The sequence below is a fragment of the Serinus canaria genome, chromosome 1 (assembly GCF_022539315.1).
Source record: "Serinus canaria isolate serCan28SL12 chromosome 1, serCan2020, whole genome shotgun sequence".
NCBI classification, from domain to species: Eukaryota; Metazoa; Chordata; class Aves; order Passeriformes; family Fringillidae; genus Serinus; species Serinus canaria.
In genome coordinates, this window is record NC_066313.1 from 105,453,481 (window position 1) to 105,989,954 (window position 536,474).

The 536,474-nt window shown below is 38.6% G+C and overlaps 6 protein-coding genes and 1 long non-coding RNA gene across 7 annotated transcripts; 4 read left to right on the forward strand and 3 right to left on the reverse strand.

The window, feature by feature from the left end:
- Nucleotides 1-25,874: 25,874 nt before the first annotated feature.
- On the reverse strand, nt 25,875-287,227 carry CFAP47 (cilia and flagella associated protein 47). Its single transcript, XM_050976722.1, is given in 66 exon segments — nt 25,875-26,096; nt 35,489-35,657; nt 45,585-45,746; nt 47,211-47,382; nt 58,853-59,005; nt 63,049-63,140; nt 63,775-63,934; nt 87,497-87,592; nt 93,172-93,328; nt 94,870-94,974; nt 102,362-102,473; nt 105,978-106,085; nt 108,369-108,544; nt 128,011-128,108; nt 146,645-146,782; nt 155,818-155,929; nt 165,359-165,532; nt 167,070-167,213; nt 170,746-170,992; nt 180,409-180,575; nt 186,725-186,951; nt 187,843-187,945; nt 192,783-192,928; nt 198,095-198,348; nt 199,945-200,028; nt 201,337-201,425; nt 201,767-201,929; nt 205,035-205,147; nt 205,644-205,778; nt 209,506-209,622; nt 210,417-210,514; nt 224,685-224,880; nt 227,354-227,494; nt 228,034-228,127; nt 228,823-229,029; nt 229,831-230,080; nt 230,832-230,963; nt 233,043-233,143; nt 242,403-242,612; nt 243,959-244,151; nt 249,360-249,519; nt 250,446-250,546; nt 253,498-253,648; nt 261,151-261,245; nt 262,774-262,918; nt 263,473-263,550; nt 264,794-264,925; nt 266,305-266,427; nt 267,528-267,658; nt 268,601-268,845; nt 269,480-269,696; nt 270,927-271,023; nt 271,115-271,304; nt 271,967-272,119; nt 272,491-272,704; nt 274,667-274,859; nt 275,542-275,777; nt 276,342-276,475; nt 277,202-277,356; nt 277,863-278,091; nt 279,261-279,399; nt 281,430-281,555; nt 283,607-283,757; nt 286,340-286,525; nt 286,567-286,905; nt 287,021-287,227. Coding segments are annotated over 66 exon segments (10,344 nt in total).
- A 36,215-nt stretch (nt 287,228-323,442) lies between these two features.
- PRRG1 (proline rich and Gla domain 1) lies at nt 323,443-354,253 on the forward strand. Its single transcript, XM_050974446.1, has 4 exons — nt 323,443-323,461; nt 339,632-339,681; nt 343,785-343,945; nt 350,521-354,253. The coding sequence occupies exons 2-4, from the start codon at nt 339,672-339,674 to the stop codon at nt 351,037-351,039; spliced, it is 690 nt and encodes a 229-aa protein (XP_050830403.1). The 5' UTR covers nt 323,443-323,461; nt 339,632-339,671; the 3' UTR covers nt 351,040-354,253.
- Nucleotides 354,254-384,450: 30,197 nt separating this feature from the next.
- Nucleotides 384,451-392,844, reverse strand: LOC127059997 (uncharacterized). Its single transcript, XR_007778444.1, has 3 exons — nt 392,757-392,844; nt 385,510-385,668; nt 384,451-384,534 (listed from the first exon to the last, which is right to left on the reverse strand). It is a non-coding gene; the product is annotated as an uncharacterized LOC127059997 (long non-coding RNA).
- LANCL3 (LanC like family member 3) lies at nt 392,511-430,891 on the forward strand. Its single transcript, XM_009089761.4, has 5 exons — nt 392,511-393,056; nt 421,220-421,343; nt 422,123-422,320; nt 423,280-423,487; nt 424,533-430,891. The coding sequence occupies exons 1-5, from the start codon at nt 392,511-392,513 to the stop codon at nt 424,690-424,692; spliced, it is 1,236 nt and encodes a 411-aa protein (XP_009088009.2). The 3' UTR covers nt 424,693-430,891.
- A 1,979-nt stretch (nt 430,892-432,870) lies between these two features.
- XK (X-linked Kx blood group antigen, Kell and VPS13A binding protein) lies at nt 432,871-450,574 on the forward strand. Its single transcript, XM_050980486.1, has 3 exons — nt 432,871-433,120; nt 441,276-441,538; nt 446,658-450,574. The coding sequence occupies exons 1-3, from the start codon at nt 432,876-432,878 to the stop codon at nt 447,482-447,484; spliced, it is 1,335 nt and encodes a 444-aa protein (XP_050836443.1). The 5' UTR covers nt 432,871-432,875; the 3' UTR covers nt 447,485-450,574.
- Nucleotides 450,575-458,903: 8,329 nt separating this feature from the next.
- On the forward strand, nt 458,904-479,624 carry LOC103815785 (cytochrome b-245 heavy chain). The gene is made up of 13 exons (XM_009089630.4): nt 458,904-458,998; nt 461,383-461,478; nt 462,884-462,994; nt 466,134-466,218; nt 467,546-467,691; nt 468,502-468,692; nt 472,223-472,352; nt 473,258-473,350; nt 474,675-474,928; nt 475,211-475,373; nt 476,193-476,339; nt 477,496-477,620; nt 478,330-479,624. The coding sequence occupies exons 1-13, from the start codon at nt 458,954-458,956 to the stop codon at nt 478,454-478,456; spliced, it is 1,713 nt and encodes a 570-aa protein (XP_009087878.1). The 5' UTR covers nt 458,904-458,953; the 3' UTR covers nt 478,457-479,624.
- Nucleotides 479,625-490,546: 10,922 nt separating this feature from the next.
- On the reverse strand, nt 490,547-497,878 carry DYNLT3 (dynein light chain Tctex-type 3). The gene is made up of 5 exons (XM_030235014.1): nt 497,784-497,878; nt 496,771-496,812; nt 494,842-494,965; nt 493,841-493,918; nt 490,547-492,753 (listed from the first exon to the last, which is right to left on the reverse strand). The coding sequence occupies exons 1-5, from the start codon at nt 497,811-497,813 to the stop codon at nt 492,677-492,679; spliced, it is 351 nt and encodes a 116-aa protein (XP_030090874.1). The 5' UTR covers nt 497,814-497,878; the 3' UTR covers nt 490,547-492,676.
- Nucleotides 497,879-536,474: the final 38,596 nt, after the last annotated feature.

Sequence of the window (536,474 nt, forward strand, 5' to 3'; positions counted from 1 at the left end):
TGATGTGAATAACTTGATGTGATAACTAGATTGCACAGAGACACAGCAAAGACCAGCAGCAAAATACAGCATTTCCTTTCTCCATTCTCTACAGGAGAGCCTTTCATTCATTTTTTCATTTCAGCATAACAAACTCCTTTCAATCACAACTCCAACCCATTCCAGTAAAAATATATATATATTCTACCAATCTGTTGCAAAATCAGAGCATTGTCTCACTACAGAACTCAAAGATCTCATTCTTATCTCCATTAACCAACCCATTTCCTAGGGTGATGATGAAAGGAGTTCCTCATAAAAATTTGTCATCCTATTTCTGCTCCCCAAATACCAAACAATTTTACTCATCAAGAAGAGGCAGCATAGCAAGAAAACATTAAAATCTCCCTAAAATACACTAGCAAAATTGCTGTTTTTGTTGTAAACTCCTGATTTCTCAAGGAAAGCCAGAGAACCAAGGAATGATGGAATGCAGTGGACAAAAGATAAGGGAACTGATATTCTCTCAAGCAGAGGCAGAGATTCTAAAACTGACTCTTGCTGGCCAAATCCACTCCATCTCAACAACCTTATGACAAAGCTTTCCATCTCTATGTGGCCTTTGTTTCTCATGTGTTTAAAATCATCCAGGTGGTGTCAAAGCTGGTTTTGGCAGGATCTTGGCCACCCACTGTGGGTGCAGGGTGTGGACAGCCTTCTCAACACCTTCCTTCTTTTCCTTCATTTTTTCCAGCTGCAGGCTCCCATCCTACCTCCTCCAAAGCAAAAGATGGTTTTGCATTCCCTGCTTTTGGCCAGAAACACCCATTCTTAAGGCTACTTTTCCTCTTTGCCACTTCTGTCAAGGATCCTACTGGCTCAAAAAGCAAATACCAAAATCCCATCATTTTCCCAGAGCAATAGCCTACAGCAGCCATTCCGAGCACAACTGCAAATCCACACAGTGAAATGCTACCTACCTTGAGAGAACCTCTCATGGTTACAGAATAAGGACAAAAGTGCACTCAGGTGTAGTAGCAGCCACAAAAATGTGTGGGACTGACCTCCAAGTAATTTGGAATCATCCGTGTGTCCTTTTAGTTGTCAACACAGTTCAAGTGAACAAGTCAACTGACAGTAGGTGCTGAATTACTTAAAAGGATGAATATTTTATTTAATTTCCAAGCAAATCAATCCATCCACCAGCAATTTTTCAGAAAGATAATTCTATATTCACCACAAAGCCAAACAGCTGCATTCTGCCTCCATGTATTTAAGTCAAATGAGCTTACAACAGAAACTGATGATGCCACAATGTACAAAATCCCCACACCAGAGCTTTATACCATAAATACAACATTCATCCCTAGATCTGCTGGACTGAAGGCAACTCCTGTCTTTTGCCAAAGCCATACTGCTTGTAAATGCTCAAGAGACAGATGCCAGCTTAATATTTTTGTGTTCAAATCACTGCTTAGGCCAAGTCTAAAGCACAAAAAAGGCTACTAGGTATGAATCAGATCCAGTGCAATCCTCTCTCCCTCCAGACAATTACACAGTCCAGGAAACTATTGTGTACATAACTTAAAATTATTTCCACCTCCTCTTCCCTCCCGCCATTATCTCATATCTTCTCACCTTTCTTACCTCCTGTTATTTTCTCAGGAGTCAATAAATTGCTTCACAGCAATTTAACTGTATCTTCTACTATTCCCTTGTTTCTTTAGCAAGACATAAATAACTCTGCTTATTTTGAAAATGTCCTACAGAGGCCAATCACACTGGCTCAGGTTAGAGTTTCACTCCTGTCTTAAAATCTGGAGGTCTATAGCCACATTATCTCTGCTCTGGAGAAAAGTGCTGTGGTGCTTCTTTCTCCCATGATTTAGGGAAGCAATATAAGCCAGGATTGTTCAGTAATGAAACTCAGTGGAAAGCTAAAACATTCATCTTAATACCATCAAAAAATAGCAAATAAAAAAGGGTGATACTCACAAGTAAATTACTGATCCCAAAGTCATTGCCCCAAATTTGCATCTGTATAGAAGAAGTTCATTTCTCAGTCTTGTGATTTTTTTTAATGGTGCTCATTGTATTACTCATACAATGATTGCAGATTGTAGATACTTAAGTAGGACAAATATTTTAATTTCTCTATGTGAACCAGACATGAGAGCTGTATATAGAGGTATATTTGTTAATAAACAAAATTTGGCTGAAAAATTTTACCAAATTTTGAACAGCTTTTAAAAATGAGTATTCCATTAACCCATATATAACTGACACATCAATCTAGTGGTTCTGAAACAGCTTAAAAAACTTTAAAATATAGCAGCAGGTGTAGGTTTCAATATAAAATAAAGCTGTGCACAGAAAGTGTTGGGGAACTTTGAATACACTTTATTTTGAGCTAGTTCCCCCACTCCTGTTAAGCTGTATATTTTACTACAGTTTTTGAGCAAAAAGTAGTAGAGATTTATTAGCTCAGTTTTTATAACATTGCCTATTAGCACTCTGTGGAGGCTGGAAAAGGCAACTTTCTAAAGGCTCCTTCCAGCAGACTGAAACGACCTCATGATGAGCAGAGGAAAATCCATGTAAGATAAACACAAATGAAGGCCTATTTTTAAGCTCCCCCCTTGTTTAGAAGCCTTATAAAATGGCAATATCTAGCCCACATCTAGTGGGGGCTTTATGCTGTTGTGGGGTTTTTCCCTGTGCTACAAAATAAAGTTACTTACTTGTGAGAAATACTGGTCTGTGTCAGCCCCAGCCTAAGAGAACAACTTACTCTGGCCTTGGCAACACGACAGGACTTTCCTCTACATCATCCTGAACTGCTCCTGAATGTCTCCAACATATTATGTGCAAATGTGCTTTCCTTTAGTGCTGGGTCTTTCTTGGCTCTTCTTTAGCTATCCCTGAAACACACACACTATTCTTGCACCCCATAGACAGCACCAAGATTGCTTTAATAGAAAATGGGATTGTTACTTTCACAGCTGATGAAGTTCTGGACCAAGTTGTCTCTCAGTAATAACTTCAAATGCTTTATTTTCTCCTGATTTCCTACAAAAGTGATTTATAGTGGCAGGAGCATAGGATACACAGTTACCCAAACCCAGCTTTAACCAACTTTTTTAATTGCTAAGATTTTGAGCACCTATAACTCACACATTCATCCTGGAATAGTGCTCATGGTTCTGGGAATGGCAGAGTTGGCAGTGGGTAGGTCCCAGCAATGTCTCAGCTGCATTTGCAGACACATTTAGAGCACAATCAGATTTGAGAAATTTCCTGCCTTTCTCTGCCTGATATATCCTGGAGCATTAACCTGCACAGCCACAATGGCACTGGGAAATCTTCCAGCACCAAGTGGGATGAACTCTGTAAAGATGAGGAAAACTCTGGGAAAGGAAAGACTGGAAGGAAAATTGGTGGACTTGGGAGGGCTTACTGTCTTACTGGTTTGTGTGCATCTCTAGTTACACCAAGGTGTGGGGAGAGGTCTACACCTGGACTCCTTTCATTCCCATCTTTTCCCACCTAACACTTTACCTCCTATCAAATGACAATATGGAGAGATGTGGCAAACTTCAGCCACATCCTGCAGGCAGAGGAGAAGAGACAGCAAAACCTGGAGCATCCCACTGTGATGTACAAATGTATTTCTGTTTCTGGTACCCACCTGCTCAGCTCTCACAGGCAGAGGAGCTCAGCCCTGTGTGCCCCTTCTGCAGTTTGCCTTTCTGTGCCATTCTCTCTAACAACTGAGATAACTGTGCATATATATACACATAAATATGTTTGTGTGTATGTGTGTGCAAATGTGTGTTCAAATGTACACACACACAGGTTGAATTAGACACAATGGCCACCAACCCCTGCTGAGAGTGCTGGTTACCACTTCAGTGCAAAAGCTCACGATTTGGAGAAGGGAAGGGTGTTCCAGTTCTTAAATTTTTCAGTGTTTTTTTTTTTTTTTTTTAGAGAGCAATGTTAGCTTTTCAGGGTAGCCTGTGGCTGCATGCAGGGGTGTTTCTAACACTTTTTTAACTGCTGAGAGCCACCTCAGCCATGGAAAGGGTTATTGCATGGACTCTGCATGCTACACTCATATTTCAGTGGGCAGTTCTGGGTCTGTTTGTGCTCACATCAAGCACAATGTGAACCCAGGCACCACCAGTGCTCAATGCAGGAGAAAAAAATATTCTGAAAGTGTTTTCAGACAGTTTTTAGAACTCTGCTGGATCTAGACCCACACTATCCCAAGGTGTGTGTGGAAAGAGGAATAAACAATACAGTGAAGCACTTGGAACAGCCAGCAAACTCAGGGGAGGTTTTCCTATGTGTCTGCATTCCTCTAGCATTCTTCTCTGCAGTTATTAAACAATTAAAGGAAATCTCTTTGGAGCAAGGACACTGTTAAAATGAGCATTTGTTTAGGTCTTCGGGTCCTCAGTGCTGAAAGGGAATATTTATGAAATGCTGAAAGCATTAAAATAAATGCTGTTGCAAGAGCTGAAGTTGCCCTTTTAACAGTCTGTGTTTTACTCTGCAGCATCCTTTCAGAATGCAACTCTTTCATATAGGGCTTTTTGTTGAAAAATATGTGTGTGTCTGTGTGTGTGTATATATATATGGGGTTTCTGCAGGAGTAACATTTTTTTAATACATTCTTTCTTTAAAAACATTTTTTCTGAAAAATTCTCCAGTAACTTTATATACCAAACATTATTTTTCAGGGATATAAACCCCATGCAGAAAGATACTTGAGCTTTCCAGTGAAAAATTGTCACAGCTGAAACAGGGAGAAGGTTTAAAAAAAGGTTTTGAATGATTAACAATCAGAAGGGATAGATGAAATTTTAACAATATTCATTAAATAAAGGCAGCTTTAGTGAGGCTGAAACCAAACAGCTTCACTGCACAGGGAGGGTGTGAGCAGCTCACTGTGAGAACAGAGATGTGGCTCATTCAGTAGTGCCTCCTTCTCTTCCAATGGAGTGAGCCTGACCCCTGTGCATTAAGCAGGATGAACAATGGAAGACAAAAGAGTGCCTGTCATCACAATTTCTCCTCTGTTTTGAGGTGACAATGCAGCAGCCATCTCGTTTTGTTCTCCCTGATCATTATAAAACACAAGATGTGATTTTTTTTTTTGCCTATTCTCTCTTTTGTAAATACATTTAAAATTGATATGATGGATTGGGGAAAAAAATCTTTGATTCCCAAACTGACACTAATATGAGTATTGGATATGGCTGGGAAAAGAGGCAGGATTTCAGCCCTCAGGTGAAATGGTTAGATAAAAACTATATTTAATATTTGCTTAGTATGATGAACTTCATTTTTGGTTTCCTTCCAAAACTGGCTGGTGGGAACCTCACAAGTCATCAGTAATTATCATGTTGAATTTGCAAAAGATGGGTGAATGCCAGACCCATAAAGAAGGAAAATGCAGTGCCCAAACTTCAGAAAGGAGGGGAAAAGAGACAGAGAGTTGCAAAGGTGTCAGCTCAGTTTCACTTTCAGAAAAATTATAGGTTAAGAAATCATCAAGCCAACTATTTTTAGGCACCCAGAATTAAAGGGGGAAAAAAAGCAAAAGGAAACATGGATTAGTCTGAGAAGTCTTTGTTTTGCCAGTCCTAATTGCCTCATGTGACATGGAAACACATTGGTGGAAGGGAAGCAAAAGATGTCAGATCTTGGCTTCTAGCAGGGTTTTGAATGACATGTTCATCATCCAGCTGGGAGCCACAAGAGGCTGAGAGCAAAGATAGCTGGAGGAGTGTAATCAAACCTCAGTTATTCATGGGCCATTGCCAAAGGGAAAGGCTCTCGAACAGACTCTTTGGAGTCTGGAAATACTCCATATTTTCTTTACTGTTCTAGATGTCTCGACAGGGTATTCAAATTAAATTTGCAGACAATACCAAAAATAGGATTATTGGGACTAAATGGGGACCAGCCACTCTCCTGGATGCAAGATTTAGAGATCAAAATGTTCTTGAGACTTTTATATTAAAAAGTATGATTCAGGGTCTCACATTTCAAGAAAATAAATACATAAATACACATAAGTGAAATGTAAAATGATAGGATTTGGTGTTTTTTTACTCCAATTCTGTCTGATATGCAACCTCAGGTTGCTGCAATAGCTGACTGGGATGCAGAGAAAAATGTCAAGCTAGCATGTCAGGTGAAATGAGTCTCCTGGTACTGTGACAGTCACAGCTCAGGTATTTCAGGCTTTCAGCTTCCCATTTCTGAGCAGTTGTCCAAAGATTAAAGGAGAGATTAACCAGAGAGTTGAAGAAGGTTTGCTCTGAGGAAAGAAAAGAAATCACATGGAGGACAGAAGTTTTTATAGGTGTAAAAGGCAACTTCAGAGGGGTGGGGAATCACCTCCACATTCAGACAGGGGAGGTAAAACAAAGAGCTTAAATGGCAAGAGGACAGGTTCCCAGGTGGAAGAGGACAGGTTCCCAGGTGAAAGAGGACAGGTTCCCAGGTGGAAGAGGACATGTTCCCAAGCAACACCTAGGAAGGTTTCTAAGAGTGAAAGTTAGAACCAGTTGTTTGAGAAAGTTGTGGAAACTCCTTTAAAAGCCTTGGTGGGACAACACCTGCCAGGAGTAACAGAGGCATTGCTGATTTCCCTTGGGCAGCAGGAGGGTCTGTGACTTTGGGCAGGCCCAGTGGGACTGTCAGCACACACTGATCTCACCTGGCCCTTCCTGGGGGACAGAACTGCTCTGTGCTCCCTGCCTGGAGCCCCTGCTCTGTGCAGGGTTGGGCAAATCTCTGGTGGTGGGTCTGGAGGGGCAACGGAGCAGGAGATGCCAACATTGCACCTTGCCATTGCTTTTATTCAGGATGAGTCTCTCCAAACAGGATTTTACTTATTAAAACTCAGCATTAGCTCTTTGTGTGTCTCTCCTTTTCCTGACTCATATTTATTCAACTGCTTAAATCAAGTTCTTTGGGTTCTTCTGTTCCTAAGATAAATAACACTTATTGCTTTCTGACTTCAATAGCCAAGCTTATAAAAATTCAGTTGGTAGACTTAATTCTTTTTAAGCTTTTATGAACTGGAGCAGGAGAGCAGACAGTTTTATACTGATGCACAGTCATTGGTGGTATATGAACATAACCTGTGTCACATCCTGCCAGACAATGCTTTATTGTTGTTATTGTCATTTATTGTTTGGACTAACAGGAAGTGCTGCCACTGTTTGTTTAAAATCAAATTTAGTAATTCTGCATTGATCTGGAAGAAAACTGTTCAGAAGAAAAACATGTCATTTACAGCAACAGTAAAGACCTTAAAAGCTATGCGAACAACCTTGCCTAGACTATGCCACTTTCAATCCTGTTATTTAGTTACATTATTTTATTGTAACACACATGCAGAAACTATCCTGAAGCTTAGAAGAAAGCTCTAAAGTATCATTAAATTATTGCTCTGAGGTATCATTGCATATATCTACTCGTATCCAGAGGAATAAAAAATGTAGATGGTTACCAGAAGCTTAAAATCTAGCAGCTATATAATTTCTTAGATAAACAAAACTCAGCAGCATATGGCTCAAAGTGATAATTCTCAGAAACCAGCACCTCCCTGCATCCCTAATACCAATCTAAGCTCAAAAGAAGCATTTCTGGTATGAGAATTCCCCATTCAGCCTCCTCTCTATTGCCCTTTCTACATCATGGAAAAAGCATAGAGACCATCCACCCTTTGCTTGCATTCCCCAAATTAGTTTTTTTGGAAGCCCTAAAGCTACCCCAAAACTTTGCCCAAATCAAGAAATCTGAAATGTGGGTGACTTCATATTAGCCTGAGAGTGACTTCACATTAACCTGCTTCATCCATTTGAATATGGGATTCAGGGAATGTGAGCAAGGATAGAGGGAAAGAGGAAAAAAGCCAACCCTGCTACAGCCATAACCCCCTGTAGCCCTTCCAGGCAGAGAAGCATTAATGGCTCCACAGCCTCAAATGCCAGAGGGTTTCAGAGCCACAGCAGAGGACTGGAGAACATTTAATAATATGCTAAATTTTCTAGCATTATCATGTACCTTCAACAAATATGTCCTTTAGCCTGCAGCCCATGTACCTCTGTCTTTTTAGATCTTGTGAGACTAAAGGTCTTTGGGGTAGAAATTTTATCTCCTTGGTAAAATATCCTGCACACTTTTAACATATGATTTAAAAATAATGATATGGCCAAGGAATTCAGTGTCTTCTTAGCTGCACTCATTTAGAACTGCTAAGTTTTAACTGGCATTGTTCAAAGCAGAATTTAACCCACATTTCACATTCATTTCTGGGAAAGTTTAAGGGCTATTGCAGAAAAGTATGGCTAGTTAACTATGAATCTAGTTGTCACATAGGGGAAAGGAACACTACAGACCTTCTGGCTGATGAAGACAAGTAGCACTGCAAGGGAGACCAACAAACCTGTAATAAAGGGGAGGGCAATGGGTGCAAGGTTAGGTCTCTAGCAGCCTCTGGTGGTTGTTCAAATAGAGATTTATTATTTTTTGTTCATGGTTATGCAAAGTAGTTTTTTTTTTCCAGTTTTGATTTTGTGCAGTAACATGAACAACGTTTGTGTTGTGAAAAAAGTGTCCTTGCTTGTAAACTCTTTGGTTACCTCTGAAAGTCAATTGTTTTGTTGGAAGCTTTTTAATAGAAGAGGCCACCAAATACATTGGTTAAGCTAGCAGCATCCAGGTGAGAGGTAGCCATGGTAAGTGACTAATTACAAAGGTTCATTCAAATGGTTTTGAACACAGATTTTTGGGTTGACTATTATCAATGTAAGCGATATCAACACACTACCTTGTAAATTAATAGCCCTGCCTTTTAATTTTATTGAATAATATTGTTTCATAGTAGCAGTAAAACCCTACAGGGCAGTAGATTCCTACAGGATTATTTATCAGCTTTATGTCCATGTCACCCCTGGAAAATGCAGTAATTTTTGTCAGGCTCTATTTCTTAAACATTGCAGTTGTCATCCACTGCAACTGCTGTAGTAAAGACTGCAAACCACGAACAATTGCAGCTCCCTGTTTTCACAGACTCCTAATTTTCTAGCAGAGTCTCATTTTAGCAGTCAGATTTTCCATGTTTGGTCTATGCACACAGGAGTGAGTGTCTGGAACAGAACAACACCCCATTAAGATATTTTTTCCAAGGAAAGGACCCTAGAGAAGGTTACAACACTCTTGTGCATGTAAACTGATCCAAGTGTTTAGACACATAATTGCTTGCACAAAACTCTGCCTGTGACTCCTGTGCACTGCCCCAAGATGTTCACAGTGGTGAACTGCTCATTTCAAGGGAAATTAGAAAGGGGAAAGTTTTCACCACTAAAATCATGCCTTTCTGTATCTTGAGATGTCATCAAAATCCTGCCCTGAGTGGGATGCACTCAGGGCTGGGCCAAGGCAATGTGGCAAGGTTCTTGTCCTTTTCATCTCAGCCCTAAAACCAAACCCTAGCACGTGGCCTTGTTCCTCCTCTGTCCTCTAAGAGAGGCATCTGTCACTCCTCCTTACAAACTGAATTTGTTCTGCTCCACCCAGATATCAAGAGTGGTTTACTTTTTGTTGACTAAGTCAACCTGACCTCAAAGTTAGATATTTATAATCAATGTATTTCAATCAATCCTTCTCCCTAAACTGTACATCAGATGATTACCAAAGTCTTTAAGGACTTCCTAATATCATCTTCTGATCTGTTTTTTTCTTTGCCTCCAAAGATAGGGTATTTTTAAAAGTGGCCAAACATTTCAAACTGACCTTTTCTTTACTTTAATGGGTCATTGAACAGTAAGCCCTTCAGATAATCCTAAAAATGCTTGTTTGTAAAGCAGTAAAGTTGTGTCACTTAGAAAATGTGCATTCCATATGCATAGAAGAAAGCATATGGAATGCACATTTTCACATTTTATACATTAAAATGTATAATTTTAAATAGGGAACATAAATTCAAATTTACCTGCTGATATTTTTTCTTAAAATTTCTGGTAACATAGATCAAAACAGGCAAAAAAATATCATTAGAACAAGTCAGGAAGATTAGAGCCCTGCAACATGGAGCTGGAGAGACTCAAACCTCCCTTTCTGTAATGTGGCCCAAGAGGAATTACACTTTACAGAGCAGTCTGGCATTTATCAAATCTTTCACAAGATTGTAACAGCAGGTGTAACCACAAAGAGACAGAAACAACCCTTTAGCATCCCAGATTAGAAGAAAATGACCTGCCTGGTTTCAGGCTGGAAGTGTTTAGCCTGTGGATATGCCTGAAGCATCACTGCAATGGCATGTGGAAGGGAAAGCTTGGAATATTATCCTGTGGGTGACATATCAGTTATTAAAGGAACTTTCATTTTTAGGCCCTGGTGGAGGATGAGATTTCCAATGAGAGTCTGTAAGGAGTTTTACTTACACAAGGTCACCTTGTGTGCTGTGCAGTGCTGGAGAATTAAGGGCAGTGGTGTTTGCACAGGGGGGGGAGTGAAATTGTAACAGGGATCTTTGGGAAGGTCAAAGGTCAGAGCTAGCACCAGCTGTGTACCTGAAAGAAACCATTATTTTAAGAGCTTCAGAAGGATTTTATTCTTGCTTACTAATCTAGGGGATGTAATGGGAATCTGTGGGGATCCAGCAGTCACAACCTTACAAGAAAACCACTAATCCTACAGCTTACTCCCAGTCACAAAACTTGTGTGTCATTGTTCTGCTTCCAAATGCTGTTTTTATTGTTGCCTAGAGCCTATGCAAAATAATTTTCTGTTTCTTTTGCCTCTTTAAAGAAGGAAAAGTAGACACTACTGACTTAGTCCTAATAATGGCTTCTCTGATGGAGGATATGAAACCATTGTTCAAAATATGTATCTGCAAACGAGCATTTTGTTTTGAAACAGATTGATTTTAAGTGTGGCCTGGGAAAAGAGCCTTAGCAATTAAATATTATGGAGCACAATGGTGGGAACAACTAAATTACATTTTCTTGACAGGAAAAGTTTTCATCAAAAGCATGTTTACCCACTCAAAATGTGCTAGAAGTGTGAAAACCACTTGCAGGCAGCTGTGGGTGTTGTAAAGATCTGTGCACAAAGGACCTGCTCTCGTTGCAGCGTTGTCCTGCCAGCCATAAAATCAGGGCTCATGGAAGCAGCCCCTGCAGAAGACTGCCACAAAAGGCCTTGCTGTGCAAGCAAACATGAGAGAGCTTGACTGCTCTGCCATCTGTTACTGAGACCTCCTGTGACTGCTGAATCATTCCTTTCCCGTGGATATTTAAGGCTCTTAGCTGGCTTCTCCAGAAAGGAGGGCTTGCTCCTCTCTCTGTCTTGGCTCGGGCTGTGAGTGGGGATTACAAACTGGCATTCTCTGCCACAGACTGGAAGAGAGATAGAGACAAATGTGTCAAGCCTTGGTTGCTGGAAGTTTGGGATGGAGAAAGAAGAGACTGAATTTAATGTGGATCTTAGTCTTGAAGAACAGGGGGAACAGAAGCGAGAGTTGAAAGGCTCCAGCCTGCTGTTCTGCAGGCAGAGAGAGGAAAATCTAAGCAGCAGCTGATTGAGACAGCTGAGTAAAGAAGCTACAGGGTAAAAATAGCAGCAGGCTGTCAATTAATCTGCCAGTGTTGGGCATGAGTGAGAAAACAGCAGGAGGCTTTTGGAGAAGCCGAGTCAGGAATGCTGTGTGGGGAAGGGGAGGCAGCTCTGCTGTGAGCCCTGAGCAGGAGTTGGCACAGGAGGAGCAGGCTGGGAGCTGGGATTCTACACTCAGATTCAGTTCTGGAGAGACTACCCAAGTCTCACTTTATCACAACTTCAAACTGAATATTTGTGTGAGTGGGACCCTTTTGTCACTGAGATAGCCACAGTTATTTCATGCAGTTCCTTAGAAGGGACACTCGCGGATTTCTGCTGTGCCCTCACGAGCACAGGGATGCCACCCACCCCTGCCCACCACAGGCTCTGAAACACATCACTTCTGAGTGAGATGTGCAGCACAGGAGGTGCTAAAGCCCCTGGAGTACTGTCAGTGCCATAGGGCTGGGTGTCACGGATTTTTCTGTAAATGCTTTTGCTCATGGAGTAATGACTGCAGTGCACTGGCATACCTGATGGATGGCCTGCTCAGCATGCTGATGGGCCAAGGATGGAGCTCTGTCTGTGTTTTGTTTGTTCTTTCATGAATGCCAATGCTACTGAAGGGTTTTGCAGCAGAGTCTCAAGCTGTTTATTTACACAGTAAGAATAACATAAATATTTTGAAGTGTGGCTCAAACCAGCCTTCAGCAGAGACAGCAGACAGGCTCAGCAGAAAGAGCTTGGTATGAGCAACTAGGGTGTCATCTGTGATTGACTGCAATTGCAGCTGCTGTGAACTGGGGTGTTTGAACCAGTGATCTTAATTGTGCTGCACACATTCTTGGATAAAAAGTGCCATAAAAATGCCAGGAGCAGCTATTCTGTATTTTTAATAGTATTTTATCTATATCTTTTCACTTTCACAGTTCCTGAACTGCCTGAGGTGAAAAAGTCAGCCTGTGCCTATTCAGAGAAAAAGGTACAGCTGTGGTTGTTGTTAAGCTCAAGTTTGTGATTTCAGAGCAGGATGCAGGGATGGAGTGGGCAGGTCACTTCCCAAGCCTGCAGCTCTGCCCAGGCACTGCCTTTGAGGCTCAGCACTCTCTCATTCACTGTGCAGCAGTCTGGCTCACACTGGCTCTGTACCAGCTGCTCTAAAGCCCCAGCCCACCCCATCCCACTGGAGCAGAGCCAGCCTGGCACCAACAGTGCCTTCTGGGTTGGTAGGGAATGTGGGTACCCACCCGGAGCACAACATCCACAGGGAGAGCTGGGCATGGCAATCCCCTGTTCTGCAGCAGGCAGAAGTGGCTCAGAGAAGAGGCCCTGAGCCCTCGGGCAGGGGGGGTCTGACAGTGCAAATTTGGGCACACCCCAGGAAAGCGACTGTCCCAGGGCTGCCAGACATCCTGCACCAGTGCTGAGGACTGGGCTCACCAGGAAAGCAGCAGCATCCCCCAGTGTCACAGCTCAGCCTGCAGGCAGGGCATGTTCAGCTCCATGAGCACAACTCTGCTCCTGCCTTGGGACAGCTCTCCTGGTACCACCAGCTCTGGCAGCAGCTCTGCTCTGCCCATGACTTCTGTCAGCCAGGAGGTGGGGACAGGCTTGGCAGGGGTCTCCTCCATCCAGGCAAACCCATCTATCCTCCTCCCTTGGGAGATGGGTTAATCTCTGCAGTTTAAAAGGCAGAAGCAAAAGCAGGCTGTGCTGGGCTGTGAAGATGAGCAGCTTTTTAGAGATATCTGTGATAACGAAATCCATCTCACCCACAACAGCTGAGACACTGTGGCCAAGTAAGAGGCTGGCAAGGCAATGGTCTCCACCCTTCAGAAACCTTGCAGCACATTTCTCTAGCCCAGACATCAAAGCAGCTTTCACTTCTCCTTGTGATTCTGTTCCATGGCTATTTAAGAGCTGGGCCAAGTGGCCATCCTTTGCATGCACGTGCCTTTGCTCTTTAGGGATCCAACCCAGAGGTGTGGAGAGCTTGCCTTAGCTTGGCTGTCAGGATGAGGCACCAAGATCTCTCCCTTCCTGGCTGTGCTCAGATGCCTTTGCAGGAGAGCTCATGTACTGGTGGGGTGTCTTCTGTGCTTGGTGGAGAACAGCCTGCAGCAGAGAGCAGTCAGTGGCCAAGTTATCCCAAAACATGGAGCTCTGATACCCAAAATCCTTGCAGCACTGCAGGGAGTGCTCACTACATTTCTGTATTCTGGATGTCTCATGGGCTTTGTACAACAACTAGAGAGATTTAAGTGTTAAGCATTTCAGTAATTAAGCATAAAAACCAATTTTATTCACTGTCTGGTTGTAATAATCTCAAAAAAGAGTTCTTCCTGTCTCTTACTTGTCCTTGTGGAAGACCTGTAAGGTGAAACTTGAACTATTTCTATTTCTTATTAATTAGGAGAAGTACCAAATGCAGAGAAAAGATGGCCTGCTCAGAGCTTAGAGGTGACTCCCTGTGGCTTCCCCGGGAAGGGAATGGTCCCAGACACCCAATTATCTCCATGACACACATGCCCTGTTAGAAACCTCTCATCATGGGGGATCACCTGCCCCATGAACACTTAACTTTATCACCTGTTACTTCAAGGGTACATATGGAGTGTCTGCTCAGCTATTAAAATTGGTGTGGCCAACATGGCTTCAAATCGAGGAGTTTTGGGTGCATTTCAGAGCACATCTTTGTCTTGAACTTTGAAAGCCACAGCATCCACGATCCTTGTTCAACCCTGAATAAAGACTCATGCAAAGATGTGCCAGAAAGATGAGGGTCTCAGCTGGTGTTAAATTACCAGTGCAGAGTGCTCCATCTGCCACTGAAATACAGCTGCATGGAGCAAAGTGACAAGCACTTGGTGGCTGCTTCCTCTCACAAATGTCCACAGGATTTCAATCACTTGAAAAAAAACAACCTGTCCTGTCCATATGGCTATAATTCATTGGCCATTAATCTCCCAGTGTTTACATGTTGATTCCTCTAGAGCCTAATCTTAGCCTGTAGCTGTCAAGCCACTGCTTGGAGAAAAAACAAGACTGATCCTGCACTCCCAAGGACTCTCAGTCTTGTTTAGGCAATAAACAAGTGTGAGGCCATAAGTCAGGCATGATGTTAAGTCAGAAGAACTGTGTCATTTTTACCAGCTTCCCACATGTCTGCCTTGACACCCAAAGGGATCCTCATAGCAATTCTTCCTCTGCTTCACTTGTAGGTACCACTTAACTGGGACTGAAGAGGAAGAGCTTCCAGCTCTCCCCCATTTATCTCCTTCACAATCAGGCAGTTAACTGAAACACAGGGGCTTGCAGGTTTTTTTTTCTGATAAGGAGGAATTGATGATGAAAAGGGCATCTGTGACATAAAATCCAATTTTCCTGAAGACAACAGGAGAGAAGAAATCAGGTACTCACTCCCTGTTTCAGCAGAACTCCCACCCCCAAGGGCTCACTCCACATTGCCCAGCCAACCAAACTCTCATAGCAGCATTTGCCATCTCATGCTTTTTGCTTCCTGAGTTAGGTCAAGGAAGGCTTAGATTAGATATTTGGGAAAATTTCTTCACCAAAAGGGTATTCAAGTATCCCAATAGGCTGCACCTGGATGGTTGATTTACCATGCCTAGAGGTATTTCAAGGACATGTGGATGTGGCACTCACAGACAAGGCTTAGTGGTGGACTTGGCAGTGCTGGGTTAATGATTCCAACCTAAATTATTCTGCAATTCTCTATGGTTTATGGGTTCTTCTCAGCCAGGTGTGCCTTTAGTGTGAAACCTCTTTACACAGAATAATGGTGACACTGCATAAAATAAAGTTTTTTTACAGTTACTTCATAAATTAAGGATACTGGTTCTTCCTGTCCCCTGAACTTTTTTTAACAGTCATTCATTTTAACTCATTTTAACTCATTTTTCCCACTTGCAGTCAGGTGTTGGCCAGTCATTTGAGCTCAGCAGTTTCAGCCCAGCTTGTACATGAGGTAAATTACTCCACAGCAGCCTGTAGAGTAACCCCTCACTGGGGTTTTGTAGGAGGGAACCACGTATGCACAACCCTTTTTCTGCCTCCCTGCTCTCAGAACTCTTCCACAGTTTTCCTCAACCTCTTCAGAAGCCTAGTTTGGGTTTGCTTGCCTAATTAAAAATTTCAGTTCTTGCAAAATGGAAATTGTTCAGGGATTGTGAGGGGGAAAGTGGCAGACACCTGTTAAGTCTCCCAACTCAGGCCTGTATTTTTTTCTCTGTATTACTGGTTAGTTTGCAAGCTAAAAAATTGTATTTCAGATGCTTGGAAACACATCTAGTTTGCCAGAAGAGCTGATGAGAATGGCCCTACATGTGACCCAGTGCTTTTCCAAGCAGCAAAAATCAGCTGTAGCTCAAGCCCCTTCTTAAAACCCAATAGGTTGTGTCACCAAAGGTGTTTTACCAACAAGCAAAACGTAATTATCACTTTTCCAAAGCTGAAATGCTTCTTGGGCATCATTTGACCTTTTAAGGAGAATAAATATGTTAGTAAACGTTGCATTCTTTGGAGATAAGAGTCAAAATATTGCAGTTGTTGGTGAGAGTAAATTTAAGCACTTGCAAAGGAGGTGTCTCTACTCTTAGTGTCAGTAGTTCTCTACCTGCTATTCAGGACAATTTATTTTATATTTAAATTATATGAGGGTATGGTGCTATTTTTCCTTACGTGACACTGCAAAGTCAATCACTCATCAAATCCTACAGAAATCTGGGTACTGAATTCTGACAAACTCCAGGGTGGTTTTACTTCTTTCCTCTCTTGTGAAACCATACCTGTGATCTGCACACCTCCCCCAAGCAGAAACTACACAAGATGACTCCAGGCATGCTGACCTCACTGGCACCCACAGCTGATGATCATCTCCACTGGGAACATTAATTAGTTGCTGGAGTAATTAACTGGAAGCCACATAATCAATGCCAGATGTTTTGGAGTTGTTTCATTTTGGATTGCAATTGCTGCTGGGTTTCCAGATTTATAATCCTGAATGTTTTCCCAGGGAAGGCTGGGAAAACATTCAGGAAAACTCTTCATGATCCAGTCAGAGCTGTCCATCTGCAGCTCCTTGTATTCTTCCAGCCCAAAGCTGGGGCTGTTTCACCTCACCAGCCCCACACCACCACGGCTGGTTGGACTTGGGTGAGATTGGAAACTACTGGTTAACTTTCTATTTCCTTGTGCATCTTCCTCAAAGAGATGTTTCTGCCTTGGGAAGAGGCAAAGCAATATGTCAGAGTTGGTGTATTTACTTGCTAATGTTTAGATCCATGTGGAATTTATAAAGGAGAACAGTGAGGGATGGAAGGACGTATTTGTGTCAGTGCTGGGGAGAAAGCTCTGTGGCTTCTTCAAGTTCTACTGAACATTGCAGAGTGGAGATTTCTATTTTTTCACTTATTTAAATGATGATCATCATCTGCTTCTGAGTTCAATGCCATGTCTGTGAGATTTTTTAATGTTACCTTCAGACTATATTAAAAATGGTAAATTTTCACTCATCTTGAACTACTTTTTCATAGATATAGTTATATAGTGTGCAAGATATGGCCTACTACGTTTATCCTGATATGGGCTTTAATTACATTGTATACTTACTGCAAATTAACCAAAGCTAGTGGGATTTTGTTGGGGAACTGATTTCTTCCTAACACCCTGTCCATAGTCCATCAAAGACATTGATAAAAGTTTATCACATGCAGGTGTGTTTGATTTAAGGGGGAGAGGAGCATTTGCTCTTTTAATTGCATCTCTTCAACATGGTGAATGCACTGTGGTTCCTTTTAAGCCAGCAGCTGGTGGTCACACTGTTCATGTGCTTTCCCTCTTGGGAGCCACTGGTTCTTGCACCCTCATCCTTCCTGGCTCTCCTCACCACCAAACACCCTCTCAGTCTCTTTTCATGGAGCTGCCATGGCGCTGCATTGCAGTTAAGGAATATTCTGTCTTCTCTGCTTTGCAGCCAGAATTACAGCACTCCTCTCAAGGTACTGTTCCTTGGTGATACAGTTTTTATTTTGTTTCTATCAGTTTTATTTGAAATGTTTGATATTTATTTCTTTGTATTGTTGTACAATTTCTTTGGCTGATTTTCCTTGATGGACTGCTGGGATCTGCACTGTTTCTTTCCTTAGTTTTACCATAATTTTTCAAACTTCTTACATTGTGACAGAGACACTTGTCATAGTGTTGACAGTCCTGGCAGAGGTCTGTGACTGGCTCAAGTGTTCCTCAACACCTGCTGAATTTTTTCTTCCTGTTTCTGGTTTAAATAATCCCCCATAACCTTGTCTGCTTTCTGTGCCAGTTGACTTGTCCTACTTTCTTTAAGGTGGAACAATTCCTCATTTACAAACTTCCTCTCTTCCCAAATGATTCTAGTGAGGCCCTTACACTCATGCTTTTTATTCTTCATGCTGCTTTTAATTCATTAATTCAGACACCAATAATCTACCTAATTGATTCAGTTGCTTATCCTCTCTGTTAATAATCAAGTAATTTATTTTCTTTTACATTTTGAAAAGTGATAGGAACTGCACCCAACCATGACTCTCAATGATGGGTAAAATCTTCCAAGAGCAATATCACCATTCACTATCAGCTATCATGAGCAAGCTAAGCAAGCTAAATGCAAATTTCCTCTTTGTAATTTATTCCTTTTAATACAAACCTCGGGAAAGGTGCAGATATTATTTGCAGCCTACTCTGAAAGTTAAGATAAGGATTATATCAGACCATGAACTGATTATCTTTAAAGCCATGGGAGCCCCAGTGGCAATATCCCCCAGCTTATTTACAGCAGCACAGCTCTGGCTTCTGCAGCTGATCTTGGCAGCTGAAGGCTCCAGCACCAGGGGAGAGCGAGGGGGAGGGAACTGCAGGCAGCTCCAGTGCAGCTTTTTGTCCTCCTGGTCCGAGGGAGGAGCATGGGGGGGGGTCCCAATTCCAGCCACCTCCCACCATGGACCTTGGGCACTTTGACTTCTGTGACCTGCAAATGACCAAACAGCTCTCACAGATGTTGAACTCCCTAATTAATGACATTTTTTAATAAGCTAATCCAATGTTTCTGCAGCTGATTTGTGTTTCAGTACAGTGACATGTCACCTGGCAATTAAATCCTCATAAGGCAGTGATCACAGCCACTGTGTCTAGATACTGTTCTCTAAAGGAAAGGAGGTTTCCTTAGGAAATATTTCTATACAAAAAGATTTCTTTACTATGAGGATTAAATTTTGCAGCTGTGAACTTTCTTGTCTCTGTCTCCCTTTCACACTATCTCCTCTGTGTAATTTAGATTCAGGCTCATTAGGAAGTGCTTCAAAATGACTAACTGGTAGCTGAGCACAAGAAAGCTCACACCTAGGCAGGGTACCCTTGTTTTTTGTTTGGATTTGCCTTTTTTTTCCTTTTGTTATTGCTTGTTTACTTATTTTTTAAATAGCAAATATTAGAAATATTTGTCATTTAAAAATAAATAAGAAAAAAGGCAATTATAAATGGAATGAAAGTACCAATTAACACTAGCCATGTGGTTGCATGGCTCAGGAAAACATTTTAAAGTCAAAAGTTTTACATTTGAATACAACAGTTCATGCCAGGAGCAAGGCTGCTGAGTCAGTGCTGTTCACATATTTGCCATGTATTTAACCCCGTGCTCACTTGTGTGCTCTGAACTCAGGAGCACACACCTGACTGCCTGCACATTCAGCTTGACTTTCCAAGTGCAGTTACACAAATATACATTTATTTTATATTTCAAGGAATAAAAATAATCACTATTTTATCCTTACTTTATATGTATATTTGTTAACTCTGTAATATACCACAGACTTCAGAAAGTTATTCCTAAATGGAGTTAGTGTGTTGGCAGTACAATTTGTCAGCACAGTGGATTTGGATTTTTCTCCATTGATGTTAAATAGTCAGAATGTTTCAGATTGCTGACAGTAGTCCCCAGTACACTAAATACCTGTATCCCAGGTATCAGTCAGGATATTTATGGGGGAATTGATCAATTGTCCAGCTCTGGAGTTCTCAGGAGACACAGCCCTGCTGGTGTGAGTCTGGAGAAGGGCCACAGAAACAATCAGAGGAATGAAATATTTCTCAGGTACAGAAAGGCTGAGGAGCTGAGGTTGTTCCACATGGAAAAGGCTCCAGAGAGACCTTATTGAAGCCTTCCAGTACTTAGAGGGCACTTACATGAAAGATGGGGAATAGTTTTGAACTAAGAGATTTGGACTAGATAAAGGGAAGGAATCTTTTACAAAGAGGGTGGTGAAACTCCAGAACAGGCTGTCCAGAGGGGTGGCAGATGACTGTGTCTGGAAACATTCAAGGTCAGGTTAAATGAGGCTGTGAGCAAAGTGATCTAGTTGAAGATGTCCCTGTTCTCAAAGGGGATTAGATGACCTTTAAATGTCCCTTCCAACCCAAACTTGTTCAATGATTCTGTGATACTTAAACCTAAACAATAATAGAGAAATGCATTCTTATACTCATCAAAGAATGTGGAAGTTTCACACCTTACCCTGAAGTCTGTTTGTTTATTAACAGATCATCAGGAATCTTTCTTTTCATAAGCTAGTTTCTTAAAAATTAAAACCTGTCTTCTGAGATGCTTCTTTTAGAGAAGCTTGTGGGTGTGTGGGCAGAAGAAATTGTTTCTCATGTATTTTTTGTTTGTTTGTTTTGTTTGAGTTTGTTTTGGGTTTTGTTGTTTATTTTTTTAATGACAATTGCAGGTTTTATTGATTTGCAATGTATATTTTGCACTTCACTGTTATATATATGAAAACACTGAGGACTGAAGGAGATGTGGAGTCAGGACACAGCCATCCTTCCCACCTCACAGTGGCAATATCAGGCCAGTGCTATGGGCTACAGGAAAGGCACCCTGGATTCCTTTTCTTTCTAGTGAATGGGAAAACTGGGCCTTGAATTCTCATACAGATTAGTAAATGGGATCTCATCTGATGAATATCAACACTATCCATTTAATAAGTGGAAGGATTTTACTTTGGTGCCTTACCCTTCTTGATGCCTCTGGGTTTTTTTTGTCACTTAGGACTTGTGCCAGACTGGTTTGTTGGCACCTGCTGTGTGCTACCTGGTGGGATGAGCAGTGAGTTGCCAGGTTTTCCACTGATAGTTTATTTAATTTTTTACCAGGAGACACTGGATACTTTGCAGAAAGGAATTTAATAATGGAATAATGGGAGAAATGAAAGGTCAAAGACTGTCCTTGCCCCATGTCTTTAGTTCCCTGGCCAACAAGCAGTGATTTTTAGACACATTTCTGTGCAGTGACCTTGGCATCAATTCCTGCCATGGCTTCACCACACACACTGGCATTATGCCATGTTCTCAAAATGTAAAATATCCTTCTACAGGAAATCTGACACTACCAATATTACAATAACTGTAGCAAAGTAAACTGTAGAAAAATATGTTTCATGACAGTGGAAGCAGACAAGCCAGTAAATGAATTGGATTCCTTTTCAGATGAATCTTCTATGGATCAGTAGGTTTATTCAGAGTTACTTAAAAAGCAGTTAACATTCCATTAGCAACAAACTGTGATCTGTGTCAGCAGTAAAGCACTGTTCAGTCATTTATTTTAGAATGAGCAGTCACTGCAGGGAGAAATAAAATTATGAAACGCTTCACAAGCAAATAAATAGTAAGGCAAAGCTAGGGATTTTCTCTCTTATTCTAAACATTAAGCCTTCCTCCTAGGAATATCTATTAATATACAGCAATTCTTTCCCCACTGTTTGCTATGTGCAGGGTGAGTCAGAACTTTCTATATCTTCTGCTGTTTGGGTTTGTGATCCAAGAGGAAAAAAGTGCATGCTCAGATTTGGCTGCTACCAGGGTATTTCACCAAAGTAACAGCATTGTTGGTTCAGCATTTTGTCCTCTGCTAACCTGGCTTCAGTCCCAAAGAGCTGCATGGAAAGAATCCCTTTCCTTGCAGCAGGAATGAATAGGGCACTGTGCCCCCATATGCACCTTACCTGATCACCATTATCTCCTGTGCTCAAAGCAGCCTTTATCTCCCCATCCTCCTGACTCACACAAAACTGCACTGGCACAGAAATTAATGTTTGGCTCCTATTATTTTTGATGGGCAGTTTTGATACTTCCAAACCTTTTTACATCTTGTGAGAGAGATCAGGTATGAAGCAGCTTTCGAGTGTCATTGATACCATGGTGAGCCAGACATGAGTAGAACAAGAATTACTGAAATGTGTGCAAAACCCTCTCCAAGCTGAGCTGCTGATGGCAGCCATCCTAAAGACATCTCCACATTACCCTGGTGTCATTCTCCTGTGCGCAATGTGCCAAATACAGCTCAGCCAAACATCAAACAATTAGAAGGTTGATTGCTCTGTACTGCTTTGAAGCCATTGCTCTGACTGTACAATCCTGCAGCCTCCCAGGGCAGAATGCCCCACTACTGGACATGTCACATAAAACCAGGAGCCCAACAGCTGCAAAAGCTCCACTGTATTTTAACAAATTTAAATGTAGATCTCATTCCCAAAGTAACAAGTTCTGTTTGCCGGGGGCTATGTACAAATCACGAACGGGACAGGACTGCTGTGGAATGTGACTTGAGCTGTTTTAATTTTCAGCATCAGTCTCATTACATGGCTGTGACAATGGGAAGATGCCAGCAGCTCACATCCCAAGCAGCAGATCAAGAACTTAATGTTACAACTTACTTTATAACGTTTTTGGCCAATCACACAAAGCAAAAACACATTGACAGTAGTTCCATCCAACCACTATAAGCACAAGTACCTTTAGTTAAAACAATGCTTGCTTATTTTGAATACAATGGCTGCTTGTAAGCCTTAAAACACAATGCACAGAGCTCCATTATTAAGCTTCAAACTTCCTAATATCTTGCTAGTTAAACTTTTCTGCAGCTTAGGAAGTTATCCTAGACAAGTGTTAATACATGGACCAATGTTCTACTCGTCCTTGCTTTTCTACTTTTTAAGTAATTTTTCTGCTGACTTATCTCATGGCTACTGCTTAGCTCTAATCACAGTTCTACTGTCTCTGAGGCCTGCCTTTTGCAGCTTTCCCAAAACCCTCTGATTTTGTGGATTCCCACACTGTTCTACAAAATAATGTTGCCTTGTAAGGTTTTAGTCCTTGTTTTAATTCCTCTGATAGATGGATCATTATAGTGAGGCATAGAGAGAGAAGGAAGAAATGTAAATGAGCACATGGTGACTACACTGGTTAGACAATCAGCATTTCTGCCAAGCCACTACCAAGAGATGCACAGCTGACTCGTGTACGGCATGTAAGACTATGATTAAAACATTTGGGCATAAATGCCATATTGACTTTGAAAAACTTCTTGTTTTATGAATTAGGAATTTCTATAAATCAAAATATATAAATGGGGTCAGTAGAAGAAATTTTCAATCACTAATTTTCAATTGAGAAATTAGGAGCTATTACTTACAGTAATAACCAGGACCTCCTCATTTCCCTGAGATTCTGCTGTGCCTGCAGATTAATGCCAAGGGAAACAACTCCTTTTTCCATCCTTTTGAGAAGAAAAGGATCCTGATGGGGGCTGTGTTCATTCTCTCCCATTGCCTTTTAAGATTATGATAATGAATAGTGATTTAGAATTAATTCAAAGCTAAATGATTTAGGCTGCTTTTTCCCAGACCTGAGCCCTGACTGCAACAATTGTGTTTAGCTCTATCTACAAGAGCTGAATTCCTCTGTGGATTTCATTTTTAGGGGCAGAGGAATGGTGAGCTTGCCTAGCTCTTCTGAAGCTCACATTTAATGGTGGGTCCAAAAACTTTGAAGTGAAATCTCTAAGTAAAAAAAAAAAACCAGCATTTTGTAATCTTTTCCCATCTGAGACCTGTCCTTCCAGGAGTTGAAACACTAATATTTTCAAAATGGCTCAGTAATTTTATTAAAAAGGAGGAAGCAAATACTGAATGGAAGTTATCATTCTGGAAATCATCCAGTGCTGCTGCTTAGAAACTGTTTTTAAGGGTTATACTTGGAATTAGTCCTTGCATTACAAATAATACAGTCACCTCAGCAATGGAAGTGCAAATTATCAAGTTAAGTAGCAAAAATGAATTTATTTTTAACAGTTTATATAGTCACTGTAATCCTTAAATGCATGCAGATATTATGTAAGACACTGTGTATGTTACAACCACACAGCTAAAATGGTCTTTCTTTAAATCATCTTTGCAAGTGTATTCTTCATATCAGAAGAAATATGCTTAGTTCTGTTTAAACTGTAAGAAATTAGAAAAATACATTTTTAATATAAGGTCCAAATTAAATTGACAATGGAATATCTTGCATAGCTCAGAAGTGACCTTGTACACATTGAATAAGACCCCATAATTTTTTCCTGCAAGCACAGATTATGCATTCATCCATTTTAAAATAGATAAAATAAATGGTTCCTTTGAAAGCACCCCTCTGGTACTATTTTATCGTACATTTTCCCATGGATGTTTAAAATGTTTAGATGTATGACAGAATTTGAAATCTAATACATACAGCAGCAAGTGCAGGCAAGTAAATCAGGCATAACATTTCTGGAGTGAGCACCATGTAATTTTTAAGTGATTCACCTCTACGCCACCTGCTAATCCATTTCTGAGAGAATTAGAAAATTTTGTGCATCTTGCAAAAAAAAGTACCATTTTAAATAGGAAAGCATAACTTTAAAGGAGTGAAACAAGGATAAAAATGCTTTTACAAAAAGATGTTGTAAATGAAAAATTTCCTGAACACCAATCATTGGTTGTGAAACTGTTGCTGGTCCATAAATTCTGATTTCTTACGGTCAGATAAACACTTACTTCATTTATATATGCAGATAGAGCCTTCCTATGAAACCCAGCTGCATTTGTGGTCTCAGCAGCATTTAAGATAACTATTACAACAGCTTCTTTCTCAATGTCTTCTAGAGATATCAGTATGGACAGTATCTTCCCAGTGTTGTACACTGAATTTATAAAGCTGATTTTATTCTCATTTCAAATTACCTGGTTTCTGACCAAAATGGGGCACCCTGCATTTAGAAGAGGTATTAAACAGCACCATTGCTGTTTTATGTGCTCCCAACATTTTCTGTAATAGCTTCTCCAGAAATGTGTGGCATAAACAAAATCTTCAAGCACATTGCAGTAAAAGGGTTTTATTGGTGCTCATTTGCACTGACCTACATGGGTTGTTCTCAGGCTCCCCATTCCTGAACAGTGATGCTCATTCTGTACAGGAGCCAAGAAGGCACTTAGTCTGTGCCAAGCCATCTTTTTGTCAAAGTACATTTTGCCATCAAAATAAAGGCACAAATACAATTTATGTTCTGTTAGTAAAATCAGGAAAAACGATCTCAATGAAGAAAGGAGCCAGGAGTTACCCATCCAATGATCTTACAAAGGATGTCTGCATAGCTCTAATTTTCCACATTACATCAGGAGCAGAGAAAGACTGAATTCCCATCTAAAGAATAGAAACAGAAACACCCTAGGAACAGCACCTCTGATTTGTTTATTCTAGGAAAAAAAGGAAAATCTGTCTTCATTCCTCACTGAATTCTCGCAGCCTTCTATATGTTAATATTCTAAAGCACTCTGTAAAATATACCTGACATAAAATTACTGCAGCAGGACATTTTATTTCAGTTCTGTGCTATGTATAATTAACAAAGATTTGAAATGTTATGGGATCAATAAACCAAAATTGTGATTTTACATGCAGCAAAGACGTCCTAATTAATGAAATTTGCCAAAGCAAGGAAAGGTAAGGATTTTCTTGTGGAAGGGAACAGGGATTGTTTTTTCTTGCTGGTTTTGCATGGGTCCCATGTGCTGAACATCACACAGAATGTTCATTGAAACTTCCTATTACAGTCTTATGAAACCAACATACTTTAGAAAGCAAAGCATATAGTTTGAGTTACCCAATCTTCAGATATAATTTTTTTAACCTAAAGCTTCTTCTCTGAACTTGCTGACATCTGCATGACATAAATAAATTGTTAGGCATCCAAAATCCCTTACAGAAAATCAGGACTATTACTAGGGCTCCAGTGCTCTGAATCTTCCATATAGAACACACAATCCATGCATACTATATCTGTTTAAAAAAAAACAAAACAAACTGTATGCTCTTTTTATCTGCAGAATTTATTTGTTCTCTCACTAAAATTTAACAGATTATAACTTTTTCTGTCTATTCCTAAGGACCAAAGGTGCTCCTTTGATTGGTGAGGATGCTCCAGTGGTTATAAGTTTCAGATTTTCACGGACAAAGTTGCGCTGTCGGACTGTGAACGATCCTCTGTAGCTGCTGCTGCAAACCACTTTTGCTGCCACTGCAGGTGGTGCAGTCTGTGGAGGAAGTCCATTGATTATGTATGTCCACTGCATTGATTGTGTCTGAAAATAATGAACAGAAAAAAAAAAAAAATCAATGATCAAATACCTTGTAAATTCATCAGTGATTTAAGATGCAACACTGATTTCAAAAGATATTTGTCCTTTTCCATGTAATGCACTGGAATGGCACAGAATGAGAATTGCACTCCTGGAACAGAGAACTGAAATCACATTCAGCTTTATTCAGGACCAGGCATAACAAAGATGAGAAATTTACCTTCCCCAGCTGATCTAAAATTCCTTTTTTATTGAAAAATCCCAGAGCTCTGTGTGTTTTTCAAAGGTGCCTGTTCCATACTACAACATAAATGCCTCAAGTTTGTACAGCAGGATTCACTTGCTGCTCCGCTATCTGTAACAATGGTAATATCAAATGGTGGGATTTTTACATTAAAACAATGAACAAAACTAAGACAAAAGGATTCAGAGTATGCACGAGAGAATTGAAGCTTCATGTTGGAATCTCTGGTTTGAGGCATATTTATGTGGATTGAAAATGACACTCTTCATTTGCTCTCTGTTTATAACTGGTCTCTAGGAATGGAACATATGCTTCCATGTCATGTCTTGTAATGTTTGAATACTTGATTCTTCCTGAGTACTTGGTCCTTATTCTTACTACACATCACATCTATCCTTGCTGAAGGACTTTCATTTCTATAAATATTAGGGTATACTGCTGTCTACCTCCCATGCTTCATTCTGTCCTGAAACAGAATATTGGTTGTTAAAAACTCATGTGTAATTTTTGCAGATCTTCCAATACTTTTCATAATGCATCACTTGAATTTTTGAAAGCAGATCTTTATTCTAAGTTTCTAGCATTTTCCTGTCATTACATCTGGAAAAAGGTATAACTCTGGGTTTTAGTTTTCTATTCTCCTTTTATTAAAAAAATACCCCAAAACTACAAGCAAATAACAGAAACATTACAAACCCAAAAAATATTACAAAATCTCAAATGATTTGTCATTATGCCCAGCTTTGTACTGTGCAAAAGGACAAAGCATTGCAGGCCCACTTTAGGCATAGACTGTCATCAATTCCCTCACACCTAGTGACTGAAAATCCTGGGTTTTACTTTTGGGCCTTTCTTTTTCTCCTTCTGAGATAAAACCAAGAGAGGAAGACTGAGTAAAAATATGGCATGTATAAGTCTATTAAATATATTCATACAAGTGAAATTTGGCTTTTATGCAGAACATAGATTCTACATGTACTATGTTCTACAAGAATACAGTACACAGAACATAGCAGATTCTCTGACTTTGCAGTCTCAGAGCAGGGAATGAGTGGTATTTCCAAATTCCCAAGGTCTGTCTTTCCCCAGGACACAGCAGTGCAATCACACAGCTGTGCTGGCTGTGGTTCCAGAGCAGGTTCTTGGTGCTGTCCTCTTGTGCTGAACTACAGGGGCACAGCTATGGGGTCACCTTTCTCTGCTGCTTCCAGTTTTATCATTACAGGAGGAGTTGGACTTCATGGAATTCATCACCCATTTAAAATTGAATCCTTAGAACAATCCATTTTAGAAACATCACATCTAACAATGTCATTCTTCATCTAAGGAAACAAAGGGTCAGAAAGGCTGATATGCTCTCAAATTGCTCTGGAAACCAGTGCTACAGTCAACCCTCAATGTTCATGAGTCTTTCCCTCAGCTGGCAGTCCAGCTTCCCACATGGCTGGATTTGTGACCAATTTTTTTGCTCCACTGTGAGCCCTCTGTTCCTGCTCTCTTGCTCTTCTTTTTCTGCTGGGCATGTCAGCACCCCAGCAGATTTGGCCTGTGGAGAGGTACCACAAAACCCACACAAACTGTGACCCATTTTCACACACCATGAATGCTATTAACCATCTCCAAAGTAGAATGTGTATATTTGCCTTGTTATTCATTGCATTTTGTCATTTAATTATGAAATGTAAATGCTAGGTAAATTTAGTGCTAGGTAAAGCATTACAAAAACCACAGAGATGAGCAGCGAACCTTCTCCACCTCCAACCGTCTGTGGAGGCATCCCATATTCACAGCAACACACAGAAGAAAGAAAAAATCATGATAAAGTGTTTCTTGACTTTACTAAGTTTTGTTACATCAGTTTTAGACTCACTACTGGAAAAGTTTGAATCTATTATGTTTATCTTTGTTATCTTTTATATGCTTCTTCCTCCCATTCTAATTGCTACCCTGTTCAGTGATAATTTGTATTTAAGGACTATCATTGCAAACAGTTTTGAATTTATAATACAGATATTAAACAAAAAAGAAGTCTCTGAACCTTAAACCATAAATTCTGGCTCAGGCTTTGTTCTCTGCTGTGCACTTATAGAGCATTTACATTACTTTATAGATATACTGCATACACTTACAGCTCCTTAAAAGCCATCATCCTATGAATCTCTAATTGTAGTTTTAACCAGCATTTTGGCTAATGAATTATAGTTTTCTGCACCAATGTTGAAATAATAACTGAGGGGTTTTTGGTGTGGATTTTTAAAACAACCTCTACTTGAAAATGGGCAGTACTGATTTTACATGGTGTCTGCTGAATGACTTGCCTTATTCCAGTAAGATTAGTAAATGAGAACTCAGTAGATGTTTCACCATGCATGCTTAGTTTTTCAAAATTTTTATTACTATCCTACTAAAAGCAAAATTTAAATTTAAATTTAATATTATTCTGTGTAAAACAGGCAGATTAAATCATCTTTATTCTCAACCTCATGTAATACTGTGAAATGAACCAGTAACTTTACTCTTTGTAAAGGTAACAGCCAGCAAAAGCAGGTGTGACATGAACCAGCATCAGAATCTAATGCCCAAAGATAAAGCTGTCATTTAAGAGAAATGCCTCTCCAAAACTAGCTCATTCTGTTATTAACTTCAGTACAAAATTAAATAGTTTATCATTCTTTAATAAAGCAGATGAACAATTTTGTTTTAAGGTAATTTAACCTCAGTGTCATATTCACTTTGTGAAAGTCTCATGGATTATTTCAAGGTCAGAGAAAAGATCTGAAAGGTGTTTCGGCCAATGATTTAAACCTAGTAGCAAGTTACTAAAAAAATTATTTTTGTTCATTAAATCCACACATATTGTGACTTGAATGTCTATAGAATTTGTAATAGTGTGATTGAAACAAAAATGGTGGGCCATTCCATCTCTCAAGTTCACTTATCATCAGCATCAAACAAGAGATATATACTTCTGGGTAGTAACAACCATATGTTATTTTCCTGTTTGCCACAGAAATATCCTGGATTGTGTGTCCAGTGAAAAAAAAAGGGTTATGGCTTGACTTGTTGAAAATAACTGCCTATTCTGTTGCTGTGTCAGGTGTTCTGTAGTAGGAGATATTGCAACTCCACCCTAATATCTCATCTTGAGTTATAGTGGTTCATCTATTGTAAATCATGTGCCTTCATCCAAGACTACTGGACACAATCATCAAGAAAAAATTGTGCATTTATTTACACATTAAATGAAAAAAAGTACTGTTGTGTAAGGTAAGCTCAGCATTTTCTGCTAAAGGGAAACGAGTGTCACACACATGGAAAAGTTACTTGTCAGCAAAACTTGGGGTTCTTTGTTTAGCATTAGAACCACCAAGAAATCAGCAATTTTCAAGGCAACCTAGATTGAAGTAATTTTCAGTAAACCTTAGGCAACCACAAATGCCTATTTTACTACAATACTTAATTACCAAGGGGACAATATTAGTTGCTCAAGCTGTAAGGAATTTTTTTGGGGATGAGTCTGTAAAGCTTAACTTCAGTAATTATTCTAACCAATATGAAAACTGCAGCAATAGCAACTCTATCATGTTTCAAAATTCATGCAAGTGCCTCAAAGCTGCTGCTTTGGGTTTCCAGGCCAGACACATCACAGCAAAGGAAAACACAAATCATCACAGTTTCAGACTTTCCTGGAATGGTGGAGAGGAAGAAGAGGAACTTTCAAAGGCCATCCACTTATGACCATAAAATTATGATAGAATATTTGATTTACAAGCAGCATTTACTTGCCTCAAAAGCAGGCCAAAATTTCCCAAATCAGAGGAACACTTCTTCCTATTTTTAAGGCAATGCAGTTTATTGTATCAAATTTGGAATAATTCCAATACCAGCTCTGGTAGTAACAAAGTCTAAAGATGAAGGTATCAAATCTGCTGCCATCTGTACTAGGACTAGAACAGAATTACAAAAGAGAATCTCTGTGAAGAAGATATATCTGATCTAAACCTAGGTAGTTAAGAATCCAGGCTCCCTGTGATGCATATCTAGGCCTATTTCACACACAATTTAAGAAGAAAGACCAGATCATATTCTGAATGTCCTTGACAGTCTGAGGGAGGGTTTCTTGTTGAAATGAATTACTTTCTATTCTCAAAACCTCAGTATTCCTGAATCAAAACGTGAAGAGAATAATAATTTGGCTCACCTGACTGCAGTAATGGCCATCAACTGAGCTAAATCTCTCTGAAAAATGTCTTTAACAATTAAAAATGAGACACAAACTGCCACTTCTTATCACATAATGTAAGTTATTCAAGTAAGTCATTCAATCATCTTGATGGCTGACTAAGTAATGTTCATGAAGCAAATTGTTCAGCCAATACTGGTAACAGTCACTAAATAATTTATATAAAAGTCTATTTGTTTGGTATCCAACCCATTTTTACTGATGCCTCATGATTCACAGGATCACTTTGCAAAACACAGATTATCCATGGGTGTTCACTGTAGGCTGGAAATGCTGCTGAAGTACATGGTAAATAATTGCCAAAGCAATGTGTTAGGAAAGTGGATTGGGAGCAAGGATCAGAAATTTCAAGGAATATTGTATTCCAGTTAGCTTCTGTTAACCCAGAAAAATCAAAATACAATTCACAAGACTTCTTAAAAAGCTAAAACCACAGGAAATTACAGGCAGTGCATCAAATATTTCCTGGCTGTTAATTTATACTGCATGGTTTTGTTATACAAACAAACAAAAAAAAAAAAGACCAATTACCATCACTGTACACAGAATGAAATTAAAGCAACCTTTACGTGAACTGTGTAAGGGAAGAGCAAAGGCAAGAAAGCTCCTGCATCAAGACAATGATAGCTTGATAAGTGAAGGAAAAAAGGGAGGGAAAAACCCAAAGCAATAAGAACCACATCCCCCAAGCAGACAAATGCCCATCCAGGCTCTGACCAATTTCTAATAAAGAAGATAAGAACAATTTTATTAGCTTAAAGAATACTTCCAGATATAATTAAAATTGACTTAATTGGTTTCTGCACTTCAAATATTAGGTGTTTCTCAACATTGCTTAGACATTATATAATCAAAATCCTCCAGGACTGACAGTGTTCTCAATACCATTTTACAGCAATGGTTCCCACATTATTATCACCTTTTCCATTATCAGAACTTTAAGTCTCAATAAGCAAAGTAACCTTTCCTCATGTTTGTGAATCAAAAATGTTGAGTACTGATTCTGCACTCTGTTTCTAACCCTACAACTCAAGCCAGCACCAACATGTATCTTATTTAATGGGAAACTATTTCAATTATTTAAGCAAATTAGTTACATTTTTTCCTTGCTCATTCTTTTCAAGAGATAAAATTTAAAATAACATTGAACTATGGTAATTAAGAAATCCACCAGGAACAAGGCAGTTTCAGCAAGCTGCTGAATATGTAACAGTACTGTTTGCTGTTAAGATATGCAACTTTGCACAGACAAGTTTAGAGAAGCCACACCTGGGTACTGTGGCTGACACACTGCATCATTTATTTGCAGAACAGCATGACAAATGGTTTTGATATGCTATCTTCCATAGGCTAAGCTAGTGATTATTCAGTAATAAAGGTGCACAAGCCTGACTTCTGGAGGGCTTGATAATGTTACCTGCAATCTGGTTCACTCTGACACCTATTTTATCATTTAAGACTTATTGTGTGTGCCTTCTGCTTTAGAATATCTCAGAAGTCTCACACATGAATTACAAAGCAATTGCTCTGGTCTCCAGCTGAATTCAGCACAGTGAAAGGAAATTACCTGCAACCCTACAGGAACATTCCCTTTGCCAAGGATTCCCAGCCTCCTGGCTGCTCCATCTTGTGCCTGGCTGTGATTCCTGTCCCAGCTGCACCTTGACATCCCTCAGCTCTGCTGGTTTTCTGTTCAGCCTGACTGGCACACCCCAGCTCTGGGATGTCACTGGGGCTCAGGAAGTCCCTTCTGTTCTCACAGCATTTTGCAGCTCATATAAGTAGTGTGCTCTCTTCACTTGTTTATCATTAGGGATATTTTTTTTTTTTTTCATTCAGAACTGCACTGTTTATGAAGGCAATTCTAAATTTAGAAGTTTGATTCTGGAAAAATAGCTATTTAAAAATGATGTTCAGGCACAGTTTCACTGTTTCCTACCTGTGGCTCAATTAAGTTGTGATGTCCTTATTCAAAGCTACAAGCTTTTTCAAAGAAATGAGCATGATTATTTTCCTTACTGCCTTTTTGTTATAGATCATTTTTTGATCTACATAAAATTTTAAAGTAATTTTCTATGTCACTTCTGCAAAATTAAGATTCCTAGCAGCTATTTAAATAATTATCTAACTTCAATTGTTTTGAGATGTAGTTGACTGAGAACAGAAGTTTTAATGATGGTTAAAGAGCTTTAACTGCTTCAGCAAAGTAATTAAGGTTTCCTGCCATTAATAAAATCTACTATAAGTATTCATGAATATTAAGTCTCAAAGAATTCATACCATATTCCACAAAGTACTTGATTTGTGTGCAGAAGTATAAACTAGTCAACATGATTTCAGTTATTCATATATATATATGCATTCAGTTAGTAAAATGTACACACTAAGTTCTGGTAGAGACAGACTGTCACATATATGTTAATGCTAATTATTTTCTCAGCATTGGGTTCTTAGCAGGATAATAAAACAAAAAAAAATTGTATATACAATACTTGGGTTTAAAATTTAAAAACAAATGAGAAAAAGATGACTGTAGGATCTTCCTCCATAATCCCAACCTCCCATTTTCCTTTACAACACAACTGTAATGTTGAACATAAACATAAACTTACACTGCTATCTCTGCTATTTTACAGCCTAATTATCACTGTTCATTAAAACACACAAAAATTACAAATCTGATATTCACTGTTCAAAGAATTTAGTAATAAAAATATGTTAGTGTCAGGAGTTTACCCTTGGAAATGCTAAAGACATTTTAAAGGCAAGAGCACTGTAATCCTTTATTACAGCAGCAGCAGAAGAGAGGCACTGCAAAAGAAAAGAAGCTTCTTCAACATTTCTAAAAATAGCCCACAGCCTCAGCCAATATATTGGCTAGAGAGGATACATGCAAGAAAGGCTCTTCAGTGTTAGGTCAAACACTAATTGCATTTCACCACCTTCACTGTTATTCCCCAAATAAGAATGATTTAATACAGCTTTTATTTAATATATCTTACCAAGTCTGTCTCCCTCAGTTTACTAACGGAAATGATTTCAACAACCACAAAAGGCAGAAATGAGTATCAGGTATTCTCAACATCTCATCAAATCTTACATCAGGTCAGTGCTGAGAGCACAGCAGCTGAATCTCACCCAGCCACAGATGCTCTGCCTTCCACCAGAACTGCAGGAATTAAAGCTTGTGTGGAGCACAAAGGGGGAAGTCTGGAGTACAGAAAAGGGCTACCAAAAAGAGTAAGGAGAACACAAGCCTCATAAAAACATTACTGAAACCATTTAATTCTGCAATTTGAGTCAGAATGTTAGAAACATAACTCCATCACAGTCTGTTAGACATACTTGTCCAGAATGTGCTTGTGAGAATCAAGAATCCTTGATGCATTTTTAAATATCCAGGAATAGATACAACAAGATGTGATCTGACATATATATATATATAGATATAGATATAGATATAGATTTATATATATATATATATGTAATATGTATGAATGACTGACTTACTGCAGCCACACACAGTATTAAAGGTGGAGATGTGAAGAGCTGTCTGTCTAGATCATAACCACAGACTGAGGTCTGTGCATGTAGCTTAAAAATCCAATTAGACACAGGCCATCTATACTGATAAATTCCTAAAAGGAAATTCTGAATTACTGCCTAAGTTCTTAAAGAGCTAATAATAGCCTTTGATCATCATGTTTGTCTCATTCCAGACAGATTTATGGTAAAATCTCCTTGTTAGTGATAAAAGCTAAGCCAAGGACAAGCATAGGTACTGCATTTTTAGGTGCCATGCCTGAAAACCGCAGTTCAGTTCCAAAACTTCAAGTTTCTGAGCTTGGTAGCTGTGTCATACATTGTTTTGTAAATACAAAATAGCACAGAATATATTCAGTAAGCTATCTTATTTTTCAAATGGAAGAGTGATAAGCATCACTGCTGTTTATGTAAAGAGATTGTATTAATCAGACATCTAATACAGTAAAAGAAAACAAGTAGGAGGGGTTGAAGGACCTTGTTTTTTCTGGGATTTGAATTTCTTATTCACTGTTATACAAGTTGTCACTTACAGAGATAAAACACTACAGTGATTTGCCATGCATCTTTTTATCAACTTTGTTCTGACCATCTTATTTCTGAAATCAATATTGCTGTTTCACTTCTAATATAGTAGTCTGAAAACACTATCAGAATGCAGTGAACAGAGTGAAGTACAAACCATGATTTATAGAGAATGTGGGGTTTTGCCCCTGCAGTGTGTTTTCAACAGATTCATTCTAAAGAATAACTTAAAACTTGAAAATTGATTTCTGAGAGCATTTTAACTGTTGAAGGAATACATGTCTTCAAATGTTTCCTGACCTTCACACTTACACAGGCTATTTGGTTGCAAATAATTTTTGTTTATTTTGCATCTTGCTTCAAAAGAGTTATTCCTGGCTTTGTGCTCTGAAATTCTCTCCTCCACAGTTTGGCACCTGCCTTCTTGGAGCCTTTGATCATATAAGATGTATAATACAATTAAAATCAATAACCTAAGCTTCACATATGCAATTAATTTTATATTCTCCACCAGTTCCTAACAGGATTATATTGATTCTCTGTGAAAGTCATGTTGTCTATGGATATGGGGCAAATGTATCAATATTAAGTATCTGCCTCTGGTGCTCATGGCAAAAAGATAATGCAGAAATTATAATACAGTGTAAAATATACTATATTTTTCCAGCTTGTCATCAGTCAATTCTCCAAATTTAGCTTTTATTCTTGTCCACTGTGAGGAGTAGCAAAACCATCCCAGCACATGCACTGGGAGATCTCCAGTGCTGCTCCTTGGTGCAGGATTTCTCGTCCTGCTGGCACTCCTGAAGGAGGATTTGTGATTGTCCTGGGAAGGCTTACCTCGATGACCAGTGTTGCTGTGTGCTTCTTGCCATACATCCTTGGCTTGTATCCCACTGTTATATGGGTTCCCACAGTGCCTTCTGGGAGAAGCTCTCCAGCTTGTGGCATCACAAGGAAATCAGGATCACTGCCTGCCAGGAAGTGTGCAGTGAATGGCTCTGGGTACCTGGAGAAAAGCACAGGAGACTGTTGTGCCTTTTACAGAATCTTCACAGAATTTATCTGCAATCTAACACTTAGGCCACCATGTGGCACGACCCAGGAAACATGGCATGGAATGAATGTGGAATATTAACAGCATTCTCACTTACAGAATAATTATTTCATAGTAGTTCTTTATTTATACACAGGGACCTGCACACTGGTATTCAATTTTAAACACATTCACATGCTATCATAAATATTATATTACTATGGAATAATGATAGCAATTTACACTAGGAAAAAAAAGAATAATTTGACTTGTAAAGATATGATAATAGTGATTGAAGTAAATTCCATATCAGGATGAAAATCCATTTTTCCTATTAAAAGTATTCCCTTTTCCAATCTCTAATGAAATAAAACTGACAAGCTACCCATTTTATTAAGGTTTATGACTAGAACTGAATTTGCATTCTGGCAGAGTGTTACTAGACTAGGAGGGAGTTCTTAAAGCCTTGAAATGAAGTTAAGAAAAATTATATTTTTTCAGCACTGTTTTCACCTTTTTCATATCCCATAAAATGAATATTTTAAGATTTTGCAGTAACATAATTAGGTTCCTGTATTGTAATACTGTGTATCTCTTATCTCAAAGAATTTCTGTCACAGGTACTGCAGATCTTTTCTAATGCCTTGGTTCACAGCAGTGCTGTTGGACCAGAAGAAAACCCCTAGTCCTGGTGAAGACAGTGGCTGAGCACTATAAAACAATCCTAGGCCAATCCCAAACTAAAGCCTGTCCATCACAATTCCTCAGGGACACCTTGCCATAAACATTCTCAGCATGAAAAGCATGTACATTTTTGTATTTTCTGGTGAGGCATTCTCCTTTTAGTCTTTATATGTATTGCTGAGGACAACTCTATCACTCTCTGAACAGAAGGAGAACACAGGAAATTGAAAGTAGAAATACAATGGGATGGTCAAAAATTAATCCACAACACCCTGGCACCGTACAGCAGGGCAAGCATTGTGCATGCTTAGAGGGAATACATTTTCCTGTTTTGATAAAAACTGAAGAATGGAAAGCTAACAGCATCTCAAAGAAAAGCTGTTCAAATCTGTTTATTCATGGACTGTCACACTAGAAATAACACTTTTCAAAGAAAATACCCACAAAGGAATGAAATTTAATATTTTATGGCAAGTCATATCTCTACAGAAACATTCCACATTTCCTGGGTGAGCACTATCCTGGGGGTGGCACGCTGGGCCCAGGTCACTTTGTGCAAAAATAGCCCTCTCTTGGAGTATGCTCTCATGAAAGGTTGTTCTATATTCAAAATACTCTTGTGAAAACAAGGTCACACTGCCAGTTAATAGAAACAAACAGTGAGAGTGCAGAAAACAGAAAGCAAAAAGCTTCTGTTGTCTCCAAAGAATGAACTGATACTGAGCAGTGCTGTTGGACTTGGGTGCCTCAGCAGTTTTAGCCTGGCTTTTCCTCTAGGTGACAGCACGGTGGACAAAAGTATTGAACGTCTGAAACTGCATTTCCAGTCTTCCAGTCTTGACATCAAACTTATGCTAATAACATCTTTTTGTGGTGCCTGAAGCTGTTTCCTGAGTTTATAGCCCTGGGCCATCAGCACTAATCCTGCTGGGCCTGAGCTCCCATCCATGTGCCAGACAAGCCTTGAAATTTCCCATCTTTGTTTCCCAAAAGAAGTGCTCAGCTGTGAATGCCTAGAGCACACCTACTACACACAGACAGCAGGAATGGGATCAAAAAGAAGTGAGGGATCTTGACTGAGCAGCTGAGCAGAGCACTCATCAAAAATGCCTGGCATAAATATTCAAACCCTCATGCTGAAAACAGACCTGGACACAGGTCTTCATTTCCAGCATCACTGCTCCACTGAGTAGCTTCAGGAACATTTCAAGGCAGCACTCTGGGTCTGCCATGCTCAGTCTGTTTTCCAGTGAATAGTTAGGGATGAGAACTCCTAGTAAGTGCTTGGTGTCTTTGTAAGACATCCAAGAGCATGACTTGGACCACAGGTGTGATGATGAAATGCGAGGGGAGATGAGGCAGGGGACAGGTTGCTAACACAGCAAACGCAGGAAAATACAGACTTCATTCGTGCAGAAATTGCCTCTTAGCAGGGAGTTATGCAACAGTAGCTTGCTTCAGAATTTTTCAGAGACATCAAAACAGTCAGAAAACACAGAGGAGAAAAAACCACAGTTTTAGTCCAGACAAGGGGATCAGACAGTTTAAAGTGAAACTGTCAAAAAACTCACCTATAATTATGCACAAGATATTTACCAAGTCAGAGAAAAATAATGTTATTACATCACCCTTGTCAGATTTTAAAAATGGAAAGAAAAAAATTTAAAAAGCTTTAAATAAAATCTGCACGCTTCTTGACAGCATTATCATAAGGTACTAGAGGCAGCTATAATTTTTGACTAAAATACATAAAGGCATATGAACTTGCATGAACACATATAATCACAGCTGAAACATCCCTGTTCCCAAAGCCTGTTAGTTTTAAACAAAAGAGTCAGGGGGTCTACTGGATGCAAATTGTTTCTCAGAGTAGAAACTATGTCCAAGTAAGGAAAATAGAAATCCTGACAAATTAAATGTATAGCCATAATATGATAGGCCAGCAGGGATTGTGATGAATATGGTACAAAAACCAGCAATTAAAAAATTACACATAATCAGAAACAGAAACCTTTCACTGATAAATCTTGCATTGTTTTAAATATAAATTTAAAAATGCCCCCTGAGACCAAACATGCAGTGCTTTCACTGCTGTTCACATTAGGGAGATGAACTGCCATGCTGGGTACCTCACAAACACAAGAAAATTGCTTTAACTTTCTCATCTTTTATAATAAAGAGAAATCTGGAGATGAAATTCCCAGAATAGCATCTGAATTTCTTACATTATCATTTTCTGTGTCTGTATATTTAGTTTATAATTAAAAATTAATAATTATGATTTTTTCAACTTATTAAAATTTAATTAATCCTTCAGGTGAAACAGCTCTGGAGTCAATGTTTGGCTTGTCATTTCTCAGCCATGAAGGTCAGTTATGAGTCTGCACTTTTTCAAGAAGGGTGGCAGATACAAACATACTTTATAAAGCTTAATGATGTGTAGAGTTTTGAAAACACATATAAACCAAGCACAAATGAATTAGAAAATGTAAGGGCAGAAGCCTTGTAAACCAAAGAAAATAACTGTGTTTTCCCATCTGTCTTTCCTTAACTCCTCTCATAATGGTTTGATACTGCCATCAGAAAACACAAACTCTGTCCTTACTCAAGTAATGAACAAGAGTAAACACTAACTTGAATTTAAATAATAATTGGACAATCAAATCATGGCAACCTGGAAAAGAGGAAACTGAGCTGGTCTTACATGGACATTTTTATAATTACTCCTTTAACCTTGTCCTTATACAGAAGTCTTTGCTTATCAGTGTTCTCACACTCCACAATTTTAAAATTATTAAACTAAAAAATAATAACTTACATCTTCAACTAGAGAAGAACTTCAATTTTATATTCCTGCAGAGATCACACTCCAAATCTTACAAAATACTCATCAAAACTGAAGATATATATTAATTTTTATTAAATTATGGCTCAAAATAGGTTAAATGTTTCTCTTCCCAAAACTACTGAAGCAGTAAATTATTCCTGTAGAAATGTATTCCTTTACAAAACTCAGCATTCTGAATAATGCATAACAATACCAGCACATAGTCCTTTTGGTGAAATGCTTGGGTATATTTTGCTAATAAAAGAAGAGTTAACAAAATGTCTTAATCTCTAAAGAAGGTAACTGCTTCAAGAAATAAGGGATATGAAAAAGTTACAATAGTTTTAGTAGTTCAAACAATAGTTAATCATAACTAAAGTTATTTTTTTTATTTGTAGTTAACATCTGTTGGATGACACAAGAAATTTCAGTTATTACATTGTCAAGTCCTTAAAACATTAACTGTATGCAGTTGTCAAATTCTATAGAATTATTAGTGATACTCGGTATGATTTAGATTTTTTGTTCTTATGAACAAAAAAAAATACAATGGAAAAATAAATTAGTAACTCATTATTATTATTTATAAAAATTGGTTGTGTTTCATATCCAAATCAACTCCAGTTTAATTGATCACTGTGAACATCGGAAAAGCTTTAAAACTCTGGCTATCACTTCCTTGGAAAGGCTGCTGTAGAATTAAAGGACTTTCAAAAAATATGAGCAAACTCTGCATGATGAATGCCTGTCAGCGAATGCTTTACCAACCCTAAGATTGCTTTTTTTTGTGTACATGCTATAAAACCAGAGCAGGAGTTGGAGGTTCTACCTGCACAAGCTGATTTCTGTCTCATCCCTGTTCTACCCAGGGGTGCTGTTTGCAGATTGACTGATGACTGCACACAGGTCCTGGCTAAATGTGTGACCTGTCAAGGACTGTATTTTTGGGAAGCATGAGCATAACTTTGTGAAAGGTCTGATGAATGTTTACATCATCAATATTTTCCACTAGTCTCCATTCAGGCTCCAAAAAATGGAGCCCAGTCAACATTTGTGCTTTGCAGCTGCCACTGTGTGGGAAGTACTAAGAGGAAGTATTCTAATTACATCTTTAGATTTGTGGTAGAATTTTGCAAAACTGCTAACAAAGAGATTGGCACAGGAATCCAGGCCTGTAACATACACAGCAATGTGTGAGAGAGTGAAGGAGAGGATGCATAAACTGAGAATTTACCAGATGCATTTTCTTGCAGCATACTTAATCCTGGTAGTTCTAATGAAATACAGTAATAATTAGAGTAAAATAGAAATGCTTCTTAAAACTGTAATTGCAAATATTTTTTGTTGCTGTTTTCCCTTCAAAATAAGGGAGGGTACAGAAACAAAATGGGTTGCCCACTAATTCCTCAGAATTAAAATTAATTTTGTGTGACCAAGGAATGTTTTTAATTGAACATTTATTCTATGCACTACGAAATGTGCAAGGAAGAAATAAGGAAAATCTCCAATGAAAAGTAGGTTAAGAGAAATAAATCTGCATGTGCAGTCATTTTAAAGCCTAATTTCATCTTTATTCTCATCTCCCCACTCCACCAGTCTGGGGCTTTTCTTCCTCTGTATTCTAGCTCTGTTTCCATAATCACATGAAGCCTTGAATTTTGCAGGCTGTGACAAGTGCCACATTTTTTTGGAGGGGCAGTTTGAGTTTATCCCAGAAGTTTCCTTGATATAAGAAATATCCTGCCTGTGATAAACACAGGATTGGAGTGACAGGGCAGGATGGAAAGATGGAAAAAAGTCTACTGTATATGGGAAGCCATACATGATTGTAACAATCACGAACAGGTATGTGGGAAGACAGAATTAAATTGATGAAAGGAAACTCTGTGCATGAGAAAGAAGCAGACAGAACAAATAGGAGATAATTATCCCCCAGCTTGAGTACACCTTCAAATGTAGTGTAGTTTACAAAAGATTTCCAAGTGAATATAGTGTTCAAAAATATCTATCCATCTATCCATCCATCTATCTATCTATCTATCTATCTATCTATCTATCTATCTATCTATCTATCTATCATCTATCTATCTATCTATCTATCTATCTATCTATCTATCTATCCATCATCTATCTATCCATCTATCATCTATCTATCCGTCTATCATCTATCTATCCGTCTATCATCTATCTATCCGTCTATCTATCTATCTATCTATCTATCTATCTATCTATCTATCTATCATCTATCTATCCATCCATCCATCCATCTATCTATCTATCTATCTATCTATCTATCTATCTATCTATCTATCTATCTATCTATCTATCTATCTATCTCACAAATCTTCTGTCGGCTACTGAAGTATTTGCCCTGGAAAACATAAGGTAACCATCAAAACAACTCTGTGCAGGAAGATAGAACGGTAAATAAACTCCAAAACCCACTTCTGTATTAATGCAAGTGTCCTGATCCCAAACTTAATTGATTAAAAATACATTAAGTTATCTTCAGTATGCCAAATATAGAAATGGCTAGTTTGCTTAAGCAAAGTATCACTTTGAGAGTTTTTATTTTATATTTCAGTTACAGATTTCAACATAAAATAATAAACCAATAATTTAAGATAGAAATCAATTTCTGTGAGTTTTATTTCCAAGGATAATATTCTATCCTTTTCAGTTAAAACTGCTGTCATTCTGTAAACCATTGGCATTCAATAATACATTTGGTATTAAAACAAGCACTAATATTATCTCAAACATTAGAGGTTTGTACTAAAACAAATTACTCCAGTGGAAATGCTGCCAATGATTTCAGCTGGTGTTGAATTACTCCTGCATTTATGATAAAACCCGAAAAAGGTCATCCATGAATGTTAAGAAGTGGTAGATTTTTCTTATTTAGGAAGTGAAATCTGCTGATTTGACTCTAATCAAGCTTAATGCTAATACAAAAACCCTTCAACAATATGTCCCTTTGGGATTTTTAAAGCTGAAAGTAAAATATTGGTCTACTCTATTCTAACTGACAGAGGTGCATATAGTTTTAAAAAATACATTTGTTTTCTTCATACAATAAAACTGTTTAGCTGCATTCTCAGTATCTTTCATCATTTTCTGGAGCAGATATTGGGCTATTTCTAATTGTGTGAAATTTAAATGTATTGAAAGGGTGCATTACATATTGTCATGAACTGCTGGAGCTGTCATCATTGCAGATCATTGTGAAGAGTGTGGCAATGACCTCCCATTTTTAACTGATCATCCTTCCAAAACCATTAATTCATTCTGAGATATATGTAGCAGCTAGCTACGAGGCGACCTGGTTCTCGGGTACGGCACGGTGACCCAAATACAGAGTCACTCGGTCCATGTGCTGCGGACACCAATATGGTGGATAGCAAATGGCGTTTATTCAAAGGTTTCAGGGGTATTTATGGCTTAGGTAGTTTGTGTCACTTCCTCTGCCCTTGTCCTGGGTGCAGCCAGGTAGCCAAGGTCAGACTGAAGGTGAGGAGGGGTCTTCCTGTCTACGCGTAACAGCCCGAGATCTTCCGGCCGCAATCCCTAACTCTCCCACAGATATCCTGTACACAGCAAGGATTTTGGGGGAGGGGGGTAGGGGGGGAAAGAAATGTGGAATTTAAGGAGGGAGGCCACATTTGAGTTGCACTAGCTGTAAAGAAAAAGAAAGCTAAATCCATTGATCTCAAAGATTTATAGATTTATTGTAGAGCACTGAAGATCCTCATTCAATGTGGGGGGTGTGTGCGTGTATACATATAAATACATATATATATACACACATATAGGAATCCTAATCTGTTCTCAATAAAATCCTGAGCCTTTTTTAGGGCCTGTGGCTCTCATACACTATTTGTTGCATCACTATGCATCCTCCTAGCTCAACAAGATGCACAAGTGTTCTCAGTGATGCTGTGCAACCCTTCTCTCTGGGCAGTAACAGGAGAAAAAGACACATCTGCAGAGTCCCTCCCTAGCAGGTTACTCAGAAATACACCTGTCTCCCCCACAGTCACTCCCCAAGGAGCAGTGCCATTAGCTGGCATTAGAGCAGCATAAGAAACCCCATCTCTCTTAAAGTAACAGAACTGCTTCTCTGTGGATTGTGCTGCTAATTAATTACCAAGAAAATTCCAAAGGGCTGATCTTTTTTTTTCAGGGAGAATAGATAGGATGGCACTTTGTATCCTATTCAAAATTTTTAAACCATGTTTGATTATTTAATTTTTTGTTTTTAATCTAAATAATTTGAGTTATTCATGCATTAAATTATACCTGTTATATAATGCTTTTCTCATGTAATTGCTTTTAATCTGCAGGTCCACTATACTATGTGTTGGTTGGCTGAGTGTTCTCTTTCTATACAAAACCTCCACCACCAAAGTCTCTTAAGTAAATCACAGGTAAAATAAAGCAATAAATAACTTATGGAGCAGCTCACAGAACACAGAGTGGGTCAGCTTGGAAGGGATCACAGTGGGTCATCAGGTGCAGCCTCCCTGCTCCAGTGGGGCCATCCCAGAGCCCACAGCACAGGATTGTATCCAGAGAGTTCTTGGATATCTCCAGTGAGAGAGACTCCACACCCTCTCTGGACAATCTGGTCCAGTGTTTGGTCATTAAACAGGAAAGAAATTATTCTTAATGTCTAGATAGAACTTCTGGGCCTCAGTTTCTGTCTGTTCCTCCTGTCCCATTGCTGGGGACCATGGAGCAGAGTCTGATCCTGACCCTCCCTGCAGACACTGACAGACAGGGATCAGGGCTCTCTCTGCCCTCTCTTCTCAGGGCTGGAGAGGCCCAGCTCCCTCAGCCTGTCCTCAGTGAGATGCTCCAGTCCCTCCATCACTTTTGTCACCCTCCACTGGACCCACTCCAGGAGCTCCATGTCTGTCCTGTCCTGAGGAGCCCAGAACAGGACACAGCATCCCAGGTGAGCCTCACAGGGCTGAGGAGCAGGATCCCCTCCCTGACCTCCTGGCAGTGCTCTTCCCAAGGCACCCTCATGAGTGGAGTTCCTGGTGCTGTTTATAACACAGAGCTTTTTTATACATGCAAACTTCACATTTTGCATTTGAAATGTATGGGGGGAACAACTGCTATATAAAATAAAGTTGGAATTTGTTTAAGGGCAAAAGAGAATCTATCTTCTATCACTGCTCTTCTTTCATATAACTGTAATGACTCAGGTTTTATAACACCTTTCTGGAGAACATCAGGTATCTTCACTGCTATCAAACACCTACCAGGAGATTACAGTATTGCCAGAGCAATTGCTTTGCTTTTGTTCCTGAAACAGCCATTCTATTGAAGCTGTTAACTTGAACACTGTGATAGAAGCCTTTGTCAGAGTCCTCAATTAACATCACTGACAGACATCTAAAACCTGCAACAACTGTCCAACTTAGAGACACAGCTTTTGGAAATAAGCTTAAAAAAAATCAGTTGTAACCAAATACACTCCCTGACGAGGATGAAACCAAAGGATGTATCCACAATGAAAGTGTTAATCTGCATATCTGGCACACTTTCTAGACATATAGTAAAAATTGTTAATTTAAAAGAAAATAAATAAATTCTAAAACTTCCATGAGCTACATGGATTGTACACATTATGATTCACTCAGATTCCCTGTTTAATATTTAAAACTTATCTATCATTACCACACAATTTATTCTTTGACTTCCTGCTGTATACAAATGGCATTGTAAGTTTACTATAACAATTTACAACTCTGGGAAAATAATTGAAATATGTAAAAAAATATATATTAACAGAAGTTTCTGCAGGACTTATAAAAAAGGAGACTCACAAAATAATGAAGAATTACACCATTATTTTAGCAAGTGGAAGTAGAGATGAATTCACGGCACACTTACATAATACAATTGAAATACTTTAAAAAGAATAGCACATTTAAAATACTTTAAAGCACAAGGTGAGGGAATGTTTTTAACTTGGTGTAAGCATAAAGTACCTTGAAAAAAATCCATTAGTAAAAGCACTAGCTTTTAAAGTCTTACTAGTAAGCCTTTAATAGAACAAAATTATTATCATTCCTTAACATTGTATTACACATTTTAACATCCTCCCAAGCCTTTTAGGGCAAAAAAATCATAACATAAACATCTGGATCTATTCCACAGTTTTTCTCTTAAACCAAAGCCTAGTAGTAAAATACTTCTGATTTCTACAACAAAGCTTCAAAACCACCTTACTTAAACAATGCAGCTCTTGAAAATAAGGATGAAATAGCTGCATCCCATTTATGTGTACGTTGCCCAAATTTATTCTAACCAATGTGCTTGAGTAGGAGTTGTACCCTCAGAAAAGTGCATAAATCCTTGAATGTAAGTGTTTTTACCTTGTCTGGCTTGTGAGCTTAAAGCCAACTATGGATTCCTTATTAAGGCCAACTGCTTCAATGTTGATCACATCATCCACTTCTGGCTCTGTGGCAATGAACACCAATGGAAACTTCCAAAGGCCTCCTTCAGTACACTGAATTATAACAGTTGCCTCATTCCTTAAAATTTCAGATGACAACAGTCAATACATAGAAAAACATTATAAAACATGAACTGATTAATGTGTGTAGAAGTAAACTGCAGTAAAATGAAAATACAAATTACTTTAAACTGGAATACATCCCTAATTTTTCATGGCATAGTATTTATCAGGTAAACTTGACTGGAATGTAGATTAAATAGTGCTAGATATTTACAGCAAATTACAAGAAAGAATATAATATGGAAGTAACATTCCTGGCATAGCCATGAGACTTTATTCTTCTTCTGCTTGCTCTTTTTAAATTAAAAAAAAAAAAACCAAAACCACTAAACTAAATTTATTGTACTCATTATTCTGTATTACTCTGACGTTAGAGAATTTTGTCCAGAACAAATTAGCAGTTCATAGTAGGATCAAACAGATCTGACAAAGGTCTATGTACATAAGCAAAATGCCAGACACTTCTGCCTTCAGACTGAGAGAGTTGGTGCTGTAGATTCTGAAGATAACAAAACTAATTAATTGCAGTCATTGAGTCCTCTGCAGGGAGACTAAGTCTCAAGTACACAAAGATTAAAAAATCCAAACCAAATTAAAAAATAAAAAAATAAGAATCAGAGAGTAGAAATGAAAAGGCTTTCACAGTGCCATTGAATCAGGTGAGTGGATCATTCTCCCTAAAGGTTTGCTCTTGGTTTATTTCATTAATCTTCTGGATTGCTGCAAATAAAGAATAACCTCCTGCCTCCTAAAGAGAACTCTTTTCATGCAACCCATGATACTCAGCAGTGACTGTTCCCTAACACTCCTGGTAATGTTGGGACTCTGGATTTGCTTTGGGCCTGCAGGTCACAAAAGCTTCATTGCAGCCTCCTCCTGTCCCACATCTGACTGCACCCAAAGGAAGGGGCAACTTCCCTCTCCAAAAGGATCTCCCTTCAACAGTAGCTTTTTAAAGAAGGGAGATGTTCTTTTGTAAATCAAAGTACATACATAATTTGTCACATCACAATTTTAAAAAAGGAAAATAATTTCCTGTGGATCATTGTTACTGGTGCAGTAGGAACTAATTTCAAATTCAACCATCCCACCCAGACAAAGAATATGTAGACATGCTTGTCTAGGAAAAGTTTTCCAAGACTGATAGACCATCTTGTTTGTATGTTTTTTATGAATTATGAGAACAAATAATTTTCATTGGGAGTCTTTCAATACTCCAATGTTTTGTAGTAAAATGATGCACACACAGACTATGGAATTGACTCAAAAGAACCATCTCACAGGAACTAAAAAGAAACACTGTCAGTTTTAACACCAAAGATAGCATACTGAGAAGCAGCAAGGGAGAAAATCTAAACCAATAGATCTCAGAGGTCAAAACTAAATCAGGAAAAGAATGCAGGGAAATTATTATATAAGTAAGAATGACCAGACAGGATTTCATTACATGTTCTTTTGGTAGTAAGGAACAGGACCTTACCTCATCGGTTTGCTAGGTGCAAATACTACATTAAAGATCAGTGTTACAATTCTGGATTTTTTATCCCATTCTTTTTCAACCAGCTCCATGCCAACCAAAGATTCAAGCTGAGATCTAATTTCATCTGATTGATATTGCAATTCATACAGAAACTCCAGTGTTGCAGAGGAACCTAAATGATACAAAAGAAAAATATCAGCCTGTGTGCACTGTAATTTCACACAGTTGGTTGGCTCAGTATTACAATTCTTCCATTTATTACTAAAAATGACAAATGAGTAAAACTAGTAATTATCTAAAACTTAAGTGATTTCCTTCTGACTACATAACAAAATCTTCCCATTTCACATGACAGGCTATATAGTTTCCAGCAAAATAGAAGCTGGAAAACTTACTTGGGATATGTGAATGGTAATAGCAATATTGCTCTGGCTGGTGAGATACTTCTAGTTCATCAGCCAAATGAAAGTTTCATAATACTCTTTTTGAGTAATGCCACTGGGACAATTGAAAAAAAAACTATCATTAAGGATATCAATGCCATTGATGAGTGCAAGCCTAAGACACAGAATACAGAGAAATAGTGAAGATGTCACCAGCAGCCTCTTCTCTCATTCCCTGAAGCAGCTATGAAAAGGCCAAGTAGTAATGACATAAAAATAAACAGCTGAGCTTCTTGTCTCCTCCAGCTGTAATAAAGGAAACTGAGATATTCAGTATACAACAGTAATTTGTGCACAGAAGGGAACATTTCTATGAGGAAAAGAATCTCAAGCTGCTAATCCATTAAAAAGTTTTATACATTTTCTGGATGAGAAGTGTTTTAACACAGCCACTAACTCCTACAGGAGATTTACTATGACCCCCTATCTCAGGGCAAATTTTGAATTTGCACAGCTGGGTACAGAACTGCTGTGTGTGCATCCCTGTACACTTATCCTGGCTGCATAGTGCCAGGCAGCTGCAGAGTTAATTCCCAAGGCCTTCTGACTCAGAATTCTAAAATACAGATGACAGATTTGTTTATAAAGTCCAAGTGACAATGCTGGAGAAAAGCTTACTTTGGTATTGCCAATCTGTAAAACCACCCAAATTTAAGACTGTGGAGATGCCTTCCCACACTTATAGTCCTTTGTCCTTCTCTGAAATGCACAATTTCCTCTTCCCACTTCAGCAGGTAACAGGAGGTGTGACCTTTTGTTGCTTCATTTTTTTAACACAAAGATTAACTCTAAGAAATGTAGCAGCTTATACTGGACCATTTGTAACTCTTTAAAGCAGACTGTTCATAGACCTCTGTACAGTATATACCAGATTAGAGCCACACAGATGTAAGTGAAGTATTATGACCAGGGGTTATCAATCATAGCACATGAGATTAACACTGAATACCAAAATACAGGATTTCCATGTATTGATCCATATGTGCAGGGACTTCTTTACAATAAATGTAATTTTCCAAAATGAAATTCAACATGAGCATTTTCTCTTACAGTCTATAAAACTGAGGACCATCCTACATTGTTTCATCCTTGCTGTTTTTCCATTTGAAAGATGTAATGTTTATGTCTCATGCATTCAGGTTCCAACACAGCCCAAGGCTTTTAGGAGTCATCCTTGACAAATGCTGGAACATGAAGATTCAGATGCTGACAATCAGTGGGAGAGAAAGGATTAGACAACCTGGAGCACTTCACAGTGAAAAAAAATTGCAGCTGTTGAGCAGATGCTTCTTTCAGCAGGTATATCACACAATGCTACTCAGAAAAAGCTTATTTTATAGTTCAGGTGCTAGGAAGACAATGTTGGGAACTGCATGCTGCTTTTAATATCCAAACATTTGGATTTGGTTTGACATGCACACACACACACACACACACATATATATATAAAACTTTTCAGTCAGAAGCAATTAAATGTATTTTTTTTCTGTTCCAGGCTGTTTTACAACCTGTTCTATGCTTATATTAAGTAATTAGTTAAAATATTTTATACTTCCATCACTTAAGGAAAAAATGATGCATTTATGAATGCCAATATTTGGAACCTTGTTATATTAATCCCTTCAGCTCATTTTGATTTTGACTGCTGATCTAGTTTAGCACTACTAAAAAATGTAAAGCAGTTATATTTTCCATCACAGCTGCCCTGAAGACTCCTATATTATCATGCTGTGGGAATTCTCTGTGGAATGTTAATATTTGAATCTAGCATTCCTGTAACACACTGCCTAAACAAACTGGCAGAACCTAGAAAAAAAAAGTTATGAATCAGCTAGGAAATTGTCCAATTTGTCAAATATTCAAAGTTCTCTTGACTCTTAGAATTCCTAGTTTCAATTAAAATGGCACAAGATATAAAACATGGAGATAGCACTAACACCTTCTTTAAAGCCAAGTCAAATACAATATAACCTCCTGCTCAAATAGGCCTTGACCCTTCAGGCCAGGCTCTTTGTATGCCTTTATTCAGTTTTCTCTTCATTTCAGTTCAGTTTGCTGAGTCACCATTTTTAATACAGGCAAAATTCTTGTTTTTTCTAATTCAAGATGTAAAATACACATGCAAATGTGAAAGTATACCCCAGTTTATCCACTCATTCTGTAAATAAAGAGCAGCAGGGAGAGCTTTAGCCACATCTGACACCACACAGAAATATTTATCAATCTAAACACTGGGAAGATATAAGCATGCTATTTATATACAGCTAGTTAAATCTAGGGAATAGAAATTCTGGTTATAAAAATTATTGCTTCTTCCTATTTTCTGAATAATGTTTTGCCTTAGTTTAGAGAAAATATATTCTGAGGTAATTATTCCAAAATAATTCTTTTTCATCATTAAACATTTCTTCTTTTGAAAGGCAATTAATCTTAGTCATCAAGCATTTTAATTGGTGTAAATAAAGATTTCTAAAAAGATAGAATGCATTTAAGCAACACTTGTGTATACAGAACTACTGAAGCACCTATGTTTAAAAACCAACCAGGCTTTTCAGCTATACAGTACAATGACTTGGCTGTCATTTATTTGGAATTGGTAGTAAGGACACTGGAGTAAAAATGTTGGGGGTTGTTTAAACAGCCTCCAAGAAGATGAAAGGGTATAGATCACTTAAAAAAAATATTTTATGACTCATAAGACTTACAGCAATAAAACTCCAAGGAATTTACACTCTGGGCATACCAAGTGGGGAAATGTGAATTTTTGTGACTGCTAGATTTACTGTAAAACTAATTAATAGATGAACACATCTAAAATTAATGCATCTAAAATTCAAAGAACTATTCCAAAAGATTCACAAATTAGGAATCTTAGAAATTTAAATAATATTTTAGTAGAAAATAACTCATTTTCAAGCTTCAAAAGAATTAATAACAAAGACATTTGTAGATGGGCCTATTGCCTACAGAGGGTAGTGAAAGGCCCACTGGATATTTCTGACCTCAGTTCCATGGTGTCAGGAGAGAAGGAGAGAAGTTTGTAACTCCCTCCTGTTTCTGAAAAGCAAGTGTTTGATTTCACTGAGGACCAGCTCATTACACACTGCATTTCCTGGTGATAAAAAATCTCATGGCCACTGGCCCAGGAGGCTGCAGTGCCCTGTGGACACCCAGGGGAGATGTGGATGACTGAGCTCTCCACAAACAGCACTTCACCTGTGGCACACTTGGTGACACAAATGTGGCAAAGGGGAGCACCTCCCTAAGGGACCCCCTTTGCTTTCACACTGTCTCCCATTTCCACTGAGACAGATGGAAATTAAAACTCTGATGGAAACATGCTCAGACTGCAAAAGTGCTTATCCTCATTGCTGAGGCTTTTCCTTGGAGGGATGCAGTAAAACAGAGATGCAAGTTAGAATTCACTTAGCTGCTCTTATTTGTAGTCATTTCATAAAGGAGGGAAGCACAATCACCAAATATAAACATGTAATTAAAGCCAAGGCAATCATAAATTTTCAGTTTCATCCTTTGCATAAACCAGATTAATTATTTTCACTTGGTACTGAATGTAACACACTGCACTCACACTGATTTTTTTCTGCTGGTTCTGATAATTTTCCAAGGCTGTGTCCACTTTGGCCCTGTTACCTAACAAAGATTTCTTCCCCTCTTGATCTAATAGTCCCCAGGCTGCTAGCACAGAAACTACAAAAACAGATGTTAACTACTAATTTCTACCAGGTATCTGGCATCTAATCTTCACCTTACAAATATTCTGAAGTATCTTCCTACATAGCCCCTTTCAGGTCTCATCTGACCCTTGTCTTTTCCTGCTTCTCCATTGTCTTCCAAGAGTTTTCACACAGCCACTGCAGGAACTCAGCAGGCAGTGGGGAATGAACATTAAACATGCAGTTCTGCCTTTCCAGCAAAAAGCAGAGGCAGACAGAATGCATTATTGTACAGCAGATAAATAATTATAATACTGTTTTCAAGTACATATTCAAATAAACAGCAAAAAGTGAATTGCAAGAGTAATAAAGGAAAAATTAAAAAGAAGTTTAGTGGTCAAGAACATCCTAACACTTCAATAGGCATCATCTGGGTAGTAAGACATGAGATATCAACTGAAAATTATGTATCTGTTTCTCATTGTAAAATGTCACAACTATGAGACAATGGCAGCAGAAAAAGCAAATTGCATAAAACCCCCTAAAGACCTAGCTGTAGTTAAATATTTCACCAGATTTCTTCATACAGGTACAAAAGAGCTGTATGTGGAGCATTAGAAATATAAGAAAAGATAACATAACTTTACTAAATCCCAGACACCAAATTAGAATCACAAAAATTAATGGATACAAAAGCTGACCTTCTTCTGTTGATAATAAAATTATTGATCCTTACAGGAATTCAAGGAAATTCTCAATATAGTTCTGCATATATGTCTTTGTATCATTTTTCTGCAAGTTTTTCTCTTTCCATATCCAGCCAAAAACTTTTATCCATATCTTCAAGGCTCTACAAAATTTCACTCTTTCCCATATCTTTTACCCTGCATCCCACTGCCTATTTCCTTAGCATCTAATTGGAATGCTCCTTTCTTAAATTTTCTCTTACATTCAGTTTTTCTGTTTCCTAATTTTTCTCTTTCAAAATACTTCATTGAAAGAATTATCTACTTCTCAACCAAGTTTCTACAGTAAAGAAGCAGCAAAAATCAAAAAGCATTGCACCCACCTTATTTTTTTTTTTTTGAGAATGTATTTCTTCAAAACACTGTACAGTTTAGTAAATGAAATAGAAGCTTGTGAATCCATTTTATGCATATGAAACACATGGTGGGCATCTAGTATTGTTCCTTGCAGCTTGTTTCCATATATTCTCTCTCCCTGAATCCATTTTTCACTAATTATCTTTCTACTCTGCCTCCATACATCCCTTTCAACGCTTTCTTTATTCTCATATTACTTGCAAAAGAGAGTTGAAACAAAAACCTCAGAAAAATCAAAAGGATTCTCTTCAGCCCAGAGGATCTCACATTATTTGCCTTTGATCTGGCATTCTACTCACATTTGTATGCTACCCTGTAAATTCATGCTATAAAGAGAACAATTAAAATTTATTTCTTCATAACCATTATAATCCTTTTTCAACAAGTTCCCTCTTTTATTTAGCTGTGTCTTCATTTAGCCAGAAGCTCTGGCAGATAAAGATCACATCTGTACCTTGGCACAGAAACATCAAAGCAGCTTCTTCAGGAACATATCTCATGATTTAATCTTGATCACACAGACATTATTTTTTCAATGGCATCCAGAGTAATTTGCCTCATTTTCAATGTTGCCCACAGAAATCAGTAACAACTCAAGCTGACTTTTAACCTGACTATTCTATTTGAACTGGCACAAAACAGAGGCTAAACTGAAAATCCAAGTCACCATTTTTTTAATTGTTCTTGACAGTTTTACACTATACTGTGGTCTATTACAAAATCATGCACTTTTTCTCTTCTGGCTTTTTTAATATACAAAACTGAGCCACAGAGAGTGGAACACAGCACCTGATCACTAGGGTCACATTCATTTGATTCCTCTTCTTTACCCAACAGATGGCATTCAGCTACACATAAGACAGAACATCTATCACACAGGGTAGTATTCTCTACTATAAGACATTTCATCCCATGGGAGGTACCCACTTGTGTTATTTTTTGGATACAAATCAAGTTTCAGAAAGTTTTGTGTAGTAAAATTTCTGAGGTTTCACTCCTGTCTTCCTCAGCTGGCTTGAAGAGTGATGGTTCAAGGTCATCACTTTATTCAAAATTCTGTGGTGACTCTATGTAACTTCTATTTACTTCTATTATAGTTTTAATATCTTACTGTATCTCCAAAGCTTCAGATCAAATTGTTCTTAAACTGTCAAAACAACAGGCCTGATGCAGTAATTTATAAAACATAAAGTTTTATACATTCTACAAAACAACAGGGGAAGTTTGTTGGGGAATTTTTGTATCACATTCTCTTGGAATTTTGTAGAGTGGGAGAGATGAAGGAGATCTAGAGATAATAACTACATTTTCTGTAAGAACAACTAAACTTGAACAATGTAACTTCAGAGACAGAAGACAAGAATAAAGAATTTTATCACAGAAATGACAGTAGTTCTGTAATAACCTGGAAATGCAAGAGCATTTGGGATAGGCTTGCATGCATGAATGTAGTTTTTTACTACAGTGACTGCCTGATAAATTTTCTGATGCAAATTTTGGTGCATAAATCCTCTGCTTTTCCATGACAAAAAGCATCCAAACACAGCTGAGAGACATAGGGTCACTGTCCCAGAAAAACTGAAGAAGTTTTCATCTTAAGGGATTTGACCAGAAATGCTTTGTTGGTATCCCATAAATATTGAGCAAATAATTCAGAAAAAAAGTGGAAATTAATGCAGACACATCATTGTTAGGTGTTATGATGTTCCAGAAGAAAAATTAAGGTCCTATAGAGCTGTGTTGGCCACAGCTCTGGTTTATAGAAGCTTCCCCAAAATACCTTTACAAAACAAGGGTGTAGTGGTTGTGTTTCTATTGGAAGTAATACTTCCTTATCACCCAGCCAAGGAGAATGCAGGAAATTATGTGAGCAAGAAAGGGGAGAAACAGAAATCAAAACACAGAGCAATTAAAGTCATTAATACACTCCTCCGGCTAATTATACTGCCTAGGTTGTTCTTATCCACTAGCTCAAATAATTTTAAGGGATATCTATTTGTGTGTTCTTGTTTCAGACATTATTTGGGTTAGTCAGTCAGTTTTTTTGGACTTCTCATGTTTCCTGGTTCTACATCACACTAAAGAGATTCACACCTGGAAGAATTTAATTCTTTCTGGTTTTGTAATATTTATTGTTTTTGCAATTTTATGATGCTGAAAAAATAACTATAGATTAGTTTAAAATAGATCTGGTTCCCTTTAAGTGTTGAATATTTAAAGTGAGCATGATTTTGCATAAGTATCAGAAAGTAATTTTAATTAACATAATGATGATTATCATTCCTAAGGCTTACAGATTTTAACATTTTATAAAATGGCAAGGAAACAGAAATGAGTGACGACTGTAAACAGAAATAAAAGCAGTTCCCAACTGCCTGCTCACAATTCACAAGTTCTTTTTTTTGCTAGAATTTTTTGTTACTGTACTGTAGTGCTCTATATTAAGAAATGGCAGTAGGAGGGTTTACTTATGAGATAAAAATTGTGCTGTATTTTTTCTCTTTTTTAATGGACCCAGTGATATCCTTGTATATCAACAAGAACTATTTGACCTTCTTCATTAAAATGCCTGGCATTATTTCAGCTCAATAATGGAAATAACACATCAAATCTGTCCCATGCTTCAGTCATAAATAAAGAAACAAACAGGCAGATGTAAACAAAAATTTTGGAGATGACAAAATAATCCATTTAAGACTTTCAGTTCTCCTCTGATGCTTTATACTTTGACTTCTACTAGTTCTCTCTTTTCCATCAGGAGTTGTCACCCCCTAACAAAAAAAGCAATAATCCATAACAAAGTGTCTCAATTGTTGGTTCACCCTCTTGTCAACAGCTTCATTTTGCCATTGATCACTGCTTTCATCAACTCTTAATCCAAAACAAACACTCTATTATCCTTTCTTTTATTTCTTGCATAGGAAGAAAATCTAATTGATATAGCTATAGTTTTCTCAAGGATAATTTCAAAAATAATGCAACAGTAATTCTGAAAATACAGAAATGGCTTAAGTAGGATATAGGGCCATCTTCATCATTATTAGCCTCTTCATGCTGCTTCCAATATTAATCTGCTACACTTTATCAGCAATCATATTAACATCTCTGTATGAGTGACCAAGTCTGTTTGTCTCCAAAGATTTCTTTGGCCATCCCCAATTTTATTGACCTTATGTCTTAAAGGTGAGCCTCCTGATCCAGATCCATCACATTAAATGGGAATTTAGTGTAATCCATACCACTGGCTAACACAAAATCCTGCTGGGGATGGAAAACAGCTTTTTATGTGTGTTTGGATATGTTTTTATCTTTTGCTGGTTTCAAAGAGCTGCTTTAATTAAATGAAAGAAAATAGAGCCTTTTGAATACTCTGATGAGGTTCAGGAATATTAGGTAATTGCTATAAAGTTTTTATTACCAGTGAAACAAAGGGTACAGATACACTTTGTATAATGATGCCAATGTACATTATGGATTAGCATATCAGGAAAATGTTATTTTACTCTCAGGTGCAGTTGAACTCTCCATCTGTTTTGTCTGAGTGCAGAATGGTTCTAAAACCTGGTCATAACATAAACCAACTTTGTACCTGTGCTACCCTACAGAACCTGGGTAGCACTGTTCCCCTCAAGGCAACTGTCATGAAACCTTCCCAGAAATAAGAATTCAGAGCAAGGAGCTAAGACCAGCTGCTGGGCTGTGAGGAGAGCAATGAATTAATAAAGATGAGAGAAGTTAATGAGAAACACTCAGCCCTCATGGCTGGCTTATGAGATAAAGTGAAGCAATTGAAAGGGAAAGGTTACAAAGGACCACTACAAACACACAATGTTGTGAATGTCAAATGTCAGTCAAACATCCATAACTGATTTGTGAATGTTTGATTTTTTTTTTTTTTTTTTCAGAAGACTGTGGAAAATTAAATGTGTTTGTATTCCCACTGAATACTTAACCTAAAAAAATAGCAAACTTCACTTGTTTGGATGAATCTCAGCTCTTAAATTTGCTTCAGTGAAAAAGACATCTTTAGAGCCATATGTAAGAAAACAGATGAAAAATACATTTAGGGTGAAAATATGCATTTAATGCAACTGAAAATTATTTTTAAAAAGGGCCATACTGTATTTGCTACTTGCTATGTTTAAAATATTAAGCATTCATTATTTGATCCCTAGAACTTTGCTGACTTCTGAACAAGAAACTATGTCATTGAAGCTGGACAATATTTAGATTGCACCCTGTTTCTTAAGAAATTGTAGCAGCTTTCTGTGTCAAGTGCACTCCTCTGTATTGGATGAAATTGAATTTTTTATGTAAAAGACCTGTTTGAAGATTTTTCACTTTAAAAGAATTTATACTTGTCCAAATAATTTAAATACTGAAGCACAGTATTAGCTGTTTAAATCTGATCTGCCAGTAATTATCATCATTTATCCTTGGGTGTAAAAACTGCTTACTACTCTTCACACAGGCACTCTGATGAATCACTCTTTCAGAACAGAAAAAAAAAGAAGAACAGTGTGCCAGACTTATCTTAAAGTTTTAGGCTTTTATTAATGTTATTACTTGTAGACTGCAGAAAAGCTCAGATAGCACCATTTAATTTGCTTCCCAACAGGCTTCAAATTCATCTATCAATAATGGCATTAAAATGTCATTGAAAACGAAGAAAAGCACACTGTTAAAAATTATTTTACTACCTAGGGTGCAAAGCACTTCATTACCAGACTTCTTACTTAAAAAGATGCAATGCCCCAAATCAATGTCTTGTACCATGTGCAGCAGCCAGTGTTATTATTCCTATGAATAAAACAAGAACTAGACACCATGAATCTGCAAGACTTTCAAAATGCTGCCTCAGCTTGCTCACTGCATGTTTTTCTTGTCAATTCACACAGCACCATTTTGGAGGGAAATAGCCCAGGTGTGTTTAAGGCAGCCCATTCATATGTGACCAGCCAATATTGAGCTAAATCTGTTACTCTCTGATAAATTAAAAAAAAAAAAAAAAAAAAAAGGGTGTCTTTGTATCTTGATGGACAGCTGTCCTCAAAAGGCTGAATGAATTTTCATAATAGCATTTACAGTTCTCCAAAGATGAAAGAATGTACACTGACAACTTCACATCTTTTTGCTTTACTGGATTTACCACTATCACTTTGTAATATGGGTCTGTGAGATGATAATATGCCCAGGAAATAAGTTATCTTTGACACTGCAATGTGAGTAAATATAAAATTTAAAAACTAATTATGGATATTAGCCAATCAGTAGGCATATGCTCTGCAAGCTCTTTTTACTAGATCTCCTCATATTTTAAAAGCTTTTAGAAGTAAAATTCATTTAAAGATTTGGACAGTAATTGTTGATATGAGATTACATTGATTAATGTGCATGTGCATGTTTGCATAAAAATTGGCCTCCTAGGAAGGATGTAATGCATCTTGATTTACCTTTTACCGCTATTCACTTTTTCTGTTATTTGGCAGGACATGTTCTGTAACATGGTATTGCTGCACAGCCTCTGTTGGAACAGACTGTAAATGGCAGAGAAGGGACACAAAAGCCAAGTCTGTCTGCCCTTCCAACTGATTACCTGATAGACTGCAATTATAGCAACATCTGTAAACTCATCTTTTACCACTTTGAACAAAGTCAGAGTGCAGGTGAAATCCCTTCCCTATCTACAGCTAAGTTAAACACACATTAGTCTGTCTCATGTTATGTGTCAAAATTTTTAAATAACATTTCCTTATAAAGGATGATGACTTTGAACCCAAAATGGAATGTTAATTTTCCAAGGTGCACAATTTTCAAATGTTTTGTAGTGACAATGACTGATAAGAGAAATCCTGGTGTTACAGCAGTAACAAGCATTCTTTCCTTATTACTTATTTGTTGTGCCATTCTGTTTCAAGCAGAGGTATATTTTGAACAGCTGCTCTATCTGAATAAATTGATTTTCACTGTGTTCTCAGCAGATTAACAGTAAGTGGAAGCTATCCTTTTACAAAGCTTTATCACTTCTTTCAAAAAGTCCCCCTTCTTCAAACCATTCTGATACCAATATTGACCTGCTGATGGGAATGCATCTTATAAACCTGCAGAGAAATGTCTCCTGGCAATGCTTACACAGATGTATTTTTTTCTAACTGAAGACTTAGTGCAGGCTCTCTTTTAAAGGAGAGATTGTGTGAATGCAAGCCTCACATCCAGGATAAATTTAAAAAAAGGGGAAGGTTCAAGTTTATAGATGCCCATAGCTGCAGACAAAAAGTTGAACAAATACCCTATACTTGCAAAATGATAGAAATGTGAATAATTTGCCTAAACCTCACTCATTGTCATGGCAGAGCTGCACATCTGGTGAAGTACTTATTTGAAATGTTCCTAAAATAGCATGACATCAAAACTCTTCTCACCATTGGTGACTTCTGGGGTGCTGGATGACTCTTCCCTGCTGACCGTGGCGGAGCTCCCTGCCTCAGGCAGATCCCTGGCACCAGGCACGACACCAATCAGCAGCAGCTCTACCCTCTGCTCCAGCCTCTGCCTGGCTTGACAGCGTATCACAACTACAGAAAAGCAAAACCATCTTATTTGCAAAGCACTGGCAACTTGATCTTAACAAAGAAATGAAACATAGAAGCTAAATGTGCTTAGAGACAGACAGAATTCCAGTAAGGAGCAAGATGACTAAAAGCTTTTCCCAGCCTCCACCTTCTATTGTTCTGTTGTGGTGAAGTAGTAGGAAATATTGCTAAGCAAACAAAAATCTCTTCAGTTAGATCCCAACAGCCCTTGCAAATTTCTCTCTTATCTTTAATCATTAAATGTATCTTCAATTTAGTTGAACTGCTAATAGGAATTATGGCATAATTTGAAATACGCCAGTAAAGAAAGGAAGATTGAAACAAAACCAAAAAGGATTAAAGGATTTATGATTAAATGAAAGAATATTAGGTTACGCTTTGCTTTCTTAGTTAAGAATACTGTTGTTAAAACTTCAAGTTCAATAGAAGTATTCCAGAATAAAAAGCATTCTCGCATGAGTTTCTGTTTGAAGCATCATAGAACTTCTTTCAGTTCAGTAAGTGATTTTAATTTACTGCTTCCAAAGTATGTATTTTTCATCACAAAGTTGTTAGGTTTTAGATTTTACACTAGTTTTTATAAAGTTTATTTCAACAGGGTTTTTATTTTAGTGGGGGGGGGGGTTGCCTTTTCTTATTTAATAGCACAGAAAAAGAAGAAAATTACATAAAAGCACTGAAAAAAATGTTTTCCCAAAGACCTAGAACTTCCTAGAGTTCTGGGAATCAACATGAAAAAGAACAGCTGACCACATACATTTTAGTTTCAAGATCTGTAAGTCATTTTCACCAAAGTTACACCCAATGTTTCTTCAAAACTAACTCTGAAGTTAACATAAGGAATTAATGATCAATAATTTGGAACCATATTGTGGTGAATCAGTGTGCAGTGTTCAATAAAAGAAGAAGGAAACCCCTTTTTTATGTCATTTAATTTAGCTTCAACTTTCAGGCCTGGCACTTTATTTACTCTGCAAAAAAGATAATTACACAAGTTCAGGTAATTTCCTTTCTCGCTTGGTCTTTCCCTGTTTAACAGTGTGTAAGTAATTTCTAGAGATCTCAGAATTTCCATGAGGGAGAGTTACTCAAAAAGGTAAATGCACATCTTTTTTGTTTAAATGTATGAAGTTATATAATTCAGTTTTAAATCTATATTTAAAAATAGATAACATTCTCTGTATTCCACTAGTTTACCAAATGTTTCAGATTACTGTGTTCTATTCTACAATTCATCTTACTACCAAAATTGATTTTACATTTTCTTTTTCCAAAATGGCTAAATAATATTTATGATTAAAATTCAGAGATATCTAGGATTTGACTGGACAAGTCCCTGAGCAAGCTGCCCTTGAGCAGGTGGTTGAATTAGAGGACTCCCAGTGGTCCCCTTCAATTAAAATTGCTGTAGGCTTTTTTGATTTACATTCTACAAGAATTAAAAGAATATTCTGGATGACCCTCCATTTGTAATCACTTCTATAAGATAGCCAAGGTATCATCTACTTAACATGTACTACATGGGTTGTGACCACTGATCATTTTAATTGGTCTCATGAAATAGAAAGCCAAGTGACTTCTAGAAGTTTAAGTATATTAAGATGCAAATAAGAATGACCAAAGATGAACTCCTTAATATGCCAGCAAAGCAGCTTGGCTTTTTGACACAGAAACTTGCAGCCTCCATGCAATTCTAATAAATGTCTGCTTTTAGAGAGATGACAATACTCTTGATCTTTTTTTTTTTTTTAAGTAGATTTCTTGTTATTACCTGATTTGGATTTATGCCTTGCAATGTAAGTTTTCTAAATGCCCAATAATAACTGAAAACCATAGGCTTTCAGAATCAAGGTAGGAAAATTACATAAACACACTTACAAACACCTATTTCTGTTTTCTGGGACATTCTTGATAAACCTAGTTTTTCCTTGAGAAAAAAATATTAGCCCTACATAACACCCTGATGGCCAAAGAACTATATGATTCAAAATTAATTCAATGCATTTTTGTGTATTACAAACATTTATTGAACATAAACTAATGGATAACAGTTATAAATATGCTACAATTAGTTTTGCTGTTTTAAAAAAGCATTTAGGAATTTGAAATTAAGGGTGATAGTATGTGAGCTTCTATCATATACAGAAGTGAGGTCACTTAAGTATTCATGAATGCTAAACTTTAATTTTAATTCATAACTTAAATAGAAAGCATTGGGTCCTGCACTTGGGGCAGAACAACCCAGGCATTGCCCCAGGCTTGGGCAAAAATGGCTGGAAAGCTCCCCAGTGGAGAAGGACTTGGGGATGTTGAAAAATAGTCTGAACATGAGCTCAGATGTGCCCAGGTAGCCAAGAAGGCCAATGGAACTTGGCCTGGATCAGGAACAGCATGGCCAGCAGGAGCAGGGCAGGGACTGTCCCCCTGTCCTGGGCACTGGTGAGGCCACCTCGAGTGCTGTGTGCAGTTCTGGGCCCCTCAGTTCAGGAGGGACATTGAGGGGCAGGAGTGAGCTCAGAGAAGGACAGTGGAGCAAGAGTCTCGAGATTAGAAGAGTGACTGAGGGAGCTGGGGGTGTCTAGCCTGGAAAAAAGAAGGTCCAGGAGAGACCACCTCCACTTTTAGAACCACCTGGAAGGAGAGTGTGGCCAGGTGGGGTCAATCTCTTCTCCCAAGTAACAAGTGACAGGACAAGAGGAAATGACCTCAAGTTGTGCCAAGGGAGGTTTAGAGTGGGAAAAATTTCTTCATGGAAAATTTATATCATGGAAAGAGTGGTCAGGTGAGGGAACAAAGTGCCCAGAGAAATGGGGGAATCATCACACCTAAAAATATTCAGAAGCCACAGAGATGTGGTACTTAGGGACATGGTTAAGTGGTTACACGGAGTTGATGGTTGGACTCAATGATCTTAGAGGTTTTTTCCAACTTTAATGATTCTGTGATTTCAATGAAAGCAACAGCCCAATAAAAGGGAGATTTATCTTGAGGAGTGCCATTGAATTACACAACAGCTTTAAATAACACAACACCCACATTCATATACATGGTTCTAATGCTAATGAGACTCATTAAAGCCATCATTTTGGGCAACAGTTGATTACATGAAAGTATTCTGTTTCATTCCTTAAGGTATTAAAGTACAAATTAATGAGATGAAAGCTCTAATTAATACCACATCATTGGCATTTGTCTACAAGTAAAGAGTCCTTAAGCAATATAAATTAATGACAGTACAAATATCTATGTTTTTTCAGAAATTGTCCCTGTGTCTTAAAACATTTAATGTAGAAAGGTATTATATTCACTGATTCAATCCACAAAAAGTAAGCTGAATGGACAAGCTGGTATAGAATTGGTCCCACATTCACATTGAGCTGTAGTTTCAGGGTTATAGATTTTAAAAGCTGTTTACAGCTTCCTATTTCATAGCTCTGGAATTATTTCACACCTTAAAAATACAGATGGTCAAATATATAAGCACTTACTATCCCCAAAATAAGCAAGAAATCTCCAAGAATGTCTTAATCTTTTAATGCAAGTTTACTTCTAAAGAGCAAAGGGAAAACTTACTGCTGTTCACACTACTTTATGTTCTGGTTTTGTTGACGAGATCAAATTCAAGACAGAGAAGCAGCAAACATCTACTCCAATATTTTCCACCCTGTAGACTTCCAGAAGGGTGCTCTGGGTATGCAAGAAGTCTACCCTTAAGCCAGTCCTTTGCTCAGCTTACCTTCAGTTCTCAAACTCAGGATTAATTGGGATACTAAAGGGCACAGGCCGTAAGATTTACAACTGCCCCCAATTCCTTTTATCCACAATAAGAACAAAGTAATGATCTAGATTTGCTCTGGAAGTTAGAGAAGACTTTATTTTTAATAGGTGATTTTATCTTTTTTTCAAGATATAGCCAAGTACTGCTGCAAATTCTTGTGATCAAGCAGGTGAGACTATAACTGATTATTTGATGTTCTTAAATATTCTTAAATATATTGTTCAAGTTTTTTTCAAGCACTGCCTACCTGATTTCTGCTGTGGTGCTTCAGGTGTTCCATTAATGGGATACATCCAGAGTATTCCCTGAGTTTCCCCATTCTCTGCTACAATAACATTTCTAGAAAAATACAAGTATCATTTAGACAGCTGAAAATTCTGTTTCCAAAGTAATCTACAATTAAGAGTTGTTGGAAAGGTTAGACTCTAATCTGTTGTATGCTGTACTGCTAACCATATCTGAGAAAAATATGAAATAAAATCCAGCTAAATATATCAGCTATAAATTATATCAGCTATAACTTAAAACCACTTAGTGTATTCAAACATTATAGATCTGAAAACATTTGGCCTGATCTTCATTTTGTCAGGTTATGTTAACAGTGAGATAAGACTTCTGCAATTTATGAATTACATAAAAATATCAGGATAAGAATCATTATTATCCCAAATATACTGAAAAAACAGAGGTACCAAGAGCTTTCATTTGCTCAACATCCATAACTGCACCAGCAGCCAGTACTTTACATTTTCTTTATTTAAAGCAAGAATACACAGGTGTTAAAACAGACAGATATCTTCCCCTGAACCTGCATACTTTACAGGGTACATTAAAAGCTTTTGATGGATACCCACTGCCCTCAAAATCAGATACTGGACTGCCCTTGGGAGCCACACATGAATAGTCATTGGGATAAATGGTGATAGCATTGAGCATCTCAACTACTTTTTCCTTTCCTATTAGAATAAATTACCTTTTTAAGTCTGTATTTGATTCAGCAGTAACCTCATAAGGCCAGTTCTCACCGTTTTCCCTCATTACATGAATTATCACCACTGCTTTATAAATTTTCATTTCAGCTGGCATGAATAACACAGGGATTTCCAGCTTTTCTTTTGGAGTTAATCGGATTCCTGCAAGATGGAACAGATTGTTTTGGTATTTTGGAAGTTTTCAAAATATTTTCTATCATTTTACTCATATCTTTCCCATTTTCTTTTTTAATCACTGTTACTTTTTATCATATTGTATGGTTGTCCCCTACCTTTGCTACAAAAAAACACCTCAAAACAAAACCACAATTAAGTGAATGTCCCACATTTAATATTCAGAGATCATGTGTAACACATGCATGTCAATCCCATGATTTTGTAGGCCCTAAGTCATGTTTTTTCAGCTGTGAGTTACATCTGTGAATAACACTGCATTAAAAAGATCAATCCAAAAACAAATGCTCACATTCAAGACAACTATAATATATTTAAAAGAACCTTCATTATTAATATTATACAAGCCATGCCTTTTCCATATGATTTTTTATCTGATTGATTTTGCTGTTTAAAAGAAAAAAAAAAACAAAAAAAACCTTATGTTATCTGTAATGAAGGTAGCCTGTTATTTTCAATCTTTAAGGGCCTTTTTCCAATGACTTGCCAGTCTGCCAAAGTGTCAGACCATCTACCTCATCTATTTCAGAAATAATCGAAAGATGACACAGAGTAGAACAAGTGAATCAGTCTTTTAACTACAAAGCTCTTTGTTTGAAAAGAATTCTTGGTATTTGCAGGAAATGACACCTCAGGGTTAGGGTTTAGCTTTAATTCTATCTGCAGAAATTCTTCTTAGTTATGTGTAACTGCTTCTACATTAGGCTTTGAATCAGTTTTGGTGATAATATTTCACACTTTCTATAATGAATAGAAGCTGATGCAGGTCTGTGGGTATCACTCCCTGAGAATGACTGGACATGCAGCACCCTCCTGGGGATTGCTTCTTTGATCACCACCAGTGGCTTCATGCTCAAAAGATGTCAGCAAGAAAACTTCACCTGGTGCTCCAAATGGTCACCTTCCTCCAGCCAAAATCCCTCAAGGGTGAAGACCTCAGGGCTGAGAGTTGTAGAAGAATGGGTGGCAGGGAATTGTGATGCAGTCTTGGGAAGGATGAAATGGAAAAAAAAGGTGGATGCAGAGAAGTTTGGGAATGAAGGTGGAAGTGTTGGAAGACTAAGTAAAATTATGTCAGACAGGAATACAGAAATGGCCAGAAAGAAAAAAAAGTTCAAGTCACATCAGGGAAGGAGAGAGGGGTTTGAAAAACCCTCCAAAACACAGAACACGAGTCTGGACTCCTCCTCTGCACTCTCCCTACCAGCATTTAATGATAAAGTCTATTGGTGATAAGGTTTTTGCTAGAAACACTCTTAAATGAATATAAACAAACCAAATTAAGATGGGAAAATAAATTTTTAATTAGGAAAGTTTTGAATATTTAAAACCACACAACTCTGCAGGTTTTTTACCTCTCCCAGTTAAAAAGGCCTCACAACATCAAATACAGACCACTGCCTCACTTTATTACAAATGGGAAAAGCCTTAGGAAGTTCTTACCAAAACATATCTGAATTTCTGTGTGTAAGAGGTTTATCATATACTAATTATGAGAATTAACCAGCTGATTTGCATTTGTAATTGCTTAATTCTTGTGTATTTGTAGGAGTTCATCATGGCAAGAGCAATATGATTTTGAAATAATTACCTGAAAAGTTTTGTATCATGAAAGAGCTTAAAAATATCCTAATTAAAAATCCATTAAAATGTTAATATCGAAATAAAAAAACAAACTATTTTTTTCTCATTTTGATAAAGACTTAAGATTTTCCTTTAGATTTTTGAGGCACTATCTATCAAGCCCATACCCAAATTTAAAAGATATACTACATATACATGTATTATTGGCAACTACATGGTCAAAGTGAAAATCTTTAAAAATTAGCAACTCATTTTTAATCCAATATCTGAAATAAATAAGCTGATATCAGGCATAGTTGCAATACTCCTGAAGACATCTGAACTGGCATCCACCCCTCTGGATCACAAACCCACTCCAGCACTGCCACACTCTCTCCCCCAGCGAGATAAGAGTCAGCTCTCTGCTGGGATTTGCTCACTTTGAGCTTACTCTGATCTAGTTAAGACAAAGGCATGTAATGTCTTTAAAACAGAAGATTATACTTCAGGATATATTTGCAATTAGATTGCCTTAAATCCACACATACATCGACACCAAAATAAACACTTTGTAACACCATTACAGCACATCCTCAAGTTTCATTTGCAAAGCTTTTAACAGATGGCAAATAGAACAGACTGTAAACTTATAACTAGTTATATACATCACATTACATATTTTGAATTGTAGCTTAATGATGTCTGTTACAGGACAGAGCCCCTTGGGTTTTTAAAATAAATTTTAATACAGAATCCATATGATAGTATTCTGGGTCATTCTGGCAGAAAATTGGATATTAAAGATCATGAAAAGACAAATTTTATAATATTGCCATTGAAAGAGATTTTAATCACATTTTTAATAAAAAAATCTTCTTAATAGAAGACTTTCCTAATAATAGTAATCTTTATATCACCAGGCTTGCCTGTAGGTGTCAACTAACCAACCGATCATTAACTGCTAATACAGATTTATTTCATTATGATTTTGGCTAGTTAATAAGATAGATAAAATAGGCATAATGGCAAATATAATTTGCTTTTATTTTTTCTTTCCCACTTAGAGAATGTGGGCTAGCACACAGAAAATAGCTCTGTGTACAACTTTAATAAAAATCAGTGTCACCTGCTCCTACTTGCCTGGGACCTCAAGTACTCTGCCAGGGATACCAAAAAACTGATATCAATGGCTGATCCCTTGCCTTTGTGCAATTAATTTACTGTAATGAATATCCTCAAATTCTGTGTAAGAAATCCACAGCAAGTCCTTTTTCTGAATACAGGTACATCACATTTGATAAAAAGCTTTGGGACAGATTTTGATAATACCTCACTCTTCTTTCACTGTCCTACAGCCATTAGGAAACAATTACATTTAGCAGAGTAAGCTCACTGACCCATTAAAGACTGAAGGCATCTGACCCAAACCAAGGACTGCAATTTGAGTCAACAGACTAACAAAAAAAGTGTGTGGAGCTCTGCACCCTCCCTCATTTCATTTTTAGGTAACCTTTTGTTAAGCCTTGCCTCTAGCCTCCCCAGAGGCTGCTGGAGAACACTGATTCTGTAAGGGATTCCTCAGGCACTGAGCCTAGAACTCAGAACTGGATTAGATAATAAATCAAAATGAGTCTATTTCAAATTCCTGGCTACAATTCTTTGGGACACTGCACTGTGGTTGAGTTCTGTGTAACTTTTGTGTCAGCCCTAGAAAGCTCAGCACTGTGAGAGCTAAAATTCAAGCAGCAGTGGATGCCAATAGCTGGGATGTTATTTGGAAGGAATACAGATGGGTAACAATGCTTTTTTTGCCTCTACAGTAGATTAGGAAAAAATGTTAAGAGCAAGCATACCAGGCAGTGCCATGGTAATAAAACAGTGATGGCCAGGAACAAAATATTCTGCAATATGTCATCCTCTCATTGAACTTCAGCCTAAAGCCATGTATTTTTCATATTAGTAAGGTGCTTTGCAAGTAGATTTTCTAGATGTTGAAGTGCATCTCCCTGATTCACTGCTCTTAATTCTGTAGCATCTGAGTGCCTCCCATTGATTTTTCCCAGAAGAAGAGCACTCAGTTCAGTCTCTTTTAATTGAAAAAGAGAGATGAGGCAGAGCTCAGAATATCTTGTTGAAGTCTCATAGAGAATCATTTAGGAGGGGATATTTTTATTTGTTTGTTTGTTTCCTTGATAGTTTCTCCATTAAAATTACTATAGCAGCATTTTGATTAAACCCACAAACAGCTCTGCTAAAATTAGCACTGGCCATGTAAATGTCAACTCACTATAATTAGGTCTGTTTTCTCCTATTATCCTCAGAATCTGGAAAGGGCAACCTCCAAAACATTCATACACAGCAGCTGCTGCTGGGGCATTATTGCTAATTTCTTCTCAAGGAACTCATGCAGAAAAGAATTGATATCAGATAGCAAAGAGTGAGCTATTGCAAGTACACTAGTATCCAAAAAATGCATTGAAAAAATCAGAACTAGGTATTCATTTCTTTTATCTGCTAGAAGAGAAAAAGTCCTAGTTCACATATGAAAACTAAGATCTTTTATAGCACCTCTCTCAGAAGTGTCTCACTGCTAAACCCCAAGAGTCTAATAAAGAACAGACAATATTTCTACCTTGACTCTTATTAAGGGTGGGTCCATTTTTGTTTGCATCTTTTTCTTTTTTTTTAGTGCTTCCAATGAGGCTGCTTGAATTTTTCATTCCTGTTCATTAAAACATGATCACAATTCCTTGTTATGGACTCCAATTAAAAAACTGTGAGAGCAGCAGCCTGTTAGTTTTGCTACATCAGTATTATAATTATTTGGTCTCAATGAGTAAATAAAAATAAAATTTTCTGAATTGGCAGTCATCATACAACAGCCAACAGCCTCCATCTGTGGAGATATTCAGAATTTGAGTGGACATGGTCCTGGACACCTGATGGAGATGACTCTGCCTGAGCCACAGAGGGTTTGGATGGACAAGATGATCTCAAGAGGTTCCTTACCACCTAAACAGTTCTGTGCTTCTGGAATTCTGAGGTCAAGATAGATCAACAGGCTTTGTCTTGCTTCTGTTTTTAAGAATTCACATAAAATGCACCCTTGTTTGCAAAACCAGACACAGATACTTTTCTCAGTGAATTGCAGGTGATATGATAAACAGTGAACCATACAAAGGGAAAGCACAAAGGCAAGAACAAGACATCACCCTGACATAACAATTAGATTTTGGGTGCAGTTAAAGGCAAAGAAGCAGAATACTTCTACTTGCATCTTCTCTGGGACAAATAAAATGGAACATAATGCACTTCAAGGTATTTCAAGTCACACACAAATAATTAAGTAAAAGATCTAACAAAATAACCATGAAAAATGCCAAAAATTAAATTTTCTGCATCCCATGTTTTATTATTTACATCATCATTTTCCTTCCTTCAGTAAAGTTCATTTAGGTAAGCGGGATGCAAGAGAGACTCCTTTCACAGATGGTCCACAATGACTGCATTTCTTGGGGACTCTGCTTCATGAATTATGGATACCTTTACCAAGAGGTAGAGTTGTTTTTTTTCCCTTTCCTCTGGCAGTTTCACAAAATCCCAGAATACCTGAAGCTGGAATGGACCTCTGACAGACAAATGGTCCAATACCTCTCTCCCAGCAGAGTCACCTACCTGGACCACATCCAAAAAGGCTTCAGACATCTCCAAGGATGGAGACTCCATGATTTTTCTGGGCAACCTGTTCCAGTGCTCAATCTTCCTCACAGTAAAAAAGGCATTCCCTTTGCTCAGATGAGAATTTCTGTGTTGCCTGTCACTGGGCACCACTGAAAAATTCCTTTTTCCATCCTTTTTGCACCCTCCCTTCTGGTACTTATACAGAATAATAAAATCCCTCTGAGCTGATTAATTACTCAGTTGTAAAAGTTAAGTAATGAATATGCAGCTCAGATGCTAATAAACAATTTCACAAATGACTGGTTAAAATTTTATAAGTTGCTTTAAGAAAGACATGGCACAAATAAAGGCTTCACAACATCACTACCATAAGCACACAACAAAATGTATTAGAGCATGTTTATAAGATTTGTTTACCATTTTATGGATCTTGTATTAATACAATTTTCCATACTTCTGGCAGAGACTTTCTGGATTACTTAATTAAGATTTTTCATTTAGAATAATTTCTTTCTGGTACAAAATAATGGATACAAGTTAAACACTTGCTATTTAGATTAAAATAAATGGATTGAGAACAGGGCTCAGTAATTAAAAATGTTGTTTCATTTAACGCAATTTATTTTGTTTTTAAATGAAGCATGTCTGAAAGGCCAAGTACAAAGTTTTCCTTCCATTTATAAAATTATCCTTCTCTAACTAATAGCTTATATTGCAGTTTCAGTAAAAATCAAACCAATTATTTTGACAGATATTATATTTTGACCTATTACAATTATTTATTGTTGAAGTGCAGTAACAACTATGCTTAAAACGGTCAAATACGGAGGAAAAAAATGTTGCCAAGTAGAGTAATTCATTTCTCTGCTGACAACCAAAACAAGCAAAATCATACTTAAGATCTTTAACTCTGAGAAAAATTTTAAAAATACATGTGAAAGCAATCATGAAAGTCACATTCTCTTATTGAGACTAAAATAACGTTTTTAAAACTTTAATATAAAATCACCACTTAATACATTTCACAAGAAAGTCTCCATCATTTCCCAAACACATCTGATTATAAATTTTGATGTAATAATTTTCTGCAGTAATACATGCAGAAAATCATGTAAAAACCTGATTTTTAAATCATGTAAAAACCTAAACTGATTTATCATAGATCACCTCTGTCTCTGAACTCTGAACCTGCTTTTTTCTCTGAACTCTGATACTTGCAGCTTTGACTTTGGGTAGTTATTACAGACCTGTCTAAAAATCAAACAGAAAATGGACCCACATTCATATAGGTGCCACATTTCATTTTATTTTTAATCTCTGCTGTCACCTTATGCCCTTGTCTTGACACTATGGGGTATCTTTGCAATTTTCCTTCAGGGGTGCTGGGGTGATGGGCTTGGGGTTCATTTGACAGAAATCCAGTTGGGCAGCACATCAGGAAAGCCACATCCAATTGAAGGACATGAGAACAGTAAGGAAGCAAGGCTGAACTGAGCAACACGAGGCAAATTTCATAGAAGGAAAATCATTGTAAAGCCAGGGAATAGTTCAGCAACAGGGATGGGAAAATGAACATACAAAGCACTTTTGAGGAACCAGCAAAAGGGTAACAGGCATAGACAGTAACCTGCAAAAAGAAGCCATGGCAGACAGAGAGCAGATGTGTGGAGAAGGCCAGACTATTAGATTCGAGTTATTTGGCAGAGGCAATGCCAAAGAGGTAAGAGTAAGGAGTGAAGACTAATCAAGAATGAAATTAGTAAGTTTACTGTTTATCCTATGGTCCAACACTTGTTTTAAAATCATGGTATACTGACAGTTTCTCTTGTTTTCTCCTTCCAAATCTATTTTTTTCTCCAATAATCTGAGAGTCGGTAGATCTACCCCATCCTCCTTTGACCAGTTCATCTATTTAAAAATTGTTTATCATCCTCATTTTCCTGATGACAATTTTACATTGATAAAACTCTGTAGATCATTCTGGCATCGAAAATCTAAATGTCTGCAACATAGTAATGTCTCAGATCCAGAGTCACTGAAAGCAGGAGACAAACTTCAAGGATGAAGAAAAAGATGCAAATCCTCTTCCAAATCAGCACTGTAAAAGATGCAATACTACACATCTTCTCTGAGTGATTCTATTTGTGACAGACTAAACAATAGAAAAGTAAAAACTCAGTTATGTGAGCTCAATTTTCCTTTCTTAAGCTAAATATTCATTTTAGTTCTGCACACTTGTAAGTATAATTGGCATTCTCAGGAGAGATTAATTGATAAGTAGTTATATAGGAGAAAGACCATAAGCTCAGTGTGGATGGAGAGTGCTGAGCTGAGTGGAGAGATAAGATGGCCATATTTTTTTAACAATAGGATCTTACATTCTCTACTTCATTAATAGAAAATCTACTCATCTCACTCAACCTCTCTTGCCCCTCTGCTACAGTTTGTTAGTTGTGTTCTGTGTACAAAAAACACTCTGCAAGCACAGCCTGCCTGCCATCTCAACAAAGTAGTAAGTTACTACACAAATATTTCGAAAATGCAAGAGCCACACAAGAAATGGCATATGCTTCTTAAACAAATGTGACTTTCAATTTAGTGCCCAGCAACTAAAAACACCACCAAACCTTGTCTCTCTTAAAAAAAGTTCATGTTACCCTAAGATAAACAACTAGCAAGTAAATTACAACAATGAATGACAACTTCCCTATATCTTAATCTTTTCCTGGATTGAAACATACACAAAAGTGTCTTGAGTTCATGCCTGAAAGGAAACTGTAATTGCCTCAGTTCAGATGTAATTGAATTTCTGACATATGTCAAATATCTGATTACTTCTGACACATCTGTTTTTACTTCCACTTTAAACTTCACGGATATAGGTGTCTCTTAATCTGATCTCTGAAAGCACAGTCAAATTCTGAAGCTATGGCAGATTTTCATCAAAATCTGCAAAATGTTGTGAAATCACTAATGACACCAGTGTTGTTACATCCTTCTACTTCTTACATGCAACCAAAAATTGTACTGGTTGCTACAAGTATTCAGAAGATATATCACACTTCATACAGCAGACATGACTGGAAACAGTGTGACTGTGAGTCATATATATATATATACATAGAGAGAGAGAGAGAGAGAGAGAGAGAGAGAGAGAGAGAGTGTGAGTTATGCATTTTCATAATTCTGGTAAGTACACTCTTCATCATTTGAGGTTTTACACATTTCTGTAGTACGGCAGAATTGATTTCTGCCTTTTTTTTTTTGTCTTTTCATACTAAAGAAAATAAAGATGGTAAGAAGAATCCCTATTTAAAAGTATTGTTTGCCCATTAATTTGACTTGTGTCATAAAACAGTAGTTCAGTGAATGACAGAGCCCACAATATGCAACATGTATTTCATAGCTATAAACAACAGTGTTGTTGCAAGTGGACTAACAATAACTTCTTCTTAGCCTATCAAATGAAACAAATATTTTTATTGTACTTTTTTATCCTTTTGACCCACTCTTCTTTGTGTGCAACATGCTAAAATCAAACATGTGGCAATGCCAGCCTCAATGTTAAACCATGACACATGTCAGCAGATAATCTCCAGATTCAAAAATTTTGAAGAAAAGAGTTACATTTATTATTCCATCTGAAAATAAATCAGCCTTAAATGAGAATATATATATCAAGCTCCTACTTACAAAGAAGAAGAGCAAATAAAATGCAAAAGAAAATTATTTAATTTCATTAAAAATCCCTAGGCAGAGCACCAGTTTTAGAGCTGGAGGTTCAGTCTTTAACTATTCTAAAAGTTGACTCCTTAAGTGAAACTTTTCTCCTATTCACAGTCTTTCAGCTAGAGTTCTTTGTCCTTGTCCTTACAGGTAAAATAGCCAAAGGTCAGCCAGGATATTGTTGCAATGCAACTGAAGCATTTGGGGCTTAGCTGGGAGCTGATGTCTTCAGAGAATGTGGAATTCACACAGAAATAGCCTAAGACTCTAAGAACAGCCACAGACAACTTGGTATTTAAACCAAGCACTCTTCTCTTCCTAATGCCAGTTACAAGTTCAAGATGTTTCTTGTGGTCTATGGAAGTGAAAAGGAAAAGAAAAAAATCATGGGCTCTGAAAACAAGATTGCAGGACTCAATTCATAAAATTTTATGTAGGAATAGAAAATGCCTGAGAACAGAAGAAGACCCCTCATTTTTTTTTCTATTTATTAGGGTGTCATTTTGATTACTTCCTTGGTGAGGAGAAAATGCAGTCAAAAAATAGCCTGGATGTCCCTGCTGTTGGATTTTATCTTCTTTTTAGGAATGAGTACTGACTTGACTGCAGTGGCCTCATACAGAGGCCAGCAATCATACCTCTAGGATGACAATTTAGAGAATACATCATATGTTCTGACTGCTCTCATTGACATGCAAAACCTGCTCCAGAGTTTATCAAGACCATCACAAGAACAATAATTTGTCCCTAGAGGAAGCACAGAAAAAAAACCATCACCAATATTCTCTAGCAAGAAACTCTGTTGAGCTGTCAAGTGCCTTTCTACTTCAGTGATATTTTTTATTTTTATGGAAAAACTAGTAACTCACATTGACTTGTTCTTTTTTTAACAAGTAATGATTTCTGACAGACTCCATTTTTTCAAACTCTGAAAATTCACATGTCTACAGAATATCATCTTTTATTGTCAATGCAATCTCACATGCTGGTTATGTACTTTCCTGCTACTCAATCATTACACCATGTTAGGACACATCAGTTTAGAAATATCCAGAAATATTTTAACCCTGCTACAAAGATCTGGGAGATGCTGGATCAGTGATGTGACACATGGCTACTCACCTGTCAGACTCAGGTAGAGCTACAGATCATATCTGAATTTCATTATGACTTCATTCAAGTAACACAATATTTTATCCCTTGAATTTCTGTGGTTAATATGATAATTACTACAATTCCCCTGGTCCCCTGAGGGGCAGTTGAAATGCAGTATGAGTTTCCAGCAATAAGGACAATTGGCAGCTCATGGCTGGGGACTGTGCATTGATTCCTGTTGTGTGAACAAGGTTAAAATCACCCCTGCAGCTGTAATTTAGAGCAAACAGTAATCAAACATCCAACAAATATATGAGCTGCTGACCTCTGAAATTCAGAGATTGATATAAAAGGATATACTTGAGGGCCTTATGAAAAAGAACAGAATGTTTAGAAGCAAATGTGTAGGAATTTAACTAGATTACAAAAAACAAGTAAAATTAGGCTTAGAAGTGGGAATTAATATTAAGATATTCTGGAAGGGATCAAGGACCCAAATTACTTGACAGTGTCAGGATGATTCTGAATCAGACAGAAGACAGGCTTTGGATGACTCAATGGTAATGGGGAGCTGCAGTGTTTCTGAAGAGGGGTGGCTGCTGCAGATCCTCTCTGTACCTCTCTGTGAATCCAGAAATGGAAACCATTTGGTCTCCAATGGAAACCAAATGATGCCCTATCAGCCACAATTCAGAAGGCAAGATGACTACTTCATTTTCACACAAAATACAAAACAAAAAGTCTAAAATTTAGTTTTTACTTAGTCTTTTTGCACAAACTGTTTGAGTTCCCAGTAAGAGACCAGTTTTCGTTAGATCAGGAAGGAAGAAAACTGATACTTTCTGATTCTTTTCTAAAACTTAGCTAAAATATAGCCAGAGATATAACTAAAATACCTTTCTGGAATGGAAAGGAGACATTTTAGGTCAGTAACTGTAACCTCCTCTGACAATAACTTGTGGTGAGAAAACTGGGAATGAAAATTTTCGTGCAAGTAACTTAATCAAGAACAAACATTTTAAATCTGTCAAAACAAGAAGCTGCCAGCCTTGAAATCTAAGCCATTTTTTTCTCTCCATATGGTTTAGTCTCTAAAGCAGCTCAAGGCACAAGTGATTTGCAGCCAAACACTGAACAAATGTAGGGACAAATGCATTTCCCAACAGCTGTTTGACATAGGTGTGAACTGCAGAAAAGGTAGAGGAAAAAAATCCTGTGTGTAAAGATGACAAGGAACAGATCTTTAGAAACTGTCATTTGGTATCAATCTACAGGAAAAAAAAAAAAAGAAAGTTTATGTTCTGATACTTGGCAGCAAGGAGTTGGAGAATAGTAGAAAAAATGAGTCAAAAAAATAGCAGGTAATTTTCCTAGAATCTATAGCTTTTTCTGGTTGAACATATGGGATCATAAATTTAATTTAATTTTTAGATATATTCCATTTCTATATAGACTAATGACCAACAAACTTAAAATGCTGATTCTTGAGAGACACTATGTTACAATGGTAAAGAAAAGAAAGCTTGTACAGTTTCTAGTTATTGATGGTACTTGACTTCTTGACCCTGTTTCCATCCTGATGTAGTAAAAAAAATAAGAAAAATATAATAGAAATTCTGAAAACGTTAATTCAGAAACTTCAAAGTACTTTTTTTCACTTTTTGCTTCATATTACTAAAGCATGTTTAAAACATATTTGATTATTCAGAACTCTGCAGACATCTTTTTTTTGCTTCTTTACAGCTAAACATTTCAGTCATTACAACCACCTAACTTGAGTTAAATACATAGAAAGAACTCATTTGAAAAAATCAAGGTTCAGTCTCAATAACTCTTCTTGAACAAGAGAATTTAATTAGGAAAAAACCTCAGCCACTTGATTTAGAACTTGTCAACAACAGTGAATCCTCCACGTTTCATTGAGAATTGTTCTGAGAGTTAATTAAGCTCATTGTTAAAAATAGGTTTCACTTTTAATTTGTCTCCTGAATAACACTGACTTGTTTTCAGTCCCTGCTTTTTTCTGTGACACTGAATGCTTCATCACCAACATTCTGCTTTTTAGAGAGACAGGACAAACAAATTGCCACCAAAATTCTCTTTGGTCAGTTAAGTAATTAAGAATCACTGAGTCTCTCCCTCTCATCTTGAATCATTTAGACATGCTTTCATTCCAAAGATGAACAACAACTGCAGAAGGCAACCCAGGCTAATTAACATTGTATATCAAATAGAAGGACCCTAGAAGTAAATAGGCTTCAAGAAGCTGGAAAAAACCCCTGCATTTCTTCAATCAATGAGATTGGCATCAGAAAGTAGAGGTACCAGAAAGCAGGAAAAAAGGCATTTCCACTTAATTCATAGTTGAGAGAATTTGGTAAATCTATAGATCAAAGAAAGAAAAATGACACAAGAATTATTTCTTGATTTGTAAAAGGGATAAATCAGTAAGAAGAAAAGATTAACAGGATACAGCTTGTGATTTTTTATTTGAAAGGATGTAAAGCAAGCTGAAAAAATAAGGATTATCCAAAATTTCCTCAACAGCTACTGACAAGCTATTATATTGTCTAGTGTCATGTACTATTATGTGTGATAAAGCTGATTTGTTGTTTGTGCATGTAGAAAACACATTGTTGACACAGGTCTGAAAAACAGTTATTTTCAGCAATCAAATTCTTATTTTCCTATTGAATGGAAAAGAGAAAATTCTATACAATGGCTAGAAAAACAGAAAATCAAACAGCCTCTAAGAGGATGGCATGCAATTCAAGTTTTGGGCTCTGCTGGTAGTATGTAGCAGAGGTAATAAAAAAGGTAACAAACCTCAGGGGTTAGCTGAAATTACTGGCACTTATTGTGAAAAAGGCAATGCTACCTGTAATTAATAGATATCAATCTTTATGGGCATATAATCTTTGTTTTATCTTAGTATCTTTCTGAAAGAGAAAATTACTTAATTTATAAGGGATTTTCAGTGCTTGTGAAGAAATCAGATAAAAGACAATTCAACATCAAAAACTATTGCAATACTATAGCTTTTCCCTTGTGTAAAAAATATTCTTGTAACACAAGCAGGCAAACAAGGCAATCAAAAATCATGATTTCCATTCTTTAAGTTCATCTTTTCCAAAAAAAACCCTCTCAAGTTAACTACACTGAATTTAACACCTTAAAGAGGCAGTTAATAGCTCAAATTTAGAGATAAAAGAAACAGTCACATCATGAAATTTCACAGATCTCTTGATGGCTGCATGGGATAATTTTCATTCTACATCTCCTTTTGGACTTAGTATAAAAATTTTCTTTCCCCATGCTCCACCAAATGATTATGAGAAAGAGATTCTTCTTACCTTTCAAGCGTCTGGGTTTTATTTTGAAGCAACGATGACTTTAGTAAGGGAAAATCTTTATTACACTTATATTACCACTGTTTCTCTGGTTTAAAATGAATAAAATGCTAAATTCCTTCTCTCAAGCAAGAGAAGATTTGTGAAAATAAAATTAAGTACCTTAACAAGATGTGAACGCAGAAAGTACTTAAGGTTCAGTCAACTTTCATCACCCATATAAATTTCAGAGGTTTTAACTATTTTTGCCAACACAGATTTTACCTAATGTAGTGTATTAACAGTAAAAAGAGTAAATTCCTTGAACATCAACTACTGCATGGTAAAAATAATGTCCTAGCAAGAAGAGTCTGAGAAAGTAAAACCTTCTTCCAATGCTCTTATGAGTCTTTAAATTACTGTGCAAAGAAGTAAGCTTAACTTCCCTCCATTCAAGAGATGATACTAGACCAAGTATGTGATACTAGACAATGAGTGCAATAAAGTATCTTATGTACATGGTTAAGATAAACTTTGATGTTCAATGAAGAATTTTGTGCTGCATGCTTCAGTGGCTGTGAGGTATTATTCCTTCACACAGTAAGGAATCACAAACACTTTTCAGCTATTTGCTAAGTCCTGGTTCTGCATTTCTCCAAGAACACACAAAGGATGTTCAGCACTTAATACTGAAATCCCCTCTGTTGACTGACTTACTCTGGCTTATGGGCAGAAAAAGCTCCCACTGAAATAAAGGCCAAGTCTGGGTCAGAGTTCCAGCCCATCCTGGCCTTTGACACACAGCAAACACAGCAGAAGTGCCCACACTCTCTTTTTCCTCTGCTGGTCTGGGGCTTGCATGGGTTTTTTGAGCTTAGTATCAGCAATGCATTTAAAGAAATAAATATTGTTTAAACCTAAATATTATTGTAAGATGCAAGTTTGTTACTAATGTTGATGACTGAAAGTATCAACCTGATGTTCAGGTTAACAAGAATTTCACATAAATATTGTAAAAGCAGAAAGTAAGATACTGTATGCATCATAAAAGGCAGAGAAGAGAAAGATAAATTTTTGCTGGGACTTATATGAAGAGAGAAGTGGTACTAGTGATATGCATTCTTTTTGCAAATACACTCAGGCAGGTACATCCCAGTGGCTTTATCAAAACAAAACAGGCCCTGCCTAATCATTCAGGCTTTGTGACAGAAAAGTAAATCAGGGAATCCAAATTCCCCCTGGTAACTGAAAGACATCAATTTTAATGAGATGGTGAATAATTTATTATCTTTCCCATAAAAATATATTTTGAATAATTTGTTAATCTTAGTAATAGTATGGCAAAATATCTGGGGAAGAATGAAAGCAGCAGAGTATGAAGAATATGATGTTCATTTTAATTAAATTATTCCCCCCTTTCAGAGAACAGTTTTAAAGACCCCAGTTGGCAAGAGATTGAGCTACAGCATTATTGATCCTGGTTATATCTTATAAGCAAGGAGAAATATATAATTTTGAGGTAAACATATAGATTATGGGCATACCAAATTATTAATCAAAGCAATTAGCCACACAAATAATCCCACCTCTATTAACACCAGAGCAGTTAGAATAGATGCCTGAAATACACATTGACATTCCCTGTAGTTACAGTGCAAGTGAGGCAGATGTTTAAATTTAAATTCTTTGCTGTCTGGGGATTGTCTACCTACCTGAAATTCATCAGATTCAAATATGCTACTGAGCTGAGACTGCAAAACCCAAATACATCTTTCCCTATAATGAATAATCTGACTTGTGAATCCAACTGCTAGCAGCTCATATTTCAATTAATCACAAAGCCTACCACAAAACCAAACATATTCTTTTAAAATTGTATAAAATTTATTATGGGATGTTTAAGGGAGAGAACACAGACCCTCTTAAATGTTACATCTCTTTATTCAGCAGGACCGTAACTGCTACTTGTAAAAAATGTTTGATCTAGCTATTAAATACAGCACAAAACTAAAGCTCAGACAACACTGACTTGACCAAGAAGGAGAAAATGCACATTTGCATGCCCAGAACACTCTGACAGCTTTCCTAACCCAGTCAACGAGTCCTGATAACTTTGTGACTAAAATAATGAATAAAAATAGTATTTTAAAAAGCCACCCTCTTCTTTCCTTTCAATTAGTTCCTGACTGCAATTCAGATTGAGATTTCATGTAATTATAACTCAACATTTTCAGACAGCAACAGAAATATGTATCTATTGAAGGGCTGTAGAACTCTGAGTAGAGAAGGAAGACAAAAGAATTTATTGAGCTGTGGAAAATGTGTAGACCAAGTTACTTGTTTGGCAGGACAATTATGGAATGACTTGATTGTATAAATTTGACTTGTGTGATTGGGTCTTACAGAAATACAAGATAAAAAAAAATTGACACTCTTGTGTAACACACCTGAGCCTATGCTACATTGCAGAGAATTCCAACAGAGATTCCAGGCACATCCTGCTGTTCACAGCACTTACAGAAAGTACCTAGGGTTTGCAAAAACATCTCACCCTTATCTTCTAAACACCTGTGCCCAGTGACTCCTCACACTGCACTGGAGCCTAAGAACATCTCATGCTACTTGGAATGAGAAAAAAAGGGTCAGGACAGGGACTATGATAGATATGTAAAAAGCTTAACACTAGGGAAATAAGACCTTTAAAATCAAGCTGATGTACACAATGTTCTGCAAGCAAATTCTGATTAGGAAAAACTTTAATGGTTTCCTGACTTTAAAGTATGTGCCACTATATTGATAATTCTCTTATTAAAAAATTGTTGTGGATAAAAAATTGTTGTTTAACTACTGAATTCTTACTACAGATGTATATATATAATTTTACTTTCTCTTAGCTTCTCTCTTATACTTGACACCCATTCTTCACTGACTCAAAGAAAAAACAATCAATGAAAACGTTTGACAAAAAAAGTTCTAGAAAAACCTCAGTATATTCAAAAAGAACATTAGTTCAACAGTGTAAGTATCAAGCACTTTTAAGGCATAAAAGTTCAAAGTTGAAAGATCAGTTTCAACTTAGAAGGCAATAATGCCTTCTAACATTTCTGCTTTCAAATAAAATCTGTGCCTTGGACAGTTATTTAATAAGGTAAGTTTAAATTGGCTTTTCTCCTGGAAAGTATACAGTAATGAAAACAAACAAAAAAAGCCAACTAGCTCTTCTTTCCCTCAAACCCTCAGACCTACTTTTGAAAAACTTAACATTTTATCATGATCTTCCGTCTCCAAATGTTCTTACAGGAAAGGTTCAATTTCTTTCCCACACATACCCCACCTCCTCATTTTAAAATGTTTAGGGAATATTTTCAAGAATTCCATAATTGTTTTCAACCTCTATAGGAAAAAAAAATCTTTAATTTTCCAAATTTTCCCATAAATTTTTTCTAATAATACCAATGCCAGTAGGATGTAGGGGTTTTTTTTGTTGTTGTTTCTTTCATTTTGATTCTTTTATTCTCTCAGCAATGTTAGATGAGCATCTCCAACATATCTTCAACATTTCCCAGAAATCAACAGCTGAATAAATAAGGAAAGTCAACTTAGAAACACAAATGAAGAAATTAAGAAAAGCAACAGCAAAATCAACAATTTTAGTTCTCAGTCAGCAAATTAGCTGGTTTAGGGCAGGAGGGAAACCTACTCCTCATTGTATGTTTGGGGTTCAGCATGGATATGGAAGCATCTTTCACAGATGAATTAATGAGAGACAGAGATGTCATTGTTCCAAGAGCAGAGGAGGATGGGGAAAATGGAAATAAAACAAACACATCCAGAAAATCAAGCCTCTTAATTCACTCAAGAAACAACTGATTGATACTGCTGGTAATTTCCCCACTGTGCATGTGCTGCTGGAAACAAAAGATTAGTGCAGATAATTTTTTATAGCCAATTTAGAGCTAGACATAGATTTACTGAGTAACTTACAGGTTGAAACAAATCTGTATCTCTGGAGATTTCACTGGGTTTATGACCCAAACAGGTGAAGGCTAGAATCAAGAATCAGGAAGAGGGGAGGAATTAAGCAGTTCTGTCTTATTCAAGGTCACATCCTGACTCCATCTTGTCCATCAACAGCTGTTATCAAATTGATTACCAGCAATATGCTATTCAAAGTCAAAATTAATCATCTTTTCATTTTCTAGTTCTATTGAAATTGAAGGAGATAACTTATCAAGTTATAAAACAGAGCAGATATTTTTAAATAGAGAAATAGCCCGAGATAATGTGAAGTAACAGCCTCCCCTAAGGTGATTTGCATAGTTTAAATTCTGAAGTACTATACTCTGGATGTTCAGAAACAAATCATGATATTCCATGATATTCTCAAGGAAAACTACTGCATGGCCTAGCTAATATCTGTGAGGCAATTAAAGCCTGAAAATCTGTTTTTCTTGATAAATCCACATGGGAAGTCTTCTGTGCATCTTCTGTGAGACTATGCAGAACCTGGCTCTCTGATGTCTTCCCTTCTTTTATTTGTATCCTGAATATCTTTTTTCTCTTCTTTTGCAACATCAGGAGAGCATGCTGAAACAGATAAATCATTTTCTTACCCAGTCAAGGGAATGCACTGTTCTACTCCTCCAACTCACAGGATTGTTTTTAAGAGAACAGCAACTGAATTTTTTTGCTTATTGTTACTGTGCTGCCTTTTGCTTCCTTAACTTATTTCACTAGAATGGATTCCTGGCAAACACATACAAGGATTTGTCTATGGCATACAATCCATAAAGAAAGTAAAATTCAAAGGTAAAAAGAGGGCATATAACAGGCCAAATAAACATATATAAAATATGTATGGCCTGAAGAGATTGCAGAGAAGTACAAAGAAAAATCTTTAAGCTTTGTCCTTCTTTATACTAGAAGACATGAGTGCCTTAAAACATGAGATAAAAATTTTATTCCCTACTGTGAGGGCAGCCTCAGGTGAGCTGTGGCTTTAGAGAGCTCTCTAAGGTTTTCCTTGCTGACAGCAGAGACAGCCAGCACTCAGGAATGCCACCAGCTTCAACTCAGTGATTTTATCAGCACATTCTCTCTAGAGATAAACATGGCTCAGACCACACCATTTGTGCTGCCATGCCCCTGTTTCTCTGTCAGCTCTAACATGAGGACACTGCTCTTTCAGAATGGTTTCACAGGGGAGAGGCAAGCCAGGGTGATTCAGCAATCAGGAAAATGCCACGTGCATGGATTAGGCAGGCATCCCACACCTTCCCTTCTGCTGGAAATTTCCCAAAGCACATCTACATCTGTACAAGCTTCCAGTTACCATGATAGCACCTCAGAGAAAAATGAGGGCAGGAAAATGCCAGCTGGAGGTTTAAACAAGGAACAGTCATACAGACAGATAGCCAAATAGGGCCAGGAAGTGAAGTCATTGTGTCTTGCACAGACACAATGAAATAGCTTCAATAAAGCTATTTTGTGGGGAGCATAAACAGCAATTTCTTCAAAAGTACATGTAATAGTTTGAATAGCAGTTCAGCTGTCAGTGATGCATAATCTATTTGGGTACAGCAGAGCACCATTACTTTGGATTGATTCCACTGAGAAAAGTCATAAGGTGTGAGAAAAATACCTAAGAAACAACTCAAGGACTCAGTAAGAAAGTTCTGAAGTGAAAATCTATAAAAAAATCTATGGAAAGAAAAGAAAGAATGGCAGAAGATGGCAACCCAGCAATATCATGGATGAACCCATTGCAAGACAAAGGCTGACCTGGCCCCAAATGACTAATGACAACCTGGGCAGCAAAGATACATCCCATGTCTCATTGGGAATACTGATCATGGTAATACCTACCCTGGCAGTGTGTTAGTCCTGGTTATCTACTGCATGTACCAGACCATAAAACAAATCTGTGTATTCTGAAATAACACAAATCCTGCTTGCAAAGTCTCTCTCTACAGAGCAAAAGACACCCACACCAAAAGTGATCCTGTGAGGAAGGAATCTGATACTCTAAGGAGGAGAACAGGTAGATTTTTCACTCAGAGGACAAATCCAGTGAAGACAGTATTCAAATATTCTCAGGAAGCTCCTGGTTAAGTGACCACCGACTCCATGGCACCAGTGAGGGGCAATCACCAATCTACAACAGGATACAGCCTGTCAGTAAACCTTTTTCTGACAGACTGCTGCTGAGGACACATGGACCATACACTTTTCTACTAGGTAACCAACAGCCAGAGATCCCCCATCTAGATGCAGTCTCCAATCAGCCAGCCTCTGTTCAATACTCATAGTAACATTACAGAACTGAAGTTAAGCCTGACTTTGTGCACTGAATTGACCTGGAGTTAATCCTGGACCCTCTCACAAAGCCAGCCCTAACAGCACCAGGAGAGCAGGGACAAAAGTAGTAGTAGGATATAAGAAAAAACTGAGATGTTAAAGGCAACATGATCTAGCAAACTACACCCTTTCCCCAAAAAAAATTACAGACAGTAGAGTAGAAAGAAAAGATGATTTGCAGTCCTAAGAACTGAATACACCCACAGATGGAGGAACACTATCAGCTGGAAGCACTGATGGTGGCCTTCAAAGAGAACCCCTGATGGAACTTATAAAGTGTAAAATTATTTCTGCATGTTGTGAGGGACCAAACCTTGGTCACAAAATGCAGTTAAAATATAGAAGAGGAAAGCAAACTGTATTTTTCAACGTGTTTTCAAAATAGTCTGCTAGAATGGAGAAATATTTCTCCCAGCTCTTTTATTTTTTTTTCCTTTTCTCTGGCTCTTCAAGTCATTTTGAGATAATGAAGGCATTATAAAAGAAACAGAGAGGAACTAAGGACAACCAGGGCAACCAAGTATGTTGGTTTTGTTGTTTTATCAGTCTTTGAAAGCAATAATAAGAAAACACAGACTGTGCATGCAAAATTACTGAAAGAAAAAAGCTGATGTAAATAATATAGGATTCAAGAAGTAAATCTTGAAATCTAGTATTTTTAGGGAAATGTCCTGAGGACCTGAACAAAATTTATGCCATTTCTTAGGTGAAAGTAGTTTAAAAGCCAAATTATCTGTAATCACACTAGACTGTACAAGACATTAAAAGTATGCTAAAATGCTTTCTCAAAGAATGTTAAATAAAATATGAAACTGTAATAGTAACATGCTTCCAAAGAGCATACACAGAATTTTAGTATCTCAAACTTGATTGCCATCAACTGGTTTTACTCTGCAGGCAGCTTTTTGGAAAATGTCTCACATTAAATACATTTATCAAATATATTTCATCTTTCCTTCCTAAGTGGTTGGAAAAGTTAACAAATAGATATATTTTAGACAAAACCAAAGCTAGAAGAAAAAATTAAGGAGTTAACCATGGAGTTCTCCATGGGGAAAGAGAGAATCATGATACAGGTGACATGGCAGCTTAAAATACAGAACTTTCAAAATATAAAACTTGTGCTGAAATATGGAGTGTTATATCTAAAAAGCATGTTCAGCAAACTCCCTGTTTACTGCTCCTGTTTATGCTGCACCAAGTGGTTACAAGAGAGAAGCTCACTGATCACCCAGAACAGCAGCTAAGCCACAAAATGTCATGACTGGAGGTTGAATGCAAAGTGAGATCAAACCTTCACTCTGAGGGCTGGGTGAAGTAACAGAGTTTGTGTTACTGGGAAGCCAGGGCAGGGGAAAGGACACTCTTCTCTGAGTCCCAATTCCACAGTAGGGCTAGTATTTTGGATTTCTTATGAAAGGATGATGAAAAAATGTCTCCTTGGTTCTCAGACTATCTCGGTACCTCTGAATTTCTACCCCCAGCTTTTAGAGGGAGAGAGGGAAAAACAAGTAATTAATTAGCAACAAGCACAGTTTCTCCATAAGTGTGAACTGTGCTCATAAAATGATCTAGAAATTAAATTCAAGCAAATCTATCAAGAATATGTGATTCCAACACATTTTCAAAGTATTGTTTCTTTTTTATAGGGAATAATGGTAAGCAGTTATACCTGCATCTAATCTGATCTTCACCTACTGATCACATCATTAAGATATTTCAGGCATAAAAGATGAGGAAAAAGTACAACTTTTTAAGATTGCTCCACTGCTCTTATATTTCTTATATTTGTGAAGGGATTACACTTTCAGTTTTACTATGTACATGAACTAGATTGTCTTGGACAGTCCCTCACTGCTTCTGTGGAAAAAAAAATACATAAGGTCATGGCAAAAGTTACAGCTTTTGTATTTGTCTGTGTAAAATGTGCTGGTTTCAGCTGGGGTAGAATTAACTTTCTTCCTCCTGGCTGGTATGGGGCAGTGTTTTGGATTTGAACACAGTGATGATAATGTAGGGATGTTTTTGTTACTGCTGAGCAGAGTTTACACAGAACCAAGGCCTTTTCTGCTTTTCCTGCTGCCACACTGGTGAGGAGACTGGTGTGCATGGGAGGCTGGGAGGAGACACAGCCAGCACAGGTGACCCAAACTGACCAAAGGGGTATCCCAGACCATGGGACTTCATGGATCAGAATGTGAAGTGGCAGAAAGAAGGAGCAAGGGGGGATGCTGGAGTGATGGAGCTTGTCTGCCCAAGTCACTGTTAGATGTGATGGGGTCCTGGAGATGCCTGAACACCTGCCTGCCCTTGGGAAGGAGTGAATGAATTCTTTCTTTTTCTTTGCTTTGCTTTTGTGGCTTTTACTTTCTATATCAAACTGTCTTTATCTCAGCCCACGAGTTTTCCACCTTTTACCCTTCCAATTCTCTCCCTGGTCCTGCTGGTGGGGGAGTGAGTGAGTGGCTGCCTGGGGCTTGGCTGCTGGCTGGGCTGAAACCACAAAAATGTGTATATATAAAAATGACACGACATGCAGATCAATCCTTACACCTCTTTTTCTTCCAAATCCTTCTTTCTATAACCCCTAGAAGTGTTTTGAGGCATAGAAAGCTTCCAGAAGGGAAAACAAAAATAGTTCCTTGCTGGGAACAGTTATGTCTGCAATATCCTTTACAAAATAAAGATCTGTCAAGTACATTTACAGGAAAATCATAGCATATGGCAAATTTTTTGGAATGAAATTGTAAACAAGTGATCCTCATTTCATACTTCTAAACAAGGTCTTTAATGTGAGATATAGACACTATTTCTTCAAGGAAAATGGTATGGCTTATTCTGATATCTATAATTAACATGAAACAAATGCTAACACATTTGTGAGGTATATGAGCAAATAAAATTAATTTCTTTTTCAAACAATTGAAGATATGAATATTTTACCTGCGTGTTCTGAAATTAGAAAGCATATCTGAGAAGCAATCAATAGAAATAATTACTAGGAAATACATTTAAAATAGCTACAGAAATCTACTTATCTTCTACACTTCAGCAATGATGAATCATTTTATATCATTAAAATATGCAATTTCTGTTATAATCCAAGCCTTATAATAACATCAGATAAATCAAATAAATCAATTATCATATATAAGTAAAAAATAAATTTTGGTACAATTACAGCACTAAAGGCAATTTGTTCCTTTCATATCACATCTCAGATCAGATATGACCAGAAATGACATCTAAAATTTCATTCAGGATAATAAGCCAAATGATTTAATTCTTTCCAGATAGCTTTTTAATTGAAAAGTACTGTTTTCTGTATTCTCCAATGAAAATCTTCCCAGAAACTGTAGACCAGAATTATCTTAAAAAACCCCAGACAAACAACAAACAAACAAATGCAGAAAACAATAGACAATCCCCCTGAACAAAACAAAAATGAGTTATAGTGGCTGGAAAGGCTTTAGAGAAACATAAGTGTATTTAGGATTAAACAATTTTCTATTTTGTTCTCTGTTAATTTGGTAAAAATTAAAAGCAGGTACAATTGTCCAACTCCTTGAGTTTTTGAATTTCTTTCCTCTTCTTTTTCTTCTTTCCTGATTGTTCAAACTACAGAAATTTTATTTTCAAAATAATTTTCTTAGAAATTACATATTTTTCCACTCTGGTAATTCATTTTTTAGGAAACTGTGACTTGTTGCAGGTTAAGTTGATAAAATAAGTAACAATAATAGTTTAAAAATATACTAAGTGTTAGGAAGCTGCATACCTTGTGGTTGTTTAACCATAAGATGAAAAACAGATTCCTCACAGGTGGCCTGAGACAGGACAGATGCACTCAGATGCTGATTTAACAGACCCTGGTCTAAGAAAAAAAAAAATTATTTTTGGAAACCCATTCAAAATTCAAAACTGATGGAACAATTTCCCCAATTAAACAGCCTCACAGACAGGATTTATAAAATACATCCTTTAATGGGAGCAAATGACCCCTTTTTTCCTGATCTGCTTAAAGTTTCTCTCAGCATTTTCCTCATTGTGAAGTATAGATACAATATGGATATATTTTTAAGAAAAATCAAAATGAAATAAAACAGCATCAAGAAACACAAAGTTTAAAATGTTTTCAGTTAAATAACAATTTATTTATATATGTAATGTTTATATATGGAATAATACTTAATCTAATATATATTGTCTGAAGGAAAAATGATCAAGTAGCAAACTTGTCTTTGAGTACTTAGTTTGATTGCATAAAGTCCCAGAAAGCAGTTTGAAAATATTTTGTAAAGTACATTTAAAAATTGCACTTCCAGTTTGGAAATCTTTGAATGGGAAGAGACACAGCCAACCTGCTGTGAATGCAGCCTTATCTTGGACATAGGATAAGTTTCTATAAGCAATCTTATACACTGCCACAGGTATCAGTTTTACTATTGCAGGTAACACTGGATTTCAGAGGAACCAATCCACCTCCCTTATCCAATTCCCAATTACTGATGTAGCTTTAATCTTCTCTTTGAGCACAGCTGTTCAAACTCTGAAATTAATATCCTCTATAAAAGCTGTTGCAATTTTTTTCTTGAACTATACCTTTGGACCACTGAAAATATGAAATAAATTGTCCACACTGACTGAAATAAAGCATTATGGTATTAGCAAATACTAATATTTAGGGATAATTCTTACACAGGTTAACTTTGTGGACTCTGCTTTACACTGGAGAGTTCAATAGTTTCAATTATTTGTATAGTTTTTGTTCCTTCCAAAAATCTCTTAGTAAAAATACTTTACAGTGGTATTTAGAGCAAAGAAGTATCATTCAACCTGAAAGAGCTGAACTAGTGCAGGTTGCTAAACCATCTGTGACAAGAGTTTGTCTACTCTATAGTTCTGGTCACTTGCTCATTTTGGGGAAAATCCCCTGCTGTTAAATAAACATTACTTACATGACTGGTCTTAATGTAGTTGTGAATGCCAATGAAAAACAGAGTTGCCCATTTAAGTGCAAGTGTCTTCCCAAGTGTCTAAATCCTGGGAAGAAAACCTACTGGTATTGAATTCAATAAGAAAATCCATAGTTTAAAGGGGTCCAGGGTGGAAGTAGTAGTAGTTTTACTCACTCTATAATATCTCAAATAGAGGACTGTTTGTGCTACAACAGCAGTCAAAATTCACAGAAAGAAACATTTCTGAGGAATAATGCTCTTGGGTTTGACAAAGCCTCAGAAATGCAAATGCAAATGTCCAAAATGGTCTGGATAGACAATTCCCAATTAATGTTTATTTTAATTCCTGAACTGTGCCATTCTAAACATAATTCCACATCTATATGGGACTGAAATTGCCTGTGGAATGTTACTTAAAAATAAGAGAAATTACTTGTGCAATTCTCTTTAAAGCATGAAGTAAATCTATAAATTGCTGTTACACCTTAATCAAGATGCCCTATTTTCAATGCTGACATGCTGAATTCTTGTAAGGAGGGGCACATGGTCTAAAAGACAATTTCTAAAGATCAAGACCAGTCAGGCATGTCACTGTGATTTCCCAGCTGCTGCCTTCTGATTTCCCCATTCCACCCTCTTTCTGGCTTCCAGTAGTACCAGCAATAAGCCTGACATAGTTCTCAGGATATGTAAGGGCCAGGAATGCTAAACTGAACTTGTGCAACCAAAATTTTGCTTATAAGACTAGATTTCTCTTCCTCTGGAAAGAAAAAAGCAATAATTCCACTTAAGTATTCCTATACAAAGTAAATCATAGAATAAACAATATCCAAATACATCTTGAGTGCATAAATCAACTATCTTGTTATAATTAAAACAAAGCAAACTTTATGTACAGGTCACCAAGAGCAACTGAATTAGAAAATTAACATTACAATAATCTGATTAAAAAAATCAACATGGACTTTAAAGGACAGGTATAATTATCCTTTCATAAAGACTGCAGTATATAATTTATTTTTTCAAAGACAACCTTTTGTAATTTTACAGATCACAGAAACATTAGATCATTATGATGTCAGGTCTACTGATGGGTAAAGAAAAATGAAGACTGAAAACTTCTGATGCATAAAAACAAACATTAATCCTTCACTGTCTAAGGCAGATACTTCTGTCTCTGTCACTAGTTCTGAACAACTCCCTGGGAAAAGTTCAAGCTCAACAGCTAGAAAGATGACTGTTTTCACTAAAACAATTAAACAGTGCAGTTTCTCTTGTTTCTCAGAATATCACAATCTACTAGGCTTTAGTTGCAGTATTTAAGCTCTATAAATAATTTTTCTGATTAAGTTGATTATTCTTCTCCATTATTTTGTGAACAGCACACTGGATTAGCATTCTTACATATTATACCTCAAAGTAATGGAATACTAAACAGTGCTGTCTGGCACTAGATTTATTCTCAATAAGAAAAGCAGTTTGCATCTCTGAATTGCTCTTGTTGTTCTACAAATCAGAATCCCAGCTTGCACTTTCCACTAGAGTAAAGCATCCTGCATTTATGAGATGCAACAGGAATCTTTATACCAGAAATGAAATACACTCCTACACTTCAAAATTTTATATAATCATTTATTTCTAGGTCAAATAGGGTGGATTACACAGCTAGTAATTCACAACACTTCTAATTCACACAGTCTGGGCTAAGATAAGCCCACAGGGTAGATGGAGTGAGGGAAAATTACAAAGGGTTAACATTTTAGCATGAAAATTGCATTACTAATAATGTAAAAGTTCACTTTGTCTTCAACTGTTCCAAGAATGATTTGTTGATGAACAAAGCAATTCAAAACTGAGGTACACCAACAATTTATCAAGGTACCTCTGGACTGAAGCTCCACCATCCATCATGTCAGTTCCTCTCCCTAATTTACATTGCAATCTCTATCATCATCCATGTCTTTAATAAAGGTCTTGAATAATATGGGGCCCAAGGCTGACCCCTGGGGTGCAGTGATCATTACCAGCCAGCATCTGAATGCCAAGATGCTGAATACCATCATCTGAGACCATCATCAGTTCAGCCAAGTTTCCAATCCACTCAGCAGTCTGTTCATCAGGCCTAGACTTCCTTAGCTTCCAAACAGGAATGGTACAGGATACAATGACAAAGCCTTACTAAATCATAGTATATTACATTCACTGCTCCTCCTTTATTTGCATAATCACTCATTTCCATACAGAAGGCAATCACATTTGTCAATCATGATTTGCACTTCAGAAATCCATTTGACTACTCCTGATTACCTTCTCGACCTTCATGGGCTTGGACATGGACTGTAAGAGAACATGCAAATCATGGGCTACACACACTGCAAAAGTAGTGTCCAGTGACCCCACCAGGGGTTCAGGTGAGGCTGATAATCCCACTGCTCCACCACTTTTCAAAGGAAGAAACAACAAAGCCTTTTCCCAGTCAACAGAAAATTCTCCTGATCAACATGAACTTTCATAGAAAAAAACAGTCTCACAATCATATTGGCCAATTGTTTTATTACATTGTGAATTTCATCTGGATTTGTAGATCTGAATACCTCCAGCTGCTCTAAATCCATAGCCTGTCACTCCCCTACAGGCTGCCCATTTCCCTCTCCAAACAGGAAGGTCACCTATCACAGAATTCACCCAACTGGTGAGGCTCCTGCCGTTCACACTGCAGCACCAGGGAGATACCTCCACAATTCCTGACTGCCTCAGACCAGAGCCACAACTTCCACCCTCCCAGATTCCATTTGGATCACAGAGGCAATGGCTGCACAATCAGAATGACTGCCCAAGAGCAGCTCCTGTGGGGTACAGTCAACATTTACCTTCCTTTTCTAACTGTGAGAAGCACTTTGAGCCTTCTGTAGGTGCACTGAATGCCACCTGCTTCAGCAGCTGCCGTCTCCATGTGCACAGCCAGTGTGCAGGGCTCCTTGTCACTAAAGGACACCTAGATGCCAGATAAGTAGGAAGCTGGACAAGATTCTGTTCCTCAATTCAAGGCTCCCCCATCCTCTGCCAGCTCCTGCTCAGCACCTGAACTCTGGAAAATACCCCAAAATCCTCATGATTCCCTTGGCCTGTAAGCACTGAATAGTTTGCATGCTGCTGCTTCTTTCAATGTTTTCCAGAAGAGAACTTCAACTCAAATTCACAAGACATCTGGTCACTTACAAATGGTACTCTGTTTTGTGACAGTCATAAATGAAAATATTTCAGCAGTTAAACAGGGGAAACTGCACTGAAGTCTGAAAAAAAATCCTGGTCAGCAAAAGTACAGAGTGTTTAGTCATGAGACCAAGATGCTCCTGATCTTTTAGGTAAACATATTTCCAAGATCCCCAAAACATGAACTGTATATGTGGAAAAAAGCTGTATTTCTTTGTTTCTAATTCATATTCAGAAAGTAGGATTAAGAAGTGTGAGTTTAATGCAAATAAATACATGAATCTACAGTTTTTTAAAATCCTATTTCTTCACTTATTCTGTGTCTCAAACCCTGAATCACAGCATAAGTGTGTAAACATGGCTTAAAACTTACCTTTGAACAGACTTGATTTTAATATTCTCTTATGTTTTTCTTGCTATTTCTCTTACCTTTATTTATGAAAGTAAAACTGGAAGGTTTATCTTCAATTTTTGTGATTTATAGATGTCAGGACATGCTTTGGCACCTGTTTTCTGATGCTACCTACATGTTATGTTTAAGTAGGTAGAGATTCAGAGAACATTTTAGAGCCTTCTGATGCACTTGAAGTGAAATTTCCTCTTTGACTAAGTAAATTTCAGTTGTCAGTGAGAATGTGGGATTTAGAACCTGAGTTCATACAGCATTTGTGAAATCCCAGTATGGACAGTTCCTTGTTGATCTCTGATAATTCTAGACCTCATATTATCCTTTAAAGCATGTTTAAAAACATTGATGAAACAAACTTGCTTGGAAGGTCATCAGAAGAAAACCCAAAAAATCCCAAAGAAAACCTTAAAAATGTTTGTCCTTGATCTCTTACTAATTCTTTTAGTTATTCAGAATCTGACCAAGTAATACAAAATATTTAAAGTTAATTGAGGAACAAAAGCAAAGCATTAGTTATGTGGCTTAGGCAGAGCTACCAAAACACATCCCAGAGTTTCCAGCTGCCCAAGTGCTGCAGTGCAGTACACAGCCAGCCAGCAGCTGCACATCCACATGAGGCTGCATGACCCAAGAAGTTCTCTGTGCACAGCTGGTACAGGTTTGTGTTCTTCCCTATCTCCCACAGTACACTCTACAGAGTTTTCAGGGTGGGTGTGGACAATACACAAGAACTCTATTGCCAAAAATAGAAAGAGGAAAATTTAATCACATCCTCACATCCCTTTCACACCGCTAATGGAACCCAAGGAGCTTAAATTCCTTCCCCCATGCAAAAAAAAATTAAAAAAAAAATAAAATTCCAAAGCCCTTTACCTGCCAGCACAATATCTACCACCACATTCTCAGCAGTTGGATTTTTGAAGGATATGATGGCAGAGGAGTACTCTCCAATGCAGGCACTTGTGGTGGTGGTTTCCATGCACTCAGGAGGAACTCCAGACCCCGTCAGGTAAAATATCCGCTCTCCAAACTGTGGATGGAATGTGCCATTATTTCATGAGTCAGAGCTGAATGTTTTAAAGTATTTTGCCTACTTTCTTCACTGTTCTGTGTCTCTCCTATAAATGAATTTTAATTTTTGCTTTCTTTTTTCTTTCTTCAAGCTGTTGTTGCTCCAAGTATTGCTTTTTGGAAATCAATACTTTCAGTCTGGGAGATGTTCACATCTCCTTTCTGTCCTACTTCAAGCACACAGTATTTAACTTCCATCCAGCTGCTCAGAGCTTTCAGTGTAGGGAATGGAAAGATGTAGGCAGTTGCAAAAGCAGAATTTAAAGCACATATATTAAAACCTGAAAGCAGATGAAGTGAGAAGTTCTCTCCAGAAGACAAAGGAAGAAAGAAAATAATTCTTTGATGGGACAGCAGTAGAATCACACAATGAGCTGAAAGTGTTACTCCAAAGACAACAATGAACATTAACCTTTAGACACAGAAAAATCAAGGATATTGGAAAGAAATAGTAGATCTAAGATTTCCATGGACCATCAGGTTTCAAACATAAGGACATTGTGTCCTCTTGAACTGACCTTGGATATATACTATTCATGTTAGAATTGCTGTCTCCTAGTTTTTATCCTTACTAAATATTTAAGAGAGATTCTGAAAATAAATGCTGTGCCAACACCACCTGCAAATAACTTGTCTGTTCAACATACTTTTTCAGGACAAAAAACTGCCACATGACTTCCTTCAGTATTTGTTTTCTTCATATAAAAGAATATTTGCTTTTTTAGTATTGCTTAAAACACTACTGAAAACTGCTGGTAGCACTCAACTGGAATAATTCACAGGTCAGCAGTCTTTTAGGGTATTTGAAACTCAAAAAAAAATACAGAGAGGAAATTGCAAAGAAAGCAAAGGCTTCGTTTAACCACATCTTGAATGATGAAATATTACCATTTGTATTTTACTATCAGTTTTTCTTTTTTATTCCAGCTGAAATTTAAAAACAGTTAGTAGGTTATGTTGACGACCTCTATTTACTAGTTTCTCATTCAACTTCAGGAAAATTCACAGAGAAAAAGAAGTCAACAATTCTAAGGTGTTCAAAGAAAGAAACATTTTCAGATAAAATTAAAGGAAGAATTCACTTTTTCAAGTGTGTGACCTTCTAAAATTCAGATGGGGTTAAAAAATTGAAACAATTTAATTTTTTTGGGGTTAAGGAAAACACCAAGAAATTTAATTTCAGAGGTGACACTCCTAAGTGCAAGTCTTCTAGTGTTAAAACCAGCAGAACTCACTACTGAGCAAACTAAATTATTCATTACTTGTTCCAGCTCCTAGGCCATTATGCCACATTTTAATACTGTAAACAGAACAATTTCTGTGTAAAACTAAGGATAAAACAAATTACAAGGTTTTACATCTTCACGTTTGCTCTTTCATTTTGCACCCAGGCACTAAACTTCATCTTGACCTACAGGCTGAATCTTTTACTTCCTTGCCTATCCTAAATAGTATCTAATCTGAATCCCAAGTGTTGTGGGCACAAGCACATTATCATACCTGGGGGCATTTGAAGGTTATGGTCGCCTTGTGATTGCGTCTTCCAAGGGCAGAGGGACAGAATCTCACAGGCAGCTGAGCAGTGGAATGAGGAGGAATAGCCAGCTGTACAAACACAAGAAAGAAGCAAAAGAAAGGAGGGGTAAGGGAGAGGAAATCAATATTTTTGAGTCTCTGTTTTGTGCTTTGTACCAACAGTGCTGATGTGTATGTGATTAATGTGTTCCAGCAGATGCATTTCCCCTCTCAGCCAGCACAGGCTGTGAAGGCAGCGAGTTACTGCAGCAAACAATGCCAGGCTGCACATCCACTGCCCTGCAGCTCCAGGGCTGGGGCTACAACTACTCCAAGGACACGGGCAGCAGCTCTCAGACACCATTCCAACAGCACTGAGGTATGATGGCACTGAAGGGTTATCACAGTGACCCCCACGGACACAAAGTGCCTTAGAAAGGAAACACACGCCAGGTTTTAATAAACCAGTGCTTTGTCTCTCTTCTGCTTACCTTTAGCAAAGCCAACACTGTAAATAATGTTGCAGGTTTTCTCTTCACCTCAAGTATTCTACTTGAGACTGAATTGCAAAGGCAAAAGCAAAGTAGCTGACTATAACAGAGTAATATCTGTTTTCAAAAAGCAGAGAAGCCGTAAATAAATTGAATTATGAGGAATAAAAACACCAATGCATTTAGAGTGTGATCAGCCAAAAATCACTGAATACACAACTACTAGGACTATTTAATAAAAAACAGGTAATAGCCTTTTAATATTATAAATGTATAAACATATAACATTTATGTATATATGTATAAACATATAACATATATGTATAACATTTGCATGTAAGAAGAGATAAAAAGGTAACTGATTGATATCATGAGTAGTTAACCTGTGTTCCATAAAATGAATATAATTTGCAATAAATGAAAGTCAAAGCAACACCCTACAACACTGGAACTGACAAAACACACATAAAATACCAACTCCTAGTGCTCAGCACAACTGAAATAGAAAGTCCAGCAGAGAGCACAGTGCACCCGTGCGCCATCTTTTAAGCTCCATGGCCTTCATTGGCCTGCCCCCAGGTGGGCCTTCCAGTCAGTTGGCCAATCAGAGTCCAATTAGCACTGTCCCAGTGTGTGATTGATGGATAACTCTACCAATCAGAGGCTGGGTTAGCAACACCCCCAGTATGTGATTGGTTGGTTGGTTGGTTGGTTAGTTGGTTGGTTGGTTGGTTGGTTGGATGGTTGGATGGTTGGTTGATTGATTGACAGCTCAGCCAGGATGGGTGTCTGTGGTCACCGTCCCCCCACAAAGCAAGGCCTGGGGACATTGACCTCATCCAGTCTCTGTTGAGATGGATGAATCCCATCCATCAGCCAAGCCTTTGCTGCTTTTCCTCCCTGCCCCATGGCCTTCCCTGCCATCCCAGAGCTGGGCCCAGGCAGGAGCCACGCTCTTCCTGCTCTTGCCAGTCATCCCTTGGGTGCGTTTATAAGGTAGAGTTACCTGGAATGAAACACTCATCCCTCCAAACACCATTAATATGATAACATATAAAAATAAATCAACTGAAAGCCATTCAGGGTGCACCATATGGCAATATGCACACATAATACAGCAGTTTTACAATTTTTGTAAGGTTAATTGATTAGTATAGCTATCAAATATTGTCCAATTAGAAGAGCAGTTGCTTAGGTAAATTTACCACAGGGACTGCCCCACTGGAATTAGTCCAGGGGCTTCTTTACCCCATTTCTTGTGTCTTCTCAGATTCTAGTTGGAAAACAAAACGTCTTTGTTGTAGGTTCTCTTCTTGAAAATAAGACTAAACAGTGTTTCAGGAATGTGTTAGAAGGTTAACTTATTGTTCTAAAATGTAGGGATAAAAGGTAGGAAAAGTACTAGAAGATACAACCATGTATTAGCAGCCTCCAAAGCCACAAACATAGGAAAATATATAAAAAGCTAAAAATCTTTAACCATCCGTACCAGCTCAATGAGGGACAGGGATGTTGGTTGGCCTTGAACAACAGATATTCCTACTGATGGCAGTGGGAGGTAGGTTGTGCTGAAGAGAGGACAGAGCTCAGGTGTGCCCAACTAACACACCAAACTTTAAATTTTATTTTCTCTTTTGGGAGAGAAAGTTTTAAAGTAATTCATCAGACTACTGCCATAATAGTTAACTAAACTTACATCTGCAGTCCAGCTCCTACCTACTAGTCAGACCCATTTATCAAATGAAGACCTACAAATGGAGAAAGAATCATAGTAGAACACACCCCTTCCCAAAAACCTTTTTATTAAAATGAAAAACTAGGTAAAGACAGGATGGCATAGACTAAGACTTCTTCATTAAATTAACACTAAGATTTTTAAATATTGAGTAATTTCAATGTAAGACATTCACATTACTTAGAATAATAACTCTTCCACAGAGATGCAAAGAGACAGCAATTCGATTTCCAATAAGTATTACTTGACATATTATCATTACTCAGAAAATGCACTGCCACAATGAATCAAAATAATCAACATGGAGCTATGATAATCCAGCAGACTGCCTGCTCTGAAAGCAGGAAGGATTGTTAATTTTTACACTATAGATTTGGTTTTAAAAATTCATTTTTTATTTTACAGTTTGATGTTCTGTGAATCCAAAAAGTAATTTGTTTTGAAATAAGCTAAGAAAAAAAAAACCCTACTTACTTTTTACTGAAATCAAAAAAAAAAAAATTGCTTTTAAAACTAGAATTGAGAAATAATGCTTAACAATATATTTTAAAGGCATAGAATCATTCAACTAAATATGCTGATGCTAATATGTCACCGACATGTTTTATGAAAAATCCTTTCCTTAGGATTTTTCTCCTCCTGATAAGTTGAGAGGCCTCAGGAACAAACTGTAAACAATTCTTATCTGCTGCTGTGGAATGCAACAGGGGAATCTGTGATTGGCCTCATCAGGCTGTTTGCAATTACGGGCCAATCACAGATCACCTGTCCGGCCGGTCTCGGTCTGAGAGAAAACTTTGGTATTCTTTCTTATTCTATTCTTAGCTTAGCCTTCTAGTGAAATCCTTTCCTCTATTCTTTTAGTATAGTTTTAATATATTATCTATCATATAATAATAAATCAAGCCTTCTGAAGCATGGAGTCAACTTTCTTCTCTCTTCCCTCATCCTGTGACCCTTGTGGAAAATACCACACTAATACATCTCCTGCCTCTCATTTTGTTTACATAAACAAATGCCTTCCACAATAGTCATGTGAAAAGGAACTGTTACCATTGCTCTTCATAAGATCTCAGACATAGTTCAAATACAGAAATTGAGTCTGAAGTTAACTACAAAGGCATTATTTCTGTTACAAAATGAAGAAAGGAGGGGAAATTTTCATTAAATCCAAAAGCTTGTTCTCTACTCGGTACAAAACAACACTCATGGTAATTAAGAAAATCCTTAAAGCTTGCACACAGAGATTGCACTCCTCTCTGCCAGCCCTCTTCTATTAAGTTATTTGTCCTCAATAAAAGTTATGTTTCAAAGCCAATCAGGAAAGAATACAGCTTATTGGAAAAGGTTTAGGCTAGTTTAAGCCAGGAGAATAGCAAATTAAAGAGTTATGGTGAAAATGTGTTTCTTTTTGGCCATGGAGATGATCCTGTTTGTAAGAATTTTTGTACACTGTAAATATGTAGATGTCAATCTAATACACAAAAATATGAAATAGATCAGTGTATTTATATAGAGGAAAAGCAGTAAATTGGGGGACACATAATTGATGAGTGAAATTTTTCAGCCATTAAATGCTGAAACTGAATTCTTTTCTGCTTAAGACAAGGAAAGCTGCAGTCAGGACAGAAACACAAAACTGAACATCCCAGTGACTTTTTTCCCAGACACCCCTAATACCCAATATACTAATGAAAAACAAGTTGGAATTTTACAGTAAACTTATGAAAATTCACTTTCATTCTGGCTTTTAGATAATTTGGCAGCATCTATAAACTTATTAAGTTAGTTAAAGGTTTACAAGAAGGGAAACAAAAATTAAATGTAGCTTGTTAAAAAAAAAAAAAAACCAAGTCCCATTAAAGGGAATCCTTGAAAGCTTTTATCAAAGTTTTCAAAGAAATCCAAGATGTTATATTCTATTTAAACTGACTTAGACTACAATTGCAAAGCCACCATAAGATATGCAGTCTTTTCTCATTTTTAACAGTTCACAAAGGGTAACAGAGCTGCTTCTAATTGACATGAAGCTGACAAAGGATTTAAAGCCTTTGAATTTCCTTTAGACTTCATTAAGCACCCTGAAGTTCAGGAATACTTGAACCTAATCCAACTGGACCTCAGGAAAGCATGTTATTATTGATGTCCATACTTGAAGTTGAATCAGATCTATAGAAAATAATTCTTTGTGATATTTCAGTAATGCCCTTTGTTCCAAACTGAAACTGGAACAAACAAACTTCCACACACATGGAAGTATGATAATAATATTGGATTTTTTAAAAATTCTGAAATAGTAGTGAAAATTTTTATTAATTTTAGGCAAATATCTAAAGAGAAGAAAAAAATTCTTTGATACTGCTGTTTAATCTGATTTATCTAACAACTCAGGGACTGAAGAAATCAATTTGAGACATTTTCTGATCAACAGTCCAGTACATTCAAAAGTCCTTCATCTTAGATGACATAAAAACAAATATGAACATTTACATGAAATATCAAAGTTATTGAGCTGACTTTAACAACTGTCTTCAAATATAATGTATCTTCATTGGACAACCCCATCTTCAATCTATTGTTCGAATAATTTGCTCTTTTCTGTTGCCTTTCATCTGAGGGTGCACAAATTGTAAACTTTCTGCTGACAAGAAAGTTTTATTTGTTTTAAAGAGAACAGAAACTTGAATGATTAAGATGGGAAACTTCTTCCACACATAACAGAGGTTTTGAAATGGGTATTAATATAAACTAATACCTGAAACACTGAGCATGGTTTATAAGCAGTAATCTTCTGGAAAGTGAATGCAGTGTTGTGTGGAGGTACTAAGCCTAGGATGCAAAATATTCAGGAGAAGCAAGAACATGTGGAGTGCTGTGTCCAGTTCTGGGCTCCCCAGTCCAAGACAGACAAGGAATTGCTGGAGAGGGTCCAGAAGAGGCCACAAACGTGACTGGGAGTCTGGAGCATCTCTAATGAGGAGAGACAGCAAGAGCTGGGCCTGTTCAGTCTGGAGAAGAGAAAACTGAGAGGGGACCTCATCAATGTACACAGGTAACTTAAGGGCAAATGCCAAACTCCTTCCAGTGTTGCCCAGTGACAGGAAGGTCCATCTCCATAAGTAGGAAAAACTTCTCTCCTGTGAGGGTGACTGAGCACTGGAACAGGCTGCCCAGAGAAGCTGTGGAGTCTCCATCTCTGGAGATATTTAAAAGGAGGTGATCCTGTGTAACCTCCTCTGGCTGAACCTGCTTCACCAAAGGGGTTGGACTAGATGGTCTCCACCCCAATCATTCTGTGATTCTGTGATAGAAATGCCACCCCCTGACTCTGTCACCATAACTAAAGGAAATCATATAACCTCTCCAAACATGGGTCTGTAATCGAGAAAATAGGTTCAAAAAGGGACAGCTGCATGAAATAAATATTAAGTAGTTTTATTTAGCAACCAAAGCTATCCTGTAACTGGAAGAACCACTGGAATTAAGTAGGAACATTTCAGAATTCAATCCATAATCACATACAGGATTGAGGATTATAATAAAAAGGAGAGAGAAAATTACTGCAGTTAGCGTTGAATGTGTCTTTTCCGACACAATGTAATGTAGCTATTGTTGATGTGTGAATCTCTGAAGATAAATTAGGAGAGCAGAGATATTTTTTTCTTGTTGTTAATTTCCTGCACAAGGTAAAATGCAATCTTGAGCAGACAAAAGTCACTATAGTTAAATCTAACCCACTTCTGTGGCAATGACCCAAACATAATACATCTATAATACTCCCAGACAATTAATATAGTTTGCATCCATTATGTTTCTAAGCACCTATTCAAATACCAATTCATTAAATAATTAGTAATAGCACTTGTCAAGGTTTAACATAGTGTATAAAGATGTGTTATTGTCCATGACAGGAAAGACAGACTTCATGTTTTATACTTTTAATTTAATGGAATCCTATGTAGCAATAAATAGGGAAGCTGAGTAAATAAGCTTGATGTCTTTAGTTGTTACAATCAGAACCCCTTTTAGGAACATTTGGTCTGGCTGTACTGCTACATTTGAGGCTGAAAGCTGTTCAGTTTCTGAAAACTGAACCTATAATGGCTATGTATCATTCCTCTATTTTCCCCATATGGTCTTTTGTATCTTCTTAGCTTTATTTTATTACAATATTTCTCTCCCTGACTCTCACACCATCTTGCAGGTATAGAATCATAAAATTGTGGAATAATTTGCTTTGAAGGGACTGACCAACTTTGGTATCTTCCCTGAATACCAGAGTTTGATCTTCTTCATGGCTATAAGAGGCACCATTTCACTTTTTTTTTTTTTTTTTTGTTGGTGTGTTAAAGGTTCTGACTCCATATCCTATGAGCCTGTGATGGAAGCACTCAATGCCACTCATTCAGATGCAGAGTTTACACGCCTCTGCCCTCCTCTTTTCTCATCTTGCCATCAGGAAAAGGTCACATATTTCATAGAATTACCTTAATAATACCCAAAGAATTGCTCATGGGGCCTGTACTATTAACTAGTATTCAGTGGTCAATATGAAATATTTTTCTGAACCCTGGCCACCTAGAACTCTAATAAATGTCAATTATTAAAAGCTGAGCCAATCTACACCATTGTTATTCCTAGAAAGGACATAAATGTTAGGCAGCAAGATGGAAGGGCTTCTGTGATGGACAAGGAAAAAGTGGAGTACATGACAGCAAGAGGGTTAAGAGAAGTCACCCTCAAGGTAACTGAATTTTCAGAATAAAACAATTCCAGGTGTTTGCTTGAAGCTTCTTTGTAGCTATACTGATCAAATTATTATTCATATTCCTTGCAAGTTGCTCATAGTATTAGATGTTCTTGTATTCTTCCATTAATAGTTTATCTACTAACCTAAATATTTATCTAGTCATTCTGTTGATTATTATATACTTCTGAATCTTCTACCCAGCTGCTTTGTTTACAACTTCTCCTTCTAATATCTCCTGAATTATTTACAACCTACGCTGCAGTCCTGCCCAAAACCATTCCACAAAGGATTCCAGGAAAGAAAAAAACATCTGTACTTCAGCTCGAGTTGCTTTTCAAGTTTAATTGTTTTCTTCCTCAGGCTAAAAATTCTCTGAAATATGTACTTAAAATATCTAAAAGATTGTATATTCTGGACCCACAGTACAATACATAATTCAATTTGTTTTAAAAAGAAGGCTCTCTTCTATCTTTTTTGTGAAAACACAGAAATCTTACTTACAAGTTCGCTGGGGTCAGTCTCAACTACAAAATGGCAGGGATTGCTGTTCACCACTTCTAGCACCAGAGCGTCATTAGTAGGATTAGTAAGAGGTATGTATGCAAGAGTCCATCTGGAAAAAATCATATACACATTGATGATTTATTACAAAGCTCCTTCCATTAAATGTCATTATGCATAAGGGATTTTTTTTATTTCCTGAAAAGTTCTAGATTTTTTTTATTTTAAACAAAATAATTAAGTTTTATTGCATTGGCATTTCCCCGCGAGTGTGGAAAAATATTTAGTGACTTAAATTATTATTAATAATAATTATTAATAACAATAAATCCATAATTCATTTAATGTTTTATGTTGTTCATTTGTTGTGTTGCTTATTACAACATAATCATAGAATCATTATGTTCTACATGTAGAATATATTTTCTAATGAGAATAGTGACCCTCCCAAAAGAAAGATTAGAGTATGCTGATTGCTTAAATCAGCTGGCCCTTTATTTTCCAGTTAAAGAACATTCATGAGATACTTTCAATAGGGAGAAAAATTTTAAAATAATTCACAAGACTCTCTAAATTTCCTCTATTCTGGTCAAAATACTACGTTTTTTGTTTTCAGTGAAGTTATATGACCATAAATCACATTCTTGTTTTAATACCAAGGGACACAGAGAAGAGGTTCAAGGTGAATAAGTGAAAACAGTAAATAAGAAAAGTTTGAAAAATGAGATACATATATTGGTTTTGCTGTAATTTATCTCCTAATGGATATTCCCTCTAGTCAAAGCTGTGGCAGGTCAACTGCCAGATTGCTGCACATATTTATCATCTGGAAAAAATTAGTCCCTTAATCATAGCTAAATCAGTAAGGAAAGGAAAATATAAAAAGCAACATTCAGCAGATATTTCAGTCCAGCTTTATGACTGTAGCTTCAGACCCTAAAACCTGTTCACAGGTGGATTCCTTCCAACCCATGCAGTGGCATAAATCCCCAGCAGTGAGCACCAGACTTGTTTCTGACTGACACTGTCAAAGCATTGTATCACTGAGTCTCAAAACCTGAGAGTAAAGAAATATTAGGAAACTTTCACACAGGAACTTCAGACTCACTTGATAATTCTCATTGTTCACATTTACCACCTCTACTCTTTTGTTTTTCTTTTTTTGTCTGGTCTCTTTCATATGTAATATTTTGTCAAAGGGAAAACTAAGTTGGAATATCTGAAATTTCAGGAATTATTTGACTATTAGAGGTTCTTCAAGACAAAATCCTGCCACTCCACACAGATTGGCTATCATGTTTATGCTGAAAAAACTGTTGCATGGGACAGTAAATTCCAGATCACTATGAGCATGATTCATTTGACTCATCTTCAATGACTCAACTGTGAAGCCCATAACAGGATGGATAAGGAAAGATGAAAAACATCAGGGAGAAGGTTTCCCTCCCTAGAGACATATGCTAAGGAATGTGTTAAATCTACCTTGACACAAACAAAAAGCAGATCTGACTGTGACAGCCCCAGAATTTTGGGAATATGAAGAAGGACTAAAGGATAAATTGCTATTTTTATTTCTCTTTCAAGAATTAGTTAGAAAATGATTCTAAGTTATCAGTGGGATATTGGCCCTAATTCAATTCTAGGTAATGTTTCAAGGACACAAATACTAAAGTTTTTCAGATCAATAGAAAAAAGAATACAATAAGGACACAATGAAAAACTTCATTCTTATATTCATATGCTAATGCTTCTTCTGCATCAGAACAAAAGTAAATCTGTTAAAAAATTACAAATCTTCACCAATCAGAAATGCTTCAAACATTTGATGATATTTACAGTTCACATCTCTGGATACATAGCAAAGAAGTACACCCAGTCAAAAAACTCCCAAACTGATATCTTTCTTAGACAACACACAGATGTCTACTGCACTGCCTTTACATATTCAACATACATAAAGGCAGCCAATTTATTTAGACTGCCTCCTATTTTCATGAGGCAGAGAAATTCCCAGTAACTGAACTGTAACCTCAATGGCATCACTGACTGCCATTGTCCCACACTTTGCACTTCAAGAAGAGTGCTGATGACATTATGCTGACACTGCTGGACACCACTCAAAAGAGCCTGGCACCATCCTCTTGGCACCCACTTTGTGCTATTTATATCTGTTAATGAGATGCCCTCCTAGCCTCCTCCTCTCCAGACTAAAGAGGCACAGCTCTCACAGTCTCTCCTCATAAGAGATGCTCCTGATCCCTCCTCATTCCTGTGGCCTCTGCTGCACCTTCTCCAGTAGCTCCTTGACTTTTTTGTACCGAGGAGCCAGAACTGTCCAGAACTGGACACAGTGTTCCTCCACATATTTACAGATACATAGGAACTACAGCATGTATGGACTTGTAAAGGGAAAAGAAATCTCATTTGAAAAAAATAAAGCATGGGCTTTGAGGAGTTTTAGATAGGAGTTTTAAAAGGAAGAGTTGTAGTTAATGGAACTAATCTTTTCCCACATCCATTTTACTTGCAGTAGGAAAGGATGACTTGCCATTTTCCACTAGACCATTTGTGCATGTAGTTTTCAGGCAGTGCATGTCAGAGAAAATTATGAGTGCCAGAAAGTCTGAATAAAAAGGTTTTAAGTAATTCCTGACTCCTAATAGCGAGAGCCTACATAGTAGAGAAAAATAATGGTTTTTACTCCAGTCAGCCCAGAATTTTAAAGTAAAAGCCAGGAAATAGCACAACTTTTTTTCTTTAGAACAATAATAAGAAAGGCATTGTCAGTTATCTTCAGTCTGTGCATCATATTTGAACAGCAGAATATATTCACTCACAAAAATTTAATCAGGTAAAATTTCATGTTGTGCTCTCTGACAACATTTCTGCTCAGTCTATAATGTATGTTACCTACAGACTTAGCATGCAGAAGAGCAGTGTGTCCACAGAAACACCTAGGAAGTGGAGGAAATATGTGGAAAAGCACTGCTGAAGTTTTGGCATTCTTCAAAGTTTTATCCTCAAAGTTTTAGTTTATGTCTTAAAAGTCAGAACAGAACTAAACATTATGCTGTCAAAATGTACGCTGAAATTTTGTTGAAGGATGGTAATAATTGGGTTAATTTCTCCAAGGCATCCATTTTCTTAACACTTTCAGTGTTTCAACCATGTCTACCCCCAGCACCTGCAGTTCAGAAGTTGCATTATTTTGCCATTTCTTGAGAGGGTAAAAATTTCTGCTTACTGATATACAAACATTTGTAAAGCAGGATTGTCAGTAAATTCCTAGTTCAGAGAGAAGGAAAGAAACAGAAAATAAAGCAAGCCTATAGAGCTCTGTATAACAGATCTGGGTGTTTACATTCTGCAGTACTGTTAGAATGATTTCTACTAAAAGGATTCAGAGGAAGTTTACATAGAGGCTAAAATTTCATTTCAATTTCATTTCACTCCTTCTTTTCTGCAAGGACTATTTCATCTACCTAAAAATATATCTAAAAAATTATTCTGCAATCTACTACAGCAGACATAGAGCACTATTCTGAGTTTAAACTCTTCATATGTTTTCCATGATATCTAAAAGCAGAGACCCAGTCCAGCACTATGAACTACTCACTTTCCAAGCTCACATCCTATATCAGGCAGTACAGATGGTGATGGCTTCTCTACATTGAACTTCAGGGCATACCAAAATTCTCCAACCACATCTGACCGGAACATGACACTAAAAACAGATACAGAAGCTTAACATGATAGCTGTTTTTTCAGATCATTAAAAAAAAAAACAAACAGATTAAAATTCAGGAGAAACCTAATGATTTCAGCACAGGGACTTCTTTAATTAGATCATATTTTTCTTCTAACACTTCTCGTTGGTATCTGAATTCAGCTACCAAGTGTAATAATATTTAGAATTACTGATGCAACAAAATCTCTTCTCCATCTTTTTTAAATTCTATCAATAAAATTCATTTGTTGCTTTTAGTTTTTTGTTTGTTAGCTTGCTTTTAGCAAAAATACAACCCAAACATATTTCAGCTTATAAGAGTAAGCTTTAATTTAATTTCAATATCACAGTATTTTATTTTAGTCATTTTGAAGGGCAAAGTAACAGAAATACTATACACCAATTTTAAAAATGAAAATTTTTTCAAATCTAGTGATAAAGTGAAAAATAGATATAGATACATTCCTATGAGCATGGCAAAGAGATACACTTTTAGGAATATTCAATATATTGTTTTGATATACAATCAAGGATTGTCATGACTGAAAATTGTGCCCTGCTGGGTGAGATATGTACAGCAATATATTTCAGTTACTGACACTCTAATACAGTCCTTTCCTTCTGCAAAATTTCTTTTCTATTTCCTGAGCATTTTTGAGTAGCTGAGTCATAATAACATTAAACCAAAGCAGTGGAAGCATATAAAAACTGAGAAGAAATGCACTGTACAAACCCATGACCCTCTAAGGATGAGTTCTTTTTCTAAATTATAGATAACTATGTCTATTCCATGACTTTATGGTTCCAGACCATCCCCTGTGCCAACAGAGCTTTGAAAGTGAGCATAAAACAGCTCTAGGAAAGAATCAACCATTTGAAAAGGTACACCTGCCACAATCCCTTTTTCCAACAGTTCTTCCCAGCTGCTAACATAGCAAAGGAAACAGACCATGGCTTCAGAAAAAGAAGTTAATAGTGTGGATGCAAGTACCTCTGCAAGTACCTCTGTCCAGCTGTAACTGCAGGCTGTGGGAGCTACTGCAATTTAAAAGAGCTATTACACATCTCTGGAACAAAACTGCAAAACCATTTGGAGAATGTCCACATGTGCTTTATTTCAACTCTGCATATATCCCCTAAGCCCCAGCCCACGAAAGCTGAGCCCAAAATTTTGTCCTGTTTTAATAAACATTTATCTTATTATTTGGAAATTCTGCACTTGAAAAGTATTGAAAAATATTTTCATACTGGCGATATTATCTGGTATGAAAAACAAAAGATGAGCTCTATTCTCATCTTCTGTTTAAAATAGCATAATTTCTATAAAATAAAGATAATTACAAGAGTTATAAAAGTACTCATTTTTATTAAAGAGTATTATTTGAATCTGTATCACTCAATGATACCTGACATTATTCTGGTCTATGGAAAAATCAATACAAGTAAATTGAATAAATCTCTGAATGGATTTTGAATTTGAAAATATTCTTTCAAAACTGGTCAGGTGTCTCTGCCCTCCTCTTAAATTATGACCCCATCCTCCAACCCATCCTCCTATTTTTGCCAGTCAGTTGAGATAACTGAAAAACAGGGAATTGTTTTTCAATCTGCCTTTAGACTAAATAATGCTTTGGTAACCAAATTCCAGGAAAGTAAGCTTTTCAATTCTACACTGTGCAATTACTTGGTGAACTGGTTTAGTTGAAAGTAAGTCCAAGAGGTCATCTGTCTTTTTATTGCTAGTTATGATATCAGCAGGTTTTCACTGGGATTTCCAGTGTAATGAAAAAAATTTTAATTTAAAACCTCTCCATATTAATTTTGTGGCTCATGGTTAAGTAACAGAAGATAATGAAGGTAAATGGATTTAAGTGAAGACAGTTAAAGGGTTCTCCACATGCTTTAGTTTGTTTTCACAATTTCATTCCTTCTCAGAAAAAAAATTAAATTGTGCTATTCCCTTTACAGAACTAAAAAATTTTTAAAAACTAACTATTCAGAAGTTTTCAAGGGGGGCTAAAACATTGTTCACTAAATTGTGGTGAACTAGAAGAGCAAGGAGTTATTCTATTGCCAAGGAGTTATTCTATTTCTCCTGAGAGGAAGACTACTGTTAAGGACACAACACATTTAAAGCTGGAAATTTTCTTAATTCCATTTACAAACTTTTGTGGGAATTTTTAGGGCAATATTTTCATCAAAGGACTTAGGTTTCAAAGAAAATAGTTAATTTAGTAATAAAACAGCCACAATTATAAGTATCAAAACTCTCCAACATACCTTCCAGCAAAAGCACCAACAGCAGCTGCAGAAAACTGTAGGTGATATGAATATGTTTGTTTGGGCTTGAGAATGAAAGAGTTTTCTCCAAACAGGGATGGATGGTCCAGCAGCACACTCATCTTGAGAAGTTTTTTGGTAGGATTAGTGATGGGAATATTAATTCCAACAGTATCCTAGAAAGAATAAAAAAAAACAAACAAAATCACAAAATTAATTATGAGCAATTACACTTAAAAGATATTTCTCCAAAAAAGTGTAAGGTACTTACTCATTGCCTACACTTATGCAAATTCAGGCTGCACCTTTGTTTGATGTGTGAACTAACCCATAAAAAGCCAAGTTGCAGCAAGAAACATTCCAGACAACCTTCAAATTGTAAACTCTTTAATTCCATAAATATGGAAAAGTTCAAATATTCCTGGCTGGTCTGCATTTTAACAGGTCACTTGACCTTCCAAGATACGACCAAGGCTTGGCCAAAATACACTTTTCAAGCCCATCTGCTGTAATCTCAAGCAGGTAAAAACTCCAAGCTGTCTCCCAACAGCCAAGCACAGACAATTGGAAATATCCACTTTGCAAGCTGGCAAATGATTAGGCTGAATTCTGCTGGATGTGGTTCCTTTTTTATAAGTTACATCATAATACTTGACATTAAAACAACACCACCACAATAAATGTTCCCTCTCTTATTCCTTTAGGCCATTTCCCTCACTAGTGATCTCTGTATCCTCCTTTTAAAGTCTAAGGAAAGGGACCACCTTTCCTTGACCACCTGGAAAACACTGATGCAGTTAAAAGTGCATTAAAAACTCCAGTTACTGTAATAAAACAGAGCCAAAATAAGGCCTCATGAGATAAATCTGCATATTTTACACATGGAAAACCTTTAGAATGAGCAGGAATTGGGCAGAGACAGCTCATTCTGCACAGCTGCTACATTTCAGCAGAGTTCCTTTTGCTGTAAGGTTAAAAATGCTGCAAATTATTCCTGGGTGCCCTTTGTGTATCAATATCAATTCATGAAACAAAGCACTGTGAATAGACCAGAAGGAATTTACTTATGAAGGCAGCAACACTGCCTTCATAATCCAGGAGGCATTTCTGCAGTTTAAAATTCATATGTTATATTTATATATATTTATCCATAGAAAATACACAAAATCCAAAAATAAAGATATGTGTTTATTTCCCTGTACTTATATTTGTGTCTACTCTTATTGTTTCTTTTCTTTTCTCTAACCAAGCAGTTTATTTCAAAATCCATGTTCCTTTGGTTTTTTTTTTTTTTAAGATATAGTGATTTGTTTCTCACAGCAAAATTATTCCACATAGTTGGTTTTTTTAAAAAGTAAATAATTCAAGTTGCAATATGAAAGGAGAAAAAAATAAAATGCCTATTAAAATTATTAACACACTAAAAATGAATATTAAATACTTTCATGACCTCACACAGAGCTGCCTCCCACTGATTTCAGCCTGCTTATGGCTTGGTAAATTTCTATACATTTGCATTTATAGACAATGACTACTGGAATATACATAAAACACATTTAATGTTCTACAGATGGCAAGATTACACCAACAATTTAAATCATTTAAGTGCCTTGCATCAGTAAAATGGGATTTAAATTTGCCATAAAATATTTTAAAGCTCAGATTAATAGTTTCTACTGGTGTAAACAAGTTTCTAAATCTATCTACCATTTTATTGCCAAAGGCTTCATAACAATTTTATAGTAAAACATCTACATGCTGTGTTGAAGAAATACTTTTACAGTAAAATGGAAATATGGAACAGCTGATTAGGAAAAAAGCAGCAACTATGAAAGAAAACTTTTTAATCTTGTACACAAAGGAAATTTTACTTTGCCAGTATTATCATAAAACAATTTTCTCTTGCCAGTATAAAATGAATGAATAAGATTATATATTTCCCTGGAATTTCCCAAGAAATTTGACTGGAATTCCCATACATATTTTAATGATCTGCTGCTTCAAAGATGGTAATAAGAGCAAATGTATATTTATCAGTAGAATATATATACATATATATATATATTTAATGTTTCTAGGCCTTATTGGGTTGTTATGGAGGCATAGAACTAGGATAAATAACAAAATGCTCATGCAATTGCTAAGAGTATTATTTTTCATCTTTTTCTTGAAAGTGCCATTTTATCAGACTGAATGTAAAAGAGGAACATCACAGGCAATTTCCAAACACATTTATAGTCATTAATTTAGTTCCACATTTCAGTGCTGAGTATTTTATAAACATTTTGATAGAGGAGAAATGTAAAAGTTGAGAAAAGAAGGAAATTAATCTCTTTCCTCAAACATTTCTTATATCAAGGCTGCCAGTCACCAAAATAGAGCCACTTTTGTGCAATATGTCATGCTATTATTCCTTTAGAACTTTCAATTACCCAATTCTTGTCCAATCCAGGTTATTTAAAATAATCTCACCAAAGTTAAAATAAATAAAATGAAATGTAAATATGAGCTCACATTTATTCTCTATGGAAATTGAAAAAACAAGGGACTGCTAACACTCAATCCTACATTCATACCCTTAGTCTGTGCAGAGGTTTGATACTTTGTAAACCAGACTCTTGTTTCAAAAGATGCTCACCATCATCAATTGATCATTTGTGATATTATACTTGTTTGCTGAAATATTTTCCTGACATTTTTTTTTGCCAAAGACTTTCTCATCATTCCTTTCTCTATGTCTTTTTTTGAGCAACTGGATCTAATTTATTTAAGTCCATAATATGCAATTTTACTTTTATAAATGTATACACTGCACTGAACTATCAACTAATCCTCTTCTTAGCTCAACAGGGTAATTTGCAGGAAGATGGAGACATTCTACAGTTACTGTGCATAACAATTCTCTGTGTTCCATCTTCAGTAATAATCCTATTCTCACCATCAGCAGGTGTCAGTAAAAACCCTGCCTGGCCAACGTGTCTAAGAGACTGACTACAGTCCTTATTCTTTAGAATTGTTTTAAATTAAAATGCAATTTCCTTAAGAAGATGGCATTCATTCCACATTGTTTGAAGCTTTTTCAATCCATAGACCTTGAGGTGAAAGCATTTCTATTTGCTCCTGAGTTTGCCAGGCTGTGGCTACAGAAGCAAATTTTCAAGTAGAGTAAGAAAGGTATTTTTATAGCCCTTGTGAGATAATGCAGCAGAAATTCTTCCCTTTGGGGCTCCTTGTCCAAATCACAATTAATTCTTCTAGATGGACAAGTAACAAGTGCCTTCTTTCTCTGCGCTGCATCTGACAAGCAGGAATGTTGCTCACACAAGGACTGAACTTGGAATGGTGGCAATACTGCTGAAAAAACAGATCTTGGCTTCTCTCTTCCCCAGGCTCAAAATGATCAGAGCTTTCAACATCCCCATGAGTGTCTACATGTCAGGAGCAGGAGTTAGAGTCTCCTGCTGTATTCTCATTAACTCATTTCTGTTTCTTGGAACAAAAGAAACTCCAGTGAGTTGAGCAGCAGCAGCTGAGAACAGTTTCAAGGCCATGCTGAACAGAGCTCAGCCCAGTTTGGCCAAAATCCTTCCAGAAATCAGTTCTGGCTCTTGAAGTGCTTGATGCAAAGTGTCCCCAGGTCACCCCTCACCAGCCTTTTCCACACACAGCCCCAACCCAGACATGCACCTCCATGCTCTGCTGGGCCTTTCTGGCACTCATCATTCACATGGAACTCCTGACCTCCTCTGTCATTTGGGCCTGAGTCCTTCAGGCTCCCTATGCACTCCTAAGACAATGGAGAAGATCTTTGAGGAGTCAAACATATCCCTCACTGTACAATCTCCTTAAGCTCCTTTTTTTTTTTCCTTTTTTTTTCCTCTCCCTGAGATATAAATCAATTTCCACAATAATCCTCTCTTTTCCATGTAGGGTTATGAGGCTACAGAGCCATTAGCAATAGCATTGCTATTTTCTTAATACTGTTTTTTTTCCCATTTTACTTGGCTTATTTTGCCTTATAAAATATCAGCTCTCAAAAAAGCACCAACTGTTCATCAGCAGTGAAGTCTATCAGAACAGCAGATTGAACTGCTTGAAATTTAGAACTAAACACCTTAAGCAAATTATATATTTGTAAAACTTGCTTAGCGAGGAATCCATTCTTATTGCAGTACAGGAAATTAACTAGAAGGGAAAAATTTGCACAGAACATTTAATATCAGAAGCTAAAAGGGCAGTGAGTTTCAGGTTTAAATTTACATATAAATTTACATAGAAAAATCACACCAAATTGAATTTCTTTTAGCTGAAATGTGCATTAGTGCCTAAGTAATAATGCCCTGAAACAGTACAGCAACAATTTGTTTATAAGTTATTACAATAATTTTAAGTTCCCTGACTAAAAATTACAACACTTGACCTTTTAATGGGGCCTTTATATTGTACCAAGCAAACAAACTGGGAAAACAATGTTTTTCAAGAGGTGATTACAAAAATTATTTTTTTGAAATGGAAGGAAAGGAATAGACTGAAAAACAATTACATTTAATGACTGAATCGATCTATGATGTCCTCAGCTCCACCAAAAGATACCACAACCCACACCAAACTGATACTGCAATAATTTATACACATAAAGGAAAACTAATGAAGTAAATAATATGCACATATTTGGATTTACATGTAAAGATAGATAGAAAAAGCTGAGTTTTCAAAACTCACCAAAGATGAGTTGAATGCTTAATGAAGTGCTGTTTTAAGATAATTATAAGAAGTATACCTGACAAGGGGATAGAGACTGAGTCAAAGTAAAATTAACATCCCAAATTTCCACAACTGAGAAAGTAATAACTATGCTCTCATCTTAATGAGTACTTTTATGAATTTGAAATCAAGGGCACCTCTGCATCCATGGAGACTGAAGCTCAATAACTCTCCATACTCCTGAAATCCAAATCCTGAGGAAGATTTCCTTCTCAGATTCAGCAGTGTTAGAAAAAATTACCAATTAGAGCTACTTTTTGCCAATTTCTATACTGAAGATTGGCACTTCCAGTGATCAGCTCAGTTGCTTTAATCACCTCATACAGTAAGCTGGTTTATCAAAGCTCAGTTGGGTTTGACAGCCCTACTAGAAAATTTAGAAATCAATCTTTTCCATTACCAGAATCAATGGAGGAGGAGATCACAGAATCACAGAACTGTCTGGCTTGGAAGAGACTTTCAAGATTATCTCGTTTCATGGGCAGGGACACCTTCCACTAGACCAGATTGCTCAGAGTTCCATGTATCCTGACCTTGAACACTTCCAGGGATGGGGCATCCTCAGCTTCTCCAGGGAGCCTGTGCCAGGGCCTCACCACCCCTAGAAACTTTCCCTAATATCCAATCTAAATCTGCTGTCTGTCAGTTTGACTCTATTCTCCCTTGTCCTGTCACTGCATGCTCTTGTAGAAAGTTTCTCTCTGTCTTCCCTGAAGGCTCCTTTCAGGCACTGGAAGGTCACAATTAGGTCACCCTGCAGCCTTCTCTTCTCCAGGCTGAACAATCCCAATTCTCTCACCTTTTCCTCATAGGAGAGATGCTCCCTCTAATCATCCTGGAGCCATCCTCTGGGCTTTTCCCCAGAGGTCCCTGTCCTTCCTGTGCTAGGGACCCCAGAGCTGGACTCAGCCCTGCAGGTGGGCTCTCACCAGAGCAGAGCAGAGGAACAGAATCCCCTCCCTCACCTGCTGCCCACGCTGCTGTTGATGCAGCCAAGGACATTTGGCATTCTGAAACTGACTGAGTTTGACTGCAGAAAGATGGGCTGCTTCTGTTATCTGACACTGAATTAATATAACAAAGGACCAAATTAATCTTCAGAGGATTTTAGAGGAAAATCATTTACACCTACTTTGTCATCAACACTTTTGGAAAGCATGACTCAGCAAGTGACAGATTTCAATACAGCTCCTATTCATCATCTTTATGGGTCACTTTGCTGTGCAGATGCATGCACACAATATATGAGCCAATGACAGAAACCAGTCTGAATCAAATCAATAGATGTCTTTACACTCCTTGGGTGATAGGACTATTTTGTGTGATGTAAATCCAGGCTGCATCTCTCAAAAATAGATATTTCTCTTTTTTTTGAGATTGTCCTTTCTCCTTCAGAGACTGTCATATCCACAACAGCAGAACAAAATAATTAAGGTCAGTATCACTCAATTAAAATCACTAGAAAGTGCAACATTTCCAAATGAGAAATTTACTGTTCTTAGATAATAAAGTCAAGAGAGATATGAGTGACTACTGCATTTTCAAAATCAGTTATGTCTCATGGAGTTGTAAAATGCAAACTCTTCTGCAAGCATGTCATCACACTGAGATATCTGCCCCAAATCAGCCTCAAGATAGTGAAAATCAGCATTTGTGACCCTTCCTTTCAGGGAAGTTAAGGAGATGCAAAATTTAGCACACTTTCAATTTCCAAATAGCTTTTCTATATCAGGTAGACAGTTTTCAAAACATTTCTTTTTCAATTATTTCTCTCCGATCTAAATCTTGCTAAATCTTTCTCTAAACCTTTCTTTTTCAATTATTTCTCTCTGATCTAAATCTTGCTCTCAGAGATCTTTGAATGTAATTCAGGTTAAATGTTTAAGTAAATCTGTGTCTCTTATTTACCTCACAACTGCACTATTATCCCTGGACTCTACTGTGTACAGCACTTCCAGGTTTAGTTCCTGAACTAATTGCATCTGCCCATATAATGCTACAACACCACAGCACCAAGCTGTAATTATTTTCTGCTGGTCTCACTGATTTGTTTTCAAATGCTACATAAAGTCAAAGTAATGCCATTAATTCACAAATCCAATAGACTAGAACATACTTTGGAAGGCTTGGTGAGTACTGATGATTTCTGCATATTTATGAAGTCAGTAACTGAAACCACAGAATTGCTTCCAGGAATTAACTATAATCTAATTTCATTATCTATTAGTTTAATAATGGATTATTATTTAGATCCAACAGTCCTGGATTGAAAATAAGGTTAGAAATCTCTGACATGCAACTACAAACATGACAAAGTCTGTATCAGTGAAATGCTGAATATCAGCTTGCCCAGAACTGACCAGGAAAAGGCAATGACCAGCACTGCCCATGTTCCAGTGCTTCAAAGACCTACAGAAATACTTGGTGAAAATAAATGTACAACCACCTATCAGAACCCAAAGCTAGAATAGCAGCAGGACTATTACACTTTTTCCACCAACTTTAAAGACTCCTGCAAAATGTGGAAGAAAATATTCTACTATGTGCCTCTGCTCACAGCTCATGCTGCTATGAGCTGACAGTACTACTTTACTTTAAAAGTAGTAACTAACTCCAATAATATCTAATTGTAATGATTTTTTATGACCATACTAATGAGGTAATTTACATCTCAGCTACACCACCTACCACCAAGTTAATCAATCAGTGGAGGTAAAATGCTAATTAATTTGACTCTCTTAGATCTTGCGCCTACTGTGACTCTGTCATTCTGTAGGTTTAAAGATAGATTTTTAAGGAAGCATTTCTTCATAATTTAAAAGACCAATACCATAATTATCACTGGGAAAAAATATGTAGAGGTGGAGAGAATTTTAAAAGAAAGCTAAAACTGTCAGAGTTTCTCTGAAAAAAACTTCTCCTGAATTTTCTAGACGTAAAATTCCTCTGATAAAAATCTTTCTCTCCTAGATTCTAGGCATTTATTTTTTTCAAATCCAGCTTTTATTTTTGGCATATCTCTGCAGTCTCAGGAGCCAGACAGTGTTATAATACGAAGAGAACTCCTTAAATGTTCATAGTTTTTCTGAAAAAATAATTACATATAGATCAAAAGGAACAGTCTATAAGAGTTATCTCATTTTCTGTTTCTTACTATGACTTGTAAGATCAGATAAACTTTGAAAACAGCCTCATTGCTAGTTGTTGCTCCAGGAAAAGTTAACTTTTAAATCCTTGAGGTTTGCTCATAGATTACTGTCTCACATGAAACAATAAATGCTGCATTATAAAAAATTACTTCAATGCTAGAGGTGTCTGCAGTCTGTCTCACACATTCCCTTAGCAGTTCCTCTACAAAAGTAAGGCAAACTCACTATATCACAAGCAATGTTTACTAATAATAGTAACATCTATATATATGTTCTTATTGATGGTATCTGTTACTAGAACCTCTTAAAAAGCAAAAAAATAGAGCAGACTGAAGCAAGGTCTACACTTGAATTTCCCTGGGTCTGTGCAGTCTGGCTACTTGTGCTGTCCATCAGGAAGAAGCCTCTCTTTCTGTATGGGGAAGATGTTGAAAGTGTTTATTAGATAATCGTGAATCCAGGAATTATGGAGTGAGAGTATAAAGCCCTTTAAATGCTGATTTCTCCACATTTCTGTCTGCTCAGTTTTGACCACCTGGCAGATCAGTTTGTGAGGGAAAGAATTGCTACTGCAGTCACCTGAAATGCACTTTTTTATGGCATATCCACATATTTGGACATTAGCCATTATTTCATCCTTTAACTTCTTTACAGGTAAAGCTATCTCCTGAGGTTGCAGCTTCAAAACATGGATAAGTATCAATGAGGTACTTTTCAATTGTTACATTCATCCTACAGTCACATTCTGCTGTGTAGGGCTCACACAGAACAGATCTGCTGCATTCATCTTTCTGGACTGCCATAACCAAGAAGATTTGAAGGTTGGAATCAGTAATGGGAATACCCTGGCTCTGCTCAGATCTGCATGTAAACAGCAACACTGTGCCAGTGACCTCTTAAAAGCACCACAAAGGGCTCAGAAGCAGTGTGTGAGTGGTCTGGGAGCCTTCACAAACACCAGCAGCAGCACAAGTGTCAACTCACAAGAACAAATCCTGTGGGAAGTGTGGGTGGGCAACACGTTTCAGAGATGCATTACCAAATTTGGGGTACTCATGTGGTTCTAAAGGACTTGAGAAAGAAAAAAAAAGCCAAGCAGGTTTGGCAAAGTCAAAACTATTGTCTCCACACTTATGAGAAAACCAAACTCAACCCCTTGCAGGCTTTGGTTTTATTAAAGCAGAAACTAATAATTGACTGTTCAAAACAGACCTTCCCCCTGGCTTATTTCCTGCTGCACAGATCCTGCTTGGAGCTCACATATTAGATATTTCCTCTCCAGACAGAAAATACTACTTTTCAAGTACATGGATGGACTAAAAAGTCTCTTGACACAGTGAACCAGTGATGAACACTTAGAATTTTCTCCATGAAATAGACAACTGCTAATGAGTAAGTGCTTAAAGCAACAACGAACAGCCTTTTAGATACTTTGCATCAAAATTTAAGAATCACCTTCTGTCTTGATCTCTTCATTCAACCTGAATAAAGCCATTAGAATATTTGCAAGGCAAAGTAACTATTGCAGTTCATTTTTCTAAAATATTTGAAATAATGAATTTATCAACCTAAGTTACACCTCTGTAATACTGTTGCAATTAAGGAAATAAAAATAAACAGCAAAGAAAAATACAGTAAAAAAAATTTATTTATAAATTCTTACAATATTTAAATGGTTCAAGATACTAATAATTATCAATTGATAAAATTGATAAAACTAAAATTATGAATGTGTTTTCTCTGCATTTAGAACTAAAAATATGTGCCAATGTTTAAGTGACTCAAAATAACTGAAACTGTTATTTAATTAATGAATAATGAACATTAAATAAATTTTAATTTGACTCAAAACTTCCTGCTTTCACAGATGGTTCCTTTGAACAGTTAAAATTCTTTAGAAATTATCCTTTCTAAATGCCAGAGAAATATATAAATTATTACTGAGTAAATATTCAGATGTAAATTGCCTCCTTCCATGTAAAATGAGTAGTGTTAATTTTTACTCCCCATTTCTCTCAAACAGCTTTCCCCAGAATTTTTTCAGTAGAAATATTTGCTGCAGGGAATCAATTTTATGGCCTTCAGGTTAGTTAGTTTTATACAAATAGGTCTACAGATTCAACTGAGCTAGTCTCTATGATCACTGAGACTTTAGCTTTTTTTTAGTCTTCTAAGATTTCAGTTAGAATGATTTTCATCTCCTTTTACACCAGGAATTCAAATCAAGCAGCAAATTCATTTTTACAAGTCTGGAGAAAAGTCTTCAGACAGTAACAGACACTGGGCTCTCCATCCTACTGAGGTTGATGACTTGAGCAAGTGTCAGAGATTATCACATTTGCACAGTCACTTCTTATGCTGATTTAAATAGAAGAGGAAAAAATCTCAATTACTTTTTCAGTAGGCCAAACCACCTAAAATAGATAGGGCTGTAGCCTAAAGTCAAAACATCCAATAAAACTGTATAACTTAAGCCAAGTCATTCCTGAGTAAATGGCATTTTTCAAACTACAACACAGCACCTGTTTTAAAATCAAATCCCTACTCAACTAGCTTGATGCACCTACTTGAAGTTCCTGATTCAGATGTTATGAATATTTGTATGTGTGCATTAAATTATTGCTCATTGCAATGATCTCATTTAATTATCACTGTCTGTTTCAGAAGCTGTGCATGCTGTCCATAGAAATCCAGCAGAAAATAATAACTATCTGCTTTAACATGCAGAAAAGAATTTGTTAAAATGTTATTTGATTTGAATAAAAACATTATTTTATATATTTGCTAGTATAAAATTTTACTTGACTTTCACTCCAGAATTTTTAAATAGTATTCTGATCATGGGAACACAGCAATACTGTTTTAGAGAAGCAGAGATATTGGTACATTTTTTTGGGAGCAGTTACCCCTGCCAAAACACTCTTAAAGACAGAGCTTTTAGTTATTCAGATGGACAACCTTCATAGGAATTGAATTAATAATAAAAATCCCTTCCTCCTATTCCTTTATCTCACACAAGGAAAACAGAGATTTCTCACAAGTCACATTAATCACTGGTGGGGGTGAACAGTGTAGTAGCACCAGTTTTCTTTGGCAGCTCTGAAAAAGGGCAGGACAGGTTTAAAGGTTAGACTTCTGCAGGAAAAATCACAGAAGGTCACTTTTAAGAGCCTCCAAACATAACTGGAAAATTTACACTTAGCTACATCTTTTGGACAAATTCTCACTGTTCTCTTTCATGTTCCTCTCACTTTTATTTATTAAAAATAAAAAAAAATTATAAATAAACCCATCAAAAAGTAAATCCAAAAAGAAATATAAAAAAAAAAACCCACACCCAGCTCTAAGAGTGTACATACAACCATGTTTTGTCTTGAGCCAAAAACCTAGCATAAGTTCCTAGCCTTGACAGAATGACAGGGAACAGAGTTCAAACATTACATTTTCCTTTCAATAATGTTACTTTACTACCTAGTTCAATCTGCACTCCAGGCCATCAGTGAGCAAATTTTTCTTAAAAAGAACTTTTTCCATGGACTTGCTGTGTGTAATGGTTGAGAAAAAAACCCCTCTTGTTTTGATTGCTAAGCCCCAGGGGAGCAACAGCAGTTGTGGACGAAGGGAATTGGTAGTTTCTCTATTCAGGGCCATTCTCTTCCTTCACATAACAGTTATTTTTCATAGATATGACCACTTGCCCAGATGAAACATCCCCTCTAATTATTTGGTTTAGATCTAACCCCACATTTTGGTTCCATGCAGTTAGGGACAGCTCAGATGTCATTTTGTGATCTGCTTTAGCTCCCTGCTCTTATCTCAGAGAACTGATTATTCATCTGTAGGGACAAGAGGAGGGGGTTGGCAGCTGCTAAATATTTATCAAAAAAAATCACTCACATTTTTCTACTTCTAATAATTTTCCTTTCTTTTTATTTATTTTTTTAATGAGCTATACAAATATGCTGTGGTCTGAATTATTGGCCTAACTGCTTTTAGTTAGAGTGATTAATAATTACTACCTTCTCAAATTTGTTTTCCCTCCCACTAACCATGTTGCCATGGCTCTTTTTATACTACCAACTGTCATGAAAGCATATGATAGAAATTAAAAAATCTTCAGGCATTATTCATAACTTCAAGTTACTCAATTTCTGAGAACATGATCCAAGTTTCAGCCATATATGACAATATTCAGACTACAGTTTTGCTTAGGATTTATGAAAAATTAATATACCACAGCTACCAGTGTGTTACTGTCTTCAACTTCCAAGTCACATAATTACAAAACATTCTTAATTGTACAGTTTTTACTTTTAATAAATAATGAAAAACATAATAAGTGAGACACTGACACATAATTTAGATTCTAAGTTGGTTTTGCTCTAACACCAGTGACACTTGTAACAACATCTCTGCATTATACCTGTGAATTGACTTAGTGCAGTTACCACCAAATACAAACTCCTGCTAGAATAACCACAGTGCAGTGGTTTTTGACAGGATGGGTTACAAGATTTGGGTGCTGTGATCTGTCCATATCAGCTGGCAGTGAGACACAGAAGGAGGGGACAGAGCAGAGCAGTGTGAGGACTCAGCCTCCACATTCTGTAATGCCATCAATGTTTGTCTTATCAATGGTTGTAATGCTCCCATGAAGTTAAACATCCATCAGTGGTTGCAGAACATTAGATGAGCATGTGGAAGATATTCTCCAGTTAAATTACATCCAAAAGAAGTGGATTTCATCCACTCCAGGACTGCTGTGTGATACAGATACTACAGAAGGAGTGGTAAGTGGGGGCAATCAGGAGAGACGGCCTAAAAACACAGTATTTCTGTGTACTGAGAGTTTAATACCAATGCATATTTCTGGTGAGTTCCCTTCAAGTAACTAAAGAGAAAAAGGAAAGATGCTGGAAAGAGGCATGGCCTGGGGAAAATTAACACATATTTTCTGAGATTTCTTACTGTTGTGCCTCTCTGTAAAACAACTATAAGTTTAAAACAGAATGCTATCTCCCACTGATGGGTTTTACTTCTGCAGTCCCCAAAGCATGATTCCCAGGTTCTAAAGATCTGCCAAGGCTTTTGTGGTGAAGAAACACACCACAGAGTTGGCAAGGGCGATGCTTCTGATCTACAACTTACAAATCCATTAGAAGGCAAATTTATTTCTGTATGAGAAGAGTTTGAGGAGTATCACAGAATTGTTTGGGTTGGACAAAACATTAAAGAGAATCTCATTCCAAACCCCCTGCCATGGGCAAGGACACCTTCCACCAGACCAGGTTGCTCAAAACCCCATCCAGCCTGGCCTTGGACACTTCCACAGATGGGGCAGTCACAGCTTCTCTGGGGGGCAACCTGTGCCAGGGCCTCACCATCCTTACAGGAAAGAATCTTTTCCTTACATCTGATCTAAACCTGCTCTCTCAGTTTGCAGTCATTACCCCTTGACTAACCACTACCTGCCCTTGCCATAAGTCCCTCTCCAGCTCTCTTGTATCTCCCTTCAGGAACAGTAAGGCTGCTCGAGCTCCAACTCTCTCTGTCCTCACAGGGGAGATGCTCCAGCCCTTGGATCATCTTCATGGCCTTCTGTGGACTCTTTCCAACACATTCATCTCCTTCCTATTTTGGGGACACAAGAGCTGGTCCCAGCACTGCAGGTGGGGCCTCATCAGAGCAGAGCAGCTGAATTCCCTCCCTCACCTGCTCTTGATGCTGCCAGGACATGTTTGGCTTTGTGGGCTGCAAATGCTCACAGCTGCTCTTCTCCTCAGAGCTGCTCTCAGTCCATGATCTGCCCAGCCTGTATTTGTGCTTGGGAGTGCCCTGAGCCCAGGGCAGGACCTTACTCTTGGCCTTTTGAACTTGATGAGGTTTGTGCAGGCAATTCTTGGAATTCATCATGAGTTGGAAAAGCTGTCAGCTACTAATGAACAACAGTCTGATCCAGCTTGTGCTATCTGGATGTCACTAACGGAGTAAAACCCACAGAACTACTCAAATATACTTCTGGATTTTTTAAAAGTAAAATGTACATTTGAAAGTATTCTTCTGCATCCTATATCCTTGTAAGATTGCAATCTTACAAGTTTCTTCCTTTGCTTTTGTGATTTATTAGACTGCCACAGGCTGGTCTAGACAAGACAAAATTAAATAAAAATACGCTAATATTTTCATAAGAGAAAAATGAATAAATTCCTGAGCAGACTGTGATCACAGAGCATACTTTCTCCCTTTTTCCCTGAACTACTTTTCAGCTGATCTCTTTTAATAGAGTTGATGATCTTTGTCAGGGTGAAATGAAACCTGAAATTTGCATTGGTGGAAAGAAAGCCAAAGCTGACAAGTCTCCAACATCACTCTCCCTCACATCATGCAGTTCAAAACAGAATGATTTTCTAAGGTGATAGAATAGAAATGACACCTCACAAATCTGAAATTTCCTTACTGGAATTAATTCCAGGACAGTGCTATGGAAATGTTTCTACTTGTAGCAAAACTAATGGAGTATTTAATGACTTAGGGGAAATGTTCTCTACAGGACAGCAGTTCCAATTGCCCAAACTGATTCTCCAGGTGAACTGAAAGACCAAGGACACCAAAAAAAGACAAATATTCTTAGAATTTAGATTGGTTTCTTTCATTATGACAGCTAGCAAAAAAAGGAGGTTGAATCTGGGCAATTGAAGTTGTAAGGTAAAGTTGGAGGTGCTCATTATAAGCAGCACTAGAACTGACTGGGTTATTTCAGTATTACCAACACTTGATAATATTCCTCCTCTGAAATACAGGTTTATCCCTGTCACACTCAAAAGGGTTCCCCTGTTTACTAAGCTTTAGCAATCCTTCCCAGCTGGAATGCATCCTTACAACCTTTCCAGGCTTCACTAATTATCTATTTTCTCTTAATACACATGGAACTTAGAAAGTAAACCTGCAGCTGGATACTCTCCCTCCATTTCAGTAGGGTTATTCTTATTTCTGCAATGGTTGAGCACTGGATTTCAGAGCATTCAGGGCTTGGTTTAAGAAAAAATATCTAGATCAAAAGGGTATAGGCTTTAAAAAATCATTCATTTAAAATGAAAATCAGTCTGTCCAAGTTGGAAAAACAACCCCAGCCAAACATGAAAACACCCAACCTTCCCCCCTTTAATCAAAAAAACAAAACACCACTACCAAACAAAACCAAAAAACCACAACAACAAAAACAAAACAAAAACACAAACCCAAAAACCTGGGGAAGAAAATGAGAAATAAATCTGTCTTCAAGAAGTTTAACTGAACACTGAAAAAACTGACTGTCATATACTCCTTACTTGGAAATGGAAGCATGTGGAATCATCACAAAGAGAGGTAAAATCATTTTATTCTGCTATTTGCAAAGTAATGGCACCAAGCATTCATCCAACACAGGAGATGTTGGATGTACCATGAGTACTAATGACCAGGAAGAAAAAGTGAGAAGATAGAGAAACTGCTTCTCTATCCCAAACCTTCTGAACATAAAAATATGAAACAGTACTAGCATTATTAAAAGCCAAGTTTGTGGCATTTTTTTCCTTTTTTACTAGACTTTTCTACACACAGAAAGTGAGATTACAATATTTTTCTTATTCAAATGCTGTATTGACCTTTAAAACATTATATTGTTCTCATGGTGGGCATTCTATTGACCACTTGCACCAAAACAATTAATTCTTATTCAGTTTAGAGACAGATGTGCCTCAAACTGGGGGAACTACCCTGCTTCTGTGTAAAAATTAGGAAGAAACTATTACATTTTAATTTAAAATCCATTTCACAGGATCATAGGATAAGCTGAGCTGGAAGGGAACATCGAGTTCAACTCCTGGCCCTGCACAGGACACCCCAGAGGTCACCCCATGTGCCTGAGAGCATTGCCCAAACATTTCTTGAGCTCTGCCAGGCTGGTGCTGTGAGCACTGCCCTGGGGAGCCTGTGCCAGTGCCCAACCAGAAGCCCACACTGTCTCCTGAGAAGTAAGGACTGCAATAGGATTTGACTCTAAATTTCCAGTTAGATAACTTCTCCTATTCAAATAAGGGTATTTCTTTTACTGATATACAGTAGTTAAAATAATTGAAATTAGACTAGAGCTTAAAATTAATGACTTTTTCAATATGGCTTATGGCTGTCAATTTTGACTTATTTAATATTTTTATTTCCAAAACCACCTTAATCATAATCTGGGTAATAGCAAAGTACAAGCTTAAATGATTTCAGCTATAACAGGTCAAAATAAATTAAAAAAAAACTTGGGCAGCATAAAATTGGGCTTGATTCATTTAACTAATCAATCACCACTTTGAATTTTAGGTTGAGAGAAAAAACACATCCAGAAACAATATGCAGTCAGATGGGTCTCACAATGTAGAAATGCAAACTTAAAATTTTTCTTTAAAAAACTTGAGTCAAGCCAAATTATCTCGAAGACTTTCAGACACATATCTGCAGATAGGCTTTGATATTGAAATTTTTCACCTTAAGGATGTCAAGACACGGAAATAACAAAGCAAACTAAAGGTAAATGTAACTGGAAAATCCTGTGTTCTTCCAATTCAAGATCACTAATCTAATCAAAATTAAGCATTATGCAAAAGATAGATGAAAGCACATGCAATAACACCACAGAAAATTCTGTGCAAATTAAACTAGGATGGCAACACAATGGATGAGTTTGGGGTGGGGGCAGTACAGACCTAAATTTTAGGTAGGAATTTCTTTTTAGCTGATTTTATGTACTGAAAACAGAAGAGAGAAACTCTATGCTGACACCAAGATGTGAGCTACAGACAATTACATGGTGCTGCCACAGAATTTCTTGTTTCTTCAGAATTCTCTGTATTTTTCAACAGAGGAGCAGTATCAGCTGCTGGTCAGTGCCTCAGGCCATCCATCAGGGTCAGAACATTCACAGAGCCAGAAACTTGGCCTCAATCCTGACACCTCTCACCTCCCCTTTCCATGTGCTGGGAGCTGTCACTCTGCCACAGGCATTGCATTTCAGACAGACACCCATGGATGAAGTGCACAAGGCTGAGTCAACCCAAACACAAAACTGGAATCTGCAAGCAAATATATTCATCAACTATAACAGGACATGTGCCAAGATGATGCCACACTGGCCACTGTTCCTGGGGTGCCTCCCAGCCCTCAGCTCCCTGGGCCCTCCCTCGCTGCCTGCAGGCTGCTGGTCACTGTGGCCACCACCAAGAACAGGAAAATGCCACACCTGGCTCATTTAACATCTCCATCCTGCCAACTTCACCTCTGCTGTAACCAATTTTGGATGTTTCAGAAGTCTGATCACTTGTGTAAGACAGAATAGTACTTTTGACATGATGAGGATAAATTTGTATTGCATTTGATGATGAGATTCAGCTGTAACTACCATACAAAAACAGTGTTTTTAGTATTTTAAATTAAATGTTGCTAATTCTCTTCCTTCCAAGGGCCAGGAAGGAAGAAGACTCTAAGGTCAAAAAGAGATCAATGTATTCATTATATCTGACTCACTGATGTAGTAGATGTACCAGGTGTCTATGCTTTTTAAATATTTATCAGATTTTGAAGCAATTTCAAGTTCTCACCTTCAGAAGACTCTGTCTATGGTTTTCACCAGTAAGACCTTCCAATGTTTTATTGTTTTCATTACTGGGACATTCCGTGCAAGATTAAATAAATTTCAGATGTAAATTTTTGGCCATTAGCTCTTGATGCATGTTGGTCAGCAAAACTGAGACATCATCACTAAATATTCTTTAGCAAATGATCACATTTCTTCTCCATTTTTTCTTTGGCAAACTAAGCTGATAGAGCTATTTAACATTCATATGACAAGGCTTGCTTTTCCAGTCCCCCATGCTTCTAGGAGATTTCTTTGATTTTCTTCCAGTATTTCAAAACCATTTTTAACCTTCAAGAACCAGATGTGTGCACAGTCTAATAGCAGTACCACCAGCATGATTTGCTTTCTGGTCATGTCTGACCATTCTTCAGCAGTCAAGGACTGCACTGGTTCTCTTTCCTGGTGTCACACTGACAGTTCTACTGAGACATTAGCTAGGATAATCCCATTCCCTGACATAAGAGACAGAAAGCTCCCACACTCCAAAATTAAGTGCCTGGCATGTAACCAGGAAATTCAGCAATCACAATTCCATTACACTAACCATATGTTTTTATTTGCTAGTCAGAATTATTCATCTACCAAAGTCATCAATAAGAAAAAAATTTATTACATTTTCCACAGAGATCTGAAGAAGAGACATAGCTACTTCTTTACCTCCTTCACCTTCCTTTAAAGGAATTATCCAAATTTTAAGGCAAATCATTTCAGTGCCCTGAACATTGCAGAAGTATTTTGTACTTTAATGTGTTTTTTTCAAGCTTTCACATTGAATTTGATTAAAATTTATAGGAAGAGTTCAAATGCACCTTGAGAATTTCTCATACAATAGGAGTCAATAGTGTACTTCAAATCTAGCTTTCCCTTTTACCACTTCAGAGAATTTTCAGATCAGAAAATGATACAAGACAATGCATGATCCTGTGGGACAAAAACCTACACTGCTCTTTTCAAGGTCTCAAATCACAAACTCTTTTAGTTCAGCTTTAATGTTCCTCACTAGCAGAAGACACCTCCCAGCATACTCATCCAACACCAAGACTTTGAAACTATCATTATCTGTTTCTCTTCCCTACAGAAGTTCACAGTCAGGACACTGAACTTCAAGGGAGAAAAGCAAACCTGAAGTCATACATTGACAATTATATTTAAATATTTTAAGATGTGCTTACTGGTTTGGATTTTTACCCCCCCTTTGAACACATGTAAAATCAACTGAGGAGACTTTCCTCCCTTCCCAGTATCTGTGACTGGAAGATGTATTCCCCCAGCACCTCCATCACATCTTTTTATTTGCAAAAATGTTCCTGCAGAAAAAAAACACGCCAGTAATCTCTACTCATACAACCTGTTACCAGCACCTGTTATTACAAGGCATGCAGAAAGCAGGAGGTCTAGACAATATAGCAAAAATCCATTTACAGAAGATAGGAAAAATATTAGCTCTGAAAACAAACACCTTACAAATGATAATTCAAAGACAAATAAAATTACAAATCAGTGGGAAACAAAACACTATTTATTAAGCAAACATAATAAAAAGTATTTTATCTTTACATAGTTAAGTGACTTAAAGCATACTTAATATGATGCAGTTGTTCTTCTAATATGACTACTATAATTTAATTTTTTTTAAGAGTGGCAGTATGTATTTATTTAGTAAAACAAACATGATTGAATATATCCCAATAATTAAAGAAACTTAAATGACAATAATAATTTGGCATGCATAAACAAGTAGAGTACCAAAAGAGACAAATTCTTTTGGGTACAACAGATACACTGAAATTTTTTTAGAATTCAGGCTTATTTGAGATCCAAAGAATAAATAAGAGTGTAATTTTTCCAACAGGATAAAGAATATACTTTTATTCAAGCATTTATTTTAGTTCATATCACTGAGCTTAAATGAGATCTTAATAAGTATTGAATTTTATTACTCAAAAAATGGTTGTGTGGTCACTTAATAAAATTGATTAATCTTCTGTGATAGCAGCCAGAACAACAATAAAAATTAAATTCTTCTTCTAATGCAGTAGAACAAAATTAGACACTTGGAGTATCTTACCAGAGCTTTGCAGTCCACATCTATTGTTCTTTCTGCTGCTGCAGGTCTGCTGAAAATCTTCAAGGAGAACCACACTTTGCAATTTGTAGAACTTTCTCCTGGGTTAGAAAAACAAAAATGCCTTACAAATTATCCTGTGAGGTGATCAATCCTAGCAGCCTTCAAATCAATGACAACTTTGAACTTTTAGCAGAAATGCCAGTCACTCTTCATTCTGAGACAAAGCAAATCCTGAACTGATTTAATCAGTGTCAACACACTGTATTATCTAATCCCTTCTTGTCAGGATTCAAAGTAGTAACAAAATTAATTTATACAAAAAATGGAATGGAAATAGCACTTTGGCAAATTGGATTCCTAGACTACCACCTTGTCTCTGGGTTTTAAATATCATTGATTTGTAACTGAAACTTCAGAGCAAACTGACAGTACTTTTGTAATTTCATATCAGGAAATCAAAATTAGCTCCTCTCACACAATAATTTTCACATCTAGCATTTTCCTGGTTTTAGAACACAGTCGTGAATGTTAATAAAATTATCTCATCAATCTTGCTCAGATAGATGAAACAAATAAAGCCTGAAATCTCTACCATAAGGCCTGATTTCACAGCACAAATATTTCATGTAGTAGGATTTTTTCATATATAAAGAGCTTTTCAGCATCTTTTAATAATGCCAACCCAAGAACTACTTGCACTATTCCTCTTTGTCAGTATATTGTATGAGATAAAAATAGCCTTAATCTTCCTACTCACACTTTCCTGAATTATACACTAGAGATCTCCATTAGCACTCCTGTTTTATCACAGCGTTAGCCTTGGGAGCTCCCACTGGTTTTCTCTTCTGCTGTGACCCCAGCTCATCTGAGTCACCATTTTCCTTGTTACAGTTCCCTATTCCATATATATGACTTTATTTCCAAACCCTGTTTCCAATAAAACAGTTTCTGACAGGATTTATTAGCATTATTTCCTCACAATTTCCACCAAGTACATTCTGTATTTACTTACCCATTTTCTTTGGGCTAATTTGATATGCACACAATTTACAGGGTTTAAAAACCAGAATTCCAGGCTTAACCTGTCTGGACTAGCCTCAGTGTCTTACAATCTATAAAAATTAGCACCATTGAGCTAAAGAGATCCTCTGAATGTCCATTAAAGGATTGTGGCATGTACAGGACCCTGAGTTTAATCAATTACAAAAGGTAAAAAAAGCCAATACAGAGAAGAGAGGTAACTTGTGCAAAAAGGGAGGATCACCTTACAGAAAAAGGTGAACAGAACATACAGAACATACTGCCTTGGAAACTGAAATAAAAGTTCTTAATTAAAAGACCAAAAGAAAATTAAAGAGTACCCATAGCTTGGGACATCACATTCTTCAAGAATGCAGCCAAACTGTAAGAAAAGCTCTGAAATTCAGGTAGGAAACAAAAACTAAAGCATGAACAGCCAAGTTCCATTCACCAAGGATATGTGATTAAACTGCAGGACAAAGGGATTTATTAAAGTAAAGTAACACATTCACAAATGAATGTCTGTACAGTTAAGGAAAAAAGAAAAGAGTATAAGCTGCTATGTAAGTAAAAAATTAACAATGCTGCCACGTTCTCCTCACACCTCCAAGAACACTCATACAAAAAAAACCTCCACCCTCACATGATAACTTGCTGAGGATTTAAAAAAGCAGTAGCACAACCTTTTCAAACACATCTGGAGCCTGACAATCTCAGAAGGGCTGATAGATGATCAGGGTGGAAAAGGAATGCTCAAGGAAGATAAGGCTGCAGCACAAAATCTAAATTAATTCTTTGCAGTAGTGCTCATTTCAGTGGAGTTCAGGGATTTTCTAAACTCTAGAGCTTGTTTGGAGGGGAATGGTCAGAGAGACTCTTCCAAATTGAGGTTTCAGCAGAAAGGTTTCCAAGCAGACTGATAAAAAAGAAAGTAGCAAATCACCTTTGCAAGAGAGTGTCTGCCCAAAAATTGTGGTTTAATGAAAGATGTCCCTGTCCATGGCAGGGGGGCTGGAAATAGACAACCTTTAAGGTCCCTTCTAACCCAAACCACTCTGAAAGTCTGTGAATTCAAAAAGATCTCACGTATTAAATTGTGGTGGTGCAAACCAGCATGTGACCTCTTGCTTAAGTCAGCTTGGGATATGAAGAAATGAACAGGCAGAGAATATGTTGCCAATTTTTAGACAGGTCTCCTGCATGAATTCTGAAATACAGATGTGAGTCTGTTTATATATTCCAAAGAAAATTATTAAGCATCACAATAAGGGAGGGAAGCCACAACGTACAAACCAATTTGAATTCTTTGACAAAATCAGCAGCTGTGTGAATAAGGGAAATGTGGTTTACACAGTACCCTGAATTGTCAGTACAATATTAGACCTTCCAGCAATTCCTATATACTGCAACCAAGTTATTTTTCCATGTACACTTAGAGTCTTCATTTTCTCTCTGACCACACATTTCTCCTTGGCATTCATAACTTTCCTGAACCACATTTCTGTTCTTCATAACTGCAGTAATATAAAACTTATTGTCTACTTCCCTTCTCTCTTCCTTCAATATACAAAGTCATTTATTCTGTTCAATTTGTTAAAAAAATACTCTAAAATTTCTGACCTTTTTCAAAAGCAAAGCTTACAGGTCAAGTTGCTTCCCTTTTAGTTTTGACTTCAAGTATTTTGAGCTATTAAAACCTTTTTCTATGTTAGAAATTCTTGATTTCTTTTTTCTATTCTTTATGCATTTGAATGCCTAGATTCATTTATCTTTATATTTTTTTCTCACTTTTGAAAAATCAAATATTTTTTTCTGGAGACCCTAAATAAACTTCAGTACTTACAAATTACCTTTCTGGGGAAGAGCTATCATGTTTGGGAGGGAATACCTTGTATGAATTTTTCAATGATATTAGATGCAAGTAGGTATTTTCAATGATAATATTATTTACATAACACTGGGCATTTCCCCAAAAATTTTAAAATACTTTCATGGAAACATTAAAGTATTCTTAATGTATGGTATGAACCTGACAATTCTCTGCTGAAGGAGCATATTTTTATTTTTACAGCTGAATCTTTGACTGAAAATTTCTGCAATTTCTGCTTAGTATTAAGCCTTGAAGTTGTATGAACTTTGATGTTTTGTCAACTTTCACTCGGTGAAAACAAAGCTGACTTGTTGTTTGCTGCCCACTTGCATTGTTAAAAACATAAAACACAGGTCTTTATCCTCACTTAGCTGAAAACCTGATACCAAATTGTGACTTTAAAGGTGAGTCCCTGCTCATGTCCTTACCCATATAATCTATTTGAACAGGTTACATCAAGACCAATTTATTGCAAGTATCCTCATCCCCAAGTAATTATTGACTAATTTTGCTCCAAATTTATTCTCTTCCTAAGCCAATCCACAAGTCAGAAATTAGTTCTTACTCTCAAGAAAAGTCAGAAGTCACTTCCAAAGATATAAAGCTTAAGGTTCCTGGAATAAATAAAATACTATAAACAGATCAAAATAACAGCAAATGCTTTTGGAATTTCCTTTAGTTCTATCTCAGCATTCAAACCCAAAAAAAAACCAACTTACATGGCTGAAGTGTAGTATTAGAAATTCATTTTCTAATGTACAGAGCAGAGGGTCAGGAGTTAGGGGATTTCTTTCACTATTTTTTGTCAGAGTTTTTCAAAGAGTTTTACTTTGCCAGAGAGTAGCTGCTGGGAAAGGCTCAATGATCAGGGGCAATGGAGATAAACTCAATATACTCAGGCTGAAACTCACAGATAGCTCCCTCTCAAGACACAGAACAAGGTTATATTTCTCTGCTTCTGTTTTCTGCACACATTTCAAAATCAGACCAAAAAAAAAAAAAAAAAGTATGCACTCTTCCTTTTCCCTCTACTTTTCTAAACCTCCATTGACATTTTTAATGCATTTTAAGTCTTTTCTTAGGGCCTGAGCACTGCACTTTGATTTCTTGTGAGATAAACTTCATTTGACTTTAGGCTTGGGTCTCTTATCTCCTCACTCAGGGCCTTCAATGACAAATAAAAACCCTCAGCCTGCTTTATGCAACCACCAGGTCATGATCTTGTCAGATCTCATGAAAGAAACAAAACAAATTGCACTCAGTGCTTCAGATGGGAATCACCATAGAGAGGAGTGAGCACAAATCTTCCGAACATAAAAATGCATCTACTTCAATATTTAATCTGCACCACCTTCTCCTTTAGTCTCTCCTTTGGTCAGCCCTGACTAGTTAGGGTCAAGCATCTGTCACCAATGGTTAGTGCAAACCAGCCCTTCCATATGGCAGCTGCTGCATATTCACTTAGCACCACTGTCAAAGAGCTTCCCAATTTAAAGGTTTTAGAACTTTCCCCAATTAATTTGTAATTTTTGGGTTTTTTCTATGTTTCACTAGAAACATAGAAAGCTGTGTAATTCCTGTTTCATGTAGTTGACCTGAGCTGGGGGAACAACAAAACCAAAAATTTTTGGCATCATTTCTGTATTCATTCCTTAATAACAAGTCAATTTCTTCAACTATTATTTATGTACAGTAATTGGATTTCTGAACAGACAGTTCTGTATTTAAAGCACAGGATTACAAAATTACAACTTACATGAAAATTAAACTTGAACTTTCAACAAACATTTCAAGTTAAAACCTCAAACTTTCCTTCTAAAATTCATTCCAGCTTGTATGATATAAAAAAATTATTGGGTTTCCTTCCTGAGCTGAATATTCTTTTGTTATCAAATCAGTCTGGTGCCTTGTGCTGCTTCTCTTCAGTGATACAAATAAACTGTTTCTCCTTTGCCTGATCTCTTCATTGATTGTGCAATTTTAAAATATGTCATAAAATCTTCCTTACTATATCAGTATTTTAAGCCATACACTTTTAATTTTCTATTTTGTATCATATCCAGAAGATTTATTCTGAAATCCTCTTCCTTCTCCTCACAAGATGCTCCTCTCTACTCACTGGCATGAGAATACCTTATTACCATATCAGCCACAAGCTGAAATTTCTCATCTCTCTGTCTCCTTTCCTTAAATTCACTTTTCATCCATCCTGTGTCTGCTACACCAGCCCTTAAATGTGCTGTCAGTTCTCAAAAGAAGAGATCCTTCCCTCCTGAAGGAGACAGAGCTGTCCATCAGCTCTGAATGACACAGCACTGATGATGAAGGAAGATTTGCCTTGGTGTCCTGAAAATTGCAAAATTCCAGGGTCTTTGGGAGGAGGGGGTGTGTGTGATATGGACACAGTGGGGACACTTGAATTGTACTGCTAAATACATTGATTTATTTGAAATACTTCATCCTAATTTTACTGACTTCTTGTATTGGCATCAGAAATATGATTATTTAAGGAAAAAGCTGAATTTAAGTGATATTTTCAAATTTAGTGTGAGGTTTTTTCTACAGCATTTTTACCTAATATTTGCAGAGTTTATATAGTAATAAAAATTAATAAAGTGCATTCTATTCCAATATTAAATTAAACACTCCTAGATAGGGATGTTTAGGGGTATGGATTTATTTTGGAATTGTGGGCAGAGAAATAACACAACATGATTTCTTAATTGTCCAGAAAACATCCTAGGCTGGAAGTTATGAACATTCTCACTGATGAGCATCCTTAATGTTGTCCTCATAGGTATATTGCTTCACAGAATTTAAGACATTATTTAAAAATTATATTTTGTCTAGTTTCCTACTATATATAAAAATTTAACTGCTTTTAATATGTAAAGAGCTCATGCAGGAAAAAACCAAAATTTAAACCTTTTTGATTTAGAATAAATAATTTTCATATAAATCATGTGACACAGACTAGCTGTAAAGCCCATGACTATTTACAGTCCTTTCTTTTCCAACTGGACTGGCTTCAACCATCTAAGAATTACTATTAAAAGACCTGACATTTCTTTTGCAAACTTTTCGTGACAATTTAAGTATGATAAACTAAAAAAATATATATTATTTACAGAATTTTAGGGGATTACTTCAGACTCATCATAAACCTCCAAGTTCATTCCAGATACAAAACTAATTGCAATAATCAGTCCTAAGACATGTGAACCTTTTAGAAAAAGGTTTTGGAGACTTTTGACAGTGTCACTAGATAAATCTAATTGGTTCAGATGCTGAAGGACAAACCTGCAATTTTTTTTCTGTGTAAGTAGACCCACTACTCCATTGAAAAAAAAGTTAAATCTTATTTTAACAGGCTCTAGATACCTCTCTTCACTTTTAGCTTCCAAGTATATAAAATCTGCACTTGATTTATGGGGGACAGCTGTAAAACATTAACACATTAAGAAAATATTGCAACCCCATTACATTAAGAGCTCAAAATGATGCAAAAAAGTCAGACATTTATATTCATTTTTACTACGTGAGGATTAACTTATCCTTGAAAAGGCAACACTTTTACACTTTTCCAGGGAAGTTATTAGTTTAGAGGTTTCACCTTTAGGCTTGAGCTCATGGGTTTTTTCACCTAAGGGTTATACTTTTTCAATAAAAGGAATCAATATGTACAGCTTTTAAAAATATTTCTGCATAACATGGCAAGATAAACTTTGCTTTCAGCTGCCATTTCATGTACATGAACATATCTGAGAAACTTGAACATTTAAATGAATATTCATGTCATGTACTCCAAATAACACTGCTTGGAAAAAATTTTTAATAGTCATCAGTCATTAATCTTGCTCTTAAAGGATATGTGTTATAATTCCCCAAGAGCAACTTCCATAAATTAAGTGTGCCTTACATTCTGTATCCAGCCTAAGTCATGCAGAGGGACAGTCCTTAAAGTGACTGAGGATGGAAGATTGCATTAGTTTGCACATGTAAATTGGAACTGATGTATGAAAGTGATGCCTTTGAAGTGCTGCAATTTAAAATTAAATTAGGATGATTTCATGTGTAAATATGTGCCTAAATTAATTCAGAATTTTCAAGTTAATATAGTACCTATAGACAGGCTTGGTGAAGAGAGGTATTCTACAAAAGGAAAATCTGCATTAGGATTAAGGCTCCTTTTCTTCAGAACTTGTCCTAAACCAGGCAAGGACTGTATTTCCAGAGCCTTTTCCACTCAGGAAAATTTGGAAATGGAAATTAGAACATTTTTTTTAAATGCAAAATCAAAATCTTTTTTGGCCCTTGGAATTCTCTGTGAATAATACGACACAAAACCCTGAAAAAGTGTCTGACCTTTTAAAAGGCAGAAATCCAGAACCTCTCTTTTTTAAATTCTGGCTTCAAATCCATCTTTTCAAATGAACATCACCACCTTATGGTGGAAACTGAGATACCACTAGCCCATGAAAGACATTCCTTTTCCCCAAACTTCCTCAAAGCTGTAAGAAGAGAGAATAATAACACTAGACAGCTTATTTCAAGGAAATGGATGACTAACACCATTGGTATCTTCCATTTCTGAAGCTCAGTCTTCCACACTATTAATACCACCACAGCAGGATGTTCTAACACCATTTTTCAGTTAGACACCTTTACTCCATAGACACTTTCTCATCTTCATCTCCCAGGTAACAACTTCAAAAAAATCACCCAGCAGATCTGCTATGTCTGTGGGATGTGGAAGATGGAAAATATCTCATTACCTCAGAATATTCTTGATGTCCTTCATAAAATCTCAGTACCTTAAATGATGATGTCACAGCTCTCCCTTCTCCCTTGCAGCTGAGTGATGAAAATGTAAATAAGGCAAATATGGTTATCCACCACCAAATATGGTTATTCACTCTCCATTTGGGTTGTGTCCTACACTTATCCAGGGCATGCATCCTTCATGACATTTAGCCTGGCCTGCCTATTGGGGACAGAATATCTATCTGCTGGTACTCACTGAGACAGAAATCAGGATTGATCTTATTAACATGTGAAACTCTGTCCGATGAAACCACGGCATGGGAATAAACTCAGGGCACATTACAGTATGTCATCCATGCACTTATGACATTAGTAAATACAGATCTAAAACATGAGATAAAAAATCAACAAGAACACAGGTAATATATTTGGCACTAGAATTCATCTCCCCTCACCTTTTTGAGCTCTGCAGGCATCATGATAAGCATGAACACAAAGTACTCAAAGAGTAAGAAAATTTCAAACGCTGAAAAGAAATTTTGGTGATTTTGGGAGGAAGTGGGGCAGGGGGACAGGGAAGGAAATATTCTGTCTAAGTAAAAGTTTGAGGAATAAATTCTGGTGTTACTATCATATTTTTTGAAAAACCCCTTCAGCAGGACTTCTTCTCCCGGGAAGATGAGAAGCCTCAGCTTCTCCTGTGTTTGCTGCTCTGGAATGTGGTCTGGAGATTGATTATCCAATTGTTTTAACTTAATGGCCAATCATGGCTACCTGTGTTGGACTCTGAGGAGTCAGTTACAAGTTTTTATTACTCATTCTTGTTAAGCTTTCTGTCTGTTTCCTTTCTCTTTCTTTAGTATAGTTTTATTATAGCATCATATCATCTCATATCATATCATATCATATCATATCATATCATATCATATCATATCATATATCATATCATATCATATATCATATCAGCCTTCTGAGAACATGAAGTCAGATTCTCATCCCACACTGTGTCCTGGGGACCCCCACAAACTCAACATTGTGGGGAAATGAATTCAAAGGATTGTCACAAACCTTACCAACATAGGTCCAATGTCTCAATTACATTTCTTACTGTGCCTTCCTCGGACCATAAAGCCACACACCAAGAAGAGCCCCAGACTTTCATACCAAGCCTGAATACTGAATTCTTGCTGAAGAGGTGGGATGGCAGGGACATTTAACAATCTACTACATAAAGAATCTGCCATGAATACATCACAGAAAAAAAGTTGGTAGGTTTCAATTGCAATAGTCTGTGTGTTGAGTGACCTGCACCTCACACATATTATCTCACATGGAGTTCTCAAAACTCTCCCTTTAAGGCATTCTTTTGTCTTTTATTGCCTGGCTCTATTAATTCTCTCTGTTTTTAGAGAGAGAATTAATAGAGCCAGGAGATTAACATGTTTCAAGTGGTTACCTCAAAATCAGACTGCCATCACAAGCAGAACCTTCGTGGTAATTTACAGGAAGAGGATACTTTTTCAGTTACTGCACTGTAGTTTTAGAAGCTTGAATAGCAAGGAAGAAGAACTAGAACTTTTCACTCAGCATAAATTTATATAATTGGAGATTATATAGTGAAATGATTGTTTAGAATACTAACACTTTAAAAGTACTGTTTAACTTCTAATGTGAAGATAAGTGATATTTGCTTTAAGACTCACAGTTATTTGGATATCATAATTACCTTCATTCAAAGACCTGGCAAAGAAAGAAGCTGAGATTATGTGGAGAAGATACTTAGAATTATCTAGTCTAAGATCTGAATAAGGAAATAATTCCAAAGGGCAAAGAGACAAGAGTAACTCAAGAAATAAAGTAAAAAAAAAAAAACCCATAAAGTAGCTGATTTTAGGCAATTATGAAAAGATACAAAACCATGGAAAACTTGTACAACCAATTAGAAATCCAGGAAACAGCTACCGTTTAATAAATTACATTATTTTATTTTCCTTAGAGAAGATTTTTGAGGAAAGACAATGCTCACAATTTCCATATGCACAAAATGCTGCTACTTGGAGTGACCTCTGATGGAGAGAGGAACAAATGGTGGACTTTAGAAAATGCAAAAAGGATCAGTGGAACTTTGCAGTGGTGAGGATGGAGAAGAGCCAGGACAGATTACCTAGGTCATGCAGTTTTATTAGTAAATAACTTTGAAGAATATCCTAGAAGAATGGTTGTCAAAATCCACAAAGAAACAAGTTACTTCTTCCAAGTTATACCAAACTAACACACTCTCATATTCCACAAAATGTTCCAAAACACTCTAATTTCCAGGCATAATCTTTAGCTCACATAAATTGAATTGTGATACTTTGTTAAGAAACACAGAGTCAGGACTGTGTCAAACTAATGATCTCAAATTATGTACTAACCCTCCTTGCTTCCTCTTACTTCATACAACTTTCAAATTTCCTACATTAAGAGGTTATTTTTCCCCAAGGACTGCTGCTTTTTCCCAAAGGACTACTGTTTTTTCTCCATTTAGCAGATCTGTATTTCTACTGACACAGTTTTTCTATTTATGTCTACCTATGTCTTAACTTTGGAAAAATCTAAAGGTAACACAAAGATCCAAAGGGAACCTTGTTTCTGGCTATCAAATTTTAAGGTCTCAGATAAGAAACAGAAAAAATATTGTTCATTCCTATTATGCTGACATATAAACATTAGGGTGATCATGGACAAAAGGATCTTAAATTTCCCTGTAGGCTCTCTGGAAGGTTGGGAAAATCATCAGTAACATTGAAGGATGCACACAAACAGAAGATAAAGCACATTAAAAGGCAAAGAAGGGGAAAGAGAACAGAAGGGAAAGACATCTTGTGTCAGAAGAGCCACCAATACCAATTGCTTGAAAAAAATTTTAAAAGTATACAGTAAAATAGTATAGAACTTTTTATTCTGCCTCTTGGCAGAAACAGAATTCACTGGCCAGGTTTGGCAGAGAGCTGCACATTTTAAGTGTGTAAACTGTGACTTATGTGAGGAAATCAGCTGCCAGGTGAACAGCTTGGGCAGCTGTGTCACACAAAGATTTCCACATGTCTGAAAAGGCAAAAGCCAGCTCAGAAGTCATGTAGAACAGTCACAGCTGATATACCCTTGGCACAGGAGGTTAAGTTATACTCAGATGATTTCCAGTCAGGAAATTCCTTAAAATGAAGTGTTTTCCTGTTCCCATCAGAATGAAAACAAAACATGTTAAATAGTTTATAAATGTATAAATGTAATAGTTTTATTTCTTCAGAGAAAACATAATTGCTCAGAGTTTGGGGTTATTTAATTTTTTTCTTTTTTTTAATATATGATATTTTACTACATAAAATACCTTCATAAATTTAACATTTTGGCTGTCAAGAACTCTTTAAAATAGAACACATTTGACATCAAAAAACTGCAGCCAGAAAAAAAACCAAATATTCAATTAGTATGACTTTAGAACTGGTAAAAATCTTCTACTGAAAAAAAAATCCCAATGTGTAATTAATTCTTGTTTTCAACTGTTGTTTCAGTTGTACAGAAGTTATTGAATTAAATATGATTGTACATTGGTGAAACATAGCTTACATAAAGAGTATATTAGTTAAACACAATGACCTGTGACAAGGCTAGCAATCAAAAAAATACAAAAAGACACCATGAAAGCAGCAGGTATTCTCCAGTTGCAGAAGTCTGCTCAAAATATGGCACTTAGTTATTGAAAAGGTTTTTTAATTTTAATTCTTAGCAGCAAAGACCTGTTAAAGGTCCTTAACAATCCTCCAGGTGGTGAAATATATCATGCTGTGGTGAAATATACTTCATGCTCTTTATTGTGAAATTCCAAGCCTTATTTTATTATTGTCAATATTACATATTAAAATTAGCCCACAGAGGACAAAGTGAACCCAGTTTTTACTAGTGCTGTGTCACAAAAGCAAATAACTGTTCTCATGAGTTGCAGCACATACAAGGAGCACGAGCCTTTCACCTGACAGCCAAACACCATTTAATCAACTGAATTATAGAATCTCCCTCGCAACTGTAAAATCAATTGCCCTATTTCCCTAGAAGTTTTCTATCCCCCAGCTTGCAATTCAGCACTTCCAGATAAGAAAAAAAAAACCAAAAGGACCCCAGAAATGCTGAGTGCAACATATCTTCATTTCTATTACAGAATGTAATTAGTATTCAAAAAGATTCTACCCCTTCTAGCTGCCAGGAAACTAAATTGACAACATTTCCTTGAATATACATGAATTTTTAACTGAACCTTTAATATGAATTAAATTTGATTTTATGATATGAAACTACATGAGACTTCAGTGAGAAGCCAGCTCACTTCCAGACAGGGTTCACTTTTAAATTCTCTACCATACTCAGGCAGGCTCAGTGTAGGCAGTTTCCTCTTAAAAAGGTGCTAAATATTGAAGCTAAGCATGCCTATTTCCCATGTGAAGATAGCCCAGAATTACAAATTTTATACCTCAATGAGTGATTCCTGACTGCCATTAATGGAAAAAAAAATATTCTGTATTTACAGATCAAAAAAACTATTTTTCCAAAATACTGGCAGTTTGCTAAAGATATCAAAGTAACCAAAAGCATTTTATCAACTCTAATACAGTCTTACTGCAGTGTTTCATAGGAACACAGCTAGGCAAATGCAAAGGCATTAAAACTGACAAATGTCTATTTTCCTTTTTCAGTAGAACCCTTTTACTTTAAAATGAACCTTTCAAGTTCATTGGGATTTGGGTAACTTTCCATTCTAAACTCTGTCACAGAGTAGGCATTTCATCTTATTCCCCTAAGGAAAGGCAGAAAGGCAACACAAAACAACATCACACACACAGAAAAGGCAACATTTTTTCTGGGATAAAAAAATACATCTTCCCTAAAAGGTATTCAGGATTTCTGCTGAGCATTTTAGGAAAATGACATTTATTTCTCTATACATCCATAAAGTACAAAATCACCTATATGAAATAGCATCCTGAGCACAATGATGAAGTGGGCAGATTTTCATTAGATTTCAGAAAACATATTGTGGGGTTGTGTGAGCAATTTATGTCTTCAATAATAAAAAGAAACTATGAAGTAAAATTCCAGTAATTTTCAAGCAGAAGATCTTTATGCTCATGTAATTCCATGTTAATAAAATCAACCCTTCATTAATTTAATGGATATTGCCTGCCATATTTACAGTAGATGAACTTTATCAGGTTGTTCTTACTAATTTCTCAATATATTGCTGGGCAAATAAGGTGGAGATAACCAATAAATCCAGAGAAGCTACTGAAAGCAATCCTGCAATTCTTTCTAACATGCAATAATAATTAATGTATATATCACATTATGAAAGAAGATACATTCTTCCTAAACAACACAAATATACTTTAATATATTACCAGAAATACTGATCACATTTTTACAAATCTAAATTTCACAAAACTTCTTGCACACACATACACTCACTCTCTGATGACAGTGTATAAAATATCATCTGTCTTTTGCCACTGTAGGAAACAATAGTTCCCTAATACTTAAAATTTCATAGTTGTGCCAAGAACTATTAGGACTCTACCCACAGAGAAAGCAAAAGAAACATTTTAAGAGAGACAATCCAGACCATAACAAATAAAGCACTGCAAAGAAATATCTATTGCCTGCTCTGTAAAAACGAGTGGTCCTTTGCTAGTTAGTTCAGCAAAGCTACCCCATAATTGACTGTGTGAGAATGCAGGAGGAGTTCCCAGTGTCTTGGATAAATTAAAAGCCAAGAATTCTAAATGGGAAATTTATTTTGCAGCTTCGATAAAAACAAAACTCCTCAGCAAATTCCAGCAGCAGGTTACTGAGGGGACAAGAGATGGACACACAACTCATCCATGAGAAAACATTTGCATGAACTGAGACTTTTACTAACAAAAAAAATACTTGCACAAATATAATGGCCAAACAGTTTTCAGGAATAATTTCTAGCTTCAAAGGCAGACAGTGGCAGCAGTTCATGTGCAAGCTTGTCTAGTTACCAAAGTCTAGCACTACTTCTAATAATATTAATGACAACAGCAACAGGAAGAAGAAAACGAAGAAGAAATTAGATTGGAAGGAGAAATGTGCTTTATTTTCTTGTTGTAAGTTATACTCCCTGTCGCCTTAAAAACGTAACTTGGACTTGATATTTCTGAATTGCATAGTTTTCAGAAACTTGAAAGAAATAAATATATGTATATTATCATTAATGAATATATAAACTTTGCTCTGGACTTGTAAATCTGTTTATAAATTAGCTTAACTGTTGGATTTTCCAAACAGGCTCTGAGAATGTTTATTCAATTTTTTCCTCTGCTTGAGGGACTGAACATAAACCTTGAAGGAAGCTGTTCTCACCCTTAGACAATATTGTTGATGTTGCAGTAATTTGAATGTCAAATATCTTGGAGAGAATTTAATATTTTTTGTGAAAGATTAATTTGAATGTTTCATAATATTTAGGTTATTGTAAAAGATTCAAGTCATTATTCAGCTAGAAAAACTCCACACTGCAAGACTTTTTAAAAATCCCATATTTGATTTGAACTCTACTTCCTATGAACTGTCCCATCTATTAGGCCACAAAGTTTGACTTTTTCCTGTTTTGTGGCTCAGTGAATACTTTCCCAGGTCACAGCAATTGAGACAGGATGATAGAGGAGACTGATGGAGACCTTCCCTCTATCCTCTCCTCACCTCATTATCTCCAGCCCCAGACGTGCTTACAGGACTGTGAGGAACTGGTAAATATTAGTGCTCTTTTTCATTACCATTATGTACTCTCTGTGTGTTTATAATTCATTACTTGCTGAAGGGTAAAATAATAATTGTTTGTAAGCATGACAAGGTAGGAAAGGCAAAATGATGACCTAGAAAGGGCATGTCAAACACTCCAGCATAACAACAAGGGCACTGGCTGCAGGGAGACTGCTGCTCTGTTGCTCATTTCCTCTTAAGTTTCAAAAATGTCATTTTTTATATCACTCTGAATGTTTTCTGTCATAGACAAGAAGTAAGGGCTTACACCTGAACCTGTCATATGAGCCCCACTCATTATTTCTGCTAGGGATTTTGTTTCTCAGAATTTATTTTTTTAATTAATGGGCTATTAATTTAAAAATTCCATACATACCCATTTGAGGTCTGCCAGACATAACAGAATGACGTATTTCTCAGTAATACAGTTTACAGCCTGTACAGACTTTCAAAAAAGCACAATGCACATCACAGACATTTAAATTGGGTAATAAAATTTAATCTCTTTATATGCAAATGCAATCCTACATGCTATGATATCCAAAAATATGCAGATGTACAGGTTTACACGAGGACTGACTTATTTGTGGTTAGTGCAGGTGCAACACTACCTGCCTTCTCAGCACAATTATATTACAACACCTCCTGCAGGAAGGGTGATGCAACCTGAAGTTCATCAGCAGCCTCACTCTGTGAGCAATTACAGATTGCTCTTGTTATTAATTTTAAATGGGCTACCATCCATTGTTTGCACAGATTTTTAATTGCACACAGTGCCATGCCCCACGAAATTCCATGTGGGCCATAGCTCCTCTAAACATGGCTATTTCTGAATTGTTTCAAAACAACATGATAGTTTACTGGGAGGATCAAGCTGTTCTGAGTCTCAGAAGGGCACAGGAAAATTCATAACATCCAGCAGACTGCAGTACTGCAGAAGGGCACCCACTGAGAAAGCTAGCAGTAATTGAACAATCTTCTTGACAAAGGAAGAAGGCATAAAACAGTCTAATGCTTAATGTTCTACATATGCTATACCATTCCCCAAAGCTTGTATGCCTTGGCATAAGTATGGCTGCAAATGTGAAAATGCTATTAAAAAATCATAGAAAAACAAACAACAACCAAAAAAAACACCCCAAAAATAAAACTAACAAAAAACCCATAAACAAACCAAGCTGTGGTTGGTATTTTAAATTTGCAAATATGCATGCAATTTACATGGGGATTATTTTCTCTGCATAGATCTTTATTTCTTCCCTGAAGAGGGAGACTTGCACTATAATCTGAAACTGGAGCACACCATGCATGAACATAGAGAATGTAGATTGGACTGAAGAATAGCTTAACTACCCAATCAAAATTTATGGGCTGGTAACTTAAATTGATTTTATAGAGCATTCCTGTTAAAAGACATTAATTCCAGAAATAAATATGCATGTGAGATGTATCAATTATATTTCAATATAATAAAGGTATGTGAAACATCTTACTGCATAAATACTGAATAAATCTTATCATTTACCATTGCATCTTCAGGTCTTATGATTTTTTAAAAGAATTATAATGAACAAATGCTAAACTTTTTTATATTTTTGCCATCCTGAGAATTATTCACCTCCTAATCACTTCAACAGTTGCTAGAACAAAGACATTATCCTTATATGAAGACATTTTCTTTATATGAATACCCCATAGGGCTCCCACAGATGTTCAGCCCTCAGGGATTGATTTCAGGCCTGGAAGTCCAGGAGAATCACCTGTGCAAGTCCCATTACCTTCCAAAGGCATCAGGTGCTCAAGGAATCACTTGGAAGCAGTTTTTAAACTTAACAGGAGAGACACTCAGAGACATCTCATAAGAACTACAATGACAGCTTAGGCTAGAAAACATGGCCTGCCATTGAAAGCCTGGTGGAAGCAAAAATTAGCTTTAAGATGACAACTAAACCAGGCTTTGCCAAAATGAATGTCTGGCTTGGCCCCTCTGACTGTGCTTTTTCATCATGGCCTATATGCAAGTAGTGTATCTCTCTGATGTTTAGCCTTTCAAGTAGAAGGAAATTCAAAATCTTGGCAATGACATAAAAACCTAAATACATTCCATAAGACAAAGTGGGAAGTAAAATCTTTGGATAAAGGCACTGCTTAGGGCAGCCACCATAAGATAACAGCCCATGAAAAATTCCCCAGTCTTGTACAAACAAACACTGAGACATCACTGCTGGCACAACAGTGAAAGCTGGGACTGAAGTGCCAGGTTAGTGCTGAGTCCTGCTGCTGGACAGAGTGAGAGGGATGCTGAAGAGAGGAGGGGATAATCCTAATGATGCCTTAAGCATTGCCAGCAGTCCTGCAGCTTGAGTCAGTACAGTTTCCTAGAAACATGTAGGTCACAATAAAACAGAGATAAAACACTAGAGTTGCACAAAAATAGGAAAAAATGTCAACTGAAAGAGAAGATGAAGTAACTTGAGGCAGCCATATAGAAATAGAGTGTGCAGACTGCTCCAGTTAGCAATGGGATTTTCTGTGTGCGAGTGATTATCTCCATGTAAATTAGTGGCAGCAAAAGAGCTGATTCTGGGCTGATTAGCTGGCTCCTCTCAGCAAGTTATTAGACTGATATTTTATGGTATTACTTATTGTCTTTTAATGTGTCAAACATGTTTGAAAATTTAAATGCATAAATAGACTAATCAGTCTCACACTGTCATTAGGGAATCACATGAAGCAAAAGCATTACAGTAATGATAATAGCAAACCATGAAATTACATTGGATTTTCTACCTAAGAACAAAACCCTCCATTCATATCAGTGACAGGGACAGTACTGAGACACCACTCTCCTAGACTATTTTCTTGCTTAACCTTCTATGTTGAGTTACTTTAAGTTACAGCCTTTACTAGTTTTGGACTGATAAATCCTAGATTTGCAAATATCTCATACGAGAAAATGTTTCATTTGGGCAATTAAAGCTTAACTAAATTCATTAATCTTCTCAGGCTTTCAGTAGAGATTTGTAGATTATCTCCCATTTACCTGGCATCACCCTCTATATTGTTTTTATTATTAATTCCACTTAATATCTGGAAAATTTATAATTCTTGTATCTACTATGGTATCTGCAGATATCATCTTAATTTAATCCTCCTTAAAATTCTTCTTCTGTAAAGTTCCAATGAGGTGTTGCAGGAGTTTTAACATCAACCAGCTTCCATGTTGCTGTACAGATTAGTAAAATACTATAAAAGAACAGACTTTCTGATAGTCACATTGACTTGACTTATTTCTAATTTAGTGATAAATTAGCTTCTAATTCTTTTTAGAGCTTGATAAATCCTAGTTTTAATTTATCTAGAAAATACAGTTATAAAGACAAAGAGATCTCCAATCTTCAAGTCCTTCTTAATTTCCAAAAAATTCAATATTGACTAAACCAACTTTCTTAGTTTAAAACTTTCTTTGATAGCTTTCCCTGAAAGAAATGTTCTTTAATCAATTAAAATATAATTTCATAATTTAAATATATACCAAATTATATATTAAAAGCATAAATAACGTGGTTATGTAGGCAAAATTATACTTGCAAATATAAATAGGAAAGTGGAGAAATTATTCTAAAAACAAACAAAAACCTGGCTTTGTCTATTTAGTGAAACCACAAAAGTGTTCTTCTGGAACACCTGAAATATCAAAAGTAATGCAGATAGTGCTTAGAATCCAGCAGGTGGTGACAATATGAAAGTGAATAGGTATTCTGGAATCTTTCCTTTTTGATTTTACTGTACCAAAGGAGTATCTACGTCTGACTGTTATAAGAAAGCTTTTTCCACAGTGCCAGAAGTGAAGCAATATGAGTTTCAGAAAAGGCCTGCTTTCACATCAGCACTAACAGTATTATTGGAGAGTTACAGAGAAACCATTAAAAACATCCTGCCCCTCTCCAACAACAAACAACAGACATTGTAAAAAGAGGGGGGAAAACAGGAAAAGAAAAACCTCAGCTTTACAATTCATTAAAATGTTTCAGAAAGCACAAAAGGATTTCACACCCTTTTTGTTGGCTGTGCATATTAAATATTCATTTAATTTTAAAACACATTATGGTGTAATTTTATGGAAATTGACAACGAATGCATCCATAATAACAAACATACCAATGTCAGCTGCATCAGGAGCTGGTGGAGTCATGGCTGGCAGTTTCTGAAGGGCCTCTTCACCATCTGTCCCCTGTACTGAGCTGCTGCCTTGAGGCTGCTGCTGGACTTCATCTTGAGCAACAAATGAAATTACACCTAAAACAAATAGATACCAGGTGTTGTATTACCCAGGAATTAGCTTCACAAAAACAGACTGCCAGACATGCACAAGTATTTCCTCAATTCAAAACTAATACAAAATGAAGTACAGCTTCCATTCCAGGTGTCAGCCATCCAATTAGAATTTATGATATTAAAAAATATCTCTTGAGTAAGTGCAGGGAAATTAACCATTAACCAATGTCCCTAAAGAGCTCTTCTACTTGCCTGAAGAGATCCATAATAGGCACCTGAAAAAGAGCAGAGTAGGAAACACAATACAAACAAGGACTTCATAAAAGTGACAAAATCTGGTGATCACTAATTGTATCTTTTTCCCAGCTCAATTTTCTGTGTGAAATCTTGATAGTTTCTGTTATTTCTTTTTCAATCACAGGGTCTCATTCTAGTGATAGAAGAGAATGACTGCAATTGTTAAAATATTCTTTGGATACATTTTTGTATTACATGTTAAATTGTAATCAAATGTGACAAGAAGATAAAATACAGAGACTATAAACCCTGAATTTATAAATTGCCAGATCTCTATTAATTAAATTAAAATCTGATATGTACAAGGTGCCTTTAAATAATATTATTGTTATTCTGGAAGATTTTATATACTGGCATTTAATCAGCAGGTATCAATTCTTCCATTTTGTGCCTCTAAGAATTTTAAATCTACACAAACTTTTGGAAATACCAAATAGCATTCTATCTGCATCTAAAGTATTTTCCTTCAATGTTTGAATATATTTTGGAGAGTTTCTAAGTGAAAATAAATACATTTTGCAGATTTAATTCTTGCTTCATATAAAATCTGAGGAGGTGAAATTTTATGCTCTTATATATTAAGAAATGTTCTCATTTGTGATTATTAGAATTTTTTTGAAATATCTCCAAAAGGGAATTTGTTCATTGTGTCTTACCAAGGATTTTGGAAAACTATCATTAATGGAACTTTTAAAATTTGAAATGGGAAATTCTTATGAGAGACCCAGAACAATTTGATTTGAAAATAACTACATCTAATGTACATAATAACTACATCTAATCTACATAATAACTACATCTTTGTTTCTGCAGCTTTGAGTGGGGCAGAGGTGTGACATGACAAACACTGGTAAACTATTCTTACTAAGAAGGGCTACATTAAATGATTATAAGGAAGAATCTCTTTTTCTTTGAGACACAGCAACTGAGAAGCACAGGTATAAAACACTGAAGTTAAAAACAAAATCAAAAAAATTGAAATAGGTTTCAATCCAAAGGAATATTATAATATATAACTTTAAACTGAAAAAAATTAGAATCCCATATTTTCTTTCATTAAGAAAACTCAAATACAAATAAACTAAACTAAACTAATTAGAAACAAACCAAAAGAATTTCAAATGAAAAAAGTTTAAAAAACTACACAAATTACTTCCAGTAATTAAGTCAGAACTTGGCTCCAAAGAGGCAGAGTGACTGTAATTTCAGGAAATTACTGGTTTTTTTTTTTTTTAATCTTAAAGATAAGATAGATGTGCAAAAAGGATTAAAAAAATAGAACCATTATGGAAAGAATAATGAAGACTGAAGAAAATGCTCAAGGTATATAAATCTTGATGTAAGAGAACACAAGGTATATCAATCTTGATGGAATGGCACTAATATATAATGGATCATAGGATAAATGACTAATTAATGACTAATGACCATAGAATTCTGAATAATTAATCTGATTTTATGTCTCAATATAAAATCCTAGTATTATTTTGGTCTATTGAATCAAAATATTAGAGAGAAGCAAAGTGTAAGAGAGAATTCACTAATTTTAAATACCAATCCTTGACATCAATATGCTTAAAAGTTATCAACAATTAGAATAAAATTAGTAAAAATATACAAAATTATAGCTATGAAGTTGATCAAAAAGTCTTGGCTAAATGTTAATCAATACATTCATAAATTCAACCAAATTCTCACAGTAAAGAATATTTTGTTACACTTAATTTTAAAATTAAGTAATTTTTCCTTATAGTCCTTCCTTCCAGTAACCTTGTAGGATTTTCTTTACCAATTTTCTCTATTTCAGAATCACAAATTATCCATATGTGAGCATGGGAGAAAGAGGGACAGAACAGGAGCAATCACAGGAGCAATTTAAGTAATGAGATGATAAAACAAAGAGTGGCTTTTGTTCTCTGCACAAAATGTGGCTTCAAAAGCATCAAAATAATTTGCTGAAGCACTTGTATAATTCATTTTCATTTGCAGCAAATACTGGAATGCTTGGAAAGTTCCAAAAGAATAAATTACTAATGCTCAAGAATATTTCAAGAGCCATGAGAGGAACTATGGTAACTGAAAACTACTTGAATTGTTAAACCATTGTGCTGATAATCCACCAATTGCATGATCAAAAATTCAGTGAAGAATTGCAGTGTAAGTGCTGAGACTCCATTTTCCTACTTCATGAGAACCAGAGCTCAAACAAACAGAGTCAATAACAATGAGTTTATAATCTTGATTGATAAAGGTGAATGAATTGATGTGGTGAATGCAGATCTCTGCAAGGCTCTCAATTAAATCTGTCAAAGTATTTCTAGAAAAAATAATGAGTTTTACTACAGATGGTATACATTTTGTAACTCAGTTTATCTGGCTAATCTTAAAACATTCATAAATTGTTTCTCATAATTTTCACGGGCATCAAAGTATCTACGACAGTCCCAAAGCTATTTGAATATTGCATCAGGGGAAAAGAAAAGAAAATCATTGCTGGCAAGAACTCAAATAACAACAAAAAAAAGTATATTAGTTTCATGTCAAATCTGAAATGCAGAATTCTGATCACTGAGGACAGTACATAGTATGATCTGTAGGACTTGAGTTTATAAATTAAGGCAGAACAATTTCCTAGGAAGTATTCCTAATTAGAATGCTCTCCTGGTTTGGGTGTGAATGGTGCAACCCACTGACCCTTATTGGATGCTAAGACAGCAGATTACACATAAATATATTAATTTATTCAAATTATGGACTACAAAAATATTCCTGTCAAGAGTTATTTTGCAGGATGGGAAAAAGAATTTTCTACAATAAAAAGTAATAAAAAGTACTTTGTGCTCTATGAAGTCATAAATAATACATTGGAAATGTGCAGAAATGCTGCATCAAAAATGACAGATTTCAAATAACAAATACAAAAAGCAATTTTACATTTTTCATGTGGCTCTGCTGAGCTTGGCTCCTCTGCCGTTAAAGAGCTTTGACACACAAAGTTCTGGTCTTCTGGCTGTGAATGCAGAGTCATCTTACAGAACTTCTACTTATCAGAGCATCTCCCTTTTCATTATTGGTGCTACAAAATAACTGATAAATGATAATCTCTTCATGCACAACAGTCCTCAATGCTTGGGTTTTTGGTTTTGGTTTTGGGATTTTTTTGTATCCAGTTGCTCAGTTCTGACTTCTCTGTCACACATTACACAACAGTGTAACTTGCCAAAATATCATGGCTGACAATTTTTAAAGCATACATTCAAGACCAAACCAGACTTCACCTACATCCCAGAGATACAATTCCCACTGATTCAAGTGGCCACAGAATTATGCCATCATCATCTGTTATAGAAAAGAAGACTCTTTGGCTCTCCTTTTACATATATGTAAAATACTAAACTTGTATATATGATCCTAAAATTGTAAAAGCAATAATACAAGTATTTCTAGAACTCTATTGAAAATTAATAATAAAATTTACATAAATTGAGGATGTTATATTTTTGCTGACACATCACTAATTTAAAAGCTTTCTTGGTCAAAACATCATAGCACATTTTCTAGCTTTACTAGCCAATGTTGAAACATTTTATACAACTACAGTCCAAATATTAGTACCAAAGCCTTGCTTTCTATTGCTTCAGAGAAGATGCATACCTTAAAAAGGAGGCAGGCTGTTTTATTTCTCAATAAAATTGTAATTACAACACCCCAAGTTAGACTGACTCATTGGCTATATACTACACCCCCCTGTATCCATGAACACAATTATGAAAGCAAGAAGTGCTCAATGCTTTCCTCTGTATAACTTAAATGGAGTATTTGAAAGGTACATAGTGTGCATGATTACTTTCTGCTGCAGAGAGATGATAAAAGTCCACAATATCCCAATATTTTAACTGGAAAAAAAAACCCAGAAGACTATATGGCCACAGAATTCATCACACAAATCTGAAAAGATATAGAAACATTTGGCTTGTGGTTTAAATATACCAACATGAACTTAATAAGGTCTTGGGAGTGGGAGGAGGGGTTTTTATCTTTTGCTGATTCTTTTCTAGCCAGTAGAGTTGCTGCCATAGAAAAGTTACACAAAAGAGATAAGATAAATTAACAAGATGAATAGAAATTATGTAGCTATTTGGCCAATTTTTTTTTCTTGTAGTTTTTCTATTGACAAAAAAAAAAAAAAAAAGATATTTACTGTAGGTTAGTACAAAACTTTATAACCTCTGTTTTTCCTAGGAAAATTTCTATGATGAGACATAAAAATCCTAAGGAGTTTCTGTAAATCCTACTACTTTTTGGTATACTAGGATTAAATGAATTGCTCCCTACAACAAAAAATGAGAATAAGCTTTAATACTCATTAAAAGGGGAAGGGAAGGGAAGGGAAGGGAAGGGAAGGGAAGGGAAGGGAAGGGAAGGGAAGGGAAGGGAAGGGAAGGGAAGGGAAGGGAAGGGAAGGGAAGGGAAGGGAAGGGAAGGGAAGGGAAGGGAAGGGAAGGGAAGGGAAGGGAAGGGAAGGGAGGGAAGGGAAGGGAAGGGAAGGGAAGGGAAGGGAAGGGAAGGGAAGGGAAGGGAAGGGAAGGGAAGGGAAGGGAAGGGAAGGGAAGGGAAGGGAAGGGAAGGGAAGGGAAGGGAGGGAAGGGAAGGGAAGGGAAGGGAAGGGAAGGGACGGGAAGGGAAGGGAAGGGAAGGGAAGGGAAGGGAAGGGAAGGGAAGGGAAGGGAAGGGAAGGGAAGCGAAGGGAAGCGAAGGGAAGCGAAGGGAAGCGAAGGGAAGCGAAGGGAAGCGAAGGGAAGCGAAGGGAAGCGAAGGGAAGCGAAGGGAAGCGAAGGGAAGAAGGGAAGGGAAGGTGCCAGGATCATCTTGCTGGGCCATGCCAGCTGCTCCTCCAGTGCACTCTGGTGATCCAGCAGAGCCCTTCACAACAATCAAGTAACCAGAAGAGCCTTCAAGCTTTGTCTTTGCCAGCACTGAATTAGACTCGATTTGTCAGGGTGAAGTGGGTGAAGAGGAACTGCTCAAGGCAAACAGGCAGGTGCTGGAAATACAGCTTGGGCTATAGGAAACTACAAAGATCATCTTTCTCCCTCATGGGTGTTTATGATTCCATTGAAATTATAGAGATCAGTAGATCAATTTGCAGAATTCCAGCAAAGAAATGGACCTTTTTTTTTTCTTAATGCCAGTGTCAAAGAGATAATAATGACAAACAAGCTCAATCAACTCATTTACAGGCTAGAATGTATCAGCATGATCTTCACCACCTAAAAACTGTCCTACAGCTGCATCTGACAGGCCTGGAAATAATATTAAATAATAATAAATAATATGAAATTATATTAAATTATATTAAATATCAAAAATAATAATATTATTTAAAGGCTGCCTGGTTTTTTCCTCAAAAAAGATGCTGCCTGTTTTTTTCCTCAATATAAGTTTCTAATCAGCATGGAAAAGCACTGCCTACTAAACACAGATTCCGTTAAAACATTAGTGAAAGGTGAGACATAAAGTTAGAAAGCTCCTTTCCAAAAGCTAGGGGGCTGTATGAATAAAAGGGCACTGACTATGAAAGGTTTGTGGGTTTTTTGCAAAAGACATATTCAAGTTATGATTTTTGCTGTATTCTGGAAAGATTCTGGTCTATTCTGTGGAAAGCAGAAATAAAAATTTGATAAAATATAAAGCAATCTGTTGTAGAGGTTTTATCAAACCTAAAGAAAATTGCTCAATTATTCAGAAAACAGACTGCTGAAGAATTTTATGTAGTGACAGAATCTTGTTTGAGGTGTTTATTTGCTATTATTTCTGTGTTAAAGCTGTCACACACCTAAAAACTAGCTGAAGCATGTAATATTAGCATTCTATTGGAATGCTTCCAGATGGGCTTTAGAAAATAACTGGGCCCATTTTTAGCTTAGCAACCATAAAACAGCAAGACAGAAAGCAAAAGCAGCATAATTTTGCAGCTATATAATTTTGGAAATAAAAGGACTTGGAAAGTAAATGAAAAATGCAAACCCATTTGCCAAGTACAACTTCTATGGTAAAAGTCCTTTCATTAGAATTTATTTTAATATGAAAAAAACCAGTATTAGAACATAAAGTTTTACACTCACAAGTTAGGAAGTTCTAGACTTGAAATTATTCACCAGCACTAGGACAGAGTCCTCAGGTAGGTATCAAAATAGTTGTTCTTTTTTCCTTGCAGGATAAAATTGACTCCCTCTGCAGACAGCTTTGGAGCACTGCTTTTTATTTTGTCATTCCAGCTGTTTACCCCATGGATTACCCCATGGATTATTTTCTTTCTTCTAAAGAAATTCACCAAACTGAATAAAGAATACTTCCTTTTTTTGTGTGTGTGGCTGGGGGGGGGGAGCAGGGGGAAGTTTTAATTATACTTTTCTTCTTTTCTTGTAGTGTCTTGAAATTGGAAAGGATTAAGATTCCTGAGTATTGCCTAAATCCCGCTTGAATCACCTACATCTAATCTGTGACTCAAGATTCAGGCTGGCTGTTGAAATATCCTGAAAGCCAAAAATGCATTCATATATATATATATATATATATATATATATATATTTTATCTTTTATCTTTGACATTGAAGTTTCTCAGGGCCTGGAAATTCTGCTCTGGAGAACAAATATGACTTGCCAGCCTTGCACATTCTGATGCAGACAGACTTCCACTCTCCTTGAAGCCACAAAGAAAGCACTTCCTAACACGTTACCTTAGACAGGACACTTGGCAGTCAGGTTTACATCAAACCTAACATCAGACAGCAAAATCAGCTGCTGCTTCTCACACCTGTGATAGTGGCCTCTCTTCCCTCCACCCCTCTCCCTGCTACAGCAGCTGAATGATTAGAGAGTGTGCATGGATTTCTGTGAGAGAGTCAAACCTGTCTCTGTTCCAGGGGAAGAATGAACATGATTTCCTGAGGTAGTGATTAAAGCAAGCCCTCAGCCAGGGGGTGGATTGCAGATAACTGGGGCCTGTCCTTTTCAAAGGATAACTTTACCCTTCTATTAAGTTATTTTAAAGTGGAAAATAAATGAACTTTTCTGAGAAGAAGGGCAGATGTGGCTTCCCAGCATTTGAACTAGTAACTTTTTGTTGGGTTAGAGAAACTGACTGTTCTCTCTTTTTTCATTCAGTGAACATAGAATACTTCAAAACATAATGGAAACCATTGTGATAGAAGTCAAGGGAAGGAGAGAACATTGGAGATGTAGATCTGAACATGCCATCTACGTCCCTTTGAAGGCATGGCTTTTATCACCTGGTATTAATTTCCTCTCTGATAGATCCCTTGGAGCCTCTTCTACTGAAACTTTCATGATATATAAAAGAATTGGGGATTTTCTAAGGAAGAAGAAGAGACTATTCCTAAATCTTTAACGCTTAAAAAAAAGCCATGGTAAAATATAGTACATCCTCAATATTTCATGGTGCACTTTTTTGATGGTTACAATTTCATTGGAAGCTGATTCCTATTCATATAGCATGATTTTTTTTCCAGGGCTACAGATCAGGGCACTGAAATCTTCCTATGGCTCGAGGCCAAGCATTGTTACAGGTATTAATTTCTTTGCACAAGTCACTTGTGAATTGAGATGGCATTATTAGTTACATTTTACATATCAGGTAGCAAAAACAAAATGTCCAAAGGAGCAAAGTAGTTTGACATCCTCAGGGACAAGATTTAATAGCTTTTTAATGCTAAGAAAACAGCTGTCATTAATCTCAATTGACCAAGAATGTAGCAGATCAAGTGCCACAAATTTGAAACTACACACACTAAGCATTTCCTATTGAAAGATTTATCCATTATTGGGAAGTTCAATCCCTGAATGCTACTCAGTTCCTTTAGGATGATCTCCTCTCTTTCCATAATTCTCTCCCAAACACCTTTGTACGTTTCTCTGCTGAAGAGTTAGTACAGTAGTTACCCTACAGGGAAAGCAAAGACTGATTGCACAGTTTCATTCTCAAAACCATGCTTTTCACATTATGAGCTAAGTAATCAGCACCGTGGAGTTTTAGAACCATTACTAAGCACATGAAAATAATGAAATCTGAATTGTTATTAAAAAAGAAAATCAGGAAAAACATTAATGATGGGATGCTGACATTGGTTAAAAATATCCAGAGTTTTGCTACTGTATCATAAAAATACCATTTTTAATGTTCATAATTTGCATCCACCCATCCACATGGGTGGATGCAAATTATGAACAATTAATTTTAGATCCCCCTCAGCCTCCACATACGTCAAAGGAAGAACCAAGGTCACTGAATTCTATTTTTGTACTCTTGCCTTGTGGTGAACAGACTGAACATTAATTAAGGGAAAAAATCAAATTCTGTTCTCTGCCTTTACACCTTTGGTTCTAGTAGTGCTAACATATCTAAAGGAATAAAACAGGTTGTGGAAAATTAAATTTAGATCTACAAACCTGGTGATAATTCAAAAATCATTACTTCCTATTTAGTCAATTTTCATGAGACCAAATAAATGCATAAAGTTGTTCATATGCTGGCTTTCTTGAAGAACCTGACCACACATTCAGCAGTAAGATACCTTTAAAAATAAAAATATGAGCCAGCTTAAAAACCTAAATCACCAGCAATGACAACCTTACTTCCAGAAGAAAGGTTATGCAGAAAAAATGCAAGCATTAGGTGTAAGGAGATTTACCCTGCTAATCTATAGGGATATTTTATATATTTGAGTTCTAAATAGTACCTTGAAATATTCCTCGTCTGCAGGGAGATACACTCAAAGTGTAAGCAGCAGTGTCCTCTGGGTTGACAGCCACATCAGGGGCACCACTCAGCATTGAGAGATTGGAATACACCTGGGGAAGACAAATCACAGAGAGGAAAACTCATCAAAAGCAAGTAACTGTTGCAAGAGCACCATAGAGACAATATCCATTCTACCTGCTTTGGAGAGTAGAATAGAAAATGTGGTATCAGTAAGTCCTAAATTTTATACAAACAAAAGAATACACACTATAAGAGAAATGCAGGTATATACAGATCATAGCAAGCACAAATTTTGAAATCATTGCTCAACATGATCAAAAGTATATCGTTCAGACCCCGGAACTGCTTACATATGCAGAGATTTGCACAGTTAGGCCCTTAATATTTTGCATAAATTTTTGTTAGAAGTATAACAAAGACATTCAGCAGTACTGATCAATCTAAATTGACAGAGCAAAGCAAAATCTGAAGTGTCATTTTAACATCATTTGCTAGACCTCAAGTGATATTAAACTGTGCTTTTTGATATGTCACATTTTGTAAATGACACATACACAGGGCATGCATGGTAACTCTCAAGGCAATGGAGAGACCAACAGAATTTTAACATGCAGAACTTCTGATTTTGCAAACTGTAAAGCCCATTGGGGCAATATAGGGTGAGTATTTTTTAATTGCATCTCATTTCTTTCTCTCTTGTACAGAGTTACTACAGAGGAATTCTCTGAGTACCTGCTCATGGTGATGCCTTAGGATTTTAGCTTTTGTATTTTTGAAATTCTGCACTGCATTAGGATATTAGTATATGTAAACTCTATATAGAGTCTTAGTTAACTGTCTTCATGTTTTGGTCAGACAAAACAAAATTTGAAATTTAAGGGCATCCTACTGCCTCAGGCCCTGAAAAGTAAAAGAAAAGTGAATTGGGGGGTGAAATACTGGGGAAATATGAATATGATTACCTGAAGCTGTAATTGGAGGGTTAACCCCTGATATGTAAATGGACCACATTTGCATCTGTCTGAAGAACTCATGGCCATGGTCCACTTTGGGTGTAGCCCCTTGGGGAGGCTTCATCTGCCCTAAATGCACCTGAAGGCCCTTCATCAAACACATATTCTTTTATTCTCTTAATTCTTTCTGGCCTCTGGTTTTAGGTTAGCCAGGAAAAAGCATCAGGGAAAAGGCATTTAGGTCTGAGGCATCTCTGGGCAGAGCTGGCCTATCAATCATCCAAGTGGATACCTGAATTCTACAAAGATTTCTTTTGCAACACGAACAGCATTAGATGCACATTCATTTTTTAAGTCAACATACTTCCTTATTATTTTCTGAGGAAAATAAGCATATTCTTAAATCACCTTTTCTTCTGATACAGACAGTCATTGCCTAAAACACATTCCTCCTCAGTGGTATTTATGTTACTGTAATTCCTTTTTCAGGTGCTGGTTCTTCTAAATCCAGAATTTCTATTCCAAGTAACAGATTAAAAAAACCTGTAAAGCAAGAGTCTTCCTCTTCCCCAATAAATCTACATTTCAAACTACATATTAAAAGTCCAGCAACCAGAAAGAATAAGAAGAGACTGCTTGGCAAGAGGGAAAAAAAGGCTAAAAAAGAGACAAATGAAAAGACTTGCTGAATTGGAACTTGGAGAAAAATAACTGGGAAAAAATCTTTAAGTTGTCAACAAAGAGCAAAGCATAGGAAAGGTGGGGCTGTTACACACTGAAGATGGGGAAGATTCATTTATTAACATATAAACAATAAATTAGTCACACTCTTACATTTTCCATTTCAGTTTACAATGAATGTAAAGCGTGAAGGATAAGTACCTAAAAATACAAACAGGATAATAAAAATGATAGCAAATTACTAGGGATAGAAATAAGATTAGTTTAAATAAGATTTCTATTTAAAGAAAAAGTAACATGGAGACAGAAACCGAAGTAGGATAAATGTGATTAATTTTAAAAAGCAGAAGGGTAGGGTAATACAGTTCTATCAAAGACTGGACATATCAGACAAGTTTCTACCAAAAGATTTCAAAGTAAAAGGAACACTACTGGCATGGCTGACTATAATAAACATGAAATGCCTCTGGATTGCTGATGAGTAAATATGGAGCAGAAGTTTGATTTCCAGTCATTTATGAGAAATTTTGCTCACTTTTTCAGAGTAGTGAACTAACGGAAGCTAAGTTATTTCAAAATGAACTTTTTAATCCTAAGGAAGTGACTGTGTAACCAAACAGGAAAAGGTTGAGTAGAAGCAATGAAATTATGTCAGTACACACACAGCCACTGCTTCAGTGCTTGAATCCAGATCCTGTACCAAGAGACATTAAGGAATTCTCCCTTCCCTCTCCTGCATCAGATTAAACCTTTTTGGATCAGATGCTCACTAAAACTTGTACATAACTGATGCTGACCTCAGTGTGCTGTCATCTTTCCAACTGCCATCATTCAACTCATATTCCTCAAGCTGCACACTACTCCAGAGCTATAACACAAATATTCACCATCTTATTGAGGAATCACCCTCATTCCTTTACCAACCCTATTGGTCTCTGTTATTTAAGTCACTCACACCTCAGCCAGTCCCCAAGGAGTGGTCATAACAATACAGTCTCCTACTTCCAACCTCCTGAGAAGGTTAATGGTTGTGACAGACATCACTCACCAGGTACCTCTCATGTGGTCCTGAAAGAGAACTTTGTCTTGCTCCAATGGCCACGTGATTTATCAGCTCTGTTACTGAGACTAATTAAAATGATCAACTTCAAATGACAAATGGATACTAAAAGTGCATGCCCACGCTTGCCCATGCACACAGGCAATTTATCCTAATATCAGAATTCATACTGAGACTCATTCTCATTTGTTCACAGACATTTGGGATTCTAATATGGCATAATGTTGTATAACATGTCTCTGCTAACTGCAGGTCTATTACAAAATAACAATACATCCAGGAATACTCAGAAAGGGAAAAAGTTGGAGAATTTTAAAGTACACATAGAGGAAAGTCCAGAATTTGCAGATTTATAGAACAATAAGTAGTTGCAAAGATTTTGTAAGTTTAGAGGAAAGCTTTGAAGGAAAAAAAGAATTTATACACAGTAAGCCTTAAGTTAACTTTGTTCTGAATATCAGAGAGAGAGAGCTATTTCTTATTAAAATGCATTTCTATGAGGATTATATGTAAGAAAATGACACAATTTTAGTCACAGATGTAGCACTGAAAACCTTAGATCCTATAATAATCTACAACACTGTGTTCTCAAAGGTACCTTAAAATGCCTAACAAAATCTTCTATGGATCACTACTGTTAGGCAAATACATTTTGATGGAAGAAAATAGGGCATAAATTGGGGTGCTTTTATCAACAACAAAAATAATATTGACTTACAAGCTATCCAAAATTAGTCAAGATATGGAATTACTTCTCCCAGTTAGTGGGAGAGGCAGTTTGTCAGCTTCTGCCCTGATGTGCAACCAGAGAATGATGAACAATTACAGGCAGATTGACCAGAACCCACACCAAGGGTGGGTCTGCAGAAATCTGTACTTACACACAGTGTTTATACTGAGATCTGCAGATAAACACTGAGGAACACACAAAATTTTTCAGGCATAAATAATTGCATAAATAATAAATAATAAATAGTTTCTTAAAATACCTTACATCACTATCACTCAGGAAACTAGAATTGCAGAATAACTCAATGGAACCAAAATGTAAATTCTTATTTAAATTATCATTGTGACGGTGCACAGCATTTGCTCAAATCAATCCATACCCAAGGATTTGGTTTTTAAATTCTAGTATTCTCCATTTTCTTATATATCAAGTCATTATTTACACACAGCCAGAAAGTATAAATGGAGTACATGTATAAAATGCTGCAATTTAAAACTAATTTATCAGCCACTGGTTTGAAAACTCATTCTGCAGAACTGTAACATAGCTATTTAACATGAACAGAAATGGGAAACCAAATTTCAAAATTACTGTAACTTTTTCCAGAGGTGAATAACTAAATAAGAATGACTCCAAAAACTTAAAGGCAAAGTGATGAATGGATGTAAGAACATAGTCAAATATACTTAAACTTCATTGTGTCTTAGTACAACAAAGTTAGACAGTAATACATTCAAGGTTTCCATTTGAAAATTGTTTCTCAGGTCTGTTTAACAACATTGAGAGGCTCTACTTAGCAAAAAGTGAATGCTCTTTGACTCTAGGCCAGAACCTGATCTGTACGAGTCTCTGATCAATCTGACAACCAGACTTTCACAAAACTCTCAAGAATGGCAGTTTTCCAAAACAAGCCCTTCATCCATCTTTCAGTGCAAACTTTCCAAATTCCTGAGTCACTAGGAACTCATTTAATTCCTATTCCAATCACTCTTATTTTGCCACCAGCAAGTTACCACACTGAAGTAAAACATCTTTGCATTGCACTGAGGGTATTCCCCAAATAATTCCTGCCTGTTGAGCAACAATCTGGAGTTCTTAATGAAAAATGCTACATAATCCAGATTTGTTCCTAACCCAGGCCACCTGTCAAGACCACTAACTCATTTCAAGAAACAAATTTGACCTAAGACCTTACTATACCCTTATTTGATCTAAAAATTTCACAACAGATTATCAAAAAACACCTGGCAACAACTACAGTTATTCTGAAATTCTGTAGGCCTTTGAACCATTCATTATTGCTAAGAAGATTGCCTTTTTTTTAGTGAAAAAACCTCTGTTACAGAAATTCTGGTAGATACAGAGGAAGCCAAAGGAATTGAAATTGAAAGGACAGATAAAAATTGAAGCATTATGGAATAGACAGATCCACTTGTTGTTAAAGAATATAAACTTGACCTTGGACAACCAGGTTAGAGCACTTGCACAGAATTTATTCCGAGAAAATCTCAGATACATTACCAAACAAAAGTTAGGCTGAACAGGGAATCCCCTCTTTAAAGGTTTATGGTTCATAATTTTATTACTGGGAGGCATTTTTTACAAATACCTAGCCTTCATAACATTGTCTTGGTGACATTGTAAAAACCCAAAACTATATATAGAGAATAAACGTAAACAGGCTGAAAAACAAGGGATTTCTTTTTTTCTTTTTCATTATGTATTACAGGCTGAAAAACAAGGGATTTCTTTTTTTCTTTTTCATTATGTATTTATTCTACAAAGTCATAAAATACTAATAGTTTGTATAACCTAATGCCTGAAAGGTAATTTAACTGGGTCTTGAGATTCCTCTGGAGAATTTACTTTAAAGGCATCTATTTTGAACGGCAATGAGAAAAACAGTTGCACAGTTTTATATTTTTATTGCAAAACCATGCCTTGAAAGAATTAGGCACCTTTATAGCTAAAGTTTCTATCAAAGGTATCATTAGAAAGAGCCATCAACACATCAGACAATTATTTATATCCAGTTGACAAAGATTTATATAAATAAAAAAGAATATTGCATTTAAAGTTTTGTCATGAGACCAAGAGACTGGATTTTCATAAAAATGCTTTACACTTCCTCCTCTTGTCAGAGGAATTTAATGAAATTTTACAAACACAAAAATCCATTTACACTGCAGTCACTTATCTTCTATTAATTCATCATCAGAGAAGGATGTGCTCTCTGGCTGATGCTATATATGGACAAATTCTTTATTAATTCTGTTGTGATTTTTTTTTTTCATATTCAGGAGTAAGTTAATCACAAGGAAGACAATTTTTTGTAAGATCCCCTAGAACCAACCACGAAGAGCACAGTGGCAGCAGTCCCCTAAGGAACTACACATCAATCAGTAGAAAAGAATTCATAAAACTATCCATATTTTTCAATGTAATTTATGGAAATTTTCTTTTTAATCATGGAAAGCTTTGTGAGCACTGAAAGTGTTTTGCTTAGAAGTTTTAAATGTAGACTGATGGAGCCATGCACATGACCTCCCTTGAATTGCAAAGGCACTTCTTCCCTCCCCAGCTCTAGGTCCACACTAATGGTTGCACAGACAATCAAACCACATATATAAAAATTATTGCTGCTCCAGACATAAACCCTCTGTATCTGATTGAATAGGAAAAAAAAAATTATTCAGCTGGAAGAGGGCTGTCTTTCTGCAGTAAAGGCAAGGACTATTTCCTTCTTCCTTCTAGACTTAGGAATTTCATTTTAAATTTTCATTTTAAATAGTCACTTTTGCAGTAGTAGCCTCATTTTGGCTTAGACTATTATAAAAATACAGCAAATATGAAAAACAGAGTAGCATATATATAACGTAATTGTATTTTTTAATGAAATGAGGGGTTTTGTTCAGTTTGTAGTTTAATATATTCAGTTATTAAAATGAAATAATGAAGCTAAATTTACACCTCCAAGGCAAAATTAACGAAGTATTAGCTCAGCTAAATTACTTGTTTTTAAGTATTCATCATGTAGTAAATTGTTTATGGACATGCCTGTAAATTATTATGTTTGTCAGCTCCTGGCACATCTCATACCATTCTTGATATAGCTTGAGCTTTATTACTTCAGTAAATGAAATTCTTGTGGGCTTTTTTTATTATCATGTGCATCCCAGTTAATCTCTGAGAAATTGCTTCATATGGTGGATATACTCCAGCAATGCAGGGTGTATGGGGCACATCAACCAATCAATCCAATAATGAAGATATTCATTAGCCAACAAAATTACAAAAGATTCCATCAAAACAAAAACATCCAAAACTATTACTTCTTGTATTATCTTTGCTCTGCCTGCCAAGACTGACAACATTTCCTCTACCTAATCACCAACTAAGCTACAGCACAATACAGAAAACTGTCAAAGATGCTGGATTAAACAGGAGGAGGAGTTATTGGGCTGCCAGCAACTGCTCCCAGGGGAAACACAAACAAAGATAAAACCAGTGCTCTGCTTCACCACAGACTACCCAGATATTACAGCAACCAGGCAGCATGGAATGAACAACAGCAACAAAATTAGAATAACTTCATTTTCCCGTTGCCCTTTGTGCTATATACATCTGAGTAAATACAGTTTATTTGGCATTTCCAACAAGGCTGTGGGTCACAGTTCCCTCTTAGAGGAGGTTTTCTGAATTCCTCTAATAACTAAAGATACCTGTGATCATGTTCTGGATTTAGTGATTAAATCCTAATTTACAGGCAGACTGTTTTGGAAATAAAAGCAAGCAAATGATCTTTGCTCACTCCAATAGCACAAGACACTACATGACATCTGCTGGAGAGTGCTGGAAGTGATTAATATTTGCTTTGTGGAGGGGATAGTTTCCAGTCTCCAGCAGCCTTTGTAACCATGCCTTTTCCAGCAATTCCAGCCCACCTTGCTCCAACAACTGTTCTGCAACTGCTCCTGGCTAAGAACCTCGCATAGAGAAAATGCATTATTCACACTGAGCAATTTATTATATGCACACATGCATGAAATAGCTGACCTTACTACTTCTCTCCCAAAGGTCCCAAGCTAAAAGAGCACACACAGTTGGATTGTCAAGCAGTATTTCACAGAGATGAAAAAAGCACAAAACCCCTCCACAACACAAAATCAAATTTCAGGGCCCAGAGAACACCCTCAAGGAGATCAAAGTTCAGTCAGACAGAGCTCACCCTGGAACAGTTACAACTATCATAAATTCATTTTATGCAATATTTCTGAAAAACACATACAATGAATAATTTTAATGTATTCATTTTGAACTTCGTTATTTCTGTATCTTTCACTTACGTTGGCACAAAAAAAAAATTGAGTTCACACAAAATAGGAAAGCAGAAAAAACAGTTCTGATGCCAAAAACATTCACTTCCTCCAGAGATAAAAGTACAAATATATCAGAAATGCAAATACATTCACATCTGAAAAACTAAACTGTTGAAAATAAAAATTTCAAAGCTGGTGATGCCCAAAAAATTAATTTCTTACTTTGTTTTGGGGATGATAATAAGTCAAAAAATAGGAATATGAACCTGGACTTTCTGTGATATCTAAATGTAGATATACCTGTGAAAGTAGAAACCTGGAAAAGTGAAGACTAGCAAGAAAACATCCAAGGAAGGATTTTCACATCGGCATGAGTTATCATTAGTTAATACAACACTGCTGCTTGTATATACATGATCTCTCATTATATCTTATGTTCAAATCATTACCTTTCAGTTTGAATAAAGCAGCATTTGGACCTACTGGCACCAAGGCAGATAACAAAATCACTCGTTTTGCAAGTCCACACCACAAAGCTAGTCAGATTTTATCTTCTAGCATATATATTGTCCCATTTTCAACCCTTCCACAAAAGGAAAACTGAATATATATATATATATATATATATATATATTTACAGATGCTGACAATTGTTAGCTGGCGCTCCCTTGCATTGCTTCAATGGAGCCATCCTGGCAAACACTGTATGGCCATAATATCTGGATGCTATCTACTCTAGATTTAAATGCCATGATAGAGTCACAAATATGGATTTTCATGAGCAAGAGCCAAGATGTTCCTGCTAAGGAATTTCTCTGAAGCTGAGAGGAAAAGCAGAAATTCATCTTTGTTGCCCTAATCTGCCTTCTGCTTCTGCTGGCATAAGACATGGGCTCCAATACATAGGTGCAGAAGGTGAGGAATGCTACAGAAATAGTTTTATCATTTCCAAATTAAACATACAGACAAGATAAATAGTAAGACAAGAAAAATCAGTACTACAACAGTGGTTTTAAATAGGAAAATGTGTTTGTGTAAACAGAGTTAAAAAATATAGTTAATGGAAAGTATGAAAAATAATTATTATATTTAATAGTAAAAATATGTTCTTGAGCAAGGAAATCAATAGAACTGTATTTCTTAAGAATTTTTATTAACCTCCTCAGTGACCCATTGCCTTTCAACAACTCCAGTGATTACCTCTGAATTTTATCTTTTATCAGCAAACACAAAAAGCACTCCCAACTTCCTCCAACATTGCTGGAACAACAGCTGGGCAATAGACAGTAGCTGGGCCAGGCCTCTGGGCCATGAGAAATTCATGTGTAGCGAGCTCATGCTGCAATCCTTCCCTTAGGATGATAATAATTTTTGTCTTTTTCATGCAATATTCAATTTTTTATGAAGGTTTTAGGAACCCAGTAATTCTCAGGCCCCTTCTCTGATTTTAAAACTGACTTGGCCATAGGTTTCAAACTGGAGAAGGAAAGATTAGCAAATGAACAGAGAACAATTGTAGAAGTGTTGTTCCCTCAGAAACCAGACTAAAACACAAAGAAATCTTATTTCCTATCAAGCACACAGTAAAATCATGCATTATCCCACAGATTTCCTGATTATAAACATATCCATATACTATGAACTATAGAAAATTTTCTCATGGACACATGAATTTCATTAGTCTATCTGCAATTACAGCAATTGTTGCTACTGTAATACAAATTGTATCAGTCCTTGTCAGAAAAATATTTGTCACATTCTTGCAAAAAAATTACCTTGTATTTTAGCATCTTCTTGGTATAATTGTGCACCCATAGGATTTTATGAGCCACCTTTCCCACTTGGCACTCTATCACAATGCAATCCTGAGGCAGAGGTTTCTTCCCTATTCCCTTAAGACTAAAGATGTTCTGAGTTCCAGCTGTAATATTTTTCAGGGTAAGCTTTCCCTATGAGAAAGAAAGGAGAAAAAAGAAGTTGTTTCATTACTCTACAAGTCCCCTTTGGCTACCAAAGCAACTCCTTTAGTTTATTTATCTCAAATCTAGGTGACTCAGAATGCTTACAAGAAAGGGTTCCTATTGACTTTCCTAGTTCTTTAATGAACCCATTGCTAAACAGAGAAGTAAACCAGAGAAACAAAACCTTTTATTTTAAATTTCTCTAAACCATGAAATTCAACAACATAAAGTTTTTATATTTCTAGGGTTTCTACTTTTTGGCTTCTTCTTGAAAAACAAACATCCCCAAGAACATATGATCTCATGCCTCCTTGTCTCTCATATGATATTTAACTTTTCACACTGAATATTTCCACCTGTCCTTTGAGCACAGGGTTGAGCCTGGAGAAAAGGAGACCCAAGGGAAGTGCATTGCTCTCCACAAACACCCGAAGGGAGCTTGTAGTGAGGTGGGGATGGGTCTCTTCTCTACGTCTCAAGTGAAAGGTTGAAAGCAAATGGCCTCAATTTGTGTCAGGGGAGGTTCAGATTAGACATTAGAAAAATGTTTTTACTGAAAGAGTGGTTAGGCATTGGAATAAATTCCCAAGGAAAGTGGTGGAGTCACCATCTCAGGAGGCATCTGGATGTGGCACTTGGGACATGGTTTAGGGGTAACTATGGTGTTGTTGGGTTGACAGCTGGACTAGATAATATCAGATGTCTTTTCTAACCTGGATGATTTTGCTATTCAGCTAAAATGTCCTCCATAATCATTTGTCATCAAAGGATTCAGGGCTTTTGGCTTTTAATAATTTTACAATACTGGATGCCTAAATTGCATTATATTTGGTTGGTAACACATGCAGAAGGGTTACTTATACTTCAAAGAACTTTTTTTTTTTTTTTTAATCTTTGGCAGCTCAAATATTTCAACAGCAACTTGCAGTCAAAATCTCTCAGCTGGGACACAGACAAAGCCACAAAAACAACTTCTTGCTAAAGGTGTTATAGGCTTTGCTCTGCTTGTCATTTTAGCATTTGGAATAGTGATTACTCTGATGGCAAAAGCAGCTGTGAAATGGTGGCTTAACTTATAAATAAAGTACTCATCACATCAATTAATTTGTGATGTAGCCACACAATGAGAAATAGCACCTAATAATTTAGGTAATGAAGTACAATTTAATATAAGTATTTCCATCCAGGATAACAACATATATTTTTGTGATAAAAGATCAGAATTTTTACAGAATAACCGTAGGATTGAAGGATTTCACAGAAATGAATAGAATTGAAGAATATAATAGAAAATTAAATAAAAAAGACACGAAAATATGCAGTGGGGAAATCTATCATGCCTAATCTTAAGCTTTACAAAGTTAGTTCATTTGTGTTTTTACTTCCAATAGTAGTAAATCTTACCCTTTCTTTTTCTCAAGCAGATGCTTAATATTAGTAACTGTCTAAAGGCTTTCATAATTTGGATGCTGGTGATAATTTTTTTGGTGAAAGTTTCAAATGTTGAAACTGGATTCTCTCTTACCATTATTACACTCTCAGCAATGGGCTTGAATGTGAGCGGATAGGGAACTGTTCCACCTACAGGCACACGTATTACAGGAGGGCCATGAAAACCCTGTCCTTCCAAAACTGCTTCAAACTTCCAGTCCTCACTGGATATGTTACTCTGGAAGATGTAAATCAAAGTTGTAAATTAGATTATGCATTTAAATTTTGTAATGTGCATTTCAGCTTTCACTTGCAGCTTTCACTGCATCAGAGGACAATTCTAATTTGCTCCAAGTACTGGCTCAGAGTACCTTTGGGAAGAATAAAAGCAGTGTATTTTAAAAATTAAATAAGCTAATAATAAATCTGTTATTCCTGGCAGCCAGAGGTACAGAACCCCTACTTTCAGGACCAATACTGTCAGCAGGAATACTCATTAGAAAACATGAGCATGATCTAGCAAATGGTCAAGATGGAATTTGTAAGTATCATTATAAACATTTACAAGTATCTTTATGATGCTGTTTAATGCTTGGCAAAATTCTGTTCCCATACCATCTGCAAAAAATCTTGGTGCACCCCTTTTAAGTGCTGATGTGGTGTGATTGCATGCATTGCCTCATTTGGCCACTGACAATGTTACAGGATCAGTCTTATGAATTGAAAATTCCATCTCCAAAGGAGAATTTACAGTCCTATGTTCTCAGAATCTTTCAAAAGACTAAGCTACTTTAAAAAATGCCTAATCCTAAGCAATATGAGCCTGAGCCTATTCAAGAACCATGTTTATCTTGCACCCAGATGTATCACAAGACTGCTTGATTATGGTAAAAAGTAGGATATTTCATAAGACGTGCTTAGAGGCTGTGTAAAAGTAGTAGAACTAAAATAATGTTATTCAGCCTCCTACTATTTGAAAGAACCAGATGACCAAACATTCAGGCTGGAAAAAAGAAATATTAACAGTCATCTGAAAGATAAAATAAACTGCCATTCATGAGCTAATTCATGCCTTGTCAAATTGAGAAGAATTATCTCGTCTATGAAAAAAGGAGGTAATCTTTTGACCTGTAATGGTCTTCATCCATGGAAAATTGTATACAAACAGAGATAAAGAATGGATTTCAGGGAATAGAGATGATTCTCCAGTCTTTGTTTCTGCCTATGAAAGTCTCAGGAACAACCAGCCTGTGTTCATCAGAGCTAACACAGAGCTACCCACATCTGCAGTACCAGATATATAAGCTTTGATCAATATGTATGATTAATGCTTCAGTGTTAGGTGGTAAATTTCCCAGTAGCTGAGCAAATAGGCCTGCACAGAATGTTGAGGTTTGTGTAGTGTCTCATTTTTACCAAAAACTTGCATCACCATGTCTCCAATTCTGTAATAACAATGACATCATCTCCGGTAGAAAGCACGAAAGAAAAAAGTATGATGTCCTTGTGCCAAGGACAAAATGAAAGGGAAAAAAAAAGACAACAAAAGGGGTTTTTTTACTATCATGCTTTTTTATCTCCTCAATATCAGGAAAAGCTTTACCCCTTTGAAAACCAGCTGACCAGGTGTAAAATTGGCAGATCATCACTCTCTACTAATCTAACATTTTAAAACTTGGGATTGAGAAAAACCTCATCAGGGTTGGTCTAGTTCTAGAGGAAGGCCATGAAATTTTGGGTGCTTAAGTTGTTTTATTTTCAGTGTTTTCTAGTACAATTGGTATCAGATGTCTCCTTTATCCACAGTAGTGATGATTACATCAATATGTAACACAAATATTTCTTCTTTATCTCTAACACAAAAACTTGTCACCTGGAGAGATGTAGTTGACAAACATGGTCATTGTGAAATTCTTTTGTAACAAATCCTTCTAACACAGCAGGAATTTGTCTGAAAATGTCTTCTAAAGAAAGCTATTAAGAGCAACAATAAACATTAGAAAATGAAAAGAAAATATTTGTTAAATTTTATTCCCTTATACTTGTTCATTAATGGCTTTAATTAATTAATCATCTAATTCCTACAGGATCTCTGCTTAATGTAAAATCTCATCCAAAGCCTGTCAAGTGATTTAATTTAAACACAATTAATGCTAAGGGAGTCAGAATCTCCTCACAGGATTGTAGCTGGTTCAACCCAAGGTACCTAATAATTGTCTTGGACCTATACCTGGAGTGTCTGAAAGGCAGAGATGGAAGAGTTACATTCATCTCATGCTTGAGAAAATTATGGAAACTCCACCAGAAACTAATCACAGATCTCAGATTCAGCTGGGTTCTTATTCTGTTTCTGTCTCTAATTCACTGTGTGGCTTTAAGCTGACCAGCTGATCATTTCATCTGCTCCATTTATAAAGTGTTCCACCTAACACACATTATGACTGTTAGGTTGCTTGTGTCTGTAAAAAGTGCTTTGAGCAATAAATATTTGGTTCAAGGAGCTACTTCTAGCACATTGAATAACTCCATCTTCAGTTCCACAATGAGCATGTCTTTTTCCACTGAATATTAATTAAAATTTAAATGACAAACATAATACTGCTAATAAAAATACAAAAATATGGGAGACATTCTGGCAGATAGAGAAGCTCCAACTAGGAGTGTATACAGAAATGTAAAGTATCTAACTCCTAAAATGTGAACACTCTGAAATGAAAAATAAATCCATCAGAAGAATGCAAATCTGTTTAGAAAGTGTCTGTTTAAACAAAATAGAAAATCCCTTTACCCTTCTGTGTTATGTATCAGTTGTTTTTATGCTAATGCAACATTTTAAAAAAATCAATGTTTAATACATAAATTATTAATATGTTAAAACTTGTGTGCAAGAAGAGACAGCACTATAATATGGTTTCCTTTAATTTTCTTTTTTCTTTTCTGATGTACTAGTCCCTTGTATACTCTCAAGATTTGACAGAGCATTCAGCATGGTCTTTCACCAGATATTCAGTCTTCTTGTTTGAATCTGCACCCACTCTTTTGACTACAAACTCTCAAAATAATTTCTCTCTATATTAGCTCACTAGTATTCCTTAGTGGCTCTACAATGAGCTGTAGTTCAGATCTCAGGAAATCTTTTACTGGTTCTGTCTCTTAAAGAATCTTTATTCCTTCTTTCACAGCTTAAGTTCCTTCCCTAAAATTTTGGGTTTTTTCTTTTTTGTTGTTGTTGTTGTTGTTGTTGTTTTATTTTAAAGTTCTCTAAAATTTGACTAATAATTTTCTGAGAGAGATGATATTGCACTCATCTTCTCTCTCTGATCTTACTTCCCATGTGCCAAGGGTTTCATACACAAAGAAGATATTCTGGCTATCCTTACCATGTTTTTTTAACTGTATGTAATCTAGTTCTTGTATTTTATTCCTCAGCATGTCTCCTTTTTTTCCTTCAGAAATAGTGTATTTATTCCCTAGATTAAATTACTACTTTTTTCACTTCCAGTGTGATAACATTATTAAATAACAGACTAAAATTTTTGAGAAGAAAACCATCAAAATTTATTCCATCAAACTAATAATTAACATGAAGTAAATTATTTTCCCAACAGGTTTTGCTTTATCTACCACATGGACTTTGAGCAATAATTCTCATGTTAGTATTTACATGCATTTCTGCATTTCAGGACAGTAAATTTTACCAGTTTTGATCTGAAATCCACTCTTTTAAATCCTGAGTGTTAGTTTAGTTAGCAGTAGAGGAATGAACTTACAATTGGAATTTCCTGAGTCACTGTCTGGTAAGCTGGAATTAGAAATTCAAGCTGTGCATCAGCCTGGTCTGCATTCACCACACACTCAATCTCATAGACACGAATATCACAGGGTGACTTCAGAAGAATCTGACAGTGGTAGGAACCAGGTTTCTTAGGAGTGAATTTTATAGGAAATTCAACTGCATCAATTCCACCTAAAAAAAAATAAATAAATAAAATTGTGCTGTTGTAAAGCTTTTCAGGAGTATTGAAATCACAAGCAGAATCTGAAGAGATTTCCAATAAACTGTAGGAGAGTCTTCCCAGCAGTACATGCAAAAATTTCCAAGAAACAACAAAATTTTAGGAGTGTTAACATATAAGTTAGTTTCCTAAAAATGGTATATTGAAGCATGCAAACAATATTTTCTATTGATTTTATTAGCGCACAGAGAGAGATATTTTAAATATCTCCTAAATCTAGTAGAAGAATTTAACATGTATTAATTTCTGTAAATAATTTAAAAACTATACAAGCTACTACACATTTGTTAAGAGCTGCTACCAGAGATATCAGTGATAGTACAGAATATTTGGCTGAGTGTCCCCAACAATTACTGAAATTCTGTTAAATGTAGTAGTCCTCATGACAAATCATTAGACCTTTTTTTACGACACCTTTTGGATTGAAAGTCTGAGTTTCCAAAATTGACAGGTGTGTCTAAATTGAAACAGATTCATGCCAAGTTCCACTTTCCCAATCTGCAGCACACAGGGAAAAGTCCCCACTGTGATCCCCAGAGCAAGGAAGAAGCAAAACAAATGCAAAGCTGTCCATCTCTGCACAGAGCCAGGTCTAACAAGTCTGCTGCAAAGATCTCCTCCTCTGTGCTTGCTTACAGAAAAGATCAGAATCTTGCACAGGATTTTAAGATTTTATGTGTCCTTGTAGGACACATTCCAAAGGAGAAAAGAAGGTACATGAGGAACTCCATGATGGCCACAGAGTTCCCCAGTCCTGGAGTCTCTAAGAAACCTGAAAAACCACATGAAGACTGCAGCTGAAAAAACTATAATTTTACATGTAACAAGGACTGATTCCCTTCACTGTTTTCCAAGGTTAGAAACCCATGCCTAAAGCTGGAAAAAGATGGTAAGGAAAGTCAGAGACAAGGTTCTTGAAGAAAGATTATACAGTGTATTGAAAGATCCAATATATTTCTGCATGAGTTTTGTTTTCTTGCACTAAACAGAAATTTTAATCACTAACAACTAGGGTTATTTTTGCCTGAGTTGGACCCATATTTAAAGGCATACTTTCAAACAGAAAGACTTCCTACAGAAAAAATTAAAAAGAAAAACACTAAAAAGAACATTCCATAATTAAAATACTTAGTACAGAATTACTTTAGCAAAAAAAAAAATTCTTGTGCATTAGAAAAAATATTTTAGAATAAATCAGTTGAATAACTTAAATATTATGCTCAATTACAATGAATCAAATGGAAAACAAGTAAATTAGTTCTATTTATTTAACATGGTAAGTATCTTCTGCAGTGATACATGGTTCCTCCAAACCAAAGTAACTACAGAAATGATTTGTCTTCAAATTACAGGTGAAGATTGAGTTTTTTCCCTTCAAAATATTTTTTTTAATTCAGCAAAATAAACTCGGCTTAAAAATGTCTCAGCTTTGTGTCACCAACATATTTTATGAAAAATCCTTTCCTTAGGATTTTCCCTCCTGAGAAAATGAGAGGCCTCAAGAACAAAATGCAAACAATTCTTATCTGCTGCTGTGGAATGCAACAGGGGGAATCTGTGATTGGTCTCATCTGGTTGTTTCTAATTAATGGCCAACCACAGTCCAGCTGTCCAGACTGTCTCGGTCAGAGACAAAACTTTGTGATTCACTCCTTTTTTATTCTTAGCAAGCCTTCTGATGAAGTTCTATTCTTTTAGTATAGTTTTTATTATAATATAGATCATAAAATAATAAATCAAGCCTTCTGAACATGGAGTCAACTTTCTCATCTCTTCCCTCATCCTGGGACCCCTGCGAACAGCGACTGAGCTTAGCATGTTTTGTTCTCTCAGTCTCATAAGACATTCAGCAAAGATTAATTCAGGAATATATTCAAAGATTTAATGAACATAATCCATGGGGCCACAACTGGCTTACCTAACAATTTCTGAGACAAGTGTCAACAGTAAGCCATGGGCATCATTTATTTAATTCCCATGTAGCAGGAAGCAGAGCATGCATCCATCAAAAAGAATGAGGCTGCAAGCATTTCTTCAACAGTGAAAAGTCAGGCAGAGCAACACAGGGGTTTGCTACAGTTCCCATCCTACTCAGGATTTTCATTGTTTCCCAGGGAAGCATTTCATGTGAAATAAGCTGACAGTTTTATTTTCCAGATTTATGTCTTACAAATGCCTACAGGAAACATTCACTTGATCATGTTGGGTTTTATTGTGAGACAGTTGTCAAATAGAGGTATTTGCAAAAACTAAACTTTCAGTGTGCAATTTCACCATGAATTGTTGGAAAACTAAATTACATCACTGGTCATGTCCTCTGGCCTTTTGTGCCATTTGCAAAATACAATCTGATCATCAAAACTAACAAAGTTCATGTCCTCTGGTTCTAGAAAATCTTATAAGTCATCATTTTAGAGCTGCCTGAATTCAAATTAAGCTCTCTAAGTGCATTAGCTTTCAAACAGTACCTTTCAAGAAAAGTCATGACAATTGTTTTGACATTAAACTGTAAGAAAAAACATTCTGTAAGGTAGTAATAATGGCCTTTATTAATCTCTGTTTAGCCTTATTACAAATTGTGGGAGGATGAAATGAGTAAAAATAGAAATGCTGTTCTTCTACACCACAACCTGTTGTCATAATTTGTGAAGGTAGGAAAGTATGGGCCTTCAGTATATCATCAAATAATTGCACGTTATATTAGCTTTTGTTCAGCAATGGTTATTCTATCTATTCAGAATTTCAAAGCTAAATTTCTCACTGAACTTATCTCAGTCCCTGGCACTATGTGTGTTTCACAAACAACTGGTTAAATCAACTTCAAGGCTGAATTTGCAGGTCTGGAGACCTAGAAGGTTAAATAAGCAACCATAATTAAGAATCCAGACTCTTCTGACTTCTGCTTATAAATATTAGCTCTTCAAATGGGCTCATCTGAATTAGAACACCACTCAACTCAGTAGTCTGGAAAAATCAACTACTCTTTTATATTCCTTATTGAGTGCTTAAAAGTTTTGAAATTTTTTGCTTCCACTATGTATGTTTATTTATTATTTCCTTTCACTTTATCATAACCAAACAGATTTGTAGAAGGGTTTCTAAAAAACCTACCAACTAGTTATTTGCTCCTTTTTTTATGTTTAGATACAGTATCCCATTACACACCTAGACAAAAAGTTAAATACACTTAATCAGAAATGAAGATCTAATGGGGAAAAAAGGATGAAAGCAGTTTTCTCTTAATTCATCTAAAAAAATAAAAATGGGAGACATTTTTTTCCAATGTCTTCAGCTGCTGTGTTTGTGTATCATTCAGGAGCCAATGAGGAGCTGTGTGGCACTACATAAAGCAGTGGTAGGGGGCTGGTTGTTTAATAATTATTGAGCCTAATACTTATGAAAAACACCCACAGACACTCTAGAAACAAGCAGTCACTACTCCAGGGAGCAAAGCTTCCAAGTTTACTTAATACAGCTTTAAGAACCATGTCATGCAGGTGTTTTCTGAAGCCATTTGATGAAGAGCCCTGCTGAAAAGGATTAGCCAAATTAGAAGTAATTACACTGATAAAACAGAGTAATAATTCAGACTCTTGATCTAAAAACACAACAAAGAGCAAAGTTCTCTCTAAAACACACACTCAAAATTTACAAAAAAACTTCACAACTGATGCTTTGTGACTGGAAGTCTAAACAACATTTCCTACAAACCAGGAAGAGGGCTCAGAACTATTACAAAGATTGCACTGAATGCATAAGGAAATATTACATGGAGAGAGGATCAAAACCAAGTCTTTTATATCACTTAATGCAAAATGGTAAGTTAATGCATAATTAGTAATGAAGGCTTATAGTGAAAATACATAATAAGAGCTAACTAGAGACTTCTGTGGTGCAGCTCCTTTCTTTTTGCAATCTAGATTTCTCTGAAGAAAGGTTTTCTTTTTTTAAAAAAAGAGAAAAAAGGAAGTCACTAGTAGTCACCAGAAGCCACAAAGAAGTCAGAACAATCTGAATAAATTAACTATAGGAACAATTACTGAGAAAGTTGGAAATATCTAACAATTCCTGATAGTTCTGTAGAGAAAGATTTTTCATCATTCACTGGGTAGAAAGAGGGGGAAAAAAGAAAACCAAGAGAACTCTTTTTGGATATTCTTTGTAAGTGTAACAGCAGGGAGCCAACATTGTCAAATTGTAGGAAGAGGCAACAGAACTCTAATATTAGCTTGTGATGCTGAATCTAAATTAGATAGCAAGGTGGAGCAACATTTTTTCATTGAAAATGAACTGTAAGCTTTACTTCTTTATATAGACAATTTTGATGTGAAATAGTACAACCCAGCCATCAGAAAAAGGTTTTAGTTTTCTATTCATGCCTAGGTTTTCCATGTTTATTATTATAAACACAGGAAAAACCCTAGACCATATGGAAGGACAAAAAGCATTCCCAGTGCATGCTTGCCTTAGAAAAGTTCAGTAATGCACATGTAAAATACAGGAATTGCTTATCAGGACACACTTGTCTAGGTGCATATCCATTTGAAAATTAAAATCTACCATTACCTTATAAAACTGCACAAATCTATCACTACTGATGGAATATCTTTGTGTATTTATCATTCCATGTTGGGATTTGGTTATTATTAAAAGGCATAAAACAAGGTATTGATATGCTGGTACTGACATGTGCTGCTGCAATGTTTAGAACAGCAACTGCTACCAACCATTTACTCCCATATATTTTCTTTCTCTTAAAAAATGTCCAGTCCAAAGGTATTGCTAACAGGTTTTCTGCCAATAGCACAAGTGGTAATCTAAAGTCATTTCAAGGCAGAAAATTGCAAACAAAAAAAAAAAGTCTGAAAAAAAGAAAACCAAATTAACAGTAAGCCCTTCTTATAAAGTACTTGGATGGTTCAGCATCGATGAACTGTCACAGGCAGCTCTGTGAGCTGCTCTGTCTCAGGAACTTTTATGTTTCTATTACTCAAAGCAATTGTCAGTGTCATGTTACATTGTGTAAAGGCATAGCCTATTGCAGAAAATTCCAGAAACTCCTAATTCTGGGATAAATCCTTATTTAATACCAAAACACATATTATTGGATGTTTCTTTTAGCATTAGAATTTCACCAAATAATTCTTATATTAAGCCCTAACCTGACAATTGGAGCAAAAGTGTGTATCTTAGGAAAGTTTCCACTTTCTTTTCTTGTTTAAAAGATTGAGTGGTAGAAAGGGTTTTGTTTCTCTTGAGCTTGTTCATATTTGATAAAACTCTCGTTCACATAATTTTACAGGAATCATAAATTGTTTCATTACAAACCTCTGTCTTAGGTAGAAAGTGCTGTACTTTCTGCACAGAGCACTTAACAGTCTTCACAGTCAGACATATTTTTCCTTTTTAATAATTACAGGTAACCTGAAAGGAACCTCTTTCCTCAGAGATCATGGAGTCATCAAGGTATTCAATCTTTCAAGACCTTGAAAATTACTATAGAGCTTGGATGAACCCTTCCTCATTTGCCACCTCCTGTCTAAAGTGTGGAACAAGAACTGGATATGCTGTTCCAGTATTATGTTCTCCTTCACAGTACAATAACAGCACTTTTCCATACCTGCACTGTATTTTTTAAGCTATGCATTCAAGGACCCTTGTTTTTCAAAATTTTACAAAAATTCCTTTGATGAAAGAACAATGGAGCTGATGTCAGAAAAACACAGAGTGGGAAGTAAGGCTGACAGCTTTAGTTCACACTGTGAGAAAGGTACTCTGCTGCTTTGCAGATTTCTCAAACATTCTGGGAGATATCACTGCAAAACAAAGCCCTTCCTCCCCTTTCTACCTATGTTATTTCATCTTTGTTAAGTAACGTTATTTAGCATAAAAAACATGTTTTTGCCAACTGCCTAAGAAGTTGTTCTGCTCAGTTAAAACTTAGTTGAAGCTGATTTTGAGCTGATTATTTGCCGAAAAGACAAATAGCACTGACTTTTGCACTGGTTTTCACAGTTCTGCTTGAAAATCCACAGATATTTCCATCTTTCCTAACCACAGTGGGTGTTGTGCTGCTGGACAGGACCAGCAAATATTCACCAGAAAAAATATTTATAAAAGCTATTTAGAAATAATATAATAGCTCTGACTTACCAAACATGGTCCTTACCTGCAGGAAGAGCATGCTCACTTACACAGGTACAGTTTTGTAAAATAAGACTGCATGGTAGGAAATCTTAAATAGTTATAGAAATTATAAAAATAAATATGCATTTCAAGTCAGTGACACTGGCAAGAGAAGTTAAAACTGAAATTACAACTGTGAGCCATAAAAAAAAACAAACCTGTCTATTCAAAGTTTCTTGTGCTTTCACCTTTAGAAGGAACTTGTTAGTTTGGTGAAGCATGGAGCTGGTTTTGGATGCTACTTCTCTGTTGCTAAAATTTGGAGCCATTATTTTAATCCCACTTGACATTTTATCCTTTTCATTCTTTCACAGCATCCCTCTAAGAAAAAGGCAACATATTTCCATGTTGCAACATATTTCAATTATGCCTAACAAAACTTTCTGAATGTTCAATCTACCATTCTTTAGTTTGTAAAGCATTGTAGTTTTACTGTCAATTACCTTTCTCCAGAGCTATATATGGGAACTGAATTATTGCCCAGGTTATTTCTGGTGGTAGAGGGAAACTAAAGCTCTTAAAGATCCCATTTGAGACAGGGATGAACCACCACCATGGTGTGGTTAAACCATACCAAATGGTTTAGCCTGCAGACTCTGTTCCAAATATATAATTACATATTTGCTTCCACTGAAATTCATAGCTTATAACTATGTAAGAGTTCCAACTAGCTCCTTTCACAAAATCTGTGTCATTCCTAACTCAACAAGATCTTTGTATAATCTTCCCAATTAGTGAAATGTAGTCAACATTGTGCAATAACTACTGGTTCCTAAGTACCCCCTTTCTGATGACTCTCCAGTAATGAATTAACATCTGCTAAAGGTTTTCAATCTTGGAAATATATTATTTTAGATCTATGCAAGTATGCAATATGGCTTTTGATCAAGATACAATGCTTAAGGAAAGATAGCCATATTGCTTTTTTTTATCTATTTGATCTGTAAATAGTACCAAAACTGTAATAAGGTCATTTAACAGGATCTATTTTACAAGAAAATGTTTTGAGTGGCATTGATTTTTTACCTTCTAATTCCTTGTTGGCAGAGTTCTTAAAACACTGGTTGCACACTTCCTGCTACTGCAATCTAAGAAGTTCTGATCCAACAGTTAATTTCAGTCAGCTTGCTTCCACCTTTGTTTATCTTCAAAAATATAAGCACTGTCATTTCTTCAGAGAACCAGCAACTCCCACCTTGAGGAAAGCCACCACCATGGCTAAAGTACTGCTGCTTTCTCAGACAATGATGTCAAAATTTTCAGATGAGACCAATGGTTTGCCCAGGACCACCAGCTGGGGACTTCTGTCACAATATTAGGTTTTCCAAGAGCCTGTAAATCCTCCTGTGTCTCCTCATTAGCGTAATTAATACACTGAATCAGTTGGCACTGTCTTCCTACTGAACACATATTTGTTTTCATGCTATTCAGCTGGTTATCTCAGCTTCCCTTTCTGGATGTTCTTTACCTCACCACCCCTCTGAATTCACTACAAAAGCCCCACTTATTTTACTGCATCATCCTGAAATTTCTACTTCCTCATGTATCTCTTATCCGTCCTAGAAAGAAATAATATATATCAAAAAAGATTGTGTCCACTGCCATATGATCCAATTTCTGATTTTGCATTGATTACTCTCCTCTTTCCAGCATTTCTTTAATATCCTTTGATGAATAAAGAAGCAGCATGAACCAAGATAAAAATAACTATTTTCTTACTAAAATTTACTATAGTATGTAATTTATTATAGTATATATTATAGTAGTCATCCATTTACTACATTCTTTACTATAATGTTGTTTATTCACTACATTTTTGTAGTGAACACAATGTAATTAATATTCTAAATTTTTCATATATATTCATTTACATTTCAACTTTTAAAATAATTTGAGCAGTTGCTAAGGAACAATGATCTCTCAACTGCTCAGTTAAGAACCTTTGTTGTGAGACCATGATGGAGATCCTGTGAGGACATCAGGTCTGTGTGTGCAGAGCTGGCTCTCTTTCCCCCAGCTGTTATTCTGCTCTTCTACAGTGTAATACAAAGAATCTCCTAAAACACTCAACAAAGCCATTAACTATTTTTAGATCACCTCTACAGTAATTATGACACAACACATTGTTATTAACTTGACAATGAAAGAGTTTCAACTAGGATTTAAACATCCTGCCACACATGACATGTTCCAGCCTTCAGTGTCACATCTATTCTACAACCTCTACTGGCTGCTTATCCCGTAGTTCCCCACCAGTCCTGCCTCTAATACTGCCATAACTATTGCTGCCGTCTTCCTAAAAACACACCCCAAATTTTTTTATAGCAGTTAAATTCTATTTCAATTAAAGTATCTTCAATAAAGATAAAAATCAGAAAAAAATAAGGATTTTTTTTATTATTCCAGAATAGAATAAAAAAAACAAGATATACATTGAGGGTCAAAACAAACACCATAAAAGCACAACTGATTCCACTGTGACTTGGAAAAAGTGAACTGCAAAAATATGCAAAAGGACTCCATTGATTAAGAACTGGTGAAACAAAACTAGATATGGATGTATAATTCAAGTTTCTACAAATTTGCATGAAGTTCCCCCCTGAGACTCCTTTTACCAGACTCCAGCTGTCTCCATGGCTCAAGTTGTTTGTGAGTTTTAAGAAATGAAACCTAGAGTGCTTTACAGGTTTAAATAAAGCATTTTTAAAAAATCAACAAGATTTTTGTATAAAATTTAAGATACTAGAAAAATTAGGAACAACAGACTGACCAAGGATGGCAAGATCACTGAAAGGTAATGCAGAACTGTTCAATGATGAGGGACACCATGAGCTGAAATCTCCCTCTGGCTGACTGAGGAGGGCAAACAAGAAAAGAGATGTGATATGAGTGGCACAATTTGAACACAGATCAGTGCTGGATGTGAAGGGGAAAGGAGAAATGGGAAGGGAGCACAAATTCAGGATTTGTCAGATAAACAGACCAAATTAATTTGTCTTTTAGAGCAAGTCTCCTGTGCTTGTGTGCCTTTGAGAAAACCAATGGCAAGTGGAAAGCACTGGTTTGAGCTAATATTTAGAACCTGGGTAGTGACAAGAAAGGCAAATTTGATCACTAATAGAAAGGAAAGAAAGATCATTTTCTGGATCTACTCAGAAAAACCTTAAAAATAAAGATTATCTTGGCAAAAGAATACAGTCAAATTCATTACCTTTAAGATTATTACCTGATGTAGGGTATTTGTCCGATGGAGGGTCCAAATTAACTCTGGCTGAAGATAACACTGGAATAGAGAACTTTTTAGGCACTTCAAAGCCATGTTTTATGCTCACTTCTACACTGTAATCCACGTACTTCAGCTCCGAGGGGTGCCTGCGAGGCTTCAGGAGGGCACGTCTCTGCAAGTGAAGCAATAATGTACACAGCTGAGCAATCACACAACATTTTCAGGTTGAGAAATGCCAAATCTGCTAAATTTTTTTAGAATTTAGCTAATTCTAAAATTGAATTGGGAATTAAGAAACTTTCATAGCAATTTTGAGTGATCCTTCCAAATGAAAACTGACTTGTAAGGTATTTTTAGACACCATGCATCTAAAACATTTGTTTAAGAATAATGCATTTTGAAATTTACAGTAAAACCATAGCCTACCCAGAAATAATCTCTGCTAGCCTTCATGCATATGCAAGAAAGGCAAGAAAAGGAAAAAAAAACCTAAAAAGAAAAATATTTTGTATCAGTGGTAGAAAGGTGCTTCTTCTCCTACTTCAAAAATTTTCTGAGTAATAAGAAGCATGAAAAAGAAAAGGTATTTTGCTTTTTGGCAAGGGATAACTATTAGCTAACTGATATTTTAATGCTGAAAATTGATTTTAGAAATATGGACATTTAGAATCATTTCTAGAGACAATGTAGCTCCTCCTCTGGGTAAAAAGCATTGCTAATCAACAGCATGAAACATATTAGTAAAGGATTAGCACAGTATATTAAGCCAAGCTCAATAAAGGCATCTGAACCTCTTAATGAACTTAATTTGACTCCTGTAGGATAACATTACAAAAATACTGCAATGATTTAATACACTACTTGCTCAAAATTGCCATTTTCAATCCAATAAGCACACCATAATTGCAATGCTCAAGAGTAAGTGTGAGCTGAACAAATTTTAAACCCAGTAATGTCTTTTTTACGCACAAGGCTTTGAATTAGTGACAGCTGTGAATTATCTTGCAGCAAATCTAGGGCAGATATAAATAGGGAAATTTTAATGTTTTGCTAAGAAAACTGGTTTATCCTCAAAGTCTTTTGCTGTAAAACACTGCCAGGACTGCAGGTATCAAAGTACATATTTCAGTAGGCCAAGGAGTGCAAATCCATTGAGGGAATTCAAAAACTAAAAAGAAAAGCAATTGTTCTGAAAGATCACCATGAGGTATAAGATGGTCAAATTACTGTTTATATCAACTAGACTTGGGTTCTGCTTTGGGTTGGTGGTGGGGTTTTTGTGGTTTGCCTTTTCTCCCCGTTTTAATACAAATCTCACATTCCCTTGCTGGCTTTTGAAAGTAGACCCACACTCTGACATTGCTTTCTCTTGATCATTAATCTACCCTTCCATAGTGTCAATACAGTGTTAAACAAGAAGTACACATGGATTTTTGGAACCTGTCAAGATTTAGGTGTTAATACAGGTTTCTTGGCACAATAAATATAGAAAGAGATAATTCTTCAAAATTCTTGTTCTATGAAGAGAAACTGGACAAATGTATTTGACTAAGAAATTCACATCAAACCAAATTCTTAGGATAGTTCTTGTACTACTGTATTTGCACAACCTTGTGCAAATATAATTTACAGAAGGAACAGGAAAAATTTTTATGTAAGTTGAAAATCTGAGCTCACTATTCACTCATTTCTATCATACAAGACTGGACTCTGACATTACTCCCTCTCAAACACACACAAAATTAATTAGAAAATCAAAAAGTACAAATAATTCAATTGCCATATTAATTGCAAGTTCCCCTTCTCTCTGATAGGAATGAAATGCCAGAATATTTTGCAGTGGAAAATAAAACTCATTCTAACTTGTAATGGGAGGTTCCTAACCAAAAGAATTACATACATTTACCAGTTTAAATTTGACTTGATCTTCTGCATAATCAAATATAAATTTATACCTACAAATGATTTTCATAACTAGATTACTTTCCAACACTGAAATAAAAATCCAACATGATTACACAGTTTTGTTAAATTTTAATTGACAATATAATTGTAAGATGACCTTTCCTGGAGCACTGAACATATTTGAATTATAATTATCTTGAAGAAATGTCTTTTTATTTAAAAACTCACTGAAAGACTTTTTTCTAAGATCCTTGTTCATGTAATCTCATTTTAAAATGTAGGTTAGGAAAAAAACACAGTTGGTTAGTATTACATAATCTATGAACATTTCAAATATTTTCTGGCACCTTGTTAACAAGTAAAGATGAAAACATTTTTAATGAGAGACCTAGTGGAAAATGAAAATTCTGCAACCATACACAAGACTAAACTTTGCTGCCTCATAGGCTAACATTTCCAAGAGAAAATGTCAACACAATTTAGATGAATGTGGCAACTGCTCCAATTTTTAACATTTTTGTGGGCAGTGGGAGTTTAATAGAATTTAATATTTTTAAACTCTCATGATCAATGCAGCTCTAAGGCCTCTCTATTGCAAAAAGACAGGTTCCAAGCACTTTTACTTCATCAGCCTGATGGTTCATGATATTCCAAGAGTGGAAGTCTTATACCAGCTAAGAGTATTTGCATTCAGTTCCCAAGATTAATTATTTCCTTAGAAGAATTTTTTGAAAAATGAATGGAGGGTATATAAAGCATCAGAGTTAAACTTGATCTTGAAAGTCTCAAGGACTTTTTGATTTTCCAAGATATTTTCTTAGATGTGCCACCTGCACTTCCTACTTGTGAAGGGTGGCAGATTCTGTTACAGGGTTCTGAGGCACCTCTCTCCTTCCTTGCATATTACTGTTCTTCAAATCATAATTTAGTACTATTTCTTCCTTCTAAAACTGTTTCTATGAATAAAGAAATTTATTATCTTGGTCTCTCAGAACACTTGTGATCAATCATGTTTGTCACTTCCCTTAATCCCATATCAAAAGATAAGTGATGTAATATAGAAATCACTGGTCTTACTTGTAAATTCAGCAAATTGAAATCTAACCACAGGTCCTTTTCTGAAAAGTTCATCCCCACTCAAATGTATCTAATGCAATTTTTTATTTCCAGTGCCTTCTCTGCTCAAGCACACCATGATTTTTCCTTCAAAAAAACCAACACCAGTTTTTTAAAAAAGGAAATTCTCTGCACTCTGCTTACAAATTTCCATAATGACACAGGAGAACACAAAAAAAAATCCTCCTTGATCCCTGGGTGCATATGAAGAGCAAAAACTCTGAGGATCCAGGTTGGACAGCTGGAGGATGAGACTTTGCCACGTCAGCTGAAGAGCAGAAGCCACAGTCCCGAGTGCACAAGGTCTCCATTCATTTTTCTTTGATCAAAACTCAAACTCACCAACACCACTATGGTGTACTAAGATAAAAACACTCCATGTTGCTCAGTCCCATGGACAGCAGGATAGAAAGGAAATGCACAATATCCTAACATCTGGAATATGGCAAATGTGGTGTCCACACTCAGATGAGACGTTCAAAAGGAAGTAAAACAGGGCATAAGTAAATACTTTTTACAGTTTAATTTTAGTTTAAAAGTAAAAACTTTTTACAGTTTTATAGATTACCAATGAGGGCACACCTGGACACAGCAGAAGCTTAAAGCTTTAGCTCTGGGATTCTTGTACAACAGGACTTTTCCTATCATTATGTCTGGTTATCCAAGGAGATTATTGGCATCCATGAAGAAAAACTCCTACCCAGCAATTGGGTCTAAAACTAGGCAAGTTATTTTGTATCTCACTTCACTGACTGCAGCATTCTTTCCCTCACAGCCCCAAGTAAATAATTCTCATATTGTTATTTCTTTTTTCTTCACTTTCCTCTATTTACTACATTTAGCAACTTCAGTCTAAACATGTTCTTCTTCCACAGCCTCTTATCTTTTTTCCAATACCCTTCTCCTTCCCTTGTTATCTTTGTTCACCTAAACATCCCCCTTTCAGCTTTCTCTTATTTATCATTACTAATTATTCACACAACAGCCTTTATTAATTATTCATTGTAATGTCAAATCCAAACTTAACAGTGTCTGAGAGCTCCTATATTATCCTGTATTATCTTTACTACTACCCAAAATTGTTTTAGGAGGAATTAAAGTTAAGAAACACTCAGGAGGTAAGAAAGTAACACAATTTTATGGGAAAAAGATTTAAAAATCATTATTTGTTACTAATTCCAATAACTCAAACAACCAAAATAGATCTTTGTTCCTTATGGCAACAAAAAGAAACAGTAAAAATATAGTAAAGAAGTACCTAGGACTTTTAGCTGTGTATAGATGGGTCGAATAAAAAATTACACCTCTAGTTACTGATTATGGATATCCAGTTTGACTCCAAAAACACAGCCCACCTTTAGTACTGTTTTCTATGTGACTTAAGTAGACATGACTAAAATTTACAGTTTAGACAGACTGGAAATCATGCAATTATTTAGTTATTTATTCTTCAACTTGACAGGTAAAAAATGGACCAAGTAGTACTAATGTAAGGGTATTTTGTTTTCTGTCTATCTGTTGTCTAACATGATTCTACCTGCAGGAAGCAAGCAGAAAAGTGGAAAAGAAATCCAAAAGAAAACAACAGATTTCCAAAGGTTCTGGATTTATCTCTAACCTACAACATCTGCCCCAAAGGATTTTGTGAGCCTAAATAATTCATTGGATCATGCGCACTGTAGATAGGCTATTTTTTTTTTCTTCTTTTTTTTTTTTTTTTTTTTTTTTTTTTTTTTTTTTTTTGTGGGGAAAGGGGAGAATTTAGACCACCTAGAACCGTACTTCAGCTCCAATTTTCACTGCAGAACACCAACCCCCCTCAAAAAAGGCTTCTCCAATTACTGCAACCAGGATTTCTGTAATCACCTTTAAACAGATAGTTGTCAAGAATTTATTACAAAAAGTGTTTAATAATATGTTTCATTTTTTAGTCTGCATAGTGGATATTGAGTTTTTTTAATGTATAAACTCTTTTCTATGCCAGTAGCAGAACTTCTCCCCTGTATTTGTCATAAGCAACTATAAGACTTTGTGTACATGGAAAAAAATACTTCTTTCTGCAGATTAGTTTCATTTTTCACATGATAATTCATTCAGTGCTAGTATCCACCACTGCGTGTTTTATAAGGTAATTAATTTATTAATATCCTCCAGTCTTCCACAATTCATGTGGTTTGAGAACTTATATTGCATTTTAGCATGTCCAGTGGTGCAAGGAGTGTTCCTATCATGCTCAGTCTTGACCCCATCCACAGCTTCTAAGCAGTCAGACTTCTCATCAAGTATTTGCTAAATTACTGTGATACTAAGGGACTTGAATTATGAAAACTCAATAAAATGTTACCACAGCAGTGGATTAGACATAATCCCAAAGGAGACTACTTGAGTCTAGATGACACAATTACAATTGTTGTCCCACTCCAAACACATATCAGATTCAAGTTACAATGTAATTTTCCCTCTTTTTTTTTTTTTTTTTTTTTTTTTTTTTTTTTTCTTTATATTACTTTTCAAACATAAATTCAGGAACATCAAATCACAAGGGAACTGCCTAACTGGGAAACTGGAATAGCATTGCTGCCAGCAATTGGTCTGAGGCAAGGCACCATCAGGGCATAAGGGAAATGAAAACCCAGAGTGAGGCTATCACCCTCTGAAGGCACTACTAGAATTCTTCACGAGGAAAAGCCTTGTTTATTTGGCAATATTACTATTACAAATTTATTCACAAGTAATAACTGATTATTTAATGCATTACCTTGGGAGAACTTTTAGTTTCTAGATGTTTAAATCTTAGGAAAATATGTATGTATAGGTTGGAATGATGCCTAAGAGGGGAGCTACATCTTATTAGAAAAACTTGTGGCTTTTCCAGTGATTGCAAGGAAAAGAGAAGTCTCCTTCATTTATTCTTAAGGTTTATTGGGTTGGAGAAAAAATCCATTTCTTAAAAAAATGCATAATGAAGTTTACTAATACATATGCCTTTTAGATAGAATATGAAAGCTTTTTAAATCAAGGATATATTTCAGAAGTAAAGTAAATTGTTAGTACTTTTCTTAACTTAAGTCAAGTTTTCTTAAAGGAGGGACATCATAACAGCATGGGGTGACAAAGTAGCTTCAGAATGAATATGTAAAATATGTGTCTGAGGGGGAATTGGGATCAGTAACTGCCATATTACAAATGTGCGAAAAAAAATATAACTTCGCACTATTACCTGAAACATAAAAACAATTCAGTCCTACAAATCAAGGACAACTAAATTTAATTGCAGCACCAGATGATTTTGTTTCTCACCTCTACTCTGGATAGCCCCAACAACGCAGCTGCAGCTCGAACGCTGCTGCTCTGCAGAGTCCCGGTCATCAATCTCCTTTCATACTCAACAGCTGACATCTGCTGCTGTGCAGCCAGAGCCAGGGCCCTCTCTCTTGACTCATTGATCAATGGAATCTTCAGTTTCTCCTCCAGAGTCTGACCAAGTCCACATTTCAAATATAAAACTGGCTGAGCTGTGCTTTCATCTGTTAAAAAACCCAAAGAAATGAAAGAGCAAAACAAAACCACACACCACATTTATCAGCTGCTGAAACTGCAGAGAGTATTTAAAATTTCTAATCTCCAAAGAAAATAAGAATACAAAATTCCTTCAAAGTTTAGTTCCATGCTATTAACCTAGTACATGCCATTTGTTACCTATAATACTTTATTTTTCAACATAACAGGGAAGTAAAAATTAGCAGACTGAAATGCAACCCAAAATTTAGCTAATAGGGCTAAGAAATAGCTAATAATTTAGCTAATAAAAAAATCCCAGACTTTAGTGTTATTAGCATTATGACAGTATTAAAAGTTTACCCAAAGTCTTTCTGCTACCTATACAACACAGCCACGCTTTCACCCCTCTAGATGATATTTCATCTTCTCTAAAAGAAACCACCAGAAATTATTTCAAGTAGCAGTTGCCAATTATTTCCAGTCCTACACTGTTTCTGAAACAGGAGTTTATCCCACACTGTTTAAAGACAAAAGCATTGGAATATCACATCACTGCACACAAAACTTGTGTTTTAAAGCTAGAAAAGTTCTAGATAAAGATGACTTGTCCTGGTTCAAAATGGCAAGCAACTTATATTTAGAAGAAGAAAATAAGAAAAATTATAAAAAAAAATTTATGTAGATTATGTTAATACAAGATAAAGATCACCAACAAACAGCTGATGCTCTGAAGAGAATGGGCTAGAAAACATTAGAAGAAATATTGCATATATTCATTATAATTTATTTTTTACACTTCATTCTAAACAAATTCTATTTTTAATACATATATTTAATATTTTAAAGAAAAATCCATTAAAAATATTTTTTAAAAATTATTTGCTGTATTTCACTCTTCTCCCTTCTATTCACTGTACCTTCTTTGGTAGCACGCAAAACATTTGGACTATCCAAGGCAGGCAGCTCTGAAGTCAGAGGTAAATCACCTGAGCCCTCAATCAGGTATACATATTCTCCAATCTGAAATACAAGCCACACATCCACACACTTCAGAGTGCAACTCATGCAGAACAGAAGGCAAAGTATTACAACTTACAGCAAAGATATCCTAGTAATATCTGAGCTCTGACCTGAGCAATAATTTACATATTCAGGACAACTGTTTTTTAAACTATGCCTAAATATAAGAAAATTATTATTTCAAGCCATGCTGTAATAATAAAGTAACTTTAATTGATAATATTAAATCTGAAAATTCAATTTCAAAAAGCAAAATCCTTTCTAACTTCTCATATAATTTAACTGAATAAGGGTACCCTGACCCATAAATACAGGAAAAAATCAAATTCTATCTACTACAGTTACATATAATTAAACATGTTCTTGAGCAACCTTCATTGTTCTTCACCATTCAGAATTTTTTTTAATAAAAATGTTTACAATAGTTTTGAGCCAGAAAATTTTCTCCAAAAAGCAAAGAAAAAAAATTGAAGTCAAGGCAGGTTAGCATCATGTACAAATTCTCTTCAAAAACATAAAGTTAGTAAAACTTAATTATTTCATTTAAAAATTGAAAATCTAGAGAAGCTTGAAAGTAAACATAAAAGATGACCTAGAACAAAGAAAGACAGTCGTTTTTCATAGAGGAAAGGATAACTTAGTTAGCAGAGAAATAACAGTTTGAATTATAGATGGACTAAAAAAATAGGGTGCAAATGAAAGAGAGAAAAATATTTTTGATGAAAACTCACCGAAAGTACTCCAAATTGAAGTCCATAATCAGAATGCCCCAAACTAAAAAGATATCTAAGCTTGGTACCACACACCCATCTGAACTAGGCAGGAGATTTAACATATATACTGCATATATTGCTTTGATAATTTCTTTATGTTTACCACAAATTTTTTTCAGACAATTTTTGCTTCTACTGATTGCAAGATAAAGAATTAAATGCCTCTGCAATAACTGATATAGTTTCACATTCAGTCTCTCTTTATTTCCATAAACCATATTCTGTAAAACTCTGCCCTAAAATCATGTATTCTGTCTTTTATTCTTCATTTCAGATATGAAGGAAATAATTTATTTCTATAATTTAGTGCATCTGCCAACCAACACAATGTTTTCCTTTTAATACTGCTCAACAGCATAAGAAAACCCTGGTTCTTCCTTTGCCTTCATTTGTAGTTTCATCAGATATTTATGTTAAGGCTGAAAACACTGCAATTATATTTCTGACCCAGCAGAAGGAAAGCTATTCAACTTTGATGGTATTTTCTCCCCTTCTTGATTCAAGAGCTCACACAAATCTTCCTTGAGAAGGATTAAAGAAACCTCCAGCAAAATTGGATTCTCACACACAAACAGCCACTCCTGGGAACCAATTTAAACAGGAATTATTCCTGTTTGACACAGTGATTTGGCTCCATAAGGGTCCTTACCAAGCTCACAGCACACAAAACTGATTTTAGGAAGGTGCTGGTGCTGGGATGCCATTCTGCTATCAGCTATTTCTCCTGTCCTTGCTGAAATCAATATGCTTATAGGAAGGAACAAAATTCCCTAATTTCCTCTTTGCTTTGAAGAATTCTGGGGTTTTGATCTCCACAGAATGCAAATCCTGTTTTCTTTCCATTGAGCTTTTTTCCTGATGTTTTGGAACAGAATGGGTATTTCACTGAACTTGGAGAGTTTAGCTTGTACGCCCATGGTTTTAACAATTTCTATTTCCATTTTCCATCAGCTGCAAACAGGACAGCATCAGCATTTTGCAGGGTTTATTGTTAATGAAAATAGTTAACAAAAGAGCTGTTGAACTTTTTATCCAATCCCATTGCTATCTGATGTTTCAAAAGAATGTAGGGAAACTAAGAGTTTGTAGTTGTCTGTGCAAGCCAGTAAGAGCAACAGATAGCAGAGTGTTCTTTCAAGAAAAAATTTACTTCTATACTAGACAATTAGCTGTAAAATTCTGGACTGACACTCTTAAACTATAATTTAATAAATTATTATAATCAAAAATTCCATGTTGTTCACATTTAAATAACCTCCTGGAAACAAAGTTATATTTTTTAAAAAGCAACAGGGTTATGTTTAACAATATTTAATATCAACTATGAAAAGATTTATGCTAAAAAACAGAAAATTCTGTTTCAATTTTTTGTAAAGAACAATGAAATACTGAAACAAATCCTTGAGAAATATGCTAAATGGCTTGTGCTGCCATTTCAAACCTTAGGAAAGTTAGCATAAAGATTATTTCAAAATAAGGAACATCCTTGAGGCCAGAAGCCTTGAATCAGTGTATCCTCTTGCTGTTATTACAGATATACAGCTGCTGCAGTGATGGATAGTATTCCCAATCAGAACAAGTATAGTGATTTAAATCTCAATACTTCATTGATTGGAATGAAGGAGCAGACCTGCTCTGATTACTGTTTTGGTCTATTTGTCAAAAAGGGTAGGAAAGGTAGGCAGGAAAAAATCACAGCAATGCTAAATTAAATTATTTATTAGATTTTATATGTAGCACAAGTCCATATTTGAATGATACAAGACTCCTCATTGTGTAAAGTCATTTGATCATCATACAGCATGCTGGCTGCGCTTCTTTTTCAGTTAGAAAATGGTATGACTGAAATATTGCAGCCATGTACAAAATATTTAAGAAAGCCAAATTCTTCCTGTGCCATTACTATACAGCCCTAAAATCATGCTAGCTGTCTTTCAGTTTCATCTTTCCTTAGGAGATTTAATACAATTCCTCACAAATGATGCAATTAAGTAGATGGAGCTAATTTTTCTAACCTGAGGTTCTGCATATAAAAAATTTTGCACTTTGAGGAGCCTTTCAATGCATCACACCTACTCAGCTAAGCTGAAAGAACCAGGTTATCCAGAAAAAGTCACCATACAGGATTTAACAGCAGCTTATCTAGGCATTAATGCTTCCTGCTGTGAAAAGGTCAACTAAACCTTTCTTAAGAACAGTGGCTAGTAGCTAGGTGTCTAAATGTACTTCTGCATCATGATTAGAGGCAACATGGGGCTGTCAGAAATGTACTTTTCCCTTTCCACCTGAAATATGACCATCCTACAGCTCGGCCCACATGTCTTAGATTAACACTCTTTCTTCAACATGTCTAAACATCCTTTCTCTTCACTATATTATTCAGCTTTCAGGTTTTATTCCTTGTGTAGCATGAGCCTACTCTTCTTAGCCAGGTTGTGAACTTCTGTACGCTTCTAATAAAGATACAACAAGTAAATTGTCAATAGCTGAGATTTAAGGGGTCTTAAATAATAACAGGTAAAAGGAGATTCCTCTCAGATTTACTCCCAGAGAGCAGTAGGCCAGGTTTTTCCTTCCCTAGAGACTGCATCTCGATATTTCATTGAATTCAACTGATGGACCTAAAATTCCTGTATGAATGTACAGCTGTTGATGTGTATTTCTTCCCTAATAATTTCTCTCTTTGAATGATGCTGAGTACTGGATTGATTTTCCACGGAACCATCCACAAAGATTGCTAACCTCTGACATGGGGACTCTTTGTAGGTGATTCCCTGCTGTCAATAAGGTGTGAACTCATTATTTCAATGTGAATTCAACAGAAATCCCTCTTGTATCTCAGATAATTTTTAGAAAATCAAGAGAACCATCACCATTTAAGACAACCAGTCATATAGTTTGTTTTCTTTAAAAAACAGCCAGTGTTTTCAAATACTGGACAGAGTCAGAAAGACAGACTTGGGCATCATTGTATCAGTTTTATTTTCCTTTATGAACAAGGAAAAAATAAAGCTGGCCATATGGCAAAGCAGAAGTCATGTTTAAGCAATAAAAATCCCATCAAACATACAAACACCAGACACTAGCAGAAGTTCCATGTTCTATAAAAGGTAAAAATATGGAAGCTGAAAATGTGCAGGAGAAAGAGTCATTTAGGTTTAGATGCATTGTTACAAATCATCAAAACGTGGCAGAGAGAAAGGCAGAGGCACATAATTGGACAGTGGGGAAGCTGAAACACAGAGGCATTGTCAGGAAAGTAAGAAGCAGAATCCAAGCCTTGAGATCAGCCACACATAAAAGAAGATTATAGAAACAACAGGGGTTTGAAAAACATTGACAGCCAGAGACAAAACACAGCAGACAGGTTAAAGGGGTGAAAAGATGGACTAAAGACAGAGATAAGATTGTGACCACTGAGGTAAAGGATTACAGGAACATCCAAAAGCTGGATTGCAAGGTTTGAAATTCTGAAATATGATCAAAACCAGATCTTGGTGGTTTGATTGAATTTCAATTAAGTATATAGGGCAAAACTAAGGCTACAGGAGTCAAGAGAGACTGAAAGGCTGTGGAGTCAGTATTCATGTACAGTCTTTTCTGAATGGAACTCTGATTGAGAGAAAAATTTAAAAAGAGACAGCAAGGAAAATTATTATTCTACTTTGACAGCATACCCTAAATTCAGGGATGAATACATTGAGAAGTACAGAACAGTAAAGTCTTTATCCATTCCCCACCTATACATTGTTCTTGCATCCACGTCAAGACAAATTATTTAAATTTCTTTTCTATTCTGAAGCTCAGATGCCTAGAAAAGCCACCAAAATAGCATTCTATGGAGTATTACTTTTTATTACTTAGTGGTTTTAAAGTGAAAAGTTGCCTGCAGCATTTCATATAATCCTAATTATGTGTAAAAGGACAGTAAACTGTTGCCCTTGATCAGGACCCCCAAGTCCCTTTTCACAACACTGCTCTCATTTACCCTATTGATGCACAATTGGCAAAAGTCCTGATTCTGACCTGACATGATAAACACAGAACACACACTTTATTCTTACCTTTTCATTAATCAGAATGACAGTGCAGTAACGCTTTTCCTGATAAAAGGGAAGGAAGTGAATATCTAAGGTTGCAGAACCTTTCCCTTTCAAGAACAGGTTTTCCATTGGACTGAAGAACTCATGCAGGAGGCCAGATTGATCAGCTGTTAAAATAAATTTGAGTGGATATTTAGATACAACAGCACAGGCTGTGAAATAAAGGAGCTTCATGAGTTTCTAAAAAAAGGCTGTACTGTATACAGCCTCCTGTAGCAATCACTATTTAAGGCACACCTGTAATCAATAATCAGTATTGACAGTAACAGTTGTATAGATGTGCTGCAATGTTGCATGCTGTATTATTTAAATACATTTTGCTAATTACCTGCGTTGTTATTCTGTGCACTGAAACAAAACTGGGGAAAATAGCCAGTTCTCACCATTAAAAATTCCTTAAGGAGGTACAGCCTCTAAGAAAAAGTCTATACACATCTGAAGGAAAAGTATAATTTACTGCTATTTGAACAAAGAATCTCAGAGCAGCAACGATGTCTGACATATTCTAGAATAGGCAAAACCTAAATACTGGCAACACTGGCTTTTTTTCACTGCTTTCACAAAAGCATTAGGCTGGGAAAGAATCTTAGGGTTGAATCTGGCAGGCTCTGACTTTCTCACTGTGTGTGTTTCATCTGCTAAGCACATTTTGACACTGACCCTCAAGCTTTGCTGGCTGGCTTTCTAGGCAGGACAGCAGACCTGAGAATATATGTGAGTGTGAAAACAGCAGAAATGAGTGAGATCACATAAGAAAATTATACCAAACTCTGGCCAAATAGAACAGGGATGGGACACCCACAGCTTCTCTGAGTAACCTGCCCCAGTGCCTCATCACCCTCACAGTAAGAATTTCTTCCCCATATCTAAGCTAAACCTGCCTTCCTTCAGTTTAAAGATATCACCTCTTGTTCTATCCCTGTATTCCCTTGTAAAAAGTCACTCTCCAGCTCTCTTGTAACTCCTCCAAGTTCTGGAAAGCCACAATAAGATCACCCTGGACCCTTCTCTTCTCCAGGCTGAATTTTTGACTTTGACACACAATTTAAGGCCAAAATTTTATGAAAACTAAAATAGTTACTGAGAATATCCATAAATAATATTTATTGAACATACTTAGATGTCAAAATCTTGCTTCAGTAGATAATCCAATTTCTACTGCAGTAAGACATGAAGTATTGCATAGGTACTTACAGTAAGACTCTTTCTTTGAATCTTCAGGCAGTGCACTATTTTTTAAACTTAATGTGCTATTTTCAGAACTAAAAGTAAAAAAAAAAAAAAACAATATTCTAAAACTGGACATTTTTATTACCAATAGATAGCATAGTTTCCCTTTTTTTGAATAAACATCAGAAAAGCAAATGTTATCAACACAAAAAAAACCCACCAAAATAGACCACTACATTTTGGAACCATTTTCCAACCAATAATATTAAAAATCACATTATCCACTTGAGGTGGCTACAGGAATGACCTATATTAACTAACATTGCAGTTAATTATTCAAAAGAAAACTAATGAAATTAAGGCTTTGTCTAAGGAGAAAGGAATGAATCTTAACCTAATCACCTGAACTCTGCTTATTACAATATTGCTTTTCAAGTGTATTTAAAAGGAACAGATATACTCAAAAAAACAGCTTCAAAAAAAAAATCTCCTTTGAACTTCCATCCTTCCAAAGCAAACTGTGCTCCTGACCATCATGTTCTCATAATGTGACTATGTAGTTTTCTTTTTGTCTTCACAAGTAATTCTCACCGTTGCTGACAGGTGTTAAGATTGTGCAGTTACACTTATGGAAGGAGAATTTTGCTTAATTTATGACATGCACAGAGCTCAAAGATGCTGAAAACAGTACTGTAATGTATCAAAAAATACTGTGAGTTTCAGCTCAAAATTCTGATTTTAAATTATCCCCACAAAAAAGTTCTTTCCCCTGGCAGTAAAATTTGTTGAACCAGCATACAGCAAACCATTACTAAATACAATGTTTGATGTTGGGTCTCTCTTAAAATAAATAGTTAATCTTTCTGGGCTAATAAAAAATCACAACCTTAAACAAATGGACATGCAAAACTCTCAGAATGTTACCCTGGAGATTTGTTTTAATACATATACTTAAAGACCATTTTTCAGAAAGGTAAATGATCTCTGAGTAAATGCATACAACATACTATTTATACTGTACTTCACAAATAAGAAACCCACATTAAAAAATACTAATTTTATATAAAACATCATTTCTTTCAATGCTTTAGCTTTGAATGAGAATGCCAAGTCATGCTTGCAAAAACAGACTACAACAGAAGAATCACTGTAAAAGTAAAAAATAGCTCAACAGCTGTATGAAAAAATAATAAGAGTAAACAAAATACATTACATTTTTTCACTGGTGAGAATTATACATTGAATAAGTCTTATTTTCAAATCTGAACAACTGAGAAACTCATTAGACTGATTTAACATGGTATTGAACTTCTCTCAATATCAATTTTTTCTTACTTCAGTGAACAAAGCACTTGCAGGTAAGTGATGGGGAAAAAAAACAAACCTGTGTTGTGGAAGACATGAACATTGTGTCTCATTCTTCCATACCAAAAAGAAATAGCATCTTGCTCAATAATAAAACTGAAAGGAATAAAGTTCAGAAGGTGTAAGAAGCTTGGTTATGTTCAAAGTCTGGTTCAATACATCCTCTTTCAATACACAGAGAAATAAGGAAAAGGATTAGGGAGAAGAGCTTAAAGCTGCCATAAAATAAGTCTACACAGCCTGTTCACTGCACCTGAGTCAGGCAAATCCCTGGGATCAGCAGAGAATGTGGAATGAATGGCTCAAAAGCAGTCCTGTGGAGGAGGATTTCAGCATATTGGTAAATGAAAGATTACAGATGAGTTGGCCATGTCCACTCACAGCCCAGAGAGCCAAATGTGTCCTGGGCTGCATCCAGAGCCCCGTGGGCCGCAGGGCAGGGAGGGGACTCTGCCCCTCTGCTCTGCTCTGCTCTGGGACACCACACCTGCAGTGCTGCCTCCACCTCTGGGGTCCCCAGCACTAAAAGACAGAAACTGCTAGAGGAGGGCCACAGAAGTGGTCAGAGGGCTGGAGCACTTCTCCCAAGAAGATATCCTGGAGGAAATAAGGCTCCAGAAAGACCTCTCTGTGGTCTTTCAATATTTAAGACCAGGGCAGAGGGAGCTGGGGACTGGGGGGGAGGGGGTGAAACAAGAGCAGCTCATAAGAGAGAGAGAGACCAAGCAACTTCTCCAGCTGCCCCTCATTTGGTTTGGGGATTTTTGCTGGCAGAGTAAGACAATTTTACTGTTCATTAAATGAAGAAAAAGTTCAAGATTATGTTACAGGTGATGATGGGTTAATGAGGGCACCTTTCAGTTGCCTGGTTGAGGTGTGAATACTTCAAATTCATTCTTGCTGTGGTTAGTCTAACCAGTTCAGATTAAAATCACAGACTGGATAGGAAGGGACCTTAAAGATGATCTAATTCCAACCTACTTCCATACTTTTGCACCAGTAAGAGTCTAGTATCTGCTACCTGAGTTGTCAGATACCAGTTCCAAGATAATACTACACTGGGCTTGCCATGTTATCAGGTGTGCCAAAAACCCAGACCAAAGGAAAATCATCTCTGCAGTCAACACAGAGAGTGTGCATACATCTTTATGGCATATGAGCTATCCATTGGTCATGGTGTGCCTTTACTCTTCATGCCAGGCTCCAAACAAGCCAATAACTGTTTTTCATCCAACAAATTCTCAGAAAAAAAAATTACTTTCCTATATGTATTTGGAGAAGAATTTACTATCTTATAGCTCCAGAGTCTATATATTACCAAGAAGGGGGGAAAAAAGTGCGAGACACCATAAGGAAATCTTAAATTCATAGAGCAGCATCATAATCAATGAACTTTAGGATGCTTAGCAAGCAAAGATCTTAGGGAAAAGAGATACAACAAACTGCTTAGAAATGCATTGAAAATACTGAAACATTTGAATACAAAATTCCCATCTAAGATACTCCCCAGTTTCCACTCTCTGTGGAACAGTTTGTGATCTCAGAACAATGGGTAGGATAGACACTAAAAAAGGTGCTGCCCAAATAGGTACTAAGGCTTAGAGTAGCTAGATTTCTTTGATATCAAATATTACCCAGAATTGTAATGACTCCTGATAATATATTTTTAAAATGTGTTTTCTGAAACAACAGGTAATAATGTTGTACCTCAAATTACAGAGACACCATTTTTAGATCCTAATTTGTTCTTTATTCTTCCAGTAAATAAATACAGGTATTCTGCATAACATAATTCTTTCCTTAGCACATGAAACAGCTTGGAACAAAAAGTGTAAGAATAAAATTCATAAAACTGAAATTGTTTTGAATTCCTGACATTATCACCAGTTTAAAAAAAAAAGAGTAATTAATTTAACAGTAAGAAGCTGTACATAATGCAGAACTTCATTTGAAATTAATTCATTAATTTTTTCCCTTTTTTTGGTTTAGAATACATTTTTTAATGTAAAAATATTTATCAAAATTCACAGCTTGTTTTGCAAATCAGTCTGTGCTTTTGCCTTATGGACACTACTGCATATGATAATCTGCTTAGTCATGGTCTTAGAATAGGACTATTAGTGAAACACTGGACTATCTTTACCACTTTCTAGTTTTACAGTAGGAAATTTATGAAGGAAAAGTTAGCTATTAAATATAACCTTGAACTTTTACAAAAGTATCATTTAATACTTTTTTTCCTAATGGACATAATTTAAAAATACCAACATGCTTGAAAGCTCTGAGTAGTTTTACATTACACAGGATTTCTGGGCCATGTGGTGTGCTTCTTTCCACCTGGTTTTCCTTCTCCCAAAGGGAGCAGACCATGCTGGCACACAGATGGAGACCAAAGATAATAATTGAAGTGTCAAGGGCTTGGAAAATCACAAAGAGGATAACTTGAGAAGTCTTGTCCCAGTATACTTAAAACTATGTCAACTGGATTAAAAAAAAAAAAAAAAAAAAAAGCACTGTGCTTCTCTCCAAACACCATCCAGTTCTGCATGAATAAAGCAAAGGAAGTCTTGCCTGCAATACTGAAGGACGTGGGCTCCTGTTAGAGTTTTGGGCTTAGACAGTGCTGTGTCCCAGCAAGGATGTGGAAGAGTAAGGGATCTTGCGTGCGGAAGACCTTGGGCTGTACGAGTAGACAGGAAGCCCCCTCCTCACCCTGCAGTCTGACCATTGCTCCGTACCAAGCCGCACCCAGATGGACATGAGCAAGGGAAGTGACACAGACTGCCCAAGCCATAAGTACCCCTGAGACCCTTCAATAAATGCCATTTTGCTGTCCACCACATTGGCGTCTGTAGCATTGGACCGAGTGACCCTGTTGGCTTTTGGGTCACCGTGCCGGGCACCCGGAACCAGGCCACCACGCCGAAACCGCAACACAAGGACATAGCAATTCCTCAGGCTCCAGCTCCAGACTGGGATTGTTCCAGTGACGCTGTGACAGACCCATGCCACAGTGACAGAAGGGTTGGTCTCCTCTCCAGCCTGAATGACACCATTTTGGGTGTCTGTGACACCGCCAAAGGGGGAAGCTGGGAGGTAAAAGGGTCACCTGCCAGGCAGAGCTTCCTACAGGGAGGTTTAAAGTGGATCTGGCATATCTGGAGGCACAGGATGAGGATGCAGAAGGAGCTCTGAGCCCAGCTGGTCGTGCTGGGATGATGAAGTTGTCATGTGCATGCCTTGGTCCTGACATCAATTGTGTCACAGACACAATTACCCAAAGGGCAGGCACTGACTTCACAGCAGTTTTACACTGACAGAGCACTTAGAGAAATTTGCCTTAATTTGTACACAGCGTTTTCTGGATTTTCCAAAGGAATAAAAAAGATTAAGGGCAAAATCTCCTTACTGATCAGTCATGAAATGTACACACACTACTTTTTTAACACAAATTTCAGAAGTTTGTTCCATTCAAGGAAAAGATCTTCTGAAAGGAGGCATTTAAGTGCTTCAGTTATCAGAGATGACAGAAACACCTAAACATAGAGAAAATCAGTACTGGAAATTTCTAAAGAACTTAGATGCTCTGAAATTAATTTCTGTAAGAATGAGATCTGGATGTGTGATGAAAATTACACTATTTAGACTGATTGTCTGGGGATAAATTAAGCTGAAATATGCAAGATGATTAAAAAATCCTTTTCTATATCAACGATTATTATACACTTTTTTATTTAGTAGAAAGTGTAGTATAAATTGCACTTTAGAAAACTATTTCCACCTAAAATATGTGTATATTTTTCTAAATAATAAAATGCTCATTATTTTTCTGCTTTTACATTTTTTCTTCTTTTTTTGTAATTTTTTTAAAAGGAATTTGAGAAAAAGTCTGCATTTCATGACATGACTGTGGAGCATTCCTGTAACTACAATTCAACCTAGAGTATTGACAAGGTAGTAGTTTATATTTCCCAATAATCCTTGAACAAGGGTTTTAGGATTTTGAATGTTTACATTAGCTTTAAAAAGTGACACCCAGCTATGGAAAATATTTTAAATTATTAAATAAAGGATTATTGAGTTACTGAAGAATTTTTTAAAAATCTGTTTGAATTTTTTTGCAGTACTGTCCTGATTTCAGCTGGGTAGAATTCATTCTTTTTTTTTAGTACCTGGCACAGTGCTCTATTTTAGAATAGGATGAGAATAATGTTGATAACATTCTGATATTTTAGATGCTGCTGAGCAGTGCTTACTGTAAGTCAAGGAACTTCCAGCTTCCCATGCTCTGCCAGGGAGCAGAGTGACAAGAACCTGTGAGGGAGCATGGACAGGATGGCTGAGCTGGAGTGGCCAAAGGGACATCACAGAACATCAGGCTCAGCGTGAAACCCAGGCAGAGGTGGACAGGGGGACCCCCACTGCTCAGGGACTGCTTGGGCATCCTCTATCATATTTCCATGTCATATTTCCATTTTCCATATTTCCTTAACTGTAATTCTTTACAACAGGTAGCACAAAGCATGCACAGACAGGTAACATTAATAGAAATGTATGCCATAGTCAGTAATTGCTGTCTGGAACTTACCTTAACTTTTGCTCTTCCTTTATTTGCCTGGCTTGATATATTTTCTCTGGGTGGAGTAAATGTGTGGATTCCAGCAAAATTACCCTGGAGTATGACAAGCACATATAATAACTGCATTTTTAACTTGCAGAATGACAATGAAACTCAATTTATTCCAACTTCTAAATGCAGGCTCAATAAAGAAGCTTATTCTTTTCAATTAAAGGTACTTTAAAAGTACTTGTTTTTGTTTAACCCCAGTTTTTCTGTAAAAGACCTTCTCCCTTGGTATCAAACTAGCATTTCCTACTGTTATTAGCAAGTAAATAATATACCCCCTGATGAAACACTAGAGTGTTCAAAACACCATAAGCCTGATATAAAGAATTTTAACTTTACATTACTGGTTCAAATGTTGCCCAATTTGATAATGACTTAATGGAATTGTCAAGTAGCTTTTGAATTATCTAAAACTAAATTACATAAAATTAAATTACTTCATCACTTCATTGATAATTTCCAAGGGAGTTATCCAAATCATAAGACTAATTCAGCCTCACTGACCACCTCAAGAACTTAAAAATAAAAGACAGAAGCTAATTAAACTAATATAATTCCTACACACAAGGCTTGAAGAAGTGGAAACAGGCCTGCTACAGGATTGTATTGTTGTTGCTCTTATTACTACTATTTGTATACACTAATCCTATTTTGCGGAGGAAAGAAAAATTTAATTTGCAGCTTCTGCAACATCTATATTCATGTTGCATAAAAAAAACAAGTTAAAAATGTTGTGAAAGATGGTTCTTCCAAATAAATGAATGAGATGAACCAATGCTTAGTTCTAAAGGCTAAAGACAAAATATGGAGTCTGATCACATAAATAGATTTCAAATGGGCACAACAATCTATTTCCTTTGTACTAAGGAAAGCAACATTTATACCTCTGCAGTTGTTGCAGCTATGATGAATACAAATTAAAAATTAGACTAACTGATAAAGATGCAAGCCCCAAGGCAAAAGCATTTTTTTCTTTTGCATGCTTAATAACTTAAACAGCAGAATAAAGCAGATTGGGGGAAAATAACCAACTATTAATTAACATGGCTTTTTTCCCTTTGTAATTCTGCTGGACCTCAGCCAAACACAAAAATACAAGCAAGGTTCATGAACTCTGCTTGATTAAAGCTCCAGCTTTACTGCTTACACTGAGACACATTTCAATTAAGGCTTATTTATCTTCTTTATTCATTATGATAGCTTCCACTTCATACTGCTTGTAACAATTTTGGGACTGCAAATCCCTATCATTTAACCTCCAGGTTTACATTTTTAAGAAGAAGAAGAAAATTATGGAAAAGATTGGATAAAACAGGATTATCATTAGAGAATTGTCTTTATATCACTTTCTACCTGAATACACCATCAGTTTTGAAGGGATTAGTGACATTTAGGTGAAATTTCTTCAGTTCATAACATGGGTATCTGCATCTTACTATACCCTAAAAGAGAACAAAAACCATAAGACCAAAAATCAAGTTAACATCGTTTTTTCCTTCTTATTTTCACATGTCCTCTATTTTTTATCTTGCCCCAACCTTCTCTTGTCCTAACACATTTAAGGGGGCTAAAAAAATGAGAGGATCACATAAAAACCATCAAAATTCAGAAGGCTTTCCAGATGTGCTTGATGAATGTGGATTACAAACACAAGCCTACCTGCCCTGACTGGGACATACCTGACAGAGTTTCTGTGGTTAAAAAGCACAAGTACAGAAACATCTAACAAAAGCTTGTGGTCCCATATGACATCAGAAAGCACTTGGCTGAAGCTCATCAACACCCCCACAAGAGAATTTCCAGTAACTGAAAAGGGCTGAAAGGGCTCCAGATTTATTTTCAGAGCAATCAGTGCAAGTTTTTACAGTTTATGCAGGATCCAAATGTGATTTATGTCCTTAGGAATCTTATATATTCTTCTGGAGTTTTTGCTGCATGTACATAGTCTAACATTGGAAATCTGAAAATTTATAGGTCAAAGACAAATGCTGAGCATTACTCACATTTTCATTCTTATCTCAGTCCTCTTTTGTTCGATATAATGTACAGAAGAACAATATGTTTTGTGACTATATTAATCATACACATATAAACTTACAAGAGGCTCAATACTCTTAACTTCAGCTTTCAGAGAAAACGTCATTGTGGCACCCTCTATTCCATCAACTTTATTGGAGATCAGTAGCAATACTGCTTCAGCAGGGTGCAGGAAACGAATTGTGAACTCCACATTTACAAAGCCTTGTTTCCTATGGAAAAAAAGCACAAAACCAGGGCTCAGAAAATACTCAGAAATTTCATTTCAGGAGCACATTTCAGAGTCTTTGTAAGGGAAGGGTCCTAGAAAAGAAAGCAACTTGTTTCCTCTGAAATACTTTGCTGTAGTATAATCTTCTGCCTAAGAATATTTTAACACATTCAATAAATGAACTATCAAGATAAAGAACAATACTGAATCCTTGTTGTTTTTTACATCAGCACATAGCTTAATTTTTCTTCACACACACACACACAGATGAAGTTCTCTTTCATTAGAGCATCACCCTAAGTTAACAGGAGATCCAATTTATGCTCCTCCATCTGAATAGGTTGTTCTGAGTTAAGCAGTTGTTCAGGCTGTTAAGCATTTTGCAGGGCAGATCTAGATAGATAATTTGGACTTAATCAAATTATCAATGAAGAGTGAGAAAGAAATTAGTTAAAAAACCCCTTCAGATTAATTAGTAAAGCTGAGTAACTAAGAGGGAGAAAAACCAAAGTTCTCTTGTACAAGCAGCAGCCTCTCTCTAATAAGAAAACTGGAGAAGACCACACAGAATGAGAGTTTAGACTAGATACACATTCAGACTTTATCTGCATCAGCCCTTCAATGAAGCAAGAATAAGAAAATTTCAGTGCCTGAAGCTCTCACTTTGAAGCTCTCAAAATGTCTCTCTGATTTTGAAATTAGTCTTAAAAAGCAGTAAATCTGCAATTGTCAATTCTGAAAATTGATGGTGAAATCCTGGAAGTTCTGTAAACATGGCTCTTACAGCTTTCAAGCTCCTACTGCAGAGCCCCCAGATAATTCCATTTATGACACTGAAGAGTTCCCCAGTCCCCCAGAGTCTGAGGCTCCTAGGTCACCTCACCATTCAAAATGTTCTGAAAAAATGATGCTGTGGTGCAGGCACCCAGAGGAATAAACTCCCAGTTTATACTTTTTTAAACTCCCAGAGACATACACTCCCAGTCTGCTCTGGTCACAAATAAGACAGACAGGCAACAGCAGTGTGCAGCACTTTCTGCCTGATCTTTGCCCTCTGACTCTTGCAACAGCTGAGAATTTGGATTGAATTGTTGCCTTCTGTGGCAAAACCACAAAGTTGCTACATTTTTATCTCTATTAATCAGTGTTGTGGTCAATGTAAAATGAGGGCAAATTCACCTCACGGAATTGTCTATAACCTTGTGGGTTTATGCTATTCCTGTTGTGAACTGCAAGTCTACACAGCACAGTGCAGTGCCCTGGAGAGTGGGAATCTCAGATCAAGAGGTAATGATGCCAGATGCAACAGAAGACACTCAACTACACTCAGAATGTTATTCATATTACTAAATTTCCAAACCCACCTACAACATGATGATCTAACATAAAGAACCTGCAAGACTCCCATAGTCCTGTCAATTCTTGGAGTTTCTTAAACACTTGCACCAGAATATTAAGAAAGCTATTAATTTCAAAGAACCTACTTTTCATTTAATGATCATGACATTATGATAAATTCTTCAGAGGTTACTGTGAATGACTGGCATTTCCACAGGTTTTTATTTCCATGCAATTTTTCAAATATTTGTTTCTATATATAACGCCAAGCAGCACAACAAGGTTTTGCACATTTTTTTCTGTGTTGATTTTGCTTTGTGGTTTGTTCTGGATGTTTAATTTTAAAGAAGTGGAAAACAGCCATGGTATTGACCTTTCATAGAAACACATGGTATTTTCAAGGATTACATTTATATGATATCTCATATTTGAAGTAATTGCAAAGGAAATGGAATCAAATCAGCCTCACAGCTTGCTGAAAACATAGCATTTTTTGTGGTTGCATTTGCATATATTTATAATAGGCATGTAATTTAATACTGACAGATTGATGGTCCTTAAAGAGCACTGTATTTATGTTGAGTCTTCTTGAACTTGACCATCTATATTTGAATTTTTTTTCTCCTCCATAGTTTATCTTCATACAAAGCCTGACCTTTATTTTTCCTTTTTACAGTCTCTAATCCATTTTATCTGTAAATGGATATCTTGCAGATAAACTTGAAAGCTGTTAACTGACAGCCAGAGTCACCATTACATCCCTCTTGTCTTCACTAGTTAAACAGGGATTTATGAAATTCCTTTATTGATTCATAAAGCTGCATAGCAGAGAAAGAGCAAAATGTACTTAGTGAAAAAAACACTCAATGAAATGAAATGGTGATACACCATAAGTATTTCTGCTAGCAGAAATTATAACCTAATGCTTTCCCAAAATTAAATCTCTCAAATCCCTAGATGTGTCTCAGACATGTAAGATGAACAAGTAACTACATCACATCCATCTTGGTGGGGAGAAAGATGGGGGCAAAAAGATGCAGTGTAATACTACTAAATCCTGTGTCATGGTCTCTTTAATTCCCAGTCATGCTTAAATTAAGAGCCAAAATCTGCAACTTCATAAGAAAAGAAATCTACCTGCTCATGCTTTTATAATGCATTGATGTACAAAATGTGAAGGAAGTTTTGATAAATAAGAAAAAAAATTTATTGGAGACAGAAGACTCTTATAATGATCTGAAGGCTTATATATTGCTCTTAAATTGTACTGAGCCCAACTGCAAGAGTCCCACTGAAATATTACTCTAGATTTGTTCCAGGTTAAGAAGAGAAACCCGACCCTTACACCGGCTAATTTTGCCCTGCTTGTAGTTAAACACATTTCTAGTGTTCCACCCACTCCTAAATTAGTAAGTTTCTATTTCTGTAATGCTACCAATAATAACACAAACATTTCATTACTTACCCAGCAGGAATGGTAACAGTGTTTCCTTTAGGTAAAGAAAAATCATGAGCATCTCTTCCCACAAGAAAAGCATTGTAGGCCAAAGTGTAATTGCTCGGGTTCTTCAGGCACACCTACCACAACAAAAGCAGCAAGATCAGCCTATTTTTACTCATTTTTAGACTATAAAAGCTGTGTTCTGCAGGTAAGTTCCAAAATACAAACTAAGGGTATCACAAAATAAAAAAGTACTTCAAATAACTGGGTAGATAATTTTCCTTCCAAAGGTGTGTAGATTTCCCATGGACTATCCAAACTTCGTTTTTGAGAGTACAGTGCATACTGCACTCCTATGCCTCTGAATCTCTTATTCCTCTCTTTGATATCAGATTTGTCAAATTTGTAGATTTTTTTATGTGCTTTCAAGCATAGGGAAAAAAACAGAAGTGAAATCCCAACACTGAAGAGAATAAAAACAGAAAATGCACACTTTCATCTTCTATATTTATTAGCCAAATGACACAAAACCTATTAATTCTTTGCTGCAGCTTATACATAACATAAACACATGCATACAAACTGTGTTCTAACCTTGCATTACTATGAAACTCAAGTCAATGGTATCAATACCTGCTTCAAAAGAGTTGCATGGAGAGCACCTGAAAATTCTATAGTGTTCTTGGGTAAGTAGTGAGGGAGAATGTCAAACATGTGGACACACAAAATCAGCATCATGACAGGATTTGGATCACAGATATCAGTGGCCTAATATTGAAAACAAAACAAAACAAAAAAACAGATGTTCAGTTAAAATTTTTCCTGTATAGTCTAAACATAGGAAGAAGAAGAAAAACAAATTTTAATTCTTATTAAAAAAATATTTTTAATCTAACCTGTAATAACTGGATTATTCTCATGGCTAATATGAATCTTGTCACTGCACAAAAAATCCTCTAATTAATGAAAACCACTGACATGCTGTGGTGATAAACCTAGGGCAAAAATTAAGTTCAACTTTTTTTCACAAAGGTTCAGCAGAAACAAATGCTAATTTTATTAAATGAAGCATAACAGAAAAAGCATGGAAACTTTATTGTCTGCAAAAAACATACATATTTGCTATCTTAAAAAAAAAATTAAGTTTATTTAAAATACCATCCCAAATACTCCTACATACACTAGGAGTTCACCAAGATCATTTCACCTTTCAAATAACAACAATATAGTTATTTCTATTGCAGATACTTTTATATTTTTGTAAATTGATTTATAAAAGAAAATATTCTTGCAGGTTAAATATTTGATTTACAGAAATGAGTTTGAGTGCAAGCTGCAAAACATGTCCAGCTTTAGTCCTCAGCAATTGGGTAAGTCACTGAGGAGAGTGGTAAAATTATTTGCCACAGAGCATGAAAAAAGAAAAAGAACATTTACTCTTCTGGACTGTCTTTAGTTTTGCAAGAGAGATGTATAGATATATTTATCATCTTAACTGAGTTAATTTTTATTTTCAAGTTAAAGTCTATTTAAAGTTTTCAAGGTTAAGTTCTCTTGCCCTGTGCCCAGCCAAGCAGCTCATGCTACTCCCAGCAGTTCTCACACAGCTCCTCCTCTAACCTTCCCAAGAGAGTGAGTACATAACTGGGCACTGGTCTGAAGTTCCCCTGCAACTCTCCATGGCTTCCTAGACAATGTTTGTCCTTGAAATTCTTAAGATTAATTTCCTATATTATTCTTGCACTGATGTAATCATGCATCTCATCTCATATTTCTATTTCATTCCATCACCACTGGTTGAAGATTCGAACTTTAGGATGCATTCCCTATGCAAAGTGAAAAAGCTTCTTCTGTGCCAAAAGCTTTAAACCTGAACTCTGAAAAGTATTCTGAATTTTCCATTCATTTATCTCAATAATGGCTATTGAATGTTAACCATTATTCCAATACAACTATGGTTTTACATCCCTACTTTTCACTCTTCCTGCATTTTTCTTTAAGAAAGAAAAGATGCCAGAGTAGATTATCTGTTGAAGACTTTCTTCTGCCACCTACTCTTTCTACCCATTTCCACTTAGATCAGAATTTATTCCCTGAGAAAATACAATTCTATCCTGTGATGAATTCATAAAACTCTATTTGTGCCATTTATCATCTACTACTCTAAGAACTAAATTTAAAAAAACACATTTCTTAAGAAATTAAAATTCATAGTAAATATTATTTGCCTTTTAAAATGTGTTAGCAAACAATAGCAATAATTATACATTAATAATGATACATATTAAAGTCTGAAAAAAATATTCCTTTATTGGCTACTCCAAATCACTGCACCTTCTAACTTAATCTCTTTGTCACACACATTCCCTCCACGTTGCTGCTATCTACCATCCAATCTTGTAATTATTTATTTTAGCCTTTCAGCTGAATCTTCTTCAAATCAAAGCATTTTAAAACCTAAAAATATCAAACACAAATTAAAAACTCATGGAAAGCCACAACTAATACTCTAGGGCTGAATTGTAAGTCATGATTAGAAAGTGGAAACCATTTCCTGCCCAAAGTACTCCATCTTAAATCTATACCTTAATCTTTAAAAGGATTTCAAAGCCTTGAACTCGATTAAAAGTGTCATTTAAACCCAAAGCTGAAGACTTGCAGACAGTTGAACTTCTTTATTATTACAGATTCTTAGATTTTTAGATTGAAAAAAACAGATATTCCAGACTTAACACATCTCAGCTTGTGCTGGTAATTAATGCAAACGTCCTGAGAGTTCAAAAGCAGTGATTGCCTGAGTGAATGTTCCAATGCTATTGGAACATTTTAGCCTGCTACATTTCAGACAAGATTATCAGAAAATTCCCAAATGAAGATATTTCAGCAAAAGGGTTCATGTATTTTGCCTTTTTTATTGCTGCAAAACAAGATAGTTCAGAAGTTTCCACAGTAGCCTTAGAAAAGCATATATGAATTTCAATAAATCTATGTAAAATGTACCCTTTGAACATGAAATTCAGATTTTGAAGACCCAAGATCTGTTTCTTTTTCTGGTACTGACTGACTGTGTATCTTTGTTTACATTGTTAGTCTGCACAGAAGTGGATTGTCCCGTTTATTGTAGAAAATTTAGTCTTAAAACAGTTACATTAGTGAGAATATCCTAGAATTCTGCTTCCACATCTGAAGTGTTCAACACCCTTTTCATACTGGCATCAAGCCTCTGCCTTCATGTGCTGAACTGCCTGGTTTTCTCAATAAAAGCTGAGGGAAAATATACCTTTGTTTTGAGGGTTATATCACCATTAGTTTTTTGCTTCCTGTCAGTCACAAGTATGGGAAGCAGTAGATTTTCTTTGTTTAGCCTGTTATAGCAAAGTCATTTCTAACAGAGTGATCTGTATCAGTAAACAGTAAGACAGCAGCTGATACAAATGGCAATAGCAGGGTTAACTTTTCCCTGTAATCATAACACAACCAAATGGAAAGGGGAAAAAAAGTTGTAATTGAGCATCACTTCATTATACTACTTTGTTCACTACCTCTGATTCCTAATGTCATTAATTCCTTTGGGAAGTTTCCTCCTACACTTTCAATTACTTTGTCTATTCTACTGCACCTTCTGCTCTTCCAGCCAGCCCAATATGCTCCCAGAGATGTAAATAACTCACAAAGGGACAGTTAAAGAAATGCAGACTGGGAGCAGGAGAAAACTGGCTTTGGGAACAACAAAAAGAACAAAGAAATGATATCTAACCTATGTAAGGTCACCATATATAGAAAATTTGGAGCCAGAGGTCAATAAAACCATGGAGATGCAAAGCATGTTTACAAAACTTATAAAAGAGATCCCAAGCAGATCCTTGATTGAAGAAATTATCAACAATTATCAACTTTGTATTCCTCCCCCAAAACAGGTCACCAGAAGCTGCTGGTTTCAAGTGAGTGCTACTCTCACCAGCATCCAAAGCTGGGGATAAACAAATTCTGCATGCACCAAACCTGGGACAGAACTCTCATGAGCCTTCATGGTTAGATGCATCTAACGGTCACTAGACATTCATATAATTTTTTTCACCATTTATTTTTATGGTTAAGTGCATGATGTTTGTTCTTAAACATATTTTTCTAAATTGCCTTCCAGTAGTAATAATGAATTCCATTTGAGTTTTCACTGTGATTTAGCATGCTAAAATCTGAACTGAATTAATTTATGTTCAGCTAGTTGTGCATGCCTGATTCTACAAAGCAAGGAATTATGGAAATTACTTCTAATTAAGTCTATTAATATGAAGAAGTATTTTGGTTTCCATCATATAATAACACATCCTGAAACAAAAATGGTTCACTACAATCTCACCTTAATTGGATGTCCAACACTATTACACAAAAATAAAATAAAATATTAATATATATATATATATATATATATATATATATATATATATATAATATATATATATATATATAGAGGTGCTACTATGAAATCACCTACCTTTATGTCCAGATCCATATTGATAGTATGCAGAGCCTTCACAAGTATCAAGGCGTTGTTCAGGAACTCTTCATGAGTTCTTGGATTAGTATACATCTTTATGAAGTGAGTGGGAATCTAGACAAGACAGAGAAATCAAACTCAGCCTCCCACTAGGTAAAATTACTGATTTTGTATTCTTGCTCCTTCAGCAATCAATAAGATCTAAATTTTGAACTGAAATTCCATGTTAAGAATAAACCCAGTAAAAAAAAAAACAACAACTAATACCAAAATACTCCCCCATGACTTGCTAAATGTTGGGGTATTTTTTTTTCCTTTTAAAGATCCCATAGGCCAAGAGTTGCTGTTGGGGAAAGTTCCCTGTCCAAGCACCCAGGAGCCACTGGCAGCCACCTGAGCCGGGACTGAAAGGCCCTTGCAGTGGGAGGCTGCAGGGAGTGATGGATGCCCTGCTTGACTCCCCACACCCCACCCTGACCCTCTCAGAAAGGGTTTCCTTACTGTCTCGACCCCAGGTTTCCCACAGCAGAATCTCAGACATCTGGATCCTTAAATTTAATCTTGGTGCAAAAACAGAAGAACACCTTGAGCTGGTGCCTCTGAGGAGGGATCCTGAGCCAAGGAAACCCTGGGCTTTTCCACACCTCAGCCTGAGTGTGTCCAAGTCTGGTGTGTTCCTTCTGGATCCCTAGCTCCTGCCATGTCCCTCTGGTCACCTGGCTGTGCCCCAGGTCCCCAGACCTTTGTTGTGCAAAGGGTCAGTGCCAGGTCTCTCTGCTCCAGCTGCAGCCCCCAGCACAGCCACACCCCAGTGCCAGCCCTCAATGCATTCCTCAGCATTGCAAAAACAAACACCCTGACATTCAGGAACTGCAGAAAACTTGCACAATATTAAAAAACCTTCTTACCAAATATGGACAGTAAACTGCCATCTGTGCTGCTAATACCAGACCATCCAGAAGATCTTGGTCAAAATTCACTATCCATCTCATGGGTGGTATTCCACCTGATTAAAAGACAAAGCAAGATTCATAAGACTTTCTTCTCCCCAGGATGTCTATTTTGTTGTGGATAGACATGGTAACTATTTGAAATCACTGAATATAGGAAATAACATAAGAAGGAAGCATCCATTCACATGCAGAATTTCACTTGCATATTTCTATTCCAGAGCTGTTGCTTGAAAACTTGAAAAATCTCACCTAGAATATTGGAACTGTTATTCACTCTGCTGCAGCATGTAAGAGTATTCATCACAGCAGAATGGAGAACAAATAATCTAAACTTAACCTCACAGATTAGGAGCCTAAATATGTAAACTTTTTATTACTATAGGCCTAACAATAATAGTTCTACTGAGCCTCATGAAAATATGCAGAAATCCTTGAAAGCTGAAATGCTTAAGACAAAAAAAGGAAAGGTTATTGATTTTATTTAAGGTCATATTGAATTGTTTGGCATAAATGCAATATAAATGAGAGCTAACAGCTCAATTGTTGCAACATAAATCACCACTTCTACAACTGTTGTAAACCCCAATGTCTAAGAAGGCTAGCTAATTTTCTTGTATTCCTAATGTTTCTTATGAAAATAAAACAAATTATTTAGACATTAAATGTAGTTTATTTATAATTGCTATTTGAAGCATCCATATCTTAAAATATTTAACACAGCATGTACACACCTTCACTGTCTCAGGACCAAGCTCCCAAATTTAGGAAACATTTTGGATTTCAGCCAATGGCAAGGTTTTCAGATAGACTGGGATCAAGCTTTCTTATATGGGACAAATTACATAGGTTTCATTTCACTATTACATTTAAATTAGTTCAACCCACAATAAACCCCTGTACCAGATCCTAAGCAAAATCTGTCATTATGCAGAAATTGGGCAAACATTTGTAGACTACAGCTAAGGTATCATCAAAAAACTTAAATGTCTGTCACTTCACATCAACTTGCAGATGCTTCAGCATACTCATACAGCTTTAGTAAGAAAAAACATGAGCAGATGCTGCACAAACTTAAAAACAAAGTCTTAAAATCCATCTGAGCTTAACTCTGTGACATCAGTAATGATTTTAGTTTGCCACTGCTTCGGTGTGGTGATGTTTAGGCTTGGCCCAAAATCCCTTCTTTTTTTTTCTATTCATGCGGTGAATCAATTTTGGTACTATTATTCTAAATATTCATTAAATATATTTTCATTAAATATATTTTTAAAAACAACCAACAGTATTCAAAAGAGTATCTGCATGAATATCTCATTGAAGTTTTCAAAACAAAATAAAACTTGCAGTAATCTCACTGTGTCAAAACTATTTTTTCCTTATTGCTTAACTAAAAGAACTTTTCAAGCAGAAAACTCAACTTTCAAGTCTTGAAAACTCCCTATTGGAAGGTACCAAAGATGGAGGATATATAACTGACCGGATATATAACATCCACCTGTTACTTATGACAGGAAGGGATCATAGTAATATGAGGCTCAATATCTAAATTGTAACAGTATTAATTTTAACTCAATTCAGACATCAATTTTACAAATATTTACAGTAAGAGACATTTGTTTCATCCCATCTTCTTGGGAACCTGCTTGCAGTTATTTAAAAAATATTTAATGTAGTCACTGCAAAAACAAATACTTTAAAAATAGCAAGACACATTTTTGAAAGCATACTTTCTTCCTAAAAAGTTAGTGTTTCTAGCATAAATTCATCACTTTATTGATCATAGTGGGGACCTATAAAAATCAATAAACTGTCTTCTTTTTTTATTAATAGAGTTCAGACTCACTCCCAGCACATAACATCAGCATTTTTAAAAAATCGATATTTTCAAATTTTTATTTTTACCTTTTTAAGATTAACTATTTCTGCTTTACTAAGTTCAATATTGAATTATTCTTCTGGTTAGTAATCTAGATTGATTTGCTGAGCGTGGTTATGGAAACCCATTAAACTTACGCCTTGATCAAGAAAAGCATCTTTTTTTTTTTTATCCAACTTTATATTTTACTTTAAATATACTATTTGCTGGTTTTAGTCTTCTAGTGGGAATATTACTTGACACACTTCAGGAGAATCACAGAATGGTTTGGATTGGAAGGGACATTAAAGATTGTCAAGCTCCAAACCCCTGCCATGGCCAGGCACACCAAAACCAGCACTTTTGTATTTTGTTGTGCCCTCACTAATCCTTGCTTTTATGCTGGTAGAATTGTCTCTGTGCCAACAAAGTAGCTGGGGAACAAAGCTGGCTTAAAAAGAAAGAGCAAAAAATTCATTTACAGTTTAATCTGGATCACTCAATCCAGTTTTGCCATGTAGCCACATAAATGTGCCAGTGGAAATGAAACATGGTGGGACTATTTTCTAAAACATCATTTATTGAACTATAGCTTTATAGTTGTGTAAATGGGTACATAGAAGAAAAAAAAATTAAGTGGAATATTTTCCCATCTTAGCTAATTAAATACTTCTATAAGCATTTTTGGTTTTTTTCAGTTAATCCTTCTACTATCAATCAACCTACTTAACTCAAAGGCTTGTGAATAAATTAGTCAGAAAACATAATGTATTTTTCCTAATTACATCAAATCTAGCAGAACATCTGCCAGCTAACCACTCTACAGTAATTAAGTTTTTAAATAGAATTAGTCAATTTTAGTAGAAATAAACAATAGAAATCAGAATTATTACTCAGGATACCTCTAAGCATGTAAATATATTGAATTCTATTTGTACTGGCATTTCTTGCAAAAAAAAAATCAAGTGGAGCTTTAAGATAATGATTTTCATCCATTGTAATGATAAAAACCAGGCCAAAAATAGTTTCAAACATAAATGGTAAGAGGTAGTAAACAACTCTGTGTGACTGGGGCAGGGTGAGAGAAAATTGTCCAAACTTTCACTTCTGAATTGAGACGGATTCCTGCTACTTGCTAGCTGCATCCCAAAAGGGCTGGTTGCAAATTTTGATAACACCAAGACTGAAATGGCACATTCTAAATCTCCCATTAATGAACAGGAGTGAGACAGAAGCCCCAGTTATGCAGATAATGAACTGTGCTCTGCATATAGACTAATAAGATTGGGAAAACTGGAGACTTGGAGTTATGAAAAGAAGAGGCAAAACAGAAGCATTTCCAAAAAGAATCCATGGTCTTGATGAGACAACAGGGGACTGGAAAGAAGGTGAAAAAAATCATAACTGGAGGAAAGATTTTGGAAGTGGGAGAAGGTTCTGAAGATCAGAGAGGTGCATAGAGACAAATGCCACTGGATGGATGTTAGAGATTTTGGACGGACAAGGAATTGGTGTCTCTGAGCAGCAGCACAGCAGGAATTGACTTCTCCCTGATGCTCCAGTGGCCTCCCTGGCACAGAGGGAATGTGAGCAGAGTGCTGTGGGAAGCAACTGGATGTGTGAAATTACCAAACAGGGCAAGAGCTGATTCTACAACAAATCCAGGATCCTAACCCACCACAGGGTGTTTTGTACTCTGTCTCACTCACAATAAGAGGTGAAAATTCTTGGTAAAAGAAAATAACTAAGCAGGGTTAGCTTGGAGTGGATGTGCAGCCAAAACTTGTTATGGTTACAGAAACTTAAAACTATACTGCAAAAGGCCTCTGCAAGGGACCTGAAATGAGAGTGGCTCTGTTTCACTTGTGGATTCCACTCAGCACTCATGGAGGTAGCATGAAGTCAATTCAGTGATTTGGGACCAACTTAACTCTTGAATGCATTTACTTTTAATAGGTTTCTTGGGGCTTTTTTTTTTTTAACATGTACTGGTATCATGTTGCATGCATGTAGCAACCAAGCATAACAGCATTGTCTCCATCTTTGTTGTGATAGGTAAAGCCTATCAGAAGAGATAGGCAGACTGCTTGCTTCATTCATGAAGCATTTCTACTTAGAAGCAGCAGAGTTTTGCCATGGCACTCTAATTATTCACCACTTTTTAAATATTTCTTTCCAATTAAGTCCAGACTCATTGAGTTTTTTAAAACTTGATGTTGATGTTCTTACCCTGATGAATCAATAGAAAGTTTACAAGGTTTTCCAATGGTTTTTTGGCCCATATTCTATTTATCACAAAAAAAAAAAAAAAAAAAAAAAAAAAAAACCTAAAACCAAATCAAAACAAACCCCCTCCAAACATAGCAAAATTAAATATCTGTTTCTACTTATTATTATATTTTAAACCTCACCATTTTTTGTGGGATTTGAAAACTATTTTCCATACTGAGATAATCAAGGGAATACCTACAGCAATTTTACACAAAAATAACAAACCACTTATTTGTTGTCAAAATACCAAGCAGCTGTTACCATAAACTCCTCTGGGTCCATTTTTTAAATTTCTTTGATATGGAAATGATTAAACAGTCCAAGGAAAAATACTACACATTTTAACTTTAGTAAAATTTTGATTACATTTTTTGTCATAGAAAAGCGATGAAAATTAACTCTAGGAAAAGGGTTCTATAAAGTAAAGTACAAACTTCACTGAAAAACAGTAACCCTAACTGCTATCAGCTGTCCACAACAAAAATCCTAGATCATGTACTTTCCAATAGTTTCATATGCAATATTTAAAAACTGCACTAAATTATCTTACTCCCATCTGGAGATAATATAAAACAGATTAAAGAACTGGCTTTTGGAAAAAAAATTGTTTGCAAGCATTCATGAGGAAAGGACTATAATTTAAGTTCTTGAACAACTGGAGTAATGATCTGAAAAAAAATGTGATGAAATCTAATAATGATGCTTGCAGTATACTACAATTAATTAAGAATAATTCATTATGCAAGTGCTAGATGGAAAATTGGATAGAGAGAACTTCTGCAGGAAAGAATCTGGAGAAAACAGTAAATCCAATACTGTGGCAGGAAAAGTAAATACTGTGTTAGAATGCATTTACAGGAGAGTTGCATCTTAGCCACACTGATCTTTTCACTTCATCTTCGGTAAAGTCTCACCTGGTACAGAAACCAGCAATGGCACCAAACGTCAGGAGAAGGAGCAACTAAAAGGGTTTACAACAAAAAACTCTGAATACACTGAAAGTCTGAAAGAATGGAAATGTTTCGCCAAGAAGGGGGAGAGAGAGAAGCTGGAAGAGAAGGTAACAATCTGCAACTGTATGAAGTTAATAGAAAAGCAAATCTTCATTACACATCATATTTTAAAAGAGGAAGAATGGACTTCAACCCAAAATTTCCCATGCTAGAGTTCATGTTAGACAGTAGGAAGCTCTTTCAAATGAAAATGAGTGGGAAATTCTGGCAGATGTTGCCTTAAGTGGATTGTGAAATCTTCTTTTTCAGAGATTTTTATAACAGCAAATACCTATTTAGTACACTAAAGGTATATTCAGATTAGTCTTTGGACATGAGAATAAAGCAGATTTTTTCTGGTTCCATTCTCCATTTCTGGGATTTACTACGGGTTCTTTTTAAGTTTCACTTTTTTTAACTGGTCCATTATCTGGATAGGCAGAAATGTGATATATTGGAATTATCTGGATAAGAATAACCTGTGTCACCACTGTGACAATGCAGAGTGTAAAAACTGGCTTTATACCAAGGATTAAAATCCTTAAAGGATCAAATTTTTGTTGAATCTACTAAGTTTCAAAAGTATTTTATATAAAAAGTAAGAAAGACAATAAATCTTTAAATAAAGTACTGTATTTCTTGTGAAGTTTGTTCTGCTGTTTTCAAAAATAATAAAAAATTTAAATTCTTGCCATCACTTGAAAAATCTTTATGTCTAAAGAGGCGCAAGAAATACCAATGATAAATTTTCTGCTACATAGCCACAAGCAAAATTTTCAATTTCTGAGTTACTGAAAACCAGGAAAAAATACATATAGCTAGGCCACTATTATATGAGAATTTTCAAATAAACTAAATACATTCTCATAAAAATCTTGAAACTGATGGCCCTTTGTGATTAAAGGCATGAAACAGGGCTTTATAACAGGGCTTTATAGGAAAGGAATAAATTAGACAATGTTACTAAGAGTACCAGTAGAATGGTGCTATGACAGCAGTCTGTATAAGGAGACAGGACACCAAGAGTAGGAACTAGATGTTGTTAAACAGCTAATTGGAATACACAAATTTGTCAGCAAAAGAAGAATCAAGTCACAGTATTAAGCAGCCAACTCAAAACCAAGTATTTTACACAGAATAGAGATTTTACATTTACTTACTGCTTCAGAACACTATGATACTACAAGTCTGCATAGGCTGAAAACACAATTAAATTCACAGAATGGAAATCTAGTTCAGCATCACAGGAGTGCCATCTCCACCTGAAGGAGTCCTGAATTTCAAAGCAGGAAGTCTCAGAGTATGCATAAAGCAAGTCTTTACATTTGCAGTGTTACTCATCTCTAAGCAACTTCTTTTGAAGGTAGAATACTGAGCTACACTGACATTTAAGATATCACAGTATGTCCTTCCAGTGTAAACTGTGCAATAATAATGGTTCACATTATTATACAGCAAATTCATACTCTGGCATCTGAAAAATCTCTGGAGGGGGAACTAATCTATAGCTATAATAATACCTATAGTCCTGTTTCAGTAGCTTAAACCTGGCACTGAATAATATAAACATTTACAGAAGAAATATATAGCAATAACCTTTCCTGCACATGCTAACATTAGAACCAGAACAAGCTTTGAAATTATAGTACTGAAGTATTCAATCCCAGAGCATAAGAAAGATGAGATGAAATATGCCTTTGAATAATTTTTGAATAGTCTATTATTTATTAGTTAAAACTAAAGATTTAGAGATTGATAACTTATCAGCCTTCAGAACATATAGTATGTGTAGCTACATTTATCTTAACATGGCAAACAAATCAATTTTATTTTATTAGAGATGAAAGAAAAATTACAGTTCCTACTTCAGGCAGGACACAGGATACAACTCTTGCTCATGAAAACTGATAATTATTCATCTAAGAATGCTTGAAATATCACTGACAGATAAAATTAATACCCCTGTCAATTTACAATTCTAAGCAGAAAAGTTCAAGAAGCACATGGGGCAGTAACAGAAAAACAGAGATGTTGGGGATATGTCTCATTTATTCCCATCTGTTGCAGAACACTTTTACCCTGAGGCATGCACATTCATCTTTCTGCTCCTAAAAATAATTTCCCGTAGTCTTTCTATGCAGTTTTGTTTTATTTTCACTGATTCTTATCCTAAACAAAATCTTCAGTTGACAAATTTCTGAGGGTTTATGTAGCACATAAAAGCAGCATTACTTTATATCAGTCTCCATTTCTTTGGCCTTCAACAGAAAACTCCCCCCACCAGGACGAGGAAGCCCCACCAAGCCCATGTGCCCCCCCCAGGACCCTGAACATCCCAACAGCTGGACTACTGCTGGAGCCAGGGCTGGTGACTTCTTGCTTTCCCTCATTCATTTCTTTTTTTCTATTTCTTTTCATCTCACCTCTTTATCCAAAACCCATTGCCACACCCTTACAAAGTAGGTCAGGGACTAACATATCAACTTCCATGCTAAGTGTGTGATTTACTACTAAAACTGTGAGGTTTTGTAGCTCATTACTTTTTTCATTCTTTTCAATCATGAGCATTTCTGAATCTTGGGTGCTACTTTCACCTTAAGGGTGGGACCTCACACCACGGCATTTCACTTAGACATCATTCAGATTTAAAATGCTACAAATCACAGCAATTCCTTATAGCTGGCTTCTAGACTGGCTTCACAATGATTACTATCCTTTTTTTTTTACTTTAGTAAAACAAAAGTTAAATACTGCTCTCAATGAAACTTATTGTTTGATACTTAAAATAAATTAACAGAATCTTTCTGAAACTTCACAGGCTGAAATATGTTTTCTCCTCAAAAAATATCTGATATTGTATTACTAAATCCTCAGCTATACCACATTCAATATATATATTTCCCATGCATTGCAGAAGTAGCATTAATTATACAAATAATCAGAATGCATATTTATTCCCATTAACATACAAGACTGACAAGTTCCCTGTTTGGCTAAAAGCAGAATTGCTGTTTAGACATTTCACAGTGTATTGCAAGTAAGTAAAATTTCTTTCTAAGCATTTGTCTGATTATTTCTCATTAGAAAATTATGGTTTTGAGGACCAGCATATATTTCTATACATAAATGCATTTTTTCATATAAGCATATATGTCTACAAACGCACATAGGTATGTATATACATGCATATAGGTACACACAAACATGTACAAAATATACATAAGCCTAAGAGTTTAGGCTTTACTTTCTTTTTTTAAGTTGTTTTTGACAGGTTTTGAAACATGAACACTTTGAATGTTTTCAATATACAATTCCATCGGTTACTCTTTGCAATTTTATTTCCCTGAAGCTGCATAATGCCAGACATTATAAATCGTACAAAATAATTTTTATACTACACAAATATCTAAAAAGTTAAATGAAACATGAAGTTCTGCTTACCTCTCAACGGCATGTGGACTTCAAACTCAGAAAATTGTTATTTTTCTCTTTTTTGTTAAATAAAAATCTGATATGATCTTGTGAGTTTTTCAGGTATAGGAAACAAACATGGAGTGCTCAAATCAACAAAGAAAGGCAAGCAGGACTGAAAAGTCAGTTTATTGGACTCCGTATTTACATCTTATGTTTCATTCTTATGTTGTGCTGTGCATATCAAGAAATATAACACAGAAAAATGGTTTAAAACTTTTCAATTTATATTTCAGGAAATATTTTCCAGGATTTATCACTCAATAACAATGTTCTCTTTTTCCCTTTGTTTCAAGTCAGACTTTTTATAATCATGATAGCAGTTCATTAGACAGGCTTTTCTTCTTCAATTCAGCCTTTTATTAAGTGTGTAAAAAGTCAGATTCATTATTTTGGAAAATACTGTTTTGCAGTGATTCTAAATAAAAAAAAATTACATTAAATTAAATGTAATTAAATGGATTCTTCCCTTCCACCCTGGAAAGGCTGACAGTATTCTTTAACTCTAGTTTTTCAGTTTTCTCTGAGAACTATTAAATTGAGAAGCAAAAATCAATGGACTCCCTAAATATCCTTCCTAAAACTGGGGAAAGAAAGGAGAGAGGACAGAAGAGAGAACAAAGGGCAAAGAAAAATCCATGAAAAATTAAGAAAGAAAAAAATATAATACTGAATTCCTGTATCAGAAACAAACTTAAATAAGAGTTCTACAAAATCAGTTTTAAAACAAGAATTCCATTTAACTCTCATACAATTTTTTGAAGATCTGTAATCGCACACTAAAATATCTCCTCCCCTAACATTTAAACTCAGATGTCATACTGAATTGATATCAAAATTAGAAAATAGAAAAATAAAACCACAAAACCCCCAAGCTCACTAACAGTGAAGTGAATAAAATGCATAAAACCGAAAACTTTTCTAACAGGAAGTAAGAATCTTGAAAGATGCCACTATGCCGAAGATTGTCAGACATACCTATGTTGGCAATGGATTAGAGTTTCTCTTCTCTCTTTAGCAGATTTTCCCAGTTAAGTGAAGATATATCTGCTCTGGGGACAGCTCTTGAATCTCAGACATAGATTGACTCTTCAGGTATTGCTGATATTTACTGGCAGTCATCTTCTCTAACAATTTTATATTAAATATAGAATTATCTATTCTATTCAAAATCTTCCTGGAAGACACTGAAAAAAATTCCCTATTTCCAAAAACATAATTTATCTTTTTTACCTCAGTAAGAGTCATAATTAATAAGGAAGAGACATACAGCTCCTCAGGAGACAATTTAATTCACCAATCTGCCAGGTTTTCTACCATTTAGGGACTACAGGATTTGAATTACAATATCCCAACACTCTAGCAACTCTTCAAGGGTTTACTGACCGTAACATTTTCATGTTATTAGCAGTTAGTCTTTCAGAGAGAAATGTTGGAAAGAAACATGAAGATAAGGAACACTAGAAGGTAAACTGAAAATTTATTAAACTCAAATAATTAAAGGAATTAATTATTCCTCTTTATCATTACTATGGTTCATATAACGCCTTAAGTGGGTACTGAATATTACACTTCATGCTTATTATAGTCTCAGCATAACATAGCTGCATTTCACAGTTTTATGGCATTTGGACTCAAGTTTCAACCTTGCTTTCCAGTTTGTGGTCAATAAGACATGGTACAAAGCCTGCCCTTCCAAAACACGTGCCAAGATGCTTTTAAAACATTTATTTTTCAGCAGCAGTAAGGAGAGAAGATGTGGAGACACTTATCTCCTCACTAATGTTCTCTATAAGCTATTAAGATCTTACTTCTTACAAGAGGAGAGTTCTGATGAATGGCATGGTTATTTCCAGCTTCAGAAGAGTGTAATAAAGATGAATATTGGAAACCTCTCTGCAGTAGCTTAGGCTTTTCTCACTGTCACATTTCACTTTAAGGAGCTTAGATATCAAAGGAAAGACTGAGAAATGTGGCCTGAATAGATCTTCATTTTTTCATGGGAATTGATCACCCAACAGACTGCTTTGAGCTGAAAACAGCAGGTCAATACATTTTGCTAGTCAGGGCTAAGTATTCAAAGCAGAGTGTTTGGATGGTAATATTCAGGAAGATAAATGTTAAGCAAAAAGTGGTAATTGCTCTCTGATCTGCAATGAAGTAAGAACTGGGAAAAAAACCCAAAAAACTAGTTCTTGTCTTAAAATTAGCAAATAATAACAACCAAAATTCAAAAGTGAAGTTATTTGAGACTTTCTGCTGATATGCATGAACATTTAATATACTCTGACATTTTTCCTTATGACACTTAATTTCCTCTGGAAAAGCCTGCTTAAATGCTTAGTTTAAAGCTAACATAAATTAAAATGTCAAATTATCTGAGTATAAATTTAAAGCTTGATCTTAACATCATAAAACTTAAAGGACCAAAAGTATATCAGATTATTAAATCTGCCAAGGTATATAAGCCCTTCTCCAGTGCATGATCTTAAGAAACAAGTTCAGACTAATGATCCCTGGGGGATATTAGACTCCAGGCAGACTTTGTGCACTGACCACAACCCTGTGAGCCTGGCAGTTCAGCCTAATTTCAGTCCACCTCACTGGGCTCTTAGCTGGCCTGTACTTCACCAGTTTGACTTTGAGGATGTTACAGGAGGCTGTTGAAAGCCTTGCCCAAGCTGAGATTAAGAACATCCATGCTCTCCTCCATCCACTGAACTGGCCATGTCATCTTGGAAGGCAAGCAGGTTCATCCAGCATGAGTTTCCCTTTGGAAATTCATGGCAACTACTCACAAAAATATTCCTGTACTCTGCATGCTTGGTAATATTTGCACAGATTATTGACTCCATCAGCATCCCAAGAGACAAAAGGAGGGTGACTGCCTTTGAAGCTTCCTGGATTCTCTTTCCAGATGGGAATAACATCTCTCCCAAACTTTCCCCCTCAGATTGCCCTGACCTTTTCAAGGCTGTTGAATGTGACCTTGTAATGACATTGGCCCCTCAGCACTTGGTGAACCCCATTGGGTCCCCTGGGCTTGTGCTTGTCCAGGGGCTCCCCAGTCTGATCCTCCTCTGATCCTCCGAGGCTAAATCTTCCTTGTTCCAGATTTTCTCATCCATCTCAAGGGCCTGGGATTGCTCAGTGCTCAATCTTAAACAGCAGAGGCCAAGGTAAAAAAGAAGGCATTGAGTCCCTCAAGTCTTTTCTGTGCTCTTTGCCTTCAGATTCTTTGTCTCATTTGGAAGAAAGAACAGCACAGTAGCAGAAACCAATTCATTCTGAGACAGCAAAATCAAAACAAGCTAAAGGAAAGTGAAGGTTAAACAGAGGAGTCAAAGAGATATTGAGGCAGATCTTCTCTGAAACAAAACTTGTGTCAGATTGCACAACCAGATGCTTTCATAATGCAAAGGCATAACAGTAAGACTATGAATTTCACAATTTTTCAGAATCTTCTGTCTTTATTTTGGATTATTAGATCTTTCCCAGTGCTCATTTATGCAGTTTGGGGAGAGAAATGGAAGCAGAAGCAAAAGAAAAGGGCATGCTTATGTGCATACATCAAGTTATTTTTCTGGGCTCTACAGAAAAGAGAATACAGAACTCATGAATCAAAAAACCTATAAAGAAATTGATATAGCAAGGCAGTATCTGTAACTTCCCTTATGCAGGAAGTATATATAAACTCTGCCTTTTCATTCCAATCTTGCACCTCTCTGAAAGCAGAAAAGTGAAATTGTAGGTGGGAACTGTAATACAGATAAATGTCCTATGGCATTAATCACAGAATTCATCTTCACCTGTGACCCAGAGTCAAAGCTACAGTCAGATTTGCACTAATTAATATATCAACCTAATGAGTTAGCTGTACTAACAGCATGATTTAGCAGAAGTTATTATTTTCTGAGAACACCAATATTGTAATTAAATTGTTCTTCTTTGGTGCCAATTTTGGGGAGCCTTTAGAACTAAATAATTGTAAAAAAAAACCCTACTTTACAATTGTTGATAACTATATGATGACTAATTAAAAACAGGTCCCTCATTCTTATATTATAATTCATTAGCTACTTTTAGGCAACTAAAATAACACTTTCCATAACTGGCTCCTTCAATGCATCCTTAGTACATATTCAACTTGGACATCTGCAGCTTTTTTTGTCTGCTAATATCCACTAGATCTGCACTTTAGAATTCAGATTCACTTCTTAAAGACTATAACTCAATTAAAAATTCAGTGTTTCGTAAGATATATTTTGGCACTCAGATTCTCCCCACTGAGCTCCCACAGACCAGAAGAAGGCCAGCCACACCTCAACATCCATGTATTATTGGAGCCTGCAATCCAGAGAACATTTGGGGAGGAGGATTTATTCATGCAGCATTTACAGTGAGCCACAACCCTGGCCAGGCAGAGCCATTCTCTCTGCAAGTTTTCATCTACACACAGCAGCTCAGAAAAGCCCAGCAGAGCAACGCTGGCAGCTGTAAGAAAGCTCCACTAAAGCAGACACATATAATAAAAAACAATATATTGCAAATACACCCAGGGCATGTTATTTAGCTAGGGAGCTCCCTTAGTGAATCATAGGACCAGACCCAGACTATGTAAAGAGAGCTAGTTTCTGTTGGATGCAGGAGGCAGAGACTAACACTTCAATCTTACCAGCAGAATTATTCAACATATTTGAGAAGAGCCATTACAATTTGCTTCTACACGGTATAACGAGAAAAGCAAACGGAGTCAAAGCATATGCAAAACACAGATTCTGCCCAAATTGGACTAATGGAAGATGACATCCAAATAGATTATCCATAATTGAGAGAGGTCAGAAATTGCTTGAGGCATAAAATGACACTAGAAAATTTTTTCCACATGTGGCTTAGTAGCCATTCTGGAAGCCATCCCTGCTTATCACCAGACTGGCCTTTCTTCGTGTTCACCATGCACCCAAAACTACTGCTGAAAAAGGAAATTAGGTTAGGGTCAAAAAGTAAAAGGAAAAAGTCATGAAAGAAAATAGAAACAATAATTACTAGTGGTTGAACAGTCTATCAGATTTGAACACCAGAACTGCCTAGATCAGTCTTAAATGGAAAGGGTAATTTTATCTAGCCTTAGTCAAGAAATCATGAGAGACAACCTGCTCTTGCAAGCAGGACAGGATTTGTAATCAGAAACCTTGGTCTCTACTGCCTTCCCAAATGTCATTGAATAAAGGACATACAAAAATATTCTAAAAACTCTGAAAGGCTAGCTCTCAAACATGTCACATAAGCACACATAGTAACAACTGTGTCTGACTATAAACAGGAATATAAAGACAAAGCAATTACTGGTAGCACTTCCTGACATTAATGGAAAGAAAAAAGTGAGAAGGTTCACATCACCCTTTATGCCTAGTTAAAAACTGTAACACAGAGATTATCATGAATAATGCTAATCAAAAGATGCTGATCTTGGAACATAGAAACACAAGGAAAGGAAATACATATGGGTAGGCAATAACTTATACCAAAAAATACTTTCAGTGGCAAGTTTTCACACTATCTCTATGAGAAACAATTGCAAAAGTCTACAAAAGAAAAATTAGAAGAAAAAGCATAGTGAAAGAGTTATCTCACCTCTTTGACTACCATTCCACACAATTTTTCTATTTTTCTCATAATTTTTATTCAACCAGATGAGGATGGTTCGTTCATATCGAGAATATACGTTACTGGATAAGGGTTCTGATTTTATTCCTGGCATGTTCTGCAGGCTTTCCAAGCTCGATGGGTCAGGAATCATACGGCAAGAAACGCGTGGAAGAACAAACACCTGGAAAGATAAAAAATGTTATAAAGCATGAACTGTAAAAAGAAGTTCAAGCTGACAGATAAAGAAAAAAACAAACACTTCAAACTCAAAAGTTTTTATAATTTAGGGAAGGCTTAGGAGATTGTACATTAGCACCCACATAACCACTACACAGGATGGTGAATGGTCTTGAGGTCAAGACAAACAAGAAGCCACTGAGATCACTTGGTTTGTTCAGCTTGGAGAAGGCTGAAGACTGACCTCACCACAGTCTAAAAATTCCTCAAGGAGGGCAGAGGAGAGGAAGGTGCTTATCTTCTCTCTCTGATGATCAGCAATATGGACACAAGGAAATGGAATGAAGCTGCAACAGGGCCAAGATTAGATCTTAGGAGAAGGTTCTGCCCTCAGTGGGTGGTTGGTCACTGGACCTGGGAAGTGGTCATGGCACCAACTCAGTCAGATTTCAGGGAGCATCTGGAGAATGCTCTTAGTCATATGGTTAAGCTTAGGTAGTCTTGTGAGGAGCTGGGAGTTGGAATCAATGCTCCTTATGGGTCCATTCCAATTTAAGATATTCTCTGAGTCAAAATATTTTTTGTTTTCAACTTTTCTCCAAGTTTTGATGAACCCTATGAAACCATTAGGTCATCTGTATTCCAAGGATTACTCTGCATATTCTACCCAAAGCTCTAATTGCTGAATTACTTGCACTGATGTCCAGCACAATCTATAGAACCATTCAAATTGCATCTTTCATGACCCAGTTGCTTATTTACGTCCAAATTACACTGATTGTTTCTCCTGAAAAGATTCACATTAAAGGTCTAAAATAAAATTCAGGGAAGAATTGATTTCCTGGGCTGCAAGTGCTCATGGGGGGCTCATGTCCAGCCTCTCATCCACAAGCATCTCCAAGTCCTTCTCGGCCGAGCTGCTCATGATCTGTTCATCCCCCATCCTGGATTGATACTGGAGATTTCCTCAACCTGACTGATAAAAAACCTGATTGAATCAAGGCATTTCAAGCTACCTATTTTTTAGGATTTCATCTCATCAGGAAAGAGAAATTAAAACCCAAACAACAAAACACACACATACTATTAATTTTGGTAGGGTTTTGCTCTGTGCTAGTCTGTCAAGTACCTATGAATACTACAGCAAATGGAAAGAACAGCAAAGCGACTTGCTATCTGCTAACTATGATTGCATTTTTCTAAACCCATGTTCCCATGTGTCCTTAAGTCATCTGTCTCAGCCCATGTACACATACTGTTTTATCTCTATGTTTTATTGTGCTTTCCCAATCAATAATCACATAGTAAGAGAACAGTTGAGGTTGGAAGGTGGCTCTGGAGATTGCCTGGTCCAAACCTCCTTTTCCAGGATTGCATTCCATTGGGCTTTGGATATTTCCAAGGACAGTAACTCCACAACTCCCTCAAGCCATTCTAATCCATTCTAATGTGTGACCACTCTGAAAGGAAAAAAGTTTCTTAACTTGAAAGGCATTTCCTGCATCTCAGTTTGTGCCTGGTACCTCCTACCATGTCATTAGGCACAACTGAGGAGTTTGGCACTGTACTCCTTATAACCAACCTCCCCTCAGGTACTGAAACACATTTATTACATACACCCCTCCACCCGAGCCCTCTCTTCAGGCTGAACAGTCTCAGCTCTTTCAGTCTCTCCCTAAATGACAGATGCTCCAGTCTCTTAAATCTTCTGTGGGATCCTTCACTGAAATCACACCCCAGTACATCCATGTCTGACTTGTACTGGGAAGCCCAAATATTAACTATATTTTTAATCTCTTTTCCATCCCTTGGAACAGAAATGAATAAATTTTTCTCTTAGGCACATAAATGTACTGATCATTGATGAGCACATAAGCTTTACTTTGGACAACATGGCACCCAAGATTTTTCTTTACCATCAGTAAAAATAAAATTGAACAAAATTTGAAAAGTTTATACTGACCAAGATGATCATGTTTTAAAAGGAATAGTATTATAAAAAATGCTTAGGTGTTTAAAAATTCCATTCAAATGTAAGGTAATGATTGCTACAGTTAGACATTTAAGCAATTATGTCTAGTATAAAGGCTTCTAAGCAAGGTAATGCAAAAGCATGAAAGAGTTTTCTTTACTTGCACTAATATTTATATAGTGCAATTCTATATTTATATATTTAATTATAATTTATAATTTATATAGTTAATTCAAATTGATATTTGTATATTTAATTCTACGAAATGCAGACTGTTCTAATATAGCATTTCCTAGTTAGAACATACTAACACACTTAGAAGTTTTTAAAGAAAATTAAAATATTTTCACTCACTTTTTTTTCCTTCTCTAATAGAGAGAAATAAAATACTTACAAGATGTGTTTGGAAAAAAATAAACCTCCAGTATACCACAGATCTTTTTCAAAATAAAGCTTTTAGCCATCAGTTCCCCAGAATATGGTAGTAAATATATCTGCAATTTACCTTGTACATCTGCAGCAGCACATCTGTCCAAGCTCGTTTGCTCATGGCCTCAAACGCTTTCTTCTCCAGAACAAAAATACGCCTGGAACTTAACTTGCCTGAGCTTCTCATGCTTCCCCTCCTCACTTCAGGTACAAAACCCTTCAGATAAAAGGATGGGAATTTTTTTCAATATTCACTTCACCAGTTTGGATAGGAAATTCACAAGAGGACAATAATGAATCAATGACATAAATGGGTGATAACATCTACTATAGTACAATAGTGACCAACATTAGAAACATCTGCAGTTTGCTGCTATCTCAGGAATAAGAACCATAATAAAGAATTGACAGGAGTTGAAAGCAGCAATCAGAAGACAGGGAAAACACACAAAATACTTAAAGATGGTAAAATCTGTATGATAATCAGATCTCTGCTTTAAAACATATCTGTTGGACATAAATATCAGGTATTAACAGTATCAGAAGAAATTGGAAAAAACCAGGGAGACCAATGTAAATGCTGGAGTCAGCTTAAATTCCTACTTACTCTCACACATGTGCTTAGAGTTATGCAATTCTAAACAGTCACCACAGTAAGAACACTCATGGCCCACCAAGAACTTCCACTAGTATCCAAAGGACTGAAACTAAGCATGTGGCTTTGTTAAAAGGAGAAAAAACACCAAACCTACCTACCCTCAGTCCAGTATTCACTTCAGTCCATAGCTTGTAATCTTCTGGTGCAAGCAGAAATTCTGGCATAACATGAGGAAGATATGCTCCTTTCCTTCTGAAATTACAAAGCAGGAAAAGTTAACAGGAAACGTAATTAAGAGAAATCAATATTTTTTCAAGTTGTTTTATCTTTGTATAATCTCCTCTATCTCAATAGCCTCTGGAGGAGTGATCCAGCTCCATTAATTGCTTAGATGATCTTCATGGATAGAAACTCACGTTCAATTCCTAAGGCTACAACTACACACCTAAAGAACATACAGCTCTGGACAGATTGGCTTCTTTTTGAGCATTGCTCCTCCAGGAAGGATTTATTATAACACAAAACATCAAAACAAATACTATCCATTACTATGTGAAAGCCAAATGAGTCATCAGTTTCCACCAAGAGCATCAGTGGAATGGCAAGATCATGAATGAAAAACTTGATCTGACTGTCCACTGAGCCTGTCTAAGAAGAGAGGCTACAAGTCGTCTTTTGCAATTAAGGAAGCAGAGTTCCTGTAGAATTCCTGTGTTGGGTATAGCCCTACCAAAGGACACTCTGATTAGTGCAAACTGCAGATAACCTTGGCAAAAATAAATTAAAGGTTATAATACATACATCTTATCTCAGAAAAATGATAAAGCAAACCCTAAACTCACTGCATACCATCCAGTTAGAAGTAGGCTTAAAGAAGGCTAATTTTAAAAATTGGAAAGAAAAGGTGAAAGGGGCACACATGGATATCTCATCATACTTGTACTTACTTAAGGAAGGAAAGCAATTCAGAATGCTGCCAGTGGATTTGGAACATTCTTTCTACTGGATCAGGGGACAATGACTGGCTTGCTGCAATGCCTGGAATTGATTGTCCATTCAGATGCAATAACATTTCATAAAAACCCTTATCTTTGTCAACCCTTCGTTTAAAATTCTTTTCTTGTGCAACAGTTAGCTGGACTATACACACATCACTAGGAGAGAAAAATTTTTGATATTATATTGATATAATTTGATATGATTCTTCTAAATGCACAAAATGAACTACAATTACATGCATCACAAGGCTAATTTAAGAAACCATGAATTAAAAACAACAGCAAGGAGGGTTGAAAAGCACAGCACTTTTCATCTTTACAGAACTTTCATAATTAAGTAAGGATTTTGAACTGCATGGAATATTTATACCTTCATAAATAAAAGCTTTCTGCCAAACATAATTTGGATTTTTATCATGTTTATAAATGTCTATGTGAGTGTTTCCCAGCAGAGTGGCTTCTTCACTATTTAGAACAAAGTTAGATAGAATCAAATAAGTGAGGCCACCACAACTGATATATTTCCAGGGTGCTTGCAGGACTTTTGATTATAAAATATTATTTCTCATTTGTTTCTTGATCTTTAGATTATGTGGGGGGAAAAGACATTGTTAAAGAACCTACTTATGCCACCAAAAAAGGGACATATGTAAGAACTCTTTTCAGTCTCAGAGGAGAATCAACTTCAGTTAAGAAGGTTACATGTACTTTGAACTGCATATTTAACACACACTGCATTATGATACTCAGTATCATAGTTGAAAATGTATTTTACAAAGTAAAATCTAACACCTGGATGACACTTTCATACAAGCACCACATAGGAGCTACAATTTTGATAGAAAACTGTGCATTAGAGTGTGTTTCTATTCCTTAGATCATACCCAAACCCCTTGAGTAGATCTGTTAGGCTGTTATGAGACAGACAGGAGTTAGCTCTAAGCAGGTATCAATTACCTTCTCAGTGAATAAGGTATGGAAATGGGATTCTGTCCCTTAGGCCAGCCAAAGAGTGTGAACCAACTCTTGACAGCATTTAGGGTCTTTTGAAAGAAGATGTACTCCTTCTTATCTTCATCAGGAAAAAATGATAATTCACACTTATATCCTTTTCCATCACTTTTACTGTTAGTTTTACTCTCTTCATGTGCTTTTTCATTCTCTTCACTTTCATATTCATCACTCTCACTTTCATCAGTGACACTCTCTGAACAATACACACAAAATAAAACATCCAGAAAGATTTATTATTTCCCCATTTTTGTCTAGTACAAAAAAATTCAACACAGAATTGTTTACAAAGAACAAAAAACTGCCAGACAACACATGACCAACTTACTTTAGGAAAAAAACAATTTAAATTACATTTACACATCTTGGGAATAAAACAAATGATATATTGAAATTTAATTTCACTTTCAAAAAAAGCATTACCCAACCAGCAAAAAATAAATTCAGGCATGGCTTACAAAACTATAGCCAGAATCTTCAAAGGGTCAGTCTCAAAGAGTTCCAGCAGACCCAGCTTTGCCTGTCAGTCACAGCAAGTTCACTTTAACAGTTATTGTACAGGCATAACTCCCACTACATCTATAAGACTTTGGACTTTTCTCCCCTCTGTTAGGATTTCTCACTCCTAAATTCTGATCTGTTCATGACTAATATATTTTAAAAACTATTAGTTATTAACATCAACAACAATATCATTGCAGAAAAAGATAACTAAGAAAACAAACAATAGTCTTCCTTGTAGAACAACTAACTTAGGTGACTCCATCCTTGAAGGTGTATTTTAATACCACTGTTGCAGTTTCACTAAATGATGCAAAAATAAAATTAATTTATACCCTTGTGAATTAAAAAAAATATTACTGGGATTTAAGAATAAAAAACAATACAATGTGGAGAAAAGAGGCTAATTCTCTATAACATCATTGATTTTATGTGCTGTACTATACCTGATTGAGAATCTTCACTGCTTGAGACACTATTTTCACTGAAAGAACTTGTGGAATAGGAGGTATGTGAAGGTGATGATGGTATAAAACATGATTCTAGAACTATTTCTCCAGGGCTGAAGTCTTTGTTGTCTGTAAAAAAATATTCAAGTTGCAGCTGAGAAAACATATTTTACTCCCTGTGCTCTCACACAATATAAATATCTACTCCTATATTTTCTAATTCATGCTTCAATTAATCAAGTAACAGTTCTTATTTGACTCATAAAAATCTTACTTTGGTCATTATTCTGGGGTCCAGAAAAAATGTCATGCATTTTTGGGGTTTTTCCCCATTAACTGTAACTTTTACAGGATGCATCTTCCTGCTTGATGAAAAGCCCCTATGAGAACAATGCTAGTTCAAGAATTCTGTGTCATGAACAAAATACACTTAAAGACTTCTTGTTCACAGCTGTGAAATGAGTCTCTCATCATTATCAAGCTCTTTCAGACTTGACAACACATATTTTACAAACAAAACTCAGAAGTAAACTTTATCAATCCATCAGCTCTGAAATAACAGATGTTCTGACATTCTCATATTGGCCTAAGATAGGATTAAAGGACCTTCTGTCATCAGTTCAAAACAAAAGAGGCACCAAGCGTAGTTTCCAGAGAAGCAAACACACCACTAAGAGAAGCAAGAACTCTCTATGATTATCTTTTAACTTTTGATTGCTAGCACTGTAATTTTTACCATCTGTAGGAAGCAAAACAAAAGCACAGTGTCAGAGAGGAGGCAAAGCCTTCCTGGATACCTTTCAAAGGCACTGTGTTGTATGGATAAGCTTTGGTCACCCATTAAACAGCATTCAACACCAACACAGTCTATACAAATCACAAAAAATACTCAAGGAATGTAGCAGTAATTACTTGTTTCAAAACTGACACAAACTGATGTGTAAACAAACCAATAAACAATCAATGCAGGACAGAAATATCTCAATATTAATGGGAGATTATTTATTTTAAAACCATCACTCCATTTTTGGCTTAATCCTCAGTGGAAATCTACAAAGCATCTTTACAAACAAGCTTGCAAAAATGGTATATTGGTCACAAAAAACAAAGAAAAGAAACAAAAAATTACACACTTAGAAGAAATAATTTTTCCCCTTCCTATCTTCATTTAATTGTGCTGTGATCCCTGAATGATATGGTACTTACACCTATCTTCTTCCATTTGGATTAAAAAGACCAAATCATGACCTGCCTTCTTGCTAATCCCTTTCTCAATTTCCCAAGTATCAATTCTCTTTTCTCTTGAATAATCTCAGTGACACACTTATTTTAAGTTGCAGTCTCAGAATTCATTCTTTGATGCTAAATCTGTCTCAGATCTAAGAACTTACTTGCTTGCCTAAAAAACTTCCATATTTCATAAAACACATCAGATCACATATACAGCTATTAAAAAAAAAAATCATCATTTAGCCCACACTCAAGCTGCTTTAAGCAGGCTGGCTAGATGTCCCCCAGAGATCCCTTCCAACCTGAGTTATACAATGATCCCAACCTTGCCATGAGCACAGCCACACACAGAGATCACAGATCACTGAGGCAGCAGAGATGGGTTCAGCAGGGGGGACACAGGCAGAGATTTAGAGACAGGCAGAGGGAGGCAGCCAGGGACACATAATGCAGACAAAAATATTTCTGCTCCCTGACCACAAGTTTTAACAGGCCTTAAAAGATAGCTGTGCCCTTCTCCTTTCAAGGACAGGAGTAAAAAAACCCTGAAAACTATTCCCAGTAGGCAAATAATGACCACATTTAAAGTAACATCATGTGGCTTCTCTTTTGCTTTCTTCAAAACATCAATATTGATCACTGTCTATCAATACAACTCAAATTAACTTATTCTCTAATGTTTTGGCTGGTTTCCCTATTCATATTTAAAACACTTCACAAAACATTCTGTAAGATTTCAGTTTGTTCAATATTTTTCAATAAATATGACCTAATCATTTATAGGACCATCAACTTGTCCTCATTTTCAACAAGGAAACTGAAGCTATTAAATGATTTAAAAAGTTTAATTGCAGTATTATCCTGCAAAAAATGAGGTAAAATGCTATTTTGACAATCACATTCCTGTTATCACCCTGAAAACACTGGTAATACTAATGCACATAATATAATTTCAGAGGGAGAGTTTTGACTGCTTACTGCTTCTCCAGACAAATTTTTGATCAGAGCTGTGCAATGCCAAGTAGGGGTATAAGGTGAGAAGACAATTGTCTGCTGTTCCAGCAACCTGAAATGAGAACCTGTTGAAAACAAAGCAGAAGTTACCATTTTCTATTTGCCAGTAGTAATCAAGATATTATTCAGCACAAATAGACAAAAGACAGAATGAAGTTATCAGAACTTCATTCTTCTCTAGTGGTTGAACAGATTTCACAGGTGGGACTGAACCCTTCAAAATGCTGAATTTTGGTATGGTATTTCCACTTCTTAGTTTTACTATGAGCATGGGTGCATCATCAGTCTTAAAGAGTCAGCCGAGATTTAATGAAATAAATTAACTCTGTTTTTCTAAAAAGAAAAATAAAAACTACTAAAATTACAACTGACATTAATAAGTCTCCTAAAGATGCCTAGTAACTTGCCAAATAATATGTCCTACAACTTCTGACATGGGAAGTTTTCTTGAAATGCAACTTCTATTTTGATTCAGCATTTATTCTATAAGACTTTACAGAAATGTCAAAACAAATATTTAAAAATAAATAGATTCAATTTAAAAACAATAAGATATTGACTGCAGTTGCTGGAATATAATAGGAATTGATGTCCATGCTCTGATGTTCAGTGGAGTGTCTGTTTTACCTGCAGCAACTTTATTGATGTGCAGCAATCACCTTTTAACCCTGTTTTTGTACTTCACCCCCATCTCTCAGTGTGAAGTCAACAAGCAAATTATTGACATCAATGCAATGCTGGGAGCCATCTGTATTTATGTTCTTAGCTCATTGCAACTGACAGGTAATTAAACTGAGCTTAGTCCTATGTTATTAAATAGCTGGGTTTGCAGTCCTTATTTACTTATTAACAAACATTAATTTTAATTAATTGTTTTGACTAAACTGTCAAAAGTAAAAAGAAAAATGTGTTTTAATTATTCAAGCAGCATGCTGATATCCATCTTGCTTTAATACATTGAGAATTATGCATATTGAAAATATACCTTGCACAGAAGAAATGAATATATTTTCTAGTTCCTTGAAACAACCAAAAAGAAATTTGTATTTATTGCAAATTTAGATTAATATTAGAAGATATTACAAGACATCTCAGATTAATTTATTTATAACATAATTAGAATTCACAGCTTTTTTTTTTTTTTTGTGGAATAACATAATCAAGAAAAACATAAATGTTTTAAAAGTACCAGAAAGTAGTTTTATTTCCTCCTTCATACTTCAGTGTCCAAACACAACATTCTTGGACATCACTTTCAGGGCAAATTTTAAAAATAGAGAAAGGTTCCAGCAAAATCCATAGCCAACTTTCTTACAGGTCAATATTCACATTGGGATTCCAATTTGATATCTTAGTCATTTAAGTAAATAATCCAGCTCAGCAGTGCTTTGGTTTGCTCTTAGGAAATGTTAATCCTTGGAACTTGGCTGGGGTCAAGGCAAAGGCTCTGGCCACTTGCAGCATAATATTTCTTGCAGCAAACATAATTCTTTCAGCTTTTATTCAGCAAAAAATCTCAGCAGCAGAGCATCAGCAGGACAGATGGCTGTGAGAGGTACATCCACACCTACCTGTGTGCACAGAATGTACAACTGCACATGCTCAAAACAAGTGTCAGGGCTTGTTTGTTCTACCTTTACCAAACCATTGAAAGACACACAGGATCAATAAGTACAACACAGAAAGGTTTTCAGCTTCCAACTCATGACTTTACTGTGATAAATGGCAACTGTCAATACTCTACAGGCACTCAGGCAAACTTCAGACAACTGAGTGAGGGGCAGGAGGGGAAGAAAGCTCTACAGAGGTTAATGAGAGACAGCAGCTCTTAGGCTCTCAAGTCACATGAAAGTAACTCAGATGTCTGCCTTATCAGACTCAGTCAACTTCCTGATTTTCTCAGTTTGAGGTGAGCACCTCAGCCATTTCCATCCTAATGCCAGGCTGAGATTCAGGGAAATCTTCATTCATGCTCTGATTTGCACAGTAATGTAACACAGAAAAGTGTGCTTGAGAACAACTGCAGTACATCTGAACCACTCACACAAATTCCATGAGTGAAACTATTCAGAGCAAAGGAAGTAATTGCACAATGTAGAATATAAAGAACAGCCCCAAAACACAACACCTGTGAACAAATAAACCCCTCAAAGCTTGTGGTGCTGCCACAAGCAAAGCCCCTCCCTGTTCATGGATGTGCCTTGTTGGCTGCTGTGGTAACACAGTAAGAGACATGAACACACCCAGCCAACAACAAACACATTTTGAGGAGGGGGGGGATGGATCCTGCAAGTCAACAACTGATTCTGCAGCTGATACTGATCATAAGGATCAAACGTCCATGGCTGTGGCTGCAGTGTGCAGGAGATGGTGGAGGTCAGGACTGAAGGATGTAGAAGGGACTGAAGAAACTGTTGTGTGGGTGTTCAGCTGTGAGAAAAGAAGGCTCAAGGGGATCTTGTCTATGTGCACAAATATCTGATGGGAGGGAGTAAGGAAGAAGAAGACTCTTCTCAGTGATGCTTATTGAGACCACAAAATGCAGAAAGTACAAATTTAAATAAAGGAAATTCTATCTCATCATAAGAGAAAAAAAAAAAAAAAAACAAACCAAAAACCAAAATAATGAGAATGGCTAAACACTGGAAAAGTCTGCCCAGGAAAGTTATGGAGTCTCATCTTTGAAGATACTAAAAAACTGACTGGGCAATAGAGTTGATTCCTTGAAGAGGGGCTGAGATGATCTCTGGAAGGTCTTTCCAACCTTAGGCCTTATGTGATAATAAACATCAACTCACTTATTGGCCACCTGTCCACTTATCAGTAAGTACTTTATAACCCAGTAAGTACTTTATAACCCAGTAAATACTTTATTACAGCATTTTCCCAAAGTGCTGTTTGAAACAAAATTCAAGAATGAGTCTGTACCTAAAAATTTTATTTGAGATTTAAATAATGCTACTCCATACACAAGGACACATGGCAGAAAAGTGAAGGTGTTAGGAGGTAACTATTTATCATATGCTTTGAAGAACTGAGTCAGAGGGCACCAGACAGAAAAGCATGCACGCTAGCATACAAATACAGAAGAGAGATTACAAAAACATTTGCATTCTGTACATGTAAAAGCATCTTGTACAACTGACCTTTACTTACAACATCATTAATGAAATGATGTTACAAAACTAGAAGTCTTGTACAACATATTTATTTTGTATTTGTAGCAGAGTTTAATCAAATGTTAGAAAAGTCTGTATTATTCCATTGGAATGAAAGGTACTTGTACTGTTAGCAAATGTGAAGTCACTAAATACATTAAATTATTCAGTATATTTGGTTTTCTAATGCTTACTAATGCAAGTAAAAATTTGTTATCTACATGAACCATCATTGATACTGCTACTCCAGTGTTTATTCCCTAATGCATATTTCCAAACAACACAGAACAGGAGAATGGCCATTAAATATATTGTGTTTATCAGCATCTGAAACCTGCTGAGCACCAGAAGTAAAGCTCCAACTGTGATGACAAAAAAATACCATTCAACACTGTAAAACAAAGCTTATATAGAAGTTCTTTCACTTCTCTTAATGTAACTCTGGGGATTATTTTCATTAATTTGTTTAATGTAGAAAGACTAAAGAACCCAAATCAAAATATATTTATCTTTTTTAATCTGTTCTATGGAATTTCAGGTGTTTCCTAACTACAAACAAGTGATTTTTTTTTGTATCAGTGTACCCCAAATGTTCTAAATATGTAGGCATATTTAAATAACACTTCTTCAATAGTATTCATTAAGAGATGCAGAATATCACTAAATTTCTAATGAGAAAAAGAATCCAAATCTAATAGCATCTAACTAACAAATTCCTGTAGCAACATCATTTGTGTAAACTAAAAAAAAAAAATATTTAAGAAAAACTCACACTGCCAGTTTAGGAAATAAAACAAAATGCTTGTAGAAGTGATTAATGACAAAACAAAACCTTACCTAAGAGTGTGGCATTTTACAGATCTTGAAGAAAAAAGAAAAAGTTAGATGCTGGGAAGCTGCAATTTAAATATCAATAAAGACCTGCCCTCCTCCCTCCCCTCAAAAATCCTAGAAGAGATCCAGAGATGATGGGACTGGAAGAGGAAAAGATGACCCATGCCAGCTCTGCCATTATTCACAAATATGCAGTTCCCCCACACCGAAGGATCCTTATCCTTTGTAGCAGGAGCTCAGGCTTCCCCAGCAGCCAACATAATACAACAATTAATAGTGGCTGACACATAATTTCATGCTATATGTAAGACTTATAGCTGGGAAAGCATCCAATATTTTTTCCTAGTAGCAGCAGTGACGTTACCACTTAATTCCTGAATAAGAGATGCTTCAGCTGTCAGGGACCATCACAATGGCAGAAAGCCACAAACACAGAAGAGAACAGAGTGATTAATGGGTTTGGACCATCCTTATTTTCAAAAGCTCTCCCAACTATCTGAGGTAAAATGCCAACATATTCTTAGGTCAGATGAATGCTGCAAAGCAGCATGCAAATATCAAGCACTCCAATGTTTCCCAGCTCCCTGCTTTCTCATGAAATGTGAATGATATTGAAAGAAATTGACAGCTCCTGCTCTCCCAGGCATGCCAGCAGAATACATGGATTTGACATTTGCCAGCAGTGCCTATTAAAGAGCTGGATGCTTTAGGCATGCTTCCCAAAAGCAAAGGGAATGTTTTCCCCTGTGAGACACTGAGATCTGATGGACTACCAAAACAACTGGAACCAATCCATAATTGGGTTAGTGACTGTGTCTCAGTGCTATCATCTTGTTATTACAGGCTACATTCCCTGACATTCTCTCTTCCTGAAGTTCCAGCCATGAATAATGTGAATAAATTCAGAAATTTCAGAAGTTTCCATGGCTTCCCAATGGTAGAGGAAGAGGGAAGGGAGAACTGTAGAACATGGGAGGAAAAGACCTCAGCACACTTGCGTCACCAATGACACAGCAACCTATCTATGCCACATGTAGGGATTTTAGTATATTTTTCTGCCCAGAGCACCATTTTCTTTGATTGCCTGTTTACTACTTATTTTCAGAAATAGTAAGTTAAATGTTATTTCAATTCAAGATGGCAGAAAAATTTCTTTTCTGCTAAACTCTTTGTATAATCATCAAATTAAAATATATAATAAAAATAATCAGTGAACAAATATATAAACATGCCATTTTTGCAGAGGGTTTTTTTTTGCAAAATATGTGTCATAGCTAAATATTTCTCCCATTTATTAAATACTTGCTCAAGACAGTGTTAGTTTTTATGATAACTTTTACTTCTGAACTCCTATCAGTCCTATGTAAGGAAGAGTCATTCTTCTGCTTTAGATTCTAAGAAGCAAAAAGAAAGCATAAAGATTTAAAGTAATATTAGAATTACCCAGTTATGCATTTATTAGAAATTAATGCACTTTCGTATGTACCATTTTATGGAATCTGTGCACACACTAAATTATTGCATAAATGACAACCATATATCTCTTCAGTTTTCTTTTACAGTTAGATTTAATATTGCTTTATTATAAAAAATTATTGCCTGTCATCTTTCAAATGTTTTCTGTAAAGCAGCCAAATCCAACATTATCTATTCTCTAGTCAATGTTCACTCTGCTTTAAAGCAAAAAAAGTCATTATTATTTAGGACTAAGTACAGGCTATGTGAATCAATCCTACTGACAGTTTAGACCTGAATTTAGAAAAGCAAAATACTACAGAGCCTAAGTAAAGTGCATTGGGTTTGTATGGCCAGGTTTTGGTAGTGAGGGGGGCTACAGGGGAGGCTTTGAGAAGCTGCTGGAGGCTTCCTCCACCTCCATCAGAGCCAACAGCAGCCAGCCCCAAGACTGATTTGCCATTGGCCAAGGCTGGGCCAAGCAGAAATGGTGGCAAGACCTCTGTGATAATATCCTTAAGAATTTCAAAAAAGTTATGGCACAGATGTAATGCAGGCAGAGAGTGAGAATCAGTGAGAGGAGCAGCCCTGCAGACACCAAGGTCAGTGCAGAAGGAGGAGCAGGAGGTGCTCGAGGTAGCAGAGCTGGGAATCCCCTGCAGCCCACGGTGAGACCATGGTGAGGCAGCCCAGGGAGGGCACAGGGATGCAGAGATCCACCTACAGCCTATGGAGGAGACCCAGAATGAGGTCGAGGGATGCTGAGAGGAGGCTGTGAACCCATGGGATACCTGTGCTGGAGCAGGCTCCTGGCTGGGTCCTGCCGACCTGTGAAGAGAGGAGCCCATCCTGGATCAGGTTTCCTGGTAAGACTTGTGACCCTGGGGGGACCCAGGCTCTCCTTGAAGGACTACACCCAATGGCAGAGGGTGCAGCAGTCTGGGAAGGACTGCTGCCCATGGGATGGACTCACATTGGAGAAGTTCATGGAGAACTGTCTCCCATAGAAGGGAGCCCATGGTGGAACAGGGGAAGGACTCCTCTCCCTGAGCAGAAGTAGAAAAAATGTGAGATGAATTGACCACAACCCCCATTCCCTGTTTCCCTTCATTGTTGGGAAAGAGGTAGATCTAGGAAGGAGGAAAGGGTGAAGGGAAGGTGTTTTTAAAGTTGCATTTTAGTTCTCATTATCTTGCTTTGATTTTTTTAGTAATAAATTTAATTAATATCTCTAATTTCAGTCTGGTTTGCCCATGAGGGTATTTGGAGAGTGATCTCTCTTCTATTCTTATCTCAACTCATGAACCTTTTATTATATTTTCCCTCCTCTTTCCAGCTGCAGAGGGGAGTGATAGAGAGGCTTTGGCAGATACCTGACAGGGTCAACGCTGTGGAGTGTTTTTCTCCTCAATACTCCTGCTTTGAAATATGCCTAGAACTAGTTCTGCTTAGAAGTTAAGGCTTTTTTTCTAAGTAGCTGTAGAATAGAATATTTTACCAGCCTCTGAAAAATCTTGATTTGCTTATTTTAATAAGAATATCCCAGAAAACAGAATAGAAGTTGAAGTTCAAAAGTTTAGTTCAAATAATTTTAAAGTACATCTTATCACTTTGAAAATGGAAATATAGAGAGAGGACACCTGAAAAATTAATACATCTTCAGCAACTGATACTGTGAGATTTCATGGCCTATTAAACAGTCCAGGAACTTTTTCAAGACCAGTTAGCTTTTATAGGTGTAATAAAAGGTTATAGGTTTCATTGTTTTATTATTAAAGATCAAGAAGACTCTCAAATCTTGACTTTCTAAAATACTCAAATTAACAAAGCAGTACAAATTCATTAGATGCATAGTTTGAACCAAATTGTTCAAATGCTTGGATAACTGGTTGATCAGGTTTGAAGTCTGAACACATTGCACAGGGCTCCCATGGGGGCTGGCAGGAAGGAGGGGAAGATAGGCAGAGAACAAGGAATTCCAGCTACATATTATCACACAGTGCAATCTCAAAGCACGTAATTATACTAGCAGTGTTATCCAGACTTGGATTTATCATGGAATTATCATGGAGTTCATCAGAAGAAGAAGGAAACGGTCAGGACTACAGAACTGGATGCTTACTCAGACTTTTCTAAGTGAAGGAAAGAATTATTTCTGGTTACAATAAAAATAATTTCATCTGAAAGCCAATACAAAGAATATTCCCACACTGACCAAAGACACACACATAATTATTTTATTTCTGATGCTGTGTTATTTCACACAGTTTTTCTTAGGTTTTATATCACCTGCTCTTAAAGCCACTCACAACTCAGCTGCCTGTAAGAAAATCCCAAATACATTAGTAAACTGCTGTTATGAGTTCTGTCCTTTAACAGATACTTTAGTTCTACATTTTAAAACCTAGCAACAATTCTGAGATGATTTGACATTCCGGAGCATGAATTTTTTCACCCTCACGAGCAGGAATGGCTGTTAAGGTTACTTAGATGACTTTTATTTGCTATCTTTTTTAAAAAAACACATTCAGTTTGCCTTTAAATTGAGGGTCATAATCTTTATTTCCTTTTAATGGCAGATATAGAAAAAATTTTATTACTCAGGAGGAATTTTTATTTCTCTATAACACGGTTTGAGAAGCTGCTAGTGTATCATATAAAAAGTTATTAAAACTAAATATTGTGCCTGCACAGAAGCTACATTTCAGACTGTGTCATAAGCTTAAATTATCCTTTTCTTGTAATTACAGCAAGATTTACCACAGATTTATGAATCACACCCCACACAATAGAATCTTTGCTGACAATCTATACAGAAAAATATGAAATATTAACACAAAGAGCAGCAATAACCTAAAGATCCATAACCCCTGCATCAAAATAATATAAAATTTAGTTTTATATTTATTTAAAAGCCCATTTTAAGCTGCAGGGTGGAATTATTTTCCTCTCAAAATAGTTGCTTTAGTGAAAATACTAAATACAGGACTTTAATAGAAACAGTGCCCATCTTTCTTTCTCTTGCATTCACCCTCTCATCCCATCCCTGGCAGAGCTGAACAAGAGATGACTTACCAGTAGATACGAATGAGATCTTGAAACAAGACCTTAAGTTGGACACTTAGATGGATTTTACCTAAGAGACCTAAGCTGAATTTTTCAGTCTTGAATGTAATTCAGTTGAAAAAAATAAATAAATGTCTATCTTTCATTTTCATTTTTTTCAGAGGATTCTTGTGGAAAACAGAAAGATAGAAACTTCCACAGACACTGAAGGGTTTGATCTGCAGCCTTGGAAGAAGCTTGGATTGATGTAAAAATAAAGTGCACAGACATTAAGTAGAAAAATCTTAAACTTATGTTTCTATAGTTATAAGTAAGAGTAAAAGAGCCTTAGTAAGAAAAAAACTGTATTAGTAAGATGGTGAAGGGTTTATAATGTAGGGGTGTAATTGTATAGAGTAAGCTAAGAGTTTAGAATCTATAATAGAAGCGTATTTGTGAATGTGTAATAGCAGCCCATTGGATAAAAGTATCCACAGTGCAGCAGAATTAAGCAAAGCTGATAGGTTGGAAAAGCAAAATAGACTTTGTGGCAACTGTCCATTGGATTAGAAAGTTCTATATTGTCTTGTAATGAAGCACTTGTGACTACTTTGAGCTATGGCTGACTGCTTGCTCCTTTGAAATCTCTGAGACCGATGTTTATGTGAGCAATAATCATTCTTAGCCTGACTGTGGTCCCATTCCTCAATTGAAAGCACGATAATAATTGATTCTTGTGTTCCTTTACCCAGCTCTTGTGAGTTCTGTGTCTTGTATCCAACTTGGTCAGTCTGGAACCTTCCCCCAGGTGAATTTGAATTGCACACATTACCTGTTTTCTTCTTGATCGATGAATACCATTTCCCCTAAAAATGACATTGGCTTTGACGAGCTGAAGCTGATCCGGCAGGTCAGTTCCTTACTTGTGCCATCTGATGAAAGAACAATATTTTTTCCCTCTGGGAACTTCACAGAAAAAGGGCAAGTCTTGGTACCATCTGCAAGTTCAAGCTCAGGAAGTCTAACTTTAATATGTGATTCCCTGTGTTAAATAGAAATAGTAGGTTTTTTGGTCACAGGATTGCAGTAATCAACTTAATTCATAGATTCTCACATTCACAAAACTCTTTCACAGTTGAATACAGAATAACAACTTTAGTTCTCAAGTGCAAATCAAACTAATTCAACAAATAAAATTCTTTCATCATTTAGATGCTAGTTTGTTTTCTTTGTATGTATCTGAACATTTTATGCTGGCCCACAATATCTGAACATCCAAATGAAATTTCTACTTAACTGTGCTACACAAGACAAAGATTTTTCTGAAACTTAAAGCTTTCACTAGTGTTCATTAAACTGCACTGTAGCACAATTAAGTTATAAAGTTATAAAATAGAAATATTAAGGATAAGTTTGTGAAGATGCTGAAGATACTTCAGTATCTAGTTATGTAGTTCCAGGTTTCAGCTCTGAAATAAGAACATCTGTCAGTCCAGACCCATGTGGAATCCCTTCAGTTCCAACCACCAAACTACTGACAACAGACAAATCACTTGATAAATCAGCACAACTCAAACAAGACAAGACAACAATAATTTGAATGTAATTTAAATAATTTACAACAAAAGGAAATTTTTGCTGTAATTCTCGTATTGAAATGATACCCTCACAAGGATAGCAAACAAATATTACTAATCTTTACTAATTACAAACAGCAAAGCTAAATCATAAAAACTTGAATAGTTACAATGCTAAGTTATACTATATTATATGAAAATTACAAAAAGTCTCTCTTTTAAATTCAAGTATTAGGATGAAGTGAGTGATCCACAGACAAATAAAAAACATATAAATTTCGTATTGAAACAAGTGGCAGGATTAAAACATTTCTGCTCTCCTTTTCAATAAAACCTCACATGGAATGAAGGAAAAAAAAACCACCAAGAACTACAACTTCACCAACTTTTCAATTAGCTAAACCTCAAACCAGTTGAGTAGAAAAAATAAAATGACAAGATTTCATGTTACCACAATGTGAAAAATTAGAAATAAGACTTATAACCTTAGTATCTGGCTAAACACAACAAAAAATCCTGGTAAGTCTCTTCTTTGAATTTTTTGCTATCCATAGTAATTTTCTATTTTGATATAAATTCCTAGAGTGAAGATATCAGAAGATAGACACTTCATGAAGCAGGTATGTTTGAGGAAAAAACATGGGCTTGTTGAATATTCAAAAAATTAATTTTCTCTTAAATATACACATTCTTCTGCAGAGCATAAATTTAATACTAACATTCACAAACAAATATTAATCCACTTTTTCAGAAATGAATGAAACAAATAATTATTCAGGATTTTTTAATACATATACTTTGAGACTTTTACCTTATAAAATCCTGTGGAATTATTCTGACGACTGCTTCAGATTCCACACCCAGAGGAACTGGCATCAGCATTAAAAAGGGGGGATGAAAATTTATTACTGGAGACCTCAGTGTGCCAGACAATGTTACTACGTATCGTGCTGGATCATCATTTATATGCAAGCTTATTTCAGATGTATATGTCCCAGGACAAGCTGTTGAAAAGGTTTAAAAAAATATATATATTACCACAAATACAGGAATGTAAAGGAGTTATAGTAAGAGGTTTGGTGATGGAATTTTTGTTTGCTATTAACATAAAAAATGAAATTTTTAAAAATTTATTACAGCTTTCTTTCTCAAAATGTAGTTTAACATAACATAAATATTGTATGAGAAGAGTATTTATTAAGAAAGCTCAGAACACCTGACTAGCAAACCACAAATTCACATTTTTTTTAACTTGTCAGAATTTTTCTAACTTCAATAAATTAGTTTATTGCATTAATATCCCATTATATATAATACCAATACAATTGCAGAATTTTAAGAATTGCAGTCATACTTTGAATTACAGTCATTGACACAGTGAATGCTTATTTTATAAAGGAATAACTACTGGAAGCATCTGACTGCCAAGACAAGGAAAAGTTGGTACCTTTTAAGAGTGCAATTACACCACTTCAAAGAGGCCTCCAAAACCTCCCGAGTAGCCAAGCAGCCTCACACAAGCCAGCAGGAGGTTCCACCCTCCACTCAGAGCATCTCCCATTTCACAGAATCATTTAGCTTGGAGAAAATCTTAAGGACCATCAAGTCCAACTGCAACCCTAATATTGCCAAGTCCACCAAAAAAAGGGAAGGGATGACCAAATATTCTTCTCCACGTGCTCTCTACAGCACAGCTGGGCATGAGAACAGCAGGGATAAAGATTTCCTTGTGTTCTGCCCCTCCTCAGGGACCTTGCTGCAAGGCTGTTCTCTTTAGGATGGAAAACCACTTTTTTTTTCACTGATACAGGGAAAAAACTATTTCCTTCCACAGCTGTTAAACTATGAAAGTGACATTCCAAACCATGCAGTGCTATTTACCCAACCCTCAGTTATTCTAACCTGCTGAAGAGCTAGCAAAATCAGCAACTTTGAGGGCAAACTAATGAAAAATTCCTGGACTTAGAAATAAATCTGTGATAATGTATTGTAAAACAACCTAAAATGTTTCATTGAATATTTGAGAATAAACACCTTTTCCTTTGATTCCCCTCAATTAGATCAGTATGGAAACACCCTCACCTAATAATTAAGATAACAAAAAAAAAATTTGCAATTTATGCGTCTGCATGAACATATACATGTCACAGAACAAAATACACAACAGGGTCTTCTTATATTATTTCAGATAATTACTGACACAGTCTGAGAAAGAGCTGTCACTGCTTACATACAAAAATAAGAAAATCTGGTGTTTTCAAAGTACTTTGTCTTTTTCCCTTCCTGTAAGAGCTAATTTCCTAATGGAGGTGACAATAAAAGAGCATCATGGATTCTGTTATGTCAACAGAACAAGACCTGTGGATCCCTTCATTTCAAACCAGCAAACATGAAAATACAAACTGAAAACCAGCTCTAAGGGGAATCTGCTGCACTGTTTGCAACATCAGACTAATTCTATGTTAAATGATAATCAGCTTTAGGAGACAATACTGCTGAGAAGGCTAAAAAGATCCTGCCTCTAGGTTTTGATACAACAGGAGCACATCTTCCTCTGGCACTTTGCCCTTTCATGAAGGAAAGGTGAGAAAGCATCAGAGAAAAAGTCATGGAGATGGATGACTTTTTGGAGTAGAGCCAAACAGGGTATTTCTTACAAGTTTGAAAGAAACGATGTTCTGTACAAGCTCCTCCCATGTACCACAACCAGGTTACAGCTGGGCTGCAACTAAACCATATTTCTGGGGTCCTCTCTTCATCCATATGTATGACAAGATGAAGTGAAAGGACATAACCAGTAAATACCATAGGGATGGAACACAATGAAGGAAGAAAAATACAGGAGCATATGGCAGTACCAAAGAATGTGCATTTTTCACTAACTCACATTTTGAAATATTTGTATTACCCATATGTCACAGACATATTTTATGAAAAATCCTATTGCTAGGATTTTTCTCCTGAGAAGCTGAGAGGCATCAGAAACTAAATGTAAACAATAATTATCTGCTGCTGTGGAATGCACCAGGTGCATCTTTGATTGGTCTCATGTGGTTGTTTTTAATTTCTGGCCAATCACATTCGAGCTGTCTCAGACTGTCTGATCGGTCACAAGATTTTATTATCATTCCATTTCTTTCTATTCCTTGCTAGCCTTCTGATGAAATCCTTTCTTCTACTCTTTAGTAGAGTTTTAATATATAATTTTCTTTTAATATAATATATATATAAAATAATAAATCAGCCTTCTGAAACATGGAGTCAAGATTCTTATCTCTTCCCTCATCCTGGGACCCTGCGAACCCCACCACACCCACAGCTTCAAAGTCAGACAATAGTAGTGTTAAGCTTTTCTCATACAAACTTTCCATCTATACTTTCCATGCCAGAGAAACCCTGGCTCACCCAAAGAGCAGAACAGACAGTGCCTATCCTGCATCACTGACCATTCTGTGTGTAGATCCACACATTTACTAACACCAAAATTCAGCATTGTATGTAAACCAATAAATTATTGCTGATGTCAGAAACACCAGGACAATGCAATACCATGATCATTCTAAACAAAGACAAAAAACCCCTATGAATTCTGTCATTTATTAAGATTAGTTCATTAGTTTGAAATGCCTAGGACCAGTGATTTCAGGATATTTCACATTAAATAAATTACTTGGAATTTAATGAGAATTATGTCCTGAACTGACAGCTGAAGTCAAGAATTTATTCTACTCCTCCCACCTTTCATGACTGCTGTCAATGCCTGGGCTGCTGTTACCATTTTGATATACCACCATTACTTTCTAGTCCACCAGATGTGAATATTTTCCTTAGGGATATTTGATGGTACTTAAAAAGTTGTCAATCTAAATCTGCCAAGGGCTAACAAAATCTGTAGAATTAAATGGAAAACATTTCCTCTTCTCCATATATATTAACTCTATAATATATTTTCAGAGTTTATGAGAAGAAAGGAGAAACACCCTCAGCTCTACTCACCCTCTTAAGTTTGCATTATATGGTTATGCAGTTCCTACATTTGTATTACATGGTTATGCAGTTCCTACATTTGTCCCCCAAAAGCATATTTTTAGTTTAATTGCCCTGGACCTTATGATAATTCAAGTTTTATTTAATTTATATCCCTTCAGCATTAATAGGTACCACTGAACAATTTGCTTATAGTGAAATACAGACTTCAAAGCAGAAAAGCCACAGACAGCTAGAACTTACAGGTAGCCTACAAAAAAATAGAAAAAGAAAAAAATCAAAAGTAAAATAACAGTTTCTTCACAGAATTTGTCAAAGATAACAGCTATTTAATATCTTGCTGTTGCAGGAAAAAAATTAAAAAACAAAAGACCACACAATCAAAGTATCAAAGTTGTCATTTGTGCCCAGTACACAATCATCACATCTTCCAGCACCTCTGAACTCCCAGTAAGGGAACCCAAGAGCACAACTTCCATGTAACTTCCTTTGCTGGAGTTTTGTCATATCAAAGTTATGTCATATCAAAATTAGATAAAGTGAAAAATTTTTGTCATATTGAAATTAGATAAAGTGATTTTTTTTTAGATTGTTAATGCATTATACTATAAAACAGCAGAAGAGGATCATATTAATATGTCCTCAATTCTTGAAAATCTCTGGTTTTAGAATGCTTTTTTAACAGGTAGCATGATTTTACTACCAACAAAACCTCTTTCATTTAATTAAACATTGCAGTTTATTATAGCATTTTGTACTCTATCATAACTGCTGCAGCACATTTAAATAAATTACCCTATGAACAAAGTTCATTTTACAGTTTGTTCACCCCCCCACATACTACAACTTTACAGCACCAGCCTATGAAAGTGATTAGCAGCCCATGTTCATTAACTAGGTCTCCTGTGTGGGTTTTGATGTATCTAATGCTCTCTTAGAAGAGAGAGTAATTATATGCACTGAAGGTACAGCATAAATAGGATATAAATCATGGGAAAATACTTGGAGCATAGAATTAAGGGTAATTGATCTTTACAGTTATTTATGATTTTCTGTAAACAAAAGATATGGGAACACAGCAAAAAATACAGATAACTTCAAATTACAGTAATTTATCAGTCATATTTATGTATATATACACATCTGCATTTACACATACAATTTATCCAATAATTCAAAGTATTGGCTTTTATTTTTATGCTGTTCTCTGCTTCACAGCCTTCAACAAGAAACTCCAAGCAACATGTGCAATTAAACACTGCTCTTGCATATTCACATTTACAGATCCATACTTAATGCAGTTCTCTCAATTTATCATAAAGTCATGGCAAGAGCTATTTTTCTTTATTTATATTAAATTGCTTCCAGTGCTTAATTGAGGTTAGAGATTTCAGTGCTATGATGAAGAATAACAGCAACATCTTTCTTTAGGACAGGGATGCTCACTTGCTGACTCAGCGTCAGAACCAACTGACACAACAACTTTTCTTCCCCTTGACAATGCAGCAGCCCCAAAAGTAATGCACTGAAACTGTCAACAGGATGGGGTTCTGTGGGCATCAGCTGCATTTGCTGGTGGGATTTAATAGCTCAAGTACAGTGTTACACCCTGTGAATCTTGTATATCACTGTCTACTCTAAACACTTGGTTGGGAAAAGTAGAATCTTAATTTTCCTATTCTTATATTTCTTTTCTGGAGTTATGTGGTTGATTATCATCTTCCCTTATTCTTACAAGTTTTGTTAGAAATCTATTTTTCATATTTTTACTTATGGACTGGTTGCCTGACCAGTCTACTCCAAAAATTACCACAGAAAGAATTTAAATCTTACTGAAGCAGGAAATTTCTATTCTTATCTAAATTATGGCTATTTAAAGTTTAACAGTATTCCAAGTACCTTAGAAAGCTTTACTACCTAAGTCAGCCAACCTAAATGCACCTGAAGTAGCAGCATTGAAAATGATACACCTATCCCAGATCTTGATGCTTTATGTGTGAAAAACCTGATGCTTTCTATGTGCAAAGCAGACTTTTCAAATAATGCAATTTCAAAGACAGTGATTCTACACTTTCTGTTAGGTCTGCAGCTGTCTGATTTTCTCAGAACCAAAAAAAAAAAATTAGTTGATCAGAAGAAGCATTAGTATTGATTCATCATAAAATCTTATTTAAACATCCCTATGCAAATGGCCAATCTAGAGAAGAATTCATAGAATTACTTACGAGGCCAGAAGGACACAGCAATACTGACTTCATCTCTGTGATGAAGATGTCCATGCTTCAAACTAAATCTGAAAATATCATCTTTTATATTTTTGTCTGCATCATCAAAATTAAATTTCCATAATAAATCCTCAGTTGAGACACACTTCAGGACAAGGTTCTGTAAATATTGTCAGAAAAGGAGTGATGTGGAAAGAGGGAAAGAAGCAAACACTGTGATACTTTTCACATTGCTTTTTCCTAAGCATTCTTTGTGCAAACACACCAGAGGGAAAGCAGGAAGAACTCAGTTTATTATATCTGTGGGGTGCAAAGGTGAGCATGCCTATCAGCACAGACTAGATGCTTTCCAGTCACTCACCACATCCACAAAGAGAATACTTTCTTTCCAGAATGGAAAAAACTCATTTAAGTGAGGTAAATAGATCAAAGCATCACAGTGGGACTGCTCAGACAAACAGCACCAGGGCTTATTCCTGATAAAAATAAAGCACAGTAAGCACTAAACACATGGCTCATGTCTAGACTTACAAGTAGAGATGCTGAAAATGGAAGAAGTTCAGAATAGATTTTCAAAACCCATTATTTCAATTCAGTAAGATGACAGTGGAAACAAAAAAATAAAATTAAATTTCTTTATCTCAGAGTTACTCTCTCCGCTTTTGAAACATGCCTAGCTAGGAAAACGCCTTGACTTTGTACTGTCATTGATTCCTGAATGCATTTGAAAAAGAATTTCAAGTGTTTTCACTTGAAAACACTTGAAATCACTGCCAAAATTATTTTTTTCTAATTTCTAACCAAATACCTCAGGTATTAAAGACAATAAATTATGTTATGATATTATTTGCATTCATACCTGTTATCTGTGTTGCAAATCTTAAATTTAGTGTCCATTTCCCCCTATTAAGCCATAAGTCATGACAAGGAATGTTTTGGAAGAGTGTCAGTTGGCACAGTCACTACCATACACGGCACTGGGACAGCCGTGTATGTATTTTTTTTTTTTAATTAAAAAAATTATAGTGATTAAAAGACAAACATGAAACCAAAAACTGAACAAAATGTCAGTGAGAATGTCATTACCTGAGAATTCATACTCCTATCAGCAGTAGTGGAACGCATGTTACTCAAATGTTCTTCAAATTTAAATTCCATTGAGGAGAACTCCAAGAGTGGTTCAAGTGCTATTAGAAAAAAACAATTTAAAACGTTTACACAGCATCATTTGACAAATATTTTCCAAAGTGCCTTCATAAAATCATTGTTTCTGTACATGTTTAGGGAAAATGTTTCTGCCCTTCTTGATGCTCCCATACTACATACATGATTACTGTAATTTAAATTAATATGACTCTTTAGTCACATTAAATTATTTAAATTTTATATCTACCAGAGTTAGAGCACCTCTCTCTCCTTCATAGCACAAGAGCCACATGATCTTCCTTCTGCAAATGAATGCACATACATTTCTGATAGTAATCATCAGACAAGACTTGGAAGATTTCATATAAAACAGCATTTCTCCTAATTTCATAGAGCTTTAACAAAAAATCATCACAACACATGAATTTTAAAATGGGAGTTTAGAAAAACAGAGGTATGTGTTCCCACAGCCTCATCTTACTTCTTGGAAACAGCACTGGAAATTAACCTAGCCAGCACAAAGGATCCTTTTATTAAAACCTGCACATCTGCTCCATTCCCAGTGTTGATCAATTCTCTTTTCCCCCCAAAAAACCCAAAGAATTCCCTAATCCCATATATCACATTATGAAAACAACAATATTATCTGCATTTCTCTAAATCACAGGCACACAAACTCTACAAAGTAATACTGTTTCAAAATAGGAAGGGGATCTGCTGGAACCCTTCCACCAACACACAACTGTGTCACTTACAAAGTCCTCAGCTCTCTCACAAACTGCCTGTACCAGGAGAACACAGCACAGCTGAAACTCTGTCCGGGAAAGGAGATTATCTACCCAACCAAAAAATCTCTGACTTGGATTATTAAAATATATTTCAGCTCCCACGAGGCCATAACACTGATAGTACAAACTTCTCCTCTGTACCAGGCTTAGATAGACTTGTGTCTTTTCCAGCTGAGTCTTCTGTCCCAGTTTGTTTGAGATTTTTCTCTTTCAGTTCTTTCTTACATATACATAAACACTTTAGGAGGGAAAATTCCTATAGGTATTCAAGCAATAGACCTGCTTTCCTTCCCAAGTGCTGAAACAGTTTACAAACTTTGTTTATAAAAAAAAATATCAAAAAACAGGTTCCTGGTTGGATTGAAAACACATGGACTACACTGAAGTGAAAAGACAAGGCTGACTATCCCAAGATCAGGGTGATTCTTTTCTGGGGGTGAACAACCCCGAGTATAAACAGAAAATATAAGATATTTCTTTAAGTGCCTACCACACTGTTCCATGCAGTCTGAATCCCAGTCAACCACAACTATCCCAGGAAAATAAAAATTATAAAAGCAGAAAACTAATGTGCCATAAAGCATCTAGCAGTGAGAATTAGGCATATTTGCCAAATCAAGGCTTAGAACTTTCAAGATGCATCTTACTTAGTTTTTAGCTTTTACATGATAATCTGAAATTATTTATTAACAGACTTAATTTTTAAGATGTCAGAATGTAATCAAATCATCAATTTCTCCTTTTAACAGTAAAAATAAACTGGCTGTTTGCTGCACCCATATGATTATCTGAAATACTGAGTGGTCAAGAAACTTATTTAGACTTCTCTGCCTCCTCCCAGACCATTAAGATTCCCAGTAAGAATTTAATTTTAATACTCAAATTTTAATAGAATCCACACTCCATTTTTTTCAACTATTACTTAGACTTGAAAGTTATATTATGCTTTTACAAAAGTTATATTATACTTTTATATTATGCTACTTGTTGTAGGCAAATATATGTACTTTGAAGAAATTCTACATAGCAGAAATATAAATCTGTAATAAAATTTGGAAAAGACTGCCAACTATCCATGAAATTTAGTGATTACATCTATTCCACAAAGAAAGGGAAAAAAGAATAAATATTTTCATTTCTCTTCACATCACTTAAATCACTGCTGCAGTATTAATTTGTGACTTGGATTTATATTTTCACTTAGTGATGTGTTTCCTAATAATCTCATAGACATATGTACATTCACCTTTATTCTATATGTTCTCCAATTGCATGTATTTTAGAAACATTGAATATGAATTTACTTTCATGACAATATATAAAGAAGGTCTCTCAGATTTCTTTGATATTTTAAAAGATCTCAAAAGACTTAAGAGAAAAAACAAAGGAAAAAAATCAAATACAGACAAATCCTACTAAATTTGAGTTGCCTTTACCCCACTTTACATATTTAATTAGCCTTCTTAAGTTCTCCCAAGAGGTTTAAACATTACACAAACATCATTCTAGGAAGACACTCTGTACATCACTCCCATCTCAAATAAAAATTGGTTATAAATTAAAAACTGAGATTAGGAAAGCCAGTGTATTCAAATATTCACAACTTATAGATCTACATGACAGTAAGAATAAGACAGGAGACTAAAGAGAATCACAAATTATTTCTAAAATAAGCAGACAAGAATAACATAAGATATCAATTTCTTTGCTGCAGGCAAATGGCCTGTAACTTTGGCTATTAACAACCTCTGACAAGCCAGATGGCATGAGAGCTATTCAGAGGCAATTTAAAGGAGTTTAGAATACAGATAGGGATCCTAGTTTTGACAGGAGAATTCTACAAAAGAGTATGACTGACATTCTACTTTTCTACACTTTTCAGAGGAACTGCTGTAATCACTGGGATTTGCATGATGTAGTCTAGAAATACTAATAAATGGATAGACACAAAAAAGAGTTTTGGTAAACTGTTTTCATATAAGGCAAATGGCTAAACAAAAAATATTTTCTCCACATCATGATTAGGTATAGAAAGTTTAGCTTCAAGCATATTTAAAAACACAAATCAAAACTTGAAAATTTTGCAAGTTTCCAAGAAACGAACAAATAATACAAATTCCAATTAAGTATCCATTCTCTACAAAGCAAAAATATCGCTCCAAATCTATGTATCCAGCAAGTGTTTAAAGGCCTGGTTCACCCACCATTAGCTCTGATTATGCAGCTGGGCAGAGCTGGGATCTCCGGGGGTGGCAGAGTCGCGGGGGCACCGCGCTTCAGAGGCGCGGCAGGAGCTGGAGGTGGGGAAGTGGCCCGAGGAACAGCAATTGGGAGAATTAATTCATATATTCCCACCTAAAGGGAAAGAAAATATTGTGGTCATTTTCCCAAAATAATCACAGGTACCTCCTGAAGCTTCTGAGTGGTTTGCTGTTTTGGCAGAATCATTGCAATTTTGGATAACAGGATTTTCATTTATTGGAACTCATAATCAGTTCTCTAAGTAAGCGGTGCCCAGGTATTTTTTCCTCATTAAGGAAAAGCTCTAAGACCAAAAGTATCAGGTTTATCAGCAGAGCTACAGACAAGGCTTCTGGTAAGTCACAGTGTCGTGTTCCACTCCTGCCACCCTCATGAGGGAAAAAAGATTGGAGCCATAGCCCAAATGAAGAAGCTCATGTGAGCAAAGAGGAGGGAAAACTAAGCTACATCAGTTATGGAAGCCTTTCTGAAGGCTGAAGAGCAAAGGTCAACCATTACAGTACACCCAGCATATACAAAATGGTCTCTGATATCAAAGGTGAAACGTGAGCTAAAATTGAGAAACCTTGGGAAAATAAATAAGTCTTAAAACCTTTGTCATGAAATGCCACTGAATTCTAGGAGTCTAAATTCCAGTGATTTTGACCCTCATTTTATCTGTGCTATCACATTCCCAAGTGGAGTTTCAAACTTAAGAAATGGTGGTTTTGTACAGAATCCTCTTTTTTTACAGACTGTGCATCAGAAAGGCCAAATTTATTTCAAAAAGACCTTGCCTCTTGCTCTGTCTTTCCAAGGACCAACACACTAAGGTAGTATGTTCTGCAGACAAAAGGTATGGATAACCTTAATAAAGGTAATGAAAAAAACCCCAAAACTTCTGCACTAAAACTACTGTTAGAGTTCTTCAAATCCTGTTTTCACCTTGAAGGCCACAGAAATCTTAGAAAGGAATTAAACCTATAAAATCTTCATGCTGCTTAGAAAAAGCAGTAAAAGCAGCTATATAAAGATGTTATCAATCGTTTAAAAGCTTTCAAAACCTGCAGAAAATAGTGCATCATTCTTCACTTTTGCACCTGTGGTAGCAAGAAAAATATATAAATTATAGGAAAGAAAACCCAAAGTGTCCTAAGTCAGGGCATGAGGCACAAATCCATCTGTAACACTGAGAAGCAGGCACACAGCACTGGGAGTTCCAGCAGGGTCTGTGACACACAGTTCCACACTTCTGGAGAGTGAGGTGTGTGCTGAGCCTTGTGGAATGTTTTGTCTTTTTGCGCTCAGCTCACAAGGAAGGCATTGAATGAGGACAAGTTTTGCAGCAAGATTACCACAGTCCCTTGTTTTATATTGACACTTCAAATCTAATCATGATTAGATTTTATAATATATAAAATCTAAATGTCTATCAAAATTGACATTTAATATTTTTAGTAACTAAAACTCAAAATATGTCAAAAAGATTGACTAAAAATCTCCTGCTTTGAATTATATACTCTTCTATTTTTAGTATCTCAAGTCACCCACATAAAACACTTCATCAAGTTACATCTTCAAAATATGTTCTTGTAACAAAGCTAATTTTGTTTAAGGTTGGTGAGATTAAAATGTTTAGTCTATTATAGATTTCATGACAGCACAGGCTGTGCAAAGGAGTGCAGTCTAGCACAGCAATTGCTCTTCATTAATGCTGGTATGTTTAGGCCAGACAGCAAAAAATGAAATCCCTTTTTCCCTCTCCCAAAGCAGCAGATCAAAACCTGCTTTTTATCCCAACTAACAGGAAAATTTGGTTTTTTCTTACTATACAACAAAGGGGTTATTTTCTAAGAACTGGCAAACATAAGCAAATATGTGAAAGACTCAATTCACTACATGAAGGTCATGATGTTCACTGAAAACCTACTTTTGCTAATGAAGTACAAATTCAAGACCAACATAACTCATAGAAATGTATTTATATAATTGAGAAAAAATCACAGATCTTTTATTTTATTCGTACATTAACTGCACATTATGTAAACTACATTACAAATGAAAAATCCTTTAAAAATTCTATGTAAGTAGAAATCAGATTATAATACATACATGTATTGCTGAAACAGAATTAAAAATTCATTTCAGTTATTAGGACTTCCCTTTGCAAGTTGAATCATTAGGTTTCTTTCTATAAATATTAAAAAAACTCTTTATGATTAATTTTTCATTTTTCAAACTCCATAATAGAAAATTCCCTCTTTTGCAAGATTACATACTTTACGAAATAATTACATTACTTAAAAAATAAATCCTCAGGCTATTACAGGAATTATCATTGCTTTTTAGATAATTTATGAATACTTTATAGTTACTTATCTATCGAGATATTTTCTGGAAGCTGCATTTAATTTCACACACTAGAGAACATGGGAAGGGCAGGAAGGAAGCAGCCTAGAGAGAATTCTTTCACAAACACTCCTGATTGTTAATATCATTATAAAAAACATTTTTCCTGGCCTGATGTACACTGATTATGCATGTTGGTTGGAAAGAAGGAATCATCAGTGTTAGAATCAAAATGCTTCAAAAGCTTTAAGAAGGAAGGTGAGACAAAGGAGCTTTTTGTTATGTGATCACAAGGAACACCTCCATAGGATGCCAGAAAAAGGATGCTAGTCAGGTTGTCATCAGAAGTTAGCTCTTCAAATAAAAAAAAACATTCTTGGAAATTTTTATTCAGATGGCTTCTTAAAATACTTTCTTTTTTTTTTTTTTACTAGAATAAATAAACAAATAGAAGCTGTTGGTCATAAGAAATCTTTGAGATTAAGAAATCTCTGCTACCAAAACTCATTTCAATTTATGAAATAGTTTTGATATGAACAGTTTGGTAGCTCTGAGCTCAGCACTGGGGATCCAACACAGCTGAATGGCTTCCTGCCTTGGCCCTAAATACCTGGTAAAAGACAAGAAACAAAAGAGGGGAAAGCCACCTCATCAAACATTACAAGTAAAATAGTATTTTATATAAAATTCATGGATCAGAAATAAACTGCAGCACAGCTGTCAGGTGGCAATCTGAGAGTAGAAAAAAAAGTATTGTTATTTTCAAAAAACACTTTCAAAGCAGTTACTTCATCTCCATCTTTACTAAGTATTCCAAGGCAATAGTATATCTTAGAAAGAATAAAGTCTATTTCTATAATTATTATTTTAATAGAGCATGTATTCTCAAGGTTGAATAAAAATTTTGCTAATTTAGAAATCATATAGCTTGGTTAGCACAAAGAATATGTACGAGACATCTCTCTAAAATTATTGTTTTATTTCAGAGTACAACTTCCCAGGGAATTGCACATAAATCAATAAGCTAATTTATTACTTCAAATTACATTAAAACATCTGTAAAAGATAATAATACTCTTGTATTTATCACATATTACCATGCAGATTGTTCAAGTATCTTGAAGCATTTGTGCAAAGGTTGACCTTTAAATTTTCTTTATTTATACTTCTAATACACAAATTCAGAAGGGATATAAAAAGACAAAATGCAGTGTACATTATTAAAAAAAAAGTTTGATTCAAATTTAAACTTAACTGCAAAGCCAAGGGTTTAACTCCTGCAATTGAATCCAATACACACTCCCAGCCTTCCCACAAATTTAAATGAGCTTTTCCTTAAGATATACTGAAATCTTTCATTCTCTTTTTTTATATCACAGAAAAGCAGCTTCCGCAATGAATAATGTAACTGCTGTTCAAAGCCATCATTCAAAGAACTGCAATAAAATTAAATCTTTCCTTTGTTTATGGTCAGAGATGATGCAGCAACAATACCCTGTAATTCCACAGCTGCAGATTTTCCATAGAATTCACTTCTTAGATGACAAATCTGTTCTTTCATTAGAAAAAGAGGGGGGAAAAGTCATTTAACAGGACAAAAAACCCCACCAAAACACCTGTCACCTCCCTACAACAAGCTTAAGCAATAAGCCCTGACAGGTGTGACTTGTTCTATTTATCTCAATCAAAGGCAGACCAAGGCTTCATCATTACCCAGCTGTGTATTTTGTCCTTTTTCCAAGATGCTGGAATTTATTATTTTCCAGCAGAGAAAAAAAAAAAAACAAAAAAACAACCAACAAACCCATTTTGAACCACTACATTCCTGCACTTTGGTTTGCATGCTTTCCCCAGCAGACCCTGCAGGACCTCTGTGAGCAGGGGACAAACACAGACAGACAGATAGATATAGATACAGATATAGATTATAAAGATATAGATGATGTCAATACTGCTTTCATTGACAGCTCTGACTTCCACAGCCACCAAATACTAAGGTTAAACTCTGCAGTGAGGTGCAGACCCCTGTCATCCCTAACACCTTCAAAGACACTGGAATAACAGCAAGGCAAAGCCACACTGTGTCTGAGCAACATCCCAGCCTTATCTATAATGCATGGACTCCATTTTCTCACTTAGAACACTGAAGGAACTGCCTCAACGTTTTTTAAGGTCTATTTTTTAAGCATGCCAAGACACTTAATCTCTAAGAGCATCTTTTGATGTCCCATGTATTAATACATATTGTATTTTAGTGAGAGCTGTAGCACCTCTTCAGAGTTCCTATATATGTACTACATTTGTTGATCTGAAGGGGTTTTAGCAGAATTCAAGACTGCTTCCAAGACTAAATTACTTGCAACCTTACATAAATAATTCAGGTAGCTTTAATAAATTTTTAAGTACATTAAAACAATTTCATGGGGTTTTTTTATGTTTTTAGCAGTGCTCCTGAATTATTTTTACTTTTCCTTAGCCCTATTATCCACTTTGTTAAAGAAAACATCAGTATAGTGGGGGTTTATTGGTTTATAGGGTAGTGTTGTCAGTAATGACTACAACAGCAGGAAGTTCTAGTAAAACCAGAAGGCAGACAGAAAAGAATGTGACCTGATGGGATACAGAAGGTTTGTAGCAGCTGAGAGGTAAGCTGGGGAAGAGAGTTATCAAAAAAACAGAGATGAGATCAGGAACAGCTGTTGCAATGCACAGAAGCAGGAAATTGCACTTGGAACTGTGAAACCTGAATAGGGGAAACTCAACACACAGAGATAAGAGATTTGGGTTTTTTTTCAAAACTGGAAAATCAGGAAAGAAATCTGGTGATAAAATGGGGACTAATGTTTTAAGAAACAGTAACTACTGAGAGTTTCTGATCATAGTAAGAGATTCTGGTACCTCAACCACTTTTTAAACAGAACTATGTTTTAAATTAGTATTGTATATTGCAGGAGTTAAATGAAAGAAAAGCTACAGCATCCTGGAGGCTACATAAACTTCCATATGCTGCCTGTAGTCATGCCACCCTGAGTAACTTCATTTAACTTTGGTCAGTGCTCAGGGGCTAGCTGTGATGGTGCTGCAGCAGCTCAGAGGTGCCCACCTCTGAGTACCAGTGAGCTGGAAGATGTCAGGGTCCTTGGGCAGGTCTTGCCCAGGAGTGAGCTGCTCCTGAGAGGCAGGAACACACTGCACTGGCTGAACCCAGCACCAAGGGCAAAGGGAGAAAAAGGACTCTGAGCACATAAGGAGTAGGGAAACTGAAGTAAAAACATGTAATTAATGCAACACTTATTAGCTGGCTATGAGGGGCCCTGAGAAAATTTAGGTTTTGTAGTTTTTATTTCCTTTCTGAAGGAGGCTATTTCTGTTTGCCAAAAAAGTATTCTTAAGACTTGAAAAACACTTAGACCCAGAGTGTGAAAAAAGAAAAATAAAATATATAATCAATAGGGGTGATAATCTACAGCCTTTTTTGGTTTGTTCTGTTTTTTAGAGGTTGTTTGGGGTTGGTTTTTTTGGCAAGAACAGTCAGAAAACTGATCCCATCAAACATAAAAATAGTTTTTCCAAATTTATACCACAATTAAAGCAGACTTCCAACTGGCATAACCTTATCTTTATTTAAGCCAATGTACATCAGTTCCAAATGACAGTTGGACATGGCTCATCAATAATGAACAGCAATCCTGAACATCATGTTCAGGGGACAAGCTAAATTAAACATAGAGTGCAACCTACTCTTTCAGCATTCTTCAGAAATATTATGTGACAGCAGTGTCAGTAGCAACACTTCTACTTTTATTCTATCCTGCAACTTGACAAGGAAAGGAAATAGTAATAGAGCTCAAATGTCACAATGGGAAACAGAGTTCTTCTTTTTTCCATTGCTTTCTTTTGGACCTTCTTTCCAAGTGGAATTGTCCCACTTCTTTCTTTAAACATGGCATCTCACATGGGAAAAGTGTGCAGCTGAAATGTTCTCAGCCCTGATTAGAATAACTATTTTACTTGCTTTATTAATAAAAATATTCCTATTGGTATGTTAAATCTCTGCTCTTAATTCTTGTTCAGCTTGTGGCCTGCAATTCCATATACATGGATTATCCCAAGAGCATTATCTACTCCTGTATTCCTATTGTCCTTCTTACTCAAAGGAAAATACCAGCATTTTTCTTTGCTGATTTTCTCCACTTTGATTATAGGTCACACATGATATTCTGTAGGTACCATTTTTCAAACAATTACATACTTTCCTGACCCTGAAAAACATATGGCAAGTATTCATTTTCCCTTAATTCAAGGCCTGCCATACTACAGAAGGAATTTTTTTATAAATCTATTGACTCTTATTCTGTCAGGAAAAATTATTTCAGGGTAGTGTATGGGCCATAAACTCAATCCAACTAGCTTCCATGTACACAGAAGAAAATCACAACGTTATCAGACACAGCCTGTAACATACAAATATTATTTGAATGATGCTTTGAACAAAGGAATTCCATTTTATACTGCTGGGAAGGCAGGGGTGGGAGGTGGGTGGTGGTGGAAAGAGAATACTCCTGACCTTTTCAAGATGCATAATATCTGTTATTCATTTTTAAGGTAAAAGTGCAGATAATGCAATGGATTTACATGTTGTAGAAGTGATCCCTAGCTGCTTGTTCTGAAGCTGGTTTATGATATCCTACACTTGCAGTTCATTGTTCTCCAAATATGTGGAAACCCCAAATCTTCAATTTCCAAAGCATTTTTCTATGGGGTTGGATTTAAAATTCACTTGGGTACTCTCTATTGACAGTTACTGCCAATAAAATGCTAATTTTCAGATGTAAAAGTAACTTAAAGTCTCATATCTTCAATTTTTTCCACTCAAATAGCTCAACCAGAAAGCAACTTTTCCAATCTTTATGACATATAAAACTCATGTACATTTGCAGTTTGGTTCATCTGGGAATACAGGCAAGAACAGCTGTAAAAAGAAGGTGGCTGCTGGTTTGTTGAATGATTTCATGAATGTGTGGTATGACATTTCAGTGCTAGTTTACACCATTTTTAATCCATTGAGGAAGTGTTTCCTTTGTGTATGCAAACACTTAAAGGTTTTAAAAGGTTATTTAAGAACTTGTTTTCTTAAGAATTGCATTAATAATTATAAAACTACTGCACAGACTAAAATGTTCACCTAAAGTCTCTATTCTCTCACCACAAAAATTTCACAGAGCATGATTTTAATTAACTTAATCACCCCTGTTCCATAAACCTACCTTTTTTGGTGTCAAGGTCAGGAAGCATTTCAAAGAAGACTCTTCCTTTATGTAAACTGAATAGAGATAAGGCTTTGAACAAGAACGGTCAATGGCTGCCAAACAAAATTCAGATGTTACTGCATGAAATATCAACTTTATAATAGCTGCAGGATTTCAAAGTGATTTCCAGTATCAAATATCTATGTATTTGCATGTTAAGTATTTCTCACAAAGTTATAATGGAATATAGTATCTCTCATAAGGATTCTGAAGGTAATTTTGGGCAGTATGAATCACCAGCAATTTTCATGGCAGTTATTTATTGGGAAAACACAATATTTCAGACCAAAAAAAAAAAAAAACCAACAACATCGTCCTTTACCTTTGAATAAAAGTGTTAAGCTAAAATACTTAATTACATAATAAACTAACACCACAGGGATAAAAATAGTTGGCTAAAATGGGTTTGGGTTTTTTTCTAATTACTTTTAGGCATAATCTACATTTCCAATAAGGCTTGCTTCCTTTTTCAGACTTTCATGTTCAATTTTAAGGCACTGGCAGAAGCACAGGTTTCCAACAAAGGTAACATTCCTCCAAGATCAGTATCCATCATGGAACACCAGGAGTATCCATCCAGTATTCACCATATGAGTACTGAATCTGACTGGATGTCATGTGACTGGTTTCAAGCACAAAATGATCCAGAGATCACGTGCAATGAGTCTGATCCCATGCTGGCTGCCTGCCTGTTGCAAAGAGCCTTACAGCTCCTTTGGAAGTTAAGATGACTGACTAGGAGCCCTCACGTTCTCTTCCCTTTTAAGTGTACCACATGTTAACAAAACCCCTCTAATTTTGGAAGATCTTTATTTGAATCATCCATATATATATCATTTAACATAAAGATACAAGTAAATTTTATAATACTGTCTTGCAAAAGAAAGAGTCTTAATTTCCTGAGTTTGTAGCTTTGCTTGTAACGCTCTTGTCCCTGTAAAATTCTCTTGTGAATAATGGTGGTGGAAAAATCCAAAGAGATGCCATGACTGAAGTAGGAAAGCCATGAGCAACAATGTGCAGGATAAGAATCTACACTAGTTCTACCAAGCCAAAAAGAATTCAATTCTATTCCTGCCCAAATAACTTCCTGAGCTGAGCATTCATGCAGAACAGAGACCCTGTCATTAACCTGCAGACACCCTGTCTCTTTGGGAAAAAGAAAAAATCCTTATACTAGTTATGAAATGATCAAAGGGCAAATATTGTCCAAAAATTGGGTGTGATTCCACGAATAGGAAATTAATACAATTATTTGGCTTTGTTTGTTTGGGTTTCTTAATACTTTACTTTAACTGGTGAGAGGGTATTCATTTCTTTTATTATACCTTCCCAACTCTGGGGAGGAAAAATTGCAGAAAATAATCTACAGGCAATCTGACATTTTGCAAGTTTTTTTGTTTTTTTTTTTTTTTTGTCAAATGTCATATCTTAATTTATATTAAGCAAAACTTCTAAAATAATGGCTTTGGGTTTTCTTATATCAGAAAATTTGGCTACCAGAAATGGTCTGACATATTTTCTCTCAGCATTATTCATACTTACATGTAATCAAAATTCTGCTATAGGAAAAGCAAATACCTGAATTGTCTTCAGCATTCAATTCAAAATCCCTATTTTTACTAAAATCAAACTGCACTCTAGTACAAGATTGTCCTTTGTTCTGCAGTAAAAATGGAATTGATTTTGTAGAGCCAACATGAACACCTTGATATTCAAATATTCCCTGTAAATTTAAAGAAAAAAAAATGGGTCAAAGCACTGTAAAGTCATGTTTATTACTGAATATAATGTAAAAAAATATAATTGTGCAAGATTCACAATTTATAACACAATAACAGTGTTGGTTAATCAATAGTCTCACATAACTCTTATCTTTAAAATCTTTCCAGGACACAAACTAGAAGACTTTAGAATTTAATATCAAGTCTAGTTACACCATCAGAAAAGTTTTAATCATTAGGTAAACAGATCAGTGACTTACTCTTCCCTTTATTGCATTTTTTGCTATAACCACTTAAGAAATACTCTCCCTTTTAACATACTTATTCCAGATTGCCAAGTTCAAAAACTAAAGCTGTCAGCTATCATTTAGTGTAATTGTTATATGTAAATTTGGGGTTTAAAATCTCTTCCTAAGTCCATCTCTTTCATCATTTTCTTGGGATGTTAGTTTAGGAAGAAATGAAAAATATGAAGTAGAGAGGAGCCACTTTGACATCTAGATAAAGCAAAATACTTAACCAATCTTACCAATTGCTACAATTTCTTCACACTTACCACATCAATGCCTATTTCAGTGATCTCTGAAAATCCACTGATCCTAAGTGTGAGTCCTGCTGCATTCTTCACTGCTACCTAAGGGAAGGGACAACACCGGGACTCTGAAAAAGGTCATCTTAACATAATTATCTCACCAAATCTCTCATACTTACATGAAAAAAAATTTTAACCAAAAAAAAACCAACCCAACCCTACCCCACAGATCAGAGCAGATAAATTGCACCAAAAATATGAGAATAACTCTGCCCTTATAATAAAAAGCATTTTTGCTGTAAATAGATTAAGAGATAAAGTAAATGCCTTCATTTTCTAGAACATATTTATATATACAGATTCTAGTGACATGTGGCTTCAAATCATGCCTTTGTGGCATACCACATCTGGGACAGATATAGCTAGATAGATACATTTGTTAATGAAAAATCCAGAACAAAAAAAAAGAAAATAAGAAACATAAAAAACACAACCCAAAGTTTTAAGAAAGACCAGTGACCAGTCTTCACCAAACATGCAGACAAAAATAATATCACAGGAGGTTGTGTTACTAGAATGAGTATTTTTTTTAACAAGAAAAATCTGTCTTCAGCAGCTGTGAGGACTGGAATGTGTATCACAACACACATTGCTTGACAGAGGTGCTGGTACAAGGTACACACTATTGTTCTGGGGAATATTATGTAGTAAAAATGGAAAAAATAAATGAATACTAGACTTAACAAGCATAATATATGCAGCCCCAGAAGATGGTGAAGCTAGGATCAGTCAGAAATGGTAGCAAAATTCAGACCCTTGATAGCACCTTTATTTCCCAATTTCACTTATCTCAGGAAGCAGGAAAACAAAACACAAAATATGTTACATGTTTCTTGCACACCTACTATCAAGGTAAGTCTACTAGTAGAGCCATCTCTGAGAAAACCACAAAAGGAAGTCAAGAAATTAAAAACATTTGAGTATTCCAATCTTGCCTCTCTATAGATTACAGAAACTGCAGGTATGTCTACATTTTCTCATAAAGAACGATCACCCATTGCTCCCAACAGCTTGTCAGTGGCATATTATGAATCAGCTCAAACTAAGAGGCTGCTTTGATACTGCTGAGCTGGACTGAGAAAAAACCAAAAACAAAAAAAAACCAAAAAAAAAAAAAAAAAACCAAAAAAAAAAAAACCCAGAAAAGGTTACAGCAGTAATGATCTGCTGCAAGAAAACCTTAGCATTAGAACACTAGAAATAAAATCCAAAAAATGCATGAACATACACACATAAATACACAGGATAACACTCAAAAGCATAAGCTCTTCCCATTTTGAAATACCTCCACTTTTTTATCAAAACTCATGTGTGCCTTTGGAGTGAAAGAGATTTTTAAATCAACAAGGCTTCCCACTGGTATCACTCCTTCAGTGGGTGTGATTTCCATTCCAGGCAGTTGGTTGGAGTCACGAACCTTCACAAACACAAACAAGAAACATACTGAAAAATGTTTGCATTCCTTTGTTTTGGTTGCTGTTGTTTTATTTACACCAATGTATTTATCATAAAGCTTTTATATTCTCACAAGAAGAACCTTCATAGCATATAATGCTAACTTGGACATAGAAGTTTGGGCAAAAATGCAAGTAAACAAAGTAGCAGATTTCTTAACATAAATGTCAGTTTCTACTATGAAATAATTTTTTCCACAAATTGGAAACTTGGAGTTCTGAGTTTTTGGTTGTTTTCACTAAGTTATCAAAATTAAGATTTGCTACTTAGCAAGTCTTCCAAATATTCTACAAAACATTTTTTTCAGTGACAAATAAATTCACTACTTCTTTTTTGACATTTACAATAAGACAAGACACAGAATCCCAATTCTGTACAGCTCAGTGATAATATTAGAAGTAAATACTCAGTTTACCCACAGTTAGAAAAGACAAAAAGGAATTTCTTCTCTTCTAATGCACTCCTAACAGATTGCTTTTTAAAGTATAGCTACACAAGCAATAGTGACCAAGACCAACCAGCTATGTCTTGGCTTCAGAGTAATTCTGGAAGCTAAAAAGCCTGGGTATGTTTGTTTGTGTTACTGGCTATGCTGATTTTATTCTTTCAGGCCCAGCCTCCAACACTATGGTACTACTTGTTAGTCAATGTTCAGCTGATAAATAGAAATCTGGTACAAATCAAAATAAATTAAACATGTTTCTCAGGACTGTAATAATGCAATAACAAAAACTCTGAGGAGTTTAAAGAAAATTATTTTCCTTCACTAAATGCAGCAATTATTCTGTAATCAGCAAAACTAATGAGGTTAGGTTTCCTACTAATTTGTGTATTATGTCTTTACCCACTCTGGCATCCATCTTATCCCTTCTTCAATTCTTTGCAGAGCCCCTCTTGCCCCTGGATGCTGGGTTAGCAAAGTCACCCCATGTGCTGTGACTGCTCTGGGTCCCTGCATGCACTGACTGGGCAGCAAGGCTAGGATGACCAGGCAGTTTGCTCTGTCCCTCAGTGTAGGAAATCATCTAATAAATGCTTTTCCATAGAGTACCCCAGTATGGGGCTCTACCCTCACCCCTGGCTCTCAGGAAACTGCCAGAATCATTTAGGCCATCACCACTTTGCTTGTCTTTTGTCCCATCTACCCATCAGCGCAAATTTGACAAAGGGACAGAATTCCTACTTACATCAATCTTGTTTCTCCAGAAAACATTACAAAAACCATAATAGGTGCATATATAATAACTGAAAACACAAAACCATAAGATGATCTGGTAAAATGAACTCACTTCTGCTCCTCAACCCAAGGAATTAAGTGTGCTAGAAATAATTTTCTCTTACTTGGAAGTATGCATGGTTGTATCCTGTGTTTAGAATAGTGGCTGTCTTACAAGTAGTGAAACCAATTGGACTGTGAGCAAAGGAGATACTTTGAGCCACAAACTGAACTCTAGTAGTACCAAACTATTAAAAAAAAAAAAAGACAGATAAAACAAGAAAACCATTTAACATATTCCTAAGTACAAATAAATAATTCAGCCTAATTTTTATCACATAATGAGCTATAATAGTTGTGCAAATACATAAATTGGAAGTATTCAAATAGGAAAACACAGCTTAAGTGTGAGAGAAGATTTACTTAATGTACTAAACTTATCTAAATTCAAATTGAACAGACTCAACCCTTCAGATATTTCTGGACTAATTTAAAGACCAATAAAAATATTTTATTTTAACAGCACAAACTTCATTAACTCCAAATGCATGATCAGGACAAGATATTTCAGAGATATTAATAGCAGTAGAATTGCAAATATTCTAATTTACACACATCCTGGTTTACACATGGCAAACTTCAAAAGAAGAGGAAGAAAAGAAAAATAGCTACTGGGGAAACAAACCCAAAAATAAAAAAGGGCTCATCAAAAGAAAGGGAAAATTCTTCTTGGCTCCCAATAAAAGTTCTGGAACATGTAGCCAGTAGAATAGAGTGGGGGAAAAAAAAAGAAAAAAAAAAGAAAAAAAAAAAGATAAACTTTTTCTTCTTCATACTCCCTGGTATGCAATGTAAGACAACAAATATCTAACCAAAGCTGAATGGCACTGTTTAGAAGACTAACCAGAATATTGCTTCCCAAATACCATGTTGAAATAACAACACAAAATTAAGTTAAGATCTGTTGTTACCTTGAAACTCTGAAACATACCTTCCCACACACACCTAGATTTTTATTCCTTTAATAAATAATATATATTTTAAAAAACTGTTGTATCATCTCTTGACATTTGTTTAGTCATACTAGGCAAGCAAAATAACTAGACCATAATATATAAGGACCACTAAGCTGGGACCCCAAAGGAAGTATGTCATCAAAAGCAAGGAAAAGGTAAATTGTCTTTGCCTTGCCTTCTCCATCATGTCTATGAGCCTACTCTTTAATTAAACACGTAAGTAAAAGCTGTATGAAATTAAAATATTCTAATAAAAAACAGATTTTAAGCTATTACTTGTTTAAAGAAATCCACACATTTTTCTTCTCTAAAGCTGTCCCATCAATTGTTACCTTTGCCAAACATTTCAAATTAATTGGATTTCCTTTGCGCACACTCAAGGTGAATTCTCCTGTATCTGGAGCACTGTACGCTGGATTCCAAACAACTTCACACTCCACCTCACTACAGGCCTCCACAAACCCTAAATATATGTACATAATTTAGATGTTATACCATACACATGGACAACTGTCAAATTACATTGTAGAATTAGAAGTAACATAGGCACATAAAAGTGAAATGACCTTCTATTACTGAATGAAAGCCTACATTTCTTAGGTGTTGAACAGTGGGATGAATTAAGTAAAATTAGGTCTTGGATTCTCATAAGCATTGCATAATCTATTTATTAGTATCCTGCAGTAAAACACTCAAAATTTACTGGTATTTTTAGCCATGAATTACTCTAGTAGTCAACACTGAAAAGAAAATAAAAAAGAACAGACTATCTTTCTTGCAGAATAGCAACTTGGGGAAAGACCATATGCACTTCTTTGCTTGCAACTGAGTCTGAATTTGTATTAGCAAAAATATCTTTTCTCAAGAATCAGAGCACACTAATTCCAACACAGTTAGCAGTATGTTCTTTAATAATGGAGCTCCAAGAAATCCCTGCAGAATATTATTTTTCAAAGAGAAGGTAAAAGCTATACACACATCTAACAAATACTGATCCATGATGCAAATGCAGACTAATTCCAGATTGAATGCCATTTATGTTACTCAAGCTTCATCAACTTTTTAGCAGCTTCATTTAGGGCTTTTGGACAATCTCCTATCCTGATGAGCTGTATGATGTTGCTGCCCCACTCTTGAAATCTCAGCAATCTGTGCTGAGAAAAATGTTTACACAAGCACTGCTGGCTGGGCATGGAAGCAGGGAGCTGGACTGAGCGTGCATTCAGGGCAGGGTTTACACAGAGAATGCTGCTGTGGTGCTAAGCTGTGACCTGATACTGCTTTTGGGACACACTGATATTGACAGAAATCTAAAAATATAGTTTATACCATCAGCTAAATGTTAGTCTTATTTAATACTGTTGACATATAAGATACATACACACACTGTATTTGCATAGCATACCTCTGGTTGGCTTTATAGTAAATGCAGATTTTGTATCTTCAGTTAGAGGTTTCCAAGTAAAGCCAGCAGGATGATTTCTGGGATTGCATACCCTGACAGTTCTTCTAAACTCTGTCCCTGCTAGGCAGCCGGAAATAGGACTCACAATCAGTTCCCTTCTAGACAGCTGAAGTTCAATAGGCTTTGCATGTGCAACTACCAGCACATGTCCAATGTGTTTGTTGTTTATTTTGTAACTGAAAGAGCTGTAACACAAAAATATGTATCTCTCAATATTTTTATTCATTTTCTCTGTTATAATCAGAGTAAAATTTACCTGAAATATAACCACTAGCAAGAAAATACTTAACAATTGAGTGTGAACACAAGACTGACAAGTGAAAAATTTGCAATTGTTTCGCATACTATTTAAATCATGTCAGAAGTGAAGATCATCCTAAATGATGATCAGCCTCACACAGTCATTTTAACATCAGAAAACACAGAGTTCATACCAGCAGGCTAGAGAACAGGTTTTTTATATATTTTCCCATGATCTGCATCAAACAACATGAGCATTTATGAAAGTGATGGAATTCTAGGCTGGAAAGAGAACAGTATTTTCTCTTATCAAATACATCATAATAATAAACTTTTTTCCCTGATCCACCTCTAGCTATATAAAGCTTTTCACAGGACAGATTTTTGTTTGTGGTGTAAAATCAAAAACAATAAACAGTATTGTACTAGGAAAAATTTGCAACATAAAACTGCATTGATTACTGCAACATCACCATAGATGAGTCTACACCATTAAGAATTATCATGATAACACTTTAAATCAGCCAGGTGATTTTTTTAAAAAAATGTGCACATCAAGACAAATATAAAAAGCCTTACTTTTTAAACATTCCAGCACGGATTGTCTCAAACACAACTGGAATATGAGTTTTTGTAAGAGGAGGCACCACCTGAGACAATGGAGAGGTCTCCTGCAATTCTGCAACTTCAATCTCAATTTCTATCCAAATATGAACTGACAAGTTATTGATGATGTGCAGCTCTTTGGTTGTTGTAGAATACACACAAACATCACCAAAATCTATAGTAGAAGGACCTGAATTATATAGAAAATAAGATCCTCATCATTAAGAGGTAAAAGCTAACGTAAGGAAACGCAACTATTAAAATACTATGACCAAACATTATAGTTCTTCAAATTACAAACTTAGTCAGCTACAAAAATCCTGTGGTGGAACAAATTATAAAATGTGGAAGTATATATCACCCATGTTCTGTGAGTGTTTTCAGCAGTACAAGCCAAAAGCCAGCAACATTTATTTTTTAATTGTGCTTGTTTTAGTCAACTGGTAAAATAGGAAATCAATGAGCTCACTAATAACAGGAATATTAATAACCATAGATACTTCTTTATTTTAAGCAGATATTTAAAAGGACAAAATGTCACCAATTCACTGAAAGTTTATGTATGCAACCTGTTGGTTTGCTGCCTGATGTGCAACCACTTGGTTTGATAATTCATGTCATGTGATGGTCACAGAATTACCTCACCTAGTTTACTGCTATCACCAGTTTTTAGGCTGGTCTATTAACTTGAGTGCTCATCGTACCAAGCAAACCTCTTACAAAACTCTCAGAACTTTTTGTATTATGATGTTTTATCTTGTTCTTTCTTTCCCCAAGTATATCAGTTTACACAGCTACACTGTTCAAGTTCTGGCTTGACTGAAAATTAAAAAAAGCCCAGGAAGTACTGAAAGTTCTCTTTTTGCTGAAAAAAAAAAAAATTACTGAATAAAAGCTGACTTAAATATAGACCTGTAGCAGTAACAAGTGTTGTTAATAATTCACTAAGAAGTTTTAGAAGGTGTTACTCCCCATCACAGAACATTGTCCTGAAATATTTTGATGGAGAATCCTGAAGTTTTAGTTTTGGGGTGCACCAATCTTCACTGTTAATTCCCAGAAATATTCTGAGCACTTCCATGGATGTTGCTGTTATTAATGCTGGTGCAGGTACTACCCACTAACATGGCCTAAGGGGATAACCACTCCCACACTATGCTGTGGTGATTTCTCTGTAAGAGGTTGTGATATGAGCAGCCTTCAAAGGAAACTCTTCTTTTACATGTTGATACCTAATCATATCTTAGTATTTGCTGAGAATTACAAAGCTTTAGTGAAATACTACTGTAGGTCTCAAGCTGCCTACCAAATTAAACTGTTTTCTGTTTAGGGTGAACTACTATACCCATAAAATGTGTTGCTATACATATCTGCTTTTGTAACAACTATATGCATTTAGCAACCAAATTAAAAATCTTACCAATGAATATCTGATGAAGCTGTTTGTGTGTCAAAGTTAGACTACAATCTTCCTTCTCCTGGGCAGAAGATGGCATAGGACTAAGCCAACTCCAAACCTGTGATAAGCACAAGACACTTCCTCAGATCTTATGATATCTTACATGGGAAGCACATTATGCTCACTTACTACTCAAGCATTTCACTTACTCCTTTGTTTGTAGATTTAGAAACAATTGCTGACAATTTTCGACTAGTTAACATGCAATTGTCATCTAAAGGAAGCATTTTGGGCTGTGGCTTCTCCTTGGGAAAATCTTTGATTGAGATGTTTGGTGACTTAAGACCTTCAGCTGGTTTAATGCCTAAGCTCACAGAATTGTTATAAATATAAAACCGCCTATAGGGAAGGAAAAAAAAATATTGTGGTAATCTAAAAGTTTGAGCATTCCATGATCTACACATTAAATTATTTAGTATTTTTAAACAAAACAATTAATATTTTAAGGAGGAATAGTTCATTATTTAAAAAACCCTCAAGCACAGAAAATACCTTGAAAATACTTCTATTATTTTGGTTTTTACTGTAAGATAAGTCTAGAGGACCAGTCAGATTAAAGGATTGCATCTGCTTCAGTGCACACACAATATATAATAATTCATATATTGAATCTGTCACTTGGGGTGAGCTAGAAATCCTAGTTGGAAATACAGATTTATTATACAAAGAGAACCCAAAAGAGTCAATGTTATGTTTTTTCCTATTAAACATAACCAAATATTCTCAAAACTTGACATTTTAATTTACATTTACTTTAAGCTAATTTCAAATGCCTTGCCTCTATCCCTACATTTCACCCAGGAAGTGATCTCTATGTGTCTGAATACTTGAAAAAAACAGGTTTTGAATGCATTATAAATGAAAGTCCCAAGATCATAAGCATATTGGCATGGGACAAATTTAGGCATATGAACAGTGCCATGAAGTTAATTCTGCACAATAATTCACATATTTTGTGTATCAGCCTAAAGGATTTGTTTACCCTTTAAACCAAGTCTTACCTAGAAACCTCTCTTTCTAAACGATGGTGCCTCAAATGGGAAATGAAGCGTAAATAGTGTTTCTTATTTTCTTCTCTTAACAGTCGTTCAGAGTCAGTATAAGCAAATTCTGGGTCTACATAATTATATCTCACAGTCTTTGTGAAAATAGTCCTAAATATTTAAAGAGAATTTTAGTTTCATTACAGATGTAATACTGGGTCTTGTTAGAATGAAAACATAATTGATTTTGATATATATGTATTTCATTCCAAACATTCTTTTTATCCCAGCTGATTATTAATATTTGACTTTGTAAAGGCAACCATAAAAATGAAATATTGCAAGTGTAATAGCTACATTTGCAGTTTCACATAAGAAAACTCAATAAATTTATGTGCAAGAGACTCAATAATGCAATGAATTTTAAAGTACTTTCAGCCTGAAAAAAACCCAGCGAACTGTCATATGAGTAACCAATCTTGACCTACTATATGATATATATAAATGTGTGGGTTTAAATATTAGAGTCACATAATTTTTACCTGTACTTTTTATTCCATTCACTAGGCCTAAGGCTGGCTGCACGATCGTTAGGAAAGGCTATAAGTGCGTCATCCTCGCAATTCCTGTTTTTCCGGTGAGTATGAATTTGTGTTTGGGTTGATTTAAGGATTGCCACAGGTGCTGTTTCACTGAGATGTCCTGTGCTACGAACTACAAACTGTCCAGTTTCATTGGAAATCAAGGGCGTTAGACCTTAAAATTCAAACAAAACAATCTTGAACTATTACTTTCTAAAAAAAAAAATTCAAAGTCTTGGAAAATATATCTAATTTACAATGGTCTACCCAGCAGCACAACAGTCAGTGACCCATCCCATAGTGTTTTCCTCAGACAAGAGGGAAGAAGCCATTCACATCAGGCCAAGAGCCTGATCATCATTGCTTCCCTTGGCCTGGATCACAGAAACAAACAGCAGAGCTCAAACCAGCTGTGTCCAGCTGTGATGCTATGTCTTGCACAGACACATCATCAGACACTCAGAGCTGCCTGTCACAACACCAGTCACAGTGCCCTAAAACTTTTCTTAAGGGCTGCAAACAGAGGCATGAATTTTGACAAAACTCCCAAGCTAGAACTACTAAAAAGACAGCTCAGATCTTTTTCACTCTAGTTTTAGAAAAGTACAAATACATGAACATTAAAGAGAAAACTATGGCAGAAATAAGGTCAAACTTCAATTGTCATTTCCTCCTTCACCTGAAAAAAAAAAATTATCATGAAACATATTTTTTTACCTACTTTAGCCTTACTTTAATCCAACAACACAAAAAGCAAAAATTACTTTCCATCTTTTTAAGCCATAAGAGTAATTACAACTTTCACTGGCCCAAAAGGCACAGTTTACAAGAAGCTTCATTCCAGTCTCTCCCCTAGCTTCACCTGAGCACAGGGACACAACTACACATACTCATCCACAGACACTGGGAGAAGGTAACAAGAAGATATAGAACCATCTAGAAAAGGATCTAAAAAACAAAATCATTTTTCCTCCACACTTCAGTGAAGCTTAAAAGCAAAACGTAGATATCCTTCGTAAAGTTTTTATAAACCTGCCAATAGGGCCAGAACAGGACATTAATAGAGTAAGTGGTAGACAAGAGCATGTAGAAAGCCTGAAAAACTTGAATACCACATTAAATCTTTGATCCAAAAAACCCACTTCTTCTAATCCGGTTTCTGAAGCAGAAAAACTAAAGGAGCTCTGGATTTCAAAAATAAAACAAAGAAATTGCCAAACTTCAGTTTCTCATCAAACCATGGTTGATAGCCATGGATTGCAAATACCTTCCTGAAAGCAGCAGGAATGCCCACTAGTTTATCAAACATTCCAGTACCTGTAGGCTGAACAGCATTTTGCTATGACTTTAGAGTAACGTTCACTTTTTACTTCCCCACAATGGAAAAAAATGTTTCTCATTAGGGAATGCATCTCAAGCTGGCAGCAGCTAAAGAGAATTCAAGTTCCCCTCCTGATCTACACACAGCCACCACATGCACTAGTGCACAGGTTAGGAGATTGCACTGGTGCTGCAGAGGCTGCAGCACATTTGATGTTAGAAAAAAATAATGTTTGCCATGACAGGTTTATAATCCAGTGACAGCTTAGTCACATCTACTGCAAAGTGGCTGTTTGTGGAAAACATTTGGAACACAAAGAACAAATCATGGACTAATTATTGGATATCCTGAAAGGCCCTTCATGCTGGCACAGGCTTCACAGGATGGGAAGAGCCAGTGGACACAGGAGGTGTAGCAGGCTGTATGAACTGGCAGTAACTTTGAATCAATGAAGAATATTCTCTTATCTTTCCTAGCTCTTCCTGTGCTTTACATATCTCTCAATTTACTCCTGAAGCATCTTAGCACTGTGCAGTGGCATCGCTTGCAAAAACTGAACCTTATAAATATCAGAAAACCATATGATGAAACTTATGCTTTAATAGTTCAAGTTTTGATACCATTTTTACCATTATTTTAGTTTTTCTTTTGCAGTCTTATGGAACATATGTCATACAACTGAGAATTCCCTCCAGTCCCAATGAAATACTACTTTTCACAAGCAAACTAAAAACAGTAAAAAAATCACTTTTAAAAGACAAAAAATGTGCTTTTAGAACATTTTATCACTTGTCACTTAAGTTCTTAGTATCTTACCAGGATTAATTGTGAATACAATGCTTGTTCGTTTAGATTTGCACACACCATGTAAGGTCAAAGATATTTGATGAAAGGGTTTTGTCTTCAAAACACCTACATTATTTTTATCTACTCCTGTACCAATGATATCAATAATTTGCTTCATCTCAAATTTTCCTATTTGATGTGGAGAAAATGAAATCATCACTTCCTGGAAAAGAAAACTCAGTATGAGACATATGAGACAATAAAGAGTCAAGTTTTGTGTAATTCTGTATATGATTGAGTCTCTGAGTCACTTCTCTCCACACTTACCTCTAAGACAGGTATTCAAAACAGGGCTTGCAGAAAATGCTGAGAGGTACATTAAAATTAGCAATATAAGGAAACATAAAAATGTGACACATCAAAACACAAAAACCATTTTTTTCACTGCTGAGAGAAATCTTGTGCCCTGAATTGCTGGTTTGGGAAACTGTAAATGTTTACATATTTGACTTACTGTTTGCCAAATTTCTTCCATTAAAAAAAAACAACTTTATCTTACTTGAGTATTTGTGATTTACTGAAACAATTTAAAAGTATTCTTCAAAAATATTTGCATATAAATCAATTGTCTCAAATCAGTAAAATAAAGAAAAAAAAACAGATAGGAAAAACCCTTGTAAAGTTGCGTTAGTACTCCAATCTTTTTTCCTAATTTAAAACAATATTTGTTGCTTCCTGGAGTAGGGAAAGAACATTAGAAGACTATTAAAAAAATCTATTTGGCTGATATTAAAAGCCATTGCTACTGAAATGAAATACCTCTGATTTACTTTCAAGAAATTCCACTGCTAACCACTGTAAAATATTCTGCACAGTTACATAACCTCAGAGAAAGAGGGAGTTACCTTTTCCGATTTTTTTTTAAGTTGTCCTCTTGCAGGAGAAATATTGAAGTGAGCAGTCTTGCGGAATCTGAACGTTACTGGAAGGAACTCAGATTCATTTTTCATTGTGCAAGCAACTTGTGCTTGCTCACCCAAGTAACAGTCCTCAAAATTAAATACTGTTCCTGGCTTAAAAGTTAAGATCACAGGAAAGCCAGAACCCTTCAAAGCTAAGTCCACGTAACGAGAATGGCTACCTGCATTAGACAAACACAAAAACAAGCAAACAAAATCTCTCTCACACCCATTACCTCACTAACAGGAAAGTCACACTGTAGTTGTACAGTCACAAAAACAAAATAATACTGCAAAGGAGTATGTTTTATAATTCAGAGATCTTTACTTCTAATAGCTGTTAGATAATGCATTCCCTCAGAAAGAAAGTTGAGGATGAACAAACATGGACTTGAAAATGCACAAAACTGGTATTACAAAAGCATTAGTGACTTGCAAATGACTGGGGGTGTTTTATTTCCTTCAAATATTTGCATTTATAATTATTATAATTTATAATAAAGTGATAGGTGTTCATTAACGACACACATAAATCCTTCCTCTCTACTCGCTGCTCAGAGAGGTTTTAGTGCTGAAGCATTCAAGATGCCAGTTTATTTATTTGTGTTGATATAAACAAACCAAACAGATTTACCGTAAAACTATTAAGACAATCAAGATTTTTTTTTTTAATTTAAACAGTCAAGATACACAGTTTTATCATCCTCATATACATTTCTGAGGGTGACTATCCATTTCTAACATACTTGTGGTTGCTGTGGCACCACCACTGAGGTTCTGCAGACAGCCACCTCTCTTCCCAGCAGTTTCAAATCTCAGAAAGATGACATAATCTTGAACCGGTGATGCATCATTCACTTCAAAGTCTCTTCCAAATTTTCTGGAAGAGTCACAATCTCAAATTAAAAGATGGTAAAAATAAATAAACCTCCAAACCCAACCCACAGAAAAACCAAGACATATTTTTGAACATCCAGTCTGGCTTTTTTGTTGTCAGTAACAGCTTGAACAAATTATCTTTATACTTCCTTTCAGAAAATGCAAATAATACCAAATTGAAGCTCATCAATATTTGTGTGCTTATTATATTGGTAATTTGATATCTTTTCCAGCCTTCAACAGTTTTCTAAACTAATATCACATGCATAATAACTACCTGTACTGAATTTAAGTAAGGGAAAATGGCAAGAGAGCATTTGCTTTTTCTTTTCCTCATCTAAGAAGAAATGTTCCTTTATGTTTAATTTTGGATTTTGTTTTGGGTTGGGTTTTTTTTATGAGATGACAGCTGTCTGAAATTTTTCACTCTCTTGATGCTGAATATGCAGCAAAATCAAATAAAGTTCTTGTTCTCACAAAACTGTCTTAACCAATTCTTGGTCCAAATAAGCCCTTATGGTATTATAAAACATAAACTTCAGGCTTTGCTTTCTTATTTGCAGAATCACAAATAACTTCTTTTAACACAAAAAACCATGTAAAAAGTAACTCAGAAATAATTTGCAGACATATTAATTCAAAATATTCTCTAACACAACTCTTGCAAAACAGTGTAGACCAGCCAGCTTGTATACGTGTGTGCATTTAATTGGTATCACTCACTCACTCTGGACTAAAGCAGACTGTAATCAAGGACTTTTCATAAGGCTCCAAAGTTCCTTGATTGGGAGCACACAAGATCAAGGTGGAAACATCTACATCTTCAGTTTTCAGGCTTAAGTCATGTAAAACAGCATCTGTACTCCCCCGAAGATCTGTCCCCTAAAAAAAAATCAAAATATTGAATAGTTCAGCTTGTTCTGCTTTCCCTTTTGTGTTTGCTTTTATTCCTACACATACATTTTCACATATAACAAATAGAAAGACATAACACAGAAAATGGTAATCACACAGTTACACAGCACATGGCTAATTAACCAATTTTTAAATCAATTTCACATCAATATAATGAATTCTCTTTTTTAAACATGATTCTCAGATTATTTCACTGTCTCAGAAAAACAAGTGAAATCACAGATTATTAATATCTTAGAACTCAAATTTTATTTTGATAACTCCTAGCAAATAATAACTGAAAACTCAATTCTAGGTTTAAATTGGAATAAAAAACGTGTTGGTTGGACAGATGCTTCAGAAAGCCTATAGACCAGGAAATAGTATGACATAGTAAACAATACCAGAAGACAAATGTTGAGAAATAAAAAAAATGCAAAAGAAGAAATGAGAACAAGTTTTTAGCTAAAAGAAGAGCCAGAGCAGTTTCTTACCACCTCTCCTCCAATGGCATTGTCTTCCAGTACTGCTACCCAATCCATGCACTCAGGGCTTTCATTGTATAAATATATTTGTTCTGTCTTTGAAGTCCCAAAGTAAAGAGGTCCAAAGTTAATGCACTTCAGTGCTTTTCCACAATTCACTCCAAGAACTTTAAGAACTTGTTCAACCACAACACCTTTGACCCATACTTCAGTGGAGCCACGGTTTTCCAACTCCACTCTGCCAGCAAGAGCAGCAAGCAGCAACAGGCAATGTAGAGAAGAGTTAGAAATAATCAGTTTGGTTAGTTTGTTTTGTATTAGAATCTGTGCCAAAAAGAAAAACTGCCCAGTGCAAGCATTCAAATCACTGGCTTTCCATAGATAAACTAAGTGTGATATAGCAGGGCCAGTGAGCATGTCCCAGACAATGCCCTAACAGGAATATCACCAATCAGGAAAAATCACACACTACATGATGCAGTATTGGGTTTGATTTGGTTTTCTGACTTTTTAATGTTGGAAATGATAGGAATAACAATTGCAAAGAATCAGGAGGTGTACACAGACAACATACACTGCTCTTATCACTCAGAGTCTTTGTATCTAAATGCCAATTTTAGCATATAATACTTAATTTCCTTGTAGGGAACAGGAGCTAGAAATTCATCTGAATAAGCATGAAAGAACTGCAGCTATTTCTGCCTGGAAGCTTGACCGTGATGATTCCAAAAATCACCAAAACAAAACCCAACAAATCAACCACTCCCTATTCCCACACTGCCCAGAGAGGTTATGGACTCCCCACCACTGGAAGTGTTCAGGGACAGACTGGATGGGGCTCTGAGCAACCTGGTCTGGTGCAAAGTCCCTGCCCACGGCAGGGGGGTTGGAAATACAGAATTTTAAAGTCCCTTCCAAGCCAAACCATGCCAGGATTCTAGGATTCTATAAGATATGCATTTAAAAGCAATCTACTCCAGTGTTGCAAATACATTCCCTCCAGTGAAAATAAGATACTCCAAATAACACCAGAATGTTTCTGAGATTCCTGAAAGACATAGAGTAAAAAGAAAACATGCAGTTACAGAAAGTAAGAAAATTAAGGAACATAGAATGTGCAGAAAGGTAAACAAAAGCTCTTTGTTATTTTTATTCTGAGAAATGTGCAAACATCCCAGATCATTACAAATTATGAAAGATTTTTATTAACACAGCCAGGTATAGAATTTATGCATCACTTTTCTGCAGACTGTAACACTCAAATTAAAAGAATAAAACTAAATATTAAAGACAGCAACTGATACTCAGGAACTTAATTTTTTAGATAAACATTCACAGTAAAGATTTGAATTAATACCAGAAAAAAACAGAATTTACAGAGCTGTATTTCTTCAGTCATACACTCACTTCATCATTTCTTTGATGACTCCAGGTACATCTGTGCAGACATCCACTCGAATTTTCCTTTCACATTTTGGCTTTACAACTCCTCTGACAGGTTTTATGTTAAGCAGGACCACCCCATCATATGATATTCTAAATACACCTAAAAAAACCCCAGAGCAATCAACAGAATGCTATGCAATATAAAGGTGTAGATTTATATGCTTCTATTACACACTTGAAATTATACAACACATAATGCAAATGTTCACAAGCAGTATATCTTCCTATGAAAACAGGAAACATAGACTTAACCTTTTTACAAGCTATTTCTAAGCAAGAATAGACCATAATTTCCAGGTTTTCTTTAATTATTACACCCACATGTCCAATTCCATTTTTTAAGCTGTGATTGTAACAGGAAAGGTACCAACATTCCAAAGAAAAGTGACTGTATCATGAAAAAGCTGTAAATAACATCTGCAAGTTATAAAAAGCTCTAAGAAGCTACAGGTGCCAAAAAGTGCATACTGCAGGGTAACAACAGTTTCTATTATTTGGTCCACACTCAACACAAGTTACTGCAGAAGAGAACAGTAAATATTTTTAGGTTATACAAATATTTTTTTAAAATGTGAAAAAACCCTGTATTTAACCAACAACAAAGAAATTGTTTCAAATGTACAAAAAATGCACTCTTTAATTTAATGTAAAAGATAATCTCTGATATGAGATCAGAACCAGGACCAAAGGACTCCTTCAGTGCATGGAAAGACAGGTGAAATGCAATCCTTGAGTCTCAGGCCAGCACAGAGCACCTCCTGCTCTCAGAGTTTATGTGCTGCCTTACTGTGACCTGCTGTGTTATGATTTACAGAGCATACAGAAACACAGATTCAGCTGCTCTTCCATTGTCTGTCCCCAAGTCATCCTTTACTAACCATCACCTTCTTTCTAATTTTCATCCAATCCTATAAAACTTCACCATGCAGCCTGCATGTTCCATGCAAAAGAGTTTATAACTAGAAAGTTTACTAAACAATATGAAAAAAGTAATTATCATAGATTTAGTGGTAGAAGTATATAAATACTGTAGGTTATCTCATTTTTGTTACCTAATCATAATTGCTCAAAGTATTAAGTTAGCATATGTGAGAAAGACCTGATTACACAAACAACATACTACATCTTTAAGATGAACTGGCTAGGAAAAATACCCATAATAATTTCTCCATTAACTTTATGGCGGGAAAAAATTAAAATATTTGCTTCTGAAAAGCAAAGATTTGCTTCTGAAATGATTCTTCTTCATCTAGACAGAAATTTGCTTTTTTTTTTTTAATATTGCATTTCTGGGTTTCTGTAATAATGTATTTTCTCTTGGTACAGTATTTCCTATGAAAACCTAGGGGAGAAATTTTCCCACAACTTTGGCCTAAAGCAAAGAAAAAGATAGTCTTTAATGTAACAAGCAGCTATACAAATGAGGAACAAAAATAATTAACTGCCTTAAATTTGTTGTTTGAAATTCAGCATAGTTGCTACCCTGCCTCTGGAGAAAGGTGTCTGCAACTTTCCAGGGCAAAAGGCAGTCAAACAGGTTATTTGGAACATAGAAGCATTCTTAAACTCCTTTGTCCACGTTTCTTACTCTCCTTGGAATAGCTGCTGACAGAAATTTAAGGATGTGCCTGTTGTAAAAGCTGCAGGATTTCAAAAGCTATGGCAGCAAGATAAAAGGCCTCTCATTATCTTCTAGCAACAAATACAATTCAATTCCCATCACAGAGGACTTCAGCTCAGAAAGTTCAGGGAACTTGCAGTTGTTTATTCAAGAGACAGGTCTGGGGATTACAGAAGCACAAAGCAAGAGCAGATGTGATTTGCTGCTGTCTATGCTGGACACACTAAGGCAATGAGCAACTATTATTTTTACATCTTCTAAACGGAACTCAAAAGTAGAGAACTCGTAACATTTTCAAAGTTCTAAAGTAGTTTTTCTTTCCTAAATGGAAATATAGTACTGGCTACATAAACAGTGGGCCAGTGTACCTGCAGCTACAATAATCATCATCTGCATAACCCAAAATCCCAATTAATTGCTACTTGGTCACTGAACTGTTAACTTGCATAAAATTACTTTTTTCAGTAAAGTAAAATATTTTTATGATTTAATGCATACTAAATATTTACCTGAAATTGTTCCACGGTTAGAAATACTAACATGTTTAGTAACTAGTTTACTGTTTGCAATCATTTCACCAAAATCAACCTCTGTCTCTATTTCCAGATCACAGTAGGGAATCAATCTGCAGAGAAAAGACAACATAATATTTCCCAAAACTTGAAAATACCTTTGAATTTTTAAAAGAAATTTGATTAAGCACTCCAGTGGAAGAGAGTTTTCCTTTTGTACTAGTTCTTCTATCAAGGCTTCGGCAACTCACTTCAGCTCTACAGCATTCACAGGGAAGATCTAAGAGACAGGTACTTATCTATCAGCCTGTTTAATGACTCAGAGTTCTAAATTTAAAACAATATAGCTATAAAGGATTAGTTAAAATTGAATGCACATATTTCAATTTCATTTTAAATACTTCATTATAGTATTTTAAGTAAAACTATCCCAAGTTAGTTGCATCACAAAATAAGACCAAATAATTCACCACAATTTATTATGAACTGCCTGAGCTAAAAGCAGAGAAGTAATACCAGTTTACAATTTTGTGTTTGATACATACTTTATGTGACTTCAGCAACAGACAGAAGTGAGTAATGATACAAGCCATGAGTGACATCTATTATTTATTTAGGAACCTCAGCCAGTGAGATGACATCACTGTGTTGGGTACTTTTTATCCATAATGGAAAGATCATGCCTCAGGAAACTTGTATTTTAAAGACTCCAATTTTTAATACAATGACACCTGTGATCTCACATAAACTGTGTTTCAAATCAATTGGAATTTTACACCAGCACAGCAGTCTATCTCCGCTTAGCCACAAATAGGAACCTGCAGGAGCAATTCCATCTCCTCATCTGTGTCACATATAGTAGAGAAGAAATAATGGAGAAGAAAAATAAATATCATAGGTCAAGCAAGGTAGACCCTGCCCAAATACTCTACTGCATAAAGGAGAGGGGAGGGTGAAGGAAGGAACAGAGAAAAAAAATTAATCAAGAAATGCCACAAGAGAATTTGCCTTCAGGAATTTCAATAGACTTTTTAATTCTCTTTAATAATTAATTGTAATGCAAAAAATAGTTTCATAAATTCTTGAAGGAACTGATGCTAGACCAGCAGGATGTGGCAAAAAATAACCCCCAAAAAATAGGAATCAGCAATCAAGGCTAAAGTGCATTCAAAACAATTGTAAAAATTTTACTTTCCAAGTATCCAGACATTCTTACAAGAAGTTTTACTGGAAGAATGAAAGAGAAGTATTTCTCCTCTCAAGATACTTGAGTATCTCCTTTCCCAAGTGGACAGAAAAAAGCATACATTCTAAAAGCAATGAGATTTTCTAACAGATACAGACCTGCGAAAAGGAGGTGGTCAAGTTAAAAGGTTTGGGGTTAGTGTTTTAATACAGTGTGAGGTTTATTTGTTTGCTTTTGTTTGCTGGTTGGGGTTTTTCCATGAAGCTGGAATTTACTGCTTTTGCATGACACAAAATACAATTGGAAAATGCTGATTAAAAAAAAATAAAGTATACTTGTTTTTCCAAGCACACAAAAAATAATTATTAAAGCCTGTCAATGTTTCCCCTGCAAAAGACACTTAAACATGAAGATGTGAAGTACTTTAATCTATTGCAAGTCCTTTCCAGAAAGGAGTCACCAGTAGCATTACCATCCTACATGGCTTTACCTGCACAATAATAGTCTGACAAAAATTTTCTAAAATCCTTGAACAAGTGACTTTGCTCTAAAACATGCACTGTATTTTTAGAAGTAGGTAAGTTATGTTTCACTAAAATCCAGATTTGCAACTGTTATGGACAATTACTGTAAAGTCTTCTATATCAGTGATTCAGTATGAACAGAAGACATTAGGAGTAGTTGTTGACTTGTCTAATAATACAGCACTCAAAATTATCAACATTATCATAAAAAAGTTAGAATAAGGCAAAACAAAAAATCCAGACTCTCTGTGATTTTAGAGGGATATCACCCCAAAGAATTTCTTACCCATGGGCTGCTCTAAAAAAAAAAGGAAAAATCTTAGTTTTGTAAGAAAACTTACTGTTTGTTTTCTATGCAATTGACAGACTAATTACAAAGCCATAACTGACATGCAGAAGTAAACTTCCCACAAGATTAAACTGCAAATATTAACAGCAGCACATGAACTTTTAGATATCATACCCAAGCACAGGGATATGAACTACGTCATCATCTACTACAAGAATTAGTTTATCCTTAAGATCTTCTGCACACTTGGGAGTATATTCCACAACAGCCTTAACTTGAAGTCCAGATGCAAGGAGTTTGTCTGGATTTTCCACAATCAATTTAAACTGCAATTAAAAAAAAAAAAAAAAAAGTGTTTTTAATTGTTACACATTTCTAGGTTAAAAAGGATATGCATGTACTTTATTTTCAGAAGAACACAAAGATTGATTTAAAACTTACCATGAACTTATATGCAGGATTTTATCATTTCACCTCCCTATTTATTGTTCAGACTTTTTACAGGAAAAGAGAAAGACAGAATGAATTAGCCAAATTTTCTAGTCCTTCCAAGAGAGCTCCAGCTTTTCCTACTGTTGCAAAAAAACCTTCTGAAGCAACACAAAATTAAATCAGCTGTTACTCAGCGAAGAATATTTTTAGTGCCTGAGAAAACAATAAGGATTAAGTCTCAGTTCAAAGTAACAACAAAAGGGGACAAGGTAAGAGTTTCCTCTAGGTCTGATTGACATCAACATAAAGTCTCAGTGCTTATTGAAAATCTGCTTGAAAAGCCCAAGGCACATTCAGTCTTTGGAGTCAAATGAAACAGAAAAAATCCAGAAGGGTGGAAAGCACTCTTTCCTCTCTCAAAAAAATCATACTGGACTTGTTGTCAGCAAGCATCTGTTTAAATGAAACACCTCCCACAACTTTCTTTGAACATAAGACACAACCCACCAGCACATAGAGGGAAATCCAGCATTTCCCACATTCCTAGGAAAGCCTCAAAGTAAATCTAGAGCTTCTCTGGTGGTTCAGTCTCCTTAAAATTCACATTACCCTTTGCACAGTGGCCTTCTGCTCTTTATTTGTGTTTATGTCCAGTTTAAATGTTTTATTTCTGAAAGACAGTCTTCGAGTATTCTTTAAGTTTTCTGTTCTAGTGTATGTTTCAAATATGTAAACAAAATTTACTACTTGCTGTTTCTGATGCCCAAGCATCTCCTTCTATTCCTTTAGAATCCTCATAGCTGTACAAATACTCAGCTAAAGGAAATTTATGTCATGCACATCATGAGCAAGCACATTATGGGCTTGATATTGAAAGAGTAGCCCTGTTTTAATTCTGTGTAGAATCTATCTGTTCTTTACAAAGAATTAAACACCCAAGCATAATAATTTTATACAAGGCAAAATAAATATTTTATACTAGGAACATTCAAGGAAGCCTATGGAAAACTGCTTGTAAGCTTCTTTGCTTTCCTGGGAAGGCATTTCTTGGCCATGCACTATGACAGCTGAAGGAAGGTTATTTTTCAGTGCTTGCACTCTATGCATGTAATGCACCAGAATGTATTTTAGAGGAGTCATACACTTCAAAGCCTTGTAATCACAGACAGTAACACAAGGTCTGGGAATGAGAAGGGGCAACACAACAGACCTTTCTGGAACTGAGGGTGTGAAGTGGAATCTTGTCCCCTAGCTGTCATCTTGGTCATCTCATGTACAGTGCCATAAAAATACACAGCAAAAGGCAAGAGTTAATCACAGAGGGAAACACCACAAAACTATGATTCAGTACCCTTTTCTCTTTTCTAAAACTGACTCTGCCTTTCTGCTTCTGGAGCACATGAAAAATTGATAAGGCTGATGAAAAGTAACAAAACAGAATAAGCACAGCCCTACCAAATCAAGCACTCTCAATAGTTTCCAGCTCATTCTTATTAAACTGTAGTCTTCAGCTACAGTTTAATAAGAATCAAGCTGCCACTCTTGCCCTCAAAAAGAAAGGCTCACTACTCAGATAGTGAAATTACTCAAGGTACTTCAATTGTCTGAAAATCAGACTGATGACTATCGTGAATAACTCACAGTTCAAGCTGCTATGAACAAAAAGCAACATCAGCTTCTGTTCAACCCCGATGCCAGTTCAACCCAACCTTTTTATCTGAATTTTGGCATAATTTACAAACAATAAACCAATAACCACAGCAGACTTTTGCTGGAGCCCCATGGGTTACGAGGGCTCGACTGGTTAGAATTGTAGAGATGCATTTGCCTTTTAAAGCCTGGCAACGCAATGACTTTTCCAGAACTTATCAGATGTTATTAATAGCAATCATGCTATCTTGAGAAAAGAGTGCAAACGTCCTCTTTCTGAGAAAGCTTAAACCTTCTCTTTTCTGAGAAAGCTCTCAGCAAGCAAGCACCCCAAGGGGACTATTCCAGTCAAAAAAATTTAAAAGTATACAACTTAGAAATGAGGTAAGAGAGCTGTCACTTCCCAGATTTGGTGTTCACAGCACAGCAAAGTGACCCATTTTTACAGAACGTTCCCTGAAGTTATGAGAAACTCGTGGGCTTCTAGCGGGATGAATTCTGGAGGTGCAAAGCCAGGACTTGCTGCCATCAAGGGATTTGATCACAGAAGCACTAAGGCTGGAGAAGACCTCCAGCATCATCAAGTCCAACTATTAATGGCTGATAAAGTAAAGACAATATGTTTATTTTTACTGAACCTATGGATTTAAGAAAAAAAGGAAGCTCTCTCTAAACTGCTCACAGCCTCGGGAGAACAGAGAACCGGGAAGCTCAGGGTTCTCTTCGTTCTGCCGCTGTTCCCGCAGGCTGGAGCGGTGCGAGGCCGCCGTTCGCAAAGAGGCGGCCGCGGGCACGCCCCGCCGCCTCCCTCGCGGCCTGCCCTCACCTGGGGCTCCCGTGGCGGCAGCAGCCGCAGGTGGCAGGCGCCCGCCCGCAGGTTCTGCACGGTGAGCGCGGCACGGTAGGAGCTCCCCGGCATGGCGTCGATGAAGCGCAGCTCGGCCGGGGCGATGCGCACCCCGCACACGTCCCGCCATCGCTCCGCCATGGCCCGCCCGGCCCGCAGCGGCCGCTTAGCAACGGCCGCTTAGCAACGGACGCGGGAAAACCGACCAATCGGAGCAGGAGACGCGGGCGGGCTCGGGTGAACTCGGCTGGGTTCGGCTCGGTCCGGCTGGGCAGGGATGGGCTCGGCTCAGCTCGGCTCTTCCCGGCCCGGCTGGGCTCGGCTCGGAACAGGTGACACCGGAGCGTGTTCAGGTGGAGTGTCAGTGTCTCCAGACCGGGGGTTTTCTTGCCCTCCCTGTGCAGCCTTTCCAGTGCTCCGGCAGCTTCAACATAAAGTTCTTCCTCATGCTGACGTGGAGCTTCTTTTGTGTTAGTTATGGCCGTTGCTTCTCGTTCTGTCGCTGTGTACCACTGAGGAGTCTTTGACCGCCCTCTTTGCACCCACTTTGAAATATTTATATGCATAAATGCGATCTGCTCTAAGTCTTCTCCTCTCCAGACTGACAGGCTCAGCTCCCGCAGTCTCTCCTCATAAGAGATGCTCCAGACCCCTCCTCACGTCTGTGGCCTCTGCTGGGCCCTCTCCAAGAGCTCCTGGTCTTTCTGGCTCTGAGGAGCCCAGAAATGGACACTGCAGATGTGTCACCAGGGCCAAGTAGGGGACGATCCCTTCCCTCTGTGTGCGGGCCACACTGCTCCCAGCACACCCCAGGATGGGATTTACCACTAAGGAGATACCCGAGCCAATGCCCACCTTGGGGCTCATGCTCAGGGCTGTCCAGCTCGTCCCCTCTGTCACCCCAGGTGTTCCCTGCCATGGGTGCCACCCCAACAGCACCGTGGGACAGTGATGGGTGATACGGACATGGGTGCCCTGGGTCTCTTAAAGATGGAGTGCAGTGAAATAAAAACAGCTTGGTCACTCTTCTGGGCCTCCATGTGAATCACAGACAGGGCCTACACAGAACTGCAGCAGGCACTAACACTGCTGAGTGCTGCTGGGAGCTGCCAGCGACCACACTAATAATTCATGGCACATTTTACTGAGCGGTGGAAGATGTGTTCCTGCTCTGATCCTTCCTGTGCTCTAATTTAAGTGGTAAAATGAGGTTGACAAGATTCCAGCACTTAGCCTTGGAGTGTTAATGGGCCACTCCCAAAATTTGCCCTAAACCAGGACAGCCACCTTGTTCTTGCCTTCAAAGTAGGAGAATAAAGGAGGGAGAACAGCACACACAGCAGGTACACAGAATCTCAGACATCAGTTCAGATTAACTCAGAATGCTTTGCCTTGGATTACTTCATCTCTTGAAAGTGCATTAGGACTGAAATTATTTATGTTTTAAAAGGCAGATATGAGGAGCTGCAAACATGGATTGCACAGATAAGAACTGCAAAGTATAAAAAAAGAAAAAAAAAAAGCTTATTTTTAATAGGTCAAGAAACCTAGCGGGAAAAAAGGAGAGTGAAAAGCTTTTGTTTCTGTTGCTGGGGAAGGATGCTAAGGGGTCTTTTTGTCCCTCTTAAAAGATTCAAATTATAGCTATCCATCTGTAGACAACTAAAAAATGTGCTAGAACGTGGCATTGCAAGCACTAAGAGTAAAAGCATCTGGAGGGCTTTCTTTGGGAAGGCTACTTGAATCTATTTTATGGTAGCATGGTTGTACTTAATGGAAAAACACACAAAAAAAAACTAATTAAAAGAGAAGATTACCTTATCAAAGAATTAAATTTTCTCTTCTTTCCAATACAGAGTGGAGAACACTCCTACATAGTTTCTCTGGTCCTTTGATGCTAACTCTTTCAAGGCAGAATTGATTTTTATAGATTCCTGTCTCTGCTGCTTGCTCCAGCCTTCACTGACAGAGTTACCACTCACAAGAGAATTAGTATCAAAGAACACTGATCTATTTTCCCTCGATTTGACATATGTCCATACAAAATTTTTATCAATTTTACTAAATCTTTAAAAAACAAAATTAAACTGAGATTTAGCTTGTGCATAGAGGAGTCAAGTTAAGCATTAAAAGAATCCTGAACTTGCTGAAACAGTTTGGCTAGACCTCTCTTCCTCTTCTGCAAACTATTATATCCAAATGCTTATTATTGCCACCACTACAATAGCTCATTATGAAACACCATTAGATAATGGTCTCTTCTCCTTCCTCTTATCAGCCTAGTCTGCATTAATGAGAGGTTTTTTCTTGGTCAACTAATTATCATCGCCAAAGTGAAGACTATTGTAAAGGAGCAGGTGTAGTTTGTTGAGTCCTTTGATGATAAAGAATGGCAGAATCATTTATACCTAATTCTAGGGTATAGATTAAGTCTTGTCATTCTCTTTATAATCTGAACACATTAAGAGTGATTTTAGTTCTACAGAAATTTTACAGTACAGCAATTGTGCAGTAATCTGTACAATTCACATTGCATTCACCTTAGCAGTATCAGCTGATGAATAAAAAAGCTTCACAGCAAACTTCTCACTACCATATTATAGTCATCAGAGAGAAGAATACTGTCTTATATAAATCCCCACCACATCTCAATATCAGAATCACTTCCAACTTCTCCAGACTTTCAGATCTCAAGGTTCCTTGACTATCCACTGATCTGACTATTCTCTCACCTTTCAGGCCAAAAAACTGGAATAGCATCATTAGGTTTTTTCCATTTACTAAAAAAGGCCAATATGTTTAACATTAAATAGCTCCTAGCTTTTTCAGATCAATCCTGGAGCCATGGCCAGTGTAAAACAAGATGCAGAATCAGAAAGCCATCTCCACTCTGTTTTCTCCAGCTTCACAGGAGAAAGCTTTATTAGAAAATATATTTTAGTAAAAGCAAGATCTGAGACTCTGGTCCTTCCTGTCCATGTTCTAAACACAGGTCAAAGATGCCTGGAGAGCATCTGAGTCTTCTGTTAGATCAGAAGTAGTTCTCACTTACCCAGGAATCTCTAAAAGCACAGAGAAATTCCTTCATAAAGTATTCCAGAGGATAAAAAGGGGGCAGCTAAAATGATCATAAGGGTGGTTTATTTGACAGTAATTCAGCAACAAGAAATGACAGTGATATGTGAAATAATTAAAGTAATTTGAAGAAACTGCCATTCATACTGCCCTTCCTTGCTGAAATCTGAATCCAGAGGAACTGTGATTTGAACTGTGAATGTTGAACTATTTATTCTACTTTGGGAGGAATAAATACTTTTAGAATAAACAAGAAGAAAATACAACCACTTACTAGTTAAACAAATAAAGGGTGTATATTTTTATATCAGATTTTCGGCATCAGAAGCAGATAAAGTCCAAATAATGAGGACTAGTAAGATCTTCCTTTGCATTTAATCTTGCAAATTGCTCTGTTTAATGGAAAACGAGGATGTTCAAAATGACAGATTGGAGCTCTAATTCTCTCTAAAGGTCTCTTCCCTCAGCAAAGCATTTTGTGAGAGGCAGAACTAATGAAGATTTTATTGGATCTTTTTTGCTGAATAAAACCATCAGTCTTCACAAAACATGTAAGAATTGCCAATCTCTGATGTGTGCCTCCATGTCAGACTGGGCTGAAAGGAGCATGACCAAGATTTTTAAAAAAAGTGAGCAACAAAGAGGTTTTTAGTTAGACAAGGCAATCCCAAATGCCTTCCCTTTTTAGAGTGACTCTGTAGGAACTGGTGAAGGAAAAACCTAGATCATAAACACAAATAGTCGCCATTACTTGGCAATATAGCTTAGGGCCCTCTGAGCCACACACTGAGTTATTATATTTATCATGGAATAGAATCAGAGTGGTTTTATCAGCACAATCAGTCTGTTTAGCTAAACAGGAGGTCAGCCACAGTACAGCTGGAACATGACAATACTGATCTGGGGATCAGGTCTACTCCCAGCACTCAGTGCTGAGCTGAATGTTTTGATCTTATGAGCTCACAGCAGTTAATCCAAAGATTTCAGCACCAAAGTACAAATGTGCCCTTTGTTTCCTGCAGTCTGCAGCGCTGGAAATGCTTTCTGCATCTGGCATCATTTTTAGTCACAATTTGTGGAAACATCCTTTTTCATGAAAAATTTAGAAACACTAAAAGCATCCATATCCACTCACAGATTTCAAGTATTAGACAAATACAAAAATTGCAGGGTTGAAAGAAAAACCCTTGAATCACACTGAGGAACATGATGAAGATCTATCTTTTTGTGCTGGGCAGATCATCTCTGATCAAAACAGAACACAGCTGTGGAGAAACTGCATAAATGTAGATAATAGGAAATTCAGGTAAAGGATGGTTCTGAAAATCTCACATATACATTAGTGCTTCTTTAACAGCTCTCTGTGGTTTACACATACTCCCATAAAATCTCAATATTTACCATGCTGAACTAGAACAGGAGATTTTCCATGTATCAAGATGTCAACAGCTATTGGCATCAATGAATCAATAATAAATTTCAACTATACACAACTAAGATGTGATTTTCTATAGTTACTGATGGTGAGATTCATCTTACCACACTTCACTGATTGAAAATCAATATCCAGTCCAAGTATCCACTATCATTAGGAGTGAGAAAAATACCTCCAGAAGATGATCATTCTCCTCCCCTTACACAGGTGTTTGTGTACCCTTACACAGATATTTGAAATAGAGTTTCATATATCCCATTGGCTTTGTGTGGGTCTCTGGGTATCTAGGTACTTACACAATTTCAAGAATCTTATTCTTAGGCAGAAATTATAAGATTATTGAAAAGCATGTTCATTTATTATTACTCTTTATTTTTCCCCAAAAATTGCTGCCTAATCATCATGTGTTACAATTATATGTACTTTTACTTTATGTGTATCATATGCAGTTTATATGAAACTTGTCCAACTTCCTTAGAATCCAAGTGTTTAGCAAGATAAATTTGCATTCTGACCATCTAGAGTATTGGATCACTCCCTGGTTTTCAGTTTTTTAGGTACTGATCCTTCTGAGCTGCTTGACATTTTTACCTCCTTGATTTCAATTACAGTTGGAAACCACCACCAGAGAAATTTATCTATTTATTTTAAATGCTCTCAGGCTGTAGTTCACTACACCCTCTCCACTACCCTCTTTCAGTTTAAAGCCACCACTGCTTGTGAAAAATCCCTCTCCAGCCTTCTTGTAGCTGGCTGCTCTGTATCAATCCATTTTGCCTCAAACACTATCTCTGGTCCTGATGAATGTCATCAGAGCTTCTTGCATTACACTGGGAGAGCTCATCTGTCTTCATAAGTTCCAGATGAAAGGATATTACCTAATTTAGCTGGGTCCTTATCCAATGGTGGCCTTGAAGATCAATAGAGAAGTTTCAGAATTGCATTAAATGGTAATTAGGATAGAACATATCTTGCAGAGTATAGAACATACAGACTCTGGGGAATTTATGCTACTCGATGCGTTAATGATGCATTGTGTCAACATGTGCTTTCTCTTATGAAACTTACACTAATTTTTTCAGATTACTATTTTAATATTTTGTCCCACACTAGAAATAAATATGAGCATTCAATTGACCTTCACTATTTCATTCACCATTTACTATATCTCCTTCTTAATATTTCTTGTTTAACTAAGTCCTGTGTAATATATTTTTTTCACTTGAGAATTTCTCCATGCTGTTTTCCCTTTTCTAGTCCCCTGATATTTTCAAATTATGCAGTCCACCTGTAAATCTACCTATAGATAAGTGTCCTAATGCAGTTTAATGTCCTGTCTGTATTGGTGTTTTGTATAATGCAGACATTAAATTGATTTCTCCTCACTGACACACATTTTTCTTTCTGACTGGTCATATCAACATAACACAGGTCTTCATTTCCTCCTTTCATCACACAGTACTTTCACCTTATCTACATTCCACCTGCCATCCTGTGGCCTAATTTGTCAGCTACACATACAGCATGTCTGTTCATTATGGTAGTGTGAGGCATGTCGGAATTTAGGCTACCTATAATGGGCTTTTTGCCCTTCCTAATATTTCTAGCTGTAGTGAAAAATATTTAATGTACTTGGGGTAAAAAAAAGGCAGACTTGAAGCTAAGACCCTTACTGAGACTCAAGAGCTAATGCCATTTTTTAAGCTTGGCAATGAACTTCCTTTTGGCAATTTTATTAGGCACCTATATAGTATACAACTAAATTACATCCATCCATGCTGTAAGACAAGAACAGAAAATAGAAATGCATAATAAAAGCAATTATCCCGTGGGAATAGGGGTCACCAGTATTAGGAAAGCTATTCTCAAAGAACTATTAGTTTGGGAAACTATTGAGAGCTGAATCTCATTTCTTCAGTACTTATTACTTTCTATTAACTGAAGAGGAATCCACATTCCTGAAATTACAATTACTAGCCCATGTTCTCATGGGGGACTTTGAATTACCAGATGTCTGCTGGAAATAGAGTAGAGCAGAGAAAAACAGTCTAGGAGGTTCCTGGAGAGTCTGGAGGGTAACTGCCAGACCCAGCTGGTGAGGGAGCCAGCAAAGGAGAGTGACCCACTGGATCTGTTGTTTGTGGACAGGAAAGGACAGGTGGGTGATGTGATGGTCAGAGCCAGTCTTGGGCACAGCCATCAGAAAATCATATTCATTAATGGTGAAGTAAGGGGGTCAGCAAACCTGTGCCTTGATACCTATAGGGTAGACACTTCCCTCTCAAGGAGCCTGGTGGAGTGCCTGGGGACAAAGTCCTGAGGGGTAGAGGAGTCCAGGAAGACTGGATCTTCTTCAAGAGGGAAATCTTTAAGGCGTATGAACAGGCTGACCCCATGTGCCACTTTGGTGGAGAAAGAGATTCTGAGCTGAGCCCATCATCCCCAGGGATGGTGATGCAGTGGGGGTCTGTCTGCATGACTTAGTTCTCACTTGTCTTCCCTTGCAGGTCTCCAGTACTGAGAACAGCTGTGCACTGAGCAGCACACATGAAGCAAGCTACTTACTGTATTTATGGCAGTGCTCTTCTTCCCTCTGTTGCCAAAAGAGTGGTCACACATAGCACAGCATAATTCTATTACCTCAGCATTTTTATATTTTTGACCAAACTCTGAAAATAAATTCAGAGTTTGGTCAGATGGTCTAATACCTTTATTTGGCCTAATACCATTATTTGTTGAGGAAGTATAACAGCTTTTTAATGCTGCTTTTAAATTCCTTATATTTCTTATATTGCTACTTTTATTTCACAGTGGCATAATTTAATTCAAATTTGGTTTTCAGCAACCACTGGAACATTTCCCCACAAGTTCTTACCCAGAGGGCTATAAGCCAGCTTACAAATTTTTTTAAGTTTCTAGCCAAGGACATGATTCTTTTTGGTAACATCATGAGGGCACCACTCCTCCATCCTCCTTTATAGCTTCAGGGGTCCAGCTAACCACAGTATTTAATACATCTCTTGCTACATCTTGCCAGAGATTGAGAAGCATTTCCTGGCATTGGCCAAGTTGGGCTTTCATAGTCGTCAGTGACTTTTTATAACATTTAAGATGAAAAAGGTCCTGTTATCATCTAATCAGACTTTCAGCAATATAAATGCCTTGTGATTTACCAAGATCTAATTTCTTCTTTAATTCCAGAAGCTGGAGTTGTACTAAAACTTATCCTTGAGATATCTTGGTATAAAGATCTTCAGTTCTGATGTACTGTATTCTTTGATTGGTTCCAGTTGCTAGTTATCCTTCTCTTTATTCTCTGTACTGTCACAGATCTGCATCCATCATCTACAGATGAACTCACTGTGTCTCCAAATCCAACATCTGTGCCTGAAAATAAAGATTCTCTCACATCTGCAGAAGTAATCAAGGACACCAGGAGAAGTTTTATTGACACTTAGAATAGCAGACTATTGTTCTGGCATTTAAAATACTTTACTGCCATTACAGAAATCTCTGATTAGCCTCATCTTAGTTATTTTCAGTTTCCACTTAGAGAGGCATAGAAATAACATGTAAATAAAATTAACAAACATCTATCCAGATATGAAGAACAGGAAAAAATCTTAAAATCTTTAAGGATAGAAATTTAAGGTCTTTGTTATTTCTGAAGAGTTTAAATGTTATGGATGGATGAAAGATAAATGATGGATGAAAGATAAATTAATATAAATGTGAATGTAAAAAAAAAAAATAAAAGTAGCAAGAGTATCTGTATGCATAACTTTTTTCCCACTCTTACACTATGAAGATCTCAAGTGAAGCACTGTTCAGGCTGGTTTTAAATGAGCATGTTAATGGAGCTTGCTAGAAGTTTTGGCACATAGTTCTTGAAGTATCTGAAGGAAGACTTAAGATTGTGAAAAAACAACTAGAAAAACATTTCACACATTAATAGAAAAAAAATAATTTGTGAATCAGTTTTTCCAGATTACCATGTATGTTTTTTTAATGGGGAAAAAAATGAAGTATGGTGGTGTATTCTGGTCAAAACCTTGCTTGCCATTGACAATTCACAGCTGTTTGTGAACAAACCCTTTACAGCAAAGGTTGTTAGTGCTGGAGGCAGTGGAGCATCCTGCTCCAGGGCTCTGGCTACTTCAGGGATATCTGAGAGGCAACAGGAGAAAGGAAAGGGGTTCAAAAAGGCATGGATACTGGTCAGGTACTGATCTTGTATTATGCTGAGCCTCTGCTTGTAGATCCTAAACAGATTTTAGAGGGACCCCAACTCAAGCAAATAATATGTAAAACAATAAAAAGGGTAAAATTGCAGAAATGCTGCCACATTCAGCTAAAAAGGACTGAGGAATACAATCTAAAACTATAGTTTTTCATCTATGTTGAAAATATGCAGGGGCTGCACACAGCATTTAGTCTCTGAATAAGGGCAATTTTCTATAGCTGTTCTGTGCCTTTGCTCTCTCTGAGTCATTTTTAGGAGGGGAGATCAAGCACGTTGTTTGACAACAAGCTCTGAGGACAGCAGTTCTTTCATGTCAGCTATATCCTGCTAGATCAGTAGATCTGACTAACCCATCATGGTCATTTAGTAACACTAAAGGTTTTCCAGTGAGTAAAAAAAAACACAGGGCGACATTTTTCCCATCTAAATTCTAAGAGGGAGTCCTAGAATTGGCATTATTTCTTAAAAAAACATGAGTTTGTATTTTAAAACTGAAGGAATAAACACAACCCATACTTCAAAAGGCTCTTTTGTACCTCCCTAGAAAGGGAATGTTACAAACAAAAGGCAAACAAAGAACCCTCAGATATCTCAACTTACTCTTGTACAATTGAGAAAAACAATTTCAGAAAGGCATGGACTTACATGAAACAAATTTTTAAGTCTCTACTTTTCTAGGCCATCCTGTCATTACCAACAGAGGAATCAGGAACTGCAGCACGCACTGAGCTTTCACAAATATGAAAGCTCAGAGAACAATTATTCTTCCTTCTGTTTGTCCGTATTCTTTATCTTTGTTACCTAACAAAACTTATTCCTTCATTCTCAACATGACCATTTGAAAATTGTCTTTGTTAGTCATGGCCCTCTTTGTTAGCTAGGACCCTCTTATCTCTTTTTGACCAACTCCCTCCATTTAGATCTCTCTCAGTCACTTTAAATTGACCTTTTTCATGTTGACTTTCTTTCTGCCTGTTATTCTGTATCTCGTTTCTTCTTTTAGATTTTTTTCTTGTTGTAAGATTTAGTATTTGTCTGGTTTGCTGTTCTGTGTTCACCTATTATAATTCTTTCCCACTGACATTAATTTTTCACTTTTCTTTTTCATTTGGTGATTTGTTTCCTATCCCAGCCTGCCCAGACAAACTTTTTTTTAATTCATTCCATTCCCCATTTATTTGAAATCTTTTCTTCTCTTTTCCCTCCATGACTCAGCCTGTATCTCCCACACTTTGTGCTTTTATTGTATTTGTAGCTATTTCTCGTTTGTTCAGCTACTGGAACTTTCAAAGGGCATGAACACATAGAGGCAGTTTCTGTGCTGGTTGAGATGATGTCAGCAAGATGTCAGCAATGTAGCTTCTGAAAGCACATTTCATTCCGCTGACTTGCTAGCAATTAGGAATCAACAAAACAAATTGTTCTTTTGTATCTGGAAGATACAACTCTTGTAATGTGTCTCCTGCACTTTGTTTCAACTGCATTCCACTTAGATGCAGCAATTATATGGAAAATTGTTGTAGCTGTTTCAAACAAACACACTGCATGATCCTGCAAGAGGCAACTTAATGGCAACCAGTAATCATGAAATTGCCACTTTAAATTAATTAGTTAGTCAATATCACTGCAGTTTGCAAAGCAATCCTTTTCACTTTCAGTTTTGGAACTATCTTTCATCCTTTAGGTAAATACTGGTTAATTTCTAAGTATTGCAAGAGTAACTACTGTGTGACTTCAGAGTAATTCAGCTTTAATCTCAAGGGTCAGAGAACCAAGAATATTAACTCTGCATTGTTTGTCTCTATTGCAGGTATCTTTTAATAAAGGATAGATATCCTCCTTTTCTGTTCTACTCAACTTCTTTGATCTTGGTAGGGTTTCTTCCATCTCTAACAATCCCATCCTACAGCAATGAGTTCAGCTTTCCATCACCATGATATATGGCACTATATATGTAAGACAGACACATGTTTCATGGCAACTCAAGCTTGAATACTTAAGCCTTAGTAGTAGGAAATTAAAAGAATATCCTGTCCCAGAATTTCACAAAAGGATCACAGCCATTGGTCTGATTTATAAGATAATTGAATGGTACTTTCAAATCCAATTTCCCATGTAATACTTTTACTACAGTTCATTCATCGAGTGTTGCCTTTGGGGCCAGTATTAGATCCTGTAGTCTGATTTCCCTTATAGCACAAGCTATTAAACTTTACATGGTACTTTTGTAGAGGCCAGTAACTCCTAAAGACAATTTCTATCCTGATTTCCAAGAGATATCCTTAGTTTTATAAAATCCACTGATTTTGTAATATTAGCAGTGAAACCCACAACTTTTTGGACCTTTTTTTTGTTGTTATCAGCCTTGCTTTTAAAAAGCAACAAAATAAAAAATGTGTCAATATGTATTTTGAACATTTTAGGATTTAATCACCAAGCCAAGATTTTTGTTTTGCCTGGTTCCACAGAGAAGCCTTTATTACTTATTATATTTTTCATTTAAAAGTGTTCATAACTTCTTATAAATTTGCCTTCTATTTAATAAGTTTAAAAATTTCAAATTTTCAGCATCTCAGGGTGCATTGAGCTATTGGATGGGTAATTTCTGATGAACAGCATTTATTTTACACTGTCCACAAGTTAACAATCAGGTTTTAAAATTCTGCCTGAGTGTTGTTTGTCTTTATTCACTGCTCATGGTTTAATGCACAAGGGCTTCTGGACATGCTCTTCATGTCCTTTGTGTTGCTGTAAGGTAAGACAATCTCTTATTGTCCCCAGGCAAACAGACTGGTGTCACAGTGGCTAATATGTTCCTGAAAAATGTGAGAGTAGCAAAGCAAAATATCTGGCCTTCATCCTGGATAGGTCAAGAATATATAATAAATGCACATAAATATATAAATATACATACGTGTGTGTTTGTGTGTGTGTGTGTGTGTGTGTGCACGTGTTTGTGTGTGTATCCATATAAATCTCATTTAAGGGCACCATTATAAAATCTTGATTAAGGGTTTATATAAGTATGTAGAGAACTCTTTTGAGGGTACCAAAAACTGACAGAGCTACAGTATTGAAGGAGTAGTTTTTAGGGGCCTTGATGCATTAACTATGCAACAAAAATATCTGCTACATTAGAACATTTTCCTTAACCTTGGAGTAAGTGTTGTCATTCTTCTCTGTCCTCCTCTGTTTTTTCAATCATATTTTTAAAGTGTTGCTATCACAGCTGCATACCTGAGGAATTTTATGTAGAGAGGTGAAATCATGTCCATATTCCCTGCTTACAGATCTGGGGTTTATGCACCATGAACCCTTTATTACAATACTTTAAAGAGGGAGACCAAGCTACTTCTCTACTAAATCTCATTGTTTCCCAGGAGACAACCTCTGTCCTCCTCAGTAAGATCTTATTCCTTGCCCTGTGTCTTCCCAGCAGTTCATGGTAGAGTCAAATGTGCTTCATGGAGATCAAGTTTCTCCTTTGTAATCCAGAACACTCTGTTTGGGTGACTTCTTTTTCACATCCTTCATCACTCTGGGCCATTCACAAGGGATAATACCACTGATTTTATGTTTCACTTATTTCTGCCAGTCAACTGAAAATTATGGAGAACACAGAGCTGATGAAAATGAAGTTTATTTGGAGTAATCACTACAGAACCTTCCTAAAAATGTCATAATTGGTAATAACTCCCTGCTGACAGGTACTCTTTCAGTCCTGTGAACCAGTTCTTAATCCATTTAGGATGTACTTTATTGATATTATTGCATAATCCTAATTTTCTTATCAACATGTCATTTATAATAAATCAAATGCTTTACAGGGGTCCATTATGTACTTACTTCTATCAACTATAATTGTAAGAAAGAAATCAAATATATTTGACAAAGCCAATTTTCATCCATTTACCAAGCTTAATTATAAACCCTTCTCTTCTAACTTTTTACCAACAAAATCTTTATAATTTTTCCAGGATTTTGCCAAGAACTGATGTTATCTAGCAAGCCTCCTGTTACCTTCTCTTCTCCTTGAACATTTTGAATACTCATCAAATATTATTATGTTTTTGATCTTCATAATCACCCACATGCAAATACTTACTCAAAACTGACATTTTCAGGAGGCAATCTGAAAACTCATTGCTTTTAGGAGTCCTGGTGTCAGGATTGCCAATGTGAAATATTCCTCTGCTCATATGTTCATTTAGCATCCACATTTGCTACTAATAGGGTGATTAATCTCACCTAAATGTGTCTAAAATTAGCTGAGTTATCTGGGATTCCCACAATAAAGAAAGAAAAATAAGATTCCCATACAGCCATTTGATTCCAATTATCCTGAAGAGAATAAAATAAATTTAAACATGTATTAGTTACATTGCTGTAAATGCACAGATATTAATAGCACTAGGCCAAAATACACACTTATATTCTTGCATACTGTTCCACGTGAAGGGAATATTCAAGAGCTCTAAAATGGGAATGTGTTTGTTACCAAAAAAACACTGTTCATGCCTTTACGGACTATAATCTTGATGCCTGCTGAAGAAAAGCAGACAGTGGGGTTCTAATCAAAAGGCAAAGAATGCTTCCCATGGACAATTAGAAAATGCAAAACATATTTCTGAAGGCATGGATATTACTGAGAACCAAGTAAAGGGTATCCAAAGAGCTTATTGGATGAGCAGTTTGGGCACTGCTTGTTTAGGAAGCAAGCAGAAAACAGGATCAAAGCCCAAGAGCAGTTTGGAATGTGATACAATCACAGAAGGATTAAGGACAGCAGTTATGTTAAGGAGTTTCCAGGAAAAGGACAATATGGAACACACTGAACACTTCCCAGAATAGGGAGTGAGTTAAGCCAGAAATCTGTGAGAACCAGGGTGCTGTTTGGATTAGATTGTGAAATAAAAGGGGACATCAAAAATATTTCATTTAAAAAAAATATTAGCTGTAATAGCAGACATGGTGCAAAGCATGATCAAAGCAGAAATAGATGGCACTGAGTTTAGAGCAATAGCAAAGGAATTAAGGATCTCAGTAGGAAGACTAATGTGGTGTTAATGACCCCAAACCCATGATTATTGACCATCTGGGTCTTGCCTTTAACATTTTAAATTAACTGGATTTTTTATGGTACCTTTGTTACTATTAGTACTGTTAGGCGACTTCTTTTAGCTTTCAAACATACATTTCCATGGGTACCTTGACTAGAAATCATATAAACAAAAATATATTTATGTGATAAAATTTTGTTCTTCAAACTTGGAAACAAACCATTTAGGGTTTGTTAGTTAGGTTGAAGTTTTTCAAGGTTTCAGCTCAGACTGCCATACAACAAACGAGTCTCCTTACAGCTAACAGTGTTGTGCTGTTTACAGTCCTCTTCAAACAAAAGTCTCAAGAAACATACACCAACCAAACTACAATGGGTGTTCTTCTGACCATGAGTCCAGTGACAGCTTTGTCCCAATCTTTATCACTGCCTTTTAATAATTTTCTAAATTTCCATGCTTGTCCTGCAGGAATATTTCACTTGTTGAGAACTTTGAGGTTGTGCTGCTGTGTGACATTCATTTTTGCTTGATTCATAAGCAAATTCTTGTTTTTTTGATTGTCTTGTTGTCTTGATTCTTGTTTTTTGCTCTTGGCAGGGTTTCCTTGGGAATTCTTCATTGATAAAGTGCCACACTAAATAATTGCACTACAGTTCAGTGTGAGACAGATTCCATCCACTTTGTAAACGGGTGAAAAACAACTAAACAGTGCTGGTTCCCAAAAGTGGGGATCTGCAGGGGTTCTATGGAGACAGTCTCTACCCTGGCCCAAAACCCTCCCACACCCTGCAGCTGGATTCGGGGTATTAGAGTATTCACAATTTGCCCTGTGCACCCACTGCTCTGCATCACAGAAGCACAAAATCACAGATTTGTTAGCATTTGAAGGAACCTCTGGGGATCACCCAGTCCAACCTCCCTGCCAAGCCTGGGTCACCTGGAGCAGTGACACAGGAACAGATCCTGGAGGGGCTGGCATGTCTGCAGAGAGGGAGACCACAGCCTCCCTGGGCAGCCTGGAATCCTTCCTGTGACCAGCCAGCATCACACAGTACTAACTCCGTGTGATTTTTAGCTTTCCCAGAATAAACTTCTCCATGAAAGATCAGGTCAGATTTCTCTGCGCCACTGCTGGACCTTCCCATGCTCACAGACTGTTTCCATCTGTTCACCTTGTTTCCTTTTATTGGGCAAATGCCAGCTACTATTGGAATCAAAGAATCCCAACTTTCCAAATGCAATATGGAAAGTCAGAAGGTCTTTAAAATATGGAATATAGTCACATATGGTTCAAATTAACTCAAGTAACTGTTCCATTAAACTTCCTAATTATTCAACTGAAATGTATGCTGAGCAAAGCCTGTTTAAGCAATGGATTGAGAAATATTTGAAAGTGAAAGGGAGATGTAGCATTTTAAGTACTTTATTAGGAAATTTAGATGTAGTGAATGGAACACTGAATACTGTAGACCTTGAATCCAGTTGGGATAAATTACCACTGACATGCAATGATGTGATTAAGGCCTTCCTACAGTTTTCAGTACATAACCAGGGTGGATTATTGCTCCTTGAAAAAAGCTGTGTTCTCATTAGCTTCAAATGCTAGAATAATTGCAGATTAAACTGATTGCAATATTATCAGGTCCATGTGGTTTACTGATATTAAAATATACTTTCACTGCAGAGATTAATAGAAGGAAAGTCAACTTAATTAGATGTAGAAAAGTCCACCATCTTAACCATAAGTTAGAAGACTGTAAAGCAGTAGCTTTATTTAGTTCCTCTATGGAGCTGTGAAAGGACCACACATAAACTGATGACCCTTGGACTGGTAAACTCCATTCCTACTGGGAACCCAGCATTCCCCAAGAATAAGAAGCTGCCTGTGTAGTTTCAGGAATTTATTAGGATGCATTCTTGCTGTGGAGGAAATACTCTCCATAAAGAATTATTCTGATCCAAAGCTCAAATTGTAGGACCCAAAACTAAAATAATTTATCAAGGTGTCTGTAGAGTAAGACTGCCTTTTAAAACTGAAATCCACATTTGCAATGGTATTGTGGTCATTACTTACCAGGTTTTAGGTGTGCAACCAAACATCATTCTCCGATCAGAATGACTGAAAACAGCCCTTCCCCAGGGCATGACAGGTAGTCTTGTAACAGGAAAAACAGGAGCTGAATGTAAAAAGTTGTGGAAGAAAGGGTTTTTATTATGAATCTATTGTAAACCAATCAGTGACAGTGTCTCAACAAACCAAGGAGAAAACTGAATATAATCAGCAAGAAATTACAATATGGGCATCAGAGATTAAGAGAATATTTACTGAGTCTCAGTAGGACTGGATGTTCAACAGCCCTACAACAACTAGTTTGTTATGTGTCTTATTTCACCCAGTGCAGGATATGGTATTATGTGTTACAGTGGTAATTCATTGTAGGTGTTTTCTCAAGGTCATTTTCAAAAAAGCACTGAAAAATCAATACATTGTGAAACAATCCCCAAATTCCTCAGAAGGCCAGTGATATGACTGGGAACTGAATGGTCTGACCAGCTGCACTATTAGGGAAATTGTGATTTGAATGGGTCATCGCGAAGGAGAGAATTATTGTAATCCAAAGAGAAGGAAAAAAAATTAGAGCACATGCCAACATGCCAGTAGCATTGCTGTAAGCACACAGATATTAATAACACATGGGTGAACAGGTTACAAAGAATACATACATACATACATACATATATATATATATATATATATAAAGTGTGCCTATATTCTTGAGAAAAGTGCTGTGCACAGGGAGCTTTCAGGAATCCTAAAACAAGAATGCAGACGTGACCAAGTCACTGACCCTGGAATAAGTGCTGAGGCCACAAAGCCACACCTGGAAAACTGCCAGAATATTTTAAAGAATGATAAGCTCTGCCTGAATGGACAATGGTTGTACTGTCACACACTCTTATCTTGACTGCTGCTAAAAAAAGGCCTCATTCCAGTGCAAGGCCAAATCATTCCTTCTGTGGGTGGGGATCATTAATTTAACCAGGGACAGAACCTGTTGAAACTGTCCCTAACCAGCTGCTCAGGTGGAGCTGCCAAAGATGGCATCAAGGGTTACCAGCTGTGTGTGTAATTTTATTGTCATTAACATTAAAATGTAGCTTAACATGCACAGCTGGCCTGGTTCCTCATCAGCATGGAGGTCATTTGGATGCTGCTGTCCCCCACACAGAGTGGAATAAACTCCCCTCTGGACTACTTGCCCTTAGCTGGAGAGAATCATAGGATCCTTCAGGTTGGAAAAGATCGAGTCCAGCTAGTAATCACCACTAAACCATATCCCCAAGTGCCACAGCCACTCACTGTTTCAACTCTTCCAGGGATGGTGGCTCCACCACTTCCCTGGGCAGCCACTTCCAATGTCTGACCACTCTTTCAGTAAAGAAATTTTTCCTAGGACTTGTTTTCCTGGGAGAAGAGACCAACCCTCACTTTGCTGCAACCTTCTTTCAGGTGGTTGTAGAGAGTGATGAGGTGCAGCTGACCAGCACAGCTCAGATCACTGGACTCAAACTGGGGTTAGTGGGATTCCTTGCACTCAAACACACTGGAAAGCACTTTTACATCCTCATGTGCTATGACTGGATTTCTCTGTTTCTTTGCAAACGAAAGATGAAACCATTTATTGAATGAATAGTTATTCCTGTTGCTCTTCAAAAATTTCCATCTCCTTGTGGCAACAGATACCAGTTACATTTTATATTCTCCTTAATACCCTTGAGAAGATGTTATTTTTGTCTTCAGAACTTCCAGTCTATTTTGTTCTATCTTTATCTCTCCTTATTGGCATTCTTTTTTTTTTTTTGTTGTTGTTGTTATTGTTTGTAATTCATACTCACATTGGCATTTTAGGGTTTTTTCCATCCTTTAATTTCTTTCTCAAATTTTCCTGTAATTTCTTCCTTCACTAACTCCTGAACAAAAATTAACTACCAAACAACACTTACTTAACTTCTTACTTGATGGTGACATCAATTGGGTAATGGGTTTATTTCATAAATTTAAGGGTTACTTTTGTCTTAACCTACTTTATTTCAGAAAGTGTCTCTACTTTGGAAATTAATTTGCTATTTGAAGCCTATATAAATACATAACGCAGAATGAAACTACCCATGATGAGTATAACTCTGCTGACCCCAAGGTAAGCATCAGTTTAAAGCCCAGAAATTTTAATTTACTTTTAAGTGCCACACGAGTTCAAAATAGAGCTGTGATTAAGAAATTAGGTAAGTCACCCTGAGGATATTGGATCAGATACTGGATTTCACTACTTAGAGCATAGCTAAAATTAGCTACTGCCTGTGAACAGGCAGCAGGTAGGGGGGGATCAGCTCCCTTCCCCCACAGCTGGGTGAAGCTTTCTCAGACAGCCTGACTGCAGGACACCACAGTTGCTGTGACATCCACCAAACTGAAGGAAATCTCACCCAGAGGATCAGCTGCCTTACTTGCAGGACAAGGAAAACATGCCCAGGATAAGATCATGGTCAGGGAAGAAGTGCTTCACACTCCTGACTGGCCTTGTGCCTTTGGGTCTGAAGTGAACAGGAAAAAGAAAGGAGTTTGAGCATAACCTTCATTCCAAAGGTGTTCCTTTGTGTTTTGTGGGGAGGAAATAAAAGGCATCTCAGAGAGATCAAAGGCCTACAAATATAAATCCCAAAGCACACCAAGTCAGATATACTCAAGTGAGACAGAGACTGTTAAATTATTTAACAGTATGAGTAATGTTTTGACTTTGTGCTGCCACTTTTTATGGCATCTAAATCAATTTATTTCTCTAAATAGATCCTGGTGCTTTGCTGCAGTAACTGGAAATTACATTTGTCTCTTCCACTCTGTCAGTAAAAAATAAAATTAGCTTTACCACTTCATTATAAGTTATAGCAAATTACATAATTAAGAAAGAATAAATTATTTTAATCTATGAAAGGACCAAAGATATGCTCATTTCTCTGAGGCATTATACAGAAACATTATTTAAGTAAATAATAACAGCCTTGTAAATAAGGAAGGTTATTCCTTTTTTCCTAGAGTCTTAAATATGGCTTTTATAATTCACAGAATAATAAATAAAGAAATAATAAGTGAGAAGTAACACTGAAAATCTGGTGTCCACAGTGACTATTTTCCCAGAACACCTAGAATGTGGGTTTTACATCAGAAAGATATATTGTCATTGTACATAAAATGGGACTTTATTCTCCTTCCTACAAAAGTCTGCAGGACTCCTCCACATCAGTACCACAGAGGGCTTTACAGAAGAGCTGCAGGCAGTCCTGCCAACGCACTTTACAATAACTTGTCTCAAAACTCCCTTCCTTTCTGCCAGAGGCTATTTTCCTCAGAGAAGAATTGGCAGACTGCAGTATGTGCACATACTTCAACTCCTCCAGAGCAAATCCTTAAGCCATCAACAAAGATGGGCTTGGGCCACAGCACCAGACTGCTGGGTGATGGAGCTAAAGAGTTCTCACATCTGCCTGCTGTGCAACAGGGTGGTAACCTCAGGTGTGAGCAATACCTGCCCCAGCCAGACTCTGCCCACATCTCTCCTGAGGCTGCGCATCACATCCCTCAGTCACAGCAGAACTGCTTGGACAAGTACACAAGTCCCTGAAGTGCACAGAAAAGCACCTGGAACTAGTGGTCCAAAGGCAATTTGCCTTTGATTAGAGGAGAGAGATCCTGCTGGAGGCTGGCAGAGGGAATTGTGAGGCTCTGAGCAATGCTGGCTGAGGCTGCTGTGGTTTCACTGCTGGTGTGTGTGTGCTGCTGTCATACCCCTGAGTGAGTGCAGGCTCCCGTGCACACCTTTGCAGAGCATCAGTGCAACAGCTGATGGTCCTGCATCAGCCTTCAAGGCTGCCAAACATCTGGAAAAGCAACTGACAGGAAAATGAAGGAAAAGCCATCTTCTATCTATTTAAGGCGACAGAGTCCAGAGTCTGAAAGGATTCCCAAGATCCTTGAGGGACTTGGAACTCAACAAGGCAGCTGTGAAATTCTTCCTTCTTGCATCCCAAGAGTGAAGAGGTCATGAAGTGATTCACATGCACTGATTCTGCTGGGATGGAAAAGATGCAGAGATCTCTTCTGTGATGGTCTTCCTGTTACCTCCTGTACACAGCTGATGAAGCATCACATCCAGAAATATGATGGCAGCTCAGGAAGTGTGGAGAAGTGTCCTGGTTTAAGGCAAATTTGGAGAGAATCCCCAAAAAGGGCTTCTCCAAAAGCAAACCCACAGGCCCCTTCCCCAATTGGTTCAGGAAGAATTCCTCGGAGAGAGGTGGAAAGAACCTGTTTATTTGACAAGCACAGCAACCCCAGCACACACAATGAACAATACTGGATGACACCACTCTTCCACTGCTCTGAGAAAGATGACAAATTCAGAAAAGTCTCTCCTGGGGGTTTGCTGTTGTCAGTCCTTCCGGTGCTGAGGCAGCTGCTGCAGCCACAAGGTGTAACCTCTCTCTCTCGGTGTTCTGAATTTCAGGGCAAAAAGCAGAAGAAGGAATTGTGTGCATGTGTCCCTTAGGAAGCATCACTGCTGCCTCCTGCTTGATGTCCTGGGGATGTGAAGAGCACTACCTCTGCATGAACAGCTATGTCAGTACCTCTTGCAAGTATGGGTTGATATTTACTCCACAATCACCCATGCTTTGGGTCTTCCCAGAAATAAACCAGGATTATTATGGAGTCATATCATTGCTAAAATGCACATTCAGATTCACTTACTTGAACCAGTATATGTCCTCATCACCACAGAGCTGTTGACATGAGCCAACATGACACTAGAATCAAAAATGCTTTTTTCCTTGATCTACTCTTACCCTTTTATATTTGTTTCAGCAGCTCAAGATTCTTCTAAATACAGAGCAGTATTTACTCAATTGGCAAGACTCTTTTAGACAAGCTGTGTAAATACACATTTTCACTTGGGGAAGAATGAAACTCTGTAGTAGAGAGTAAAAAATACTACAAATTCTAAAAGAACTTACTTGTCAGCAGTGTGAGTCAAAAAATGTGACTAGTCAGCTTTCAGCACAGTTTCCCAGAACCAGAAAAAAAAAAAGAATGGAAATGCAGAGAACAGCTTGACACACAGCTGAGTTTATTTTAGAATGGGACCCTCATGCAAGACTGAACTCAGAATGTGTTGATGCCACTGGCATTTGACAGAAGATTACAGATTGTTCACATGGAAAATTATGGTAATAAAAGGTAAGCTGTGATTCTAAAGTGCTACATGGCATTAATACAAATTCATATGTGGACACTTTCATCTAATTATGAGAGGCCTTTTTTTCCCAGTTTTGGCATTATTCCTTTAGAACTGATTCAGCTGGAGCCGAGAAAGCCACTCTCATGCTGGAGTATGCCTTTATATAGACAGATTAATTCAGCTAGGTTAGCTTCTGTAATTTCCAGGAAAAAAAAATTGTTGGACAGAAAGCAGTTTTGGATTTTATTTTTTTATTATTTATTTTTGAGTGCAGAATTGGTATATTAGATGACATCCAACCACCTTTGCATTTGACTAACATGTGAGTATATTAATAGCACTTGCTTTTTTTTCTCATATCTCAGTTCATATCCAAATAGGAGTATCTCACTCTTAAAAAGAACAAGCTTTTAACATCTCTAGGAATAGATTGGTGTAATTAATTCAATTTTTAATAATTTTCTCTAATGAACTTTTTTACAGATAAGAAGTTTATTTTTATTCCTAGTCAGTGACCCTTGTAAAAATTTAAAGGATACAATTCAAATGGTTATTATTAAAACGACAGATGACAGATAAAGTACAGTGAGGTAAATAAATTACCTTTGATGGTTCCTCATGAAAGGCCAGTGTTCAAAATTGAGACTTCTTCTGTATTCAATCTTACTCATTCTCTACCACTCTGAAATATAAAATATATCACTCACCCAGTGAGGTATATGTATTTACCTATATGATACCATTATATCTAACAGACAAAAGCTGTTAATGATACCATTATGAATCTAGCAGACAAAAGCTTAAGCTATTATAATTGTACCACTCCTATTTCATATAAACACAGTAAAACTGGCAAAATATTATTATAATTATTCCAAACTAATGTGGAGTTTTTTGGGGATTAAAATCCAACCCTACATCACTGTCATAGCTAACCAGCTTCTATCTGTAACCCAGACTTCCAGCAATTAAGACCTTCATGGGTGTCTTGAAATATCCAATTTCCTTCAGGTTTCAGTACATGTATCTACCCTTTGAATAGTGTATTTCCATCACTATTATTTAGACTACAATATTGAGGATTTGGGTAGGCAGGAGATAGGCATGTGAAGAGGCTTCCTCAGAAAGAAAGAAAAACTTTGTGTGGCCCTGAGGGGGTTCTGTCTACCAGCTCTGTGTGCTTTATCTTCCGATTTGTGAGCTGCATCACTCTGAGAGATCAGCTGGCTTAGTAGCTAATTGACTGAAATTCAGCCTTTAACCGAGTTTGGTCTTGATTTTTTAATCACTTTAAAGGTTTGGCTCTGAGAGCCTCAAGCAACACAAAGAGTACCCTGGGACTTTGTGAAGGCATTAAATACTGACTTGACACGTGCACAGAAACCACTGAGAAAGGGAACCTTTGCATGTTGCACCAGGAGGGAGACAAGCACACTTTCTAGAGCTCAGAAAATCAGCTTTAATGAAGACTGCAGTGCACTGCAAGGAGCTGCAGACAGGACTCAGGGGAAGTTCTCTGCAGAGCATATTCCATACTTCTGCTCTGTTCTTTGTGTTCACTCTGCACGGCAATGTTCTTCTTGGAATGTTTATTTTACTCTTCTGCCTTCATCTAACTTTTAGCCCATTCCCTCAGTCCATTAATCTTAAGAGATTTTCCTGAATTAAAAGCAACCTCTCAAAGGATAAGGAAGATGATACATGCCTACAAGCTCACAGTTCTCCATGGATATTTTGCTAATGATTTCCATTGTCTTGATAAAACAATGCATTAATAAAGCAACAATAAGGAAAGAGAGAATATTGGCATTCAAATAAACAGAAATGAAGAATAATTATCACAGTTCAATATGTTAAAGAACTAAATACTGTGATTCTTTTGGAAAACAAGAAGGATGTAATGGGAAGAGATAAACAGGTTAGTTCTGTTGGGCCTGCCTGAGCCAAAGAATAAATTTCAGCCTGAATTCTGCATTTAATTCTGTGCCTCCAAGGAACAAGGCCTTTGCTACTGAATTCAGCATACCCAGGGTTTCACAGAATGTATAACCCTCTCTATGATGCCTAATGAGCAAAACCATTATTCCTTCTTTTACATTAGTTTCCATTTTGACCATCTTTTAAAGATTGTTTATCTCTGATTGTTTATCAGCTTAACTCTCCTACAGATCCTCTGTGGACACCCCAGTTTGAGCACAGCTATACTGGTACAGCAGCCTGGTAAAGATGCAGTGTGAATTCCTTCAAGAGAGGGTTTCTGTCAACTGGAGTGTTGTTTTATTTTCCCCTGCAACATTAATCAAGCCAACAAATGGTCTTTCCTGCAGCACAGTTCTATCAGCAAGGGAGCACCATTATTTTCACACTTGCAGCTGAAATAACTGCTGGCAAAACTCTGCAGTGCAGGTCAAATCTGAATAACAGCTGAGGGAGACTATATGACTGATAATAAATAATACATGCTCTGAAGGCCATTTTAAGTTATTTGGTTTGTCGGATTTAAAGGGGCACAGCTGTCCCATGATGGGTTTTCACTCTTCCTGATAATCTGGTTTCTGTGCACTGTGCATAACTGTGCCTGGTAGTAAAAAAATTGAAACCATTAGAATGAGTTAATACAGCAGAATTCACACAGTGTGCACTTCTGACTGCAGCCAGCTCCCTCAGAGCTGCCAAAGAGAAATCTCACAGCTGTAAGCAAGTTTACTGTTCACATTACAAGCACCATCTCAGCAGCCTCCCCTGAGTACAAGACAGGCAGCACTTCTTAAACTTCTTTCCCAAGGGTGCCTCTACACAGATCCTGCAGGCAGACAGGTCAGGGGAGACTGGAGACAAAGCATGTCCCAGCACAGCTATGCAAAGCTAATAAACCTTGGGAGGGTATGTCAGCTTGGGCTCAACAGCGTGCTGAAACAGCAGCAGAGCTCCCAGCTGACTTGGAGTGTGATGAAAATGGGTTTGCATCTGCCTGTAAAAGACTGAAGGGTGTTTAAAACTCTGGAGAACAGAAAAACTGAAACTTTTTCAATACTCTTTGAATAGTTAGGACATAATGAAAATTAGGAGCTCTGCCATTGTTACTGGGACAATGCTTTGCATATTTAGGGATTCACTACAATACAAGCAGCTGGAATATATTTATTACAGAGTGGGCCATATATGCTATTAAAAAACTTTGGGGCTTTTATCTTAAGAGTATGGAAAATTCAGTTGCTTATGAGGAAATTTGCCCATATCTGGTGCTTTCATAATGCAACTTATTTGCAAAAATTTTAGCACTGATTAGTCACACATATGTGAAAATACAGCTAGGGAATTACATTAATTTGCCTGAGCTATAAAACAGTCCTGTCAGCCTTTTCACTGGATGTTGGGTATTTCTCCAGGTTTTAGAGCAGGACCACAACTTTTATTTGTGGGTTAATATTTTTCAGGGAGAAATCTTTTGTAACCTCATGAAAATCTGTTCAACTGTCCAGTAAATACAAAAAGATATCTCAGATTTCATATACTTGTAAAGCCTCATTATAAAACCAATTACAGCCCATAAAGAGCCTAATATTTCTTAATTGCTGTAGAGCTCCTCAGACTGACCAAATCACACATCTATGCTATCTATGGGAGATTGTATTTCAGAAAGATTTTGTACCTTCTGTTCCTCTGGATTTGGTGTGCAGCCAGGGATGGCAACACAGTGACGGAAACTCTCCTCTGCACTTCAGAGGGCATTGACCTCATGTAATTTTAGTGATTTAAATCTTAGAGTTCTAGGCTACAAAAAAAAAAAAAAAAAAACAAAAACAACAACAAAAAAAAAAACAAACAAACAAAAAAACAAACTAAAAAACCAAACAAACAAACAAAAAAAATGCAAAAAACCCCAGGAAGGTTCAATGTATGAAGACACTGCTGAAAATTTTAACTTTCTGAATACCCTCTGGGGTTAACTACTTTCCTTCAATGACTAGAAAGATAACCTACAAATCAGTTAGACTAGATGCCTAATTTGTAAATAGCTATGGAAAAGCAAGAAGAAACACACTTTAGATAATTCTTACTTATTCTGTAAATTGCATGGGATGGTGATGTAACTAAATATCTAATAACATTATAACACAAGTATAAGAGTCCAACTCACTTCTGCTTCCCTGACTTCTGGGCCCTTTGCACTGATCTCAGTTGTGTTCCCCCAACTGCTGTTGCACAGGTAATGTAGCTCTCACTGCTGAGCACATTTACCTGCTAATGACTACTCTGTGTGATCAGTCACAATGTTTAAGATTATAAATCCATTAAAGCAAATTTTTTTTCCTAATAGTGTTCTTTTTAATCTTTGTTTAGTTACAACTGCAATGGAATTGGGTGATGCATTACCTCAGCTCACGGAGCTCTGCTATGTCAAAAAAATCCCTTTGCCAGCATCTGTTACTGCTTATCCACTACAGTCTTGAAAAGCCAAATTTTCAATTCATCACCTATTGTTATTTCCTCCCTCTTTCATGGTCTGTAATGTGCTTACTTTATGACAGACTCACTCATAGCAACTTTGTGACTTCAGAGATTTTGCTTAACTTCCACATTTGTATTTTGTATTTAATGCAATAGAGAAAAGAGCAACTAACACTTATATCTACAAACAACTACACTACAAGTTGTAGAGGTTTTGCCATACCACTGATTTCCTGAAAGTCTAAAACAAGTAAGGAAAAGGTAGTTTATTCCCATGTAAAAAGCCATGATGAAACCTTGGACTGTGTTCAACCCAGCTAACACAACTGGGAAAAGATCCCTACTGACCATCAAAGAAAAGCCTAAACCTATTAATAAAAGCCCTGAGTGCATTAAAAAGCCTTACTGGTCCTGCCCAGCACCCTCAGGGCCTCCCTCAACCCCACCCATGGCTCAGAAGTCCCATTTCAGCCCAGTCCCAAGGTGCCAGTCCCTATTCCAGTGGTGCCACAATCTCACTGGTCTCCACTGGTAAATTTTGTTGATTTGAATAAGATATTTTATCAGCCCACCATCTTAACAGAAAAAAAAATATTTAGGTTTTGAATAATAAAAGAATAAAACAATGCCAAATGGATGGAAAAAATATTGGTGCTGATTTCAACCAAACCTTCATGTGTTTGTTTCTTAATTTGTTTTCTTTGGGAAGAAAAAAATCCTCATTTTGCATTCATTAGTACTGCTAGGAAGGAACTTAATCTTTCCAAAGGGTTATTAATGTTTCTGTGTGTGCAGAATAAATATAACACCACCCTCAATCACAGCCTCTCAGCCTCATTAGTGAGACATGCTGAGGATAACATCCTGGCAAACTCATTAGGAGTTTCTTGTTGCAATCAAATTTGTCCTGACTTCAGTTGCCAGGGACATTATAATAGGGAGAACAAACCCTTGTAACAGCTCTTCCCCATTTATTAAATTCTGTACTGAATGCACCATCTTTGTTTCACAGAAAACTATCCACGAAGGCTGATGGAGTGTAGAAATGTTTCTGCTGAATTGAACTGAATTTCATTAGTCAGTGCTGGACATAGATTAGCATTATTTATTTCTCTGAAGTTTCCATGGTGTAACTCTAAGTGACAAACCAGGGATGCAGGAGGATTTTCTATGATGTGCAGAAAACCACAATTCTGTGCTTTCTCAGAACTCAGGGCCTTCCATCAGTAGCACAGCTAACCTCTAAGTTGAAGTAATTTCTGTGTTATTGGAGACAAAATACTCTCAAAACCTTTGTCACTTCTGTGTCTGCTAAGTCTATTGATGCCAATGCAGAGTTCATTTCCACAAGGTTAGTCACTAAAAATTCACTGATGCCAGGATTGGTGAGGTCCTGAGGTGGTGCACATCAAAAATTAATTAAATCCAACAACTTTCTGTCTGTATGTGTGTAAAATCCAAAGACAGATGAGGAAAAACAGATCATTTTGTAGATATTGACATTCATATTGCATGGCACAAAGTGAACATAGGGATAAATGATGAAAAGAGATATAGTCAACATCTTCCATTGCAATACCTTCAGAAGCCTTCTGAAACAAATCTTTATCTTGAATAATATGAATTTTAATCTGATAGTTTTCAGCACTCATGATTTGCATGACTTGAACGGAAATCATTAGTCAAATGCAGCTACAATATAAATTCATAAAGAGCTCCCAGAAGAAATCAAAGATGTTTTATATAATCTAAAGCAGGTAATACAAACATTCTTATGAATTTCAAAAGAGTCAAACCTAAGGAAAAATTCATTGACTTTGAATTAGTATTCAACAGCCAAATAAATTACTTCCTATTTGCATATTTTAAATATTTCATTTAATAATCAGCATATGCTGGAAAGCAACACAACACAATAGTAATACAAACCATTTTTAACATGAAAATTGAATATGAAAGCAAGAAATTGAATTTTTTTTTACAATTGTGGCTTGCTTAATGGACATACTAAATACTCTATTTCAGACAACAATGCAAATCTGTTTCTGTCCAAGCCAAATATGAATTTGTGTCCCTGCATTGCATTATTGCTGACAAATTGGCCATAATGTTATATAAAGGCAACTATGGAAATATTCAATTCCTGCTTACTTGGGCTGCCTTCAGACTTTCAAAACAAATTCTAAATATGAAAGCTGTTATACATTTGATTGTTCACTCACTATTTCAAATCAGATATTCACATATTCTGAGTGTTCTGTTAGCAAAAATTAGGATAAAAATGTGGTCTTCTTTTTGATGTTGTGAATTTGGTGAAATCTCCTTAGTTATTAATTATTAAGTAACTGAATGTACAATGGCATAAGTTTTGTGACAAATTTCCTTGGAGAAACAAGAAATGTTGTCACTTATCAAATATGTTTGATAAAATACTGTTGCTAACTATGAAGACCATGATAGCACTTCTCTTTTCATGAAAAAATTTTGATATTTTACTAGCCCTGAGCTGGCAAGGGCCACCTCAGCTGAAATATAACAGCTGACAACACACATTCTGCTGGAGGGCTGGAAAGCAAAATAAAACGTGTTTGGACAAAATTGCCAATGAATGTTTATAAAAACTTGTTTCCCTTGGCACCACAACAGATAAGAAAAGTGCTACAGTAAACCACCAAAGTTGCACTGGGGGAATGATGTGTAACACCAAAGGGTTGGGAAAAATGCAGCTGCTCCTTTTGAATGCTGCCAGTGGAATTGCTCCAGGTCCACAAAGTCCATTTCTTGGCAGGAAGCTGTACTGGAAATCTCAGAGCCCCCAAAGAGAAAACAGAAGCAGAAGCTGTTCATAAAGTTTATTTGGTATCTAATTCATTGGGACTGCACAAAACAACAGCTAAAGACAGAACACTACATGGCTTTATAACAGAACTGTTTTTTCCCCTTCCTGCTCTGAACACCTCATTACACAAGGCAGTGGCATTAAAGAGAGTGCTGGGGTTTTCTTCATTCACTCTGGGGAGACCTTTCTTCTTACAGGTAAGCAGTCTTATCAGGGATACCTCGCAGAATCATAAAATATCCTGAGTTGGAAGGAACCCAATCAAGTCCAACCCCTGGCCCTGCATAGAACAGCCCCAAGAGTCACATAGTGTGCCTGAGAGCATTGTTCCAACAGTCATTGGGCTCTGCCATGTTTGGGCTGTGACCACTCTGGGGAGCCTGTTCCAGTGCCCAACCACCCTCTGGGTGAAGAATCTTTTCCTGACATCCAACCCAAACCTCCCCTGACGCAACTTCAGGACATTCCCTTGGGTCTTGTCACTGTCACCACAGAGCAGAGATCAGTGCCTGCCCCTCCTGTTCCTCTCAAGCTGTAAGTGCAGTGAGGTCTCCCCTCAGTCTCCTCCTGGCTAAACAGACCAAGGGACCTCAGCTGCTCCTCATACAACTTCTCCTCAAGGCCCTTCACCATCCTCATGCCCTTCTTTGGATGCTTTCCAGTATCTTCATAGCTTTCTTTTATTATAGTGCCACAATAGGCATTACAAAAAGATGTCCGAACAGCCTGTGTAATTCAGGGCTTCTGAATGCTCATCTATGCCTGGAAAGTAGTTTGAGTTCACATATAAAATATATGTATGTAAACTGCCCAATATACTACTTTTCATTTGTTCCGGTATAACCTCACTTTCTATTTTTTTCAGTTTAGCAAGACTCCATATATTTCTCCATATATTATCTAACAAGGTAATAGTTGTTGGTTGGGGTTTTTTTTTTTTCATTTTATTGCTCTCTGAATAGACCAGGACAACAGACAAATACACAAGAAACTTTTGTGATATTGAAATTTTGGTCACTGCTCTTCAGGCCTCTCTTGCTCTTCCCTCTGACTAAATAGTAGAGAAACCATTCCCAAATCTTCCTCTAATTATTAATGTTAAAAATAGGTTAGCAACTGTTGCAAAATAGTTGATAGATCGTTAAGCATGTACTGTTAATTTGGTTATTATATTGTAAAAGGGGTTAAAAGGGTAGTTCTAAGAAATGTGGTACTCAGCAGTACTATTGCCCACCTCAGCAAAGTGCAGCACCCCCCAAGCGAAATCAGCCAGCCTGGACAGAACTGTAATGGCCAATCAAGCACCTTAAACCTTCATGCAAATGAAGGATCCAAAAAAAAAACCAATCCAGAGGGACAAAAAACAGGATAAAAAGGGGCATCTGACCCAGGGAAGCTGTGCTGCTCCACCTGGGACATCAGGGCCATCGCTGCTGAGAAGAAAACCCAGCGCCAGCCCTGCAGCATCCTCGGCGGGAGAGCTCCTACTCGGCCCACAGGCCCCACGCTTTAGGCCTTTCTTTTTCTTATAATAAATGCTGAAATCACCTCAGTACCAGGAGCCTGCTCTCGTTTTTAACAATTAACATGGTTATATTTTTTGTTGTTTGCACTCTGCATATTGCTGCTCTATAACCTTTTGGTTAGATTCCTCACACACACCATTTTTTTTTTCATACTCATCTTCACTCATCTGACAGAGTTTCCTACTTCTGTACAATTTTTTTTTTTTTTGTCTTTAAGAGTTCATGGTTTTGTTAAGGTGGTTTCTGACCAGTTTTCTGAATCAATTTTGGAGATGCAAACTGTGGAATGCTTGTCAGAACAGCTTGTAGCACTGACCATTGGGTCCAGCTCCAGTGAAAAAAGAATGACCTTTCTCAGGGTTTCTGGATATTGCAAAATTAAAACAAGGTGAGAAGGGTGCATCTTTAGCTTGAAGATTATACAACCTTTCCTCCTGCTCCTGAGCACCCATCAGTTATTAGCTAATATGCTGTTAGCTATGTAGAAATAAGCTGTACTGAAACTGCAATAATCCCCCAGGGTCAACCCATAAATCCCCCTGACTATCCAGAAACAACAGTTAAGACATTTCAAAGCAGAGAAAGAACACATGAAAGTCACTTGCTCTTTGCAGTGCTAAGCAGGATAAGCCAAAGGTGAATGTTTACACCACTGATGCTGATACAGAAGCTCAATCCTTGTGATTCCATGCAGGCCTGGGCACAGTCCATGGGATGCCTCTCACTCCCCAACATGTTTCTAACTTGGGTCATCCAACTTGGTTCAAAACACAGGACCTGGCCCAGCCCACTGCTATTTTCCTAACCCTTGCAAAACTCACATTTGCATGGAGATGGTCTGGAGAAATAGGCACAAACCAGCTGATGCAGGGAGGTGATGCTGGAGATCTAGTCCAAAACCCTGCTCAGAGCAGGTTGGTCAAAGTCATGTCCAAACAGACTTTTAATATCTCAAAGATTGAGCCTCCAGAGTTTCTCTGGGCAGCCTGTTCTAGTGTTTGACCCTCATTACAAAAAAAAAAAAAAAAACCAAAAAGAAATTAAATGAAATTTCCTGTATTTCAGTTCACACCTTTGCCTTTTGTCCCATCCCCAGGCACATCTGACAGGAGTCTGGCTTTGTCCTCTAGGGGAAAAACACCCCATTGGATATTTGTACCCATGGATAAGATCCTCCTGAGCATTTTCTTCTCCAGGCTGAGTGGTCCCAACTCTCCCAGCCTCTCCAGGCCCTCATTTATCTCCATGGCCCTTCTTCAGTTGTGTCTCACCAGGGCTCAGCAGAGGGAAGGATCACCCTCCACCACCTGCTGTGGACACTCTGCCTGATGCAGAGCAGGATGTTTTGCCACAAGGGCAAAACATCCTGCTCTGCATGGCAGATGATCAGCAGGACTCTCAGATGCTTTTCTGCCAAGATGCTTTCCAGGAGGTCAGCTGTTCAGGGTAATTCTTCCCCAGGGGCAGGAATTGTTAACTTCCCATTGTTCAGCTCCATGAAACTTCTGCTGATCCTTCCCTCCAGCCTGCCAAAGTCCCTCTGAGTTGCAGGACACCCATCTGGTCTGTCAGTCACTCACCTGAAGAGACCAGAAAAGAACTGGGGCCTTTAAATCACATCTCTCAATTAACAGCAATATAGCACAACAGAAGATTTTGTCTGTGTTTTGTTGTGAGGAAATTCAAGATATGTACTTGAGGACCATACAGAATTAATGTCCTTCTCTTTAGACATTTATTTACAATCAGAAAGCACAAAGGTCTGCATTTTATAAGATCATGTCAGTGGAATTCTAACAGCATGAAGTAACAAACCAAATAAGTCAATTTCCAGTCACATTTTTGTTGTCTTTTATATTTGGGATACTCGCTCTTTTTGTATATGCTTGCCTTGTCCCTAAATGTGTGTATCAGCTTTATAATGTCAACAGCAGAACAGACTTTAAGATGTAGCAAGGGTTCTATTTTGTTGAGATGTTCTGGAAAGACACTATAAACCACAGAAGGGAAATCTGAGTTGCTTGTGATGTGCTTGGGATGTTGAGATAGCTAGAACAACCTATTAAATGTAGTTGCATATTTATTTTTTATATCAAATGGGCTTTGCACAGGGTTTTAAAATAAAAAGTCACTAATCTATTTCCTACTCTTATTCTCTTAAAAGTATGGAAATACATTCCAAAGTCACAGGGCAGAGTTTAGCAGTGAATCCAAATCACTTATTTCCACAAATATCATGAGAACTGGGATTTCCCTAACAGTTTTCAGACTCTCTTTTTAGGATGGTATTATTTCATCAGCTATTTGGTTTTTTTCTAGATTTTAAGAATATTCTGAGTGTTTTAACATTTTTATTCAGTGAGAAACAAAGCTACTTGCAAGCCCTGATTAGGAAGTTGCTTATTCTGTTGCCCCAGCCAGGATCTGGGCACATAATCTTCAGTTCCAAGGTCAACAGTTGTCTTAAATAACTTGCAGTTCATGTCATACTGGGGGCTTGTGGTTGCTAATCTGTAGGGAAGAACTGTACAGTTGGAAGACCTAGCTTGTTCTTAAATATTTCTATTTGTTTGTTTTTCTTTTTCCTGTTGTGTTTTTTTTTTTCTCAGCACAGAAGAAATTGTGAGATACAGGATTAATCAGGATCCAAAAAATAATCATGGCAGTTTCCCAGGTGCCATATGGAGGCTACCCATCAAACTAAAATATGCATTGTAAAAACAATGGCATAGGACTTTTATGCAGCTTTCTCTTCATAATAAAGTTACAGAACAGAAGTAAGTTTGCAATTACTTTGTAATATTTGGCTCAGATCAATTGCACACTTGTATGATCTACAGTGATTCATGTGAACACCTTCACAGATGCAAAATGGTGCCTTTTGAGCAATTCACAAAACAACTGGAACATACATCAAATCCTGTCAATGTTTGGGGAGGGAGTGGAGCGAATCATAAATTAATTTTTGAAGGAACAAAGCCCTTTAGATGTGAGCAGTCATTCAGAAAACTAAACATTCCTATGTTGCTTTGCTGGAATAATGAAGGATTATTAAAAAATCCAAAATATTTGAATCAAGTTAATGTATTACACAGTGATATTTAAATGCACTTGAAAACAGCCCAAGAGTGTAGAAGTTGTGTGTGTGCTGTTAAGTTCCCAGAGTGCAGCAGGAGCTGCTGGGTGCAGCAGCAGCATTGGGGTCATGAGGAGGCATAGAGAACATCACTCACCAGGGAGCAGCTCCCCCCCTGACTAAAAGGGATCTTTAATGGGCTCTAAACCCCAGCTGATTTACCCTATGTGGCCGAGAGGATCCTGCTCCAGTCCAGATCCCAGGGCAGAGGGACTGGAGGGGGGAAGTGAATATGCTGGAAAATATCATCAGTTCCCCACAGCAGTCACTGTTTCTTTGCATCCTGCATTCTTGCATTGAAACGTCAGAAGTTTCAAAACTGGATGGCAAAATGAAGGGATAAAAGGAGGACAGAAAATCTATGCTGTTTTCTTGTCATCAGACTAACCCCTTCAGTGCTGAACTTCTTCATCTGTCAGAAGAGAAAAAAACCCAGAGCAGGAAATACCAAGTAGTGAGGACATTGGATCTGCATGTGACACAGCACTTTAGAAGCCTCTTGGCTTAATATTTGTTTGCTTTGTTTGATGGCAAAGAAACAATAAACCAGTTACATTCATGTGAAAAGTGTGATATCCTGAGAAATGGTCTAGTGCAGGGTACACATTAGCTGTGCAAACATAATGCACAGCATCAACAGGAAAACTCATATGGGAGTTTGAAAGGCAGCACTCATAATAATCCTTGGCAGTAAATCACACTTTATATTAATTTTATATTAATTTCCACCTTGGCCCATTTCAAGCAAGTTCTGTAAGTATCTTTACTCTTAACATATTGCTCACACAAAAAATGAGGAGATTTTGTAAGGCACACTTCCTTTATACGTGTACTCTGTGCCTAAATTTAGGGTAAATACAACAATATGTTTTTCTAGAAAAAAAAGTAGAGTATCCCAGCTATTGTGCTGGGACACAATTCTGCTTCCTTCCATTTTTTAAGTCCTGTCAGTTCTTTTACTGCAATAGCTTTTGAACTTTCATCTATTTTCAGACAAAACCTTGTTTCTCCCACTCTTTGTCCTGGTCCTGGGCTGCATTATAATAAAAATTTTTTCACCCCAGAAAAGTCTGTCTGAATCCTCACTTTTGTATCTATTTCTTCATGTTTTAAGAGTGGACCCCTGAAGGTACCCTGGAGTTAGAAGCAAATGTGTAACTGTCAATGACAATCTTTTCAAAATCAAATGACTATTTACTCGCAGAGATGAAAGCAGATTTGACCTAAAAATTATATTTTAATATTAATGATGTTAAAATTATTTCTGCACCATGACAGAATCTGGGAAAGAAATGAGGTTTAAAATGTGAAAACTGAGAGTCATTCAAACTCTCTAAATTGGAGCGAGATGGATTTGAAGGGTGGGCTGTTAGATGGATAAGAAAGTGGTTGGATGGTCACACCCAGAGAACAGTGATCGGTGGCTCAGAGTCCCAATGACATCAGTGACAAGTGGTGTTCCTCAGGGGTCAGTTTCGGGGCCAGTGTGATTTGATATCTTCATTAATGTCACAGACAAAGCCTTTGAGTGTACCCTCAGCAACAGGATGTTAGAGCCTGCCAGTGGTTTTGCTGCTGCTGTTCTCATGGATGTTTAAGTATTTATATGGAGTAACACCTCCAAGAAGTGGAACCCAAATGTTCCTCCCACGTATATAAAGTAGAAGAGTCGGGATTTGGACTCATTTTCAAAAATCCAAGGGAAGTACTAATACAGCAAAACTATTATCCATACTAATGGGCTTCTCTCTGTTCAGAAATTCCACCTTGGACAAGTAGTTCAAATTTTATTAAACTGTATCCTTAAAAACTAGCAACACTAAGGTTCCCCAATGAGTTCTACTCAAGTGCTGGTCTGTTTTCATGCCTCCCCTCCTTTCAGCAGGCTCAATGCCAGTTTCTCTCTTCCAATACAGCTGTGACATTTCTTGTCCTCTATTCCCAGTGTTTTCTAACATTTTCATTGCCCTTTTGATTTTTGGCCCTAAGCCTTCACAAACAAACAGTGCAATGCACCTGGAATCTAGGAAGAAAGTGCTGCATAATTATTAAGTTAAATATTGTCTCGTGACCCTTAGAGAGAATTTTTTCATCTATTGCTTTTCCTGGTTATTTCCCAACCACCTGCTCTTAAGTTAAACAGATATGGTTGAATACTGCAAATGCAAACAACTCCTAGCAAGTATTTGTAAATTATTACAGGAAACCTCCCTGTCTTCCAAAGAAAAGCAGATGCAAATTCCATTCTCTTGGAAAGAGCCTCTGATGGTGTGTGCCTCCCTCCATGGTCACTGCTGACCATTTGTTGTCAGGGCCTCAACAAACTTTCAAAGAGCAGAAGTATTTTGTCTCCCATTGATTCAAGGCATTGAAGTTTGTAGATAATTCTGTCAAAGAACTGTCAGACACACTAATGTAATTTCTTTTGTTTAAAACCTGATGGTCTCAGAGTCAGTTCTCAACTAACATACATATTATTGTACATCAAGGTTGATTAAAGAAGCTGAGACATGGCCTGAACTATTGCAAACTGTGTGTCGTCTTTCCATTCCCTCATCTTCTCTGTGACTGTAGTGCTACCTCATTCATTTTCTGCTCATTGTCAGCTGTCTCTTAATATAAAATAAAGTTTAAAAGGTCTGGTATACAGCATAGAAACCCACCAAAAATTCGAGCCACAAAAATTCATATTCATATTCTTCATATTCATTGAATCGGAAGACAGCAGCAAAGTAAACTTAAAAAAAAAAAAAAAAAAAGCTCACTGCATATTTATAGGGAACTTCAATTTCATTTTCATGGAATAAATGGTATTTTACGCTCCACACCATTTAGACCTCAATCTCTCTTCTGGCAAGCCAAGCTGTTATTTTTTGTAGATTGTTCCTAAGTCATTTATAATCAGGCCACGGCACCACTGAAAACAGCACCTTTGAAGTCAGGTAGGGATTATTAATTTGTTGTGAATTTTCTGAGGACCTTCATCTTCTTTCCAAACACATCCATTAAAAGTCATAGAGGTGAAAATGAAGGTACCAGCCACAAACAAAATTAAGCTATCAAACTCTCTGGTTTCAGATTAATTCTGGACAGTGCAAAAAAGCCAGCCAATCTTTACTTTTTAATGTAGAACATGATGTTTCAGGGTTCCTGAAATGCACCCTCTGGGGGTGAGGTCTGAGAGCACTCTAAGGCTCAGAACTCTGGGCAATGAACCCCACAGCTCCATTCAGCCACTCTTGGGAACAAGAAAGGGCAAAATCATTACTCGTGGCACCATTTCTAGGTCTCCATCAAAGATCAGAATCACCAGCGTGTATGTGTGTGTCTGTGGCTTCCCTAAAAGAAAAGACTGCATCTGTCTATACAAGTTGGATACTGTGAGAAATTTCTTCACAGAAATGGTAATTAAATATTGGAACACGCTGCCCCGGGAGATGGTGAAGTTAGAGTCCCTGGAGGTGTTAAAGGAAAGACAGGACGTGGCCACGGTCTGGTTGACAGGGTCGTGTTCAGTCAGAGCTTGGACTCGATGATCTCAGAGGTCTTTTCCAACCCAACTGAGTCTGTAATTCCGGGATACAAACCGATACAAACTTTAAGACTGGAAACACCAAGGCGGTGAGGCTCGGTGAGGCCACGGCGGCCGCGCCCGCGTGCCCGGGGAGTGCTGAACCCAGGGCTGCTACCGCGTGGAGCTCTCGATCGGGGGATGGCTGAAAGGATCACCCTGCCCCGGGGAGGAGGCCGATGGTCACCCTGCGGGGCCCCTGATGCCCGGGCCAGCTCTGAACAAGGATACCGGGACAATGAGCAGCGGGACACGGGCGGGCGCGCCGGGTCGCCCTCAGCCTCTCCCCGCCTCACAGCCGCCCTCGGGCTGCCGGGCGCATGCGTGGAGGCGCCGCCTGCTCCGCCGAGCGCGCAGCGGGCGTTGGGGCAGCGCGGGGTGGCAGCGCTGGCCCTGCTCCGCACCCGGGCGGCGGCGGTGAGTGCGGGTGAAGTGCGGGCTGGGGCGGAGAGTGCGGGCAGTGCGGGCAGCAACGGTGCGTGCGGGCAGTGCGGGAGAGGAGCGGGCTGAGGCGGAGAGTGCGGACAGCGCGGGGTGCGGGCGGGGGCCGCCGGGGGCAAGGGGCTGCCAGCGCGGGCACGGCGGGAGCGGTGCCCGCAGGGAGCGCCCGGGGCGGGGGTCCTGCACGGGGACCCCCGAGGGGAGCGAGGGTGGAACGCGCCCCGCTGCCCTCCGTCCCTCGCCGCCCTCCGGCGGCCGGCAGCCTCCCGCTAAAGTCCTCTCCGTGGGTTAATGCCGTTTCCAGTTAAGCCGGGGGAGCAAATGTGTGGAGTGTATTGAACAAAGGAAGAATCCTGCGGGATTTCTCTTTTGGAAGGGCTTAGCGACTCTCTCCAAAATAGGCAGCCGATGCGTTTTTCTCCGAAGTTTTAAAAAACACCATCCCCCAAAACAAACTCGCAGCCATCCGAGGCTCTCGTATTCTGTCAGAAGTTTTTTCCACTGGGTCGCTCAGAGGTCTGTGCTGGACAGGCGGTTGCGGCTCCGGCTGTGGCTGCTGGGCTGGGAAGGTGTGTGTGGGAATGAGCCGACACTTCGGGCTCTGGGGGACTTTTCCTAGGCCTGGTGCTGGCAAGGGAACAATTCATCCGCAGGAAACAGGAGGGGCAGAGGGAGCCTCAGTGCTACCACAGTTGAAGCGGGGATTCAGTGTTGCATTGGTTGGGGAGTGAGAGAGCCGGCGGTGACTGGGCTTGTTGGGAACAAAACAGAGAGGAATGGAGCCAGTGAGTAAAAGGAAGAAGACTGTAAGCACAGGAAAACACTTGAAAGAATTTCAACACTTAGAAGAATTTCAAGTTCTCATAGAAAATGTTGTGATGGGAAGAGGGACAGTTATGTAGATGTTGGTGTTCTAGATTAAAATCAAGACCTTCAATTTATTATTACTATTGACTGTGCCTGAAAAAAAAAACCCTAATTGTACTTTTTCTGCTCATTAACGCCTCCTTTGCCATCTTCTCCCCGTGCTGGCACCACTGTTGATACAGCAGGGGCAGGGAGTGGCACGGACATTATATTCAAACTGACCTTTTAAACACTTTTTCTGATTAACCCAGTTAGTAATCATGTCTGTTTACCTTTACTGCCATAGGGATGCTTATACTGGCACAAGGAAATGTGGTTGGGAGGAAAAGAGTTTTTTAGTTGTACATAAATGATTAGGTATGCGTGTAGAAGCCCTGTTTTTTAATGTACACCTGTGTGTTGTGCACACGGACACACACACCTGTGCGAAGGGATTGTGCAACTGGGAGGTTGAACATTCTGGCCCTTTTGTTGAACAGAGGGAGTGCCATAGATAAAGCCGTGTGGAGGAGGTTTACAAGTGCAAGAGGTGATGAGCAGTCTGAGGAGACTTACCTAGTAAAGGTGACTGAGGTTGCAAGAGTAGTTCTTGCTGAACCAGGGCAGTGAGATTAGAATCAGGGAAGAGGGGACAGGGAACTTGTGTGTAAGAGTATTTCATGGAAACAGGAGTGAGATTTTTACTTATCTGTTCATTTTCAGCCATCTCACTTTAACTTCTTTTAGACTAGAAAACTTCGTTTTCTGGAACAGATTAGGCTGGAACCTGGCATCATGAGTAACTCTGCATTCTTGGAACTAGCAAATATCAGGAAATGCCTGGGTGAAACTTGGATTATCCTTTTCTCACACAAGTTCATCCAGAAATTTGTGTCCAACTAGTGTACTCAAAAGAGCAAAACATTGCATCTGGTTGTAACACATGCAGGTGTTGAGATTATAACTTGATTATCAGTTTTCTTTTGAGAGAAGTGGATAGGCACACACAGAATAACTGTACTCATAGTGTCATTCCAGAAACACAAATAGAGAACTGAAGTTTTGAAGTTGGCTTTAACTCAGTCTCTTCATACATCTAGAACAAGCTACAGTTTTCTATTAAGTAAAAACATATTGTTTCTTGCATAAAAAAATCCTGTTGTACTCAGGAAGTGTTTTGGTCTCATCCTCCTTACTTTGGTTGTATGATGTCAAGATGTTTTCTTGATGTGACTCAAATCTGCATCAAATTCTGCTTTGACTATGGAATTACAAATTTCCTTGTGTCTTCTGTTGTGCTTATCAGCTTAGTATCTCAGTACTCAACTAATTCTCCCCTTAATTGAGAAAACTCTCCTAAAACAAGGAAATCATCCTCCCATTCCACGTGAAGAGTGAAAGATAAAACTGTGGAGACCAAATCTGGTCCAGGTAGGATCTGATTTTTTTCAGGGTATTGAATTCAGTTGTCCTCATTTATGTTTAGTTGCACAGGTGCAAATAAATTGAATGTCTGTTCTAAACCTATTCTGATTTTGCAAATCAAGCAGTCAGATTTTGGGAGATGCATCCCTAAAATAAAATGTATGTAGTTCGTGTCCACATTGGAACAGCATTTTTACGTTATTTATCTAGAGCCATGAATAAATTCTGTGGCAAAAGCAGGATAAAATATACTTCAGAACTGTGCTAATTTTAGACTACAGCAGTGTGAACCATTTTTGTTTGCTCTGTCATTTTAAACAGCTCCCTTTTCCTGTGATCCTCTTGTCCATCACTTTGTTCTGCCTGCCTCTGTGACCTCCCTCACTTGTGATAGTCAAATTTCCATATTCTTTTGGTGAGGCAGATCACAGGACCAATCAGGTTAAAAACAAAGACTCCTCTGACTTGTTTTTGGCTCTTACCTGGCCTGTAGAAACAGCTGGACAGGCAAAGGACAAGAGATGTGGTTGGTAGCACATGTATGAGTACTGGGGGAAAATGACCCCATTTTGCCCCTCTGCTTCCCTCTTCCATTCTTATATGTGTCATTTCTTCCCATTTACTCAACAAATTACACCAGATTCCTGTAGGCAAAAGTTCTAATTTTCTGGCACCATCCTGTTAAGAGCTTTTGCTTTCAGTTTGTCAGCTCAATCCTGAATATTGTTGCTCATTTTCATCTCTCTCTTTCATGACTTCCCATCAGCTGTGTTTCCAGGATGCTCTCTGGTCTGGCTGATGTTTCTTTAATGGTTGTTTTGCTTCAGCCTCCAAAGACAATCTACTTTCTCGCCCCCACCATTGCTTCCTCTCCTCTTCCACCTTATAAACAAAAGCACTTGCAGTGTGCAGTGGAGAACCCTACAGAGCTGGCAAAGGAGTGGCCAGAATGACCTAATGTCTCCTCTGTTCTCCTGCCAGCTGAGTTCCGACGTTGGTAACTATTTGACCTTTTAAAATCTAATCTGGCCATACCCAGACCTTTCCTTGTTTACCTTTGCTTGTCTTACTGATTCTTGTTAAGTAAAATTTGATACACATTTGTGTGAAATACACTTAACCCATTCTTTTCTTGCTGACACTTTTGATGGTGCTGATTATCAAATCATCAGTGTTTTAATCAAGGTTGCTGAATACTGTTATTAGAATAGCTACATTTCAAAAACAAAGCCTTGACAGATAAAGAAATTCCATGCTAACCACTTAAAATCACATCATGGATTTTGGCTTGCTAAGAAAACACATCTGTTGAGAGCTCTTTTGTGCCTATTTCAGGCTGTTGCTTATTTTTAATAATACATAATCACTATGTAAAATAACTTCAGCTTTGAATAAAAGTTAGGCCTCTGTTCAGAACTACATTTATAAAATCAGACAAGAAATACATTTGCGCAGCCCACTATACTGGAGTTAGCATCCAGGGCTGAGACATGCACCTTGTAGTAGCACAAGAAGTGTTGCCCATTTTCAAACCAGGAATGCTGCTTTGTGCAAATAGAATACTTTTTTTGACCACAGATACCTTTGCATGAGGGAGAGACAGACTATCCTGTAGTTGCATCTGGAAAGATCTTTGAGATCCCTTGCATTTTACACATTTTTACCTGCTCAGTGGGGTGTTTCATTTGAAGTGTTTGAATCAGCCTTCTCATGTTGCTTCTGAAATTACTTTTGAAAGCTGGCATCTCATATTGGAAGATCACACACTCAACATACTTCCAGTTTTTCATCTTGGTGGTCAGTCTGTTCCAATAAGATTATTCCAAGAGTGGTCGAATTAAGTGATGCTAAAATCCAGAGGCACCATGTGAAGCATAGGATGGAAGTAATTTGTCATACATAAAACTTAATCCCAGTGAAGTATTCATTTTGTCACCTGAAACTGCAGAAAATCTATATTAGCAAGAACTTCAGGGTGGGTGAGTTTTTGCTTGTTTGTTTGTTTACACCAAGAATTGTGGTAATTCTGGATATTCCTGTTTTGCTGAGCTCTTTGTTTTCTTGTAGTATAACAATGGATGGACCAGTTTCAAGATTACAGTAATTCTTCATTAAAATCCAAATCACTAAATTAACCATTTAACATAACTGTCTAAACTGTAATATTTATTGCAATAAGCTGTATTTGTAAATGTTTCCTGCTTGACATTGAAGAATGGCTCAGAAGGTGTGAATCTGTTAGCTCATTGGTCTGAAGGCAGTTTATGGAATCCTTGCAGGAAAACTCATAAGTGGTGGCTTCAACAGACATGTGAACTTTTGCACCTGGCTGTTTCTCCAGGTTTGTCAGTGAGTTGTTTACTGACCTTGTGTTTATTCTTCAGCTTTTTTTTTTTTTTGCAGGTTGTAACTCTTACTATTTACTAAATAAACCTGGGAGGAGAAACAATTTTCTGTTTGTCTTTCTGTCCCTAGTCTCCGTTCTCATGGCTATTGGGAATTGGAAAGGTTAAATGAGGTTTCAGTGTCAGAATTAGTTAAATCTCCTGCTGGTTTTCCTATAGATTTCTCCTGTGGCAGCTGAAAAGAGGGCAGTCTGTGATATTTTATTTCAATGCTGCTGAGCACTTCTGAGTATCAGGAGTGGAATGGACTCACTCTTGTATTTGCTGTTTGCTGCTGTTGGTTGTCAGAGCTGTGGGCAGCAGTGAAATGAAGGCCTGGCCTATTGAGTGTGCGGCTGCGTAAGCGGCTTAACTCATCTAAGCTTCTCCCCCTGCCTGAAAACAGGAGTTCTTCTTTTTCCACTCCATCCTTGCTGGGGTTTTGCATTTCACCTGCTTCCCTGGTGTTCTGCAGGCAGCTGCAGCAGGGACCTGATCTGTTGTATTTTAAAACAAGTGAGAAGGTGAACAAACTTGTCTTTTATGGAAAGGCCACTTAGGGTGAGTGACCTGTAAAGAAGAGCCCAACTACAAGCTCATCAGAGCAGCAGTTCTCAAAAAAGGAAGAAGTATCAAAGCACTTTCACTGTGGCTATTTGTTAGGAACTCTTGGCAAAAGATTTGATCAAAATTTTCATCTCAGTCTCAGAAAATTTTATGATTGATGATTGATCTCACTGTAAATTTTTTACAGTGAGATCAATCATTCAGTGGAACAACCTCCCCAAGAACAGGGGGGGATCCCCGTAATTAGAGGGTTGGTTTTGCATTTGGGTGCTAGATAATCTCATCAGGGCTGTCTTCCACACAAAAGGTTGGACCAGACAATCTTTTGACGGTCCTTAGCCTCTCTGTGGTTCAATGAAACTGTTTGTATGGGTGAAGCAATCTACACCAGAAATACACAGGGTGGAGATGCACCTGCTGAGGGACAGCACATCTGGGATCTGTCCAGTGACTTCTGCAGTGTATTACATATGTGAATGAGTTACCAGACCTAAAAAGTATCAGTGGTGTATTTCTTGCATTAGGAGACTCCTCCACATTTTCTGTGTCCTGGAGTAGGTATTCAGGTTTGTGGGGGAATAAGGGAACACCCTTTCAAATCTTTCAAGAACAAAATGTTAGACATGTTAGATCCTAGAGGATCTGTCAGTTATGAATGAAGTTTTCAAGAGCTATCTTTGTTTTATTCTGTGTATGCTTTTGACACAACTAAGATAAATTACATCTTCGAACACAGTTAATTGCACACAAATTTGACACATCAATTTGGCATGTGAGTTTTAGGAACTTCAATATGAACATCCTCTGAGTTGTTTTTGTTACATGCATTTTTGTGCTTCCCACTCGGCAGAATGGGTTTTGTACTGACTCCCTTCATAAGGAGTAGAAGAGCAACAGTAGAATTATTGTTTTAGTTTTGGGAGCTGCTCTACAGTGTTTTACAGTGCTGGAAAGTGCAAAAAATTGTTTATAAGTATGACCTGATACTGGTAGGTATTTATTGATCCGCTGTGACTTAAAGCCTCACTGTCATCCTTATTTCCTCATAAATGAGAGTTTGAATTAGATGTTAGTTCACCTTCCAGTGTTTTCTCCAGTTCAGAATGCCTCAATCCTCTAGATCAGTGTCCTTATTCTAGGAAAACTGCCATGAATTTAAGGTTTTCTACTGCTCCATAGTAGTTGATTGGAAGGGACCATGAGTAAAATTGTTGGACTAGAGGTCACAAGGGATGCAAAACAAGCTCTCTGGGAGGTTGGCTTTGGTGGCAGATACAGTCTGGAAAATTCACAGTTGCTTTCTGTGGCTGTCCTGAGGAGCAGAGCAGTGGAGAGGAGAGGGAGGTCAGTGGGAGAGGGACAAAGCTGAAGTGCAGAGCACAGAACTGCATCAGCCATATCAGGGGGCTGATCCCCAGTGAAGGGTGGGTGGCAGTGGCAGGAAAGGAGGAGAAATTCCTTGACTCCTCTTCAAGGCTGAAGTCAAAATGTGTTTTGCTATACCCTAAATGTGTAAATGAGCTTTGTGGGTAGGTTTGTTCAAATCCTACTCAGAAAAAAAATTTGAGTGCAATGCAGTAAAATAATTTATGCATCTTGATGTGTTTGAAAATTCAGGTAAAGTTATGTGAGAAATAATGGGCGTGGGTGTTGAGAGAAGAAAATAAGACTATTTAGTATTTAAAATTTACCCTTCCCCCCCATAGTTTGTAAGGCTCTTTACCTTTCTGTTTTACTGCAGCTGCTCTGTGCATTCTGGTGGTGCTCTCTTCATGCAATTCCCCAGTGTGACAGAAAACTTAATAAAATCTCTAAAGGAGTTGTGTCTCATTATCTTTTGCCTAGTTACCATATAATTCAATAAGATGAAATATGTGTTTATGACCCTCTCATAACTTCTCTGCAATTTGATTTTTGGTTGACTGGAAAAGCCCATTAAAACATGCTCTGAAGTGTTGTCATATATGCATTGCTTCAGGGGAGGACAGGCAGGGTGGAAATTTATATTAAAGCATGCTGACAGTGTGTAAATATTGGACGAGAAGGCTTTGTTTGCACATTTCTCTTGCTTAGTTTAGCACTTCACAAAGGAATTACTTTTTATTGGTTTGGGGTTAATTTTTCTAAATTAAATAGGGTGTTAGACATTGGCCTACCAAACAAGTGCTAAATGCAGTTTCTGTATAGGGCAGAATGTTGCCTCATCACAGAAAAACACAATGAACTTCATTAACTAGTAATCTTGTGTTTGCTATAAAATTATTGCACACAAAATAAAGATGCCAATGTGAAATGACCCAAGTTCCTTTTTACTGCAAAAATGCATGTTCTGAGATCTAGAATCTTTCTGGGTTTTCTTAATAGCTACTTGAAAAATACTGGTAGTTTAGGGGTAGTCTGATTTTTAAAAGTAGCTGTTGCTGCTTGCCTCTCACAATATTGTAATAATTCCAAGAAAAACTTCAGCGAGTTGAGGAAAACCTTTTTTAAATGTATTGAATTGTCCGGTATCTCTTTTTCTGTGGAAAGAGCAGACTTAAATATTGGATACAGATTAATATAGTTGGAGGCTGAATCTTGTACAGCCAGTTTGTGTTATTGGAAAATCTGTGAAGGTATTATTTGTGACACTTGGGTCATGGTTTTGCTTTATAAGCTGTGTTGGGGAAGAAAGGATCTGTAAGAGTTTCAGAACAGGATAAATGGTACATTGTTAGCTTTGATCTTGTGACCTTTTCTGAGCAGACAACACAGTACCTGTAATAAAATGACATTTTTTGTGAATGGACTGTGACCAGAGACTATTCCTTGGCCCTTCTCTTGCACGTCTAGAGAGGTATAATCTAAAATAAAGACAGTACTCTTTTCCTTCCCTACCTAACCCATATATGCTTTTAAAAGGCAGAAAGCACTGTTACACTCTACTTTCTACTTATTATGAATGTTTTGATGTGTTGATTTGGGAGACCAGAGGCAATGAAAAAGAGAGATTGTAGGTAGTGACTAGGACCTTTTAAGAGACCATAAGCCATCTATCAGCTCGATTTCTGGTTGTGTCATGATGTTATGTGCTGACATTTACTCCTCCAGTCCTAATCCAGTTTTAACTTAGGAGAGGAACTGGATGTAGTTACCCATTTCATACTGGGCTCCTCTCTTTTCACAGCCAGTAGTTACCAATATAAGCTACATCTGGAGAATTGTGTTATAGTAATCACTAAATCACACCCTCATTTATTGATTTAATTTTCATGTTTTAATCTATTTCTACTTTTGTCCTGAGCAGCATCCTATGGCAGCAATTTCCATGAATTATACATTATGTGAAATTTCAGGTGCTTTGGCTTATTTACATCCATGTCAGCTGTCAATGGGTACCCTCCAGTTTCTCACATTGTGGGAAGTAATGGCTGGCTGCAGTGTGTTGCATTTGTTACAGTTCCATCAGCTGAAGGTCTGCCTTCTCTGAACTGAGAGGTTTGTTACACAGTGATGATTTAAACACAAAGGATATTTTCCTTCTTTCCAAATAAATAGCAACATGTAATTTTTCATCCATATGCAATGCAGTTTTCAGCTGAAGTTGGGAGCTGCTAACTGTTCCTCAGTTTGTTGTCTGTAAAACATCAGGAGTTGGTCTGAACTACAAAATCAAAGCTGGCTTGTTTGTAATCTAGAGAACAGATGAAAATGTTTCATTTGTATGAAAGCAGGGACAGAATAGGGTAGGAAAATAAGATAAGTGCACATTCGAAGCTCCTAATTTAGGGAGGCTGTGAGTGAAAACATTCTGCAATATTCTGATACAATTGAAGTGGGTTTTTTTCCTTAAAAAGTGCTAGGAGGTCCATTGATAATTTTATCTTACTATAAATTTTAAAAAATCCATGATAGATATTCAATAAGTAGCTGTCACTTCACTAGTACAACACAGGATTTATCAATGCATTATGTAACACTTCGACCACCTGTAAATGTGTACCAAAGGGATCATGTACTTTCTCTGGCTTATTATGTATTGACTTTGTATGTTGCTTTATTATTTTCAAAGCTGGTAACATTTGGTAGAGGAAGTTTTTGAAAGTATCAGTAATAAACTGGATCATAGTGATCATAAACTGGATGTTAATTTTGTAATCTGTAATTGCGAGTTTCCATTCCTTAGGGAGGTGTGGGAAGAATGTACTTTTTTGGTTTGGGAAGTGAGGGCTGGCTAGGTTGTCTCACAGTTCTTGGATTAGTTGTCTCTGTGTGTCTCTTTTTCTGGTGTTTCTGAGCAACTACTCCAGTATTTCAGGTTTTTAGCCCTAGACTGGGCCCTGTGGTGTCCTGTGTATTAGCAGAATATAATTTCTGCTTCAAGAACATAACTTTTGAAGACAAAAGACAAGCACATAGACTGCTTCAGAAATCTCTTTGTGTGAGATTTTTTAAGAGGTTTAATTGTTTCATTTGGTTTTTAGTTTGACAGAGAGCCTCACATTACCTTTGTTTTTGTCAACTTATTTATCAGAGTAATTTTGTAGCCTCACAGAAAGTTTTTCCCAAACATTCACTATCGCCTCATAATCGAGAAATCATTTTTATAGAGGTTTCCTCCTCCACTACTTACTGCTGTGAGTGTGGTCATACAGTGCATGTTGGGTGTATCTGCAGTAGCATTTTGGTTCAAATGAGGATTCTTCCAATTGTCACTACTTACCGTGCTTTGGTTTGCACTGCAGAAACGTTTCAAAACACTCAGACTGAGATATTTTTGAATGAAGGCAAACCAGAAGATAAACTCCAAGATCTGCAGTCCCACTGCCATACAGTGCTCAGCTCATGAAAGCAAATTAGAGTTACCCCAAAGCAGAGTTCTTGACCTGTGTTGTGTGTATTGGGTCCTCAGCACCAGCTGTTCAGCTCTTCAGGTGCACTCTTAGTGCTCTGCATTCCTAGCTAATGGGAGTGTAGTCAGGATAGAGATCATTATTATGCACTTAGAGGTTATTATTCATGGCCACTAAAATTGCTTCAGATCAAGAGTCCAGCTATTCAAGCCTGAGTTAGAATAGATGATATCCAAGTGGTCGACAAGTTAGATTTGTCAGCTGGCACCCAAACACTAATTAGGGCAGGGAGCACTAGATCTAGAGTCAAGCTGTGTTCCTGTCTCTTACCTTTTCACCTTTCCCACTATTAATCTGACTTCCCCTCCATTCCCTAATGTGCTTATCCTTGTTTTCCAGCTGCTACCTCAAATTCTGACATCTCATGTGTGCTGGCAGTGCTCCTTCCCTCTTCTCATCTCTTTAACCTACTTGAGTTGTCCCCTTGCAAAGGGCTGTGGGGCTGTGCCTGCTTCTGGAAGTGGTGTTTGCTTCCTGACTGCCCACTTCCTGCTGGCAAAATAGACAATGGTTTCCAGCTGCTGCTGCAATTGGTAAACCCATCTTCACTTCACTGAGAGCATTAATGGGTTTTCTCTGTTCTTCTTGGTCATTGATTTTCATGGAAAATGTGTGGGAGCAGGAAGAAATCTCAGTGTCAGATTTAGTTAAAAGGTACTGGCAGAGGAACAGAATGTGGAATAGGTCAGTGACACAGCATCAGTTTTGTGTCCAAACAAAATCAGGATAAAACCACATCCTACTGTGAAAACTTTGTTTAATTGTTCATCACTCTCACTTGAAAAAGGAGAGGAATTGGTTATTGTTATATCAGCATTTCAATGGATTGCCAAGTTAAATGCTCTAGATTTGATTTCCTAAGGCATAGGAGATTGTATAACTTAAAGCAATGTCTTCTGACAGTAGCTTACAGAAGAGTGAGGTGTCTGAAATTCTACTCTACAGGCTGCTCAGAAAGGCATGGTCTCTTGAGGATTGGTGGAATTCTGGTTTCCACACAGATGGTTATGTAAGTGTTCAGTTATGCCTCCCAGGAACTGCCCCACGTGGTCCCCAGGAGTTTTAAAGCAATGCAATCCATCAAAATTCTCCCTCCCTGTAAAGAGTTTTGTTACTTCTTCCAAATGTCCTGCTTGCCAGGATGTATCAGGACAATGTTCTTGTTTGGTTTTGAAAGGGAAGGGAAGGAAGAGATAGCTTATAGCACTTCTCCCTTTGAACCTCTGGAACTATCCAGAAAATAACCAGCCAGAATATTGCCACAGCTTAAGCAGAGCAAAAAGCTCTGAGTGAAGAAGGGGTAATGAAGTTGAGGCAGAAGCTCAGACTCAGTCTCTCCAGCTGCAGTTCTGTCCAGCTGCAGTCCTGAGGAGCTTCCTTCTCTCTGCTCACAGGGTGGTTATGTGCCCTTTGCATGCTCCTTCTGTGAGTAATAATGTTTCATTGGGTTTAGAGTGCAGTGGCAGTCTGCTAAGTGCAGGTTCCTCTTAGTGATCTGGTCTGTAGTTTTGGGTGCTTAAATTAATGGTGATGTTTTGTAATGCTGTGATCAAATAGCATATACAAAGCTTAGATCTGTTTTACTCTTGTCCCATGTAGTCTGAGATGGGATAAATCTTTTGCATCTTCACCTGATTAAGTAGTTTCCAAAGTGTTCCCTCCCTCTCTATTTCCCCCCCATTCCCTGGAAAACCTTGGTTTTGCAAGCAAACTGAACTTAATAAATAAGGGTTCTGCCATATCCTATGGAATTCCTGTTCAGAGAAAAATCAATCTATTTTTCCAGCATTTGAATGTGTGCAAATTCTTTGGTACACTTTTCCTGGGGAGAAAGCTCTTTGGAAGTAGATAACTGTAGATGAAATTGTACTCTTTCCAAGCATGTAGAAGACATGGTGCCAGTGGGATTTTTAGGTAAGCACATGACACATTCTGTATAAATGGCTGTTAGATAATTAAATAGCTTCACAGGAAGTCAGATTGATAATGTTTTAATATTTCTTCTAAACAAACCTTCCCCAGGAATGTTTCAGGTGTTTCATTGCAGCTGGTTTGGGACTGAGGAGCTAGAACAGGAGTGTTTATTTTTAGACTGAATGTCTACTGATTTTTTAGGTAACAGTGTCCCTGGATTGGACTTACTTTCATGAAAAGCACCAGAAGAACCTAAATATTGATAACTTTAAGAAACTATGTAGTTTTTGGGTTTCATGAATTGTACAGATTACAAAACTAAAGTTAACAGCTGTACCACTTGCCAGAGTTCTGTTGCAGCATGGAAAAAATACCACTTTCCCCTTCCCTACCTGGATGCTGTCATGCACATCCCTCCCCAGCTGGCAGAGGAGCAGGGGGCCTTGCAGTATTTTAAGTCCTTTTTAACACAGCAGGTGAGAAACTAGTTGAGGGAAAATACTACTACTACTGCTTTACATTAGCAGCTGTAGTATTATTATTAGCTTTACTTTCCCTTCTCTTCCTCCTCCCTTCCCTTAAGGACTCGCTTTGTTCTGGATGTTCTGTATCCTTGGAGCACATGACAGTGAGGGAGAACAGTGCAGGCAGTTTGTGTGCCCTCAGTCAGATCCTCTGTCCTTTAATGGTACGTGCTGCACACAAGTTGCCATTAAGCTTGAAGTCAGGAAATGTACTCAGAAGAGGTGTGTGCCTGCCAGCCAAAGATGGTTATCCTAATAAATGCAACAAAATCCTGCAGAAACACTGTCTTAAGACAGCAGCTTTTAATTCTGAAATTAGTTACCTTCCCAGTTTGAGAGATTGTCACTGCTAGAATATTATTGCCACCTTTGGAATTGTGTATACAAATATTCTATGCTTTATGCTTATAAGTAGTGTATGCAAGATTTGGGTACTTGCAGAATTGAGAAAAAGAATATTTAGGTTAGTTGTGGAAAGAAACGTATAGCTTGGTTTGTTATTTCAGTATTAATTCTTCTTTGGTTCAGGATGTTTCTCCTTGGTAAGAGGCTGCAGCTTGTTGGTGGTGAGCAGGCCCTGCTGGTAAATAGCAGGGGTGGTGTTGGTGTGTCTCCTGGGCTCTCTCACAGGCTTTAGAATTCAGTGTTTCCCACTGAGTCATTATAATTCCTACTAGAAGTGTGTGGTTCATTTTTGTTTTGCTTTGTGTTTAGGTATTCTACAAGCAGGCAGTCAGGAAGGTCATGTATTGGTTAGATCAGCTGTCATTAACTCAGAATTGGACACTCAGCATGGGTCTAGGGCCATACAGCTGTCCACTGTGTTGTCACACATCTAAGGTGATATATAACCTTATAGAAGATGGATAGAAGAGGGGTTCATGAAACAACAAATTTTGGTGTTTCAGTAAGGTTTGTGAAGACTTAAATGCAGGAAGCTAAGTAAGGAGTTGGACAGAGGAATAAATGAGTCAGTAGTAAGTCAGGATGCTCCTGTGGTGTGACCAGCCCTTTTCTGCTTTATTAGCTGGCTTATGATGCTAAAAAAGGTTTTTGTACTTGTCTTTGTTCAATCCCTTCTTCCAAGCCACCTTTGAACTATTTAGTTAGTTTCAACCCAGAGTGTCAGTGTAGAGGACCAAAGTGTAATTAAACTCCTTCCCTTTAGGGGAAGGGACTGTTAATACAGGGTAAAGTTGTGATTTGTGGGAGCTTGGAAATGAAGAAGTTTGAGAGGAAAGTCAGGAGAGAGAAAACACGTTTGTCGGAGAATGGGCAGAATTCAGGGAGCTCTGAATGCTTGTAACTGCTGTAAAAATCTAATGTGGATTGATGAAGGGAAGTTTCTGCACTACAGCCACTGACTGAAAAGCTGTATTTGATATTTCCTGGAGAAGGGCATACTGTTTCCTTCTGTAATGAAGGAGGTTAAGTAAAACATAATTTGTGTTCTGCAGTCACTTCAGCAACTCTTTGTCACTAGCCCCTAATAAAATTCCCTTTGAAGAAATTAAAAGACATTCTGCCTTCTCTGTTTTCTTTTTTCTTCTCCCTGTGTTTTCCCCATTTTCCCAACCTGTGAGTCAGTCTTCTGGTGTTCATTCCCAGAGAACATGATATGCCAAGTACCAAGTGCCAGGTGCCAAGGCAGAGGCAGTGACTTGCACTGTTCCTGGTGGAAAACATCCCATAGCCGGGGGGAGGCACAAAGTCCCCTTTTTCCCAACACAGTTCCAAGTAGGCAGAGCCAGCAGAGGGGTTGTGACTCAGGGGTGTGGATGCTTGTGTTCTGTCTTGGGTTTTTGGGGTTTTTTTTGGATGTTGTAGAAATCCACACTCAAGTTTTGTTAGAAGAGTGAAACATTAAAGAATAACTGAAATTTATTGCAAAGAAATGACCCCATTCAAGAGGGGAAGCATGGGAAATGTATGTCTAATTCCCTGCATTGCTGCCACTTGTCAGAGCGAGGGAGTACTCCTGGCTGCTGCCTCTTCTGTTGATGTGTGTTTATCTGGAGGGCTGATGCTAAACCAGCTGACTGAAACTGGTGGGTAATAAATGGCAAAAGAAAATAATCATGTAACGGGTCAAGAAAATAGACCACTAGCCAAATCTTTCATGACCTGTTTATTCTGATAAGTTTAGCAGTTTCTTCATCACAGCTATTTGGGTTGTGACAATGTGACTAATCATTAAATGACACTATTTTTATTTTTATTCAAGAAGCAAAGGGCAAAGCTTATTTGTTTTGGCATAGAGTAATCTGCTAAGAAAAATTCCGGGTATTAAAAGAGGTTTTATATACATTTTTTTCTGAAAAAAAAAATTAAGCCCTCTGCTTCTGTCAACCTACAATACTTAGCAACAACAAGCTATAAACTATGGTGGTGAGATTTCAGATTGCCTTAATGTCTGCTCTTTATTCACATTTATTTGTCTTTACAGAGGTTTGATGAACTTGTTTTCAAATCATTTGCTCCTTCATCCCTTATCTTGTAGTTCCACTCCTGCAGTTTTGTTAGCAGGTTGGGATGTCTTCATGGAGCACCATTTACCTCAGCCTGCAAGAACTGCAGTCTGCTCTTGCATGATGAGTTACAGTGTTGGGCAGGCCAGGCTGGGAACATTAGCTTTCCCTCTTTGTTTATTACAACACCCATGGCCAACCTATTTTACAGAAAGGTTTGCTTATGAGGGTTGGGATTTATGGAAAGTGAGGACATTTGGGTGCTGTGGTATGTTGATGTGTAACCTGGCCTCTGAAGACTGGTGCTAACCCTCAGGAGTAGGTAATTTATTAAAAAAAAACCCTTTAACCTTGTGGTGTTCTACTAACTTGGTTAGGCAATTGCACCTTTCTCTTACTTTGTTGAAAGCTTTTATATCCCTGACTTTTCCCATACTAAAAAAGACTCCAAGGAGCTGCACTACTCTTGCTCCCTCCAGATGCAGTTCTTATTGGCTCTCTGCCTGGTGGGTGCAATGAGCTTCAGGCACTTTCTCAAATGAGAGCATCTCCTGTCTGTTCTCTTTCCAAGATGAGGTACAAAGTACATGTAAGTTCTTGTAGGGCAGGTTGGGATCCTCTCATGTAGTGCAAATTCCTGTGCCAAATCACAGTCTTGTTCTGCCCTTGAACTTTATGCAGGCATCCTGTTTTAATCAGTACCTGACTCCAAACGAATTTCCATGTGTTCTCCCTGATTTCAAAAATATGATCTATAGACTAAAGATAATGAGTTGACTTGATGATCTCTGCAGAGTAAATTTTAGTCTTAGTTAAGGTATAAGTTATTACAGTGGAGAATGTAATACCTTTAAAGTTCAGTTAGGCAAAACAGGTTGCATTTTGTTTGAAATGATACACACCCTCTTATTTCATATTAACTTTTTTGATATTCTGAATTTGAAAAGCCTCAAAAAATGTTAAAGCATTCACCATTTCAAAGGTTATCTTTTTCTTGGATAGGTTTCCTATGCTACTGAAATCAGCCTGCATGCAGTACTGGTACAACTCAAAAGAGGGGTTCATTTTGATCATGGAGTTTCGAATACTGATGTATTAATACCAGTATTTGGGAATCAAGAGAAACTTGTCCAAGTTGATTGTAATTCGCAAACTCATCAGGATATTTGCTCTTTTATTTACAGACTTGATATTTGCAAGTTCCTGGCCTTGACAGCAATCACCATGGATAGTGGTAAGTTTAACCTACTGATGAGTGTACATTGTCCATTATTTCCTGTTAAGGAGACAGGAACACACCCCAAAACTGTTCTGCTCATAATCCCAGTCTCTTTGCACACAAGATGCCCTCTGGCATTGAACTGGCTTTGATGTTACAGATGATGCAGAACTTCACCCACACTGAGCTGGAGTCATGCAACTGTTATGACAGAGTTATTATTTGCAGACCATAAAAATCATCACAGCCTTATTGTTGCCCTTTGAAAGCTGGTTGCAGAATGAAGACCACAGAGATGAATTTACCGCCTTGAGTACTTTAGTTTTAACTGGTTTTAAGCTTGTCTCTGTAACTCTTGATTCTCAGAGCAGAAGTCACTCTTTAAACTTCATAAGTAAAAGCACAAATTCAAACCAAATGGATTTGTTAAGATGACCTAGAGAAAGATGTAATAGCAGCAGCTTCAAATTTAGAGCTAAAATGCTTGTTTGTACTATTTAGTGGTGTTTTTAGTCTGCTTAGATGTTGGTAAGGGGTCAAAAAAGGAAGCTCAATACTGGTCTCAGTGGAGCTGGTTTTGGTGTCCAGGCTGCCCCTGGCTTTGCTTCGGCAGCACTGAATTCAATGTCTCAGAATACTTTTCCCATGCTGCTGTTCCCTGTTACCTCTGTCACTACAGACCTAAAGCCTTTTTCCTTTCTCTGTGACAGCTTCAGCTGGCAGGCTGCAAAATATTTATCCTCTTGTGTCTGTGCCTGGCTCCAGTTCTAATTGAATTTTACCTTGGTAGAGTATCCATTCACTACTAGGATAACAGGCAGGCTTTCCAGAGGGTGTGTAATAACTTGATCTGACTGTATTGTTCTCTTCAATAATAATAAGTGAAACTAAGTCTTTGGAAGCTTTTTGATACATAAAAACTTGGTAAAAGCCACTTATTACAGTTACATACAGAGCACAAGCATGTCTGAAGAAATGATGTATTCAAATGGATTAAATTTGGTAGTTGTATAACTTCATCTATATCCTGCAAAAACTGGGGAAGTAGAAGAGACTTTGGATGATTTATGTCTTATATAATGCCAAAATAATGATTTTGACTTTTCTTTTATCTTTTATCTGCTAGTTAATCTCCTTAACAAAGTGAAAAAGTGACTTATCTTGCTTCATTTCTTTATTCTTACACATGCAAGTCTTCCCTGATTATGTTGAGCTCCACAGTAAGAGCTGCAGTGAATTCAGCCATGCTGTGGCTTAGCTAGGTGGGCATCCAACCCAGGTAGGCTTTTTGAGCACTCCTATTCTACTAAAACTGAGTATCTTCATGATTATGGTCCTGGAATACTAAGAAGTCAGAGTGGGTTCTGCAATACAGTTCCATTATCTTTTTTTATAAGATTCATCAGGCACTGCCTGATTCTCATTAAATTCCTGTATTTCAATTGCAGGTTTTTATTTCCTTGATACATTTGTATTGACTTCTCAACAGGATTTGAAGTCAGTAGGATTATGCAAAGCATTAAAAATTTCATATCCAAACAAACAAGTTAATATACTTCATTTTTGTTTCCACCCTTGCAGGGTCAAAAGGCATTCCAGGTCTAGACTAGCCAGAGATTTTTATTTATCAGATACATTCATAATTAAGATGGGATGCAGTTTATTTTCCTCAGCAGGCTTTTTTTGACTCTGTAATACGTGCATTTTGTGTACTGTATTCTGAGAGAAGACAGACCTTCTGAATATGAGTTGTTAAATAAAAACTTTGGGGTTTAGATAGTCATATATTGTCCATTCTTGAACTGAATAAACATTTTGCTGTTCTTCATCAATGCATTTCAGAAATGTATGATTATTTCTTTCTGTAAAACTAAAGTATTACCTAAAAACTCTTACCAATATGTATCAAATGCAATATTTCTTAACATACCATTTTTTGAACCTTTATTTTCTTTGGGAATTGGAAAGTGCATGCAGAAACAAGTATTTGTATCTCATTTCTGAGAGCCAGAATCTGTAAATCAGGGTATTTTTAGCTACCTGCATTTTCCTTCTGCATCCAATAGAGAGCTGTCATCATTTCTCTCATTGCTCTTTTTGTGGATGGATTCCAGCCATGAAATGGAATTCCCTGTTTTATCTGCTGGAGGAAGGGAAACTTAATTTATAGTGTATTATCTACTCTTCAATGCCTCTACACATGGACACTCTCAGGAGAGTCTGGCCTAACACTTGTTCCCTTCAGGAATGTCCATGAGGAGTTGAGGGAAGTAGGAAAAGCACTTGCAGTCCATCCCCAGGCATGGCTGTGTTCATTCCTCATATGGATGAATTGTTCAGCTCATCACTTTGAGGTGATCACTGAGGCATGAGGCTGAAAGAAACCAAATTATTCAGGCCTAGAGGGAAGTGAGGGGAATTGTGTGGAAAGAGGAAAAAAGCCGTCTCTTATTCTTTCCTTTTTGAAGAGATTTCCAAATATTGGTTTCTATGTTACTTAGTCAATGAACTTGCACAATAGGAGATGTCCATGTGCTCACCTGTGGTGCTGAAAAAAAACCAAATTTGCAGTAGTGCAGTTGCAGGGCTGGATGCACTGGAGCCTCAGCATCCTCATGATCTGGGTAATTTGTGTGATGTGATGTATGTAATGTATTCAACTGGAAGCATAAGAATCAGTGGTGTTTTGGAATTCACTCTTCACATCTTCATAATCCTTTGCAAAAAGAAGATCACTGTCTAATGATTTGTAACCAAGTTGTGACTGACCAACCCTGGCTGGATGCCAGGTGCCCTCAAAGCTGCTCTGTCACCCCCCTCCACCATGGTCTGCTCCATGGGCTCCATGGGCTCTCAGCTCTGGCACCTGGAGCACCTCTTTCCCCATTGGCACAGGGTAATTTTCTAGCAGCTTCTCACAGAAGCCACCCCTGTGGCCTGGCCATGGAGATCCATTACAGTAGTATACCACAGACCTTGAACAAGTTGAGATTAGTTATGCCTAATTATGCTAATCAGTGCTGGCAAATACCACCACATGTTTCTAAAGCAAAAACACAGTTCCCTTGCTGCCCTCCTTTTACAACATTAAAAATCAAATGATTAAGGGACTAACTGCAGACTAACTGCAAATGAAGCAATGCACAAATATTTGTGTAGGCCAAGAAAGTGCTAGAAATGCATTAGTGTGGTAGTGCATTGAATCATTATCTCCTCTTGCTGGCACTCAGAGCCCAAGAACAGTGTAGCACTGACCTGATGTTCCTGCATCATGCACTGCAGATGTACCTCCTGGGTAATTCAGGCTGATGGATTCCTAAGTGTTCACAGTAACTGCATATGTAAAAATCCTTGGGTCAGAGAGTTTGATGGAAAACTGGAACATCAGAAGAAAAGAGATTGCTTCCAGCTTTTCTCCTTGGACAGCAAACTAAGGGAAGAAAATAATGAATACCTGTGTCAGAATAATCCTTTTAGGATTGTTTCATTTGATTCATCAAAAAAGGTGAGGTTTTCTGTATGATTCAATAAAATAGAAAGAGGCTACTTCCCCTCCACAGCCTCAGAAGAGCTCCCATTTAATGGTTGAGAGTTCTGGAGTGAAGGGAGCAAGTCTGTTTCAAAGTTGCTCAAGAAAACTTATAGACTTAAACATTGATAAATGCAGCTGTCTGGTGTTTGTGACTCTGGGTACTAGTCATAAATATTTATATCAAAACCTTCAGAGCGTTCTGGCTGTGATACCCCCAGGCAGTAGCAAGCATAATTTTGGATGTTGACAAGCAGGATTTGTTTGTTCAGTGTCAGCTTGAGCTGAACATGTGTCTGTCTTCCAAGGACTCTTCTTGGACACCAGCTTCAGTCTTGTTTCACCACCTATGACTGATGCTGAATTGAGGTCTGTGCATTTAGGACAGTTTAGCAATAACTGCTGAAATTGTAGGCCCAGCTACTTACCACAGTGAGCAAAACTAGGAAAGGCCTTTTACCATATCAAATAAAAGGGAAGGCTTTGAAAAACCTTTTTCTCAAAGGCATGTTTTTGGAGGAATTCTAGCATGAGGTTTTGGGTGTCTATTTTAGAAGTGACCTTTGTTGACTCTCCTCTTCTTATTCAGTGTTCTTAACAGAGGACAAAGCCAACTCTGTGTTGAAAAGATACCCAAGAGCTAACACGTTTCTGGAAGAAATAAAGCAAGGTGACATAGAACATGAATGCAGAGAAGAAATCTGTAGCTATGAAGAAGCAAGAGAAGCATTTGAAAATGAGGAAAAAACGGTATGTTTTGCTGTGTATGTAAAGATGGGTGGGGTGTACTTACATTAAGCTTTTGGTTCTGCTGAGTGCTTGTGTGTTTTCCAACATTGCATTAGATTTGGTTTTTGACCAGGGAAGTTGTACTGGCAAGGCCAGTGATTTAGTGGCTAGAGTGGCACAGGGAACCTTGCAGATTTCTTCTGAAATTTACACAGGTGACACATTTCACTCTTCAATGGCTGAGCTCTGCATCAAAAAAAACCAGTGTATTAAGGCATACTGGACATTTTAAGTTCTTGGCATCTTTTTGTTGGTGTTAGTGTGTATCTCACACATAGCTGGGGAAATGGGTAAGGCTGGCATGAGAATTTTCTGATTTATTAAAATGAAGTTGTAGGACATGTGGTTTCCCTTCAAAGCTGCTTATTTTAGAAGCTGTGAAGTGCCTGCACACTTGTGTTTTTACCTCCCAAACTTGACTTTGCATGACTGTTCCTAATGATAGCTCATCGTGTAATTAAAAATAATGTGTACAATGAGACAACTTGTATAAAATTCTAACACAATATCACTGCTGCTTTTTGTTCCAGTCACTAGAGAAAACATAACCTAAACATGTTGTCTCTCAGCTTCTTTCTCCCATTTAAGAACATTTTATGCTATGGTAATTACCATTTCCCTTGCAGAGGTATTTGGGAAGTAGTTAAATAGAAATAATTACATTTATTTTCTGCCACAAGTATTGAAGAAGCTTTCAATAAGATTGACCTTTTATCCATTTTCACTACTGTATTTTTCCCTGGCTGCTCTATCCTGCTGTGGGGAGTTGCTAATGGGCCAGGCTCTGCTAATGTGCAGTGGTGCCTGACCAGCCTCATTGGGCTTTACTTAGTGCATTGTCCCCCAGCAGTATCCATCCACACAGCCACTTAGTAATACTTAACATCTGTGTCCCAGGGGAAGGGAATGGATGCAGAGGACTGGGAACATGATCTAGTTATGCAGAGAAACACAGGATCAAAGTTTTCATAGTATAGACAGACTGGAATTCAAATAGGGGGCTGCAGCTTATTTATCTCATGATAACTTTTTGTCTAATCTCTGTATTTTTTATCTTGTCTGCTTGTTTCTTTGTTTTTCTGCAGTCTTCTGGGCAGGCCTGCAACATGCAGATTTGTAATATTAAAAGAATATCAAGCAGTTCCCTTGAGTTATTTTTGGTGCATGAGTTTTTAATTAACATTGTGTATGTCAAGTGTGCATACATGCCATTCAGTATTTTCAAGACAGGCTTGGGGATTTTGACAGATTCTGAATTAGTATTTGAAACAATAAAGTTAGTTATAAAGATAAAACTGTTACATTAGGCTAGAGCCAACAGTGAAGAATTTGAAGGATTTTGTGGGTAAAACAGAATACGAAATTATTTGTTGACAAATGTAATGCATGTGGAGGAATTGGGGACATTCATTATAATATATGATTGGCTCTAAACAGAATTCAGGAATGAGATCTGGATTTCAATCTATGAAGACTTCAATTCAATGCTGAGCAGTTAAACAAAGCCAAAACAAAGAACCCTGAGTTCTAAGAATCTGATATAAAGGAACAGGGATCAAAATAAAGAGCTTACCCACATCTTGAGTGTGTACAACTCTCATCTCCCTATCTCTTTAAATTAGTAGGTGAGGAAGGACCAGAGAAGTGTGACAATTGATCAAAGATATGGAAAGACTTGTATAACAACAATAGATCATAAAATAATTGAATCAGGGGATATGTGATGATGTCTGTGAGATGAAGGCTGAGCTGAGGTCAGTCACTTGCTATCCTTCTGATAGCAGAGCTAAGAGGGCCTCAAAGGAAACTGGAAAGGTGCAGGTTCAAAGCAAATAGAAGTCTCTCCTCACCACAGCTAATGGAGCTGCAGACTGCCTTGCCACAGGATGCTCAGATCCTAAAAACTTGTACTTGAACAGTGATGTAAATGAAGGGAAGGTAAATCAGTCTGGAACCATTAATTAAAAGGAATCAACTTTGGCTAATGAAGTTCTTAAGGTACAAATATATGAAATCTGGGAGAGCATCACTCAGCAGCAGCACAGTAGCCTGCCTGTGTTTGAACTCTTTCAGCAGTCTCTAATGATTACTGTCAGAGAAGTTAACAGATAAGGTGAGCCCTAGGTGTGACCTTGTAAAGCTGTTTATTGGTGGTGCTTATAGCCTGCAGGCAGTGCTGCATGTGGTCACTGGTCAGGTGTCAGAGGTTGTTGGGAGGCTAAAAGATTTATTCAAAGGTTACTGTGCTAAGTAGCTGAATGTGATTGTAGCACTGATATTAATTTAATTTCCATTAACTCATTTTTTTTAAATTAAACTGCATGAAGATTTTAAAAGCTGGAAGTCACAAATTTTCATTCCTGTTGCAAATTTCCAGTGAATTTTAAATATTGCAAAAATTGCCAAGTTCACTTTGTTGTTTTATTCAAGCAAAACAAACAAGCTACTGCTAAAAATCCTAGTAAGCAATGCAGAACTTGTCAACAGCAGATCTAAAATTATATGATCAAGTAAGACTTCCAGTGTTGCTCTGTGTGTAATTATGGATGCTGGGTAAATTCTCATATGAGTAGATGTGAATCTTTTCCTGCTACTTGAAAGTGGGGGCAGACCAGAAGGGAAGAGTGTAGCAGGTGCACTCACTTCCCCTCACTGCTCTGTTCTCACCCTCTGCCTGGCAAATACCAAGCAGTTTTCTGACTGGTTTATTATCAGTCCACCTTTAAAACAAGTCAGGCAATTGACAGAGAATCATTTGAGGAAGACAATGCTGCCAAATGTAGTAAAGGCCTTCCCTGAAATTCTTAAGAGACTGTGAGTCTTGACTTCCTTGTGGATTCCTTATTTGATTGAGCATTCAGATCTAGCTAACTGATACTCTGTTCTGAGAAGTATTACAAATGAAAGGGAAACAGAATTCTGGAAAATTTGCTGTAACTGTCTTTGGGATGCCTGTGAGAATTCCTCTTCATTATTTCAAGCTGGATTTGCCAAAGCACTAAGGTACATTCAGAAAAATAGTTCTTGGCAGGAGTATATGTTAGATGTTTTCTAAGTATTTTCCATTGCAGTTATCTGATTCTGTGGCCTGCTTAAGTTTTTCAGCCTTATAAGGCTTTTACACCTGGTATTCCCAGTTGTACAGTACTCAGAGATAAATGATTACTGAAGTGCCCTTTTCATTAATCACAAGTTAGTAATTTTGTCAAGCAGAAAGTCCTTTCTGTTGTTAAAGAGACCAGCAGTTGTGGGAGGGATGTTTGTGCTGGGAGTTTTCCAGTTTATAAATTACTCTTTAACTTTCTGTGTGAAATTTACAGATACTTTGTAAATTTTCAGTATTTCCCCTCTTGGTCTTTTTCAAACAGTAGTTCTTTCACAAACAGCAGTTTGTACAAATCCTCACACTGTGTAAACTCATCTAAGTTGGCTGTGGCTTTGTTAGGCAGGATTTGACTCTGACCAGATGTCTTGTCCTTCTCCTGCACCATCCCTTTACTCTGCAGTGTAGCTGTGGGCTGGCAGAGCAGAGGGAGAGCTTGGCAGCTGTGCAGCTCAGACCTGAAGGATGCATTTCCTGCAGTTCCCTGTCAGTTGTGGCAGTCTGGGGCTAAAAGTCTTTGTGCTTCTCATGGAGAGCTGACTTGCAAAAATGCCAGCTGGGAACCCAGGATCTAGTATGCTAACAAGGTTATTTCTTGTGGGGTTTTATGGAGTGTTTTTTTTGGTTGGTTGGTTTTTTTTCTGTTCCACTAAGAACATCTAAAGGTTTGGTTTTTTTTAATGACGAAGTAAGTGTTTCTTTCTTGGTGTTTTTCGCCTGTGTGCAGAACTGTATTCCTCTATGAAAGATAGTGTTAGACCTAAAGTAATTTCTAACCAGGGAGTGGGGAGTGTCTAAACTGTCTTAAGTTTTCTTTGCCTTGCATGTAAATGAAAAAGGACATTAAACTGCTTTCATCCTTAAGGCAGTTTACACTCTTTTATCTCTTTATGCATTTGTCTGGTCATATCACCAAGTCAAACATCCCCAAAGCATCACACCCTGTTCTCTCTAAGTGCCTGCCACTCTGGGAGAACAGAACAGATTTTCTGCTGCTTTGCTGAGTAGCAGAGTGCCAAGGAGAGATGCTGTTTCAGCTTTCTGAAGATACAAAGACATTTTCTACAGCAGATAGATCTGACCTAGAAGTAATGTGAAAACAATATTCAAAGACCAGTCACTATTTACTACCCTTCTAGTGGAGAAGGTGCATTTCCTCTGCAGTCTGCAACACATTATAGATTGTTAGGGGAGAAGTGTAATTTCTTCTTTTTCATCAAAACAATCTTTCTCCTCCAAAGAGTCTTTAAAATGACATATCCTTACACTGTATATGTAATGACTTTCAGTAAATCTTTGGTCTTAAAAACAAACATTGTACAATTTTATTTCTTTACTGCCATTGAGGCTACAGAACAGTGATGTGGGAAATTTGGTCCCATTACATACAGCAGGATTTTCATAATCCTAATTAATGCTTTTTTAGTTAACAATATATTGTTTATTCCACTAAGTAATCTAGTTATCTGTATTCTTGCCAGATACAAAAGTAATATGTATTCTTAATTGCTTGGTGGTCTGTTGGGGAGAGGGTTAGGTGTTTGGTTCTGCCAGGTTTTATCATGCAGAGATCCCAAAAGCCTTCAGTTGTGCAGCTGATGACATTTTTCAGTGTTAGTTTCCCCCAAAATAGATTTTTCTAAACTCAGAACTGTTGGTTTGGGGTTCACTGTGGAACATGTGTCAAGGAGGGCTCTTGTAGAGAGTCCATCTTACAGTCTTTCTTGCTCTGTTTGAGGCCAATGCCTCCTGACACAGCTTAGATGATTTGGACCTGGGTTCACATCAAGGAGGGACATTGTGACAATCTGCTTGTGGTGTCAAGCCTTAAAATTTAGGGAAAATGCCTGATCCTGGATTGATGTAGGAGTTGAAATTGTTTTGGTTTTTGAATTTGCACATAGACGTAAGAACAACTGAATTTATCTTTGGAAAGGAAAATTTACAAGAGAGTCAATTGTTTCATGTACATGACATTGCTCTTAACCAGAGTAAATCCTGATCCAGAAGAGTTGATAGTGTATGTTTTGTCCACGGTGTCCTAGTTCTGCCTTTGTACAGGGAAAGCTTGACCTCCATGCTAGAGGGATTGTGCTGCTTCTGGACTCAAGCTGCCTCTGGGGTAGCATTTTCTGTTTAATGCTCATCATGTGGCATCAGGCCTGAGCTAAAAAACATGATGAATCTGATTTGTCTGTGCACAAAGTCAGTCTGCAGCCTAAATACATCATTTACTAGCAACTAAGCAATTACAATTTCAATTCTACCTGGTGACTATTTTATAAATAGTTGCATGAAATGTGTGCTGTCGTTTAAAATTAATGTGATGCTGGCAGGAGGATGAGAGTGTCAAGTCTGTGCATTTTTAAAGAAAGAGTTCAGAGATTCTAGCATGGCCAGCGGCGGGGGGGGGGCTTAAATACAGATTTTTGGGGTTTGGGTTTTTAATTATACTATAATATACTAAAATGTTCTAAATTATGATTACAAAACTCAGTGGAAGTGTTTCATAGTAGGAGAGACATTACAGGTGAGGATGGCTATTCTTTTGAGGCAGGGTATGCTTTTCTTTTGTGCTGTTTCTTCACAGCATTCACTGCAGAAGAAATTTGATGGTAACACAATATTTGTGCTCCCATTTGCTCATATTAATATAGCAAAGAGGACTTTCAAGTATTGGTGTCACCCTTCATCTTTGTTTTTGCTTGTTCATATTTTCACTTTATGTTCCATTTTTCTGTAGCTCTGTTTTCAAGGTTTCTGAAATATTATAACCTGTGTAATAGTCTCACAGTTATGGGGCTATTTTTAACTGTAAACAGTGGATCTGGATCAACTCAAACTAAGCTGACAGTGATTGCTGTATGAGCCAGAGGGTGGGGCATGTCTAAATTATGATAAAACAGTGCACCATAGCTGTGCTTAGCCAGAATTGTCTGTCACTGTGAGCTAGTGTTTCTGTGTCAAATTGTACTAGTGTATTATTTCAATTTTAGAACAAACAAATCCTAAACTTGTGCCTTGAGTGGTGCTGACAGATTCTGATCTACCAGATGGCTGATGTGAATGCTGATTAGGCAGGGGGTTTGAGATTTTTTTCCTAGTTTGTTTTGTGGTTTGGTTTTTTTCTTTTCTGAGTGTATTATCACTTAGTCTTGTCTCTGCTGCATGTTTGTAAACATGGAGTGCAGATATAAGAATGTTAAAAGTGGTGAGGAGTTTGTTTACAAAACCAAATCCCTTTTGTATCACTAATCACGTAAGAAGAAAAAGTGAAAGTTTCTGTGTGCTTATCCATGCCAGCTCTTATTTTGATCATCAATATTTGAAATGCCTTTGTTTTTGTCCTCATTTTTTAAAACAACTTGCTTACATTGCTTGTTTTTTATTAACTGTATTATTGTTTCTGACATGTTGTGTCTTGCTCTTCTAGAAGGAGTTCTGGAAAGTCTACAAAAACGGACTCCAGGGAGAAAGTAACACAGGACATAGCTGGTATTCATTTTACCTTGCATTTCCATTAATCATTGGCCTTTTTGTTATCCTCATTGTGGTTTTTGTCATCTGGAGATGCCTGTTCAAAAAGAAAATGCGCAGGCAGTCGGTGTACGTGCACAGGGGAGCCCCCGGAGCGCTGGGCGATGGTGCTGATGGCAGAGGGCCCCTCCCGCCGCCTCTCAGCATTGTTCATTCCCCGCAGGAGGAAATGTATGAAGTCAGTGGGCTCTCTCCAGGAGGTCTGAGCTATTCGGATGCACGGTCAGACTCAATATCCACAAGGCTCTCCAACTGTGATCCTCCTCCTTCCTATGAGGAAGCCACTGGGGAAATCAGTGTGAGAAGAAGCGAAACTGAACAGCATTTAGATCCACCCCCACAGTACGAAGACATTGTGAATTCCAGTTCAGCCAGTGCCATTGCACTGACCCCCATTGTCACCAGTACTAAATAAAACAAGAAGAACGCCATGGACTTTTTAAAAATCATTAATCATTTTGTAGCACTTTATCTTGGCTTATTATGCATTTCTGTAATTTAACGGACTTGTATACAATGAATTTCACCTTTTTTAGGTTCACTTGTTCTTTGGGTTTGGGATTTTTTTTTCCCCCTATCAAATGTCTTAAAAGATAAGGAATCTGTATTAAGAGTGTAGTGCAGATACAGATGTGGTGCTCTGTCATACTTCTCAAAAGTACCTCTCTTTTGAAGGATGTCACTTGTTTTATTCCAAACACTGTCTATGTTCCCCACAGGATTTGTGGGATACCCCTCCCCTTTCTTACTGCAGACTGTCAGAATTCCCTGCAATAGGGAATACTTAAGCAACATTTTAATAGTTATTTACACTAGAGGGGACTGATTTTGCAGTATTGCCTCTTGTCTGGTTTGTTCCTTGTTCTCACCTCGATTTTTGTTACATGCTGCACCCTCTCCTGGCCCTCAGGAGGCTGGGAGCCTTTGTGTTCAAACCAGGATCTCATGTAGAGAATGCTGGTGTAACAGCAATAATTCCAGAGTCCTAGCAGGAGAGGTGTGTTCTAAAGCTTTTGCTATTACAGCTCAAAGTTCTGTAAATGCTTAGAAGCTGACAATTCAAGACACTAACTGGTGAATTTAATGGTGTAAGTTTTTGTCTGTGTTCTGCCTTTCCTGTTTTCCTATCTGGTTTTATTTTTGTATTCTAGAGGTGAGAAGTGTGCATATGTTAACTTCAGAACTTGAAAGTTCGTGCAACAGTAATAGTGAAATACTCAAGAGTGGATAAAATCCTGATCATGGACTTCCTACTGTGATTTTCGCTGGGACCAGGATGTAATCTATAAGCACATACACCCAAAGGCATTACTGTCCTTTTTAAAGGGAGAAAAAGGAAAGAAAGTCAGTATCTAACTTCCTTTTTTCCCCAAATATGAAAACCTTCCTCAAGGTTTTGCCAGCTATAAGCCCTTTCCTCAAGTTCTGATACTCCCTTGCCTACTAACATGTACCTTGTGTACACCTTTTACTGGTGCCTGTGTAAATTCTTTGCAGAGAATATAAATACCTTTTTTCAACAACAAATAAATTTATTGCTTATCCATTCCAACAAGGAACTCTAAGAACATGCAGGCATAACCAAGCATTAGTGTGGAGTGACTTTTTGAGGCTGAAGAGATGGATGCAAGTTACATACAGAATTTCATCCACTTGGTTTAGGTGGGACAAATTCTAGTGTGGTGATTCTTCTTTTACAGGTTGGTTTAAAAGTTAATTGCTCAGTTTTCTAAGTATTAAGTTTCAGTTTTCTGTCTTCCCACACCAAGTAGCATGGCATTAGCTCAGTACTCTTTTGTGTTCTACTAATCAATTAAGACCAACTGAAAAGTGTTGAGCCCTGAAGGACTAAATTATGTTATGTTAGCTTTCTTACAACAGAAACCCAAACTCTTTCAAACACCCCAGATGAAATGCCAGTGCCATCTGTTTGAAATTGCTCTTAATGTCCCTCTCATGAGCGCTTGGCCCAACTGTTCCCAAAGGATTTTTGTGAAGGAGACTGGAAGGAAATGGATGGTTATAGATGGGTGTGTAGATGTTCACTTTGATAAGAATATGATCTAACCTATTGACAAGTACAGTCAAGAGTTCTCATTTTTGGCAAAGAGTAGGTTGCCTTTGTTGCCTGCTGGGGATCTTCATCTGCTAAGGCAAGTTGTATTAGAGATGAACTCCTGGCCAAACTCGTGACTCCATTGTCAAAACTATAATTCGTATTTATATTCATTATATATAATAGATATATTAAGATAAGTAGATAAGTACAGTATATTTTGGACACTTGTAGTAAAAATTGCCTGGGTTTTGTTTGTGGACTCTTAGACCTTTTCTTTTGAAGTGGTTTTAGCTCTTGTGAATCCTGAATTGCCACTTGTGGAAGTTAAAGCTCCTTTCAAACCGAGCAAGAGTTAATAAATAAACTGCTTTAGGCAGATTCAGCAGAACAAAGTGCCTCATCCCAGCATGCAGAAACCACCTCAGGAAGAGCTGGTACTTCAGTGTCTGTGCCATATTGGCACCTCCTGTGCCTGCCAGCACAGATAGGAGTTTTAGCAGTAACTTCCTTGTCAGGATATAGGACTTTCCTGTAGGAAATGCATGGAGATCACCCATGTTGCATTAGGTTGTCTAGCAGCTGTCATCATCCCTGAACATGGGCAGTCTGCTTTAGTAGCTTAGAGATGAGCTGGATCCTCCCTTCTCTCTGTGTTCTCTTTACTCTGTATTCCACTGACACTTTTGAAGAGTTTGTTTGTGGCTCCTAAGTTGAGTATGTTACTATATCCTGTTACTGTGTTCTGTAAATAATTTTATGTGCAATCCAAAATTGATGCTTGCCATTCCAAAAAAAGTCACAACCAAAAACTTAGTGATCTATGAGTTGAATTAATTTGACAATGCCTTTTCCATGAGAACATGAGTATGAAAGCCATTGTGGGCTATAAATTTATGTCTTGGTGAATAAATTTAATATCTAAACAAAACCTGTGTGGGACAGTTGTGCAAATGCATTTCCTCTGAAACATGAACAGTTTTCTCCATGTTGGAATAGCGTCATCTTACAAATTGTTTGTTCTGTTTTGTGAAATGTGGGAAAATAGCTTAGTTTTGTGGTTGGCTTTTCTAACCTGATTGAAAAATAAAATTTTATTTGTACTGGGGTTTTTTACAGCTTTTTTTTCCTTTTGTTTTACCTATCCTGTAATTTCATTGTCATGCAATAAATATAAATTTATAGTCATACCTCTCTAAGGTTTTGCAGCTCTGAATGCAGTGCTGTCTTGACTGATGACATGAATATTTAGGATACTGCCTTTCCCACTTCTGAATGTAACATTGAATTTCACCTTGTATTGGGACTCAAATGATTTAGCTTCTAAACTAACTTAAAGGTGGCACTGTTTTAAGAAATTATGGAAATTAATGATTTACTTAGATGATATTAACATAAGTGAAGGTTGTTCTCTCTTCACTGGATGTAAATAACCTCTGATTACAGTATTGTATATTTTAAAGGGGTTTGGTTTACATTAAATTATCCTATTTAAACATTTTTGCCTATGTTTATAGAAAATTTTTTGTAACATTTGTTTTTCAATATGCTAAATAAAAATTTTTAAGATGCCTCTAATGTTTCAAAATATCAATTTTCCACAACTACAGTGAGTATTAACTTTGTGTATTTAAGTGGTCTTTTAATTTCCACTGTTTTGTGGACTTAATCAGTTTCATGAATCAGTTGTTTTGATGATATAAAATACTGTCATAATTTTGTTTGTGGGTAAGCAATTCTATTGTTCTAAAATTTGGACTCAATTTTTATCAGTTGTCAATTTGTATTATTTCCTATTTTTTTAAAAAAAGCATTTAACACTGAGATGAGCTCATTTGCTTAGAATCTGGTCTTGATGATCCTTCTTGGTCCCTTCCAACTCAGAATATTCTGTGATTTGTTGTAGCCATAGCTAAGTCACAGGCTTAGGGAAAGGAAACTAGCAAAAAATGTTGAAGTTGAACTAATTTCAAAGTTCCCTTCAGCCACTTGAAAGTGGTTACAACATGTCATGTCAGCTCTAGGAATGATGAATTAACAGAAAACAGAACCAAACCCAAGCCTGTGTAATGATCCCTGCTGGAAACTGAAGGTCTCTGTTTCAGGCAATGTGGTGTTTTCAGGGTCCATTTTCTTAGAAGGCTAATTTATTATTTTATGTTACTATATGATATAAAAGAATGCTATACTAAAACTATACTAAAGAATAGAGAAAGGATACTTGCAGAAGGCCTAACAAGATACTAATGAAAAACCCGTGACTCTCTCCAGAGTCCTGACACAGCTGGACTGGGATTGGTCATTAAATATAAACAATTCACATGTTGGATAAACAAATCTCCAGCCACATTCCAAAGCAGCAAAACAGGAGAAGCAAATGAGATAATATTGTTTTCCTTTTTTCTCTGAGGCTTCTCAGCTTCCCAGGAGAGAAATCCTGGGCAAAGGGATTTTTCCAGAAAATATGACAGTGACACGGCAACATAAAGTGAGTGTCATCCCTTCCCACTCTGGTAATCAGGATAAAGTGTCCCTGGGATTGTCCAGCAGGGCGGGGTCTGTGGGAGAGGCTGGAGAAGCCCAGGGTGAGGTTGGTGTCTCAGAGCTGTGAACTCAAGTGCAGTTTTGTGCTGCTCTTACCAAAAGGGCAATGAAAGGTTCTTGAAGCAGCAAAGGGCAGTGACTCCCAAGGTGTCAGTGCAGTGTGGCCCTGTGCTCCCCTTGGGAAGCTTTCATTTGTGCATCTCTCTCAGAATCTCTGCTGCTCAGAGTGACCCCAAGAAACGTTAAAAAGTCTCTTTTCCCAGCCCAGCGCTCAAAGAAGGAGTCAGAGCTCTTCATTTCTCCTTCTCAAGGTTGTTTATTGTTCCTTATCTATAAAAGTTTTTCTCCTGTCCAGCTGAGGTCTGCTCAGCAAGACAGTCTGAGGCACTCTGCCTGCCCCCGGGACAGTGTTATGTCTTTATACTAAAAATTACATAAACAATGTTTACAATTACTTCCCAATACCTATCACCTATGTTAGACAGTGAGCTTCTACTCTAAACCAATCTAAAAGTGCCAACATCACAGCAGAAGCTGGAGACCAAGAAGAAGAAGGAGAAAGTCAGGACACACCCAGATTCCTCCATTCGCCCCCTGAACCCCCATTCTAAAAACCCCAAAATCTTCTTTTTCATCCCGTGACAAATTCACTATCATTCTACTTAAACTTTTGTGGCTTGTAATTCTTCATATAAAGGTTGGTAATTGTTTTTTCCAAGGGCTAAATCAAAGGCACAGAGGTCTTGGGCTCTGTGCCAAGGCTTCTGAGCCCCCTGGGCAGGGTCTCAAGCCCTCCAGGGCAGCCAGAGGGCCAGAGGAATTTCCTGGGTTCCCACACATCCCAGGCCAGCACCATCCAACCAGGACACTGCCTGGGTTAGGGGGGCTTGCTGTGCACACACACACATTTGTGTCCTGCCACACATCCATCAGCACTGTGTGCCCATGGCTCAGGCCCTGCAGGCCTGGCTTCCAGCTATGGGATCACAGGGGATACTGAACTGCTGTCATGAATCTCAGTGTCTATAAAAATCAGATCATTGTGCAGGTTACCAGTGATGAATGCTCATTATTTATTGTTTCTTGTGCCCAGAGCACTGTGCTGTGCTGCTCTAAATCACCCTGATAGATTTCTTTTTATTTTCTGCATAATGTGAGCTTTGTAAATGTCTCCTAGTGCCACTTGCTGATTTTTAAAAAGAAGGAAAACCATGTTTAGCTGAAAGCACTGAGGTGATATCTGTACTTGTTCATTGCTTGCTGCATGCACATTTGATTGATTTGCTACAGGGTAACTGAACTTTGAATTTTGCCAGAAAGTTGAAGTACACTTTTCTTCTGCAGGGGTATCTCAGTAATTGTATTTTTCATTTGGCAGTGAGTTATTGAGTGCTAAGTAACAAGTCAGTGCAGGAAAGGTCTTGCTTATGCTATCTGGACCATATCTATCTATCTGTAGGTAGATACAGATATTTCCAGCACATACATTATACAGCATATTATACAGGACTTGCTTCCATTTAGATCTGTGCAAATGTTTGCTGTAGTATCAGATCTGTGTCCTCTTTGCCTGTCCTCTCTGTGTGTATCCTGCAATAAAGACACACTGGCTGCTGTGCTGTTTTCCCCTTCAGAAACAAAGCCTAAGAATCAAAAGGACAATTTTCAGTGTGCTCTGCTGTTTCCTTCTCCACTTGGAAGCATTGTACATAACTGTGTGGCTCCCAGATTTTGCTGAGGAGCTTAAAGCAAAAAAGGAAACAAGTATTTAAAAATTCATTTTGATACTGCCAGCAATGAAATCTCTGCATAAGGAATAATCTGTACCAGATTGTCTCCCTGGCCTTCCTTGTGGTGTGGGATGTGTTTTCCCACACAACAGACTCTGGATCAATTCCATGGGTCAGAGGCTCCCAATGTGATTTTTCTTCATTTTCTCACTCAGCTCTTGCTGCTGGCAGTGGCCCAGCAGCCACTCTTGGCTGTGCCCAGGGACTCTGAGTAGTTTGTTTGGTGACACACACCTGTACCTTGGTGGCTCTGGGACCCAGGCTTCCCTGCTTTCCTCCCCTGACCTTGCTGCTCTGCTCACACCCAGACCAGGCAGGATTTCAGTGCTGGACAAGGAGCTGAGGGGATGAGCAGCATGTGGGACCAGAGGCAGGTGTCACCCTGCTGTAACACACAGTGAGGCACAGTCTGTTATCACCTGTGGCCTTTTCACTACCAGTCTGAATGCAGCCACCTCATGTGGGTTGTTTCCAAGATTAAAACCAGTGCAGGAAGCATTTCCTGCCAGAACTTTCTGTGTAAAATGGTCCTGTCAAAGAAAGCAAGGGCAGTGGGACCAGCTCAAACACTTTCCCCAGACAGTACCCCTACACTCTATTAGCACAAGTAATTTATTGCCATTTACTGTTAGAATTACTATTTTTATTCCTTTCCTTATGCTTTTGTTGTGTCTGCTTTTCTGTTCATGGTTGTATTCTAACCACAGGTTTTTCCTTATAGATGAGTGAAGGTAAAATATACATGTAATCATGAAAAGCTATATGTTTCATATTTTTTTCATTTTTCTGTTTCTAGGTGAGTTGGGGTTTTTTTCCTCTTAGCTTGCTGGTTTTTGCATTTTGTTTAATAAAAGTGTGAATAATGATACCTCCTTTTTCTGCTCCCCCTAAAATCTTCCACATGCTCCTTTAGGAAAGTGCACAACAGTTGATGTTTTTATTGTGCAGATTCTCTTAAAGAAATGTAGCTTTGAAAATTATTTCTAATGCTATTTTCTCTTCAATCATTTTTTTCAGCCTCACGAAGTGTTACTTGTGGTTTAGTTTCCCTTTTCTAGCCTAATTGTGCTTCCACCCTCATTACCTTCCAGCCTCTCCACACAAGCAGCTTGGCTCCATGAAAACACTCCCATCTCCTCAATTGGCAGGAATGTTTAAAAAAGGGGGTTTCTGTTTTGCACATTCCTTTCAGATTTCAGCACTTACTGTTCTGCATAACCCAGCATTGACTTCCTGAAAATTGTTCACAAAATCCTGATCCCAGTGCCAAGCTGTCAGCAGACCCCCAGCCCCTGAGGTGGGCTGGCTCTCACCCTGACCTTCACCCACAGCCCTGAAGCAAGGATTTGAACTTCTGTTGCCTCCATTGCAGGGCATTAGGCTGCTCTGAATATTAGACTAAGCTTGCAGTCTTTATCTTTCTCAAGCTTCAAAATCCTTTGAAATTCTCTATACTGTATGCAGATCCCTGGGTATAGTGAATTTAAACTACTTAACATAGACTTAATTTATTTACTTACTCCTTATGGATTGTTGGAAAGCAGACCAGTATACTTCTGTTATGAGATATCACAGGGTGTGTGTTTGAGCTGCTCTCTTGATTTTTTTATGCTGGTGACACCAACCTTGGTATTACACTTTATGGATCACAAATGTCATGTGGAACCTGAGAAATCTTCACCAGTGTAGGTTTTGTTGCTTGTTTTTGTCAAAATTAGCATCATCCCATAAGCAATTTTAGCTTCACTGAATTACTCTTCAGCATAGAAGTGTTTATTATAAAAATTCCTGAGTTGCAGCAGTTGATGGTTTTATGATTGACTGCAGTGATGTCTCCTAGCAACATGACTGAAAAAAGATCATCCCACGTTGCTCATTTCTCCAGATTGCTGTGTTTATCTTGATGAAGCTGACTAAGTCATCTCACTTCACCAGTACTCCCTGCACCACATTTTGTGCCCATTTTGTGTTGAAAAGGGCTCTCCAAAGTCACACCAAAGGTGTAAAGTCTTTTCCCAGTGTTGTGTTTTGGGGTGTGCAAAAATCCCCCCCAGGCAGCTGAGTAGTGCTGCCCCACATCCCCCAAGCATTCCCTTCCCTTGGCCTGCCCTTTCCCAGAGCTCTGCTGTGCCAGGGCTTGCAAAGGTTGGAGGCCTGTGGAGTTCACTTTGTTGTCTGACACAGGATTTCAGAGCCAGGTACAGCCTGTGGACCTTTCATCTGGCACCTCCTCTGTGCTGGTGACAACGACAAATGAGTAACTTGCTCATAGACATCATCATTTCAATAATCCTTTCTTTTATAGAGATTGTTGTTGGCAGTGAACAAATCCTCCTCTTCCACGAGATGTCACAGGTGAGATTCTGCAAGATTCCCCTTTTAATTTCTTTGGGGCAAGTTCTAAAAGCTGCAGGTTTTTTACATGGTTTGAAGGCAGTTTAAACAAATCCTGTGAAGGTGCCTTGGGAGTGTTCCTGCCATCACTGTCCAGTGTCTGATACAAATTGTGCTCTGCACTTTGTTATTTAAATTGCAGGCAGGTGAGTTAGTTAATTTTAATAGAATGCTACAGGGTGAGTTTTGCAAATCTAATTATTTGAAGGGCACTGAGAAATGTGAAAAGGTCTCTTTTAAGGCCGGATCTGAAGAAAGTGGTGCAATTAAATAATAGTCTAGGATTTTTGCTTTAAAAAAAAAAAAAAAGAGAAAAAGAAAAGGAAGAGGCCAGTTCAACTGAAGTAATTTTACTCTTGTAGTAGTTGTTTAAAGTCCTCCCAAGCCCTTGGTTTTGCTCATGTACACATCTCTGATACCTTTATAGGTTTATTTTCTACATTTGGGTCAAAATAACACATGCATCTCTATTGTGTCTTGGCCTGCCTTGGTGCTGTGGTTGCTATCAAAATGCACAGGAAAACCACAGCAGGGAGATGAAAATGGGGATATTGAATCAGTCACACAGAACAGCCACCCTGCAGAGCAACCAGAGATACAGGTCTGCTAAACTGGATGGGCCAGTGCAGGCACTGGTGGAATCTGTGTGAAAGAGTCAACTTCCAGAGAGGGTTAATCAGAGGCTGCTTGGTGTGGAGGGAGTCGTGCAGGAATGCTGAGGTTATCCCGGGAACCTTGCAGTGATTGTCTCACCTGATAGGTGTTTTCATTCCTTAGGATCTTTTTAAGTCACCTCTCTGCTCCCTTGGTGGTGTGAATAAGGTTATCTCTACAGAGCATGCAGATAAAGTGTCCCCTAGAGCCCAATATTTTTCTTGTTATTTCCCTTTTACACCTCTGTCAGTAACAATTGAGTTTGGCCTGTTGTGTTCACCTTAAGAAATGAAGGGAGTGGATTTCTATGAATGTTTCTGTGTTCATGTATCAACTCCACCCTCCCTGGGTATGAGAATCCCTCTGAGGGGAGAGAAGCAAGTTCCTGTAGCTGCCTCTGGCTGTAAACCATTACATGTGTTGAACAGCTGAGTCTTGCTGTGCTTGAAAGCCACTGATGAAGGACTGTAAGGAGTTAAATCCTGTTGTATTTCAGGTTTTTTTCCCTTTAGTCATGTTCCTCTTGAACTGAACACTCTTCAGAACCTCTTCACAGATTAGACTCTTTTTTATTCAAGCCTCTGCCAAGCTAAATTGGTAACAGTTTCTTTCACATGTGTATAATCTTGAGAAAGATTCTTTCAGCCAGTAGTTTGACCAACTTTACAGAGAAAAGAATTGAGCAATTTTGTCTAATCTCATCATATTGAAAAAGACATACTTGTACTAAACCCAAAAAAGATTAAAAATGCAGTGGTTGTGCACAAGTCCATTCTCATTACATTTTTCCAAGTAACCATTTCAAGCTTTTTTCTGTTGTTGAGCTTTGTTTCTATTGCTAATAAACCTGTATGAGACAAATAATGAAATATTGATTTGCCAACTTGAAACTTTCTCAGCTGCCATTTTATTCCGTGAATTCAGCAGAATGGAGGTTTTATTGTGGACTGAATGAACCCATTGGTTTGAGCATGACACGCTGAAATTGTAACATAGCAATAAAATCACAGGGCACATTTATGCCATCTGTTTCATAGTGGGAAAAGAAAGAACATTTTAGTGATGGCCTCAAAGAATAAATCTGGATTTAGAAAAGAAAAATAATTGGAGCTTGTAATGTTGGGAACAGCCTAAGACGTTGCATGGCCTCTTTCCCCTACTGTTGCTCAGCTGCAAAGTGCCCCCAGGTGTTTCTTGGTTTAGGCATCCTTAGCTGTTATAGTCTGCTGGGTTAAGGGCTCAAAAATATGTCTCTAAGTCATAAAACACTAATTCAACAGATGTTTGCCTCCTCCTATCTCATCTATTGTTTTTATCAGCTTTCCATTTTTGGAGTGGGCAGACATGAAAGCAGTCAGGTTGCATTGCTCCACCATCAATCAGTGATAGGAAACAAAGTTAAGAGGTCACAATTGATGAGCAAGAGGCAAATATGAAAGAGTTTTGTTCAATCTTTCATCAAAACAATATAAAATCTAAGACATGAGCCCTGTGTTATCAGAAAAAGAAGGAATTAGATTATTGTAGTAAACACAGAATGTGTAGAAAAAGTTTTTTCCTTGGGAAATGTGTGATGTAAGATAAGAAGATTCTCTTCTTTGGTTCTCTCATCAAATATTTGATATTTTGGTGCTTGTGTTTTTAAGTAAACTGTGACCTGAAAGAATGGTGCTAAAAGTAATGTCCCTGTAGGTGTTGAAATCTGTAGACACTGAATGTGATTGAGATCAGTAATGAATCTTGTTATTAATGATATTTGCTGAAAAGTTATAAATGTTACAGTTTATCTACCCAATAAGAAATAAAACAATGTATTTCTTCACATTCAAACTGAAAGACGGTAGGTTTAGATTAGGTATTAGCAAGAAGTTCTAGAAGTTCTCTGAGGGTGGTGAGACCCTGGCACAGGTTGTCCAGAGGAGCTGTGGAAGTGTTCAAGGCCAGGCTGGATGGAGCTCTGAGCAGCCTGGTCCAGTGAAAGGTGTCACTGTCCATGGCAGGGAGCTTGGAACTGGATTGTCATTTAGGTCTCTTCCAACCAAAGCCGTTCTGTGACTTTTTCCTATGATTCTTTGATGGATGGGATCCCTTGCATGGAATTTCTCAACAGCTTCTTATTGTTTTCTAGGCCCTTTTTCCCAGTCCTCTCTGATGTACCTGGTTGACCTTTTGATGGTGATGGTATCTGTCCAAAGGCTGCATAGTCTCTTATGGAAGAGGAAAGGAGAAGACAAAAGATGTCAGGAGTGTTGAAGCCACTACCTTCTGGTCCAGTTACAGCACTGTGGTACCTCAGGGCATCTGTGCACACTCCCACTGTCAAAACCCCTCACTGGCGTGTCCTGCTCTGTTCAACCACCTCATCCCCAGTGCCCAGTCCTGGTTTCTTACCTGCCAAAATGTGGCACTTTCCTACAGCCCCCACCACAAAATGCAGATTCACAGGGTAACACCCTCAGAGCTGATTGCCCTGAGTCTGCCAGCAGCTTCTGTGAAGGAGGTTTGCATCCTCACCCAGATCTCCTGTGAAGGAGGTTTGAATCCTTACCAGCTCTCTCCAGTAGGCACCTGGTTACCTGCCTGGCACAAATCAGTGCCTGTCACATATTAAATGAAGAGGATGGAAACAACTGGGTTTGTTTGTGTTTAAGTCACAGCAGACACTTTTGGTTTTTTTTTAGTAGTGTTTGCCAGTTTTAGGATGAGAGCTTGAAAAATGTCATTAAAATGAAGGATGGTCAAAAGGTAATAAAGAAACAATCTTCTTGCTTTAATGACTTCAGGTAAAAGCTAAATAACTGTAGCAGCTCAGATTGTAAAAGCAGTGGGAAATTTAATGAACAGTGACCCCACAGGAAAGTCAATCTGTCTGTTAATGTTTAGTTTTGTAATTTCTTCTGAAAAGTAAGAAACCTCTATTATATAATCTATTGGTGACAGAACCTGGGGTCAGGCTCCCATTGAGCTTAACTCTGCCAATCTGTCTCAGCTGAAATTACTGACCTTCCCCATGAAACAGATAAACATCCTAAGCAGGAAATAACTGGAAGGTACTTGGGAAACAGCTTTGGCTGTGGGAAAAAGAAATTGTCATGAACTTGACTGTGAAAGCTCTAAATGGTTTGCAAATTCCCTTAATGATAAGCTGATTCAGCAGGTTACATTATGTAAACTATAATGAATTGAAGTGTCATTAGTCAGTAGTGGCTGATGCCCCAGTTCTGTAACATGTCATTCACCTGGGTGCTGTGGAATTTTCATTGCAAATCTTGAAGCAAAGGTGGTAATCAAGTAAGAGATAAAAATGTGACCCTCTTTGCTTATGTTTAGCTACTGAGAATATGTATTTACTTCAGCAGAGAGTGGGAAGAGGCATGTTGAAAGCTGGGTGATTTAGAGAAGTGCATTTTGACTGCAGCAAACTTTGGATAGCACCATCCACAAAGGTTGCTGCTGTGAGCACAGCCCTGGAAGAGGCTGGAGCAGTCTGCTTCTGTCCCCTGCCACAGGACAAAACGAGCCCTGTCCTATAAAGTTCTTCATTTGGGCTAAAGTTTCAGCTTGGCTTTGGTTTAGTCTTATCTACTTCTTAAATCAGAAACTGATCCTGTTTGTTTGTGCTTTGTGACCAGCATGTTTCATGGCTTTGTACTGCAGCTCGTGTTGTGAGAACGGGACTGTGTGTAGGCAGGAGGTCACTTTGGAAGCGGCTGAGCTGACAAAACTCCTCAGGCTTTGCCTCTTATCTTTTTTTCACCAGTTAAACAGTGGCAATTATCCAAAATCCAGCCTCTGCGTGTGCGCATCCATCACAGTGTTTAAATTTAACTGGAGATTTGTGAATTATTTACAAACTGTTGTCACACTAAATCTGTACTTTCTTCTTCGTGATGCTTTAATAAAAATTGTGTATGTCCTATTTACAGATGTGTCTTTCAGGTTACAATACCTGTAAGTCACTCAAATTTGCCTTTGCTTAAAAGTCTATTGCAATTTGCTGTTAAATATTTAACGCAAGTAAAGGATCACATTTAAAGTCACTGAACTTTTTATAATTTCCATAATTTTTTCCCTCCCTGCTCTTTTTTTGTTGCTGGCTGGCATTTGGTTCTGAGGGCTGGAAAAACTGCTTTACTCAATGGTAATGTCCTTTCCCATTAAGAAAATCATGTTGATGTAAAGGAAAGTTTCCATCCAGCACTTTGTTAGTGCTGAAGTACACTGAAAAGCTGGTGCAAATTACTCTGGAGAAGGCCACTGTTTTCATGGAAAGAAAATGAACTTATAAATGGTCATACCAGTCTCCAGGCTGTCCTGTCACTACAGCAGCTCCAGGGCAGAGCCAGGATGGGAAACCTGACCAGGGAGCACCACAGAGCCAAGGATGGCCAGCCATGGCTGTGGCTATGGGGCAGCTCTGCGGCTGAGCCAGGGGCCCAGGGGGTGGAGCTGGGACAGCAGGCTCTGCCCCCAGAGCAGGACAGAGGCCCCCCAGTGCTCTTCCTCACTGTTTTTCCTACTGGAGCCAGCCCTGATCAGGGGCTGCAGAGCCCCAGTCACCCTGGCTCTGGGCTGGGCAATGGTTTGGTGCCCATAACCAGCAGGATCCTCTTTTTGGTGCTGCCTGTTGCCTTCTCCTGCCTCTACAGGGGTGTGCTGGGGCAGACAGGAGGATGGCAGCCTGCCAGCCTGGACCCAGTGTGCCCTTTGCCCCTTTGGCACTTTTGATGTGTTTCCACTCCTGCTTTAATCAGCCTCGCATTCTCATCAGAAATATTTTCTCTCTCCTAGCAGCACTGAGTGTGCTCCATGTGTGCAGCCAGCAGCAGCTGCTCTGTGCCCTCCACATTGGGCTGTGCCCAGCCTGGGCTGCACGGCTCCCACCTCGCCTTCTTCTGGGCACAGCTTCCTGGTGTCTTTCCCAAAGCCACTTTGGAAACGACAGACTTATTAAAGAACCCTTTCAAATACACCTTGTGGGGAAAGATACCACATCAGTCTCCTTCATGTGAGTACAGTGTCTCTCCAGCCAGTAGTAAAGTTTTGGGCGGTGACAGTGCTCCCTGACCACCTGTGGTGTCCAAAAGGAAGGCAAAACAAAACCAGAGAGTAAATTAATTTTTATTTTTTCATGATGGCAGCACAGCCACTTCTCACAGCAGGGCACAGAATCATTAGGGACCGGTCTGTCCTCATCAATACAGGGGTTTTTTATCCAGACAGTTTTCTGAGTACAGTTGTTTCCAATCTTTTAAGGCTTGCTCCTGTTATAGATGGATGATGAGATTATTGGCTCTGGCAATTAAGGGATGACTATTGTGTGAATATTAAGAAAAGCTTTAGTGATGTATGGTTATGTTATTGCAGTTTAGATGCCCTCTGTTCCCCCCACAGTTCCCTTTTCCCTCTGTACTGTGACTATCAGCCAGGTTTGTCTAGGACAGGTACAAAGAAGGCTGCACATGTGTCCCTTGCATGGGGCAGCTGGCAGTGGGAAAGCTTGGTGCTTAGGGGGTGAGGATTGGCAACACCTGACCTCCAATCAAGTTATCAGAAAGCAGCTTCCACTGATAAATGGCAAAGAAGAGCTGACTGACAGACTTTGGGAGGGGCCAGGGCTGGCTGATGCAACCCCCAGGGCTGTAAAAGACTGAGCACCCATCTTGAAGATGAACTGGCCACGTGGTATCCACGAGGGCAGTTCCCAGCACTGCAGCTTTTTCCTTATGTAGTCCTTTGGTTGTATTTTTGTCAAGGTTTAATACACTGTTTTAATTTTTCAAAGTGAGCAGTTGTCTCACACTCCCCTTACCAACCCAGCACTGCTGCAATGCCTGTGGCCTAAATGACTCTGCTTTCCAGCATCCTCCCTCCTGACCTGGGAGAGTGGTAGCTCATCTCCACGGGTAATGACAGCCCCGTGAGCCTGCCTGACGCAGGCTGTGCAGGGACACGTGCAGCAGCCACAACTGCACAAACAGTGACTAACCAAGCCACTTAATTCCTCCATTCCACAGAGCTGCCCAACTGTTTAAAGCAATTAAATAGCAAGAGATGTGGGAGAAGCACATGCAGTAATGTCTATGCCATGCAAAAAATGTTGACCCTTTTGAGGCCGTGGGCCTGGCAGAACTTGCAGCCCAGTGGCTGCTCAGGCTGGCACAGTTGGCTGCAGGCTGACACTGGAGGAGCCAGTGCTGCCAGGCCTCCCTGCATCCCTGCCTTCCTGTCCTCCTCATCTGCTGCTCCTCCTGCTGCAAACAGCACAGTCACAAGGTCCTTTATCTCACCTTACTTATTCACTCCTTTTAAGCAGTTTCTTGTAAGAATGTTTTTCCTCCTTCCCACAGCGCTCCTCACAGCATTGCTGATGTGGTTCTTCTCTCATTTACCTGTCAAGATGTGCTTAACGACTCTGCATTCTCCTTTCTAATGGCTGGTGACATTGCAAATCACTACCAGAGCCTGCAGCTGCCCAGTAACTTGTGTCTAATGCAAAGCAAAGAGAAATCACTCATGTATAACTGAATCACTCAGAACAAAATATTTCAGCTGCATCTGATAAGACAGCTGCAACATATGCACAGTCTTTTTTGAATATAAGACAGAATATTAAATCTGTGGGGGGAAAAAGCATTTCTCGTTGGCATTATCAACAGTGTTTAGCACATGCTAAGCAATTTCCAGTCAAGTGGAAGATAAACCTTTTATAGACCACAGTGATTTGCTGTCAGTGGCACTTTCAAAAAGCTTATTTGGATCAACCAGGTTAGGAGGTGACAGAGACATTTGTCAGCCAAACAAAAGAGATTGCAGACTCAGGGTGAGATACAAAATAAGGTATTTAATTGCATAAAGGTCAATGAAAGTAACACACAAACCTATAGTATTGTACTCAAACTGTCAGTCCTATTAAAACAGCTGATAAATAGGCTACCCCTGAGGATGAGTTGTAACACTGAGCCTCTAGTTTCATTGGCTGATAGAGTGTCCAAGATACGGGAAAAACGGTTTTCTTTGGATGTTTAGGTGTCCTAGATTGCCTATCAGCAGAGGCCCATATTAGCTTCTGCTAGATGAAATTTAATGCAGACTGATTACATTTTACTGCTATAAGCAACGCTTTAAAAGAGTAAATGCTCTTTCTATAAATACCACAGATATGTTTTAGCACGGAATTCCCGGGTGCGGAGCGCGGTGCCTCCCTGGGAGGGAGGCAGTGGGATGGATGTTGCTGCATTGCCCTCTCGTGGGACGAACCTGCAAACAGCACTGAACGCTCCGGAGCTGAACCCTGCTGCATTGCCGGGCTCCAGCGGCCCGAGCTGACAGCCAAGGGCTGCCCAGCCTGGGGACAGTGCTCAGAGATCTGCTTATGGTAATTATTTACTCGAAAAGGTAAATATTTAATCTGCCTCGCTTTACACTTAGCGGGATTAAAATATTCACCTCCCAAAACACTGTTCACATATTTGAAAAAATATTTAAAATACAATTTTTCATTAGAAAATAAAATATTTCATTTCCCCCGAAATCTTCTGTTCCTGCATTTCTGTAGGACACAGCTCCGAGGCTACGTCCCTGCAGGAGTTGCAAAGGTTGTCCCGTAACATCACAACAATAAGCAGCATAAATACAGTCCCACTCCTATCCCAAATCTCTTTCTGTAGGACGAGATGTCCCAAAGAGGAATTAAAGAGCAGGAGGATGAACAGCACCATTGGGTGGCACACAGTGGGGATGAGCCCGTGCCAGAAGTGGAGGGAGCGTACCAGGGATGAAAGTCGAGCACAGATCCATTTTAGTGTGCTGGGAATGATGCCATCTATCACAGAGTGCTGCAATTGCCTCCCACAATGCTGGATCTCATCTCTATTCTGTCCTGCTCTTCTGGGAATTTTAAAGAAGCGTTTTCCTGTCTAGCCAAAGCACTTTTGTCACCCGTGCTGAGTTGTCTGAGTACTTCATAGTCTCTGAAATATTTATCCTCTCACTCTTCTTGTCAGGTAAGAAAATTCTCTCCATTTTGCAGATGACAAAGTGAGTACAGGGATTAATCCTCAGTTCCAAAAAGAGATTTATATATGCAAAGTGGTGCTTAGGAAGAATTTAAGAGTCTATATCCAAAATGTACATTGTGAAAATCCCTGTTCAAGGACTGGAGGTGCCTGGTGGCGTGCAAGGAAGCTGTCAGGGAGTTGTCCCTTCTCTTCCTGAGGGAGAGGAAAAGTTACAGCAGTTCAATTCCTTGTTATGAGCCATTTATTTCCGTATTATGAAACAAAATTTTCTAAAAACTGCATTCAGGTAGGACTTCATATCCAGGCTGTGCTTCTTGTAAACACCTTGGGATGGAGAAGGAGGAACAGCTTACAACAGGAAGGAACAGCTTACTCCCAGCAGGAAAGGAATCAAGGTAAGATCTTGTCCTACCCTGCTGTAAGGAGCTGAGGGAAATGCTGCCTCTCTTGTTTTATGCACCTAAATCCCCAGGGAAAGTCTCCCCTGAGAGCCTGCTGCAGCACCAACAAGCACAGCACAGGCTCTGGCTGAGCTGAGCTGAGCAGCTGGGCTTATGCTGGATTTGTGAGGCTGTTTGGGGCCTGACCAAATTCAGGATTCATTTCACAGGTCTGAACTATACTGGAGCTCACTTAAGACTTTGTCACAAAACACAATGCCTTACTTCTGACTGGAAACAGAGAGCACTGCTGTAGGAAACACCAAACCTGCATCCTAGGCTCTTCTAATTCCATGAAAAGTTGTGCCTCCACCACCCTGAGATTAGAAAAATGCCCTGAACATCAGGTGCTGCATTTTTGGGGTGGGAATGGTCGTCATTACTCTGGGCCACTGAGAAAGGCAGGACTGCAGCTGAGAGCAGCCTCGACCCAGGGCTCAGTGGGCTCTGTGTTTTCTGGGGGCAGAACAATGGCTCCCATTTTAGGGCAGTTTCCTCTGTTTTATAAGTGCTGTGTTTCAAGTTTCTCAGTAGCCTAAGGTACCACACAGTGCCCCTCCCCAGGCTAAGTGCCTACTGCCAAGGCTACTGATCCAATCCCCTGCAGGGACCCTTCTGCTCTCACAAATTCACACTTCTGACTGCAGAGCAGTCTGAGCTCAGTAAGGGGTGACAATCACCTCTGTGCAGAATGCCCTCCATGAACTGGCAGCTTTTCCTGTAATGCAGAGCCATTTGTTCAAATGACAGGAAGGGTGATGCTGGTTTGGGAATCAGTCTCCTGGTCACGTTTTGTAATGCCTGGTTGTGGAAGACAGCAGGCAAGTCACTGCAGACACTGAACCCCTCCTTCTCTAAAGAAACGTCAAAGATCAGTGTTTGGTTCCCTTGGTGTATCTCAATGACTAGTTTAAAACTCTCCTGTCCTCAGCAGTTTGGATTTTGGACATTCCCACCTGGAAGCCTGATTTTCCTGTCTTCAGCACAGAGTGACTGTCACCCCAACAAGTCACCCCTGCAGATGGCAGGGCAGGGCAGGTGCTGACAACAGCTGTGCCACAGCTGCTCCTCTGGGTTCCTACAGCCCATTGCTGAGGGCCTGCTGAAGTGCTCTCAGCTGCTGAAAGCAAACAGCCACAGTCTTCAGAGAGTTTTGTTTTCTTTCTAGTATTTGGGACAAATAGTGACTATAAAAACTATCTCCTCTAAAAAATTCTGTCTGACAAAGGTTATTAATGTGGCTTACTATTCGCACTCCAAATTAGGCAGCTAATTTAGACATCTAAGCTGGGAGACTGTCCTACTTCATTTCCTTTGTCTGATGTGTGGAGAAAGAAAAACTCACCCAGAAACTTATCAAAGCTTGAACTAGAAGTCAGGGACTGTGTAAAACTCACTGTTGAGTTCCATTAAAATGCAGTGGAACATCAGGATTTTCTGATTTGTCCTCTAAAGGACTCTCTCCTCTGCAATGTTAGAAATAGGCACATACAAGACTAGGCAGCTCCTTCCACTAAGTACTGTATCAGTCTCCAAAATGGGACTGTGTGAAGAGGAATAGCATTAGCACTTTTCTACTTGATAATGCAACTCAGCAGGAAGGAAAAATGTTGCATTAGAAAAGTGTGGATGTGACAGTTTGGTCGGAGAGAGAAGAAGCTAGAGAAGTTCTCCCATGAATCAGCCTGGGAAGCTTTAGGGAGCTGGAGATAAACAGTGATAGTCAAATATTAAAACAATCTGCAGGTGGTGTTTTTTAACAATCTGTTTTACTGTTTTTCTCATCAGGTTGCTTACAAATGGGCATTTTGTTAATTTGCCAATCATGTGAAATGTGTCGATTAAATGACCAATCAGGTCCACCTGTAGTGAACTAAGGTATAAAAGGGGAAGAGGCTCAAATAAATGGGGCTTTTGCCATTTGCCTTCTGATACAACTCTGTGTCATCTCTGACTCAACAGTGACATCAAACAGATACTGATTTTATGTAGACTGCAGGTATCTTCTTTGGAAGCTTCATGCAGCAAATCACTTGGAAGTTGATTCAAAGCCCACAAAAACAGGAACACTTCTTCCTATGTACATATTTTACTATGTGCATGCCTTACCATGTATATGTCTTTGAGGAAAGGTTTAAGGACATCTCTATTCAGCAAAGCACAATAATATGCATCTAAATCCCACTGAAGGCCAATATTCCCCCATAAGCTTATTACTGAACTGCAATTTTGAAATACATCATCACCTCTGTTTGAAATCTTTCCTCACTTTGGAACTCTACTGTTACAGAGAAAAAAGCCATATGGAACTAATCATGCACATTTTGTGTAGCAGATAGGCATTAGAGCAGATTGTGTTTCCCTTCAAGTGCTTGTCCATATGAGCATGCAAACTGTGGTGTGCATACAGCTGAACATGCAAGACAAGATTTTAAGCCCTAACAACATCCATACTGATGTACCTCCTGCTTAGCTGCAGAATTATGAGCAGAGCACAGTCATCACTGCCTATCTGCCAGCCAAAGGGAGCTTCTTTTTTTTCTTCTTTTCCTACCCTCACAAAGACTACTATTTTTTAGCTTGTTTTCTCCTTATTTGCTTTAACAATTGGTCTTTCCCCCTTTTCTGCTGGCTAAACACTCAGAATCATAGAGTTCAGACTACAGGAGAGAGATCTCTCTTTCTGGCAGAAATTCCATACACCACTACATTGCCTCACAGAAAAGTATGCTCCTGGGAAGTTAAAGATGTGAAACTTCAGTATTGGCTTACAGAGAACAAACAGAGGAAGAACACTGCAGGATTTCTACCAACCATAACCCAAGGACTGGGAAGGAGGCCTCAGTCTCCACTAATCCTCATATGTTGAACTGTGTTAAGTCAGATGCCAGTAAAGACCAAATAATAAAGTTTAATCAGCTCACAAAGTACTGTGGTTCTTTCTCTTTAAAAGGTGGTGGCTATAGTTCCAACTCAAATCTGCAAAAAGTCTGATATTTTGTCATTTTTGTTCATGTCAGAGCACTGGGTCTGCAAGGCAAACTCATCTCAGTTCTTTTCACTTAGGGCTTCTTAGCACAAGGCATTCTGAGCATTTTTGTTCAGTTGCTTGGACTACAAAGAGAAGACATTCATCCCAACTCTTGCCAATAGCCCTAAGCACTATGTCATGATACAAATTCACACTTAGAGAAACACATCTGGTACAGATAGGTGTGTATATTATTTTCTAATGAAAATTTGTATTTTAAATACTTTTTAGAATATGTGAACGGTGCTTTGGGAGGTGAATATTTTAATCCTTCTAAGTGTAAATATTTGTATTAATCTTTCTCTGTAAGACAAGAGGAGAAAGAAAATTCAAGATCAAGACAGGTAAAATTTCTCAAATATGTCCTAAAATATTCTTCTGTGCACGAGGCTTCTCTATGATTAAAGCTGTATATCTGAGCACCCTCCAGTTCTCTAAACTAGTGGATATACAATCTGGGAGACTTCAAAGCTCTTTGCTCATTAGCATTTTATCTCTGAATTTAATTGCATTAATAAATACTTGTCTAACATGGAATATTGACTGCCAGGAGGAATATGGAGGAGGTAATATGGAGAACTCAAATTTCCCACAGGGCAGATGGATATGAAGGGAGGAGGTGGAAATTTATGGCAGGGTAAAATCTGAAACATTTTTGTAATGGCCACCATTTGGATTGGACAGAGGATTGTAGTGTCAAATAGGCTTCCAGCAGAGTGAGATGGAGAAGTTTGGGGTTTTTTAGAGCACTAATTTATCATATAGCTGTACTTGTGAGTGGTGTATAGCTATTTCCCTAATACACATGTAAGAGAATGAAAAGGGTATGCTGCCAACATCATAACCAATCATTCATATTTCACAGTCCCAGCTGGGACTGAATGAATGTTTTATGAACTGAAAAGGTAGTTTGGGTTCACTTGGCACAATTCCCATGACTGGGAGTTGGCCTTAATTTGAGCTGTAGGGTTTGCAGGGAATGAGAAAGGAATTGAGGCAGTAGGTGTGTTCTTCCACATACACTACTGCAGAACCTGGCCTTGAAAATTCTCACTGAGGCTGCCAGGTTTATATAAAATATCTTAGAATTAATTGACATAATGACTCAAACTCATGTTTTCTGTCAGCAGGTCATCTGTAGGTGTGCTTATGACCTAATTCTGGCCAAAGAATTGATTTATTTCACCAGGAAAAAGCAGCAATGGTGATGCTTGCTCTTGCTTTATGACTTGTACAAAGGTGGGGAGTAAACAGTCCTTTGAGAGAGAACAAGCACTGACCCAAATCTGAATCAGCTCTGTTAATCAAGTAATGAAAAGCAAACTGTATTTCCATTTTTCAGTGGTTGAAAATACAGGGAGGTCAGGTTGATTTGCAGTATTTTCATTGTTTGGCCACTTGAGTGAGAAATCAAGCATTTGAAAAACATGAGTGATTAGAAACTCTCAGCTAGCTTTCAATTAATAGAGAATAGGATTATGGCAAAAACTTTCTTTTATATTTTTCAGGTGAGTTATTTTTTTTTTTTTGGCTGTTGAATTTGATCATTCTGATGACTTTCTCTGTAGGATGCAGAACTCTCCTCGAAGAAGAAATATTAATTCATCTCCCTTATACAGAATAAAAAGAACAGCAATGGTTCAGCTTCTGCCTGTAAGCAGAAAAAAAATGTGCTGCACTCTCTGAGGATGTGAAGAGAACAATGTCTAAAGAAGTTATTCTGGAGTGATTCAGTAATTGTAAAAGATGGGAAAGTTATTATTTTATCCTGGTTCTTTTGTTTACCTTTGTCTCATTTTTCAAATGGTTTGCTGCATTTATTCAGTACCACTGAAATTTTAAACAGCCAGTTTGCGCATGGGTGTATGTGTTTGACAAACATGATAAATAAAATGTATATAAAATATAAAATTTATATTATAAATAAAAAATTATTTGAAGTTCATTTATAGTTCTAATTCTCAATCTTTGTATTCCTTGCAATAAATACATAAAATATAAGTGTGACATCTCATTCTTTGGTTGCTTCAGCCATTACTCAGTGGTGTTAAAAAAGTCAAATATGCAATTGAAAGTGGTAGATTTATATCGCATTTCAAAAAGCTTAATACCAAGTCAGAAGAATTCAAATAAACCGTAGTTTGACTTGCAAAAAATAAAATATTGCTTTCATATGTCTCAATAATATTTCACTTTTAATTTAGAGATATTATTGCTCCTTATCATGGAAAATTCAAATATAGTAAAATCCCAACAAGATTTTAGAATATTTTCCACCTGAGCAGCTGTCAGGTCCCATAAGGGAGATCCTGGGCCTCCTGCTCTGGGACAGCAAAATGTTGAATCTGGAGAGGGCAGGCCTGAACTGCCTCCTCTGGGGCAGCTGATGTTGAGGATATCCTTGGACTAAACTAAGGCAAAACAATGTCAAACGACCAATTAGAAAGCTTTAGCTATGGAAGCAGCAATTTAAACTTTTAAACCTTCTGATAGGTTGAACCGTCCATGTCAGCAACAACTTAAAATTTCTGAATGGCCTGCAGCACCATCAAGTTAAACTCCATTGAACAGCCTGAAACAGCAGCACATTAAAGTTTTAAGGAGAGTAAGAAATGAAGAATGAAAGAAATGAAAATTAGAGGTAAAGGATCCATGTCACCACCCAGGGTTCCAGCAGCATCTCTGGTGTGGTTCCTGTGGATGCTGGGTGCACACACAGCCCCCTCAATAGTGCTATTTACAGAACAGTCCTTGTGCAGACATAGTTTGTTATGCCCAAAGTTTTCAGAATGGGGTTGGGTTTTATCATAGTTTCAATCTCCTGTCAAAATCACAACTGCAATGCTCTCCAAATCTGGTTTTAGAGATAGTTACCCAAGATAAGGAGGGAGGTCTCCAAAAAGCACAATCCTGCCTCCAAGACCCTCTCTCCTAACATCACCTTACCTTGCTGGCATGGTAACATTCCTTTTCTCCTCCACCCAGTGTTTGAGACATGAACTCTTTCAAGTGTACATTAACTATTTCGGGATTTCAGCCTCTCACAGCAGCTCTGCTCCTTAGGATGAAAACCACATCCTACTCTCCCTACCCTGTAACTGAGAAGTTGCCACAGACACTGAAGGTACCCAGCAGACCATTGGCTAAGGGAAGAACTGAGATGAGATTCTGTGATTTGTGAATCTGTGTCCCAACCACCTGATTAGGAACTTTTATTCCAGGAGCAAATATTCAATCTTTGTGATGTGCACTGCAGTACAATCGAGGAAGCTACAAGCAGAGGGCTGAAATCTATTGTTTTAGGCACTCTGACAACACAAGCCAAAACTAAAGTATAGCAGGGTGAAATTGAAATGGGAGAGCACTGCACAGCAGCATATTTCTTTCTGAGGGCATTTTTCCTTGGTTTGCCACATATCTTGACTATGGCCTTTAGATGAATTTGACAGACTTAAAGTTTGTTTGGACAAATTTTGATTGATGAAATAACAACTTGAAATTAATTGTCAGCTACCCAGAAGACAACAATGGTTTGGAGTTTTTTTGACTTAGATATAGGAAGATAAATGAAAATTTACTGGAGTTGTCAAATGAAAATGAAGAGAGGATTTGCATTGAGCCTAGTTATCACATTAGACTGCTACAATAAAATCACATACTCAAAGAATTGTTTAGGTTGGAAAAACCCCTAAGATCCAATTGTTGACCCAGGACTGCCAAGTTGAGCACTATACTATGTCTCTTAGTGAAATATCTACATGTATTTTATGTACCTTCAGGGATGGTAACTCAGCCTCTTCCCTGGGCTGTTACTGTTCTAATGCTTGACAACACTTTTGGTGAAGAAAATTTTCCTGATATCCAATCTAAACCTCCCCTAGCACAACTTGAGGCCATTTCATTTTGTCCAGTGCCTGTTACTTTGGAGAAGATACCACATCCCACCTGCCTAAAGTCTCCTTATAGGTAACTGTAGAGAGTGACAAGTCTGCCCCAAGCCACTATTTCTCCAGGCTAGATGTCCCCAGCTCCATCAGTTGCTTCTCTGGAAAGGCTTTCCCAGGGATGTGGTGGAGTCACCATCTCTGGATATGTTTAAAAAAATACTGGATATGTCACTTGGTGCCATGGTTTAGTAGAGGTATTAGGGCATGGGTTGGACTTGATGATCTTGAAGGTCTCTTCCTACCTGGTGATTCTGTAAATTCTGTGAATTCTCATAAAACAGGACTGGCACCAAGGCTGAGCCCTGGGAACATCCCTGGTGTCTGTCCCCAGCTGGATGTGACTCCATTCCCCACCTTCTCTGGGCCTGGCCTCACAGCCAGTGTTTTACCCAGCAAAGAGCACACCCATCCAGGCCATGAGCCATCTCCAGGAGAATGTTGTGGGAAATGTGTCTAAGGCTTTACTAAACTCCAGGGAATCAGGACGCACAAACTCTCCCTCATCTGCTGAGTGGGTCATCTTGTCCTGGGAGGAGATCAGGGTAGTGTAGCAGGTCTTACATTAAGTACTTCAGATCTTCCTTCTCCTTCTTTGTCACTGTGCTTCTCACCATCCATTAAAGGCTGGAAATTTTCCTGAGCCCTCCTTTTGTTACCAATGTACTTATGGAAACAGTTTTTACCATCTTTTAGGGCTCTTTTAGCGCGAAATTAACTTCCAGCCAGGCTTTGGCCCTTCTGATTTCCCCCTGCACAACCCCATGAAGCCTGTGTAGTGATCCCTTCTCCAAAGGCCATAAACTCCCTGCTTCCATCTGAATTCCACCTGATTTCCATCCAGGGCCTAGCCGGGGGGCAGGTGTGGCCATGGAGCCCGGCTGTCTGTGACATCAGGGGACACGTCCCCAGACACCGCAGGCCGCAGGCCCGGCGCTGCAGTGCGGCTCAGGCAGCGGTGAGGGCGGCAGGCAGGGGCAAGGCTGGGCTGGGCCAGGGCCAGGCCAGGAGCACCAGTACCTGGGGAGCGCCCTGGGCTGGGGACAGGGGTGTGGAGAGCACCTCGGGCAGGGACAGTGCCACCACTGGGGTGAGTGCCCTGGCCCTGGGCAGGGCAGGTGCCACCACTGGGGCGAGTGCCCTGGCCCTGGGCAGGGCAGGTGCCACCACTGGGGCGAGTGCCCTGTCCCTGGGCAGGGACAGTGCCTCCACTGGGGCCAGTGCCCTGGGCAGGGACAGTGCCTCCACTGGGGCGAGTGCCCTGTCCCTGGGCAGGGCAGGTGCCACCACTGGGGCGAATGCCCTGTCCCTGGGCAGGGCAGGTGCCACCACTGGGGAGAGTGCCCTGTCCCTGGGCAGGGCAGGTGCCACCACTGGGGCGAGTGCCCTGTCCCTGGGCAGGGCAGGTGCCACCACTGGGGCGAGTGCCCTGTCTCTGTGCCCTGCGCTTCCTGGCCCCACTGCCCCAGGCACCCTGTCCCTACTACCCAACCCCAGTGAGCCCCTTCTCTCCCTCCTCCTCCTGCAGGCCATGGCTGGAAAGGTCATCAAAATCCTGCTGGTGTTTGCCATCCTCCAGTACGGGCTGAGGGCGGATGCCCAGGCAGTGAAGGCCACGGAAGAGGTTCCGACACAGCATGAAGAACAGCGCAACCAGGGGATGAGTTGGCTGGTGAGAAAGATTGTAAATCACTCAAGTGACTGGGCAGCTGGCAATAATTCCTGGTTATTCCACTCCTGGTTATATAATTCCTGTTTATACTCTGTGAACAGCAGGGCAGTGATCCTCTAGCATGGGCTGAGTTTAATAGTGCCTCTGCCCAGGTGTTGTTTCCTGCCTACTCCTCATCTTTGTTTTCCAGTTCAGGGGCCTGGGTACATGGAGAACTGGCCTTACCTAAAGACTGAGGCAAAGAAGGCATTAAATATCTCAATCTATTCCTCATTCTGTCTCACTATATTTCACCCCCATCCAGTAAAGGAGGGAGATTCTTCTAAGCCCTCCTTTTGTTGCTAATGAATTTATAGAAACATTTTTATTCTCTTGTATGGCAGTTAATATATAACCAGATTCAGTACTGTTTGGGCTTTGGCCCTTCTGATTTTCTCCCTGCACAACCCCACCACAGCTGTGCAGTGCTCCTGAGTGGCTGCCCCTTCTTCCAAAGGTAATAAAATCTCTGGCTCCATATGAGTTCCATCCAAAGCTCCAGCTGGCTGGGCAGGGTGTTGCTGTGGGGCTCCAGTGTGTCTGACATTAGAGGAGGGGGACACATCCCTAGATACTCTATGTGGCAATGTCACTGCTTGAGGCAGCAGTGAGGGGAGCAGGCTGGGGGACGGCTGGGTTGAGGGACAGACAAGAAGCACCAGCACCTAGGGAAACTTTTAAAGCTGGGGAAGGGGTGCAGGGGCTGTAGAGATAGTTTTGGGAAGGGCAGGCACAGAGGGGCAGAGGGCTACCAGCTACAGCCAATGCCTGTGGGAACGTGCCCCCATCCCCAAGGAGTTCCCCAACCTTCTGGCTGCCTCCAGGCTCCTGCACTCCCTTTCCCACCCATGCCTGGGTCCTCCATCTCCTGCCCCCACTGCCCCAGCCACCATATCTCTGTCACCCAGCCCTGTTGAGCTCCTTCTCTCCCTCTTCCTCCTCCAGGCCATGGCTGGAAGCATCACCAAAGTCCTGATGGTGGTTGGCATCTTCCAGTACGCACTGAGCACGGATCTCCCAGCAGTGAAGGTCACAGAAGAGCTCCTGAAGCAGCATGAGGAGCAACGCAGCCAGGAGATGGCCAAGCTGCAGAAGATGGAGCAGAGGATGCTGGAGCAGAGCAGACCCACCCTGGAAAGCATGCTTTACTCAGTCTGCCAGCAGGCATGGTTCTGGAATTGTGTTGAAATGATCCTCACACTCTTTGGGATCTACTGGCTCCCCTGTCAGAAAAGAGCAAGTTCTGGCACTGGCAGCCAGGAGAAAACCACCTGCAGTGCCCGGGAGCAGATGGAGGAGAACAAGCCCTTGGATAAGGTAGGGACCTCCACTGCTTTTTGCCTTTTCCTTCCCACAAACAATGTTCTGACAGCTGCATCCAGCCATGGGAGCTGGCAGCGCCTACAAAGTCCTGAGCACCTACAAGGACAACATCATTGACCACCCTGAGACCAACCACTGTGCACTTTTCCCACCAGAGCTGGGCACTGGGCAAGATCTGCTGATACCACTGCAGCCATGGAGAGCAGCAGCCACAGAATGTGCCATGCTTCCTCCTCTCCCACCTGAGGGAGGCAGAGTCCAAATCCCTGCTTCCACCACAGCCTCTGCAAATGGTCCCAGTTGTGATGGATCCCCCTGCCAGGAGATGTAGAAGTGATTTCCCCCTTGTCCGTCTGTTAATAAAATTGATGATTTGCTTTGGAAATCCTATATCTGTGAGGGTCTGGGCAAGACCGTGTTGGGAGGTGGCTCCATTTCCCCTCTGTAACAAAGACATGAATTTTGTGCTCCCATGAATGTTTGCAGTGGTTACACTTGTGCTTAGACCCTTGGTACCTCCCTATCTTCTCTCCTCCTGGTGTTCTCGCTGTCTCCTCCTCCCAGCATCCTTTCCCATGCCCTGGAATACCTCTGAACTTGCTTCAAAAGATTCTGCTAAGATCAGCAGTTCCATCATAGATCTTTTCCTCAAGCTGTTGTGGAAAAGTGGTTGTTCCACAAACTGGAACACCGAAAGCCCTGCAAAGGCCATTGTGTCAGCTACTTCTGATAATTGGATCTTGACCCACAGCTGAAGCCTCAGCCACCTCTGGACACAGTTTGTTGGGTGCTGGGTGACCCCACCACTGTGCACACAGACCTCCTGCTTTTCTCCCTGCACTCCCAAAGTGGGACCACTGCCTGTGTCTGCCAGGCTGTTGAGAAGTCACTCTTGGCACAGGCAGAACTGTCTTTGGCCCAGGTGTCCAAGCCTGGCAGTGGTGGGGCTGCAGGGGAGGCCTGGGAGGAGAGGGAAAATGCTGCAAGAGGGAATGAGGAGGGAGGAAAAAAGTGTGAGGGACAGTGAGGAGGAGGAGGAGGAGGAAGAGGAGGAGGAATCCCTACTGAAAATGCCATTTCCAAATAAATGCTTTTAGGACTAAACTGACATGGCAATCAAGTATTATTAACTTCCCATGTATTTATTAAAGTTTTAAACTTTTATAGTTTCATGTGTCAAGGGACATGAGTATGGTCTCATGGTCATTTTCATGGATGTCAGTTCTGAAATCAGGCATTCCAGTTCTCTGTGCACTACTGTACAGGTAAGCTGCACAATAAAAAGAAAAGCATTTTCACTCTTATCCCCATTAAACACAATGAATTTCAAGACATCCAGAGTTTGTATGTATAATTGAGAGCATTTCACATGTCAGCCTGTAAACAAAATAAAATATGCATTTTTAATTCTGGGAGAGTGTCACTACCCTATAGCATCATTGGTATTTTAATTAAGATGTCTCAAAGGAAAGAATAACAGAAGAATAGAATAACTGGATGAAGAGATTGAATGCACCCTAAGCAAGTTTAGTGACGATTCAGAACTGGGGGGAGTTGCCAATCCACCTGAAGGCTGTACTGCCATTCTGTGAGACCTTGATAGGCTGGAGAGTGGCATAGAGAGAAACCTAATGAGGTTCAGCAAGCCGAGTGTAGGGTCCTGCACCTGGGGAGGAACAGCCCCAAGTACCAGCACAGGCTGGGGGCTGACCTGCTGGAGAGCAGCTCTGCAGAGAAGGACCAGCAAGTCTTGGTGGGTGACAAACTGACCCTGAGCTGCCAATGTATCCTGGGGGCCAGGAGAGGCAATGGGATCATGGGGAGCACTGGGAAGAGTGTGGGCAGCAGGTCAGGGAGGGGATCCTTTCCCTCTGCTCAGCCCTGGAGAGGCCACACCTGGAGTGCTGTGTGCAGGTCTGGGCTCCTCGGTACAGGAGAGACAAGGAGCTATTGGAGATGGCCCAGCAGAGGCCACAGCGATGAGGAGGGGTCTGGAGCATCTCTCTTGTGAGGAGAGACTGTGGGAGCTGGAGAGAGATGTTCCATCTGGAGAGGAGAAGAGTAAAAGGGGATCTCATCAATGCATATAAATATCTCAAAAGCAGGGGCCAAGAGGATATGCCAGACACTTTATAGCCCAGTGACAGAACGAGGAGCAATGGCCATAAACTAAAACACAAGGAGTTCTACCTCAACACGAGGAAGAAGTTTATGTCAAAGCTGGCAGGGCACTGAAACAGGATAGTCATGGACTCTCCCTCTCAGGAGCCATTCAAAACCCAGCTGGATGTGTTCCTGTGTCATCTGCTCCAGATGACAACGGCTTTGGGCAAGAGGGTTGGACTGAGTGATTTCCAGAGGTTCCTACTCACCCTAACAATTCTTTGATTCTGTGAACTTGTAAAATGTATAAAAAACTACTTGTGTGTGCAAATGTTAAAGAGAAGCATAAAATGTAATATGTAAATAATCTTTTTATCCCTCCTTGCTTTTTCTTTCCCTGTTCCCTTGCCTCTTCCCTTCTCCAGTTCTCTAAGTCCCTGAGGCCAATAGTAGAAATACTGCAATACTCAATTCCCGAGGAAGCAGCCGGGCTTTTCCCAGGATTTTTATTTTCCAGGCTCCTTGAGAAACGGCACGGCCATGGCGGGGCTTGACCGCGAGAGGTCGCCCTTGTACCGGAGCCGGAGGAGCGCCGGGTGCCGCTGGATCGGGAAAATCCCCGCGGATTCCCTTTGACAGGCGCTTGCTGTGACTATGTAAATATTGCTGCATCATCATTCCTTCGCTAAAGGAGACAGTTTTAATGCAGTTTCTCCATTTTGAAATTATGATGTTCCTTAGAAGGACATAATTTGCTGATTGGAGATATGTTTGTTTAGCCAGTGCCTCAAGTTTCAAATTTGATTGCGTTCATTTTAATCACATAACTGATCTTATTTTCATTAACACGGACTTGTTTGTTCCAAATACATTTATGAATTCTGATCTCAGTTATATCACGTGCTGAAAGGGACATTACTAATTCCTAAAATCATAAACGCCCAATTTACACAGAGGAGAAGGTGCTGGAAGAAGGAAGCGTGTTTTGAATTTATTTGAAAAGAAAAAAGGGCTCAATTTTAAATTTTTAATCCTGCTTATGTTGCCCTAAGGGATAGGATCCAAAACTACACCCGATCCTTGTGCCTCTGATGTGAAAGGCCTGTCAAATGTCACACACTGAGTGTGACACAGATACACTCGGCTCATGTCTCATTGCCCCTGCCCGTGGCTGCATGTCTTTGCCATGCTTTACCATGTCTTCCTTCTTTCTAGATGCAACCTAGCCCAGAAACTGCCAGCTGCTCCAGCTGCCATCCCTCATTCTTCCACCCTACATGACAAGGGAGGAGAAAATAAACTAATTGAGGCAGTGGCATTTCACAGCACAGTTTCCTGGCTCCTGTCCCACCCCTTCTGCCCTGTGATCAGAGCCCAGGCTCCTCCTCTGCTTGGAACTCTTTTGGAGAAGAAAAGCCTGAGCTTTCTGGTCCTGCAAGACAAGCACCAAAGAGGGGAAACTTTTAAAAAAGCAAGGCAGGGAGAGGTTTTAGTGATGGAAAAAATTGCACCTGGCAAGTCACTTTTAATCCAGAGATGGATTTTCAGACACCTTCATTTTCAGCCAAGGATTAAAGTGGGAGCTGCAAAGAAATAACTAGTAATATTACAAACATATGTAATCATCTGTCCCAACCTCACATGTTTAACAGTCAGGTCTGTGGGCCATAGGGTGAAGAGCAGGGATCCAAGGACATACAATGCCAGCAGCAAAATGTTGCTCAAGTTCCACAGAGCTCCTTTCCCAACCCACTTCCAGCCTGCCAGCGAGGAGTGTCCATGCTCTCCAGGATTTGTGTGCCAGGGATATGGGGCTGGAAGAGTAAAAGGTTCATTACCTTGCTCCAGAGGTTACTTAGGTGCTACTTTTGGGAGAGGTCATCACTGGGCCATAAAGTGCTTGGAAAACGTCCTCTCTCACCCTTTCTCCATGCAGTGGTGGGGAGAATGCCAGAGGAAAGTTCCTGTGCGTAATGAGGTCAGATATACTAGTTTTTCCATCTTTTTAAACTACCCAAGCAGTGAAAAGCAACTGGAGTGACAGTCAAGGCTGATACAAACACAGCTTCAGGAAACAATATGCAAGAACAGGACCTTGATGTAAACAGGAGTTCACGACCTTAATGCAAATGGGAGCCACTGAAAACATCAGGCTGATGGCCTGCTGGGATGGGGTTATTCTAATCAGAAGAAATATTTGAAAGCTTGTTGTGGTGTGAAGCTCTGCTTCCTCCTTGCCTCCCCCCTGCCCTCTTCCTAATTGCTGTCTGTCAAGTTCCACATTCCAGCTAGGGCATCGTGTGATTGGCAGAAGTTCAAAAGATGCTTCTCAGACCTGGAGTCATTGGCCTGTCCAGGTGTCATTGTCCCCTGAGACCCTCCCCCCCCCCCCCCCTTCCCCCGCCACCTGGTTGGTGGCTCACCTATCCTCTCCCTCCCACCTCCCTGTGAGTTTAAAAGGTGCTGGAAACATGCGGTCGGGGGCTGTCGGACCTGTTACTGAAATTCAGAACTGTACCACCCTGGAATAAACTCTGGATTTAACCCTCCGGCAGAACCCACTCTCTTTCTCTTCACCATCACCTGAACTTTTTCCACTAGAGGTAAACTGAGTTTCTGCTTTGCATGGGCTCATTCTGAGTGCCTAATAGCAACTGCTTGCGAGCCAAAGGTGTCTCTGAGGAGAAATATCCCCGGTAGTCACCTCTAGCACAGTGCAATCAATAAAAGCTAACTCTGTCACCTGAGCACAACAATGCCTAAATGCAAAGGTGGATATTTGTGGGGGTCCCAGTTGTGGGTTTCTCTGGGTTTGGATTGAAGGCACTTCATGTTCAGACTCAGGTGTTTATTATTTCTTATCAGTACAACAGTCTCACTACTGTGAGTTTGGCAGCTCTTCATTAGAAGGCACAAAATGGCCAACAATCTCTTGTTCCAAGGTCTTTTAAGATTAAACTATCAAATTAGAAACTGACACCTGGATTATTTTCCTTTTTAACCCAATAACTGATACCAAAGAGCTGCAATGGGGACTTTTCTGCCCAATTACAAAATGCCACCCAAACCCATGGAGAAGGAGGAAGAAGAAGCATGAAGAAGAAACCCAGGACAACACCCAGTGCCCTCCATCTTGCTTCCATCCACAACATACTAAAAACCCCAAAACCTCAATTTCTCACCCAGTGACACACCTACACTACTCTCTACAATCTATTTCTCACTTTTGTGGATTCCAGTCTATCTTGAAGTCTGGGAAACTTTCTCCATGAGTGAGGGTCAAAGTCAGTGCTCCCCTGGGGGGCAGGGCACCCCAGGGCAGACAGAGAAATATTCCCAGTGCCCTGGGTTTCCACAGATATGGGAACATGTGACTGAGCACCCCAACTGGGCCTTGGAGCCTCAGAGCCAGCATGGGCTGGAAGGGAAGTGACATTAAAAAGAGGGAACAGTTTGTACACCGGCCAACAGAGGTTGAATTTCTCCCCAGCAGGTAACAAACACCGACATCTGTGAAAGTCACCGTGCAGTGAATAACAAACATCCAAATGTGGGGCATCCAGAGAGGCAGCAGTCCAGCCCTGCCAGCATCACCAGCTGCACTCCAAGCACAAAGCTTCTACTGCAGTGACTACTGACCGAGCCCAGCACCCCTTTTCAAGGAGATGCTTCTCATCCAACTGTGTGTCAGTGCCTGACTTGGAGAGCTGATGGCTTTGCTTCATAATTTGGCCCTGACACAGGGGAACAGAGCAGGAAGAGAAGGCAGCAAATGCAGGCAAACCCTTCTGAACCAGCTGTGATTCTAAAAAGTACTGTTGAGCTTCCTCTTTGCACAAATGATGAACACAATGCTGTGGCATGAAAAAGGCTGGCTTTCCAAACAGCATGGTGGAAACCTGCAAGTAAGCCAAGCACTACATAAGTATGCATACTGGATTCATTTCTTTTTAATGAGGTACAATAATAAAAGCAATAATCAGAGAAAGGAAGGGCTCTATTTTAAAATTATTTTCAGACACACCACAAGTTTTATTTTCAAATTTGAGCTTATACGCTTATACATACATACATACATACATGTATAAAGGTAAGTTTGTGTATAAATATAATTTCCTTTATCTACATTGCCTTTTTCATCATTAAAGAATTTGAATCATCTGCCTTACCCAGAGAAGTTTTAATAACCATCTTTGTATGGGAAATGCAGTGGGTTTTTTTCAGCCACTCACTGGTATCACTTTGTGAAGCCTTAAATGGCTTAAAATGCCCTTTAAACAGTCTTAATTCTGCTTACTTCAGAGAAATCTCAACTTACAGAAAGCTGGGGGGGGGGGAATCTTGTTCCAGAGCAGTATTGGTCTGATCCACTCAAGCATGAGCTTTTTATTTCAACTCTGTAAGCAATAATTCTGACCCATATGGTTTACTGAATCAGAGACTAATTTTATAATATCCCATCCAAATTTATATCTTAGTACCTGAACATTTTGCCTTACCAATTAAAATGTTGCCCTGCATAATTCAGGAAGCTGTGAATTATTTTTTATATATCCTCTGCCTCTATTTTTTAAGAAAGCTGTTTGAAAACCAAACAATAGAAAAATAAAAATGCTTAACAGTGTTCAGAAACAAACTTAGACCATGATGTTGTGAACAGTATTGAGAGCAGTGAGGGACTATTCACACATCCAAGATAAATCCTAGATGTAAATATTTCCTTGATCATAGATTACACACTTGAGGGTGCAAAAACAAAGCAAAATATTTTTGTTCAAAGTCCAATAGTAATACTTCACATTATATTAATTTGTAACTTGAAAATATCCATGAAACTTGCTCCTATTAAAAAAACCCAAAACAGAGTACAGTACCTTTAATATTTCTGTTACCTCCCTCTTGGATGCTTAACAAGCAAAATAGCATAAAATTCCACAGATGGATCTTTAGCACAGTTTAGCAGAGCTCTATGCATCCCATCAGAGCAGTACAGAGCAGTGAAATGAAGACAGACGGTGCAATAAGTGCAAGAGCTGTAAATGAATGTGAACAGAAATTGATTTTGAAATGTTCTTGGCACTTTCCCAAGAAAATATTATCACTGTATTTAAAAAGAAGCATTCCATGCATTGTTTCAGGATTATTAAGAATAAACTCTGACCTCCTTAATTATTTTCTCTTCTGAGACCAATTTTCAATGCAGCTGCAACATTTACATAAAAACCAAGCAAACTTGTATGGATTGTCAAACTTAAGTAGAAAAAGAATTGTACTTGAGCATCATGTCTAGTTCTGGGCTCCCCAGGACAGACATGGAGCTACTGGAGAGAGTCCAGCAAAGGGTCACAATGATTTTAAAGGGCCTGAAACACCTCTCCCACAAGGAAAGGCTGAGAGATTTGTGACTGCTTGCCCTGGAGAAGAGAAGACTCAGGGAGGAACCTTGTCAGTGCAGAGGAACACCTGGAGGGAAAGTGCAATCAGGACAGAGCCAGGATTTTCTAAGGAGTGCCCAGTGACAGCACAAGATGCAAAAGGCACAAACTGAAACACAGTTCTGTCTGAACATCAAGAAACACCTTTTTACTGTGAGGGTGTCTGAGCACTGGCACAGGTTGTCCAGGGATGTCGTGGAGTCTCTGTGCTCAGATATTCCAAAGCCACCCAGACACAGTTCTGGGCAACTCACCCTAAGTGACCTGCTTGGGAAGGGAGGGGAGCTGGACCAGAGTGAGGCTGGACCACTTCCAACCTCAGCCATTCTGTCATCCTATATAGAGAACTGAGCTTTCAAATGTGTCAATTAAAAAATAAAAATTCTTAAGGAGACTGCAGTATCTTGAGTATCAACCTAATTCCTTTTCAATGTTAGTTAGTTCATTTTTTCAGTGGACAAGAACTATACACACAAGATCAGGTTATTTTATGCTTTCCTAGGTTTGGAGCTATAAGTGATAATGCATCAGCACCCCATGGAGAGCAGTCAGTATTCTGCAGACTTCTAAAAGCATCTGGACCAGGCTGCTCTCAGGTGCACAAAGCTGGAGCTGTGTGAATTTGAATGATTCTGTGTTCCCTAACCTAGGCTGCTTACTTCTTAGGGAAAAATGGAAACAGCTGGGCTAGAAGGTTTTCAGGAAAAGTCTCATATTAAAGTTTTCATTTTTGTGAACCCAGCCTTGTCTTACAGTTTTGTTAATCTGACAAAAAAAAATCGCCAAAAAACCAAAAGAAACCCCCAATCAAAAAAAAAAATTAAAAACAAAACCAAACAAAAAACAAAAAAAAAAAAACAAAAAAACCCGCACCACAAAACAATCAACCAAACACCAAAACACCTGGAAGAGGTTTTGCTTATGGACAGTGTTGTATTTGTGGGTGTCTGTGTGCATGTACACATCTTGTAACACACACCATTATCACAAGACACTATAAAATATTCAAACTAAGAGACCCAGACCTGGTCAGAGCATGGCCAAAATGGAAATTTTAAAGATCAAATGTTGCACTAGTTTTGATGATTCAGAAGCTGGAAACCTTCCATTTCCATATCATGTATCTAACTTCCTTAGCATATTGCTAAAGGATAACTTGTTTCTGCAGATGCTAGCCCTCCTCAAGGACATAAAACCATTATTATCATTATCATCATTAGCTGTATGTAAAACTCCATGACATTTTCTTATCACACTCAGTGTTACAGCCTGAATCCCAGCAATTTGCATAATTCCTCAGTGCCTGTGGCTGTGCCCAAGGCCCAATCACTGTTCCCAGCTCCCTTCATCACCAGGCAGGGACTCCTCCTGGTGAGGTCCCTGCCCTGGCAAGTAGAAGCATGGTTTGTTAATACAAGTCTATTATTTCCATTACAGCAATTATTGAGATCAGCTAACACCAAGGCAATAGCAAAATGTACTAGTTGACTTCCTATATTGATTTTTGTTCCTGTACTTTGAAATGCTTCCAATTCCAGCTGTGACAAAAATGTTACAATTAAAATCTTGGCTATCACACTGACATCTATTGTAGAAAAGATGCACTTAAGGAAATTTAGAATTTACAATATATTTTGTACTGACAGACTAATTAATGAGACAAAAAGAAGGGTTTGGTTTAAATATCAACAGTAGAGTGCCCAGTGGGATTCTTCGCTTCCTTATTCTACCAGACAATGCCAGAGCCATGCAGAGAACTGCAGATGAAGGACTGCTCTCCAAGCATACAAGAGTACTTGTGTTCAGTAGAAATCACTTTGAACATTAAAAAAATGGGATAACCTGATGGACAAAGAAACTGTTATTTGTGACATGTCTGAGAAGAGTTCCACCATCCTGTTAATCTGAACAGGCTCAAGGCAAGGGAAGGAAAAACAGGGATAACAAAGCCTATGGAAAAAAAGTTCCAGATACAGTCAAGGTACTACTATTTTAAAGTTAGAGTTTTACCAGCTAAGCCAAAAGTCTGAATTTCAAACTTTCTGTTCTGCAGAAACCCCTGGCATTTGTGAACAGCTGAAGAGTGATTCACTCATCACAGGTAGTTCTGCATAAAGATACTGAAAAATGCAATATTCTCTCCAGACACTCTGTAACAGTTGTTCTGTTTCTACCTAAGCTGAAACCCTTACCAAAATCATCTTACCTCTCCAAATGGAAAATGTGACATTTTGTAATAAAAATCAGTTCTGTAAGCAATGAGTACATCTGCCCATGCTTTCAGTATCTCATTACAAAAATATGTAAGTTGCCACAAAACAACAAACAAACCACAAAAACTTCTAGTCTTGTCTCATAAGGAAGAGACATGCATGACTGTACAAGTACCTATTCAGCATTTCCCATTATCCCATAATTTCTCATGCTGGCCAATTTCTACCATATTTGATAATTAAGACAGTCTCAAAGAAATTAAACTCCTGTTAAATTATCAATCTGAGTAGTGGACAAAAATTCAGTGTCCTCTTAATGCAAAAAGTCATTCAGTGCAGCCCTGTCTTATTCTGAAGTGTAATTATCACTGTGATGAAATGGCAATGCATGCTCCAAAATTTAGGTTATGCAGAAATTGTATTTGTGTTATCAACTTGTATTATCACACACAAGTTACAGGAGAAAAGTTTGACTCAGGAAAAGAAATTCTGTTGAGCAATGCCAAGAACATTTCATTTTCAAAAAAGGTGTTCATGTCACTGCCAAATGATCATTATGGAGCAAAAACCACAAAACCTTTTGTGGAGCTTTGTAAGTGGAGTCTCCATACAGAACAGGGTAGCTCAACCTGAGAAATAAAAAAAAATACTTATGGTAAGAAACCAGAATATATTGAGCAACCAGAAACTGCTGGGGCAATTTGGCTACCAAGTAACAATGCTATGAAACCCTTGGGGCTGCCTCCACTGCATGACTACTGGTCAGATTATTCCAAATACTGGCTACTAGCATGGTCTGTGCAGTGCAGTGAGAATTCCATCCACCCCCTGTCCCTTGCCCCCACAAAGAACCCTCAACAGAGAATACTGGAATTATAAATACTTATTTTCTGATGTGGGCATGAAACAGCCTGGCCTAATTAATTCCTTTCTGCCAAATGCCCCAGAGCCAGCTGCCCATCAAAAGGCCGGGCTGGGCTGTAAACTCAGAGCTCTTGGAGAGGAGTGTAGATTCCTGGGACAAAGCCCATCCAGGCAGGAAAGGAGCTAACTGCAAAGCTGACCTGCAATGGCAAAACTCTCTGGGGAGGGAAGAGCAGTACTGTGCAGTAAAGAACCAAGGGCTGATACTGACAGGTAGCATAGGAACTGAGTTTGGATTTAATAGCAGGTTTGATCAAACCAGCCTTGAAAAGCCCGTAGCACAACCCTGCTGATGTGCTCGCACTATTTAACCCAACTCTGTTGCTGAAGCTCAGCCTGTGCATGGAGCCCAGTGTTCACCTTCAGCTCAGGAGAGATGTGGAATACTGGGTGAGAACAAAACTGCCGCCACATGGATACCCCAAAATCCTGAAGGCATACAAAACTGGTACATTACTAAAAAGTATAAAAGACAAATGACAGATCAGTCCATAAAACATTTGTTTGGAGATGCCTCCAGTCCCTAAACAACTGAAGAGAGACAATTGTGTTTTCTTGGAAATATCAAGGCACCTGCATTCCTTGAAGGAATCTGTAAATAAACAAATAGAAATGAACCAGCATACATGAACAAATACACCAATAGGTGCCACTTTGAGCATGGGTTGAACTAGATCCTAAATTTCATCCCAAGCCTATTTATTCCATGATTAGACATTGTATCAATATGTACAATAAGCAAATCTCCAGAATATGTGTTCTAGAAAGGTGGATTTACTCATACACAACAAATAGCTTTAGGGCTTCACTTCCCTCTTCTACCCATCACACCAGGATCACATCCCTTCCTTGCACAATCCATACTTTCTTTGTGATCCTTGGCTTGTGGCATCAGATTTATAGAGCAAAGAGAAGGCACAGCATGCCCAAAGCAAACAAACCAAGGAGCTGCAGAAATGAAGAGGAGTGAGTGGCGGAATTCATATTTTTTGTCAAGCTGAAGACCCTCACTGGAGGCCCACTTTTGCTCTGAAGAGGAAGGAAAAATCTCAAATGATCTGGTGAGAAACACATGAACTACTCCTGAGAATCAGCCCAACTTCTCTTCCAGTTGTATTAGAACTGCACTTGTGCTTTGTTTGATAAAAAAAGGTACAGAGTACAACCTGAAAGCATGAAACTTTTGTACATGAACACAGGGGCAGTTTAAGATTTGGGATGTTTGCAGCTACAAGAAGCAAGTGTTTTTCAATGTATCTCTCCCTTTGGCTTTGGTGGTTTAATACTCACACAAAAGAAGTACAGCAGAAACTGTCATCCTCATTTCTTGCTCGATTGCTCTGTGGCATTTGCTAAGCTCTCTTTCTTTCAACAGAAGACTCCCCAGAGCACAGAAGGTCTTCCTTTTTGACATGCCATTACTGACTCCCTTTTTACTCTTAGGTAGAAAAATGTTGCTAATTCAGCTCATTTTCTTACAAAATCTGTATTTTTCTTAAATCCGTTGCCGCTGAAACTGGCAGAGATCCAGTTCCCTTTGCTGAGGTTCTCAAAATGAGAGAGCCTTTTTAATTTGAAGACTGAATAGATGAAGGAAGCACCCCCAAAATGTCAAATAAATTATATCAGAATGAAAAATAAAACACACAAATTTTAACTTAAAAAGGCATTTAGGGGAATACACTTTTCTAGAACCAACAGAAATTCTGCTGGAAAATCTTTAGCTACACTGTCAACCCTATCAATGGGCGCCAATAGAAGCCGGTTTAGGACAGAAAATAACATATGAATGGGATATCCTAGCCATTTGCAGGGCATTTTCACATTTTCAATGCTCTAGACTGCCAAGGTCTGTGTGGTAGAAACCACACATGGTGCAATTGCGAATAAGCCAGAAGACGGAGTTTTAAAGAACACACTACAAACACAGACTGGTATGAGGATATCTGGAATGGAAACATGGCAGAATGGCACTGAAGAAAAGTGAAGAAACCAAAATCAGGGGGTGAAAGCAAATATCTCTGAACAGATCATAAACCACATAAACAAGAAGGAAAGAGAAAGGACAGATCAGCTGAACCAAAAACAGGGTGTGAAAGTGCAAGTGAGGAGCTGCAAGGCTTGAAGGAATTTGGCCAAAACAAGTCACCAGCACAAAGCTGAGAGAAGCCAGCCACACCTTCAGAAAGGTCTTTCAACATCCAAAGGACAGTGCTCTGGTGCTTGCTACTGCTGTGCCAGCTGCTGGTTACTGCCTGGAGCCTCCAGCAAGCTGCACCTTCCACCTCTCTTTGGAAAGGTCCTCAATTACTGGGGCTGCATGTCCAGAGAAAGTACCAGCGACTACCAGGTGCCCATAAGTCACAGGTCTTTGACAAGAAATTCACTTATGGTGCAGAAGTTCACATCATCAGGGCCAGAAGTGACAACTGTGTATTTGTATCATGAAAGAGTTGCTCTTAATCTCGAGTTCAAGATTTTCCTTTTCTTTCTTTCTTTTAACCAGAATCTATCCACTGACCTAAATTTTCTGCTCCTCCTAAGCTCTGCTTGGCTCATGCATGAAGGAAAGGGGCCAAAGATGGCCTTGTGCCACCACTGGTCTTCTGGGGACTTGCTTAGCTTCCCACGTAAACTGGCCTCGGGCTGTCCTCGTTAGGATTTGGCTCCATCCTTCAGCTTTGGCTGCAGCAGCCCCCGAGGGGCCGTTCCACAGCCAGGAATAACTCAGCAGCTCTCCGGCCACCTTTCCAGCCCTGGAGCTCTCCAGCAGACCAATTAACCCCTTTTCCTCGGGGATGCACAGCCGGGTCGGGCAAAGGTGATGCACCGGCTTCCCTGCGTGAAGGAAGAGCCCCATGGCAGGAGGTGCCGGACGCCAGAACAGGGTCAGCCCCGCCTGTCCGGAGACCCAGGCGGCCACAGCCACCCCGGGCAGCCACCGAGAAGCGCTCGCCGAGCGCAGGTGGGGCGGCGGCGGGCGAGAGGCTCTGGGCGGGCACTGAACGCGCTGTGCCGGACCCGGACCGGCTTCGCCAGGGCTCCGGGCCGGCATCGTCCGTCGCTCCCGGCCGGCATTGCCCACCACCCTCGCCCCGGCATCGCCCTGGCAACCCCCGGCATCGCCCCCTCCTCGGCAGCAGCGCCTCGCCCGCCCCGTCCGGCAGCCGCGGGCGGCGGGAGCGCCCCTTGCCCGCCTCTCCGCTGCCTCCCCGCCCGCCTCCCCCTCGCTCCCTCCGCCCCCTCGGCCGGCAGCTCCCGCCCGCCGCTCCCCGCTGCGCAGAGCGGCCGCGCCGGCGGGGGATGGAGAGCCAGCGCTGCTTCGCCAACCGCTTCGATGACTACCCGGGCAGCCCCGCGGCGGCGCCGGACAGGGACGCGGCGGTGCCGCTGGTGACGGCGACCATCGAGCGCATCCTGCGGGAGCTGCCGCCCCTGGGCGGCCCCCGCGGCTGCCCGGGCGGGCTGTACGGCGGCGTGGCCGGCGTGGCCTACATGCTGTACCATGTCGCGCAGTGCCCGCTGTTCGCGCCGTCGCGGGACTCGTACCTGCGGGCCGCCCGCCGCGTCGTGGACGCCTGCCTGCGCTACCAGGAGGGATGCGGCGAGGCCGACGCCGACACCCGCGCCGCCTTCCTGCTGGGCGGCGCCGGGGTGTACGCGGTGGCCGCGCTGGTCTACCGCGCCCTGGGGCTGCCCGAGTACGCGCGGCCGCTGGGCAAGTTCAGGGAGCTGAGCGAGGTGTGCGCCCCGCTCTCCTTCCTCGAGTGCGGCTCGGACGAGCTGTTCGTGGGCCGCGCCGGGTACCTGTGCGCCGCGCTGGTGCTGAAGCAGCGGCTGGGCATGGAGGTAAGGGCGGGCCGGGGGCGGCTGTCCGGGCCGGGCCGGTGCCCTCGGTGCTAGAGGGGAATGCGGCGGTGCGGCCGCTGTCTGCAGCTTGCACTTTTGGGGGCCAGATTCAGAGCCCGCGGGTAGCGAGTCCCTGGGAGCTGTTCTCTTCAGCGCTCCTCCCCGAAATGAAAAGATGCGGCTTTGGCCACAGGCAGCGGGATGGGGTCCCGGCTGTGGAGCGGAGCGCTGCATCCCGGGGCGCGCCGAGAGCATCAGCTGTTGGTTGCCGGATGGTGAATTAGTTTGGCAGAAGCCACCCGGGCTTTTCAAGAGTATTTCCGTAAAATGAAGTGGGTGAGAAAAGAAATCAGATTGAGTAAAACAGAGCGAGGAACCCTGTAATACTATACGGTGCTGTACTGTAATCTGTAAGCAAGGAATCGGATTTTTAGAGGTATTTGGTCTCGCTAACTCCAGCATACAGACTTTCAGAAATCTGGCCGTGTATTTTGGTGCTTTTCATGAATGCGAGCTGGGAGTTTTTGCTGGGAGAGTGAGATGTGGTTATGGTTCAACATACTGTTGGTTTCAGTAGTCGGGACTTTAACCCAGGACATTGTCATTGTCAGTACAATGCAACTGACAGTTCAGAGCTTCCACTGATTATGGCATAGTAATTATTGCAACTGATTGTGTTTGCTGTGGTGATTGTTACTAAGTGGTCAGTGTGGTATCTGAGCGGGCAGTTGGTAGATACTGTTTTTTTCCCCCTGTCCTCTTGTCAGGTCCAATCTGTGTTTCCTCTGTTAATCACTGATTTGCAAGTTCATATGCTTCTGGGTTTCTTCCCTCCCAGGAGAGGAAGCAAGATTTATTTATAAGTAAATAAATGATGTAAAACTAGTGGCTCTGCCCCATCCAATACCAGTCACTGCAATTGGAGTCTGAGATTCACTTAATGGAGGTCTCAGGAGGCTCGAGGGTATCCAGAGAAGCCAAGAAGAATGTTAAATACTGTGATTGCCTTGAACTAGAATTCCTAACCACACTAAGCATTTCAAGTAGCATACCAAATCTGCTGTTTCTTTGTACAGGATTGTCTGACAGTCATAGCCATAAACATGGTTATATTATTTGTAACCATAATATAACCAAATTTTTCATTTGGTAGTCTTTCCCATGACAGGAAAGTTTTGTAGACATGTCACAATCCATTGTGCAGCAGTGTCTACCTGAAGGGATGATTTCTCATGGAGAAAGAAGCCATCCTCTTGGTTCAGTTTGCACTGGGGGAGTGTGTCCAGCCCCCATGTCAGTGCTTATGATGGTGTTATGACATTCCAGCAGAAGGAGGTGTCACTCTGCACTATACTGCTTTATTTAATGCTATTTCCATTTGCCTTACATCCCAGTTGCTGAACAGTTGGGAGAGTGGGTGCAGTCACCTCTCACAAGCAGCGTGAGCAGTGGGAGAACTCTCCTCTATTTGCTTGCTTGGTGACAAATTGTACTAAAGAGAGCTATAAAGAGTTACACATCCCCACAGAAAAGCACAGGTGTGCACTTACTGTGGAATCTATTTAGCAGGTGGGTTAATTGCTGTTTTGCCCATAAAACATATCCTGTGACCCCTTGCTATATTTTCATTGGTAAGCTAATGTCCTTCTATAGTATTATTTCTTCTCTTACAAATACATTGTAAATTTAAATGCATCGTGCAAGAATAATCACCACTAATCATTAATAAAATCAAATAAACTTTTTAAATTTAACAAATATTTTAAAAACTTGTGACTAAAATAAGTTGCTTCTTTGTGAGGAGAATTATGATTTCTAGTCTATATGTACTCAAGCTTGAGCAAAATTTGTGTCCTTCGATAAACATTCCCAGCCTAGTACAGAATTATTTTAATTAGTACATTGCCAGACCAAACCTTGCATCTTTTTACAAATGAGAAAGGGATGCCCAGAGAGAGTGCATGTCATTTATTACCCAAGGTCAAACTGTAAGCCAGGTACATCCCAGAATAGAAGCAATATCTTGTGATTCGAACCGCTGGAAAATGCTACCTCCTGTAATTTGATTGTGCACAGCCTCACATGGCTCATTGCAGCATGTTTTCTTGTTACCCACGTTCTTTTCTTTTTTTTTTTTTTCTTTTTTTTTTTTTTTTGAGGACACTGTGCAAATATTTCCAGCACAAAGTGAAATACATTCCTTACGTTGAAACCCAGCCACTGCTGCCCGCATGCTTTTTTTCTCTGAAGGAGTCAAATGGTGACCTACATAAAAGAAATCATTTGTCCTTGAAAAAAGCCTTCTGAGGGAATTTTATAATTTATGTCTTGTATTTGTTTTTAGTTTAATCCAAGCAGGGATGGAAGGTGACAGCTTTATTTCAGCAGACATGCGTTTAGCTCAGCTGCTGTGCCCCAATACTTCAATTTCTTGCTAAAGAGTCCTGGTCTCTTTTAAGCTCCACATGTTCTTCATGAAGTTAATGGGCTGTCCTGAAGGATCCAGTCTGTTGGATAACACTGACCTCATGTGAAGAAGGCATTTGCATTCAGCTGGTTTTGAGATTTTTAGGCTAATACAGCATTTTTCCCTGATTAATTAATTGGGATTTTTTGCATGAGTAAGGATTACTTCAACAGTCAAGGCTTAACAGGATTTGACTTTCATGATGCACTGTGCATTAGGAAAGATGTTTATTTTCATCCCTTCTTTAATTTCCATATTGCAGTCAGTGTTTCCCAGACAGAGATAGGTAAAATACTGTTTTGGCAGAAACAGCGTGTCATTTGTATAAGGTGTGTGTACTTTAGCTGTCCTTAACTGCTGTGTTTTCACCATTCAGGGAGAAAAAATTGTTTTATTCTCTCTTAAGTACATCTTTTTCTAATGCTTGTAGTGTTGGTTCATTGTGTGTCCTTGGGGAAATCTGTCAGTCCTGCTTTTAATTACCTTCACTCACTCTCTGTTTGCTTGGGCAAATAGCAGTAAGACACCATTAAAATGGTGGTCCCATCCCTCTGTTTGGATGTTTTCTTACCCTCTCCTCAATTTTTCTCCCTGATGCTTCAGTCCCATTTCGTGGTTGATGGAGCATGGTGTGCCTGGGTCGATGCACTCCCTTCTGGCAATGTAACTGTCAGATGATGGGAAAGGTACAGAAGTTCAAGTGGCTCCTTGTATTACCATCTGCTAAAGATGTTGCTGCCTTTTAGCACAGCTTGGGTTATCTTTTAATAACTGACTCTATGGATGGGTTCCACTGGCTCAGGGTTGCAGCAGCAACAGTGCAGACAGCAGTGGTGCCCTGTAGAGAGACAGGGCAGCATTTGGCACAGCCTGGGGCTGTGATTTCCTTGGAGACCCTGCTTTCAAAAGGCTTTGGGGACCCTCTGAGAGGTGACAAGGCGAACCAGCACACTGGCAGCAGTGTAGCCAAACCTGCTTGCTCAGGGACTGAGGCACTGGGAGACTTGAGAGCCTGTAGAGGCTCTCCAGTGCCGCAGTGGTTCCTGTCTCTCTGGCAGAGGGGCATCTCAGTTTTCCTTTTCCAGCTCGTGCTAGGTCATGACTTGGTGTGCATGTCCAGGGGTGTTATCCTGTCAGAGTGTGCACATGTCTGATATTCTGCCAGGGCCTGCCCAGAAAGGGCCGTGGTCTTTCCAGCAGAACCTCCTTGAGTGTAGGGCCCTACTGAGAGCCATTCTTATCCTGGCTGCTGTCTATCACCAGAGCCTCTTCTGTCTTGGTCCTCAGGAGATGGCAAACCAAGCTGAATGAGTCACCTGCTATGTGGGAAGCAGGAATAGCTGCTGTGGGATGCTTGGGATCTGGCTGCCAGAGCATGGAAGTGTCAGGTGTCATTTTAACAAGCAGTGTAACGGATGGATGAGCAGTGTGGGGAACCTGACGGGTCCAACCAGTGTGTGTTTTGTAATACTCCGGGAGAGAAGATACAAATAAGTGAAAACTATTTTGTTTCAGCTCCTCAGACAATTCTAGATGATGTTATTGGTTCCTTAGAGCCTTCCCTCCAGATAGTCAGTGAGTGTTTAAAGACTCTTGTAGGCTACTTTGCTCCACGTTTTCCTTTTTTTTTCAATCTCTTAGGAAAAAATGGAAAGTGTGAGAAGAAGAATCTTCCTGAGTCCTGCCTAGAACATGTTCATTTGCAATGTGGAATGTATTAATGCTGAATATAATGTTTCTGAAAGACATACAAATTAAAGATCTTTGAAGGAAGCTCTGCAAAATACCCTCAAAACTGATGCTCCTCCAAGTGCTGTAGTGCAGAATCCCTGTGTCAGGCTTTAATTCTCACCTGTGCCTGAATGGGGTGGGTTGGCCTTTGAGGTCAGATTTCATTCCTCCACTGTGACCATTAAAGTCCTTTCTCTCTGTGGAAGAATTTGCCAGTTTATGTGAAATTTTGTGGTGTTTTAAATGTCAGATATGGTGCTGGCTGGCACTGTGCTGATTTCATTATTTCATTTCACACAGGCCACTACACAGCCAAGATTTTTTTGCCAGAGGATTAAAATGAGTTAACAGTAAAGATAAAATCTTTTCATCCTAGCCTGCTTCTTTTAAATGTGCAGTCTCCTAGCCATGTAATTTTCAAAATTGCACACAGGGGATAAATTTTGCATTAGTTTGCTTAAATTGGTGAATTTAAACCAGAATTTAAAAACCGTCTTTTTCTAAAGTAAACAGTAAAACAAAGGGAATTATTTGAATCTGGAATTTTTATTTTTAAGGAATCTAAAATAAATTCGGTATAGATTTCAGAATTTTCCTGTTTCTCTTTAACAAGGCAATGCAAGTCCTTTTTATTTTAACAGCCTTCAGAGTGAGAGATGGGGACATCTTGATAATGGCTGGATTCAGTTCAATGCAGAGGACTCTGAATATTCAGCTATAGAGTCAAAATAGAAAACTGGAGGTACAAAATGTTGAATTTCAAGTGCACTGTTTACCATCCAGCAAAAAAGCACTGTAATACAGACTGGATCCTGCTGGAAATGGAGGTTTGATTGACACAAGTTTAGTGACATAAGTTATGTATTCTGCTGCAGAAATATGGATTTCAACCACTTAGAGCTGAAGAGTGGTATTAAAAAGACAGTTCTGTACAAAAGCAGTGCTGTACCTCTGTACCTCTTTGTGCTGTTGGAAGAACATTTGCCTATGCAGCAGCATCTTCCTGCTGAAAAAGCAGCCCAAGAAGTAATACTGATGTTATAATAAGAGATTTGAACAAAAAAAAAAAAAAGAGGAAATCTGTTTATGCAATGCATCTATTGTATCCAGAACTGGTTTCTACTTTTCCATCCTTCTCCTGACTCCTTTAAATTTCATATGCCAGCATTTAACTCTTAAGGTTTTTTTAGTTCAGTCACCTTCCTCATTATCCCTATGGAGAATTTTGAGGTCACCCTTTGGAGTTTGTGGGTGCAGTTTGGGAGCAGAGGTGTTCCAGGCAGTGTCCCTGCAGTGCTGCCTCTGCCTTGGAGGTGGGAGCAAAACCCAGGAGCTGCAATGAGGTCGTGCTGGTGGAGAGGTGCTGGGCAGTTCCTTGCACCTTTGGAGTGTCTGGTGTCTGAACCTCTGGGAGCATCAGGAGCCATCAGTGTTTGAAGCAGAGGAGCAGGGGATCCCTCTGGCACAGGGTCCAGGGCTGGCTGGGAGCTGCTGTTTTTCACAGCATTACTTCCTTGGGGTCACTTTGGTGGCACAGGGTCCTTAAATCTTAAAGGGTTTTCAGATTTTTGTGTGTTGTGTTTTATGTGTACGCCAAAGAACTTTATTACCCTGCTGTGTTTCTACAGGTAGGAATATTTGACATTGATGTTTCCCCCCTGGTTCTTAGACAGGACCAAAATCCACAGTTCACTGTGTTAACTCACAGGTAGCACTGGATGACACAGCAGAAAGGAAGAGTGTGCATATCAAACATGCTTATGTGCTGGAGTGTGTGGGGGCAGACAGGCAGGCATGGGGAAAATGGCATTTGACAGAGGCTGAACAGAAAGGCAAAGGAAGAGACAATTTAAAAATTATTTTAAAAGCAAAATAATTAATTGCTGGCAAAAGTAGAAAAATGGAAAGGTGCAGGGGATGCAGAACTCAGGGATGAAGGGAAAAAGGAAAGAAATTACGTAGTCCCCAAAGCAGGGGAGATTTAAAACTAAAATCAGGTTCTTTGACAGACTGGTGGAGATCTGATGGCCAATGTGCTCAGTTTAGAAGAAGGTAAAAGTTTCAACAGAACAGTAAACTCAGAGAGAACAGGACAGACAGAGGAGTAAGCTACATTTTGTTGGGGAAAATTGCTTTTTTTGTCTGCTTGTTTTTTGTTTGCCATCCATTCTGTCCCCATATTCTCTTTGCATACACTCATGCATTTACAGAAATAGTTGTCATCACATTCAGTGCTTGCACATCAGAGCATAGCCTTATATGTTATATTCCATATTTTCTTTAAGGAATAACTGAGACAACTGCTGATGTCTGGAAGCAAATAAAGGCTTTTTCATGAACACTGCTGTACTTCTGACACTGACATTTTCCTGTTACATGCATATAATGCTATAAATCAGAGTGTGACCTAAACAGTGATGCTGTTAGTAAACTTTACTGTGGTACCAGGCTAAAGAACCAGACTATGAAGGACTGAGCTGCTCCAGGGAGAAAGGAAAGAGCACCAGGCTAACAACAATTACTCTGTAAAAGTGTAGCATCCTCAGCACTTCACAGCACTGAAATGGAGGGATGAAAGTAAGCTGTAAGTTCCTCTGTAGCCATTTAATACACATTTTTAGAACATTAGATTTTTACATAAAGATGTAGCACAGCTATACACCACAACTGTCAGGGTGCAGATGTAAAAAAGATCCTCTTCTTTTGTCTCACCTCCATTAAATCAGTAGATCCTACTTTTCTCTGTTAATTCAGCTGGACAGTCTTAAAATCAACCTAGAGCCCCATTGGCAGGCTGGGTAAAGATTGCAAAGCATGTTCTCAGCCTTTCCTCTGAGCAATACTGAAGCTCTGTTGAGAGGATCAATTGAAATGGGCAAGTCCCATGGTCCTGCTGTCACCCAACTTTTCTATTCTACCCTTTTTTGAAAAAGAAACTGAATTTGAGGTATGCAATCAGGTCACTGTTTTTGATGAGATGATCTGTCAAAACATGTCTTTGTGTCTGTCATGGCAGGGAGTTCTTTGACCATTGACAAGCATGAGATTAAGCACTGAGTGATGTTGTGTAACCTTCTGTCCACTCCATTACAGAAGAGTTCAGGGACAATATCCTGTCAAAACCAGTTATTTCTTATCTATGTTGTAGGCTTATTTTCAATTGATAGTTACTGAGCTGGAGTACCAAGGCAAAATAATTAAAATAGCTGCTTCATTTTAGGCAAACAGGATCAAAAAGTATTTTAATAGCAGTCCAAGCTGTGGCTGAGTCATTTGGTGTTTTTCAGCTTAGTGTATTTTGATGTCTGAGAGAGGAACCATAAATCTATTTTTGCAGTAGATCAGCATTCCTGAATTCTTCATTTTAATGGTTTGGTATCTCTTGTTGAAGAGCAGTGGATCATGAGTGAGATGGAAGAAATGTCTGATAGCATTGAATTATCTGGCAGGAAAAAGAATGTGGCAGATAAATATACCTTCTCTCTGTCCAAGGCATTTAGTTATTTTGTGTGGCTAATCTTTACAGGGTGCTTCCAGTCCCTCATTGGTACAATTTTAACATGGTTGAGGATTATAGATTTGGGATATGCTGATTATATTTAGGCTGCTCTTAAATGAAGGCTGCTCTTAAAAGTGTGTGGGCCTGGGTCTAGAGGCAGCACAGGACAAAGCAGCTCTTTTCTGGTGGGTCAGTGCAGAATTAGAAGATGGTAATTATTGCTTATTTCATACTGGTGGCATTCTGCAGTTTGTCTCAGTCCTGACAATAAAATAATATCCTACCACAATCAGAGAGCTGACAGGGACCTTGAGAGGTAATTTAGGCTGCCATCTAGCCCACAGGAAGGTGTACCTGTGCCTGTCATTCCTTACAGCCCCTCCCTGACTTACTCTTCATACTCCCAGTCAGTGGTGAGGGATCTGCAGTCTGCCCTGGATGTCTGACACACTGCTTTGTGAGAAAGTCCAGCCTAACGACTAATCTGAATCTTGCTGTAATTTAAGCCTGATTTCCTTGTCCTTTCCAATGAGAAATAGCAAGAAACTCTGTTCCTCTCTGCAGAAGCTCTTTATATTATAATTTCAAGACTTTTGCAATTTTTACCCTTATTTCTTTTTCTTCTCTAAGCAACCCTAATCCTTCCAATCTTCCCATGTGTTTCATGTTTCCTTTGTCTCTGGTCATCCCCATTGCACTCTGCCAGTGTCCTTCCAGCCTTTCCTGAAGAGGGCCAGAAGTTGGACACATGGTTCTGTTTTTCTCTGTCTCTGCCTTTCTCTGGCAAAGACCTTTCTCTTCCAGGTCTTTTTCCCATATACACAGCTGAGTAAGGTGTTTGCATCTCACATCAGCCTGACACTGACTCACCTCCAGCTCATGGCCTGCCATTATCCAGCAGCTTTTTCATGGGCTGCAGCTCATGGATAGGTATTCTTCAGGAAAAGTCTCTGAACAAGTGAAGTAGGTAGGGGTCCTGTGGTGACAGGGGATCATTGAGCTGTGCTGAGATGTGCAAGATTAGAAGCTGCTTCACCTGAAGGAGCTTTGTGTCATTAATGCCAACTAGAGAATCTCTTTTCCTTTGTTCCCTGAATGAAACTGGGAATATGTCATTCTGTGTTGTACCTTGAGGTGTGCCAGTACACACCTGTGAAGTGATGAGAGTTCTTTTGTGGAAGTACACTTGGAACAACCTATTTGAGAGGGCTGTATTAGGTCAATTATTTTGTCTGCATTAGAAACCAAGGAGTAAGTGGAATCTGAAGTGTTTGGAGGTTAAATTTATTCTGTTCTTGTGATTTACTTTAGTTGCTAATGTGAAGATAAAGCTCAGTGTTGTCTCTTCTTTGCCATCTGTGAAATGGCTAATGCTATACTTGCTTTAGTTTTCTGGGACTGAGCCAGTGATTAAGTAGTCAAAATTCCAGTTATGATAGCAATGGACTGCAAGATACACACTCCACATGGAGCTGTTTAAATTTGATCAGAGCTAAGTTGGTCAAATATGAACTTGGGGAAAATTCTCAGAAGCAGAACAGAAAATGAAACTTGTTCAGGCTCTTTAAATAAATATTGATTTGTTTGTCTTTGGTCTTGCAGAGCTGAATCAATCATGAGCTTTCTTATGCCAGGCTCCCATTTTCATCCATACATGTTTTTCTATTATGCTACCAAAAATGCCTGGAAATAATGCTAATTTAACTTTTACACATCCAGGACACAAAACATAGACAGTGTTGTAGGGTGAGTGCATTATTCTGATTTTATTCTCTAAGCGCTTTGGGACTGCTAGCTTATTTTGGTAAAACAAATATTTGGAAAAACAACACACAGGTAAGCTGAGTCAAACTTGGACTTGAATCTAAGTGTCTGTAAATGAATAAAATCTACACCATCTACCTGAACAGTGGATGAGCATACTCAGATTTGGATTTGGCTCAGTTGTAGAGTCAAAGCATGGGCACAGCTGGATTCCATCTCCAGAACATCATCTCTGGAGATGTTCTGGTCCAGCCCCCTGCTCAGAGCAGGGTCCACAAGAGCAGATTGCCCAGGGCTGGCCCCACTTGGTTTTGAAAATCTCTGCTCTGTGCCTTTCCTAGGCAACCTGTTCCTGTGCTTGACCCTTATAGTAAAAGGTTTTCTTTTTATATTTAAGTAGAATTTTCTTTCAGTGGGCACTGCTAGGAAGATCCTGGCTCTGTGTCCTCTGCTCTCCTCTCCAGGCTGAGCTATCCTGGAGTTTGTACATAGAAAGCACACAGTTGTTCCTCCTCCTTTTGCCTGTTTTCCCCAAAAGCAGCCTCACGATGCCATCCCACCTCCTCTGACTTCCCCTTGAGTGGGTGAAGTATTACAAGTTTTTTCTCTTGCAGTTGCCAGCAGGGAAGCTCAGAAGGGTCAAAAGGACCCACTCAGCACCATGGTCTTCTTGTCAGTCTTTGCTGTACCAAGGAAGGGCAGAATCTTCTCTTAGTAGCTAAATATTAAGGTTTGACAAAATCATTCCTGGTTCTGGCAGGTAGTTGGGAAGGTTGTGGATCTGAAAAGTTTTGGTATGAAGATTTCTTTTTTCTCTGGTTTAGTGCATGCTGCAGCTTGAAGGTTTCTCAGGGGCCTCACAGCCCTGCAGCTCTGAGTGTCAGTGAAAATGCCTGCATGATTGTAGGAGGTAGACCATGCCCTACCATTGAAAGAAGACAGAAAATACCCTAAAAGTGCCTGTGGCCCTGCACTGCAAGAACATTATCTCCCAGTGGAGGGGGAGAATTCCCTGTCCCATGTGGTGTGTGAGCAGCCACAGATGCAGCAGGGAAAAAGACAAAACCTTTTTCTGCAGGCTAAATTACAGGCCAGGGGATGATAAAACATTCTTTCCAGTGTCTGCAGATAGCCAAGACACCCCTCAAGCATGGGGGCTATGAGGGAGGTTCTTTTCCTGTTGTTATTTTTGTGGAACCTCTTTCAGATTCTGCATGACAGACATCAGAAGACTTCAGTGTCCTTCCAGGCCCTTGAAGTGAAGTTGTTTTATTCCAAGGGCATCAGAGTATTAAGCACACAAAATAGGGTATGAAAGGCATCTGGTAAATAAATACATTTATTTTGACTTAACAAGGTTGCCTTGGAAAACACACTTTGTGATCTGTAGGTACAGAAATAGCTGTGTGGGGCCCTCCTTTCTCACTTTGCTCAGTTCCTCCAGTGGGGCTGCACAGAACAATCATGTAAAATGACAAATTCAGGAAAAGAGAAGATGACATTGAGTACTCCCAGTGTCACTGACATGTTTTATGAAAAATCCTTTCCTTAGGATTTTTCCCTCCTGAGAAGCTGAGACGCCTCAGGAACAAAATGTAAACAATTCTTATTTGCTGCTGTGGAATGCAACAGGGGGAATCTGTGATTGGTCTCATCTGGTTGTTTCTAATTAATGGACAACCACAGTCCAGCTGTCCAGACTGTCTTGGTCAGAGACAAACCTTTGTTATTCATTCCTTTTCTATTCTTAGCTAGCCTTCTGATGAAATCCTTTCTTCTATTCTTTTAATATAATATATATCATAAAATAATAAATCAAGCCTTCTGAACATGGAGTCAACTTTCTCATCTCTTCCCTCATCCTGGGACCCCTGCAAACACCATCACACTCCCAGGGCACTGTGTGTCATCTGTAACATGAGGAATTGTATTTCCTGTTAGGTAATTACATGCAAGCTAATGGCCAAGTGAATATTTGTTTATTACTGTTGGCAGTGGTGTGATTTGTCTCATGGCTCTGATTCTTCCTCCTTTCTGTGTGAGGTTTGAACTCTAAGAGTAATCTAAACTGTGCCTTCTGACACAGCAATCTCTTTTTCCAAAGTCTGCTTGGTTTACTGAGAACTGAGAAAAAGTAGCACAAAGGGAAGAGAGATAAAATGTTCCTAATTCTATTATAGCACCAAATGGCAATCTTGCAACTAGGAGGAGAGTACAGATAGTAATCCCATTACTTACCAAGTAGGCTACGTTTTAAAGAGCGCAGTACTCCACACTTCCTCAAATAAATCCCATGACTCTTACTCTGCCCTTGAAATGTGGCAGTGTTGAATTATAAGTGACTGTCTGTATTTGAAATATGACTTGGATTGTGTTTGGAGTTGTGGGCATATTTCCAGGCAACACTAATGGCACTGCATGCCCCTGGAAACTCTTTTGTTACTGTCCTTTGCTTCAGAGCCATCTTGTCGATGTGCCCTGGAGTATCTGGGAGCCACACACAGAACATCAGGATTTTTACTACATCAGGCTGCTACCACAGTCTAAGGATAGAGTAAAATTCAGATGACTCAGAGGACTTGATCACCTTCATCTGGTTTTCCTGCATTATGTTGTCAGCATTCTTCCTGTAGCTTCAGTTGATACTTCTATTCAGTGGCTTATTGGCATGGCACAAATTGCAGATCATCACACAAAGTAAAAGTGGCATGATGCCAGCATGGAGTTCTCTAGAATTCCCCCTGCTTGAAGGCAGTGCTGGTGCTACTTTGAAGTGACTAATTTATGCCTTAGTTAGCCTCTGAATGATGCTGTTGTGTCCTTTACCTTATTTAACTAATTTCACAGGTAGCCACATTGTTCTTCAGCAGCAAATATTTAGACATACTTCTATACATCTGCATAGTAGAACTGTGCATATAAAGCAGCATGACATGGAATAAAGAAGTCTTTTGAGACAAGCAGGATCACTTGTTGTAAACAACAGAATCATAAAATTAGTGGCTGATAAAAGTAGCCAATACCTTGTTTACATTTGAATAGATCTTTTGATGCAATGTCAAAGATAATCTTCTTTGAAAACTTAATTCATGCTGGCTTGGATATGACATTGTGGATTTGGATTTGGCTGGAAGAACCACAAGCAAAGCTAATCATAAGTACTTATAAGGGACTGATGTAGCAACCAGCCTTATTATATTCATTAATGATCCAGAAGAGGCAGATATCTGGATAAGAATTGCTTTGGCATTTAAACTGAAGCAAGTGCCAGACATTATGCACAGGCAGAGGGAAAGTATGAGAACAGCTCAAGAGATTAAAAAATGAGCTAAAACAAAGTTTATTTTGTAGTGTAAGCACATGTATCTGTGAAGAAATACCTGTAATACCTATCCTGTATGCTAGGAAGAAAGTGAGATTCAAGTAAACTGGACATGACAAGGCCTGAGTACATCAGAGTTCAGCACTTCCTTTAATGTAAATTATCCTTGTATTCCTTTGCATTTATGTTCTCTCCATGGGAGTGAACAGCTGGTATCAATGAAAAGCCATGATCATGAGAACTGGATAAGTTCTCATTATCACAACATGGCATCCACAAGGTCAGTGCCATTTTGGACTCCTTACACAGCTGTACCATCCAACATATCATGTGTTCACTCTCTGTGAATCATCAGGTCTTTCCATTGCCTAAAACTCACCTGGGATTCCAAAACATCAAAGTTTTGTAGTCAAAACTTTCCTGGGCTGGTGAATAAGGTTGGATTTGCTTAAATGTCCAAGGCACCTGATTTGTGCCCTGGAAATCTTCTGGGCATCTTCTGATAGGCATGCAAATCCTGAGAGTGCTGTGTTGGGGGTCACATAAGCCATGTCAAAATTCATAGGCCAGCAGCTACATCACTCACCATCTGTGGAGCTCTGGTACAGATTTACAGTGCAGTCTTTTCTCCTTGGTATTTATGCAACTCCTTCCGGTTTTCCCACAGGTAGTGGCAGTTTGCACTCCGTCTCACCTGCCATAACTCATCTCTACATCCTCCAAAGGAGGCTGTAAAGCTGCAGCTGGGGAGCACATCCCACATAGCTTATCCCTCCCAGTTTGCTGGAAAGGCTCTTCTCACAAAGCCCCAAGGGTCTGACCTGCTGCAGAGTAAAAGCAAATTTGGCATCACATCTTTTCCCAGTAGCAAGGGCAGAATGTGTTCACCCTTTGTCACCTTATAGATGTTGAGACCAAATGGGCTCTGAGCAAATTACAGTACAAGTGGGGGTCTTCCTTTTTCTACGTAATAACCTTGAGATTTCATCACAGACCTGGCAATTCAAATTCCCCTCCCTTCCTTTTCTGACACAGGGCAGTGATTTAAGCTGATGCCTCTCAGCAGAGTGTGCTGATGGCTGGAGCATCTCATTGCACCTCTGATTGAAACTACTCCCATTTAATACTCGAACATTCTTCAGAGCACAGCCTGAGGGAAGTACCCCACACGCTGTCTTTGTCACCTGAAGTGGCAGCAAGGGATGAAACTGTTGCTTGCAGCATGGCAGAGGCACAGTAACTGCACAACAGGTTTAAATAACAGTTTTCAAACTGTTTCACACACAGCACAGCATGGACAGTTGGATGCTTCCACTTGATTGCAGTGAGGAGCACTATAGTGTATAAACAAATCTTTCTCCTTCAAGATTTGTTTCTAGTGCTCCATCTGGTTTAATGTCTTGTACCAGTGCTAGATGACTCAGCTACACACTGTCTGTGGAAAGTGATTTGAAATGTGTTGTCTGTAACATACCTAACCTGCTTTCCTTAAGGAGTGGCTTTATGCTCTGAAACACAAGGGTTCATTTTTCTTCCAGAATTGATTGGCTAACTTCTGGGAGTTGACTTGGCCTTGCAACATCTGGCAGTGTTGTGACCCATCCCTGGAGGCAGGAGTAACCCAGCTTCTTGTTAATAGATCCCTTGGGGCAGATTAGAATGAAACAACACTGAATGATTGGTGTCTGTAAATATATATACATAGGGTTTATTTTGGAGCAGTTTGGTTGCAAAGGAAAGCAGGTATGTGGCCATAAAATAATAATTTTGGTTACCGTTCTCTTTAGTATTATAGCAGTATAAAAGCATAAAAATAACACTCAAGTAAATGTAAGAGGGAAAAGAATAAAGCATAAGAGTAGAAAGATATCCCACTAATGAATCCTGCAGAGAGACTTGATGCAATTTTGATTTCCATTGGTCAAGGTGATGGTCACAGTCTTGATGCACTGGGGGTGGGGGAAGCCCCCAAAACACAAAGTTCAATGGGTTCATGTATGCTGAGGCTTGATGAGAATGCCCAGGTACCTTCCTTTCAGTCCTTTGCGGGGAGAAGCCTCAGAAATGAGCCTGGAGGTGCTTTGGGGGTCTTAGATGGTTTCAGAGCCCTTCTTGCCTTTCACACCAACCCATTTGAGCCAGTTATGCTCCATCAGAGGGGATAAACACCCTCAGGACCTTTCCGTGGGTTAGCAGGGGGGTTTTACAACTGAGGGAGGACACCTGGCATGATAAAAACCACCGTCCCACCTTGCAGGAACTTACCTGGCTCAAGGCCTGGCTTGTAGCCCTTGGTGCTGGGTGCTCACACCCTTGGTCCTATGGGGACCAGAGGTTTCACCACCACACACCCAAAAACTCACTCCCTGCCCCTGCAAAGCACAAATGAGAAATTGTTTCAGTCATTAACTATTAACATCCCAGTCTCTCACAGTCAGGAATAAATGTTCTTACATTGTAATATTGGATGAGTTGAAAGGTGTTAAATTATTTATTTACACAACATGGGCTCTGAAGAATTCAAATTTAATTCATGGAGGATTACGAGAATTGGAGTTGGGGCAATGGAGCACTTCCAGCAGCCAAGCCAAAGATCTTTCTAAAAATTCTCAATTATGGAAAAGTTCAGTTGGTTTGTTAAAATTGCACAGTGTGAGTGGACTCAGCTAAATTTTGCAGAAATTTCCCTAGCTTACTTGAGTCTTGGAGGAGCAGAGATATTTTGCCTTTAAATTTGCACCTTTTCATAAACTATCATTTTTTTCACACATTGCAAGATCAAGTATCTTTTTGTGTTCTTTAGCACGTTATCTCCTTTAACACATTATCTCCTGTCCAGAAAACAAATGTTAGCTTCACTTAGAAGGATTTCTTAATTACCTCTAAAGTCCTCGTTTCTGCTTGACTTCTTGTTTTGTTTGTTTTGTTATTTCTATAGCGGGAGAACAAGAAGAAAGAACAAAGCAATCAGTGCTAAAGTAGCTGTTAAATAATCATTTCAGTGTTACTCTCATGCATCCTAACACTTTCTGTTTGCTTTCTGCAGTGCTGCCATACACGGAGCAGAGATAGCAGCCCTGCTCTCAGCTCTGAGAGAATTGTCACACACAGTTTGGGTCCTTGTCCTCCCTGAGTGTCACATTTCCAGCAGGTCAGGGGCTCCTCTGAGGTACTGAGGTGTTACAGCTGTACCTGGACTATACAGGGGGCATTCTGTGCATCCCTAGGCAGCATGTTAGCATGGAAGCCCAAGCTTTTATTCATTTTAAATGTGGAAAAAAACCCCAGTGCATTGAAGGCATTGTTGTTAGGAGCCTCTGATAATAGCAGAACTGTGTTCTCTTTCTGAGCCTTAATTTGAAACAAATGAAGAAATAAGTAGTAGTTCATTTCTGCAAGTTTTAACAGTAACAAGCTGTACAGTCTTTTATGGATAGTTTTCCAAATGCTGCTTTCTTCAGCCTCTCCACCTCCATCATTTTTTTGGTTCCAGCACTTCTGCCACGAGGCTCTGAGGAGATGTTTCTGTTTTCTTATTTAGCTTGGTAAACCTGTGGATGACGCACGCTCACTTGTACAGGAGGAGGAGGTCTGAACACTCCCAAAAGAAGCCTGCAGGCACTGGAAGGAGACTGGGAATTCTTACATGAGGAACATAAAAGGACTGGATGATAGTGACAGATGAGGAATGTGATAATTTTAACATAAAGAGGGAAAAAAATATAAGGCTGCCTAAAAATGTAGAGAATGAATTCTCTCTTTTCTGCATTTCAAATGTCCCTGATATATTTTGTGAGTTGCAACTGTGTCAACAATACTGAACAAAACCCCAAGGAAGGCAAAAAAAAAAGAAGAAAGAATGAACCTATGACACCCAGCAACACACTTTATATGTAAAATTAAGTGATGTACAACTGCTTACATTGTAATATTTGATTCATTGAAAAATGGAAAAATGCTTTTGACAGGTGTAGTCCAGGCCAAATCCTGTAGTCCTGACAGAAAAAAAAAATTCTCCATGGAAAACTGTAAATGTCTGACAGTCTCAGCTGCATCTGTGAACCATGACCTAGGATATTAGTTTGAAAGGCAAGTGAATTCCTGTTAAACAGACTATGCAGCAAGATGAGAGATAATTTGATCCGATGCAATTTGCTGGTATGTATATAAACTGCAATCCTTTATTTTATTTTTTTCAAACTTCTTAATTTGAATAATTTTATTTTAATTCTTCAAACACTGTATTTGTGGTAGCAAAGAAGATCTATAGCACAAGTAGAGCTTGTGCTCTGCCTCCACAGAAAATACATTATTTGGAATTCTGGCTTCAGGTGAGTCGTGCCTCATACCTCAACTGCAATTTTTAGTCTCTTTCATTTAGATGCAGAAGACATGTTGCCTGGCTCATCACAGGAGACAGTCTTCTTGAGAATATTTGGTGACAGTTCTTTGAGAGTCTGAGGGAGAACTACTGCTTATAAAAGCAGCTTTTTTTCAATAGGCATGAAGTATGCACAGCCTTGGAAAAAAGTGATTTTAAAAGCCCAAATATTTATTGCCACTAACTGTGCACTCCACATTGGTTTAGAGCAATGAATGACAGTGCATGGGCTGGTCAGTTCTCTCCAAACTGACTGAAATGAAAGTAGGATCAATGTTTGAAGAGTTGGACATTTGCTGCACTGTATCTGTTAATTGTCTCTACTCAGTTTCTGCAAGTGAGGTCAGCATTTTACTCTGTCAAGTAATTCATGTTCCTGAAGTCTCAGTCTTTAAGGGCTAACTTGGACAGAATTATCATCCCAACAAACCATGAGCCAGCCCTTTGGTGTTACTAGCAAGACAAAGAAACCCTAACAAACTTGTAAAATTTTCAGCATTTCTTACATGATACTTGCCAGGAGTAACAGTCTCCACAGTCAGGACCCATTCAGGTCAATGAGGACTTTGATACTAAAAGCCATAAGAATGATCTAATAGTTGAAGTGAATTTGACAAATTGAAAAAATAAAGTGCTGCATGAGGCTGAGAAGGCTCTTTTCCATTACTGGCAGTGATTAAGATATGGTGTTACTTAAGATGAATTGAATGATGAGCTTCCTTAGAAACATTCTCAAGGAATTAGCAATCAATCTTTCTCTGTCCTCATCCTCTACTTTTAATTTGTTCTATTACATAGTTGCTTTTAAGTATAATCTCTTAGTTTAATTTGGGGTTTTTTTGGATCTCACGCCTCTTACTCATTAAGTAAAAGAATGAAGAAACAGAAGTGTCCAGTTCTTTCTGGAGACCTTCAAGTCATCTTCAGCTATGGCTCATCAACTTTCTTTGGTTTCTAGATACAATTGTCATTTTCATTTGTAGAACCCTAAGCCTAGGTCAGTTTCCTTTTGACTAATGTTAGCCTTTACTGACTAGAAATCGAGTTCTGCCCATCTCGTGATGACCTGCAAATGTGTACAAGCAGTAATAAATTCCTTTTCCCAAGAAGCAGCCTGTCTGAGTTCCCAGTAGCAAGTGATGGTGCTCGAATGAACTGGACTTGCATAATTTTAAAATTCAGACTAAAGGCAGGGGTAAATGCAGTGTTTGGGGGGTGGGGAGGGTGGGTCTCTCATTGCTGGTTATAAAGATTTTGTCTCTTGCAATGACAGTCTCATGAATCCTATTTCCTGCTGCTCTGGAGCTGGAAGAATGGATAGTACTTCTTATGCCCCTGCATAGATTGCATTCATGAACCAGTCCAAGCACCAGGACAGCTTTGCTACCACAGGAAATGTCTGTGGAACAGATGAAGGCATGGAATCACTTCCAGAGCTGCTGTTAAGGGGCAGTAAGCTGATCCAATATACACAGGGAGAGCAGATGTTCCTTGCTTGGTAGTGTTACAAATGGGATGGGATCCTGGGGCAGCACAGCCACAGCACACTGTTTCCCTACAGGAGTGCAAGGTGCCCAACTTGGAAGGTGTTTGTCATCATCATGCAGCACTGTCAGGAACACCTGTCTGGAGTGCAGAAGGATAAATCTCCCATCAGGAATTGACAACTCTGCTGTGTTTTTGGCATGAGCCAATTACAGAGCTCATGCACTGATTTACTTTCTGACTGAGACTAAACAGAGTCAAAGGATTTCCCACTGATGAAGTTTATGCATGAATAATCTTTTTCCTACCTGTGAGGGGAGAATGGGAAGGAAAGCAGCATCCCTGCAGCAGTAATCTCCTTATTTGCAGCTCTCATAAACTGCTCCTGGGTCTGGTGAAGGAGTGGTTGATGCACAGGAGCTCCAGACAAGGATCTGGATTGCAGAAAGGTGATCTCTGATACATCCATATTTGCTAGTTCCCAGGGTCTGTGGCCCCATAATTGCTCAGCCATGCATTAAGTGGCCAGTCAATAATAACAGTGAAAAAGGACAAAAAAAAAAAAAAAAGGATTTTACATATCTGTTGAAAAAGGTTGGGATAGAATTCTGTAATGTAAGAAAAAGCCTCTCCCAGCAGTGCTGGGTTTGTTTCTCACTTAATTTGCAAATCTTTTTAATGTTTTTAAACACGCTTTTCAATTCATGCTCTTGAATTTGGGTGCAATTCTAGGGAGAGATGCTTGAAATTAAAGTGTTGGCTCTCTGTGCTCTGTGGTAACTCTAACCCTCGACTAGGCAGCAGAGAAATGCAGCTGGGGTGCAAACAGCTGCTGTTCAGAAGCCTCAGCACAGGAGTGCATCCCGGGATACCTCCCTTCTCCTCTGATTGCTCTTGTCCTCCTGAGAAATGCCCTGCTGGCTTTGCTGCTGAGCAGGACCTCAGCTCTCAGTGGACAAACTGGTCCTCCTCTGTGGCTCTTCCCTGCAGCCACGGGAGCAACGCAGTCCCGGCTAGCAGCTCCCCAAGCTTGGCTGGAGGAAGCCACAAGATTTGCCACCCCCAGGTTCCATTAGAGAACCCCAGGTGGTGGTGCCGTCTGTGGCGTGGGTGGCACAGGCGAGGAGGAGACCACGAGGAGTCCAAGGCACAGGAAAAAGAGAGGACACTTGCGTGGCTGTCAAGGAGGCTTTATTCCTTAATGGTTCCAGAGACAAATGACTAAGGAGACAGGCTGGGGCGGGGGGGAGCTGATACAGGGAGTGGGCGTGGAAGGGGGAGACTCAAAGTAACCAATAAGAATAGGGTAGGGGAGGAACGAACAACATATTTGAACCAATAAAGATCATACATAGGAGGGGAAAAGCCCCAGGGGCAAATCATACAGCAGAGTAAGGGTGACTGTCATGGAAAAATCTCGAACAAAAGGGGGGGGTGGTTACAGTGAGTGACAACGGGAGTAGGTGGCACCACTGGGAGGGGAGAGGACTGATAAGGGCAGGGAGGGAGGAGGGAAGGATCACTGGGTTTGATGGGCAGGCAAGTGGCGGGAAAGGAAAGTAACAAACAACCTGGGACAAACCATCATGAGGGGAGAACATGGGGGGAACTAAGGACCAAACCATTTTCTTAACACAAAACAACTAACACAAATAATAATAACAAATCTTTGAAAACACGATGCCACACTCCTCAATCATGGTGATTATCTGAACTGTTCTGATCTGGGATCTGTTCTTTGGCATCCTCCTGCTTCATTTCTCTGGCAGCAGAGAGCAGGGGCTGGTGCTTCCCTACTTTCTTCAAGTAATGATAGTGATGGAGAGCTGTTTTTTCTCTCCCAAGATCTGGGAGAGCCACTGTTTTACAACTTGATAGAGGTATCCAGCCATGCCCTGGTGCAGCAGAGTAAGAGGTGTTGGGAGCCTGAGTGTAACTGAGAGAAACTCACGTTTCCCTCTCTCTTCATTGACTCAGGGTAGGGGGAGTTTGAAGAAAAGTGCAGCAGCAACAAAAGATACTCAAGTCTTCTTGTGCTTCCTTCCCCTCCATACACACCCTCTCCCTTCCCTCTGTGTCTGCTGGGCATTGTGATTTGTCCTAAGATGAGAACACCTAGGGAGAAATGTCCTAAGAAAAGAATGCAGGAGGAACTGTGTGATTGCTTGCATAATCACAGAATCCCAGGAACAATCAGGTTGGAAAAGACCTCTGGGATCATCAGATCCAATCTGAACACCAATGTGTCAGTCAGACCATGGCACTGCATCCAGTCTTTTCTTAAACACCTCCAGGGACAGGGACTCCTGGGAAGTCTGTTCCAATGTCTAGTCATCCTTTCTGTGAAGAAATTATTCCTAATGTCCAAGCTAAACCTCCCCTGGCACAGCTTCAGACTCTGTCCTCTTGTCCTGTCCCTGGCTACCTGGGAGAAGAGGCCAGTGCCCACCTGGCTGCACCCTCCTGCCAGGGAGCTGAGTGCATTCCAGCATGGGAGAAATTGTGATTATTGTCACTGACTGTGCTGCACATTAGCCTGCAAAAGGGGGTAAAATGCTGCTGGACATTGGGCCAGCTGGGCACTCCTCCAGTTCCTGCCTGGTGTTCTTACCTTAGGACAAATGAAAATGCCCATCAGTGACAATCACAAGGCAGAGAAGTGTGTGTGGACAGTGCACACAAAGACCCCAAATGCTGTCACCCACCACAAAGGTATTGTAAATTCATGGCAAGCCCTATGGCAGGGAAGAACAAAGCATCTCCATGTTCTCAGAAGGCTAATTTATTACTTCAATATATTATATTATATTAAAGAATACTGTACTAAATTATACTAAAAAATACAGAAAAGCTCCTTACTGAATGCTTAAAAGATAATAATGAAAACTTGTGACTCTTTCCAGAGCCCCCAGTTTGGCCATAATTGGCCAGACAGTCAAAACAACTCACACCAGAGTCCAATCAAGCAATCACCTGTGGGTAAACAATCTCCAAACACATTCCACATGGGCACAACACGGGAGAAGCAAATGACACAAGAATTGTTTTTCTTTTCTCTGAGGCCTCTCGCTGCCTTTCAGCCTCCCAGGAGAAAAACCCTGGGCGAAGGAATCATGTTCAGAGAATGTGAATGCCACACAAAGGGCCAGTTGTTTTTCTTTGAAACTCTCAATTGTTTAGTGGAAACATAAGGAATTGAGATGCTCATTGCATTTGACCAACTGTATAGCAGTACCAGCTGCTCTGAGCAAGCCACCTGTCTATAGTGACAGTTGTGCTCCATCCTTTTCTGCAACACTTCATGTTCCCCTTCTGAAGGACAGGTTTAACAGCAGAATTTGATGAGTTCAGTGCTACACAGTCCTGGCAGGTAGGACCTGTGGAAGTTTTGTACTCTGTTAATGTAACAAAGCTTCTGTTTTGTCTTATTTACTAGTAATCTAATTCATCAAGAGTAAAGACACCCTTTGGTTTCTGATTGGAGTCGACAGGACTAACTTTTCTGCTTCATGATGCTGAGGCAAAGAGCAAGCCTCAAAACCACCCAAATTCACATGTTAAAAACAAGCAGTGCCAATGGGATCTATAAGGACGTCTGACTTACTCAAGATTGCAGTCTAGTACCATTTTCCAGTGAACTGGCAGAATCATAGCAGTAGTTGTTTATCACTGGTTGGGGTCCATGTACAAATCACAAATGGGATGGGACTGCTAGGAATGTGCTTTGAGCTGTTTTATTTTTCAGCATCATGTCTCATTACATGGTTATGACAATTGGAAGATGCCATCAGCTCACATTTCAGGCAGTAGACAAAGAACTTAATGTTACAACTTACTTTATAAGTTTTTTGAGCAATCACACAGAGCAAAAGCACATTGACAGTAGTTCCATCCAACCCTATAAGCACACGTACCTTTGGTTAAAACAATGTTTGCTTATTTTGAATACAACACCTGCTTGTAAGCCTTAAAACATAATGCACAGAGCTCCGTTATTAAGCTTAGAATTTCCTAATATCTCACTAGATATACTTTTCTGCAGCTTAGGGAGTTATTCTAGACAAGCATTAATACACAGACCATTGTCCTACTTGTCCTTTTCTACTTTTTACATAATTTTTCTGCTGACCTATCTCATGGCTACTGCTTAGCTCTAATCACAGTTCTGCTGTCTCTGAGGCCTGTCTTTTGCAGGGGTTCCCAAACCCCTCTGATTTTATGGATTCCCACAATTGTTCTGTGTCTGGCCACACTGTCACTGTCAGTTGTGTTACTGTGAGAAATCTGAAGTACACTCTCAAGACAATACATGGTGCTGTTACAGCATCGGACAGACTGCATTAGGAACAGTACTTCTGAAACTAATCCAATTTATTGACCAAAGTTTTCAGGAGATTTAAAACCATATATTTTTTATCTTTAAAAGAAGTGTGTACTTGACAGTGCTCATGAGGGAAGCAGACTCATGAGCTTCTGTGTCCATGTACTTGGAGCTGTGCCAAAGGAGAGGTAGATCAATCAAACTGGAATAACACTAAGGGGAGGCAGATCCTGTTATTGTACCTGCTGCTCTTCCATGGCTTCAGGTGTTATCATCATCTGAAAGAGAAAAACTTGGCTGTGACATTGCATGGAAAGGTTCCTGAGCAATGCCAGTCCCTGTCTTTGGCAGGAAAAGATCAAGTGTAAGGAATGAACTGAAATACCATGTGCTGCAGTAAGTATCATGAAATTACCAGTATCTGCTGTCTTGCTGAACACAAATATGTATATCATTTTTTGCAGCATTTTGAGTTACTGTAACTAATTCACAAGCTCCCTCTGCTGGGCTCCCAGCATAGGAGAGCAATGGCAAAGCTCCTGTTATGTTATTTGCAGACTGACCCATTTTCTTCAGCTTATTTTGACACTTTGTACAGCATCAGAAATAGTGTACAAGCAAATTCATGTAAGTGGCCTGTTAGAAGTGTAACAGAGATTTGATGCATTAGATGCATAATAAAATGTTTTTATGTACATAGAGGGGTTTTTACACTATAATGTAACTGTAGCTGTTACCTCCTGAAAGTGCTCAAGCACCTATCAAAAGATCATGATACTTGATTTCAGTAATGCCTTCTGTCACAGGAAAGAGCTCTAAGGAAAGAAATACAGACCTGTTAAAAGAATTAAAAGCTTACAGTCATCAAATACACTCCATACAGTATGCAGTTTGATCTAGCAGTGGTTTTCAAAATGAGCCAAGGGGTTTGTACAAGCATTCAGAGGAATGAAAAAGTGCTGAAAATGTTACTCTAATCAGAACAGCTCATCCTGCTGCTTTCTGCCTAATCCTCAAGGTCAGGACTTCTGTCTGCAGTTTTCAAAATACATACGTGGGGCTTAACACTGTCATAACCAATAATTGCAGAATCTCTTTTAGTAGATTAAAAGGAGTTGTGAAATTATTGACTTCCAGCTAAACAATTTCAGGGTGAGAGATTGCTAACAAAAAGCAGAATGATGCTCTGTGATTGCTGTAGACATTGCACTTCCTGGCTGCCTTTTAACAGGGATTTACTGAAAAAAAGTCCTGCCTTAAATAATTCACAAAATTGAGGAGTGCCTTTATGGGAAAAGGCATACTGTCTGCAGTAGCACCAGAGAAAAATGGAGAGACTTTATGAACAATCACAGTGCCTTTTTTTACTGCAAGTCAGGCTCCTAGACACAGACAGTGATACAAATAGAAAGAATTAAAGTGCTGCCTGTGTGTTGTGCTCATAGTAACAGGTGTATGGGAATGCAGCTGTCACCAGAGTGAGTGGAGCAATTATTTGGCAGCACTCAGCATTACTGGACAATGATGTGAAACAGAAAATAAAGAGCTCCAGTGATCAATTGATACAGAAATTGCAGGGAGAATGTGGAATGCATGTATTCCAAGCTTCAGTCTAGTGAGGAGGCTAAAATAAACATTTCTAACGTCAACTGAGACAAAAATCTCCTCTTCTGACTAAAGTGGGCAGGCCACCTCTACTTAACCAGGAAAAGGAACATGTATGATGTGTGTGTTTGATAAACAACTGAAAGATTTAGAGGGGCTTTTTACATGGGCATGTAGTGACAGGACAATGGGGAATGGCTTTAGAATGAAAGAAGGCAGCTTACATCTAAATATTGGGAAGGAATTCCTTGCTGTGAGTGTGGTGAGACACTGGAACAGATTGTTCTGGAGAAGTTGTTCAAAGCCAGGGTGGACAGGGCTTTGAGCAACCTGGTCTAGTAGAAGGTGTCCCTACCCATGGTGGGGGACTTGGAACTAAATGGTCTTTAAGGTGCATTCAACCCAAACCATTCTGTAATTCTTTGGTAAAACAGGTTGTGATGTCTTCAAGAATACAAAAAGGAATGAGGTGAAATTTTAAAGCACTAGCAATATATCTCTTAGTGTCATTAGACTTCCATTCAAGTACTGATATGATAAAGATTTATTTTACCCATGCTCATATTAAGTGACATTCAAGAATTTTCTCAAAACATGTATCTTATCTCAAGAATGAATCTTTTTTCTAGGTAGCATATTCTCATATTGGCTTTATTCTGCATCAAAGCATCTGATGGCTCTAGAGGACATGATATCAATATAGGATTTATCCCTTCAAAGTCTGAGGATGATCAGTCTGTTTCTTTTCTGTCCCTAATTAAACATTATTTCAGTAATTCCCAGGGGCAAGGAAGCATTGCAACTACACTGAAATGAAGATGAAGTTTGTAAGACCACAGTTGCACTGTCTGTGGTTATGATTAATGTATTTTATTGTTGTTTTGGCCATAAGATTTACCTGTTTTTTTAAAGATACTGTGAAGGAGCACACAGAGACAAGCCACAGATTTTATTTTTTTTCTTGTAAGGTGACAGAAATCTAAGGAGATTTTAACACAAATTTGATTGAAGTAAAATGTGTCAAACCAATGGAGATCTTATATATGATTGCTGATAATTCAGCCTTTGGCAGGCCACTAATAATGATGGTGAGTGAGAGTTTCTGTTCCAGTCAGCCATTTCCCAGAATAAGGAGCAAATGCAAATCCTTCATACTTAAATGTTTAGGGAAACAAGCAGCAACCCTACAATGACTGTGAACTGAGTGACTTGGTAAGAGGTATTTGTAGTCAACATAAAGATTTATTTATTTAGCTGGTAGTTAGGACACATCTACCTGGTGTAAGCCCAGATCAGTCCAAGAGGCCAGAAATAAGGCTGGTTTCTAGATACACAGGTCATTTTCTTTCCCATTTTCTTGGTCATATGGAAGTGGGTCAGGTGGGTTGATTTCTACCATTCATTCATGCTTTTAAATACTGTTTTTCATCTGTCTTTGCATATGGGCTGCTTTTGCATTCTGAAAAAGAGGTGACACTCATTAGCATATTTCATTATGCCAGCCAACAGGGTATACTTATACTTAGTCTATACTGTACCAATGTATAGATTTAGGTATTCATAGTGCTCAAGTGTTTTGTCTTTTTACACTTACTTAATATTAAAAAACAGTGAACAGTGCATTCTTATCTAGCTGATACTTCTTTATGCAGCACTGTGGAAGGCTGGATTTAGATAGAAGTTTATATCCATTTAAAATACACAATCAGCATTCTAAAACAGTCATTAATTCAATTTAAAAATTAAATGTGCTGAACATAAAAATAAGTTTAGCAAAACATGGTTTGTATTGAAAGCTAGTTGATAATATTTAGTGAAGGAATCATTACATACAGAAGATGAACTGATTAAGATTTTTCTAACCCACATGCCTTTCAGAATTGCAATTAGAAGAACTTATCCTTCACATTTATTTTTAAGGGATGATGTTATTAGTGCTTTTACAAGGTATGGAATTCAGAGGAGTAGGTCCCAAATTTCAAGACAGTGAAATGAGAGCTCTGGAGAGAATTCAGTATTTCTCACCGTGTCTTTGCTCTCCTCATTTGCAAAGATTCAAACCATTTCTTTAAATTCTGTGAAGGTAAGACAATTAATTTAAAAATGACTGGAAATGAGTGAAGTCTCCAGATGTTAATGGCTGTTTAATTCTACTGCAGTGACATTAAAGAACTCTAATCAAGATGAGAACTAGGTTGTTCTCCAGGTTGTACAAATACCAGAGTCATTTGGAGCAGCTGTAATAAAATCCCTTGTTATCATGGAGCAAGGTGAGACACACAAACAAGGTCTTTCAACCATTATTTTTCAGTCAAGTTTTAAGTGACATTAATTATCTGTAGCATCTTTTACAGTCCAAATGAGAAAATATAGTTTATAACAGATGTTGTCTCCATATTAAACCTATCAGTATTTTCTAAACTTGAAGAAGTAATTGTCAATCCTATGATAATACAAATTATAGCAAACCCAAATGTATTCAGAAACATTTCAAGACAATATTTTCTGGTATTGTAGTTAATTTTAGGATTGCTGTTTATCTTGTTAAGACCATTTGTATAGCCTTTTCCTTTTTTTTTTTTTCTGTGTCATTTTTCCTTTTAGATTTCTCAGTTCTCTTTTCACAAGTTGAAATATATTTCTTCAAAGTACTGCTGCCATATGGGCTTTCCCCTAAAGCTAAAACAGTACTTTGGCTAAATTATTTAATTGGCCTAGGTGTTGGTCAGTAATGTCCAGGTGTGGCTTACACAGGACTGTGCTGATGACTGCAGTGAATTGCATGTAATTAGAGTTGTAATTAACACTGTAAAACTGATCTCTCACTGAATGCTTTAGATCATTAACATGGAAAAGTTCATGTCTGGTGAAATGTGTGATTTGTCAGTCTTACTTCTGACACCTCTAAGAGTAAGGCATTAGTAATTTTTAGGGACTGCATTAACCTGTTTGTGATGCTAAAGTCCCACAAGCATAGCTAGCCTATCTTCATAGAAGCCTGTCTTGCACTCCATTTTTCTTAGCATTTTCTTGTATTAAGAAAGTGTGATTCTTTTACTAAGAGGTTTCTGAACCCTCTTATGTAGTAGTGATTTAGTAACAATTTAGTAACTCTTCCTTTCTTCCTTTTTTTTTAAATCTTGTCTGTAGGAAAATCTGTCTGGGTTGGTGTGTCCCAATAAAGCCTGTAACATTTACTTCTTTCATCTTTTCTTTTGTCCTCTCCTAATGCCTCTTCCCCCAGTCTGGAGGCTGCTGTTCTGCAGCTTGCCTGCTGCTTGTTGTCAGCTTCCATCAGACTGAAGGATTTCTGGGAAGGATAGACTCTTGCAGGGCCTCTTTTCACCTCATATGTGCAGCTAAAGATTTGACATTCACTTCCTGAGACAGGATGAAACTCTGGTTTTGAGAAACATCATGTAAATCAACTGTGTTATGTAAGGAACTCCTAATAATGATGTACATTACAGCATATTTATAAGATTAAAGGCAGTACTGCATCCTGTACACTGGCAGAAAAGCAGTCTCCTGAAAAATGTCTTAAAAATGAAATAATAGACTTGGTGTTTGTTTGATGTTTGTGTTTAGGTGCTGACTGCAGCACAAATTAAATCAATTTGCCTGGCCATACTGGAATCAGGAAAACAGTATGCAGTGAAGAAGAGGAAACCAGTCCCACTGATGTATTCCTACTATGGAACAGAGTATCTTGGTGAGTAAAACACACCAACACCTCTGAGGGTGTGCTGTGTGGAGATGCTGAGCTAGCAGGCACTTCAAGAATAAAATACATAAAATCTAGAGTGTGGGATTTCTCCTGAACCAGCTGGGACCATACATCCTCCTCCTCCTTATGGGTAGCTAGGTTGGAGCTCACCTGAAGCAGAGGTGAAAGGCCACTGAGCAGGGCCCTTGTGGGCTTCTCAAGGCACAGAATCACTGCAGAAAGTGTGAGATTGGTTCACAGCTCCCTGCCAGGGGAGCAGAGAGAGCAGTCACTGAGTTGTGTGTTCCACAGACCCTGGCAAGTACAGACAGTTCTTGCACTGAAATTTAGGTGTTAGCTCACTGATACTGACAGTCAGTAACTGGAAATACCCATTTATGGCCCCATTTCAATTTGCATTCAGAAAATGCAAATATATGGTCCAGATTCAGCAGTGTGTTAAGAAGAGTAACACCTTGAAACAGAATTCAGTTCAGGTTCAGTTTAACTTCCTACAGTGAGTTTCAGTCATATCAGAGTGAGAGCAGAAGGAATTCATACATATTTTTTGCAAAGCTAGAGGAACTAGAAATGACAGAAGTAGTAAAATATGGTGTTAGGCACATAGAAATCTTTTATTCCAAGCACTATTCCAGTATGCATGAAGAAGAGGAAAGAGCCATGCTCTTGACACGGAAATCTATCCCAAGGGAAACTTGCAATGAGGTGCAGACAGGACCTAAACTCAGTTTTAGGTCTAATTCAGTTGTTTCTGTTCTTTCCAGGTGCAGCACATGGGCTTTCCTCAATCCTGCAGATGTTGCTCTCCTATTATGAGTACCTGCAGCCAGCAGATCAGGAGCTGGTGTGGCAGAGTGTGGATTTCCTGATGGACCAGGAGCAGAACAGCAACTGGCCCCCTGAGCTGGGGGAGACCATTGAGAGGGAGAACGAGCTGGTGCACTGGTGCCATGGAGCTCCAGGTTCTTTTCCCATTGATCTATGCACAGCCAGATGCTGATCACATTGCTTTTCCACATTAGGTGATTCCATGTAGAAGATAATCTCAGGTTAAATTCGACCAAAGTGAAAAAAAAAAAACCCAAAGGACATAAAGAAATTACACATTGAGGTGGGAAAATTCATTAATTGCTGTTGTTATTCCCCAGAAAAACCTGTATCCCATCACTGTTCTTGGGTAATAACACAGATGTAGCTTACAGAACACTTCAGCTACTCCAGTGTTTGTTCAATTCAGACCACAAGTCAGCTGAACATTTCCTTAGGCACTTGAGTTGGTTATGTGTCATGTGCATTCCCATGAGGTTACTGTGAACTCAGCTGTGCAGTGCTCTGGTGAAGATTATGATTAATTTATTTAAATCCCCTCTAAAAATAAGCCAAATAGCTTTTTTTTTTAACAAAAGTTAGTATGCATAACTGTGTATAACTAGAATAAAGCAGTGTAGGCCTAACTGGGGAAAAAAATGTTAGTTTCTTTTTCTCATTTAGTAAAAATTTGTATCTGTTGCCAGTGTAAGAAATTAACTTGCCCATCCTTGTGTTTCTGTCAGTCTAAGCATGTGAGGTGAATGGGGATTTGGACCAATAGAAGACAGTGCTAAGTGTTTAGTGTTTAAAGGCAAAATTGTGACTCCTCTTTTAAAATCATGGAAATCTGGGAATGTTGGAGTAAACCCTGAAATTCAGTAATGCCTTGAAAAGATTGAAAGTGGTATTGTCACAGGGGGTGGATAATTACATTTACTGTGTGTTTTTAGCATAGCAGATACTCCCCCTCATGGAGCATTTAGAGGCTACACTGACATGTGTAGAGCACGAGCCTGCAGTTTTTTAGTGCATTAATCTTTATTTTCTTAGGTGTTCTTCAAAACTCTTGGTGTGCTTATTACAAAAGACAATCTCACTGCTCTTTTCCTAGGCATTGCATATCTGTTTGCCAAAGCTTACCTGGTTTCCAAGAAGCCTCAGTATCTGGACACTTGTATCCGCTGCGGAGAGCTCACCTGGCAGAAAGGCCTCCTGAAGAAGGGCCCTGGCATATGCCACGGGGTGGCTGGTAGTGCTTATGTGTTCCTGCTGCTGTACAGGCTCACTGGGAACTCCAAATACATATACAGGGCACAGAGGTGAGCATTCCTGTCTTCTGGATTTAGGTAATACCAAAAGTTTCAGGAACATCGACAAAGCAGAGTCTGTGATCACCACCCTCGGATGTAACCCGAGTGTTTAAGGTTCAAGATCAATTCTGGCTGTGAGTTCTGGGGTGGGTGCACTCTCATTCTGTGGGAGCTCTGCAGTCTCCTTCCAGGCTGCCTGGGCTCTCCCAGGCTCCGTCCCTGCCCAGGAGCCTGGTTCCTACAGAGACAACTGGCTGGATGTGGAGGGGTCACATGCATCCAGATCTCATCCTGAAGTGATGGCAGAACTCACCCAAGCTGTGTACTCAAGTCCAGGAGTAGAGTAAAACATGATTTGTTAGGATTTTTTTCAGAGCATTTAACACTATTCCATATTATTAGAAGTGAAAAGTAAGTATAGGATGTGGTGTGCAGTTATTTTATATTTTTTTTCATTTCTCATTCTCACCTTTAGCTTAGCTAGTGGGGTTAATTCTGTTTTGTCTGAGTGCAAGCACATGTGGTCCAGTAAAATTCTGTCATGGTGCTGCAATTATCTTCAACTATGTATCTCTAGTTTACTGTACCTGTTTAAAAATATACTATTCCATGTTTGTTACTGTTTTCCTTACAGCACAGAATAACAAGGGGAAATGGTGTAGTAATTAAGATGACTGATTTTCAGCCCTTTGCCTATTTTTTAAATTTGTGTGGCTATTTTAGCATTACAAAATTTGTTGTATCGATGTGAAACATTGCTTGTATCCTAAAAGTTATTAGAAAGTATTTGTTTAATGATACATCTTAGAGAAATCAGAAGTTTATAGCTCTTAAACAAGCATAATGCACACACAGATTGCAAAGGTTTGTCTCTTCTGGATCTAATGAATCTCAATTTCTTGTGGAAATTGGACAGTGTAGAATTTGCAGAAAAGGTTAAATACTGATCATTCTGCTTTCTTTAATTACTGAGTGTTATTAAAATGATGCTTCCAAACAAGTAGACAGAGAGGAACATAAAGTAATAACAAACTCTTTTTTTTTTCTCTCTTAGGTTTGCAGAGTTCTTATTTACAGAAGAATTTAAGTCTGGTTCCCGGGCACTAGAAAGTGTATATAGTCTGTATGAAGGATTTTCAGGAACTGTGTGTTTCCTGACTGACTTGCTGCAACCCAACCAAGCCGAGTTTCCTCTCTTCAGTGTCTTTGTCTAAAGACTGATGTTCTCCAGGGCCTCATCCTGGAGGCAGTGGGAGAGGGCACCTGCAGTTCCACTTACTTTTCCGGACAGGCTATGTACAAAACGAGCTGGGGTACCACTAATGCTAGCCTTAATGTAGCTGGGAGTCAGATCAAAACCAACACACACTGGGGCTTGGGGGGTGGGGAAGTGTGTGGTCAAAATGAATGGGTCAGTGGGGAAAAAAAATGTGGGAGCTGATTGAATCTGATGTTGTAGATATTTATCTAATTATTCAAGTGAGAGAGAAAGGGGCATTATCAAACTTTTAATTTGGTGAAAAAAAAGGCAAGCTAGAATTGCAGAGACATGCAAAGAAGAAACAGTGATGCACCCAGTAGGTTTTAAAAAGAATACTGCAAAAATCATTCATGGAGCAATTCACTAAATGGGGAGGGTGTTGTAGACATGTCACTGCACTGCACAAAGGCAAAATCTGGGACTTTTTTACCCTAAGCCACATCTGCTAGTTTTAGTAACATGTATTAGGAAAATCTGTATCTTTGAGCTCTTTGGTCCTCATATAATGGCAGTTCTGTAAATAGCTGAGTGTTCAGGCTGCAGTTTCACAGTTCATTTCAGCAAGTGGGGTCTCATGTGTGTAAATGGGCACTGAATTGGACCCTTCCTTTTAAAGCTCAATCTGTGGCAAGGAGCTGGTCTCCTTTCTGATCTACTGTAACTGTGTCATGTCTTGTCAGTATTTTCCCTGTCACATGGAGGATGGGTGGAGCCATGGAGAAGACTTGGATTGAAAAGTTCTGTAGCAAAGATACAGCAGGCAGATGCTTTCTTCATGATACAGCATTGCTAGATAAGTATTGTTCAGAGATACAAAAGCTTCCTTTAAAAATTAATTACTTATAGCATCATTTCTGAATAGTACCCTAAGTTTTTCAGATGATGGAAAACCTGTTTTCCTTGATGAATTCTTCACTACAAACCTGGCAAAGTGAATGCAATCATGGGGTGGCATACTGATCCTCAGAAAAAACCTCATAACAAAACTCAAAATTGCTTTTTTTCCTAGTTAGCAAGATAATGTATATGCCCAAATGATTTTTAGCTAGAAAATAATTTAGGTAGAAATAAATGGGTTGCTCAATACTAGTTGCACTAGCACGTATAGTTGCAAATATGTGCTGTATTCTATGTATGGTAGATATGATGAAATGGTACTTGAGAGCTAAAGAAAATACTAACATAGATTTGTACTAAAAAATAGAAAATTAGTATCTGTATTTAAAATCTATTTACTATTTATTTATTTTTATTTAAATGTTAATAAGAAATATTAAGACAAATTGGGAAGACCAATCTGTCAAAAACTGAGGTTGGAGAGAAAAAGCTGCTGTACATGCACTGCCAAACAATGCAATCCCTCTTCCTGCATTCTCAGCTGGAGGAGATTACAATTTCTTTATTTTTAATGCCTAATGGATTAAAGTTCCCATTTCATTTCAGTGGGCTTTGATCAGGCTATAAGATGGAGCTGGGTCTTGAAATCCTCCCACATTTTAATAAAATAATCCCTTCCTGCTCTTGCCACTGTTATTTTAATGAGATGGCTCACATAAGCTGCAGATAAGGATTTCTGTTACTCTGTCTTGCACTGTGCAGCTCTAATTAATTACTTAATCATAGAAATAACCATAGTTAACTGGTGAATAAAGCAATGCAGTTCTGTATCAGTTTGCCAAGAATTTAGATATCTTTTAGTGAATGAAAATGTTAAACCTCAATATAACTTTGATATGTGTTTATTAAAACACATAAGTTAAAATGCTGTATGGTCTTTTAAGAAAGCCACTAATGTCACTTACTTGGTTACTGAGCAGTGAGATGTGTGCACACAGAGGGATGAATTCCATAGGGAGGATGTGCACATGAGGCTGAATCAAAAAGTCAGTTGATATGGGAGTGTGCTCTGCCCAGCCCTGTGGAAATGTTCCTGTTAGATCAGAGCAGAGGCAACTGTCAGTAGTGAAGATCCCAAATCCATTAGGATTTTTTATCTAGTTGGTTCCTGTAACACATTTGGCTCCTGTATTTCATAACTGGAGCCTTAAAGAAAAGTTTAAGGAAGGTAAAACTTGGCCTATCCACTTCTTCTAAATGTGATTCTTCACAAATGCCAGGGAATCAATGTTGAGCTCAGTGTCAGTTTTCTAGTGTTTTTTCCTGTGTGTCTCTCTTTGTAGAATTTCTTCCAATTCACATTCAGAGGAGACTCTGATCTTCTCTGTGTTGTGATCAACAGCACACTCAAAACAGATCTCCTGTCCCCACAACCATTCTCTGTATATGAAGCCACATGTTTTGGAGAGACAAAACAGTTATTTGAGTAAGAGTTAGTCCATTCAACAATGAGAAAACTCATGGAATCACCCAGTGTTTGAAATCTAGGTCCCGAACATCTCTGCAGGTAATGTGAGTTCAGCACTGACTCTGGCAAGGGCAGCAAAAGAACATCCAGTCTCATGGGATACATCTGGTAAAAACCTTGGAACATATTTGTTCATCTCTTTGCTCAGACATGGCAGTTTGAGCTCACTCTCAGAGATTTGTGGCTTTTCTTACCTGACCCAGCTGGGTTAAGGTGGCTTCTAGGTGTGCTGCAGTCACAGCTTCTGAACACAGTGCAAATACATCCCAGGGCTCTTTGGAAAACGCGACTCATTAAATCAGCAGGGTTTTTTCATCTTTCCCCTCTTTATTGTCTTACCTGATTTTTTCTCTGGACTATATATGCTGTTACAAACATGCTGTTGTAATCTTTATTTGTTGCTTTTAAGACATTGACAAAACAGCAACCCAATTAGAGCTGTCAGCACTTTTCAGTGCAATAAAAAGTAAGGTCCTCTGTGTACCCTTCTTCCTGCAAGAAATCAACCTTGCAACCTTTGCTAGACATTCTCCATGGAATGCTGTCTCCTCCTGCTCCCACACTGGGCCCTTATGGACTGGAAAATGTATTCCTGAACAGATTCTGCCCTGGTGCTGTGACAAAAGACTGTGTTGTGGGAAACTCGAGAAGCCTCTTTCAGGGTGTAAAACACAGAAACTACGTCATGTTCGCACATTAGTTTCTTGCTTGTGTTTAGTTTCTAAAGTGTAGGCAATAGGAATTTAGGTGATATAATAGTATTTCTGATTATGCTGTTAAAGCAAAGAGGATGCATTATGTGGGTATTGGTGCTTATTTGTGATGTACCTGTGTTTGTGTGGTGCTATTTGTGAGTAAAGCTGTAGATTACACATCAGTTTAAGGAGCTATATACTGTTCATGACTTTTAGCCTGCCATCCATAGATTACTGTCAGGGAATAATTTTGAGGGAAGCTAGATCTATAGTGTCCAGATTTATTGATTTCAGGATTCACAGAACCAGATGCTGTAAGTTTTATCAGCAGTACAGTTCTAACAAATATTTTTATTTTTAATTGCTACTCACAACTTCTCATCATAATAACATGTTTATTTTGTGCCAATGCTTTCAATATCTGCTTTGATTGCATCATTGTTGCCTTCAATTTCCCTGCCTTTGTTTCCCAACCTTTGAATAAGTTGAGGAGGCTGAAGAAGCAGCCCAGATCTTTTGTTCTTGAAAATAAGATTGATTGATTTTGCTTAAGCAGGGTGTTCTACTAACCTGCATTACATTATTTTATGCTCCCAGATAGTCTCTTCTCTCTGGCTGTGCCATTTCCCACCTGCTAAGGAAAAATCATTATCCTTTATAACAACTGTCACTGGTGTTTTACTTCATTAAATAAAACAGAGACTTTCTAGGGAGCATGGTCACTTCTCCATGCTTCAGTGTTTCAGTTCTGTCAGGACAACTGAAACCAAGTCAAATGGCTAAACATTCCAAAATTCACTTTTAAGTAGTTCTGGGAAATATACATAAGGGAATGCAAGTAAAGGGATCACCTTTATTGCTACTCTGTCAAATTAAGTAATGCCACTTTGATGTTCTAATACTGATTATATATGGACACGAAAAGAATATGACAAGAATACTGAATGGTTTTTTTAATACTGTGGAAAAAAATGAACTATAGGTATCTGCTGTATTCAGAAACATGGAGGGGCAATATGTGCAAATGGAAACTTTGATAAGCAATCAAGTTTTTGTACTCATATAGTTTTCTGCATATACAGTTACAGCATCTGCCAACATACTGCATGTTTTATGCCAACAGTGACCTATTTTAGTGTATGCATGGATTTTGAGACTATATCCTTGTTCTTTGGATCTCTGAGGTCTGCCAAGTAAATCTCAGGTGCAGTAATCTTCTACATACCTTGAATATTCACTGGCATGAGTGCATATTCTAATCTGTAGGAAGATTAGTATATCAGGACTAGAATTGCCCGATTGATTTTCAAAGAGTAATCTTGCTCTGAAGAGCTAACAATTGCTGGCTGTCAGCACAGCCTGGACTGCTCTGAGAAGACATTTCAGTTTATATAAATATGTCTAAGGCTAACAGCAGAAAGCTAAATTGAAAAGAAATAAGAAAACGACCAAAAATCCCACGATGAGGGGAACAACATACTTCAAAGCCATAAGCCAAAAATGCTCAGGGCCCACAAAACAATACAGCAATTTAGGGATGTGAATAGGCATTTTCCAAAGGAATAGCACAGTGTTTCATTGCACAGGTAGTGGTACAGTAAGCACTGTGCATGTTTCAGCTGCCTTGAACAGCACTCCATTGCCATTACAGCAAAGTCATCAAATGTTAAGAAACATTTGCTTGAGAAGGAGTTGTCTGTAGCTGAACCTACTGCCCACTCCTATCTTTTAATGGAACAGAAATGATGTGCACTATCCATGATAAGGCAGTTTAAAAAATACATTCAAGGAGCCAATAGCACCAACTTTTAAATCTGCCTTTGAATTATTACACTTGGCTAATTTGTACTGTCACCGTTGGTCCTGCACCTCATATATTGGAAATTCTGCATCATGCTCTCAAAAAAAAAATTATAAATAGCAATCTGCTTGAAAATACATAAGACCATATTTATTTTTAATGCTTAGAAGGGAGTCCCTTGACTTTGTTCAGGGCATGACTGAAAGAGAAGATGGAGGCATTTAGGTCAAGTACAGCAATACCAACTAGAATGGCAAAAAATTAATTCAAAGCTTATTTTGCCAAGTGGTATAATGATATTTGAATACAAGAGATTTTCTAGTGTACTGATATCCAGCAACAGCATTGTATGACTTTGCAGAAGTCCTTAAGTCAATCCTACAGAGAATAGAAAACAAATTCTAGTCCAACATATATTTTTGTATCATATAGAAGAGAAAGGCTGTCTGACCAGAAATTTAACTTTGCTTCTGTCTTCATTACCATGACCACACAAGAGAGAAGGATGTCCTTTAACAATTGTCTGGTTTTGCCACTAAATTGGCCTCCTGCACTCATTTTAAGAGCATGATAGGCCACCTGCTGATGTCCATGGTGAACTTCTGCTTGATTCTAGACATGTAAGGTAGCTCCTTCCATATGTGTGAAAGAGGGGTAAAACTATGTCATTCCAGACCCCAGGCCTACAAACTTTCCTTTACACATGAGTCCCATGGAATTAGTAAGGCTTGTTTGCATGGTATAGGAAAGCACAGGTGTTTGCATATGCAGGGCCCTGTTTGATGGGAATTTATACACATTTTATCTCAATATCTCTGCAATATTCGTGAATACCAATACAAATAAAAAGTACAGGGAACTTAAATGGCATTATTTAATGTCTAGTTTGTGTTGGTGACACTTGATTATTCAGTATATTCCAGTGTGTGATGTTCATTTCTTGAGTACGTGCCACACCCTAGATTGGTTTCTCAGTGTTACAGCCATTCACAGCCATGATGTGGTACAGGCCTGTAGAATCAAGGCTGGTTTGATTCTTTAGAGATGCACCTTATTGTTTGAAAGCAGGACCCCTGCTTTTCTAATATTTTAAACACTGTGATCTTTCAGAATGTGTTTATTGTATTAGTTTTGTATTGTAGATTATGATAGAAACTAGATTTTATAGCTTTTTAAAAGCAGTGATAATACTAAGCTTCATAGTGGCAGAACAAACTGTGTATATCCATATTATGAATATTAAAGCTGTGATTATATTTTGCCTTAAATAAAAGTCCAACCTTGAACAATATGATTTTGCATTAGATTGTTTATTTTTGTACTTACCTTTCATAGTGCTGGCAACACTTTCTTCCAGAATAGTCATGACTCAGTGCTCCAAAAGCTTTTCAGTGGTTATGAAAAGTAAAAGAAATCATTTTAGAATGAGATAAATCATCCAGGCTACACACAGTGCTTAGGTAAAACACCTTATGGTAGTTTCCCACAAGACAGGTTGCTTTTGGCCTGTAGATTAAAGTTTCCCACTCTAGGTATTTATTTTCAGGTATTTATTGGCAGTCTGCTTAAATCTCAGTTTCCATAGCCTCTTCCCTTTCTAGAAAGACCCTCCATTCCCAGTGAGGAATACAAACATTAAATTTACCTTGGCCTGCCCACAACAAGGTTTCCATCTTTATCATCATGAGCTTAGCTCAACTTGCGCTGAGCAATGGGACTCTAGATTTGCCAGTGTAGTAGTTAGAGAAATGGCCAAGTGTTTATTGGCACTTTTTGTGTAAATCTGGTGACACCCTAACTTGCATTAAAGAACAGTAGCAGATAAGCAGAAGTAGCCAGTAGTGTTATCCCACTAACAGTATCTCAGACTTCTTGTTTTGCTTTCCTCTTGTGCTCCTGTAGGTCCCTGGTTTGTAGCTAACCCCCACAGGGTGTTCAGCAGTTATCTGGGAACAGGCAGGAAGAAACAAGATCTATCACCAGAGCCAGCTGAGCATGAACCAAGTACCTGCACCAAGAGGAGGAGAGAAGCAATGACTGGAAACTCCTGTGCAGGACACAGGCACCATCTGCCAACCTGGCTTGGTACCTCAGTTTTGTTTCTTGCCAGGTGCTCAGGTTCAGGATTTAATGGAGGGATTACAAAAGCTTGACTTCTCTTCAGGCTGTCACCTTGTGCTGCTCACCCATGCAGGCATCAGTCATACTGCTGGGCTGACCACACACATCTCCAGAAGGACTCCAGAATTTTGGTGGTGAGGGAGAAAGGATCCTGCTGGTGAGGGGGAAGGGTCCAGAGACAGCAGGCAAATGCTGCAGGTCAACAGCTGGTGTCACAGCAGGGCTTAGGGTTCTGTGGCCCTTGAAAGAAAAGGTCTGGCAAGCAAGAGGAGAGCCACCTGGCAAAGAGCTAAAAGGGCACCTCTGACCCTGCCACACTGCACTGATCAGGGTCTGTGAGCTGGGTGCATCAGGGGAGCCTCTCTGGCACTCACAACTCCTGCCTTGTTTTGGTTCTGATGTGGGGTTGGTTTGTTTGTTTATTAATTAAATCATCTCTCAGCCTTTATTGTTGCACAGGATTATTTTCTTCCTGGTACAGACTTTGCCCTTGCCTCTTCTTTTCATATCCCTATTTTATCACTCTCTACAAGTCCCTGACAGGAAGGTGTAGCCAGGTGGGGGGCGATCTCTTCTCACAGGCAAACAGTGATAGGACTAAAGGACTTGATCCTAAGCTGCACCAGGGGAGGTTTAGGTTGGACAATAGGAGGAATTTCTTCAAAGAAAGGATGATTAGACATTGGAACGGGCTGCCCAGGGAAGTGGTGGAGTCACTGTCCCTGGAGGTGCCTCAGGGAAGCCTGGACGTGGCACTCAGTGCCATGGTGTGGTTCCTCTCCGGCCTGAGCGATGCCGTGGCTGTGCGATCCCCCCGGGCTGACCAAGTGCCCTCAGGGGCACCCGCTCGCCCCTTCCCACCAGCCCCCAGTTCAGCTCCGTGTCTGACGGCTGAAGGAGACACGATGAGGGGGAGCTCCCCGAATACCGCCGGGGAACCTTCCTCAGCTTCCAGCCCAGCCAGCGTCCAGCCCCGGCCAGGATCCAGCCCCGGGCAGGATCCAAGCCCGGACAGGATCGAGCCCCGGCCCGGATCCAGCCCCGGGCTGCAGAGGCCGCGGGCCAGCGGCGAGAGCGGCGCTCCCTCTGCCGGGGACTGGGCCCCGGTGCGCGGCGGCGTTGGCTGGGCGGGCCGGGCTTGGGCGGCCGCTGCGATGAAATTCCCGGGCTCCGTCCTCGTCTCCCTCGTCCTCTTCATGTCCGAAACGGCGGCCGCGTTGTGCCTGAGCGCGGAGTACCACGACACGGGGGACCGCATGTGGCAGGCGCTGACGCTGCTGTTCGCCCTCTTTCCCTGCGCGCTGGTGCAGCTCAGCCTGGTCTTCATCCACCGCGACGTGAGCCGCGACCGCCCGCTGGTGCTGCTGCTGCACCTGCTGCAGCTGGGGCCGCTCGTCAGGTCGGTGAGTCCGCGCCGCCTCCAGGGGCCGGGGCCGGGGCCGAGCCCGGGGGCGCCCGGAGCCCCCCGGCCTTTCTGCAGTGCGGGCGGGGCCGCTCCCGCTCTGCACGGCCGGGAGCCGCTCTCGCGTCCTGCCGCAGCTGCGGGAGGAGCAGTCCTTTGGGAATGCCTCGGGCACGAACCTGCGGGTGACCCCGGGGAAAGGGGCTCAGCCCTGCCGGGCCGCGGGGAGCCGCGAGAGCCCCTCCGCGTCCCGCTCTGCGCGGGGTTTGCATCCCTGTGGCTTCTTGCAGATGGCTCTGTCTGTCCGCTGCTGCCTCATCCACAGCGCTTTGCTCTCGGATCACTTCCAAGAGAGAACGGGAGATTCCTTACTCGGTTGCGAGTTAAGAACAACGATAGCACCCATCCCATCCATGCGTCTTGGAACATGAGTGATGCTCTAGTCTGTCTTTGCCTTCCAAACGTGAGCTTCCCGCCCCAAATTGCTTTGGAAATTTTTTTCTATTCCAGTTCAGTGTCTCACTGAAAATACCCATCGGGGAAAAACAAAAAAAATTAGATGAAGAGTTACAGCGGTGTGCAACTCCAAGACAAAATGTTTCTGGGGGGCATTAATTTTAAATTTATACTTTTTTTTTAATTGAAAAGAAGGAGAATTAAATGCAGTGTGTATGTAGTAGAGGCTAGGAGAAGTATCACCAACTTTTTGAAATTCCTGAATAGTGTGCAAAAGAGCGCTATTCAGGAATAGTGTTGAAAGATTTGTTCACGCTAAGGAAAGGTGAACAGTTTGAATGTTACAAAATATCTTACACTTCAAAAACATTGACGACTTCTATAACTATGCATGGATTTTTAGCTTGCTTTGTTAATATTTTAAAGATGTTTAAGTTGTGGCTTAACAGCTCTGAAAGAACTCTGATTTTCCAAAAGCTAAGAACAAAATGCTTCCACATTTATGGAAAACAAGAGAGGAGCCAAAGAGAAAGAAACTATCAAAAATTAAGTACATGACTTTTGTTATTCTGAATCAATTTATTGAGGTAAGACCAGGAAAGAATCTAATGTCAGGCCAGAATATGTGAGGAAGCAAAGGATCTGAGCAAGAAGCAATTGAAGGATTTTCTTTTTAATTATATGAAAGAAACATAGATTTATATTTTGACCTCAACAACCGAGAATTACTTGACTTTCTGTTTCTATATCAACATCAAGTTTTCAGTTTGCAACACAAATCTTATCTTGTACAGAACGCAGTTCCTCCTCTCTGGTGAACTCCCAGCTGCAGCCACTGCTGTAAAACTAGTGAGCATATGGAAGCCCTCTCCTCTAGTGTGTTGCCAACTCTGCACTTTTTCCTTTCTCAAAGATTTACAAACTTAGCATTTCCAGGTGGTTTGAGATGTTCTGTATGTGCTGTGCCAACAGCACAAGTGATTATGATGCCATAGTCCCCATGGCACCATTTAGGCATGACAAAGTGATGTATGCTCATCTCTCTCTAAACCCAGGATAACTGGAATTATAATTACTAGTTAAATAGAGTAGTACATTCATACTACCAGAAAAACTTATTTTCTGCTAAAGGCTGGAAGGACTCTACAAATTAAAAGTTTAATACAAACCGAGCTCTCTTTACTTTTAGGGAAATGTATCAGTTTGTAGGATACAGCACAAATGTCTGGGAAGTCGAAATGATCTGACACAGACAATAAAGGGTTTTGGGGTTTAGGTTTTTTTCCCTTCCTTGCCTTCCTGCAACTAAAGATTGCAGTATCTGTCAGAAGAGGAAACTGATTGTTTCCTGTCAGATATAGCTCTGCAGTGTAAATGTTGTTGTATTTTCAGCACACAAAATACCTTCCCTTTCCCTGCTTTGTACAGGAGGCTTTCTACACTATGGGGACTGGCATACACACAAGGTTTGGGTGATAGCTAGAAAGCAAAGTATATTTTGGTTGTATCATCACTGCACTGTGGCTTTTACTTTTTGTAAGCTGAAAAGGGCCATTGTCCTTGGAGGCATTTTACTCCATCCTTGTAGGCAAACCTCTGCTCCTTTGCTCCAGAGAATCCTGCTGCTCTCAGTCATCTGCTTCCCTTGTGTGAAGCCTGGCTCCATCCTCCCAGCTGGGATTTTTGTGCCTCTCTGGCACAGCCCAGGGCTGCTTAGGGAGGGGTGGGTCAAATTAGGTCAAATAGGACACAGAAAGTAGAGCCTCCCCAGGCTCTGTCTGCTTGTGGCAAGGGAATGAAACATTTAAGAACCTTGAGGCTGTGTGTGATGACATGCTGCAACAGAGGGCTGGCAGCTTTGGAGGGCTTTAAAAGAAACTTAACAACAACTTTTTGACTATCTCTGTTTGATACAGCACAGTCAGGATTACTCTGTTCAGACTTAAATACTCAGATATCAGTGCACTGCTTTACCATCAGCCCATTTGTGTTGTGTGAGTTTTTCTTCATCATCTTGAAATATAGATCTTTTTTACCCCTTCCTTTTTTCCTAAAAAAAAAGTCCTTCAGATTTGGGGAATAGTTTGGGAATATCTTGGCAGGAAAGAAGGGTATTTAGCCTTGCAAGCCAAATGATTCAGCCTATTTTGAATCATCTGAGTGATGTAAAAAAAGTACTTTCTCTCATAGAACCTTCTTGCATGCCACCACCTTCCCCAAACACCCACACTCCACCTGTTCGGGAGGCACTCACTGTCCTGCTGCTGCCACTGGAAGGACTAAAATTAGGTAGCATCCCTCTTCCCAGAGAGGACTTTTGGTGTACTGTTCATGTACCCTTTTTTAATTTCTTCTCCCACTCCCTAGGAGTTTCTATATAAATTCAGAGCAATTTGTAGAGCAAAATTCCTATTCCCCTTAGTGGCCTGGCTGTGATCCTTGGGATGCAGGCATGCCAGAGGCTCTGCAGAGACTTGGCTGGAACAAAGTGACTGCAGGTTCTGGGCATCATGGGGATTCCTGCAGCATTTCAGGTCAATGCCACTCCTTATAAGTGCACTTGTCTGGATGCTTAAAAGATTTATTCAGGTAGGTTTAGTTTTTGGTGGTTTTTGGTTTTTTGTTTTTTTTTTTTTTTTTTGCAAAAGGAGATTCTTTTACCCCATCAAGTAAATTATAACAGAAAAAAAATTATTTAAAACAGTAGCTGGTGTCAATGAGAGGTTTATTACTTTTGTCTTTTCTCTAGGGAAGGTCATGATGAGCTGTTTGGCTCAGGCTGCTCCTGTGCTAGGGTCTGTCTCTTTGTTCCCTTCATTTGGGTGGCACTTGTAGCACCAAAGTCGCCTTGAGATTTTAAGCCCTGCTACAATTCCAATACTTAATTACTGGATGTAGTTTTGCTGGTGTACTGCTCTGCACTTAAGGATTTCTTCTAAGCGTAAATAACCCCTCAGAGAATCAGGGAATTGTTTAGGTTGGAAAAGACCTCTAAGATCACTGGTTCAACTGATAACCCAGCACCACTTTGTTCACCAGTAAACCATGTCCATGAGCACCACATGCCTTGTGAACATTCCTAGGCATGGTGATTACACAACTTCCCTGGGCAGCTTATTCCACTGCCTGACTGCTCTTTCAGTGAAAAAATCATTACTAATATCCATCTAAACCTCCCCTGGACCAACTTTAGGCCATTTCTTCTTGTCCTGTCTCTTGTTATCTTGGAAGAAGAGACTGATCTCCACCTCAGTACTACCTCTTGAGGAGTTGTAGAGATTGATAATGTTCCCCCTGAGCCTCCTTTTGTTCTTACCCTTCATGATAGGCACCAGAGAACCCCCTGTTAACTTGCTTGCCCTTTTCAATTCTTCAAGTAACAAAAAGGTCAAGAGCTGAAGTACAGATTTCTAACAAACTGACTTGGCTGGTCGGGGCTTACAGTCACACACTGGGGATGTTGGTGATGCTGGGACTGTGAGTCTGCTGGATGCAGGGACTCCTCCCACCTGATGTACTGAAGACTGTACTGAACTGGCATCATCAAAACCACCTGGTCTGAACCTGGCAGTGCTGCCTTCTGGTCCAAGCTTCATGGAGAGGGAAGTTGGAGTGACTGCAGGTGTCTTTGGGACTCTGTTCCCTGGTGCTCTGTTAGTGCAGTGTGAGCCCAACTTGTTTTGTGTGAGGAGATGCAATCAGGGGAGGGCTGGGTCAGCAGAAGGATGAACTCTTGCAAAACAAATCTCAAGTAAATATAACAGGCCCCCTATATAGAACACTAATGACTGTTTTCCTCAGGTTATGATAGGACAAGGATATAAACAATAGACCTTGTTTTGTTTTTTTTTAATGGGATCAGGCTTTGTTTCTCAAGGCATAAGGAGAAACAATTACATGTACCATATAGACAGCAGCACAGCAGATGCAGGAGGAAGCTTGCATCTGACTGCCAGAGGAGCTGCTTTGTTATGGACAAAGTTTGATTCTGTGAGCTGCAGGAAATAAAAAAAAAAGAGAAAAAACAAAACCCCCAAATTTTTTAACAATAATTCATGTTTTGGGCATCTAATTCTGCAGTTTGAAATCTAATAAACTCTAATGGTGCAGTTACTGTTTCAATGACATTGTGCAGAAACCTTGTCCCTTGTGAGTAGTCTCTCTTTGCTAGTGACCTGCTTAAAAGGTCAAAATAGAGCAGGTGTAAAAACTTACCTTCCTTGTAGGACTTCATTGGCAGACCTTACTGTAGGAGATCCTCATGCTTTAAACTTTACAACTCTGGATGTACCTCCCACTTTTCCAGATGGGAAGAATATGTCTAGACTCTCTTCAGGCTATTTTCTTTCCTTTACTCTTGAGCAGATATGTTAGGTGTCCATGGTGAGGTGAACAGGAAATCAGTGCAGGTAAAAGGTAGAACAGTGAGTGAGGAGCAGATCTTTGCCTGATGCAGGTAAGTAAATGTGCAGGACTGATTAGTCGTTTGCATACTTCTCTGAAGAGAAGGAATTAGTGAAAATTACGTATCAGAGAAATCTGCTTGAACATTTACAGAGTATGTGTATGGATAGGTCTCAAACAGCCATTTGTTCTTGGAGTGCTGGTTGCGTGTGGAAAGTTCCCTGTTTTCATTGCCTTCTCCCTCTTCACACCACCATTATTTTGCCTGTGTTCCAATCCCACGCATCCATGATTAAAAGCAGGAATGAGGTGCTCACTCTCAGCAAGTATGTAAGGGTAGGATTATTCCTCCTACTTACTGTGTAGAAGACAAATGTGTTGGGGCTGAATCACTCATTGTGGGCACTGTCAGGACCCCTGGAAAAGTATGGCTCTTCTTTCTGCCAAGATATGGCAGCAGGGGAGAAAGCAGCACCATTCTTTTCTTACCTCTTAACTTTCACTCTAGAAAGTAAATCTGACTTTTTTTCCTCAGACCAATTTTAGTTCCTTCAGAGCCTGTGCTGTGGTTGTCAGTGTCTTACATGCAGAGGACACAGCCAGCTGCTTGCTTTCTGCTCTTGACACCATGTGGAGGGCTCTTGAAGTGGCCCTAAACAACATTGCAGGAGATGGATTGTGCAGAAGTTGGGATCTTTCACTCCTGACCTTCTGGAGCAGAGCAGCAATGAGGGCTTCTGTGGAATTCACCCTGCTGCAGGAGCTTGTAACTGTGGGGGAATGCTGCCATGAAGCAATCCCCTTCTTTCATTGTCTCTTAGTTGTATTTCATGCTAAAAAAAAAAGCAAACCAGGTAGTTCATTTAAAGACAAGTTGCTCAACCCCTCAGCATGTACTTCATAGGCAAAGTCACAGTGTGAGACAGCAACATGATCTGCATTGATTCTTCATCATAGTTCTGGACCCTTCTCGCCTGCATGGTCATTCAAGTGCCTGTGCCCCTCCCACACTCTATTCCTTGAAATTTTAGATTGGTGCATGTTCTCTGTATTGTGTCAGCTGCCAGTCTGCTCCTGCTGGAAGCAGTTGCTTGGGCAGTGGCACCAGCTGGAATCCTGAGTGCATTTGTTATTTGTCCCAGAAGGCTTGACTTCCAGAAACACTCTTGCATGGGACTGGCAGGGCCTGGTAGAAAGTAGGCATCATTATCAATGTTATCTGAATGCTTGCATATAGCATTTTTTATTACTCTGTCATAGTGGTTAAAGCCCCATTTCTAAGGTTTGCTCATCAGACCATTTCACATTATGTTTGCTTTTCTGTATGGTCAAAAAATCCCCATTGCAAACAATATACTGCTACTTAATACCCAGCTAATAAAAAAATTCAAATGCTTGCTCCAAAACTCAGGGTTTGATTGGTTATAATGTTTGCTATTGTCAGTGGTCTCATAAATCTGATCTCCTTAATGGGATCACTACTTTTTTTTTTGGATGGGTCCCTAGACTATATCTGCTTCTAATCACACCCAGCAAGAGTTCAGAGCCTGATGCTGAGATCCAGTTTTCCATAATATACTAAGACTTGCCCTCAGCTCAGGGTGAGTGCATGGCTGTGAATACTAAATGAGACGAAAATGGTCTGGGATCTTTCTTTTTGGAATAAAATCGATTTGTTGGTTTCAGAATCTATGCTGGCTTCATAAAATCACAATGCTTTATTAATTTTTCACACTTTATTTTTGGCTGTATGGATTCTTTCATGTGGAACAAGATTGACAGGGAGTGAAAAGATTAATGAGGGGAAGACAGAAAGTCACCTCTGTGAATGGAGCAGTCAGAGCAGCAGGAATGTTGAGTAGCTTTAGTCATAATGGTAGCTGAAGCCTAGTGAATCAGGAATAGTACTACACAATCCTAAAACTGCTCTTCATCTAGAGCATTTGAAACTTGCTAGTAGTCCAATTAGAGGAAAAAATGAAGTAATGTTTATTAAAATAAACAGAAGTAATTTTTTTTCTTCTCCCTGCCCCCTCATCTTGTGATTTCACCTGTTCCTTCCTTGTTATTACTTCCTAGACAGGGGTGAATATTTCCCCATATGTTTTGGGATCTGCTTGATGCCCGAGCCTGCCCTTGACACCTTCATACCCAAGGACTTCTCTTAGAAGAGAACTACTCTTCATGAGTAAACTTCATGAAAACTCTGAACTAGTTTTCACAAAGTTTTAGCCAGTTAAAAAACAATCATTGGAAGGAAGTTGTGGAAGATGTTCTTTCCTTGCATGTATCTCTGGGGCTGTTATCTTCTTTTATACTCCAGGAGACAGATTGTCCTTGTTGCTGCGGCATTTTCTGGAGACAATCTTTTCTGTTCTCTCCCAAATGTATGGATTTGTCTCTGTGTGTGGGTGAAGGCAGCAAACAGTGTAACAATATGTAATTTATGAGTAGAAGTGTATGTGCTGGCACCAGTTTGTTCCTTGGGAGTTAGTTGGCAGTAAGTTAGACCTGTATAAACAAGAGGGTAGGCTCCCACTGTGTTTAAATTATGAAGAGCTGCAGCAACTGGAAACACTGCATCTTCTTAGTTAGAATCTTTTTGCCAGATTGTATTCAATATTTCTCTAACAGTACAATAAATGTAAGCCCACTTAAGAACTAAAGCTCCTGTTCTTGTGCCTTAAAAAAAAATATTGTTGTCAAGAGTTGTGAGGCTCAAAACTGATCCTTTTTACTGGTCTGGCATGTTACTGGTGTTTTGAACCATTGTTTGGTAAAGTTTTGAGGTGTGTGCACCTGCTTGTACCCCGAGCTTCTCCCTTCAGATGTTTTAAGGCAAAGGTATGAAAAGTGAGTTTATTGCCATGTCCCATTAGCATGTCACAGATGTATCGATAACAAGAAGAAAAAGACATGAGAAGCTGAAGAAACACACTTCCAATTTGGGTCTTGGGTTTGGCATCCTTGTAGTGGATGAGCAGTTTAAGGACTTTAATGGGATAGCAGAGAGTGAGGGCGGCTCATAGAAAATAATTAAACCTCCTCTCAAGTCTGAGTACTACAAGCAGCCCAAAGGGCACTGCCAGGTTCCTGCCCTCTAGTGACATGTAATTCCTGTTCTAAAGAATGAAATCTGTCATATTCCAAGTTCACCAGGAGAAGAAAACCTACAGGCTTTGATCTATGAAAAAATGGCTTAGGACTTTGTATGTGACTGCTTAGAATACCAGGAAGTGGGGAGACCTTTCATTCTTTCAATTTTCCTGTTATTCCACTTGTTTCCTTGTAGGTGTGTGGAAGCCCTTTATATTTACTTCCGTGCTGGCAGAGTTGAAGATCCCTATGTCAGCATCACAAAGAAGAGGCAGATGCCCAAGGATGGGTACTCAGAAGAAGTGGAGAAGGAAGTGGGACAGGCTGAAGGCAAGCTGCACACACACAGGTCTGCGTTCAGCAGGGCCTCTGTTATCCAGGCCTTCCTTGGCTCAGCGCCCCAGCTCACGCTCCAGCTCTACATCTGTGTCCTGCAGCAGGAGGTCACGGTGGCCAGAAGTAGGTGGAGCTGTTGCTATGACCTTTTTGGTGTTTGGGCAGTCAGTTGTAGCTGCCCTGCACAAGAACCAAGCATTCTGCAGTGGGTTTCATCTCCCTGATAGCTTTTGATGGTGATGTTGCTTTCAAGTTTATATTGTCATGTTTTAGACTATGACACCTTGTGTGGCATACTTGGGTTGCTGTAAAAACACTGATTTGATAAAGTGACCATTATGGTATGAGAGGGAGGCAGCTGAAGGGACTGAGCTGTCTTCATGAAGAATTTTTAAAATTACCTCTGTTCCATTTTGTTTTTTGAGCAAAACTTTCTGGAAAATTTCTTGGGGTACACTGCAGAGCACGTTCTGTCATGCTGCCTTAGGGAAGATGTACTTTTAGGAACACATTTTTAAATATGACCTGAGAACATGAACTATATTTACTTGTGCCAGAATCTGATTCTGGAATCAAAGGGCAGGACTCAGTAAGCTGCTATGCAACTGTGGTCATCTCATCTCTGTTAAGCCTTCACCAAGCGCAACATGGACTTACCAGGACCCATCTCTCTTACTGTGGAACTCTGCATCTTGCTTCCATTGCTTGATTTTCTGGCTCTCTACTGAATGGAGAACCATCTCCAGCTGGTCATGGGACAAACAGCTTTTCAGTGTGAGAAAGGACTTTGGCACCTCTGTGAACTTGAAGGTGCATTTCCACTGAAACACTAAATAGCTTTTGTATCTCTATGGCCATGAGAGGATCTTTACCAGCTTCACAGATAGGGAGACTGAGGCTAAGGTGCAAGTTACTAAGTGAAATAAATTCAAATATAATGGTAATAATAATAATAATAATAACAATAATAATAACAATAATAACAACAACAATTATCATAATAGTAGTAGTAATGAAGGGGATAGAGAGGAGTGAGAGGGGTGGAGGGAGAGAGAGGGAAAAGAATAAAGCCCAAGAAAGACAAGTGAGGCACAAACCATCCCCCAGCATCGATTGGCTCTTCCCAGACAACTCTCCCCGGTTAATACACTGAGTATGATACCAGTGATATGGAATATCCCTCTGGATAGTTTGGGTCATCTCTTCTGGCTGTGCTTCTTCACAGCTTCTTGTGTACTTCTTCACTGGCAGAGCATGGTAAACTGAAAAAGTCCTTGACTTAAAGCACTGCTGAGCAACAATTAAAACTGTTATCAACATTATTCTCATACTGAATCCAAACTCAGCACTGTATCAGCTACTAGGAAAAAAAATTAACTCTACCCCAGCCAAAACCAAACATCACAGCAGTAGTTTCTTGGAAGACATTACTCCTTCCAGTTTCTGAGTTAGACATTACTCCTTCAAGTCCCTGAGTTCTTCATAACTAAGGTAGGTCCTTCAAATAACCATGGCACCTGTGATATGGGATGGAGACAACATGATTGAATCCTTTGCTGAACTGTGCAATTAACAAAATCTCCAGTCACTTTGCTGTAGATGGCATTTACTTGAGAAAGGTCACCTTTTTATTGTCTTTCTTCTGTTCCTGATTTTGACCTTACTGGCCATGATTTCCAAAGAGAAGTCCTGTGTTCTAGATGATCAGAGAATTGCATATTCAATAATAATTTGTAATGCTCTATTGCTTCTAGCTTATCTCTGCTGAGATAAGTTATAATCACAAACTGATAAGTGACATTCCTTGGGTGAAATGACCAGAGATAAGCTGGCTCACCAGAGGGTTTGGTAAACCCACTTGCAAATGCAGCAGTTATTTCATGCTTCCCAGGAGCATCTCCATACAGATGTAATTCTAAGATAAAGAAATGCAAAGAAAAAAAAAAAAAGGCATTAGAAATGGTGTCAATGTCTGTTAGAGCTCATTCATCAGAAAAACAAGAGTCCTAGCCATATTCTTGTAGCTAATATCGTAGCTGCTGATATACTGAAACCTTCTGCATTCTCTTTATCCAGACAGCCCTGTTTTTATTCAGGTGTCTTCAGCTTCCCTGTTCCTTGACACTGCTCCTCCAAATTTCAGATTCTCTTCCATTTGCATCTGTTATAATGATCACTGTCTTGTATTTTGATTTCCACGTTTTTTGTCTTGTCTGCTCGTCAGTCTGGTATTTTTCTGGATTCCTACATTTCCTGTCATTCTATGTAAATTCTGCTTGCTCAGGGTGATGAGGTCAGTATCCCCTGAGAACCTGAAGCTGTTTACCATCATGCTGGGGGCATGGCATGTCCCTTTCAAGTCTGTTTGAAAATCCTTATTGCTTCCAGTGTTGGCTTGAACACTTCTGAAAAGAGCATGTGTCCTTGCCTAGCCCTTTGTCAGCCAGAGCCATGCTGCGAGTTTCTTGTGTATTTCATGGCATTCATTAATTTCTCTGGATGTTTTCTTCTGGATTATTGGGGTCTTGCCAGTGTCTGGCATTCTTCAAAATTGTCATTTCACAGTCAGTCAAGAATGTAAGATCAAGACAACCAGAAAGCTGCAAAAGCAGGACCAACTCTTGAGGTTAGTGATGGGCAACATAAAGCTTTGGTGACTGTTTATCATGAAAAGTGTAAAAATATTGGATGTAATACAACATTGGAAATCCACATGTATTAGCCTAATCCGAGTCCTGGTTCTATTTTGTATACATACATATACATATAACTATAGTACATATATACATATATACATACATATACATATTACTATAGTATCTATAATAGATTTCAGTGGTACTTTTGAGGTAGTTCATCTAGAGCAGAATTCACTGTCTTAGCAGTTTCCGAAGTGGGAAGAACAAGGTTGTGAAAGGACTTCAGATGTAATAACAAAGAACAACAAAGCGAATCAGTGCCTCCCTGGATGACTCTGTGAGTGTCCACCTCTGATTAGTAAGAAAAAGCCTTTTGGGAAGAGGAAGGAAGAAGAGAAAGGCCAAATTTATAAGGACTGTTGGAGGATTTGGAAATGTTCCAGGGCAAAATACTTTGCCTTTTAAATTTACATTTCTTTGCCTGCTCAGGATGAGTGAAAGCAACAGTGTCACCTGTGGTATTTCTCTTTGTGCTTGCTTCAAACCATCTTTCTCACAGAGTTATAAATTATGTTTGAACTGAAGGTTTGGTGACAGTGATGAGCTTTTAGGAAAGGAGTAGGACTAGACTAATGTGTTAAATCAGAGTCAGCATGACTTATTTTCTATCAATGGAGAAATGCCTCTTTTGGAGGCTTGAGTTTATAAAATAGTTTTGAGATTAATACAGATTCCCTAAAGTGAAAATGGGGAATAAGATCAATGTTTCAGCTTGCCAAAGCAGAAAGCAAGCAGAGTTCCAGCACAGCAGCACTCAGTCCCCAGTGGGTTCATCTTTATGTTCCTTTAACTCTGAGAACATTCTTTTGCTTCATGAGCTTCTGGAATTTATGTACTTTCACAGCTCAAAACTACAGGAAAGACTTTGTAAAAAAGCTGTAGGACATCAAGCAATATTCTTGACTGAACTCACCTGCTCGTCTGCTTTTGCCTGATGTTTTTCCAAGACATAACAATTAAAAATGCCCAGCTCTATGTGTCTTTTGCACATAGGTTTATTGTCACATGGTTATTTTAAGTCATTATCAGAGACATTATTCAGTGCTGTAAGAAAGATTTAAAAACTACTGACTACCTACAAACAATTTCAACATAAACGTTTTCAGAGAATATGTGCACCACCAAACTGGCATGTACAAAATTACCATATAAAATGATAAATGCTTTTCACCTTACTGAGGACCTTGGAAAATTAGATATAAGGACTTAATTATTTTCCAAAGTAATTCAGAGGTGTTGTGGGTCATAATGAGATTAGCTGAAATGATACAGAAAATTATCTTAGAAAGTTGTTAGAGGTCTTAAAATACACTTGTTTCTTCCAAAGGATTGCTTAGAAATTAATGATTTATAATTAGAAAAAAAAGCCCAAACCCTGATAATTTTGGCCATATACCTATAGCAAAACAGGGAATCCAGTTTATTTATAGGACACAAATGTTTATTTGTAGGATATTGGTGCACAAACTAATTGAAGGCTGCAGAAAACACTGGTTGCTAAGCACTGCAAATGTAATTAACATAATTAGGATTTCCAAACTCTATTTATTATATCTGAGGCAATATCAGCTATTCAACATGTTAGTAAAAATTGTGAATAAATATTTATATAATTGTGCATGTGAATACAAAAAAACCTGTGGGCAGTTAGCACTTTGTTTATTCTCTCTGTCCAATATTTATGTACATTTGTACCTACTTAATACAGCAAGACAGGGCACCCTCCTGCAGTGCCAGGTAACATCTGGTCTCTGCCTTCACTTTCTGCAGAATTTAACTGTGAAACCTTCCTTTCAGGGATTCTGGGTAGGTAGGAGGTACTGAAAATTGATCTGAATTTAAAGGCATTTTTAATAGGAGTGGGTTTTTTTAATGCATGATACAGATTCGTGTATAAAGAAAATTAATGTATAGGAAAACACAGTGCACACAGGTGAGTAAATATATGTCTACACAGCCAGAGACAATGGGGACAGTGCTGGGTTTAAATTCCTTCAGCTTTCGATTTTGAACTGTATCACATACCTTCTTTGTGATTTGCTTCGACACAGAACTTCACAAGCACCAAGTTACCTGCATGTCCAAGTTACTCCAAAGTTTCAGCTTCTATTTTGCAGTTTTTCTTTGTATGGAAAGGGAGTAGCAGCCCTGTGCCTTGTGTAGTACTGTAGGAGTTTGGGAGCAAGTTGGATACTGTAATGACTGAGCTGTGAAATTACCAAGGACAGCCTGTGTATCAACAGCCCTGGGCAGGGGGAGGAGGGACAGACGCTTATGACTGCTAAGTGCCTTCTTTTTCTTACCAGTTTCCTGAATAAGTATCAAACAAGAACCAAAATAGGAGGTAGGATTAGAGTAATGTCCTGGGTTTGACTGGGGTAGAGTTCATTTCCTTCATCCAAGTATGGGCTGGGAATGGCTCCCATTGCATTACACCCTGCGGGGAATCCCCAGGAGTGCAGTGACAGTGACTGCACCTGCACTCCCCTGATGCAAAGTCTGCTGCTAAGGTGAAGGTCCTGATTTGTCTTTTCTCTTTGTAGGTATTTTTATGGTGCTTTCTCTCCTGTCGATCGTTTACGGCGCCTTACGCTGCAACATCCTGGCCATTAAGATAAAGTACGATGATTACAGTGTCCGTGTGAAACCTGCTGCCTACCTCTGCATATTCATGTGGAGGAGCTTTGAGATCGCCACAAGGGTCACGGTGCTGGTGCTTTTCGGTTCAGTCCTTCAAATCTGGGTTTTCGTCGTCGTGCTACTGAATTTCTTAGGTTTCTTCCTCTACCCCTGGATTCTCTTCTGGCTTAGCAAGTCGCCATTTCCTGAGAACATAGAGAAGGAGTTGAGCAGGTTGGGCACTACCATCGTCCTGTGTCTTCTCACGTTCCTGTACGCTGGCATTAACATGTTCTGCTGGTCGGCAGCGCAGGTGGAGCTCAGCGACCCTGACCTGATCAGCAAATCCCAGAACTGGTACCGCATGACCGTGTACTACATCGTGCGGCTGATGGAGAACGCCTTCCTCCTGTTGATGTGGTACATTTACAGAACAGACTTCTACCTCTATGTCTGTGCCCCAATGTTGTTCCTGCAGCTCCTGATAGGTTACTGCATGGCCATCTTCTTCATGTTGGTGTTCTACCAGTTCTGTCACCCGTGCAAAAAACTTTTCTCCTCCAGCATTACTGAAGCTTTGCTGTCCTCTTTCAAGATCCTCTACTTTATTTGCCAGCATCACAAATCCACTCTACTGACAGGCAAGGTGGCGATGAAATCGCCTGAAAATACTGATGAAGCACGGGGCAGTAGCAAGACACTAGATTCTCAAAACAGGAATATTCATCAAAGTGTTTCTTCCAATGCCTAGTACAACTGGAAGCAAGTAGGCGCCTTTGGAAGGTGGCAGATCACCTGCTGGGAGCATTGTGTATCTTAGACTTTGTGTCTTGTGGGTAGGATTTCTTTCTTGCAGATGTAGCACTGCATGATGGCTGACATGCCTGTTTTTGTGGAGAGCAGTGTATGACTATTCGTGTTTGTGTATGGAGAGCAATCGTTGTTTGTAGATTTCTATTTCAGAGCCTTTTTGCACATAGGTTTATTGTCACATACTTATTTTAAGTTGTTATTGGAGACATCATTCAGAAACTGTTCTGATGCTCACCTTACTCAGGAAGTCTGAGGATGGAAGGCAGTGATTTTTATTTCAGAGAGGATGTCCCATGGCATGCCACCCTAGCATAGAAACAGAGCTTAGACCTGGACTGTGTATGGACTGTAGCTGTGGTCTGCTTTGATCAAATTGCAGACTATTTTACACTCTAATCAGTGTAATAAGATAATCCTTCTCTCAGTGGTAGAAGAATTGGACTTGCACAATGCACTGTAGTCTGGGTTGCCGTGAAACAGCCAATTAGCCAGCACTGACACAGAAATGTCACTGTTACTGAGGATGGACAGAGTGGTTATTGGCTTTGCACTGTTTCACCCTTCATGTTTACTGCTTGTTAGTAAGGGAAGTAAATTTAGCACATTAATTGTGATGTTCTGGAATAGCTCATTTTTCTTTCATTATTATTTCTTTAATACTTCGTGATGTTCTGGTGTCAGGGTGGTGTTCACTTTATATAAATATCTAGAGGCTGGGCAGACAGTGTGTACCAGTCATGTAGGTGCTCTCCAGTGCACATCTCCAGGGAGTGACTCACCCCATCTCAAAATGCAGGTGATATGAATAACTCTCTGGAGACCTGTTACTCAATGTTAACCAGATGCCTTTACAATTAGTTCTGACTGTCCATCTGACTTTTAGATGGCTGAAGTTAGAGAGATGAGCACTACCCTGATCATCAGGGGTTTGGTAGTGCACCAAGTAGGCAGCTCATTGACTATTTGTACTTGGACAGAAGACACTGGTTCCTTCTTTTTGAGCTGTGATTTGTTATGATTAGTTCAATATGATTAATTCAAAACCCTCTGACTTCTTTACCTCAAAAGTATCTCAACCCTGATACTGAAGTCTGAAAGAGAAAATGGAAGTCATTGACTTTTTGTTCTTAGCAATACATCACCACAAATAAGTGTTTCTGTATTTTTCAAATTTCTGAGAAAGCTTTAGCAGATGAACACACAAGAATTTTGTGAAAATGCACAGACCCGTATGTATTTTCATGAATTAAGTGAAAGCATTTTGCACTTTGTTTGCTTAGCACCTTCCTAACATTTCTTTTGAGTGTTACACATTATGGCTGCTCATGGAAACAAATAATTGATGACCAAAGCATCTCCCAGTGCTTGAAGCTTAGCCTCCATTCTGTCTTCCTGCAGGATGTGAAGCTCTTAATAGGGATGACATCAGCATAATTGTTTTAGAAGTGTCTCAAACTCAGGTCTGGGGTCATTTTTAATGAAATATGTCACCTGCAGTGCTGCAAAGACATAACCTGCTTTTATTTTTTCTTTACTACAGTGTAAATGAATGTCTTCATATTTCAGTTTTCTTATGGAGTTATGTTTTCATTTTGCTAAATATGTGTCTATGTATGGTATGTGTATGTAGATGTCATTAAATTATTGGTGGGTGGTAATGGGATTGTTGGCCTGATTTTGCCATGGGAATTACCTCATGTCTGGGGAAGACACCAGGCATTTCCATTCTAACTTCTCTGAGGAGAGGAGAATAGAATAGTGAAGTGACTCCTTGAAGACACGACGGTGTTTCTCTGTATCTTTTTATGTAAAAGTACAGTACAGGATTTCTCTGTGCTTTTCTAGATGTAAAAGATTATTGCTTTTTCTTTTTCAGTAGAGAGTTAAAGGAGTAAGGTAGAATGTAATCTTTTCTTCCAAACCTGTGGAGTTAAGCCCACAAGCTCAAATTTTCTGGTGTTCTTAGCCAAAACTGAGTATCTCTTTATAGCTGGAGACTCATCAATATCAATAATCAGGGAATTACAGTGGCTGCCTATCTACAGATGTATCCAGGTCAGAAACATTAGTCTTTGGGGGAAAATTTTTAAAGTAGCTTCTTATGTAGTAGTAGTTCATATCTAAAGAGAGCTTAAAGCAGAATTTGGACACTGTAAGTGGTGGTGCAGTTGTGATTGAGCCATTTGGAAACAGTGAAAGCTTCACAAACCTCAGCGAGTTTGGTGCTACAGTGAAGGCCAATGTAGTAGTTACAGAGCCAGGAGCCCAGGATGAATACACTGTGAGTACCATTAAACCTCACAGAAGACTGAGTATGCATATTTCGAGTGCGTGTCTCATTAATTCCTATTTTTGTACCAGTCTCCTGAGTGCGTGCATAGGGAGCTGAATATTTAAATCATTGTTATGAGAGGGAAAAAAATTGTATGGGTTCTATTACTGTCCTATGATTTTGCCTTAGTTGTGAAGAATAACCAAATACAGTTCAAACACTCCTCCAGCACGAGGGGCTGTTGCCTCTGCAGTGCCTGGTGTCACCATGGCCCAGGGTGGTTTATCCAGCTGTGCTGCCACTGCTCGTGGAAAGGTGCAGGAGAGAGACACAACGATGCTGTGTTTGAGCAGGGCTTGAAGGGAACAGCTGCTTTTTCTGAAGTGTGCTGTAAAGCTGGGAGAGGCAGGTTTTCTCCAGATAATGACAGTCAGGAGTGTGTTGTTGTCAGTGCACCCAGTGGCTGCATGGAGAAGACATGAGATATGACACTATGAGTATAAAGTCTGTCTGTGTATGAATGAGTGAGCTCTTGCTGCAAGTTCACCGTACTTTTACTCTCCTCTCTGAATGTTAGAGGGGCCTGTGTGTTCCATGGAAGGGTTTAGGGCTACTGCTGAAAACTCTACTCTTTTGAGTAGTCCTGAGTCACACAAAGGATGGCTCAGCAAGGGTTATTTGTGTGAATAAGAGTATTCAAGATCTGACACATGGGTTCTCTTTTATACTTGTAAAACAGCACCAATTAAAATGTTGAAACTATCCCTCAAGTTGTGTTGGTGTCAGTTCTTCATGTGCTACTTTCAAGAAATTGAAAGTAAAGGTGACAGAGCACTGCCATCTGTCACCTCATACCAGCAGAAATATTTTCAGGAAGAGCTGACAGGAGAATTAATCTGTGATTGATTTTGGAGCTCTTTACCCCCACGCTTCCATTGCTGTTTAGAAGAACATTTTGTAAGAGGGGGGCAGTTTAAGAGGCCAGTGTTGTATGGAACAAGATTAGTATAGCTTATTCATTGTCAGTGAGAATATTTACTGGTTTACCTTGAGAATTGGGAGGAAATTGTTACCTTATAAAAAATATTTTAACTTCTCTGCACACTTGTTTTACATTCATCTGGATTTACCATTTACTTATATCTGACCCTGGGAGTATCTAGCAAAATCATTACTGAGGACTTTTATGGAGGGATAGGAATGAACAAAAACTTTGCAACACGTGTGTTTCTAAATTTAAATAGATAAAATAGACATATATTTTGTAAATATGGGTGTAATTAGATACATTGTGACAAGTTGTAATGTGTGTACATAGCTTACACTGGCATTGAGAAAAGGATTTAGAAGTCCTGGTGGTGATTGACGCTACTGTGTGCTAGTAAGAGCTGCACTACCTATGACAGAATTGGTGGATACTAGGGGCTGTTAAACTGTAATTTTAATTTTAATTTTTTTTTTCATTTACAAGTAGTTCCTTTACTTTTTCCCCATAGTAGCTGATAATATTTAGCCTAAAACAATGAACCATTTTCTATCACTTTTTATCTATTTGAAGGTCTTATGTAGGAAAGAAAACAGGGCCTTGAACTCAAATGTTTGCAAGACATCATCATAATCTTGTATTTTAAAATGAAGTTGTGGTGAGTGCCTCAACTCAGTTGGGAATCATCACAGAAACATGAACATACAGTAATATGGCAGAGATGGTAAGTTTGATTTACCAGAGACAGAAGACTTGAAAAGTAAGATGTATTAAAAATTATGTGATTTCCTACTGACCAAGAAAAAAATGTATCATAAAACTGTTACGTCTTGGGGTCACCCCAAAATTAGACTAAGAATGAAAGGTAAGTGTTTCAAAATGACAAATATGAAAGCTTACTGAATTTCTGCTCTGAATAAACAACTTCATATCCTGGAAAAAAAAAGGACAGTTTAATCCTTTTTTAATTTTTTTTTTTTTTGTTACATGCAGTTACAAGGAAAACCTCTTGCCACTGAAATAAAATTTTATGGAAATGTCTGTATTCAGGTATGAAAATTTTGCCTTTCAGGTGAGAAATTCAGATGTGAATGCTTATGTATGTAAAGGCTTCTAATCACAGACTAGCATTAATGGGAAAACACACCTAAGCAGAGGATGGATGCTAATTTATTGGATGTTGCTTACTGAGATTCTTCTGGAATAACATCACAGTTGTAACTTTTTGGTCCTGAAGGTGAGACCTGATTGATTTAATGAACTAGGAAGAGACTGTCTTAAATAGGGTATGTGCCTTCATGTTCATAATTGCTGAAATTCCTATTTTGATAGAGCACACAGAATGACAGTGGATAAATGTTACATATTTTAACCTGTGAAATGTCTCTCATCAGCTACTTGTTTCATCTGATTAATGTGCCCTGTCAGTACAGAGCTTTAATCAGCCACAGACACTTTCTGGAAAATGATCAGGAGCAGATTTAGATGGAGAAGGATGCCAGAGGTAGTCAAGGTGAAGATTAATTCACATCTGCCTTCTGGAGAGGGAAGTAAATGTCCAAACCAATAGCCAGCACCTTAGAGACAAGGTGCCAGCATTGCATTTTGGTGTGTTTATGCATGGATTTGCAGTTCTTGTAAATGGAGTAAGTTGTGTGCTGGACTCGACAGCAAACAGAAGAGAGGTGCTTGTGATTGCTTCAGTTCTGCCTTTGCTGGCCCTCACAGCCCCAGTTACATGCTTCAGAATGGGTGTCCTGGCTACTCCTCCTCCGTCTCTGCTGCTTCATGGGGGTCATTTTAAATAGAAATGGAGAAACAAGGCACCATGAAATGCTCAGGCAGATTTTTCAGGGTTGCTCTTTTGAAGACAAACATTCCTGGAAATGAAAAGGGCTGAACTCATGGAATGCATCAATACTTCATTGCCATTTTAAATATTTTAGTAATGATGGGCAGTGCAGTAACTCAAAAACATTCAGGTGTCATTTAAAAAATTAGAGGGGAAATGGAGTTTTCTAAAAGAAGGAGTGACAACTTTGGACCTACAAGGAAAGTAAGAGAGCCCTACAAAAGCACAATAATTAGGTGTTTAAACTTTTTTTCATCATGTTTGTTGTCGTCTTCCCTACCCTTCTTATTTTTTTAAGCAATAAGAAGAAAAATATTAAACAGGAGAAAGATAATATTTTCTGAAAAACAAAATTAAATGTCACTGCAAACCCATGGAAATGCGTGTGGCAACTCACAAATGTTGCGTTGAGAGTAAGCCTTGATTTCTCCACTGATGCTCTTGGAGAGGCATAGTGAAAACCCAGGAGGGAATCCAGAGACAGTGAGACGGAAACTGTGAAGGTCATTCTGATCTAGGACATTGTACCGTGTTAAAAAAATCATTTTCTATCTTTTTTGTTTGACTACTTCAATTCCAGCAGTCTTAATTATATCTATATTGAATGTATATTATATGTATTTTTATATATGTAACACATATAAATACAGAAATATTAATTATATGTATATTTTATGTATGATATGTGTTGTAGAACACACATTAGTCTGATTCTGCATCTGAGCACAAACAGGCAAAGTGCTAATGGTCAGAACAGCAATGTTACCACTGACATCTTATGTGCAGTTTGCTTACACAATTCCACCTTCCTTGTGCCTGGGAAGAAAAACAATGCACCATGCAATATGTCAGGTAGTTTTTTTAAACCACATGGTTGCTGGATGGTTTCTGCTTTGATCTTGTTTTCTTCATTGGCTGAAAAGATGTGATGTGCTGAAAAAGCCTTTCTGTTCTTAACAGAAAGATAAAAAAAAATTGATTGGAGAAACCTGGGACACTGGCTGTGCTAAGCCTTGTTCATGGTGCTGTGGCTGTGTGGATCACAAATGAACCAAGCTTCTTCAGATTCAGAGGAAAGGAAAAGGGAAAACTTTACAGGAGACAGGTGTGAACAGGCAAGGAATGTAATGTGTGAAAAATTACTTCTGCCTAGCCATGAACTATGGGCCTCAGCAAGGATGTGGGTGTTGTGCCATGAGGATAGATGGTAAGGCAAATTCAGGGAGGGCTGCAGAGTGCTGTAGCATTAACTCATCAGACAACTCAAATGCCAGTGACAGCTGACTCTTCACCATAATTTACCATTGGCCCAAAATGCAATGGGTACCAGGCAAGGATCCATTAGCCATCAACTATTGCCCTTTAATGTCCTTTAGCAGTCAAGGGCTTTTGTGTTTAAGCTGCTATCTTAATAACCCATATACCACTGTTCTTCCCAGGGCACAACAGCAGTTGTCTCTTCAAGCAAGAAAAGAAAAAAAAAATCGCTAGGGAAAGGGAAGTTTTACTAGTGGGAGATCTAAAATTAAAAACAACAAACTGTTTATAGTCTTAAGTGTATCACTCATTCAAAAGAAGTTCTAGTGTAATAGAAAACTAAATGCAATTTTAGCATGTGTAGGAGTGCATTTGTACAGGGAGAAAAATACTGATACAGGATTGGAGTATGATTTGGCAGACTCTCCCTGCCAGGTAGCAAAAATCTCAGTGAGATGGCATTGTGTCCCTTAATACAAAAGAAAGTGTCATAAGTCACTGTAATTAGAGTCAAGGGCTCTGATTTTGATCAAGGTGGACACAGCTCCTCAAGCTTTGGCAGAAAGCTGTGTGAGAGGATCTCTAAATGCAGCTGAGAAAGAAATGAAGTACCTCCAACCTATTGCTGCTCCCCTGAAAGCCTGAGCAGTGAAAACAGCAGAATATTAATAAACTGTCAAAACTTAAGAAGTCATAAATACAAGAAATCAAATTAATAAATAATATTGTGGAAATTGTAGTCCCTAACCTAACCCCCTCATTGAAATTTTGTTTTTTATAGTGATTTCTTTGGAAGTGCTAAAAATGCCAGGAGGGAGGGGGTTGTGTATATGAATAAATAAACTGCTCTAAACAGTCTTACAACAGGAGGCTTTAATAACTACTCATCCAGTGGTAATTTAACCTGGAAGAAATTCATCCCAGTTCAAAGCCTAAATTATGGACACACAAATTATCAGACACTTCTGTCTTCATTGAGTTTCCCAAAGAGATGGATGGATGCTTCCAGACTTCTCTTGGGTGTAACTTAAGCCAGATAGGGGTTTGTGAGATAGTCTCAGGCAAGTGTCCAAGTTTTCAGGGAAAATTCAGAAGTAAAAAAGCTTTATCAAGACAAATGAGTAAAGGGAAATATATAAATCGAGCAATTGTGTGGCTGGAGCAGTGTAATTCTGTAATAAGAGGCAATTAAGGTATGATTTAGCAGCATACAGGCTTCATGCTGCATTTTGGCACAAGGATGAACTCTCTTTTAGTAATCTAGCTGAAGGATAGTTTTAAAGCAAAAGCCTCATCCTTGGTGCCATAATTTGTTGTATCATGTTATCTTGCTTAGACACATCCATTAAATCTGACATCATTCCTCTGTTGATATTACTGAAATGAACATAAAACCAAGGCTGTGTCTATCAGGTGTCTGGTTGTGGACAGTCATCTGCTGACAGAGCTGGGTCACCCCCACATCTCCACACTGAGGATCGTAAGGAGAGCAACATCAGCAAAAGAATTATCACAGCACTCCTTTGTATTTCACAAGAAAAACTGCAGCATGGTGAAGAGCTGTAGTTGTTGCCCTGTGTTGCAGGGTTAGGGCACTGAGGTGTTCATACCTGGGGGCTGTTCCTGGGCGTGAAGGGGGATGCTGGAATATTCATGAGCTATCACTGCAGAGCTCTAGCAGGCTGGGAGGCAGCTCCTTTATTTCTGGTTGTGGAATGGGGATGCAAATGTGTCAGGAGTAATACAGCTGCAGCAGATCCTGTTAGGAAGAACGAAGTGAGCTAAGGAGCTCTGGAAATCCTTTCCCAGACTGTGATCAGGAGCTACTAATTAGGAATGGGATTTGACAGTCCAGCGCTGGAAGAGAGAGGGAAAAGCAGGAAGGTGGTTTTGAGCAGGGATGCAGCCGGAAAGGAGACACGAGGGCAGTGCATACGGAGGGAAGGATCGAGCAGGATTCCAGCTCCTTCCCCCGGAGCGGTGCGGGGCCGGCGCTGCCAGCGGGTGGCACCGCGGGGCTGCTGAACCAGCGACCCGGGCGGGCCGGGCACGGGAGAGACTGCCGTCCCTCTTCTCGCATCTTTGGAAGTGTTTTCTGGAGCGGGAAATCGCCGGTGGAGTCCCTCTGTCCAGGCAGAGAAAAGTTACCCTGGGCTATCACCAGCACGTGTAAACGAAGTGGATCTGCAGCCCTGGGAAAAGAAGTCTCGCAAAGAGATGATGGTTGCGTTCCAGAGCCACCTAAACAGATGATAAAGCTGGTACCCTGCCCAAAAGGATGCCATCTGGGCTCCTTAATTTTACCTCTGCCTTTATACATGGGAGGCTGTGCTGTTGCAGCTTTAGTCCAGCTTTTCTGGAAACTACTGACTGCTTACTGAGGTGAAATCTCTGTCTGTACTTAGGACACGTTGCTGCTGGTGTCTCTTCCTTTCAGTAACACAGCAGTGTGCAGCCACTCTGGCCCGTTTTGTGGTGGTCCTGCTTGACTTCAAGCCAAGACTGGTGTGGCAAGCAGCATTTGGACCAGCCATGGATTTTTTTCAATACAGCACGTGGGTCTCTCATGATGACTTCAAGGGACAGTGTGGGGAAGTACTGGAACAGGGAATTGCATTGAGAGTTACAGTGTAAAGCAAAGACCTAGAAGGATCTGCCAGTCATTGAGTCTCATTGACATGTTTTTCCCTGGCTCATATCTATCCCCTTTTCTCAGCTTGGAATCACTTATTTTGTAAACAAAACAGAAAGAGCAGAAGTTTCAGGCTGTGTCATTCCCTGGAGTGAAAGCAAGCACACAGAGTGACAGCCTCAGGCTGCATGTGAAGAGTCTTTTCAGGGAGGACAATTTGACAAGTCCCTTGTTTGCTTCCTCCTCTTTGGTGCAGAATCAAGGGAAGGTCAGCAAACAGTGATTGCACAGCATTCAAAATAAAGACTTCAGGCTATAAAATAGAAGAGGTTAATCAAGGTCTCTACTTGGCTTTCCCCCTGCTGCATGAAAAGGAGGAGCTGGATTTCTCTGTTCTTGACATCACTCTTTCTTTTGGGGTTTTTACTTGCAGAATTTCTCATTGTCCCTTTTAGGGACATGTGTGAAACCCCTAGGCCTATTGCAAACACCTGGCATTAAATTTGTGCAGCAATACACAGACCATTATTGTGAAGAGCAGGAGAGGAGCTAAATTAATTCCTAAGCAATGAGGTAAAATTACTGTGAGGAAAGGAAGAACCCTGAGACGTGAATACTTTTACAATACTGTCATGCTGAAAAAGGATCAGTGTTGACTGAACTTTTGAGCACAAAAAAGGATGAAAAATGCTTTGTGTAATCAAGTAGCTTGAAACAAATTTTATAAACAGAATGAGATAGCATTTAATTTTTTCCACACTTCAGTTTTACACTCCTACATAATTAATACACAATGGACAACATGTTTTTTTCTTGTACAGGATGCATTTTCCAAATAAGTACTAAGTAGAAAACATTCATGTTTTTGTAACAGCAAAAATGTTTCATTTATTTAGAAGGTGAAACAATCAGAATTAAATCGGGGTGATGAGTGGGTGGTTTTGGTGCCATTTCTACTCAAATTTGTAACCTGCAGCAATGGGCAAATTTGTTGTGCTTGTTATTTTGTTTTCAGAGATAACAGAAAGCTCGGAGGCATCAGGGAGCAGCAGAACTCACCGGCTGTGGAAGGGCCCAGCACCTCTGCCCTTTCTTTTGAGTTCAGGCAGTGAGATCAGCTACAACATTTAATAATTGTTAGGCTGAAGGCAGCTGAAATAAACTCTGTTTCATGGTCTGTGTTCAGGCTGTCAGAAGGACCTCAGACTTTGCAACTGTTGTGACTGATCCAAGATCAGCCCCTTCTGTGTTTTTGGCCTGCCAGAAACCTCCTGAGCCAATAAATCCATGTTTCAGGGCCTATGGTGCCTGAGGAGCTTCCAGGCAAGGCAAAGCTGCTGAAGCTCAGAGCATCCTGGAGAGCTGCACTGGCTCACCCCGGAGAAGGCACAAGTAACTTACCCTGAGCTAGGGAGAAGAAAAAGGCAGTGAGAACACTGCCATTCCTGGTCAGGAGAGAAGGCTTGTCTTCACTGCAAGAATGGACATTCACAAATCAGAACTGCCCCCCTCCTTTCCTTCCCAGCCACTCCAACTGTTTAACTTCCAGAGGCTACTTCTAGAAACAAAAATATGGGCACCAGACCCTCTGATGACATCTAGCATCCCTGGAAGTGTTACCCCATCCCTGAAAGCATCCAAGGTCAGCTTGGCTGGGGCCCTGAGCAGCCTGAGTTAATGGGTGGCCTCTCCTGCCCATGGCAGGGGGTTGGAAGTAGATGATCTTTCAAGTTCCTTCCAACCAAGCATTCTATCATTCTGTAATTCTGTGATCCATTTGGAATGGCCATCCTGAGAGACTCAAAACCATGGAAAAAGCCTATCTAGTGACATTTCTTCTCAGTTTTGGCCAGAACAGAGAAGAATTTTGGAAGGAATTTAGTGAGGTTTGAATGTACCAGACAAGAGGAATGTAAGATTACACTTTGAAGTTTCTGTGGGCATTGAATTGCTGGAAGAGAAATAGTAAATAGTGATTATTTATCAACAAAGATCAGCATGAACTGCATCTCACTCCTGAGGTGATTAATAAGAGACAGGTCTGGGCAGAGATAACTCTTCTGTGCTTTCTATGTTACACTTCAGTTATATAAAGTGGCAATACATTTTTTAGCAGAAAACCTGACCAGTTGTATAATTTACTTGTATAATTTATTCTATCCTTTGTATCACAATGAAAAAGTCCATTTCAACAGTTTATATGTATTTGAGTTATGAAATGTTATATGTAGAGATGGTAGAAACATATTTGAAACAGAACTGGGGTCATGATTAAATGGTTAACTTATTTCCCAAATGAATGATAAAGGAAACAGGGTGCTGCAGCCTTCTGCTCTCACTTCCTCATGAGAGAAGACGCAGAGGCTGTCAGAGAGAGAACAGGGCTGTGCACACACATCTCAGGCAGCCATGGGGAACTGGGTGGAGAATGAAGGACTGTCCATCTTCGTCGTTGTAAGTACAATTTTTGTTGGCATTTGTGTCCAGTGAAAAGTTCTGCAGAAAGCTGTGCTGAGCAGTTCTCACTGTGCCAGGGAAAGATGCACCTGATTGTGCTGGAACTGGGGCAGCAAGTGCAGGGAAATGCTTCAAGGGAATTATTTTTAAGGAGCTCTCTAGTATTTCAGTTGCTGTAGGCTTCATTGTTAACTGAGAAATGATTGTGTATTAACTTTGCTTTGTTAGAAATATTTCAGTTGAGCAAAACACATGACTTTAACACTCACTTAACTACGTGCACTTCAACAGAGAAAGCAATTAAAACAATCACCCTTTCTTGCACTTTTATGAACGGAAGTGTGTCTAACTGAAAGCACAGTGTCTTGATGGTATAAAATATTTATTAATGTCAGATTCAAGGGAGAAGAGAGAAGAGATTCATGAATCTTTTATCAAGACAACTACTATTTGAATTGAATTTGTTTACAGTTTGCATAGAGGGGCTGTGAAAGTAGGTTAAAATAATTCTGAGGAAGATTTAAAAGTATGGAAAATTGCATGGCATTTACAAGAGCTAAAGAGTAGGCAGGGCAGTCCTCCTTGGAGAAAACTAAGTTTGTATTTTAGTGGGGTTTTTTTACTTCACATTGTAATACAAGGGCTAAAGGTATGCCTCTATACATACATTATGTACATATACATATATGTATTAAAAACATATACAAAACCAAAATGTTTTTTTGTTCAAATACCTGAACCAAAAGAACAGTTCAGGTATTGTGGCTACCTTTTGTTACTAGATGTAAATATTGAGAGGAAGAAAAAGAAAGCATAGGATTTGTAGAATTTTGGTGACTGAAATGTGAGCATCTTCATTCCAAGAAGTATTTCTGCTGCTATGAGCAATCAGTACTTGTGTATGCCCTTGTAATTTAGGAACATAATCCCATAGCTGTGGCACTTCAGTGCTTTGAAAGGGAGTGACTGTGTGTGCTGTCACCTTCAGTGACTTGAGGAAGTTGAAACTGCCAAGAGGTGAATTCTGGCTTTCTTTTTGCCTTTTTTTTTTCCCCCACCAGAACTGAAATATTAAAAGAATTAAGTAAGAGGCCTTTATTTTGCTCTAATAAGGAATTTGGGTTCTGAACCTCAAAGCTACAACAGGGTGAGGGTAATAAGGAAGGAAATTAAGAGACATAAAGAAATCAGCCAAAAGGACAGACCACTGGAAACCCTACCCAAATGCTGTGCTTTAGCCTCTCCACCTTTCCTGCACACTGAGCAGGCACAGGGCTGTCCAGTGCTCGGCAGAAACAGGACAGACACAATTCCTGCTGATGTACCTCAACAAAACAGAAACACACTGTCAGAGTGTGCCACTGTCACTTGTAATAAGTGTCCTAAGCACTTAATCCTGAGATGAGCTTGGTGTTTTAATGAGGACTTGGGGATTTCCTACATACTGCCTTATCCTGATGGAAATCCCTTCGTTTCCAGTATTTATTTACATGTTTGTGATCTGAAATAAACCCAGTTTTTTTTTACAGTGTTATTTGAGCCAAAGAACTAGCAAAATATATGGGTTAGGAGGGGTGAGGAGCTGTAATGTCACCTTTTCTGGGCCTTCTCCCAGTTCTCAGACTTTCTGTCTGTTTTCCTGCACCACTTAGTAAAACTACTTAGTCTGAGTGCAGTGCTACAGATATGTTTCAATATGGGATGTGAAATCAGCCAGCCAGCTCCAGGAGGGCAAATATCCAGATTCATTATGATCTTTTTTGCCAGATGGACTTGTAGCTGCCTGAGTAAATAACATGCACCTCAGGATGTGTGTGAGAAAATTTTGGAGTACAGCTACAAAGCCTGGTTTGGGTTGTCTACATGCTACCAAAGGGCCTGTTTTGAATATTCCTTGCTGGCTGATTTCAGACCTTCTTGAATTCAGCCCTAGGTGTAATTTAGCCCATCTAAATTTAGATCTCAAGCTTCTTTGTCACAGCTCCCATGTCTTCCTCTCACATAGGTTAATGCTCCTGTGGAGCTGCCATTTGGAAGAGTGCCTAGCCTTCAATGGTAGAGATTTAAACTGGACTCAGAATTAAACAATTGTAATATGACCATCCTGATAGAACCAAGCCTAAACTCCTTGACCTACAAAACCATTTCAGCTGCACATTGCTGTGTTTTGGTCTATTGCCACTCCTGCACCCTGTGTTCACAAATCAGAGCCTGTTTACACCAGAAAGCTTTCTATCACCCTTGCTGAAAACTTTATACCCTGCAGTACAACTCTCTGTGCAAACAGGAGTGCAGGGGAGTGACTGTTATCTGAACTGTGTAAATTCAGATGGATTATATCTAACAACAAACTGTAAGCTTCCTGTTTAATTCTCTTTCAGCTCGTGTGGCTGGGCTTAAATGTCTTCCTCTTTTGGTGGTACTATCTTGTGTATGATGTCCCACCAAAATTCTTCTACACCAGAGTGCTCCTTGGCGTAAGTACAAGACATTATTGTTTTGGCACAGACAGAGCACACAGCAGTTCTGAATAGTTTTAGCTGATCCAAACTGGATCTAGTGGCTGGAGTAGCAGGCTTGTGTAGAAGCCACATGCAAGCAGATAACTGAATGCAGGCAGATGTTCAGTGCTTCTGAACAGAAAGCTGATGCACAAAATAGAGAGATTCCATTCTAAAGATGTCTTCAGTTAATGATTATGCTCCTGGTAATTAAATAAAGCATTAATTGTGGCTACTTTATTAAGCAAGAGATGAATAAAATATTGCCGTTGAACTGTTATGTAGTCATTTTTCCTTGCAATTATTTTTCAGAGCATGAATAGTTTATAAAGATATTGGCTCTGAAAAGCAATCACCATTCAGATATTCATCAAGAGTGAGAGTGGTAGCCAGGTAGTGAAGTGATCCTGGATCCTGGGCTGTTCCATGTAATCCAACTGGTTAATGCATCATTGAGTGTCCTACTACAAACTTGCTTCCAAAGCTACCACAGGTCATGAACAATTGACAGGGAAAATGAATTTGTTCACATGTTTTAAAACCCCGATCACAGGCATAAAAATCAGCCTAAGCTTCAGATTACAGAGCACAGCATTTTGCTGAAGGTTTGCAAAGCCATGGTTTAATTCTACAAAGCCTGAAATCCCATTCTGCATATGGCTTCTGGTCTGTGGATTAAATCCTGTCCTTTGCAATCAGGATGCAGTTGCCTTTGGAGTCACAGAGTCTTGTGCTTGGATAAGGAGAGTTCAGTGTAAACCCAAACAGCTGTGCTCTAAAACCTAAAAGGGTCTCAATGCATGCAAGAAGAGCAAACATAATTTTTCTTCCCTTCATTGCATTTTGATTAATATGGTCATTTTTCCTTCATTTCAAACAGATCAAAAATATTAAATAATTAAGGGTGTAAAGACCAACATTAAGAAAACAGATTCCTAAAAGCTGAGGCAACAAATTTCCCTAGACTCCTTTACTGACAGAGAACTTAAACCACTTCTCTTATAAGCTGTCCATTAACCCCTCCAACTGAAACCACAGATTCTTTACAGCCTTGGGACAGAAAATTCTACTCATGGCTTAGATTTGCACCTGTGTTTGACTGTTGAATGCCAAACGTGGCAGGGACCTTTTTATACAACCATGTTAATTCAAAACTGAGAACAGGAGGTGTCTGTCTGTCTGCAGGAGTGTGTTCTGCCTGCACAAGTGTTTCTGCCATGACCAGAGCATGATTCCATTGAATATTCATGGTGTAAATGTGAACTCTAGATCTCACACTCTTACCAGTTATGATATAATACATAAATGAAATCTGTGCCTGTCCATGCCCTGGATAATGTCTTAGGTAATGCAATTACTAACAGCATCTCTCTAATTACAGCGTGCTCTGGCTCTTGCAAGGGCCCCTGCAGCCTGCCTGAATTTCAATTGCATGCTGATTCTGCTGCCAGTGTGTCGAAACCTGCTCTCCTTCCTCAGAGGATCAAGTGCGGTAAGATGAAGAAAGAATTTCAAAATCTATGAAAGATTTTATCTTTCATACCTAAACAGACTTGCAAGTATACCAAGAAACGGTGCCCAAGTTCCCCAAATCTACTGTATTTTGAGGATGTCCTTTTATGAGAAGCAGATAAGCCTGGAGTTTGGCTATGAGCAAGACTGAGGTCTAATGCCCATGGGGTATCTAGAGCTCTGTTAAGGGTTTAGCTTTGAAATAATCTCCTTTGAGTCCTCCCTTTTCAGCTGCCTCCTGGGCATGGTCCTGCCCTGGATGCAAAGTCCCTCTTTTGGCTGGCAGAGGCTGTTGATGCTCACACACATGCACTGTTTGTCACTGATGCTACACCCACTCAGAGAGAGAAATATTAGCCCCTGTCTGTCTTGTCATGCTCAGTCCTTAAGGTAATTGTAGTCTTTTATGGACTTTCAGTATGGGACTTTTTTTCAGCTGGCTCATAAATTACATTCTATCTTGTCTGAATTGCATTTCCATCTCAGATGAAATAGTTCACATGACTTTTGACTTTTTTGAGCTCCCAAATACAAATGTTATACATAGAACTGAGGAGTGACACTAAGGAAAGGACAACTTATCCTAAGTGACAGCTGGAGGGGCTTCCTATGATAGTACTGACTCTACCACACTGCCAAAATCTTGATTTCTGGCTATTACAGCAGAAATAATGCAGACAATGCAGGCCAATGTCCAGTGAAAAAGCAATATGCTCCTCAAGTTCATGAATTGTCCTTCCAAATGTATAAAGATTCTTCCTTTCTTTCTGGACACTTTTAACATAAACAGGGTGAACAAAACCAGTTCCCAGAAGTTGTTTTTCATCTCTAAACCCAGTCTAAATTTCTTAATGCAAATGAGACAGCCTGCAGGGGCTGGAAAGGCAGAGCAGAAGAGGAAGTGATAAAATAGATGCAGTGTTTCAACAGTCCTTCATAAGGGAAGAAAGTGGGATATGAAGCAATAAGAAAATAACCAGAAGACAAAATAGGCTGTACTTCCATCTAGTACATAGAAGTACATCATACATCCTCACAATAAGGGTGGCTGAATAAATGAGATGTTCCTGCCACATTAAACTCTTTAATTACATTTGTGAGCAAGTCCAGTGCTCTAGCCTTTCTAAACAATAACATTTAGGAATATAAAATTGGAAACACATGCCAGGTTTTCAGTCTTTTCCTGTACTCCTTCAGATCTTGAGAGGCTACAAAACAGCCAGCCACCCCCTCCATTCATGTAAAAGGAGAAAGGATAGTAAATAAAGCTGTAGGGTTAAAGTTGTTATTCCTCAGGCAGACCAGCAAGTATAAGCCAAATCCAAGGCTGAGTCCCCTGGCAGCAGAAGTCAATAATGAACATAAATTTGGAAAGAATTAATGCTGCTGTGGGTGAATCCAACTGGAAAATAATGACGAGCCAATGATTGTATAAGGCATTTTTGAGATTGCTCAGGTGAAAACAAGCTGAGCAGAGGTCTTCTGAGCTCAAAGCAGTGAAAGAGCTGGGGATACATATGGAGACTACTGGAAGGCCAAAACCTGATTCTGGGTGTTGAGAATTGTTTTCCAGCTGGGACTTTGTGCTCCTCTCCTAGCATGCATAACCTAACTTTTCTAACCAAGGGCTTGGGAAACATCCCTCTTTGTCCTCACACTACAGAGTCAGTCCTTGTGCCTTGGGCACTGTGGCAGAGTCACTCAGGCTACACCCAGATAAAAGTGAGTCCCAGGCAGGGAGACACAGTGCCATTCCTGCTGGCAGCAGGCTCTCCTGCTGATGGCTGGGAATGAGGAAGCAAAGGGCTCTGAGGGTGAGCAAGGAGGGCAGGGAGGGGTATAGAGCAGGACTCTTAGACAGCTGGTGTTTGTTTAGCTCCAGTTGCTTTTTTGCAGTAAAGCTACACCTCAGGAAGGATGTAATTTTAGATCTTAAGCAAAAACCCACTGGCAGGGGCAGTGCTGTGGTGGCCTTAGCACAAGGGGACAGCTATTCTTGCTTCTTGTTGTGCTGCTGTCTCTCATTAGCTATGCTCTGCAGGTAACAACTGTGAGGGTCTATAAGAAAAATCATTTAAATGTCAAATAACTTATTGGAAGAGAAGTGGCCTTCCCAACAGCAATGTCACTGGGGTCAAGAAGAGGAGAGAATTGTTCAAACACAGTGTTCAAAGGGAGAGTACTGAAAAGTCTTGCCCTCTCCATCCTGCCACCCAGAAATCACCAAGTTATTTGGATTTAATTGAAAATATAGCTTTTTTGCATGTCCATCATTGCTGAATTCACTGTTGTTAATGTCCCACATGACTGAAGACAGCTGGAGCCCTCTGCCACTGCTTGGCTTTCACTTCTTAGATCAAGTGCTGTTTGCGAGGGTGTCAAGCACCGCCTCACTTGGCTACATTTTATTCTACAATATTTTTTTATTGTTTCTCAATATAGGTGATACAAAAAGGCCAAATTTCTCCTGGTTGTTATTGTAGTCTGAAGTGATTGTGGCAGCCCCAGAGTGTTTGCCTCTTGTGAGGAAATGCTTGTGGTAGTTTGCACAGTGTTTTGTTCCCCTATCCGGCCAGCAAACACAATGCAAACATACAGCACATGACAGTCATGCCTTCTACTGTGTGGAGACAGCAAATGTCAGCTTGACAGGGACTTTTAGGGAAACTCCCAGTGACTGAGCAGAGTTCATTGACGTGATTTGGGGTGGGAGCTCCCTGAGACAGTTCACCCAAAGTCTGCAGCTTGTTTCTAGATTGTGAACGACAATAGGATCCTGGTGCTACCAGAGCAGTCACTCTGCCATGGCAGACTGTGATCCCTCATTTTGTTTATAATGTACAATTTAAAACAGACAAGATGTATTCCATTGTCACACTGGATGTTAATTTGTTTCTCCTTATCAAATACTTTGTTTCAGGGGGATGTGTTAAAACACAATCTGGAATTCCTGTTTTCTGAAAGACAGGGGGAAATATTTTTGTCTATATTCTGGAATTCTAAATTTTTCCTAGCAATGCCACCAACGTGCTCAGGGCTTCTGGTTTTGTCCCTGCCTTTAAAAAGTGTGCGGAGACAACAAAAATAGTCTTCAAATATCTTTTTCTTTCTCCCCAAAGTGCTGCTCTACCCGTATCAGGCGACAGCTGGACAGAAACCTCACCTTCCACAAAATGGTGGCCTGGATGATTGCCCTTCACACTGGTTGGTGCTCTAATGTTTCTTTGTTTGTTGCTTTCTTGTGTATTTTAACTTGAATCCAGGTGGCATTCAGGTTCTTAAGGATATGGGCAGAGACCTGATTTCATTAAAGGAGTCAGTGTGTGCCAAGGCTGAAATCAGTTTCCAGATATGTGCCAACTGTCAGAGAGCAAAAGATAAGAAAGATACCTTTATTTTGAACTGTCAGAGCTATTTATGATAGTTTAATAAAGGGAGTTTAGCAATGTCCTGAGAACCGGATACACTGGATTTAATTCTTGTTTAGATTTACTTCTTATCTGCCATCTAAAACAAACAAGAGAGATTCTTTTTAAAAAAGGATATAAAAAGCTTGGACCTGTTTTGAAGATAAATAAGTATCTGCTTATAGGAGGTGGTTCAAATTTTGAAAAGCATTGTACAATTCTACCCTACAAAAACATGTAGTGGAATTCATGTGAACATCTCAGCTGGTTTAGGTTTTTGGATGCATTCAGTCCAGTGAGAATATTACTAATGATTATTAGCAAAACTACAGAACAAAGCAGCACTAACAAATGTGACCCCAAATAAATCCAGATTCAGTTATTGGCTCTTTTACAGAAGTCCTGGATAAGGATGATCCTAACTGTTACCTCATTCTCAGGGGTTCCAGGATGAGGGAAGAGACGAGACAGTTGACTCCATGTATCAGGAGGCTTGATTTATTATTATATGATAGATAATATATAAAAACTATACTAAAAGAATAGAGAGAAGGATTTCACTACAATGCTAAGCTAAGAATAAAATAGGAATCTGAAAACAAGTCTTCTCAGACTGAGACCAGCTGGACAGGTGATCTGTGATTGGCTCTTAATTGCAAACAGCATGAGGAGGCCAATCAGAGATTTTCTCTGTTGCATTCCACAGCAGCAGATAAGAATTGTTTACAGTTTGTTCCTGAGGCCTCTCAGCTTCTCAGGAGAGGAAAAATCCTAAAGAAGGATTTTTCATAAAACATGTCGGTGACACCTAACAAATAGTTTAGGCCATTCCATGTTTCAGTATCCCGTTTGTTAGGGTGCTTGAATTAGTGAGAGCCTTTGTTGAACAAAAATATATTATTAATTTCCCATTACTTCTTTCCCTCCCTCACCCAAAACCTGCAAAATTCAGGTGGTAAAATTTTAATAGTAAAACACATCAGTGATCTGCAATTGTGATGAAGATGGCAAGAGCAGCAGAGCCCTTAAGCAGCAGTTGACAAATGTGACAAAGTTTCAGATGTTACCCCAAACCACCAAGTACTTGTGGTCAATGCTGATTATTCCTCTCCTGTCACTCCTAGCAATTCACACCATTGCACACTTGTTCAACGTGGAGTGGAGTGTGCAAGCCCGTGTTGAAGAGAAAGGCACCCTGGCAGCTGTGCTGTCTGGCCTTGGAGACAAACCAAAGGAAAGCTATGTCAACTTCTTCAGGCAAACCATTGCTGTAAGTGACACCAGACTCCAAAGGGTCATCATTGCATTTGTGTCCGTGATCATGTAAAAGAATTTGAGCAGAGTGCCTGTTGGTGTCCACAGTCTGGGTTTGGGCCATCTGGCAGAAAAACCTTGTAGAATTCATTTCTCTATGTTTGCCAGTAATATCGTTGCTGTGTTTAAAGTAGTACTTCAAACTTTTTCACCTGAAGTTTTCAAAGTAGTTTTAAAACATTATGTAAAAACACATCCAGAACACATCAGTGTTCTGACTTAGACATGGCTCTCAGAAAGGTGCACAGAAGAAGTCTTGGAGACAAAGTCTTCAAGTCTTCTTCTGTGCACCTTTCTTGAAACTGGGTGGTTTAAGCTCTGTTCAGTGGGGAAAAAGAAAAGAAAGTACTCCCCTACTTCTCAGAAGAGCACTGAGCATCCAAACTCTGCATGAGTTATGAGTCCCACAGCTGTGCAACACCAGAGGAAAGGAGAGTTTTCATTTAGCTCCCAAAATATGGATGTAGGACTCCAGCTCTGAACACCAGAGCTGTGCAAACGTATTCACCTTCCCCAGAGCAGTCCTGCTGAGCCATGGCAGAGTAAGAAACCATGTTGGGTATGTTAATTCATAGAAAAAGCATTCTCTCTACTTCCAATTACCTTAATAAAGGTAAATGTGCAGTGCAACAAAAATGAACAGGGATTTTGCAATCAGATGACTTAAGGACTTATGACAAAGTAATGGGTTTGGTGAGGGATGGTTCAACTGGCTCTGCTTTGGTGCAACCCCTTCCTTAGAGCAAGGTGTGCAATTGTTTCACAGAATCCCATTGGGGGTCTCTATGTGGCTTTCACATACTTGGCTGGCATCACTGGGGTTGTCATCACACTGGCCCTCATCCTCATCATCACCTCATCCACCAAAACCATCCGGAGGTCATATTTTGAAGTATTTTGGTACACCCACCATCTCTTTGTCATCTTCTTTATTGGCCTTGTCATCCATGGTGCTGGGTGAGTACTTGCACTTATCACAAAATACCTGGTAACTGCTGAATCTTTATTTAAAGCCCCCTTCACACATGAGTTTGGGGACTTTTGACACTGAGCAGCAGCTGGTTTTGATGGCAGTGAGGGGCCAGTAGAGGCTCTGAGAGTCAAGAACCTCTCACTGATACTTGCAACAAGCTGTCCTCACACAGGTTTTATGTGACTTTGGCATTCTTCAGCTCACTATCACTCAAATTCTTCTGATATCTTAATTGCAAAACACTTTTCCAAGGTTTCTGGTTTTAATTGTTAATTTTCCTTCCTCTCCTAAAAGGAATTGCATCACACACATTCATGTAAGGAGATCTCAGTATAAAAACTACATAGAATCTAGAATTTTATTGGATAATGAAGGCTACAGTAATATAGATTTATGTTTCAGGCTTGGATGTAATATCAGCAGCATTTAAGAATAGATTTTTAGCTGTTTCAACTTAGAAATAGGCATTTGTAAAGTTTTCTACCTTTCAAATGCCAAACCTCTTTTTCTGCTGTTGCTTCATTTCATATCTTCTTCTGAAAGAGCTGAAAAGCCTAATGAAACACTACACAAACACAATTTTAGCACTTAGAAAAATGAACTTTAGAACCATTTTATAAAACCAAAGAATGGGTGAATAAAGAAAAAAGACTCAAGTATCCAAGCTACATTTAAATAGTTCATAATTACACTACATTGCCCATTTTAAAGGAAGTCCTACATGCAATAGAAAGTGTGCTTTAAAAATGCCCAGCAAAAATGACTATTCAAAACCACTTCCTTACAGTCCATTAGTGCCATTAAAAAGACAGAAATCAAAGTAAAACAGGAAGAATAAAAATAGAAGGCAGATGGGAATCACCCCCAGCATATTTGTTCATTCCAACTTTCATAACAAAGAAAGGGTTTGAGCAAAACTTGTGGGAGGAAAAAAACAAGTGGTTCATGTTTTCTGCAGCAAACATTGCATAGTTACTGACACAATGTCCAAACTTGCCAGTAATTACTACACAATGCTATCAGAAAGCAAGCATTGCCCTTTCCAGAGGTCAGTGGAGAGTATATATTTTATAAAAGTTGAAGTTTTATTTACTTCAGTGTTCACTGTACTCCCACCATCTTAATTGTACTGGAATGAAAAGGCAAGAGTCTGGGCAGCAGTGGTTGTCAGTGAAGTTCAGCTATCCTTTGGAAGCAGATATAAATAGGAATATTCTCATCCGTAGAGGGAAGGATGCTTCCCAGCTGTGAACTCAGTGACCTCACTTATTTGGCCTTCAAGGTAATAATGACATCTTGAGTTCAGAGAAAATAGAAGATGGGCTTGTTACATTCATGGAAGGCATCTCAAGTGTGCAAAGATGGATGTCATGGAATGAGTATGAGCTGACAGTCTCAAAGCAACATGCTAGGAGGAGACATAAATGCCATTTTATGTCAGGGGTCAGAAGGCTGTCACACATATTCTCATTAATCTCTACAAACACACATCCTTGTAAATACAGAAAAGCTGAGTCAAAGGTTATTGATAGCATCAAAGGGGCAGATTCAAGGAAGATGGAGAGAGACTTTACAGGAGCACAGAGTGACAGACAAGGGGGAATGGCTTCAAACTGAGAGTAGGTTTAGATCAGATGTTAGGGAGAAATTCTTTACTGTGAGGGTGTTGAGGCACTGGCATGGGTTGTCCAGATAATCTGTGGCTGCCCCATCCCAGCAATTGTTCAAGGCCAGGCTGGAATGGACTCTGAGGTCCAGTGAAAGTTGTCCCTGCCCATGGCAGGGGGGTTGGAACTGGATGATCTTTAAGGTCCCTTCCAACCCAAGCCATTCTCTGATTTAGTTCTCTGACTCTACAATAATTCTTGTCTGTTACAAGCTGTTACAGCCTTTTGAAACACTGATGTTTTTGAGCTCTGTGTCACAGACAAATGTCCCAAATTTCCCAACACAGTAAATGTAAAGAGGAGAGGGTACAGAGATGCAGTTCACTCTTTTGGAGCTAAAGGAAAACCTTCAGCCAAAAAAGAAGTAGCTATAAGTCTAAACTGCTGAAAGCTTAATTACAGTACTAGAAAGAGCACTGACTGATAAGGGGAAATAAAGATTTTTGCTCTTATACAGGGTACTGACACTGTCAAACCTTGAACAGAGCATAGAGCAAGGCAAAAACCCTCAGGCCCCCTTTCCCTTAAGCAGTGGGGGAGCAGTGGAGGAAATGGGCTCCTCCTGTTCCCATAACTGATCCCAGAGGTGGCTCAGCTGAACCCCTTGTCTTTAGTGGGGAAGTGAAGTGCAATAGCTGATGTTCCTGCAAATTGCAAATTGCACCTCGTGATGTTGCTGGGACACTGTCACTGCTTCCCTTTATTTTTCAGACAGGATATTAATCAAACATTTAATGAAGAAGAGGTTCATTAGTAATATTTATGAGCAATATCGTGTCTCTCAACCCTGTGCAGAGGTTCTGTAATAATCCTCTGAAAAAATCTGTCCCACAAAGCTAGACATGCATATGGCTTAGATACCATGGGGTTCTTTGAAATACCAGAAATGTTGTCTAGTTCACAGACACTGAGTTAGAAAAGCAGAAAGAGAAGTTATGGGGAGATGATATCAAAGAATCACATTGGTATAAAACTGACCAGCCTGATCAGAAGCAGACTGTTTCCAGGGAAAATTCAGCAGATCTTAATCTGAACTTTTCTACTAAGATCCTGAGTTTGGCAGAACTCCAGACAGAGGCAGGAAATAGTGAAAAAGAATAGACTTTTGCCCCTTGAAACTGAAATTACCTCTCTGCACCAGTTCTGCTACTGGAAATACAGCTGTACTGGATCAGTTAGGATTCTTTATATTTAAACAAACAACAAACAACTAAACAAAAAAACAACCAAGCAAGAAAATTGAGGCCAGATAATTGGCTGATGCAAGCTGCTATAGCTGCAATTGCTGCTTGAGTCAAAAGCATCTGTATTCATTCATAGCACTTGAACAGCTGCTCCAGAGCATTAGAGGGAGAGGAAGAGCCAAAGGAAGAATATTTTGGAAAGGGATCTCCAAATTTCTAAAATAAACAGCAGAAATAATCTCTGTAGTGGTCAGTAGTAAATTGATTACTTACCCATTCCAGGTTTTGGTTTTTTGTTTGTTTTTGTTTTTGTTTTGTTTTTTGGTCAGTTGTTTTATTTTTTAATTGAACTAAAAAGATAGGATAACTTAGAAAAGAATGAAGCTTTCTAATTGTGACCACATCCTGGAAGTGGTAATGGACATAACTCTCAGTTCCTCACCTAAACTTGAAATCAGGATTTTATCCCACAAACTTCCCTCCTTATTTTTTTTTCTTTAATGGTAACTTTGTGGGGAGAGTAGAGCAGTAAATCTGTACCAAAGCAGCAGTGCAGAAATTGACAACTCCATATAAACAGGGTAGTACATAAATAGAATAACAATGAGGAACAGATACTTTCATTTTCATTTCATTGCCTTCATGATCTTTACTTTTTTCCAGTCGTATTGTACGGGGACAGACAGCTGAAAGCCTGGCTGAGCACAACCCAGAGATTTGCTACAAGAACTTCACTCTCTGGGGCAATAGTGAGGCTTGCCCAATCCCCCAGTTTTCAGGGAATCCTCCTATGGTAAGAACAGATGGCTTGTATGTAAATCCAATTGGAAATGTTTAGAGTTTTCTATTTTCTCTTAAGTTGCATAGAAAACCAGCCATATAACCCTCAGCACTCTTCAGTGGCAGCTTCCTTTGCATGAAGCAAGAGATTTGGGCACAGTGGGTTGTAAGCAGAAGTGGACTCCAGACAGACTACACACTTCCAGTGTGCTGTAAAGTAATCACAGCTGACAGACAAAGCAAAAGAGCAATTGGTATTGGAGAACTTTTTATCCAAAATGTAAACTGAAAAATAATGGCTCCTGGGGATATCTAGAAAGTGCTATAATTCTCATAATAAATAGTTTAACATTATTAATGGACTAATGATCATTAGCAAGAAAATAACACCCCTGGAAATGTGAATTTGAAACTTCAGCTTTTATTGACTAACCAGGCTGTTTTTTCTTTCACATTTCAGAGTGATCTGTTAACAGAAACCACATCTTTTCCTACAGTAATACAGACCTGAGTCAGTAATACCTTAATACCACATTTCACTTTGTTACATTCTTTTTTAGACAGAGACAAAATTACTTGCAGGAAAACACCTTGCTGTAACTATAGTAGAAACTAAAAAGCCAGCTGCAGCACTCAACAGAGAAAGAAATTCCCCCTCTGACCAAAACTTTGAAGCTGTCATATATCTTAAGGATTCCCTAATAATTCTGGTTAATAAAGAACACAGATTAGATGAACTTCACCTCTGCTTACAGAATTTCCAGGATTTGATTTGATCTAAGTTGCCATCTCATCTAGTGGGAAGTGTCCCTGTCCACAGCAGGGGGGTTGGAACTAGACGATGGCTAAGATCTCTTCCAACCCCAACCTTTCTATGACTCTGTCATCTTCATCATCTGACTTTTCTTCTGCCTGCAGACGTGGAAGTGGGTGGTAGGTCCCATGTTCCTGTACCTGTGTGAGCGGCTGGTGCGGTTTTGGAGGTCCCAGCAGAAGGTTGTTATCACAAAGGTGAGTGCTGATGCTGCACTTAACACCAGGCAGAGCATCACTTTCTCCTCCAAATGGTGCTGCAAAGGCAGAGGCTTCTACATACCCAGGTTATCAGGGCAATGAATGTTCTGACTGCTGTCGTGATGCCAACATCTGACATCCAAATGTAGCCCCTAAAAGTGAGCAAGAGGAGGAAGGTAGCTAAGGCACAGGATTGAATCTTAGGAAAGAAATTTTCTTTGTATTGGGTGAAAAAATTCCACAGTACAGAAATTCCATAGACTTGAGACTAATTTAAGACACAGAACAAATGACCCCTGAACACAAGTTTATTTTGTGTATCTGAACCTAAGGTTGAGCTCCCATTCCCATGGTGTGTTGCAGAGATATTCACACTGATCCCGAAATTCTGACAGCTGAATTAGCACAGAACTAAGCTCAAACTTATGAAAACCATCCTGGCCTTTCCCAGTGTAATTCCATCATGTGGCACTGTGCTGCATCCAGAGGACACACCCTGTTCAAATCACAGCATGGTTTGGGGGTGACATTAGGTGTTTCTGCTGTGCTCCATAATGATGCTGACACATTGGAAGGCTCCTAAATATTTGTGTGCTTTTTGGTAATTGTATCAAAATATCCTGTGAGCCACTTCTGCACTATATTTCTATGGTGTCTGTTTTGTGCCCTGTTGGCAGAAAATTTCCTTCACCATCCTAAACACCATAGTTAATACCTAAATTAACAGACAGAGACTTGATTCTCCCTCTTGCAAATCTCTTTTGAAAAATGAAAATAATTTTGGTAGACAATTTTAGGATTAAAAATTAGAGTGACAGAATTACTGGTTTTACTTCTAGAATATTGTTTCTAAAGAATTGCCAAGGTTCCACCCAACTAAAACAAGAAAACATCCACTTCCTGAGGTACTGCCTATCCACTATCTGTAGGATAGCCCTGTGGTTTTGCCCCTATATTTACAGTCAGGCCCATTAACTCTGTGCTCTGTGCCACTGGGCAAGGTTGATCTGGAATTAACACAGATCTGGTGATGTGTTACAAGATGTGCCAGCCTGGCCTGTCCCCTTTGGAGTGGCTGCAAGTGTGGTGGTAGAAAATACTTCAAGCAAAACATCAGCATCCTCTGCAGGCTTTCATCTGCTTATTAGGTGCTGTTGCCCACTCTCAGTTCTGCTGGGAAGAAAGTTTCACCTGCTTTCCTTGCTCTCATAGCAGAGGATAATGCCAGTGATGGTGGATGTAAATACATCCGTGAGATACATCAGTGATCAGTGAAGACAGACATTTGCTTTTCCTTATTTTTCCCATTGCCCTTCTGTAGGTGGTCATTCATCCCTTCAAAACAATTGAGCTCCAGATGATGAAAAAAGGCTTCAAGATGGAGGTTGGACAGTACATTTTTGTCAAATGTCCAGCAGTGTCCAAACTGGAATGGCATCCATTTACACTGACTTCTGCTCCAGAAGAGGATTACTTCAGCATTCACGTTCGTATCGTAGGAGACTGGACAGAGGGCTTGTTCAATGCCTGTGGCTGTGATAAACAAGAATTCCAGGAGGCATGGAAGATGCCCAAGTATGTACAAAGAGTCTCCAAGATAAAGTCAAAAAACACCTATGGCAGTTTAAATATTGCTCAAGCAATTTGATGGCACCGGTGATACAAACATTGAATGGTGACACAGATGTGGGTCTTAGGTGCCTCTTTACAGTTTCTTCTATCAACTCCACCTCTCCTGTTGCTGACTAGTATTCAGTCCAAATATGCATTCTAGCAGACAAATACCTTTAAACAGTCATTTTAAATGGTGTTAAAAAATATTCACTACTGATTTAGTAACCATACTTTCAATTCCAGGATAGCTGTGGATGGCCCCTTTGGAACAGCAAGTGAGGACGTGTTCAGTTATGAAACTGTGATGCTGGTTGGAGCTGGAATAGGGGTCACCCCCTTTGCATCTGTCCTCAAGTCTGTCTGGTACAAATACTGCCATGATGCCACCAACCTAAAGCTCAAGAAGGTATTGTGTCCTCTTTCCCAGACCCCTGTAACTGTTCAAGGGCCAAGTGCCCAAATCAAAGCAGCCACAGCAAAGGTGATCTGGCTCCAGGCAAGCATGAGTCCTAAAAGAAGGAAGAGTTCAGTTGCCTCCCAAGGTTAGCAGGAGGAAAACAGGAGGATCTAAAGCAAAAATATAATGAAAGGAGAAATAGCCTAAAAGCCAAATCACACGTGCTAATCCTGACTGTGGCCCTGGGGATTTCCAGTTGCAGTGGAAATGGTCTTCATCTGCTGGAGGAACATAAAGTTCAAGAAACTAATACAGCTTGGGCAAATGTTGCATTCCTTCCCCCAGCCCAAAGAGAAAGGCTTTTCATAAGTAGAAGAGCAATGGAAGCATCCTCCTGCCCCCTCCTGCCCCTGGAAATTCCCTGTGCAGAGGTGAGGGGTCACACTTTGCAGTTATGGTCATATTCAGAGAACAGAACTGGTTTTTTTACCTACTTTATCTTGCCTGTCAGCAGACAGAGTTCACCTCTAAATTATTTATTTATGTCCTAAGAAACTGTTTTACAAGGAGATAAGTGGGGAAACATTGTGAATTAAAAATGTGGAAGAGAAACAGGAAGATACTTCCTTGTTCTTGCAGTCAGTCATTCAGCTTTAGAACCCTCTCAGCATCGAAATTCCTGAATAGCTTCAATACCATCCTACCCATCTACTGAAGTGTTCAGGACATTTTTTACCAGAACTCTATAATCCTCTCTCTGTCAGCAGACATAAACCTGGGAAACATAAGTACCTGTGTCCCCTGACAGCTCATCCTTGTCTCTTCCAGATTTATTTTTACTGGCTTTGCAGGGACACTCATGCCTTTGAATGGTTTGCTGACCTCTTGCAATCTCTGGAAGCTCAAATGCAGGAGAGGAACAATGCAGAATTTCTGAGCTATAACATCTACCTTACAGGCTGGGATGAAACTCAGGTAACCACACAGTGGGGGGAATATCACTGCCATAAAACTGAGGTTGATGTTAGAAAATTTGTTCTCCTAACTATTCAAATGGTCTTTCATCCTGGGCATCCATCTGGCTCCCAGAGGTTTTGAGTGCAGACAGGTGTTATCCATCAGAAGTTACATGGGATCAGCTGTTCATGTGCACTGATTTCCCTTCTGGTTTCCTCTGGCTGTGCTCTGTGGGAAGCAGGCTTTGTTCTCAGGAGCAGCCTCAGCTGACCATGAACAAGTCTCTAAAACAGCTGATGCTGCCTCAAACATGTAACCAAGAGCTTTGGGAACCAGGGGAGCCAATGCACAAAGCTTGAACCATAGCAGCATATTTGTTTCAGTACTCTTGAGTTCTCTGGTCCTGTGCTGGTAGGTTGCTGTGGGGATGCAAAGGAGCAGACACTTGAGAATGTGGGATTGAGTCAGGAAAGGCCTTCACTGTTACTTTCAGTGATGCTTTATATCACATTTATCTCACCATTGCAAAACTCACCATGTGCCCAAAGTGCTGTAGCTCAGCTAGGTACGCAGGGAGGGCAGCAGCAAGGAAGTTAGCACATGTGCAGCATCAAAAAAAGAGAAAGAAGAAAAGTCCCACATTTTTTTTCCTTGGGGATAGAGTTACCTGGAACTTTTTTTGTCTCATATAAAAGGGCTACAGAACTCTGAAAGGCCTGAGCTTATGCCTTTAACCACATCTTCTCTTCCTTGCTTTTCTTGCCTTAGCTGGTCTAGCTGGAAATTACACAGGCAAGACCTCCTCATATGGATCAAACCTTCCAGAGAACAAACAGGCAGGATTTCATTATGGTCAAGGGAGTCATGCTATTGTATTTGAAGGGAAAGGATTTTTTAAATTTGCATAATTTCCTATGTTAGTGTTCTTAGACTAAACCTGTTATTTGAAAAAAACCATACAATTAATTGCTGCATTCAATGTTTCTTAGCTTTAACTCTTAGCTTTAACCCTTGATAGTCAGGACTTTTTCCATCTTAGCTTTCCTTACAAAACACCATAAATTCCATAATCTCATTAGGGAAATAATTCCATCAGTATTGACATTATTATTATTTTTTAACCAGACCACAATGCTTCTGTATTTATCTGTCCCTTGTCTTTCATTTCCCACAGGCCACTCACTTTGCAGTGCATCATGAAGAAGAGAAAGATGTGATTACAGGACTGAAACAGAAAACCTTGTATGGAAGGCCTAACTGGGAAAATGAGTTCAAAACGATTGCAGGGAAGCATCCTGGGTAAACCTTTGCAAATTTATGGTGTCTGTGGACTTCCTTCTTTCAATGGCCATACACACCATACAGCACAGTCTTGTTCCTTTGGCTGATCAAGTTTCAAGAGCATTTTTTTACCCTACCTATCTCCAGATATTTTCTCTTCTTTTTTCAGCCATGGACATGATCTATGATTTTGAACAAATTATTTTGACCTACAGGTTTTTAAAAGTAATTCCTTTTTCACAAGATACTTCTTGAATTGTCTAATAACTAGCAGAAGATTTAGGAAAAAACTAACCCTATCCTTCCAGCTGAAGTAAGTAGGAGTATCAGGTGGTGTCTAAACACCTCCAAAAACACTTTCTACCTCTAGAAACCAAACCTGAATATGGATGACCTTTAGCTAACCACCCAAAATTTGCAGGAAAAAAAACCAGAATAGCTCCCCTCAAGAATTTGTGCCATAAGCTCTTTGAATCTCCATTTCTTTGATTCAGTGAGGTCAATAAACCTGTCTTCACTGACTAAGGCTGAGCTGAGATTTAGCCCAGCATTTGTTTTAGAAGCAGCAATAAGTTTGAAGGGGTTATGAGGTTTAGGGGATAGATGTCCAGATAATTTCCATGTAATTGGGAAAACCCTTGCATCTATAGAACATAAAAATGATTTACATGGAGAATATCCCGCTGCTCCACACCAATTTCTGACCATATTTTCATTTTCTTGACAGCTCCAGAATAGGTGTTTTTCTCTGTGGCCCTGAGGGCTTGGCTGACACACTCAACAAGCAGAGCATCAGCAACTCAGAAGCTGATCCACGAGGAGTACACTTCATTTTTAACAAAGAAAATTTCTAATTCTGAAGCAAGTGGGAGTCATTAAAAGCAAAGTCTGAAGACTGAATCTGTTTTCCTGTTTGGAGTCTGGGAAGGACAGCACAGCTTCTAAATTTCAGCTACACTAACGCAGGTCCCTCTGCTTCTTGGGAATGGTTTTGGCTCTGTGGTAGAATAAAAGGGTCAAGTTTTATCTTAGGGAAGTTTTCATTGCCCTCTGTGTGCTGGCTATTTAATAGAAATCTGTTTTCTTAGTCTGTGTGAGGGGATTTCCCCTCAATTAACTGCCTTTATCCTCCTATTATTTGCCAGGACAGCTGAAGAGAGGAGGCTGTCATTTGCTTTTGGGAGCCAATTCACACCCATAAAGCTCAGTGCCATTAAACAATGAAGCATTCTAGCATAATGCTTGCTATTAGGAGGCAGCTAATCCTGGCTGCAGCCGGTCCCTGGGACAAGGGGAGTTGGAAAAGGGTGGCTGGGAAAGTTAGTTCCTGAAAGAGGAAACCTCCAAGTACACCAACACCTTCCAGGCTTCCAACATAAGCCTTAAACATCCTCTCCAAGAGAGAACAGATGCAGCTGAAAAGAAGCTGCTTCTCCTCAGGAGAGTGAAGAACTGAAAAGGAACCACCTGTGCTTCTGAGAACCAGCCCAGCCGCAGAGGGGTGACAAGGACAGATTCAAGTCCCACACCTGGTGTGTGAGTCACTGCTGCTTTGGACACCCTCACTTTCACATCTTCAGGCTCACGGTGCAGGGAGCCACACAAGAGGAGGTTCTGTGTTTCCAGGACTGCCATTTCTGCTGCTCAAGGCTGACAAAAGCTGTTGCTGAATGGTTTAATGGGTACTTTCTGAAGCACCTTAGATGCAAGCAGTGCCTTTGGCCCTATTGCTCAACTATTCCTCTTTGAGGTGAAACTGGCTTTGAGAAAGCAATGGTGACTTCATTCACAGTTTTGGAATAGCTGTGGGTAAAGTTTCTGATGTGCACAAGACTCCCATACACAGCCCAGTACCCCTGTGTGCACAGGGTTCTTAAACAAAGAACCAGGTTCTTAAACAAAAAAGGCAGCAGGTTCTTAAACAAAAAAAGGGAACCAAAACTTTTAATACTGGCAAGAGAGGAAAAAAAAAACTATTAAAGCAAGCAGCATAGGAAAAAAAAAAAAAAGAAAAAAGAAAAAGCAAGTGCAAAAACATTTGATAAAGCCACAGTTTTGTATACAATGTCTTCCATTCATCCCAGTTGTCTGCTTTGTGACTTTTAAACTCCACAGCCAAGCCCTGCAGTAGCTCCTGCTCAGCACAAGACCTTCCTGGCAGGTTCCTGCAGCCACAGAAGAAAGCTGTGGTCTCCTTCTGCAAATTCAGACAGCTTTGTGCAGCCATCTGGTTGCATGTAGCATATTTTACACCTCAGCTTGCCAGACAGGATATGTGTTCTCCCTTTACAGCATTTTAAAATGTTATTCAGGCTCTGAGTGCCACTTCAAAAAGACAGTTCCTATTTATTAATATCAGTTAACAACAAATGTTGGCAAAGATCAACTCTTGGTGGGGAATTTTCCAGTTCTTTCCCTCAGAAGAGCCATATTCAAATCCATATAATTCTGTCTGAAACACATCTATTGAATCATAACAGAAACATCTATTGAATCATAACAGAACATAAGTATAGCCAAAGAAACTTCTTATGTGGAATAAATATTGCTACTAAAATGTAATAAGGGTCTCATCCTGAGCAAGGAGCACTGAAATATTTGCCCTTGATTTTAATGGAAATGTGATCAGGCTTTTATAATCTTATAAAGTGGGCAAAGAGGAATTGCAAGGGGTCACATGGAGACAGCATATTTATCATAAGTAGAGTCTTGGATGGGTGTATTTTAATTCACTATTAATTTTCTATACATTGACATGTTTGTTCTTAAAACATCAGGGATCTTTCCTTATTCAGTTAGTTGCAGTGACGTTTCCTGACCAGCTGCACACTTGTGCCAGGGCTTGTCAACTTGAACCCAGAAATAGTGTGTTTATTAATAAATCATTGTCTTCATAAAACATATGAAAAATAAGTGAGAGTTTCTCAGTTTTTTTCAAAAGTAAGTTATATTGATCCTGCTAAAATAGCAAGCCATGCACAATCAGTCATGGTCTGAATATGAATATTTTCTTAGGCCTAGGATACCAGAGTGAAATAAATAGCAGTGAAATACAAATATAAGAAAAAAACTAGTTTGAGTCCTGGGCTACAGGTAAGTTTTTTTGCACTCATTTTATGTGGCCAAATGCCACTGCTTGCAATTTGACCATTGCTATTGCCTGGGCCTCTGGCTAAAAAATTCTTCCTTCTGTGTATTACAAAGTGTGATTACATTACTGAAGTCTGATCTCTGCTTCAGTGCCAAAAATTTACCTACTCAAATGACAAATGTTCTGCTGAGGGCAAGAAAAGCCAGTTGTTGGATTATTAAAATAATTGTTTCAACTAATGGAAGCAATTAGGAGTTAAATTCAAAATTCACTTAGTTAAGTCCTCAATATCCTCACTCTCCAATCCACTGTAGTTGGCCTTACATTTAAAGGCTGTGACCCTCTGGGCAGCTCTGGCTCCCACTGGCCTCACCTTTTCTTTGGGAACTGGAAGGAGAGGACAGGAACTGGGCCATGCTCAGAAGATGTATTCAAGCAAGAATTTGATATGAAAGTGGGGGTCTCATCTACCCCCACTTTCTTCTCTGCTCCCTACTTGCCAAATGTAAATATGAGCAAATGAAATCCAAGTTTTCCTAAGTTTCAGGCTACAAAATAAGTGCTGCTGTGCCTGTTGTTCACCATCAGGGTGGGAAACCACCCCAGCTGCAAAATAGGTCTTTCTCTTCAAAGTCTTGTAAGACTTTCCCTGCTGGGTGGGGATTTTCTGCCTTTCAGTTCTCAGATGGTGGGTTAAACAAAATTATAAATGGAAAGAAACAAAAACTAACAAAAAAAGCTGCCTGTGAAATACAAGGTATTTTTGAACAAACAAACAAAAATGTTCAAGTCTCAATATGGCACTTTTTCTGAGGATCCTGCTCTATTTTGGAATGCTCTTAGCAAGTTAATGTTGACTGCTTATCTATTTTAATGTCTCAATGAGTTTCTTGTAGAATGCAGAGCCAAGTGTCTGAACACATAGTTATGTATGCTCAAAGGAATTTAGGAGCAGGTATTAAGGTGCTACAGTTGTAAATGATGGCAGGATCATGTTCCTCAAGCCTGACTGTGTGAAACAGCATTAGTGGCACAGGCACAAGGCAGAGCAGTTGCTTGTCATGAACCAGACATTCAGTTTTGCATTTGGTGCAGACCTTAACAACTACTGCTCTCATTTATATTCACCACACACAAACCAGCCCAGACTAACAGCAAAACTAATCACAGTGGAGTGGAAAATTGTTGAAAGACTCACTGAAAGATTCCAAATGCTTTCCAGTCCCATTCTGCACCTCTGCAGCCCCATTCCCTCCCTCTCCTCTGGTATTCCTCTGCCTGGCAAACCTTCTGCCCAGAGTGCTGCCACTGATTTCTCGCTGTCCATTTCTTCTACCAATTGCTGCTGCCCCAGCTTCACTTCTCATTCCTTCCTTCTTCAAAATTCTGAAAATTTCCTCTCAATCTCCAGTTCCCACCATGTTTTTGCCAATGTTTTGAGTGTTTGTGCCCCAATGCAAGCTCCGGGAGAGGCGTGAGGGCTTCACCCCAGCTCCAACCATTGCAGTGCTTATCTCACAAAACATGGTTCTGCTGAAACCCCCCTGTCACTACAAACAGACCAGGGCAGTAGCCAACCCTGGATTGACAAATCAGACTGTTTTGGACCTCTCCAATAATATTTTCTCCTTCTGCTTAATGATTTTAATGTTAAATACTAAAGTGAAAGAAATTTATGAGCTGCTCTATTCTAGATTTTTTAGCATGTGTGAGTCATTTTTTGTACATTTATGCTGTAAAAAAAAGCCTTGCATTTGACCTATACTTAATTTTCATTGGTCAGAAATGAGGGACATGGCCAAAAAAACCACCTCACTGCCCCCAAAATGCTGAGTCACCTAGCAAATAATTATCATAGCTGGAGGAAATAGGAAAGAAGGACAGTGGAGGGAGAATCAGACCATTTATCTCCCTTGGAAGAAATGTTTTCCTATTCTTGAAGAAATCTATAAAGCAAAATGTCCTGCAAGTAACTCTTTTGTTGATTTTGTTTTATACTTGTAGGTCAGCTGGGTTTAGGGTCCGAAAATATGCAAATACCATTCAGCCTAGGTTTTTTGACCTTCAGAACAAACAAATTGCAGAGACATGTTTGGCCAAGCCATTTTTGCAGTGTAGATACTCCCTGTGTTCGTTTTGTCTTTTTACACTGCTGTGAGTTAGACTGGGCCCTGCAAAGGTCTGAGATCTGCACTGTGACTCTGTAAGACTCTCTCTGAATGATGGAGAACACTCATAAAACTCAGGTGGAATTTTCCTGGGTGCAGAAATGGCATAGGGAAGAGCTGGAACAAGGCAACTGCTGTGATCTCCTTGCAGTTAACAGACCAAAATGTAGCTGTCAGTACCAGTGTAAATAGCAGGGCATTTTGGCACAGAAATTGTCCAATTTCATATCACAGGCTTCTTTCCTCTATAGACCAAAGGGTTTTCTACATGGAGCCAGGGCATAAGTGAATATCCCTGCAGGACAGCCCAAGGCTGTACTAGTTCCCATGAACAGTTAATGAAGGCAATTGCTGCTGAGGTTTTTTCACCCTCTGCTTTTTTCTCATACTTCCCTTTAATCTGAGGCAACCAGGGCTAGCTCAAGCCTCTCTTCAGGTGGTGAATTCACTCAAGCCCTCTGAAACCTTACCCTTGCTCAGACAGCAGAAAGGAAATAATCAGCAAAGACTGCAAATCAACTGTGAGAAACAGTTTCTAAAGTAAATTCCCCTGAGGAGACAGAAAAAGAACTGTGTAGGTTGTGAGCAGCCATCTTCTGACTCAAAATGATGAAAGTTCTCTCAACAACTGTTAGCAATTCATGCAACACTCTAATAGGGCTGCAAATGGTTAAGTTAATGTGGATCACTGTCCATCACTCTTGTTCATCTCACATGAATAAATTAAGGACTTGATAGCAAAGACCTATGGCTACAAGCCAGGAGAAATTATGACAAAATCAGCTTCTACAGGACAGCAACACGAGCTGCAGTGAAATTCTGCTTACAGAGGACTAACTGATGCTCAGTGTCCCAGTATAGCTGGTATTCACTTTATAGGAAACCTCTGAAGATTATAGTCTGTGCTACAGTTGTTGCTGCATCTGGAAAGGAGCCACTTCCCTGCCATTTCACATCCTCTGAGGCAGGCAGCTGAGTCTGTGCTGCAAACTTAGCCAGGGAATCTTGCATCATGTTAGTCATTGTTGTTGGTAATTTAATGAATGTCCCACTGCCTGTATTTGCAGGAATCTGTTGCATGATCAGCTGGTACCACTGTAAAAGCCATCACACTGAATAAACTGACTGTCTGGGGACTGCAGGTTTGTTGTGTAGCCTCACACCAGTGCCTGGGGCATTCCAGCAGCTTTTCCCCAAGCAAACACTCTGAACCCCCCAAGCTCTCCTCCTGTGTAACCACAGTGATGTGAGTGTTGGCCTGAGCATTGCAGTACAAAGCCAATAGATCCGTGTATTTACAGCATTTCCCACCGTTCCTGGTTTGTAGCCTGTAAAAAGACAATATCCTATTAAAGCCCTTTATGCACTGCTGCCCTCTGCAAGTGCTTAATGCTCTAAAACCTCCCTTTCTCCAGGCAGCACTGACAGAACCAGAGGTGACAGTCTACAGCTGTGCTAAGGGAAATATAGGGGAAATATTAGGGAAAAGCTTTTTACAGAAAGAGTGATAAAGTTCTGGAATGGTCTGCCTGGGGAGGTGGTAGAGTCACCATCCCTGGATGTTTTTAAAAAAGCCTGGATGTGGCACTGGGTGCCAGGGTTTAGTTGAGGTGTTAGGGCTGGGTTGGGCTCGATCTTGAAGGTCTCTTCCAACCCAGTGATTCTGTGAATTCTGTGAATTCTGTGATGTCCTTCCCATGCTGGAACCCCCTGTGCTGGACTCAGCACTGCAGGTGGGGTTTCAGCACTGCAGAGCAGAGGGGCAGAATCCCCTCCCCCACCTGCTGCCCACGGTGCTGTTGATGCAGCCCAGGCTGTGGCTGACATGATGTCAGGCTCTGTATGAGTCTGAGCTTCTGAGACTGGCTGGAAAAACCAGCATCCCCCAACTGTTCACACTGCATGAAAAATCTGCATTTCTCAGATGAGTCAGAGGGTGATAGATACAGGCAACTGACTGCTAGGAAAATGTACCAGACACACTTGCATTTATGTAAGCAACAGAAACCAGCCCCAAACCCAAGAAAATTATGAAAGCCCCCTTGTCACTTTCAAGTCATTTGCAAAGACTGAGCTGTAACCCATTAAGATGCCACTTCCCCTTTAGAAGTAACAGATGTTCCCTCCTTATTTAGGTAATGCCCACGGCCCTTTAATTTTTTTCAAGCTACTGGTTCTTCCCCTACCAAAGAATGAAAACACTGTTCATTGCCAGATAATGGGGACAGCTTTTGCATTTTGTAATTGCATAAGGAATGGTATCAGCAGAGAAAATACTGGCAGGGCAAGCTGGCAAAGAGCTGCCTTACATGCCAAGTATTCACTCCTGCTGAAGAAAGTGTCCATGGGAAAGGCTGCCCAGGACTTTGCATACCTTGTAAATGTCACACATGCTACAAAGGGAACCTTTTACCTCATTGTTTTGTTCTCCACCCAACTCAAGAATGCTCTCATCTTTTAAAAAGCTAATAGAAACAATTTCTTGCTAATACAATTATCAAACTTTCTTCTCTTCCATCCATGCCTGAAAAATTATTTTATAATGTTGTTGACTCACTCATTTTCATCTTTCAACTTTTACTGTCTGACTTCTAGCTGGGTGTGACTCTCAGTGCTGTGAGTAAAGTTTCTAAGTAGAAAAGTCCCAACCCCTCAGTTATTTTTCCCCCAACAGCCAGCACCAGCATGTTCAGCAATGACCTTCCTCAGAGACTTCATCTCTGTCCTCATCCTGAGAAACCTGCTGGGCACAAATTCCATTCTAGGACTGCTGGATTTGGAATACCTGATATTACTTTGTGTTCCTAGGACTTCTTGTGTCCATCCATTTCAGTTCTCTCTCCACAGTCAAACTGAGTGGCTTTGAGACTGTAGTTGGGATTTTCTTTAATGTTTGAATAACATCCAACACAGCTGGGCATTGTTCCAGCCCAGTGCTTCTGGATGATACAGTAATAATACTGGGAGAATAACAATACGACTGCTACTGCTACTGCTGTTCTGGAGAACCAGAAACACACATTGCAGTGGCTACAGTTAGAGCAATGCTCAAGATCGATTTCCAAGTTAGGCTTATTTGTTTAATCTGTTTTCCTAAAGAAATGAGACAGGAGCTGAGGGAATGAACAGATTACTGAAAAAGGGAGTGATAGAGACCAGGTTTTGTAAATTCAGATGCATGTCAGGGTTGGCTCTATGAGTTGGAGTGTGGAAAATAAGAAGTAAATTGGAAGCTCAATTATTTCTTCAGTTTCTGTTTCAGCTGTTTGTGTTTTTCTTGCCCCTTCTCACTGCCTCTCTGCTTTGCTTTTCCCAGTTTCAAGTTTGCTTTTAAAAGAGAAAGTATTTAGGAGATTGTATAGCTCCTTGACCAGCTGCAGTGTGTGAATGAAGGACGTTGGCAATATGCAACACCAACTTTGTATTTAATTCACTGACATCTCTTCAGTATCAGTAGATCTCATTACTCCCGTGATCTAACACATGAATGTCAGTCCTGTGTCTCTTCTCAAGGGAAGGCACTTTAAATAATTGCAACACTGATATTAAAAGTATGTCACATCTGTAGTTAAGCATGAGTACAAAAACTTATTTTGACGGGGCCCAGAGGTAATGCCAAACCAGCCCAAGTCAGAAAATAGGTGGGTGACTGTCACAGCCAGCTCACAGCTGTGCCCTGACTCTGGAATTGCCAGTGGGGAAAGAGAGGAGCATCCGTGGGGTATCTGCCAGCCAGCAAAGACAGGCACTGGGCAGCCTAGTGTTTCCTGGAGGCTGTGACAGTTTCTCAGAAAATAAGGGTTTCAAAGAGGAATGGCGCAACCATAAAGGCCCCTGGCTGTTGTGTAACAAATTTCTGTTATGTCCCATAACTACAACTTCTAAGCCTGCAGGCAGGGCATTTTCCTCCTTGGCTGGCCCCACTGCAGGCACCCCAGCCCACTGCTCACTGCTGCAGCTGTCCCTGGAGCCAGCAGCAGCAGAAATGCCTGTTCAGAGAGGTCTGGGCTTGCCTCATGTGGAGCAGCCCTTGGAGAGCAAACAGAAAAGCATCCATTTTCCACTTGCTATTCAAAGGAAGCTAAACTTCACACAGACACACACACCCCCCAAAGGCAGCTCTGTAAGTTGCTTATGATATCAAAGCAATGCTACAAAGAGATGAGCTTGGAAGAGCTCACCTCTGATCCCTAAGCCTCAGCTGATCCATATATAAACTTTTAATCTTCTCAACTCCTTCATTTCTAAAGCCAGGTTTTGCAAAGTTTTTCCCTACAAAAAAATCAACTTCTACTCAGAGGACCTGTAATGAGTGCCATGAAATAGGGAACTATAATTTGCTCACATCACCAGACCACCCAGCTAATACTGTGCCTACTGTTTAAGATTAATTTCCTGAAACATTTAACTCAGGCATGAACACTTTACAGCTGTTACAGCATCAATCTGTGGGGTTCTTACATAGTCATGAATATATTTCAGACTAACAAATGACCTCACTTGAAATCCTGCAGTAGATTCTTGTGAGATTTGGCCAGACTACTTTCAACAGCTGCTGCAGAAGCCCACACAGGGGAAAAAAAAAAGCCCCTAGAGTTATTGACAGAGGTTGGATAAAGTGCTGTGAGCACCAGTATAAGCAGCCACAAACTTGCTGTTACCTCACCCACTCACTTCTGCTGGCTAATATCTAAATGCTGAATTGCCTTATCTCTCTTTGGATATTTGTTTGTATGAACACTGTTGGAATCCTTGTCTTGACACCTAGACATTAGTGAAGTGGAAATAAGCAACAAGAGATAAAATTTTAAATTAAAAAAAAAAAAGTCTCTGTTTGACTCAAAATTGTTTGAAATATGGATATATAAAGAGGGATTAACACATTCAGAAATACATATATATGTGTGTGTATGAAAGTTCCATGGAAAGATCATACTACTTTTTGTCAAATAAGGACTTCATTTAATTCATCCCCTTCCCCCAAACTCTAATTTTACCCAGCTGGTTGTGAATAAACACTGAATAACAGATGCCTCAACAATTGCAGTAAAGTCTACAATTCCTTGAGCAGGGGATGTTTGATTTCTTCCTAAGGTAATTTGCAGTTAGGATGATAATGTTTCATACTCTAGGAGGTGCTGTTCAGAAATTGTTTTAATGACATCCAATCTAGGCCTGTGAGGAGGCTGCTGCCTAGAAAGCAGTTTGAATGTGTTGCAGCTGAGCCAGTTCAGTACCTCTCACCACCTTCCCCTCTGCACGGGGCATTTTGATGGCTTTGATTCTGAACTCTGCCATCTCTATGCTGTGAAGCCTCATAAGCATAGATTACAAACTTTAATAGTAATTTACATATTGGTAAAACTGTAAACCTGTACCTATAGTAAAACTGTAACATTTCAAAATATTAGTGTCACTACAAAACTTGACTTTCCATCTCTTATGCTTCAAGAACTTATGCTCTGTGACCCCAGTAGCTCCTTTGCATGATGGTAAGTGCAAATACAAACCATAATGACCAGAGAGGTGTTTCTGTAACTCTTACTCCCCTTTTCAAGTCATGTTAGATCAGACATTGGATGGTAGTTTCAGGGGTGTTTGCAGCTGTCATTCCAGCAAGACCCTGTTTCTTTTTAGAAAACTTTTATGTAACAAACACAGCTGCTGCCTGCTACATATGCTTCCTGCGTCTGAAAACAGATCCTTGGTGGAACATGGGAGCTAAAACCCCCAGTTACTCAATGGTGATTTAGATTCATCAAAATAGAAAAAACATCCTCAGTGTGTGGTGTTTTCAGGGTCCCCGGATGGAGAAGGAAGGAATGAATCTGACTCCATGTTCTTAGAAGGGTAGTTTATTATTTTATGGTATATTATATTATATTATAATTATATTATATTATATTATATTATATTATATTATATTATATTATATTATATTATATTATGCTATACTAAAGAATAGAGAAAGGATGCAGACAGAAGGCTTAACAAGATACTAACGAAAAACTCGTGACTGCTTTGGAGTCCCAACACAACTGGACCATGATTGGTCATTAAGTAAAAACAATTCACATGTCGGATAAACAATCTCCAACTACATTCCAAAGGAGCAAAACACAGGAGAAGCAAATGAGATTCTATTGTTTTCCTTTTTATCTGAGGCTTCTCAGCTTCCCAGGAGAAGAAATCCTGGTGAAGGGATTTTTCCAGAAAATATGACAGTGACATCAGTGGGCATGTGGTGTTTGGCTGCAGCTTTCTTCGAGGAAGGGGGAAGAGAAACCATTCCATGCACAAGCAATGCCCACAGGTCCCCTCCCTGGCAGGGACCCAGCAGTCAGAGCAGCTCACAGGCAGCACAGTAGAAATGTGACTGCATGGCTTTGGAGCCATGGTACAGCTGGGTTTATTGCTGCATTTACAGGACATCACCTCTGAGCTGATACTCCCTGAGAGACAAACTGGTGCTGGCTTTGAGCTGGGAAGGTCCAGCAGCACACAGACAGAACTTCCTGACTCAGGATATTCTGATGGGGGTGTAGACTGGCTCTGTGCTTTTATCAGCACCATGACTGTGCTAAAAAATCCCTCTCCAAAATAAATGGGAACAAAATGACCTGGTCAGACTGCACAGGAGGCAGCAAGGCACATCCCAATAATCGGGTAGGAATTGCTCATTACAGGAGCTGCTCTCTGTAACAGAGCAAACCCTGTTTGTCTCTGTATGGCAGCCTCTGCACTGATGCATGCAGGCTACCAGGAGCTAACATGTTCTTTTTGGTATATTTAAAATATCAGTGTGCTGACATTCACATCCTGCTCCACAAGGCTTAGCTTCAAGCTGGGATTTCAGTGGCTCCTGTGAGTGCTTCAGATTGCATGAACCTGAGCTGAACACACCAGACTTTGCATGGGTAGCACAGATAGAGTGTAATGGGATCACAGCCATCAGAAAGGTAAGGAGTGACTGGCAGACACCCAGCAGACAAGGAAAGTAACAAATCTGCTCCCTTACTTCCACTTTCACACTCCTCTGTTTACATTACAAAACCTGCGTGGGAAGAACAGCAGGTGTCTTTCATCATGAAATCATACACGGGGACACACAGTGCCCTCTACATGGGCTGTGCCTTAACACAAACCTTTCTGTCCTGTTAATAAGATCCCCATTGTTAACCATAACTCAAAACCCTGATTGCCACAACAAAGAAAATATGTATTGATAGAAAATACCAGTGAAATGTTGTGGGCTTTCATGGTCTGCAGTTCATAGATTTATACTTGAAACTACTTGGAAAAGCAGATAATAATGTTCAGTATATGTTAGGAGAGTTAAAAGTAGTTCTGTGTACCCACAGAGGATGGGGAAAAGAAAGACGGAAAACAAGCTAAGTTTACTAGGACATGATGCAGAATGAAAATACTTTTCAGAGTTTCATAATAATCTTTCTGTAGTAAAAAAAGCTTTAACTTGTACCATCAAGATTCACAATAGGGAAAAGGTGTGAGTAACAGAGGTGTAAGAAATTTCCAAGCCTGGAACAGGATTTCTACAAGATTTTGTCTCTAAAAGGCATCTTCAATGTATTTCCCAAGTTCTCACTATTGTAAACAAGTGAAGGGAAGTAAGAGGAATTTTTTCTCAGTTACTTTTTATATTGATCAAGAACACAAAGCAAAAATACAACTAAGGCAAAACTTTATTTTTTTTGGTAGAAAAAAAAATTAAACAGTCACATAATTAAGCAGTATTTCATAGAGTTCTTCTGAAGCAGAACCTCCACCAAGCCTCATTAAGCTGATAGTCTTACTCAGTGCATCTGGTTTTCAAGTAAAGCAAAAATACCAAATGAGATTACAAGTAGCTATGTGGACTATTTCTTCTGATCATTGCACCTCATAGCCTTGACAGGGGCACAAAAGCCACCACTGTTTTTACTCACTTCTTGAACCATACTGATTATACCAAACCTTTCTCTAGTTGCTGCCTCATGTATTTTTTCACATTGCACAATCCCAAATATGAGTGAAACGAATGTATTTTTGTCAGTTCCACAATTTTGCTCTTGATGCTGGAACCTAGTTCAGAAATTCCTATCCTAACCCAAATAACGCTTAATTATTCATCTACATTGAAGGTCAGTACAACATACACACACATTTTCACACAACACTTGCCTTTGGCAAATGCAGCATTACAGTATTAATTTTACTTGCACTTCGGTAAAAGCAGAATTTTAATTGTCTGCAAAGCAAGATACTTTGAACATTATTGTAAACTACACATACACAGGGCTCCTTCTGTAGTGTCACACCAGCTACACATATACACAATTTAAGCAGTAAAATATTCTTTAGCTTGCTCTTTGCACAGGACTCTTGTCTCATACCCTAATAGTTATCTGAAAAACAACCCAACCCAAACCAAACTGCATAATAGTGCTTTAATATTCATTTCTTAAAATTCAAAAACAGCCCTACAGTACTGTTAGGCTGTTACCAGTCTCTTTCAAAGACATACAGTATAAACAAAAAATTCTATCCTTAAGCAGCATCTGAGAAAACAACTTAATGCAGCTGCCACTTAGTGGCAGCAATCATTTAGGCATTTTTGGTATTGATACATCTCTTTATCATATAATTTGTGCATTTATCAACAAAAATGTAGGCCCCAATCCAGCAAATACTTGCAGGTGTGCAAATGCTTTTCTTCCATATGGAATATTTCAAGTTAAGACTCATCAGATGAGCAAAGTTAAGAACTTGCATAAATCTTTAAAGGAGGGGAATTCTTAGTGCTGAAAACTTAACTGTTTTATCTCACAGGACTGAGATCCAAATAAAGACTTAGAGAATGTAGGAGAACTCCTATAAAAAACAGATATGTTACTTTGATAAATGCTTTCAAAGCTGACAAGAGCCTCTAGAAATGTCTGTGCCTTCCCACTGATCACTTTAATCCTACCTGGAGTATGGGTGCAGTAATATTGCCCTGGCTCCGGGCTACTGCATGAGGAATCAATAAAGTGCTTGTCACAAATTCTGCAATCATGGAATAAAATCAAATTTAAGTACCTTCAGAATGTTTTCAGATTTCTAAATGATGAATTAAGGGCTGGTGTCAAATCCCCAGCATGTTTCCCTGAATTGCTAACAAATATTATGCTCTTCATTTGAAGACAAATTAGAATTCTGCTAGGACTGGGTATATTTCACCTCTGTCCCAGCAAAGTCCTCCTCTGCCTCCAGGGGGAAAGCTTACCTGGATTTAGTGTCCATGTAAACGCTCATGCTTGACCAAAAAGTGATGCTCATGCAATTTCACAAGCACCTGCATTCCAAGGGAGAGTTTGCTTTAACCAAGCATGGAGAACCAATATTGTTTACAGAATATCCACTCTGAATTGTGTTCATAATTTTTTCCTAAAGGCACCATAATCCTGAGAGGTCTTGCTTGCCCTTTAACATTTACTTTAACATGTTTTGTTCCTCTGGAATAAAATACCTTTGATATTAGCTTTGACATAAATTCTACTGATCTTTGTAGCAACTTCTCATTAGCATACTTCTAAATATTTAAATTACTAAAATTTTCTCTTCAGATAGATATATATTATATATATATATTAAATTTCTTTGCTAGCTTTCAGATAACTAATCTATGAGAACTGGCTTAGACTGTATGCTCTCTGTAGAGAACTTCTGTATGCTGCTCATACAGAAACAAATAATAGTTTGAAATATTTAGCCATGAGTTAGGATGATTTATTTTTTAAAGGCTTCGGTGTTGCTTCTATCTCTCTCCCAGTCAGCTACAGGATAATAGCAACAGCAAACACATTGACAATGCAGTTCATGGTTCGGTTTTCCCATCTCACTGTGCAGGTTCCTGGAAGAGATTATTACAAAATTAAAATAGAATTCCACTGTCTTTACTACAGTCACTTTATTCAAGTGTAAATGATGCCAGATTAGTATGAATGATTTAAATTGCAATTTAAGGGAAATAGTAGTATGTCAGCTTGACTATAAAAAAACTAAAATCCTCAAAACCTTTTTATTAACTTATACATTGTTTGCTACCTAATGTGAGACTTGTAAGCTTAAGAAAGTTAACAGGGAAACATTATTCTTTAAAAGCTGGACTAGCAAAAATCCTTGAAATTCCCATACTGAAACTGGAATGACAATCAGACAAGAAATCAGAAAAGGAACTGGATCAAATATATTCCAGTGTACTTACTTTCTGCTTTCTTCCTCTTCTGCTGTATCCATGCCTTATAAGCAAAATACATATGAAGACTAAACTGTGCTTACTTAACTTTAAATTATGATTTCTTTTTAAGCTTGGTTGACTTTTTGAGGCCCTCTCTGGTTTTTAAACTTAAAACTTGGCACAGTCCTCTAAAAAGACCTTTCTGGATCTGTGACAGACAACAAATTATTTTAATATTGTTTCCCTTTGATAGTCTCAACCTGTGAAAAAATTTATTTAGAACTAATTTTTTGCAATACAATGCATCCAAAACCTGGCTGACAGGTACACAACTGAAACACATATGGTAAGTATGTGTATAACTATTTCTAGTACGTGTGTAACTATTTATATTTTTTATTAAGTTCTGTTCTCCTCCAAAGTAGCTGTCCCCTCACAGCAGGCAGATATGTTTAGGGCTATCCACGTGTATTTCCTGTGAGCAACATTTTCTGCCTCTTCAGCAGACAGAATTAAATGTCTTGACTCCTGTTTCAGGGTGAAAGGCTTTTATATTCCTGCTCCTCATAATTTACAAAGTAACTGCTCTTAACGCCTGAACTGACTGATAACATTTTTGCTGAGATTGTAAACAAGCACCTTATTCTCAAAATTACTGCTTCTACAGCCATCCCCAAAAATGTTCAACCCAACTACTACAGCTGAGCAAGAAGTAACATTTCTCTTGTTACAAATTTTCTGTTTGGGTGGGCATATTTACCATCAGTTGTGGTATCCCAGAAGCATGAGCTTGCTGTGTGAAGACCAGCTCCACTCCTCTGCATCACTGCACAGGTAACTGCAAGATACAGCCATAAAACCAGAGAATTAAAGCAGAAGAAGTGAATCATTCAGCATTTACAAACAGGAACCTGTATTACATTTCCAAAGGGCTGGCACGTGGCATTCAGCTAAGACAAAACCTTTTTTGACAACCCCTTTGGCCCCAGTATTTTCCTCAAGAACTTATTACTCATTTCACGATTATTTTTACTCACATGAAGACAACAGCTTGAACAAAATACTGGCTAATAGGATTATGGGTTTTATCTTTTAAACTACTTAGATAGGCTTGTGCCCCTCAGAATGGGATTGCAGGTGCTGTCCTCGCAGGTACAGCAGAAGTCACACTTGATGAGAGTTGTTTCAGACCCCTCTCTGAAACCCCACTCCATCAATGTGCAGCTTTTCTAGACTGACCTGCAATGGTCATAAAACCGCTGACAACCTGAGGCCAAGACTTTGAAAACAGAACAGAGTGCAAACACTTGCTATTACATCAACACTCCACAAAAGGACCAAAATGGGTTAAATTTTCTTATTTACCTTTTTCCTTCCACATGTATACACATAAATATAATAGGACATGACTTTGCACACAGGACTAAAGTCTTCCAGGTGTCTCTAGAGGAGACTTAATCTGATTGAAAATTTTATTAAAGATAGCAATTTTTTTCCTGATCTGATACTAAAAGGTTAATATAATTGTCTAGGGGCTGCTTAACAATCATGAAAGACCATGTAACATGGAATCTGTGTTAAGTGTTGCCAGCATGCTCAGCCCAGGTAAAACTTCCACAGCTTTACCACAGGTATTTCTAAAAATCTCTGCAACAGAAGAGTTCAGGTGCCTGCTCTGGTTTGTTTATAGCATTCCCCTGAACCTTTCAGCAATTATTTATTGTAACTGCCAGTACTACAAGTAGAGCTGCTTGTACTTACCAATGTACTTATAGGTTTTCCCAAGTTTCACCAGATGGGTCAGTGACTGTTCTACTATAGCAGCAGTCCATTGGTTGACTTTGTTTTGATTATAATCTGCCTTGCCTAAAACATTCTCTATGCACTAGAACAGAGGGAAAAAATAGTTAAACACTTAAAAATGTAGAATTATTAAATGTTTTGCATAATCTGAGGGATATTTTCTGGCAGTTAGGTTACTTTTAATCACTTGAGCTCATTAGGTATCAGCTGCTGAATGGGAAGTAAAATGACCCTTCTTGGAAATTTATTTTTAGTACATATGTACCACAATATTACAGGTATAAAAATGACTAAACATTTCTTGCAGGAAAGGCCTTAGCCATATGTTTTGGGTACCAAGTGAATGGATCTTTTTGCCAGTGAAGATCCTAACACATGCCACTGTTCCTAATGACTGCCAGCTCCAGTTTGGCTGTCAGAAGCTGCTGTAATGGGGATGGCACTACTCAAATCGATAATATCAGCTTGGGCTGGCCAACCTGTCAGAGCACATAACCAAAAGTCCAAAACCTTCAGAGATAGAGTGACATCAGTGAAGTGCACATCCCTGCTTAAAAGATAGGGAAGATACTCAAGGGTCATATCTTGCAGCACAAGAAACAGCTGAACTGTTGGAAAATTGGATGTTCTCCCACAGCTACAGATTGGCAAACACTTGCTTAAACTTAAAAGGATTGAACAAAAATCCTTCTCTCAAACTGTAACCCTTAAATTGCATTCTCTGCTCTTGGGAAATTCAGAATTATGTGCTGATGGATACTTCTTAAAGCTGAGGAATTCACTTAAGGAACACACACCTGGGAAAAGGTAAGGGAAGTAGAACTGTGTTCTGTGATTCAGTGTTCTATGATTCCCATGCACTAATCCCTCACTAACAGGCTGTGTAAGAGACCTGTGCCCCAGATTTTGAAAAGCCCAGTTAATTCTGACCACGCACTGTAAAAAACTGGCCAAAGGAGTCAGTGGAAACAGTCACAAAACACAATGGAAGACAGAAGAGGGATAAGACCCCTCAGGGATTTTGGTCCTTCCAGAGACGTACCCAGTGCTGAAGCTCCTTGGCCCTGGTTAAGCTTCCAATCAGAGGTAGAAACACTTGGCTTTACTCCCAGTGTCTGGAGACTGTGTCACACCGTATTTGGCTTTACAAGGCAGGGGCAGTTACATAAAGGGCTGAACTATTGTTTATCTAACATCCTAGAGCTTGCTTTTGTGTACTGGAGCAGCTTCAAAAAGTGCAGGTGGAAAAGGACCTGCAGAGTCCCTCTAGAAACCCCTCTCTCAAAACACTATTTCCCTACAAAACCTGAGAGCATCTGTGAGCCACAGACTTCTCATTAATCACTTTCTAGTTACTACGTATTTAATTTACACTATCAGACTACTCACTTTCATCCTATTCTTTCTCTGCAAAAAATGTATTTTAAAATCTAGAACAAGGAGCTCACAGAGTGCAACCTCCCACACATGCCAAGGCTAACTTCCAAGTCTGATAACTCTGTTCAAGGCCTTGTCCAGTCAAGTTTTAAAAATCTCTAAGGATGGAGACTTTGCAAGCTGCCCCTACAAGCTCTCCAGTGATTAGCTTATCTCCAGCTGGATAAAGGGGAAAATATAAATTGGAGTGAATTTCCCTTGCAGCTTGTGACTGTTACCCTGACTCTTTCCACTGTAATGCAAATCTGGCTCCCCTCTCATCTTTATGTAGTTGAAGACATCAATTAGATGAAGCTTAAAGCAGCTCCAAGTTAAACTCTGTCTTTATATAAATACTAATTCTATGTAAGCTTATATTTATCTGGGATGGTCAAGGAAAATAACTGCTTTCACTACTGTGCAAGGTATGGTAAGAATTTCTTCAAAACACAGCTGTTAGCTAAAACCTACCTCCTTAACTATGTTGTGGGCCTCATCAGCATTGAAGATCATCTGCAATAGAAACAAATTATTATAATTATTTCTGACAGAAAATTAAACAAATTATAGTTTTACTCTGCAGCACACATAACGATTAGGCCTTGCGCCTGGTTATTTGCATTGTAGTCTGCTAGTATAATTTTAAAATCTTACTTTTTTTCCTCATCTCCATACATTTGTTATTTAGCATTGCTTTACTAGTGATGGTTGAGAGGGGCCAAAAACTCAGACCTCAGTGACCTTTGAAACAGGTTCACTTTACATTTTCTGTAAATTCCACCACGTCTGTGCTTGTCACAGGAATACTCCCCAGAAAAAAATTAAACGACAATTTCTTTTCTCTGGGTCTTAATCTGCCTTTTTATTGGAGTCACAAACTTGCTAACCCACAGGTTACATTTTGCTTCCCAAGGGCAACACACTGTTTTGTAAACCTAATATGTAAAAGACTGGTTTGCACAGTCATTACCTTACCCAAGCACCTTTCTCAAGCGCAGAAGAATTTTCTAATTCCTCCCATTTTCTACTCCTTCCTGCTCACGGGCACTTGGCTTGGCCCACAAGGGAACCATGGCACGTTCCCTTGTACCACCCGCCTCTGCACAGCCATGAACTCCCAACACTCGGGCAGGGGCAGAAACCTCCAGGGCATTCATGTTAAAGTTGCTTGGAGTTTTGCTTGATTTTTAAATGAAAACCGGTGGCCAGAGCCTTGAAGCGGCGTCCGGGGAGGGATCGGCTCCTCCGCTCGAGCAGGCAGGACCAGCTCGCAGCGCTGACCGGGCCCGGCACTTCCCGGGATTTTCCCATGGAAATCGGTTTTTTCCCCGGAAAAATGGCCGCGGTCTGACAGCCCCAGCGGCAGCGCCCCGCGGCTCCTTCCCGGAGGGAACACCCACCCCGCGGCCCCGGCCCCTCAGGCGCGGCGGGGTCGGGCGGGCGGAGGGCCCCGGGCACAGCGCCGGGAGAGGCGGGGGCCCTACCTCATCGTTGTGGGGGTGAAACTCCTCCATGGCCCCGGCGCGGGCGGCAGCCGTTCCGGCAGCGGCGGCAGCGGCGAGTCCTGCGCGGCTCCGCCTCCACCGGGCGGGCCGGGCCGGGCCGGGCCGGGCCGGGCGGGGCTCCGCCGCGGGCCGGACGCGCTCGCGGCGCGGGGCCGGGAGAGGCCCTGACGGGCCGGGAAGGGAGGGAATGGAAAGGTCCCCAGCACAGCAAGGACAGGGACGTGTTGGAGCCAGTCCAGAGGCGGCCACCAAGTTGATCAGAAGAAGGGAGGAAAGGATGAGAGAGTTGGGATTGCTCAACCTGGACAAGAGAAGGCTTGGGGTGACCCAACGGCGGTCTTCCAGTGCCTGAAGGGAGCCTAAAGGAAAGAGGGGGCAAGACTATTTACAGAGCATGTGGTGACAGGACAAGGAGGAATGATTTCAGACGGAGAGTGTAGGTTTAGATTAGATATTAGGAAAAAAATTCTTCCCTGTTCGGCTGGTGAGGCACTGGCACAGGCTGTGTTCAGGGCCAGATTGGATGGGGCTCCGAACAACCTGGGCTAGGGGAAGGTGTCCCTGCCCATGGCAGGGGGTTTGGAACAAGGTGGTGTTTGATGTCCCTTCCAACCCAAACCATTTTATCATTCTGACCCTCTCTGAGCGAGGGCTCCTCCCCGGGTTCATTCTCCGGGCACAAGGGACAGCCGGGCAGCCGCTCCTCGGCATTGCCTCCGCGCTGCCGGACAGCCCGGCACAGGCACCGCCACTGCTCTCGGTGTGGGCACAGTCCTTCCCAACAGCGGAGAATTTTCCTCTGCTCTGTTGATGCTGTTGGGAAGACCCTTGCTGGACATAAAAAAAACTCCAGAAGAGGCGTCTCCAGAAGAGCTGTCACATCCCCCTGCAGTCTGTGTTCCCCTTTTCCCTCTGCTTGGAATGAATTTGTGTCAATCTTACGGGCACAAAGTTACCAATTGTTACCAATAACGTTGCCACCAAAGTTACAAAATAGGCTAATTTAAGTTCTGGTTCCTTAAATTCTGCTTCATTATACAGAATTAATCCTGAGTTTTATTTCACTCAATACACACACACACACACACATATAAATATATATATATATATAAATACATCATATCTTTGCTGTCTCTGAAGTTGCCTGGGAAACAGGAAAGCACCTCATACAAAACTGCAGAGTTTTCAAAGGGTGGGGTTTTTGTTGTTGTTTCAGCGTGGGTTTTTAAAGTATTACTATTATTTCTATTGGGGAGGATCTGGGAGTCTTGTGTACGTGTCTCTCCTGTGATTTCTCCTGTATTTTCTCCTGTGCTTCCAAAACAGATTAAACATGACAGAAGACCATGGCTTCTAGTTTCAGCACCAGTGGAATATGTTTGGACATACAGACACCTACTTTACAAAAGTGTTTCTTGTTCAGTGTTCATTGTACATTCATTGGTAAGCTTGTGTCTGAAAAACATGAAAGTACAGAGGGAAGTAAAACAAAGTGGTTTTTATTGCCCTGCTCTCGACAGAGCTTTCACGTTTAGTATTTGCTAATGGCCATGGAAGGAGAAAACTGAAGGTGAAGACTAAACCTCTTCAAAAGCAGATTTTTATGAGCAAGTGCAGAGGGGTGTGGCTATAGGGAAACATGAAAGAAAATCTCCTGCAGTATAAAGGTTTCTTTTTTTCCTGTGACCTCTGCAGTATTTTTGTGAGCTAAGCTAGGGATGAAATTGCATGCTGGTTTTTAGTGAAATAAAAGCTAGTGGAAGCATTTGTTGTATCTGCATTGGCATCCTGTAGACAAAGCTAAGTGTTTAAATAACTTATCCTTGCATCCTGTGGATTTTTTATCTTTTGCACTCTTCAGAGATCTCAGATCTTTATATCTGTATCTTTAGATGTAGTATAGTATCAAAAATAGTTTCTAGGCTGTTTTTCTGTTCTGTTTGGAAATATTCAAAGATTTTTTTAAAAATATTAGCAATAATTGTTTCACTGAATCACATAAAAAAAAAAAAAAAAAAGGATTCCTAAATGACTGATGAATGTGTGTGTGTGTGTGTGTGTGTGTGAGTGTATGTAGGTTTTAATGCAAAAAAATTACTTATCTTTCCTCTCCAGCTACCCTTTGTAGATAGGAGGATAGCAGGAGGTCCAAGGAAATGCTGAGTTCATCAGGCTCAGCTCAACGTCCAGAAAACCACTAGATAAATAACAAAATGACTAAACAACATTAACCCAGGAAGTGTTTATAAATAAACACTCAGCATCACCCATGAACACCCAGCACAGATGTGTCAAGAGTATATGTCAAATAATCTGATTTTATCCTTTGGTAGAACAGCTGGTTTAATGGGTGAAGAGGAAATGCAGAATAGGTATGTTATTTTGTAGTAAATTTGTCTTTTTATGCTCTCCCACATAAGAATGTGTAATCTGGGGAAAAACCAACCAATCATTCATAATAAAGGTTTGTAAAAGTAGGAGGAATAAGTGAAAGAAGATGGGTGGGTTTTTGCCCCAAGGGCTAATTAGTATTAGTCACAATAACTTGAATAATGGAATTAAAAGAGTGCTTATAAAATCTTGTCATTGGCAGCATTTTGAAAGAAGTTGCAAGCATGCTGAATGACAGGATCAAAACTAACAATACTGAATAGGTTGGAGAAAACAACAACAAGAGATTTCATAAAAACCAGGACATCAAATGCACAACTACAAAATGGAGCCTAATTGTCTAGGCAGCAGTGCTGCAGAGAAAAATATGTAATTACAACAAATAGGAACCCAAGTATGATGTTATAAATAACTAAATAAATTGAAGGATACCATGAAGGGCACAGAAAGCAGTCATTTTGTTCTGCTTGCTGTTTATCAGGCATTGAATGTAACTCTCAGCCCAGTGCGATGGTGGGACAGACAGAAGAGTAATTCTTCCTGAAGACAACACCAAAAAGAAGCTTAGAGAATGTGATTTGTGGAGGAACTGCATTTATTTTATCACCCTTGCCCAGACTTCTTTATAGATGTATCTGACTGCATAGTGATTTACTGGAAAAGGTGATTAAGGAGCCAGTGTGTGATGAAAGGCAGGACCAGAAATAATGCCTTTAATTAGAACTCAGAGAGATTGATGTTAAATATTAAGAAAAAAAATAAAAATCAAAGTATAAGAATAATAAAGCGCTGAAGCAGACCTGTTTTGAAATCACCTCCTCTGGATCAATGACATATTTATAACACCTGTCAGGCATCCAGGGGGCCTTTAGAGAGGAGGAAGTATTAAATAATGCATGAGCTAATTTTAGACACAGATTTATTCAACTTTTGCAACTATTGAGGGGTAATTTTCCTTTCTTTCCTAATAAATTCATTAGGAAATTAGTAATTCAATTGATTTTTAATCTATATTCAATAACCTAAATAATCATCATTATTTTTCCCTTTTTTTTTTTACACTTTTTTTTCCTCCTGAGAATGACTAATGCTTAGTGATTTCACAAGAGAAATACAAAATTTTAACGAGGAGCCAGCACACTTCAGGAGGAGTTACCTGATAACATTGCTTAATTCTTTATTGCACTACTGCAAATTGCAAACTGGAAAATGTAAATGGGCTGGCAGTATAGTCAGTTCTGAGAACTGAGAGAGGAAACATGAAAAGTGCTGAATATGGTGGTTCAGAAATACAACCCTAAATGTGAAAGAACTATAGGCTTTCATCTTTCAAATGCAGATCAGGAACTTTTAACAAGAAAGAGAACAAACAGTGAGATTGAAATTACTTGTTCATTAAAAAGCAAATATTTGAAGAGGATTTGGTGCTCTGGAGAGGTGGCAGTCTGTGCAGGCTGTGCAGATCCTACGCTGCCTGAGCACAGCCAAGAAAAAATGTGAATACTAAAGCAGCTAAAATCGTCTGCCTCCTGTCTCCATTTATCTTTTACATTGTAGCAAACATTTAAACCTCCACGTTAAACTGTGGAGTACAAAAGCAGTAGAATTCTGCTTAATTTTTCTGACTTAGCTCCTGAGCTATGCGTGGCTGGATGCTGGAGGAAGAATCACAGTGTGCTGCTCTTGTTCTTGCTCTCTTTGCACACACTCACTGCTCAGTACCACAGGGACTGGAAGAGGGGATCAGATAGACTCTTGGGATAATCTATATGGCATCTCTTCTGCTGGCCAGATCATGGGGGCTTGACCCCAGCAGAAGTTTTAATTATTTGCTTTTCTGAGTTTTGGGTTTGGCTTTTTTCAGAGACTTGTTTTAATGTTAGTTCAGTGACTTGCTTGAAGTTCTTTGAAGAGCTGATAGGCCACTGAACAATTATTTAAAAAAATTCTTGATTCTAACACAGCAAGGGAGAAGCACTGTTGCTACACAACATGAAAATTCAAACAGAAATCACTGAGCTGGAGGTGGAGAAGAGCACAGCCTCCTTCACTTCCTAAACTTTAGAAGGAAGTGGATGGAGCAGGGTCTTCTTCTCTCCAGGAAACTGTACACACATACTGAGATGTACAATATGTACAAACACTTGGGATAAAAACTGATGGGCATTTTAAATTTCTATTTGATGGAAAATGCTGAAATTTCAGATCTTAGAGTTTCAGCAAAAATTTGAATGAAATGCCATTTGTGGGAACTGCTTACCTGCTCACTGAAGACAAGATGTTTGTTGTGGCTTTCATGACAGGACAAAACAAGCCATGATAAGACTAGCTTGCACTCTTTCACACTACATGCACACACTGGAGCTAGAGCACCCTGGCAGCAAGAAGCAAATATGGCAATGAAAAAGAAAAGGTGTTTGATGAAGGTAGGACAGGGCACTAACAAGATGTAGAAAGAAATTGTCAGAAGAGCTGATGGCTGCTGTGCATGGCAGTGATTGACCAGTGCAAGGAGCTATCTCAGGAGAAGCTGTTACTTGTCCTTAAGGATGTTTTCAGGATTTTTATGTTCATATAAACTTCCAGCATGTTCAAAACTAAAGCTGAAGAGAAAAAAAAAAGGGGGAAAGGATATGAAGAAGAGCTGTCCTGGGAACCAGGTCTTCATTATTTACCTCGGCACCAAACAGAAGAAAAGTTAGTGATGTATCTAGTTGCATCTTTGCAGGTTTTAAATATAAATATTAGTCTTAAAGAAATAACTGAAGGGTCTTAGGCTTGCTGCTAATACCAGTGGTGGTCCTTGAGAACAGTTTTCTCCATTGCTTTTAGGAACTAGGCAAACTCATGCCTACAGAGAGAACAACATGTTCATGGCTTGACACAAAGATGTGATTTCCCACTTTTTCCCTTCTGTGCTGGCATAGAGGTCCCAGAAAAATGGCACAAACCTCCTGTGCTGAGTTTACATGGGAATGTGCAGGCAGTGGCTGGGGGCTGCAGCGCTGGGCTCTGTGAGAAGACACCAGGAGCTGCCTCCACATCAGGCACAGCTGGTTCCAGCTTCCTTGAAAATGGATCCAGCTCTGCCCAAGGCTGGGCCCACCAGCCAAGCTGCTGCCTCAGCCAGCACACCAGCAGATCACAGCTCCCTCTGCAGATCCCAGCTGAAAGCAGCACTTTTCTCCAAGCTGCTGGCTGTCAGCATCACTTTATTCAGTGATGCTCAGCAATTAGAGACACAAGGCAGCAGGGTGGCAGGAACCTTTGATTATCAACTTTCTTAGAGCAGGAGAAGAAGATGCATTGTTTATCATTTGCTCCACTTCAGTCATTTCCCTCATTATGGGATAAATGCAGAGCAGGAACAGCAGGAGAAGCTCAGGAGCAGAATGCTGGAGAAAAAACCTAGCACATATCACAGGACTAGGCATTCTCCATCCTATTTCTGGGTTTTTATTCTGAAAGTCACATCTTTGTTCCAGTAAGATAAAGAAATGAGAATACATCTAACCAAAGCAAGGCACATTGCCTTTCAGACATATTGCTAATTTTTACATCTATGATAAAGTATTATAGTGTATTAACATTTTTGGACCAATTATAGCTGTATCTTGGGATTCAGAAATTCAATATATGATTGTATGTATGGCTGAAAAAGACTTTATTTCCCAAGTAGATCAAATTAGTGCTATAGAATATATTTTACATTTCCAAAGCCATTAGCAAAGCAATGTGCAAAGCAATTTAGTGGGAATTTCTAGTCATCAAAATTTAAAAATAAATGCCATAAAGCAAATAAATTCCATAAGTTTATACATTTTTTTTTTTAAAACCAGAAATTGGCTGATTTCAATTGAGAATATCTCCAGATCTCTTTGTTAAAAATGTACTGAATTACTTCCTCCTACAAATCAAAATTTACCACAGGTGGTTCAGGAAAATGTGTGATCTCTATATTGAAATCTCAATTTCTTTGATATACTTAAATACAAGAGTAACCTCCTAAGTCAGAGTACCAGAAACAAGATAAGTCATATTGAGGATATTCATATGACTATGAAGACTCTGAAATTTGATGATTTCTGAGACAACTGTTTTGTTTGTCAATATTTCTGTAAATAGTCATGTGTGGTAAAGAAAGTTACTTTCAGTGACCTTATTGTGCAACATCAAAATGTACCAAGGCTGCCTATTCACACGTTTGTAACTCTTCATTTGCTTCTGGTAAATAATATTAGATAATATGTTAAAATACATGGAATATGGTGTTGTTTTAAATGTTATTTAAGCAGTCATCATGATGCCGTTGTAAGATTATAAATTTTGGGAGCCTGTTCCCAAATACTCCCACAACATGTGTGTTTGAAGACGACAGATTTCATGATGTATAAACATTTAAGTGAAAACATGAAGTGTCTGAAAAAGGTTCAGTTTAAAAACATCCAGCCTATGAATTTTGTTATAGTGTGCTGTGCAGATAAGCATCTTAAAGTCACTCTTAATCTCAGCCTTTTAAAATTTAGAAATGCTTCAGTGTCAGCATTAAAAGCAGGCTCACTGCTATCCCTTTCTGGAATGTGAGACCTTAATTGCATGAAAGCTAAATAAAACATGTGGCTCTTTATCATGACCAGGCACTTATCTTTTACACTATTATTTACTTTACTGAGGTGAAAATAACCATTACAGGACTGGGGTGCACTCCTGATATTTTCTTGTTATACAGGATACAGAATGCCACACCATTAGATGTTGAATTAAGAACTGGCAAGAATGTTACATGGATGCACTTACATTTTGGTGATCTTATTTCTCTCTAGTGGTTTGGGAAAAACCCCAACCATGCTATTTTTCAGGTGGAGTAAACACCAAAAGAAGCAGAGCTGATGTGAAGGCTTAGTGCCAGCAGACAGGGTGGTCCAGCCCCCATTCCCTGCCTTGTGCTGCTCAAGAGGGGAGGAGGTAGAAAAATTTGGGAGTAAATTTAAGCCTTGGTAAAAGGGATCAATTGGAGGAAGATATTTTTAAGATCTGGTTTTATTTCTCATTACCCTACTTGATTTGTTTGGAAATAAATTTATTTCCCCAACTGGAGGCTGTTTTGCCTGTGACAGTAACTGGTGAGTGATCTACCCCTGTCCTCATCTCAACCCATGAGCCTTTTGTTGTATTTTCTCTCCCTGTCCAGCTGAGGAGGGGAGTGACAGAGACTTCCATGGGTAACTAGCATCCCCTACAAGTGTTCGAGGCAACATTTGGACTGTGCTGATAAATCACTGAAACCATGTTGAAGAAGCACTTGATTCAAGATGACAGAATCACAGAATTATGGAATGGTTTTGGTTGGGAAGGGACCTTGAAGATCATTCATCTCCAACCCCCTGATAGGGACAGAGACACCTGGAACTAGATCTGGTTACTCAGAGCCCCTTTTAGTTTACAGCTTTTTTCTTAGCAATAATCACCTCATAAGAGTACTCCTGGAAAAGTGCATTTAGCAAAACATCATGCAAATGAAATAAAAACAAATTAGAGCCTTTTTCCATTTCATTGAGCTTTCTAAATGGTGAAGAATTACTTTATGAAATAAATGGAAATACTTTTTGCTGTGCAGATGTAAGTTTGTCACCCTAGTTATTTTTCCAAACCCTGTTTTAAATGCAAAATGCAGCTTTTCTGTTCCTAAGCAGGGTTTCTCTTCAAGGTCAAGTTGAACTAATTTGAGCTAAAATGTCCTTTCAGTTTCTGACCAGAATGAGAAGCATTTAAGAATAAAGCCTGCCTTAAATATTTGTTGTTAACAAGTACCTTTGCTTGCAGCAGGGTAATTCCATAGAAGGACAAATTTGGGGATCAAAGAGTTGGTACACCATGACAGTTCAATAAAACCTTGCAGTTTTAAAGACTCATTTTCTGGTTGGTTTATACCAAAGTATTGCAGTGAGTCAGGATGATGCAAAGACTGGTGAAATATCTTGGCTTTAGAGTAGTTAGTGGCAGAAAACAGAAGAAGATGAAGAGTTTTGCCTCAGAGTTTTCCCCAGAAATGTTTGTAAACCATGTATTATTGACAGGCTGCAAGGGTGTGTGTCTGCATTTTCAACAAAGTAACTGCAGTTATCTTGCAGAGTTTTAGGGAGGCTTTCTTAGAAGAAATGCCATAACTCTTCACAGATCTAGCAAAAATGTTGAGGTTAAGTGTTAAAAAAAAATTAGGGAGCTAGGAGAAAACTGTTCCTCTTCATTCTCTATTGTGTGGAATTTTAGGGGTGTTCCAGGGTTTTTTGCCTCTGCATCTTCTAAAAGTCCTAGATCTTGTGAACTAACAGAAGACAACCAACATTTAAGTGTCTTAAACTATATTCTTGATGAACCTTACAAATTTTATATATTGGAAACCAACTGGTTTCATTAAGCATTCCTGAAGTTTGTAGAGGCCATTAAAATTATTTGCAATAAAATATTTATGAAAAACACAATTATTTTACTGATTAATTTGCTAATTAGTGAAACTGTAGCTAGCTATTTTGAAGTAAAATGGTAATTCTAAAAAAGCAGTTTGGTACATTTAGGATGAAATGATATGTTTGGTTTCCAGTCTATGCTTTGCAGGTGTATCATAAATGTTCAAGTTCTTTCAGTGATTTTTTTTCAGTGATGCCTGGAGAAACATTTTTCAACATGGAACACCAGGTACATGGATATTAAGTGAACCTTCTTTATGCAGCACTTCATTCTACAGCTCAGCTCTGACTCACTTTGCACAGCTCTTTCTTGTGCAAAAAATGGCGTAAATGACACCAAAATAATTGTCTAAATAAATCATACACACAGTAATGGGGTTTGTAAGAGCACTCCCTGAGCTTGCATGAGTCCATTCTAGGCAGTAATTCAAATACTGGCATCATACAGTGCAGTGAGGTACTAATTAGTGTCTTCTCTTATTCTTTTTCTTTTAAATGTACTAAAGAAAAGCTGGAAAAAGTAAATAGATTCCTCATTTTATGACGTGAGAGAGTACAAATGTGTTGCTGCATTTGATATTTCTCTGAATCTGCTTTTTACTTCTCCTTTGAAAGGAACAGGAGATGCTGTAATTACTCTGAAGAGCTTTTTGTAAATACCTGCTTTTCTAAATCCTTTCAGTGGCTGAAACAGGAATGGCCTTGTCTCAGAAGAGCTAATGTCGCCAGTTCTTCCTTTTTCTTTCTTTTTCATTTCTAAGTCTGTGATATGTAGTTTCTCTGCTGGTGTAGCAACTAACATTAAGGAAAACCTTGGCAAAGATTTGCCCTCTTGTACAAGAGGCTTCATTCTTCTTGTCTAGCACTTCCTGCATCTTGGCTTTGACAATGCTTATTTAGTGTGGAGATGAAGGGGGGCTGAGGTGACAGTGAATAACTGGAATGAAGCTTGGAAAATGCCACTTTTCTCTCAGAGCGAAGCTTGGCTTTACAATAAGAAAACTTCTTCATGTCACATAAGTAAAAACAGTGAGTCAAGTAAGCTCAGGGACAAGAACCTCTGGCTTGCAGCCCAGTGCCATTGTTACAAAGACAAAATCCAAGACCTAAGAAAAGCAGGTGGGTCTGGATCACAATTCCACTCAGATGTGTTGATCCCATGAGGATTCATGATGTGCACTGAAAAGAAGATTGTCGGGGCTACATCGAATTCCAACAAACCCCGTATGTCACACACTCACCAAGAAGGAACTGTGAAGGAACAGTCTTAAATGAAATTAAATGTGTTTTTTAGCAAAATTAACTCAGCAGGCATAATAATATTGATTAAAATAAATTGGCTTATGTCAAGAAGGAGCTCTGAGTGAACTGATGAATAGTTTGAAGAAGCATGGTGCTATTGCTCCTGAAGCAGTCACTGTATTTATTTTTGAATATTTGAAATCTTGCCTTTTTCTTATTAGTGCATCAAACCAGGCATTTCTTCCAAACATAAATTTGAGGTTTTCCCCATTTTAGCTGGAAGTGCAAAGCAGCACATCAGTATCACAGACCACATTAAAATTTTAACAGAGAGCCTGTTTCACAGAAATGCCAAAAAGCCCTTAATTTAAAATGCAGAACATACAAGATCTCAAACCACTGGGAAAAAAAAAAAAAAAAACACATACACACAAAAAGAGAACACTTTCATTGAAATATCTTCCTTATTTTTTTGACTGCTAGAAGGTACTTCTGAGGTCTCTATTTTTTATTAATACCTCCAGGGAGTGATAGCACAACCCCTTGAGCACAGAGTTGGCAAAATGCACCCTCCTCTCGCCATGATGATGCAATTACACTTTTGGAAAATAGCCCAGAGAGTGCTCAACTGGGCAATGAGAACTTGCATATCTCAGCTTCCTCCACAAAGGCTTTTTTTTCATTTTTTTAATTTTGCTTCCAAATTCTACTCCTAGCACATGTATTATCCAGGAGAAAAATGTAAACAGGTGTTCCAGAGTAGCTCTTGCTGTCAACAACTATGATTGTTTATCAAAAATCTCTGTTTTATGCATGTGATCTCTTCCTCAAAACCTTTAAGTTTAGAAAATTGCATCTATAGCCTATTTTCCTGATATTTACTGATATTTAGATTATTTATCTAATAATTTTTGATATTTCGATTAAGGCAAAGAGAAATAAAGCTTGCAGAGCACTCAATGCTACCTGAAATGGAAGCAAACTAGGTTTTGTTCATAAATGTTATTGAACTGAACTCTGTGTAATTTGCACAAGTTCTTCCTATTTGGAAGAATTTGTGGCTGTGTGAACCAGGCTATCAATAAATGGTGAAGTTCCTTGATTTCTGGTGCATGGAATTACTAGCTCTGTATCCAGAGAAGAAAACTGACTGCAAAACTTCTGTCCCAGAAGAGAGTTGTCACAGTACTCTGGAAAAGGGACACAAGCACTGCAATTCATCTTTAATAAAGCTCCAGTCTGGGACCATAGCTGGCTAATTTTTTACAGCAGTGCAAGTGTAATTTATGGAGACTGGAGTCACCAAAGAAATAGCAACAAGAATACTTTATCTTTGTCTTAAATAGGCCACAGATTTCTGTAATCCTGATTTACACATCCCTTAGTTCATGTAGTCTTTTGTGGATCACAAAGGGTGATTAATAAATATGAGCTGGTATGGGCAGTGCTACCTAAATTCTATGGAGCCTCCAGTTTCTGTGAGTGGCTACTTTCCATTCCAAGAGAAACACAAAAGTTCTGGGATGTTCCTCAGAAATTCTCCTTGTACCTGGATATCTGGTTGGTAATGCTCTACCTGAGCTCTGGATGTGCAAACAGCTGTCAGCCCTTCCTTTCACCAGCCCCCCAAACAACATTTATCAGGTGAAACTGTAAAAACCCCATGTAAATCATATATCTGGAGCTGTTGTTTTAATACTTTTGATTAAATCATGCGTTACAGAATATATTCATTTGGGTGCCTTTTAGATAATGATTCACACTGTTATAGAGAGCAATGTAATTGCAGGCAGAGAATGTACCTCTGTATTTATGTAATGTATTTAATTTAGAGCAAGTCCCTTCAATAGCTTTGCCTGAACAAGTCAAAAAACAATGTTGAGAGTATAACATGTAGCAAACTCAAATAATCCTTCAAAGGTGGTGTGTTTATATCCTAGCCAAGTAATATTGTGCCTCCCAATAATATTTTTTTGGTAACACATGCATTATTTGAAGTAACAAAAACCCAGCAATTTTTTAAAAATAGTTTGAGGGTAATGAGTAACATTACATTGCTGTTGTACATAAACTGCAAATTTCATGCTAAATTTTTTATGTGAAAGCTGAGCAGGAGATTCTGGTTGTATGCATCAGAATTTTTTGAAAGTGATATAATTTCACAGCTATGAAAAAGAAAGGCTCAACTATTTTCATGTGGCGTACCTGTTTGTTCCACCAGTTTCAGAACAGTACTTTAACATGTAAGGAAGTGCATGTAAGTGCTAAATTGGTTTCCTTATCTTTCTTAGGCGCCTGCTATATGAGCTCTTCAGGTACCTGAGGGTGAATGAATCATTCAATTCATCTGGATGAATCGAGATGCAGTTTTCACTGTGTTGCTTTTGAATTTTGGAGTATTTTGCAATACTTGTAGCTGTTTGATAAATCCAGCTATCTTGAACTTTTGGAAGTGATGGTCATAAAGCTTAATAAGTGCTCCCTATGGGTGTGAGGAGGACAGCTATGACAAGTGCTTTTTATTATATTCTGAAATACAATTTTACCTTTTGGACGCTTCCCTCACCCGGTGCAGATACACCTGTTGTTTAATAAAGGTTGAAAAACCGTGAAACCATAAAGGATATACAGGGATTTTTTCTCTTTCCAAACCTTTTCTGAGAAATCGCAGGATCGCCCCCCGAGCTGCCAGTTCCCACTACTAAACCCCCACTGAAAGCTGGGAGATGATACTGACGGGATCCGCACCCTCAGAAAGACTGGGTGACGTGACCTGGGTCCGCACTGTCCCTCCTGCGTGGGACAGCGGCGGCACCCCGGGGCGGGCGGCGAAGGGGAGCGGCGAAGGGGAGCGGGAAGGGAGAGCAGAAGGAGGAGAGGGGAGAAGGAGGACAAGGAGGAGAGGGGAGAGGGAGGACAAGGGAGGAGAGGTGCGCTGCGGAGGCGCTCCCGCCCGGCCCCTCTCCCGCTCCGCCGGCTGCTCCGCCCCGCTCCCGGCAGGTCGGGACGGCGGCCCCGGCTCCGCATCCCGGCCCGGATCCCGCATCCCGGCGCGGATCCGGCATCCCGGCCCTGCCCCCAGCCGGCGAGAGGCGCTGCGGGAGCGCGGCCGCGGGGCCGGATCGGCAGAGGGAGCGGTGCGGGGGGACGCGGCGGAGGCGGCTCCGCTCCCGGCGGGGACGGCTGGGCTGGAGCCAGCGCCGGAGCCCCGGGCTGCGGGAGGAGCGGTGCCGCGGGCGGGGACCGGTGACAGGTTGGCCGTGGCACGGCTGCACCTGTGGGGTCGCTGCGAGCCTGCCGTGCCCCGCCGGAGTGCGGGGCTGTCCGCGCTCGGTGCGGGCTGTGCGCTCGGTGTCCGAGCCAGGAGCCGAGCCCGCGGGAGAGGGACTTCACCTCCCAGCCCCACAGGGCTGCCGGGTTGGCATCAGGAGCCCTCGGGCAGCGGCGGCGATGGTTCTGCTTGTACGTGATTTTCCTCTCCTGCGAGGTTCCTGGTGAGTCCTTCATTCTTATTAGCAACTGGTTTGAGGGGGGTGTTTTGTTTAGTTCTCTTTTTGTCCATTTTCTTTACTCTGAGAGCAGAACCCGAGGAGGGAGCCTGCGGCACGGTGCCAGTGGGGACCTTCCCGCCGGCGCCCTGCCCGGAGCGGGGGATGCCCTGGCCCGGCTCCTCCTGCAGAGACCGAGTACTTTGGTGTTAATAACCTGATAGAGGATGCCTGCATATGTGCTTGGGGTTTTATTTTTGAACAATGCTTTCTACAATGCGAAAATCCCAGGTGGCGGATCCTGCCCATCAGTGGTGCCGTCTGGGGTTGGTGCCGTGGGAGGGATGATAAAGAACGGGAGCGCAGTTCTCTTCGCCGCTGAGCAGGTGAGAGGCTCTGTGGCGTCCAGGTGAAGATCGGCTCTTGCCGTGTGCTGCCTCTATTTTTCTTTCTTTAAAAAGTACAGTTACTTATTGTTAAATACAATAATGTATAACTCCAATTTTATTTTATGGCTATATAAAGAAAAGAATAAATTATGGAGGCTAAGAACCAGTTACACAGTAGTTTTGGATACTTGAGAGCTACTGAATGCAGCACTCATTTCAGTATTCCAAGTGTGGAGTCATAGCAAGGGATCAGTAAGGTATTCTGCACTCCAGAGTTAGTGATTTTTGGAAAGTCTTGGCAGGAAACATTTAATGGGACTGCCAGGGAAGTAGCCCTTTCAATGAATTTGAGATTATAGAAGAGCAGGTTGGACAATTACTCCTGAAGTGCACAAGTGTTACTGTTTTGCTGTGTGCACTTCAGCTGGGAGATTTGTCCAAGGTGCAGCCCATTGTGCCTTTGAAAAACCTCTGCAGTAGAGATACTTGGAGCATCTGCTGTTTTTGGTGGATCCAAAAGGAAGAAGTGTCTGGATTCTTGCCTAAAAAGGTTGAGGTGAGGAATGTCCTCCTTACTGAAGACAAAAAGGGTTTAAGAACAACCAGTGCTGGAAATTTGAACATCTTGGGACTGGAGAGGGAAGTTTTAAAAATAAAAACATTCATTAGACTAAGTTCTTAGAGGTTTTCATCACTAAAAAAACTAAATCAGAGATAGTATTTCTAAAGGCAGATTTATTTCTAGCAAGACTGAGTATGGGGAAATCTTAGGGGCTCTATGTAGGGGAAGCCAGAACGAGTGATCATAATGAATCCTTATTGCCTCGATTAGGCACATAATCAGGAAAACTCCATCATCTCAGAGCACAATCTCCATGCATTCTCTTTCCTTTGCTTCCCAACTTCCTTGATGTAAAAGGGCTCAGTAATCCTGACAGCAGCTCTGAGGAGAACTTGAGGGTGTAGGTGGATGAGAAGCTCAGCATGACCTGGCCACTTGCCCTTTCATCTCACAAAGCCCAACATGTCCTGGGCTCCATCAGCAGCACCACGGGCAGCAGCTCCAGGGAGGGGATTTTGTGCCTCTGCTCTGGTGAGACCCCACCTGCAGTGCTGCATCCAGCTCTGGGGCCCCCAGCATGGGAACAACGTGGACCACAACGTGGACCTGCTGGAGTTCAGAGGAGACCACAAAGACAGTCAGGGGGCTGGATCACCTCTGATATGAGGGCAGGCTGAGAGGGTTGGGGCTGTTCAGCCTGGAGAAGGCTCTGGGGGGACCTTGTAGCACTTTTCAGTACCTAAAGGTGGCTACAGGAAAGATGGGGGACTTTTGACAAAGACATATAGTGATAGGACAAGGGGTAATGCCCTTAAGCTGAAAGAGGGTTGATTTAGATTGAACATTAGGGAGAAATTCTTCACCATGAGCTTGGTGAGGTACTGGAGCAGATTGCAAGAGAAACTGTGAATGAGCCATTCCTGGAAGTGTTGAAGGCCTTGTTGGGTGGGGCTTTGAGTGACCTGATCCAGTGGAAACTGTCTCTGCCCATGGCAGGTGGGATGGAACTGGATGAACTTTTAGGTGCCTTTCAACCCAAGCCATTCTGTGTTTCTGTGACATCAATGGCTGGACTTTCACTAGATGTTTTTCTGTGTATCTTTAATACAAATTATTCCCCAAGTGCAATTACATCCAGGGGTCTCCTTGTTTCTGTTTTCCACCTAAGCAATTATGGAAGACAAGGGTTGCTATTCATAGATCTGAGTAAGCTTTGAGGAATGTGGTTTGTAAGGCTCAGGTGTGGGTCCAATTCCCAGACACTATCAAAGTGTATAAACATTGGAAGTTATTTAACATGTTAACATTTCTGAGCAGCCTTTAGCACTATGTTTACCCTTTAGAAATACTTAGTAGCATGTTTGACTGTTTTTGATTTTATGGTAGCTGAAATCTTAAGTTCTTTAAGGATAAAGAAATGCTTATTTAACCAAAATTCTATGTAAATTTTGGGTTGAAGCTGTATTTTTTTTACAGTGGAAAGACAGTAGGCATGAAGGATCCTACTAAACAATTTTCAGTGTGCTGGTGTAGTCACCCAGTCATTTGTCTGTCTGCAGGACATGTTTGTATTACATAATGCTCCAAGTCTCCTTATCAAGAGAGATAAATTTCATATCTGGTGTTTAACTACCATCTCTTAGTGAGATATTTGGTCTTGTGGGGTGGAGGGAGGAAGGGAATCTGTTTGCTAGAATGATGGCTGAAGACATCTGCAGTGCAGGACTGGGCTGTGACTGAGCACTGCTTCCCAGTGTTTTATTGCCCTTTGCCTTGCCTACATTTACTCTGCCTCCTAATCAAACTTTGTTTATAGCAGGGATGAGCACACTCGTGGGGCTCTTCACCCTGGAAACATAGGAAAGCAGAATAGGCAAGCACAGTGGGAAGAATAAACCTTGAAGACCAGCATGGATTTGGTTCTAAGGGTGGTAGGTAGGGAATAATTTTTTGGTAGGCACAGGAAGCTCTTCTGTGTGTATTTCTTTGAATTTCACAGTGACTTTTCTTAACTCTTTGAAGGAATGCATAAGCATTCCTTCAAATATACACTATATATACACTATACAACAATGAAGCTTTCTGCATTCTTTCTATTCCAAACACCCTGGGTCTTCTATTTAAAAAAAAAAAAAATTTGTTTTCAACTCATATTTTAGTCTGTCCTAGGTGTGACTGAGTGACCCTGTTTTGTGGGGCTTTCCACAGGCTGGAGTACAGCTTCAGGACAGAATCAGTTGCTTGAGAACTAAATTTGTCTGACTTTTTTTTTTTTAATCTTTCTCTGCCTGCACTGAAATTTCTGCATTCAATTACTCTAATCTGGACCTTTTTATTTGCTTTTTAACTTTTCCCTGGGTATGCTTTTTGTATTGCTTAGAAACAGAAATGGAATCAGAAATGAAACAAAATTCCATTGTGGTTTGAACTATATTCCACAAACGAGCATTAACAGGAAGCTCCTTAAATAAGCATTTTATTTATTTTGAAGGGAGTTGCTCTGCACCTTCACTTAACTGTGCCTCTGGAATACTTAAATTTCCTGGGCCATCCCTCATTGCTGACATATAACTATTTTTGGTGTGTGAGATATTCTCTTTCACCACAGCCTGTGCCTTTAAGGAGTGGTTGCATTCTGTGTGGGGCTGAGTTGTGATCTGCATGCATCTGGGCATAATTGTGTCTCTGACCTGGGGCTCCAGTGGTTTTTGGATCACTCTGCCACCTTTCACCTGCACAAGCTGTGCCTGGCAAGCTCTGTAAGTAGCAGGGCATCCACAGGTGGGAGACAAACACTTCACAGGATGGGGGTCTCCAAGGTTTTATATAATTTATAAAATATATACAGAGGTGGAGACTATGTAGGAATTGTGTACAGCACCAATGTGTTTCCAGGGCTTGAACAGGAGTGGAGTTTGGAGGAGATGTTTGGGTTTGGGGTTTTTTATGTGTGTGATAAAAAAGTTGCGAGTGTTACCTGAATAACATGGAAGCAAATGTCCGTGACCACGGGAACATTGTTTCCAAGGGTTCTGCTATTGAATATCTGTGAAAAAATGGTGTTTGAAAGCAAACTATTTGTCACTCAGAGATGATATTTTTCATTTGCAGTTACTGCATGACACAGCTGATGGCTTTTTGAGCAGATTTATGTGCTTTGCATCTGAACTTGCCTCCCTAATTCTGCAGCCATTGCAGAGCTTGAGAGAAGCTCAGTCTCAGGAAGTGTTCTACTTATTATTGATTCTAAAACCTCATTGATTTTCCTGAATCTTTGCACAAAATCCCTGGTGAATCAGAGAAGAGAAAAATGGAGGAAATAAGGATCCAAATTCCCATTCTCAAAATATTAAGAAAATAAGTAGGCTAATAATGCCAAGATTAAGAGGTGTTTATACACACACAAAATTTTGGAAGGCCTCAGTTAAATAAATATTCAATTAAATAAAGATATGGTCTAGGAATTAGCATCCATTTGCTGTAGGCATTAGTGCAGCAATGGCACAACTGCATCATGGAGTGTGTTAACATCAACAGCCAAGAACATGAGATTTGTGTGGGGAATGGAGAGTCTTAATCCTGTCTAAAGTCATCCAGAAGACTGAAATACGAGGAAAGTGAGTGTTCTTGAAGCCTGTAAGTTTGAAACATATTTGAGTTTTGCACTGAAGATTAATAGTAAAAAAAAAAAAAAGGAACACAGCTGTCTGCATGGAAATGTTGCATTGCAAAGCCACTTTTCCTAACAGTGTTTTCTAAACTAGCTGTTTTTTCTGTAATGTTTTTTACAGTTGCCAACTCTAAAACAGCTTCCTTGACTCTAATCATGCTCTGGAGTATAAGTGCAAGTGTATTTGTCTCTCAAGGAGCATTTCTATTCCTTTTTTCTCCAGATGCATTTTAAACTTCTTAAATATTTTAAAATTCAGACGCTACAGTAGTGGAAAATGTCTATTAACTGTTGACATCTTTATGCAGGTTAGAGGTCTCTTTATTGTTGCTACCAATGTGAAGTTTTAGAGGAGAAAAAATGAGTTTTTAATGGGAATGTAGTTCTCAATTCTGTCTGGCTTTGAAACCCCCACTGTCAGAACAACATGGATGAGTAGGAAGCAGTTAGGAGGAGAACAGCGATTAATGCACTGAAGAATAATGATTTATTAGGTAAGAATGAAAATGAACAAGGGAGAAGGTTGTACTGCCTTGGTATTTTGTCTCTGCTGGGGAATTATGGCAACAAAGAAAGGTGGAGAAGTTTGAGAAACCTGTGCAAACACAAGTGGCACCTGGCTGGTGAGGGGTAAGTGAGGAGTGCCCTGGAAGAGGGGTGGGAATTGTGTGTTTGTAAACCCTGTGCTGCCTTTAGGGTGTGCTTGTTTGGCTTTGGCTTTCCTAGATGAAGATGCAGAACCTGAATGGAGCTTATTCTTTTGACCATGCATTCTCCTCTTATCTGGTCTGTCAGCATTGGGCCCCAGAAATAATCTTCCCTTGGATTTCTTTTTTTTCCTGAATGTATTTCAGCAGGGGTTTGTTTTGGTTAAGATTGTGAAAATCTATAATGCAATTATTTAAATGGTATCATCCACGATAAAGTACAATTCTCTATTGATCAAGTTTTTTTCTTACAAACTTTTTTTCATACAATCTCCAACTTTGCAGGAATTTGCTGTTTGCCATGAAATCAGCATGAAAACATGCTTTAAAGCATGACCTTGCCAGTGACATTTCACTTTTATTGCGGAAGAGAGCAGAAGCACATCAACATGATTTGTGGTAGGCTAGTTTTGAAAGTGCACATTCTCAATTAAGTGTCTAAATAATTAATGTTAGAGTCCTTGTATTTGAATTGAAATTATGAGCTCACTTCTGATTAATTTTGTGAAAATATTTTCATATTAGTTGGCCACAACATGTTTCCAAATATGAAAAAACTGTGTTTGGGAGTAAAAGCAGTTAAGAATTCAGTGTCAGGCTTGGTGAAGACTTGGACCATTGACCTGTAAAAGTCTTTGATCAATGCAGTCTGTCCTCTGTCCCATTCCTGTGGCTGCTGAGATCATGGAGGTTCTGGATTTCAGCCATTGAGCCTCTGCACTCATTCACATCTTGGTTCCTGATGGGATAGATCTGAGCCAGTTCTGTTACTAAAGACAGAATAATTTCATGAAAATAATTTTAAACATGCTGTAGATTGATTCAGAGGCTCACTATGTCTGTAGTGGGCCACCCTAAAATGCATAGCAACATCACAAATAATGCTTTTTTCTTCTGACCTTTCTCCATTTAATTGAAAAAGTAATGTTTAAACAGCAATAACTGTTTCTGAACTTTAAATCTGTGCAATATCATATTTGGTTTGATAGCAAAAGCAGCCATCAGACAATATGCCATGGATGATTGCAGGTTTGTTTGGGGTGTGTCAATGTGTGTCACTGGCACACAAACAGCTGATCTCTGCTATGAAAACCCTATAAGTTCAGCAAAAATAAAGGCACTTTAATTGCACAAGGGGGTTATGGTGGAATAGTTTATTGTGCATGCTGTGTGTAGCACATGTGTTTCTGATTCCCCAAAAATTTAAAAATACTCCAAGTCTTTTTTGACACCCTTGCCTTCTGATTTGATACAATTCTGCTGATTCTCCTTGGCAGCAGACCACACCTCATGGATAAACTTGCACTTTTTTCAAACTGAGTTTAGTTTTAGCATTCTCAAATGAGCCCCTTTTGAAATTCTGGCTTTTATTACTGGGGAAGGAATGAGACCAGGTTGGAAGTTTTCACTGTGACATTCAAGGAACAGAGGAAGGGCAAGAGGGACAGAATAATGTATCATCATGTGGCAGCCTCACACAGCCAGGAATGCAAGTTTTTGTTTCAGGTTGTTTTGTTGTTGTTGTTGTTTAATCAGTAATTCTAATAAAAAAATATCCAGTAACAAGAATAAGCAGGAGGCCAGTGACAATTAACAACCTGTGTTTGTGGTTTAGGAAGAGTGTCTTTGCTTCCAGTGGGTTTTTGTTGAGTTTTGAAGGACCTTGTATAACTGATCAGTTTGTGGTTCATTTTAAAAGCACAGACAGAAACTTGTTCTTTTGAAAGAGTTCCTAAAAATAGGAGTGGAAAATACCTCTAATATTGAAGTGTATTCCCTGTGGTTTGATGTATTTTGTTTACCAGTGCCTATGGATAGTGCAAAGAGAAAATAGGCCAACTGCACAGCAATCTAAAAATGAGATTCTTTCAATTGGTCAGTCACAAGTCAAGCAATTGTTTTTGGATTAGCCAAATGTAATTACTTTTTGTACTATAAAATGTCTACATCCTTAAATTAAGAGACTGTTACCGTATTATTTGACTATTAATATATTACCACTTTTCTGTTATTTAAGGGATCCCATTGCATTGGCCCACCCAGCTTATCACTTCTGCATCTCCAACTAATATCTGTTGGAATCTGAGGATGTTGATTTGATAAATACACAGTATGGTACTGCACAATTTTGGCTTTCCATCTGTGGGTTTTGTGCACTGTATATAACCCTCAGCAGCAGAGGTTGACTTCTCCCTTATGTTTTGGAGCCCTGGCATAAAATGAAGTGTAAATAGAAGGTCAGCATGGTCATGATGGTGTCATAATGAAAGGGTGTGTGGTACTTGAGATGTTTTGGATTATTTAGAAATAAATATAAATTCTAGAAATTGTGCTTTTTGGATGAAAATGTGCCCAGTGGTCCTACCAGAGGAAGAGTATGCCTTAATGCCTTAACTAACAGGGGCTGTGCTGTTTCTGCTGCAGTGCCCTGGATACCTGAGACCTTTTGGTTTTTCTCCAACAGCTGTAACACAACATTGCATTAAAAGTGTTGGATTTGAGGGAAACTAAAAATGGAGCTGAAGCCAACTGAACCACATAATGACAATTCAATGTCTTCAGCAGAGCTGTGTCAGTTTATGTAACAGGTTGGAGTCTGTATTTAAAGCAATTCAAACTGGGCTCTTTGTTCTCATGGACAATTCTGGCACAATGGATGGGGAGAGTCATTTTAATGCCCTTCCAGGCATGAATTTCAATGGTTAATTCCCTCACACATGGACACTCTGTTATATGTGGGAACCCCTGCAGATCTGTAAATCTGCTGGAGGCTGGAGGCAGAACTGGAGGGTGGTAGTTCTCAATCTTTAATGAAAACCCAGAACTGAGATGTGCATGTTCATGGGGACAGATTTTAATGTCAATCTTGACAATCAAATTAGGATTTCCAAGGTTTGTGGAAGTTCTGCATTGGAAAAACATCTAAACTGGATTGGCTTGAGTAGGTTTTAGTCTAGACTGAGTGTGAACAGAATGATTGTTGCAGTCATAATGGCTGAAACACAATGGAAATAATAGCTTTGAGCTCTAGCAAAACCAGATAATTTTTCACAGATCTAATTATTTCACCCTCAGAGTCCCTTTTCCAACGCCGGGTAAAATTATCTTCAATCTTTTATTCCTGTGGAGCACTAAAGACAGAATGTCTACTTTGCCAAAATACTGCTACACCTTCCCCACATTAAATAACTTTAATTATTTATGTGCCTAGAGACCTCAAGTAGGGTGAGGGTGAGAGAAGCTGTAACAAAATGGAGAGGAAAAAAAAAAAAAAGGGAGAGAAGTTATCAAGTGGAAAACAGCAAAATAGTGTTTAAGGCTCACAACCATTACCTGTGATGCATTTCAGTGGTGTTTCATGACCTGTGCTAGTGCATTTTTTCTTGCTCTCTGAGACCAAAACATAAGAGCATTTACATTATATGAGAGAATACAAAAGGAACGGAGCAAATACCAAGGAATACTTTCTTTTTCCCTCCCACAGTTGTCCATAAATCAAAACTTAAATGAAACCAGTGCTTCTGTGCTTCCTTAGTTAAATTTATGTCTGGACTGTTGCAATTAATAGACCTGATAGTCCAAAAATCAAAGCCAGTTTCTAAATTCTGTGAAACCTCCCAAACTGAGTTGTTTCTATTCTGATACCCCAGAGTATTAGTCTTAGCTTTCATAGCCTTGTTCTCTCAATCTACAGTTTAATTTATTTTTGCACCACTTCTAGTATTGGTTTACATGAGAAAGTCATCAAAGGAATTGTTTTGGTGTGTAGTGTTCCTTCTTCTAACTAAGGAAGTAGTCTCATCTGTCCCAGAAGTTTGAATTTCTTTGTTTAAGGGATGACAAAGATGGTTATAGAAATCTTGAATTAACCTCCCTTCTGTTAAGAGTGAAAAGAGATGGAATTGACTTTATTGGATGCACTGTAAGTGGCATAACCAACAATTCTTATAGATCAGGTTGCCCAATGCCTCTTGCACATAGTATATTTTTTGTTTTTTATTTATTTTATTTTGTGCTTGTGGTTGGGTTTTATTTATTTTTTGGGTATTTTTGCTTCACATTCTTCCAAAATTTCCTGAATTTGACCATAGGGAAGTTTGTCTTCATGTACTTTGTAGCTCTTGCAAGACTTGCTGAACTTGTATGAGCTGTCCCTTCCTCTACAAGCTTAAAATATGGTTTTAACCAGACAAATTTTAACAGCATCTGCAAAAACAATGTTCCCTGACAGAAAATGTTTTCTATCTTTTTAAGTCTGAAGTCCCTGTCCTAAGACTTGTGTATGAATTTGTGAAAATGGAAAAGGTGTACACCTATGTCAAAGTAAAGCAATTCATCTATTCATTCATTCAGCCCCTGTTTTTCCTTGGCATAACCTCTTGGACCAGGAGATGGGGTTCTCCCCGTGCTGGCTGCAAGCAGAAGCAGAGAGAGTTTTGCTGTAGTTTACATGTATTTCACCTTTGTACCAGCCTACTGCTCCTCTTGGAGGATTATCCCTTTCCATATTTTTGCATGGGTTTAGGAGTTCTCATGAGCAGAGGTGAACTGATGATTTGCATGACAAAGTATCACAGAACAAAAGCATTCAAGAAACTTCCCAAGGATTTGGAGGTTTTATAATAACATACATGAAAATTACTTGTATAGATGGAACTTTTATTTTAGAAATCTCTGTAATACATTACTGAGGAGACACAATCCAACTGAAGAGTTGGAGAGAGCCAAGTAATACTAAATTTGCCTTTAAATGCCTTTAAATGAATTGTACTGAGCTTTTCCTGCTACTACAACGGAAGTGAATACAAAAAAAAGCTGAAGAAAATTTCAGAGAAAGATGTCAGAGCAGGTAAATTGGTGCATGGATTTTGAGACTAGTGTCATGGGATATTAATATCAGCACATATAAAATGAAATATCATGTATTCTCCAGAATTTTGCTGAATCTGACAGTCTAAATCCTTCTTACCCAATTCTGTGGCAGCAGGAAGATGAGAAGTCTGAGTAATCTGTGTCAAAGTGGTCAGCTAATCTTCCTTCTGCAGGCTGGAGGGAATGTTCCAGTATCTAAAAGCATTCATACACTTCATATTCAATCCTGTCTTCCCTTTGTTTCCTCAGCAGGTCATGAGTAATCTTCAGTTTGTAACAGCAATAAGGCCTGCACTTAGTACATCTAGGGGCAATTAATTCATTTATTAAACCAATTTTAGTCCACACCTAGAGACCTGGAAATCTAATTGTGCCTCTCCTTTTGCCTCCTGGGTAGGACATCCCTGTTCCCAAACATTTGGACTGTGTATAAGTAATTAGGCTTTTTATTTATTTATTTTATTTAAACAGAATATTTTTGAGTATCCTGGCTTACTCACTTCACAAACAATTGAGGAGAACATCCCACATGTGAGATCATCTCAGTGATTACACAGTGACAACCTCTACTTTATCTGCCAAGAATCCCAGGATGATTGGAAAGTCTGGAAAATCAGATTTTGTTCACACGTGGGCAAGGTATCTTTGGCCCACACCATCTCCAAACCTCCTCAGATGTGCAGACTTGTACCCCTTGTTGTGTCATGGGAACACCTCTGCCCTGAGCTGTGGGATGGGTTCTCCCCATGCACTTTGGGTTATTTGGAAGGTTGGATCTGCACAGGGAAACTGAACTGGGCTCCCTGGTGGGCCACAGACCAGGAGAGGTGTTCAGGTGTGGTGCTGCAAAGCAGATTTTATCCTACTCTTATCTCATCTGACAGATGTGTGGTGAGCTGACCAGATGTGTTTCCCCACAACTGGGGAAAAGCACTTGGGTTGCTCTGAGGGAAACTGAACCATGAAGGAGCTTCAGGTGGGGTGAATCTGAGAGATGAGATTTGGCAGCTGTGCATCTCTGAGGGTAAAATTCCTCTTGAGAAAGGAAGAATGGAATGTTGAGAAATGAAGTAATTTCTATAGTGTGTCTGTTTATTAGTTTGCCAAATCTGTTGAGTAACACTACCAGAACATAGCAAAGTTGATAATGTCTTGGTTGGAAAATCCAATGATCTAAAGGTTGATCCTTTCTGTAAAAAAGCACAGCTCAACCTACAACCCCTTTCCCTCTCTATGCACCAAAACAAAGTGCTCCAGCTGTAGTTCAATTCAAGAAAAGCTTAAAATTTTATTGTTGTTAATGGAGTGGTGCTCCCTGCCTGAGCACCACATGTTTCCTTGTGGCAGGAGACCTTCCTGAGGATGTTGTGTGCAAACAGCTCAGCATCCTGTGGTCTCTCTGTGAGTGCTGCAGTTCATGCTGGGTTTGACCTATGGGCTGGCACAGCTTCACTGCAGAGTTGTGCCATCAAACAGGCAGCTTAACAATGCTGAGTTCATCCAGAAAGTTCTTCCATCTGCCATCCTGAATTGTTCCATCATGTACAGTGCTTCTCCTTTTAAGAGGCTGTGCAGTAATGCCGCAGGTAGTTTATTTATAAATATAAGAGATGAAGGAGTGCAGGGAGAGGCTGAGAATCTGAATATGTTTGTTGAAATGTGGCTTGAAGTTTCTAGGACTCACTATTTAAGAGAAGTAACTGCCATTTCCAAGGGTGATCTATTATTTCAGAAATGCCTTGCAGTTTTCTCAGTAACAGATTAAATCTTACAGATTCATCTTGTCTTCAGATATTATTTTAAATAAGTATTTAACACTGAATTACCCCTACACAGAGATTACAGGTTGATACAGGGATCAGGTTGGCTTATCTTGTTTTGGGTTTGGTCTGTAGGTTTTTGGGGTAAATTTGAAGCAGTTGAGAAACTTCAATGATCTCTTTCCAAGTACAATCCCCTTACACTGGAGGAGGATATTTTATTCTTTCAACATGCTTTTAATAGCCTGAGGTTTGTTCTTTACAAGGCTGAGCTTCTCATTCAGGAAATAATGTGTGACAAAGACAAAGCTACATTAGTTATGTTTAGCTTATTGTATTTTCAGGTTGTAATGTAGGCTTTTCCTGGATTTTACTGCTTCTCCTGGTCCATTATACAGCCCTAATACCATTCTCTCTGACTTCAACATTTTTGTTTCATTTTTGTATCTTTTTAAAATCTTATATGAGAAAGAACTTACAGAAATAAATGTCCTGTAGTGTCTTCTAAGAAGCTGCTGTCTCACAGATGGAAAGGACATTCAGCTTCCCTGACAGACTTTCTCTGTGTCTATTACTAATCTTCTGTGGGGGAATTATTATGTTTAGAATAGTGCTGATGCTTGTAAATGAATGTTGTAGAGAAGAGTTTCAGATTTCCAGTTGATTTTAGATGCTCTGATGAATAGGGATATGGAAATATAATCTTATTACTTGTAACTGGTTTTCCACTTTATCAGTTTTCCTGTTCACATTCACTTTTTCTTAAGCAGAGTCATTGCTCTACAGTTCTGCACTGGTGTGCATATAATAAAAAATATGTAAAAGATAAATATGGGGGGTTCCCCCTTAAAACAAAAAGTTTTGTGGCTTTTTGGAGGGGTAAGTATTTGAATGGGAGGAAGAGGATGAGTGAAGGATCTCTGTTCCCTATAACCAGGTGAAGAATTTTGTACTTCAGGACACAACACTCAAACTGATGTGTATCCATGAGTTTCTTGGAAAAAAATGTAGGATTATGGATACACTGTAAACTTGAAAGGTCAGGCTGTCTGTAACTGGAGTGTCCAGACATCAAGATATTTTGATTACCAAAGTGTTTCCCTTCCTGTCCTGCTTTAAGCTACAGGATTTTAGTTTTCTAAATAAAAATAAATATATTAAAATTTTATATAAAGATCCATGTTTGTACATATAGATGCATGTGTACAAGTAAGAAATAAAAGCTTAGGTCTTCTATTAATTCTGATTTCAGGTGCAAGAAAATGCACCACTAATGAGACATGGGCTATATGCTGAATGGTGGAACTTGGAAGAAATTTTGGGCAGCTGCCTTGCCATTATCTTTCCTAAGTGTTGAATGGAACAGGAATCCTGTGGAAAACAAGATTTGTGGTTGTGTATTTTAAAAATCTTTTCATACTGCCAACTGAGCTGAATAAAAATTGACACATTTTTAAGAGGTTGAACAGTTGAAAGCCTGAGGTAGTACCAAAAGCTGTACCTGAGATCTGGTGACTTACAGGTTTGGTTTTGTTTCCTGAAGAATTCCAGGAATATCATTCACAATTAAGCAATAATTGCTTAGGGGCATTTTGCACACACACACACAAAAGCTTTATTGCTGAAAGTTGGAATATCACTGGTTTTCACAAGTGGTAAAGGAGTTGCTATAGGCTATTCACTTAGGATGATCAGAAAGTGGTTTTGTTAAAATGTCTTTTTTGTTTGTGTTTATTTACTCTGGTTTTTGGAAACATTCCTTTAGGGAATTTAAATTAAAGAGGAAAAGTGTGTTTGAACTTGCTGGTTTGCTGTAATCATAAAGGAACGACTAAAGATGGAGTCAAAACCAGGGACTTTTGTAAAACTGGGGAGGGTTATTCTTCAGTCACAAAATAACAGATTTCTAGTCCTGACAGGTTATTCCCCTTCACTCTCTGAGGAGACCCAAATGGTTGTTTGCCCCAAAAGGCTGCTTGTAGGAACACAAGGCACTATTCACTGGGGAGTGGTGTTCCAAAATCAACAGACTGGAAAGATTTCTTGATCTATTATGGAATAATTCACCAAAATATCAGTCTTTTACTCTCCCATAGTCATGTCTATTCATCATGTAAGGAGGCTTTTTTTGTCAGAGTATCTTGGAATACAAGGTAATCTGCCCCTGACAAGTTGCATTTAGGAATCCTTTTGAGAGGAATCCCTGCTAGGCTGAGAGCATGAGCTGTGTGCAGCAGAAAGCTGGTACACTGACTGGGAAAATAACAAAACTTCCCCAAATCTTTGCTCTGAATGAGTCAGTGATTGAATAGATAAATCTTGTTAACCTTTCAATAGTCCCAAGCTAAAATTTGTGTCCTTGTTACTCCTATGCACTCCCTGAAGGCATCTATTAAACTATACCTGCTGCACATTATATGTAAGGAGAAATGCTCAGCTGTGGAACCTGGGTATCTAGCATTGGATCACTGGAAAAAATCTAGCCCTATTCACACTGAAAATTATTAACCAGGCTTCCATAAATATATCCTTAGCACTTCAAACCTGTACTGGTAAATGAGGAAGTTGGCTTTGCAGTCAAGTTGTGATGGGATGACTGCTGTGGGGTAGCAAGAAGTAGCACCAGTGGCAAGAGACACCACTATCAGCAGCCCCTGACTGTGTCCCAGCCATCCTGGAGGTGACTTTCCAGGTGAGGACATGGGGCCACCATCCCTTCTGGGCTGGCAGACTTTGGTTGCCTTCTCTGTGCACACTGACCATCCCAGAGAACTTGTTCTGTTCTGCAAGATTTTTCACAGATTTTCTACTGTAGGTGTCCATCCACTGTCCTTTCTGTCTCAAACCTTGACCACTGAGTAGTTTGACCCTCACATAATGACAAATTTTGGTATAATTTCAAGTGGCACAACCTGTCTGTGTTGCAAATACAATTAAAAGGCTGAAACACTTATTATGCAGATAGCTGCAGTAAATCTTGGCCAAAAGGAGATAGAAAAATGCTGCAGAAAGGTCAGGTTGTGATTAATACCCTGTGAATGCAGCTCTGTGCAGTCTTTCTCCTGAATAATTTCTGTTTTCCCATTTCACTAAAAGCTGGTGACCCACTGGTAGTTGCTGTGCCCAACAGCTGTTCTGGAAATCTGGACAAGTAGCCCTGTGTTGGGCAGACAGTCTGGAAGTTAATTTCCAGGTTCTTGAACTCTTTTGCCTCTGGTGCCACTGGAATTACACATCTAGCTGGAAAGAGGGAGGTGTGTATGCTATGGCAACAAAGGGAACCTGTAGTGAAGAAATATGATTAAAGGTCTGTGCTGGAGTAGGAGCTGCTTCTGGAGAGCTTCTGTATCTTCCTGCTGTTTGTACAGCACCCACTACTATTATATTATGGAATTGCCTTGGCAGATCTCAGCCAGAAGAGTAGATGAGAAAGCCTCTGATCCTTTCCTTACAGTTATCAAAAACTATCATAGTATTGTGTCTATGAGATGCAGTTTGTTTGAAAAATTCAGATTGCTGGCAAAGACTGGTCGAGGCCTCAGGTCTCATAAGATGTTTCTGCAATGGACATCTGGCCTCTCCTGCCATGTTCTCTAAAGTGAACTTTAGCAGTTGCCCCCAGTTCCTCCTGGCTTGGAGCACTTCCCACACGGTGATCCCTCGTGCAGCTCTGAACTTCACTCCAGCCCTGTCCCTGGCTGCTGCTCAGTGACCACTGTTGGAGACTGTGCTGCCAAGAGTTGTGGTTGCTTTCTGTGCAAAGTAGACAGCCAGACAGTCTGTTCAGCACTGAGAGCTTCAGCTGCATGGCCTTGCCTCAGGGGACATCCATCTGAGGCACTGGATGGGCTGCACTGCACAGGCAGAGGTTTAAAATGGCAAGGAAAGGCATCCCAGATGTTCCTCTGGTTTGAATAACAGTGTTTTCAGAGGAATCTGCCACTTCTCTTTGTCATACAGTGAGTGAAAAAGGATGCTGATCTGTGCCTGCTGCTGGCAGACAGTCCATGCAGGCTCTTGCTGAAAGGGCTCTGTGGGTTCATAAGGAAATCCAGCAGCAGAGCCCAGCTCCTTTCTCACTGATCCAACTCTGATCCAACTCTGCTCCTCAGCCATATACCACACATGGCTGCTTCCCACAGAGCATCTCCTGTTACTTTGGGCTGTTCTGGATAGACATTTTACTGCAAATCTCACCTTGGGAAGCAGAAGGAAACTCCACATAGTCCACTACCTCCTGTGCCCAGCTGGAAGGGATCCTCAGGGCTCTGACAGCTGATACACAACCCAGATTTCAGACACATGGCAGTGTTACCTGTGAGAATACATTTTCTAACTAGAGTTTTGGGGGGCTTTTTCCTGCCTGCCACAAGAATTTTGGAAAATTATATTCTCATATATGCAGACTTTCTGGCCACGTTGATTTTGAGGCAGATACTCTGGAGGAACACGCTGATGCATTTCATGGAAGATTTAACAGACCTGTTAGCTTTATTTGCTGCTTGCAAACATTGCAGCATTGTATTTAATGTAAAACAAATCAAGGCAACTCTCCAAGCTCATCCCATTCTCTGATTAGGCTGTTTATATCCTCTGGTAGGTGTCTGGACAAGTGTCCTTGTGAGCAGCCCATTTTATGCTGGAAATGAGAAGTAGGACTCATTTGCTCACATGTTTTGCATGCCTGTGTTCGAGGCAGTCGTGCTTCATCCCCGTCACAGTCAGTGGAGAGAAATGGATGCTCCCAGACAAGGGCTCCTCTGACCTTTGTGAAATGTTCCCATGAAGATGAGGTGAGTCATGCCCTGGAAATGCCTGGTTCTCTCTGCTGCTTATGCAGAGGGACTGGAATGATTAGGTCAGAAGAAATTAGAGAAATCATAGAAAAAAGTCATGGTTTGAATTAGAAGGGACTATTAAAGATTTTGGACCTAGTCCAAAATCCCCAAACCATCCTGATCTCCACCCCTACCCTGCAGAGGTGAATCTCCCAAGGACTTTGCACACCTCTAGGGAGAGAAGTCATATAATGTGTGATGGGATACCTTTGCCATGACCATGGAGATCAAGCAGTTCTTTCATTAAAATGCAAATCCATCTACTCTGTTAAATCAAGTAGAAAGCCACTGTCAAGCACAGTGTAAAATGAGTGTTACTACACCACCCTGTTGTGGCAGAAAGGCAAATGAGCACTTGGCATCAAACAGGCTGAAATAATGGAGAATAGGGTTTTTCATCTCCTACAGACACACTCCACATGCACCTTTTCTCATTCCAAGCTCTCACACACCATGTCTGTGTTACCTTCTCCCCAAGCTCAGAGTGGGTTTCACTGCCTTGGTGGATGCCTTCCCAAATGTCTCCTCTTGTAGATTCTACTTCTCTCTTCTCTCACTCTTCAGCAGTTCCTCAGGAATCTTCCTGCAGCCCTCTTGCAGAGCTCAGAGAATTTCATTTTGATTTGTTTGAAAAAAGCAAAATCAATAACAGATTTTTTTTCAAGTGGACTAAAGCTCAGATGAGTCATGAGTTTTTCTGCAATATGAAATGTTTGCTGAAGTGAAGGCACTTCCTTTGGAGTACTCTTAGTTCAGCAAATTAATGAAAACATTTGAATTTGAAAATATGAATAGATTTCTATTGTGCGCTTGAAGAACCATCATCCATTTCTGTGCAACATATCTGCTGCTGGTTTTTTGGTGAGAAAATTCTGCTGGGGGGAAAAGAAATGAAATAAACCTGTTGATATTTCAGTCAATCACTTTCTGCAGTTAAAAGAAACATATATTTTCATGAGGGATCTTGTTAAGTAATGAAAATTGTGCACTTGTTCTACCTTGCATTTTCTTCTTCATGTCAGATGAAGCTTCCTGTAACAGTGCTGCAGCACAGACCACTGCCCCAGGGATCTCACAGCTGATGGTGGCTGCAGCCTCAAGTCCCAGTGAAGAGGAGACAGGGAATTTAGGGATGATTAATAAAGGTTGTGACCAGGTCTGTAATGGACATGAGAGGGGCTTTTGGGTGTCCTGTATGAGCTGCTCCATTCCTGTGATCCTGGTGTCAACTGCAGCCATGTCATAGCACAATAGGTATCAATTTAGCTTCCCCTGAACTGTGTTAATATTGTAAAGAAACACTGGTAGTCAGAAGAATTAGGAATCTTGCTGGCATTGTACTTGCTTTCAATTCCTGCAAGAATTCAATGTCAACAAGTTTTTTCCTGCTCCCAAAACACCATGTCTATTTTAATATGAGGAAAGGGTGCTACAGATTTTTAAACACAAACAATTGCTACATTTTCTTGTCGTAGTTAAATTTCAAAATGGTGAGTCTTGGTTAAATTAATAATTTATGCATTAAGAGAAATGTGTAAGGTCAAGATTAGAACTTGTTTTACAACTGTGTATAAATCCATTCTACTCTAGACCTCAGTTCACTGCTTCTCTTTCCATTACATCACAGAATGTATAAGGATGCAGGGATTAACTTACAGGTATTAAGGTAAAGTTCAGGGCTGAATGAATTGCTGCCTTCACACACTGTGACTAAGTACTAAGACTGAGATGACTCAAGCCCCAACTCATATTTTCATGGCTGATTTAACATTGCACAGATGCTATTTGCTTAACAATAGCAGAAGTATTTTTCCTTCATTCAATCTTTGATTCTGATCTGTTTGGTTTCTTTGATTTGGCAAGCTGACCCACTGAATTTTCTTTCCATTCTTGCCCTGAGAAGTGTCTGCTTTTCTGGCTGAATACTCAGCCAGGAAGGTAAACCATATTTACCCAATGAGGAGCAAAACAAAAGAAAAAGGTTGCCACCCTATTGTGTCATTCTTCCCACTCCTGGCCTCCTGTTTGTAAATAAATTATTTTAAACATGACAGATTCCCCTGAATCTTCTCTTAATACAGAAAGGATTCTTAGATATTTGTTTATTCCAAAGCATCTCTGAAGGAGTTAAATTCTTTCATGGTTTTGTAGGATCTCTAGGGAGCATAGACTTATGTTCCCCAACAAACTCCCTGGTGTTCTCTCTGCCTGAGGTTTTTTCTGCACTTGCTCCCCTGCCTGGATGGCTGCTGAGTTTTTCCCAGTTTTAAAAATCAGCTAAGCTTGTTGGGGTGGCAGCCAGCAGGGTCTCCAGTGAGCTATCTCTGGGCACTGCTCTTCCCTGTTCCTGGGGCCTGTAACCTGACTGTGCAGTTGCATGAGCCTAAATTTCTACAGGAAAAGAGAAAATGTAATTCATTTTCATTTAATTTTTTTTTTGTGTTACTTAATGCTTTTTATCAGGGCTGAAAAGCAATCAGGGTGAGACCTGTAGAAGGAGCAATGTTTAATGAATAGTCAGGTTGTCAGTGCTGAGCTTAGTCCTAGCTCTCTTATTTGTACAGTCAGGCAAGTTAATTTATTGCTTTCTTACACAGCAAGGTCTGCTCCATAGACTTAATGAGCTTTAACTTTATTGCTTTAGTCTTTAAACACTCATGATTTTGGTTTGGAAATATTATTACAGTAATTGTAGATATTAGATATAGCTCGCAGACATTGCTTGTGGTTGCAGAGATCTGCACTCCTGTAGGGAGGGACATGACAGCCCTGCCAAGACATTTCCAGACAGCTGGAATTGTGCCCAACCTAAAAAATGAACTGCTTCTGAATCTGTTTGGTTTGTTTGATTAACAAATCTGAGTTTTTCTAATTGCTCTGAAGTCAAGAACACTCATACTGCACTGCTTAGAAAGCAGCAGACATAAGGAATCATATTTTCAGCTTCTCTCTCAGCCTGAGTTCATTCCAGGGCACTGACACCAACTTGTGCTTTAAATGACTCCTCAAACAGCGTTGCTGTCACTCAGACATGTTCCCTTCTTTATTGCAATACATGACTTCCCAGTTCATGAGTCTTCCAGCTCTTGCCTCTAAAGGTCTTTGAGGATTGCTCTGAACCAAAGGATCTGCTCACTATTTACATTGTAATACTGACCAGAGCTCTCACTCGGTCTATTCCATGTGCAATTGGCCAAAATCACAATCAACAAGTGTGCCTTGGTTTTCCTTTCTTGCCACTTGACTTTGGTGTCTTGACTGGCTCTATCTCACCTGACAAATTTGTTGATTTTGTGCAATAAGCATTTCCTGGTCCTTCAGCGCCTGCTGACACTTGGTTTGTTCACCTGGGCGTGTGCTCTCTGCAAATACATTGCTGGGAAGTGAAGCTGGTTTTTCTTGCTCCTGTTCATGGCATTCTGCAAGCAGTATGCTTAAGTGAAAAGAGGAGAAACCAAGCTAGACACTACAGTTTCAGCATGGTAAGCTTTGTATTTGTGCATTTTTATGTCTTCCTGTCATTTCATTAAAATTAATGTGGGCAGCTCCTCCCCTCCTTCCTCCTTATTGGCTTATATATGGCTGTGGGCCCCAGAAAGGAGAAAAATAGCTGTGGATGGGGACCATGCTTTGGTGGTTACCTACTGATGCCACTTTAATTTTGAGTTTTACTTCAGACCCCCATGTGAATGAACTCAGTGTACAGAGGATTTGTGTGTTCTAAGCAGCACATGTATGATATGTGCCTCTTTTCATTTGAGTGTTGAAGCTGTGTGCACTGGTTGGTTTAGATTCACCATGGTTTAGATTCACTGTGGTTTAGATTCACCATGCTGTGATCTACAGTGCCAGCACTGAGCTGGGAGGTGGAATCTGTGGCTTCCTGGAGCATGGGGAAGAGTCAGTAATGCCATTAATCCTCTTCCTGCAGGGTTTCCAGCTAGGCTGTTGTACCTCATGCAGCTTTGGTTCAAGCAGAGATTGGTGCCTTGTCAGGAGATGATCCATCTCAGCTTCTAAAGTGGCAAAAGTCAATTACAGCCACCCCACCATGCAGCATTCAGCTGCTCTTGTTAGGAATTTCCTTACCAGGGTGAAGATGCAGTTTGTGCCTATCCTAAACACACCCATGCTAGTAAATATATGTAGTGCAAACAATATTTCCCTGCTGGCAATGAATTTCCTGCCAGCAGCAGTTGGAGACTCTGTCATTCAGTGTGAGGCAATGCTGTGGGTCCTGTGCCACTGCAGTCACTGCATATGGAAAATGTTGCCTCTGTGGCTGAGTCACTAAATTGTTCCAGGTCCTAGCTTCCAGCTAAGTAAACATAATGGTTCAGCAGTGGGAGCAATTTCTTGCATCAGGCAATTTGATGACAGAGCCATTGAAGAAAAGAGGATAATTCCTCTCCCTTCCTTTCAGCTCTGTCTCTAGAGAGCAGGATGCTTCTCCTCCCTCCCAGGAAGATGGGGGAGAGTTGAAGCAGAGGGGTTTTGGAGTGCAGATGGCAGTTGTCTTGCTGGGCTCAGGAGGATGCCCATGGCAGGAGCATCACAGGTCACCGTGCCTGTGGTAACTGCAAACCTCACTGATTGTAGTGGATTCACCATAATTCCTGTGCCTCTAACTGGTGCCCCTCAGGGAGGTCAGTTTTGGGGGTGCTGTAATTGTCACAAGCAACTGTGTGGCAAGAGGTAACAAAAATAAGTGGTGTGTTCTTCCACACTGTAAAGCTTTTTTTTCCCCCCTGCTTTTTTGTGTTGTTGTTGTTTATTTTTTAGGCAATCCTTAATTGTCTTGGGAGGGTGAGCAAATGTTCTCAGGATGGATATGGTACCTGTGTACAGTGGATGCAGTTATATGCAGGATATACTGTACCTTTTGTTAATTTTTGTCTAATTTTGCTGTCTCATGCTAATAAATGCATGTTATTTCTAATGTATCTTCCCTCAACAATAGCTTCAAAGAGTAAAACTCCATTCTAGAGATACACTTCTAGGGAGGTAAAAGAAGTGGCAAAGCATTGGGGATAGTCTCACTGAGCATCTTTTCTACCCTTCTCATGAGGCAAGGGATAACACCCACCTGCTTGAGCTCACTTCCATACAGCTTTGGGATTATGTCACAGTGGAGCAGGAATGAAAGAAGTGTCTCCTTCCTCTGCACACCTGATATCAGATCTTTGCTTTACTCTGACTTCAGAAATTAATGTTCTCTCTACATATTGTATGGAGATTAGAACAAAGCCCATCCTTTTAGGGGAGGTTTGCATTTTTCCCAGTGTCCTGATTCACATTTTAGTGCTCCTCAAATGCTCTGTTGTGTGAAATTTTCACTTCAGGATGAAAACAACTGCATTTCTTAATCAGCCCCAGGGCTGCTTAATAAAACAGGAGCATTGTTAAAAGGAGCATTGTCACCTTTTAAAGGCTGGCTGACTAGTTTGGTTTTTGACCCCTGGGTTGATTCATGATTCAGCTTTTGTCAGCTAATTTATTGTGGGCCATTTAGAAAGAGAGCAAAAGTAGCACAGGAAAGGAGAAGAGCAAATTTTCCTATTAAGTCTTAATTTGAAATACAGGCCTGCTCTCTAATAATGTGTTGTCTAAAGCAGGGAAGTCTTAAGTGGTAGATTATTAAAACCAGTGTCTTGTTATTCCTTAGTCTCCTTTCCAGTAGAGCAAATGTTCCTGCAGGTTGTGATGTCATTGTTCTCCTGTTTAACAACTACCTGTGCCACAGAGGGCAGGGGGCCAGACCAGGTGGTCTCTTTCTGTGAGGGGGGGTGGCTTTGGCACATCTTGTACCAGCACAAGGCAGAACAAGCAGCAGCCTTTAGAGCTTCAACACAGAATCTAATTAGGCAGGGGTGATGGAGATGCAGGACCAAGGATTTTTTACTAGATCTGCTTCCTTAGGGGTAAAGTTGTCTGCAGCATCTTCAGTCCTAAAAGTTAGCCTGGCAAGGTTAATATTGTCTAAGAATTACAAAAGAATTGGGAAAACTTGTTTTATGCAAAGTTAACTGCTGCCACTATTTCAGCTAGCCTGGGGTACAGAGTATTACCTAGGCAGAGATCATGAGTGTAACGTGTTTAAAAAGAAGCCTGTCTGAGCAAAGAGGAGCTTCTCTTGAATATTTGCTGAAGTTTCATCAGGGAGGGAGTATCTGGTTAAGAAATCTTATTTTTGAGTGGCAATTTCATCGTGCAGAAGAAAATCTGGAAGGTGAGGTGGGTCTGAATCTTACAGTTAATTATCTGGTAGGTGCACATGAGTTGGACAAATGGCAGGCAGGAAAACTGGGCTGCTCCAGCATCAGCTCTGTTACTGCAGCCTGAACACAAAACCTGCATGGCTGATGTGCTCAGTGTGCTGGAGCTGCTCCCCCACTTAAGCAATAAGATAATTGGAGGGTGCTGCTTTTTTAAACTCATTGGTGAGGTTTATATCTTGCTAATACTGAGGATGAGACCATTAAACAGGCAGCCATCCTGGCTCTGTAGGAGGATTCTGTTGCTAATTGACAATTTATTTTAATCTACATAAAACTTGTTGAACACATGAGCAGGTAAACTTATATTTCCTGATGGCTGCCAAATCCCTCTGTTAGGGGATAAGGACAGTTAAAATCCACCAGGTTTTTGTCATAGATGTGACTGAAGGATAAATTGCAAGGAATGTTGAGTAAAAAACAGAAAAAAAGCCACACAAACCATTGTGAATAGAAGTCAACCTCAGTTGATTATAGTCATTCTATAAGAATAGAGTCTACTACAAGCATATTTCTGTTAATGTGGGTAACATGAATGTAATTTATGTCCGTCTGTCCATCTGATAAACTTCATCATGCCCTGCATTATTCTCTATGTTGCAAACTCTGATGTTGTTTCTATTGTCTTTACAAACAAGGCTGCAATGATTTCTAGTCAAGATTCACAGAGCTCATCATAATTCAGTTGTCAGCATGAGATACCAGAATTTTGTTGAATAGACCACTGTGTTCTTCCCTGTAAGGGAACGATCTTTCAGCTGATTTACATCTGGCCAGGTGTGTGTAGCACTCTGAAATCTTGCCTGACTTATCTGACACTTTGTGGTCTCATCACTCTTACCAGTGCTTAGCTCTACTCTGGGCTTGGTGTATTTGACCTTCCAGGTGGCAAATGAAATAACTGGATTCCCAATTATGGCTTTAGAAATTTTGGATGTCATGTGTGCCTCCCTGCACTGAGAGAAAAATCTCCCAGGACATTCAAGGATCAGCAACACACTTAGTCAAAGGGAATATTTGGGGCTTTTGTATGGTCTGGTAGGAATACTAACCTCTTTAAAGTTAAAAGAAAAGCTGAGAAGAAAGCATCAGATGTCAAGTTAACCTTATCTAGCAGTTTTTATCTTGTCTGAATTCCCCATGCCAGAATATCTCACAAGGTAGAGTGTTCTTGGCTGCCTGCCTGCCACCCCATTGCACTGGGGTTCTGCAAGAACCCTGCTTACCTGTAGCACATCATCAACCCAGTAATGGTTAATCATGGGTCAGAGATAGTTTTTAAAACTTTTGTTGTCCCAAATTTCTAATTGTTTCACTCAGTCTTTCCCCTTTACCTCTTGGCTTTCCATTTCCAATAAAACCTGCTCCTTTTTTCCCCAGTTAAAAAAAAGAAAAGCCTGTGAAAATAATGCTTCATGTCACCCATGCTGCCCCTGCAAGGAAATCAGCAAACAGAATTTCAGAGCTCCTTGACCAGACAAACAATGACTCTGTGAGATTTGTGTGGATGCCCCACGGTCCCCAGTCTGATGATGTTATGATCTGGTTGGGTTCAAAGTGCTTTCACCAGGAATTTTTCTAAGCAGTTCAAGGAAGAACCTGACCTTCTTGATAATAACAAAGAAGAGTTCACATGTTGGATTTCTTCCTTTTGCTTACAAGTAACTTGGTCTTATGGTATGAATACAAACACCTTTTTCAAGAACTGAAGAACAAACTTAATGGTCCAGCATTGGGGTTTTTTGGGTGGGTGTGTGTGCTGCTTTTACCTATTGAAATAAATGCAGATGACAGAAGTCTTTTTTTCCATGTGTGGTTTTATTACTTAACTGTGGGATGTCTAAGACAGCAATCTAACTAAAAGTACTTGTCTATGGTGTGCTTGTTTCCCAATTTTCAGTGATAAGAAGTTCAAAACTGGCACTCCTGACTTGTATTTCTGCCTTGCAATGATTTCTTTGCTTCAGTTCATGTATCACCTTCCTGTCCTAGGCTCTTACTTATGGAAG

Bases quoted from the DNA above. Each gene is read 5' to 3' on its own strand.
- PRRG1 (XM_050974446.1), top strand. The intron at 343,946-350,520 runs GTATGTTTTGCT...TTGCTCTTCTAG, and splicing joins TTGAAAATGAGGAAAAAACG to AAGGAGTTCTGGAAAGTCTA.
- DYNLT3 (XM_030235014.1), bottom strand. From the start codon at position 497,813: ATGGAGGAGTTTCACCCCCACAACGATGAG. The intron at 494,966-496,770 runs GTAGGTTTTAGC...CCTCTGTTCTAG, and splicing joins CCCACAACATAGTTAAGGAG to TGCATAGAGAATGTTTTAGG. The intron at 493,919-494,841 runs GTAAGTACAAGC...TGTATCTTGCAG, and splicing joins GAAAACCTATAAGTACATTG to TTACCTGTGCAGTGATGCAG.
- XK (XM_050980486.1), top strand. From the start codon at position 432,876: ATGAAATTCCCGGGCTCCGTCCTCGTCTCCCTCGTCCTCTTCATGTCC. The intron at 433,121-441,275 runs GTCGGTGAGTCC...GTTTCCTTGTAG, and splicing joins CAGCTGGGGCCGCTCGTCAG to GTGTGTGGAAGCCCTTTATA. The intron at 441,539-446,657 runs GTAGGTGGAGCT...TTCTCTTTGTAG, and splicing joins GGAGGTCACGGTGGCCAGAA to GTATTTTTATGGTGCTTTCT.
- LOC103815785 (XM_009089630.4), top strand. From the start codon at position 458,954: ATGGGGAACTGGGTGGAGAATGAAGGACTGTCCATCTTCGTCGTT. The intron at 466,219-467,545 runs GTTGGTGCTCTA...TGTCACTCCTAG, and splicing joins GATGATTGCCCTTCACACTG to CAATTCACACCATTGCACAC. The intron at 468,693-472,222 runs GTGAGTACTTGC...ACTTTTTTCCAG, and splicing joins CTTGTCATCCATGGTGCTGG to TCGTATTGTACGGGGACAGA.
- LANCL3 (XM_009089761.4), top strand. From the start codon at position 392,511: ATGGAGAGCCAGCGCTGCTTCGCCAACCGCTTCGATGACTACCCGGGC. The intron at 421,344-422,122 runs GTGAGTAAAACA...TGTTCTTTCCAG, and splicing joins CTATGGAACAGAGTATCTTG to GTGCAGCACATGGGCTTTCC. The intron at 422,321-423,279 runs GTTCTTTTCCCA...CTCTTTTCCTAG, and splicing joins CTGGTGCCATGGAGCTCCAG to GCATTGCATATCTGTTTGCC.